At 41.1% G+C, this 576,716-nt stretch overlaps 3 protein-coding genes across 7 annotated transcripts in view; 2 read left to right on the top strand and 1 right to left on the bottom strand.

Annotated features, from left to right (window-relative positions):
- The window catches only part of ITIH5 (inter-alpha-trypsin inhibitor heavy chain 5), a 222,336-nt gene extending 187,145 nt beyond the window's left edge, over positions 1 to 35,191 (top strand). For both annotated transcript variants that reach the window (XM_073619435.1, XM_073619436.1), the window contains 2 exons: positions 20,434 to 20,487; positions 35,014 to 35,191. In XM_073619435.1, coding sequence (XP_073475536.1) covers positions 20,434 to 20,487; positions 35,014 to 35,048 — 89 coding nt within the window. In that variant the 3' untranslated portion in view covers positions 35,049 to 35,191. The remainder of the gene's footprint in view (positions 1 to 20,433; positions 20,488 to 35,013) is intronic.
- Positions 1 to 122,918, bottom strand: part of LOC141131780 (store-operated calcium entry regulator STIMATE-like) — a 154,681-nt gene extending 31,763 nt beyond the window's left edge. The window contains exons 1-5 of the mRNA XM_073619437.1: positions 122,254 to 122,918; positions 59,688 to 59,736; positions 31,704 to 31,799; positions 30,668 to 30,789; positions 2,970 to 3,082 (exon numbers count right to left, since the gene is read on the bottom strand). Of these exons, the coding sequence (XP_073475538.1) occupies positions 2,970 to 3,082; positions 30,668 to 30,789; positions 31,704 to 31,799; positions 59,688 to 59,736; positions 122,254 to 122,404 (531 nt within the window). The 5' untranslated portion in view covers positions 122,405 to 122,918. The remainder of the gene's footprint in view (positions 1 to 2,969; positions 3,083 to 30,667; positions 30,790 to 31,703; positions 31,800 to 59,687; positions 59,737 to 122,253) is intronic.
- Positions 122,919 to 219,092: 96,174 nt separating this feature from the next.
- Positions 219,093 to 473,349, top strand: SFMBT2 (Scm like with four mbt domains 2). 4 transcript variants are annotated; one of them, XM_073619432.1, is made up of 22 exons: positions 219,093 to 219,581; positions 321,179 to 321,333; positions 345,909 to 346,003; positions 349,078 to 349,318; positions 370,017 to 370,082; positions 388,746 to 388,834; positions 395,281 to 395,527; positions 398,867 to 398,964; positions 403,460 to 403,561; positions 406,109 to 406,256; positions 408,056 to 408,138; positions 422,152 to 422,278; positions 424,393 to 424,506; positions 434,532 to 434,574; positions 437,013 to 437,089; positions 439,263 to 439,402; positions 446,067 to 446,176; positions 464,727 to 464,902; positions 467,005 to 467,174; positions 469,498 to 469,740; positions 469,910 to 470,038; positions 470,644 to 473,349. In XM_073619432.1, the coding sequence occupies exons 2-22, from the start codon at positions 321,225 to 321,227 to the stop codon at positions 470,782 to 470,784; spliced, it is 2,748 nt and encodes a 915-aa protein (XP_073475533.1). In that variant the 5' UTR covers positions 219,093 to 219,581; positions 321,179 to 321,224; the 3' UTR covers positions 470,785 to 473,349. The 4 variants fall into 4 exon arrangements, with proteins under 4 accessions (XP_073475533.1, XP_073475534.1, XP_073475532.1 ...); XM_073619433.1 differs by lacking the exon at positions 219,093 to 219,581 and adding an exon at positions 219,761 to 219,958; XM_073619431.1 differs by lacking the exon at positions 219,093 to 219,581 and adding an exon at positions 226,197 to 226,654.
- The last annotated feature ends 103,367 nt before the right edge of the window (positions 473,350 to 576,716 follow it).

Below are 576,716 nucleotides of genomic sequence, written 5' to 3'. Positions count from 1 at the left end.
TTGCAAAATGTTATAACAGAAACGAAGAAAAATGCATTTTTTTTTTTACAGAATTTTCAGTCATTTTTCTTTTATAGCGCAAAAAATAAAAAACCCAGCAGTGATTAAATATCACCAAAAGAAAGCTCCAATTGTGTGAAAAAAAGGACAAAAATGTCATATGGGTACAGTGTTGCATGGCTGAGTAATTGTCATTCAAAGTGTGAGAGCACCGAAAGCTGAAAATTGGTCTGGTTAGGAAGGGGGTTTAAGTGCCCAGTGGGTAAGTGGTTAAAATAAAGTGGAGTTCCACCCAAAAGTGGAACCTCCACTTATCTGCTTCCTCCTCCCCTCCTCTGAGGGGGGAGGGGGGGTAATGGGTAGCCGTTTTTGAATGGTACCCTGCCCCACTTCCGGGAGAAAGCGCCGTCCCTCAGAAGTTCGGCCCCCCTCCTCCTTCCTCCACTGCCGGGCAAATTAGAAAGTGCAGAGCACTTCATGCATGCGCAGTAGAGAACCGGCTGTGAAGCCGAAAGGCTTCACTGTTGGTCTCCCTCACGATGAATGGCGGCGGCAGCACCCTGACAGCCAATCCGAAAATCGGCTGGGGTGCTGACACCGTGGGCTCCTTGGATAGGTAAGTGTCCATATATTAAAATCAGCAGCTACAGTATTTGTAGCTGCTGACTTAATTTTTTTTCCGCAGGCAGAACACCGCTTTAATCTTTTAAAAAATATATTATGGCATTATTAATACCCCTGTCTTTTTTTGCGGTCTATGTTCTATTAGTAGATTTCCCATAACTTGCCCTAGGCACATAAAGTTGTAAAGAATTTCTTAGAAATTAATGGAAGTGCCTATTAGATACTGGTCACTGGAACAGGTGTCACTATTGGAAGCTTTTCCTATTCTGGAGAGAACAAGACAATTTTGCACTTCTTATCACTCTGTACCCAAGACAATAGTCATTCGAAGAAAAAAAAAAAGGAGTGAATCTCCCATGGTAAACAGCAATAAAAACCTGACAGTGGTTTTAACTCTCCCCGAATGTATTTATAATAAAACACACACACACACACACACACACACACACACACACACACACACACAGTATATTTTAAAGGGAAAGTAGTGTCAATTTTTATTAAGCTGACATTTTAACCACTTGGCGTCTGCGTTATAGCCGAATGACGGCCACAGTGCGGACCTGAATTTCCATGAAGCCGTCATATGATGGCCTCCCCTTTGCGCGCTCCCTGCAGATTGCGCGTGGCGCGCGCTGTAATCACCGAGTCACTGAGACTCGGGTGATCACAGATCCGAGTAAGGGGCCGATCCCTGCCCCTTACCACGTGATCAGCTGTCAGCCAATGACAGCTGATCACATGATGTAAACAAAAGCTTGGTAATCGTTTTTTTTTCTCCTCACGCTCACAGCATGAGGAGAAAAAAAAAGCCGATCACCGGCTTATGTGCAAGGGACATCGGTCCCGAAGAGGAAGAGGCAATTCTGCCTCATCTATGCCCACCAGTACCCCCTGCCAGTGCCACCTATCAATGCCCACAAGTGCCACCCATCAATGGCCACCAGTGGTGCCAATCAGTGCCACCTAGCAGTGCTGCCTATCAGTGCCACCTAGCAGTGCTGCCTATCAGTGCCACCTAGCAGTGCTGCCTATCAGTGCCACCTAGCAGTGCTGCCTATCAGTGCCACCTAGCAGTGCTGCCTATCAGTGCCACCTAGCAGTGCTGCCTATCAGTGCCACCTAGCAGTGCTGCCTATCAGTGCCACCTAGCAGTGCTGCCTATCAGTGCCACCTAGCAGTGCCACCTAGCAGTGCCGCCTATCAGTGCCACCTAGCAGTGCCGCCTATCAGTGCCACCTAGCAGTGCTGCCTATCAGTGCCACCTAGCAGTGCTGCCTATCAGTGCCACCTAGCAGTGCTGCCTATCAGTGCCACCTAGCAGTGCTGCCTATCAGTGTCACCTTGCAGTGCTGCCTATCAGTGCCACCTTGCAGTGCTGCCTATCAGTGTAACCAACCAGTGCCCATCAGTGCCCATCACTACCACCCATGAGTGCCGCCTCATCAGCGTACATCAATGAAGGAGAAAAATTACCTGTTTGCAAAATTTTATAACAAAATATTTAAAAAAATTTTAAAAATTGTCTTTTTAAATTTTTTTAACAAAAAATAAAAACCGCAGAGGTAATCAAATACCACCAAGAGAAAACTCTATTTGTGGGAAAAAAATGATAAAAATTTCATTTGAGTACAGTGTTGTATGACCGCACAATTGTCATTCAAAGTGCATGAGCGCTGAAAGCTGAAAATTGGCCTGGACAGGAGGGGGGTTTAAGTGCCCAGTAAACAAGTGGTTAAGCTCTTATTGTAATTTTTACAGTGTAATTTCTGATGTGACTTACACATTGAAAAAAATAAAAATAAAGAATTTATCCAGCTGAAGATCATCCCTTAAACATATTGTTACAGTTCACATAATTTGCAACAGGTAGTTCTGTTTTACAGTGAGATTCGTCTAGAATCTGCAGCCAGCACTTGTCTGAGGTCTGTATCCTTATTTAATGTAAATGTTAGAGAGGGCAAAGGGGGCAGGGTTACGTACGTATGTACTGTTGATATACGAGTTTTAATCAACCATATTTTTTGTAGTCACAGAAAAGTCAATTTGAAAGTCTGCAGGAAACTAAGTGAAACCAGTCCCAGAGTACACTAACAATTATATGGTGCACAGTTACTGCTTAATGCTTATCTAATGGAATGCAGAACTTTCTTTTAATAGCACCCAGTGATGAAAATGTGTTTATATATCTACAAGGATTCACTCGCTGGCTTAAACCTATAAAAAGAAAAGCGGTATATACATTTTACTATTTATTATGGATTCTTCTGCTCACTGTAGATCTAGAAGGAACAGAATAATGCCCATTAAATATAGATTTTTTTCCCCTACTTGTCAATGTTTACCTTTGTCCATCCTGGAATGAGGAGAACGAGGCTTATTATGGTCTTCTCCACAACCATTATTAAGAGGTAAAGTATACATTGCCCAAGCCATGCAGCTGCCTGTGGTGGGTCTCCTACAAATGAAATGCAATTCAAGTTAAAAAGAGAGAAAGTTATTTTAAAAATATTGCTTTAACATTATGCCACAACTGCAATGCAATGGAGATCGAGTCATTTGAACATATGAACTGTGACAAACTGTCCTACTAAGGAAAAACGAATCATCATTTGCAAACCTGATGTATTCTGAAAGTTCAGAAATAGTGAAAAGTTCAACTTATGCCAGGTTTTGATTAATCAAAAAAATGTTAAGACTCATACACTCAGCATAAATATTTTAAAACGATCTAACCGGAATTTACAATATTGAATAGATTCATAAACAAGGATTACGTGATTGTAAAGCTTATTTTTTTTATTCTATAAATTACAACTGATTTTATTTTTCTACTAGAATTACAAACATGTTATACTTACCTACTCTGTTCAAGAGTGTTGCTCAGAGCAGCCCTGGACCTCCTTTTCTCTGGTCCTCCGCTGGCACTCGGGGCTCCTCCTCTTCTCGGTGTGGCACCAAAGGTAGTTGCTTCCTATGGTGGCACACCTAATGGGCTTGATCCCAAGTAGGGCTGTGTGCATCCATTGACGCACACAGCATGGCTCATCCTCCATCCCCCGCTCTCTGCTCACAGGAGTTGATTGACAGCAGCTGGCTTCCACTGCTGCCTCTGTGTGCAGAGAGAAACAAGAGAGCTGTTGCAGATGGGCAGAGTGTTGGATCGAGGTAGGTACTTGATATAGTACTCATACCCCTTGAAATTTTCCACGTTATGTTACAACCAAAAACGTCAATTTGTTTTATTGGGATTTTATGTGCTAGTCCAACACAAAGTGGCACATAATTGTGAAGTGGAAGGAAAATGCTGAATGGTTTTCAAAATTTTCTACAAATAAATATGTGAAAAGTGTGGTGTGCGTTCATATTTAGCCCCCCTGAGTCAATACTTTGTAGAACCACCTTCCACTGCAATTACAGCTGTAAGTCTTTTTGGGGATGTCTCTACCAGCTTTGCACATCTAGAGAGTGACATTTTTGCCCATTCTTCTTTGCAAAATAGCTCAAGCTCTGTCAGATTGGATGGAGAGCAATTTTCAAGTGTTGCCACAGATTCTCAATTAAATTTAGGTGTGGACTTTGACTGGGCCATTCTAACACATGAATATGCTTTGATCTAAACCATTCCATTGTAGCTCTGGCTGTATGTTTAGAGTTGTTGTCATGCTGGAAGATGAACCTCTGCCCCAGTCTCAAGTCTTTTGCAGACTCTAAGAGGTTTTCTTCTAGGATCGCCCTACAGCCATCTTCCCATCAACTCTGAGCAGCTTCTCTGTCCCTGCTGAAGAAAAGCATCCCCACAACACGATGCTGCCACCACGTTTCATGGTGGGGATGGTGTGTTCAGGGTGATCTGCGCCACACATAGCGTTTTGCTTTTAGGCCAAAAAGTTAAATTTTGGTCTCATCTGACCAGAGCACCTTCTTCCACATGTTTGCTGTGTCCCCCACATGGCTTCTCACAAACTGGACTTCTTATGACTTTCTTTCAACAATGGCTTTCTCCTTGCCACTCTTCCATGAAGGCCAGATTTGTGGAGTGCATAACTAAGTTGTCCTGTGGACAGATTCTCCCACCTGAGCTGTGGATCTCTGCAGCTCCTCCACAGTTACCATGAGCCTCCTGGCTGCTTCTCTGATTAACCACTTCAGCCCTGGAAGGATTTACCCCCTTAATGACCAGGCCATTTGTTGCGATATGGCACTGCGTCGATTTAACTGACAATTGCACGGTCCTGCGAAGCTGTACCCAAATAAAATGAAATGGAAGTCCTTTTTAAATATTTTTTCCTTTTTTCTATAATAAATATAAAGAAAAAAAAAATCTCTTCATCAGTTTAGGCCAATATGTATTCTTCTATATACTTTTGGGAGAAAAGAAAAAAAAAAAAAAAAAAAAAAAAAATCGCAATAAGCGTATATCGATTGGTTTGCGCAAAAGTTATAGCGTCTAAAAAAATAGGGAATAGATTTATGGCATTTTTGTTTATTTTTTTTACTAGTAACGGCGGTGATCAATGATTTTTAGCAGGACTGTGACATTGCGGCGGACAGATCGGACACTTTTGAGACCAATGACATTTATACAGTGATCAGTGCTATAAAAATGCAATGATTACTGTATAAATGACACTGGCAGGGAAGGGGTTAACACTAGGGGGCGATCAAAGGGTTAAGCGTGTCCTAGGGAGGTGTTTCTAACTGGCAGGGGAGTGGACTGACTGGGAGTACAGAGAGATCGCTGTTCCTAATCACTAGGAACAGATGATCTCTCTGTACTCCCTGACAAAACGGGAATCTGTTTGTTTACATTGACAGATCCCAGTTCTGCCTCTCTGTGGAGCGATCGCGGATGGCCGGCGGACATCGTGGCTGCCTGCCATGCGCATAGGCTCTGGTGCCGTGCACCCGCTGTATCTATTACATGAAGCAACGTACCGGTACGGCAACTCGCGTAATAGAGCCAACCTGCCGTCGTATATTGGCGGCGGCTGGTTGGCAAGTGGTTATTGCTCTCCTTGACCGGCCTGTCAGTTTAAGTGAATGACCATGTCTTGGCAGGTTTTTAGTTGTGCCATACCGTTTCCATTTTCAGATGATGGATTGAACAGTGTTCTGTGAGATGTTCAAAGCTTGGGATCATTTTTTTATTACCTAACCCTACTTTAAAATTTCTCCACAACTTTATCCCTGACCTGTCTGGTGTCTTTCTTGGCCTTCATGATGCTGTTTGTTCACTAAGGTTCTCTAACAAACCTCTGAGGGCCTCACAGAACAGCTGTATTTATACTGGGATTAAAATTACACACAGGTGAACTCTATTTACTAATTAGGTGACTTCTAAAGGCAATTGGTCCCACTAGATTTTAGTTAGGGGTATCAGAGTAAAAGGGGGCTGAATATAAATGCATGCCACACTTTTCAGATATTGATTTGTAAAAAAAAAAATTCAACCATTTATCATTTTCCTTCCACGTAACAATTATGTGCCACTTTGTTTTGGTCTTTAACATAAAATCCCAATTAAATTATTTTAGTTTTTGGTTGTAACATGATGAAATGTGGAAAATGTCAAGGGGTATGAATACTTTTTCAAGGCACTGCAAGTACGCAGGGGGGTGAGGGGGCGATACAAATACAGGGAATTTTTTTACCTTAACCACTTCAGCCCCGGAAGGATTTACCCCCTTCCTGACCAAGCCCTTTTTTGCGATATGGCACTGCGTCGCTTTAACTGACAATTGCGCGGTCGTGCAACGCTTTACCCAAACAAAATCAATGTCCTTTTTTCCCCACAAATAGAGTTTTCTTTTTGTGGTATTTGATCATCTCTGCAGTTTTTATTTTTTTGCTCTATAAACAATGAAAGAGCGACAATTTTGAAAAAAAAAAAAAAAAAAAAAGCAATATTTTTTACTTTTTGCTCTAATAAATATCCCCCAAAAATATATATAAAAAATAAAATCTCTTCCTTAGTTTAGGCCAATATGTATTCGTCTGAATATTTTTGGTAAAAAAAAAAAAAAATCGCAATAAGCGTATATTGATTGGTTTGCGCAAAAGTTATCGTGTCTACAAAATAGGCGATAGATTTATGGCATTTTTATTATTATTTTGAATTAGTAAATCAGCAATTTTTATCTTGACTGCAACATTGCGGCGGACAGATCAGACACTTGACACCAATTTTGGGACCATTGGCATTTATACAGCGATCAGTGCTATAAAAATGCATATTACTGTGTAAATGTCACTGGCAGGGAAGGGGTTAAACACTAGGAGACGATCAAGGGGACAAGTGTGTTCCATCAGCGTGTTGTAACTGTAGGGGGGATGGGCTCACTAGAACCTGACAGAGATCACTGCTCCTGATCACTGGGTGCAGTAGATCCCGGTCATGTTGCTAGGCAGAACAGGGAAATGCCTTGTTTACATAGGCATCTCCCCATTCTGCCTCTCCGTGCCACGATCACGGGCCACCGGCGGACAGAGTCCGCAGGCACGCTCCCACGGTGAGAGGCGGGCGTGCGCCGCCAGTGGCGTGCGCCCCCTTGCCGCCGATGACGGAGTGGCATACAGGTACGTCATTTTGTGCACCCGTGCCACTTTGCCGACGTATATCGGCGTGAGCTGGTCAGCAAGTAGTTAAGGCAGGGACTTTAGAACCACTTTAAGTCACCACTTTAAGTTTATTGATATTTGCACAGCCCGCATTAGATTTTCTCTAATATAAGGGACCTTCGCTATGAGCATACGAAGTCACACGCCTCTGAGGAAGCTACAGTGAAATAAATTAGGCCGCACCCTTCTGAGGAAGCAACTGCGAAAGGTGTTAGTTCACATGTGGCACCAATCTAGCTGGACCTTCATCCATCCACTATCACACCTGTGGGCTTTCAGGGACTCTCTGGTTTGACAAGCCTGACTTATGCAGTTACAACTTGCACCACCATATATGTGTGAATGCACTGAAGACTTTCCTGATAGGATTAAAATTTTACATACATTATATGCTCTATTATTGGAGACATGGTGGTTTGCCTGTACCACATTTGTGAAATATTAAGATACCTAAGATACATGCATAGTCTTGTATTCAGCATTTGCTGTTGGCATGATGGTAAATGACTAATGTATCTTCACTGCTGGTACTGAATTTCACCGATTTACATATTTTAGTGTCAGCCATACTGAACAGCTTGTTCATATAGGGTGGATTTGGAACACGTTTTGGCAGCTCCCAATCTAGGAGGCCTGCCATGTCCCCCAAATTATCCTCTAGCATGTACATATTCGCTACATATGCATGCAAAGGTGCACAAGTTATACATATGAAACGTATCAATTAAGCTTTGTCCGTGTTTATGATACATCATTCTATTGTGATATACAGTATTATGATGGATTACAACTGATTAATACCAGCAAGCAATTTCAAATTTTCATGCTCATCTTGGATGTACTTTATGTTTGGACTTTCAGGCTATCTGAACTCTTGTGTTGGGTGCATTAAGATAGTCAGTGCAATTTGGGAGAAAATACAGTTGGAACTGTTCATATGAAGTATCAAGAATTTAAAAACAGGCGAGTCTAATTATCCATTAAACAGGTGTCCAGCAGACAGTTGATTATAAAAGGGTGTTACTTAAATAAAACCCCTTCCCATTTCATGCTGTCAGCAATGGCACCACATGGAAGGAGAAATGTCACAAGGCCTGAGAAAGAAAATGGGCTACAAGAAGATAAGCAAAGCTTTACTTATCAGTCAGAATACTGTAGCAAAAGTGATACAAAAATTTAACAAAAATGGAACTGCAACCATCTCACAGAGATGTCCAGGCCATCCACAGAAGTTAACAGCTCCACAGGAGAGTCTTCTGATGGGAACGTATTACCACTTAGCAACTGGGTCATAGTGGAACGACAACTACAGCGCAGCCGGATAATTCTGGGAGGGCGTACGACGTCCTTCCATGAACCAGCTTCTCGTATGCCCCCTGGGTCATGCATCCGGCAGTGTCCGTGACTGCCGGGTTCTCAGGACCCATTGCGTCATGGATCAGGTACAAGGCCAATCCCAGCGGCCCTTTACCACGCGATTGCTCCATCCAATGACTAAGAGATCACTGTCAACAAACCAGTGTCATGTCCGGTTCTCTCCTCTCACCGATCGTGTGAGGAGAGGAAGGAGAAGCTGAAGTGCCCAGTAGTACTCTACAGTGCCCCATCTGTGCCACATCAGTGCCTCAGCAGTGCCTCAGCAATGCCACATCAGTGCTCTACAGCACCCCATCAGTGCCCAGCAGTTCTCTACAGTGTCCCATCAATGCACATCTGTGCCTCATCAGTGCACACCTGTGCCCCATCAGTGCTCTACAGTGCCACATCTATGCCCATCAATAAGTGCTCATCAGTGCCACCCTATCAGTAGATCCTCATCAGCGCCCATCAGTGCCATAAAAATGTGTAAAAAATGTGTAGAAAAAGGTTTTCATTTTCTTTCCACATTTTCCAAAAACGTGTGGGAAAAAATGACATGTTCAAAAGACTTCTTATGCCTCATAGAATACACGGGGTGTTTGCTTTCCAAAATGGGGTAATTTTGTGGGCGTTTCCATTGTCCTGATGCTCCAGGGCCTTCAAAAATGTGATAGGATGTCAGGAAATTAGATGTGTCATTTATCTTTTTAGAAGGCCTGACGGTGCTCCCTTCATATTGGGCCTCTGTATGTGGCCAGGCTGTGAAAAAGTCTCACATGTGGTATCACTATACTCAGGAGGAGTAGCAGGATGTGTTTTGGGGTGTAGTTGCAAGTATGAATATGCCATATGAGAAAAATAACCTGTTAAAATGGCAATTTTGTGAAAAAAAAAAATCTTCATTTTGCAAAGAATTGTGGGAAAAAATGACAATATGAAAAAACTCACCATGCCTCTTACTAAATACCTTGGAATGTCTACTTTCCAAAAGGGGGTCATTTGGGGGGTATTTGTACTTTCCTGGCTTGTGAGTGTCTCAAGAAATGAGATAACTCGTCAGTACATCAGGTGTGATCAATTTTCAGTGATTGGCACCATAGACTCTAACTTTCACACAGACCAAATAATATCCACCGATTTGGCTTATTTTTACCAAAGATATGTAGCAGTATAAAATTTTGGACAAAATTTATGAAGAAAATTTTCTAATTTGCACAATTTTATAACAGAAACAAAGAAAAATGCAGATCGGCTCCCCTTTACTCGCGTCTGGCAGTGCGAGTGGAGGAAAAGCTGATAAACGGCTCTTCCTATTTACACTGTGATCAGTTGTGATTGGCCACAGCTGATCACGTGGTAAAGAGCCTACATCAGAGGCTCTTTACCAGGATCGGAGATTCGGTGTGTCAGACTGACACACCACTAATCGCCGTGCACGCTGGCTTGTTATACTGCTGGACGTCATATGACGCCAATTCAGGATAACTGAACCACTTTCCGGTCGTCATTCTGCTATAGGCTGGGTGGGAATGGGTTAAAGAAATACGCCATGCAAATTCACTGCCGTTAGCTAAAGAAAAGAATGCCAAATCAGGGTGATTGTTTTTCATGACACAATACAGCGTACACTGCAGAGAAATGGCAGGCATGGGTGTCGTCCATGGAGGAAGCCTCTCCTAAAGCCCATGCACAAAAAAGCCTGCCTAGAATTTTCAAGGGCCCATGCTGAAAAAGAAGAAGACTACTGGGACTCTGTACTCTGGAGTGATGAGACCAAGATAAATGTTTTTGAAATGGATGGCTTCAAAACTGAATAGCGTCACAAAAGGTGAGAAGTACAAAGAAAAATGCACGATGCCTACAGCGAAACATGGTGGTGGCAGTGTCATTCTGTGGGGCTGCATGCGTGCTGCTGGTGTCCGGGGGCTGCATTTCATTGATAGTATCATGATTTCCAAGGTATACTGCTCTGTATTGAAAGAGAAGATGCTACCATCACTCCATGCCCTTGGTCGCCGTGCACTTTTCTAACATGACAATGATCCAAAACACACATCTAAGGGCACTGTTGCATTTCTGAAGAAGAATAGGGTGAAAGTGATTTAGTGGCCAAATATGTATCCCTATCTGAACCCAATCAAACGCGTAAGGGGAATTCTGAAGAGACAAGTTGAGCATCCATCCAGCATCCAGGCTTTAAAAGTAGTAATTCTTGAGGAGTGGAAAAAGATAGATGTTGCAATATATCCCAACTTGTTCATTCCATGCCTAGAAGACTTGGAGCTGTCCTTTACAAATCATGGAGGTCATACAAAATACTAGATTGTAGTAGTTTTTGTTGTGGGGTGTATTCATTTTTGCATTGACTAATTTGAGTAAAACTGAAGATTTTGTAATTTAAGTTATATTATTAACCTTACTTTCATGTAATGAGCTAAACACATTTTCTAAAAACTCAGTTTTGGCAAAATTTTGGAAATTGTTCTTGCGTTGAGATATTAAAATCTTACTTTTCAAAAGGGGTGTACTAATTTATTAATTTATGCTGAGCACTGTATATATATTATTTTTTATTTAAATATTTACACACTATATATATATATATATATATTAGTAAGATAGAGAATAAATACCATAGAAGGTAGCAGCACTCTTGTGCTTGTTTAAAACAAAGGTGAAGCGTGATTCCACATTACGGATATGTATTTGTGCTTCGAAATGTATTTATTTAAAAACAGAAAGTGCACAGTGTACAGTACATTTTCACTATATACTCTGAATTATGTCTAAATTACAGGGCACTTAACCCAAATTCTGGTGTTGGTTACAGCATCTTCTTAGGAAGAAGTCACGCCTCTCATTATAAAAACGGATTTTTATAGCATCGATCGCTGTATAAATGACAATGGTCCCAAAATAGTGTAAAAATTGTCCGATGTGTCCGCCATAATGTCGGGGGGAAAAAAAAAAAAAAAAAAAAAAAATCGCAGATTGCCGCCATTACTAATAAAACAAATTAAAACTGAAAATGCCATAAAACTATCCCCTATTTTGTAGACGCTATAAATTTTGCACAAATCAATCAATATACACTTATTGTGATTTTTTTTTTAACAAAAATATGCAGAAGAATACATATCGGCCTAAACTGAGGAAAAATTTTTTCTTTATATATATTTTTGGGGGATATTTATTATTGCAAAAGTAAAAAATATTGAGTTTTTTCAAAATTGTTGCTTTTTTTTTTGTTTATAGCACAAAAAATAAAAACCGTAGAGGCGATCAAATACCAACAAAAGAAAGCTCTATTTGTGAGAAAAAAAGGATGTCAATTTTGTTTGGGTACAACGTCGCACGACTGTGCAATTGTCAGTTAAAGCGACGCAGTGCTGAATCGCAAAAAGTGCTCCGGTCAGGAAGGGGGTGAAATCCTCCAGGGCTGAAGTAGTTAAATTACGCACTTCCTATAAATAACCATGTCAAGCAGAAGTTCTCTAACAAATCAAGCCACTAAAATATATAATGGGGAATTTAAGCATGTAACGCTTGTTTTCAAGACAAAAAGAAGATGAATAATACATCAAGGACCAATTTGTTATTGCTATGGGTGTCAGCTCTGCCTCCCCTTGATCTTTTCATTCACAGCACAATTGCAGGTCCTCCCACCTCTTTTCATAGATGTATTAAAGCTCTATATGAGATCAACTACCCGTAACAACCAAAAACAAAAAATGAAAAGCCATGGTCTCTGCTGCCAAGAGATCTACTATCTGGTCACAGATATGCAAGTGAAATGTAAACAAATTAGAGATCTCATGCATAGCGAGTCTAAATGAAAGACCTTTGTCACCCTTGTAAGGCCTCATGCACAATTGAGCTCTAAAACACCTGTTTTACCGTCATTTGACTCTTTTCTCTGCCTTTAAAAGCCCCTCCATGTTCACCTATGTGTCCTTTGCATTTCCAGGAGCGAACAAGCAGGGGGCATTTAGAAGCAGAAAAAACAATCACTTGTGCGAGCATTTGGGCTGGAAAAAAAAGTGTGTTAAAGCGGAGTTCCACCCTAAAGTGGAACTTCCGCTCATCGGATTCCTCCCCCCCTCCGGTGCCTCAATTGGCACCTTTCAGGGGGGAGGGGGGTGCAGATACCTGTATAATACAGGTATCTGCACCCACTTCCGGGCATAGCTAGCCGCAGCTAGCCGCAAATGCCCGCCCCCGTTGTGTTCTGGGAAACACACAGTTCCCATAACACAACAGGGACCAGTGTAGACGCGCAGCGCGACTTGCGTATGCGCAGTAGGGAACCGGGCAGTGAAGCCGCAACGCTTCACTTCCCGATTCCCTGACCGAGGATGGCGGCAGGGGCAGCCGAGAGACGAGCGATCGATGCCGACATCGCTGGACCCTGGGACAGGTAAGTGTCCATTTATTAAAAGTCAGCAGCTGCAGTATTTGTAGCTGCTGGCTTTTAATATTTTTGTTTAAGGTGGAGCTCTGCTTTAACTCTAGGAGCCTTTAATGCATTCTAATCCCTGATTCACACCTCAGCATTTTTTTTTAACTTAAAGCTCGAAGCTCCAAAATGCTGGAGGAGAAAAAAATCTATTATTCTCTATGGAGTTGGTTCTCCACTACAATTTGCCTGAGGCCAAATGCCTGAAGCTCAAAAAAGTTCTGGAGCAGATTGGTGCATTTTTGAAGTGTTTTTTTGTTCCCTAGAAATGCATGGAAACACTTGATTTGAACAGTTTTGAGCATTTTCATGTGATTTGTCATGCATTTTGGAGTGTTTTTCTGCTGAAATGCAATAATTAAATGAAAAAAAAAATACTAATAATAAAATACATAAAAAACCCTAAACCCAACCCTAATTAACATTAACCCCTAACTCTAACCTAACAAAATAAATAAAACCCTAACCCTTAAAGAAAAAAAAAAGTAAAAATAAATAAAAGTGGATGAAAAGCTGAAAAACATAGCAACAAATGATGAAACAGATGACATTTTGCTCTACTGCCACTTTTACAGTGTTTTTTTATGCAAGGCATCTCAAAGAATACAGTATGCATGTGGCCTAAACATACATACTTCTCTTTTAACTAGTTTTTAAAGGGTGCTGAAAAGGCAGACACACCTTTAACAGTATCAGTAAAGGGATTGTAACCTACATTGCTGTAATAAACAATCTTGACCTTGTCATTTAATCTGAAGCGATTGAACAATGGACTAATTAGGTGTCCTGTTAGAAAATCTGTTTAGGCACACAGTGGGGCAAGCGCAAATTGAGATGGCTGCATGCAATGGGACCGTTCTCCAATTCACCAACTTTTGGTGTATGACCCTCCCTTTTCTCTCCATTAACACGTTCAATTTTATCATTAAGGATAACAAAGCTAATAAAATATGAACCTACAGAATGACAAGAATTGAAAGCTGGATGAACAGTGAAAAGAAAAGAGTTTTAGTAAGATCAAAGAATACTTCTGACAACGATATTTATTCAGCAGTATTTTCATAATTTGCCTACACAATTGCTTTAACTAAATATATCTGAATATGACCAATATCCCCTAATATTACTTCCAAGCTGAAAAAGTATGGGATTCTCTTTTTTTTTTGGACAGAGAAAAAAAAATATTTAATCCTACATGATCTGAAAGAGAATTTTGTAATTTCTGTCTGCAAATGCAGCTGCAAAGCTAATGGGTCATTTTACATGATGTAACTTGCACTCTTTGGAGCAAGCACAGAGCTTCAGCGAAGAGCTGTCATTTGGTATATGGCCATCCTAATTCCATTTCCTAGGAAAAAAGCATGAACAAATGCTGCAAAATTCCATCACACATCAGGAGACCTATTCCTACTGTCATAGATCATCATAGAAAAGGTAGACAGTCCACAGATGCGAGTTTTTTTGCAGAATGGATTTTTACCTTCTTTTGCTGCAATAGTTCTAAATTATGGATCAGCATTTGGAGCTGCAAAGCATTTAATAACTAACCAGTATCATATTTTAAATAAAAATCCAGGACTGAAAATAACAAATGTTTAAGAAGAGGCTGAGGCAATTTCATGTGTAAATTCACCAGTTTTGCTTTACATAATAATGGAATTCATAATAATGGAAAGACAGAAGCTAACAAAATGAAATGTTGGTGTCCACTTTAAAAATAAAACTGTAAAACTCCTTCAACTGTCAATATAATACTCAATAGCAGTTCTTTTGTCTCCGATGCAATAGATTAGGACCTTATACAGTGGTTTTAGTCTCTTCTGACCACCTTAAAAACGCACCTTGAAGATTCTGAGGCCACGTGGAAAAAGGTGTTATGGTCATATGAGACTAAAAATGAATTATTTGGCCTCAACATCAAACAATATGTCTGGCTGAAATCCAATGCAGCTCACCATCCAAATAACACCATTCCTACAGTAAAGCATGGAGATGGTAATATCCTGCTATGGGGGTATTTCTCTGCAGCAGGGACTGGAGCATTTGTCAGGATAGAAGGACAAATGGATGGGGCAAAATACCATCAAATCCTTGAGGAAAATCTGATGCTCTCTGCCAGAAAGTTATCAATGAGAAGAAGGTTTGCCCTCCAACATGACAATGACCCAAAGCACACAGCAAAAATGACCACACAGTGGTTGAAGGAGAAAGCACATGCAGTTGAATACATTTCCTATGACCAGAAATGAAAAGCTAGCTGAGTGCCATGCAAAATGTCATGGTTATTTGTTTTCAAAGTCCCTCTCTTGCAAAGAAAGCCAACCTGCTCTGAGTGTTGCTTTAGACCCAGTGTTTAGCTCAATGTTGTTACCCAAGGTCCAGTGCTGGACTTTTATTAATAAGCTTAAAAATGCCTGCCTCCATCCTCTCAATTAGGTCCACATCCTCTCAATCCTGTCCTGAACTCAAGGCTTACAGCTGGTATCATCATAGCACGTAGGCCTCAAATGAAAGAAAGAATCCAGTTTCAAAATATTAACAAAATCTTACGATAAAGCTGTGGTATAAGCCTACAAATGGCTTGAATCTACACAGACTCATAAAAGTCATATGAGCATAGGATTCAGGGAGTTAGTCATGCTTTCGTACGTAAAGTGGTAATAAACTCTATTTATTTTTACCTATAGGTAGGCTTATAATAAAGCTTACCTGTAGGTAAAATGAATATCTCCTAAACGTGCAACGTTTAGGAGATATTCTAGTGAGCAGCAGCAGGTGAAGTCACAGGCGCACGTGCTCTGCATACCTGTGGCATTCCTTCAGAGTTGTGTGCCATGCCCGAGACTCCTGCGAATGCGTGCACGTCAGCGCGGCTCAGCCATTCAAGCCACGGCAGTCTGTGAACCCGAAAGGAAGATTGGGTGAAGACGGAAGCTTCTGCAGTGTTTACAGCACACCGCTGGGGGGCTTCGTTTCAAGGTAAGTCTCTTATAATGTTCTAGCACATTATGATATTGCCTTGCAGAAGGAGACTTTTTTTTTTTTTTAACATGAGTTTACTACTGCTTTAATGTATTCCCCATGAAATGCTGCATCAGCATTTTTATCAAGTTAGAATAAATTAAATGAAAGCAAAAAAATTGGATCACATACATCTCTGTGGGCTTGACCGACAGCTGAGTTACTTGCATCCTTAGCTCATGAATTCTTCTTGGGTTCCAAAATAGAATCTACTAGAATGTGTAACTTTAATATTAATTATATATGAGAGAGAGAGAGAGATTATAAAATAACTATATAATAGCACACAATCCAGTAATGTCAATACAGAGAATCAAACTTCCATTTAGTAATTCCGCAGGATGTAAAGACAGAGGGCAATAGAAAAAAAAGCTGCAAGATTATGATAAAGGATTAAAGTCATGTAAGAAAGGTGCTGTTTTAAAATGATGCTGCAGTTACTGTGTTCTCGGACAGTGTTGGTTTTAAAGGCAACCACGTATCTGCAGGGGGTAGATCTGAGCATGCTCACTGCTGGATTCACTGGCTAACCGTGTCAGCAAATTCATCAGCTTCTGGGCCTCTGGTCTTGAGAAAGACAGCTCTGTAAACACTTTGCAACCACAGTTATTCACAGTGGCATCATCAGGATTTCCTGTGAAACCCAGCTGCCATCTTGAAGTGGGGCACACTTCCTTGTCATGCAGCAACAAATAACGATGTCTGACTTACTGCTTACTATTAGTTGGGGACAGATCACTATTATAAAATGATCTCCTGTCACAGGAGGTGCATGGGAAGCAGGGTCAAGACCTTATTTTTGCCTCATAAAAAAGTTTAACTTTAGATAACAAAATAAATAATATAAATTATATTATATATAAAAAAAAAAAAAAAAACACAACAACAACATGCATTGCTTTCCATTACAGGCCAGGTCAAAAATACAGCGGATTTTCTAAACCCCACCTGTAACTATTCCAAAAACGCCCAGTGCTCACACAAATTTGCACAGTGAAATATTCGTGCAAAACTGCACCATCCCAATGATTCTTCTGCTCAACTTGACTTATCCTAATCTTAAGCTAGCCATAGCCAATTCAGTGGACTGAAAGAAAAAAAAAAAAAAGACCCAGATACTTCTATCCATACAAGCGAGGTGGATAGAGGAATCCTCCCCGCTGTGACACTGTATTCTGCTGCAGCTACAATAAAACATTTCCAACAAGCTAGTTCCATTAAAGGCAATCTAATGATTGACTTCTGTTGAACAGACACGGTCACACACGGATCAGCTGAATTTCAATCCATCTATGGCCAGCGTTAGTACTACACAAACCAGTTGATGTAAACTGTCTCTTTTCCCCCTGAAAGGGAAAAACAGCTTGTTTAACTTTAAAGTGAACTTGTAACTTTGGGCTTGTGTTAATTATGCAGAAACAGTTTTGTTTTTTTAATACTGATAAACACTGAAAAATGTCAACCTTTTAATCTGCAAACAAATAGTTTATTATCCACAAAACAGATCTCTAAAGTAAAAAAAAAATTCTGGTCCTCTCTAAAGGGTAGATGCTTGTGGTCTGGAAGTGGCTACAATATCTCACTTCTATCAAAATATCACAAATCAGGAAGGTCCAGTAAAATATACACATGTAACAAATGGAACTATTCAAGTGGTTAGAATAATGGCTCCAAATTACAATAAGTCAAAGAGTGACAAACAACAAGGTTTTGTCATTGTCAAAGTTTATTTGTTGTCATTGTACTGGGCATTGATCCAGGATTGAATATGCTATTTTAAATAGCAGAAGCAGGAAAAGGGAAATGAAAGTAAGGCAGACCATATATTATGCAACTTTCTTTCCTTCAACCATAAGTTTAAGGAAAGAAAATAGCTTGATTCCCCCCATCAACACAGTCAGTGAATCCCTCCCGCTGCGCTATTGTTTTCTGACATTGGGTTTCCCAGTGGCTATAGCTGCCAGCAGTGATCGAACAAAATAAACCCCCAAACAAAATTACAGGCTGGGTGTATTGAAGTTGATCAACAGACTGACTTCAGTACAACCAGCCTGCTCATAGATGGATCAAAATAGGCCCGGTTCCTGCTGAACCTGAGGAATTTTGATCCATCTATGGCCAGCTTAAGGAAAGGGTAAACTAAAAATAATAAAAAGGAGAGCTCTTAGCTTAAGGTATGGCTATTTATATATGGAAAGATATGGAAACTGTGGTCGATTGTATGTGATCTTGTGTTTCTATAGTGTGAGGATATGTATTTGATAATAATCACATATGACTTACAAGTCTTGCAGAATTCTGATTTTCATTATAAAAGGTAAACACAGGTTCTCTTTCTATTAGTTATGGAGAGCTCACATGTACAAGAGGGATGTCTAAAGGTCTCTGTAGACTGAATGGCTTAAATTGTGTGCTTGAGAGTACAATCTCACACACTTATGCTCCTTAAACCTCCTTTTATACATTATGTATGTACTGTAGGTTTATTTGCAATCATTTTTTTTTTTGACAAGCTATTTAATATTATCATATAATGGATGGTAACAAAATTTTTCACTTTTACATTAACTTGATACATGGTGAAGCTGCTCATAAATATTTAGTGATTTGCTTGAGTTATCCTGTTTAGTTTTACATTAGCATTATCATCTAACTAGCTTTAAAAATGTGTGTACAGCTTTTAAATTATAAGATTCCCACACTAAGTGGCAGCCAATAATGAAGGATGCCTTTCCTTTCGCCATAAAATATGCCCTTGATTATTTAGGAAGGAAGTTCAATTTGAAGCATTCAACACCGTTATGCATAACCGTGATAAATAGGAAATGCCCACCCTTTCAACTGCTGTTCCTGACATATTTTTAGATATTAAGGAGATTTTCTTCTATAAGTAAAGGTTGCTAAACTCGAACTTTTACAAATGTTCCATCATAAATAGTTTACTTAGGTTTTTGGTCATTTTCTAGCTTCCATAGATTACAAAAACGTTTGTTCAAGGCTTTTTTTTATAGCGGAGTTCCAGGCACCTCAAAAACATATCTACTGTAGCCAATCAATTCTTTTACAGGCTTCTGACAATTTTTAAAAATAAATCTTTCATACATCCAACGTCAGTCATACAGTATCCATGCAAGTTCCCATGCATTCCTACTTATAAGTTGCAATGTTCAATTAAAGAGATACCCTGATAGAGCCAAGTCCCTGACTAGTGATTTAACTGGCATAAGTAGAGCTACGCGGCTGCCCCCTTCTTAACAACCAGCTTTTCTGAATATACAAAATGAATGCTGAAGATATGAAATGAATTTGGAAGACGAATTGGTCAAACATATTATTGACTGGTATCTTATTCATCTGAAGTTACGAATTGAATGAAATTCGGATTTGAAGAGCTTGGTATAGATTGGAGGGGGGGGTTCACCTATGACAGATGACCCTTCTACTTTATTTACCATTGGTGGGAACATGCTGTTAGGTCAATTTCAATTTTGGTGTGGGGTTCCCTTAAAATCCATACCATACTGAAGGGCCTAGTATGAATATGGATTAATGTTAGCACTTGTTTGAGTCTTGGTTGTTAAGGATGCAGTGGCCACCCACTCCTTAAAGTGGGGTTCCAGCCAGGAAAGAAAAAAATTGTAAAAGTCAGCAGCTACAAACACTGTAGCTGCTGACTTTAAATAAGCACACTTAACTGTCGTGGGTGCCCGTGATGTTGGCCACCCGAGGCCAACCCGTCCCTCGGCTCTCGGGTCCCGGCACCGCCATCCTAACTAAGGGAAACAGGTAGTGGAGCCTTGCGGCTTCACTGCCCGTTTCCTGCAGCACATAGCACGCCGCTCCCGAGACCAGTGTCCACTGGATGCAGCGGATTTCAGATCCTGGTATACAGCCGCTTTCGGCGATCACATGATCACAATGTCATCAAAGCTATTATGAATGAATTTCATTAATAACAGCTGTGATTCCTATAGTGATGCTGTGATTAATCCACAGCTATCACATGGTACTTGGGCAAATCACAGCTCTCTGTACCAGGTTTACAAAAAGTGTAAATAAAAAAAAAATCCTTCGTCACCCCCCAGAGTAGTATAGTGTCACTATGGAATACCTATGGAACCATTTTTGCTCCTCATTAGATCCCAGTGCAGTACAGTAAACTTCTAGAAACCAGTTTACCTGCTGGAGGCATTGCTATAATCTCTGCCGCTCACAAAACCAAATTAAAAACAAAATTGAAATAAATAAAATGTACAAATAGCCTCTAAGTATCTATAAAAAATTATAGCAAAACATGGTTTATCATTTTTGCAATCCCAAATCAAAAATCTATTAATTAATTCCATTTTTAGGAGTGAAGGGAGGAAAACTCAATTTCCGGAGAGGTTTCCAGAAAACACGTCCAAGTAAGTTTCAGTAGAGCTAATTCCACTGCAGAAAATGTCAGCAAAAAAAAAAAACGGTGATGAATATTCAGTGTGCAGAAGACCGGCCAAGAGCCATTTCCCACTAGTAACAATCACTCACTGTGTAGGAAGGAGTACAGTTACTGTATGTCCATCAGACTCCAGAAATGACTTTTTGAATATATATAAGGTTAAATCTTAAACTGTTAGCACATAAACTTCTTCCAAGAAATGACAAATACAGCACGGCTCCCTAGAGGACTGCTTAGAATTACCTGCTCATCTGCATGACCATGATCTGGCGAACTTTTCAACCCACCTGGCACTCTGGGTTCAGACATCTTTGTATCACTGTGCGGCAATAAACAAACAACTCAATGCATTTAGGTTATATAAATATTTTACTTGAACCAATAAAAAGGGGAAGTTGTCACAAGAGGCAATACATCTGCTGAGTTCTAGGCAACAGCGCCAACTCAGCAAAATAATTCCTCCGAAAGGCACAAGACAATATGTTAACAATGACAATACTATATACATATATGCACACTTTCTTTAGATGTAATGTTACCCCCCTAGTGGATGTTTCAGTTACTTGCATATACTGCCATACTATAGATGATGGAACCTGGCCAGCTTATACGCTATCCTAGGAAGGGAGAGCGGGTCTAGGGAAGAGGAATATAAGGGCCTTTCTACAAGTAATGGTAATAAAGTCTACATTGCAGATCTGATGTTCTTCACCAGCTAGTTGGAGCTTGTTAACTGTAATCCTTTTGGGTGTGGTGGGAACAGTAGATTCCTTGTAGTGAAGAAAGCTGAAAGGTGTCTGAGCACAGTGTTCAAATAATGCAGTAAAGTGTTCTTGGAGTAAAGATGTCTGTGCAAAGTGTCCCAATGTAACGGTGGCAAAGAATGGTCGAGCAATTTGCCCTCTCACCAACGACCAGACCATACCGATGTCCTCCGAACAGTAACTCGTTAGCGACACTCGTGCAGCGGATCCATGTCTCGATCTCACAATGTGAAGTTTGCCACACACACACTGACAGGCAGGCGACCGGAGTGGTGCTGGAAAGGATGTCCGTCAGCGAACACCAGAGCTAGGCCCCTCAGGCCACGGTTTGGAAGTAAGACTCTGTGTGGTAGGCCATGACCTCTCTCTCCCTGTTGCACAGAGAGGTCAGTCTTGCGTCTGGATCAGGAGGAAGAGAGTCTCCACACGGGCTTCTGCTGCTTTTTTAGCTACTCCCAGCAGTCTTCAGATGGCAGCAAGCATCCCTGGGATATGAAGTCCTGGCACACAATTTTGTGCAAAGCAATTATCTGACGGGGAAACTATTCGTCACACAATCCTTTTAAGTGGCACACAGATATGATGTCACGGGATACATTGATCACTAAAGGGACAGGCTAATGCCTCAAAATGCTAGAAGGTACGGTGCTTTATGTTTGTAATCCATATTGCTACACAAATTTAGTTTACTTGTAACCCACCTGTGTATTCTGCTGGGTTATGTTAAAATATGCACCCAATGTCTAGTGAGATTGCCTGGTATTGCAGCATGACCATAAAACGTAATAGTTTTCTACAGGACGTATACTTTTTTTTTAATGGTCAGGCTGCAAACACTGCAAACAACAATGGAGCTAAGGGATCATCTGTGTAATTATTTCTCTGCAAGTAAAGGATTTCCATCATTCATTCCATCTGTGCAAGGAGTTCCCAGTCCAGCTGCCACTTTCCTCTCAGAAATGTGCAATGTTTTAATTTTATGCAGTACACGAAAAGGCTAACTTTTCTCCTTGCAAACAGAATAATTGTAATATTAGCAGCAGATTTTTTTTTTTTTGTGCGCCAAAGACGAACGCTAAAACCAAAAGCAAAGATTTATTGATCTCATGATTGACTTCTGTGCAACCAGCCTGTCATTTTTTTTTCCTCCTCGATCAGTGCCACCAGCTATAGCCAGCAACACTGATCATTTTATTCTTAAGGCGAGAAACTCTCCCTGCTGTCAGAATACATTAGCTCCGTAGGGGGTATTCACCTATCAACACCAAGCAGGTTGATGGCGGAATCAAATCATTTTTTTTTCATTCGATTCGTCGGTTGACAAAAAAACATGCATCTATGGCCTGCCTAACTGCTCGAAGAAGGGAGCCTCTGTACAAGTTTAGCTACAGAGTAGGGAGTGCAGGTTTCAGACCACAATCAAGAACAAGGATGACATTAAATATCTCTCTAGAAATTGCCTGGCTGGAATACCTAAAGATGAGAGGATGGAAAGGGCTCGGGTACATTTACAGAAAGGTTACCTGCTTCCAAATCTGCAGTGTTTCTCTAGGGATTCCATAATTGGGGAGGCAGTACAAAAATCATCATTTACCGTTCCTGCCATTGAATACACTAAAGAGCAAGGCTGAGAAGGAATTTTCTGTTGTCAGCACTCATTGTCTGCAATTACAAGGCAGACACAGTCAGGTGGAATGTAAACAAAGTAATGCTTACACTGGCCTGGGCAGGGAAAGAAAAGGCAGAGGATTAAAGCGGTATCAAAACCAAACACTAGTTTATTATATTACAGCTTACCAATCCTTAGATGTGGTGGCTGCATTCATTTTTTTTGTTTAGCGTTTTCTTTCCCCTAGCGATCTGGCCAGGAAGTTTTATTTGTCAACTTCCTTCACTGGACCAAGCTGTCCAACAAAAGTGTCAGAGGGTTGAGACAAACCATGCAACACTGCTGCTTTACATAGATAGTCTGGTTTATAAAAGATACAAGTCCATCTAGTTCAGCCAATAAAATGGGACAAAAAAAATGATTATACAATCCTATATACACAATCCTTTACTCACAGTCAGGGCCGTCTTTAATGCGGGGCAAAAGGGGCGGGCCCAGAGCAGCTGTCCCTTGAGCCCACCAGAGTTTAGCCGCCTCTGGCGCTGGTCACATGCTGGCTGCTTGCTACTGTCACTTGTTAATACAAAAGCGCTGCTTCTGTATTTACAAGCAGCAGCTCTCCTCTCCCGGCGGTCGCTCTGATCCCTCTCGGGTACACACCGATCTATGAGAGTAGAAGAGGAAGGGGAATCTGCTTCTGATTCTCACATGCTGTGAGTAGCTTTTGAGACAGAGGAAAATGCTGTACTGGAATCTGGGGGGTTGTTAGAGCCCCGTACTTGGGGGAGTGGAACTCTTTACCTAGCGCACCCCTACACTCTGCACATAGCACACCCTTCAACTCTGTATGTAGCACACCTTTCAACTATGCACTCTTTAACTAACGCACCCCTCAACTCTGTACATAGCTCAACCCTCAATGCTAGTACAGTTTGGCCACACCCGCAATTTGATGCAGAGGTTATGATGTCCAGTAACCTCTAGCAACCAATCAGTGAGCAATAATGATTTGCAGTACCCTCTAGAAACCAATTACTGAGCAGTAATGATGTTCTGTAACCTCTAGTAACCAGTCAGTGAGCGGTAATGATGTGTAGTAACCTCTATCAACCAATCAGCAAGTGGAAATGATGTGCTGTAACCTCTAGCAACTAATCAGTGAGCGGTAATGATGTGCTGTAACTTCTGGCAGCCAATCACAATCACTGCCTGATCTGCTGCAGTAAACTTATTTTGAGTCTAGCTGGGGGGGGGGGGGGGGAGCAAACAACTGACATAGATGCTTAGAATGGTCACTGTTACTTTATATAGAACACCCTTATTCCAAAATAGTGTCACTGTAGTGGCTCAAAAAGTGTTAGCTGGAGTTCAGCATTAAATTTTAAAGTCCACCTAAATCTGCTAGTGCATCTAATACTACTCTCCCCCCAGATTCACAATGTCCAAAAGGTGTCTCTTCTAATCCTCCATCCAGAATGGAGAGACCCCAAATCAGTAATGTGCAGTCATCAAGGATTGGTAAACTGCAATATATTACATTTTGTTTTTTTTTTATAAATAGCATTTTAAGCTGGCCATTCACCAGTAGAATCATCTAGGATTCCATTTGAGTAGCAACTAAATTGTAAGGGTATTCAAATTAAATTAGTTGACTCGACAACAGGATTGAACGAACATTCAAATAAAATTCTTCTGGTGTATGGCCAATTTAAGGGATTATATGTTCTATATTGCCAGCCTTGCATACATGTTAAAAGTGAGAGCAGATTAAAAACTAAAAAGTACTTCTTTACCAGAGTCTACTTATCACAATTCTTTTTGTTTGTCCTTGCTCAGCCTCAAATCCTAAAACAGAAATGTAACTTGGCGATGTCAGAACGTGGGAAAAATCTGTTATGGAAATATTGCAGACTTCCATGACAACAATGCTAACAGCGTCCCACACGTCCTCTGGGGAGAATCTGGCTTTGTCTACACATCTGCTAGAACACACTGGATGTCCATTCATCACTCACGAAAATATAACAGTGTAATGCTTTTACTGAGTGCTGAATATCAGGCCAGTTGACATCAAAATCCATATGGTATGGTCCCTGCTCTATGGTACACTCAGATTATATGATGGATGATAATGGGAAATGGCATTTGTAGATTAACATGGATAAACTGGCTTCAGATTCTAGCACTGCAAAGATATTCTGTACACACACACACACACACACACACACACACAGTGTATAGAACTTATACATTTTATACATCTGCCTGCCAAAGCAACACAAAGTCATAATCATTTATAGCTATTTAATAAGATTGATATTAATGAAAATCACAAAAAATATCTAAAAGGTTCTCAAAATGTTAAAAATCATCAAGAAATGGAACACTGATCACCAATACATGTCGGGTGGGCATTGCATTTGCCAACATACTTTTCAAGTTAATAGAATTGCCTTTTGCCATCTACATCAACTCTGTGGCCCCGTTAAATTGCGTAGCGGAAATAAACGTTCCTGCTACAGGATTTTTCAAAGTGTGATTCTGCATGTTGCATAGGGCTAGCCCATTCACTTAAATGTTCTGCCCTTTGCGTGTACGGAAGTCGATAAAAGCAGCCTGTCTGATTTTTTTTTAACTCAATCACTGCTAGCAAATATAGCTGGGCAGCAGGGATCATTGTATTCTGCCAGTAGGGAATGCTCCCCACTCTCCCCAACGGCAGAACACAAAAGCAATTTCCCCATCAACACTGACTGCGTTGATTGGGGAATCAAGCAATTTTCTTTCCTTTCCTCTAAATGGTTTGTCTCAGCTCTGTGAATGCTACAATGCTACATCTCCAGAACAGCTTGTTCTTTTGAAAACAAGAGACTTACTGGCCAGATCACCAGGTGATAATAAAGGAAAGAAAGTCTAAAAAAAAAAAAAAGCAAAAAATGAATGCAGCCATCACATCGAAGAATTGGTAAGATAAAGTATAATAAATGTTTGCTTTGGGGTTTAATACGGCTTTAAAATCCACCTCTACCAAAAAACGAATACTTCATATCTATATGCCAAAAAAGAAGAAGTCACTGTTTTTCATCTGGTATTCTCAAATTATTATTTGGTCTGAGTTATTGTAAAATCCATCATTTAACTTTGTGATGATTGAGAAAATTGTGTGGGGTAAAATATACGGATATAATGGGTAATTAACCCAAAAAACGAATATCAATTTTGGGTGGAATGGACATTTATCACAAAAAACATGTACATGCATTGCATTCTAAAAATCAGGAAGCACATAGAAAAATGTAATACATATCTGCACATATAAGGCCTTGGTTCACATGGATGTACTATAGTATACGCTCGTGCCAGGGCCGCGTGTACACGCATGGGGATGCAGAGGCGTTTCTGTGCATCTCTGTGCAGGTAACTCCATTCATGTCAATCAGGACGCAGCAGCTGTATGGACAGTTTGACATCTGTGCAGATGCACGGCCCCGATCACAGACAGTGTGCATTCAGGGTCTGCAAAAAAAAGAAAAAAAAAAAGAAAAAGTGTTTCCATGCAGCTGCTGTGTCCCAATTGACATGAATGGGACTGCCTGCACAGGGATGCACGGAACCCCTATCCATCCCTATGATGGTAAACACACCCTCGCATGGGAGTACACTGTAGTATGACTGTGTGAAAGAGGACTATGGGGAACTACATATTTTTTTCAAAGTTGAACTTCTGGATTAGCAAATGTTCTCTAAATACATGAAGCATATGTAGTCCAACTTAAATCATTCACTGCCTGCCAGGAAAGGAGGAGGAGATGTGTTGGAGAAGTGTAGATAGAGTGGGAGCAATCTTCCCCCAGCATAGAAAATGTACAGTATATACACAGATGCCATTCCCAGGCTTTTCTGCTAGCAGGGTCAGATGCACAGAGAATGTTATATGTGTGTGTATCCAGTGTGTATGTTATTATCAATTTACGCAGCACTTTACATATATATTATACATTCACATCAATCCCTACCCTCAAGAAGCTTACAATCTAAGGTCCCTAATTCACATTCATACATATACATACTAGGGCCAATTTAGATAAAATCCAATTAACCTACCAGCATGTCTTTGGAGTGTAGGAGGAAACCGGAGTACCCGGAGGAAACCCACGCAGGCACAGGGAGAACATGCAAACTCCAGGCAAGTAGTGTCGTGGTTGGGATTCAATGTATTTGTATGTGGGTGTATGAGTGTGTATTCAGTGTAATGTACAGTATGTGTATGCAGTGTATAAATATGTACATTACCAACCCCAAGACCACTGCACTATGTATGTTACCCACCTGGATCCCTGCACTATGCATGTTACTCACCCTGGACACCTGTACTATGTACACTACCCACCCCTGTACCACTGCAGTAAGTATGTTAAAATACTCCTGACCTCTGCACTCAGTATGTACTCTCAAATTTTAAGACACTCCCACTGTTGACACAATTTTGCCACACCCATCTGTCACCATGTACTGTGTGGCACTATTAGCTCTGCCCACCACTCCACCCCAATTCTCAGGAATTATGATTTTTTTATAAGTTTATAGGTATGGTTATCACTACACCTTTTTCAAGGTAATAGCTGGATTTGCAAAGGCATCTGGTGTATGTGGATTTATATGCTTTGTGGCTATTGGTGAATATATTTAAATAAAAGTGTTCAGCTTTAGACCTCATTTACACTTGCTTCAAAATGTGGCATTTGACCCAACGTTTTAAAACATTCTGAATGCCAATCAAAGCAGCCATCACTAAAGAAAATGGTTACCTTAAAGGCCTGTACACACTGTTGAGTTTGTGCTACTTTGCTTCTGAATTTATACCCTATGTCTTTCTTGGTGCTTCAATGCATCTCCAAAGCCTCTATAGAAGTCCATCACAGCAATTCCTAACAGTACCTGTGGCTGTTGAAGGGCACTTATTCAGAGTTAGCTTTGCTTTGTTTTGGCGGTATCAGATATCCTAAGATGCACTAGGAAACCAACATGCAAACCAGAAAGGCTTCATCAGCAGTCACTTCCAGTTCATGTGTATTTATACTGAGAGTGTCTGCTACAGATGTCACAACTGTTGTGCAGCACTGAGCAGCAGGAAGGTGAGTGAGGACTGGACCATAACGTAACAACGTGGGAACGCTACAGCAGAAGGTGAGTGGTGATCAGAGAGAGAGGTCTGAGCGGCAGGGGATCAGCAGAGCAGATGTCACATGTTGTGTACAGCACAGAAGCAATTTAGCAGAAAAGGAAAGGAGAGAGAGGAGGATCAGAAAATTAGAGTATTAGCAGAGCTAGGGGTTACTGAGTGGGGGATCAGCAGAGCTGGGAGTGACTGAGCAGGTGATCAGCTGAAAGGGGGTATTAATGAGCTGGGGATCTGCAGAACAGGGGTACAAATGAGCTGGGGATCTGCTAATCGCGGGTACTAATGACCTGAGGATTCGCTGATTGCAGGTACTAATTAACTGGGGATCTACAGAACACTGGTAGTAAGGAGCTGACAATCTGCTGAACGTGGGTACCAATGAGCTGGGGATCTGCAGAACGGGAGTACTAGCGAGCTAGGGATTTGCTGAATGCGGGTACCAACAAGCTGGGGAGCTGGTGAAAATGGGTACTAATGAGCTGGATATCTGCTGGGCAGGGTACTAAGGATCTGAGGATCTGCTGAGAAGGGTACTAATGAGTTGGGGATCTGGAGAGAGGGGTACTAATGAGTTGGGGATCTGCTGAGAGGAGTACTAATAAGTTGGGGATCTGCTGAGAGGAGTACTAATGAGTTGGGGATCTGCTGAGAGGAGTACTAATGAGTTGGGGATCTGCTGAGAGGAGTACTAATGAGTTGGGGATCTGCTGAGAGGAGTACTAATGAGTTGGGGATCTGCTGAGAGGAGTACTAATGAGTTGGGGATCTGCTGAGAGGGGTACTAATGAGTTGGGGATCTGCTGAGAGGAGTACTAATGAGTTGGGGATCTGCTGAGCTGGAGTATTACTGAGCTGGGGATATTAATGAGCCCGGATTCTATTGAACCCCTTTAAAATAAATAGAAAATCAACACACACGGGGCATTTGCCAAGCTTCCTTAACACTTCAAAAACGCATCACAAAAGCATCAAAAACACATCAGGACTGCATGTTAAAACAGTAATAAGCGTTACAAATCATTGCCAAGTGTAAACTAGCCCTTAAAAATGTTGAAATGTTTTTTTGGGCTATACACACTATTGAGAAAGAGATACATTTAAATAGAAAACAATCCAGTCAGTATTAGTTATTGAATTAAAATATAGTGTTCATATTTAGCTTCTAATTACTATTTATATGGGATATTGGGTTTGATCCTCTTCTCTCAGTACTAACTGAAAACAGACCATCTGGTCTAGGTTGGTGGCTGGGAACTGCAGAATGTTTTCTATTCCTGGCTAGAAAGAAATAAATACTTTTCCTCCCAGATAATAAAGTGATGATATGTGCCCCTTTAGTTCATGTATGTGATTAATGCTCAAAATGTGAATTTCAATGACGGGTCCGCTTGAAGGTGTCCCTGCTAATATCGATTATGGAGAGTTTTCTGTTATTTTACTCATTTAAATTGTGCGGACTACCAATTTGGGTGGAAGCTAGGTTAACATACCAGCATGATTGTTGATCATCGGGGGGAAAGATTCTAAAAGGAAACTCATCCACATAGAGAGAACACACCAGTTTTCAGGGGTATTTTTGAAGAAGCACTGCGTATTTTTTTTGGTCCTATTTTGCATGTTATTGGACACAGTTCTAGCCACTGTATGTATCTATTGAGATATTTTGATGTTTTAATAAAGTATTGATATCCAATGCCTGCAATTCTTAAAGGATTCGATCACAGTCAGATTTTATATTGAGTATCTGCAACTTTCACAGACACCTATGACAAACATCTGCCAGGGGGAACTGAGTTCTTCAAGATTAACGTTTTTGGCTGATAGCATATATTAAAATAAGTGGATAAGAGAGATAAGCTGTAAATATCAAAACCGCCAATTCAAATGTATATATGCTTTTATAAACATTAGGGGGGATCATTTATTGACCAGATAGTCAGGCCACCTGCTTTCAACGTTAGACTAACTTTGCCCATATTTTGCCCAATGTGAGGAGCGGAAAAGACATCTCTATTGCCAATTGTTATCCATCTGCCAAGTATCAAAATGTAAGAGCCATAGTGCACATACAGCAAGTCCATCTTCTATCACTGGCCCACAAATTAAACATTTGTCTTAGGAGTAGCATGTGTGCAGCTTTCAGATACAACAACTTTATGCATGCAATCTAAATGAACAGATTAAATAGGAACACAGTACATAAAAATGTAAGCGTACTCTATGTAATACTCAGTTTTAATCCATAGCTAATATTAATAAGGAACCATGTCGCCCTCTTGTGTACAAGTTGGGAAAGGACATTACGCAGACTGTTATGCACACAAAAAATTAATTCTTCCTAAAAATGTGTACCCAAAAATATCAACAATAGTTACTAAACTAATAACACCCATGGCTGATTGCATTAACATTACTGTGCAATGGTAACTTCAGCTTAACATACCAGAACAGCATTAATAATGCAATCTAAAAAAAAAGTATAACACAGATGTTGGAGGATAAGCACAACTAAAAACTAACATCAAATAAATAAAATTAATAAATAAATAAGAATAATATTTCTAAAAGAGAATACCAATAGTTACATTCTTACCGTATACACCAAATACCAATAATGTGTACTGTTGACGCTCCACAATCAGGGACACAAATTTCACACTCAGCCAAATCACCAGCATTCCAAGTGTAGCGTCTAGCAGAAAATGCATTAAGTACCTGTACAGAAAGAAAAAAGGTATAAAAATATGTTTTACAATTGCCTCAGTGCACTTTTCTATATCCTAGAGTCCTGTATATGGTTTTTATGTGCGTTAGCCTAGGTTCACACTGCTCCGACATGAAAGTCGCATGACGTCCGATCCGACTTTGCCCTGCAACTTCAGTATGACTTTAATCTGGCTAAAGCCTCGTACACACAATCCAATTGTTGGCCAACAGAGTGTCAGATTTTTGTCCGAAGGGTGTGTGCCAGGAACTTTGTCTTGCATACTAACGGCACACAATTGTCGGCCAACACACACATAAACGTAGTGACTTACTACGTGGAATTTCAGTTCTTGAGCGCCACCCTTAGGGCACCTTCTGCTAATGTCGTGTTTGGTGAGCATTGATTCTAAGCATGCGTATTTGTACTTTGGACTTGTGTAACGGACTTGTGTACAGACGAAAGGAAAATTGACCGTTGTCCACCCAAAATTTACTAGCCTGCCATCCAAAATTTGTTGGCCGAAAGTTGGACAATTGTCTGATGGAGCGTACTAATGGTCGGATTTTAGGCAAACAGTCCGTCATCACGCAATTCCCTGCCGAAAATCCGACCGTGTGTATGAGGCTTTAGTGTGACTTTTTACACTCTCTGGCATTGAAGTCGGACTAAAGTCAGGCAGGAACCTTTTCTAAAGTCGGAGCGACTTGTGCCAGTTAAGAGGGCTCTCATAGGGAAACATTGAATTTGACATGGCATGGCATGCGACTTGTGCTCTCGTAAGTCGGATTCCATGTCGCACTAGTGTGAACCGGGCCTTAATGATTACCCTTGGTGATTTTAGTGATTTTTAAGGCTGAACAAGAAAAAACGAAAATAATCACCAAAAATAGAGCACACATGGAAATAAATTCTCTGCACTTACAAAGAACAGGGATCCACTTCCGTCAGATTTGAAAGGAATACATTGGTAAAGTGGATGAAGAGAGCACCGATGGCCTGTTTAGAAGTGTCAAAAAACCTAAAATGAAAAAAAATATACAATTTTTATATAGATAGGCAAGGTATGTACTTGTAAAATGAAGCAAACATCAACAAAATGTTCTGGCAGTTTTGAGAGATGGGGGAAAAGTCTACACTTGATAGATGTCACCCAAGCGGTTGTACCCCAAGAATCCTGTTCTGGAGACAGCTAGAGAATTTTCGATTTCCCTTCGCCACCAGTTCCAGTAATTTCGACCACCAGTATAGAAAGTGAAAGTCAGTCTTCTCAACAGACAAGAGAACAAGTGTTACCTACCCCTCCTAGAACACTAAAAAAAGGTTCCCAGAATACACAGGCAGGGGTCACAGGCTCCCTTCTCTTTCATACTACAGCTTTCAGCTAAGAAGTGGTAGAGGAACGACTGGGATCCCCTTACCTTGTCCCTATTTCTCAGAGGGTCAATAACTTCTTGTTCCGGGTCACACATGCCTAGCTTTTTCTTTGGATTGCATCACAAATGTGTGCTAATTTTATAAACAATCACAGTTCTTCCAGCATGGTAAGCTCTGTTAAACGCTTTCACCCACCAGCACTAAACTGAGAGATCTAGGGATTTTGAGAATATATATATATATATATATATATATAGTTTCCTCACAGGAAGTGTCAGTTCTTAGACTACAGACAGAGGACATGCAGTGCCGTTCCGCATGTCCCATGTTTCAAACTGACAGAAACTTCTGACATCAAAATGTGAAGATTACTCTACTACAGGATGTTTGTACAGGGCAAAAAATAACATCAAGACTACATGATCAATGCACATCGTATGTAGGTGAAAAACATAAGGTGTCCACAGAAAGGTTTGTAACGCCTTTAAAAAGTGTATGTCCTGTCCCAAAACCCTTGACATTTTTTCTTTTACTTTGTGTTTCCGTAGTGAGAAACAGCATTCATTAATTGCTGTGAAGTCATCATGCATGCAAAATTCTTTCAGGGGTAGATGTTTAGAGGTCAGTTCCACTTCATATTAGGCATGTCCTCAGAACTACACCTGTGGACAGCATTGTCTAACTGGGAAAGAAATTAATATTTCCATGTAGGGTGAGACCAAGAGGGGTGAGATAGGCAGAGTTTTGTAGTTCAGCAATCAGGGCTGACAAAAGCTGGTTGGGATTTCAGTGAAGCATGGCACTGTGTTGTCGGCCTATAACAGAAAGTTAGAAGCTCCACTTTTGAGGGAGAAGTTGAGATTAATACATAATTTCAGATGCCAATTGTTGAACAAATCTCACTTCACTTTTTTCCTTGAAAAATTTCCACCTGGCTCCTTCAAATTTTTAATAGAGGGATGTTATACAGGAAGTGGCTGACAGGGCCTCCCACTGAGAGGATCTGACACAGTAGGTACAGTACATTATGTGCTTTCTTTTTCAGGGGAGCAAATTGCAAGGCACTTCACTGCCTCGTACTCCGCAGCAGGCAATTGCGATCCCAGGAAAAACACAAACCCACTGCTCAACCTGGATAGCCTGCTTTGGGTGCAAATGGTAGTACATGGAGGCTCCTGTCAGCCAAGTCTGCAGTGGAAACACATAATACCGGCACCCACTCTGGAGTTACATGCAATGCTTTATTAGAACAGGATAAAACAATACATATTGTCCTCCACACTCTCTTGTTTCTGCCCTACGCAGGCCTTAGTCATAGCTATGACTAAGGCCGGCATATTGCAGAAACGCATGAGCACAGAGAACAATATGTATGGTTTTATTCTGTTCTAATATAGCATTGAGGTAGAAATGTGATCAGCACAACGTATCTGTGAAATATATAATATTAAAATATATATGCAAATAAACTGCAAACTGTGTGCAATATTCTACATAAAGTGGATCAATATAGGTGTACAAATGGCATATTAGTGCAGGAACCAAATATAATATGCCATTTGTACACCTATATTGATCCACTTAATGTAGAATATTGTACACAGTTTGCAGTTTATTTGCATATATATTTTAATATTATATATTTCACAGATAAGTTGCGCTGATCACATTTCTACCTCAAACCATTCAAGTGCACTGTATACACTTTAGATTCAGCCGCAATTTAGTTTAACAGATTTATACAATAATATTTTTTATTTCATATATTTTATATTCACTTTGATAGCGTGAGGGACTTTATTTCAGATCTAATATAGCATTGCATGCAACTCCAAGAGCGTGTGCCAATATTGTGTTTCCGCAGTGGGCAATTCAACTGTATAAAATGCCTGGCATTTCAATGAAGTTCGTTGTAAAAAAAAAAAAAAAATGTGATACACCGATATCAGCGTATAGGGACTGCGCTGATCCCGCCGTACCACACATTTGCTGCTGTGCTTGGCCTCTAAGATATGTGGTTTCATATGCCCAATCTGAATTTCCAAAATTTGTGAAAGGAGGAGGCATGTATATTCTGTGTGGCAGGACTGGATACTTTAATTACTATTACAGATGTATTTATTAGCTGGAGACCAGAGACAAAGACTAAAGTATTAACCAAGAGCTTTTTTTTTTTAAGAGACAGTGCTTAAAGAGGAAATGCAGTCTGCGCACATAATTTGTAATAAAAACATCTTTGCCAATATGATGCCTCCCTCCAACCACTTGGCATATTTTATATATACTGTGATTCTATACTTGCCAAATATGCTGCAGAAATCTCCCTCCACTGAGTCTGGCTGCAACCATTTTAACTGTGGACAGCTGAAGCCACTGCCTGTTCACTTCCTGGATTTACACAGACACACAGAGGAACACCGTCAGCTCTGCAGCTTTCATTGGATCTCTTATGACTCATCCCACCTCCCTTCCGGGCAAACTCTTGAAAGTTTGAAAGAGAGAGAGCTGTGCATGATGTCATAAGCCTTGGCTAATGACCAGACAAGAAACAGGAAGTGGTCTGTATAAGGTATTTACTGACAGAAAAAAAAGTTTTATTATCCAAGTTAAAACAAGGGCAGAAGATTTAATAGATGGAAAGCTAAAAAAAAAAAAAAAAAAGAAGACTGAAGGTCCACTTTAAAAACTATTACAAAAAGAAAAAAAAAAATTGTCTTTAACCCTTTCACACCTAAGGGTAAAACAAAAGGTAATGCCTAAGCACAATTTTGCAACTTTGACATGAGTTAATAAAACTGTTCATATCATCACAAATACTTTGTGCATCCAGGTGGATTAAACCTTGTTTTTTTTTTCAGGACGAATTGGGCTTTCTTTTGGTGGTAAATGGTGACGGATTAGAAGATGAAACAATCAGCGCCACAAGTAAAAAATATTGTGATGTTTAAATAAGATAACCTAATAATAAACGTGCACAGCTGCTAAACATTCCAGTCGGTACACCACACTAATTTCAAAATAGATAGTAAATAAATAAATGTAGCGCTCTGTGTAAAAATATATATAAATATAAAATGCAAATCTCTAAAATAAATAAATCCTACATATAAATGAATAGTCCATAAAATGAAAAAATGAAGAAATAAAAAACATGAAAAACTCTTGTGATCAGTGTATCCACACAATTCCACCACAGTGATTGTTCGTCCTTAAAAGAAGTGCACACCACCACCAGTAAAAATGCGCGCTCACCTCCCAGATAGGTCAAAACTCATATGCGGATCTCTCACTTCCTCTTCCCAATCAATGGTGGGTAATCCAGATGGCTCTTTTCTTAATGATAACTCAGCTTATTAACAGCCAAAGAAACGAATCACCTCCCAGCTTGGCTCAAGATTCCACGAGTTCAGGACATGTAAATAATAAGTATAGAGACCATAGTGTTCTCCGTATACAAATTTTTTCAAAGCCCCCAAACAGACAAGTTGCACTTACAAGATAAAAACTTTTAAAATCACATATAAACCTCCAGAGTAGCACCGTTTATATGTTTTATTTCTTCATTTTTTTCATTTTATGGACTATTCATTTATATGTAGGATTTATTTTAGAGATTTGCACTTTATATTTCTATATATTTTTACACATAGCGCTACATTTATTTACTATCTATTTTGAAATGGTGACGGATATCTCCCGATTTATTTTTTTTTCGAAAGTAAACTGACCTAATGTTGTAAAAAGTTTCAAATTTAGCTGTAGATTTCTTGCAATTATCATAATTTACCACCAAAGAACAACCCTAAATATATTCTCCTGCTCCTGACAATTGCAGCGATACCATTTACAGTATGTGTATGTTAGTTGTTGTTTGTACCTGTAGTAAAGCCCAGAAACAATAGTGCGCGTTTTGCATTTTTTTTTATCCTGTCTAAAACACACTGACACTGACACTGATCCTAATTTAAAACATTTTTTAAATTAAATTCTACCCAAAATATGCTGACCGTAACTGTGGACCTTGACCCTGGTAAACCTTGATCTTGTTCTTTTTTTTTTGTTCTTTATTTTTAATAGTTTCTCCTTCTTCATTCAGAAAAGGAATGTAACACAGGGGTGGGCTCACAGTGACTTATCACTGTGATAGCCAATCAGAGGTCATCACAACGATCAGGTGACCCAGAACCAAGAGACCCATTTCCTGATCGTTGGCGAGAGCCCAATCACTTGTGCTGGGAGTGTGCTGTGCAGCTGGGAGATATGCATATATGCAACCCCATAGAAAAAAGCCCACTTCCGTGAGGTCGCGTATATGCGTGCTGTCTTTATATTCTGCTGCTGCACCGCCGTCACGCTGTCCTAGTGGAGACTACAAGTGATCGTGCTGATGCACACTGCACAGGCAAGTTCCACTGATGATACCACCATCAACAATCTGAGAAATCCCATGCAGCCTTTTCTTGAGCATCTGCATGTGGGCAGGAAGTGGTTGCAAAGAATCTGCAGGAGATCAACAGCACTGAAATGCAACAAAGGATGAAAAAGAAAAAAAAAATAAGCACCTATATCTATTTAAATAAAAAAGTTACAACTGCTAGTTACACAGTGTTTTAGAAAACAAATGGCCATTTAGCTGCACGATTCTGGCCAAAATGAGAATCACGATTTTTTTGCTTAAAATAAAAAGATCATGATTCTCTCACGATTCTCGCGACATAAAATCTTTCACATTATACAAAAAAAATTGGGCTAACTTTACTGGTTAGTTTTTTTTTTTTTAATTCATTAAAGTAATTTTTTTTTAAAAAATTGCATTTGAAAGCCCACTGTGCAAATAAGGTATGACATAAAATATTGCAACAACCACCATTTTATTCTCTAGGGTCTCTACTAAAAAAAAATATATATGTTTGGGGGTTCTAAGTAATTTTCCAGCAAAAAAAAAAAATTATTTTAACTTGAAACCAACAAATGTCAGAAAAAGGTTTAGTGTTTAAGTGGTTAAAGTTTCCTCATTTACACACAAGTCTTTTCCTTTGAAAAATTGTTACAATGTTTATACTTAAGTTCCACTGCTAAAGAATGTTGTGAATCTTGGCAGACTGCTTTTTTCTTCCTTTCTTTTGAAGGCTGTGGCTTCAGAAGAGCAGAGAGAATTCTTTGCATAGAAAGAATCGTGAAACACTTTTGTCAAGATCGCAACGGGAAAAAAATCGTGATAACGATTCTTGACGACTAATCGTGCAGCTCTAGTTTACATCAATCTTCATGGGTGTATTGAATTTTAAAGGTGCAACGTAAAAAAGTATAAAACTGGATTCCCGTAGTGCAGTATGCATGCCGTGTGCATGGTAACGTGTGACTAGGCCCATATCAATTTCCATTGCTTTTTTCACACTAAACTAGATAGATGTGAACCAGCCACATAGGAAATAATTGGATTTCTACTTGTAATGCTAGAGTTTTGCTGCATGAAAACAGACAAGTGTAATTAAACTCTAAAAATCATCCAGAATTTAACAAGTGAAATCTGTCAAACTTTAAGAATTCATGCCCATTTAGGACCTGCACCTAAATGTTGACACACAAAGCATGCACTGAAGCCAGAGATTTGTATTGAATATGAATGTTAATACTTTATAAATCACAATCTCAAAGCACAAACCACATTTGATTTTCATGTCCTCTTCCTATTACTGAAATTGCCTCATAGAACTATTTTGCTTTGGCAGAAATAATCTCACCCCCCCCCCCTTTTTTTCAAACTAATAAAAACTGAAATTGGATTGCTTGATGTGAGTTACTGTACAACACTGCTCTTTGTATTTTATTTCAGTAATCATGTTATTCTTTATGAAAGTTCAGATGAATTACAAATAAGGGAGCTGTTCTTCTTGACAAGGGACTTCTATTTCTGCCTATCCATTCATTAGATTTACATAGTCCTACCAGACAGCAGAGCCAGGCTGGTCACTTGACTTTTCTCTAATGCAGTTAGTGTTACTAAACCCACAACAGTAAAATCTGTCTGTATATGCTGTAAAGCATGCTTGTTATACTCACTGTGGAACCTAAGGGGTTAATTCTCTGCATTGTGTAAAAAGTCTGCTTGATCCTGTCTTCTCTGTCCTCCCCTTCTTCCACAGTCCCCAAACCATCTCCTGATAGAACAGAGGCTAAGGGACAAGCTACACGTGCTCAGTTTGGTGTGCTAGAGAGTTTTTTTTTTTCTTGGGAGAGTGCATGTGATCGGCACAGAGCCAATCAGCACTGTCCAGACAGAGGGTCAGGGGTCCTGCAGCCTTATAGGACAGTCAAAGCAGATTGAAAACACCTCCTACAAGCTTTAACCAGATGCCGATAGAAGTCACAAGACTGCTCTAACTGCTGATGAAAAAAGGTATTTAGCAGTTTATAGTTACTAAAACTATTGCATTTCCATGTTTTGTGTACTGTGGGGGACAAGATATAGTGAATGCAGGACCCTGGGTGTAGTAACACCTTAAGCAAAGGTGTGTGCCTGTGTTACATCAAAAAGCTGCTGATCGGTACCTATATCAGAGTGTCTCCCAGCGCTCATGTGACTCCTCGGCTCTCTCCTCTGCCTGGCTGACAGCTATAGTGGGCGGAGCCGAGCACTCCCGCTGATGTCAGCTGGGGAGGAGGGGATAAGAGAGCCTAGGAGTCATGTGAGCACCAGGAGACGCTCTGATATAGGTACAGATCGGCAGCTTTTTGATATAACACAGGCACACACATTGTTATGTTACAGAGGGGATGGGATGTTTTTATTGTAGTTAAAATAGCAGTAGGGGGTGGGCACTGACACAGAGCAGACAGGCAGGGAGGGGAAGGGGGAAAGGAGGACAGAGAAGGACAGAGCAGGGCTTCGGATGACAGAGGCACGTAAACCGACCACGGTGTCAGGGCTCAGCAGCCATGATAAATCGTGGCCGGCTTACAGGGGGGAGGGTATAGCCTGTTTTTTGGGGTAACAAACACTTTAAGTGAAAAATTAGGTACTTACAGGGCTTGTGTTTAGAATTGCATTTAAGGTTCATGCACATTAGAGGTGGAAAATTCTGGCTTTTTTCCATGCCTGGGAAGCTCAGGTACCCATAGACCTGAACGTCTATGCATGGCTGTACGTAAATATACGCTGATATATATGTACACCCACGTATGGCATACACATGTATTCCCCATTCACAGAGCCCTTAGTGATTTTAAAGTGGTAACACTATTAAAACCAAAAAAAAAAACAGGCCTATTTAAAATTTTAAAATGCAGGAAAAAAAACAAACAAAAAAACACACCTTCTAGTAATATAATGTATCCAAAATAATAATAATTTACAGTTCTCCACAGAGTAAACCGAAATCTGATTGGTTACTGTGGGGTACTATAACACGAGTGCAAGTCTTACGGCTTATATTTAGCCTGAAAATCTTATTTTTGTAAATGAAAATCTGGTTGAGAGTTTATGAACTTTGACTAAACTTTGAAATTGAACTAAATTCAACAGAAGTCAAGATGCCTGCCTATAGACAGGTCTATTTTCTTTTTTTGTTTGTTTACAAACGTTTTTATTGTGGAATGGTATAACATCTGGGTGTACAAGCATTGTGGGGACAAGAAGTACAGTGGCTAAAAAGCCAATGACAGCTTAGTATTAAATCTCATACAATGCAGATAACAATACTCATTACAATACATAATGAACCCATTAAGTCGAAACAAAGAGAAATACATGAAGTAAAACGAAACCAAAAAAAAAAAAGAAAAAGAAACTCACAATTGTGACAAATGTGCAACCCAAGCATATTGAAATTGCCATCATTCAACAAGGATGCTATATTCAATACTACATGAAACAAAGGCACTCTTCAACCAGATTCTATCAATTGGGACTATAATCAGACCTCTTGTGTTTCAGCCACTGGGGCCGAGGGATCCTCTCTATCACTAAGCAGGTGGGCCGTCCAATTATTCCATTTGCGGTCAAAAATGTGCATGGAGTCCAGAAGAGTATGGTGTATTCTTTCCATAGTCCTAATGGACTCCATACTCAAAATCACCTGCGACCAAGATACATGGGAACGTTTCCAGTTCAAAGCTATTGCCCATTGAATAGCACTAAAAAGAGAGTGTGAATTAATTTCTGTAGGGGGAGGGGAACAGCTGGGAGCTCTGCAAACAGCAGACACCTTTGAGAGGTCAGAGTAATCGAAACTCCAGAGAGAAGTGTTATAAGAGACGTAGTATTATGCCAAATGGCGTCTAGGGCCTTACAACTCCAGAACGTGTGTAACAGCGTTTCCCCGTCCTGGCATCCTCTAAAGCATGTGCCAGGAACCAGAGGATATATTCTGTGGAGACGATCAGGAGTGTAATACCAGACCCCACTGTCTACCTGCCGATATCGGTGTGTTGGAGTGCTTGGCCGGCTGCCACTACTAGGTAGCCTGTGCCTGGGTCTCGGTGTGGCCGTTGCAAGGCAGCAGGCGAGGAAGACGGAGAAGCCGGTGTCGGTCACTAGAGCAAGTTAGCTGCACTGTGGCGCTTTCACTGGAGCCGCGGCAATTACTGCGCCTGCGTACCCGGGAGTCGGTGGAGCGGCTTTCAGTATACCGCTACGGAGCGGCGAGTGAGGAGGAGAGGTGGACGGGTGGAACTGAAGTCCGGTGGTGAGCCTATTCCTATGCTAAACTGCCTATGCCACACCGTGGAGGCCGGTAAGAAGCTGGACGCTGGGTCCTGGGACTTTGGGGACCGGAGCAGGTGAGCGGGACTTGAAAAGAGGGTTTTAACCCTCTCAACTTATTACAGCTCATTGTGCTTGGCTAAAAGACAGAAGGTTGCTACCCTGTGGTCCTATAGTACTACAGGGGGAAGGAGAAGTGAACGGGAAGCCGTGACATATTTGATTAGTATATTAATTTCTTAAACTGCTGAACATGTACATCGGCCGATTGGAGACTGCAGGGTTGTAGATAGATCCTTGCATTAAAAGAGACAGTACCTGCCTGTGTAGTCCCGGCCAACTTTTTCTGCTGCTCCCTGGCTTCCCTCTTGCCCTATTCGTTCCCCCCTGGTAGTGTTGGGTACCCGGGTACATAAAGGCAATAACGGCAATGTCAAGGAGGAGAGGGGAGGAGCCAGTCAATATGGAGAATTTAGGGCCCCAGTCATTACGGTCAGCAAAGGAGAAGGGGAACCAGGCGGCAGCAGCAGCAGCAAAGTTGGAGAGGTTTGCACACACCTCTGAACAGACCCCCACTAAGAACGGGCAATTTTCGCAACTCAAGACCACCGGGGATAGGAAAAGTCAAGGACAGGCATCCTCAACTCCAGCTGGAGCAGGGCATAAAAACCCGATTGTTAATAAAGGTACAGGGGCAGGGGAAAAAGCTCATTTACCACCACCAACAACCGTCTCCGTTACAGAGGTAGAACCAACCCTGAGGGAAGTTTTACAGGCGATTAACTCTTGTAAGGCATCAGTGGAGGGGTTAAGCTGTCAAATTAAAGAGGTTAAAGATGAACTATTACTAATAAAGCAGGAGTTGCAAAAGGCAGTAGATAGAATAACTGGCTTGGAGGGAAGAGTGAGTCAAGTGGAGGACGATGTTTTTCCCCTACAGCAAGATGTTAAATCTATGAAGGAACAACTGGGTAGAATTAATGAAAAAATGGATGAAATGGAAAACCGCCTGAGAAGGGACAATATAAGAATAGTGGGTCTCCCAGAGAGATGTGAAGGGCAGAGTCCCATTGCCTTTTTGGAAGGATGGCTCACAGAAATATTTGGAAGAGATGCATTTTCCCCACAGTTTGCAATTGAGAGAGCCCACCGGGTCCCCTTCAGGGCTCCGCTCCCTGGAGGGCGCCCCAGGTCCTTATTAATGAAATCTCTGAAACACTGTGACAAGATAATTCTATTGCGCAAAGCCAGAGAGAAGGGGCTTATTTTTTACAACGGAGCAAAGGTTTCATACTTCGCGGACTTTTCACCGGAGCTGCAGAGACGCAGGGAAGGTTTTGTGGAGATCAAACGCACCCTACAAAAATTTGAAGTCAAGTACGCCTTACTGTATCCAGCTAGGCTACGGGTTGAGGCCATTGGAGAGGTTCTCTTCTTTGATTCCCCGGTGGGGGTAACCCGCTGGTATGAAGAAAACAAACAGAGACTGAAACCCAAAGAAAGGAGCCCAGAGTGTTAGGATGCTCGATAAGAAGATAAGAAGATTTGGATTGTGGGAAGCAATATGAACTTGGTATAGAGAGGAAGAATGATGGTGTATGGTAGAGTAGGAATGGGGGAGGAGGAGGATATTATATTTAAAATTTTGCACATGTGGATACTAATGGTGGAGGGAGGGGGGGGAATGTTAGGAAGGGGTATTTTGAAAGGAATATATGAGGTGGTCACGAATAGAGCCCCAGGGGCTAACCTGGTAAGGTGGGGGGAGGGGCTGGGGGAGGGGGGGGAAGGGGTGGGGGGGGGAAGGGGTGGGAGGGATGGGGGGAGTGGGGGTGGGAGGGATGGGGGGGAGTGGTGGGGGGGGGGGACTGGTGGGGGGCGGGTGGTGGAGTGGGAGAGGGGTTGTAAATTTATTTTAAAGAGGAATTAAAATGCACATAGCACTTGGGGGGGTAGCTAGGGGGAAAGGGGGGAGGGGGGATGCAGGATTAAGCACATGTGTGGTAAATGTAAACACTATGAAAAAGGGGATATTTAGAATGTTTACTGGAATGGAATATAATAGTAAGGAAGCCCTATGGGCTACAAAGTACAGTGGGTAATTAAGGGAACACTTTTTTTTTGTTTGCCTTTTCTTCCTCCTTTTTATACGTAGTGCACAACATGGTATTAATAGAGGATTTTCATTTTAGCTATCTTATGGGTTCTCTGGGAGGTATAATGGGTAAGGAGGTGTTATTTTCCGGCAAAAGACAATGTACCAAGTTTAAGGCGCCCATTATTTTTGGTTTCCTAGAGGCCAGCTCTTGCCTGTGGCTTGTTTGATGCAGTCTAAGGTCCTTAAAATAGGCTCCTGGAACGTACGGGGGATGGGGAACCCAAATAAGAGGGCTGCCATTTTTTCATTACTGGAGTTAGGGGGGGTGGGTTTGGTCTGCCTACAGGAGACACACCTGACAAAGGACACGATGAAATGTCTCCCAAGTAGGAGGTTTCAGGCCCAATACCACTCGTCTCTTACTCTAGGGGGGTGAGTATATTGGTAACAAGAAGTATGATGTTCTCCTGTAGGCAGACCAGGATAGATAGTTTGGGTCGTTATGTTTTTTTATACTGCTCTATTGAAAATAGAATGTATGTCATTGCCAACATTTATATCCCCCCACCTTTCAAATTGGAAGTGTTATACAACCTAATGGAGTTTATGTTGGATAAAACAGACACCCCGGTGATAGTATTAGGGGACTTTAACGAGGTGCTGAACAGAGAGCTAGACCGATATCCATCGAGAGTCCAAGTAAACAGTGTAGCAGGGGGCCGGTTGGGTCAATTCCTAGAGGAGGCAGGCCTATTGGATATATGGAGGGCCTGGAAACCTGGAGTAAGGCAGTACTCCTGCTTCTCTGCCTCCCACTCCACCTTTTCCAGGATTGATATGACCCTGGGGAACGTAGAGGCAGTACCACTAATAAAGGATATAGTATATTATCCGAGAGGGGTCTCGGATCACTCTCTGATGGTGGCCTCAGTGGACATAGGGGTCAGGGAGGCTAGAGGGTTTTGGAAGCTAAGCCCATATTGGTTGGAGTTAATGGGGGAACCAGAGAGGATAACAACAAAGTTAGAAGACTTCTTAAAATCTAATGAAGGTTCAACTACAGTGGGTGTACAATGGAACACTTTGAAGGCATTTCTTAGGGGCATTTTGATCCAGGGGGTGGCAGGAGTCACAAAGAGGGCAAGGGAGTGGGAAGAAGGAATCAGGAGGGAACTGGAGTTGGCAGAGAAGCAATTTATAGAAGATCCTACTCCAGAGAAGCAGAAACGGTGGGAGGAAAAACAGGAAGCCTAAAGAGCAGCAGTCCTGAAGAGGGGTGAAAATAAGCAACTTTTCCAGAAACAACGGACCTTTGGGGAAGGTGAAAGTGTGGGACGTATGTTGGCCTACTTGGTAAAAACCAACTCCTCCTCCTCGATGATCCCGGCAATCAGGACTCCAAAAGGCGAGATATCTTCTCAGAGTCTAGAAATCACAGGCACATTCGAGAAGTATTACGAAAATCTGTACAGGTCGCAAGGGATCGTCGAGGAGAAGGACATGGAAAACTTTTTTAAGGGTATAAGGATCCCGATGGTTACTGAAGAGGATAGAGAGGGTATAGATGCGCCAATTACACTAGCTGAAGTGCAACAAGCGGTAAATGGAATGGCAAACCAAAAATCTCCAGGACCGGATGGTCTTCCGGTAGAGACCTATAAGCAGTACGGGAAGATCCTCCTGCCAGAATTATTGAAAACACTGAACTGGGCTCTACAGGGAGGGTGTTTGCCTGTTTCGATGACCGAAACAGATATTATTTTGCTTCATAAAGAAGGGGGTGACCCACTGGACCCGTCGGCATACAGGCCTATATCCCTGTTGTGTACAGACGCCAAGATCCTGGCAAGGGTGTTGGCTGCCAGGCTTAATAAAATTATGCATAAACTTATCCACGTGGTCCAAACGGGATTCATTTCTCATAGAACCACGAGCATGAATATCAGGAGGGTCTATATGAACCTTCAGACCCCGACTGAGATTATGGGATCAAGAGCAGTACTATCCCTGGACATAACTAAGGCCTTTGACAGTTTGGAGTGGCCCTATCTCTGGCGGGTGTTGGAGGAGTTTGGCCTGGGCCCTGTTTTTAGAAGGTGGATAAAAATACTGTACAGGGGCCCAAGCGCAAGGGTTAGGGTTAATAAAGACCTCTCAGGGAAAATATGCTTAGAGAGGGGAACAAGACAGGGGTGCCCCCTATCCCCCCTGCTTTTTGCCCTTGCCATGGAGCCACTAGCAATTCATATTAGGTCCAGCTCAAAAATTGAGGGGTTCGTAAGAAGAATAGGAGAGGAGAGGATTGCCCTGTATGCCGACGACGTCTTACTGTTTCTTGGAGATATGGGAGGCTCTCTTAGGCAGGTAATGGATATAATGGAGAAGTTTGGCAATGTGTCGGGACTGGTGGTGAACTGGAGGAAGTCTGCACTATTGCCATTAGATACACCCATTGGTCAGGACTTGTCGGGAATTCCACACCTAAAAGTAGTTTCAACGATTCGTTATTTGGGCATAAATATGTCAAAAGATCCCAATCAGTTCATTGTAGATAACCTAGTTCCATTACTGGGTAAATTTGAGCGTAAAATTGATATCTGGAGCCGGCTGCCCCTGTCTGCAGCAGGAAGGGGCAACTTAATTAAGATGGTCTGGTTGCCTCAATTGCTGTATTTGCTACACAATTCACCGGTGTGGGTGAATAAAAAGTGGTTTAAAAAGATCGATTCACTTTTCAGGGAACTGTTATGGAGGAGGGGGAAGGCCAGGATTAGCCTCCAGAACCTACAGCTGCCAGTTAAAGAAGGAGGAATAGCTCTCCCGCATCCGAGGTGCTACTTCTTGGCGGCACAGTTGCAGCATGTAGGGGGTGGATGCGCTGATAGTGGTTTGCTAACTCTGGAGACACCGCATAAAATCGTAGCGGAGGCACTGGAGGCAGACTCACTACCTGGTAGCAGTCCCACAACCAAGTTAATAACAAAAGTTTGGAAAGCAACAAAGACCTTAATGGGATATTTCGGGTTTACAGAATTTGCTCCCCTCTGGCATAACAGAAACCTACAGGAGATCGTGGCTATGGAGGAATTTAAGGAATGGGCGAGGTGGGGTATAAATAGACTATCCCAACTGTACAGAGGGAACGTATTGAAAACTTTTGAGGACCTTCAAAAAGAATATAGTATGCCAAAACAAACATTTTTTAGGCATTTACAAATGAGAGCAGCTCTGGAGGTACAATTTAGGGTAGGTCCCCCAGTTTGGACAGATGCTGTACTGCTACAGAGAGTGATCAGACCCGGGAAGATGAAGGGTTTTATTTCCGGAATATATACGCAACTATGCAAGGAAGCTGTCGTTAGATCAGAGCACCTCGGCTGCAGGGAGGGGTGGGAGAAGGATGTGGGAAAGTTAACTGATACACAATGGAGGGAAATTTTGAAGGTGGGGCAGGAGGTTTCAGTTTCACCTGCACAGACACTCTCTCAACTAATGTTGCTATACAGAGCATACTACACCCCAAAGAAACTATTCCGTTTTGGTGTAAGTCCCAATGCCAAATGCCCCAGGTGTGGGGAGGAGGGTGACCTGATACACATGGTATGGAGGTGCCCTAAACTAGTACGGTACTGGTTGGGGGTTGTGGGCTCTATTGGAGATAAGTGGGGGATCTCTTTAGAGACAGATGTCAGACTCTGCATTCTTGGATATAGGGTATGGAGCCTGGAGGAGGCAGCGGTTAAGATAGTGGTTTTGAGATGCCTATACCAGGCTCGGAAGCTTATTATGCAGAGATGGCAATCACCCCTCCCCCCGGCAGTTGATGAGTGGGTTAAAACAATAAATGACGTAATATGGAAGGAGAGAGCCCTATATATCAGAAGAGGGAACCTTAAAAAATTTAAAAAGATGTGGAACCCCTGGTTAGTAAGCGTAGGGTGTCAGGAATAAAAGGAGGTTCTGGCTCAGGGCGGGACGAGAGCAAGGGGAAGGCGGGAGGGTATGGGGGAAAATAGTTACCTGTCGCCCTATTGTACCATATGAAACTATCTGTTGGATAAGATATGCAGATGTAGTGGGAGTGAGGGTGGAACGGCTGAGGGATACACGGCCTCTTTTCTAGCAGAGTATGTCTACATGAACTTGCGGATGTTTTAATATGTTGTATGTAAAACTAAGAATTGTTAATAAAGATTATTTAAGAAAAAAAAAAAAAAAAAAAAAAAGGAGTGTAATACCACCTAGTGTGAAGTTTGAGTACTGTCTCTTTGATGGATATAGATCGTGTACATTTGTGCATATTATCTATCATGTCCTGCCAGTCCTCAGCAGGGAACTCTTGGGCCATCACAACCTCCCATGCCTCCATTGCCTTAGATTTTTGAGGGGAGTTGAAGTCATTAAGGTATCTATAAAGAGTAGATATGGTCCCCTTATCTCTCGAAGCCTCTCCACATAGAAATTCAAATGGAGTCTTTGACAATTCAACTCCACCCGCGATAAGTGCCGAGTAGAAGTGTCGTATTTGCAAGTATTGGTGAAACTCGGATCGACCCATAGCGTAGGTTTGCTGCAGGTGAGCGTAAGAACAAAAAGGAGGCATCCTGCAACAAAGATTCAAGGTTCACCAAACCCTTTGCGGTCCAGCTAAGGAATGACAATGTAGAAGAAAAGGCCGGAGGGAATGAAGGTTCTCCTAAAAAGGAAGATAGAAGGGGCTTAAACTTCTTAGAGTAGAGGGACCATAGATAAAGTGATTGGCCTACTATATTATTCAGTGGGGTGACATCTTTTGGAGATATAGAGCGGGACCATAGAAGACCTGGGAGGTAATAAGGAGCCACCAAGATCTGCTCAAATTGTAGCCATGGTATAGAGGCGAGGGAGGTATGCCACTGCGCCAATTGGATAAGGCGGGATGCCAAGAAGTACTTCCATAGATCCGGGCATCCCAAGCCCCCCTCACTTGAGTTCTATACATCAAGACAGGGCTATTTTCAATGTACTACATTACATAAGAACTAGTGCTTTTAGGCTTTGATTTATTTCGTATTTTATCGAATGGTTATATTTACTAAAAACCAAAGACACTGCACTTCCTTTCGGGATTCCCGGAGTACAAGATGATGGGCAATGGACAGTTATTTTTAGGTTGTGTATTATTATGCATATGCTGCTGATGTTTTTTGAAAGTTAGTACAGAACACTACACGTTCTTGTGTGGTCTAACAAGGTGTCCCTTCTGTTTACTCCAGACAGACAACTGACACCTAACACCTGATTCCATGCAACAAATTCAGTGTCACAAACACCAATTTGTGGCTCCAGAGCATTACATTCACAGTCTGTGCATGTCAGGAATGAGTGCAAAATCACACGTTCTCCCGACATACACAGAAACGTGCTACTCTTTAGCGGATGCACCCTTGATTCTTAATGGTACTCCCATACATCTGCTAATGCAGTTCGGTGCAAGTTGATTTTGCAAAGGGGTCAGGGACGCATTTCTCACCTGTCGGGCAGCCAATTGAAATGGATAGGTTGCTTTACATGTGCGCTCGGTCACACCTGCACAGTGCGAGCAGAGCCTTCATTAACCAAAGCCAAACTGGAACTAATTTGTTGCTTGAAGTACTGTGTATCTAAAGCCAAAACTGTGGGGTAGGTTAGCAACTCTTATGCCGCGTACACATGAGCGGACTTTACGGCAGACTTTGCCCGGCGGACTGGATTTCGTCAGACAATTCGATCGGGTGTGGGCTCCAGCGGACTTTGTTGTCTCAAAAGTTGGACGGACTTAGATTTGAAACATGTTTTAAATTAATCCGTCGAAATCAAGTCCGGTCGAAAAGTCCGCTCGTCTGTATGCTAGTTCGACGGACAAAGAGCCACGCTAGGGCAGCTATTGGTTACTGGCTATGAACTTCCTTGTTTTAGTCCGGTCGTACGTCATCATGTACGAATTCGACAGACTTTGGTGGACTGTGTGTAGGCAAGTCCGTTCATTCAGAAAGTCCGTCTTAAAGTACGTCGAAAAGTCCGCCGGGCAAAGTCTGCCGTAAAGTCCGACCGTGTGTACGCGGCATTAGGTTTTTAAAGGGTATGTTACAGCAACATTTCATATCTCTGATATGTGTCTGTTGTATCATGTATAAAAAGTATCCTGTTCTCTTCACATTGCTTCCTTTGTATGAAATAGCTGGTAATTCTGCCAGTCCTCCTGCTTTCCTATTTTCAGACTGATCACGTCCACCCCAGTGTGGTCAGTTTTCTTCTTTGCATTCTATTTGGGAGCACAAAACGGCGAGGAGGGAGAGGGAAACCAGCACAAACCATGTAAAAAGTCCAAGGAAAAGAGTAAAGTCCATATATTAGTCCAAATATAATAAGTGGATGGCTGCCAGTTGACGTAGTAACAAGCAACTATGTGGATCAAAGCATGAGGACAAGCAGCACCATCTAATTGTACTCAATCATTAAAAACAATGTATTCAGAAAGTAAGCAACTCACATTTAAAAGTGTTTGTCGATATGCAGTTCATAAGCTTTTTTAAATGTGAGTTGCTTACTTTCTGAATAAATCATGTTTAATGATTTACTACACTTAGATGGCGCTGCTTGTCTTCTTGCTCTGTCTTTATTTGGGAGCAGGGGCGGACTGACCATTCGGTCACTCGGTCGCCGACCGAGGGCCCGACGTCAGGAGGGGCCCCATGAGCTGCTCAGTCAGCAGCGGAAAAAAGCCGCCCGCCGCACCGCACGAAAACCCCGTCCTCCCGGTCGCCGCGGCCAGCCCGCTGCCAGAGCAGACCTCGGCTTAGGATGAGAGAGGCTCTGTCAGCAGGGAGGGGCGGGGCAGGGAGCTCCACTGACGCTCTGACCCTGCCCTGCCCCGCCCCTCCTCATGTAGTCTGAGTCTGTATAGAGCGTCTCTCCTGCACTTCTGAGAGCTCCGCTCTGGACCACAAAAATCCCCGCCCCCTACCGACGAAAGCCCCGCCCCCTACCGACGAAAGCCCTGCCCCCTACCGACGAAAGCCCCGCCCCCGGATCTCTGAGAGCGGGAGGTGAGCCCGACTGGTCAGGTAGGTCCTTCTGCCTACCGTAGATACCCGACCTGTAGACCCCTTTTTTTTTTGCTAAAGCATCCCTGGAAATGTTGTTTATCCCCCTGTATAGCTGTGCATTGCTGAAAGTTTGAATTTTAAAACCGGCTACCTGGTCATCTCCTGTAGTCGCATCCCCAGTCTGGTTATCTCCTGTTGTCGCATTCGCAGTCTCTGGTTATCTCCTGTAGTCGCATTTGCAGTCTGGTCATTTCCTGTAATCGCATTCGCAGTCTGGTCATTTCCTGTAGTCGCATTCGCAGTCTATGGTTATCTCCTGTAGTCGCATTCGCAGTCTCTGGTTATTTCCTGTAGTTGCATTCGCAGTCTCTGGTTATTTAATGTAGTCGCATTCGCAGTCTCTGGTTACTTCCTGTAGTTGCATTCGCAATCTGGTTATTTCCTGTAGTTGCATCCCCAGTCTGGTTATTTCCTGTAGTCGCATTCGCAGCCTCTGGTTACTTCCTGTAGTCACATTCGCAGTCTGGTTATTTCCTGTAGTCGCATTTGCAGTCTGGTTATTTCCTGTAGTTGCATTCGCAGTCTCTGGTCATCTCCTGTAGTCCCATCCCCAGTCTCTGGTTATTTCCTGTAGTCGCATTCGCAGTCTGGTCATCTCCTGTAGTCGCATCCCCAGTCTCTGGTTATCTCCTGTAGTCACATCCCCAGTCTCTGGTTATCTCCTGTAGTCGCATTCGCAGTCTGGTTATTTCCTGTAGTCGCATTCGCAGTCTCTGGTTATTTCCTGTAGTCGCATCCCCAGTCTCTGGTTATTTCCTGTAGTCGCATCCCCAGTCTCTGGTTATTTCCTGTAGTCGCATTCGCAGTCTGGTTATTTCCTGTAGTCGCATTTGCAGTCTGGTTATTTCCTGTAGTCGCATTCGCAGTCTGGTTATTTCCTGTAGTTGCATTCGCAGTCTCTGGTTATTTCCTGTAGTTGCATCCCCAGTCTCTGGTTATTTCCTGTAGTCGCATTCATAGTCTGGTTATTTCCTGTAGTTGCATTCGCAGTCTGATTATTTCCTGTAGTCGCATCCCCAGTCTGGTTATCTCCTGTAGTCGCATTCGTAGTCTGGTTATTTCCTGTAGTTGCATTCGCAGTCTCTGGTCATCTCCTGTAGTCGCATCCCCAGTCTCTGGTTATCTCCTGTAGTCGCATTCGCAGTCTGGTTATTTCCTGTAGTTGCATTCGCAGTCTCTGGTTATTTCCTGTAGTTGCATTCGCAGTCTCTGGTCATCTCCTGTAGTCGCATTCGCAGTCTCTGGTTATTTCCTGTAGTCGCATCCCCAGTCTCTGGTCATCTCCTGTAGTCGCATTCGCAGTCTCTGGTTATTTCCTGTAGTCGCATTCGCAGTCTGGTTATTTCCTGTAGTCGCATTCGCAGCCTCTGGTTATTTCCTGTAGTCGCATTCGCAGTCTGGTTATTTTCTGTAGTCACATTCGCAGTCTGGTTATTTTCTGTAGTCGCATTCGCAGTCTGGTTATCTCCTGTAGTCGCATCCCCAGTCTCTGGTCATCTCCTGTAGTCGCATCCCCAGTCTCTGGTCATCTCCTGTAGTCGCATTCGCAGTCTGGTTAATTCCTGTAGTCGCATTCGCAGTCTGGTTATTTCCTGTAGTTGCATTCGCAGTCTCTGGTTATTTCCTGTAGTTGCATCCCCAGTCTCTGGTTATTTCCTGTAGTCGCATTCGCAGTCTCTGGTTATTTCCTGTAGTCGCATCCCCAGTCTGGTTATCTCCTGTAGTCGCATTCGTAGTCTGGTTATTTCCTGTAGTTGCATTCGCAGTCTCTGGTTATCTCCTGTTGTCGCATTCGCAGTCTCTGGTTATCTCCTGTAGTCATTTATGATATCTATGGCTATGCATATTTATTGAATCCATATTGAGCACTATATTTGATTGGCTGTTTTCTTCTGCTTAGGCCTGGCAAACACGCACAATCGCACATGATGATGACTTCATCATCATGTGCGTGATTGTGATTGTGCGTGTGTGCCAAGCAGAAGCAGCCAATCAAATATAGTGCTCAATATGGATTAAATAAATATTGGGAAGATTGTTCCTTCCATTGGTGATCAGTGGGAAGAATGTTCCTTACATTGGATGTCAGTGAGAAGAATGTTTCTATACATTGGTGGTCAGTGAGAAGAATGTTCCTTACATTGGTGGTCAGTGGGAAGAATGTTCCTTACATTGTTGGTCAGTGGGAAGAATGTTCCTTACATTGTTGGTCAGTGGGAAGAATGTTCCTTACATTGTTGGTCAGTGGGAAGAATGTTCCTTACATTGGTGGTCAGTGGGAAGAATGTTCCTTACATTGGTGGTCAGTGAGAAGAATGTTCCTTACATTGGTGGTCAGTGGGAAGAATGTTCCTTACATTGGTGGTCAGTGGGAAGAACGTTCCTTACATTGGTGATCAGTGAGAAGAATGTTCCTTACATTGGTGGTCTGTGAGAAGAATGTTTCTATACATTGGTGGTCAGTGGGAAGAATGCTCCTTACATTGGTGGTCAGTGGGAAGAATGCTCCTTACATTGGTGATCAGTGGGAAGAATGCTCCTTACATTGGTGGTCAGTGGGAAGAATGTTCCTTACATTGTTGGTCAGTGGGAAGAATGTTCCTTACATTGGTGGTCAGTGGGAAGAATGTTCCTTACTTTGGTGGTCAGTGAGAAGAATGTTCCTTACATTGGTGGTCAGTGGGAAGAATGTTCCTTACATTGGTGGTCAGTGGGAAGAACGTTCCTTACATTGGATGTCAGTGAGAAGAATGTTCCTTACATTGGTGGTCAGTGAGAAGAATGTTTCTATACATTGGTGGTCAGTGGGAAGAATGCTCCTTACATTGGTGGTCAGTGGGAAGAATGTTCCTTACATTGGTGGTCAGTGGGAAGAATGTTTCTATACATTGGTGGTCAGTGAGAAGAATGTTTCTATACATTGGTGGTCAGTGGGAAGAATGCTCCTTACATTGGTGGTCAGTGGGAAGAATGCTCCTTACATTGGTGATCAGTGGGAAGAATGCTCCTTACATTGGTGATCAGTGGGAAGAATGCTCCTTACATTGGTGGTCAGTGGGAAGAATGTTCCTTACATTGTTGGTCAGTGGGAAGAATGTTCCTTACATTGGTGGTCAGTGGGAAGAATGTTCCTTACATTGGTGGTCAGTGAGAAGAATGTTCCTTACATTGGTGGTCAGTGGGAAGAATGTTCCTTACATTGGTGGTCAGTGGGAAGAACGTTCCTTACATTGGTGATCAGTGAGAAGAATGTTCCTTACATTGGTGGTCTGTGAGAAGAATGTTTCTATACATTGGTGGTCAGTGGGAAGAATGCTCCTTACATTGGTGGTCAGTGGGAAGAATGCTCCTTACATTGGTGATCAGTGGGAAGAATGCTCCTTACATTGGTGGTCAGTGGGAAGAATGTTCCTTACATTGTTGGTCAGTGGGAAGAATGTTCCTTACATTGGTGGTCAGTGGGAAGAATGTTCCTTACATTGGTGGTCAGTGAGAAGAATGTTCCTTACATTGGTGGTCAGTGGGAAGAATGTTCCTTACATTGGTGGTCAGTGGGAAGAACGTTCCTTACATTGGATGTCAGTGAGAAGAATGTTCCTTACATTGGTGGTCAGTGAGAAGAATGTTTCTATACATTGGTGGTCAGTGGGAAGAATGCTCCTTACATTGGTGGTCAGTGGGAAGAATGTTCCTTACATTGGTGGTCAGTGGGAAGAACGTTCCTTACATTGGTGATCAGTGAGAAGAATGTTCCTTACATTGGTGGTCTGTGAGAAGAATGTTTCTATACATTGGTGGTCAGTGGGAAGAATGCTCCTTACATTGGTGGTCAGTGGGAAGAATGCTCCTTACATTGGTGATCAGTGGGAAGAATGTTCCTTACATTGTTGGTCAGTGGGAAGAATGTTCCTTACATTGTTGGTCAGTGGGAAGAATGTTCCTTACATTGGTGGTCAGTGGGAAGAATGTTCCTTACATTGGTGGTCAGTGAGAAGAATGTTCCTTACATTGGTGGTCAGTGGGAAGAATGTTCCTTACATTGGTGGTCAGTGGGAAGAACGTTCCTTACATTGGATGTCAGTGAGAAGAATGTTCCTTACATTGGTGGTCAGTGAGAAGAATGTTTCTATACATTGGTGGTCAGTGGGAAGAATGCTCCTTACATTGGTGGTCAGTGGGAAGAATGCTCCTTACATTGGTGATCAGTGGGAAGAATGCTCCTTACATTGGTGGTCAGTGGGAAGAATGCTCCTTACATTGGTGATCAGTGGGAAGAATGCTCCTTACATTGGTGATCAGTGAGAAGAATGTTCCTTACATTGGTGGTCAGTGAGAAGAATGCTCCTTATATTGGTGATCAGTGAGAAGAATGTTCCTTACATTGGTGATCAGTGAAAATGATATAAAGTTAATAAAAATAATTTTAAAAAAATGTAAAGCACCCCCATGATCCCCACACATGCTCTATATGAAAAGCTTTATGTAGGATGAGCACATGTATGTAAACGTGTCTATAGACGCAAATGCTGGACACGGGAGCCCACCTGCAAGGTAACCCCACCCCGGGAGAGCGCTTCTCCTAGGGAGTTATCTGATGTGGGGAGGAGCCGCGAGAGCCACCCCCAGATGTCGAGGTTCGGGGCCATTCTGTGCAAAACGAGCTGCACAGTGGAGGCAAGTATGATATGTTTTTTTTTTTTTTTGTTTTTTGTTTTTTTTTTTAAATAACAAAGAGCCTTTACAATCACTTTAATTTTGGAAAGGTACCATTGTTGCACTTTCTTTAATGTAATTCTGTGACGAGCGCATGTAGTGTGGGCAGTGCAAAATGTAGGTGGGGATTTGTGTGGGTGTGGCATTGAATGTGGGTGGGAACACATGAGCGGGGACAGGGGGCCCCAGGATCTCCTATTGCCCGGGGGCCCCATGAGTTGTCAGTCCGCCCCTGTTTGGGAGCACAGCTTGCCTGTACTCCAATGGTTAGACTTGTGCTGACACAGCCCCCCTACACTTTTCTTCACTGGGAAGGACAATGTACTGCTGTATGTCTGCCTCCTGCTGCCATGCTCCCCCAGCAGTCTCCAGCCCCACCAATCCAAGCCCCTTATGTAGCTGAGAACATAAGTCATGCGTTCACTAAACAAAAAAAAAAAGCATTTATAAATTTACATATAATTTTGCTTTGCATTTCTATCTTAAGCTGAATGGGTTATACCAGGTAGGGGTTCACATATACTTTAATTGCATCACTTTAATTGCATCTGTGGTCAAAAATGTTACTTTGCTGGCACTGAAAGAAGTTTTCCAATGGGGACACGGGCAAGTATGTGTGTGCAATACCTGTTGGATCCCTGTGGAAGCTGAAAATCATTGTAGCAGGCTCTGCTATGAAAGTGATTGCTGCTAGCTTCTAGGTCCTGTGCTGACTGGCTGCCCTGCTGCTTAGTGAACCCAGGAGGTGTCTCGCTCTGCAAAAGTGTCATTTACAGAACACTTTGTATTTTCTCAATGAATACAAAGTGTTCTGATAGGACAAGGTGGAGCAGTGACATAATCTCTACCTTGTCCAATCAGAGAACACTTTGCATTTATTTAGAAGATGTAAACTGTTTTTTAAACGTCAGCCATACTTGTATGCTCTTACCAAAAAATGGAAGTAATACATGAAAAGGGATTAGATCTGGAGACACTACAAGCGTGATTACCCTTTTTATACCAGAGCAGTCATTAAAAAAAAAGCGAGGCTTTGTTCAAGAGTAGGAATAAACTCAGGCATGTATGGACACAATATTCCAACCCACCCAGGCTATCCTGCCAAGAAGCTGCCAAAGCGGACAGCCAATCATAGGTGGTGGAGGCATTGCCCACCTCGCAGCCACACGTATGTAAAGGGCAAGTATATGTGCACCTGCAGGGCGGGGAATGCTTCTGCAGCCTATGATTGGTTGTCCGCTTTGGCAGTTTCTTGGTGGGATAGCTCAGGCGGGATGATAATTGTATCCAAACATTCCTTGAGCTCATCCCTACTCTTGAGAAAAGTCTCATTTTATTTTCCCGGTTGGATAGGTTAAGTGGGTTTGGATTTGTGTTTTAACCTGCCTGAGCTCTTCCCTGTTCATGAAGTGTACCTTAGTACTAAAGGGATATTTTTGCACAAAATTTGGAAAGGTGCTACATCACTACATATTACACACTTTGAATATCTTCTTACAAATCTTAATGTTGAGTGGACATTGTTTCAAGTGGAGGTTAGGCTAACCCTACACTATACAATCTGATTGTATAACCTTCTTTAGATCTACCAACTATGTAGTGCAATGGGTTGCCTGAATTGTTATCAGTAGAAACAAGTGTTCCGCTTTGTCCTCAGTTTTGGCAACTCTAAAGAAGATGGTACAGATATTTTTTAATCAGTTTGTATATTGTATAAACCGGCTTTACACATTAAAAAGGGATTGGGTTTAGTCCCCACCACCATTCTTCCTTAGGTGAAAAGGACGTGTCCCTGGCCCCACAACCTCCTGGGATTTCCCTATAATATATCCCAGGGGGCTGCAGGAACAGGGACATAAAGACAATGGGCAGAGCTTGACTGTGCCATTGGAGGCCTGCCACCTGAACTCAAATGAGGCAACTGACTCTTGTTGATCAAGGAAGACCATGATCAGTGGATCACAGCAGGACAATGCTGGATCCCCTGGGCAGATGAGAATCTGAACTGAGAACAATGTTGCTCAACAGGTGGGGGATGGGGAGGGGGCATTGACAGTATGACACACTTTCATATAGAATGCATATGTGCTTTTGTATGCACCTACTGAGTTACTAGTAACAATGTACTACTTACAGGCAGGGCTTTTTTCTGGGGGAACGCCATTCCGCCACCTATGACAGACACAGACATTGAAGCAGGCATGAATGGGGACTGCATAAGCCGGTGATCGTACATAGTTCCGGCTGCAGCATGCCTGATACAATGGAGGGCGGAGTGATATCATCCCCACTCCGCCTCTCTCTGCAGATTGAATGTTCCTTTCGGCACAGCCTCTCTTGGATCTGTGTGACGAGAGAGAGCCCAATCTCGCAACACGTGTAGCCTGACTGCAGAGAAACTGTGCAGCCTTTCTTGGTAGAGTATTCATGTAGGATGGGGCTTTGCTAATGATGCTTGAATGAGGGTCTGTGAGCATCTCTATGCTGGATATGGTATGGGGCCCGCCTCTGCGCTGGCCATGGGGCTGGTTGTTTGCTGGTTATGGGGCTGTCTCTTGAGTGATATGAGGGCATCTCTCTGCTGGATATAGACCAGTTGAAATAATCTGCAAGTGCCTCTGTGTTTACTTTGGTAAGAGCTGGGTATTTCTAATGTCTTGTGCATTTTACTACATTGCTTTTTATTAACGCATTTTATACAAATTACTTGTATAGCCCCGAAAGTATACCTGTTCTCTAAAGTGCTATGAGGGATGGAGACATGGGGCGGTTCTAGGGGTGGGTAGGGGGCAGAGACAGGTGTGGCCTAGGGGAGGGGGGGGTGAGTTCCTGCACCTTTTCTCAGAGAAAAAAACCCTCCTTACAGGGCCTCATCCTATATCATGGTGAATACATAGCATGTAATGAGCCCAGCAGAATGGGCACCACTCATTTCGACAACATTTGAAAAGTTTATAATCCAAACACAAATTTATGGGGAGGAGGGTGAAGTAACATGACAACACTGAAATATTTTTGCAAGCTTCAGGTGCAGATCTCTGGGTTGTAAAAGCACAGAGAGAGCAGCAACACATTTGCATCTCACAAGCATACAGCTTGTGAGATGTAACACACAGGGACCACGCTACCACTAGGCAAACTAGGCAGCCTAGAGCGCAGCCACGGCTGCTGGCTTACCTACTCTCTGCTGGGATTAGAGGGCGCCTTGAGCTTGTCAATGCGCCTCGTTCTTTACCCAGCTGTCTAGCACCAGAAATGTCTGTGGTGGCCGGGCATCCATCACTACACGGCAGTGATCAGCAAGAGCCTGACTCGGGAGAAGAGCTCCATTGTGGCACCGCTTCCTCCTTGACCTTGCCCCCCTGACCCTGCCCCTCAGGAGGCAGGAAGCAGCGGGTGCAGCGTATCCCGCGCTTCCAGAGTTGTCACAGAGGAAGGTCGGGAGATGCAGGCTGCTGCAGGAGCCACTGGAATTGGACGGATAGATGCAGGAGACTGGCATCATGGTATGAAAGGTACCGTCTGTCATCATACACAGACCTGGCCTGCAGATCTGCAGACAGACTGAGGAGAGACTGCAGGAACAGGGCTAGGGGTCTCTCATCCCCCACCCTCTCTCTCAGGCCCCCTCCCCTCTCCTCTCTCTCAGGCCCCCTCCCTTCTCCTAGCCCACCCTCCCTCAACCCTTCTCACTCAGCCTCTCTCTCTCAACCCCCCTCCCTCTCCCCCCTCTCAGCCCTCCTTTTCTAAACCCCCTCTCTATAAGCCCTAGCCTCTCTTAACCCCCCTCTCAGTCCCCCTCTCTTAGCCCCCCTCCCCCAATTAGCTGGTCTTGCCTAGGGTGCAAAATAGGCTGGCACCGGCCCTGGTCAGGTAGGTAAGTGTATGTGTCAGATAGGTCAGTGTAATGGTCAGGTAGGTCACATGTGTTACAAGGGCAGGGCAAAGGGGGTGGAGCCATGGGGGGGCAGAAAAATGAGGTTTCGCCTAGGATGTCAAAAATCCTTGCACCAGCCATGGTAACACAGCAAACACCAACAGACAACAAATATACATTTGAGGCCGCGGGAAGTTTTCCATAGCCAAGGTTCGTGCATGCTTGACTTTAGAACATAAAGGTCAAGTTGGCTGTGGACCACAGTGCTTTCTTCTCAGCTGGCCAGTTCACCACCATATAACTCAGCGGGCAGCAAAAGAATTCCTTTCATAAGGATCCCAGAGTTACCCCAAGGAAAAAACTCCACAGGGACTCCCTGGAAACAATAGGCCTTCAAGCCTTTAATAGTCCCCAAGCAAAACCAACTTCGCAAATCTCACGATGACAGGCCTGACTAATAAATATTCTGAATTCATGGGGTAACCTCTTTAACAGAGACTGCTGGAAAAATCAATAGCAACTGGTAAAAGCAATGCACACTATGTGCTTAGAGCAGGGTTACTCAACTTTTTTCTAGTCAAGGCACCCTTTAAAATTCTGCATCCCATTCTAAAATCTAAAAAAAAAAAAAATAAACTAATCATTTTATGCATTCCAACAGCATCCATACATATAGGACACACAACATTCGAGGCGATTTATTCTTTGAAAGCAAATACACTTTTGCACACTGGTACTGACTAGTATTCCGGCATTTATTTTATCTCAGCCCACACATCTAGGATGATACAATGCTGACATAGAGAAGCATGGGGGGTGGGGGGCTTGTATAACATTTTGGGGGCAAATTAGGGCAATCTTTAGGCATTTTGCAAAGGCGCCCCTGAAGAACCTAGAAGGCACCCTGGTTGAAAAAGGCTGGCTTAGAGGAACTAGAGATAGAGATCAATAGGCACTTTCAATCAGTTAGCCAGTATACAGTTTACAAAAAAAGGACAAATTAATATACTCACCAAATTCGCCAGGGGCGCCTCCTATCTTTTGGCTCCCTCCAGCGTTTTACTGAAAAAGAACACAATAAATCATACATTAAAAATGCCGGCTTTGCCCATCTAACAAAATTTCTTCGTACAATTGAACCACGCTGCTGCCTGAGTTTTGTGTGTGTGTGTTACAGAGAGATTTAAACACTTCACGGCAGCCAGCTCTTTTTATACCTTTAAGATCAGTGTGCTGCTAAGGTAAGGAGATTGATAACAAGTGGTTACTTTTTTTGTTTTTTTTGTTTTTGGTATTACAAATACCAGATTCATATAAAACCAGCACTGAGCACAGCTATTAACTACATAAAAAATATCAGGAATAAAAGCCCTACTTTAGGACTTGTTCATACCAACCCACATACTAAAACACATTCAGGCTGGTGTCCACTGTGTTATGCCGCATACACACGAGCGGACTTGCCAATGGTCTAAACTCCGTCGGAATTTCTGACAGAAAGATTTAGAACATCTTCTATATCTGAGTCCATCGGAAATGCCGACAGAAAAAGTCCAATGGGGCATACACACGGTCGGAATGTCCGACCAAAAGCTCCCATCGAACTTTTTCTATCGGGAAGTCGGGCCGTGAGTACGCGGCATAAGAGCCGTGTTATGCTTTGTTTTTTTCCTAAAGTGTCAAACAACACCACTTCAATTAACCCTATCTACCACAACTCATCGCAACATGCTGTGGTGTGGTGAGTTTTGCTACGTAAAAAATGAACCATGTCTGCATTTTTATGCAACACAGTCCAAATTAATGTAGTGTTGTAATGTGAAAACAGGGCACACAAAAAAATTTTAATAAAACAGATTCCCCCATGCACACAACTGATGTGGATGGAGGAAACCTCCATGCTGTGCTATTGTACTCTGACAGCAGGGACTCTTGCCAGAATACACTGATCAGTGCTGCAGGCGATTTGATGGAATTAAAATTTTCCAACATCCCATTTGACAAAGTCAATTTAATAAGAGCAAACCAAAGGCAAACAGGAGAAAAGCAAGAGAGACAACACCATTCAGCCATTGATGGATAGAAATTTTGGATAGAAATCTATCTATGGCAGTTCCGGCTCGACAGAAGTTAAACAATAGATTTATGTTGAATGGGACTAGAGAAAAATCTTTCAATTGATCAGTGGCTGCAGCCAATCAGCTGCAGCATTGATCAGTGTATTATGACAGTGGAGGCTTCAGAATACAGAACACATTAGCACAGCAGGAAGGATTCTTCATCTATCCTGCTTGTGTGGATTGGGAATCTGTTCATTTATTTTTTTCCATCATTTGATCAAAAAAAAAAAAACAAACAAATCCTCTATTACCAGCCTTTCTGTGCACTAAAGAATAAGAGCACTTTCAGCACTTATTTCGTACTCGTCTCTGAATCCTGATTGAAGAAGTTTTTTTTGCAAGGGAGATTTGCTAATTACCCAGAATTTCACACACAGTGACCTACAGACTGGAAGGAGATTCACATAATTCTCCTCATACAGCATCCAGCACTAAAGGAAACTAAAAAGAAGAGGAGTGATGAAGTTTTTAATGGCATAAATCATTAACCCGTCTCTCTCTTCTATTGGTGGCTGAAAATAGCTGCTGCAGAAGAGATGATGGAATTACAGACTTCTGGAGGTTCATGTGTCTAAAACGCAAGTTTTACCTGCAAAACTAATGACATATACGGGTAAAAAGAATATCTACTGCAATACGGGAATTTTTTAGATGGAGACAATCATTGTTTAGAGTTTTATTTTAACAATCTGAAGGTTTACCAGATTTTCAAACCCATTGTATAGTCATTTTACAAATAAACATTTAAAACACAAAAAAAACTGTTGTTCTCAGTGACCAATCAGGTATCATAATTATTTATATGAGATAATGAAGCAACGAACTTCACTGCCATGACCACTCCTTGACACTCATTGTGTTCTTATATTCTCTCCTAGTTTTATAAATAGGCACTTAATTCTAAATTCTAGTTTAGAATTCTTTTAAATTAGGATTAATAAAATTGAAGGAATTAATAACAAACAATACAAAAGCTATTTATATCTAACAAATTGGGAAAAAAAGGTGGTTCTGCCACCAAGTGGTTGTTGGTTTTCAAAATTGAGCTACAAAAAAAAAAAAAAAAAAAAAAAGTAAAACCCCTGAATGAAATAGCACACTGTAATATGGCCCTAAATAAATTGTAATAGATAAGTATCCCTTATAAGGCCCTAAATAACATTGCTCCTAAAAGATAATAAAATAAAAAGACAAAATCATTTATACTAGCGCTACACAGATACGGATACCGGTATCAGTGCCAATACTAAGCATTACAAGCACTTGTACAAATGCTCCAATACTGAAACCAACACCTTCTGGGGTGCATCCGCAGAAAGAATTGAAAAAGAGTCCTGTACATCTTATGAGCCTCAGTGTAATTCCGGTGCAAATTACAAGCTCATTGACCTGTGTGGGAATGCTTCTGAATCGCACGTCAGTTTTGAATACAATTTTGGCTGTTTTTTCTATTTGCCTCCCTCCTCTCCTGTGTTATACCATACCGAACCATACCCTCAACATGGGGGTGTTGATGGGGACAAAGGCTTCCTCCCCACAAACCTGGGTGGTGCTTGTGGGGGTCTGCAGACAGGGTTTACAAAGGGGCCCTCAGAACCTGTCCCCCCCTATGTAAATGAGTAGGGGTACATTGTACCCCTACTCATTCACCAACAAAAAAAAAAGTGTCAAAAATAAAAAAAAACAGACAGTTTTTGACAATGTCCCCCCAAAGTAAATCCAGCACCAATCATGCTGAACGGCGCTGCCCTCCAAAAAAAAAAAAACAACTGACATTGGCTCCTGCTGTCTGACAGGTCCGCCGCCTCCCATCGCTAAAAAAAGTAAGGGATGGGGCACCCATTGATGTCACTGTGTGGCCCCACCCCTTGTGTCATCATCGACCTAAGCATGCGGCAGCTTTCATCATGATCGATACTGGATTTACTTTGGGGGACGTTATTTAAAAAACACAATAAAAAAAAAAAAGACTTGTCAAAAACTGTTTGTGTTTTTATTTATTTTTTGACACTTTTTGGCGAATGAATGGGGGTACAATGTATCCCTACTCATTCACATGGGGGGCAAAATCTGGGGGTCCCTTGGTAAAGGGGGCTTCCATATTCTGATAAACCCCCCGCTGGCAGACCCCCACAACCACCGCTCATAGTTGTGTGGAATAAATCTCACATTTAAGAGGTCCTGTCATGCTTTTTTTCCTATTATAAGGGATGTTTACATTCCTTGTAATAGGAATAAAAGTGACCCAAACCATTTTTTTTTTAAAAAGACAGTGTAAAAATAAAAAATAAAAAAGTAAAATAAATTAAAAAATTTAAAGCACCCCGTCCCGCCGAGCTCGCACGCAGAAGCGACGTTCTAACTACATGCGAAGTATCGCCGCGATCGTTAGAGCAATAATTCTAGCACTAGACCTCCTCTGAACTCAAAACTGCTAACCTGTAGAAATTTTTAACCTCCCTGGCGGTATGATTATTTCGGATTTTAGGTGCTGAAAGCGGTACAATTATTTTGCATGGAAATTTGGCATTTTATATTGTAGGTCTGTAAATCTTAACAATAACACACTTAAATCTGTCCAAACCAGAGTCTAGTAGATATCCCGGGTATGATAAAGTTTGAAACACAAAAACATAAATTATAATATAATAAATAAAAATAAATAATTAAAAAATTTTTTAAAAAATAGTAATAAAATAAATTTCCCCACAATTCACTATCGCTCAATTCTGCAAGTGTTCTAATTTACGATCGCTGTTTTCTAGCTGGTCTAAAGCCACTTTTGACGTAAAGGGACACTTTTTGGTTGCTATGGACAATCTCCAGTTTCCAGGCAGAAAAAACAGTGTATATCATGTAAAACTGCATGCAGGGCATGGGCCAGAGCACTGGGGACAAAAGGGATGTGAAATCATTTCATACAGTACTGTAATCTGTAAGATTACAGTACTGTATGTGTTATGATTTTGACAGTTTTTTGAATTTGCCGCCAGGCTCCGCCCCCGTGCGTCGCGCCGCTCGCAGGGAACGGAGCCTGGCACGGAGAGGCTTCGGAGGAGGACGGAGCCCTCGGACACTGTAGGGGACATCGCAGGATCCCGGGGACAATGTAAGTAACGCCGCCCCAGGATCCTGCAATGCGATCCCGAGTGTGGCTCGGGGTTACCGCTAATGGTACTGAATTTTAACCCCGAGCCACACTCGGGAAAACCGCCAGGGAGGTTAAACGTCACCTATGAAGATTTTTAAAGGTCAAAGTTTATCGTCATTCCATGAGCGGGTGCAATTTTGAAGCGCGACATGTTGGGTATCAATTTACACAGCTTAACATTATCGTTCACAATATAAAAAAATTGGGCTAACTTTACCGTTGTCTTATTTTTAATTCAAAAAAAGTATTTTTTCCCCAAAAATTGCGCTTGTGGAGAGCTCTGCGCAAATACAGTGTCACAAAGTATTGGAACGACTGCCATTTTATTCTCTAGGGTGTCTGAGAAAAAATATGTTGGGGGGGGGGGGTTTCCTAGCAAATAAAATGATTTGAACTTGTAAACACCAAATCTCAAAAAGAGGCTCTGTCTTTTTTTTTTTTGAAAAACTTTTTTTATTTTCTTGACAAACACAAAATAATACAGGCGTACAGCAGCTCAGCCAACATCTGGCCTTCAGAAGGGAATGGACCCACGCAGGGGTCATAAAGTATTGTTATATCATCCAGGAACATTAAGTTATCTACAACTACCATAGATATAACAACAGCAACAAGCTGTCATGGCTCCTGCTCCAAGGGAGGGCTGACATATGGGCTGGCACACCCAGATTGGCTCTCACAACCCTGGTTAGTCTATTAGGACATTGTGAAAGGCTGCTATATATCAGAGAGGCCACTTAATTTGTTACAGCAGTGGAGGGCTCCGCTAACCACTTACTCCAGACTCTGTCATGCTTTTTTAGACACCCTCTGTGTGTATAGGTGTATCACAGTGTTAACAAGTGATTTCCATGAACCTATTGAGGGAGGAGTCCTCCGCTTCCAGCCTAGGACAATGGACTTCCTGGCATAGAACAGTAGGAGACCCAACAGGGTTCTCTCTGCCACTCTTGGCACCAAGTCCTCCACCAACCCAAGCAGGCATATTTTTGGGGAAGGAGCAATAGTGATACTTAGCAGCTCGTTCACCTCTTCTGTGACCAGAAACCTGTAATTACCGGGCAGGACCAGAACATGTGGATATAGTCCGCGGGGGCATGATCACACTGCCAACACTCCGGTGAGAGAGAAGACCTCATCTTGTGCACCCGAGCGGGAGTAAGATATGCCCTATGGACAATCTTGTATTGAATGAGGCGATCTCTCAAAGAAACCAGTATTTTAAATGGGAAGTCCCACACGTCCTCCCAGTCCTCAGAGTCTAACTCCGGAACATCCAGGCCCCATTGCTGATGGAGCCTGGACAGTTCAGGAGAAGAGACCCGAAGGAGATGTGCATATAACACTGAGGTGGGTTTTTTGGTACAATCAAATTGCAGAATCCGCTCTAGGTCCGATTGCAGCATCTGCCTTTCACCTGGCGGGAACTGAGCCCTGAAAGCATGGGAAAACTGTAGGTATCTGAATTTGTGCAAATGTGGGGCGTTAAGTGATCAAAGGAGAATATTGTTAGGTCTGATGTGATGTCTGAGAGAACCTTGATGTGATACCTGGCCAATATCACAGGGTCAGGGAGCTCAAGAAAATGCTGCAGGTTGGGATTGTTCCAAAGCGGGGCATTCAGGGATACAGCAGTCAGAGGGTATTTTTCACAGATCAGACCTTCCCTCCAGGCCCTAAGGGTAGTACGCATGGAGGGGGTTAGGTCGTATGGAGCTTTGGGGCCCCGTAAAAGGATATTCAACAACGCCTCTGCTGATCCCTATACCGCAGCCTCAATACCCAAGCCGAGTTGGATTTGTCAGGAACAAGCCACCAAAATGCAGTGACCAATTGAGCCGCTATAAAGTATTTGTGACATTCCGGGAATGCTAAACCCCCCTGCGAACAAGGGCGCATTAGGGTGGATAGCTTAAAGTGGGAGGGACGTGGACCCCAAAGAAAGGAGGAGAAAATTTTGTTAAGTTGTGAAAAGAATGATTTGGGGATCCATTGAGGGGAGTTGCGAAACAAATATGTAAACTTGGGAAGGATTTTCATCTTGATGAGATTAACACAGCCCAGTAAGGACAGGGGGAGGTTCTCCCATGCTTTCAGCTTGGCTTTGACTGAGTTGATTACTGGAAACAAGTTCATTGGAATGAAGTCAATCACGTTCCTTGAGATACACACCCCCAAGTAGGTAAACTTGTCCACCCACTGCAGCTGAAGAGAAGTCAAAGCACCTTTTTTAGCCTCAGCATCAATAGCCAGGAGCTGCGACTTACCCCAATTAACCTTAAGTCCCGTCATTACAGAAAATTCTTCAAGGACTGACAGTGCCCCCTGCAGGGAGGGACCAGCGTCATTCAGGAAGAGAAGGAGGTCGTCTGCATACAAGGCCACCCTCTCCTCCAGCCAGCCCAGCCGTAGACCTTTAATATGTGGCGAGACACGTAGTGCCTCCGCCACTGGTTCCATGGTAATGGCAAAAAGTGCCGGAGAGAGAGGGCAGCCCTGTCTTGTACCCCTAGAAATTTAAAAAAACGGAGACAGACGACCCCCTAAGTGAATGGCAGCCGTCGGCGAACGATAGTCTGTAACCATCGAATGAATACCAGTGGAAACCCCATTCTCCGCAGAATCTCCCACAGGAAAGGCCATTCAATCGAGTCGAATGCCTTCTCAATGTCAAGAGAGGCAACTACTCTAGTACCCTGATTGTCATGTCTTGCATGGAGGTTAGTAAACAACCTACGCAAATTGATGTCTGTAGACTAATGGGACATGAACCCAGTCTGATCCAAGTCAATGAGAGAGGGAAGTAATGGATTAAGTCTAGTGATGAGAAGTTTAGTTAGGATTTTGAGGTCAGTATTAAGGAGTGCTATAGGTCTATAAGAGGCAGATAGTTTGGGGTCTTTGCCCGTCTTAGGGATGAGGATAACATGTGCGTGTGCCATGGAAGATGGGAGAGAGCCCTGTTCCAGGTAATGTGTAAATAGGGCGGCCAGCCGGGGGGCTAGCGTGTTACCATTTGCTACATAGAAATCAGTCGGGAGAACATCTGGGCCAGGAGCTTTGCCAGTGGGCAGGGAATTAATTACAACTTCAACCTCCTCTGCGGTAATTGGAGCAACTAGATGAGATCTTTCAGAATCGGAGAGCCAACCAAGGGCCATCGGATCCAGGAGAGATGCTAACCTCTCTGTGTCTAAACCCGAGGGTGTGTGGTGGTATAAAAAGATTGATAAAAGTCATGAAAGGCTTGTAAGATAGCCTTTGGGAGGGAGACGGCCTCACCTGTGGGACAGGTAATTTCAGGGATCACCGTATTAGGGGTGTCATGATGAGACATCATCGCCAACAGTCTGCCATTCCTGTCCTCCTGTTCAAAAAATTTTTGCTTCGTGTTATACATTTCAAGTCTAGTAACCTCTGACAAGTGTGGATGAAGACCAAGTTTAGATGCCTGCAGAGCTTCAAAGTTTGAGGCAGAGGGATCCAACCCATATTGGTCAGAGGCCAACCCCACCTCGCTCTCCAAAGCTACTGTGGCAGCAGTCTGTTGCAACCTGACCGCCTTGATGGCCGATATGTAATGGCCCCTTGTATATGCCTTGAAGGCGTCCCATACTATTTCAGGAGAGGATGACCCATCATTGGAATCCCAGTAATTGCTCAGAGCTAGTGTTTGATCAGCTATTTCAGGTTGGGAAATCCATTGAGCCCCCAGACGCCACATAGAGCCACTACGAGAGGCAGAAGTGCGCAGGGTGATTTTAGGGGCTGTGGTCAGACAAGCCGCTGGGAAAATAGGTAGCCTTGAGAACATCTGTCAGCATAGAGGGGTTGGCAAATGCATAGTCAATTCTAGAGGCGGTTTTGTAGGAGGTGGAGAAACATGAAAAGGTTTTGGTGGATGGGAATTTCCACCTCTAGACTTCCGTGACTCCTGCAGATACCGCCCAGTTTGACAACTCCCCATTGAAAGACTTAGGTGGTGAAGGTCTATCAAGATCTGGGGAAAGGATGGCATTAAAATCACCCAACATTAAAATTTTTGCAGGACAATAAGGGGCTATCCTCTCCAGTATGATACCTAGTACGTCAGATTTAAAGGGCGGCGGCACATATATGCCAGCAAGGACATACCTGTGCTGCCAAAGTGTGAGCACCAGTTTCACGTATCTACCCAACGGATCCGTGTGAACCACCTCTATGACACACAGGAGAGATCTATTCACTAATATGGAGACCTCCCTTGCGTATGTGGAGTAAGAAGCATGAAAAGCGTTTTGTACCCAGGGTCTGTTCAGAGTCCTTAGCTTACTGTTCACCAGGTGTGTCTCCTGCAAAACCAAAACAGCTGGATTATGCTGTTTAATATATTGAAAAAGAAGCGCCCTCTTAAATTTAGAGTTGAGGCCTCGTACGTTCCAGGACACCACAGAGAAGGAATCCTGATCACATGATGCCATAGTCGCAGCAGCCATCATAAGTACAAGGGATTAATAACATTCGAGCAAGTGACACCTGGTGAGCAGCAGCGGAGCAAGAGCCAATGTACGTCAGACAAAACAGAAACATATAGAAAAACATTTCAGCCATATTGAGCTTCCCCAAACATTGACCATGAGAATGACAGGAGATTGATAGCAGTTGCGCAAGGGATGCCTGTTGCGCGGCCGTGGAGCAAGAGCCATTGTACGTCAGTCATAACAGAAACACATATAAAAAAACACAATTCAACCAAATTAAACATCCCAAGGCAACTGGTGCCTATCCGACCAGGTCCCAACTCCTCCCAGAGCAGCCTGGGAGGTGGTCGATGCCTAAAAAAATAAACAAACATTGAACACCCTACTACTTCTTCAACACCTCAACATAACCGGGCTTGTAGTTTAATCCTTGAACTAGTTAGCAACCAAAATTCGCCTACGTGAGGCTCAAAGTTCAAGGGGGGAACCCTGATAGTATCTGGCCTTTAATCATAGGTGAGTGTGGGGGGGCGTGGATCTCGTCTCATCTGATGAGAGACCGGGCAGTTCCCAGATACCCTACGCGGGCATCGTGACTTCGGGAAGGTGTGTCGGAAACGTCTCGTTATAGCTCCGAACAACAAGGATCAAGTGAAAGTAGGGGGAAAGTATTGCCTCAAGTGGGGGGGGGGTCACCCATTGCCCGCCACGCATGGGCCCACAATGAGACCCTGAGAACAACAGGAACCCGCGGACGGGGGACCAGACCACCCCCAGAAGACTTTCGGATAGTTCCAGTAGGAGGGCCGTTGGAAAGAAAGGAAAAAGGATCAGTGCAAAGACAGTAGCCACGTATCCGCTTCTCCAGGGGATTCGAAGAACTTCACCGAACTGCTATGTTGAACTCTCAGGCAACTTGGGTAGAGCATAGAGTATTTGATCTCCCGTTCCCTGAGTCGTCTCCCGATATCCGTGAAGGTTTTGCGACGTCTTTGTAAATCCGCGGAGAAGTAAGGATAGAGATGCACCTCTGTATTCTCATAGGGAAGAGTAGGATGTCGGGGAGACCTCGGTCAGATTCAGGAGTGATTTAAAGAAGGCCTCTGCAAATTCGGCTCGACGGTCCCCCTCCGCCCCCTTCGGGAGACCCAGGACCCTGACATTATTCCTGCGTAAGTGGTTTTCAGCGTCGTCAGCTTTGGCCACCAAGGATTGGACTGTGCGCTGCAGTATATGTAGGGCATCATCATGACGGGCAGTAAGGTCCTCATTGGCAGAAATCCGCGATTCCGACTCAGAAAGTCTGCCCCGGAATTTATCCAAGTCCGCCCTGATGAGGTTACATTGCTCAGCCAGATGGTCGATGCGGACCAGTAAGGAGGTTCTGCTCTGCTCAGTGGCCGCAAGGATAACATTGGTATCTTTTGCATGCTGTGTCCCCTGAGAGGGCAAAGCGGGTGCCGGGCCTGCCGCCTGCTCCATGTCTGCAATTAACACTCTAAGCTGGTCCAAAATGGCACTGGGACACTTGTCAGGTTGTGGTGGCGCCTTCTTGGTCACTGGTTTGCTCTTTGAGGGCATGAGTGAGTGTTCTGAAGGACTTGCGAACACAACTGCAGTAGGGCGTGTATAGCCCTTTAAAAGCTTGTATTATGCAGTGTGTGAGCTCCCAATTAATAAAAGCAGACACTAGAAGCAGATATAGGGTTAAATGTCCACATTTACAGTGCTCACTGACTCACCAACACAGCTCAGCGTCCATCTCAGGCTATTATGTGCCCCTTCAGCTGTAGCTGCCCAGGGCTGAGGGTGTAGAACAGCCTCCGTCTCCGCCGCACACCCAGGCACCTGAGCAGGGAGAATGTTGCAGGTCGTACAGGCCTCAAAATGGTGGTGGGCCGGGGGAGCGTGGGGCCAGCGACCGGGACCCTCAGGCACCCCACGGATCTATGCCTGCACACAGCCCTTTGAAAAGATTAAGTCCCGGGGTGAACGATGGAGCAGGTGACCGCTCGTTCCGCTGATCCCGAGCTCCAAAGGCCTCAAAATGGCGGCGGGCCGCCGGAGTGAGGAGCCGGCGTCAAGGACCCTCCAGCCGCTCCACGAATTAGTGTCCTAAAGTGGTCTTTGCCTTGGGTGTATGTGGAGGTGGGATGCTTGCCCTCTCCGCGGATCGCGGGCCCCATGCACGGAGGATTCTGTAAATACCTCAAGATGGCGGCAGCCTCAAGTGCATGGAGCCAGTCACGGATCAGATGGTGGCACTGTCAGCCGGCCTGACTCCGCAATTCTTTCTGGGATGGATGCAGGGGATAACCAGGAACAGGCAGGGATGTTTTGAGGCTCAGCAATACAGAATAGAGTGCAGGATGGCGAGAGGCTCTGTCTTTAAGTGGTTAAGGACGTCGGCGGCCACCGTTCCTAAAATTATTTGTGTAGCTGACCTGCCAGTTCCCATCAGAACTGTATTTAAATCACAGCTTTTGAACGGACATAAAAAAAAAAAAAAATCTCACTGCACATGTGTGAACCCAGTCGCTCTGGCAAATGCTCTACCGCTACACTACCACAACACTAAAAAATAGGTATTGGTAATTGGTATCGGTGTGTACTTGGTCTTAAAAAACTGGTATTGGTACATCCCTAATTTATACATATTTTCTCTTAAGATGGTTATCATGATGATAATTTATTTAGGGTATAACACCCTTCAGTTCTTTTAATAAGGGGGTTAATTTGCTGTACCTTTTTGTAGCTAACCCTTTTAGATTGCAAGCTCTTTAGAGAATAAAATCTTATACACATTGTGTTATTAATTTATGATGTTGCAATAATCTGCATGGCCTCATGTTCCTGTGGCAGGATTTATATACAGGTACCGTATTGTAAATTTTGGTATTATAACTATAATTAATAAACAGTAAAAAGCTGTTAGAAAGGCAATAAAATTAGTGGATTCTCATCGGCAATGTTTAGCTATGAATGCTCAAGCTGGGAAAAGTTTTTTGTTGCCGTATTGAGATAAATACTCATTTGTTACTTTGAATTTTTTGCCATCAACACACAGCATTCCATCATTTGTGAAAACTAAACAGTGCAAGCCAGTATCTTTTTGAACCTTTTGCATATTATGATTTGCAACTACATCAGTATATCATTTTCTATGTGCTTTTAAGCAGGTAGAACCCCCTTCTAAAAATGCACAGTATGCATTCAGTCCAGTCATCAGCGCATTGCATAATGTATGTTTTCCATGTCAATGTATGCATAACCTTAGCCACCCTGGATTTTTGCCTTGTGACTTAGAAAAGGTTTTGTTTTTTTTGCATGACCTTGTTTTAATCCCTAAACATTTTAAAAGGCACACTAAATCTAGGTCTATTTTATGTAAAATGTGTAAATTAGCAGGTCAGTAATATCTTTATCTACCTAACACTGGCTTTTTTTTTTTTTTTTTTTTTTTTTTTTTAGGAGTCTGCTCATTACTGAAAATTCAATGCAGGTTAAAACTTTCACACAGCAAGTTTAAAATGTCAAGCCAAAATAGCCACAGACACATGTTTTATCCATGATGACCTCCATGTTTCTAGGAACCTGAGGTCCGCCCCACATCGATCTCTGTTTTGTGATCTCTTCAGCTGCGGTTAATAAAGTTCAGAAAATTGGTAGTTTTAAACATCTAAATGTAAGAAAATGCTTGGGGTGCCTTCCAGTGCTTCCTCTCTTTCCTTCACAGGTACAACCATGCACTGTAAGGGGATATGAACAAGTGGCAATCAGAAAAATGAAATACATTTCTGGGAGCTCAAAATATACCGGCACATCCAGCCACACTCTGATGGTTATGGAAAGATGTAGAAATTGAAAATGGCTTTCAACCAAAATACATTTCTTTATTTTTTTTTGTGAAACACTCAATCATTCAGTAAATAAAGACAGTCACTATATAATTTTATACATCAGTGCACGTTATCTATACCTCTACAAAAATTGGTTTCAAAGGCTAGGAATACGTTCTATTATATTTAAAACGGATGAAAGCCTTTCCTTTTTCCCCTCTTTCCATTTGCTTTGAATGAGTAGTATATGTTAGTTTCAATCATGTGTGCTGCTCTATGAACACTACAAGTCTCATTGTCCCTAGGGCATCTGAAAATCATGAGAGCATGGCGAATGAACGAAGACACCCTCTAATAGGAAGTTGGATCACATGAGCAAAAAAACAAACTAAATAGATAATATTGTAACAAACTATGGTACTTAAAAATCTCGATAGGCGACGCTTTAATTTTTTTTACAGGTTACCTGTTTAGAGTTACAGAGGGGGTCTAGTGTGAAAAATATTGCTCTCGCTCTAACGATCGTGGCGATACCTCACGTGTGGTTTGAACACCGTTTACATATTTGGGCGTGACTTCGTCTGAGCTCGCGCACAGAAGCGAACACATACGCAACGGATCGCTTTAATTTTTTCTTTTCTTATTTATTTTACTTTTTATTTTTATACTATCCCTTTAAATTTTTTTCTTGATCACTTTTATTCCTATCATAAGGCATGTAAACATCCCTTGTAATAGAAATAAGCATGACAGGGCCTCTTTATTGAAAGATCTGTGGTCAAAATCTGTGGCATAGAGCCAAGTGGGGGCTATCTTGCTCTCACTCAACTTCTTGCCCAGCCATGGATCGGATCGGCTCCGAGGTAACCTACGGGTCTGGTAAACCCGGAGACGACCGGGAAGCAGGGGCACCTTTCCTGCCACCTATAAAAGTGATCCCGTGGTGAATCCGCCGCTGGGACCACTTCTATTAGACGGCAAATTACATGCAAAAAAAAAAAAAAATACAGAGGTAATGGCAGCTAGCTGCTGTCATGACAACGGTATTTGGTATTTAATGTCAAATTAATGATTTAAATGCACTGTGGGCAGTGTGCACACTGGGCTTAAAAAAAAAAAAAAAGCCAGCTTTCTTGGCTGGAAAAAAAAATGCTCACAGAGCATTTTTTGTACAAAGTTTAGATGAGTTTAGGAGAGTTTAGCATTTTTTTTCTGCCAGTAAGCTCCAATCAGAAACACAAACCAGAAGGGTTTTTTTCCTGCCTCTAAATGCTGAGCTCAAAATATGCCTGTAATCGTCCTAATGTACATGGACACATAGGATAACGTTGAGCTGCTTGTACAGGCAAAACACACAACTCCTGTAAAGGCATCCATTTTTAAGCCAGTGTGCATGGAGCCTAATACTCATATTTTGCGGTTTTACCTATCAAAGATTTGTTATTTAGCCAGCAACTCTAGTAATATTCACACACACCTCTGCTAGTCAGTTAGGCCCGGAGCACAAAAAAAAAAAAAAAAAAATATGGAAGGGCAGGCATGACAGTGGTGAACAGGGGACAGGGCAATTGAAGAATAAGAGGCCTTACCTGATTGAGGTGCTACAGGCATTTAAGGAGATGGTCCCACCCTGGCATCCAGTAGATCTCATGGCAAGGTAACCAACTTGCCTGGTAAGTCCATTCTTTCTTCTAAAAGTGCTGTTTTGTCTAATGTGGATGAGGATGTGGGTTTAGGGGGTAGGCCTCTGTCCCGTACGGAGTTGGCGGCCCCACGGTCGGATTTGCCAGCGTGATCTACCCCTTCTAGTTCAGTCTGTGGTCACGCCCCTTCTGGGCCAGATGGGGGGGTACAGGGGTTTCTTTTGGGTTTAAAGGAGCCGGTCCAGAGGTCTGAACCTTGGACGAGTGCCCAAGCCACTCCATCGGTGGCCTAGATCCCGCCTGCTGGTGGGTCAGGGGCGGAATGAGCTTCAGTGTCCGGGGTGGCTCCCCCTGCAGCGGCGGCACCCGCCGCAGTGGCAATCACGGCGGCAGACAAGTCAGCGTCGGGGGACAAGGCTGAGTTGTGGGGGGAGGCCACTACCAAACAAGATGCAATCAGGCTGGCCAACTCTGCAAAATATGAGGTTTATGTGTGTTTTGGGTGCGCACCTTAAGCTGGAGGTCCGGGAAAAAAATTTGGAAAGGCGTGTATGTAGAGATATTCTCACGGCTACCCCTGGAAAAATGTAATCTGGATAGGGTCAAGCCAAAAGAGAGCAAAAAGGAGGATGAAGAAAAACAGTGGTACAGGCTTATCCCATGGACTTTCCCTACTTGGCTGCAGGCTTTTGCCATTAAGGCAAGTGTAGTTGGGGAGAAGAATCTGGAACACTGTTCGGCGCTCTTCTGTTATCTTGACGCCATCAGTGAGACCTACAGGGTCTACGGGTGATCTGCATGGTTGAGATACGACAAGCAGTTTTGGCAGCGAAGAGCGATCCACTACCACAAGGACATTAGTTTGTGGATGTGACTTATGAACTCGGCGAGGGCCCCTAATCAGTTTTTTTCCCAGGAGGGAGCCAGTGGCTCATCTACCCCCGGACAACCAGACCCAAAGAAGAGGGGAGTCTGTTGGCTGTATAATGATCAGAATTTTTTCCCCCCTTTAAAAATGCTTATAAAACGCAAATGCTCATAAACGCAGTTTAATGCGGTTATAAGCATTTGGCATTTGAAATGCCAGTAAACTACAGTCCTGAACGTGATTTTTCTGCTTTAAAAAAAAAAATGCCTGCAACCTCAACTGCTCTTAAAACTACTATAAAACGGCTGAGTGTACATGTACACATAAGATAACATAGTGGAGAGTTCAGGGGCTGCTGGAAAAAAAAACCCAACTGCTCCTAAACTTTAGTTTAGCAGCTGTAGTGCACATGAGGCTATAGGTTTGAAATGACTTTGACAAGGGCCACATTGTAACAGCTAGGCGGCTGGGTCAGAGCAACTCTCAAACTGCAGCTCTTGTGGGATGTTCCTGGTCTGCAGTGGTCAGGACCGACCAAAAGCGGTCCAAGGAAGGAAAACCTGTGGCTCATTGCTGCACATGGGGAGCAAAGGCTGGCCTGTGTAGTCTGATCCAATAGAAGAGCTACTGTAGCTCAAATTGCTGAAAAAGTTCTTGCCGGTTCCAATAGAAAGGTGTCAGAAGACAGAGTGCATCAGAATTTTTTTTGTTTGGGGCGGTGTAGCTGCAGATCGGTCAAGGCACACATGCCCCGTCCACAGCCAAAAGCACCTACAGTACAATGGGCACATAAGCATCATAACTGCACCACAGAGCAATAAAAGAAGGTGGCCTGATCTGATGAATTCAAGAATGGTTTGTGGAACACAGCGAGTTTGAGGTGTTAACTTGTCCTCCAAATTCTCCAGATCTCAATCCAATCGAACATCTGTGCGATGTGTGGGAAAAACAAGTTTGATCCACAAAGGGCCCCACCTGGCAACTTACAGGACATAAAGGTTCTGCTACTGACAGCTTCGTGCCAGATACCACATGATACCTTCAGAAGTCTCGACAGGTTATGGCTGATCAGTGTATATATGCAAATCACATGAATGGCAGTACAAAATTACAAATCCTGAAATTCAACTACATATTTAACTTCTCTTTTTCCAATTAAGACAAGACTTCTCTGATTGGAGAAGCATCACAGTCTTCACCTCATCCAATCAGAGAATGCCTTCTATTGACACTGGAAAAAATACAAGGTGTTCTTTGAAAGGCAGCAGTGCTAAGTGAGCAACCCTATGTGATCAGTGTGCAGAGGGTAAGCTGCTCGCACAAAACCCAAGCAGAATCCACAAGATTGTGGCTATCACTGTTGTAGCACCCACTACTACAGTAATTTGCAGCTTCCCCAATGGCCCATCATATACGAGATATGCATACTTTACACAGTATGCCAAGTTGGATCAATGTAAGTATGCAGTACAGATCCTTCCTGGAGTTCAGCTTTAAGATTTACATACTGGAACCAAAAATTTTCTTTAAAGTGGTTGTAAACCTTATATATACCCAGTAGTGATTGGTCTCAGGTAATAAACCAAGATAAATCCTCCTACATAAGTTGTACCTGTTTACCTGCATCTGTCTTTTTCCTACATCCATTCAAAGTGCAGAAATTACACAGGATCTCTAGAAGGTGAAGTTATATTCAGTGAGTAGAGCTCTGAGAGCTGATTGGAGAGAAGAGGCACCCCCCCCCCCCCCTCCTCCACACAGGAACAGAGCTGATGCCGTCAATCAGCTAGAGCTCCCTCCCTTGTCACCATTTTTCTCTTGTTGTCAGGAAAACGTGCCAGAAAAGACTAATGCTTATAACAGCGGAAAGAGGCAGCAGACAGAAGCAACACTTGGTGCTCTGGATTGAGACAACTACACACCATAGACGGATATTCTTTGTTCATATTTCTTGTCTGAAGTTTACAACCACTTTAATGGTTTTAAAGAAGCTGCTCAAAGCTTGCTAGAAGCTTTACAAATACTTAGCAAAGTTGTACACAAACTAAACTCCTTTTGAACAGGGCTTGACTGGGGACTGATATTTGTGCTTGGAGCATTTCTGGCGGGGAGCATGAGCTCTTTAATAAAGACATTAAATATCTGGTAATATAAGAGAATATACAGACAACAACTTGTCAGGTTACCAGATCTCAAAGTTGTTTTTTCTTTTAAAGGATTTAATTGCTTGTTAAATTCCCTTATCAATAATGTAGCATTTCCTTATGTTCCAGTACAGGGATGGGTGGAACACGGGTGGTCAGAGAATTAGCTCTCTTCGGTTAAGACCCACTATAAGGCTGTTGGTAGAGCTTGCAATAATACTTGGGGAACAAGATTTCCCACGGGTTCCTAATCGTGTAAACCCTACAATGTTCGAATGAAAAGTAGGTAGGACAAATAAGCTATTTTATTGTTAGGTAGAAGTCAATGGGTTCCTTATAAACTAACCACTGAGTAAAGAACTAGTGGGGTTGATTTACTAAAGGCAAATAGACAGTTGCTTTAAAGCTTAGTAAATGAGGTAAGGCTTCACTTTGCAAAGAGTACCCAATCAGGTGCAAGGAAAATAAAAAAAACAGCATTTTTGCTTCCACGTGATTGGATGATGAAAGTCAGCAGAGCTTCTGCTCATTTACTAAGCTCTGGAGAAACTGCACATGCAGAGTGCAATTGCACTTTGCAAAGTGCACAATCGTTTCACCCTTAGTAAATCAACCCCATTGTTTTTTCTATTGGTTTTATATAACTTTATTCTAATTTCTGTGTTTCAGACTACTTTTCATAAACAATAAACTCATTGTGCATGGCTTAAGAACTAATCAGTGTAAAAACATGGTAACCTGACTGATAAGTAGCAGACTCCAGGGTGAAGCTACAAATAAGCGCTCGCTGAAAGCAACGCAGATAAATGAACTCATCAAAGAAAGCATAAGCAGAGTCAGCCAATCTTCAGCTCAATACTGACATCTAGTGATAATTTAGAGAACCTAAATAGTTATTACTACATTTTATACTTTATTACTTTTATGGCCCGCACACACGATCCGAAAATCAAATGAAAAATAACGTACAATAATTTGATCGTTTGTACACAAATTTCGAGAGCCAATCCTGACAATTCATGCAAAATTATCCGACTGGACAAGCACAGAAATTTCTTATACGATACCAGATTGTACGATTTTCATTTAATCAGTACAGTTGTCGTTCAAAAATACATCAAATACACTACAATACATTATAGCACTTCTGAATTTTTTATTCGGTCATATGAGAAGTTTTGTAACTTTAGTAAACGTTTCATTTTCGATATGAGATTAGCATGCAAAAAAAAAAACAAAAACGGACGATCATTCGCCCGATAATCTCATTGCGTGTACCAGGCACCAGTCAAAATAAATCCAGAAATGTTGTAAAAGCAAAGAAAAAATAGAAATAGATAGTACCAAGCAGTTGTACTATTTTTTTATTCAGTGTGTATTATTTATACAGCAGAACTGTTTACAATTTACAACAGAGAGCAAGTTACTCCAAATTGAGTGTTTGATCACTGTACTAACTCCACATAGATGTGCTGAGTGGGGGATAACCTACTGTGTAGGCAGTCCACAGAGGAGGAAGTTGCAATAGTTGGGAGTGAGAGATAACCAGAGTTAAGCCGGGTCCACACTATTTTTTTTTTTTTAACCCAGCAAGGCTGAACAAAAAAAAAAAAAAAAAAAAAAAAAAAAAAAAAAAAAGTGACAGCCCAGGAAGAGACTAGTTGTCAAGTGTTACTCCCAGAAATTCGGTAGAGATTACGATGAAATATTCGCTCTCGTAGTAACACTCCACCATTACGCTTCTTAGCTTTGCAGCCAGGAAGGGCATGCGAGTGAAACACCTAGACATTAAAACTGTTTTTCTATATGGAGATATTAACCACTTCAGCCCCGGAAGGATTTACCCCCTTCCTGACCAGAGCACTTTTTGCGATTCGGCACTGCGTCACTTTAACTGACAACTGCGCGGTCGTGCAACGTTGCACCCAAACAAGTTTGACGTCCTTTTTTCCCTACAAATGGAGCTTTCTTATGGTGGTATTTGATCACCTCTGCGGTTTTTACTTTTTGCGCTATAAACAAAAAAAAATAAAAGAGTGATAATTTTGAAAAAAAGCAATATTTTTTACTTTTTGCTATAATAAATATCCCCAAAAATATATATAAAAAACTATTTTCCTCATTTTAGGCCGATATGTATTCTTCTACATATTTTTGATAAAAAAAAAAAAATATTGCAATAAGCGTATATTGATTGGTTTGCGCAAAAGTTATAGCGTTTACAAAATAGGGGATAGTTTTATGGCATTTTTATTATAAATTTTTTTTCTTATTAGTAATGGCGATGATCAGCAATTTTTATCATGACTGCCTATTAGGACAGCCCATACTCAGACATCCCAACCTGCAGAAACTCATTTCAGGGAGGTGGCAAACTCATTTTAGGGAGGTGGCGATTCGCGCCCGCAATCTCCCCCCCCCACGGCAAAATATTATTTAAATCCCTTTTTCGATATTTTATCGCAGTGCTTCTTGGGAAGGGGGTGGGGGTGGGTGGCATGTGGACGGTGTCAGTAGTTTTTTTATGTTTGAATGAATGAATGATTTGTAAACCGCTGCAAATGCAAACTGAATTGCCTCAAGGCGCTAATGCGTTTGTGCTGTCATCTTCTTAGAAGAGGAAGGTCTTGAGTTTTTTCCTGAAGGCCAGATGGTTTCCTTCCATGCGGATGTGAGTCGAAAGAGTGTTCCATTGCCAAGGTCCCTGGACTGTGAATCTTCGTTCTCCCCTTGCTTTGTAGCGGTATTTGGGAACGAGGAGGAGGTTTTGGTTAGATGATCGCAGATTGCGATTGGGTGTGTAGTGTTTTATTTTCTATCGGAGGTATTGAGGGGCGTTACCTTGTATGCATTTGTGGGTGAGGCAGAGGGTTTTAAATGTGATCCGATTCTTTACGGTTAGCCAATGTAGGCTCCTCAGGGATGGGGAGATGGACTCCCAGGGTTTTTTTCCTGTTAGCAGTCTTGCCGCCGCGTTTTGGATGGCCTGTAGGCGCGCAAGCTGATAGTGGGGTAATCCTATGTAGAGCGAGTTTGCGTTGTCGAGTCAGGAATTGATGATTGTTCCAACTACTGCTGCTTTGTCCTCTTCTGGGATGAAGGGGATGAGTCTGCGTAGCAGGCGGGGGAGATGGTTTAAACATTGTTTTGTTTTTTTTTTACAATTTAATTTGTTTTTAACTTTTTTTCCACAATGCTTTTTGGGGGGAGGGGGTTGGGGCAGTGGACAGTGTTGGTAGGGGAGAGTGGTGTCAGTAGTTTTTTTTATTTTATTTTTTTACACTTTTAAATTTTTTTTACAATTTGGGGGGCTTTGGTGAGATGTCAGGGGTCTAAACAGACCTCTGACATCTCCCCTTTCAGACAAAGGGACTGAGGACACACATTCCCCAGTCCCTTTCTCGGCAATAAAGATGAATGAACAGGAGACAGAGGCTCCTCCTGTCCATTCATAAACTGAGCAGAGTAAACACAGTTAACTCTGCTCATTTATCACAGGACACAGGAGCGATCTCGCTCGCTGTGTCCATTAACTAGTTCCCCCCACATCCGGCGAGAGAGGAGGGGAGCCGGCTGTGGGGGGACGAGGGGGGCCAGAGGGGAACGGGGGTGGAGAAGTACATGGAGGGGGCCGGAGAACGGGGGCGGAGAAGTAGATGGAGGGGGCCGGAGAACGGGGGCGGAGAAGTAGATGGAGGGGGCCGGAGAACGGGGCGGAGAAGTAGATGGAGGGGGCTAGAGGAGAACGGGGGCGGAGAAGGACATGGAGGGGGCCGGAGAACGGGGGCGGAGAAGTAGATGGAGGGGGCCGGAGAACGGGGGCGGAGAAGTAGATGGAGGGGGCCGGAGAACGGGGCGGAGAAGTAGATGGAGGGGGCTAGAGGGAACGGGGGCGGAGAAGGACATGGAGGAGGCTAGGGGAGAACGGGGGCGGAGAAGGACATGGAGGGGGCTAGAGGAGAACGGGGGCGGAGAAGGACATGGAGGGGGCTGGAGGAGAACTGAGGCGGAGAAGGACATGGAGGGGGCCGGAGGAGAATGAGGGCAGAGGAGGACATGGTGGGGGCCGGGAGGAGCACACAGAGCAGCTGGGGATGATCGGTGCGGCTGGAGGGACAGCTGTGATCACTGATCTCCCTGTATAGCTTTTTAGCTGACAGCCGCGGGAGGGAGAGAAGGAGAAGCGGCTGTCAGCTAAAAATCTTTACAAAGGAGATCGGTGATTGCAGCTGATCCCCGCCGCATCGATCATTCCCAGGAAATCGGGAGGCACTTGCGGGTGTGCGAGAGCCGCCACAGAAATGTGGGAGTCCCCCGCACCTTCCGGGAGACTTGAGATGTCTGCATACTGCTGTCCCCAGCCTGCTTTGGCTGCTGCATGGGTACTTTTTTGGGGGTCGGTCTGGCCGATTCAGCAAGGAAAGAAGGGGGTGGGCAGAGGCAGAGGGAAGACTGATCTGCAGGCTGTAGCAATTAAAAGAAAAAAAAAAAAAAAAACAACTTTGCCCTGTCAAGCGGACTCTTTCTCCACTTTTGGGTGCCGCTCCTTTCCGTGATCTCCTGTGCGACAAGTACACGACAGGCCCTTCTATATCAATCAGTGAGGCAGACCAAGATGGTCATGTACTTGTCGCACAGGAGATCACAGCACAGCGGCACCCGAAAGTGGAGTAAAAGTTCGCTTGATGGGAAAGTTTTCTTTTTTTCTTTTAATTGCTACAGCCTGCAGATTACAGTCTTCTCTCTGCCTCCACCCACCCCCTTCCTTCCCTGCTGAATTGACCGAACCGACCCCCAAAAAAGTACCCATGCAGCAGGCTGGGGACAGCAGTGTGGGCTCAGCCCACCCCCTTCCTTCTGTGGAATTCTTTGACTGGGATGGCTCACCAGCCCCATTGCAGCCCCAGCTCCAGCAGCCAGACCTCTGGCCCCAGCAGCAGGCCCCAGCAGCCAGACCCCTGGCCCCAGCAGCAGGCCCCAGCAGCCAGACCCCTGGCCCCAGCAGCAGGCCCTAGCAGCCAGACCCCTGGCACCAGCAGCCAGACCCCAGCAGCCAGACCCCAGGACCAGCAGCCAGACCCTTGGCCTCAGCAGGCAGGCCCCAGGGCCAGTAGCCTAGCCCCAGCAGTTGTGTGATCAGGTGGCATTTCATTGGGCATTGGTATAGCTGCATTTTATTGGGGGGGGTCGTCGCCGGTGCAAAGCGTCACCTCCCTGAAATGAGTTTGAAACCTCCCTGAAATTAGTTTTTGGCAGGTTGGGATGTCTGCAATCCAAAACTGGTCGGATATGCGGATGCTGATTGGGCCGGGGACTGCACAGACTGCAAATCCACAAGTGGATTCATCTTCCAGTATAGAGAAGTTGGTTTAGTCAAAAGCAAGCAACTGTCACTGTATCTTCAACTGAAGTACATTGCAGCAACATACGCATCTCAAGAAGCGATATGGATTTGTCAACTTATTGTTGACATTGGGTTAGACATATAAAAAACAATTCCCATTTCTGAACACAACCAGTATCACCTACTGAGGGACAATCAAGAGCAAGGTGTTATTGACATTCAATACTGCTCAACAGAGGAGATGACTGCTGATGCACTAACCAAGTCTTTTGCATACCAACTGTCCCGAATTTCCCAGGATTTGGACCTTTTTCCCGATTTTAGCATTTCCCAGGAAATTCTTTTTTTTCCCGATTTTACACGGCTCCCCGCCGCCTCCGCTAGAGGTCCACGACCGTCGGAAACAATGTCTCCACTGGCCGTCATTTTACCGAAGACCAAGAACAAGAGGCGGAGCCGGCCGGGTGGCCGACAATAGAAATTGAGCTGCGGCCTGCTGTTCTTCCATCCCTCTTTCCTTCCTTCTCTCTTCTTCCCTCCTTTCTTTCTCCCTCTTTTCCCATCTCTCATTCATCTCAGACTCTAACCACACCCCCATTTGAACCACGCCCATATAAGCTACGTCTACAATTTCACGTAAACCACGCCCATTTTGCAGCGCACACCGCATTTTTGTTTTTTGCTATGTCACGCCTACAAAAGCATGCCCCACCCCCTCATAATAAGACTCCGCCTACAGCCAAAAAAGCGCCCCTATAAATTTTTTTTACAATGTTGGCAACTATGCCTTTGTTGGAGGAATGTCAGTTATTTCCAGAAGAAGCAAAATATAATTTGATAAAGCACATGCTGTTGAGAAGGTGTTGAAAGAACATCAGCAAGTAAAGTTGCTTTAACCACTTAAGGACCGGGCCTATTTTTCAGACTTGGTGTTTACAAGTTAAAAATTTTTTTTTGCTAGAAAATGACTTAGAACCCCCAAACATTATATGATTTTTTCTTTTTTTTTCTTTTAGACACCCTAGAGAATAAAATGGCGGTCGTTGCAATACTTTATGCCACACCGTACCTGCGCAGCGGTCTTACAAGCGCAATTTTTGGGGGAAAAAATACACTTTTTTGACTTAAAAAAATAAGACGACAGTAAAGTTAGCCCAATTTTTTTTTTTATATTGTCAAAGATACTGTTACGCCCAGTAAACTGATACCCAACATGTCATGCTTCAAAATTGCGCCGCTCGTGGAATGGCAACAAACTTTTACCCTTAAAAATCTCCATGGGCGACGTTTAAAAATGTCTACATGTTACCAATTTAGGGTTACAGAGGAGGTCTAGTGCTAGAATTATTGCTCTCGCTATAACAATCACGGCGATACCTTACGTGTGGTTTGAACACCGTTTTCATATGTGTTCACTTCGGCACGCAAGCTCAGCGGGCCGGGGCGTTTGCTTTAAAAAAAAAAAAAAAAATTCTTTTACTTTTTATTTTTATACTGTCCTTTTTAAAAAAATATTTTGGGTCACTTTTATTCCTATTACAAGGAATGTAAACATCCCTTGTAATAGAAAAAAAAGCATGACAGGACCTCTTAAATATGAGATCTGGGGTCAAATTACCTCAGATCTCATATTTACACTAAAATGCAATTGAAAAAAAAAAAAAAAATAGTATTTTTTTTTTTTGCAATAATAAAAAAAAAAAAAAATTCCCCTTTAAGACTGGAGGGTGGAAGTGACGTTTGACGTCGCCTCTGCCCTCCAATGTTATGGAGCCGAGCAGAGGCCATCTTTGACTCACTCGGCATCCAGCATGTGAGGGGAGAGGACGTGATCATCTCCACCGCTACCGACTGTTCCAGTAAGCGGCGGAGACGACCGAAGCGTGGCGGCCCTCTCTCACTCCCGATAAAAGTGATCTCGCAGCCACTTTTATCTGAAAGAAAACTGTCCGCTCTTGAAGAGGATACCGGGTTATGGCAGCTAGCTGCTGCCATACCCCCGGTATTCCTCTTCAAACAGCCGCCGTATGAGGGCGGTCCTTAAGTAGTTAATAAACTGACAATACTGTATGCATTATACCTATCTATGTAGCAGGTGGCGCTGTGCTATTATAGTAAATAGTTCTTCTATTCTATGATATAAAAGGATGTATTGTCTTATCTATGCTCAATGCACTTGTTTGTGTTCTCTTTCCATTCCTGTCTAAATAATGTAAAGCCATGATAAAGATATCCTCCAGGAAAGCAAAGGTGTTCTGCTGCATACAAGCTTCCAGCGCTTAATTGCAATACTCTGAACAATACTAACTAACTACATTTAAATATGAAAGGCAGCTAACTACTCAAACAAAAAACACTGCCACAATAATAAAAAATACATGCTCACTAAAAATACACTATACTAAGTCTACCACTTACATTATTTACAGCATTCAACTGATACATCTATGATTGGATCTTCATTGTATGCCATTAGTGGATATTCTAAGGACATATTATTCAATACACAAAGCTATTGTCCCAGAATATGGATTTTGTTTCAAAAAATGAGTTAGTCTAATGAGAAATGAAAGTTACAGTTGCATGGCTAAAGATCTAAATTCTTGTGTTAATGAAAATAAAATATTACCCACTTGCTTACTGGGCACTTATACCCTCTTCCTGACCAGGCCAATTTTCAGAGCTATCACACTTTGAATGACAATTGTGTGGTCGTGCAACACTGTACGCATATGACATTTTTTATCATTTTTTGAGACAGACACAGCTTTCTTTTGGTGGTATTAAATCATCACTTGATTTATTTTTTGCTAAACAAAAAAAAAAAAAAAAAAAGGTTTCTTTCACTGATGAAGCTGCACTGATGGCCACTGATAGGCGGCACTGATGGGGACTGGTAGGCAGTACAAATGGCCACTGCCCTCACATATAACTGGCCTTTGCAGCAAGAAACCTCAACTCAGCTCAACGTAAATGACCAGCCTGCAACCAACCAAATTATCCTGTCCAACAGTCTGCATTAAAAACAGGGGTTTTGTTTACCCAAATTTGCAAATACATGCGTAAGCTACAGAGCCCCATCAAGGCACCCCAGTATTTTCTGTAGTCCTAACTCTACATTTTGAGAGCCTCCACAGTGGAAGCACATTCATTATAATGGAAAGGCAGAGGGCAGGTGAGCCTGGAAGGGAGCAAGGCACAGGGACGCACTGGACACCCAGCATATAGCACCTTGGCAGCAAAGATGTCCAATGTGTCCCCTCACCAATATTTTAACAAATTGTTGAAATATTGGTGAGGGGACATACTGGACACCTTTGTTGCAATGGTGCTATATGCTGTATTTGCAAATGTGCGCAAAATAAAACCCTTTTTTTTAATGCATACTGTTGGACAAAATAATTCGGTTGGTTGCAAACTGGTCAGCAAGTTGAGCTGGGAATCTCTTTTTTTTGTTTAACATGTGTTGCCATTCCATGTTCTCCCTGCTGTAAAGGCCAGTTATAGGAGGGGGCAGTTTGTTTGTACTGTTGAAATATTGGTGAGGGGGGTGCACTGGACACCTTTGACTTGTGCGCCACTGCGCCTTTAGGGAGGGGTTGGCTCCCTCCAAGCTCACCTCCCCTCTGCCCATCCATTGTAATGCATGTGCTTCCACTGTAGAGGCTCTCAAAATTTAGAGTTAGGACTACAGAAAATACTGGGGTGCCTTGATGGGGCTCTGTAGCTTACGCATGTATTGGCAAATGTGAGCAAACTAAACCCCATTTTTAACGCTTACCGTTGGACAGGATAATTTGGTTGGTTGCAGGCTGGTCGGTAAGTTGAGCTGGGAATTTCCTTGGTTTTGTTTTGGACTGATAGGCAGCACTGATGGGGCTGCACCAATAATCAGTCAATCAACAAGTAAAACCTTCCAAACACTGGTTAATTATGTACAATGCTGTGTGTTTATCATATGAAATCTCAGTTCTAAATTGACAGTTTCTCCAAGGGCTGACCGGGCATCTCAAGCTTTGAATCTTGAGTTCAAGATTCTGCGGGGCGTGGCCCGTGCACACCGGCAGTACTACCCCCCCTCGTGGGAGGAAGTCTGGCACTTACCGGGCTGTTGGGTCCTCTCCTCCTGTGACTCATTAATTTTTTTGAAGCCTATTAAAGCCTCAGGCTCTAATCCGGTGCTTCAAAAAACAAAAAAAAACAAAAAAAAAAAAGAACACACCCCCTCCCACGCTACCATAGGAGTCCATGCATCCGGCGCCCTGAAAGGGGCCGGCGCATGGATAAGGAGGAGGCTGCAGGGATTGGGGGGGGGGGGGGCGACGCTCATGTGCCCACAATGCACGGGCCACCCCTGCAATGTCCGTTACATTGCTGCTCAGTGAGTGAAAAAGTCAGTTCCATAATTCATGTAATTGGGCACAAAAAATAAAATATACCATAGTTTGAAAAGAATTAGGAACAATTTGAAGGGATTGATAAAAAAAAAAAAAAAAAAATGTGGTGTGCTACGTGAGCTGTCTGTTTCCCACCTTGAAGGGATTGAGAAGAAGAATGCAGACATTTAGTGTGCTGTCCGCCATGCATTTTATTTTGGGAAAAAAAAAAAAAAGGAGGATATTGCTTTGCTATGTATGGTTTGCAGTGAGCCACCTTTCCCCTTTGCGTTGCTATGGTTTAGAAATAATAGGGCCTGTGGGTACACTGAAAAGATTGTGGGAGTAAAATGAGCCTCATTGTTTGCATTATTGCCAGCAATGGCAACCCCAGCATGCATAAGGACCAGCAATAGTAATTCCCAGCAAGTGTCAGAGTAAGCAATAATAATCCAGCACAAAAACAACTTACAGCAGCAACACCACCACACACTGACACCAGCAATAATAATCCCCCAGCAGCAATAACAGACCCCGCCTGTCCCCAGCAGTAATAAAACCCCAACAACAACAGTAGACCTTTGCTGGCCCAGGCAATGATAGACCCCCAGCATTGGTTTTAAAAAAGTTTTACTTAGCTCAGCACCCAGTCCCACAAAGTACCCTCTCCTCACATGCTGCTGCTGGAACTTTGATTGATCTGCTGGCAGGAGATCAAACCACCAAACTAAGCATGGACACACATGGGTAGATTTATTAAAGCCAAATAAACTGCATTTTGGAAGTGCAGATGCTCCACAGCTTAGTAAATAAGGGGACGCTCTGCTGACTTCCCTCATCCAATCATGATCGGGTATTCTTTGTAAAGCCAAGCCTCATCTCATTTACCAAGCTCTGGCGCAACTGCACTTCCAGATTACACACTCTATATGCCCTTAGTAACTCTAACCCCATAGTGTTCTTGGCATTTTTTTAAATGAAGGCCACAGGAGCTATGAAAGGAGGTACCAGGGGGATGCTAAAGTACACCCAGCAAGATCCTAGTTACACCACTGGCAATACATGTACCTTTAGTTGCACCCGTGTTATGTTAATCTTATTGGCCAAACAATTTTCAAAAGTTTTGTTTCCAAAACAAAAGTTTGGTGCTTATGATAGATCCTTTCATACTGAACAGAAATTTAAATTATGATTGTATTCTTATTATACAGGATTTAGATAGCGTCAACAGTTTGTGCAGCGATTTACAATATAAAAGGGAGACAGTACAGTTACAATACAATAGAATAAAATACAAGAGGGTTAAGAGGACCCTGCTCATAAGAGCTTACAATCTGATAGAGTGGGGCAAGTGGTACAAAAGGTTATACCTGTAGGGGATGAGTTGATGGAAGTGATGAAAGTTCAGTTAGTTGGAGGTGTGATAGGCTTCCCTGAAGAGATGAGTTTTCAGGGATCGCCTAAAAGCAGCCAAAGTAGGAGATAGCTGGACAGATTGAGGATGGGAGAGGTTTTGGAGAAGTCCTGGAGATGAGCATGGGAAGGAGACAACGGAGCTTCAGAGCGAATGCGTTGGTCTTGAGAGGAGTGGAAAGGACGGTTTGGGTTAAATTTAGAGACAAGATTGGCGATGTAGCTTATGGCAGAGTTGGGAATGGCTTTGCATGATGTTATTAGTATTGTTGCTAGTATTTTGAATTTAATTTGTTGGGGAATCAGAAATCAGTGGAGGGAGGCAGACAATGTAAGGTAGATGAGTCTGGCAGCAGCAATTTATGATACACTGAAGAGGGGATAGCCTATGGAGAGGTAGGCCTATGAGAAGGGAGTTGCACAAGGCAAGGCAAGAGATAACTAGGGAGTAAATGAGTAGCTTGGTAGTTTCATTCGTTAAAAAGGGGCACATTTTAGAGATGCTATGGATGTGAAGTCTACAAGCTTTTGACAATTGGATTTGGGGTTGAAAGGATAGGTCAGAGTCTAGGATTACACCTAGTACCCTGGTATGAGGGGAGGAACTGATAGTTGCATAAATGATCTTGATGGAAAAGTCATGGAGGGGGTCACGGGCGGGGGCAGGGGGGTAGGGGGGGGGGGAATATTACTAGCTCAGTTTTAGAGAGATTTTGTTTAAGGAAGTGGTGCGACATCCATTCTGAAAAGTCAGTTAGTAATGCAAGGGGAGACTGAAGGAGTAAGGTAAGGAGTAGAGATACTGTAGATTTGGGTGTCATTGGTGTAGAGGTTGTATTCAGAATGGCATCACTGTGCTATGCCATGTGAATGGCACAGCAGAGGGATGGGACAAAGACACAACACTGGTATGGATGTATAATCAAAGACACTATTATGATGAAACCCTGTTCTGATGAGAACTCCTGAGGTAAGAAAAATTTCGGTTTTAACCTGAGTATTAAAAAAAAAAAAATGAATGACCCCCATTGTGCCCAAAAAAATTATGATACAAAAAAATGGAGTCCTAACAAACACAATAGAACATACTGCATCTGAAGTGGCATGATGTCTCTGTATCTTAATTTTACAATTACAGGTATGATTAGGTGGTGGCAAATGCCTACTCTTCTAAATTCTCATAGATTTATTTTACACAACACGAAGATGTGGGATGGACTGGTTTAGTTCAAAATGAGAAAAACACCCCAGTGAATCAATGTTAATCTCTGCTATCAACCACTGGTATAGTTCCCATGACATCCAGACTTCATGCTCCAATTTTTTTCAGAACATTACTCAGAAAACAACATCATGTGCTGCTGTTCTTCCTATTACTGTGTGCATCCTTACATATGAATGCTTAAAGTAGACCTTTCAATAAAATTGACACTTAGGGGTTCATTTACTAAAGCTAGAGATTGCAAAATTCGTCACAATTCTGCACAGAAACCAATCAGCTTCTAACCTCAGCTTGTTCAATTAAACTTTGGCAATAAAACCTGGAAGCTGATTGGTTTCTATGCAGAATTGTGACAATTTTTTCCCTCTCTAGCTTTAGTAAATTAACCCCTTAGTAACAATTGTCAGGATAAATACCAGTGGTAAAGTAATATAGCTCTTCCTTGCCATGCTGCAGCTCCTAAACTGTATGTTACCCCAACATTTTATAATCCTGATATGCGTTTGTGTTGCCAGGTAGGAGTCCTTCCATGTAGATAAGATCGGCAACCAGGTGAGGATGAATCAAATTTCTATTTTGTCCAAGGAGTACACATGTTCCAAAAACAGAGCCAACACTCTGGAACATGTGTACTCCGACGAAATAAAGAGAAATTGTATTCATCTTCACCTGGTTTCCAACTTTATCTACATAGAAGGACTCTTGTGTAGCGGTGTGGAGACTGCAAGTCAGGCACGGTGAGTGGAAACAGAGAGCACTTGCCAGCCCTGATTGCAGATTGGGTTGCAGTGCCATTATGTGTGTTGCCATGTAGTTGTATGAAAAAGTATCCTGTTCTTTTTGCATTGCTACCTTTGTGTGAAATACCTGGTGATCCTGCCAGTGCCCCTGCTTTCCCCATTTCAAATCTGATGATGCCAGGGTATGAACACACATCCATCCCAGAGTGGTCAGTTTGATTCTTTGCATGTTACTTGGGAGTATAGCCTGCTTGTACTGCATTGGTCAGACTTGTGCTGATACGCCCCCCACAACTAATCAAGGCGAAGATCAGTGCACTGCTGTTTCTCTGCATCCTGTTGGCACACCCCTCTGCAAAGCTCTTGACAGTGTATCTATATCTCTGCATTTTACACAGTACTGTGAACTGTGACTGTGCTCTGTTCAAGCTGCTGTTGCTACAACCCTGTTCCTCATCAGGAGCCTCCACTCCCATATTTCTAAGCCCCTAATGCCTCTGAGAACAGAGGTGATGTGATCACTTATAAAAAAAGGTATTTGGAATATATACAATACACACACACACCCTTAAAAACACACAAACGGTGTGCCTTGCATTTCTATTTTACACTGAATTGGTTGTCTTAAAGGATAAAGGTTCATGTACACTTTAAAACTGAACAAAATTCGACCCTTGCAGTGACTAACTGCAACGGTTAAGTGCTTGTTTAGTCCAAGGGTACAGGGATAAACTGTAACACTTACCTTATTTTTGGCTCCAGCAGACAACAGGTCTAGAGCTTTTAACCCTCACAGTGGGGGGGCACTGCAAGGGTAGATTTTATCCAACAACTCTGCTCCGCACTAGTTCAGTAGTGGGCTCCTTGGTTCCTTTTGCCACACCTCACCATAAGCATACTTGCCAACTGTCCCGAATTTCCTGGGACATTCCCGGGATTTAGACCTTTGTCCTGGTCTTACCGTTTCCCGGGAAATGTCCCAGGAAATCGGCGTTTTCCCGATTTTTTCCCCCGTCGTTGCCAGGTCTGCGGCCGGCAATGGGAAATGCTGTCTCCGTCGCGGCCATCCGGGCTCTGCCTCTTGGTTCTTCCCCTTCGGCATCCACGAGCTGGTCTCCTGTGATGGAGAGCCCTGGTTCCCGGCACCGCGCTGAGTGAGACTCTGCTCTATCTCACACTCACTGCGGCTGCCTCCTGTCCCAAGCGTGCCACCAAACAATGGGTGTGGTTTATGTGAAATTGTGGGTGTGGCTTATATGGGTGTGGTTCAAATGGGGGTGTGGTTAGAGTCTGAGATGAAAGATGGAGAAAGGGGAAAAGAGGGAAGGAGGGAGAGAGAAAGAAGGAAAGAAGGATGGAAGGAAAGAGGGATAGAGGGACAGCAGGCCCAGATCCTACACCACAACAGAAATGTGTATTCCCGGTAGTGGGCTCTTTGGTTCTTTTTGTCACACCTCACCATAACCAGTGTGGTTATGTATACCTTAGAACAGTGGTGGCCTGTCCATACAGGGAGCAGGGGCGCTGCCCCCCTAATCCATGCGCCCAGCCCCTAATCTACATGCAGGGCGCCAGACGCATGACTTCCAATGGGGTTTTTTGTTTTTTTAGAACACATGATTAGAGCCCGAGGCTCTGATTGGCTTCAAAAAAGATGGGCTCAGGGCGCAGAGCCCACCCAGTTAAGTGACAATAGCAAATTAATATTTGCTATTTTCTTCCTAATGCTCCTCCCGGCCAATCAGGAAGCGGGTCCTGAGACCCCTCATCTGATTGGCTGAGAGGAGAAGTGATTCTACTGGCTGCCTAGGAGGAGGAGGAAGGAGGAGATGCACGGCGGAAGCCATCGTGATGCAGAGGAGGAGACGCAGGGCAAGCCGCCATGATGCCAAGGAGGAGATGCAGGGGAAGCCGCCGCCCGGAGGAAGCGCTGCCCATGACACCTAGATGGCGTAAGTGCGGGGCTGTCGATGTTGCGGGTGATTGTAGGTGCATTGTTTGCCGCCCCCCCCAAAAAATATACCACCAGCCGCCACTGCCTTAGAATATTAAAAAAAAAAAAAAAAAAAAAAGACTACAGCTCCACTTTATGGATGTTTTAAATTTCAGCTGAATGATCTAATCTTTACATAAATCGCAATATGAAATAAGGACTTACTTTACAGGCTTGTAACATTTTACTTTGTCAAATCATTACTGCACACGTGGTTTAAAACAATTAAGGTCTGAAGGGAAAAAAGTATGCAAACCTCTTGAAATCGTATAATTTAGGTCAGTAAATAATTATGACGTTCAAACAAATGAAGGAGTTCCAACTACCATTAAAAAAGGACATCGTTAAAGCTTAAAAGCCTGGAAAAAGTCAATTTTTTTTTCAAATATAGAGCCTCCATTAATCCGCAGTCAGTTAGTTTAAGCACTTTGCCTCTCACACCTGTATACCCCCTATTTTATATTTCAACCATAGCACCATAGGCCTACTGAATGAATAATAACTTTGACAGTACAGTAGATACGATTGTTTGGTAAAAGGCTTGAAAATTAAATTCCAAAAATTTGTTTATTTTCTATGCATACTGTAGTGGTTTTTTCTAGCTTGACCAGTGTTTGTTTTAAAAGAAGTGTTCCTGTCGATTAAAAGTACATATTTTTTTCTATACATTGTTCGTTTATAATAGGACACTAAAATTTACTAAAATTATATTCCTATTACAAAGAATGACAAAGCTATTTGCAAATTAAAATGTTCTTATATTTCAATTCTGTGTTTTTTAAAATGTGTTACTAAAAAAATCCAAAAGGAAAATGAGAATTAATATAGTGGCTGAGAAAGGAAAGGTAGGAGAGACAGAGCCATGTGCTTTGTTCAAAGCATTAGGTCCACTTAACCACTTCCCTCACCAGTACTCACCATCCCTTTACTCCCTACCACGCTGTTCAATCGAGGCCAACAAACAAAAAGACCTGGTACATCTGGGTAAAGGAAACATGCAAGTCTCCCTTTTGCTCCCAAATGGCAATAGGCTGCTCAAGCAGCCAGTATTGTCACATGGGGTTGGGAAGAACATCCTCAGATAAGAGGGCCTCCCCTCTTCATTCTCAATGACTGAATAAATGATATTGGGGGAGGGGGGGGATTGGGAAAACAGCAGTTTAGTTAATCCATCGTGTTGCCTTGCACTGGTTCACTTTGAGGGTTTAAATGCTGTATAGAACACATTGCCAGGGTCAATGCCAAGAGGCCAACAACTGATGGACAAAATGTGACCGGATTACAAAATGTTAGATTTCCATGCAATAAACTGGTTTGGATGATTCCTGATGCGTGGTTCCACCATGACACTAGCAGAGCAAAGGTTACTTTGTGGATGAAAAGGACAATTAATTCATGTGACACACATCCATTTTTAGGCGTGAACATCAAATTTAAACTACACTTCCTATATCCACTGGATGAATCCTGTGTATCACATGATTAGAAAGGGGTACGGTTTTTTTTTCCTCATTTTTTGAGGAAAACCCTGCAGGTAGGAGTTAGGGCACTGTAACTTTGTAACGTTAACATTTCACGAAAGTCTAAAAACAGGTGAACCATTGTAACAATCCAAAGCACTGCCCCCCCCAGTAACGTCTGATGTTCATACATCACTACTTTCTGCAAGTCCCCTTTATGTTCTGGGCTAGTGCATACATACTGTATGTTGTCTCACACAAATCAGTTCTCTTTTGCAACCTCTGGCCTTGGAGTTGCTACAAACTCACAATACAGTTGAACCTTGGATTGCGAGTAATGCCTTTTTTACGAGCGTTTCACAATACAAGTTTTTATTTCTTTTTAAATCCTGACTCGCTGTGGTGTGCAGTTCTGCATTTGGCCAGAGGTGCAAGGGTGCCGGTGACGCTCACAGACACTGGGAGACACTTGGAGTTCCCGAGTGTCTCCCAGCGTCTGAGTGTTTCTGGTGCTCCCGCACCTCTGGGCGCATGCGGCACTGCATAGACAAGCAGTGGCTGTGGAATGGATTACATGCATTCTTCTGGAACAAACTATGCTAGTAATCCAAGTTATTACTGTATTACAGTAATCACCAGGGGAGGGGAGAGCTAGTAAATGTTGCAACCCATCTTCATCAGGCTTATGTCATTATTCTCCCAGATTGCACCCCTCTACCTAGGCACAGAGACCTGCATGAAACTCAAGGGCTGTTTTTTTTTTTTAATAAAAAGATACCATGTGACATAAAAAAATTGCAACAACTAACAATGTGTGGGGCGGGGGTTTTTAACGTCATGCCTACATTGTCCATTTTAATATGCAAGCAAAAAATCCAAAAACGTCTCTGGCAGTGCCAGGGTCAAACAGTACATTTATATATACAGATAATTACTAAAAAGGGGACTTTTGGGGAGCAATGTGGGACAGTCCCTCCAATTGAGGGATAGTTGGGAGTTATATGGAAAACAACAAAAAAGTGTAGCGCTAAACAATATCATAAATGGGTGGGTATGTGGTGAAGGGAATCACCTCTATAAAAAACTGTACATAAGTGGGTAGTCCTGGTATGATTATTATAACAGAAAGATAGTAATGATTAGTCCTTCTGTGGATATAATGCAGATAGGTAATTCCAATGAAAATAAGCTCACTACCACCGAGAGAAGGGAAGGCTTACCAGATGAGGTGGACCCGACAGGGCATACGCCGAATTGGGTCAGATAAGGCTTGGGTGGTAAGTGGCTGCAAGTGCCTGTGATCTCATGGATGGCTGAATTCCTCTAAGTGGCGCTCGGGTCCTGGGAGGTGTAGAGAGTCCCAAAGGTGTAGATGATCCCGTGGGTCCTAGGAGGAGTGGGGTATTCAGTAGATGGATCCCTCCAGACAGCATTCCATGGATTAGATGATGATATAATTGTGGAAAAAAGGAAGGAAGGGCCACATAGTGTAAATCCGATAACTTAAGAAAATTTATTTAAAATAGAAAGGATATACACTCACGTGAAAATCCAAGATAAAAAACAGCGCTGTAACAAAATGGCGACAGTGGGGTCCTACCCGACGCGTTTCGTCCTAAAAGACGTCATCTGGGGGGTGATGACGTCTTTTAGGATGAAACGCGTCGGGTAGGACCCCACTGTCGCCATTTTGTTACAGCGCTGTTTTTATCTTGGATTTTCACGTGAGTGTATATCCTTTCTATTTTAAATATATTTTCTCGTTATCGGATTTACACTATGTGGCCCTTCCTTCCTTTTTTCCACAATTATATCATCTAATCCATGGAATGCTGTCTGGAGGGATCCATCTACTGAATACCCCACTCCTCCTAGGACCCACAGGATCATCTACACCTTTGGGACTCTCTACACCTCCCAGGACCCGAGCGCCACTTAGAGGAATTCAGCCATCCATGAGATCACAGGCACTTGCAGCCACTTACCACCCAAGCCTTATCTGACCCAATTCGGCGTATGCCCTGTCGGGTCCACCTCATCTGGTAAGCCTTCCCTTCTCTCGGTGGTAGTGAGCTTATTTTCATTGGAATTACCTATCTGCATTATATCCACAGAAGGACTAATCATTACTATCTTTCTGTTATAATAATCATACCAGGACTACCCACTTATGTACAGTTTTTTATAGAGGTGATTCCCTTCACCACATACCCACCCATTTATGATATTGTTTAGCGCTACACTTTTTTGTTGTTTTCCATATATACTTTGTTGGTTGTGTTAGCCGCTTTATGTCTCTTTTGTGAGCAGCGCAGAATTATTTTGCACATATAGTTGGGAGTTATAGAAAACATCACAGTACCAGATGACACGGTTATTTTGACACAGTTGTTATTTTAAAAGAAATCTTTATCTTTCTCTCACATGAAATGGGCTTAGCAACTTAATTTTGCTAAAAAAAACAAAAAAAAACAAAACAAAACCTTTTACACTAGTTGCCAAGACTGCAGACGCCACGTCAGCTGTGCTACAAAAAAAAAAAATCTGTGAACACATAATGCAAGTTCCCTCACTGCTTACAATAAAACTCTGAATTCTGCTTCTGCGTCTTCTAAACTAAACTCAGCCATACATGGCCAGGTATTTACCCCCAACATGACAGATTACAGCTTTAGTAGCAGGGTATGAATTCATATCGGGGGCGTGGCTTGGTGCAGACACGAGATGGCTGCCTGATCTGCTCGCTCTGCTCCACGGAGGTCCTGCTGGCTGTCTATCGGAGATTTTCACTACAGCTGACATGGTGAAACCCAACGAGAAACCGTGGCAGTCCCGAGAGGTATGGATTCGCAATCCGGGCGCAGCATTCTGGAGATATTCCAATCACGCGAGGCCATGGCTCCAACTCTGGCCTACACAGGGAGATGCTCTTTCAGCTTAAAGCGGGGTTCCACCCAAATTTTGAACAATAACTGTATGTATTCTCTTCCTTGCATAGATGCTGACATGCCGTTTAAAAAAAATTAAATCGCCGTAATTACCTTTTATTTTTCTATTCTTCTTTGCACTTCCTGGTTCTCCTCCCGTGGGAGTAGGCGTGTTTCTAGCCTCTCCCAGACTCCTGGGAGCTAGTCTCAGGCTTCCCAGGATGCCACTGAGCATGTGCGGGAATGAGCGGTGAATGCTGGGAGCACAGCATTCACCACATCCAGGAAATAAATGCTTGTGGGCTTCAAATGCCCACAATGAAGATGGAAACCGCCTGCAGTGAATAATATAAGTTATTCTTTCCGACGAAATCTGACACAGGCGGACATATTACACACAATATGTGAGTATGTAATGCTGAGAAGAAAAGTTTGTGAATGAACTCAAAAAAAAAAAAAAAACAATAGATAGGTGGACCCACGCTTTAAGCCCGACTGCCAGGAGAAGCTCTCAGCGCATAGTGAGCTCCCCTGCCGCTCGCCCACTCAGCATGAATGACCTCAAATCAGTAGCAGCGAACATAAAGGAGTCTTTCGCAGCTGCAATAACAGATCTTAGGAGAGATATACAGTCGATTAACATGCGTATCGATGACCTTGAAGACACAACAGCCCGCCATGACACTGCTATACAGCTTCGGCAGCACTCCTCACAGGCCTACAACAGTCAACTCAGAGACTTGCACAGGCACATGGAGGACTTGGACAATCGTGGACGCAGCCATAACTTGCGGGTCAGAGGTGTTCCCAAATCAGTAGAAGAGAATCACCTTGCGCAAGCCACAGTTCATGTCTTCAATGATCTGCTAGGCAGACCCCCTGAGACCCCCATTGAATGTGAGAGACTACACAGAGCACTTAAAACCAGGGGCAGAGATATGGATCCCCCCAGGGATGCGGTATGCTGCTTAGTGAATTTCAGATTAAAGGAAGACATCTGGAGAAGAGCCAGAGATCGCCGAAGTTTTCTATACCAGGGAGCAGAGATCAAAATATTCCAGGATCTCCCATAACCCTGAAAAAAAACAGACGAGCCTTACGCCTGCTACTCGACCTGCTACGCTCTAAAGGAATCCAGTATCGTTGGAAATTCGCCTTCTGTCTTTCCGCATCAATAGCGGGATGCACTGCCAATCTAAGAGTTCCGGAAGATCTCAGGGGGTTCTTCAACACACTACAAATACCACTCATCGAGCTCCCAGATTGGTATAGTGCTTTCCGCACTCCTCATCTCCAGCGAACCAATTCCATGGATGCCATACCGGTAAGAGATGATTTTTCACACCCAGTTGAAACCCACTTTGTTTTTGTGTTTCTTTTTTCTCTTCCTTTTATCAATCAGTTTTTACTTGATGCATATACCTGTAAAGGGAGGGTCTGTCCCACATGGAGCTTACGCCTCTCTCTGAGCACCATCCTGACGCACAATATGCCCACACAGGTGACCTCCATGTTGGACAGCCCTCTACACTGTGGACATATACAATTAACCCAACAATCCTAGGGCTAACACTACCGGTGAATATTATAACTATTCTATACCTGTAGGCCGTTATTAAATTACTGATTAGTATTACTCTATTCAGCTAAATGCCACTGCTGGCAAGAACGAACATATGAGACGAGGTACTGTCCTAAATCCCGAACTGCCCAATTTTTGGTCAGCTCATGGACTTAAATCTCACTGAATCCTCACTCTCTCACCCCAAGGCCAACTTCCTTCTTGAAAGCACTTCGAGCCTACCTTCAAGATGGCTCTCCCCCCGCCCACGCTCCTGGTGCCTACATAACTCTCCAAAGCAAAATACTAGCCTCGCCTATTGAAGACAAGACGTACTGTTCCAATAAGTGCGACTCATTATGATATGTTTATTTGTTGCATGTTTACACAGCCTAAAGCTCACTGTTTACTGTTTATAAAGTTAAACAGTTAAAGTTTAAATGTTAAAAACTGCTTATTATATCACAACACCGGTCTGAGATCCTTAATTAACTCTGCCTAACCTCTCTCTTATGCCAAAAATGCAAATTAGAGACCTTTGACGACCACACGTGGACCAGATGTTCTATAGACCTATATACGGACACCTCCCACTCCTCCACACAACGGGATAATGGCTACTACCATTGACCCATACCGGACCACACAACGATCACCAAGGTAAGGTAGCTGGTCTACAAATACCTCCGGTTACTACACCCTCTTCCCCATCAACAACCCCCGCCCTACTAACCCCTTACTCTCGATTTCATCCTCCTCTTCTCACCCCTCCCCTTACTGTCCCCCCCCCCCTTTTTTTTTATTTCTCCCTTGATCTTCATCCCTGGGTCTTGCCTCCTCTGGTTTCCACCGCAGCGTTCCATGCTCTAACGCCTGAGAAGTCCTTAAGGGCTCCCAACCCCTCCCAGGTTCACCCACTCACATCAGCCAAGTACTTAAAAGGCTAGTACACCACATGCCTCACCCAACAACCCTACAAGGTCCAGACACCATGGCCACCCCAAACTCCAACATGAAACATGCCACACTTAAAGTGGTCTCACAAAACGTTAAAGGGCTAAACATCCCTGAGAAGCGCAGTCAAATCTTAAATATGATGCATAAATTGAAGGTGGACCTGGTGTTTCTCCAAGAAACACACTTTCGCACAAATAATATCTCTAAACTCATGAACTGTATGTACCCAACATTCTTCCATGCCACCAACTCACTAGCCAAAACGAAAGGAGTCTCAATATTGCTTTCTAAAAACCTTCACTGGCAACTGACAGACTCCCTCATAGACCCAGAGGGTCGCTACCTTTTCTTAAAGGGCATCATACACAACCAGACTGTTATCTTAGCCAATATATACAGCCCCAACACTGCTCAGGTCAGCTTCTTTAGATCTATGGCAACCCTCCTTGCTGGCTTCCAATCGGGGATTACAATCCTTGGGGGCGACTTCAGTGTGGCACTACACCCCCTCCTAGACTCATTGTCTGGATCCTCAACCCTGCCATATAAAGTACTACGACAAATTAAAACGCAAATACAAGAACGACCCTTGGCGCACCCTACACCCAAACGAGAAAGACTACACTTTCTTTTCTGCACCCCATAATAAGTATTCCAGGATAGACTACCTCTTCCTTTCCCAAAAAGATCTCCCTTTCATAAGATTCGCTACCATTGAACCTTTGCTCTTCTCAGATCACCACGCGATTACCCTCTCCCTAACACTTTCAGAAAGAAATCTGGTCACGAAAATCTGGCGACTGGACTCTTCACTGCTTACATCAGAATGTGAAATTAACCACATCCGCACTAGCTTGTGTGACTACTTTCAGGAAAATGACAATCCCAAGACAGCACCACTTACCCTTTGGGAAGCACACAAGTGTGTCATTCGAGGGAAATTCTTAGCACTAGAAGCCAGCCGGGAAAAAAGCGCAGTAGGCAACAATACTAGAACTGATCAACAAAATAAGGAAGCTAGAATTAGCCCATAAACATTTACATGCACAAGAAACCTACTTGGAACTCACACAAACTAGGAAGCTACTTTAGAAATATTTGACCGAAAAACCGACTCAAATTTACACTAAATCAAAAACTCTTCTACGAACAGGGGAACAAGTGTAGGAGATTACTGGCCAGAGCTATCCGAAAAAAGAGAGCTAGCACCAACGTCCACACCATAAAAGATTCCTTAGGTAAGTCAAGCTCGGTTACTGCCGACATACCGCTCGAACTGAGATGCTATTACACTGAACTTTACAATTTTCCGAAGCAACTACAGTCCACAATCCAAGAAAAGCCCTCATTAAAGATTTCCTAGAGAAGTTTACCCCCGAACCCACCTCCCGGGAAGATGCCCGCGAGCTAGACAACCCCATATCCGAGGAAGAGCTCAAGAGAGCGATTAAGCAACTTAAGACGGGCAAGAGCCCTGGTCCAGACGGCTTTTCGGTATCCTATTTTAAAACATTCACAGGCACCCTCGCAGCCCAGTTCCTGAAGCCATTTAACTCCCTCACCTCATCAACCTTACCTTTCCACAGATTACAGGAGGTGCACATTACGGTTATACCGAAAGGGGGGAAGGAAGCTACATCAGTCGCCAATTACAGACTAATCTCCCTACTTAATGTAGATCTTAAATTATTTGCAAAAGTCTTAGTCAACTGTCTCATACCCTTCCTACGTTCAATAATAGGAAAAGACCAAGCAGGATTTGTCCCAGGTAGGGAAGCCAGGGACGACACTATTAAAGCAATAAACCTACACCATTGGCTATCCACTCAAACACAAAAGGTTTCTATCACTGGATGCAGAGAAGGCATTTGACAGGTTGGCCTGGGACTAACTAGGGACCATACTGCGCCACCTAGGACTACAAAATAGAATGTTTACCTTTATCATGTGCTTATACACTACGCCAACGGCAAGAGTCAGAGTCATCGGCCACCTGTCGAACATCTTCTCCATCCGAAATGGAACGAGACAAGGATGCCCGCTGTCCCCAATTCTTTTTACTTTAACTTTATAACCCCTCCTCTGTTGCCTACTAACAAACAAAAACATAAAGGGCATACCCATAGCAGAACGCACCTACAAACTAGCGGCTTTTGCCGATGACATCTTGTTGTTCTGAAGTGACCCACTAAGTTTGATCCCCAACCTCTTAAGGGATTTTGATCTATTCCAGTGCATATCTAACTTAAAGATTAATTTTTCTAAATCCCACGCCCTCAACATATCCCTCTCGAAAGATTTAGTCACACAATGCCAAAACAATTTTGCCTTTGTGTGGAAACAAGACGCAATCACATATTTGGGAATCCAATTGACCGCACATCTGTCAGACCTTCATACCACTAATTCGCACTATTTCGGACGACCTGAGTAAATGGGATAAACCCCATTTCTCATGGTTTTGTCGTGTGGCCATCCTGAAGATGAATGTCCTCCCCCGCATTCTATACTTACTACAAACAATCCCTATCAAGCTCCCCTCAACTTTCTTCCAGACATTTAAACGATTATGTGTAAAATTTTTATGGAAACAAACGCCCAAGAATAAGTTTCGACCAACTCTCGAAACCTAAAACTAAAAGGGGAAATCGGTCTCCCGGACCATCAAAATTATTCCTGAGCATGCCACCTGGGGAGAATTGTGGACTGGGCAGTACACGAGAACATCAAAGATTGGGTGGGGCTAGAAGACTCTTTCTCGCACTTGCCAATCAAATCTATCCCTTGGATCCTCCCCTGCCACATTCTCAAAATCTTAACAGAAAATCCTCTTATCGATTCCACCCTGAGTTACTTTACAGAGGTGTGTAAGAAACTCCAACTTTCCTCAAATCCAGGACCCCTCACACGTATACAATTTAATCCAGCTTTTGCTCCTTGGATGTCCAACCAACTCCTTGCGGACTCATGGCCACACAAGGAAATATTAGCTCACCACTTCTTCCAAGATGGTACCTTTCTAGACCCTAACTCACTCCTAACAAATTTGAACAACCACCCCTTTCCCTACTGGACCTACTTCCAAATACGCTACTTCCTTAAAACATTGAACCGAGATTCATCCGTATCTCAAGCCCTAACCCAATTTGAAAATCTCTGCACTCAAGCTACACCGCAGCAACATATGATTTCTAACATCCATTCTATGCTCTTTGCATCTGTCTTCCCCAAAGACGGGGAAAGCATGCCAGACACGGGAAAAGGGAATTACAAATAGACCTATCCGAGGACAACTGGGAACGCATTTTCACAATAGCACATAAAGGCTCACTCAATGTTATGATACAAGAGAACAATTACAAAACCCTTATTCGGTGGTACTGAACACCTGAACTACTCAACAAATTCAATCCAGATACATCAGACAAATGTTGGAGATGCTCAAATGAAACAGGCACACTCTTACACATTTGGTGGTCCTGCCCACTACTTCAGACATTCTGGACACAAGTACACAACATCACCTCACAAGTGACCACATATTCTCTGGACTACACCCCATCTCATCTCATTCTTCACCACTCCCCCACATCAGCTCACTCGTACAGGAAATCTTTGGTTATACATGTGATTAATGCAGCTAAACTATGCATCCCAGCTCATTGGGGTTCATCCTGCACCCCAGCTACCTCTGAATGGCTTACCCGTGTGGGAAAAATAGCTGAAATGGAGGAACTAATCCAGATAGCATGAGACTCCCCTTTGAAATTCTCCCAGACCTTGGCCTGCTGGACCCTCCAATAGCTAATTGAGATAGCCCAATTGGCACTTTCTAGGAGAATACTCTTGTAATATGGCGCACAGAACCTCTCACTTTCACTCAAAGGTCGATCCTGAGAGGAGACCCCTCCTAACAGGGATCCTCTCACAAGCCCCTACATATACGCCGCGACCTGTGGAGACCGAGGAGGTGATACCCTTGGAGCTCCATCTCCCCGCCTTTTTTTTTTTTTTTTTTCTTTTCTCTTCTTTGTTCTTGTTTTTCCTCCCCTTCCCCTCTTTTCTTGCCTTTTACCCTTGCCCCCCTTCCCTCGCCATTTCCCCCCGCTTTTGCTCTTGCCCCACCTGCCCGGGCGATACCATCCCACATACACATCCCCATTTATGCATTAGCCCAGATGATTGACTGTTACCCCTACTCTCTACACCAAACTAAACGGCCAAGTCTGCCCCACCACACAACCATACCCCACTTTAGGGACCCAACCCTTCCTTACTTACTCAGGTATAGACAGATATATGCATATAAACTAAGCGCTACCTCTACAATGATCCCCACACCTCATAGGCTGTGATTAGGGTGACTGCCCTGTTTATATCTACTTGCAGACCCCGCTGGTGACTGTGGGGATTCTTGAAATTTTGGTTATTTTATCTGTTTCGCTATGTTCTCATAAGTAAAGTTACACCAATTCCGTATATGTTCATGATGTTCAATCACCTTCTGTTTGTATAAAAATTGTGTATTAATACTATATTCTTAATAAAAATTTCATATGGAAAAAAAAAATTCATATCTGCAAGCAGTGGAAGGTGACATTTTATAACATCATAACAAAGTCTCCGGTAATATTCATCTTTTCTGCTTAGCTCAGCAAGTCTGGATTATGTGCTGAATCAGGACCCTAGTGGGTCTTAAAAGTAAAGCTGTGAACAGAAGTACCTGTTACCACACAGAGGTCTTTACAGACATGATATAGCAAAGTTTAGCTGGCTTAGGCCCCATTCACAGCTATTCAATTCTGTATGCGTTCTTTCAGCAAATAAAAATGTACAATTTTCTGGTAGACAGGCTGAAGTGCCATTCGTTCTTAAAGCGAACCTTCACCAGTGAAATTGAAAGTTCCATTCACCCTCAAGCTCTACCACCCCCAGCAAAATTGGGAATTTTATTTTCTGTAAGTGGGTACCTTTCTCTGACATGTACCTGCTTCCACTTCTGTAATTATCGTCCAGGCTAGAATTACATCAGCTTGGCCTGCCCCCAACCTCCTGTGCCACATCCCTGGTGTGCCAGTCTGAAAGTGCTGTGTGATCTTACATATGCACAGTAGGGAGATGGCTGTGAGACATCAGGAAGTCATAACCGATTCCCACACAATATAATACCCAATTTTTTGGTAAAATACTTGTCACGCTTTAAAATTGTGCAGGCAGTATGGCGCCAAACTATGATATTTAAAAATCTCCATAGACAACACTTTAAAACCCTTTACAGATTAGCAGTTAAGAGTTACACAGGAGGTCTGGAGCTAGAATTTATGCTCTCCCTCTGGCGCTCACAGCAATACCTCACATGTGTGGTGAAATCGCCATTTACATATGCGTGCGGGATCAACGCGTGTGCCTTTGCAAGCATGGGGGGATGGGGGCTCTTCAAAATTTTTTTCTTTTCACTGTTTCTTTAAATGTTTGTTTTTTAGCACTTTTATTGCTGTCGCAAGAAATGTAAACATCCCTTGTAATAAAAATAAGCAGTGACAGGTATTCTTTATGGAGAGAAATGGGGTCTAATAGATGTCTTCTCTGCCCAAAGAGCAGTGTGATCAGATGCTTTCCGAATTTAAAAATGGTGCTGTTTACATCTGGTGAAACCGAAAGTGCCAAAATACTTGTCACTTCAGGGTTTCCTGTATCATGGAAATGATGATTAGCCGCTAGGATTGCTTTTCCAAAAAAAGAAAATTGCCCACTGAAAAAAAACAATACCGGGTTGATACCTGTAGCTGTAGGCATCATCCCGGTATACCACTTGAAACTGCCTACGCATATGTACGTTAGGTGGTCTTCGAGTGGTTAAAACAGGAATGAAGTTCCTCTTTAATCCCTTCCCGATGTTCTGTCAGGTCAGGTAACAGAAGTGATGTTCCGTCAGCTGACTGAATAAAAATACTTATTGCGCATGCGTTCCACTGCTAATAGGTTTCCTAACCTGACAGAACACAAAGGCGGCATGAAATCTTGTTACACCCAGCAAAGTCTTGAATTTCACACTTATTTTAGCAGTAAACTGAGCTTATATACTGAAATCTGTGAAATTGGATGATGAATTTTAAAAGCAGCGGTCAGAAGGTGGCGAAATGCCTGTAAACTCAGCTTCTGAACGCATTTCTTTGCGTTCCAAAAAATGCCTCTAAACTCAACTGCCTAGAAAGGACTGTAAACAACCCTGTGTACATTTACTGATAAGAGAACAGAGGAGAGTTCAGGAGCAGTTGAAAAAACTCCCAACTGCTCCTAAACGTCCGTTTACCAGCAACAGTGTAAACAGTGTACATGAGGCCTTAAAGTGGTCGTAAACGATCACCTTGTAAAACAACCTATTCAGTTTGAAATGTAAATGAAAGGGGGGGGGGGGGGGGGGGGCTTTGCTTGCTTTTACAGTATCTGGCACCATTTTCATCCACTGTTAACAATGGGGCATAATTCCTCCCAATGACACCAACAATGGGCCCACTAACACAAAGAGATGGGGCATTGTTTATTCACACTGACATTGGGACCTTTTCAACTCCTAATGGCCGCAGTTCACACCCACCCTCCCCGTTAATTCTGAAGAACAGTAAATTGGCCATTTGATTAAAAAGTTTGGAGACCCCTAGTGTATACATTAAAAAACCATTATAAATACCTTTTTTTCCCCTTTTTTATAAGTGATCACATGCCCTCTGTTCTCAGCTGCATAAGGCCTCATGCACACTGGATGTTTTTACAGCTGATGTTTTTTTTGTTTTTTTTCCTGCAGTCAATAAACTCCCCATCATGTTATCCTATGTGTCCACGCACACATAGGCTATCAGCAGTTTTTCGCAGAAGCGTTTTCTAGCTGGAAAAACCCCCCAGAACTAGTGGGTTTTGAGAGTTGTTCAGCTGTAAAAACGCGCTCCAACTCTGAAAAAAGCTGAAGACAGCTTAAAAACGCCAACTATTCTGCGTTTATCAGCGTTTTTGAGCCATAAGCTTTTATGGGAGTATATTTTTGCAAAAAAAAAAAAAAAAGCTAAAAAAAAGTTAGTTATAAAAAGGCTACAACATAAATGCTAAAAAAAAACTCACTCTACAGCTATAGCTTGGGGGAGGAGAAGCTGCAGCACACAGCTTCCCAGTGGGGGGGCGGGGGGTTGTCAAGATAAGTCTGATCATTGGAGGAGACCAGGCTAAGTTCTCAGCACAGCTAGAGAACTGACCACGGTGTGCTCTCCTACTTAGTGTGGTCAGTTTTTATCAGGAAATCAGAGTGACTGGCAGGAACACCAGGGATTTCACATAAAGGAAGCAATACAAAGAGAACGAACAGGATACTTTCTCATACAAATACATGGCACAGCAGGCACATATCAGGAAAATTAAATGTTGGGGTAACAAAACGCTTTAACCACTTGCCGACCGCCTCACGTCTATATACGTGAGCAGAGCGGCACGGGCAGGCAAAATCACGTACCTGGTACGTGATTGCCTTCCCGCGGGCGGGGGGTCCGATCGGACCCCCCCCCCCGGTGCCATCGGCGATCAGCATTTGGTTGGGAGCGATGAGAGACTAGGGGGAGACCATCCGATCGTGGCCCCCCCCACGATCGCTCCCAGCCAATGAGAAACATCCACCTGCCTCTGTATAGTACACAGAGGCAGAGGATGTGATGTCATCTCTCCTCGGCTGGGCAGTTTCCGTTCCAGCGCCGAGGAGAAACGACATGCAAGTGCACCAACACTCACACACAACACAGTAGAACATGCCAGGCACACTAAACACCCCCGATTCCCCCCGATCGCCCCCAATCACCCCCCCCCCCCCGCCCCCAGTCACAAACTGACACCAAGCAGGTTTTTTTTTTTTTTTTTTTCCTGATTACTGCATAGTGTCAGTTAGTGACAGTTACTGTGGTAGGACAGTGAGTGTTAGCCCCCTGTAGGTCTAGAGTACCCCCCTAACCCCCCCCTAATAAAGTTTTAACCCCTTGATCACCCCCTGTCGCCAGTGTCGCTAAGCGATCATTTTTCTGATCGCTGTATTAGTGTCACTGGTGACGCTAGTTAGGAACGTAAATATTTAGGTTCGCTGTCAGCGTTTTATAGCGACAGGGACCCCCATATACTATCTAATAAATGTTTTAACCCCTTGATTGCCCCCTAGTTAACCCTTTCACCACTGATCACCGTATAACTGTTACGGGTGACGCTGGTTAGTTCGTTTATTTTTTATAGTGTCAGGGCACCCGCCGTTTATTACCGAATAAAGGTTTAGCCCCCTGATCGCCCGGCGGTGATATGCGTCGCCCCAGGCAGCGTCAGATTAGCGCCAGTACCGCGAACACCCACGCACGCAGCATACGTCTCCCTTAGTGGTATAGTATCTGATCGGATCAATATCTGATCCGATCAGATCTATACTAGCGTCCCCAGCAGTTTAGGGTTCCCAAAAACGCAGTGTTAGCGGGATCAGTACAGATACCTGCTAGCACCTGCGTTTTTCCCCTCCGCCCGGCCCAGCCCAGCCCACCCAAGTGCAGTATCGATCGATCACTGTCACTTACAAAACACTAAACGCATAACTGCAGCGTTCGCAGAGTCAGGCCTGATCCCTGCGATCGCTAACAGTTTTCTTGGTAGCATTTTGGTGAACTGGCAAGCACCAGCCCCAGGCAGCGTCAGATTAGCGCCAGTACCGCTAACACCCACGCACGCAGCATACGCCTCCCTTAGTGGTATAGTATCTGATCGGATCAATATCTGATCCGATCAGATCTATACTAGCGTCCCCAGCAGTTTAGGGTTCCCAAAAACGCAGTGTTAGCGGGATCAGCCCAGATACCTGCTAGCACCTGCGTTTTGCCCCTCCGCCCGGCCCAGCCCAGCCCACCCAAGTGCAGTATCGATCGATCACTGTCACTTTTTTTGGTAGCGTTTTGGTGAACTGGCAAGCACCAGCGGCCTAGTACACCCCGGTCGTAGTCAAACCAGCACTGCAGTAACACTTGGTGACGTGGCGAGTCCCATAAGTGCAGTTCAAGCTGGTGAGGTGGCAAGCACAAGTAGTGTCCCGCTGCCACCAAAAAGACAAACATAGGCCTGTCGTGCCCATAATGCCCTTCCTGCTGCATTCGCCAATCCTAATTGGGAACCCACCGCTTCTGCAGCGCCCGTACTTCCCCCATTCACATCCCCAACCAAATGCAGTCGGCTGCATGAGAGGCATTTATATGTCCTCCCGAGTACCCCTACCCAACGAACATGTTGTGTCTGCAGCAAGCGCGGATATAGACGTGACACCCGCTATTATTGTCCCTCCTGTCCTGATAATCCTGGTCTTTGCATTGGTGAATGTTTTGAACGCTACCATTCACTAGTTGAGTATTAGCGTAGGGTACAGCATTGCACAGACTAGGCACACTATCACAGGGTCTCCCAAGATGCCATCACATTTTGAGAGACCCGAACCTGGAACCGGTTACAGTTATAAAAGTTACAGTTACAAAAAAAAGTGTAAAAAAAAAAAAAAAAAAAAAAAAAAAAAAAAAAAAAAAAAAACACAAACAAAAATAAAAAAAAATAGTTGTCGTTTCATTGTTCTCTCTCGCTATTCTCTCTCTATTGTTCTGCTCTTTTTTACTGTATTCTATTCTGCAATGTTTTATTGTTATTATGTTTTATCATGTTTGCTTTTCATGTATGCAATTTTTTATACTTTACCGTTTACTGTGCTTTATTGTTAACCATTTTTTTGTCTTCAGGTACGCCATTCACGACTTTGAGTGGTTATACCAGAATGATGCTTGCAGGTTTAGGTATCATCTTGGTATCATTCTTTTTAGCCAGCGGTCGGCTTTCATGTAAAAGCAATCCTAGCGGCTAATTAGCCTCTAGACTGCTTTTACAAGCAGTGGGAGGGAATGCCCCCCCCCACCGTCTTCCGTGTTTTTCTCTGGCTCTCCTGTCTCAACAGGGAACCTGAGAATGCAGCCGGTGATTCAGCCAGCTGACCATAGAGCTGATCAGAGACCAGAGTGGCTCCAAACATCTCTATGGCCTAAGAAACCGGAAGCTACGAGCATTTTATGACTTAGATTTCGCCGGATGTAAACAGCGCCATTGGGAAATTGGGGAAGCATTTTATCACACCGATCTTGGTGTGGTCAGATGCTTTGAGGACAGAGGAGAGATCTAGGGTCTAATAGACCCCAATTTTTTCAAAAAAGAGTACCTGTCACTACCTATTGCTATCATAGGGGATATTTACATTCCCTGAGATAACAATAAAAATGATTTAAAAAAAAATGAAAGGAAAAGTTTAAAAATAAGATAAAAAAGCAAAAAAATAATAAAGAAAAAAAAAAAAAAAAAAAAAGCACCCCTGCTCTCGCGCTAAGGTGAACGCAAGCGTCGGTCTGGCGTCAAATGTAAACAGCAATTGCATCATGCATGTGAGGTATCACCGCGAAGGTCAGATCGAGGGCAGTAATTTTAGCAGTAGACCTCCTCTGTAAATCTAAAGTGGTAACCTGTAAAGGCTTTTAAAGGCTTTTAAAAATGTATAAATTTTGTTGCCACTGCACGTTTGTGCGCAATTTTAAAGCATGTCATGTTTGGTATCCATGTACTCGGCCTAAGATCATCTTTTTTATTTCATCAAACATTTGGGCAATATAGTGTGTTTTAGTGCATTAAAATTTAAAAAAGTGTGTTTTTTCCACAAAAAATGCGTTTGAAAAATCGCTGTGTGAAAAAAAAAAATGAAACACCCACCATTTTAATCTGTAGGGCATTTGCTTTAAAATAATATATAATGTTTGGGGGTTCAAAGTAATTTTCTTGCAAAAAAAAATAATTTTTTCATGTAATCAAAAAGTGTCAGAAAGGGCTTTGTCTTCAAGTGGTTAGAAGAGTGGGTGATGTGTGACATAAGCTTCTAAATGTTGTGCATAAAATGCCAGGACAGTTCAAACCCCCCCAAATGACCCCATTTTGGAAAGTAGACACCCCAAGCTATTTGCTGAGAGTCATGTCGAGTCCATGGAATATTTTATATTGTGACACAAGTTGCGGGAAAGAGACAATTTTTTTTTTTTTTTGCACAAAGTTGTCACTAAATGTTATATTGCTCAAACATGCCATGGGGATTTGTGAAATTACACCCCAAAATAAATTCTGTTGCTTCTCCTGAGTACGGGGATACCACATGTGTGGGACTTTTTGGGAGCCTAGCCGCGCACGGGACCCCGAAAACCAAGCACCGCCTTCAGGCTTTCTAAGGGCGTAAATTTTTGATTTCACTCTTCACTGCCTATCACAGTTTCGGAGGCCATGGAATGCCCAGGTGGCACAAAACCCCCCAAATGACCCAATTTTGGAAAGTAGACACCCCAAGCTATTTGCTGAGAGGTATAGTGAGTATTTTGCAGACCTCACTTTTTGTCACAAAGTTTTGAAAATTGAAAAAAGAAAAAAAAAAATGTTTTTCTGGTCTTTCTTCATTTTCAAAACAAATGAGAGCTGCAAAATACTCACCATGCCTCTCAGCAAATAGCTTGGGGTGTCTACTTTCCAAAATGGGGTAATTTGGGGGGGGGTTGTGCCATCTTGGCATTTTATGGCCTTCAAAACTGTGATAGGTAGTGAGGAGTGAAATCAAAAATGTATGCCCTTAGAAATCCTGAAGGCGGTGATTGGTTTTCGGGGCCCCGTACGCGGCTAGGCTCCCAAAAAGTGCCACACATGTGGTATCCCCGTACTCAGGAGAAGCAGCTGAATGTATTTTGGGGTGCAATTCCACATATGCCCATGGCCTGTGTGAGCAATATATCATTTAGTGACAACTTTTTGTAAATTTTTTTTTTTTTTTGTCATTATTCAATCACTTGGGACAAAAAAAATAAATATTCAATGGGCTCAACATGCCTCTCAGCGATTTCCTTGGGGTGTCTACTTTCCAAAATGGGGTCATTTGGGGGGGGGGGGGGTTGTACTGCCCTGCCATTTTAGCACCTCAAGAAATGACATAGGCAGTCATAAACTAAAAGCTGTGTAAATTCCAGAAAATGTACCCTAGTTTGTAGACGCTATAACTTTTGCGCAAACCAATAAATATACGCTTATTGACATTTTTTTTACCAAAGACATGTGGCCGAATACATTTTGGCCTAAATGTATGACTAAAATTTAGTATATTGGATTTTTTTTATAACAAAAAGTAGAAAATATCATTTTTTTTCAAAATTTTCAGTCTTTTTCCGTTTATAGCGCAAAAAATAAAAACAGCAGAGGTGATCAAATACCATCAAAAGAAAGCTCTATTTGTGGGAAGAAAAGGATGCAAATTTCGTTTGGGTACAGCATTGCATAACCGCGCAATTAGCAGTTAAAGCGACGCAGTGCCGAATTGTAAAAAGTGCTCTGGTCAGGAAGGGGGTAAATCCTTCCGGGGCTGAAGTGGTTAAGGTTACACCCTTGTGAGGGCCATGTTTGGTTTATACAGGTGTTCCATGCATCTCCGTGCGGACAATCCCATTCATGTCAATTGGGTCGCAGCAGTTGCTCGGAAACAGCCAAGGCAATATCCATTTGGGTGCAGGTGGGCATCTCCAAAATGCAGACCATGTGCATTTAGGGACAAGCAGATGTAGTGCAGCCCCTGCATCCGAGTTGACATGGATGGGACTGTCTGGATGGGGTTGCACGGAACATCTATATCTCATGTGAGGCAACCGTCAGGCAAAACATGGCCGTCACCACACACAAAGTAAACAAAAAATGTTCGTGCTGGAGTTGTACTATAAAGGGAAACTAGAACTGATTCTTGATTTAATACTCATTGTGAAAACAAATTATTTACTATGTTCCCTGTTCACACCACAAAACTGGTGTGATTTGCAGTTTGGAAAGATGCAATATATCTGCATTTTTCCACAGTGCACTGGATGGCACCACATGTCACCTTACTGCTGTGCAGAGGCTTCAATGAAATATCATTAAGTGACACTTCAAATTAGGTTTAATAGAAAAAAAAAAAAAAAAAAGAAAAATAAGCACTGTGATGAGCTAAAATGCACATCACATGCCCCCTGTCAGAGCAGACAATGGTAAATGGTACAAGGCTGCATAGTACCACGTTGACTAGTGTGAACCTAATCTAAATATTGAGAAGTTTTCCTGAAAGAAAGGTTTTAAATAATTAATTTTCTAATATGTTCTTCAAATCTAATCACAATCATATTTAATCACTTCCAGTCCAGACCAATTCTGACATTCTTCTCCTACATGAAAAACCTTTTTTTGCTAGAAAACTACTCAGTACCCCCAAACATTATATATATATTTTTTTAAAGAATAAAATAGTGGGTGTTGCATATTTTTATGTCACACGATACTTGAGCAGCGCTTTTTCAAACAGATTTAAGAAAAAGAAAAACACTTTAATTTAATGCAGAAAAATACAATATGATACCCAATTGTTTGCTAAAATACCGTATACAAGATGATGTTACGCCAAGTAAATAGATATCAAACATGTCATGCTTTAAATTGCGTCTGAACACCGCCAAATTACCCGCTTGCTGACCGCACATACATTGTGATTTGCAAGTGGTTTACCGGGGTAATCAGCCATAACCCCAGTATAATATTTTTTCACCCGGCGGCTGGCTTTTTCATGAAAGTGATCCGAGTGGCTCATTAGCCACTGGATCGCTTTCAGAAGCAGCGGTGTTTCTCAAGCTTACTGTTTCACTGGCAAGCCCAAGAAACGATACGGCAGTGCAGCTGGCTGGTCACAGAGGCAATGAGAGACTAAATGAAATAAAGAAAAAAAAAAAAAGCTCTTCCCCTTGTGCGCAGAAGTGAACGCATACCTAAACGGTGTTCGCACCACACACATGAGGTATCGCCGTAAACGTTAGAGTGAGAGAAACAATTCTAGGACTAGACCTCCTCTGTAACTCTAAACAGGTAACCTGTAAACATTTTTAAAACGTTGCCTATGGAGATTTTTAAGTACCGTAGTATGTCACATTCCACAAGCATGCGCAATTTTGAAGCGTGACATGTTAGGTATCTGTTTACTCGGCCTAACATCAGCTTTCATATTTTCCAAAAAAAAAAAAAAATCAAGCTATATTATTGTGTTTTTTTTTTTTTAATTCGTTAAAGTGTTTTTTTTTCAAAAAAAAAAAAAAAACCAGTTTGAAAAACCACTGATCAAATAGCATGTGACATAAAAATTGCATCGATCGTCATTTTATTCCCTAGGGTCTCTGTTAAAAAAAAAAAAATTATAACGTTTGGGGGTTATAAGAAATTTTCTAGCAAAAAATACGGATTTAAAAAGTGGTTGTAAACCCATTTAAAAAAAAAAAAAAGGCCGTAAGACAAAGGCATAATGAGTTAGTAAGCATAGCATACTAGCTCATAGGGCTGGGAGATTTGCTTAAAAAAAAAAACCTGCGATTTTCCTAAAAAGAAAAAACTCGATTCACGATTTGAATCGGTCCCAAGGAGCTGCGGGCAGGAGTTTTTAGGCAAGGCCGCGGCTTCGGCCTAGTCCGCGGTGTCCGGACTCGCGGACTAGGCCGAAGCCACGGCCTTGCCTAAAAACTCCTGCCCGCAGCTCCTCGGGACCGGCGCAGTGTTAGCGTCGGTCCTGGGGAGCTGCAGGCAGGAGTTTTTAGGCGAGGCCGCAGCTTCGGCCTAGTCCGCGACGTCCGATCTCGCGGACTAGGCTGAAGCCGCGGCCTCGCCTAAAAACTCCTGCCCGCAGCTCCTTGGGACCGGCGCGGAAAAAAGAAATAAATCGAAAAAAATCGATTTGCTTAAATTTTGAATCGATTTGACCTCTCAACTCGATTCAAGATTTAAATTGATTTTTTCCCCAGTCCTACTAGCTCATTATGTAATACTGACCTGAGATCGAAGCCCTTGCTGCAGTGCCCATACAGAGCACCGGCTGGTGACATCAATCCCGGGGGTTACTTCCGGGTATCGCGGTTCTAGCGATGTGATTGGTCGGAGCCGCGATGACGTCACTCCCACACATGCGCGTGGCACACTCACTGAAGCAACGGCACATACGATGACGTCGGCACATGCAAATACAGGGGATATCTCGTAAACCATTTAGGAGATATCCTGGGTAGCTACAGATAAGCCTTATTATAGGCTTACCTGTAGCGAAAAGTGGTCTGTAAGGGTTTACAACTACTTTAAGCTTGTAAACAAAAAAGAAAGGGCTTGGTCTTCACGTGGTTAAGGTACCTAAAAATCTCCATAAGCAACAATTTAAAAGCCTTTACAGATTACCAGGTTAGAGTTACACAGGAGATCTGATGCTAAAATAATTGCTCTCGCTCTGCGGCAATACCTCACATGTGTGATGGGATCACCGTTTACTAGGGGTGCAACGGATCGTCATCGATCCGTGACCCGTACGGATCAAGCTCCACGGATCGGAACACCCGCGATCCGCGGAGCGCTCTGTGGCCTCGACCATAGGAAAGGCCGCGGCTTCGGCCTAGCTCCGGAGCGGCGACCATCTTGGTACACCCAGCGGCCGTCAAATGACGGAGCGATCACTTGTAACAAACTGGCGTCATGTCATGACGCCGGTTCCTCTCTCCCCTCTGTGTACTGATCTGTACAGTGGAGGGGAGAGTTCGGATGTCAACAATGCCCTGCCAATACTCTGCAATGCCCTGCTGCAATACTCTGCAATGCCCTGCTGCCATACCTTGCCAATATACCCTGCCAATATACCTTGCCAATATACCTTGCCAATATACCTTGCCAATAGGGAGATTGTGGATATTACAGTGGGGGAGATTTTTTTTTTTTGTTGATCCGAAAATTAATCCGAACCGTGACTCCTAATCCGAGGAACGATCCGAACCGTGAGTTTTTTGATCCGTTGCACCCCTACCGTTTACTATGTGTGTGAGACCTACGTGCATGTTCGCATTTGCGTGTAAGCTCGGGAGAATAGAGGCGCTTTTTTCCCCCCATTTTATTCATTTTTTTAAATTAATTTTTTTCAATACTGCACCTTTAATCTTTAATTTTTTTAAATCCATTTTATTGCTCTTACAAGGAATGAGCAACAACCCTTGTATTGGCTTAGGCTGTGACAGGTACTCTTTATGGAGAAATCTGGGGTTTATTAGACCCCTGATCTGTCCTCTGGCCTCCAATGCAGCCGATCAGACAAAAATTGGTCTGGTCGACTGCTTTACTGACCATTAATGGCCAGATAACCAGAACCAAAAGTGACTAAATCCTAGTCGCTTCAGGTTTCTGACATCAAACAGTAAATAGGGGCCAGGGGCCAAAGATCCTTATACAAATTTTACAATTCTGCAAATTAGCAGTTATCAAAATAAAATGAAAAAATAGTAGCCACTGTAGGCTTTATGTACACTGGAAGTTTTTTGTGCTGCGTTTTTTTTTTTTTTTTTGTGCTGGCCAATTAAATGAATTAACACCCAGGTGCTTAACGCGCCCAAACGAGGTATAGTTTGCAACCGTCAAGCATTTTTTTTCTGCCAAAACCTCCTCCCAGGAGGAAAGGAGTCTAGGAGAGTTAGCAAAATGTCCAGTGTGTGTGAGGCCTTACCTATGGCACCAGGGTCACTTAGGCTCGGTTCACACTGGGGCGACTTGTCAGGCGACCTAGTCGCCTGACAAGTCGCCTCCCGTTCTGTGCTATGGAACCGTTCTAATTGGAGCGACGCAAGTCGCTCCGACTTAGAAAAAGGTTCCTGTATTACTTTGGGGGCGACTTGGGGCGACTTGCATAGACTTCTATGCAGAAGTCGTCTCGCAAGTCGCCCCGCAGTCGTTTGCAGGTCGCCTCGCTGAGGCGACCTGCAAGTCGTGCCGCCCATGTGTGAACCGAGCCTTACCCCCACATCTCTGGATTCATTCTGTCAATTAAGGCTGTCCATACATTATGTAATTTACTTTCCTTCAACTTAACCACTTGTCCTCCAGAAGTTTTACCCTCCTTTATGACCAGGCCATTTTTTTGCGATACGGCACTGCGTTACTTTAACCAACAATTGAGCGGTCATGCAACACTGTAGCAAAAAAAAAAAAACAAAAAAAAAAGTATGTCCTTTTTTTCCCATAAATAGAGCTTTCTTTTGGTGGTATTTGATCACCTATGCATTTTTTATTTTTTGTGCTATAAACAACTTCCTGCTGTAAAACACAGCAGGAAGAATTGAAAAGAATCAAATTTCTTTATAAATTTAGTCCCATATGTATTCTGCTACATGTTTTTTGGTAAAAAAAAAATAAAAATAAAAAAACCATCACAGCAAGCGTATGTTCATTAGTTTACGCAAATGTTATAGCGTCTACAAACTATGGGGTATGTTTATGGAATTTTTATACTATAGTACAGCTGCGATTAGCAGCTTATAATGGGACTGTGATATTGCGGCAAACAATCAGACACTAACTGACACTTTTGCAGGAACCAGTGACACTAATATAGTGATCAGTGCTAAAAATAGGACACTGGCTTGGAAGGGATTAAACATCTAGGGTGATCAAGGGGTTAACTGTGTGCCTAGCCTGTGTTTTTGTGTACTGTATGTGCTGCTTTAATTAAGGAATGAGACGGACTCTAGTCTCTGCTTTGCAGGAAGACAGAATTCATCCGTTCCCTCTGTCAGAACCAAGATCTGCCTTGTTTACATAGGCAGATCTCACTTCTGTGTGTATCACCAACTATCCGAGGGTGCCGGAGGACATCAGTAGAAGCAGCCCAGCAGCAGAAGTGCAGAATCCCATATATGCACAGGATAGCTGCCTTGTAGCAGTAAAACTGCTAAGGGGCAGACAACAAGTGGTTATGGCCTGGTTCACATCTATGCAAGTTCGCGGCCCATGTTTTCATGAGCACAGCAGCCCATTCATTTGAATGTTGTGCTGTGCCTGCGTTTCCCGCAGGAAAAAGGTTCCTTCATCATGTGATTTCCCTGTGGTTCCCACACCTGCAAATGTGCTGCATTTTTAGATGTGTGGGGGTGTCATTCAGAATGAATGGCAGCCCCGTGCGTTTTCAAACAGCATCGCGTTTTGACTGTGGGAGGGGGAATCGCTTCCGACACTCACAATCACCTGTATAGATGTGAACCAGGCTAAAGGAAAGAAAATTGTGTTTACAAGTGTTGATGGGGGAAGTTTCCCTACTATCAGAATACTATAGCTGCCAGCAGTTATTTGGACGAAAAAAAAAAAACTGACGGACTGGCTGTACTGAAGTCGATCGACAGATCAACTTTGGTACAACCAGCCTGCTCACAATCAAAACTTGGTTCCTGCTGAACCAGCCAAAATCCATCTAGGCTCACACCTTTTGTTTGTTGGGATTGCACACTTTCCTGACACCACAGAAACACGCTGCATATGGGGGGCAAGGTGCTTTAGGTTGGGGGGGGTGCAAAACCTCCCCGCCCCAAAGCACCCCCCCCATGTTGAGGGCATGCGGCCTGGTATGGTTAAGGAAGGGGAGGCGCTCGCTCGTCCCCTCCCTTTCCTGACCTACCGGGCTGTATGCTCGAGTAAAAAAAACACCACAAATTGCAGAACGCTAATCGCGTCAAACTTGCGTTTTGGTTGCGGGTCCATTGAAGTCTATTACATGCAAAACGCTGCATTTTGCAGGAAAAGAGTCCCTGACCCTTTCCAAAAATGCAGAGGCACAAAAATGCATTGAGGTGTTCCATAGAAACCCATGTTAAAATAACTCCCTGCATTTCTGCAAAAAGCATAAAAAAAAATGCATTAGTGTGAATCGAGCCATAAGCCTCATTCAGAATTGCTGCAGCCCTTGCCGCCCCTCTAAAAAGCAATGTGCAATGGATTGCTCTTCAGAGGGTGGTTGACAAGCAACATATTGCCTCCTCACTGCCTATTTTAACCATGAAAAGCCTGAACCTGCACGCAGTTGCGGCGTGGAACCATTCACATGAAAAGGTTGTGTTGGGAATGTGACAGGGGTTTTCACTCTTACCATGTCATGTGTACAACCCAGAGCGGCTGCATGTTCTTGTTTAGATTAGTGCGAAAACCATGGCTCAACAGCCTGCTTTTACTGCCCCCTCATGTAAATGAGCCCTTAGGCCGGGTTCACATATGTGCGGAGCTGGTTTCAGTATGATTTGTAAAAAGAGTCCGATGCGATTTTGTTCAGCGGTTCAGATGCAAATTTTTAAAGTGTATGGAAAGCGCACCTGAGCCGTACTGAAAATCGTACCTGACTTTTTTTTTTTTTTTAAATCGCACCGCGGCTGACGGCACATACGTGAACTTGCTCTATAGAAAGCCAGTTTGGGTCACATGTCGTGTGAATCGGACACAATTCAAAAACACATCCAATTCACTTATGTGTAAACCGGGGCTTATAGTGTATCTAAACCCAAAAAACAAAATGTAATATATTGCAGCTCACCAGTCCTTAGATGTGCTAATAACTACATTAGCTTTCCTTTTCTTACAGGCTTATTTCTCCCCTTTATTTTTTGTTTATCCTGCACATAACATATCCTGTCCTTAGCTGGTTACTCTCCCTCCTCCACTAGATCTATCCTTTGTTCACCTCTGTTACATGGGGGTGGGGAGATTAGTAGTGAATATACAGTACTTTACTATCTGTTTACCAATGTCGGCAGCATAAGGATTAAAAGTAGTCAATGTTGATTGAGAGAGTGAAGTTCTGCTTTGATCGATCAACTTGGGTACAATCAGCCTGTCAAATTCACTTGCAATTATCACTAGCAGAGGAAGCCTCCCCTGCTACCTGGGAGCAGATTGCTCAGTAAGAGGGATTCCCGTCAGCACTGTCTGTGTTGTTAGGGGAATCATGCAAATTTCTTACCTGCAACCCATGGTTGCAGGAAAGAAATTTGCACCATCTATGGCCTCCCTAAAGCCTGGTACACACTACGAGGTTTTTTTTCGTTCAACTCAGCGGACTGAACAAAAAAAAAAAAAAAGGAGGACAGCTCAGGAGAAGCCACTGTACTAACTTTATGATGTTAGTACAGTGATCTCCACTGCTTTTCTATTGTGTTCTGACAGGGGGGATGGACCACCCACCAGAACACACTGGCCAGGCTGAGAGCGCTGGTCAGAAGCTGATCGGTAGACTGTTTTTGGTTATGCCCCTTCGACAGAAGCCCGTGTACACATGGGACGAACGCTGGCTGGATTCTATTGAACCAGTCGATGCCGCCCAATATTTGGTCCGTGTATACTAGGCTTAACTCTAGTAAGCCCATAGTCTGACAACCTAATGTTGCATATTAGCCCTCTCTCATATCTTGTAGCAAGCCCATTGTCTTTGACCCCTTCCTGTTCCATGCCTGTAATCTCTGACCATTTCTTGTACTAAAGCTGGCCATAGACGGCTCCAATCTTGGCTGGTTTAGCAGGGACTGGCCTAGATTTGAACCATGTATGGGCAGGCTGAATGTACCCAAGTTAATTGATCAACTTGGGTACAACCAGCAGGTCAGATTTTACATTTCATCAGCACTAGGTCCTAATAGACTGACGCCGCTGCCAAAGAGACAGATGCCAGACCAGCGCTGTCAATAGCAGGGGCAGGACAGCAAGAGGAGGCTGGGGAACCCCACGTGGCAGAAAACCAGGGCCCGGTCACAAGTGCAACCCTGGTAGTTCTCCCATTACTTTGGACCCTTATATTTTCCTGGTGTGCTGGTGACATCTCTCTTGTTTTCTGCCACCCTGGGGGCCCCAATACAGTAAGAAGGGGGATTCACTGCAGAACATGTGAAAGGGTCCCGTTGTGGGGTCATAATAAAGAGCCCTGAAACAGAAGTGAAGGGCCCCAGGATATATACAATTGCTCTTTATAGTTGCCCCCCCTCTACTTTTGTCCCTGTCCCCCCCTAAATTTGAAAGCTGGAGATGCCACTGATGGGGGAATTGAGTAATTTTCTTTCCTGCAACCTGTGGTTACAGGAAAGAAAAATCACTCCATCTATGGCTAGCCTAAACTCATCATCTTTGACCATCTCCTACAGCATCTCCACCCTCTTTTGTCTATCCCTCGTAGAAAGCCCAAAGTCTGACAATCTCCTATTACACGTCTACAGCCTTCGACCATCTCTTGTAGCATGCCTTTAGTCTTTGACTATCTCCTGTTGCAGATCTGCAGCCTCTAACAACTTTTATAGCATGACAGTCACTGAATATTATGTGTGGCCCTTAGGTGATACATCTATGGCTACTTCTCTTGAATGGGAATGTTGGAAAAATCTTTGTTAGATCCGCACATGTAGCCAATCGGCTGCAGCATTGACAAGTGTATTCTGGCAGCAGACAAGTCCCACTGTCAGAATACAATAGCACAACGTTATGGATTCCTTCATCCTCCTCCAATCTACTATTAGGTTCCATGCACACTAGGAGCAGAAAAAACGCCAATGTTTTTAGCTTAAAAAACGTGGCATAAAAGACACAAATAGAAAGCATATTGTACAAAGTTTAGGTGAGTCTATGACAGTTTAAGAATTTTAGTTTATAGGCGTTTTTTGCACTACACGCCCCTCTGCAAAAGTTTTACTCCCAAAATAGCCAGAATGCATTTCACACTGCATTACATTTTTACTAAAAAACATTGAAACTTGGCACTCAGAGGAGTTTAGGAGAGATTGACGTTTTTACAGCTCCTAAACTTCTCCAGAAAACGCGATAGAAAAGGATTTTTTTTCCTGCCTCTGAACGTCCCTGACAGAAAACGCCCGTAGTAGTCATAATGTGCAAAGACACATAGAATACAATAGAAGTGCTTCTAGAGGCAGGAGAAAAAAAAAAAGTCAAACGCCTGTAGAATCAACGTTTTTTTAAGTCCAGTGTGCATGGAGCCTAATGCCGCGTACACACGGTCGGACTTTACGGCAGACTTTGCCCGGCGGACTTTTCGGTGGACTTTCTGAATGAACGGACTTACCTACACATAATCCACCAAAGTCCGTCGAATTCGTACGTGATGACATACGACCGGACTTAAACAAGGAAGTTCATAGCTGCCCTAGCGTGGCTTTTTGTCCGTCGAACTAGCATACAGACGAGCGGACTTTTCGACCGGACTGGAGTTCGACGGATTGATTTAAAACATGTTTCAAATCTAAGTCCGTCCAACTTTTGAGAAAACAAAGTCCGCTGGAGCCCACACACGATCGAATTGCCTGACGAAATCCCATCCGCCGGGCAAAGTCTGCCGTAAAGTCCGCTCGTGTGTACGCGGCATTAGGCTAGGTTCACACTTGTGTGGGCGGTGTGGCCCGCGTTTGCTCGGGTAGGACAGCCAATTAATTGGAATGGCCATGAAACACAAGAAAGAAGTCCCTGTACTACTTTGGAAATAGTACAGTGCAGTTCCCAGTCTGGGTGCGATTGGCATGCTATTAGGATTAATGGTATCCGCCTGCGGGTCCCATGTTTCACTGTGTGGAAAGTTGGATCACAATCGGAGCCCAGCGTCCCACAGCGGCACCACCTGCACAGGCGTGAATCTAGATTAATAGTTTAAAAACGCAAAAAAAGAATTCTGCTGGTAGGTTGATTTGCTCAATTGAATTTGTGATTGATTGCTGGTGGAAATAATCTGAAATATGGCCAGTAATAGGGTGAGGAAGTATCCGGGATACTCAAAAAGGTATTTAGAACACTTTGCGTGAAATGCACATTCGTTTTTGCCATCAAAAGTCCAGCAGTAGAATGTACTGTGCTGGGTTCACAGAGCTGAAAACAAACATACCAAGAACATACAATGGCTCACCTGACAACAATATCTGCTTACCCCCTTGATTGCACCAACCTAGAATGCATTATAATGTGTGCATTGCCTTGTTACAACTCACTGTTTAATTTCATAACACAATGACACTTCATTTTACACTGCATGTTGCGGTGTGCAAAAATGGGGACTTGCTGTGGTTTTATGCATTGCACCACAATGCACTTTAATGGCCTCAGAGATATATGTAAAAATAAAAAACTCAATAAACAAATAAACATTGCAATCATCATCTCACATGCTCTACTGAAAGTAACAACAATGTTACATTTCCTGCTACAAGTACACTTGTAAACAACACACAGCTCCATGATCCACTATAACAAACACTGCCCCCCCCCCCCCCCCTACTAGACTTGTATACAGGGCATGCTGACACTTCTAGTCCCACTACCGTTGGCAGACCTGAGTGCTGAGATCCGGGCAGGCTACAGTCAGGAGTACACAATGCACACACGTGGAGGAGTCGGGGAAGTTGTGATACTTACACATCAAAGTGCTGAACGCCACCAAAGCCAACACCCCCTGGATGAGGACCCCGAAATGATCAATCAGCGCCCCATTATCACAGCCCTGAGGATGTCCTCTCACCAGATCGCTACTATTCATGGACACATCTTGTACGATCAGTCCGTCCATGTCTGAGGAGTCCGGGGTGTGTGATCATCCCAGGAGGAGCTACTACACAATGGAGGAGACAACCAGAGCCTGACTACTCCTACTCTCCGATCATCAGTGAGGACAAAAGGCTTCCCACACTCTGTGTGTTCGTATGTTCCTACTGAGAGGACTATCCCTACCTACTCACTACCCCCACTCACTCCCTACTCACTACCTGCACATTCCCTACACCTACTCACTGTCTGAAAACTCACTGCTCCCACCTACACACTGCCTTCACACTCCCTACCTCCACCCACTCACTCCCTACTCACTGTCTGCACATTCCCTACTCACTGTCTGAAAACTCACTGCTCCCACCTACACACTGCCTTCACACTCCCTACTCACTGTCTGCACATTCCCTACTCACTGCCTCCACCTACTCACTGTCTGCAAACTCCCTACTCACTGTCTGAAAACTCACTGCTCCCACCTACACACTGCCTTCACACTCCCTACTCACTGTCTGTACATTCCCTACTCACTGCCTCCACCTACTCACTGTCTGCAAACTGCCTCCACCCTCCCTACTCACTGCCTCTACCTACTCACTGTCTGCACACTCCTTACTGCACACTAAGGATGAGCTCAGGCGTTTTCGCAACCCGCACGTGCAACGCCCGCCAGGAAGTCATCACTGCATAGCGCTATGTACAGGCAGTGAGACATTTCTCGATCTCTGCAGCCACAGATTGGGAAAATGTCTCACTGCTTGCGATTAGCACTGTGCAGTGCCGACTTCCTGGCGGGCTCTGCATGTGCGGGTTGCGAACACGCCTGAGCTCATCCTTACTGCACACTCACGGCCTCCACCTACTCACTGCCTCCACCTACCTACTGTATGCACACTCCCTACTCACTGCCTGCTCACACCCGACTCACTGCTCCACCTACTTACTGACTGCCTACTCACTAACTGCACACTGACTGCTCACTGCTCCCACCTACTCACTGCTACACACTCCCTACCCACTGCTTCCACCTTATCTGTCTGCACACTCCCTACTCCCTGCCTCGACCTACTCACTGCCTGCTCACTGTCTACTACAGAGGAACATGAAAGAACTGTGGTTGCTTTACATAGTATTAATACACTGAGCAAAATTATAAACGCAACACTACCAAATGCCCTGTAGATGTAGGCTACACTGGATGCAGAGTATATATATATATAAATACACTGCCTGCACTGACTGAATATAGGGTTAAAAAACACTGAAGTTAAAGTCTAGGCTAAATGCAGAGTATATATAGATATATATACTAGACTGACTGTGTATATGTGTGTGTGTGTATGTATATGTGTATATATATATATATATATATATATATATATATATATATATATATCAAATACACTGCCACTAACTGAATAACCTCCTTGCTTAATCTAACTCAAGCTATCTCTTTGTCCATGCCAAAAACACTACACACAGCCGCTATGTAAGCAGCCTTATATTGTGTGGGGCATGGACATAGTCCCCCTGAGCTATAATTGGCCAAAGGCACCCTTTGGCCAAGTGCGCTGTGATTGGCCAAAGCATACAGGTCAGGTGCATGCTTTAGCCAATCATCATACAGCAATGCACTGCGAGTGCACTCGCAGTGCATTATGGGGTGTTCTGCGGTGCTCGAATTTCCTGCGAACGCCCCATATGTTCGCTTAGTTTTAGATGTTACGTTCAATTCAAACCACTGGCTCATCCCTATTGTTTAAATATTGATTGGTTTAATTTCTAATAGGAGTTTCCATCATATTTTAGAACATTAGTAAAAAATGCTCTGTGTTAGTACATTTTCCCTGTTTTGTCAGTGAAAAAAATTTGTGGGGGGCTGGGGGGTGTGTGGATGGAGAACTTCTCTCTCGGGTGGGGGTGCCAAACTGAGTCTTTGCCCCGGGTAAAAGAATGCCTAGCTTCGCCACATGCCATACACATTGCTTTCCGGGGCACCAACAAGAAGGGGAAAAGAGCGGACATGTGTCTGCTGTTCTCCCTCCCCTCCACCCGCTGGCACCCACCATAACGGCCCGGCCTGCAGATAGGCAAGCAGTGTGTATGTAAGCAATCGGGAGAGAAGCGTTTTTGGAGGAAAAAAACACCCAAGCGCTTAGCACTTGAGCGTTCATCCATTTCAATGGCTAGTATAAATTACTGTGTTTATTGGTTTTATTTTATCTTTTATTTTTTGGTTTTAAAAATAAACTTTTTTCACAGGGATAAAATTATTAGCAGTAGTGATGTATCAATGGACTTCATTACCTTGTATAAATATGTTTATGGCCCGCTATATTAAAAGTGTGTAACTTGGTTGAATTTTCTACAAACGGAAGACGTAATTTTGTGTGGTAAGGAGTCATGCGCTGTAAAATAACTAGACCCTATGTTGACTCTCAGTCTCCGTTTACCTACGAGCACGCCTTTTTAGAAGTGTCAGCAGAGGAGTATTATTCTATGTAATGGCCGCTGTAGAAGCACAAGATTGACTATAAGAAAATGGCCGCTGCTGCTAAGTAGAACGGACCACAACAAAATGGCCGCTAATTCATTTCCGTTTTTTTGAGATATATACACAATCGCCACAGCCAATCCGCATCCCCTGATGAAGTCACGTGATGACGTAACGCGTAGGGAGTGGCCGGAGGTTGAAGTGCACCGGAAGTGACGTGAGAGTGGCGTTCGGACGCCTTGTTTGCTGATACATGTGTTTGCTGATACATGCTTATTTTTAACATTGCAGTGTAAGAGTCCAGCTTTAGTATTAAAATAAACCTTTATGCTTTAACTTGCTACACTATTGGAGCTCTCTTTTTCTCCCACCTTTCCTTTACCTTTCACCCTCGTCTTCCCCCTCCCCCCCCCCCCCCCCGAGCGGAGGTGACGAGGTCGGATGAGCACTCTGATGAGAAGTCTGGTTTAGGTGGAACGGAGGACCCCCTGGTGGTCAAGATTGGAACAACGGAACTGATCCCCTTTATTGCATGCTGATCTATCACGTTTGGGAAGGTGGTCGTATTCAGAGTGGAACAGCAGGACCCCCTGGTGGTCAAGGTTGGAACAATGGAACTAACTCCCTTTATTACATGCTGATTTATTACGTTGTGAAGGTGAGGGCTCTGTGAGCTCATTCTTTGGATATTTATCTCTCCCTGCCCACTGTCTTTTACTGGAACGATTTATACAGGATTCCTTCTTTTAGTTATTTTTTCAAGAGTACATATGACTTTTTGAACATCAGATTAAGAGACTATTTTGTCATGCCCTGGGGTTGATCTATTTATTTTTCACATTTGCGTGTCTTTCAATTTATAAGGATTATTTTAGGTTCACTTATATATTAACCCTTTAGACGCTTTAGATACACTTAGTTTATTTAGTGGATGTATTTATTAATTTATTATCACTTAATTTGTTTGCTGTAGCGCGGATCACTTTATGGTTTTATTTATTGAGAGTGAATTGTGACACACTTCAGGTTCTGCTGCAGACAGCTTATATTAGATTGCACTATATGCACTGCATGCACTTTGTTCACTAATTAGTCTCTGTTTATTTACCATTTGGTTTTAGTAATTTGCATACAGCACATTTAGTGGCGCGAAGGCTTTTTTCACATTGTCAAAGTAACCACATGACTTCAGCATGCCAAATCATGCTCAGGTGTGGAACAGCCAATCCTTGCAGAGCTGCTGAAGAAAGGAGTGGGGGTGGGAATTTAAAAATAATGCATGTGTCTTAGGCTAGTGCACGATATGTAAATCACATGTCACTCACAGCAAGGGGGAGGATTTGACAAAGTTTTTCTCTGTTTGTCAAGATTTATCTCACTGAACAATAAAAGAGGATTGCTCAGAGCTGGAATAACTCCGTGTGGCAAGACTGGGCTCAAATGATAGGAAATCCTATACTCTACATTATGATAAAAAAAAAAAAAAAAAAAAAATTTCGGGTTTACATCCACTTTAAATATTGTGCCTGGGGGGTGTCCTTAGTATGCCTGTAAAGTAGCACATCTTTCCCATGTTTATAACAGTGCCACAGCAAAATGACGTTTCTAAAGGAAAAAATGTCATTTAACACTGCTCGCGGCTGTAATGTATTGTCGGATCCCGGCAATATAGATAAAAATACCAAAGAAAAATGGTGTGGATGTCACCCCCAAAATCCATACTAGGCCTTCAGGTCTGGTATAAATATTAGGGGAACCCCGCACCCAAATTATTTAAAAAATGGCATGGGGGCCCCCTAGGCCCCCAGGCACTATATACTCTGAACAGAAGTATATATACTATACGGCCTGCCCTATATACTCCGCAGAAAATTGGGCCTTAGGTGTTGGTGGTACCAGAACACTGTTACTCTTGTTGGGTGCAGGAACGGGCCCTGATGTGAAATAATAGGTCAAAAATTTTAATTATATGCCCCTGTTAAACAGGGGCAGAAAAATTGGGCCTTGGGTGGTGGTGGGGGTGCCACAACACTGTAACCCCTCACAGATACTCTTGTTGGGCGCAGGAACGGGCCCTGCTGTGAAATATTGTATCAAAAATTGTAATTACATGCTCCTGTTAAACAGGGGCAGAAAAATTGGGCCTTGGGGGGTGATGGTAGTGCCCTAAACCAAAAATATTGTTGGAAGCTAGCATCATCAAGATTGAGGAGGAATAGGATAGTCAGCATAGGCAGTCTTCAAGGGATCCCACATCCATAGCAAATTCAGTCAGTTACATCAGCATCAGGTGCTCGATAGCTGCTGTTCCAGGATTGATTAATTCTTATGAATGTGAGTCTTTGATCCATTACAAACCCTCCAGCAGCACTGAATGTGCGTTCAGAAAGCATGCTGGATGCAGGACAGGCCATTAGCTCAACTGCATATTAAGCAAGTTCTGGCCAGTGGTCCATCCTCAAGACCCAATAACCCAGTGGATGCTCTGTTTGAAAGGTCTCCAAGTCTGCTCTTGCTCCTAGATATTCCTGCACCATGTAATGCAGACGCTGCCGATGGTTGCTTGAACCGATCAGACCTTGGCGCTGAGGACTGAAAAATTGTTTAAAGGCATCGGTCAGCCGGCCACCTTCTCCACTGCTCTTCCTCTGACTGAATGAAGCCTCAGCAACATGTTGTCCAGCACCAGGAAATTGTAACCTCCCAGGGTCTGGAAATGCGTTGCACAAACCTTTCTTCAAGGCCTCCTGAAGATGTTTCATCCTCTGCTCACTCTGCGAAGGCAGGATGAGTTCTGCAACCTTACCCTTGTAACATGGATCAAGAAGGGTTGCAAGCCAGTAATAATCCCTGATAATAATCCTTTGATACCACAAATCCTATGGTCCTTTTGCAGGCTTTGCAGAATCAGGGAGGCCACGCAGCGTAAGTTTGCAGAGGCATTAGATTCTCAGCCCTCTGTGTCACTAAGGATCACATGATCCGTAACTACCTGCTCCCAGCCACGTACAACTCCTTGGGTTTCTGGGGACTGAAAACCATCCCTTGAAGACTGCTGCTCAGTGTTATCCTTTACATCCATGCTGACATAATCCTCTTCTTCCTGTGTGTTTGGCGGGCCCGCAGGAATGCTATCTGGATAAAGGGGGCCTTGAGAGGTAAGGAAATCCTCCTCTTCCTCCCGCTGTTCTCCTCAAGTGCCCTGTTCATGATTCCATGAAGCGTGTGCTCCAAGAGGAAGACTAGAGGGACAGTGTCACTGATGCATGCATTGCAACTGCTCACCATTCTTGTGGCCTCCTCAAATGGTGACAGGACAGCGTATGCATCCTTGATCAGTAGCCACTGGCGTGGTGAAAACAAGCCAAGCTCCCCTGACCCTGTCCTGGTGCCATACTCGCACAGGTACTCATTGATGGCCCTCTGCTGCATGTGCAGCTGCAGCAGCATTGCCAACATTGAGTTCCACCTGGTGGGCATGTCACAAATGAGGCGGTTGGTGGGTAGGTTGCATTCCCTTTGAATGTCAGCCAGCCGAGCACTGGCATTGTATGACCTGTGGAAATGACCACAGACTTTTCTGGCCTGCCTCAGGAGATCCTGTAAGCCTGGGTACCTGCTCAAGAACCGCTGCACCACCAAATTCAGGACATGTGCCAAACATGGGTCAAGTGTCCCTGACGGAAGGCGGAGAGAAGGTTGGTGCCATTGTCGCATACAACCATTCCTGGCTGAAGCTGGGATTGTGTCAACCACCTCTGAGCCTGCCCCTACAGAGCTGACAGAATCTCTGCCCCAATGTGGCTCCTGTCCCCTAGGCAGACCAATTCAAGCACTGCATGGCATCTTTTAGCCTGACTGCTTACATAGCCCCTTGAATGCTTATAGAGCACCGCTAGTTCAGAGGACAAATCTGCAGAAGAGTCCATAGAGGAAGAAGAAGAGGGGGTGGAGGAGAAATCTGTGGCAGAATCACCACTAGCATTTTGGAGGCGTGGTGGCGGAACAAGCTCCAACAACACTGAACCCTGTCCTGCACCCTTCCCAGCTGCCAGCAGAGTTACCCAGTGCGATGTGAAGGAAAGGTAACGTCGCTGCCCATGCCTGCTGGACCATGAGTCAGCGGTAATATGAACGTTACTGCTGACCGCCCTATCCAATGAGGCCAAAACAATGCCATTCCACAAATTCATGAAAGGGGGCAGAGTCTACCAGCTGAAAAGGCAGCAGCTGCAGTGCTAGTAATTTGGCCAAGCTAGCATTTAGACGCTGAGCATGTGGATGGCTGGGACTGAATTTCTTTTTACAGTTCAGCAACTGGGGTAGGGAACTTTGCCTGCTAAAATCAGATGGTGGTGTACTGCTAGCAGATTGGCTGCAAGTACTTGGGACTTGGGTTTTTGAGAGGACTGGAGGTATAGTAGGGTTGGAGATCCCATATGAGGGGCAAGGAGAAGTCTGCCTTTTTCTTTGATGAGGGTCTTTCAAGTGCTGTTGCCAACGGACTGCATGGCAGGTCATCATATGTTTGGTCAAGCATGTGGTGCCTAGGCGGCTGCTGTTCTGGCCACTCTTGATCCGCTTCAGACATCGGTTGGAAACAACAACGGTGCGATCTGCTGCACACGTGTCAAAAAAGGCCCACACCAAGGAACTTTTAAAAGTCAGCAGAGAGTCAGCAGTGCCCTGTACCTGGGGAGCTCTGCGGTGTGATGCAATAGGGTGGCTGCCCTTAAGCTGCCCCCTAGCGGACATCCTGCCTTGGATTTGTGCCTTCTCCTCCTCTCTTCTCTCAGGCACCCAAGTAGAGTCAGTGACCTCATCATCCCCTCCCTTCTCGTTACTGGAGCAAACTTGGCAGTATGCTGCAGCTGGGGGAACATGACTGCCAGTTTCTTGTCCTTCTGTGGCACCCCCTCTCTCTAGGCTCACGTTACTCCCTTCCTCAACCTGGGAACCAACATCGGAGCCTTTAAATCGCTGCTCATCCTCCAGCAGCATGTACCCAACACTGGTCGAATAATTCTGGGGACTCCTCCATGCATGATGGTGGGGCTACGGAAGGAGTGACCGTGGACAAGGAGCCGGTGGAATAGGCCGCTTTGGCAGCTGCGTTGGAAGGCAAACTAGTCTGAGCCTGGGTGACAGAGGGTGAGGATGATGAGGATGGCTTTGTTATCCACTCCACCAACTCTTCTGCATGTTCTGGCTCAATAACACGGCCAGCAACCGAAAAAAAGCACAAACGTGCCTCACGGCCATCTGCAGAGGATGCACCATGTCCATGACCAGCACTGTTGACTGTAGACACAGAGGCTGCTTGCCCTCCTTTAGTGGCCTGGGAGCGTCTGCCTCTCCTTGGTGGCCTTCCGGACATGATGTATTTTTTTGTACTGTACATACTGTACACACTATACACAAACTGTACACACTGCATTAGATACTGTATACACCGCCTGAAGTGTATTAGAAACATTGTTCTATATATACAGTCTCGTATATATATATATATATATATATATATATATATATATATACGAGACTGTATATATAGAACAATATACCGCCTGAAGTGTATTAGAAACAGTACACCACCAAATGCACTGTAGTTATAGGCTACCCTGGATACACTAGGATACACTAGGATACACTACATATATATGAGAGTGTATATATATATATATATATATATATATATATATATATATATATATATATATACATATATATATATAATAAATAAGACACCGCCTGAAGTGTATTAGGAACAGTACACCACGGAATGCACTGTAGATATAGGCTACACTCGATGCAGAGTATATATATATTTGTATATATATATATATAGTGTAAATAAATATATATTAATACACCATCTGGAGTGTATTAGAAACAGTACAACAGTACACCACAGATTGCACTATAGATATAGGCTACACTCGATGCAGAGTATATAAGTATATATATATATATATATATGCAAGATTGCAGTGCATTATGGGACGTTCTGCGGCACTCAAATTTACAGCGAACGCCCCATAATGTTCGCTGTTCGGCGAACGGGCGAACACCCGATGTTCGAGTCGAGCTTATGTTCGACCTGAACATCGAGCTCATCCCTACTCACTAGACACCCATTAAGCATGTTTGGGATGCTCTGGATCGGCGTATACGACAGCGTGTTCCAGTTCCTGCCAATATCCAGCAACTTCGCACAGCCATTGAAGAGGAATGGACCAACATTCCACAGGCCACAACCAACAACCTGATCAACTCTATGCGAAGGAGATGTGCTGCTCTGCGTGAGGCAAATGGTGGTCACACCAGATACTGACTCGTTTTTGGACCCCCCCGAACCCCCTAATACAGAAAAACTGCACATTTTAGAGTGGCCTTTTATTGTGGCCAGTCTAAGGCACACCTGTGCAATAATCATGCTGTCTAATCAGCATCTTGATATTCCACACCTGTGAGGTGGATGGATTATCTCGGCAAATTAGAAGTGCTCACTAACACAGATTTAGACAGATTTGTGAACAATATTTGAGAGAAATAGGCCTTTTGTGTATATAGAATAAGTCGTAGATCTAATGCCGCGTACACACGATCGGACTTTACGGCATACTTGGTCCGGCGTACTGGATTCCATCGGACAATTCGATAGTGTGTGGGCTTCAGCGGACTTTGTTTTCTCAAAAGTTTGACGGACTTAGATTTGAAACATGTTTCAAATTTGTCCGACGGAGTCGAGTCCGGTCGACAAGTCCACTCGTCTGTATGCTAGTCCGACGGACAAAACAAAACGACGCTAGGGCAGCTATTGGCTACTGGCTATAAACTTCCTTGTTTTAGTCCGGTCGTACATCATCACGTACGAATCCGTCAGACTTTGGTTGATTGTGTGTAGGCAAGTCGGTTCATTCGGAAAATCCGTTGTAAAGTCCGTCGAAAAGTACGCCGGACAAAGTCTGCCGTAAAGTCCGATCGTGTGTACGCGGCATTTGAGTTCAGCTCATGATAAATAGGGGAAAACACAAAAGTGTTGCGTTTAGAATTTTGCTCAGTGTAATTACAGTACATTTTAGCCGACATTCACACCCTAGCTGAGCAATTTTGCACACATAGACACAGTTTTGCCTTCGTTCACACGACCGCAAAAAACTAATTCAGTCCTCATGCAACCCTGTGTATTTGCCTAGCTCTTCTCAACACCTTTTCTCCTAGCAGGAGAAAGGTAGCATAAAAAACAAGCTGCATTTTGCAAACATGTTTAGGTGCATCAAGCGTTTGGCCATTCATTCATTCCATTGGCCAAAATATTAATTTATTCTAGCCACTGAAATGGATGAACTCTCAAGTGCTAAGCGGTTGGGTGTTTTTTTCCTCCAAAAATGCTTCTCTCCCGATTGCTTACATACACACTGCTTGCCTATCTGCAGGCCGGGGCCGTTATGGTGGGTGCCAGCAAGTGGAGGGGAGGGAGAACAGCGGACACATGTCCGCTCTTTTCCCCTTCTTGTTGGTGCCCCAGAAAGCAATGTGTATGGCATGTGGCGAAGCTAGGCATTCTTTTACACGGGGCAAAGACTCAGTTTGGCACCCCCACCCGAGAGAGAAGTTCTCCATCCACACACCACCCAGCCCCCCGCTCCACAGAGTTGCCAATCCCCCACAATTTTTTTTCACTGACAAAACAAGGAAAATATACTAACACAGAGCATTTTTTACTAATGTTCTAAAATATGATGGAAACTCCTATTAGAAATTAAACCAATCAATATTTAAACAATAGGGATTGAGTCAAACGTAACGTCGGGTGTTCGTTTGTTCTAAAACAAACCAAACATTATGGGGCGTTCGTGGGAAATTCGAGCACCGCGGAATGCCCAATAATGCACTGCGATATAGTTCATTAAAGTCATTTTTTCAAAAAAAAATTGCATTTGAAAGACCGCTACGCAAATACAGTGTGACATAAAATATTGTAACAACCACCATTTTAACCACCATTTTATTCTCTAGGGTGTTTACTAAAAAAAAAAATATATGTTTGTCCCCTCAAAATAACTCAACACACAGCCATTAATGTTTAAACAGCTGGCAACAAAAGTGAGTACACCCCTAAGTGAAAATGTCCAAATTGGACCCAAAGTGTCAATAGTTTGTGTGGCCACCATTATTTTCGAGCACTGCCTTAACCCTCTTGGGCATGGAGTTCACCAGAGCTTCACAGGTTGCCACTGGAGTCCTCTTCCACTCCTCCATGACGACATCACGGAGCTGGTGGATGTTAGAGACCTTGCGCTCCTCCACCTTCCATTTGAGGATACCCCACAGATGCTCAATAGGGTTTAGGTCTGGAGACATGCTTGGCCAGTCCATCACCTTTACCCTCAACTTCTTTAGCAAGGCAGTGGTCATCTTGGAGGTGTGTTTGGGGTCGTTATCATGTTGGAATACTGCCCTGCGGCCCAGTCTCCAAAGGGAGGGGATCATGCTCTGCTTCAGTATGTCACAGTACATGTTGGCATTTATGGTTCCCTCATTGAACTGTAGCTCCCCAGTGACCATGACACTCCCACCACCATGCTTGACTGTAGGCAAGACGCACTTGTCTTTGCACTCCTCACCTGGTTGCCACCACACACGCTTGACACCATCTGAACCAAATAAGTTTATCTTGGTCTCATTAGACCACAGGACATGGTTCCAGTAATCCATGTGCTTAGTCTGCTTGTTTTTAGCAAACTGTTTGAACCGGGGAGGGAAAATGGCTAATTGGGCCCAATTTGGACATTTTCACTTAGGGGTGTACTCACTTTTGTTGCCAGAGGCTTAGACATTAATGGCTGAGTGGTGAGTTATTTTGAGGGGACAGCAAAGTTACACTGTTATACAAGCCGTACACTCACTACTTTACATTGTAGCAAAGTATCATTTCTTCACTTCTATCTTTTCACATGAAAATATCTACAAAAATGTGAGGGGTGTACTCACATTATATATAATGTGTATATATATTATACAGTATATACTGTATATATACACTCTGCATTCAGTGTAGCCTATATATACAGTGCATTCGGTGATGTATAGTTTCTAATACACTTCAGACGGTGTATACAGTATATAATACAGTGTAGTGTAGTGTTGCAAAACAAAAAATACAACATGTCCGGAAGGCCACCAAGGAGAGGCAGGCACTCACAGGCCACTAAAAGAGGGCAAGCAGCCTCTGTGTCTACAGCCAACAGTGCTGGTCGTGGACATGGTGCATCCTCTGCAGATGGCCGTGAGGCACGCTTGTGCTTTTTTCTGCTGCTGGCCGTGTTATTGAGCCACAACATCAGAAGCGGAAGAGTTGGTGGAGTGGATAATAAAGCCGTCCTCATCCTCCTCATCCTCTGTCACCCAGGCTCAGAGTAGTTTGCCTTCCAATGCAGCTGTCAAAGCGACCTATTCCACCGGCTCCTTGTCCACAGTCACTCCTTCCGTAGTCCCACCATCATGCATGGAGGAGTCCCCAGAATTATTCAACCACAGTGTCGATTATATGCTACTGGAGGATGCACAGCGATTTGAAGGCTTGGTTCCCAGGTTAAGGAAGGGAGTAACGTGAGCCTAGAGAGAGGGGGTGCCACAGAAGGACAAGAAACTGGCAGTCATGTTCCCCCTGCTGCAGCATACTGCCAAGTTTGCTCCAGTAACGAGGAGGGAGGAGATGATGAAGTCACTGACTGTACTTGGTTGCCTGAGAGAAGAGAGGAGGAGGCACAACTCCAACAGGGCAGGATGTCCTCTAGGGGGCAGCTTAAGGGCAGCCACTCTATTGCATCACACCGCAGAGCTCCCCAGGTGCAGGGCACTGCTGACTCCATGGTGTGGGCCTTTTTCGACCTGTGCGCAGCAGATCACACCATTGCTGTTTGCAAACTATGTCTAGAGTGGATCAAGCGTCGCCAGAACAGCAGCCGCTTGAGCACCACATGCTTGACCAGACATACGATGACCTGCCATGCAGTCCATTGGCAACAGCGCTTGAAAGACCCACATCAAAGAAAAAGGCGGACTTCTCCTTGCTCCTCATCTGGGATCTCCAACCCTATTATACCTCCAGTCCTCTCAAAAACCTGCATTGAGAGGAATGAAGGTATAGCAAAAGGTGTCCCAAGTACTTGCAGCCAATCTGCTAGCAGTACATCACCAACTGATTTTAGCAGGCGAATTTTCCTACCCCAGTTGCTGAACTATAAAAAGAAATTCAGTCCCAGCCATCCACATGCTCAGCATCTAAATGCTAGCTTGGCCAATTGCTAGCACTGCAGCTGCTGCCTTTTTAGCTGGTAGACTCTGCCCCCTTTTGTGAATTTGCGGAATGTGCTGTACCATTTCTTTTCATGGAAGGCCATTACGACTCTCTACATGTGGAAGGCAATGTTTAGGTTTCGTTGGACAGGGCGGTCAGCAGTAAGGTTCATATTACCGCTGACTCATGGTCCAGCAACCATGGGCAGGGACATTACCTTTCCTTCAAGGCGCACTGGGTAATTCTGCTGGCAGCTGGGAAGGATGCAGGACAGGGTTCAGTGTTGTTAGAGCTTGTTCCGCCGCCACGTCTCCAAAATGCTAGTGGTGATTCTGACACAGCTCTCTCCTCCACCCCCTCCTCTTCTTCTTCCTCTATGGCCTCTTCTGCAGATTTGTCCTCTGAACCAGCGGTGCTCTGTAAGCGTTCAAGGGGCTACGCAAGCAGTCAGGCTAAAAGATGCCATGTGGTGCTTGAGTTGGTGTGCCTAGGGGACAGGAGCCTCACTGGGGTAGAGATTCTGTCATTTTTGCAGGGACAGGCTCAGAGGTGGTTGACGCCATGCCAGCTTCAGCCAGGAATGTGTATGCGACAATGGCACCAACCTTCTCTCCGCCCTCCAACAGGAACACTTGACCCATGTTCCATGTTTGGCACATGTCCTGAATTTGGTGGTGCAGCGGTTCTTGAGCAGGTACCCAGGCTTACAGGATCTCCTGAGGCAGGCCAGAGAAGTCTGTGGTCATTTCTGCCAGTCATACAATGCCAGTGCTTGGCTGGCTGACATTCAAAGGAAATGCAACCTGCCCACCAACCGCATCATTTGTGACATGCCCACCAGGTTGAACTCAACATTGGCAATGCTGCAGCGGCTGCACACAGCAGAGGGTCATCAGTGAGTACCTGTGAGAGTATGGCACCAGGACAGGGTCAGGGGAGCTTAGCTTCTTTTTGCCACTCCAGTGGCTACTGATCAAGGATTCATGCATTGTCCCGTCACCATTTGAGGAGGCCACAAGGATGGTGAGCAGCGACAATGCATGCATCAGTGACACTGTCCCTCTAGTCTTCCTCTTGGAGCACACGCTTCGTGGAATCATGGACTGGGCACTTGAGGCAGAACAGTGGGAGGAAGAGGAGGATTTCCTTACCTCTCAAGGCCCCCTTTATCCAGATAGCATTCCTGCGGGCCTGCCAAACACACAGGAAGAAGAGAAGGAGGAGGAGGATTGTGTCAGCATGGATGTAGAGGATAACACTCAGCAGCAGTCTTCAAGGGATGGTTTTCAGTCCCCAGAAACCCAAGGAGTTGAACGTGGCTGGGAGGAGATAGTTACAGATTAAGTGATCCTTAGTGACCCAGAGGCCTCAGATTGGAATGCCTCTGCAAAGTTACGCTGCATGGCCTCCCTGATTCTGCAAAGCCTGCAAAAGGACCCTAGGATTTGTGGTATCAAAGAGAGGGATCATTACTGGCTGGCAACCCTTCTTGATCCATGTTACAAGGGTAAGGTTGCAGAACTCATCCTGCCTTCGCAGAGCGAGCAGAGGATGAAACATCTTCAGGAGGCCTCAAGGAAAGGTTTTTGCAACGCATTTCCAGACCCTGGGAGGTTACAATTTCCTGGTGCTGGACAACGTGTTGCTGAGGCTTCATTCAGTCAGAGGAAGAGCGGTGGAGAAGGTTTCCTGACCGATGCCTTTTTTCAGTCCTCAGCGCCAAGGTCTGATCGGTTCAAGCAACCATCAGCAGCGTCTGCATTACATGGTGCAGGAATATCTAGGAGCAAGAGCAGACTTGGAAACCTTTCCAACAAAGCATCTACTGGATTACTGGGTCTTGAGGATGGACCACTGACCAAAACTTGCTCAATATGCAACTGAGCTAATGGCCAGTCCTGCATCCAGCGTGCTTTCTGAACGCACATTCAGTGCTGCTGGAGGGTTTGTAACAGATCAAAGACTCACATTCATAAAAATGAATCAGTCTTGGATCAGCAGCTATTAAGCACCTGATGATGATGTAACTGATTGAATCTGCTATGAATGTGGGATCCAGTGCTGGGACAAGGCCATTTGGTGCCCAGGGCGAAGATGGCAAACTGCGCCCCCCCCCCCCCCCCCCGGTTTTAATAAAGAATCAATGTCGTCATTGCAGAGCATTGCACAGTATTGCGGGGTATTGCAGAGTATTAAACAGAAAAAAATTCCGCGCTAGAAATACAAAAGAATAAGCAGCAGTAAACAGTGCGACAACACCAACCTAACAAATAAAAATAAATAAACTGCGCTAAAACAAAAGTTATATGTGTTGGGTGAGTTAATAGTGTGACCAAACCCCAACAAAATATAAAAAACAAGTCCAGAAAATAAAAGTCCAAATTCCCAAGGTAGTAAATATTCAGTATAAGTGTGGATGCTGTTCCAAATGAGCTATGATTGCTCTTACCAGAAATCCAAAGATATAAGCAGATGGCAAAAAACCCTTGCCAGGGCCTCTGAGGTATTGGACCAATCAGCACCGTCCGTGGTCAGATCAAAATCCCCTCAATAAATGCAGGAGAAAAGCAAACACAAGAAAAAACTGGCCATAGTGTAGTATGTTAAATGTTAAACATGGACATACGAACATACCAATCACCCTGGTGTGCACATAAAAACAACCAAAAAAAAGGGGGGGAGGGAAGTGAAAAAAACCCCACCACCGTGGCTGTAGATTGTGCTTACCAAATCACGATGATAAACAGATTCTTAGTAGGTTAGGAGCTGACATAAAGCACCTTGATACGTCCTCATTAACCCGAAGTTCACATCGTCAGTAAACCACCCAGAATATAAAAAGTAAACTCTCCATGGTGAAGTACGTTTAAAAACGAATTTAATAGATAAAATATTGCACTCACAGAATAAAAGCACTTATATCGCATAAGTATATGTCGCCGGCCGGCATACAGGCATGGAAGCGAAGCTCGTCCTACTTCCTGGTCTCGTGGTAGCGTCGCTGCGTGCGTACCCAGACGCGTTTCGTCATCAAAAGGACGTTCTCAATGGGGCGCCCCATTGAGAACGTCCTTTTGATGACGAAACGCGTCTGGGTACGCACGCAGCGACGCTACCACGAGACCAGGAAGTAGGACGAGCTTCGCTTCCATGCCTGTATGCCGGCCGGCGACATATACTTATGCGATATAAGTGCTTTTATTCTGTGAGTGCAATATTTTATCTATTAAATTCGTTTTTAAACGTACTTCACCATGGAGAGTTTACTTTTTATATTCTGGGTGGTTTACTGACGATGTGAACTTCGGGTTAATGAGGACGTATCAAGGTGCTTTATGTCAGCTCCTAACCTACTAAGAATCTGTTTATCATCGTGATTTGGTAAGCACAATCTACAGCCACGGTGGTGGGGTTTTTTTCACTTCCCTCCCCCCCTTTTTTTTGGTTGTTTTTATGTGCACACCAGGGTGATTGGTATGTTCGTATGTCCATGTTTAACATTTAACATACTACACTATGGCCAGTTTTTTCTTGTGTTTGCTTTTCTCCTGCATTTATTGAGGGGATTTTGATCTGACCACGGACGGTGCTGATTGGTCCAATACCTCAGAGGCCCTGGCAAGGGTTTTTTGCCATCTGCTTATATCTTTGGATTTCTGGTAAGAGCAATCATAGCTCATTTGGAACAGCATCCACACTTATACTGAATATTTACTACCTTGGGAATTTGGACTTTTATTTTCTGGACTTGTTTTTTATATTTTGTTGGGGTTTGGTCACACTATTAACTCACCCAACACATATAACTTTTGTTTTAGCGCAGTTTATTTATTTTTATTGCAGAGTATTGCACAGTATTGTGGGGTATTGCAGAGTATTGCACAGTATTGTGGGGGTATTGCAGAGTATTGCACAGTATTGTGGAGTATTGCAGAGTATTGCACAGTATTGTGGAGTATTGCACAGTGTTGCGGGGTATTGCAGAGTATTGCACAGTATTGTGGGGGTATTGCAGAGTATTGCACAGTATTGTGGGGTATTGCAGAGTATTGCACAGTATTGTGGGGTATTGCAGAGTATTGCACAGTATTGTGGGGTATTGCAGAGTATTGCACAGTATTGTGGGGTATTGCAGAGTATTTCAGGGTATTGCAGAGTATTGTACAGTATTGTGGGGTATTGCAGAGTATTTCAGGGTATTGCAGAGTATTGTACAGTATTGTGGGCTATTGCAGAGTATTGCAAAGTATTGCGGGGTATTGCAGGGTATTGCGGGGTATTGCAGTGTATTGCAGAGTATTGCACAGTATTGTGGGGTATTGCAGAGTATTGCAAAGTATTGCGGGGTATTGCAGGGTATTGCGGGGTATTGCACAGTATTGCAGAGTATTGCACAGTATTGTGGGGTATTGCAGAGTATTGCACAGTGTTGTGGGGTATTGGAGGCTATTGCAAAGTATTGCGGGGTATTGCAGAGTACTGCGGGGTATTGCAGAGTATGGCACAGTGTTGCGGGGTATTGCAGAGCATTGCAGAGTATTGCACAGTATTGTGGGGTATTGCAGAGTATTGCACAGTATTGTGGAGTATTGCAGAGTATTGTGGGGGTATTGCAGAGTATTGCACAGTATTGTGGAGTATTGCAGAGTATTGCACAGTATTGTGGAGTATTGCAGAGTATTGCACAGTATTGTGGGGTATTGCAGAGTATTGCACAGTGTTGCTGGGTATTGCAGAGTATTGGAGGCTATTGCAGAGTATTGCAAAGTATTGCGGGGTATTGCAGAGTATGGCACAGTGTTGCGGGGTATTGCAGAGCATTGCAGAGTATTGCACAGTATTGTGGAGTATTGCAGAGTATTGTGGGGCTATTGCAGAGTATTGCACAGTGTTGTGGGGTATTGCAGAGTATTGCAGAGTATTGTGGGGCATTGCAGAGTATTGCACAGTGTTGTGGGGCATTGCAGAGTATTGCACAGTGTTGTGGGGCATTGCAGAGTATTGCACAGTGTTGTGGGGCATTGCAGAGTATTGCACAGTGTTGTGGGGCATTGCAGAGTATTGCACAGTGTTGTGGGGCATTGCAGAGTATTGCACAGTGTTGTGGGGTATTGCAGAGTATTGCACAGTGTTGTGGGGCATTGCAGAGTATTGCACAGTGTTGTGGGGTATTGCAGAGTATTGTGGGGGTATTGCAGAGTATTGCACAGTGTTGTGGGGTATTGCAGAGTATTGCACAGTATTGTGGGGTATTGCAGAGTATTGCACAGTATTGTGGGGTATTGCAGAGTATTGTGGGGGTATTGCAGAGTATTGCACAGTGTTGTGGGGTATTGCAGAGTATTGCACAGTATTGTGGGGTATTGCAGAGTATTGTGGGGTATTGCAGAGTATTGTGGGGGTATTGCAGAGTATTGCACAGTGTTGTGGGGTATTGCAGAGTATTGCACAGTATTGTGGGGTATTGCAGAGTATTGCACAGTATTGTGGAGTATTGCAGAGTATTGTGGGGGTATTGCAGAGTATTGCACAGTATTGTGGAGTATTGCAGAGTATTGTGGAGTATTGCAGAGTATTGTGGGGTATTGCAGAGTATTGCAGAGTATTGTGGGGGTATTGCAGAGTATTGCACAGTGTTGTGGGGTATTGCAGAGTATTGCACAGTATTGTGGGGTATTGCAGAGTATTGCACAGTATTGTGGGGTATTGCAGAGTATTGCACAGTATTGTGGGGTATTGCAGAGTATTGTGGGGGTATTGCAGAGTATTGCACAGTGTTGTGGGGTATTGCAGAGTATTGCACAGTGTTGTGGGGTATTGCAGAGTATTGCACAGTGTTGTGGGGTATTGCAGAGTATTGCACAGTATTGTGGGGTATTGCAGAGTATTGCACAGTATTGTGGGGTATTGCAGAGTATTGCACAGTATTGTGGAGTATTGCAGAGTATTGTGGGGGTATTGCAGAGTATTGTGGGGGTATTGCAGAGTATTGCACAGTATTGTGGAGTATTGCACAGTATTGTGGAGTATTGCAGAGTATTGTGGGGGTATTGCAGAGTATTGCACAGTATTGTGGGGTATTGCAGAGTATTGCACAGTATTGTGGGGTATTGCAGAGTATTGCACAGTATTGTGGGGTATTGCAGAGTATTGTGGGGGTATTGCAGAGTATTGCACAGTGCTGTGGGGTATTGCAGAGTATTGCACAGTGTTGTGGGGTATTGCAGAGTATTGCACAGTATTGTGGGGTATTGCAGAGTATTGCACAGTATTGTGGGGTATTGCAGAGTATTGCACAGTATTGTGGAGTATTGCAGAGTATTGTGGGGGTATTGCAGAGTATTGTGGGGGTATTGCAGAGTATTGCACAGTATTGTGGAGTATTGCAGAGTATTGTGGGGGTATTGCAGAGTATTGCACAGTGTTGTGGGGTATTGCAGAGTATTGCACAGTATTGTGGGGTATTCAGCAGTGGTGGTCACTGGTCATTAACCTCGCCTCAGCCTCCTCCCCTCCCCCCAATCCAGACATTTATTAATCTGTTTTTTAGTGTTTACTTACACAAGTTCAGATTAACCTCGCCTCAGCCTCCTCCCCTCCCCCCAATCCAGCCATTTATTAATCTGTTTTTTAGTGTTTACTTACACAAGTTCAGACTCAGAAGTTATGAGTCTGAACTTGTGTAAGTAAACACTAAAAAACAGATTAATAAATGTCTGGATTGGGGGGAGGGGAGGAGGCTGAGGCGAGGTTAATGACCAGTGACCACCACTGCTAAATATCTGAGTCAGAACACTGGCACTGCACTCTTCTACCTTCCAGATTGAATCCAGCCTGTGCCAGCCAGCCAGGCAGCAGCTCCTCAGCTTGGCTCCGCTTGAGACAGACAGCGCGCCGACACAACACAGCTCAGCTCTCAGCTCTCAGCTCCCGCCTCCCTGCGCTCCTCTCTGCGTCCTCCCACCTCGCCTCCGTCCGTGAGTGACGTCACGGCGCTGGCAGAGACAACGGGACTCCTCCGTAGGGGAGTAAAAGTGTAGTTGTGTGCTGAGGGAAGGGAAGGGAGGATCATGCAGGAGCGCACAGCTGCGCCCCCCCCCATACCAAATGGTACCGCCCAGGGCACGTGCCCTCTCCGCCCCTGCCTTGTACCGGCCCTGGTGGGATCCCTTGATCACTGCCTATGCTGACTATCCTATTCCTCCTCAATCTTGATGATGCTAGCTTCCAACAATATTTTTGGTTTAGGGCACTACCATCACCCCCCAAGGCCCAATTTTTCTGCCCCTGTTTAACAGGAGCATGTAATTACAATTTTTGATCTAATATTTCATTGCAGGGCCCATTCCTGCGCCCAACAAGAGTATCTGTGAGGGGTTACAGTGTTGTGGCACCACCACCACCAAAAGCCCAATTTTTCTTCCCCTCTTTAACAGGGGCACGTTATTACAATTTTTGATCTAATATTTCATAGCAGGGCCCATTCCTGCGCCCAACAAGAGTATCTGTGAGGGGTTACAGTGTTGTGGCACCACCACCACCAAAAGCCCAATTTTTCTTTCCCTCTTTAACAGGGGCATGTTATTACAATTTTTGATATAATATTTCACATCAGGGCCCGTTCCTGCGCCCAACAAAAGTATCTGTGAGGGCTTACAGTGTTGTGGCACCACCACCGAAGGCCCAATTTTTCTGCCCCTGTTTAACAGGGGCATGTAATTACAATTTTTGATATAATATTTCAACGAAGGGCCTGTTCCTGCACCCAACAAGAGTAACTGTGAAGTTTTACAGTGTTGTGGCACCACCACCACCACCCAAGGCCCAATTTTTTGCCGCTGTTTAACAGGAGCCCATTCCTGCGCCCAACAAGACTATCTGTGAGGGCTTACAGTGTTGTGTTCGCCTCATCCCTAATTACCACTTTAAATCCACTATTTGTATTTTATTCAATCACATTGTGTTTACTTCTAGATATATGTTTTATGCACTGGAACAGAGGTTGGTTTCACTGATATCATCTAAAGAAAACAATTCAATTTATTGTGTTCAGCTTTTCTGTGAGCTGCCTGCCTTTCATTTATCAGAAGGAGAATAGAAAGTAGTAAGACACATACTGTAGATAGTGATCATTTGTCAGGTCATCTGAACAGTGTAGTGATAAGAACTATTGTCAAAGACAATGGCTATACAGTGTGTGTATCAGAAAGGACCTGGCAGAGCTAAAGGCTTTGAGCATTTTCAGCAGTGTTTTTTGCTGTTGAAAAGATTAATCTTCAGTCTATCAAAAATAAACAATGCCTGAAATTGTATTGAATAAGTATTAAATACCTTCTTCTTCTTATGTATGCTTTGTTTATACTTTTCAAATATACACTATATTACCAAAAGTATTGGGACACCTGCCTTTTCACGCACATAAACTCTAATGGCATCCCAGTCTTATGCCCCGTACACACGGTCGGATTTTCCAACAGAAAGTGTGCGATCGGAGCATGTTGTAGGAAATTCCGACCGTGTGTGGGCTCCATCGGACTTTTTCCATCGGATTTTCCGACACACAATGTTTGAGAGCAGGCTATAAAATTTTCCGACAACAAAATCCGATTGCGTCAATTCCGACCGTGTGTGGACAATTCCGACGCACAAAGTGCCACACATGCTCAGAAGAAATTCCGAGACGGAACAGCTCGGTCTGGTAAACTTGGCGTTCGGAATGGATAGAGCACTTTCGTCACGCTGCAATGTTTAAAATTGTTTAATACAGCGCACTCTCTTCTTCTTTATAATGCAGGAAGAACGAAGTAGCTTTGCTGCTGATATTCACACAGACTTCTCACGAACTTCTTTCTTTCTTATTTATCGTGATTCCCTCAATATATTATGATTTGACACATCTGACCAAAAATCTATATCTTTTTTTTGTGTTTTTTTTTTGTTTTTTTCAAGCCTGATGTGATTTTTTTTTAGATTTGTATTTTTTTCAAGGCTGATCTTGTTTTGTTTTTTTTTTTTTTTTTTTTTTTTTAGTTATTTAGCATCCAGAATATTTTTGTGTGTGTTTTGCGTGTCAAGTAACCACAACACCATTATTATCTTGTATTATTTAATCTCAAGGAGATTGTTTGGTGTTGGTGTCTCTTGTTAATTTCACATTGTATTTTGAAATGTACCTGCCTCCTCACAAACAAACTGTCCTTTTTGAAGGAAAACACACATAGGCGAGTATAACTGAAACCAAAAAACCTTTATTAAGACCCCTTTCACACTGGGGCGGTTTGCAGGCGGTATTGCGCTAAAAATACCGCCTGCAAACCGCCCCTAAACAGCCTCCGCTGTTTGTTCAGTGTGAAAGCCCGAGGGCTTTCACACTGAAGCAGTGCGCAGGCAGGACGGTAAAAAAAGTCCTGCAAACCGCTTTTTTGGAGCGGTGAAGGAGCGGTGTATTCACCGCTCCTTCACCGCTCCTGCCCATTGAAATCAATGGGACAGCGCGGCTATACTGCGGCAATACCGCTGCTATAGCCACGCTGTACGAGGGATTTTAACCCTTTTTCGGCCGCCAGCGGGGGTTAAAACCGCACCGCTAGCGGCCGAATACTGCTGCAAGAGCGACGGTACAGCAGCGCTAAAAATAGCGCTGTTGTACCGCCGACGCCCCCACCGCTCCAGTGTGAAAGGGGCCTAAGAGCTCACAACCAAACAAAGAGGGAGGCAACGCTGGAGAAACAGCAGAAATTGGTGAAGCCTTTGACCCCCAGGGCACACATCAATTATTTTACTGCAAAATTGGTGGCCTGAGGAGTCCATATATAAGGGAGTGCAGTCTGGTCCAGAAGTCCCAGAGATCCTGAAAGCAGATGACATGTATGTCCCCAGGCTGTGGTCAAACAAGAGCCTGCATCTTTTGTCAGACCAGACTGAACCCAGGGCCTTCACTCTCTTGTCTTCCTTCCACGCTTCCTTCCACGCTGTGGCTGTGGTGGTGTAGTTGTGGCAGGAGGAGGAGGAGGAGGATGGGGAGGATGAGGATGTTCCAACTCACTCAGTTGGGTATTGGGTGTGATTTTGCCCCTCATCCCCTTAGTTAAGACTTTATAAAGAAGGTCCTCACACAGCTGCCGTTGGCCCTCCTGCATGCCCTGCAGTTTGGTGGTAGCCATGCAGGCAAAGGCCTCTTCAGGAGTGGGGGTGGCTCTGAGGGACTCAAAAGCCTCTTGAATGAGCCTCAGTGCTGAATCCTGCACGTTACTCCCCTTCCTGGGTCTTTTGGTTGGAAGGCAGAGGGGAAGGACCTGTGATTCAGTCAGGCTCCTACTGGTCCCAGGCTTCTCCTGGCTGCCACTTAGCCCCGCCTCCTCCTGGCTGCCACTAACCCCCGCCTCCTCCTGGCTGCCACATTCCACAGCCTCCTCCTGTGTGCCACATTCCAGAGCCTCGTCCTGGCTGAGGTCTTCGTGTGTATGAAAAAGGGACATCGTTTTAGTTTTTTCTTCAGCAATCACACACAATTTTCATCTCATGACTGTTGCAAATTGAATGTTAACAAATATAAAAGACTATCATTCTGAGCCCAGCATTTTTCATTCTTGTCCCAATTATTTGTGCCCACTACTGTCTATTGATATGTAAAACACTTTATTAAATCAGCAATTAGTGATCAATAATAACATCTAGTAAACATCATTTATTTATTGATCAGAAATCTGTCGAAGAATGCTATACCTGGCTCAAGCTGGGCTCCTCAACTTCTTCCTGGCTGGAAGTACCAGGTTGGACATCGGAAGGCTCAGCTGGGGTGGAAGGAAGAGTGGAAGGAAGGGTTGAGAGGGATTCCCTGACTCCAGTCTGGTCTGACAGAAATCGCAGTCTCTCATAGTACCACAGCCTGGGGACATAAATGTCATCTGCTCCTGCTCCTGATCTCTGGGAATCCGTGACCTTCTTGCGCTCCCTAAGATAAGTGCTCCTCAGGCCACCAATTTTGGCTTTTAAATAGGGGATGGTTGCCGTGGGGACCACTGGTGTCACCAACTCCAGCAGTTTCCCCAGCGCTGCCTGCCTCTTTTGTTTATTATTGTATTGGGGGTGTTTGACCTGCCACAGACAGGGCTGCTCCCTGTATTTGCCTATGAACAGGGGGAGGAAGTTGTAGTCATTGAAGCCATCCATTTTATCTGCAAGACACAACACAAGACAAACCCTAATGTCAGGCAAAACTCTCCTAATCTTGTTACAATATAGGCCTCAATCTAGAAGCAGTATAGGCCCAAGTTTAGATCTTACCTTCGTTATCACGATCGGCGCCTCCGATTCTCCTTCCTCCGCTCACAGATCGTACGTACTACGCACGCGTGTTACGCTTTATACACACTGCGCATGCGTGAAACTCCGCCTGCCCCTGACATTCTTTCTTTTCTGTTCCCCGCCCCTTCTAGTTCAGCGCAGTGGGGGAAGAGCACATGGCGGAGACACAGCAGGTGTGTGCTAATTACAGCAACGAGGAGGAGGAGGAGGAAAGCCCGGAGCCAGAAACGTCACGATCCAGAAGGAGACGATTTAAGGCATCAAATATGTCCTTTGGGGAGATGTTGGAGATGGTCGATTTCCTGAAGAAGGCCGACTATGATGGGAAGTATGGACCGTACCCCAACCCCAACGTCAGAAAGGCCAAGATAATGGCGAAAGTGGTCAAGAGTCTGCACCGGAATTTCGGGGTATGACGAAAGATCAGCTCAGGAAGCGGTGGTCGGACCTCAGATTAAGAGAGCACGAGCAGTACAGAAGGATCCGAAAAAAAAAAGTAAGTAGTTGTGCTGTGTTCCTATTCTTTTTGTTTATTACGTTCATGCTGCTCCATGTGCTTTTCTTAACTGTTATCCAGTTTAAAATGGCAACTTTCATGTTCATGGGCACATTATTCGTTCGTAGAAAACATTGTTCGTTCGGCCTAGAAAACACCATTGTTTTGGCCATATGCATTTGCCCACATTTTTTAGGGCCTACTTGTCTGAAATTAATTTGGTTGTGTAGATGGGTTTGTAACTAGAATGAAATGCTAACTAGATTCTGTGGAGGAGAGGACAGTTTTCACATCTGGACTCTGGAGCACTAGTGTGGGACACAAGAACACCTTTTTTATTAGGGGGTCCCACACAGGTGCTCCAGTTTATACTATAGGGGTGTCTCCATCTGTGAAGCTTGTACAAAACAGGTAAAGTATTGAAGCTTGACAAAGGACAATAAAAATTCTACATCTTGGAACTCAGCCAAAATAGACAATTGTACCCCACTTCCAAGCAATGTTTCATATTTATAGTTCTGCCATCAAATATCTGTGTGCTAAGTATACCTATTTTTTTTTTACATAGGGGAGAAAAGACTCGGAGGACACCCCTCATCCGAGGAGACCACAGACCCCCCACCTCTGGAAGAAGGTGAAATCCACCCAAGCCAAGCAGAGCAGGAGGAGGAAGACGTGGTGGAAATTGGCACCACAACAGGTGAGTGTCTGCGAACACAGACTCGGGTAATAGATGGATGCCGGCATATTTATAATACATGGTGTTTTTTTTGTTTTTATCTTTTTAGGTGATCGTGATGTTGTGGATCCAGGGCATTTCACCTCGGAAAGTGCACAGATCCTGATTGGGGAGATCATGGGGTGTAATAGGGACTTGGAAAACATCCTGAAAAACATCAATGATGTTCAACAAAAAATGAAGAACATCATTGATGTTTTAGGGAGAGTTTAAAACCCCTCAAAATCCCTTATTTTTTGGCGCTTTTTGTGAGCTAAAAATTTTTACCATTTTTGGACATATTTGCGAAAAGCCAAATTTTGAAGAGGCACACAGTGTGTCAAGATGTGCTATCTGCCATCACGGGAGATAAATGGATGCGTTTTGGGGGTGCAACCCCTTCCTCAATAATAAAGTAGCTGTGAGGAAGGGGTTGCACCCACAAAACACATCCCTTTATCCCCCGCGATGGCAGCTAGCACATGTTGACATTCGGCAATTGGTGTGCATCTTCAAAATTTGGCATTTCTATGGGTGACTTCACCCCATCTGAACGCAATATCAAACACAGTTTGTAAATACTCATGTCTGATATTGCCTTTAAGTTCTACCAAATGTGAACTTTGTAAGTTCAAGATTTGTGTCTTTCTTGTTGGTTTTAAACATGCCTGTTTTATCTTAAATGGACATTTCTACTTTTTCTAATGTGACCCCAAAAATTGTTATACAACAAACATGTTGGTTTGTTTTAAAAACCTTTTCTAAATGCACATGTGATTGTGCTGGTATTAAAAAGATTGTTAATCAAGAATGTGTGGATTAAAACTTTTGTTGTGCTCTAATTGGTGTTTTCTGTGACAATGGGGGTTATTTCCTAAGGGAAAATCCACTTTGCACTACAAGAGCAGTTTCAAGTGCACTTGTAGTGCAAAGTGTCTTTGCCTTTAGTAAATAACACCCAACAGTGCTTTGTAATGTTACACAATCACGCCATTTTCAGGACTCACCACATTTCTGTCAGGGTCAGCTAAAAGAAACACAAGCAGTAAATGTCACCAAAGATTTTAGTAGTTAATTTTTTTTTTTAATTTGAAAAAGGTTTCAGACATTGTCTGGCATATTGATAGTCCCCTACCCGCAAAGTATTCAAGGTATCTTAGACGGACATCACGGCACTCAGTGGGGGCAAGCCAGGACGGCCACTTTCAAGCGCCGTCAGGGTTGGCTCATTTTGAATTCCAGCCTCAGGCCCAACTGAGCCAGCATAGTTGGCAGAATGTTGCCGTAAAAAGTTGTGTAGAACACAGCACGCCAGGATGATATGATTCAGTTTGTACTCCGCCATGTGTATGGGTGTAAGAAATAGGCGGAACCAGCTGGCCATGATTCCAAACGTGTTCTCCACCACTCTTCTGGCTCTGGACAGCCGGTAATTAAAAACCCTCTGGTCCAGGGTGAGGGTCCTGATCAGGAATGGCCGCATAAGATGGTCCCCCAGCGCAAACGCTTCATCTGCAACGAAGACGAATGGGAGTCCTTCCACATTGTCTTCTGGAGGTGGCAAGTCCAAGCTGCCATTTTGGAGACGCCTGTAGAACTTCGTCTGGGTGATCACTCCGCCATTGGACATCCGGCCATTCTTTCCCACATCCACATACAGGAACTTGTAAGTAGCCGACACCACCGCCAACATCACAATACTGTTGAACCCCTTATAGCTGAAATAGTATGACCCCGAGTTGGGTGGTGGGACGATGTGGATGTGTTTCCCATCAATTGTCCCTCCGCAGTTAGGAAAGTCCCACCGCTGGGCAAAGTGGGAAGCCACAGTCTGCCATTCCTGTGGCGTGGAAGGAAACTGTGGAGTCAAACAAGAAAAACAAGTTAGTCATTTTGCACATAAACAGGGAAAGCAGATTAGACACAAACATTCTTGGCCAACATTAAGATAACTTTTATTTGAGGGAGTTTTTAAAGACCAAAGTATAAGGTATACCTATCAGATCCCCCCCCCCATGGGCCATTTCTAACATTTTAGGGGGGGCTCTTGGACAGGTAACCCTCTCCACTTCATTGAGAGATGAATGCCTAAATAATGGGTATTACTTTGGCCAGCCCCTCCTTAGTTACACTATTGGCAGCCCACTGGACAGGTAAAAAGTGTCATAATACAAAGATATAAATACACATTGTACACATTTAAGCACATTTGGACATTCTGCTATTACCTATCAAGATAATAATAGGATACAAAAACTTTAAACAGTACCATTTGAAAGTATACAGGCAGGCCCTTGCAATACATGCTTTGGGGAATTCATCCATAAATCTGACCACAAAAGAGATGGCTATAGTGTGTATGGGTTTGGCAAAGTCAGCAGATAGATGATTGAGGATAGATAGAGAATTGTTATCAGCTGACTTAGCAGTTGGGGGGAGGGAGGGTTCCAAATGATTTGGGGACCCCCCAAAAAAAGCCTCTGCACTATGCCTGAATTTAAAGCACAAATCACATTTAAAAACATTTTAGGGGGTGTTTGGGGTAAAGCACTACTATGGAGCTGATAAAATACATTGTTAAGTGACTACATGAGGTGAATATAGGGCCAGGAGACCATGCTGGGGAGGTAAGTTAGAGGCAGATATGTATGAAGGACAAAAAAAAAAATTACATAACAATCCAGCATGCATGAGGACAAAGGGGACATTCACAGCATATTACAATCATGGTAATTAGGGAATGAGGAAAGAAATACAATATATTAGCAAACATTAAATACAATAAAATGTGATATTAAAGGATAAAAATCTTACCTTAATATACTCCTTCTGCAGGACCTGGATGATGGCAGAACAGGTCTCTGGGATAATGATTCCCAGAGCCTGGGGGGGCAATGCCTGTCGAGAACTTCAAGTCCTGCAGACTTCTCCCCGTCGCCAAGTACCACAGGGTGGCGACTATAAGGGGTCAGCAAAGCCAACAAACAGTGAAATACGGGGTCCATCATCCGGAGAAAGTTCCTGAAATCATCAGGATTATTCTCACGGATCTCACGGAGCAAAGGCATATGACAGAACTGGTCACGCTGAAGCAAACAATTCTTGGTCCATGCACTCCTCCCCACCCTCTTCATGGACTGGACTTGTGTCAAGGTGAGGACCCCAACACCAAGCCCCCGCACAGCACGAACTCTACGAGGAGTACGTATACGCAACATGGCTAGAAAACGGTCGGCTGCTCAGAACGAAGTAACAGAACGCACTGTAGAACAGCAAGGCCTGTGAAGAGCGACCTGAAAAACAGTAACGAACGAACAAGAACACAATGACAAGAGTCAATGGTACTCGCTGCATGCACTGAAGAGCAGATACAAACCTACAAGCACAAACTGAACAGCAGAAAATGATCTGAAAACCACGAGTCTGAAAAAGTGCGAATCGTCTCTCACCAAACTTTTACTAACACGAGATTGACAAAAGGAGCCCAAAGGGTGCCGCGCTTGGTTCTGAACTGGCCTTTTCTAGCCTCGTCCTACATGGTGTACGTCACCGCGTTCTTGGCGATCGGAAATTCCGACAACTTTGTGCGACCGTGTGTACGCAAAACAAGTTTGAGCCAACATCCGTCTGAAAAAATCCATGGATTTTGTTGTCGGAATGTCCGATCAATGTCCGATCGTGTGTACGGGGCATTAGTCTGTAGGGTTCTATATTGAGTTGGCTCACCCTTTGTAGCTATAACAGCTTCAACTCTCCTGGGAAGGCTGTCCACAAGGTTTAGGTTTAGTGTGTCTATGGGAATGTTTGGCCATTCTTCCAGAAGTGCATTTGTGAGGTCAGGCACTGATGTGGACAAGAAGGCCTGGCTAGCAGTCTCCGCTCTATTTCATCCCAAAAGTGTTCTATCTATCGTCAGATTCCTCCACCCCAAACTCGCTCATCCATGTCTTTATGGACCATGCTTTGTGGAGGAACTTGACTGACCTGCACAGAGTCCTGACCTCACCACCTTTGGGGGTGAATTAGAGCAGAGACTGTGAGCCAGGCCTTCTAATCCACATCAGTGCCTGACCTCACAAATGTGCTTCTGGAAGAATGGTCAAACATTCCCATAGGCACACCTCCTAAACCTTGTGGACAGCCTTCCCAAGAAGAGTGGGCCAACTCAATATTGAACCCTACTGACTAAGACTGGGATGCCATTAAAGTTCATGTGCATGTAAAGGCTGGTGTCCCCATACTTTTGATAATAAAGTGTATATAGTTAATCAAACATGCTTGGGATAAACATAAATCTATACTCAGACAAAAACATATAAATAAGTAAATAATATATTTTAAGAAAAAGATACAGACTTAATAAACTACTTGATCTTTTTTCTGTCATCTCTCACTCTTAAAGTGATTCTAAAGGCTTAAAGCTTTTTTTTAGCTTCATGCATTCTATGCATGAAGCTAAAAAACCTTCTCTGTGCAGCAGGCCCCCAGCCTCCCCTAATACTTACCTGAGCCCCATCCTGATAAGGCCCCCCCAGAGACTCTCCTGCCTGATTGGCTGAAACAGTCAATCACAGCCAGTGAGCCAATAAGGAGAGAGAGAGGTCGAGGCCGAGCTGCGGCTTTATGTGTGATGGACGCACAGAGCAGCGGCTCAGAAACAAGCTTGCTTGGGTGCCCCCATAGCAAGCTGTTTGCTCTGGGGCACTCAGCAGAAGGGAGGGGCCAGGAGTGCCGACGGGGAACTCAAGAAGAGGAGGATCAGGTCTGCTCTGTGCAAAACCATTATAACCTATATAAGAACTGTCAAATGACGAAGGAGGCATTTGGCGGTCGGCTGTCAATGAAGGCGGAGTTTTTTGTTCTTTTTCGGGTGCAGCGGGCGGTCTCTGTGTTTTTGTTACTTTTTGACATTTTTTTGGTGAATGGGTAAGGGTACATAGCACCCCATACGCATTTACATAGGGGGATGGGATCTGGGGGTGCTGGCGTGGGGGGGGGGCACCATGCTTTTTTTTATTTTGGTGTGGAGTTCCCCTTAAAATTCATACCAGACCCGAAGGGTGTCAGCAATTGCAAGTCAATTTAAATGTGATTTGACTTTGTTCTTTAGAAATGTCATGTTTGCTGCAGCATGTTTCTATATATGCTACAGATGCGTCACATTACAAGCAGACTAAGTGAACCCCCAGGCACTATATTTAAAGGAATTTTTCATTTTTATTCTTGCATTTTAAGCATCATTAAAATCACTGCTCCTAAAAAAACGATCATTTAAAAAAAATTTTTGTTGCCCTTTTCTGGCCAATTACATGCATATAAGCCTTCAAAACGGGCACTTTTGCTTTTTCCTGTTTGGCTCCCACAGACTTTAATGGTGTCCGCCGTTTGGGTGAGAACTTTTTCCCTGTTCGGGAGTTCTGCTGTGAACTGAACAGGGGGGTGTTCGGTCTATCTCTATTCATAACCTGTGTTTTGAAACCTAGATGCCCAGACCTAATTTATCTGCATTAATATGTATTGGTTTACCTGACAAAAGGTCTATAACTGTTTTGCTTAGCTAAATAATATTTATCTATATTTATTTACACTATTTAGAATGCCCTCACATTTTAATTGTTAGCTGTCAAATTGGCAATAATGTTTAAAAGTGCATTGTTCGTTTTTTACAATGAATAGTTCCAAACAAATTTTGAGAAGTGTTTAAATTCATTTTTTTACACACTGTATTGTGCTATGACATCTGCAAACTGCTGGATTGAGCTATTATGCCTCTGGTGCAAGGGACAGGGACAGCTGAAGCTGGTAGGTTTGTTTGTAAACAAAGATCATGTGATCACTATGTTCGGCTGTCATGGAGATTACATAGTCAAGGACCACACTGACTGCTTCTACATCCTTATGCGTAGTACATATAATCAGAAAATCAGAAGAAAAATACCGCTCTGGAAGTGATCTTACAATAATCCGATCTTTTGTACACAACTTTCGAGAGCCGATCACCACAGTTCATCCGAAATTATCCAAAGGAACAAACGCGAAGAATGTTCTAGAATACATTACAATACAATACAACACATTACATCACTTCTGAAGTTGTATTCTGTAGTACGAGAGTTTTTGTACTTTTAGGAAACTCCTCATTTTTGTTATAAGACTAGCATGCAAAAACAAAAAACAAATGATCAATTGTCCTATATTCTCATCGTGTGGATGAGGCTTTAGTAAATAGCATCATACAAAATTTGATTGGATGCATGGCATTGAAAACAATAATGATACTAATGTGATACAAGGGAGAGTATATCAGTAGTAGTGGTGGAGAGTACTATAGTACAGTATTGTGCAGGTAGCCATATAACCTAAGGCGGGTTTGCACCAAAGCTAACCTAGGCATTTTTTTCATCATGTGCTCAGTCTGAACTGTCCAGGTTTGTGACCAGTTTATCAAAAACAGTTCCATGCAAATTGTCATTGTTTTACAAGTTGTTTATTTAAAAAAAAAAAAAAAAAAAAAAAAAGCAGTAGATCAATGTTCAATATCTATAATGCTTACTAGATTTTTTTTGCTAAATAATTTTTAAATGTCACTCTGAAAAGAAATCTATAAAAGAATTGGAGAATGAGGCTTAAGCCTGACAGAAGGAGAAACTGGGAAGGTTTCCAAACTCTTCATTTATGGAGCAAAGCTAGGAAAAAAACAATTTTCAGCACATGCAGTTCCAGGCTTTATGAGCGGTACCAAACTTTTCTTGACCTTTTAATAGACTTTTTCCATGCCATATGACTTCTATATTAGATCAGATTAACAGGTCTGGTACAGGGCAGAAACAGATGGGTACAATGCATTACCTTTAACCTCTATGGTAAATTATCATTACCTGATCCAGCCAGGCCTCTGACTAAGGAAGGCATACACACACATATTTCTTTGTTTTGTAGTAGCCAATGAAACGTCATATGTGAATCAGAAAAAATATGTCATAATGTTCCTTAAATACTACTTTGTGAAGGCTAATTAAAGCCTTAAATAATAATAATAATGCCCATAAACAGACAGAAGTTTCATCTGATGGTCAAGAATCATTTATAGTCACTAAAGTATTCTCACAGACCCAATTTTTATGTTTCTTTTCTTGTAGATTGTATTGAGATTTTTTTTTGTAATTTCCACTTTTTAAAATTGTATTTCATGTATAGAACAGACCTGTTAATTAATTTAATCATTTAGAAAGAGTATAGTATATTGTAAAAATTCCTTAAGCCTAGCACACACGGGCTGAATATTGGGCAGCATCGGTCGGTTCAATAGAAACCGGCTGACATTCGGCCCGTGTGCATTGCCATTCAGCCGGCTTCTGTCAAAGGTGCATGACCAAAAACAGTCTGCCAATTGGCTCTCGATCAGTGCTCTCAGCCAATGGCTGAAATCGCTGACCGGAGTGTTCTGGTGGGGAGGTGGGGGAGTCCCCCCTGTCAGAACACAATAACACAGCAGGTGAGATCGCTGTACTAACATCAGATAACTAGTACAGCGGCTCTTCCAATAGAAACTGGACGACATTCGGCCCGTGTGTACTGCAGCCGGTCTGACAGAAGCCGGCTTCTGTTGAAGGGGCATGACCAAAAAAAGCCTGCCAATTGGCTCCCACTCAGCGCTCTCAGCCGATGGCTAAAAGTGCTGACTGGAGTGTTCTGGCGGGGGGGGGGGGGGTGTCCCCCCTGTCAGAACACAATAATAACACAATAATACAGCAGGGGAGATCGCTGTACTAACATCAGATAGTTAATATAGCGGCTCATCCTGAGCTGTCAGTTTTCTTTCATCCAGCCCTGCTGGGTTGAACGAAAAAAAGCTAGTAGTGTGTATCAGGCTTAAGTTATATCACACAATTTGGTTTTTCTATAATTTCATTAGCTTTTTCTGTTGTGTTTTGCTCTAAAATACAACATCTTGGTTGGTAGTCCCCTACCCCTCAATTTCAAAATGTTAGATTAAAGCGGGGGTCTCCATACTTCCTAAGGCCGGCCATAGACGGTTCGAATCTTGTACGGTTCAGCAGGAACCAGCTGAGATTTGAACCAGGTATGGGCAGGCTGAATGTACCCAAGTTGATCGATCGATCAACTGGGGTACAACCAGCCAGCTGGATTTTACTTTATCGCTAGCGACTGGTATAGTCGCTAGCAATAATCAGTCTTATCACTGTTATAGCCTTAGGCAGATATGCTTGTCATCTACTTGGTGTTTGCTACATAATACTTCATTGGATATACTCTGCCATGTGAGCCTAGGGTCTGTTACCTGCTTCATTTTGTAATATTCAACAGGATTAAGTTCACACAAGGCGGGACCTGGCACCTGTATACCAGGCGTAGAGTAAGGAGGAACTATATGTGGGCATATGTTTGCTGTTTCAGATCAAGGGAATATCACCTGCCCTCTGTCTATTGGGTCCTAGTAGAGACTGCCTTTTCCCGTAGAACGGACTGTCTTCTCCTGCAGCAGGTCATTTGGGGTTCAAGTATCGCATCTCAGGGGAAAACTTGGGGTTTAGGAGGGATAGTTAGGGGCTATGTGTGGTTTCAGGGAGGGTTGGAGTGGGGTGGGGTTTGTTGTGGGATTTGTGGGGTGTTGGGGGAGGTGGGGGGACATCTCATGGTGGGTTTGCAGATTTACACCATCATGTTATGATTTTTTACATCCACATATTTAATAAAACTGTACTACTGAACCCCTGCACTCTGTGCTCCTTTAAGTCACAGTCAAGTTTCAGTAAAAACCACTTCCAATTTTTGCTGTGGTGTGTCCAATTTAAGATCTTGCACACAGGCCCACTGCTTTCAGAAAATTTCCCTGTTCTACAGTGCATCATTATAGTCTCCTGAACATGAAAATCAAGGGTTTTTGACCCCTTTCACATTGAGACATTTTTCAAGCGCTTTTGCATAAAAAAGCGCCTGAAAAGCTCACGAAAACTGCTTCCCATTAAAATCAATTAATGCTTTCACACTGGGGCAGTGCGTTGGCTGGAAAGGTGAAAAAACTCCTGCAAGCAGCATCTATGGAGCATGCTTGATGTGCTAAAAAAAGCGCCTCAAAAGCGCCCCTCTCCATTGAAATGAATGGGAAGCGCCTGAACAGCTCTTCAAAAGCGCCTCAAAATGGTTGTTGCAGCAGTTTTTTCAGTCACGCGACCTTCAAAAAAGCGCACCACTAACTCCTCAAAAGTTCCTGAAAATCGCTGCAAAAGAGCTCGCCGTTTTATAGGCTGCTTTGAAGCACCTCAGTGTGAAAGGGGTCTTAGATTCTTGCATTGACTATTGGCATTGAGGTTTTTGTTAATTTTCTTTTTAAACATATGACTACTTTTGAGGAAGCCAAATGGACACCATATCTGATTTTAAAAAAATCTAATAAACTTTAATAGATTTGATCAGAAAGTAAATGGCTGATAGACAAATAATTATGAGGATATTAAAAAAATATACTACAGGCAGTATACATGTATACTAGTGACAATAGAGCTATCCTAGGATTTGCAGTGTGTAAAATGCTTCAAAAACACTGACAGAGCCAAGCTAAATGCTAAGCAGATATAAAAAAATGATTCAATACAAGCATGTACTCCTTTTAAAAATTATAATTTTTTTATTTGCAACAAGCATAAATAAGTGAATCTGTCACTTGTACAGCAGCACTCTGGAAGATCACTAAGAACCAGACAGCAGCACTTGCAGTGAGGACGGAAAGTATTCAGACCCCCTTACATTTTTCACTCTTTGTTATATTGCAGCCATTTGCTAAAATCATTTAAGTTCATTTTTTTTCCTCATTAATGTACACACAGCACCCCATATTGACAGAAAAACACAGAATTGTTGACATTTTTGCAGATTTATTAACCTCTCTGATGCTATTCCTGAGTGTGGATCGGGGTTAAATTTCAGCACCATTAGCGGTAACCCCGAGCCACACTCGGGATTACATCTCAGGATCCTGGTGCAGTATACTTACCTTGTCCCCAGGATCCTGTGATGTCCCCCCGCGCTGTCTGCGGGCTCCGTCCTCTGCCCGAAGCCTCTCTTTTGCCAGGCTCCGTTCCCTGCGAGCGTCGCGACACACGGGGCGGATCCTGGCGGCAAATTCAAAAAATGTAAAATTCATAACACATACAGTACTGTAATCGTACAGATTACAGTACTGTATGAAATCATTTCACTTCCTTTTTGTCCCCAGTGCTTTGGCCCATGCCCTGCATGCAGTTTTATATTATATATACTGTTCTTTCTGGCTAGAAACTTGAGATTGTCCATAGCAACCGAAAAGTGTCCCTTTACATCAAAAGTGGCATTAGACCAGCTAGAAAACAGCGATAGTAAATTAGAACACTTGCAGAATTGAGCGATAGTGAATCGTGGGGAAATTTATTTTATTATTATTATATTATTTTTTTTAATTATTTATATTTATTTATTATATTATAATTTATTTTTGTGTTTCAAACTTCATCATGCCCGGGATATCTACTAGACTCTTGGTGGACAGATTTAAGTGTGTTATTTCTAAGAATTACAAGCCTACAATATAAAACACCAAATTTCTATGCAAAATAATTGTACCGCTTTGAGAGGCAAAAATCTGAAATAATCATACCACCAGGGAGGTTAAAAAAGAAAAACTGAAAAATGACATGGTCCTAAGTATTCAGACTCTTTGCTCCGTATTTAATAGAAGCACCCTTTTGATCTAATACAGCCATGAGTCTTTTTGGGAAAGATGCAACAAGTTTTTCACACCTGGATTTGGGGATCCTCTGCCATTCCTCCTTGCAGATCCTCTCTAGTTCTGTCAGGTTGGATGGTAAATGTTGGTGGACAGCCATTTTTAGGTTTCTCCAGAGATGCTCAATTGGGTTTAAGTCAGGGCTCTGGCTGGGCCATTCAAGAACCACCACGGAGTTGTTGTGAAGCCACTCCTTCATTATTTTAGCTGTGTGTTTAGGGTCATTGTCTTGTTGGAAGGTAAACCTTCGGCCCAGTCTGAGGTCCTGAGCACTCTGGAGAAGGTTTTTGTCCAGGATATCCCTGTACTTGGCCGCATTCATCTTTTCCTCGATTGCAACCAGTCATCCTGTCCCTGCAGCTGAAAAACACCCCAACAGCATGATGCTGCCACCACCATGCTTCACTGTTGGGACTGTATTGGACAGGTGATGAGCAGTGCCTGCTTTTCTCCACACATACCGCTTAGAATTAAGGCCAAAATGTTCTATCTTGGTCTTATCAGATCAGAGAATCTTATTTCTCACTATCTTGCAATCCTTCAGGTGTTTTTTAGCAAACTCCGTGTGGGTTTTCATGTGTCTTGCACTGAGGAGAGGCTTCCGTCGGGCCACTCTGCCATAAAGCCCCGATTGGTTGAAGGCTGCAGTGATGGTTGACTTTCTACAACTTTCTCCCATCTCCCGACTGCATCTTTGGAGCTCAGCCACAGTGATCTTTGGGTTCTTCTTTACCTCTCTCACCAAGGCTCTTCTCCCCTGATAGCACAGTTTGGCCGGACGGCCAGCTCTAGGAAGGGTTCTGGTCCTCCCAAACGTCTTCCATTTAAGGATTATGGAGGCCACTGTGCTCTTAGGAACCTTAAGTGCAGCAGAAAATTTTTGGTAACCTTGGCCAGATCTGTGCCTTGCCACAATTCTCTGAGCTCTTCAGGCAGTTCCTTTGACCTCGTGATTCTCATTTGCTCTGACATGCACTGTGAGCTGTAAGGTCTTATATAGACAGGTGTGTGGCTTTCCTAATCAAGTCCAATCAGTACATTCAAACACAGCTGGACTCAAATGAAGGTGTAGAACCATCTCAAGGATGATCAGAAGAAATGGACAGCACCTGAGTTAAATATATGAATGTCACAGCAAAGGGTCTGAATACTTAGGACCATGTGATATTTCAGTTTTTCTTTTTTAATAAATCTGCAAAAATGTCAACAATTCTGTGTTTTCCTGTCAATATGGGGTCCTGTGTGTACATTAATGAGGAAAAAAATGAACTTAAATGATTTTAGCAAATGGCTGCAATATAACAAAGAGTGAAAAATTTAAGGGGGTCTGAATACTTTGCGTCCCCACTGTAACTACTTTCTTCTTGCTCTGTTTCCCCAGTCTCTAATGATTTGTCTCTCCCACTGATTGGAAACCTGCAAAGCTATTTGAAAAAAAAGTAATCTATGGCTGTCTTCTTCTTCAGTCTCCTCTGGCGACCCACCGATGACATTTACACCTCATCCCGTGCATGTGCCACAATGCATTTACTAAAGAAAAAAAAGCATTTCTGCCTAGATTACAGGGAAGGGCCTTTTTGCAGCAGATGCATCACAGCGTATGCACTATATTAGGTGAAAACATCATGTAACTGATCTCGTACATGAGCGGTGCGACATTACACTCATCTTTTGAAAAAATAAAAACAGTTTTTTTTCAGCAGCTCACAGTTTTAAGACGAGATCACCCAGGAAGGCATTGGTGACATAGCCTTACCAGGGTGCATCTGTGAGGTCCTGGCTTCAGGCACCAGTGCCTCAAGACAACCAGGAAGTTGGGTACGTTTTTTATCCCTGCAAAATGGAGTGGACCTCCTGCAGAATTATAAATCCTTTAGCAGATACTTATTTAACCACTTCACCCCTGGAAGGATTTGCCCCCTTAATGACCAGGTCATTTTTTGTGATACGGCACTGCATCATTTTAACTGACAATTGCGCGGTTGTGCAATGCTGTACTCAAACAAAATTTACCCACAAATAGAGCTTTCTATTGGTGGTATTTGATCAACTCTGCAGTTTTTATTTTTCGGGCTATAAACAAAAAAAGACAGACAATTTTGAAAAAAAAAAAAATTTTTTTTTACTTTCTGCTATAATAAATATCCAATAAAAATATATAAAAAAACAAACATATTCATCAGTTTAGGCCGATATATATTCCTCTACATATTTTTGGTTAAAAAAAATCTGCGTATATTGATTGGTTTGTGCAAAAGTTATCGTGTCTACGAACTATGGGATAGATTTAGGGAGTTTTATTTTTTTTATTGTTTTTACTGGTAAGGGTGGCGATTTGCCATTTTTAGCAGGACTGCGACATTGCAGGGGACACTTTTTGGGGATCAGTGACATTATTACATTGATCAGTGCTATGATCAATGAAAAAATGACACTGGCAGGGAAAGGGTTAACATTAGGGGATGATCAAGGGGTTAGGTGTATTCCCTGGGTGTTCTAACTGTAGGGGAATGGTCTACCAGGGACATGACAGAGATCGTTGTTCCCGATCACTGGGAACAAAAGATCTCTGACATCTGGCAGAACGGGGGAATCGCATTGTTTACATAGGCAGTTCCCTGTTCTGCCTTTGTACACCGTGATCATGGGTCACCGGCGGACATCGAGACCGCCATACACGCGGGCATGCTCCCACAGTGCGTGGTGGCGCACACACATTCGCTATCTCCTCTACAAAGACTGACGTACAATTATGGCGGTTTGCGCAGGAGAGCTGACCTGCCGCAGTATAATGAAGGTGGCTGGTCGGCTAGCGGCAGTGGCGTAGCGTGGGGGGTGCGGGGGGTGCCACCACCCCGGGCGCACAATTTAGAGGGGCGCTGTCATGAGTGTGGATTGTCTAGCACGGGGATAAAAGCCCCTTGTTAAACTTATGACGAGTCCACGTTGTTCAGCAACACTTCTTGCGGTGCGGGCGAGCAGCAGGGGGACCTCTCATGGTGGTGATCAGCGAGGGGCCGAGCCGAGGACAGAATGGCCATTGACCTGAGAGCCCGGGAGTCGGGAGAATAGTTTCACCGCGGCCGCCTCCTCCTTGACCCCGCCCCCCCCAAAGAGGTGAGAAGCAGTGGGCGCAGCATCTCCCTGTGCCTCCAGAGCATGGATTGCTCGAACTTCTTCTTCGCAGTTAATTGAGGCCCGGGGAACAGGCTGACTGGGGACTCAGGGGATGGGCACGCTGCCAGGGAGCCGCTGGAAGGAACAAAGGAGACACACTGGCATGGAAGGTAGGGCTAGCAGTCTCTCTCGTCATCTCTAAGCCTCCCTCCCCCTTTCCCTCTGCTCCACTGTCTCTCTAAACCCAATGTCTCTCTCAGTGAATCCAAATCACCAGTGTTGCAAAAACACACAATTGTGCAAATATATAAATAAACAAACTCATTTTATATAATTATCAATAGAATGTTCATTCATAGCCATATTTTTTGGATGCTTTTTATTGATTGTTATATGGAATTTGTTTATTTATATATTTGCACAATTGTGTGTTCTTGCAGCACTGGTGATTTGGATTCACTACACAGTAGGACTATCTTAGAATTATTGTATTTGATGAATTGTTTTATGAAATTTTCTGTACTTTATTTAATTGCTTTATTTGCACAATGAGGTTGAGGTTTCTGGCAGCACCGGTGATTGGGACTTTTTTTTTTACTTTTTTGAATTTTTTCTATATATATATTGGTTTATATATAGATATACCAAAATATATATAGAACATTTTCAAAAAGGTTAAATACAAAACCCTACTGAGTATTGATCCCAACTGCACAGTGCTACAACAAGTATTATAGTGTGAATATGACATATGTAGCTTCCATTAACCCCCTTTTCACACCGGGGTGCTTTGCAGGCGCTAAAGCGCTAAAAATAGCGTCTGCAAAGCGCCCTGAAAAAGCCGCTCCTGTCTCTTTAGCGTGAAAGCACATCCTGCCAGCGCACCGGTCCACACTGGAGCAGTGTGCTGGCAGGACGGTTAAAAAAGTCCTGCTAGCAGCATCTTTGGAGCGGTGAAGGAGCGTTGTGTATACCTCTCCTCCACCGCTCCTGCCCATTGAAATCAATGGGCAGCGCGGCTATACCGCCGGCATAGTGCTGCTTCAGCAGCGCTTTGCGGGTGGTTTTAACCCCTTTTCGGCCACTAGCGGGGGTTAAAAGCGCCTGCTAGCGGCCGAATACCTCCACAAATAGGACGGTAAAGCGACGATAAAAATAGCGGCGCTTTACCGCCACCCCCGCCCCAGTGTGAAAGGGGCCTTACTGAAATATTATAAAGTCCCACTCCTAATCCCTATGATGGCTAACCTGTGTAGAAAAGATGTAAATGCCTATTTTCAGGCTGTCTGGTCATGTTATTCCCTGTGTGAGCCAGTGGTATATGCAGGGGAGAGGAGGGAGCGCCAACAACAGATGGGACATAGGAACCTATAGGTGATGTCACCACTCCATGCTTTACCAGTCATTGTCAAGCACGCTCTCCTCTCTCCTGTAGCAACCGCTGGCTCACACAGGGGATCATGTAACCAGACTGGAGCTAGCTGAAAATAGGTAAGTCTGCGAGTCAGGGAGCAATTTACTTGCCTCGCCCCGGGCGCTGACAACCCACGCCACGCCACTGACTAGCGGTTAATCATTTGCATGAAGTTTGGATTTAAACACCCATTGTTCTCAGTCTCCTTATGTCTCCTAAATAAATGAGCTAAAATGGTCTGTCCCATCGTTATCTAGCAGTAGCACCACCTTCCCTCATTTGGTCTTGGTCTAGGCACAGATACTGAGGCAGGGAATTGAATCTGTGTGCAGGTAGAACCACTCAATGACTAGGCACAGGCAGCCCGTTCAGTGGCCCTGCCTGCACAAAGATCCATACAATAAAAGCGCTCACATGACCTCCCGAGCTACTGGTCTGTATAAGACTCTGCAGTCACAAGGAGGCCATGGGGGTTGAGTATTAGCGAGGTCAGTTTAGCAAATTTCAATAGAGGATAGTGGACTTTTAAAAGTCTTTTCCTATTGGGTTTTTTTTCTAGGGTCATTCTTGTGTAATCAGTTACAGAGCAGAATAAAGCGGCAACGCTAACGTGAGTAAGTTGAGTGATATTCTTCCAAAGCCCATCACAGGAGCAAATAATGAGAAATTGTTATTCCCTTCTGTTTTCAATTATTACTGCTGGCATGCAACAGAGGAAAATGTTCCTGCTGTCAGACTGAGTAGTTATACGGGAGAAATAAAGATACAGACAGTTATGAGAAGGAGAATCTTTACCTGGTGGTAGCTGATCTTGATTTAAATGACATTTCTACTATTAGATCTCGTACTGTTAACTGAAATCTGTTTGCAGATCTCAGTTAGCAATTAAACTGTTTAATTCAGGCATGTTGAATTGAATATATAACAGTGAGCTGAACTGAGTGAAATAAATCTTCAAAGGGTAGCATTATGTCTACCGAGGGCCAAACCTCCTTAATTCCAGGAAAGATTATAGCACATTGGTACTTAACATTATGGTAACAAGTGCAATTTACAACACTGTATTCCAGAGAAATGGGCCGTAAAACATTTCCTGAAGTATTTAGCTGGAAAAAGTATATATGAAAATTTTACCCTTTATTAACTGGAGATTGCAATGAAATGATTGCAGCTTAACGGTCTTTAGAAGTAGTGCATTCATTTTGTTTCTTTATTTTAACCTGTCCTAGGGTGACAATGCTCACTCAGTTTTCTGTATCTATAGAGGGGCAGTGTTGTCACCCTATAGCAAATAATGTTACTTTACTCTGTTTAGGACAGGAAGTATTTTGTGGTCCACAGAAGTTAGCCAGGAGAGGTTGATAATATTGTTTGAGATAACCATACACACTTAGTTTTTGGCAGGATCAACAGAGATATTTGTACTTATAGGACACATTTAACAAAACACTTTTAACTGGATATTTAAAAGACCAAAAGAGAACAAATAAGGAAAGTTAATTGCTAAAAGAGAAGTATGGGAATTGAGTTTTTTTCAGAATCATACTTACCTAGGTGAATGCAGCATCAGTCCGATGCTGCATCTGTCCCCCGCTGACTCTAACACTGAGCGATCAAACACTACCAATCACTCGGTATTCACAGCTCCCTGAACAAAGAACTAGTGGCTGTCAGTCACCGGCTCTCTGCTCTTCCCCCCGCCTTCCTGTGTTCCCTGGAGCACTGGGCTGTGGAGGGAGCGGGAGTGGCCAACTCAGGCTCTCAGCGGCTTGGTGAGAGCTAAGTTGGGTGCCAGTCCAGGCATGTGGTCGCGATCTTCCCTGAGCCTGGACTGGCTCTGTGATGTCAGCTGACAGCAGGCTTCAGCTGAAAATGGGTCACAGGAGTGCAGAACGAACTGCACTTCTGCGATTCACAGGACAAGTCCAGCCAAAAGAGCTTTTGCTGTACTTTTCCTTTAAGGTTGACATAAACATTACCTAGTTTACTGTCGGCCAGCTACTGTAAGTCAGAATATTTTTTTTGTGTTGTGATGCTTTTGAATTGAATGTGACAGTGGGGCAGATTTACTAAAGCTGGAGCACTCAGAATCTGGTGCAGCTGTACATGGTAGCCAATCAGCTTCTAACTTAAGCTTGTTCAATTAAGCTTTGACAATAAATTCTGGAAGCTGATTGCTTTCTATGCAGAGCTGCACCAGATTTTGCACTATCCAGTTTTAGTAAATAATCCCAAATGTCTGCAATGAAAAATAATCCAACACATAACAAAAGTCATTGAGTCATAAAATATACAGCTTGTCCATTTTACCTGCTTTGTTCGGGAAAACAATTACTATTAAAAACATAACAACATCACCAAAAGCTTTTCGACTTTTGTACTGGTGTTAGTAAGAATCCACTGTAAGTTTTCTAATAAGAATAACAAACAGTCTGTGTCTATGGTCTCAGATTGACACCAGTATGAGATTAAGATCATCCTGAATTCATTTACAGGCGCATCTGACCTGCAGTTGACCTGCCTCAAGGTTTAGCATTCATCTAGACTTATATGACCATTCAAAACCTGCTTGAAGCAAACAAAAGTCCATCAACACAGGCCACCGCTAGACTTTTATGGAATTAGGTAAGGGTGAGTGCTGCGCTATCCAAAAGAGATGAAAACAGTTGCTGCTAAAGGTATCAGTATAAAGTAAATGCTAGAGTAAAAATAGAAAGCTACCAGTGGCAAAGTGATATATATTATGGTAGTAGTAGAGGCCACTCTAAAGTGATCCCAACTAAAGGTGCAAGTGCTAGTACCCTAAACGGCAGTGCAAGCACAATCTAAGTGCAAAATGCTGCAATAAATAAATTCTATTTGTAAACGTACAGTATAGAAAAAATATATACTCAGGTGTAAATATTGGTGAATAAATGTGTGTACAAAATATAGCAATAAATAGGCTTCAAACCAACAATATAATCAATTGTGCAAAAGGATATAGATTAATGTGCAAACACAATCATAAATAAAGCTTCCTATATAAACGTGCAAAAAAACGCATAAAAAGTGCATGGTGATATGTGACATAGATACTCCAATCACATCGCAATCAAATGATGTCACAGCAATCAATATATCAAATAAAGTCTGACAATATAAAAAAAAGGCCAAACAACATGCAACTGTGTGTATAAGTGAAAGCCAAACACAGGATGCAGTGTTGTAATATCTTCTAAAAAACAATAAAAAAGTCCAATGTGCTCAAAGCAAATGAAGTGAAGTGCCTGAAGTGAAACAAGTGTGTATCCTCTTCGTGCATGAATCACACAAAAGTAAGCAGTGGCCCCTTGCCTAGCGGTAATGGGAAAACCGCAAAGAAGCAAATGCTGGTGGATGTTGTCTTTATTTGGGGTCCCTGGACCAGAGCGGGTCCTGTCTCTGTGCCTTGGTATAGGTGAAACTGGTAATAAAGGACAAAGGGGTACCAGATAGTGTAGTATATTTAAGCAGGATCCCTATGCGTGACGTCACCGATCACGTGACTTCATCAGGGGATGAGTGATGAAGTCATGTGATCGATGACGTCACGCGTAGGGACGGAATAGGCACTCTACACAGATCAAGGTTAACAAGCTCGCCGCTCGTGGGAGATAGACGCTGTTTTTAAATGTTGAATGTGAGTACTCCTTGATGTTTTTAATAAAGCTGAATCCTGCTTAAATATACTACACTATCTGGTACCCCTTTGTCCTTTATTACCGGTTTCACCTATACCAAGGCACAGAGACAGGACCCGCTCTGGTCCAGGGACCACAAATAAAGACAACATCCACCAGTATTTGCTTCTTTTCGGTTTTCCCATTACTGCTAGGTAAGGGGCCACTGCTTACTTTTGTGTGATTCATGCACGAAGAGGATACACACTTGTTTCACTTCAGGCACTTCACTTCATTTGCTTTGAGCACATTGGACTTTTTTATTGTTTTTTAGAAGATATTACAACACTGCATCCTGTGTTTGGCTTTCACTTATACACACAGTTGCATGTTGTTTGGATTTTTTTTTATATTGTCAGACTTTATTTGATATATTGATTGCTGTGACATCATTTGATTGCGATGTGATTGGAGTATCTATGTCACATATCACCATGCACTTTTTATGCGTTTTTTTGCACGTTTATATAGGAAGCTTTATTTATGATTGTGTTTGCACATTAATCTATATCCTTTTGCACAATTGATTATATTGTTGGTTTGAAGCCTATTTATTGCTATATTTTGTACACGCATTTATTCACCAATATTTACACCTGAGTATATATGTTTTCTATACTGTACGTTTATAAATAGAATTTATTTATTGCAGCATTTTGCACTTAGATTGTGCTTGCACTGCCCGTTTAGGGTACTAGCACTTGCACCTTTAATTGGGATCACTTTAGAGTGGCCTCTACTACTACCATAATATATATCACTTTACCACTGGTAGCTTTCTATTTTTACTCTAGCATTTACTTTATACTGATACCTTTAGCAGCAACTGTTTTCATCTCTTTTGGATAGCGCAGCACTCACCCTTACCTTTCTCCTATTCGTTTATGGGCTTTGTCTGATCCCATTCAGTGCCTGCAGCTGTTCGCATCTTCAACTTTTTTCCACGGTAGCGCAGGAATAACTCACATTATATCTCATTTTATGGAATTAAACTTATGCTCATAAACTCCTCTTAGAGGTATTTCATTAAAGTGGATGTAAACCCCCCATTTTATTTTTTTTTTTAATGTCATAATGTAGAATATAAGATTTCCTATCATATGAGCCCAGTCTTGCCACAAAGAGTTAATCCAGCTCTGAGCAATCCTCTTTTATTGTTCAGTGAGATAAATCTTGACAAACAGAGAAAAACTTTGTCAAATCCTCCCCCTTGCTGTGAGTGACAGGTGATTTACATATCATGCACTAGCCTAAGACATGCATTATTTTTTTAATTCCCACCCCCACTCCTTTCTTCAGCAGCTCTGCAAGGATTGGCTGTTCCACACCTCAGCATGATTTGGCATGCTGAAGTCATGTGGTTACTTTCCTGTCTTTTCACTGGATGTTAGAGATCATAGCAGAAGTTCAGTGTAAGAAATACACAGGAGAAATGCATATTGACAAGGGGAGTGTAGAGGTGGGCGGGGAGTCTACTGACATCACGACTCCACCCACCGAGCTCCAGACAACAGACCCACCCACAGAATCTGCAGTTTTACGGATCTCATAACAGACAGATGGGAGACATTTTACAGGTAAAGATACATGCAGGAGGCATGTATATCCTTATAGATAACCCCTATGGCAGTAGTTTAGAAAGGGTGACATTGGGTTTACATCCACTTTAAAGGTTCAGTTACTTTAAGGAGTTTATTTGATTTATAGGATAACTTACTTACCTATTAGCATGTGATTGGTGCCTTTTAAAAACATGTTTCTCTTTATTGGAGAATACATCTTCTGCTTTACATCATTAACCACAGAGTAGCAGGATGCTAAGTACATTGCGAAAAACAAAAAAACGGTCCAACGGGGTAGACCCTGCTGTTGGCCAAAACACCACCACACTGTGGAAAAAAACATTAGCCTAGCATCTAGGAGTTTGGACGTACAAATTTCCTCCTAGAAATCCTAGGTCCTTTGATTTTCCTTCAAGAAAATTATTGGCTACATGACATGCTGGATAATTTCTTCAGTTGCAGCCACTGAACACATGCAGTTATTTGACAGGCCAACTGAATGGTAATTTACTGTGTCCCCTGTAGAGGCCGGAAGCCTCTTAGCTTTGGCCAGTGGTTACCTGCCAATGTCTGGGGTGGATGATCAGGATTGTGGACAGAGCTTTGCCATAAGGTGGTAAGTAGGGAGTTTTCCCCTCTAGTCCTCCCACTTTTCTTGCCTACCGCTCTTCTCTCCTATCAGTCTTCAGAGTGGAAAAAATGTAATTTATTGGGGGTATGTGAAGGTTTCAGAGTCACCCTAGGTAGGATTACCACTGGAGCTGGAAGATAGACTAATTGGCTGTGGGGGTGTGGCGGAACCACTTGGCACCCCGACTAGATGCTTCCTTCCACCAACCAGCACCTTTCTGACCTCCAAACCATTCTGAGCACATTGAGAGCTAATACCAACTCTTCTTACCCCAAACATCGTACACAGGCAAGATGCGAGCGAAACTCCAAAGGAATGACTCTTACTGAAACTCAGACATATACTTTATACCCTACAGGAGGGCATTCCCCTCCTGATCATATTATTCTAACAATACAAACTGAACACAGGAATATAATTACCATAGCTAAACAACAACCAATATATACTATAAACCTTAAGTTAATTAAGCAACTAGCCACCTGGACAATGTTGTGATTAATCAGGGATCTCATTCCAGGTCAGATTGGCTGGCACCGAGCTCACAAAGTACAGTACACATTATCATAAGTTCAACATCCCCACAGTAGTTTGCTAGCAGACAATAGGTAAGTTAATTAGCACAATTAACAATGGGTGAAGGACAGGTGGCTTGAGCTGATGATATTAACATCTGGTATGAGTCCCACAGTGTGGAGCAAGCATTGCTGGAAATGTGGCATCTAGGCCCTTAACATGGATCCCGGGTGTAGACTCCCAGAGTCTGTGTGTTCTGGGAAGACACAAACCCGAATCATAAACAAGACCACTCCAAGGATCCCCCAGGCACATACCTCCCAAAGAGCAGTGTTCCCCCAAAAGCCAGGGTCCATAGTCAGTGGGTAACAGGCTTGCCCCTAGTCCTCTCCAGAAGCCAGTGTCCTGGTTAGGTCTGTCACAGGTGGGTGTTGACTTTTTAAGTGCACTGGCTCTTTTAGGAATGTTGATCATGCAACATAAATCCCAAGTGAGGGGAGTTGCAGCTTACAGTAATCAGGGCACCTTGCCCTAGGCAGTGAAGGAGATCTCTGGGGGAGACTGCATCTGCCATCCTGGTTGACGGCTCCTGCTCTAAGTGGAGTTGCTGACTTTAGGACCCATATGTGCAGCCACACACTGTCATTCTGGGTCAGCTAGACTAGGGGTGCTGCCAGCTGAAGGCTCCATGCAAGCTTCCTCTTCTGCTGTGTTTGTCAGCTGTAATGATCAGGGCTGTGTTTACCCTGGGGACTGTATTTATTCCTGTTGATGGCTTCTATCCTTACACTGTTATAGCTCTGTGAGAATTCTTGGGAGTGACATGTCAGAGAGGAAGTGTCAGGTCTCCTTGGGGGGTCGGCAGGATGGGAATCCCCTTTATTGCCCTAAATTTGGTATGGCAATGCAGAGGGTTGTCGGGGATCTATTTTGTAATGCCTGAAAACAATGACCAGAAGTATCCTTCCCAGCATCTGTTTCCCCTCTCCCAGGCTTGAGTCTTCCATGACCCATCTTATCCTTGGACTCCCTAGCATCCATGTTGGAAGGCTTTATGTCTTGGGTAGAATGTGCTTTCTCTCAGTCATGGTCCTGTGTCCTGAGTGCACCTTGAAGACAAACGTTCCCAACCTCCTTTTGGGAATAATAACAAAGCATCCATATTAACTTTATTCCAGGGGAAGGAGTTGGTTTCAGGGCGAAATAAGCCGGTCAGGGATACACTTAAAATTGTAGATGTCTCTGCAGCATGGTCCATCGCACCAGTATTTTTTGGGAGATGCAGTATAAGCCAAAGCACTCTGCTATGTTTGTACCCCCCGGCTGGAGCACCATCCACCCCTGGACACAGTGTTATCGGATATGGTCATCCATATGGTCATTGCTTAAAGCTCGTAAGGCTGCATCTCATACAGTTTCATATCATACTTGAAAGATGTATTTTGTGAAGGAATGCCCTTACTCTTTTTCTGTTATGTGTTATCTGGCTTTAGTAAAGGTAATAGTATGTTTGAACCGGTATCTCCCATTTATTCTAAGCTTACTAGTTTTTTTTTTGCAAATGAAATCCATGAATTTTTATACTGACCACACGCACTTTTAACCACACCTATGAAATAATGCCACTATTTGTAGCTGTACCCACAAAATCATGTCCCTTTTTTTAACATGCCCTGAAACAATTGGTCACGGACTTTTGGATCAAGAGGCAAGACATTCAAGGTATACTGTAAAACAAAATGTCTTGAGCACCATGAGCAGAGGAATGATGTGGTGCACATAGCATGTCACAATGTATTGTGGGTATGGCCAAATTGTGTTAACAGTGGGAGAAGCTTAAAGGGGTATGGTTAAATAAAGCCTTACAGCTTTTCTGTTTTATTAGTTTATGTTAGAGAATTGAGGACCAGCATACAGTTATTCATCAACTGTATACTGGTCCTCACTTTTCTACCTGAACTAAGAAAACGCTAAAGCTGTACATTGATTTGTTGCTACAAACAACCCATAGTCCAGGAGCTTGTTTTTGCAGCAAAAATGTTTACTCCTTTTTTGTTTAGTTTACTGCAAGTAGTAACCAGATTGGTACTGTTTATAATATATTTTGTTTATTTACCTAGAATCACTCATGGACTAGAGATCACTCCTGTTGATCCATGCTCAATTAGCTACAGAGTCTAGAAGTGCGATTTTGGAATGGCCTGAGGCGCCTGTGCAGTGTCATTTTTTTACACTGCACCATTGGACAGCTGGGAACATGCTGAGAATGCTTATTTCTTGGAGACAAACCCCTTTAAAATAAAAACTGTCCCCCAAAAATCGAGAATTGATCCATCTATGGGCAGGCTAATTGTACCCAAGTCAATCCGTTTATAGCAGCGGCTATAACCGATAGCAATAATCATTGTGTTCTCCCGGCAGGAATGGTTCCCCGCGCCCCCCTGCCAGGAGAACACAATACCTCTGCTGGAGAGCTTCCCCCAAGAATACCAACTTTGTTGATGGGGCTTGCCTTGCTCTTTTTAAGCAATGCGATTTGGTAACATTTTATGTCTCTTTAGTCAGCAGAAAAACAATAGTAAATCTGTCAACATTTTCTAGTTTACCCAACATTACTTGGACTACCAAAGTCCTTTTTTAATAAGTAGGTGTGCTTCATATGCTTATTGTGCTTCAAATTCTCCAGTATTATGCATGGCTTTCTATACCTTCAAGACTGCGATTAGAACAGTGTATTCTTATAGGTGTCATATCTTTTTCTGTTGGGCAAAAATTCTAAATTTTACAAATTTCAGTTATTATTGGATTTCATAATCTGCAGTTCCACATACAAGCAGGGTATCATGAGAAACCAAAGATAGCAACTGAGTTATAATTAACTGTTGATTATACATTTAGCACATCATGTATAATTTATTTTCACATAGGAAATTACTGTTTTCCTGGATTTTTGAGACATTATAATTACACTTTAGGTCATATATCAATCAGTATATTCCAGAAAAAAAATAAAATATTTATCAAGATTTTGAAACAGTGCTACCAAAACAACTTCAGAATTTAAAATGTTAAAAAGAACAAGATATTTGCTATTTTCAAATCAAATTAAATATTTAATAATGCGTGTGCACTGAACTTAATTATAATTATTTTTGAATATTTATTAAAAGCAATCCGACCATAAACTTCCTTTTGCCCCCTAAGTGTTTTCTCCTTGGTTTTAAAATATGCAGTGATCTCTTTTGCTTTTCAAACTTGGAGAGCATTGCAAAATAAAATGAAATTTCATAAAATATATGCTAAGCCATAAGGAAAATATTACATTGGGAGAAAAAGGAAAAAACATGTTCAAATAACTGCATGCTTGCAGAGCTAATCCAACTAGTGCTGAAAGTTGAAATTTATTGAGGTTTATTTGCTATAATTCTTGAAATATAATAATGATCAACAGTAGGAGATGAAGGAGTTCATAAAAACTAATTACAGTTAGGTGGGGGTCAATAAGGGGTTAAATATTTGTTTTAATTAAAAAAAATTATTTTTCTTTTTTACTGTTTACATACACATAACACTAATTTAGAGCAGGAATCAGCTGCCACACTGACACCCCGGTACAGTGAATTACACAATTACACAAGAGTAGCTGCCACTCCAGCTACACCACAATAGCACCAGAAGCAACCTTGTAGAAGGCTGGCTGTGTCTAACGCTGGCTATTCACTAGTAGAATTTGGTTGAAAAATTTTGTTTTAGGAACATTTAATTTTTTATTCCGTAGTGGGGTCAAATCAACATTAGTTTTCGACCACAATGCTAAGAAAATTCAAAGGAGTGTGGTGGGAATTTTTTTCTTGAATAAACAAATTTATGTACTTATGTTTTTTTATTTGGGAAATTGCACTCATTCCAAAATTGAATGTTAAAAGCAAATTTTGAAGTACTTTCAAATGACATGCATCAAGTCATCAAATGTACTGAGAATTTTCTTACGAATGTTCCTAAGTTTGTTCGAAAATGTACTAATGTATAGCCAGCTTTAGCCTCCAAAACTTGGGAAGCTCTTGCCATCCCTTGGTAATGGCTATCTATAGGGGAAAGCAGAGAAAGTCAAATGCACTTCATATCCAGGCCAGTTCTGGCAGTTCGCTCCTACATGTACAAATCTACATTTTTTTGCTAGAAAATTCCTTAGAACCCCCAAACAATATATATATATATTTTTTTAGCAGAGGCCCTATAGAATAAAATGATGGGTGTTGAAAATTTTATGTCACACGGTATTTGCGCAGCGGTTTTTCAAATGCAATTTTTTGGGAAAAAATACACTTTAATAAATAAAAAAATAAGAAAAAAATATTTACCCCACTGTTTGTATAATGTGAAAGATGATGTTATGCTGAGTACCTAACATGTCATGCTTTAAATTGGCGTCTGCCCGTGGAATGGCAGCAAACTATGGTGCTTAAAATTTTCCATAGGCGACACTTTAAACGCCTTTACAGGTTACCAGTTTAGAGGTACACAGGAGGTCTGGTGCTAGAATTATTGCTCTCACTCTGACGTTCGCAACAATATCTCACATGTGTGCTACGATCACTGCTTAACATATGCACGCGGGAGTAATGTATGCGCTCGCATTTGCGCATAAACTCGGAGGGACGGGGGTGCTTTAACTTTTTTTTTTTGGATTAACTTTATCGCTATCATATTACTTTATTGCTATTATATATGAACAACATCCCTTGTGACAGCATGGGCCGTGACAGGTCCCTGTTTATGGAGAGATCTGAGGTCTATTAGATCCCAGATCTCTCCTCTGGCCTCCAATGCAGCCAATCAGACACAGATCGGTTTGATCAGCTGCTTTCCCGGCCCCTAACGGGCAGGTAAACAAAGAGGCGGAACCAGAAGTGACGGCATACTTATTGTTCCCGGTTTCTGGAGTCACAGAGGAACAATGTCAGTTCCTCTCTCTCTGTTCCATGCAGCCATTGCTGCTAGTTGCATCGCTCCCGGGCTTCGCGATCCGATGGCGGCGGTGGCGGGAGAGAATTGAGACTCCCTTCTGCCACACGCAGACGTGATCGAGTGGCTATTTAGCCTATTAATCACTTCTGCTAAAAACGGAATCGCTGGCTAAAAAATTAAATACCGGGATGATGCGCCTCATCCTGGGAAAACTACTTCAACCCTAGGACGTCCATGGACGTCCTATGAGCGGGAAGTAGTTAAGCTAGTGAAGAACAGAGAAGAAAGAAGATAACCTATAACAATATGACAATAAACATAGGGCGAATCCACACTGCAATTCAAAGCGGCAGCAGTGATTCAACACTCTGGCCACTCTGCGTTGCCAGCTGCGCTAGGGGGCAGTGTGATGCACGATTCAGTGCATCATATGATTCCCCTTTTTTGTTTAGCTTTATTTTAAGTGTACAAAACATACACTTCATTGAGTGCAATGTCTGGCCTGACACTGCGGTGTGGTTCAGCCTTGTGTGCTGCAATAAAATGCAACATGTCTGCATTTTGCGATAGTAAGCTGCAACGCAGTGCTATGCTCCATTGTATCGTGAGTAGAACACATAGAAAACAATTGTTTCTTGTGTGTCACTGTGGTGATAATAGGATTTTTACCATGCAGTAAATTGTCTGTCACTGCATATAGTGTGAATTAGCTCTGAATTCCCTCCTTCTTTTTTGAGGACATGGGTGCAGAAGAGCCAACGAACAGTTCTTAAAGTGGAGTTCCAGGCTTTTTTCAGTTTTTTAAAAGTCAGCAGCTTCAAAAAGTGTAGCTTCTGACTTTTAATAAACACACACTCACCTGTCCCACGGTCCAGCGATGCGGCCGCTCCTCTCCCTCTCCTCTCCGCGGTGCCCCCATAGAAACTGTGGGCACTCGGCCGTGACATCTTGCAGCTTCACGGCCGGGCGCGCACTGCGCATGCGTGAGTCATGCTGTGCTTTCTGAGTCCCTGAAGATTGCCGAGAGGGAGGGGCCACCTAGGGGGAGAAGAGGAGTCACCTAGGTGGCCTTAAGTCAGAAGCAGGAAGTGGGACAGGAAGTCACTCTCAAAACTAAGCACTCACTCCCCCCCCAAAAAAATTACATGTTAAATGTGGCATGTAAGGGGGCGAGGAGTGCTTAAAGCAGAAGTTCCACTTTTGGGTGGAACTCCGCTTTAAGTAGTTATCCTAAATGGTGGCGGGCATGCAGGTTGTTCTACCTTTTGATACACCAGAACATTGCTGATGAACATTCATTAGCAGGAGGCCATATGCTTACTAGGGATACCAGTGTGTATGCCTCATGCTACAGCTTGCAGTGATGTAGGCCATTCTGTTTTTTTTTTTTTTTCAGCTTCAGCAGATCTGATGCCGATAAACAGGATTATAGGAGTACATCAGGCAAACTGCCAGTTAAACAGATGTTTTAACAGAATTGCCTATCTCTAACAGAAAACAGACTACAACTAAGTGCATAGATCCTTATACTTTTCAAGAAAAATGAAAATCATCTGTTAGGTTATTCCCCTTCATAGAGCAATCTAGTAATTAAATATTTTCTACAGTCTCTTGCAAACAACACTGAGGCTTTTGAGGCTTTTGAAGTGCAATGACTATTACAGAGAACAACAATACTAGATTTCAACAGCAGGTAGCAATACTGGTGAAGTCAATTTTCAGTTCAAGTAAAGCCCAGCAGCTTGAAGAGAGGTACAGTATATCAGCAGTAACAAGTGGATTTATTATGGAAATCTCTTAGCATTAAACTTGTTTTAATCTGGCTTAAAATGGACTGCCACTGAAAAATTCCAGCCTGCTCTTTCCACTAAAGGTAGCTTCAATAGGATAACCCTTTTATGTCTAGTAGCAGTATTTATTATTCAAAAATAGATGGGCGATGGCACACTATCAAAGTACATGCAAATTCTTTATTAATATCTAAAACATGGCATAACCAGGCACATGAAACAAAAAGAGGTGTTTGGGACTTTGAATGAGGTGTGTGGGATCACACAGCTCCATCCCTATCTATATGTAGGAAAAAGAGGGTTTGGGACTTTAAATGAGGTAGATCTAGCATGGCTAAAAGATAAGTCAATATAAGAAGACATGTTTCATTCATTAAAAAACATGACATGGCAATATGAGTACATGCATAGTAATAAATATCAATAAATAAATAAGCATAACAATCACATATTATTGACCAGATATTCATGAAAACAATCATAGCAACTTGGAGATGGCATATTGAGGTATCGGACAATTGTCCATAATAAAGAATCACTTGAAAAGCAACATGGTGGGGTAGCTTAGGAGTGGATGAAATAAAACCATCTAAAAAGAAAATGGTGCATTAAGATTGGCCCATTTTGTAGTTTCCTACTACCGCATGAAATAAAAAGCATAAATAAACGATATGGTCCAAAGTTACACCCAAACTCAAGGAAGACTATATGTAAAGGAGAAATGAACTCATGCCACTAAGTACTTACATGTCAATTAAGTCTAGACCATGTCAACATGAAAACTGGTGGCTGCTAGAAACGTTTCTAAAGCCGCGTACACACGGGCGGACTTTTCGACCGGACTGGTCCGACGGACTTTCCGACGGACTTTCAACTGACTTTCGATGGACTTTTGACGGACTTCCAATGGACTTTTTAACAAACGGACTTGCCTACATACGATCACACCAAAGTCCGACGGATTCGTACGTGATGACGTACACCGGACTAAAATAAGGAAGTTGGTAGCCAATAGCCAATAGCTGCCCTAGCGTAGTTTTTTGTCCGTTGGACTAGCATACAGATGAGCGGATTTCTGGGTCCAGCGGAGTTACGACATAAAGATTTGAAGCATGTTCCAAATCTAAAGTCCGCAGATTTTCGACTGGAAAAGTCAGCTGAAGGTCCGATGAAGCCCACACACGATTGGATTGTCCGCCGGACTCGGTCCGTTAGACCAGTCCGGTCGAAAAGTCCGACCGTGTGTACGCTGCATAAGAGTTACTGTTGCCTTTCTATCATCTTGAACCAGTCTGCCCATTCTTGTCTTGTCTTTACCACATCTAGATGCCTAAATACATTTAGTTATTGCCATGTGATTGGCTGATTAGCAATTTGTGTTACCAAGCAATTGAACATGTGTTCAATGATATAGCAATTGAACATGTGTACCTAATAAAGTGGCCGAAGAGTGTATATATAATGTATATTATATATATATATATATATATATATATATATATATATATATATATACACACACATTGCTGTGCAAAGGTTTTAGGTAGGTGTGAAGAAACTCTCTAAATCAAGAATGCTTTCAAAAAATATTTTTTTAATTATTTATTTTAGTAATTTACAAAATGCAAATTGAGCAAATAGAAGATAAATCTAAATCAAATCAATATTTGACGTGACTACCCTTTGGCTTCAAACCAGCATCAATTGTTACACTTACACACTTTGTACACTTGCACAAAGTCAGGGATTTTGTAGGATTAGTGTCAGGTGTATGATTAATTAATTATACCAAGCAGGTGCTAATGATCATCAATTTCATATGTAGGTTGAAACAGAGTTATTAACTTATTAACTGAAACAGCTGTGTAGGAGGCTTAAAACTGGGTGAGAAACAGCTAAACTCTGCTACTAAGCCGAGGTTGTGGAACACACTTCCCCACCAGTCATACATCATGGCAAGATTGAGCACAGCAACAAGACACAAGGTAGGTATTCTCCATCAGCAAGGTCTCTCTCAGGCAAATATTTCAAAGCAGAGTGGGGTTTCAAGATGTTCTGTTAAAGCTCTTTTGAAGAAACACAAAGAAACAGGTAACATTGAGGACCATAGAGGCAGTGGTCGGCCAGGCAAATTTAATTCAACAGATGAAAAACACATCATGCTTACTTCCCTTCTACATCAGATATCCAGCAGTGCCATCAGCACAGAAATGGAGGAAACCATTGGGATCCAGGTACACCCATCTACTGTCCGGAGAAGTCTGGTCTTCATGGAAGAATTGCAGCCAAAAAGCCATACTAACCGACATGGCTAAGTGACTCAAGTATGCATGAAACCATAAAAATTGGGGTGCAAAAAATGGCAGCAGGTGCTCTGGACGCATTATTGTACCACTTCAGAGCGGTACAATAATGAGTGTCTGCAGGCAACAGTGAAGCATGGTGGAGGACCTGGTCTGTTGATAAAGGAGTGCGGCTTGCCAGTACACTGCAGGGCGCCTACTCAAGAAACGCGTCCACTACTGGTGACGTCATCCCCTGCAGCCTGCTGTTCCCTGCACCTCACGCCTCCTCTCGAGTTTGTCTTAAACCATAACCATGTCTATACTTTATACTTGTTGCCTAGCACTTGCTGATATGTGAGTTTGACTAATTTATGTGTATTAAAGCTTGTTAAAAACGTCTGCACTCAGAGACGCCTCTCTCCTTGTTTTTTTGCAGCTCCCTGGAACATGGTTTCTGTTCTAATATGATGACAGCCCTGCTTGCTCTGGACTTTTAACCCCTTCTCACCATCCGTACATAGGGGGTTATTTACTAAAGAAAAATCCACTTTGCACTGCAAGTGCACTTGAAATTGCACTGAAAGTGCACTTGGAAGTGCAGTCACTGTAGATCCGAGGGGGACATGCAAGGAAAATAAAAAACAGCATTTTAGCTTGCACATGATTGGATGATAAAATCAGCAGAGCTTCCACTCATTTCAGATCTACACCTTAGATTTAGAGCTACTGTACTTCCAAGTGCACTTTCAAGTGCACTTGCAGTGCAAAGTGGATTTGCCTTTTGTAAATAACCCCCATAGACTTATATAGACTGTGTATATAAAACAAAATGGGTTGACCACAGATCTATGATTGATTGTTTTACAGTTTTATTGCAGATTTTTATTCGTTTTTTTATGGTTTTAGTTGTTGCGCCTCCACTTGTTTTATAAGTCTGTTAACTTGCTGCACATTTTCACTGGAAAGTTGTATACTTGCAGAGCACTTTAAGCACAAGTTCTAGTTGACACTTTTCCAATGTGTAGCAAATTTGCGTGACAAGTCTCTAGCAAAAGCAAAGTTGCAGTGGTGAGTTTACAGCAAGAGCTCTGCAGGTCTACAGCATGAAAATTCAGCCACAGTGACCCCTGTGGGATGACTATTGCACAACATAACTGTACCAGAACTTGCAGCACTGTCAGAGTCCTGGATGTGAGGCCAGATTGCAGAGGGGGCTCCCCTTGCGGCTAAATGCAGCGTAACCCTGGGAGTGAGACAGGGAGTACGGTGCCCAAAGGTGCATGGGTTGCCAGAGTGCTGTTGCTGAGTAGCAGGAAGCAGGGAGTTGCTGGGGTGCGCTGGTAAGGTTGAAGGGCAACCGTGCAAGGAGGGATTCCAGGTATGGAGCCGTGGAGCAACCAGGAGCGGAGTCAGAGCCAGGCCAATCTTCATTCAGCACAGGAATCAGTCCAAGGTGAGGTACAACAGGATAATCCAGAACAGAGAAGGTAGCCGAGCCAGGGGTCAAACACAGGAGGACAATCAAGGTACGGATGCGGAGCCGAAGAATAGTCAGGTCCAAGCTGGGGTCAATGCAGGCGGAATACTGGAGCAGTCAGGCAAGCCGAGTAGTAACAGAAAGCAGGTATCACAACAGGCACAAGGAACACAGGAAGCTGATGATAATCCAGCAACCAGCATGTACCAGCAGCAGGCTTAAATAGGCAGAAGGGCGCCAATGATTACCGAGATGCGCGCTTGTGCTCCTGCTATTGCACAACTGTGTGCACCCGTCGTTGCACGCCTTCGTGCGCGCATGCGCACAGAGATTCGCCTAGCGCCACCATGAGGAATACTGGCAGAATTACTCGTCCTACGGTTATCACCCTAACAAGCACACATGCAGAATGTTTGCAAAGAAAGTTGGTCTGGAGTCATGCAATGCGGACTTGCTGCAATTGTGCAACAAACTTGTGAAGCCTGGCAAGTCTAGCAATAGCTTAACAAGTCATTTTCAAACTTGCAGCACAATTGCTTGCTATCTGGGAACATATTCAATATTCCAACATACTTCCCCCTGCGTAGCTGCAGAAAAACACAGGAAAAACCTAACCCCATTCTTTGAGAGTCTGATTTTCTTTATTCCCTGGATATTTAATGTTGAAGTATCCCCATTATGGCAACTATTAAAGTGGCTAGCAATATTTGTAGGATTGTTTTTACAAATGACCACTCAAGTAATCTCTTAACATATACACAGTCCTGCCAACATATTGCACATGACATTTACTACACAAAATAATGTAAACAACCTAATTGCTATTGCAGTTAACAAATAACCCATCAGAGAAACCTCTTCAACCACTTGCTTCCTGCCTACAGTTTATTTAGTATGGGTAGGCAGTAGCTCCAGGCTAAGTGATGTATGGGTATGTTGCAGCTTACTTTCTGGTTTTCAGCTCGTTGCAGTCAATGTCATTAAGAACTATCTTAGAAGAAGAACAAGGAGTCCTGGAAGTGATGGTTTGGCCCCCAACAGAGCCCTGATCTCAAAATAATTAAGTCTGTTTGGGATTACATGAAGAGACAGATGGATTTGAGCCAGTGTACATCGACAGAAGATCTGTGGTTAGTTCTCCAAGGTATTTGGAACAACCTAGCTGCTGAAGTTCCTTCAAAAACTGTGAGCAAGTATACTTAGAAGAAATGAAGAAATTATTCTGTTTGAAGGCAAGGGTGGTCACACCAAATATTAATTTGATTTGGATTTTTCAAATTTTTTCACACCTGCCTAAAACTTTTGCACAGTACTGTATATAGTGCTTTTACATTGTATCATATTGCTTTAACTTTCACCTACACTATTAATACCCAGATAGCAAGCAATTGTGCTGCAAGTTTGAAAATGACTTGCTAGGCTTTTTCTAGACTTGCCAGGCTTCACAAGTTTGTTGCAAAATAGCAGCAAGTCCCCATTGCATGACTCCAGATCAACTTTCTTTGCAAACATTCTGCAAGTCTGCTGCAAGTTCTGGTTCAGGTATGTTGTGCAATAGTCATCCCACCACAGGGGTCACTGTGACTGAATTTTCATGCTGTAGACCTGCAGAGCTCTTGCTGTACACCACTGCAACTTTGCTCTTGCTAAAGATTTGCCCCACAAATTTGCAACAAATTGGATAAGTGTCAACTAGACAACTAGCTTCAAGTGCTCTGCAAATATACAACTTGCCAGTGAAAATGTGCAGCAAGTTAAGCGACTTACAATTCAACACTGCCACAAATTTGTGGCAAGTTATCTTGCTATCTGGGTAGTAGAAGATGATCCGCAACTCCATACATGCTCTTAAATATCTTCAAATTTATTGATACTCCATAAAAGACAGATATGGTACAGCAGCTGTTCACAAAGCCGTCATGGCTGAAACGCGTTAACATCTGCTTTTATGGAGTATCAATAAATTTGGAGATATTTAAGAGCATGTATGAAGTTGCGGATGATCTTCTACTATAAATTGTACTGGCAGTTGTGTGACTGCTTATCCTGCACCCCACACCTCAGGAGTATTCTTGGATAATATGGGGTAGTTGCACCTTTTCTTTTTTTTTTACCATTTACACTATGCCATTAATGTAAACGGTAATCTACTGTATGTGCGACAAATGTAGGAAAACAATATCAGTGTACCCGAGCTTTCAGTGTGATATTTGGGGCTTAGATTTATGTTTAGGGTTAGTTTCAGGGGTTGTGTTGAGATTAAAAGTCACTAAATCGTCAATAAATCATTTTTGAATGATACATATTTTTTTGTGAACTATTACTTATATAAAACATATGGTAAGTAAATACTAAACCAATAAAAAGCAAGGCGCTAACTCATATGTGATAATTGCATGTGAACAAAGGATAAAGAAACAATCCAAATATACTTGAGAGTCCAAAGGTGAAAAAAAATGTATTTATAAGAATTATTAATAAATATTGTTCAGTCCAAAATTTTTTCCTAAAACCTGCTGAAGAAAGCGCCAATCACCATGCTCCTGGTCTTAAAGGTGCCTCAGATACTCCTCATATAAGTGCTCCACCACAAAGTGTACAAAATGCACGCTTACCAACAGCATCTATGATATGTGCATTTGGTGTCATAGGGTACCACTACCACCCTTTTTGTACGTTGTTTTCACAATGTCCCATGGTTTATGGAAAACTACTACCAGCTGATCTCCTCAAACATCAATAACTGAGACCCAGGGAGAAATAATAATCTAGAATAGTGTGATATCGTTTTATTAAAAGTCAAAACAAGGATTAAAAATATAAATTTGTCACTCACATTTCAAGGTGCTAAAGTCATCACCAACACAACCAGCCAGTTCGATTATCACTGCTCCATCCAAGCAGGCATGCGTTCCAAACAGCCGAATGTTCAAACCAGATCAAAAGCCAGAAATTATGACACGTATGGCAGGTACCCAGCCTTTTGAGGCGTGACGTCAGTGGGTGTGGGTGTGAGTGGCAAATATATATTTTTAATCTTTGTTTTTACTTTTAATACAACTATACCACACTATCCCAGATTATTATCTCTCCCTGGGTCCCAAGTATTGATGTTTTAGGAGATCAGCTGGTGGTAGTTTCCCACATACCATTCTTAAGGTGGGACATTGTGAAAACAACGTGCAAAAAGGGTGGTACCCTATGACACCAAAGGCACATATCATAGATGCTGATGGTAAGCATGCATTTTGTACACTTGTGGTGAAGCACTTATATGAGGAGTATCTGAGGCACCTTTAAGACCAGGAGCACAGTGATTGGAGCTTTCTTCAGCAAGTTTTAGGAAAATTTTTTGGACTGTGCAATATTTATTAATAATTCTTATAAATATATTTTTTTCACCTTTCGACTCTCAAGTATATTTGGATTGTTTTATATCCCTTGTTCACATGCAATTACCACATATGTGTTAGTGCCTTGCTTTTCATTGGTTTGCTTTTCAGAGGTAGTCTATTCACTTAAGGTGGCAGCTTCACATTTTTTAGCATATTCTCATTTTTGGTTGGTGCCAGGGCTTACTAATATTTCTCACATATGGTAAATACTGTTTGTGCTGAAATATTGGCTCACATAATTTTTGATGTCACTCAGAACTCCAGCGTTGAAAATTAAACACCCATTAGTAGATTTAAAAATGAAAGCTTTACATATCAAAAGAATACTTAGGCCATTATACTGTTTATGTATGCTTTAATTGATCATTTGTATGACTATTGTCCATTACTTTGATTGAGATTAGGATGTAAATGTTTTACTGCTGTACCTGATTGTTATATACCAAAACCAGCTGCCTTTAATATTTCTGTTATTTGTATGGAAATTTCAATAAAAATTCTTTAATGAAAAAAAAAAAGAATACTTAGGCCTAACTGTCACATCAGACCAACAAAATACAATGGAATCAGATCCTCCATGGTCTTCCATAACCAAGTCCATATCCCAAGTCCATTTGAAATTGTTTACAAAATAGGGAAAATGGTATACAAATATAAAAAAACAGCCCATACCTCTAGACTAGTGGAAAGAATATTGTGCAAAACAGAATAGCAATATAAAACGTACTATATATATAACCACTTCCAGCTCACGGACATCATATGAGGTCATTGACTTTGAGTGGGGAAATCTGAATGATGCCTGCAACTGCAGGCGTCATTCAGATATCATCCATACAGCCGGTGATTCTGTGCACCGTAAGAACAACCATAGCGGCAGTTCAACCTCTTGATCGTTCTTACAGGCGGCGGAGGGGACATCCCCCCTTCCCGCCACCCTCCTGTGCTTCTCCGGGCTCGCCTGTGTGATCGGCGACCCGGAGAAAGAATCCATCGGATGATGATCATAGAAATTTCCAGTGACCAGATGGTTCCCAGTCATCTCTATGACCTTCGGCGGCTCGGGTGCGACGTTATGATGTCACGTCCGGTTGGCGGAAGTATACAAAGCCGTGATCTCGGCTGGAAAGAAAGAGATCTATAATTTTTTTTTTAATCTCAATCTTTCCAGCCTTTCCTCCATAAAGAGGACTTGTCACGCACCATTCCTATTGCGAAGGATGTTTACTGTAAATTCCTTGTGATAGGAATAAAAGTGATCAAAATTTTTTTTTTTTTTAAGAGAAAGTTTAAAAATATAAAAAAAATTAAGTAAAATTAACAATAATTTTTTTTGAAAAATGCCCTGTCCCCATGTGCTCGTAAACAGAAGCGAACGCACACGTAAGTCAGGCTGCATATGTAAGCGGCGTTCAAATTCACACATGTAAGGTATCACCGCGTGCGTTAGAGCAAGAGCAACAATTATGGCACTAGACCTCCTCTGTAACTCGAAACTAGTAACCTGTAATAAAATTTAAAGTGTCGCCTATGGAGATTTTTAGGTACCAAAGTTTGACGCCATTCCACAAGTGTGCGCAATTTTAAAGCGTGACATGTTAGGTATCTATTTACTCGGCCTTACATCATCTTTCACATTATACAAAATAATTTGGCTAACTTTACTGTTCTGTTATTTTTTAGCAAAACAATGATGATTTTTTACATGTAGGAGAGGAGTGCCAGAATAGGCCCGGTATGAAAGCGGTTAATATATATAACATATAAAAGCATAATTTTGTCTATATGCAAAATAATTATCACAATTAGGACAAAAACAAATACTGCAGCATACTCAGCTTGTTCTTTTTAAGTTCCTCTTCATCAATATTATGCAGTGTATGCTTCATTAGCAGATGTGAATGCAAATGGGGAGGTAGGAATGGAAAGGGTTAGTGGAATGGTGGAAGAAGCATAAATATTCACATTGTTGTATGAATAGACACAACACTACAGAACAAGAACAATGAAGCCAATCTCACAGCTTCGTCTGCTCAATGGGAATAAAAATTGGTTTGGTCTTTAGCACAAGCGTTTTTTACTTCGTAGTTAACTGAGCCAGAAATACTTATTTGTTATAACAGTCTGAAATAATTCAAGAACGTCAGAAAACGGCAGCAATTGTATTATGTTTGAGGCAAGCAGATACTTTATTATTCTTGTGTCTTATTGTAGCAAATTTAATTTTTGTCTTGTAACATACTGCCTGTAGAAATGATTTGGAAGGAACTGCAGATCTCTTTTCTTGCTGAGAAAACTTATTTTAACTGAAGCTTGGAAATATGCCCATTGAAATGCCACAAGCAGCTCTGTCAAGTAATGAAAAGGACTCTGAATTGCTGGTTTCTCCTCTGAATGATACATTATTCAGCAGATGACAAATGCATTCTTTTTGGCTGTGAATTTATATTAAAAATACATGTGGCTAATTATTTCTCTTTCTATTCATGTGTTTACACCTGTCGTTCATAAAATAGCTATGTGTAAGAAATATGGTTTCAGACGCAATTGCTATTGCAGCAGATAGCACAGTTTGATACTGATGGCAAAGTCTGCACTTTATATACGTATAACAATGAGGTTCATTTACTGATACTGCAATCCTGCACAAAGCTAAGGAACCAATTATATATGTGTTGGGGTTGTCTAAATAAGCCATAGATTTAAACAGGTGGGTAGGTGTTTCCTAATTATCTGACTGTATGATCTCATGGACTTGGCTGCAGAGAACCATACACCGCCAAGAAGAAGCATATATCTGCACACAGAAGTTACTGATGTTGGCGCACAGCTGCAGTCAGCAGCCTCTACAAATCAAAGACAGGCTGACAGACAATGCAGCTGTATGCATGTAACCAAACATTGAAGTGGTTACATGCATACTAGGACAGGTGAGCAACGCTGGGCACAGACAGTATATAACCAGGACCTATTATCCATTCTTGCAGGCATGCAACCACCTGCTGGCAGTGTTATTCCCAGGAGAAACATGCTCCTTCTTCAGTGACGGCTGGTGGTTTTTTGTTTGGGGGGCGGAAAACAATCACCCCCCCATGGCACCTCAAACCCCCCCACCCCCTCGCTGTCTACTGGTCCACCAGCACTTACCCCATCTAGGCGGCGTGCACATCAGGCAGCGGCAGGGATCAGGCATCGGCAGGCACATCGGGCAATGGCGGGGATCGGGCATCATCGTGCACATCGGGCAGTGGCAGGGATCGGGCATCGCCGTGCACATCAGGCAGCGACAGTGATCGGGGCATTGGCAGACATCGGGAAGTGGCTCCTGTGTCTTTTGCTCACTTCCGTCCGTCGGGCATCTCCTCCCCTCGCCTGTCCTTTCAGCCAGTCAGTATCAGACCCACTTACCGAATGGCTGGGAGGAGGATCAGTGATACAACAGCAAATATTAATTTGCTGTTGCAACACAGCTGGGTGGGCTCCAGACGCAATGCTCTGCGCCCTGAGCCCACCCTATTTTGAAGCCTATTAGAGCCTCTGGCACTAATCAGGTGCTTCAAAAAATACACCCATAGGAATTCATGCACCTGGCATCCTGAAAGGGGCCAGGCGCATGGATAGGGAGGGTGGCGGTGGTGGATAGGGGAGGTGGTGCCTGTGCACCCACAATGGATGGGCCGCCCCTTCTTGATGGTATACAGCCCCGGTGACCATGTGAAGGCCATACACAAAGGACTCATTCAGATGGGTGATTAAGCCCATCCTCTACGCAGAGCCAATGATAATGACTAAGTGCTAACATTTGCATGAAATGCGTCTACCTCTTTGTCCCCTGCTCCATGTGTTAATCACCTGCCACGTGAAGCTTCAATAAACAAGATGTTTGGAAGCGCAGCCACCCAGAATCATTGCTTTATTATTCAGATGGGTGATTAAGGCCATCCTCTGTGCAGAGCCAATGGTAATGACCAAGTGCTAACATTTGCGTGAAACGCATTTACCTCTTTGTTCCCTGCTCCATGTGTTAATCACCTGCCACATGAAGCCTCCATAAAGAGGATGTTTGGAAGGGCAGCCACTCAGAATCATTGCTTTATCATTCAGATGGGTGATTAAGCCCACCCTCCATGCAGAGCTGCTGGCAGTTGTGTGTGCATCAACCTCAGAGCTGAGAGCAAGTGGATGCACATGCAGTGGCTGCATGGACACAAGCGCATGTAAAATCTGACATGCAGGCAGAGTCCCCATTCAGATCCGTGCACCTGCTCATGTCTGCATGTCAAACTTTGACATTGTTTCCATGCAGACGTTGTGTGTCTGTCTACTTCTATGGGACAATTTCTAAAGCCCACATACACACAGGCCAAATATAGGCTGAAATCAGCCAGTACAGTAGAAAGCAGCCGACATGAGCATGCTGGAAATCCAATCGGCATCCAATCTGTGAGCACTGACCAGTTTGTTCTGTCGGGGCGGGGGGGGGGTTGGCGGTCCCCCTACCAGAACACATAAGCACCGCAGGGGGATCGCTGTACTAACATTGCATAGTAAGTGCGGCGAGCTCTTCAGTTTGTTCTTTCAGCCAGCTGGGTTGAAAGGAAAAAAAATATTTGCTGTGTGCCAGACATAACACACCACAATCTTACAGGGGGGGTTAATAGACCCGAGGGACCTGTTACATGCACTTATCAAGAGTGCCAACTATGCACGCGCCTTTCCTTCTACCACCTCCATTCATTGAAGCCACACTATAGCTTCTATAAATGAAACATGATTTATGAATGGAGGAGGCAGATCATTCATTCATCCACCCATCCTTCATTCATAGATCAAGTTTCATTCATGGAAGCTATAGTATGGCATCTATGAATGGAGGAAGGGGGCAAGTGTGGGCATGGTTGACACACTTGATAAGTGCATAGTAACCCCTTTGCACAGAAAGATTAGGGGGTAGAGGGGCATCAGTGGTTAGAACTAAAGCTACAGCCGTCAGCACAAGGGACACATCACACTGATTGTAAGTAATATCTATTGTGCCATTAAAAAAAAAAAAAAAGGCAATATATTTCAGGCAGCTCACCAGTCCTTTTATATGGTAATTGCATTAGTTTTTTTTTTGTTTTGTTTTTGTTTTTTATTTAGGCTCTATTTCCTTTGATTTCCCCTGGGAATCCTGTCAGTAAAACATTCCCTATGACAATGCTAACACACTGTACTATGTCTATGGAAGAGAAGCATTGGGGGTCATTTACTATAGTGCTGCAGCGCTAATTAGCGCTGATTACAGTGAATTTGCGCTAATTACTGTGCTAATTAGCGCTAAAACGGTATTCACTATATCGCTGATAAAAAAATACTTCCAAAATCAAATTTACTATAGTTCCCTGAAAACAAATAGCGCCCAAACCCTTACTCTGCTAAAACCTGGAGTAGTGCACAAGGAAATAATGTTTAGAGCATGATATATTTGCCTAAATAGTACTAAAATATGCGGTATATTACTTAAAGATAATCTGCTTTTAAACTGTGTGAAAAAGTGATTTCTACACTGAAATATCTTTAAAAGTCTGAGAACAGATAAATTCCAACACAACTGAGCATGCTCAGACCTGAAAATAGCTCTCATTTTAGCGCCAATGTCTTTTTTACAAGGCACTATAGTAAATACCAGAATGAGACATTATTATAGTCCAGTGCAAGTTTTAGCCATTGATTCTAATGGTACAATTGTAACTTTCATAAATAAATCCATTTAATTTTGAGATAAAATGTATCTTTCTCTGAAATAAATTTTCCTTTGCAACATTGTTGCTTCTACTTCAAATATTTTGTTTTTAAGAATACTAGAATGTGGAATGTTTTGATGTTTTGGTAAAATATATTTTTCTCTGTCACTTAAACTCACACAGGTGTCTTCACAAAGCACAAACAATACCATTTCCAAATAATCATAATTAATTTGAGCCCAAAAAATGTGATATGTGTACCAACATCAGAAATCAAAATGTAAGGCCTCAAGTACACTGCTGCTGGTAAACGGACGTTCAGAGGCAGTTGGCTGCTTTTTTCAGCTGCCCCTGAAATCATCCAATGTTATTTTATGTGTACATGTACACTGGTTCGTTTAATGTCGTTTTTAGGCAGTTGAGTTTAGAGGCCTTTTTTGGAAAGCAAAGTTTAGAGGTTAGAGGTAACTCGCGTTTAGCCGCATTTCGTTTACAGGCGTTTTTCATTTTTGGCTCTTTTGGGAACAAAAAAAAGAGGCTAAATGCAGCATGTAAACATGGCAAAACAAACGTTTTAAACGTGGGTTACTATCTGGCAAGTTAAATCGTTCAGGAGAAGTTGTAAAAACGTCCCGTGGACATTATGCCTAATTCCCAAAAATTTGAGGGTAATATCACTATTCTACACTCACCCACAAAGAACCACCAAATATCACAGAATAATCAAGAAGAATAACTCTTGAGTAATGTAATTTCATGTATGTCCAAAGAAATGCAGTATTTATGTATATTTATGTGTAGGTAGCATTCACATGTGGCAGCTCCGTGGCTTAGAGGTTAGAACTTCTGTTTAGCATCCCTGAGTGTCTGGATTCAAATCCCAAAGATTCTGCTTCATGTAGAGAAGTTGTCTCATCCCCCAGGTCCTAAAATGATGTCTAAATGTAGTATTTATGTCTAGGAGGGTTCCATCACCATTGTAAATCTTGCCAAATACAGTATCTAGCCAAAAGTATTGGGATACCTACCCTTACACACACATGAACTTTAAATGGCAGCCCAGTCTTAGTCCGTAGGGTTAAAAATTTATTTGGCCCACCCTTTGCAGCTAGAATAGCTTCTGTGAAGGCTGTCCACAAGGTTTAGACTGTCTATGGGAATGTTTGACCATTCTTCCAGAAGTGCATTTGTGAGGCCAGGCACTGATGTTAGATGCGAAGGCCTGGCTCACAGTCTCTGCTCTAATTCAGCCAAAAAGTGTCCTGTCGGGTTGGGGTCAGGACACTGTGCAGGCCAGTCAAGTTCCTCTGCCACAAACTCGCTCATCCGTGTCTTTATGGACCGTGCTTTATGCAGTTATGTTGGAACAGGAAGGGCCATCCCCAAACTGTTCCCACAAGGTTGGGAGCATGAAATTGTCCAAAATGTCTTGATATGCTGATGCCTTAAGAGTTCCCTTCACTGGAACTAAGAGGCCAAGCTCAACCCCTGGAAAAAATACCCACATCAAAATCCCCCTTCACCAAATGATTTGGACCAGTGCACATAGCAAGGTCCATAAAGACATGGATGAGTGAGTTTGGGGTGGAGGAATTTGACTGGCCTGCACAGAGTCCTGACTTCAACACAACAGAACACCTTTTGGAGACTGTAAGCCTGGCCTTCTCGTCCAACATCAGTGCCTGACCTCACAAATGCACTTCTGAGTACCATTCATATCTGTGCGACTTCAAGTCACATCGACTTCAAAGTAGTCCCTGTACTACTTTGGTCTGACTTTGATGCTAGTTGAGGTCCATAGACCTCAAGTTTACACAGGCATTCCCTGAAATCGTGGCAAAATTGCTGATGCAAAATCGCGGTAAAATTGCGTGACTTTCCCTGCGACTCCTGGGACCTCAAGATTACACAGGCATTGCTTAAGGTGGTATCAAAATTGCACGACTTTCAGGTCGCACAAGTGTGAAAGGGGCCTAAGTCACTGTGTTGAGTACTATTATACCTAGAATATAAAGTAGTCCCACCATCAAACACTAGTAAACGTATGTTCTCAATATAATTGTGCTCAAATGGCTGAAAATCACACGGATGGTATCACCTACTGAAAGCTTGCATTGTACTCAGCAGGATATGCTGAAAAGAGGTGAAAGCCTATTAGTCAATGCCACATCAGCATGAGCCTGGTTGTTACTATAATATTAATGTCTGCAATGCAAAACATTATTGTATAGAATCAAACATTAGTAAATGTATTTTCTATGCAGGTTTATGCTCAGCTCTGTAAAATAGTGGTATGCCCTGCTACCTTCAAAGGTTCAAGCCATGAGTTCAAATCCCACTAATGGTATCACCTCCTGAAAACATGCATTGCACTCAGCAACATGATTAGCCAATGCACCTCAGTTTGGTTTATTCCATATATTTACTCTTCAAATGCATGCAATGGTATGTACTATGTACTTCAATAATATTATGGTGTGGAATTCCAAAAATCAAGGATAAAAACATTGTAGGGTCTCCCCACCCCCAGTACATACCAGGCCCTTTGGGTCTGGTATGTATTTTAAGGGGGACCCCACACCAAAATTTCAAAAAAAATTGACTCCCCCCCAAATCTATACTAGACCCTTATCCGAGCATGCAGCCTGGAGGTCAGGATAGGGGGGACGAGCGAGCACCCTCCCTTTCTGAATCGTACCAGACCACATGCCCTCAACATGGGGAGGGTGCTTTGGGGTCCCCTCCAAAGCACCTTGTCCCCATGTTGATGGGGACAAGGGCCTCTTCCCAACAACCCTGGCCAGTGGTTGTCGGTCTGCAGGCAGGAGGTTTATCAGAATCTGGAAGCCCCCTTTAACAAGGAGGCCCCCAGATCCTGCCCCCCTATGTGAATGGGTAGGGGTACATCATACCCCTACCCATTCACCAAAAAAAGCAGTAAAATGTAAAAAAATAATAGTCGGTTTTTGACAAGTCCTTTATTGTAAAATAGCTCTGAGCTGTCTTCTTCCCTGAGCCATCTTCTCCTACCAATGTCTCTCCCACCGCCATTTTCTCCCTGAGCTGTCTTCTCCCAGAACCGTCTCTCCTGCCGCCTTTTCCATCTGCTGTGTTCTTCCGCACCACCGGTTACCCACTATTAAAAAAAAAGCCACTCCTCTTCTGTGGCGGTCTTCCTCCGCTGTGTTGTCACCCGCTGTGTGGCATCTCTTACATAGCCATGGGGCGGGCTGTCCGGGTGACGTCATTGGATGGCCACAGAAGAAGAGCGGCTTTTTTTTATTAGCAGGTAATCGGCTGTGCGGAAGAACACAGTAGCGGGAGAAGACGGCGGCGGCATGAGAGATGTCTCGGGGAGAAGACAGCTTGGGGAGAAGAAATATCAAACACTAGTAAATGTATTTTCAATGTATAATTGTGCTAAGCCCAATGGGCTAGTGGTCAGCACTTCTACCTTGAAAAGCTTTGGAGCACTCATGGGTTCAAATCCCACAGAGAGATACTAAAAGATTGCATTGGTGTATGCCAAAGCTGCATATGCTGAAAATATACAAATGCCAATGTGCTTTAATTTGGCTGATTCTATTATATTAACTCTTCAAATGCATGCAATCGTATGTAAGTATTCAATAATATTATGGTGTGGAATTCCAAAAACCACACACTAGCTAACGGTCAGTTTACATTTGCTTGTTTGTTTATTTATATTCGCTTGTGCACTGAAAAAATAAACACAGCTGGTGGATGGTAGGTTGGCTGGGGTTTGAACTCATACCATGAGAGCAGTGGAAAACATCTGAGCAGACCACCACCCAGTGTGCTAAGTATGCTGAGACATGCGTAATAGTGTAGTATGATTAAAGAATGAACATAAATAATTACCGCTTTATAGTCACCTAAACAGAAAAAAAAAACATGAAAAAAACAACATACAATAAATAGGTAACCTAAATGTTCAATACATGTAACTTTACAGAATAGCAGACATTACTATGTAATAATCATTCATAACTGCATTCGTTAGCAAAAGAAGGAAAATAACTAGGAATACTAATTGCAATAGATGCGCACACGAGGTAGAGCACATCTCACATAAAAATGTTTCTTTCACATACATGGATCATGGTTGCAGTGCAGTGCTATATAATAACTTAGTAGAAATTGGCATTTGCATATACGTGGAATCTCTAATTAGCGCTGATTTCCAAATTTACTAATGTATTTTCGCCGCTAATAGCGCTCTTTTTAATTCGCACGTTTGCCTGTTGAACTCTTAATTGCCTAAAATAAGCGCTATTATATGTAATAGTGCCCAATATAGTAAATGACCCCCCAGTGTTTGCTCTGCATAACTCTGCAGAAAGCCCTCCGAGATAGGAGGATAGCCTATTTTATGGCATTATAAAGTCATGGGACTGGTGTCTTTGGCAATTAGTTTTTTCCCATTTATTAGAAAGAATCAGGCTTCTCTTGGTTGAAAATCCTGAATCAAGCAAAGTGCATAGAACATTGGTAAAACACAACGCTGTGCTTTATAAATGAGCCAGAGTCTTTGTTTAAAGGTGGGGCATGATAGTGGTTAGGCAATATTACTTTTCAAAGGACCCTTGGTCAACATGCATACTGCAGGAAGAAAATGCAAGTGCTCTTGAATGGTGACATTTTTCAACGGTATAATGTGAGTTGGCAGCACTTGTAAGGCATGGGACTGTCATAGCAGTATACAGTATGTGGGCAACAGCAGAAATACTGCACAATTAGTGACATTTTCACATTCTGCTAACCTAACAGCTTTCTGCTGTAAACCATGAGGTGGTTTCCTCCATTAAACTTGTATCACTTGACATCTGTTACACAGTTTTCTACGGAACATCAGAGCCATTAATTAACTGTGTCTGACCCATTTACAAATCCATAAACTTTCCCAGGAAATCTTCACTGTGACGTGATTTAGTGGCTGTCATACAATGGCATTGTTCCAGTAGGAACAGAGTTGAACAACAACATGATAAGTAGGACTTACTGTGCTTTTCCTGCCAGAAAAAAAAGTGTTTCTTTTGAAATTTGTTTTGTTTTTAGCTTATTACTGTATTTTTAGATGACTCACGCCATGGAATGCTTGTTTATTCCCCATTCATGCCAAATTACTGCTATCACAAAGTACTTTCTTTTTACATGTTGGTATGCTTGGACTTGGATCTTGTGTCTGAAAATTTCATGGTGTCTCTCAGACAATACATTACATTGTACACTTACTTTGTAGTTATAAACCTGCTTTAAATTGTTTCTATTTTTCTTATTTAGCTTTTCCTCATTCCGTTACCTGTGCCAGACTTACAGATTTGAGAAAATCGGATTATTCTCTTTAAAAAATAGCACTGCCTATGCAAAGATCATATGGTCTCTAGCTACCATGGCTATTGTAGCCATTTAACGTGCTCTAGAACAGTGGTTGCCTACCTTTTGGACCTCACGGACCACTAAACTCACAATTTTGGATCCTGCAAACCACTAACATGAATTTTACATGCCTTATACACACAATGCTCCGGCTCTCTGGCCCCCCTCCAACTGGATTACACTGCTGCCTTATACACACAGTTCTCCGGCTCTCTGCCCCCCTGCACTCTGCATCACACTGCTACCTTACACAGACTCCTCATTGCATCTCACATCCTTATCCAGCCATGTTCTCGAGCTCCGTGCTCCTTTCCATAGTCTGTGATCAGCGCTGCCATCGGAAGTCCCCTCTTTCTTCACCTCTCTCTACACTACTCCCCGTGCCTCCCTCTGAGTTTGCAGGAGCCAGAACTGTAGAGGAGGCATTGGGTATCAATGCGTGCTGGCAGTACTGACTATCTGTGTGCATTGAGAACAACACTGGAAACAACATTTGGCAGTATGCATCTGCCACAATGTTGATTTGCGGTAGGAAGCCTGGGGACCAGCAACATTTTTTTGTGGACCAATAGTGGTCCACGAACCACTGGTTGGCAACTGCTGCTCTAGATTTGCAGTGAGCTAAGGAGATCAAGAACAGCCATGAAGCAGAGCATGCATTTGTAATGAGAAAATATAACCACCTCTTGTATATATAATATAAGCTATAGATAAAAAGAAGGCTTTGAAAACTATTAATGATTAAAAAATACTGATGACCTTGGTTGGCCATTGTGTGTTTTATGTCGTTAATGTAAGTCATAAATTCATATTGCTCTGTTTGTAACTAATAACTCACCTTCGAATAGGTGACCTGATGGTTTTATTTTGCTTTTCACACATGGACTTATTTAATATGTGCAAAGTGCTTTTCTGATGTGTAAAGTATAACATCCATAGAAGTCATTTGGAAGAAAAAATCTTTTCTGATGAGGCTGTGGTAACAGAAATGAAATTGGTTGCTATGGGATTTTGCACTTTGCACATCATGTTGCTCGGTTTCATCAATTTATAAAGGGGTGTTGACCTGAAAGTTATGTTTTACATTTTGGGCCTTGTTTTACAATTTGAATGTGATCTACAATCACATTTTCAGGCTGGGTTCACACCTATGTGAATAGGAGGCGTGTTTCCCCGCATCCAATTCGCATGTTAGAAGACTGTGACCAGCTCTCTATGGAACCGGTTCACATATCTCCGGACTGGCTCCGGTGAGAATAGCACAGGAGTCCTGTGCACCTTCTGGTTCGTTTCAGGTCCGAATTCAGCCAAAAATTCAGACTGAAATCAGACCTGAAACAGTGAACAGGGATGAACCAAACCCCTGCTGTGAGCCACTCCGTACTGTAGTGTGAACCCAGCCTTACTTGCCCAGCAGGGGTACCTTTCAATGAACCCTTTTCATTCTCAATGAGGAAGAGTGGTGGGGCAGTGATGTTACGATCTCCTTGTCAAATCAGGAACCACCTTGAATTCATTGAGAAAAATGCAAGGCGTTATGTGAATGGCGCCAATGCTGATAAAGCAACCTTCTGTGTTTACTATGCAGCAGAGCAGCTGCTCGTCACAGGATCCAGAAGCTAGCAGCTATCACTGTAGTAACTGTGTCTACCAAGCTGGACCAATGTAATGATGCAAAAAAATACCAAAACTTCAGGTTTAATTGTAATTTACAAATAGTAAACAGACCCATTTGAAATCAGTTGTGTCAGTGACCCAAATGAGCAGAAACATCACTCCTTCAGTCATTATGTCGCAGTGCTTGAGCCCAACAATTTGCTGGTATGTTTAAGAACCGTCACATGTTGCCCATACCGGGAAGCACCAGGTAGTGTTGCCGGCTACAAAACTAACAGAAAGAGTAGTGAAGGCGTGCTGACAATGTGGTCTGGGGCCCATTGCAAAGACACTGTCACTTTGTCTTGCATTGGCAAGGTGACAGTTTCTCGTTTATAATATCAAGTGGAGTCATGCCAATTCTACCTTGCCTATATAACCAATACAAAAATACAGCATTATAAAAGTGTATTATTTAACTGTTATTATATTCACGCACACCTCTGTACAATGTTACACCCACCTTATCAAAGGTAAAACATAAACATCACTAGTAATCTTTTTATGTTAAAGTTCATGTGAACAGTGTAAAATAAAATGTGCTTATATTGCAGCTTTCCTGCTGTAAATAACCCGTGCCAAGGCTATAATATATATTTTTATGGGGCAGTAAAGGGAATTTTTATGAGTATAACAGAGAAATCTCTAAAAATAAAAATGTTTAGGGGAAAAAGATTTCATTGCCAAAGGCTGCCTCTTTGTTGTTGTATAAGATGATGGCTAAACTGGTCAAATATATTCAGGCATCTTACAGGTAACTTACTAAGGTACTGTATTATACTATAGATAAAGAATTACCCATAAAAAAATAAGTTACAACTTTGCCTGCACACTATATCCTTCTTACCAAACAAATGAAATCTCTGGTTTTACATTTGAATACAAGAATCAGATACTGTATGTATACTGCTGGGCACAAGGGCATTCAATAATCATCCTTTTAAATCTTCTACACTGGCTGTCTAGCAAAGAAGGGGGGTGCTCAGGCAGAGCATTCAAATTAACCAATACAACATTCAAAGCAGCTACAGACATGGTTGTTAATTATGGCACGTGGCAAGTGCAAAGTTTGTTGAGCACACTTGGCGCAGAATAATACTTTTTACCCCATGCAGCAAAAGGAAAATGAACAGGCACTTGGCACCCCTTTTTGAATGTGTGTATGGGCCCTAATGCCCCATACACACGGTCGGACTTTGTTCGGACATTCCGACAACAAAATCCTAGGATTTTTTCCGACGGATGTTGGCTCAAACTTGTCTTGCATACACACGGTCACACAAAGTTGACGGAAAATCCGATTGTTCTAAACGCGGTGACGTAAAACACGTACATCGGGACTATAAACGGGGCAGTGGCCAATAGCTTTCATCTCTTTATTTATTCTGAGCGTGCGTGGCACTTTGTCCGTCGGATTTGTGTACACACGATATCTTACTTTTATGTCCTGCCACAAACAAGAGATTCTTGTAATATTTATTTTTCAATTTTATTTGGACTCTTTTTAACTATGGCCCAAAGTATTTCCTTAGTTCCTCACAGTGTTACACCTGTCATACAGGCTCAGAAATACTATCATGGTACAGACCTTGACTTTGACTTACCGTCAAGAGTTTCCTTTCTAATAGGTACATTTCTCAAAGTGAACCCAATGTTTCACAATTGTATCAATGGGACTTCTTTATCAATGAGCTGGAATGAAAAAGTAAGCCATTTATTAGACTGTAAGAAGATTATGTGAGGATGCTGGTGTCAGGATAGTGCCATTGTCCAACATACACATCCATGTGCTTCAGTACTCAGCCCTACACACAGGGACATGGCTGGAAATGTACAGTATGTTTAGGCATATATGCAGCTATATGTGTACATGCTTCCCCATATATGCATGGACAGGCACACACACAACACCAGCACTGGATCCAGAAGGCCTATTTAGGGGCCAGGGCTGAGATAGAAAGTTACTAGCTAGTCTTCACACACCGGAGACCTAAGAACCTTCTGTACTGTTATTTTACCATTACTGACTCAGTGTATGTGAGTTATTCCAGTCATTCAAGCTCCCACTTTGGTGAGTACCCAGTTGGGGTACCAAAGATGGACCTATTACAGTATAAGATGGACTTTGATAAATGGACTATGAGCTACTTTCTGGAGGTAGGATACTAGGCAGCCTGAAGCTAGAATATCCGTGGCTAAAGTGAGGGAGATTATGTATGAAGAATACTTGGATGACAGACTTGTAATGATGGAGAATCTCCAATAAAGTTTTGAAAGTTCCAAAGAACAAGGGCTTAGAAAAAGGGGACAGAAAAAGTAAGAGAAGAGGCTGTGTCAATGTCTAAGATGTTGAAAAGCTATCCAAATGAAGCTGCAATTCCATTGCTAATGACAACTGGATCAGTGTCAGGTGCATAATCAGCCAGCCAGGCAGGAAGCGTGGCGACATGGCATAGGTATTGGGTGCCGCCCACATGCTTTCGGAGCCCAATTCTGTCTGCTGTCCTGTTTCCTATATAGCTCATCTGTTGCTGGCCTTGACTCTTCCTTCCAGGCAAAATTCTAGCTGTTGCCTTATTCGTTATTCACCTGTAGACTGCTGACTCTGGTTTCCAACTAATTAGGGCTAGGCACTACCCTGGTGTTTTGCTTTTTGTCTCAGTGCCCACTGGTGCTCCATTTCTGCCACATCCACCCTCTCTGTGGAAGGCCTCAACAAATTAGTAAAAATGATATGTTTTGCTTATTTTACTGTAATGTTTTGTTCTTAAAGACAATCACCAAAAAGAAGCAACTCGAAAAATGTAAAGGGTATTTCTAGTTTTGCAGCCAAACTGGGATTATAACTACTGTATGTTTGTTTCATGTCCCCATTCACATAGCATATAGCATATCAAATAGCTGTTTACCTTTTTTAGACACTCTTTTCTGGAACTTCTAACAAGTAAAAATTCTACTTAGTTCTCTTTGTTGGGGGGGGGGGGTGCAAATTATATATTTTTTTTACATTTCTTTAGATGTGCTGTAAAAATTAGAACACATAACAAACATATAGTGGGGTTTTCTCAGATTTGGCCCTTGTTCACATATTAGGGTTTTGTCGCCTGTAGCAAAACGTGTGTCGGTCAAAAGAGTACATGAGCTTCCTTTGGGCAGATTGGCCCCATAGACTTCAATGGGACCACCTAAAAATTGCTCAACATAGGCATTTTACAAGCGTTTTGCAGGCATTTTACAGCTCTCCTCCCTTAATCTCCTCCCCCTATTGGCTAAAATAAAAACACCTGGAGCTTGAATACACATGTAAAATACTTGTAATATGCGTTTAAAACACTCGCAATACGCAAGCAAAACTCTCAAATAAAATTGCCTTAAAACTTGCTCTGCTCAGGTGTGAACAAGGCCTAAAAAAGAGGGTACACAACTTGTTTTTTTTCTTTTTTTCTTATTTTTTTTGTAATATATTGGAAAACATCAAAAAACATGCACAAAAATGCTGAAAAAATTGTCATGTTGCTAATCAGACTCCTTCTTTTCGAGGCTATAGACAGTTAAATATTTATATAGACCTGTTTTTTAATACATAAACATTCCTCTCTTCTCTTTTTCAATGGTATACGCATGTCCTCAGATGCAGATTTGTGGATTTTATGTTACGGATCTGAAGGCAGTGCATTTTTACGCACCTGTGAGAATGCCTCCATTGAAAAAAATACAGCTGCCTGTCAGATCTGTAAATAAAAAACAGTTGTAAATGCGTTTTTTTATGACTGTGTGAATGGACTTTAGAGCCAATAAATACAAATGTATGTTATAATTACTATGAGGGGGGGGAGTCAAAAAGTCATATTTTTTTCCATGTGCTAAAATTACAGAGAATTGGGTGGGAGGTGTTATTTTTGTCTTTCTCTAGAACAAAGATTTAGGAGTTGTGGGAGAGAGATTGAACTTGATGGACACCAGCCTTTTTCTTGTTAACTCACTTCAAAATGCTGTCATTAACTTAATGCCAAGTCAAATATGTATTTCCATATTCACCACCCACAGCCAAACCTCTGTGCAAATTATGCATGAAATTGATTTCTTCCATTGAGAGTAAATAATGTCACATGTGCTGTTACATCTAAATCCGGCTTCGTATTTTTTTCAGCATACAAAATATATAAATGAACAGTGCATTTTGTAAGGGCACAATGTATCAGCTGCTATAAAATAGGAACAAAAGTTGTGCCTCTACCAGAGCATTAAAGCTGTATTTGTAGACTGAAAAATGGGTAGATGGGATTGGGCACCATATTATGATGACCCACAATCTCATCTGACCAATATGACGCATTTGGTTAACCTTCAGGACACACATAGATGTAGATCTGTATACCTAGGGTCATACACATAACATTATGGCTGAAATATTTAACTAATTCAGGACCTAGAACATACCTTCTACATCCCGCAAGGCTTCCCACTGGGCACCTACCCACTCATGTAGCTATAAGAAGCTGCTGTCAGGTCAGCAAATCTTTCATCATGGATCAGCAGAAAGAGGTGTTTCAGGTGCCATTCATAGTTTGCTGTTTTAGAGCATTGCATTAAAGTGGTGTTCCGGCCAAAATTATACTTTTTAAATAAGAATACCCCTATAATACTCAAGCTTAATGTATTCTAGTAAAGTTAGTCTGTAAACTAAGGTCTGTTTTGTTAGTTTCTAGCAGTAGTTTGTTATTTTATAAACTTACAGCAGGCCGTGGCCATCTTAAGTGTGGGCATCTGAAGCCAGACTGTATTTCTTCCTGGATCTCATCCTTGCAGATCTCGCACATGCTCAGTGCAGCACAAGCAGTGTAATAGGTTTCAGGACAGGTTTCCATAGCAACAGCAGTGTCAGAGGAAGTTGCCGCCCCTTCCCAGAAGGCATTGCAAACAGGAAATGATGCGATGGGCCACGGCCAGGGAGGAGGAAGTGAAAAATGAATGCAGCAGATATACAGTAAGTACTAAGAAAAAAAATTTAAAAATATCCAATTAGTTTACAGTGCACAGTTTAGTGAGGGATGCTGAAGAGTTGTAAAAGTGGGTGGAACTCCACTTTAACTCTTGCGGTTTAATGTGCGTTATATCACACACTTACCGACCTGCTCATGTACATTTACTGCGGCAGGTCAGCTCTCTTGCGTGAATCGATAAACCTGTATGTCGGCCCGTGCAAGGAGGATAGCAGATGCATGCCGCTGGAGCGATGTCCGCCGGCGGCCTATGATCGCTGTGTACAGAGACAGAACAGTGAACTGCCTATGTAAAGAAGGCAATTCCCTGTTCTGCCTAATAATATGTCAGAGATCGTCTGTTCCCAGTGATAGAGAACAGTGATCTCTGTCATGTCCCAGTGAGTCCCCTGATCGCCCCCCCCCCCCCAGTGTTAACCACTTCACTGCCAGTGTCATTTTTACATTGATCAGTGCATTTTTATAGCACTGATCAATGTAATGATGTCACTGGCCCCCAAAAATCTCATCTGGGGTCAGATTTGTCGGCCGCAATGTCTCTGTCCCGCTAAAAATCGCAGATCACCGCCATTACCAGTAAAAACAATTAAAAATAAATAAAAGTCCCTAAATCTACCTTGTAGTTCATAGACGCTGTAACTTTTGCGCAAACAAATCAATATAGCCTATTTCGATATTTTTTTAACCAAAAATATGTAGAAGAATATACATCGGCCTAAACTGATGAATTATACTGCAAAAAAATAAAAACCGCAGATGTGATCATATACCACCAAAAGAAATCTCTATTTGTGGGTAAAAAAATGACGTCAATTTTGTTTGGGTACAATGTTGCATGACCGCGCAATTGTCAGTTGAAGCGACGCAGTGCCTTATCACAAAAAATGGCCTGGTCATTAAGAGGGCAAATCTTTCCGGGGCTGAAGTGGTTAATGTGCATTGTGTTAAGATAGCCCAATTTAATGAATGTGCTGACAATGCATCAGAATAAGGAAAAACATACATGTAGCATTTTTTCCAATGAAGCACATTGGAGGCACAGGTGTGTGAAGGCACACTGGAGGTATGTTTGATTAGTGCCTTGGATTGCCACTTTATAATAAATGTCAGAGTGCACTAACACAGTTAACGTGCATAGTGGTGATCTGTACTTTACTGCCAGCTACCTCTTTCACAAAGTGCAAGGCCCCATTCATATCTAGCGTAGTAGGAACTTGTGTTCTTGTGCATTTTTTAGCTTGTTTTCGTGCGCTTTACGTGACGCACAAAGGGCAACTCGCCCTATGTACCACAAATGCACCAAAGAATCTCCAGAACCCTTTCAGGCGTAGAGCGGCGCATGTTTTTTTCAATGTGCGTTTTGGCGCGTTTGTCATGCGACAAACCACGCAGCAAAATATACGGCTTCTAACCATGCTTGAGGTGCCATTAACAATTAATGGCACCCCAAGCATGACAAGCGATTTAAGCACATTTTCCATGTGTTTCCAAGGCGCATACAAAAACATGCATTTCTGCGTGTGTTCTAGAAACGTACAGGTGTGAATCTGTGTCCAAATGTAAACATAAACTTATACATTTCGAGTTGAATTACTAAAGGCATAGATGCTGTTCATGTAGTAAAGTGAATGTAAATAAGATAAAGTTGTATTCACTTTAATCAACCAATCATGTAAAGCGCTGCGCATATAAATCCTGTGTAATAATAATTATTATTATTTATCTTACACATGACAGAGTTTTCAAAGTCCACCTTATTTATTGTCATTTATTTTGCAAAGTAAACATACAGTTTTTGAAGTGTACATTAACTTTTCTAAGAGCCCTTGCACACTGGGGCGGGGGGCGGCATCGGCGGTAAAACGCCGCTATTATTAGCGGCGTTTTACCGTCGGTATGCGGCCGCTAGCGGGGCGGTTTTACCCCCCGCTAGCGGCCGAGAAAGGGTTAAATACCACCGCAAAGCGCCTCTGCAGAGGCGCTTTGCCGGCGGTATAGCCGCGCCGTCCCATTGATTTCAATGGGCAGGAGCGGTAAAGGAGCGGTACACACACCGCTCCTTCACCGCTCCGAAGATGCTGCTGGCAGGACTTTTTTTACCGTCCTGCCAGCGCATCGCTCCAGTGTGCAAGCCCTCGGGGCTTGCACACTGGAATGAAAGCAGCGGCACTTTCGGGGCGGTTTGCAGGCGCTATTATTAGCGCAATAGCGCCTGCAAACCGCCCCAGTGTGCAAGGGCTCTAAGTGAAAAGTCTCTGCTCCTTAAGGCTGGATTCACATCTATGCATTTTTAGTGCTTTTTGCATTTTGCAGTTTTGCACTACAGAACGTGTTCCATAGGAAACCATGGTAAATAGACTGTAGTGCAAATATGCAAAATGCAAAAAGCACTAAAAATGCATAGGTGTGAATCCAGCCTAAGGCCTGATTAAAACCTATGCATTTTTTAGTGCATTTTCAGTTTTACAGAAACACACTATAGTCCATTTAACATGGTTTCCTATGGATGTAGTTCACATCTTATTTTATGGAAAGGGCCAGGGATTTTTTTCTGGTTTTTGGTTCCATAGACTTCAATGGATCAAAAGCATGTATTGAAAAACGCAAAATGCCCCTCCAATATGCAAACTGCAACCGGAACCAGGACTTACTACATCAACTCACTTCAATCAGTTCCAGCTGTCAGCAGAAACTATTTATAATGTATCTATTTCTTTTGTTTCTTTTTTGCTGAAGTTGCTGAATCAAAGCAGAAAAAATAAAGTTTCTTCTCATTAAATAAAGTCTCTGATTTAACTAGTGATTAACCCCTTGTTATTCCTGGCTAATCCTTAACTCATTTTTGTTTCCATGCTTTGTACCAGAAACATAATTTTAGCATCAGTAGACAAAAGATAATTGCAAAATAAAATTAGCACTTTTCTATCAAAATAGTAAAATTATAAAAAGATATTTTGACTAATTTTGTTATAGACTAAAAGATAATAGCACCAAAAGAAAGCCTTTATTCTGATATTTCTCAAAACTGGAAACAAAAATAGAAATAAAGCTTACAGTAACTGGTTTAGCTAGGTGATAGATCTCTCTGGGCTTTAGCTCTAGGCAAAACCTTTTTTTTGGGTGAGGAGTGGGGAAGAGTTGAGGCCATTTGTCACGTTTTTATTGCTGTGTGGGAAGATCCACCTTGCTGTTTGTACTGTTGATTACAGAGAAAGAGAGGGGAAAAAACTTCATTTTAGACTTCTCCCCAGGCGTAAGAGGAAACTCCCAATGGCAACATTTGTTCTGAGGACATCTGTCTAAAGCCCCATACACACTATTAGATTTTCTGCAGATTTTTGTCTTCAGATTTACCAAAACCATGTAGTGCAAGGGCCTGCCTGATTGCATACAAATTGAAATTCTTAAGGTTTGACCTCATATTATATGGTTTTGGTAAATCTGAAGACAAAATTCTGCAGAAAATCTAATAGTGTGTATGCGGTCTAAGAGTATGAAGTATGTCTCATGTTGTGCAGGCAGGAGGATCCTAAAGAAATCTTCATGGCAGGGAGGTCTGTCCTCTTCCTTTTCTCTAAAATTCCGGCACTGCAATGGTTAACAACTCTTGGTCTTCAGATAGAACAGCAGTATGGATTGTCCTTTCATTGATTACACTGCCTTTAACATGATCTGTGAATGGCAAAGAGACTCCTGCTACAGATCATGTTACAAGCAATATAATCAGTGAAAGAACTTTTCCATTTGCTGACCACCTAACTGGGACATCATGATATTGATGTTAAATACCGTTGTTATGGCAGCAGCTAGCTGCCATAACCCCTTATCATTTTTTTCCTTTAGACGTTCGGCTTTCAGATAAAAGTGATCCCAGCAGCGGATTTGCCACGAGATCACTTTTATAGGGGGTGAGAGAGGTGCCCCCGCCCCTGCCGATTGCCGGTTGTTACTGAGCTTACCAGAACCACCTGTAAGCCCGGAACTGTTCTGATGCAGCCGATGGCTAGGCAGGAAGTTGAGTGAGGGCAAGATAGCCCCCACTTGGCTCTATGCCCTTGGAGCACCGGAGTGACCTTCAAAGTCACTTTGGGTTCTCTGGCTTAAAGGCTTAAAGACATGATTTTTATTTTTTTTAACCACTAAGCCACCGCCCACCGTCATATGACGGCGGGACGAGGCTTCTGTTGTTCTGGGAGGACGTCATATGACATCCTCGCCCTCCCGAGCCACTAGGGGGCGCGCTGCGTCGCTCGGGACCCGGTGCGCGTGCCCGGCGGCCGCGATGTCCGCCGGGCACCCGCGATTGCCGGGTAACAGAGCAGGAGCGTGGATCTGTGCATGTAAACACAGATCCACGTCCTGTCAGAGAGGAGAGGAGACCGATGGCGTGTCCCTTGTACATAGGGACAGCGATCGGTCACCTCCCCCAGTCAGTCCCCTCCCCCCCACAGTTAGAATCACCTCCTTAGGTCATACATTAACCCCTCGAGCGCCCCCTAGTGTTAACCCCTTCCCTGCCAGTCACATTTACACAGTAATCAATGCAATTTTATAGCATTGATCGCTGTATAAATGTGAATGGTCCCAAAAATGTGTCAAAAGTGTCCGATGTGTCCGCCGCAATATCACAGTCACAATAAAAATTGCAGATCACCGCCATTACTAGTAAAAAATAAATAAATAATAAAAATGCTATAAATCTATCCCCTATTTTGTAGACGCTATAACTTTTGCGCAAACCAATCAATATACGCTTATCGCAATTTTTTTTTACCAAAAATATGTAGAAGAATACATATCGGCCTAAACTGAGGAAAAAATCTGTTAAAAAAAAAAAAAAATTGGATATTTATTATAGCAAAAAGTAAAAAATATTGTGTTTTTTCAAAATTGTCCCTCTTCTTTTGTTTATTGCGCAATAAATAAAAACTGCAGAGGTGATCAAATACCACCAAAAGAAAGCTCTATTTGTGGGGAAAAAATGATAAAAATTTAATTAGGGTGCAGTGTAACATGACGGCGCAATTGTCATTCAAAGTGCGACAGCGCTGAAAACTGAAAAATGGCTTGGGCAGGAAGGGGGTGTAAGTGCCCTGTATTGAGGTGGTTAAAGTCAAAGTGTCAAAACATTTTTTTTTCTCTTTTGCTTTTAAGGGCAAAAAGAGATCTGGGGTCTTTTTGACCCCAGATCTCTCAATTAAGAGGACCTGTCATGCTTATTTCTATTACAAGGGATGTTTACATTCCTTGTAATAGGAATAAAAGTGATAAAAATTAAATAGATAAAGGGACAGTGTAAAAAAAAAAAAAAGTAAAGCGCCCCAACCCTCCGCTCTTGCGGGCAGAAGCGAACACATACGTACGTCGCAGCCGTGTATGTAAATGGTGTTCAAACCACACATGTGAGGTATCGCCACGATCATTAGAGTGAGTGTAATAATTCTTGTTCAGGATCTCCTCTGTTCTCCGTTCTTTTTTCGTCCTCGCTCCAGACGCCTTTTAAAGTTTATTTTTATGTATTTTTTTTTATTTTTATATTTCTCTTCTCCATCCAACCTGTTGGGTTCAGCCTCCCCTGATTCAGAAGACCCTCCATATAGGCTGTAAATCTCCTGAGGAGGGACTTATTAAGGATTACGGCCTACCCAACTGAAGTTAGAGGCGTGTTTCAGGAGCAAATATTACAGTTATCGTGGTGAATTGGCTACAGTGACCTTACCTATATGCGCATTGCCCCTTAGGGGGTGAGAGGATTCGGTGAGTGGGGACCCTTGAGGGGGAGCACAAAGTCATTGTGAGCACTCAAGTCACCATTATATTGTTTGCCATTATCTGAACATTGCCGGACCCACACTTCATATGAACTGTCAGATATTCACCTACATGTGAACGCAAATTCCATTATTGCAACGGACTTATACATGGTTTTGTTATGTGCCCTGATTCTGGTATCTTGGTATAATTTATGTACCAGGGCATTATATTTGACACTTATGACATGACATGCTTGTTAGTGGTTTAATTTAGTTCACCTAATTTTTATTGTATTTTCACTAGGTACTTACTATTGATTTTACTTCATTATGATCTATGTCCTGGCATAGCTGTTGGGACTCACATGTCACCACCTCACTCTGTTTACGCAACATATAGCACATACTTATAGGTTGTGTTTTGTGGCTACCTAACAGGAGCCATCTTGCATGGCAGTTCACTTACACTTTTTATAGGTGCACATGTTTTTTGTTGATATACACACTTCACAGATTTTACAATACATGAGACACTGACACCATCTGAGGTTGGGTTGTTTATGTATTGTGCATTTTAGGGGCTCACTAGCCCTTTTTTTAACGTTCCTTTATATATTCGCTTTTTAGGTAGCGCCACATACCCCACCTCTTTGTTTTGTTTTTTCATTATCTACTGTTCCCCTAGGGTAGCATTATTAGGGGAGGCAGCAAACCTATCCCCCTACCCTTATCCTAAGCGCGGTTGTTTTTTCCATTTACAAATAGGATCTCCTCTGTAGCTCTAAAAAAGTAACCTGTAAAAAATTTGAAAGCGCCGTTAATGGAGATTTTTAGGTACCGTTGTTTGTCGCCATTCCACTAGCGGGTGCAATTTTAAAGCATGACATGTTAGGTATCTATTTACTTGGCGTAACATCATCTTTCACATTATTCAAAAAAATTAGGCTAACTTTACTGTTTTTTTTTTTTTAATTCATAAAAGTGTATTTTTTCCAAAAAAAACTGCATTTGAAAGACCACTGCGCAAATACAGCGTGACATAAAATATTGGAACAACCACCATTTTATTCTCTAGGGTCTATGCAAAAAAAAAGATATACCATGTATATATATATATATATATATATATATATATATATATATATATATATATGTATATATATTTGGGGGTTCTAAGTAATTTTCTAGCAAAAAATAAACATTTTTACTATTTTTACTTGTAAACAACAAATGTCAGACAAAGGCCTAGTCTTTAAACAAGTATGGATTAGGTTTTTCCCCCCACTATACTTACCTAGATGGATGCAGCATGATGGGGTGCCTGGACTGATTCCAGTGACATCAGCAGAGAGCGAACTGCAGACCGCTCTCTGCTGAAAACGGGTCACAGGAGTGTAAAACGAATTACACTCCTGTGACCCAGAGGAGAAGCCCAGCCAAATGAGCTTCTCCTTTAAGTGCTTAATAGAGTAGAGGAAGGAGAGGTTGTGTCACCTTGGACCGTCTGTACTGTTGTTCTGTCTGACACCCGCAGCCATTAACCATTGCAGCACTGGAAGCTCAGAGACAGGAAGAGGACAGGCATATCTGCAATGAAGATTTCTTCAGGATCCTGTTGCCTCCAGTGATGTGACTAAAGCTGAAGGATTTTTTTTAGCTAAACTCCAGTTTTGAATGATGCTGTTTAAATATTTTCTTGCTGTTCAGCTATAGTAACTAAAAAGAGCTTTAGTAACCAAAAAGCATTAGTGTCTGCATCAGAATTATCTTTTTATGAGTTGGAGTGGATATCTAGGAAAGGTCGTTGAACAAACAGACAAAAGGCATTTTGATAGGAGTGATCAAAGTGTTACTAGCAGCCGAGTAATGTCTCTAAATGCCACTTGTAGAAAAAGACCTGAGGATCTTTCATTAATTTCAAAGAAACGTGAGACTGCTCCTTGCCCGTGTTCACTACAAACTCTGTAACCCAACGTGTCAAATGTTTGTACTCTTTTCTGTACCAATCCATACCATCGACGTGAAATTTTCAGCATAGTTATTTTGTCACTCATTGAAGTTCATTAACTCTCACTCTCCCAAGAGATAACTAAATGATGTTCCGGGTAGGGGGGTCACATTGAAACCGAGTATTAAAGTGGTTGTAAAGGTAATTTTGTAATTAAAATAAACATGTTATACTTCCTGCTTTGTGTAGTGGTATTGCACAGAATGGCCCTGAAACCCCCCCCAGAAGTCTCAGCTCATTCTCTTTTGTGTGTGCCCCATAGCAAGCAGCATTTTATGGGGGCACACCTGGGAGTGAGCTCCCAAGCTGGGCTGTGTACGTCCATAGACACACAGTTTGGCCCAGCCCTGCTACCTGCTGCATCCTTACTGGATTTGATTGCCAATGGTTCCTGCTGCATAGGCGTGCGTGCATGCATAGGCGTGCCTATGTGCACCCCAAAGCTCAAACACACATGCGTGTGTCTATATACTGTATATATGACCCTGGCACATTGACCTCCCTGCCAGCATAGTGAAAGAGAAGCGCTTATGGCACAGCCGGTAAAAAGGAGATCTTTCCCATTTCCCCGCTGCTACACAGAGTGATAATGCTAATGTGCACTAGGTGATTAGGGTGTGCCCAGGCACACCCAGCAAACCCTGTGCGTACGCCTATGGTCTTGTGAAGGGAGGCACATTGCTGGATCAGGATAGGACTCAGGTAAGTATATAGGAGGGTAAGGGGCAATACAAGTACTGGGACATTGTTTACCTTAATGCAGGGAATACAAAAAGCTACAAAGGGGTTGATTTACAAAAACTGGAGAGTGCACAATCTGGTGCAGCTGTGCATGGTAGCCAATCAGCTTCTAACTTTAGCTTTTTCAATTAAGCTTTGACAATAAAACCTAAAAGATGATTGGTTTCTATGCAGAACTGCATCAGATTTTTGTCTCTCCAGTTTTAGTAAATCAACCCCAAAATGTCCTGCTTTTAGAACCACTTTAAATGCCAGGTCACATATTTTTCAATGCAAGAATAACTATAATGTATCATTAATGAACAGTATGGAAATTCTAAAGTCATTTTTATGAAGGGATCAAGATGAAAAAACTTAAAAGTGTTCTGACAGATTGAGATAAATTGCTCAAACTTCTGTGAAGCTCAGTCAGTGAATCCCATGGAAATAATTCACCTTTATATATGGAAACATTAAAAGCTCAGCGATTACCAGCGGTGCGGAGGAAATTCTGATTTCCAGTAACTGGTATCAGCAATGGTCCTGGGAGGAAAGTACATCCTGTGAAGTTTGGGATGACTTTTATTAAACTGACATGACAGGTATTTACACAAGTTGTCACATATGAGATCGGAAACATTTCTGCTCTGTATTACTTTACTTAACACAAGGGGGAGGAAATGAAACGAGCTTCGAATCCCAGCAGCATCTATTAGGAAATCTGGGCCTTTCCCATAAATCTTTTATTAAATTTACTACACATTCATTTCTAACAGGAAATTACATGATCTTTTGCAGGTTCTAGCCATGGCCTGAAAAGAAACCAGTTGGGAATACACTGAACTGGTGGAGGGTTCACTTGGAATTGGACTACTTCTTATTTTCAGATATGTCCTTAATGGGGTCACAATGAGTATTAACGAAAACCACTCCTTCTGAAAACACTTGTTCCTTGGATGTTATGCTGATCCAATATCTTTAGTGCTTTCTGAATCACTGACCCGGAAACAAGTTTTCATATTAGGAATTCTAATTTCACGTCGCATTTTCCCTAGTTTGCCTACTTGTTTCAGGTCTGTGTTTAACCACTTCAGCTAAGGAACATTTTACCCCCTTCATGACCAGCCCATTTTGTTGCTATTTAGCGGTCATGCAAATGTAGATATTTTTTTACCAAAATAGAGCATTCGTAGTATTTGATCACCACTGGGTTTTTGTTTTTTTGTGAAATAAATAAAAAAATACTGAAAATATTAAAAAAAAAAAAATTCTGCTATAAGATATATCAAAATATATCAAATGTTTAAAAAAATCTAATTTATTTATAAATTTTAGCCAAAATGCATTCTGCTACATGACTTTGGTAAAACAAAAATCGCAATAAGTATATATTGGTTGGTTTGTGTGAAAGTTATAGCATCTACAAACTATTTTATATATACTGGAATTTTTATTTTTTTATTTTTATACTACTAATGGCGGTGATCAGCAACTTATAATATGCTATATTATATAGTATATATAGTATAGTATAGTATATATAGTATAGTATAGTAACTGCGATAGTGTGGCAGGAAATCTGACACTAACGCTGACTGGGGGGGTACACTGACTAACTGCCACTGACATCATCAGTTACAGTGACACTGAATAATATGCACTGTCATTGTACTAATGACACTGGCTGGGAAGGAGTTAACATCTAGGGCGATCAAGGGGTAAAATGTGCGCCTAACAATTTTTAGTGTGTGTAATGTGTGCTGATTTTTACTAAGCAATGTGCAGGTTTTTACTGAAAAGAACAGCATATCGCTGCTGACAGTAGATAGCCCTGTGTTGTTTACCTACACAGGGCTCGGTTCTGACATTTGCTCAGCCGATTGGCTGATTCTGGCGATAAATCATTGGCCAGGACCTGTTGACCGGCTTGTGCTGTGGTGAATGGCAGCACAGCCACGGCGGTGGGCACACACTTGCGCGCCTTCTACCCATAAATACAAAATAACGTACATGTATTTGATCCAGCACAGCAGGGCCACACTGCCACAGTAGATGCCACAGTAGGTGGTCCTGAAGTGGTTAAAAAAGTTTTCCAGGTCAAGGTATAGCTAGTAGTAGTTAGTCATATTTAACTGGACTTGATCCAAATTCTTCAGTGGCTTGGATAAGCTACAAAATGTTTTCAACATTCCAAAAAAAAAAAAAATCCACTTGAATGTGACTAATATGGATCGATCTGAACTTGGGTGGCCATATTAGGTCAATGATGTCACAAGCATTCCTGTTCCTTTGTGTACATGTAGCTGCAAACAAGGATTCCCCCCACTTGCAACTCATTGGCCTGGCACTGTCAGTTGACTTTCAGGTTCAGCTGATCAATTTTTCGGATTGAGCACACAGCCAAACCCAAGCTCATTCCTAGTGATTAACTATTACTAGCTATCTGCCTCATTGTTTCCATCAGGGAAGGTCTACAAGAAACCTATACAACAAAAACATAAACTGCCATTTACGAGCTTTTGAATTTTTGACCTTTGGGATTTTTTTATTACCTAGCTTTTATGCTGAACCAAAGGCTTCAATATTTTCTGAATCACTTACCTGGAATGAGGAACCAGAGGAAGAGTTCTGACTTCCCTCTAATTTCACTAACTTCATGCTTAAATACGTCAGTATTTAAAGTACTGAAGCTAGGGGCAGGGCAGCACAGTGGCTTAGTAGCACTAAGGTCATAGATTTGAATCCTGACCAGGAGTTGCATGTTCTCCCTTTGGGGTAGGGACAAAGGGAAGGGAAAGAAAAAGCAGGGAGGGGAGGGAACTGGAGGGAAAGGAGAAAAGGGAAAAGAAAGAAAATAACCTTGTCTAACCTTATCCTAAATAGGATGCCAGCTTTTGTATCATCCTATTTAAGATAAGCTTAGCCAAGGTATTATCTTTCTTCCCCCCCCCCTTTTCCCTCCCCTTCCCCCCTTTTTTTCCGTTCTGTTCCCTCCCCCTCTATGTTTCACTTGATTTGCTTTGCTTATGTAACATATGTCATTTAAATTTGTGTAAAATAGGTAAAGAACAAAGGGCGCACTGGCCTAGTGCATTATCCAACAACAAATTTATTGAAAATAGAATATTTATTGAGAATAGAACTACTCACAAATGTACCTTCGAAAAGCATCAGACAGCTCGGACCCTGGGGAGGTCCTCCTTGAGCTAGAGGCTTCGACAATGCTGGGAAGTTGTTGCCACCTGCAGTGGCTTGATGAGCGCTATTACTACCTATGTTTGTGAGCAGTTATATTTTTTATTTTATTTTCAATAAATTTGTTGTTGGATAATGCGCCCTCTGTTCTTTATCTATTTTCCAGTATTCTGAGGATAACCCCAGTCCTAGAGGGCAGCAAGACTCTAAAGTAATATTCACTTCTGACTACAGAGGCTTTTTCTGACTCGGGCTATCACACCTATGTGCAGGAGAATATCATTACTGTTATTTGAATGTGTGTATCTGGATACTACTATTTTTAAATAATGTATTAATAAAAAAATACTTTTTAAAATTGTTTATTTAGTGTTTGGGTACCAAGATATTCCATTTTCTCTTTTGCTTTCTGGAGACCATTGGGGGTGGTCTCCAGTTTCAGTTCATTGTCATAACAGGATGACGGTACCCCTCTCTTAAATTACTTGATTATCTCAACCTGAGGCCTCACTATTTCTAGAAACTGGTAGTAATTTATACAGCTTATGGCCAGCTTAAAAATCCCATCTGCAGCAAGCTTTCAGGCAAGGAGCCACAATTAGATTAAGGTGCTAGGGTAAGTAGAGCACCAAAGATGTACAGTGCCTTGAAAGAGTATTCATATCCCTTGAAATTTTCCACATTTTGTCATGTTACAACCAAAAACATAAATGTATTTTATTGGGATTTTATGTGATAAACCAACACAAAGTGGCACATATGTGAAGTGGAAGGAAAATGATAAATGGTTTTCAACATTTTTCACAAATAAATATGTGAAAAGTGTGGTGTGCATTTGTATGCAGCACCCCTCAATACTTTGTAGAACCACCTTTCGCTGCAATTACAGCTGCAAGTCTTTTTGGGGATGTCTCTACCAGCTTTGCACATCTAGAGCGTAACACTTGCCCATTCTGCTTTGCAAAATAGCTCAAGCTCTGTTAGATTGGATGGAGAGTGTCTGTGAACAGCAATTTTCAAGTCTTGCCACAGATTCCCAATTGAATTTAGGTCTGGACTTTGACTGGGCCATTCTAACACAGAATATGCTTTGATCTAAACCATTCCATTGTAGCTCTGACTGTGTGTTTAGGGTCATTGTCCTGCTGGAAGGTGAACCTCCGCCCCAGTCTCAAGTCTTTTGCAGACTCTAACAGGTTTTCTTCTAAGATTGCCCTGTATTTGGCTCCATCCATTTTCCCATCAACTCTAACCAGCTTCCCTGTCTCTGCTGAAGAAAAGCATCCCCACAACATGATGCTGCCACCACCATGTTTCACGGTGGGGATGTTGTGTTCAGGGTGATGTGCAGTGTTAGTTTTCCACCACACATAGCGTTTTTCTTTTAGGCCAAAAAGTTTACTTTTGGTTTTAACTGACCAGAGCACCTTCTTCCACATGTTTCCTGTGTCCCCCACATGGCTTTTTCGCAAACTGCAAACAGGACTTCTTATGGCTTTCTTTCAACAATGGCTTTCTTCTTGCCACTCTTCCATAAAGGCAAGTTTTGTGGAGTGCACAGCTAATAGTTGACCTGTGGACAGATTCTCCCAGCTGAGCTGTGGATCTCTGCAGCTCCTCCACAGTTACCTTGGGCCCCTTGGCTGCTTCTCAGATTAATGCTCTCCTTGCCCGACCTGTCAGTTTAGGTAGGCGGCCATGTCTTTGTAGGTTTCCAGTTGTGCCATACGCTTTCCATTTTTGGATGATGGATTGAACAGTTTTTTTATAACCTAATCCTGCTTTAAACTTCTGCACAGCTTTATCCCTGACCGGTCTGGTGTGTTCCTTGGCCTTTGTGATGCTGTTTCTTCACTAAGGTTCTCTAACAAACCTCTGAGGGCTTCACAGAACATTTGCATTTATACTGAAATTAAATTACACACAGGTGGCGTCTATTTACTAATTAGGTGACTTCTGAAGGCAATTGGTTCTGCTTGTTTTTAGTTAGGGGTTTTAGAGTAAAGGGAGCTGAATACAAATGCACTCCACACTTTTCAGATATTTATTTGTAAAAAAAAATTGAAAACCATTTATCATGTTCCTAACACTTCACAATTATGTGCCACTTTGTGTTGGTCTATCACATTAAATTCAAATAAAACCCATTTACCTTTTTTGGTTGTAACATGACAAAATGTGGAAAATTTCAAGGGGTATGAATACATTTTTCAAGGCACTTTACAGAAGGGAAGCCAGAAGCAACCAGGAACAATGAATTTTTAGAAGGAGGACATAGCAGGTTTGCTTAATACTGTACTGGAAATATTTTACATATTTGAATACACAGAAGAGTTGCCTGTGGTCCACAAAATCCACCTTCTAAAAGCATCAGTATTCAGTATGGCAAGGATTAGATAAGCAACCTAGAATTTTATAGATAAAATAGAACTGAAAGTACCAACATACTCTGCCTGCTCAAACATACACTACCTGTCTTGAGACATTCAGGAGCAGAGATAATTTGTGCCAATCTTCATGCATTTTTACCAAATCATTGTAAGCACTTGTGGAAATAAACTGCGAGCAATGCGGAGCAAACCCACCCAACAATCCTGACAGTGCGACTTGTAGGAGCATAACGCCCACTAGATGGCGCTGCGTCATTGTAGGTCTATACGCTGTGTGGGTTAGGGCAGGGTGCGAGTTTATGGTCTGATTCTACATCATTATATTTAATTACAGACATGAATAAAAATAATAAGAGCGTTAGTCATGCACTTAGAAAACCTGAAATATTTGTATGTAAAAAGATGTGTTACTCAATATATTCTGTAGAAATATTTTCAGACTCTTCTACATTAATTTAAAAAAAAATGATTATATCAGTAAGGATAATAAAATAACATGAATAGGGGACCAATAAAGGAAAAACATAAGTGTCAGAGATAGATGTATACAATAATTCATACAGCTATATACAGCCCTGTTCATATAAATCGTATCTGTAAGGCTGTGTAATTCTTAGGAAAAACTGTAAACGTTAAAAGTCTTGCTTAAATAATAAAACATTTATGTGAAGATGTTCAAAGTTCAATAAACCAACTTGGAGTCATCATGATGAAAAGTCAATTCTGATTGGTTACTAAGTATAGATGACTGCACTTTGCACATCACTGCTCCCCCCTGTGTCATAAAAACCCGACTATTTGTTAGGATGGTGATAGAGATGAACCTCTGGCTTATGTCTGTTGCTGATTTATCTGTTTTATCCTATGGCAAGTTTAAAAATGAAATCAATGGATTGGCAAGGGTGACAGCTCCTCACTATACACACTGTTCAATTGTCAGATTGCTGGATGTGTGAGTACAAGCTGTCCAACCATCCCTACATCTCATGTCAAAGTGGATTCTGCACTGCTAACAAAGAAGAAAACCTCATCGTCTGTTTATTTCTATTAGAAAACAATGGGCATTGGTGAAATGAGATTGAGGATGTACAGTGTATGGTCTACACACTAACATTGATGAATGGATGGCAAATGAAATGCATTCATCTCCCCAGCAAGCAAGATATGTATTCCTCTTATAGAAAGCAAAGGATCATAGGAATAAATCATATCCACAGTCAATGGACAAACAATCCAATGCTATATCATATAATGCCATTTTACTACTACTTGTATATACACATAAAGAGTCCAATAAAGGGATTGGTAAAGAGTTTTTTTTCTTTATTCTTAATGGGAAATTCAAGAGGCATGCAGTCTATGTAGGCACTGGCAGTGCCATCCAGGAACAAAGACAGACTGAAAATACACTGATCTGAGATAAATCACTAAAACAAGGAAATAAGAGGCTTTCTGATATTTACATTTTCTGAAGCATCTGAAGCATTTCAGATCTGAACCTTTCCCTGCACTAGAAAGACAAGAAATGGAAAGTATGTAGGTGTAGGTGACAAATTTTCTCCAGGTTTCATAAGGCAGCAGCTACAATGAGAAGCCTATAGTCACTGGTATATGTATGATGTGTAGCAGAGCAATACACATGAGCTAGGTCTCACATGCATCTAAACCCCAAAAGACAAAGATTTATTAGCAATTCTTAGACCCATACACACTAGATTTTCTGCAGATTTTTGTCTTCCAATTTACCAAAAACATATAATATGAGGTCAAACCTTAAGAGTTTCAATTTAACACTGCCAGGGGTGCTTATAATGGTCAGCTTTTTGTTCATTTATGTAAAACCTTGTTCTCAAAAGCTGCAGCTGCTTAAAAAAAGATGTTAGTTGGCGTTTGGCTTTAATTTGTGAGCTACTTTTGTAAAGTCCATCTAGACCTACAAGTCCATCTCACCACAGATTGACAATGCTGTTATCTGATCAAAGCTATGGTGCTCCTCCAAAGATACAGTGGGGGATCAAGAGTTGCCATCCTAGGAAAAGAGAGATTTACATATTTATTTATTACAGGTACTTATATAACGCAGTCAATTTACACAGAGCTTTATATATATATATTGTACATTAACTGCCCCCTTTACATTGTAAAGTGCTGTTTAAAGTGTTGGCACTATATAAATCCTGTATAATAATAATAATAATAATAATAATGATAATAATAACAATTGACATCAGTCCCTGCCCTTAAGGAGCTTACAATCTAAGGTCCCTTACTCACATTCATACACATACTAGGGCTATTTTAGACAGAAGCCAATTAACTCACCAGCATGTCTTTGGGGTGTGGAAGGAAACCGGAGTACCCGGAGGAAACCCATGCAGGACTAAAACTGGAGTGTGCAAAATCTGCCGCAGTTCTGAATAGAAACCAATCAGCTTCCAGGTTTTATTGTGAAAGCTTAAAGCGGTGTTCCAGCTGATTTTTATTTTTTTTAAAAGTCAGCAGCTACAAACACTGTCACTGCTGACTTTTAATAAGGACACTTACCTGTCCAGGGAGCCTGCGATGTCGGCCCCCCAAGGCCGAACCGTCCGTCGGTTAGTGTGCCGGCGCCGCCATCCTAACAAAGGGAAACCGGCAGTGGAGCCTTGCAGCTTCACTGCCCGCTTCCTACTGCGCATGCGCGAGTCGCGTGGCGCTTTGTGAATGGCCGGCTGTCTTCTGGGACACACACAGGTCCCAGAAGACAGTGTGCCCCATTACCCAGAAGAGCACACGAGGGAGGAAGTAAAAGAAGAGCTCCGTGGTATAGGAAGTGGCAGATTAGGAAGACTGCCTAGCAACAGGCGTTTCTGGTAAGTAAAAAAATGTTTTTTTTTTCAAATTTTTTTAATAGATTTTTTGAAGAATGTTAATGTAATTTTTTATTTTAGGGTGGACCTCCGCTTTAAGTGAACAAGCTGAGTTAGAAGCTGATTGGCTACCATGCACAACTGCACCAGATTTTGCACTCTCTGGTTTTAGTAAATCAACTCCTGAGGGATTAATTTACTAAAGCTGGATCATGCGAAATCTGGTGCAGCTCTACATATAGAAACCAATCAGCTTCTAGGTTTTATTGTGAAAGCTTAATTGAACAAGCTGAAGTTAGGAGCTGATTGGCTACCATGCACAGCTGCAACAGATTTTTTACTCTCTGGTTTTAGTAAATCAACCTCTGATTGTCTACCATGCACAGCTGCAACAGATTTTTTACTCTCTGGTTTTAGTAAATCAATCTCTGATTGTCTACCATGCACAGCTGCAACAGAGTGCTCCAGTTTTAGTAAATGCCCCCCAAGTGTGTTACTGGGGGGGAGGGGGGATCATAAAGAGTGAAAATAAAGGGAAAAATCAAAAAAAAAAAAAATAATACAGAAAAACATCTAGGATTTGTAAGTTTCAATATACTGGGCAGCACAGTGGCTACCATGGCTACCATGCACAATGGTAGTCACTACCAGACCACCTCAGCCACACAGAACAAGATTCAGTCCCACCCCACTGCAACCTTGCCAACAATGCTCCAGATTTTGCACTCTTTGGTTTTAGGAAATCAACTCCTGATTGTCTACCATGCACAGCTGCAGCAGAGTGCTCCAGTTTTAGTAAATACCCCCGAAGTGTGTTACTGGGGGATCATAAAAGGTGAAAATAAAGGGAAACATCCTAAAAAAAGAAAAATAATACAGAAAAACATCTAGGGTTTGTAAGCTTCAATATTTTGGGCACCAACAGTGGCTTGGTGCCACTGTGTCATTGGATTGAACCCCAGCCTGCATGGGGTTTGCATGTTGTATGTGCTTGAAATTTCCCCTAGTATATGAGATTCCTAAACTGTAAGCTCCTCAGGGCAGGGACTGTTGTGACAGTATACATTGTCAGTGTTATTATAATTACCTTTTCTAAGTATACTATTATTATATTTACACTTTAGTAACTGATAAGGGAAACCTAATCCAAGTTTTCTCCTTTTATCACAACCTGTAAAAAAAAAAAAAATAAATAAAAGGGCAAAAGCTATTAGCTGGCAGCCATGGCAGAGACAATGACAGTGGCGGTGCACAGTGAGTGATGGCAGCCACCAAAGCTGTCATATGTCACATGCCCAGTGACAATGCTGGGATCAGAGCAGGCTATCAATAGGCATTGGTAGAGGAGGCTTGGCTGACAAACACTTTTTAATTGGCTCAGGAATGTTGCTGTAAAGGTCATGGAGGGAGTAGTGTGAAAATGGTGTAGTAGTAGCAGTCGGTGCATGTGCTGCTCTGGGTGGATGCCATGTTGGAAGGAGCTGCACTGCACACAGCACACCGAGGAGTGCCCCGATCTCTACAATAAACTTCATCCGGGTAAGGCGGACAGCTGTGTGTGTGTTTGTGTGTGTGTGTGTGTGTGTGTGTGTGTGTGTGTGCGATCCGATGTGCGATCCGATGTGTCGGGGCCGGATCGCAGCAGATCCCTATTAGATCGGGGGATAGGAAGTGCTGGGATCTGTCGGCTGCCTCTTGCAGGCCATGTGACGTTCTTTCGAAATGACTCGTAACTTGTATTTGAGTCGAAGTGGAAAATCACTTTAAAAGTTACAAAGGAGACAAGGCAGAGCAGACAGAGAGCAGGCAGAGAGCAGGCAGGCGCTGTGTACCTCCCCACTGTCACTGTCACCGCCACCGCCTGCTACACCGGCACACCGGATAGATTGTCATGGGAAAAAAACAAACCGTGCAAGGTAGGTCTTCCCTTTCACTTTCATTTGTTGTCTCAGGAGGTGTTTTAGCGAATGAAACAAGAAACAGAGGCGGTGTGATGGTGGGATGATTTTTTCCTCCAGCAGACTTGTCAGTGTGTAAAGTCCAGGCGGAGGACTAAGGTCCATCCTTCATGATCCCTCCACTGACATGGCAGTCCTGGGAACACTGTCACTGCCAGCACAGCCCTGTGCTTCTACATACATGTCATCACAACACACACATACTTGTGTGCTCACACTCCAACACATTCACAACTTCTTCTGTTTTTGTAGGTTTACTGAAGGCAAACAGGTTGTTCACTTTGCAAGGGAATTTTCTCTAGAGCTTAGTGAATGGGGCAAGGATCTGCTGACTTTCATCGTCCAATCATGTGCAAAATGTCCAAAAATGTTGTTTTTCTTGCACTTGATTGGGTATTCATTGCAAAGTGAATTTTCACCAGGTTCACTAAGCTAGGGGGAAATTCCCTTGCAAAGAGCAGCTTTCCTTGGAAAGTAAGCAGCCTGTTTGCCTTTAGTAAATCAACCCCAAAATATCCATTCCTGTGCATTGTACATAACCATATAGCCTTTATTTGTAATAGGTTGTAGCCTTTACATTTAATAGTTTTTCTGGCACTTGATTGGGTATTCATTGCAAAGTGAATTTTCACCAGGTTCACTAAGCTAGGGGGAAATTCCCTTGCAAAGAGCAGCTTTCATTGGAAAGTAAGCAGACTGTTTGCCTTTAGTAGTTGTTTTTCTTGCACTTGATTGGGTATTCATTGCAAAGTGAATTTTCACCAGGTTCACTAAAGTTAGAGGAAAATTCCCTTGCAAAGAGCAGCTTCACTTAGACAGTAAGCAGCCTGTTTGCCTTTAATACATCAACCCCAAAGTATCCATTCCTGTGCATTGTACCATATAACCTTTATTTGTAACAGGTTGTAGCATGTGGATAGGGAATGGTTAAAAACAATTTTATCTGCAACAATCCTGGGTGTTGAGTTTTATGCTTGGATTTATTCAGCTCTATTTCTTTACAACACATAAGTGGGTTGGTTTACTGAAGGCAAACAGACTGTTCACTTTGCAAGGGAATTTTCTCCAGAGCTTAGTGAATGGGGCAAGGACCTGCTGACTTTCATCATCCAATCATGTGCAAGCAAAAATGTTGTTTTTCTTGCACTTGATTGGGTATTCATTGCAAAGTGAATTTTCACCAGGTTCACTAAGCTAGGGGAAAAATCCCTTGCAAACAGCAGCTTCACTTAGACAGTAAGCAGCCTGTTTGCCTTTAGTAAATCAACCCCAAGGCATCCATTACTGTGCATTGTACATAACCATATAACCTTTATTTGTAACAGGTTGTAGCATTTGGATAGGGAATAGTTAAAATCAATCTTATCTGGAATAATCCTGGGTGTTGAGTTTCATGCTTGGATTAATCCAGCACTATTTTTGTACAAAACATAAGGGGTTGGTTTACTGAAGTCAAACAGCCTATTCACTTTGCAAGGGAATTTTCTCCAGAGCTTAGTGAATAGGGCGGAGATCTGCTGACATTCATTGTCCAATCATATGCAAGCAAAAATATTGTTTTTCTTGAACTTGACTGGGCATACATTGCAAAGTGAATTTTCACCAGGTTCACTAAACTAGGGAAAAGTTCCCTTGCAAATAGCAACTTCCCTTGGAAAGTAAGCAGACCATTTTCCTTTAGAAAATCAACCCCAAGGTATCCATTCCTGTGCATTGTACATTACAATATAACCTTAATTTCCATCAGGCTGTAGCATTTGGATAGGGAATAGTTAAAAGCAATTTTATGTGGAATAATCCTGGGTGCTTTGTTTTATGTTTGGATTAATCCAGGGTGCTTTGTTTTATGTTTGGATTAATCCAGGGTGCTTTGTTATAAAGTTAAAGTGTTTCTGAACCCCACAAATACATAATCTTTCCATCTTCCAGTTCTTAGATGTGACTTCATTAGTTTACCTTTTTCAGGCTGTTTTTCCTTTACCTTGTGATGCAGCCAGTAGCACACTTCCTCTCCTAGGGTGACAACCTCTCACTTACTGTACTATATCTATGGAGGAGCAACATTGGGCTAATTTGGGCTACAAACACCTCCCCCTCTCCTAAACACAGGGCAGTTTTCTGTAGTGCCCTAAAACGAACTAGAAAGATTGATAACATCGAGACTTCAGTTACATTCGCAGGAAATAACAAGAACACCAAATTCCTGGCAAGGACAACTGGTACTTTTCTGTGTTTGCAGAAATAGGGAGACACCTCCCCTGATCTCTATAGCATGGGATGGGAGAGTGTTCTGTAGTTCACAGAAGGAAATTGTGAAGGCTGATAACATTGAGATTTCTAGAAAGAGGTCATAAGAACAATTGCTTTCTGGTAGGGTCAACTGGTATTTTATGTGCTTGTAAAAAACTAATGCAGACAGCACACCTGCAATAGAACATAACATTTTCTTCTTGGTTTAAGATGTACTTTACGTTTTCATGTCAGATGTGCTGGCCAGTGCACATGGCTGCAGGGCAGGCTGGTGCTTGTAGTTCTGCAAAGACTCTAATGCATTGTGTGTTTCCTTGGACATATGGAGGTGTAGAGTCCCTCTAGACTGTGTGCAGGGGAGGCACATGACTGTCAATGGCATCAGGGACAAGAAATGCGACAAGAGCCCAACTCCCTGTTGCTTTAGCAATGCAGAAGAGCTTAATGAGTCCCCAGGCAGGGCTGTGTGCTGTGTGCCAGGTACATTGTTAACCCTGTGCTGTACTGCAGGCGCCCAGCTGTATTGGCAGAATACACAAATAGCTGCCTTAAAACTGGCTCGTACGCATGTGCAAAGGAGCTGACACAGCAAATGAGAGGCACAGTTTCCTTAGTTTAGCTAAAATGGTTGACGAATATTATACGATCACCACCAGAGCCACTAGATCCCTGTCATTGTGATAACACCCCCCCCCTTTACATTGTCACAAGCAGAAATATAAATCCAGTGTGTGGTCACAGTGTTGTTGCTGCTCCTTGGAGTGTTTGTCTTTTATGTTTATCCTCTGTGTATTCTTGTTACTATGTGTTCTTGTTGTTTGCTATGCAGTTTATAGTCGAGAATTGTTAATAAACATGAACTGCCGTCCAGATCTGCAAAGAATTGTGCCCGATGTTTAATCTATAGATTATTTATCATGTTACAAGTCATGGTGTCAATGTACACAAAATGTGTCTTTTGTAGGATATTTTCTTGTTCTGTTTTTTCTTCTTCTTTTTTTTACTAAGTATATGCCTTTTGGAACAGTGTATTATATGTTTGTAGGAACGATTGATCATTGTGCTTGTCAGGGCATATTGTATTAATATTGCCAATTGTCGGGTGATGTGTGTGATGTGCATGATCCCTTCATTGTTGGATTGCACACTAATGACAGATAACCTCTAATGGCAGTGCAGTATGGAAGCCTAATAAACATTGTAATCGTGAATTAGATTTTTGACTTGGACATTTATTTCGTCTTACCGGTATTTTGTAAAAGGAGAAGCGGGGTGTTGTCAAGAACAGCCAATCAAATGTATGCAATAACGTTTAAGCTGCTTTAGTTATGTGACAGCTAAAAGCTGAGTGGTGGCTTAGAATGTCCATTATCCAGTGCTATCCATGCCAGCCTGAGCTTTCTACCAGACTACCATTATGATTGCTTCTGATCAGTCCTGCTATATATCTTATATGTCGGATGTCAGGACTATGCATTATGTTTGATCAAGTTGATTTGTAACCTTATGTCTCAGAGTGTGGTGTCTTATACCTCAGGGTTGGCTATTGCTTTGTAACCTTGAGAAACAAGGGAGTAATTGTGGGATGCATGCTTTGTATGAAAGAAGAAGTGTATAGGGTGCTCTAAGGACATGGGAGTTATTAGATGTTGGAAATTTAGACCTTTACAAAAGTGAGTTCCTCATAGCAATTGTGTTTACTCTAAATGGTAAGGGAGGAACTATAAATTAATTTATGGGTGTAACTGGTGCAGGCAAAGAAAGGACTTTTTTGGATGAGTACCACATTATAATTAACTAAACAACTAAGAGCCAGCCATTAAAATTAGGTTCATTCATGACTCTAGCTGGTGCATCAGCAACAAGGGGAAGTTTGGTCTTTATTGAATGAGTATCAAACCTTGAATCAAACAAAAAGGAAGAGCCAACCATTTAAATAAGGCTCATTAATGACTGTAGCTGGTGTATAACCAACAAGGGAAAGTTTGGTCTTCATTGGATGAGTATCAAACCTTGAATTAAGCAAAAAGGAATAGCCAGCCATTAAAATAAGACTCAATAATGACTGTAGCTGGTGTATAACCAACAAGGGAAAGTTTGAACTCCAACCAGTAAATAACCAAGAAGAGCCAGTCCTTCAAATATTACCATATGTGCAGTTACCACCAAGGAAAGCTGTGACTTTACTAGATAAGTATCAAAGTTTAAACCAATAAACAACTAAGAAGAGTCAGCCATTAAAATTTTGTTCATTTATAGCTGTAGCTGCTGCATTCACCATCAAGGAAGAGTTTACTTAATAAGAAATTTAGAAGAGCCAGCCACTAAAGTAAGATTCATTTATGACTGTAGCTGGTGCATTCACCAACAAGGGAAATTACTTTACTGGATGAGTATCAACCCTTGAAACAAGCAACTAATAAGAGCTTGCCATTGAAATGAGGTTCATTTTTGACTGTAACTGGTGTATTAATCAAGGGAAAGTTTATACATTATTGGATGAGTATCATCCATCCTTGAACCACTAAGTAACTAAGAAGACTCATCTCTTAAAATAATTGTAGTTGGTGCATTCACCAAGAAGGGAAAATTGTTTACTGTATGAGTATGAAACCTTATACCAAGATACTAACAAGAGCAAGCTAATGAAACGAGGTTCATTTGTGAGTTTAGCTTTCACCAACAAGGGGAAATTTGGACTGGATGAGTATCAATCCTTGAACCATAAGTAACTATAGTCATCTGTTAGAATGAGGTTCATTTATGACTGTAGCTGATGCATTCAACAACAAGGGAAAGGACTTTACTCGATGAGTATCAAACCTTGAATGAACCAACTAATAAGAGCTAGCCATTGAAATGAGGTTCATTTATGAGTTTAGCTGGTTCATCACCAACAAGGGAAAATACTTTATTGTAGGAGTATCAAACCTTACATCGAGAAACTAAGAGATAAGCATGAAATGAGGTCAATATATGACTTTAGATAGTGCATCACCAACATGGGAAAATACTTTACTGGACCAGTATCAAACCTTGAATCAAGCAACTAATAAGAGCTAGCCATTGAAATTATGTTAATTTATGACTTTAGCTGGTGCATCACCAACATAGTAAAATACTTTACTGTAGAAGTATCAAACCTTACATCAAGAAACTAATAAGAACTAGCCCTTGAAATGAGGTTCATGTATGCTTTTAGCCGGTGCATCACCAACAATGAGAAGTTTGGACTTTACTGGATGAGCATCCATCTTTGAACTATTAAGTAACTAAGAAGACTTCTCTGCTAAAATGGTGTTCGTTTGTAGCTGGTGCATTCACCAACAAGGGAAAAGACTTTACTGTATGAGTATCAATCCTTACATCAAGATACTAATAAGTGCTACTGCTAACCAGTGAAATGAGGTTCGTGTATGACTTTTGCTGGTTCTACACCAAAAAATACTTTACTGGATGAGTATCAGTCCTTACACTAAGATGCTAATAAGAGCCAGCAATTGAAATGGGGTTTATGTATGACTTTAGCTGGTGCATCACCAACAAAGGAAAGTTTGGACATTACTAGAAGAGTATCAAACATTGAGGAATTGAGTGAGAAGAGGCAGTCATTGACATGGAGGCTCAGGTATAGATTCTTGTACTGGAAAGCTCAGTTTCCATGGCATTGTATCCAGTGGCTTTTCAGTGGGATACAATAGCCCCCAAGTCTTCACCCCGATTGTCAGGCTGTAGAGTGGCTACCATGAATAGAACATGCCACATCCCCTGGCAGTGAAGAAGATGATTGTGATCCTCTTGAAGCCCACCATGCAATGCTTGCTAGCTTCTCCCCCATGCGGTCCCCTCCTCCCCCATCTAGCAGAGTTTGGCAACATATCTGCTGGTGCAGAGCTGGTGTAGATCGGATTCTTGTGCTGAGAGAAGCACACATGAGCTCTGTGACCTCCTCCACTGACGTGTGTGCTGACGATCACGGAATTAGGTGGAGGACCCGTCGGGGATCAGTCCAGTTGACTGCTGATCGCACACACTGCACAGCTTGGAAAGTGTCTGTCAGCAGAAGATCGGCTCTCCGGATGGCTCAGTGAAGGGGGTATTCGTCTCGCTTGGATTATTTCACAGCTTTTTCCTCCTTGGGTTTGGAAATTACACTTTGCTCGGGTCATCTGGAGTTGGCTGCTGCTCAGGTTCCTCTGCTGGGGCTTGCAGAAAGGATGGTCACCTGGGGACTCTACACATCATAGGGATCACAGGTGGAGATGTTCTGAGCAGCTGATTGATCGCATTGGTTTATTTTGGATGGAATACACTTGTGGATCAGCAGTGGATGGCAGGAGCAGCTGAAGAGCCATGCATTGGCTTATGTCACTTGGAAAAAGCCAATCACCTCTGCTATCCCAGGTACATGGCTCTGCTTGTCATTAGAGTCACTTGTCACCATTGCATTCACTGTTTGCTGATTTTGTTGTATTATTTGTTCAGCTAAGTAATAGAAAAGTGCGGTGGATTCATTGCTGGAAGCTTCTTTGCACACTGAAAACAGTGATGCATCAGCCAGCTGGGGGGATCTGTTCTAATTGCATAGATTGCTGTAATAAATTCAATGCAATCCTTTGCTTTCTATTCTGATGCGCATGTATTATTCAAATCTTCATTTCCAGACTGTGTCAGTGGGTGTGCTTGGAAGATCTGCTTCCTAGAACATTGTGTTCTGAGTGACACATGGACGGGCTGTGGCTAGTAATGTCACCCAAGTTTTTTGATGTGGTCAGGGGATGACAGAGCACAAGCTCCTGTGACAAGGCTGCTGTGACATGTTGATGTTGTAGGTCACGTGATCAGTGGGCTAAATGCTCAAATTACATTTTATTTCTACATTGATCTGAGCGGCAATATTAACATCCATGCACATGGAGCAAAGGTAAATAACTGGTGGTATAATATCTCATAATATAGACTAACAAGTAAATATATATCAAATAATTGAAAAACATGAATATAGCATAAAAAGAGACTATGAATATACATTTTTATATACTGGACACCGCATTTCTCTGTAAAAAAAACAAATGTGCAGATTTAACAATTATATACCTATAAAAGGTTTATTGTGCCATGACAAGAAACATACATTGAGTGATACTCTAATAATGCACTAGTGAAGTGGCAATATTGCTGCTATTCAGTTTATGACTGCTTCCACATGTCACAGCAGATGGAAGATTTGCAGTGTTGCTGAGTGATGGGAAAGATCATGGCAACTTCTTCTTCTGTACTTTATCCCAAGGAGTGTTTTCTGTAAGGACTGTATAATATACCCACCCAAGAAACTTGTATTTTCTGCTAGGATTCACATATTTAAAGGCATTCATTTCTTTTTAACCTGATTGGTTGTTTGAGGTGAAGGATGACTGGGATGTGTTAATCTTAGCTCTGTTCTTCCAGGAACCTGGTTGGTTGTTTGAGGTGAAGGATGACTGGGACATGTTATAATAATCTTAGATAAGTGACAGCTCTGTTCTTCCAGGAACCTGGTTGGTTGTTTGAGGTGAAGGATGACTGGGACATGTTATAATAATCTTAGATAAGTGACAGCTCTGTTCTTCCGGGAACCTGATTGGTTGTTTGAGGTGAAGGATGACTGGGATGTGTTATAATAAGATAAGTGACAGCTCTGTTCTTCCAGGAACCTGATTGGTTGTTTGAGGTGAAGGATGACTGGGATGTGTTATAATAAGATAAGTGACAGCTCTGTTCTTCCAGGAACCTGATTGGTTGTTTGAGGTGAAGGATGACTGGGATGTGTTATAATAATCTTAGATAAGTGACAGCTCTGTTCTTCCAGGAACCTGATTGGTTGTTTGAGGTGAAGGGTGACTGGGATGTGTTATAATAATCTTAGATAAGTGACAGCTCTGTTCTTCCAGGAACCTGATTGGTTGTTTGAGGTGAAGGGTGACTGGGATGTGTTATAATAATCTTAGATAAGTGACAGCTCTGTTCTTTCAGGAACCTGGTTGGTTGTTTGAGGTGAAGGGTGACTGGGATGTGTTATAATAATCTTAGATAAGTGACAGCTCTGTTCCTCCAGGAACCTGATTGGTTGTTTGAGGTGAAGGGTGACTGGGATGTGTTATAATAATCTTAGATAAGTGACAGCTCTGTTCCTCCAGGAACCTGATTGGTTGTTTGAGATGACGGATCTCTGGGATGTGTTATAATAATCTTAGCTCTGTTCTTCCAGGAACCTGGTTGGTTGTTTGAGGTGAAGGATGACTGGGATGTGATATAATAATCTTAGATAAGGGACACCTCTGTTCTTCCTGGAACCTGATTGGTTGTTTGAGGTGAAGGATCGCTGGGATGTTTTACTGTAATCTTAGATAAGTGACAACTCTGCTCTTCCAGTAATCTGATTGATCATTAGCAGAGAACTGCTAGCTCTTGCCTCAGAGAACAATCAGAGCACAGTGGCCCTTGGCTTGATAATACCAAGCAGCTGTTATTAGACAGGATGATGAGTAAGCCATTATGGCTAGGCACATAAATCCTCATGTAATGTAGACAAATGTAGACAAAGGGGGTTATTTACAAAAGGCAAATCCACTTTGCACTACAAGTGCAAACTTCAAGTGCAAAGCGCACTTGAAATTGCACTGAAAGTGCACTTGGAAGTAAAGTCACTGTTGATCCGAGGGGGACATGCAAGGAAAATAAAAAAACAGCATTTTAGCATGCACGTGATTGGATAATACAACCAACAGAGCTTCCCCTCATTTCAGATCTAGCCCTCAGTTTTACAGTGACTGCACTTCCAAGTGCACTTTCAGTGCAATTTCAAGTGCACTTTGCACTTGTAGTTTGCACTTATAGTGCAAAGTGGATTTGCCTTTCATAAATAACCCCATAGGTGTGACTCTTTTCTCTTCTCAAGAAAAAGTTGTGAAATCAGATTGGTGAAGTCAGTTAAAACTTAGGGACTGAGTCATAAAAAAGCACATTTCAGTCAAGTTTGTAATTTAAAGGGGTCATTTTTATCCTTGCATTATGTGTTTACTTTAAAACAATTTTGCTCAGTTCTAATTGGGTGTTTTAAAGTGAACACAGGGTAGGGTGGAATGATCTTCTTGGTAAAGTGGCCTCTAAAGTTTGCCATACACTATATAAACAGGTTTTTTATTCTCTGTACAATCTCATTTAGATTTACCAAACTATACAGTATAAGGACATACCTTAAAAATCCATTCATTTAGTATGAAATTAAACAGGCCCTTGCACTACATAACTGATGGTAGCTCTAAAAAAGACATAGTCTTAGGGGGTTATTTACTAAAGGCAAATCCACTCTGCACTACAAGTGCACTAAAAGTGCACTTGGAAGTGCAGTCACTGTAGATCTGAGGGGGACATGCAAGGAAAATAAAAAACAGCATTTTTGCTTGCATATGATTGGATGATAAAATCAGCAGAGCTTCCTCTAATTTCAGATCTTCCCCTCAGATCTACAGCGACTGCACTTCCAAGTGCACTTTCAGAGCACTTGTAGTGCAGAGTGGATTTGTCTTTAGTAAATCAACCCCATAGTGTAAAGTGTATGGGTAGCTTTGAAGAGCTGCTGCGTGAAGTGACCATGCCCTGCTGAAATGTATGCCCATCCACAAAGAAGGCTCTCTTACATTCAGGTTCATACAGCAGAGATGGTGGTGGAATTAATACTCCCTTCATCCCCATCCTCCCTTGTCAGCCTTTTCCTTTTCTGCATTGAATGAAGTTCAGCTTCACTGTTGACGTAAAACCTTCTGGCTGTACATTGCCAATGACAGATATTTTGCTGGTTGCTTGTCTATCACACTGACCTCCTTGCTTCAGTACTTTGATTCACCGGCCTGCAACAACAGGGCAGATAAGGACTTCAGACTTTTCTGATCTGCATACTTGTTAAGTGACTCGGGAAGTACTTATGCCAGCAGGTTGTCATAGGAGCCAGGCAAAAAAGGGGTCAGCAATGGAAGCTTAATAAGGGGTGATCAAAGCAATGGAAGCTTCCACATTTCTTTATGAAAGGTTTACTTTAAGGGCTCTTTTACATAAGTGTGTCCCTTTTTAGGCTCCATGCACACAGGACGTTCAAAAAAGTATTTCTGGACGTCGGATTGCTGGCAGGAAAACACTGCTTAAAAAACACATTTTTAAGAGCGTTTTTTAAACGCTAGCGTTTTTGGGCGTTTTTTTTAAATTACGGTACATCCAGCTTACATTCAGCTCTGCAATGTAAAAAACGCTGATAAAAAAGCGTTTATGAGCGTTTATGCACATTTTTCAGCATTGTTTGTGGTCAGAAGAACTGCTCTTGAGTGCGATTTTAGGGCGTTCAGACAACAGCCCATAAGCTTCCCTGCTGATAAACTTCAAAATAACGTCCATTTGTGCATGGACACATAGGATAACATAGAGGGGAGTTTAATAGCTATTAAAAAAAAAAACAAAAAACGCCCAAACCCCTAAAACCGTCAGTTTATCAGCTTCAGTGTGCATGAGGCCTTAATGATTGTGCGCTTGTAGCCTGCCAACTGAGAGGATTTCTCCCTGAAAACAATGCTGTATGTGTGACAGGGTCAGAGTATTTCTCACTGAAACGAGACAACAATCATCAGTAAACTGCCCGCTGTGATTCCCAATTAAGAAAAAAACACTAATATAAAAAGATTCTGTGTGGCCTTGTCCTGATCTGGCACCCTACCTGGAAATTATAAACAGTGTAATTGCTACTCAATAGACAAATGGTGGAAAGTGTACCAGCGTCATTTATGTGTCAGTAAGGTACATATGAATGTGCAAATAGTTGCAGTTCTATAGGCAGAGAAGCTATCTGGAGAAGTTGGGGGAGTAATGGAAACATATCAAATATCATTTTCAGAGATTTTGTTTCAGAATTGTTTCAAAGATGCAACACACTGGGGTTAATTTACTAAAACTAGAGAGTGCAAAATCTGGTGCAGTTGTGCATGGTAGCCAATCAGCTTCTAACTTCAGCTTGTTCAATTATAGCGGATTTAAACCCCCAGATACACAGAGATGAAACAAATCTCCCTACATACATTTTACATGTATATCTGCTGTCTTCGACTTTCTAGACTGTTTAGAAAGTGCATGTCATATTAGAATTTTCTCTTCATGTTCAGCACTGGGTGTGGATTCTTGGCATACACTGTGTGATAGCTGATTGGAGGAAAGAGCATCCCCCCTCCACATAGGTAGAGGAATGAAGGAATGTGCAGAGCTGTGCTGTGAATAGACCAGCTGTCTGCTAAGCTATTTCTATGCACCATCCCCGACACAAATTTCAGGCTGGTTTTATCTTGGTTGTTGGAGAGCTTGTCAGAAGCAGCAGAAAGACACAGGACTTAGTTCAAATTTCATGAATGGGGTTTACATCCACTCTAAGCTTTGACAAAAAAAAAAAAAAACTGGAAGCTGATCGGTTTCTATGCAGAGCACCAGATTTTGCACTCTCCCGTTTTCATAAATTAACTCCAATAATTACATATGCAACACAAACTTTAGAATTTTTTTTTTTTTTATGGTTGAACTAGATGGACTTGTGTCTTTTTTCAACCTGACTATCAACAATCAACAATGTATTATCACCAATATTGGCAATATTTATTTACCAGTTTGTGGCAACAATAGTGCCATACAGTAAAAGTGTTGCAAAAATAAACTTCTTGAATTTGTCGCACGTGTCGGTTTTAACAATGCAAATTTTGCAGATTACTCATGAATTTGGCTCAAGGCTTCTGACTGTATACACACTACCCTAAATATGTCACAAATGCCTTATTGAATTGCCCCCTCTCAGTATATTTAGGGAAAAGCCATCCTCCAACAACCAGGGCTGCACCAGCGAAATCACAGGCATAAGAAGCTCTTGTGTGACCCTGCCTTTAGAATACGACAGGCATAAGATTTTCCTGTCACTGGTTTTCGTTTGAGTGAATGTCACCTGGTAAAAATCCCACATGGATTTCACAATCAAGTAGGTATGGTCACTCTCACCTCATGGCACATGACAGAAGGGAAGATAAGACATTTCTACAGGAAACGCACTTGCCTGCAATATACCTAATGACAAATAGTTTTGTTTGTATCATTTATGTAACAGGGGAAAGTAATCTTGTCATTGCTAAAAAGCAAGTAATCTGGCAAATGCAATGCAGGAATCCTAAGTCTATACTGTATGTACATTTACAGTCATTTCAAGAGCATCCCCAGATGTCAAAAGCCTGGGGCATTTCAACATGCAAGTTAAAAGTGAAGCACTGATACCCCATCCCGCTCATGTGCTCACCACTGGCCCTTCACAGTCATAGCCAGCCTTTCTCAACCTTTTTTTTTTTTAACATGAGGGAGCTCTTGAAATAACTTTCATATCTCGGGGGACCCCTGCTAATAATTAGTGTATATATATATATATATATATATATATATATATATATATATTGTAGCAGGGCGGTACACTACCAGGGTCCAGATTTTGTAAGCAGCCAGCACACTAATGGGTCAGCTGTGTGCTGGGCTTTAAGTATCGACCTTACCTTACCTGGGTTCTGGTTCCCCCCCCCTGCAGACATGAAGTCTGGCCCAGGAGTCAGGAGCTCTCCACCTAGGAGAGAGGTGGGAGCCAGTGCAGCACGAGGCTGCTAGCTGTATGCACCGAGTTGGTGAGAGACCAGTCTGTGGGAGAGAAACCAAAGCCTAAAGGGTAAGGCCAGAGCAGAAATGCTGCGTTTACAAGCCAGAAAGGCTGAATGTCATTTATTTTGAAGCAAGATTCAAATGCTGAATACCCCTGCGAGGGAAACTCCTGTGTGTTTGCTGAACTTTCTTTTAAATACAAATGGGCAAGACAAGCCCTTAAACGAAGGGAAAGGAAATGGCGGTGTCCGTAGAAGGACTTGCTGCAAGATCTTACTATATATATATATATATATATATATATATATATATATATATATATATATATATATGTATATATATATATATATATATATATATATATAAAAACCTTGGGTTCATCATTGGCATGGATCATATGTTAAGGTATAAGAATAAATAGAAAAAATAAGGAATGTTGTGTACTTAGCATATGTAAACTCCCAGGGCTGTTCTATAGGACACAATTATTTCAAGTAATAATAGAGAATAGAAATAAATAAATAATAATGCCTTGAAAAGAAATGCAAACTATTAAAATTGTGTTTTCTTGCATTGGTAGTCCATGGAAAAATGCCCCCTTACAATAGTGGTCCACGGCATGCTCTCCTACAGTGGCAGTCTTAAAGAATCAGAGTCAGTAAGAATGCTCCATATGTTGGTGGTCCATTTAAAAGTGCTCCCTTAGGCCCATTTCACATTAGCAGTCGGATCATGTCCACCTGTTCATTTTTCATCTCATTGGAGTGGTGGGTGTGAATGGACTTGTGTCCATTTACACCACCTACCACCAATCTGATCTGATCCTGCAAAAAAAAAAAAAAAAAAGGGGGATCTGTTCCCCTCTGTCTGCTCGGATCGGATTGTAGGGCAGCCGGTGTAAACAAACAATTGCTGGCCCAAGGAAAAGTGCTCCCTTACATTAATGGTCAATGTAATGCTCCCTCACATTGGATTTCTGTGGAGAAAGGGGGAACTCTTGAATGAGTGATCAGCGGGGTAAGGACCACTCCACATTAGTGGTCATTGGGAGAAGGTTGCCTTTATACTGGTGCTCAGTGGTAAAAATGCTCCATACATTGTTGGCCAGTGGTAAGAAGGCTACATATATTGGTGGTCCATAGAAAAGTTCTCTTTTACATGAGTGTCAGTAAAATGCTCCCTTGCATTGGCAGTCAGTGTAGAAGAAAAATCTTGGATCAATGACCAGTGGGGTATGAGCCACCCTACATTGGTGATCATTGGCAGAAGGTCCCTTTTACACTGGTGGCCAATGTGAATAATGCTGCTAACATTAGTGGTCAATGATACAAATGATCCCAGCATTGGTAGTCAATGATAAGAATTATCCAAGCATTGGAGGTCAATGGGAATAATGATCCAAGCATTGGTGGTCAATGGGAAAAGGTAGATAGAAACAACAATGGCATCTATGGTCACTTATCTGAGAGACAGAAATTGTTCATTGCTCAAGGAAACTCCAGAGGTTGCTAGGGGTTCCTAGAGCAACAAACAATTTCTGTCTCTCAGATAAGTAGCCATGGATCCTGATTATGAGAAAGGCTGTGATGTGCCCTTGATGAAAGGATCTGTAACATTCATTGCAGAAACAAGTCATTGCCAGTACTTACAACTCACAGTCAGTAAAAATAAGCCATGTGCCTGATATCATTTACAGTACTAGGAGATTCCATCCTGAATGGTGTTACTATGACTCTTACATTTGAGTCCCACTTTGCAGTTTGAAGAATGAAATAAGAATACTTAGTACATAGAATTAGTTATGCGCTTGTAGCAGGCTTCATGTTGCAGTGCCAGATTACAGATCTGCTACAGAGATTATGTAACTGACAAAACACACACACAACTCACACACACATTCATGGTGCACCTGTCTTAATAAAACATGTTTGAACGCACAGTCCTTCCTGCTAATGAACTGTGACTGCAATGTTATCGGTTAATAGTAATTTAACAATAGGCTTTTGGAGGGGTATTAAAATATAAAAATTGCCTGTAGCAACTTTAAAAATAAAAATGTAGTATTGAGAAAAGGAGAAATATGTATTTATTCATGTATATTCATGTACACGAATAGTATTTTTTAAAATGTATTATTTAATTTATTTATTTATTAAGTGTAATTTATTTATTTAAGTGTGTGTGCATTTTTATTTAATTTACAGTATGCATTCTAATTAAACAACTGCAGTTTCTTCTTAAAATAGAACTATCCTGTGGCAATACATTTTCTAAAAGTGATACTGCAGGTTGGATAAATGTTAAAAAGCAATGTACACTCACCATTACAAACTACTGTTGGCATTCATGAACATGGACATTTTTATGCATTCTCTATGCCTAGCATAAATTTCCTGGTGCTTTCTCTCAACTAGGGAGCCACATGTGCTGTGTACAGCCTGATTTCCAAATGAATGGCTGTCCGCAGCCATACTCTTGTAAACGGCAGTGCTTCCTTGCATACACAGGTAAAGATTCATATAGACATTATTTATTTGAATTGCATGCTGTACACGGCACCTGTGGCTCCCTGGGTGACGGAAAGCAACAGGAAATTTACATTAGGCATAGAAAGTGGCTAAAAATGTCCATTGGTGCGTGCATGGGAGAAAATGTAAGCTAGCGAAGTTAAGTCCAAAGCTATATTTGAATTATTAGATGTAAAAAAATGCTGCCCTTTCCTCATATTATAGGGCTTTTGCCATAATGTACCTCTACTAGGAGTAAAGCTATGAAACTAAACTATGCATGGTCTTTCAGGGCCATTTAGATGCATACACCTAAATGGCCCTGAAAGACCACGCATAGTTTAGTTTCATAGCTTTACTCCTAGTAGAGGTACATTATGGCAAAAGCCATATAATACACGAGGAAAGGGCAGCATTTTTTTATATCTAATAATTTGCTTGCTGGGAAATTGCTGCTGTTTTGGAAAATGACATAGGAGCAAGTCACCATGCTGAGTGCCTCTGACGTGGTATGATTCAAATAATGCTCACAAATATTTATAACTTCTCAAGAGATGGTTTTTGCATTCATGAATGTTAAAATTTTGGATTCAAGGACCAAGTATTCAGCTGTGACAAGCTGTTTATAGAAACTGAAATGACAACATTACTTGTACCAGCCTTTCTCAATCGTTTTAACTCAGAGGAACCCTTCAAATTATGGAAGTCTCAGGGAACCCCTGCTAAACTGATTATACCTACAGCTCATGGTACTGTACATTAGTGTGATCAATATGTTGTAGCAAGCTTCAATAAAAAGAATACATAATATAGTATACCTAGTACATTTGACACCCAGGGCAGTTCATTTTGAACATCCCCCTGTTCTATACAACAAAATTGTTTTAAGTAACAATTTTGAACTAAAATGGATATATACGTCAGCATAGAAGATACCCCTTACATTGGTGGTTAGTGGAATTTTGCCATCTGGTATTGGTGGTCAGTGTAGGTCAGTGCCATCTTAAGAGCATTATAGGCCCCCGGGCAATACAGTGCACTGGGGCCCTGTCTACACAATAACACACGATTGCCCATCAACTGCAGTTTTACTGTGCCTGTGAATGCACCCTCACTGTGCCCACCAATGCACTCTCACTGTGCACACCAATGCAGCCTCACTGAGCCCACCAATGCACCCTCACTGTGCCCACCAATGCAGCCTCACTGTGCCCACCAATGCACCCTCACTGTGCCCACCAATGCAGCCTCACTGTGCCCACCAATGCAGCCTCACTGTGCCCACCAATGCAGCCTGTATAATATATATATGTTTGGATGGTTCTAAGTAGTTTTCTAGCAAAAAAAAAAAAAAAAGATTTTTTTTTTTTTACATGTAGTAAAGTATGTAATAATTGGTCCAGTGGTTGGAAGTGGTTAAAGGCAACCTAAACATTGTGTTCTGTATTATATTGGATAACTCACAGGTGCACTTTAAAGAGCATTATTTCCAAAAAAAGAGTGTTTGGATGTGCAGCAATGCTTTCATAAAGTGCCACGTATCTAAGGCTGGCCATACATTATACAACTTTATTGTACAATTTTACGATTTACCAAAACCATATAATATGAGGTCAAACGTAAACACTTTCAATTAGTATGCAATGAGGCAGGCCCTTGGACTACATAGCTGAAGGTAAATCTAAAAACGAATAAGAAAATTGTATAATGTATGGCCAGCTGCTGGTGTCCAAAAAATGTAAGTTTCATATAAAATGTGTGCTGGATGCAGCCATGCCTGCAGCATCCGGGCACAGAGCAGTGCTAAAAGCTCAGACTTTTATGCCATTTGTATGCAACTCTATGTAAAGGTTCCAGTGATTTAAAGGAGCCCTCCCAGCTGATTTTCCACTGGTGAGGACTTTGTGCGCAGCATGAATCTAAAAAAGCAAGCTCTGCAGAATCTCAGCCTGCTGTAGAACACTGTGATCTTGTTTTATATGACAGCTTGAGGTGTGCTTTATTATAGCCTTTATTACTGGTTCACATGCACTGTTTGTAAATAACATTTTGTAATGCTACTTTTTGTACCACAATAATTATTATTTGTATCCCTTTGTAGAACATGCTGAAAATCACGTAAAGTGTTCCCCTGTAATTTGCAGCCATGGTACCTATATGTGACAATTGTTTCCAGCAGTGTCTGTGATTTCTAACAATGACCAGCCATATATGAGGCCTCTTTGTACAGGGGTGTTCTGCATGCTCTGTAATTGCTGATAGGTTGTTAGTATATTATTGAATTAGGATGACATTGTAGGGAATGGATCACGTCATGCTGTGCAGCTGAAACACATTATGGCACTTGAAAATCATTGGTACTAATATTATGGCCAGCTTGACTTGAATCTAAACTCTGGTTAAATAGTCAAATACACAAATTAAATACATGTAGGAGATCTGTTTTACTTGAAAAAAAAAAACAATAGTATTTCTGCCTATGAAGTCTTGAGATGTATACAGTTCTGCCTGATAAAGGAGGTGGGCTGCAGTTTCACTTTTACTTACAGGTCTCCTCCCCACCCCCACCTTGTGACTGGACAGTTAAAGGAGAAGCAGAAGACTGATGGACTAATCTCTCTGTCGCTCTGCTCTCCCCCCCCATCTGCATGTCCTGTGCACTGCAACACGGTCTGATACCAAGTCAAATTCTGTCACAAGAACATATGTAATGATGTATTAATGAATACAGAGCTGCATTATATTGTGTCTTTTATATCTGCTTGGCTTTCAGCTTTTAATTACCTGTGCAAATTTAAAGTGGTTGTAAACCTCAGACATGAAATATGAACAAAGCATATCCCTCTATAGTGTGTACTTGTCTCAATTAGGAGCACTAAGTGTCATTTCTGTCTGTTACTTTGTTCAGACAGCTATCTGCATGAGCCACTTCTGACAAGTTTTCCTGACACCAAGGGAAAAAAAGGTGACAGGGGAGGGACCTCCAGCTGATTAACAGCCTCAGCTCTGTTCCTTTGTGCTGTGTGGAGGGGTGTGTGTCACTTCCCTCCAATCAGCAATCAGAGCTCTCCCCACTGAGCTCTGAAGAGTGTACCTTCAGCTCTCCGTCTTATTTTCTTCTGAACCCTCAGAAAAGCTTATTAATTTAGCACTTTGAACAGATGTAGAGAAGAGAAGACTGTAGATAAACAGGTACAACTTATGTAGGAGATTTTGTTTCATCTCTGTGTATCACCTGAGGCCAGTCACTTCACTGGGTTTATGTAAGGTTTTACAACCACTTTAATTTACCTGTGCAAAATAAAAGTGGTTGTTAAGCCACTACTATAAAATCCTTCCATCCCCTCTGTAACATAACAATATGTGCCCCTGTGCCTGTGTTATTTAAAAAATATGCCGATCTGTACCTACTATATATCAGAGGGTCTCCTGGCGATCACGTGACTCCTCGGCTCTCTCCTCTCCCCAGCTGACTGCTATGGTGGGCGGGACCAAGCACTCCTGATGACATCAGCCGGGGAGGAGGGGAAGAGAGGAGAGAGAGCCGAGGAGTCACGTGAGCGCCGGGAGATGCTCTGATATAAGGTACAGATCGGCATACACAGGGGCACATATTGTTATGTTACAGAGGGGATGGGAGGATTTTATAGCAGTTATGAGAGCAGCAGGAGGGCAGGGGGACGGGCACTGACACGAGCAAACAGGGAGGGGGGCAGAGGAGGACAGAGAAGGACAGAGCAGGGCTGCGGATGAGGGAGGCACATAAAACTGACCACGGTGTCAGGGCTCAGCAGCCATGATAAACTGTGGTCAGTTTACAGAGGGGAGGGTATAGCCAGGCAGGATTAGCCAGGTATTTCAGGTAATAGAAGGGACCAAATGACACAGCACAAGCACTGTGCTGTATAACATGATTTAAGGGAACAGGATCTGTTTTTTTTTTTTTTTTTTTATGTTAACAAACACTTTAAAGCAGTATTAAAATCGAAAGCAAACATTTATTATATTGCAGCTTACCAATTCTTATATGTCATGGCTGTATTAGTTTCTTTTTTAGGTTTTCTTTCTTTTCTCTATCACCTGGTGATCCTGCTAGTAGGTCTGTTTTTTTTCAAGCTGGCCTTCAGATGTAGCATGGGTGCTTAGTCTGTGGCCCTCCAGCTGTTGTGGAACTACAAGTCCCATCATGCTTCTGCCTCTGAGAGTCATGCTTGTAACTGTCAGCATGACTCCCACAGGCAGAGGCATGATGAGACTTGTAGTTCCACAACAACTGGAGGGCCGCCAGTTTGACCCCCCTACTCTAACCCATGGGTGCTCAACCTGTGGTCCTCCAACTGTTGCACCACAGGTTGAGCACCCATGGGTTAGAGTAGGGGGGGTCAAACTGGCGGCCCTCCAGTTGTTGTGGAACTACAAGTCTCATCATACCTCTGCCTGTGGGAGTCATGCTTGTAACTGTCAGACTTGCAATGTCACATGGGACTTGTAGTTCCGCATCACCTGGAAGGCCGCCAGTTTGACACCTGTGAAGAGGGTCGAGACAAACCATTTACCACTGCTTATAGTGATCGGCTTTTATTTTATGTAAAACCTTTATCCCAAAAAAACAAAACTGTTTGCCGTAACTGCTTATAAAATATTAGCTGGGGTTTGGTTTCAGTTTGATAGTGTATTTAAATCTTCTAGTACATTTAGCACTCCCCCCCCCAGACAGGCAATGCTGCCGTCCAAAGGTGTCTCTGTTGCCCCTTCACCCAGACTGGTGGCACTCTAATATGGGAGGTGTGTTACTGGCGAGATCACCAGGTGAAAACAGAGGGCGAGGAAGCCTAAGAAAGAAAACGAATGCAGTCACCACATCTAGTAAGCTGCAATTTTTTTACATTTTTGGTTTGCTACAAGCATGGTTGTGCCGTGACTGTGATAAGTAATGCAGGATGGTAAACCATAGATTGTCAGACAAATACTTTTAGCGAATGCGATCAAGAAGAGAAAAGCTACAGCAGTAGAAGGTAGAATTCATTTCTGGAGTCACAGCAGGCCAATTTGTTTGAGAGGTTTCTCAAAACTAAGCAGTAGGAGCGAGTGCCCATGTTTGTGTTAAATCATCTGGGTTTTTCTTGCTGTATAAATAGTTTATGCATTATTCAGACCGAGTGAGTACTGAAAGCACATGTAAGTCTTATGTGTATTTCTCAGGGGCATGAGTGTAAGAAACAGGTTCAAGGAATTTACAATGAGAAATGGGTGAATTAAAGGATAATGACACTTACATTCAAAATTAAAAGGCTGCAAAAAGCAGTGGGTACCAACCTATAACTGTAAGTGTGCCCATTGGCAACTGAAGTCATCCTCCCAACTGCCCAACCTGTACAGGGCATGCACAGTGCTTATATCGCCTGAGGCTCTTCATAGTGTCACTAATAGTCGGTAGCATACTCTAATGCCGCGTACAAACGGTCGGAAAATGCGACCGTGTGTATGCTCCATCGGCCTTCTGGAATTCCAGCCAGCAAAAGATTGAGAGCATGCTCTCAATTTTTCGGTCGGGAAAAGTTCCTATCTGAAAATACGATCGTCTGTGGCAATTCCGACGCGCAAAATCCCTACGCATGCTCGGAAACAATTCAACGCATGCTCGGAAGCATTGAACGTCATTTTCTAGGCTCGTCGTAGTGTTGTACGTCACCACGTTCTCGACGGTCGTAATTTCAGCTAACTTTTGCGTGACCGTGTGTATGCAAGGCAAACTTGAGCAGAATCCGTAATATCTTTTTCCGACGAGTAAACCGAATGCGTGTACGCAGCAGGTCCCATGCACACAGGACGTCGAAAACGCTGCTTTTACAGGCGTTTTGACTTTTTTTTCCTGCCCCACTATGTTAGCCTATGTATTCATGCACACATAAGCATTTATAGGTGTTTAGAGGCAGAAAAAAACCATCACAGGCACGTCCAGAAGAGAAGCGTTTGGATGAAAAAAATGGCAAACGCGAATTAACGCTAGACGACACTTGTTCGTTCATTTACCACTTGTGGACCAGTCGCTGTCATTATACAGCGGCAGGCCAGCTCGTTCCCGCAAATCGCTCCCGACTGGCGCATGCTGATGTACGTCGGCAGAATGGCACGGCTGGGCAAATGGGCATACCCGTACGTCCCTTTGTATTTCCCGCCGTGCCATTGCGTGCGCGCCGGGAGCTCCGTGAGTCGGGTCACGGGTCCCGTAGACTCGATCGCCGCGGGGATACCCGCGATCGCCTCACGGAAAGGATGAATGGGGAGATGCTAATGTAAACAAACATCTCCCCGTTCTGCCTAATGACAGTGTCACTGATCTCTGCTCCCTGTGATTGGGAGCAGAGATCAGTGACGTGTCACATGTAGCCAGCCCCCCCACAGTTAGTAACACATCCCTAGGACCCCCTCCCTAGCTCCCTAGTGGTTAACCCCTTCACTGCCAGTGTCATTTACACAGGAATCAGTGCATTTGTATAGCACTGATTGCTGTATAAATAACAATGGTCCCAAAAATGTGTCAAAAATGTCCGATGTGTCCGCCATAATGTCGCAGTCACGATAACAATCGCTGATTGCCGCCATTACTAATAATAATAAAAAATTAATAATAAAAATGCCATAACTATCCCCTATTTTGTAAACGCTATAACTTTTGTGCAAACCAATCAATAAACACTTATTGCGATTTTTTTTTACCAAAAATATGTAGAAGAATATGTATCGGCCTAAACTGAGGGGAAAAAAATGTTTTTTTTAAATATTTTTGGGGATATTTATTATAACAAAAAGTAAAAAATAATGCATTATTAATGCAAATTGTCGCTATTTTTTTGTTTAGAGCGCAAAAAATAAAAACTGCAGAGGTGATCAAATACCACCAAAAGAAAGCTCTAATTGTGGGAAAAAAAGGACGTCAATTTTGTTTGGGAGCAACGTCGCATGACCGCGAAATTGTCAGTTAAAGCGACGCAGTGCCGAATCGAAAAAAAAGCTCTCGTCAAGAAGGGGGTAAATTCTTCTGGGGCTGAAGTGGTTAAGAGCTACAGCAGGCGCGCGACCGTGTTTGTGGGACTGGGAAGCTTTCGCTTTCTGAGTGAGTAATAAACCTTTCCCTGGTTAAGAAGTGCATTCGGCCTGTGTGTAACTTGCTGAGCAGATACTAGGAGCATTGCTACCAACACCCTGAGAGACCCCCGTGTCGAAGGGACATAACAGAAGGGCTCAGGTAAGAAAAAAAAGGTGGGGGGCTCTGGGGGGAGCTGCAGCACAGAAGGTTTATCACCTTAATACATAGAATACAATAAGGTGGAAGACCTTAAGGCTTTAGAACCACTTTAAGGGTTTAGTCTAGATTGGCCATTACTCTCTATTATCCAGCCTGACCCAGACTCTGCCCCCATCTCTCCTTTTGGCTGGCTCTACACTTTTCTATCTCATTCTACAATCTCTGTACAGTTTCCTTTAGGCCCGGTTCACACTCGTGTGGTGCAGAAAACACATGCTATTTGAACAGGAATCGCACCGCATCGCAGTGCAACTTGAGCTATTCATTCTGTATGGCTCAGATCACACCGCATTCGCACCAAACTCATGCAGGACCCAATTTTTGTTCCGCACCAGAATGGGATCCCATGGATGTTCACACCCATAGGATCCCATTCTGCAAATCACACTGCGTTTTGAAAAAACGATTTCAGGGTGTCGTCAACTTTACATACTGTACACTCCGCAACTAGTTCGTATGAACGGGTTGCGACTTTAATGCGGTGTGGAATCTGCAGCGAATTCGCTGTGAATTCACACCGCATCTAGTGTGAAGAGGGCCTAATGCCGCGTACACATGATCGGAAATGCCGCCAGCAAAACTCAGATGAGAGCTTTTTGTCGGAAAATGCGACTGTGTGTATGCTCCATCGGTCTTTTGCTGGCGGAATTCCAGAGAGATTGAGAGCGTGTTCTCTATTTTTCGGTTGGGAAAAGTTCCCATTCAAAAATGCGTTTGTCTGTATGCAATTCGGACGCTCCAAAAATCACGCGTGCTCGGAAACAATTCGACACATGCTCAGAAACAATTCGACGCATGCTCAGAAGCATTGAATTTCATTTTCTCGGCTCGTCGTAGTGTTGTACGTCACCGCGTTCTTGACAGTCGAAAGTTCAGAGAACATTTGTGTGACCGTGTGTATGTAAGGCAAACTTGAACGGAATTCTGTCAGAAAAACCATCCAAGTTTTTTCTGACGGAAATTCCGATCGTGTGTACGCGGCATTAGAGTTAACAAAACTATGTTACATGAGGACAAACCTAAGCAATCTATCCAATTAGCATTGAACCAGACAGTCTTTTGCACTACATAGTTGATGGTGGATCTAAAGGAGATTGTACAATCAGATTGTATAGTCTATGGTCAACCTTAGACTATTTTGATATTGAAAAAGTAACATTTTTGCAAGTGTAATTTAGGCCAAGGTTAAGTAGGACCCTATGGGACAGGGCTTTCCCTCATTCTCAAGTATGTTTTATTGTATTGAACTGCACTTTAAAGGGAATGTATAATGTTTTTGAATTTTTTTTTAATGTATTTATTATCTTAAGAATACAAACATTTAAAACAAAATATTTTGCCATTTTTTGATTGTCAGCTTAATATGAAACATTGCATATTCATACTTCATATTTAATTTCAACAGCCAGTAAGCAAATCTCTAGGCTCCATTTTCACATGTTGACTAGACTATCCTAATTGCTTGCTTAAAAAAAGGTCTTTTGTTTACTAAGCTGAGTAACTAAAACTCATATTCCCCATACAGTTGGCTGAATCAGATGAGTGATTAACCCCATCCTCCCTGATTTGTTCACACCTGTGCAATGTATATTATGCATTGCATTTTAGCACATTTTATATGCATTACAGCTGAACACTATATGACATGCATTTTGATAAACATACATCAAAGAAGCAACATGCAGATTTTTTTTTTAGGGCCAGTTCACACTACATGCAGTCCAGTGCATTTTTTTTCTGCATCAAAAACGCATGGAAAGTAGGTAATATGTTTTCAAAGGCATAGTTCACACCAGTGCTTGCAGTTCCAGAAAAAAAAAGAACATGCTGCATTGGACTGTACTGGAACGCTGTAAAATGCATCAAAAATGCACTGCAAAAAAAGCTGCAGCCACTATATCTAAAAAGCTGGAATATCTTTTTTTTATTTTTTTTTGGGGGGGGGGGGGGGATTTAATACCCCTTTAAACATATTCTATCACTTTTTTATTATTCTGGAAAAAACACGACAACATAATTCCATCCACAAAGAAACATACATTTTAATTAGAATGCTGTAAAATGACACGGACTCCATGGGAACAACTGAACTGTGATTAGATCTATTTGTAAAGGATTCCCGGGAGAGAAGCAACTTTCATGTGCCTGGGAAGCTAAACCTTTTGTAACACAAATACGAGTAAATGAAAATATGTTACATAAGATCGGTTTTGTCAATCGGAGATGTTATCAGATTTGCTGACAAAATATCAGATTGTGACCGGACTAGGTTATAGAGATAATGCATTCATCAATAGGTGTGAGTTTTTAAATGCATATGAATCAATACGTTAGAGCCTGGAAATGCTGAGTCCATGTGCTCTCATTTTAATTGTAGCAGGCAAGTTTTGATACCAGATACTACCTAATTACAATGCTCCAAGGATAGTGTAACTATCTTACTGTAATTGTAATTGAAAGGGTAGCAGAACTCTCAAATTATACAGCAGTTCAGTCTGAAGAAGCAGGTAACCTCCTGAGTTTAAATTGCAGAAAGCACACTAACTGCCAAACCTGGTACCAGGAGTAAACTAAGAGTATTTTGCTCCAGGCATTTGCCACAAGCAGTTAGAATAATAGCAGGGAGACATCATCATTGTAAACAGAAAATGTCAAATCCCCAAATAATAAAAGGGCCATATCCTGTTACTCAATGGAGATTTCCTACAAAGTGAAATGTTAATTATTCCACTGCTATGTGTATATTCAGTGCCTGCAATGTTTTCCATTACCATTTAGTTGTCTGCGGAGAGCTTTTATGTTAGGCTTTGATGAATCAGCTGTATGCTCAATGTGGCAACTCTCACCAAGATGTGTAAATATACAAACTGCGTATTTGTCACAGAGCACTAACGATAGAGTGCATTACTTTTTATGTTATTATCTTTGTTGGGCAGTAATTCTGAAGATAAAGAAAACATTTTGTAACATTAAAGTATAACTTAGCCTGGGTTCACACTATAGCGAACACGTTCCATGTGATTCGCACCTGCGCTAAGGTGCAGATTTAATGCGATGTCTGTGCAATGCATTGGATACGCACAAAAAAGGTGCAGGGACTTTTTCCACCGCCCCCCGCACTGGAATCGGATCGCATGGATGAGAACACCCATGCGATCCGATTCCTGTCCGAATCCACAGTTCACAATGCGATCTGTGATCCGATCTTCGGGTGTCACTAACCGGTTCAATACAGGGCATTTTCACCCCCTTCCTTCCCAGGCCAATTTTTACTTTTCAGCGCTGTCGCACTTGAAACGACAATTGCGCAGGCGTGCGACGTTGTACCCAAAAAAAATTGACGTCCTTTTTTCCCCACAAATAGAGCTTTCTTTTGGTGATATTTGATCACCTCTGCGTTTTTTTTTTTTTTTTTTTTGCGCTATAAACAAAAGAAGAGCGACAATTTTGAAAAAAACACAATTTTTTACTTTTTGCTATAATAAATATCCCAATTTAAAAAAAAACAAACAAATTTTTTCCTCAGTTTCGGCCGATACATATTCTTCTACATATTTTTGGTAAAAAAAAATCGCAATAAGCGTATATTGATTGGTTTGCGCAAAAGTTATAGTGTCTACAAAATACGGGATAGATTTATGGCATTTTTAAAAAAAAAATATTTATTTATTTTTTTTACTAGTAATAGCAGCGACCGCGATTTTTATTGTGACATTATGGCGGACACATCGGGCACTTTTGACACATTTTTGGGACCATTCACATTTATACAGCGATCAATGCTATAAAATTGCATTGATTACTGTGTAAATGTGACAGGTAGTGAAGGGGTTAACCACTAGGGGGACACAAGGGGTTAAATATGTTTCCTAGGGAATGATTCTAACTGTAGGGGGAGGGGACGTACAAGGGGAGTAGACCGATCAGTGTTCCGCTGTACTGGGAACACAGATCGGTCTCCTCTCAACTGACAGGATGTGGATCTGTGTGTTTACACACACAGATTCACGGTCCGGCCCGGTTAACGGGCAATCGCGGGTGCCCAGCGGACATTGCGGCCGACGGGCACATGCACTGGGTCCCGAGCAACGCGGCGGGCGCGCGCGCGTGCCCCCTAGGCAGCCAGGAAGCCCAGGCCGTCATATGACGTCCACCCAGGATGGGAGATCCCATCTGTGGACGTCATTTGACAATAACCGGGTAGGGAAGTGGTTAACATTGTATTGACACCCGCAGCGGTTCGCAGAGGGCAGTGTGAACTGCCTGCGGGAGAGATGAGATGCGGAAATTGGCGCTGTAATCGCGCTGGTTCCCGCATAGCTACAGTGTGAACCCAGGCTAAAGGCAAAACATTTTTAATAATAGAGTGGAGAGGGATTAGAACACCTATCAGTTTTTATTGCTGTCTGTGTCCCCATTAGGGAGATTCATACTCTTTATTTGTCCTGTTTACCATTATCATTAAAGTGAAAGTAAAAGAAAACATTTTGGGTTGTTACCAAAAAAGCAATAGAGAGGAAATCTTCCAGAGGGGACAATAAATCTGGTGATCCCCAGGAGATGCCCTAACCTGTTATGGACCGCCCCACACAGATATACTGCTGCAGGGCAGCCCTCCTGCGTGAAATCAAGTACCTGTACGTGATTTTGTGCACTGGGTCTGGGGTGCACCTGCGACCCGCTCCCGCTGTAATTGGACAGGAATCCCCCTGAGGAAGACACGTGACCCTGTGTTGACACGCGTAGGGGAGGGACGAGGACGGTGACGGCTTCTAGTCTCTACGAGGAGTTATCAGCTGGTGGTGAGAACATGGCTTATGTAACTTGGGGAAGCATCAGATTTTGACATTGCCTGTTAGAGTTTGGTGCGCTGGAAGCACCAGAAAAGTGTGAGTATTGACAGCATTAATTTTAATAAAATCAACGTTTTAAAGGTATAGGCACTATTGAAATCTCTTTCACTTAACTTCACTTATGTACCCTGATGATATTGGGGGAAGGGGAGATCACTCCATGGAGGAATAAAAGCTGGGCGGTCTAGTTTTGCACATATTAGCCCGGGAGGGGCTCACAGGTGCTGTTTGACCAAACTTAATTGTGGGGTCACATAATTTAAGGTGAGAACACACTAGAAGGGGGGGAGCACAAGTAATCTGACACCACGTTATTTGATGTTTTGAAGTACTCTAAGGATTTAAAGTCCCTAAGTTGATGGTGATAAACTAGCACGTTTATTACTTCTTTTTTTTTTCTTGTACTATTTTCATTAATTTTTTTTGTAGCACTAAGAATTGTTTGTATCAACACTTTATCGCAACTATGCAACATAGATATTTAGTTTTAGAGATATAGCACAGCGCAGCACTTATTTGATTTATACTGTTTAAGCACATCGATATGGAATTGTGAACAGTGCCAGCAGCAGGCTTTTTAACCCACTGTGAACACACATAGTAGCTTGCAAGGCTTTCTTTTATCTACTAGTTCTGGGGATCTGGGGGTCCCCAAGAAATTCCCTTAACCATTTATGGATCGCCCCAAGCAGATATACTGCGGCAGGGCAGCCCTCCTGCGCGAAATCACGTACATGTGATTTCGAGCACTGGGTCTGGGGCGCACCGGCGACCTGCACCCACTGTGATTGGAAACAGCAGGAGCCAATCAGCGGGTCCGGTGGATGCAATATCCGCCGTAACATGCCGATCACTCTCAGGAGAGGCAGAATGGCAGTCTGCCTATGTAAACAAGGCAAACTGCCTTTCTGTGAAAGGGGAAGCAGGAACACGGATCTCTGTCTTACCCTAGTCAAAGCATCCCCCGCACTGTTAGAAAGCAAACCCAGGGAACACATTTAACCCTTTGATCGACGATGATGTTAACCCCTTTCCTGCCAGTGTCATTAGTACAGTGACAGTGCATTTTTTTAACACTGATCACTGTATTAGTCTTACTGGTCCCCAAAAAGTGTCATGTACTGTCAGATTTGTCCGCCGCAATGTTGCAGTCCCGATAAAATTTGCCGTTATTACTAGTAAAAAAAAAAATATATATATATATATAGTGGGGCAAAAAAGTATTTAGCCAGCCACCAATTGTGCAAGTTCTCCCACTTAAAAAGATGAGAGAGGCCTGTAATTGTCATCATAGGTATACCTCAACTATGAGAGACAAAATGTGGAAACAAATCCAGACAATCACATTATCACAAAATCAAAAGTTCATCTCAATACTTTGTTCTATATCCTTTGTTGGCAATGACAGAGGTCAAACATTTTCTGTAAGTCTTCACAAGGTTGTCACACACTGTTGCTGGTATGTTGGCCCATTCCTCCATGCAGATCTCTTCTAGAGCAGTGATGTTTTGGGGCTGTCACTGGGCAACACGGACTTTCAACTCCCTCGAAAGATTTTCTATGGAGTTGAGATCTGGAGACTGGCTAGGCCACTCCAGGACCTTAAAATGCTTCTTACGAAGCCAATCCTTCATTGCCTGGGTGGTGTGTTTGGGATCATTGTCATGCTGAAAGACCCAGCCACCTTTCATCTTCAATGCCCTTGCTGATGGGAGGAGGTTTGCACTCAAAATCTCACGATACATGGCCCCATTCATTCTTTCATGTACACGGATCAGTCATCCTGTTCCCTTTGCAGAGAAACAGCCCCAAAGCATGATGTTGCCACCCCCATGCTTCACAGTAGGTATGGTGTTCTTTGGTTGCAACTCAGCATTCTCTCTCCTCCAAACACGACGAGTTGTGTTTCTACCGAACAGTTCTACTTTGGTTTCATCTGACCATATGACATTCTCCCAATCCTCTTCTGGATCATCCAAATGCTCTCTAGCAAACCTCAGACGGGCCTGGACATGTACTGACTTAAGCAGGGGGACATGTCTGGCACTGCAGGATCTGAGTCCCTGGCGGCGTAGTGTGTTACTGATGGTAGCCTTTGTTACGTTGGTCCCAGCTCTCTGCAGGTCATTCACTAGGTCCCCCCGTGTGGTTCTGGGATTTTTGCTCACCGTTCTTGTGATCATTTTGACCCCACGGGGTGAGATCTTGGAGCCCCAGATCGAGAGAGATTATCAATGGTCTTGTATGTCTTCCATTTTCTAATTATTGCTCCCACAGTTGATTTCTTCACACCAAGCTGCTTGCCTTTTGCAGATTCAGTCTTCCCAGCCTGGTGCAGGTCTACAATTTTGTTTCTGGTGTCCTTCGACAGCTCTTTGGTTTTCACCATAGTGGAGTTTGGAGTGTGACTGTTTGAGGTTGTGGACAGGTGTCTTTTATACTGATAACAAGTTCAAACAGGTGCCATTAATACAGGTAATGAGTGGAGGACAGAGGAGCCTCTTAAAGAAGAAGATACAGGTCTGTGAGAGCCAGAAATCTTGCTTGTTTGTAGGTGACCAAATACTTATTTTGCACCATAATTTGCAAATAAATTCTTTAAAAAAATCAGAAAATGTGATTGTCTGGATTTGTTTCCACATTTTGTCTCTCATAGTTGAGGTATACCTATGATGACAATTACAGGCCTCTCTCATCTTTTTAAGTGGGAGAACTTGCACAATTGGTGGCTGACCAAATACTTTTTTGCCCCACTGTATATATCTCATAGTTTGTAGACGCTATAACTTTTGCGCAAACCAATCAATATATGCTTATTGGGATTTTATTTTATTTTTTTTACCAACAATATGTAGCAGACTACATATTGGCCTAAATTGATGAAGACATTTTATTTTTTTACATTTTTTTGGGGCATGTTTTATTGCATAAAGTACAAAATATTGTTGTTTTTTTCAAAACTGTCTGTATTGAGCTCTATTTGTGGTAAAAAAAAGGCATCAATTTTATTTGGGTACAGCATTGCATGACTGTGCAATTGTCAGTTAAAGTAATGCAGTTCCGTATCTCAAAAAATGGCCTGGTTATAAAGGGGGGGTAAACCTTCCGGCGATTAAGTGGTTATTTAGCAAGGATTTCCTCTCACTTCCTGTTTTGGCTATGGGACAGGAAATGACGCTAAATCTCCCCAATAGGATGAAGATGGCAAAAATAAACCTTAGCAGTAAACAAGTGCTGCGCTTAATTAAAATTTAATACACAAATACATTGTATAGAAAGTGCACAAATTGAGGAAAAAGGTGATAAGTTCAAGTCCCAAAAACTGTTTGATCAGGTAAAGTGTGCAATGGGAGTGACCGAGGTGTACCCCTACTAATTATAAGTCTTCATAGATGACCATTTGTCATTATCGATCTATAAACAGTGACTACCACCAATGTAAAGATATCCACCATCGCTGATAGTGTGGGTACGCAGGAAAATATGGACCCAAATACCATACAGAAACGAGTCGCTAAGGCTGGAGTGCTTAAACATCACATATGGAAAGAAACTTCTGTGCATCTTCCATGGATGAATCTCAGCAATCCACATGACTCTGGCACGGGTGAACTCCACTTCAAACATCCGTCTCCCAGTTTATGAGTACATGTGGAAACATACCAAGCAATCAAACATAGTGTAAAACCATCATAAGCAAATTTATTAAAATGTATACAACACTTACAAGAAGTTGGTATATACAACACTATTAAAATAAGGTCCCAAATGCTGTGCAATAACTTTGGTAGGAGCTGGATCCAATGCATTTCGTCAGAATTAACATCCTCTAGGGCAGTGGTTCTCAACTCCTGTCCTTAGGGCCCACTAACAGGCCAGGTTTTATGTATTTGCTTGGGGAGAAGCAGACTAGAATACTACAGTCACTAAGCAGCAAATTATGTGATGTATTTCAGTTATCTTGTAAACCTGGCCTGTTAGTGGGTCCTGAAGACAGGAGTTGAGAACCACTGCTCTAGGGGGCATAAAAATAAACCTTACAGTGATTACAACTGTCCCTTACTCTTTCCAAAATGAAGAAAAAAGTTTTGCCTATGGTTCTACTTTAAAGGATAACTTTACTTGCCTGCCATGCAAATCCTTTATTTTCCCTTGTCCATGCAGTCTGCACAAAATAAATAATTGGGTACCCTACTTAAACAAATCTGGGTGCTCCCCTGTGACATGCAGCCTCCCAACTGCTGTTTTCATCCTGCTCTGCTGCTAAAGAAGCCACTCTGAACCACCAATAGAAGGGTCCCTTGAGAAGCAGGAGACAGATTACAGCCCCTCTGCCTTTACCCAAGAGCTCCCTCTAATGTCAGTGCAAGGGAAAAACATTTTGGTAGCACAGCAGGATGTAAACAATAGGAAAGAGGTTGCAGGCTGTTGTGGGAAGAACACACCAATCTATTTAGGAAAGGTACAGGTACAGAATCCCATTTAACTCTTTGGGCAGGGGCATTGACAGCTAAAGTATCTGCAATGAAAGAGCATTTAAATAAAGGTTTGGTAAAATTGTTCTGTTCTACTCTTTTTTCTAATTAATAATATAGCTAATGTAAATTGTTCTGTTCTACTCTTTTTTCTAATTAATAATATAGCTAATGTTGGTGAAATCTACTATTTGATTGGGAAGGTCCGTTAAGGGAAAAATCATAAGAGATGAACATTTTGCTATTTGTGGGTTTATACTGGTAAAGTATTATAAGTGTTTGAGCCAAGGTTTGCAGTGCTGTTGGATTGAATCAACAACAGCTAGTAATGAAAGCAACCCTTACTTCTTATGGGTACCTGATGTCCACTCAGGTTTAGCCTCTTCTGGGTGCAGTCTTGAATCTTTCACACCTTTAAGGTCAAAACAAAACCTGTGGATCTTGTGGTGCCTTTGCTATGTAGCTCAAGTTAGCAGCTGTTACCGGAGCGGGTATGTGCCATCAGGCCTCATTTACTCTGCTTCCCCTTTTTTATTCTGCATAGTTTTCCTATGTTCTTTGTTGCTTTAGCCACAGTGTTCCTCTTTTTTTTCTGGTTGCATGCCTCATCCTTGTGGGTGTTTCCTGGTCCAGTTCCTTTCAAGACTTAATGCTGGTGGTGGATGCAGCATTTATGAGGTTGGTGCACAATGTGACCTTCCCCTTGGAGGATTTAGCAAACTTCAAAGATATGTTAGACAGGAGAACTGACATAGATCTCAAGGAGGCATTGGGGGTTGGGACATACAAACCCGCTTAAACCATAAGAATTGGATACACATCATAGTATCGGGTTTGAAGAGTGGAATTAAGAGGAACCACTCATTCAGGCCTCAGATGAACTAAAGCTATCAGCAGACTTTGTGGGTAAGGCATCTATTGATACCTTTCAGGGGTTAGCAAGAGCCAAGTTCCACAAGTTCACAGCCAAGAGGCATCCTTGGCTGAAGCTTTGGTTACGAGGGCTTCATTATTGAAAATTTTTGGATTGGATCGCTAAAGTCATCCAGCGGGCTTGCAGGTTGGACCCACCGATGAAGACTACTGCTCATTCCACTAGATACATCTCATCTTCTTGGAGGAGTTTGAGCAGAAATTATCTGCCGAGCAGCCACTTGGTCCTTTTCATATTATTTGTATTGCTCATTACTTAGTTATTACTGTTGAATTTTGGTGGAGAGATTTATCATCATGCCTAGCTTGTTTATGCCTAAGTTTACCTAAAAATAGAAACATAAAAGTCAGCACAAGGGACATAGTATAATATTAGTATCTTTAAGAGTCCCTTGTGCTGATTTTTCTTATTTCAGTACAAATCTTCCTCTGTCCTGTTTTCAGCCTGATCCCCTCATTCTAGTTACTATTTACCATATATATGCTGCCATGGAGGCACCATAAACCAGGAAGAAATATACACGTATACTTTTCATATTTTTTTTTCCCTGGTGCCTATCTATGGCAGCATACACGCTCACCTGTGCCATTCTAATCTGTTTACAAGAATAGCCAGATCTGAGCTCATACATTTAAACAAAATCATCTGCCATTGTGTGTACTACTGAAGAGAAAATAAGGAGACATCATACTGTCCTAATAGCACATTGAGTTTTTGCAAAAATATTCACATGATAAAAGAGGTGTTAGTATATAAGATAGACTGCCATCATTTGTGTGTGTATAAAACAGCTTGATGTCTACTTACAGTGCTGTCTGTGGGGGAAATGTCATTTCAACCTTTGCTAATTCTTAGAATTATTATTAGTATTTTGAGTGCCCTTCAGATTTCATCACTTCTTAGTATGTGTTGGGTCACGTTCCAATATTCAGCAATGAAAATGGGTAGAATAGTCTCTAATTTCCATTCCTCTTGCTAGATTATTTGGGGTTAATCTATTAAAGGAATAGAGACAGTTCACTTAGCAAGTTAATGTTCACTTAACTTAAAGCGGAGCTCCGCCAATGTTTTTTTTAAAAAGTCAGCAGCTACAAATACTGCAGCTACTGACTTTTAAAAAAATGACACTTTCCTGTCCAGGGCACTCGCAATGTCGGCACCCAAAGTCGATCTGTCCCTCGGCTCTCGGGTGCTGTCGCCGTCATCTTCGGTAAGGGAAGCCTTGCAGCTTCACTTCCTGGTTCCCTAATGCACATGCGCGACTCGCGCTACACATTCCCACTGGTCCCTGCTGTCTTCTGGGACCTGTGTGTCTCCCAGAAGACAGCGGGGGGGACAGAGAAGGCGCCGGAATTGGCGTAGATACCCGTGGGTGGCTTGGGTATCTATGCCTGGAAGTGTGAAAATAAAGTAAAGCTGTTTTCCCTGTATTAATCCAATGTTATGCTTGCAGGTGAACACATCTTTGACTTATATACTAAGCTAACATTCACTTTGCTAAGTGAGCAGTCTCTACTCCAGGGGTCTCAAACTGGCGGCCCTCCAGCTATTGCAAAACTACAAGTCCCATCATGCCTCTGCCTGTGGGAGTCATGCTTGTAACTGTCAGCCTTGCAATGCGTCATGGGACTTGTAGTTTCACAACAGCTAGAGGGCTGCCAGTTTGAGACCCCTGCTCTACTTCTTTAACAAATTAGTAAGTTAGTGGTGCTAAATACAAGTGACAAAAAATGTTCATCAGCTCTTGACAGTGTTTTGTTGGCAACCCAACATGTGGACCAGTGTGTTAAAGTGGATGTAAACCCGATTCATGAAATTTGAGCTGGGCACATATATCTGCAGTGTCTTATCTCTCTTCAAAGCACAATGTCCCGTAGCTGTCTCCTGCTCTGTTCTTATGTTATCAGCTTGATAACTCCTGACAAGTTCTCTGTCAGATGTGATAAAAACAGCCAGAGTTTTGTGTTGGGGAGGATGTTATAAATAGATTAGCAGAGCCCTGAACTATTCAACAAACAGAATTGAAAGTCTCTACCTATGAGGAGAGGGTGTGTGTGCCTTTCTTCCAATCAGCTGTGTTGTCTGTATGCCCAGGCTTCACTGCAGTGCTAACCAGTAAGAGAAAATCACCTAACACGATGTGCAGATTCTAAACAGTATATAAAGATGAAGACAGCAGATATACATGTAAAACTTATGTAGGGAGATTTGTTTAATCCTTGTGTATCATCTGAGGCTGTTCACTTCACTGGGTATATGTGAGGGTTTACATCCACTTTAACATATTATAACATTTTTCTATTCATAATTTTATTTGATGTGTGTCAGCCTGTCAGCACTATATTCAAATCAAACCTTAATTACTTTTTTTTTGTAGACAATGTACAGGTATAAGTACTAGACTACAAGACTACAGGGTTGATTTACATACTGTTGCAGGTTTAATGTCAGATCTAAGAACCAACCATTAAAATAAACCTTTCCTAAGAGAAATATAGGGGCTGGCTTTCACTGACCTGGAACAGATTAGGACAGAGAAAGGTCAAACGTCCTGTCTACCAACTTGTCCTGGGTTAGTGGCAAGCAATTAAAGAATGAGAGGTCAGTCTCCATGTTTCTTTGTGGAAAGGTTTCCTTTGAGGATAATCAGTCACCAAGACGAGAGTCCATAGGCTTGACTCAGCAGTTCAGCAGTTAATTTAGGTATCATAATTTGGTAGAGTCAGCCAGCAACTGGATTAGGCCCGGTTCACACCGGATGCTGATGCGGCTCCCAGTAGGGGTTCTGTGCATCCTGGTTCACCATTTTAAGTTCTGATTTCAGCCCGAATTTTGGGCTGAATTTGGACTTGAAACGGACCAAAAGACACACAGGGCTCCTGTGCAAATTCACACTGGAGCCGCATCGGAGATATGTGAACCAGCTCCATAGAGAGCTGGTCACATTCTCCTGCTATTGCGAATTGGATGCAGGGATATCCAATTAGCAATAGTGCGAACTTTATCCAAAACATTTTTTTCAGTTCTGTATAGAGTGGGGTAACAGAGGGAATAGGAAAATGATTATAATGACTTCACATTTTTTTCCTTCTACTGTCTGTTTCCCAATAATTTCCTGTCTCAGGGATACACCGGGAAGTGAGTAGAAATCTCTCCAAAGCTAGTGGAAATATCTTTTAGACTACTGTCCCCATTGAAACATTTCCCCTCATTTCCTGTCTTGACACAGACAGAAGATTTTTCATAATTTTCTTTCCCAAAGGTAATGATCACAAGGAAAAATATGGAGGGTTTTCTAGGACAGAAAAAAAAACCTCACAAGGGCCTCACTTCTTCCTGCTAGCCAAAAAACCCAAAAACGTTTAATAAAGAAACACTAATAAATAGCTTTAAAGCTTGAATGCAGGTATGTATGGCTATTTTGTCATAGCTACATTGATCCACCTTGAACCAATGTTAAAGCCTAATGCACACTGGACCTTATAAAAACACCAGTAGCCTTAGCTGTAGAAAGCTGTAGAAAACTGTAGCTGTAGAATGAGTTTTTCAGCATTTTTGCAGTAGAATTTTTCAGTGTTTTTTAGCTTTTTTAAAAACAAAATTATACTCCCACAAAAGCCTGTGGCTCAAAAACTCCGATAAACGCCAAAAAACTGCGTTTTTCAGCCTCCTTTTGGCGTTTTTAAGCTTTTTTCAAAGTTAGAGAGTTTTTACAGCTGAAAAACTCCTATGCCAAAAACTGCTGATAACAGCCTATGTGTGTGCATGGACACTTAGGATAACATGCTGGGGAGTTTATTGGCTGCAGAAAAAAAACGTCTGAAGCCAAAAACAGCAGCTGTAAAAATGTCCAGTCTGCATGAGGACTAAGTATGTATGTGGCATACTTGGCTGATCCCCATTGAAGCTGGAAATCACTATAGTAGGCACTGCTAATACAGTGATTGCTGTTAGCCTCTGGGTCCCATGCCAAGTAGCTGCCTTTTGTAGTAGTGGTGCCTACTACAGTGATTTACAGCTTTCGCGTGGATCAGCCAAGTATGTACCATGCATAGTTACATTGGTCCAAGCTGGATCAATGTAACTATGCAAAAAAACAAACCAAAAAAAACAACAACAAAAAAACACTTGGAATTAGATCAGATCAGATTAAAACTAATTTTCCTATTTTAGTAATCAGGATTTAACAAAAATTAAAAGTAATGTTTGCAGTATCTCAGCCTGTTCTTAAAGTGGTTGTACACCCTGTACAACCACTTTTACCTACGGGTAAGCCTTAATATGCTGGAAATATCTCCTAAACCTCCACGGTTTAGGGGATATTTACGAAAACGTAGAGCGCCGATAACTACGGTGCATGCACACTTTAGAGATGGCACAAAGGGGTCATGCTGCCCATGGGCGGGAGTGACGTCATGCGACTCCGGCTAGTCACAGAGCCAAAGTTCGCAGCCCCAGAAGGAAGAGAGGTGAAGATGGACGCTCCCTGCTAGTGGAGACAACGGTGACATTGCGGACTTCAGTTTCAGGTAGGTGACACTATGCGATGCATAGTAGCCCATTATGCTTTACCTTTGCAGGGAAAAAAGGGGAATAAAACCCACCAGGGTTTACTTCCTCTTTAAAAAAAATCTAGGTTTGTGTGTGGCAGCTTTACTTTAAAAGAGGAACTAAAATATCCTTATGTTGCTTTATTGCACTTATTATGTAATACTGTTTAAATAAAATACTTTATGACTATTACAATACTGCTTGGATCTGTCACATAACTTTCCTGCTGCGGTATTTTTAATTGCATAACTCAAGTTCATTAGTTCTTGAGTCCTGACAGTCTCAAGTATGCTAAGATCTTAAAAAATGCTGTGTGACATTACTATAAGTGTATTATAATCATGGCAGGGTAACATTTTTCTACTCATCTGTCATATCAATGTCAGTTGAGAGGATATGAACCAATGCTAACCTAAATAAATAAGTAAATCTATAAGCAAATATATGCTCTGAACCGCTCTATGTTCGTAAACTATCCATTGATTTAAATGAAATCATTAAACAAGTACTATATCTGAAGTTGATGCTTTGGACATAAAGTCAGAAAAAGCAATAGAGCCATTATAGCTGAATTCAATGATTGCCTGCAGGCTGAGCAGGAGTTTCTTAGCAACACCTGAATGACAAGAAATGGATGTATATCTTCATATTTAGTTTTACATTGCCACAGAGACAATGTCAGGTTTATGGGTAGTATTTAGTGTTTATTGTTTTCTTCTGGTGGGTTTATGTATTTGTGTATTTATATAGGGCATCTATTCTCTATGTTCTCCAGGCCTAGAAAGTCCTGAAAATGCTCTAGGGTACAACATGTTGGCGTATAGTAAACTGCAGGTGTGATTATAAGGCTGCATTCACACCGGAGCATTTTCAGCTTGTAAAAAGCTCGTAAAACGCTCATCTCAAAAGTTCCAAAACGTCCAACAAGCAAAATCCTGAAGCTGGGTGTTTTGTCGCCGGAAGCAAAATGCCTGAAGCTTAAAAAAGTACATGAGCTTCTTTTTGGGCAGATTACACGCGTTTTTTGGCCCCATAGACTTCAATAGAAACGCTGGACTTGAGCAGAAAAACGATTGTAAAACGCTTGTAAAAATCCTGTAAAAACGGTCAAATAGCATTTCTCCACCCTTAATTTCCTCTCTCTCCCTCCCCCTAGTGCCTACATTGGCTAAACAAAAATGCCTGAAGCTGTAAAAACGCTTGAAATACACTTCAAATACGCTTTGAAAAAGCTTGTTAAAAAAGCTGCAAAAAAAGCTTAAATAAACGCCTGAAAACGATATGCTCGGGTGTAAATGCAGTCTTAAGGATGCAGATAAATAATATCCAACCAACATTATAATATCTTCCCTACCAGAATTATACCTGTAATATATGCCAGCCTGCCAACTTTAGAATTTTTGTCTTTAGCAGAGCATATATTACAGTCAGCGGTGTATATAGATAGATAGATATATCTATATCTATATATATATATATATATCTATAGATATATATATATATATATATCTATAGATATACATACATATATATCTATAGATATATATATATATCTATAGATATATAGCTATATAGATATAGCTATATAGCTATACAGATATAGCTATATATCTATATAGATATGTAGATATATAGCTATATCTATATATTTATATAGATATACAGTCAGGTCCATAAATATTGGGACTTCGACACAATTCTAATCTTTTTGGCTCTATACACCACCAGAATGGATTGTTATTCTGTCCCATTACTTTTGGTCCCTTAAAAAGTGGGAGGCACATATACAAACTGTTGTAATTCCTACACCGTTCACCTGATTTGGATGTAAATACCCTCAAATTAAAGCTGAAAGTCTGCAGTTAAAGCACATCTTGTTCGTTTCATTTCAAATCCATTGTGGTGGTGTATAGAGCCAAAAAGATTAGAATTGTGTAGATGTCCCAATATTTATGGACCTGACTGTATCTATCTATCTATCTATCTATCTATCTATCTATCTATCTATCTATCTATCTATCTATCTATCTATCTATCTATCTCTCTCTCTCTCTCTCTCTCTCTCTCTCTCTCTCTATATATATATATATATCACCAATTCAGCTACTTATAGTGCAATGTCTTCCAAGCCACCAGCATAATATTTTCAAACCAGCAGTATATAACCCCTAGCTTGTAGCACAACTTGAATACAACTTTGATGGTACTTTGAAGTGGTTTTTATATTCTCTGGGGTTAAAATTGTGTTGCAATCACACCAAAGTAGTACAAGAAAATTTTTCAAAGTTACGCCATGTTGAGTTGCATTGATGTGAATGGGTACTGTTGAAAACAATGTGGTTTCTATTGTCATGCGTTTCTGTGTGACTCAAGTCACATTTCAAATCACATTAGTGTGAATGGAGCCTAGCGGCAAATAGACTATTCACTTTGAAAGGGAAGTTACACTTTGCAAGGGAATTTTCCCCAGAGCTTAGTGAATTTTTGTAGTGCAATTTTATTTTGCAAAGAATACCTAAACATATGCAAGAAAAAGAAAAAAAAAAACATTTTTTGCTTGCACAGGATTGCAGGGCAGCTTAAGGCTGTGTTGAAGGGCGGGTTTTGTCTGTTGCAACCCGCATCACAGCAGGGGTCCGGTGCGTCCCTGTTCACTGTATCCAATTCACAATAATGTAAACCCAGCCTTAGGCTCCATTCACACCTGAGCGATTTGGATCGCGGGCAGAATCTCCACGACTCTGCCTGCGATTACAGTATCACAGCAAAATGCGGAACGCATTTGCAATGCCATTATTTCTTAATGGCACCCCAAGTGCAGTTTAATTTTTCCGCGATTGTCGAGTAACAAAACGGGCTACAATTGCAGCAAAAATCGCGACCGCAAACGCTCCTGGCTCTGTGCCAAGATTTGGTACATGAGCTTTGGAGCGTTTTTGGAGCGGAGGGAGGCCCATTCAAATGAATGCTGCTTCAAAAATGCTCTACTAAAACAAAAAAGCTAAACAAAAGAAAAACGCTCTACAGCAGCTGTCGCTGCACTATGCTCAGGTGTGAATGGAGCCTTATGCCGTGTATACACAACTGGTTTTGCCATCGGAATAAACTCCGAAGGTTTCTCCGGAATTTCTCCTGGAATTCCATTCAAGCGGTCTTGTCTACACACAGTCAACCCAAAGTCCGACCAAAGTCCGACCGTCCAGAACGTGGTGACGTACAACACATACGACGGGACTAGAAAAGGAAGTTCAATAGCCAGTAGCCAATAGCTTCCATCTCGTACTTGCTTCAGAGCAAGCGTCGTTTTTGGTCCGAACAGCATACAGACGAGCGGTTTTCCCGATAGGAATTGGTTCCGTTGGAAATATTTAGAACATGTTCTATTTCTAGGTCCGTCAGAATTTTCACAAAGAAAAGTCCGATGAGGCACACACACGATTGGAATAGATTATGAAAAGCTTCCATTTGACTTTTTCTGTCGGACATTCCACTTGTGTGTACGCAGCTTTAGTAAAACAACCTCTTTAGGTTAAAGGGTGCTGCCATTGCTGACAGTTGGCACACTTATTCCAGGTCAGTGACTTCATAGATAGTGAAGCCAAGGATCAGCTTGAGAGCTCTTCAACCCTTAAAAAGCAAGTCAGCAATGTCTGCTTCCACATTTCTATCCTCCCAGGTTCCCTTTTGGAGCAGGTAGTGTGTGCTGTAAATGGAAAACATCTGAATATTTTTAAATAAGAAGAACCACTTTTAAATGGATTTTTAAATGTACTCAGGTTATGAGTGAATTGCATTTATTTAGCAAGCTCTGCATTTCCTAAGCTCAAAACCGATTTTGCTTTCAATGCAATTTTTCTGTACGTAAATGAAAGCATTTTTACTATGGATTGTGGTGAAATGTATTATTCTTTCCTTTTCATACTAATCTATTAGTAAGCCGCAATGCCTCCATCATTATCGTACCTAAACGATCAATATGCAGCGAACCTTGGAGACTTTAAAGAAAGATGGGTTATTTTTGGCTTCATCAGCTGTCACTACTGCATAAGATCGTTGACCTCTTACCATTCATGTTTAATTACACTACGCTTGTAGAGGTAAACTTACTCATTCACAGGTGATTAGGTTTTTTTGCTAGAATGGCTTTGTTAGCAAATCACATGTTTAAGGCATGAAAACATAATAAATGTAAATCACTTGACCCCATTCTTTGCCAATCATCTAATGAATCACAGGCAGATACATTATCATAGTTCTAATATTTGCAGTACATGTTTATTACTGACAGCCATGGCCTATCCTATGATGAGGAAACACTTTAAATAAATCTGAGGTCAGGCATTAGCTTATAAAAGAACCCGATCTGGTTGAGCAGCTTCTGAAATAAAATATTGAGGTATACAGGCTCTGATTATTCCTAGTTCTGCAGCCTCAGCATGTTGCCTAGTTTCTGTGAATATGTGCATACACCTCAATCATTGTAGTAGTATGGACATATACATATCTAGATCTGAGAGATCTTACACAAAAGAGGTCGTTCCATCCGCAATACACATTTATGGATAGGGTTACATAATATCAGAGCTGCACGATTCTGGCTACAATGAGAATCACGATTTTTTTGCTTAAAATAAAGATCGCAATTCTCACTGTGTAACATCTTCTTTCACATTATACAAAAAAAAAATGGGCTAACTTTACTGTTTAGTTTTTTTTAAAAGTAATTAAAGTGTATTTTTTTTTTAAATGCTTTTGAAAAAACGCTGCGCAAATACGGTGTGACATAAAATATTGCAACAACCACCATTTTATTCTCTAGGGTTTCTGCTAAAAAAAAAAAAAATATCATGTTTGAGTGCTCCAAGTAATTTTCTAGCAGAAAATAATGATTTTTACTTGTAAGCGATAAATGTCAGAAAAGGTTTGGTCTTTAAATGGTTAAACTTCCCTCATCTACTCGCTGGAGTTCTTTCCTTTGATAAAAGAAGGAAAAGATACTTTGTTTCTACTTATTCGCCCCTTGTAATAAAACTTGTCAGGCTGCCCGTATTTTATTTTTTCAGCTGTGAGAACTCTCTGCACTTGTTAGAAAGATTGTGACATGCTGTTTTCAAGATCGGGAAGGGAAAAAGATTGCGATTTAGATTCTTGATGATTAATCGTATAGCTCTACATAATATAAGCATGTATATTTAGGTTCTCTCTAAATGATTCACACGGATTCGTCTGGCGATGACTATTCTGGGCGTGCAGCATAAGTTTGTGTGTCAAAATAGTCTACACCCTAATCAATATCAGAGGTGCTCTTTAGGGACTTTAACTGTTTCAGAGAGTCTCATTTCTATTAGAATTTTGGTTGTACTCTAATCCACTTCTTGCAATGCTAGTATTTACTAATTAATGGGAAGATAAAACAACGATATGATTTACAGTTCTAAAAGATTATTCTGATCATGCCTTGTTCTTGGGAAAACGATTATCTTTTTCTAAAATAAAAATCATCTTTCAGTAGAGATGTGTATGAACAACCTCCTCTTCCTACTGGAATATGCATTAAATTACATAAAGTACATTCATATGGTCAGTATGACTTATTCTAAAAATATGTATTTTGTCTGGTTTCATCAAGGCACTCCCTCAACACTAAAACACTGGGGGATTTATCAAGCAAGGTGCGGACTAAAATTTGGCTTGTAAAGCCAGATATTTTACATAATGTACATGTACACCAGATTTAGCATTACATTTGTAACATTTTTACATTTAAAACTGACATAAAGGAAGTGGTTAAGTGACATATAAAGTATGGGATCTTTAGACAGTGCTGCGTCTGACCAGCAGAGGGGGGCAGAGAGATAGCTAGGTGAGAGCAATAGGGGGGGGGAGAGATGGCAGAAGGTGCAATACCACAGTGGAGATTAAAGAGGGGTTCCACTGGTTTTTGAGTTTATTAAAAGTCAGCAGCTACAAAAAGTATAGCTGCTGACTTTTAATAAACAGCCACTCACCTGTCCCACGGTCCAGCGATTCGGCCGCCCGAAGCCTCCGTTCTCTCCCCTTCCTCTTCGCGGCCATTGTGAGTGTGGGCGCCCAGCTGTGACAGTTTACGGCTTCACAGCCAGGCGTGCACTGCGCATGCGTGAGCCACGCTGCGCTCCGTCAATGGCCAGGCAATGTTCTAGGACCTGTCACGTGTCCCAGAGCATTGCCGGGAGGGAGGGGCCGCCTAGGAATCACCTAGGCAGTCAGAAGTCGGAAGGAGGAAGTGGGACAGGAAGTCCCAATCCACTGGAGGGGCAAAGCAGAGAGTCGGTGACTGACAGTAACCACTTTCTGCTCAGTGAATACTAAGAACTGGGCAATCAAAAGTCTTTGATCACCCAGTTCTTGGTCTTAGACGCAGTGGGGAACAGATGCAGCACCAGACTGATGCTGGATCCACTTTGGAGAGCATGGATGTTTTTTACGTCCCACTATTCTCTTTTAAACACAGTCTTCTTCCACAGAGTAAAAAAAAATCTCCTTTCCTCAGGCTTTTTTTATGCATTTCTTTGTGCTTTGCTGGTACCCAGAAACACAGAAATAAATACTAGGAAATTCTTGAGTTTTAGATTGTTTTGTAAGGTATTTTTCATTAGATTGTTGCTAAATATGTTTTTCTATATAGCCTTACCATTTGTTAGCAAATTCAGTAATATTCCTTTAGGATAATGCTGAGCACATTTTGTATCCAGGCTCCCTAGTTGGGGGATCAGGATGCCTAGAGATAAAAGAAGCAATCCATGTGGACTAGTCAAGGGGCTTGCTTTGAGGCATCCTGCTGTTGCTTTGTCTCCTTATTCATGGCCTTGGATCCTTTCCTACCCAGAATGATGCAAGTCCCTTAAGGTTTGAACCTGTCTTTTAGCTATTTTATCCTTCTGATAAATAATAAGAAAAATACAAATAATGATAAAGTCCTTATCTTAGTGTCAGTAGTAGCAAGATGGGTAGTTAGGCTTGTTTTTTATATTTAGGTTTCATGTTTGGGGTCAGGGGGTTTGGTGGTTCTGTAGGCAGCACAAAACAGTGACTTATTTTAACTTATTAACTTATCTGATCTATCTCCGTAGATACGTTTAATACATTTATGGAGGTTTCTATAAAGAGGCATAGATAACACTTTGAAATGACACCAAGCAGCCTATGTAACAAGGATGAAGGAATTTGTTTGGTACAAAGGGCTTTGCATATAGTCTGGTACAGACTATTATTCTATAGAGAGTGTTGGAAGTGTTGAAAAAATATATAACCTTGATAAATAGATCTTATTCTTAAAGTGGAACCACACTGCATCTGATATATATTAATTTTTTACATTTTTATTTTTTTTACGTTTTGCATTATTTTACATTTTTTTTGCATTAGGCCCTAATGTTAATGTGCACAGGGTGATTAGGGTGTGCCCAGGCACATCCGGCATACCCTGTTCACACCTATGGATAAGCTGGAAATAATTGATAAAAAATGTAGAAATGATTATATGATTTTACACTATGACCCCTTTCACACTGGGGCGCTCTGCAGGCGTTACATCGCTAAAGAGCCGCTCCTGTCTCTCTAATGTAAAAGCGCAAGGGCTTTCACACTGGAGCGGTGCGCTGGCAGGACGCTAACATAAGTCCTGCTAGCAGCATCTTTGGAGCGGTGAAGGAGCGGTGTGTATACTGCTCCTCCACTGCTCCTGCCCATTGAAATCAATGGGTAGCGTGGCTATACCGCCGGCAAAGCGCTGCTGCAGCAGCGCTTTGTGGATGGTTTTAACCCTTTCTTGACTGGTTTTAACCCTTTCTCGGCCGCTAGCAAGGGGTTAAAGTGCCCCGCTAGCGGCCGAATAGCGCAGTGAAATTGACGGTAAAGCGCCACTAAAAACGCACCCACCGCCGCAGTGTGAAAGGGGCCTTAAACACAGCAAAACAATGCAGCCAGTCTGAATTACCTCTGTGGAAGTCACACGAGATTGAGTCTGATTTGGTAAACTGGGTTACTACAGATTACTATAAGAATAAGAATGATAGTTATTCACTTTACACCCTGAATTTTAAATATTGTATATTTCATTTTTCTTCTAAAACTGACTTTATCTATTAGTATTATGAATTATGTTCCTGAAGTAGTGTTTATTAATAATATTAATAGCTCCTTCAACTAAAACAATCTGTAATTTATTTTTAGCTGTCATTTCATTTGAAACAATCACATTACTTTTCTTAGCTGAGCCTATGTAGCCCTGTTATTTGTCTTATTTATGAATTGCATATTTAATATAATCATTTAACAAGTCCTCTACACTAATGTACTGTACTCTAGAATGAAGTGCACAAAGTCCTTTTGCTTATTATGCCGTACCAAAGGGATTTTTCTAATGAAGATGCTTTGATAACTGTTGGCGATAAAGACACTAGAGAAGATGTATTGTGTGGAAATGATTCTTTCTCATCAATGAAAAGGGCATTCTGCCCTGAGTGCATGCATAGTACTCCCACTGCTCACACTTTTGGCAGATCAGTCACTGCTGGAATATATTTCAGTCATAATGTTCGCCAACTGGGATGGATATACTGTACCATTTCAAAAGTGATTGTTGGTTTAAAGCCAGTAGGAAGCATATTTGTTGTCATGTGACTTTTCTTTTGGCTGAAAGCCTCAGTGTCGATGACAGGCAATGTGGTGGCAAGGTCTTCAAAACTTTAAAAAAAAAAAATAGGACTAATTAATACAGTGAAAGGAAATTCATAGTTTTTCAATTTTCTGATTTCTTGATTTTTCCTTTGCCATCAAAAATACTAGCCATTGTAGTTATATCACTTACCTTTTCGGGCAGACAGCAATGTTTTTCTATGTGTATAGTATGGTGAGCATCAGCATAATGAGTGAAGAATAATACAATTATAATATAACGATAATAACAGCAATGAATAGAATGCAAGAATAGAAGTGTAATACAATTCAATACAATAAAAGTATGTATAAACATGATATGACAAACTCAAATCTGTGGGAGTCCCCAACAACACAGACTGGCTGCTACCTAGGGGTACAGTTGGTTAGAGACTTATGCCAGCTGCTATTGTTTGCTACTACTGTGTTACCCCGAAAATAAGACCTACCCCAAAAACAAGACCTACTGTGATTTTCGGGGAGGGCTGCACTGTAAGCCCTAGTTTAAGGTGGTTGTGGGATCCTGGAGTGCACTGTATTGCAGTATTATATGGTGTGGACCGTGTTATGTGTTTCTGTGATCTATTTGTGCCAGGTACACTGACCTCCCGCTGCTCTCCTCTTCTGCCAGCTGTCAGTGGGGGATCTCGGGCCCCCCTCTCTCTACAGTGCTCGGAGCAGGGAGGAATGCTCCGGTGGTTCATGGGAGTGGCGCTGTGAGAGAGTGTTTGGCGCGGGTGGATTGCAGAGACATGCACAGTTTTCATTGTTTAGTGCTGTAGTGCAGTGCATTCTGGAGTTTTACAATCACTTTTACTCGGTTCCACTGGCCACTGGGGATTCCTGACAGGCAGGGAGGGAGATGGGGAGAGAAGACAGCACATGACAAGCCCTACCCCCAAAATAAGCCCTACTGGGTCTTTTGTTGGCAAAATGAATATAAGACCCAGGCTTATTTTCAGGAAAACACGGTAAGGTGAGCAGTGCCAGCTCTGTCTACCTGCACCATCAACTTTCGCTTACCTGCTCAAGTCACTTTATTATTTCTCCAAACCAGACATTCTAGTTTATGCACCTACCTGACAGTGATGGTACTGGCAGATGGTTGGATCATGCATTCACATCTCACTACCCTTGGTATCTTAAAGTGATTCTAAATAAAATATATAAAAAAAAGGCATGATATACTTACCTGCTCAGTGCAATAGTTTTAAACAGAGCAGCCGCGATCCTCTTCTTTTTGGGTCCACTGCTGGTGGTCCTTGCTCCTCCCCCTGCCAAGTGCCCTCGATAGCAAGCCTCTTGCTATGGGGCACTTTACTAGGCTCGCTCCCACACCACTCTCTGTGTGTCCGTTCGCACACATGGAGAGCAGCTCGGCCTCACCCCCACTGTGATTGACAGATGCAGGAGCCAATGGCTCCTGCTGCTGTGTGAGCCAATGAGGAGAGATAGATCCGGGAGAACTGCTGCTCTCATGCACATTGCTGGATTGAAATGGGGCCAAAGTAAGAATAAGGAGGAACTGGGGGGGGGGGGGGGGGTTACGCTAATGCACAGAAAACATTAAGGTGAAAAACCTTGAGTCTTTAGAACAACTTTAACATTTAGCTTTCCCCTGTGGACTTGGACAGACATTGTCACTTGGCCCATTCAGAGTCTGTGTAAAGTCACCCTTGACCCATTGACTCACCTCCTCCAGAGCTCCTCAATGCTTCTTCCTTCATCCCAGCTAGCACAAAATATTTAGTGTTTGCGGGTGTGGGGGAGCATGTGACCTCTTTCATGATATAGTACTCGGCCCTAGTAGCCAATGATTATACCAGAGCACTATCACATGATGGAAGTGGTGAAGTCACTGCTTTGCTTAGCTTCTGACAACAATCAATACCTTGTACTATGGTGGTGGCTGCAAGAGAGTAAGGAGAAAATCAGTGATTTGGGTGATGGTGGCTTTACACAGATGCTGTCACTTTGCCCAGAATGGGCTAAATGACCACCTCTCTTTAAAGTTTCACAAATTTACAAGGTTATATATATTATATATATAGTATCTGACAAAAGTGAGTACACCCCTCACATTTTTGTAAATATTTTATTATATCTTTTCATGTGACAACACTGAAGAAAAGACACTTTGCTACAATGTAAAGTAGTCAGTGTACAGCTTGTTTAACAGTGTAAATTTCCTGTCCCCTCAAAATAACTCAACACACAGCCATTAATGTCTAAACCGCTGGCAACAAAAGTGAGTACACCCCTAAGTGAAAATATTCAAATTGGGCCCAAAATAGTTTGTGTGGCCACCATTATTTTCCAGCACTGTCTTAACCCTCTTGAGCATGGAGTTCACCAGAGCTTTACAGGTTGCCACTGGAGTCCTCTTCCACTCCTCCATGACGACATTATAGAGCTGGTGGTGAGACTGTGCGCTCCTCCACCATCTGTTTTGAGGGTGCCCCACAGATGCTCAATCGGGTTTAGGTCTAGACACATGCTTGGCCAGTCCTTCACCTTTACCCTCAGCTTCTTTAGCAAGGCAGTGGTCGTCTTGGAGGTGTGTTTGGGGTCATTATCATGTTGGAATACTGCCTTGCGGCCCAGTCTCTGAAGGAAGGGGATCATGCTCTGCTTCAGTATGTCACAGTACATGTTGGCATTCATGGTTCCCTCACTGAACTGTAGCTCCCCAGTACTGGCAGCACTCATGCAGCCCCAGACCATGACACTCCCACCACCATGCTTGACTGTAGGCAAGACACACTTGTCTTTGTACTCCTCACCTGGTTGCCGTGACACACGCTTGACACCATCTGAACGAAATACGTTTATCTTGGTCTCATCAGACCACAGGACATGGTTCCAGCAACCCATGTTCTTAGTCTGCTTGTCTTCAGCAAACTGTTTGCGGGCTCTCTTGTGCATCATCTTTAGAAGAGGCTTCCTTCTGGGACGACAGCCATGCAGACCAATTTGATGCAGTGTGTGGCGTATGGTCTGAGCACTGACAGGGTGACCCCCCACCCCTTTAACCTCTGCAGCAATGCTGGCAGCAGTCATACGTTTATTTCCCAAAGACAACCTCTGGATATGATGCTGAGCACATGCACTCAACTTTTTTGGTTGACCATGGCGAGGCCTGTTCTGAGTGGAACCTGTCCTGCTATACCCAAACTGCTGTATGGTCTTGGCCACCGTGCTGCAGCTCACTTTCAGGGTCTTGGCAATCTTATAGCCTAGGCCATCTTTATGTAGCGCAACAATTCTTTTTTTCAGATCCTCAGAGAGTTCTTTGCCATGGGGTGCCATGTTGAACTTCCAGTGATCAGTATGAGAGCGTGAGAGCGATAACACCAAATTTAACACACCTGCTCCCCATCCACACCTGAGACCTTGTAATACTAACAAGTCATATGACAGCGGAGAGGGAAAATGGGTAATTGGGCTAGTTTGAATGTTTTCACTTAGGGGGTGTACTCACTTTTGTTGCCAGCGGTTTAGACATTAATGGTTGTGTGTTGAGTTATTTTTATACTTGCTACTTTACATTGTAGCAAAGTGACATGTCTTCAGTGTTATCACATGAAAAGATATAATAAAATATTTACAAAAATGTGAGGGGTGTTCTCAGTTTTGTGAGATACTGTATATTAAATATGGTGGAGATAAGAAATTAGTTATAGCCCTTATCTTATAAAAACATTCTGAGATGGGCTTTGAGAGAGTGGGTGGCTTCTCCATTAGTGCAATGAAGAGAAGCCAAAAAGTATTATCGTGAATTCATAGAAATTTTAGTTTTCCAGTGTCCTTGGATGTAGTAATATGACAATGAATGTAGCATAACACGGGATCATGTGCTGAAGCTTGTTGATCGAATAAAGTTTTATCTGTGAAGGCATCATCAATGTGCAGCTTTCCTTTTGATTATACTGAGCTTTGTGTAGAGAAGTGATGGACTCCAAGCCAGCACTTGATTTCAGCATAGAGTCATGCTCATAAGTTTACATACCCTGGCAGAATTTATGATTTCCTGGCCATTTTTCAGAGAATATGAATGATAATACAAAAATCTTTCTTTCACTCATGGTTAGTTTTTGGTTGAAGCCATTTATTGTCAATCAACTGTGTTTACTCTTTTTAAATCATAATCACAACAGAAACTACCCAAATGACCCTGATCAAAAGTTTACATACCCCAGTTCTTAATACCGTGCATTGCCCCCTTTAACATCAATGACAGCTTGAAGTCTTTTGTGGTATTTGTGGATGAGGCTCTTTATCTTCTCAGATGGTAAAGCTGCCCATTCCTCTTGGCAAAAAGCCTCCAGTTCCTGTAAATTCTTGGGCTGTCTTGCATGAACTGGCACATTTGAGATCTCCCCAGAGTGGCTCAATGATATTGAGGTCAGGAGACTGAGATGGCCACTCCAGAACCTTCACTTTATTCTGCTGTAGGCAATGACAGGTTGACTTGGCCTTGTGTTTAGGTTTAATGTCATGTTGGAATGTCCAAGTACGTCCTGTGTGCAGCTTCCTGGCTGATGAATGCAAATGTTCCTCCAGTATTTTTTGATAACATACTGCATTTATCTTACCATCAATTTTGACCAAATTTCCTGTGCCTTTGTAGCTCACACATCCCCAAAACATCAGCGATCCACCTTCGGGTTTCACAGTAGGAATGGTGTACCTTTCATCATAGGCCTTGTTGACTCCTCTCCAAATGTAGCGTTTATGGTTGTGACCAAAAAGCTCAATTTTGGTCTCATCACTCCAAATGACTTCATCAGAAGGTTTGAAGCTTGTCTCTGTGCTGTTTGGCGTATTGTAATCGTGATACTTTGTGGCATTTGCGTAGTAATGGCTTTCTTCTGACGACTCGACCATGCAGCCCATCTTTTTTCAAGTGCTTCCATATATATTGTGTATCTTGAAATACCCACACCACATGTTTTCAGAGAGTCCTGTATTTCACCTGAAGTTATTTGTGGGTTTTTCTTTGCATCCCGAACAATTTTCCTGGCAGTTGTGGCTGAAATTTTAGTTTGTCTACCTGACCGTGGTTTGGTTTCAACAGAAACCCTCATTTTCCACCTCTTAAATACAGTTTGAAAAAAGCTGATTGGCAATTTCAATTCCTATCTTTTACATCCCTTACCTGTTTTATACAGTTCAACTACCTTTTCCCGCAGATCCTTTGACAATTCTTTTGCTTTCCCCATGACTCAGAATCCAGAAACGTCAGTGCAGCACTGGATGAAAGATGCAAGGGTCTGTCAGGAGTCCAGAAACTCATTGACCTTTTTATACACACACACTAATTATAAGTAAACAAATTACAGGAGAGCATGGTTACATTTAATAGCCATTCAAACCCCTTTGTGTCAGCTTGTGTGCATGTTATCAGGCCAAAATCACTAGGGTATGTAAACTTTTGATCAGGGTCATTTGGGTAGTTTCTGTTGTCATTAAGATTTAAAAAGAGTATACACAGTTGATTGTTAATAATTGGCTTCAGCCAAACATTAACCATGAGTGAAAGAAAAGTTTTTGTGTTATTATTCATATTCTCTGAAAAATTGCCACGAAATCATAAATTTTGCCAGGGTATGTAAACTTATGAGCACAACTGTATGTGGGGAATGTTGGATGGCTGGAGTAGTGCACTTTTCTTTGACTCACAAACAATGAATGTAGTGTGATATACTTGAGACTAGCTGTTCTATTGACAGAACCCCAAGGACAAACAAACACAGCCCATTCTTCTCCAGTCAACACATTTTTTACTTTTCTATCTACTTGAAGACCAGGCCTTTTCTGGCACTTTTTGTTTACATGTAGAAATCAGTATTTTTTGCTAGAAAACTTAGAACCCCAAACATTATTTTTTTTTAAAGCATAGGTCCTAGAGAATGAATTTGTGGGTTTTGCATTTTTTTAATGTCACGTGGTATTTCCGCAGCGGTTTTTCAAACGGAATACTTTTTGGAAAAAATACACTTTTTTGAATTGTAATGCAAAAAACCTAATGCATAACTTAATTTTTTGGTAATATATAAAAGATGATGTTACGACAAGTAAATAGATACCAAACATGTCACGCTTTAAAATTGCACACGCCCGTGCAACCGCCACAACTGACGTAAATTTTACTATGCATAGGAGATGATTTAAAAGCCTTTATAAGTTATCAATTTAGATTTACGCAGGAGGTCAAGTGCTAGAATTACTGCCAATGATCTGATTTTCGCAGTGATATCTCACATGTGTGGGACAAAAGTTATTTGCATGCATGTGGGACTGACGTGTGTTCCCCTTTGCATGCGAGCATGGGGGGACAGGGGCATTTTACATTTTTTTTTTTACGTTTTTTATTTTATTTTTTACACTGTAACTTTAAAATGTTCTTTTTTTTTTAATCACTTTTATTGCTGTAACAAAGAATGTAAACATTCCTTGTGACAGCAATAGGTATGTTACAGGTACTCTTTATGGAGAGCTCTGGGGTCTATAAGACCCCAAATCCCTCCTCTGTCCTTAAAGCAGTGTTCCGCCTGGAGAAAAAAAAATTAAAAGTCAGCAGCTACAAATACTGTAGCTGCTGACTTTTAATATATGGACATTTACCTGTCCAGGGAGCCCACAAGGTCGGCACCCCAGCTGATTTTCGGATTGGCTGCTACAATTTCTTTTACAAGAGAGGCTCTAAAAAATAGTACTGGGATGATGCCTGCAGCTACAGACATCACCCCGGTACAACCACTTGAAGTCCAGTGACGTACCAGGTATGTGACTGGTCGGCAAGTGGCTATATAGACTTTACTGGTTACATTTGTCCTCATTCTTCTTCCCTGAGGCTTTCTTTATGCTCTGTCATTTTAAGGGGTACAACTGAATGAAAATAAACCTTGTGACTGATCCAGAAAACTATGAATTCACTGCATAAAACATACAATTCTAATATTAAAAATAACAAATAATATATTGTTGTCTATTAGTTGGTTCTCCATATAGCAGATCTTCTCACAAGATGTTTTTAAATTATAGTCCAAATATCATGCTGCCTCATTAGACCCACATTCCCTCAATTATCTACCTCTTATCAACATGAGTATTTTTTTTATTCCCCAGGAAGAACAGTGTGTGAGAGTTAAATTACAGAAAACAAGTTCCTATAAAGTGCCAGTTGTTGGCCAGAGATCCGGGCCTGTTATTGTACTGGGAAGAATGATTCACTGCTGTGTATTTTAGGAGGATATTGTTTAGTACGCAGTTTTGGGCTGTTATTTCGCCTCCAACGCCCATAGTAGATGAAAACAGGAAATACAGATAATTAGCCACAGTATGTACAATAACTGCACATCTAAATATATATATATATCTTCTCAAATGTGTTTAATATTCACATTTAATATAATACAAGTTCTTGATTGCAGTGAAAGTCTGTAGTGCTCATTGATTTTCTAAATAACAAAAATAAAGTCAGTAATATTTTCGTACTATTCCACCCAGGAGCTTTGTATGAGTGTCTGCATTTAGCCTTTTTAATCTTTTAATTATATTTACATATTGATATGATGAATACATATATTCTAATTTAACATCAAAGACGGTTCTAGTGAGTTTTATCACAGGAATGAATAATATTTTATTAATTTTACCGGTTATGTGAGTAAGTGACTGATATTCTTCTAGCATTCTTTTTGGATTATACAGACGTGAAGAAGTTTCTTTTGTATCTTTAAAAACTAGTCTATTTGTTGTAATATAACAATGGAGACTAACCATCATAAAATACATTAGAAACTTAGCTAAAAGCTTCATAAGTGCCACACGTCTCTTCATAAGTGCCATTTCAATTAAAACCTTTTTAAAGCTTTTTACATTCTATATTCTGTTACACATCCCTTCTTGATAAATACAGGGAAGTGCGTTTTACAATAAGTAGTGAGAAATATCTAAAGTGGAAGCCTGACAAAATTAGCATTTTGAATGTCAAGATTGCTGTTTTACATACCTTGTAAAATGTGTGAAGCCGTTAAAATAGATTTTATTTTAAATGTCTAATATTGATTAATATGAATAAGTGAATGTGTCTGGGTTTGACTTGTGAAGATTAATCGAACCTATCGTGAAGTCTGAAATTTGATTTGCTCCTCCTATATGGAGGAGCGAATCTTGTAAATAATTTCTGGCCATTTTTAAGGCAAGGGATTATCAAACAACAGGCATGGGGAACTGGGAACTGCCATAGGAGATATATATATATCAAGGCAAAAATAAAATTAAAAATACCATACAGCAATGAGAAGGTCCATCTTTTTACTGCAACTTCAACAGTGACATAGAAAAAAACACCAATCCTTTCAAATCAATGCTTGGAAGATGCATTTAGGCTGTATGTGGTCTTATAGAATAGTATGATTCCCATATATACTGTATTCAGGCATCACATTTGCATATGTGTGTGTGTGTGTATGGGGGGGGGGGTTCACACAATTATTTATTGTACTTTTATCACTTTGTTATTATATTATCGCTAACATTATAACTTAAAGCAACATCCTAATCTGATTCATAACAATTTACAAAAAAAGCTATGCAGTTTTGGCTGCAATACTTGTTCAGAAGTCCTGTGTTCCGCAGTAATAAGCCTGAACTGAAAGGTGGAAGTAGCAGCCACAACAGATCTAAAAGCATTAGGATAGGATACTTCCAAAAGGAAAAAATAAAGCTATGTGTTTAGTAGAAATTGGCCAGTGTCATGACTGTCCATGAGTAGTTGAATGGGCAGCAAATAAAAAGGGCTCTGCAGGGTGGCATTGTTTAAACATATCTGCTCCTGATAGGACCATTGTGGCCTGAAGCCTTGGCATGCAGTGTATCACCCATGGTAAAAGTACCAGCTTTTTGGGTATCGTGCACTCCTTCTCAAGGGCAATTGGCAGTCACTTTCTTTTACAGTGTTGCTAATGTACCATTTTTCATCCTCAAGGGCACATAACAGCCATTGTTTTGCTAATGTGCCCTTTTCCTCCTTCTATTCCCACCCTAGGACCTGGGGGGGGGGGGTTATGGGTGCTGGTGGAGAGGAGGAGTGTTGTGATGTTTGCATTGGATGAATAGTATGGCAAGAAAATAAACAGTTGCTTGCCTATGACAGGTAAAAAGGAAAGCAGCAAAACATTAAATCCTATGACCAGAGGCTGCCTGCCCTTGTCCTAATGTTCCTTGGAGATCACACAAATCAGAGAGGCAGTCTGTAGGAGTTCCGGGTAGCTGGGATTTACTGAACCCAAAAAATACCACTACAAATAGTAGAGGTGGGAAGTTGTTATAGATCTAGCTATAAGAACCAACGGAGATATCACCCACAATTCATAAATATATTAATTCATGCAGGGCTTGCTGGAACTCCCCTTTTCTGACTCACCTCTTGTCTCTGCCTTTACCCACCTCTGAGCACCATTGCTTGGTTCCACCCCCTACCCTACACTATAGGCACGGCTGCTGTTAGAAAAATTAGAAAATATCAAAACTATATTTTTGCTAAAAATATACTAAAATCACTATGGGAGGACACAAACACAACAAAACTTACACAGTTCCTGCTAAATCAAAAGGTATAAACTGTACGGGGTTAATAAATACAGTTCTGTGTGGGAATGTGGTCTTGGGACTCATTCACATGGGCGCTGTGGCCTGTACAGTGCGAATCAGCATTTTTTTTTACTGTGGCTGGAGCTGTGTGTGCCTATCTTACTCTGTGGAAAAAAGAGAGACTCCCACCATGTCACATATGGAGTATGGTGGTCCCATCCCTAATCTTAGAACAAAAAGGGTAACCCCCTAAATGGGATTTTGACAGACCACCAACTCAATAGTAAAATAATCTCTTAATGATGTAGAGTAAAAAACATGTATCGTTTACACATAACAAGCATACACAATATAAGTCACATAAAAAACAGAACAAAACATGTACAACCATAAATCATCCTGTGTAAATTCCAAGGGATGAAATGCCCTAATGCCTGACGTGTTTCCGGTATATAGTATTCAGATATTGATTCATCAGGGGCTAAGGGTTTGAGAAATTTACATAGATATTGATTCCAATGGAATTATTCCATGTGAGAGGAGCACCACTCCCCCACTCTGTGGGGACGCAGCAGCTGTACGAACACATCCGCAGGTCTTAATTTGACAGGAGCGTGGGTAAAGGTACAGACAGTGGGCATTTGGGGCAACTCACCTACACCTGCCCACCTGTCAAATTAGGACCTATGGCTGTGTTTGTACAGCTGCTGTATTCCCATAGTGTTAAAGGCAGCTCCAGTCGCACTAAAAAACATTCATTCACACTGCATGGATCAGAAAACCCATGTGAACGAGCCCTTAATGTTTTCTTAGTTGTTTTTTTTTTAAATACATTTTAACAATTGTTCTTTTTTTTCACAACACTGTTGGGGGAGGGGGGGGGGGGGCTTTGATGAAATATCAGGGGTCTAAACAGATGCTTTCTCTGCAGCCTTAGCTGCACTACAGAATTAATGTACAGGGGAAGCTCTGTACAGGGGCATCCTGTTCATTCAAAATGTTTAGTAAACACAGTTTGATATGTTTCAGTTATGAATGAACACAGTGAGTGATTGATACCTAAGATGATATGCTTGCTCTCCATCCTGAAATGATCCCCTGGGCTATGCAGCAGCCAGCTCGAAGGCGAGGAGGGGAAGCTGGCAGCACTGTGGGGGAAAGGGGCACACTTCTCCCTTCCCCCTGCTTGGGCCACCCTGTTGAACTGATGGGGCCCCCTTTATTGGAAGCCCTGATTATAGGGGATAACTCAAATAAGATATTTTAAAATCTGTCATTTACAATTTTTTTTAAACGCTTCTAGACGCAAACATGGCTAAATGCGGCATGTAAACGTGGCTAAACTGACGTTTTTAGACGTTGGTTTCTAGCTGTCAAGTTAAATCATTCAGGAGAGGTTAAACAAGATCCCGTGTACATGAAGCCTTAGTGCTTACCAGTGAAGCTGTGTTAACTGTGGAAGAGAGATTAAAAATACAGGATTCCACATGATTGGATAATTTAAGTGAATGCAGATTCACCTTATTTATTAAGGCAAGTGACTATACCTGTATTCAGTTTAAAGTGATTGTGAAGGCACAGTTTTTCTTTTTTTTTTTAAATAACAGTTATAATATGCTTACCTGCTCTGTGCAATGATTTTGCACAGAGCAGCCCTGATTGTCCTCTTCTGTGGGCTCCCGAAAGCATCTCTGGCACCTCCCCCTTGTCAAGTGCCCACATAGCAAGCCACTTGCTATGGAGGCACTTGTGTGTGCTTGCTCCCGAACCTGCTGTGTATGTCCATAAAACAGGCAGGGCGTGGCTTGGCCCCACCCCCTGCTCCTTCCTCCCTGGCTGTGATTGACAGCAGCGGGAGCCAATGGATGCCGCTGCTGTGTCTAGGCCAATGAGGAGAGATAGAGCTGAGAGAGCCTCTGCTCTCGTTCCACATCGCTAGATTGAGATTGGGCTCTGGTAAGTGTTTCGGGGGGTGTGATAAATCCTTGCAGAAGGTTTTTCTTACCTTAATGCATAGAATACATTCTGCCTTTAGATCCACTTTAAGAGTAAAAGTTCTTTAATAATTAAAGTGGTATTAAACCCAAACGCAAACAATTGTTATGTTGCAGCTTTCCGATTCCTAGGTGTGGTGGCTGCATTTGTTTTCTTTTTTAGGCTTTCTTTTTTAAATTTTATTGTCAGTAAGTCTGTTGTTTTTCAACAGAATAAGCTGTCCATTAGATGTAGAGGTTTGAGGGTTGAGAAAAAAACATTTACCGCTGACAGGCGTGCTTACAATGGTCAGCTTTTTTTTGTTTATGTAAAAACTTTATCTCAAAAGAAAAAAAAAACGTTTTGCTTGAACAAAAAGCATTAGCTGGAGTTTGGCTTCAATTTATTAGTGTATCTAAATCTGCTAGTACATCTAACACTCAACTCCCCAAGTCTGACTGTGCTGCTGTCCAAAGGTGTCTCTGTTGCTCCTTCATCCAGAGTGGGGGCACTCTAATACAGGAGGTGTGTTACTGGCCAAGTGAAAAAAAAAAGAAAAAAAAGAAAACTAATGCAGCCATCACATCTAATGATAGGTATTACATTTTGGGTTTAATACTGATTTAATTTGCATAAGTGAGATTCATTTCTTTGGATGGGAATGCAATATAAACATGAATACAGCTCATTATGCGATTTGCTGTGTAGGTGAAAAGGGCACCTTGCTGAATTCTGTGTATCTCGGGAGGGAAGTGTCATCAGTCACAAGATATTCCTCTCTGATTTTTGCTCCCTGGTGATTTCCAGCACAATGTTTGCCTTTCATCACAAGCAGTTTTCCAACAAACTGACAAAGCTGGACAGATAAGAGCAGCGTTCATTCATGGTATGATAGCATGCTTTAAATGGTAAATGGATAGAAGGTTAATCAGTGTAACCTGCAATTAATGCAAACACAACACCCACTCATAATGAATCTTTGCTGGATGTTATTTCAGTGACTAGTAAGAAGTCATCATACTACAAAGTGAAACATAAGGAGCCTATGATTTCATTATTTACATTAGGTGCCTGTTACAGAAATCTGCATCTATCAGCGGATCTTCTGGAGGCTTCAAGCCACGGCGACTTCTACCGCCTGATTGATACAAGTAAAATATCAAAACATTGAAACAAATTATTCTGTAATGTATTAATACATTTGAAAACTATGTTTATATGAAACATGGCAAAGTACATTTCAGCTTTAACACACTGTATATTATTTTTAGAACAACTAATTATATAGAGCAGGGGTCTCCAAACTTTCTAAACAAAGGGCCAGTTTACTGTTCTTACGAATTTGGGTGGCTGGACTGTGGTCATTTGGGAGTAGAAAAGGTCCCGACGTTAGTGAGAAAAAAATCTTTGGTGTCAGTGGGAGGAATTGCGCCCTATCGTTGGTGTCAGTGGGAGGGATTGTGCCCCATCGTTGGTATAATTGGGAGGATTCATGCCCCCTCATTGGTGTCATTGGGAGGAATTGTGCCCCATTGTTGGTGTCATTGGGCCCAATTGTTGGTGTCAATGGGAGGAATTGTGCCTCATCATTAATGTTATTGGGAGGAATTGTGCCCCATCATTGGTGTTATGGGGCCCAATTGTTGATGTCCTTGGGTCAATGGGAGGAATTGTGCCCCATCATTGGTGTCAGTGGGAGGAATTGTGCCCCATTGTTAATGTCATTGGGAGGAATTGTGCCCCATTATTGGTGTAATAGGGCCCAGTTGTTGGTATCCTTGGGTCACTGGGAGAAATTGTGCCCCATCATTGGTGTCAGCGGGAGGAATTGTGTCCCATCGTTAATGTCAGTGGGAGTAATTGTGTCCCAAAAGTGGTGTTATTGGGCCCAATTGTTGTGTCATTGGGTCACTGGGGGGAAGTGTGCCCCATCATTGGTGTCAGTAGGAGGAATTGTGCCCCATCGTTAATGTCAGAGGGAGTAATTGTGCCCCATAAGTGGTGTTATTGGGGCCAATTGTTGGTGTCATTGGGTACTTGGGAAGAATTGTGCCCCATCGTTGGTGTCATTGGGAGGAATTGTGTCTCTTCACTGGTGTTAGTGGAGGGAAAATTATGGCCCATTTTTGGCCCAAGGGCCGGATAAAAGCAAGCAAAGGGCCGCATCTGGCTCCCGGGCAGCAGTTTGGAGGCCACTGATATACAGGATGAACCTTGCATTGTCCTAACTGAAACGTCTTTCTACCTTTGTTATATTTTGTTCCATCATTACACATGTACCACCCTCCCCTCGTAGCCTCTAAAAATGTTGGGCTTGTTGACTAAATATGATTGAGATAGACAGAGCTCTATGCCTTGTGTGTCCCAAGTTTTTACTGTACATTATAAATCAACGTAATGTAAGAACACAGTAAGAAGAGCATACTACAGAAAGTGATAATAGCATAAGGGCTTGTTCACCTTTACTCTACTCTCTATATGTTTTTTTGCACAGGGACATGTTTTTAGCACTTAAAGCTTTTTTTTTTATCTTGGAACCTCCCCTTCAAACATAACCCAAACCATAATTTTTTATTGAATGTAAATTTTAATGAAAATGAGAACCCTGTTTGTTCATTTTGAATGCACTCATGTTCTAAAATGTTTTTTTTCCATCACATGATTGGGTATACAAAGTGAACATAGATTTGCCTCTTTTTCCAGCATTCACTTTACAACTTGAATATACACTTTGCACAAAAAGCATTCACCACTTTGCCAATACTTGTTTAGTAAACCAATCTCCCATCCTCCAAGTTGTTGTGTGAAGTTGGCAGGCTTCAGATTACTCCTTCTGCTGCAGTATCCTAAATCATGGGAAAATATAGGCGATTCAAAAAAAAAAAAAGGCACAGTCATTATAATTATAGATGGATTATTCAGATTCTTACATAAGCTTGTCATGGCTGGTTCTCACAGACAAGTGTGAAGACAGGTTTGTAAGTAAATAGGTGAAGGAATATGAACAATTCTGTAGGTTTACAACCATTTTTTACATCTATATATAGATGTAATGTTTAATATAAAGATTAAATTGTGACCAACCCATTGCCACATTTTTGAAAAGGTAATAAAAAATACCAAAAACAAAAGGCTATACGTGTTCAATGGCTTATTCAATTAAAACATATATATATATTCAATGCTCTTTAAAATGTCAAACTAATACATTCATTTTACTAAAATTCAACGTGTACAAAAAGACAAATCTTGGGAGTTCACTGCTATTTCCTTCCAACCCTAAAATCTAAGTTCTGGTCTAACTTGGAGTGTTTTTTTTTTAAACGCATGTCATGGCCCATAGCCTTTCAGAGTCACCTACCTTCTCTTTATTCACTTTTTTAAAAATGTTTACACATTTATGAACCATTTAACTTTTCAATGATGTACTGTTTACCTTTTCATTTCTAATTTTTAATTAATAAGCAAATATTTAACAAAGTGTGCTTCATAGCACTGGGGTTTATTTACTAAAGATCGAGAGTGCAAAATCAGGCTCACTTCTTAAATTTTAGGGTAATTCATGCTGAATAAGCCGAAAGTCAAGTTCTGGGAGCCCCAGTTGACATCAACCAGCTCAAAAAAAGTTGATTGTTCAGTCGAGTTTTGTAAAAAGAGCCAGGTGAAAAACTGAACCAAACAACACATGCATCAAATCATATGCAGTCACTGATCAGGTATTCTGACAGTCACAAGTGGTGGCTGTCAATATAAGATAAATTAAGGAAAGTAGAAAAATAGTGCTGGACCCGTAAGGTTGTCTTATTGGTATTTCAAAGTATTGATGTTGATGGAAATAGTCTGGTTGTTGGTCAGGTGATATCTAAACCACAGAGGATTTCCACGGTCTCCTTGGCTTATAGTGCAGTGTAATAAAAATGGAAATTGAAGCGCCACACCACTACTAAGAGGTCCAAATACAACTTTATTTCAATGAAAGTCGGGGGGACAACTCATAGAATAGCTGCTGCCAAATCAGCTGCTGACAAGGGCTATGCTTGTAATCACACACTAAATAATATTAAGGCTAGGGTCATACTGCTGGGCTCTGATTGTGATCCAACTTTCAGTGCCATTATGTAGTGCAACTTGGATGCTACCTTGATGCTATTTTCAGTGGTTTTGCATATTCTATGGGGCCAAGATCATGCTGGAATCACATAAAAGTAGTACAAGAACCTTTTCCAAAATCGCGCCGTGCTGAATTACATTGATGTGAACGTAATCCATTGCAAACAATGTGATTTCCATTGTCATGCGATGCTGTGCGACTTAAGTCGCATATGAAATTGTGCTAGTGTGAGTAGAGCCTAAAGGTTCAGCTCACTTCTAGTTTGTTCACATTGTGTTCAATCAAACCCTGATAAAGGGGGCATTTTTGGACCCCCAAAATGCTTTGGCTACTCTTTGGATTGTCCCTTTAATTGGAATAAAGTTATATCTGGACCTCTTAACAGTGGTGTGGCACTTCAATTTCTATTTTTGTTACATTGCAGAATAAAATAACGGACAGCGGAGGTTTTTGGATAGCATGGATGAAGACATCTATTAGTATTATTTTGTTCAGTCTGCAGGCAGAATGAAATAAATCTGCGTTGATGGCCAGCTTTAGACTGTCTCTTTCTAATGCCCCATACAGAACTTTCAACATGTGGTGAACATAAAATCTAATATTGAATAATTTGGGGCTGATTTACTAAAGGCAAATAAACTGTGCACTTTGCAGTTGCACCAGAGCTTAGTAAATGAGGTAAAGCTCCATTTTGCAAAGAGTACCAAATCACATGCAAGGAAAATAAAAAAAACTGCATTTTTGCTTGCACATGATTGGATGATGGAAGTCAGTAGAGCCCCTGCTCATTTACTAAGCTCTGGTGCAACTGCTCTTGCAGTGTGCAAATGCACTTTGCAAAGTGCATAGTGTATTTGCCTTTAGTAAATCAACCCCATTATGTTTACTTGACTAAAAAGCAATACGCCTTGTACATATTAAAGATAAGAAAAAAGCTAAGCACATCAATGAAGGATGGCACTGCAGGTTTACAAAAATAACAAAGTGCCACGTCCTAACATATTGAGAAATTGAGGAAAAATATAACTGGAAAAATGGACTTGATAGGCACTACTAATAAAAAGTAATACATTTTATTAAACACACCACATAAATATGAAAACAGAATTTAAAAGAGTAATTGAGAAAACACACAGTGGTCAAATATATGTCTCCATGACATCCGTCTACATTAGGGGTGTACTGGTGACAACCCCAACTATTGTCATGACGGCTAATACAAAGTAGGAATTACAGGAAGCTCAACATGTTTTGCTGGGAACCGCTTCTTCGGGAGCTTATATACAATTTCTCTGACACTGTTATGTAGGATCAAACCAAGTCAGCTTAGCTCTCCCACAGTATTCAAAATATTCTTAAATGGATAGTCAGTAAAGGCGTGAATGGAACCTCTAGGTAGTATTTGAGAAGCACTTCAGTGCCGCAAAGATAACGTCACAGATAATTCGAGCATATATAGTGAATTGCTCTTCAGTGCTATATAGGAGTGTCCATAGACTAAATGTCCATTAATAGCATACACTTCTGTGGTTGTGTATAAACGCTCACAAGCCAGACCTCAGGAGCACACATGAGAGAGAGGTGTTGCAGCACATGTATAAGACCGGATAGGGTTGAGCGGCAATCTTTTTAAGTACACACATAAAGAAAATATGTACAAACCTTTGTCCATTTCTTTTAACTCTATCTTTTGAAAATGGAACAAAGGCTGCTCAGCCCTAAAGTCCTCCAATACAAAGTTTCTTGACATTCTTGTGTCAGTCTGGCTCATTAGTTGTAGCATAAGAGCATACACTCTTCCCTTACCTCCTGCCCAACTCAACTGTAGTAGAGTCTATGGAAACCTGCATAGAGTATTCCCATGCACTTCTCTATTGTGCAGGCTGTAGATATAAGTGCAGGGGATTTATTAAAACAGATCTGGAAATAATATTTTGGTACTTCCAGGGACAGTAATAAGAGCCCCTTGCTATTGGATAGACCAATCTTAGATCTTTCATTTTTTTTGTGCAGGAAAAGTAGTAGGAAAAAAAAATGTTTTTCAAATGTGTTGAAATGCTGCTTGTTAATAGATATTAACTTAAAAAGACCATTGTCCACTTAACCACATAACAAATATAATACCATTGTAGTAGGAAAAGAAATGTTATGATGCATTGATACTGAAACAGAAGGGACATTTCCAGGATGAGTTCTGCAAGACCTTGGACAGTACCTGGAAATCACAGACAATTCTGAAATAGGCAGATCATTTCCAAAATACCAGTTTATTCTCTGCTGCCAGTAAAGTATAATGCACAAAATTGTTTAACATGAATTCAAAAATTCCAGTATTCAAAGCTCCACAGCAGTAATCTAAGTGATTTATTAAATAGTGTAAACCTTACAAAAGGACAGTGAACATGTCACACTTCATCTGATTAAAGGTTTGTGCACACAACCATTGCTAATTTTATTTATTTTTTTTCCATCCATTTTTCTTACTTATTTTCTTTCTAAAGTAGGAAGGGACCTGAAACACAACACAGTTCTCCTTTTATTCATTGCTAATTGGCTGTTACAATCACATGATCATCGCCAGTGCTGGTAAAACTGAAAAGCTGCTGGAAAAAGAAGCAAGGCAATCACTTGAGTGAGACACAATGACCCTGGTGTTTACATGGTTAGGAGAAAGTGTTTGACATTGTTGGTAGTTTTAGAATGTTGGTTGGAGATGAATTAATATAGATGATTTGAATAACAATAACTACACAATGGCTTTTGTATCAGTTATAAATGTTCCATAAATATGTCAACAGAATGAAAAACAATGAAGCTAATCTCTGCATTGGGGTCAATTCACTAAGAGTTAAATAACGCTGAAAAAAATGCGGTAAAATAACGTATGCAGAAACAATTATGCAAATGTTTATTTCTGTAAGAATTGCTTGGTAAATAACTACTGTGGCAAAGTTTAGATAATGCAGTAATTACCACATATTTTCATGCGGTAATTTGTCGCATTAAGCGGGTTGCTAAGGAGCAGACCGGCAATTAAAAATTATGAAAAACAGCGGAAAGGAACAAAAAAACCTCTGGCCCAGACGTAGGCTCCCACCGACTGCCTGCTCCGCCATCTGACAATTCTTAAATAGCTAAGTGGTTGTGGGGAAGAGGCCTTTGTTCCCATTAACATGGGGACAAGGTGCTTTGGGGTGGAGGGGGCAGGGCCCCCCCTGCCCCAAAGCACCCCCCATGTTGACGGCATGTGGCCTGGTATGGTTCAGGAGGAGGGGGGCGCTCACTTATCCCTTCCCTTTCCTGACCTACCGGATGCTCAGATAAGGGTCTAGTATGGATTTGGGGGGGGGGACTCCACGCTGTGTTTTTTTTTTTTTTTTTAATTTTGCCACGGGGTTCTCCTTAAAATCCATACCAGAAGGGCCTGGTTTCCATGGGGAGGGGGCCCAACGCTGTTTTTTTTTTTTCATAAATTTTAATTGCTGGCGTATTTTCTTCACATACAGCTGTTAGCGGTTTCCCCATTGAGTCATCCATCGTTAAAGTGTTTGTTAACCCAAGAAAAAAAAATATATTTCCTGGTGTCCCTTAAAGCAGATTACACAGCTCAGTGCTTGTGCTGTGTAAACTGCCCCCCTCTAAACTGTAACCCCCCCCGAATCTGCCACTTCCTGTATGGCCAATCTAAACAGACCACGAAAATTAGGGCTGCCTCGCCCTGATCACCATGGTCAAAGTGCATCCCTCCGTTATACGCTGTCCTCTCTGCTCTCCTCTCTCCCCCCTCACTCCCTCCTTTCTGTCTGTCACCTTGTGTCTGTGTGTCTCCGTCTATGCCCCCCCACCCTCCACTGCTATTAGTAAAATTAAAAATTGTAAACAGACACTGCCAGCCCCTCTATGATATCCTGGCACCACACTGCATTATTCTTTTATAAAAAGGAGCGCTGTAAATACCGTTTTAGCGCTGTCTTCAGGCCTAGTCACGTGACTCTCGGCCAGGTTTCCAGGGCTACTGCAGGAGAGGCTGAGCGGCCATGCAATCTCCCCGGCTGACATCAGAGGGAGATCACGGCCCCTCCTTCAGAAGCCATTTATCCATACCACATGTGATACTGCCAGCAAAACCCTGGTGATAAATAATGCATCTTTTTTTAATTTCTGTTCCGTTCGTGAATTGCACTTAAGAGCTTACCGCATTTTTTTTTTTGGGTGATATTTCCCAGGAAATTTTTTATTTTATGGTAAATACTGCATAATAGTTATATTTATTTTTTTGTGAATTGTTTTTTTTTTTTACTGCATGTGCTAATTTATGAGTCACATGACTGTGTTATCGCATTGACCCCATTGTCTGGTGTTACTTTCAGACTAACCTTATGCCAGACCAAACTACCACATATTCTAGGTATTCCTAATACAGCTTTGCAGAAGTTTGATTGTTTGGAAACAGTTCATGGATTGGAAAATTGCGTACAATGTCCTACTCATCTTTGCTGGTTATACAGAAATAAAGTGGTGCAGGTTTTGCACTTATTGGGAAGTGATACTTGCCGTTTTTTGTTCTTAAACACTTCTTTTCACTTCAAAGCTACAAAGGGAAATTGGTGCTGATGATCAGTGTTAAGTGTAGTGACATTTTACCATGTATACATTTAAAGGATAACTCCACTTTCATGGGAAAAAAATAGGGAATAAAAAAAAAAAAAAATATAACATATACCACTTTCCAGCTTTAGTAAATAAACCCCATTGTGTACTTAAAAGTGGGGTATGCCTGTATACAATTGTGACACAAGTCATATTGTAATTGAATGCTATTGAACATTACCTTTCCTTTTCATTCTGCAGCTCTGTAATTTTCTGTAAAGTGCAAAGCCAAAGCAATATGGCTACAGGGAGGTGTTCTGTACATAGAATGTGTACAGAACTTTCCCCAGAAACATCATTTCCTGTTTGTGTGATTGGCTCACTGATTTTACCAGAAGTCTGCACTAAAATACAAGTCAGATTTTTGGCATCCCCTGCAACAAAAATGTCCAAATTTTTACCAAATTTTTGGTAAGATAATCCCAATAGGAAATCACATCTAAAGGGAAGCAGACCCTGCATCTTTCCTCATTAGAGCCCTGTAGGTGCAGCAGCTGGTTGATAATTATGAAATCACTCCCGTTAGACTCACTCAGCACAGGGGCACAGAGGAACAAGCAGGGATTTCTTCAGAATAACAAAAGGTAGGAATCTGCAACAAAGTTTGTTAAAATCCTTGCAATGTACATATATCAACCCAGAGGAGAATGTTTTTTTTCTCAACAAAAGTGGAGTTACCCTTCAAATTTATCCCAGTTCTTCATTGTGTGTTGATTCAGACTTTTGTGACTTTTTAGGCATTTCACTATTGATGGGGTTCCCCAGTGGGGGCCACTGGAAGAGTGTTCCTGAATTTGGGAGGCATGCATGAGGCTTAGGATAAATTGAAAAACATGTACAGGCACCTTGCTTAGAGGCTGTTAGTTTGCTAATCAGGGGATGACACAGGCCCACTTTAACCTCTTTTGAACCTTGATATGATATTTAATACAGGACCCCATGATATGATTACCATATGCCTAACAAACCAGGGGGCACAACAGCCCTTTCTTGTTAATAAACACTGCCCCATCCATAGACCACAGGCACACTAGCCTTTGTTACTTATATGACCCATGTTGCTAAGCCAGTGTCGAAACATCAATGAATTTCATTTTACCATCTTCTAATAAATAAAACATAACAAAGGGAGAACACACTCTGTTTATCCCTTTGATTAATTTTCTCTTCTAAGAAAAATGTCAGCATAGTAATAATATTTAAAAGGTGTGATTAGTTTTATGTAGATTGCTATCCTAGTCTCTCTTTTTTTTACTTCTTTTTAAAGTTCATCCACTTTGAAATTCTAATTAGACATCACATGTCAAATTCTGTTAGATGTTTGTTCTAAGAGGGAAGTTCATATAAAAGTAATGTTTGTGTCTAAGGCTACGTCTGCACAGACATTATTTAGAATGATTCTTTAGAACCCTGCTTAATACACATTTCTATTTAGTTCAATTGACATGTAAAGGGAAATATGGTAACTGCATTTGAAGAGTTTCACTAATGATAATACTAATAATGTCACAAAAAATTAGCTCATACTAAACCTTTCAATAATGCATTAAAAAAATAAAATAAAAGACAGCTTTAGACTAAAATAGCAAAAGCCCATGTCATTAGTTTGCTGAATACACCTCTCTTTGTACCTAAATTACAAATTGTTTTTTTTTTTGGTATTGGTATTTGTGATCTTTTAGGACAATGCCACATATAGGTTGCCTTATATGCTTAAAAAGTTAAGGCAAACCTGACAGTTAACCAATAAAATAAAACTGAATGTATCTGCAAGCGAAGAAGATGAATACTCGCCTTTTTGACAGGCTGTTGACACTTCACTCTCTTATGCAGCTCTGGGCACTGCTGATATCCAACAAACCCAGGTATGCTGAATAGTGTTCTTTGCTGGTTACTTTCCGTTCTAATTAGCTGACTAGGTAGCAGGGTTTTATTTAATTGCATATTGTATAGACTGGTCACAACACATTAGTAATGAACATCATATATTTAAAAACTTGGTTGATCGATCCTCGATTCTAAAATTGTTTTAATCTGCAGAGTGCAAAAGTTGGCAGAGAATGATAAAGTTCATGACGCATAATTTCTGGCGTTCTTAAATTGCTCCATTCTCTGTGTAGTCGACAGATCTACATAGAAGTAAAAGATAGAATCAAAGATTATAAAATCTGCAATTTACCTGATTTAGTCATCCCTATATGTCACTGCTCACCAGTTAAGCTTTTGGATACTTTTTCAAATGGATGTAAACTTTTGGAGCAACTAAATGGTATCCAATACGAATTAAGAACACCTTTTTTTCAAATTGTCCTTTAAAGGGTTACTAAACCCTCATTTTTTTTTGTTTTATTTTTAAATAACAAACATATCCTTCCCTACCCAAAACATCAGGTCCAACACCACACTCAATACTCTCCTCCTTCTGCCCAGTTACCACCAATGAAGTTGATAAACTCCTCTCCATGGCCCACCTCACCACCTGTCCACTCACAATTACTGCGACCACCTTCCCACTCTATCCTAAACTCCCTAACCCACATCTTCAATCCGGCACCTTTCTTTCCCTGCTCAAACATGCACTGGTTACCCCCATACTTAAAAAACCCTCACTAGACCCCACCTGTTTGAATAACAGGTGGGGTCTGCTCCCATTTGCCTCCAAGCTCATCGAATGCCTTGTTCATGACTGAATGAGTCGCTACCTCATGGACAACAACCTTCTCGACCCCCTACGGTCTGGCTTCTGTCCACAACATTCCACTGAAACTGCCCTACTAAAACTCACCAATGAACTACTAACTGCTAAAACCAATGGCCATTACTCCATACTCATACTCTTAGACCTCTCTGCAGTTGACCACCTGCTCCTCCTCAGCAAACTACACTCCCTTGGCCTCCGTGATTCTGCTTTATCCTGGTTATCCTCCTACCTATCTCAGCGCACTTTCAGTGTCACTTACAACTCCATTTCCTCCATTCCTCTTCCTCTCTCTGTTGGGGTTTCCAAGGCTCCGTTCTTGGGCCCCTCCTATTCTCGCTCTATACATCTTCCCTGGGTCAGTTGATAACCTCCCATGGCTTCCAATATCACCTCGCCGATGACACCCAGATCTATCTCTCCACTCCTCAACTCACCCCCTCGATCTCCTCACGGATCTTAAACTTACTGAATGACATATCGGTATGGATTTCACACCACTTTCTCAAACTCAATCAAACTGAGCTTGTTATATTTCCTCCTTCCCAGCACAACCATTGGTCCCTCCACACATGCCAGGGTGCTGGATGTAATCCTTGACTCTGGCCTCTCCTTCAGCCCCCACATCCAATTACTGGCTAAATCCTGCCATCTTAACCTCCGCTCCAGAATGTGACCCTTCCTGATTAATGACACCACAAAGCAACTTAATTACTCCTTGATTATTTCCCGCCTTGACTACTGTAACTCTCTCCTTAATGGCCTACCCTTACGCAGGCTATCCCTCCTTCAGTCTATTATGAATGCTGCTGCTAGACTAATACACCTCACTAACCGATCCGTGACTGCTGGCCCTCTCTGTCAATCCCTTCACTGGCTTCCCCTACCCCACCGTATAAAATTCAAAATGCTAACCACAACATACAAGGCCATCCACAACATCGCCCCCAGCTACATCACCAACCTCATCTTCAGATATCGCCCTAATCGTCCCCTCCGCTCCTCCCAGGACCTCCTGCTCTCTAGCACCCTTGTTACCTCTTCTCATGCTCGCCTTCAGGACTTCTCCAGAGCCTCTCCCATTCTCTGGAACTCCCTGCCCCGGTATATCCGATCAGCCCCTAACCTGTCCACCTTTAGGAGATCCCTGAAAACTCACTTATTCAAGGAAGCCTATTCCACACCCACCTAACAACTGTCCCCGAGTCATCCCCATCAAATCATTCCCTGCATCTTTTACCTTTTGTACCACCACCCCCTCGCTTTAGAATGTAAGCTCTACGAGCAGGGCCGTCTTGTCCCTTCTGTATTGAACTGTACCGTAATTGTGCTGTCCCCCCTCTACATTGTAAAGCGCTGCGTAAACTATTGGCGCTATATAAATCGCGTATAATAATATAATAATATTAATATCATACTTGCCTCTTCTGTGCAGTTCGTTTCGCACAGAGTGGCCTAAACCTCCCCTTCTGGGGTCCCTCAGTGGCGCTGGTGGCTCCTCCTCTTCTCGAGAGCCCCATCGGAGAAGCTCTCTCCTTCGGGACACCCATGCGGGCGCACTCCTGTGTCCTGCTGCTGCTTCTATTGACACAGATAGCAGGACTCGGCCCCACCCCCCGGTGCCTGTGTCATTGGATTTGATTCACAGCAGCAGGAGCCAATGGCTGCACTGCTATCAATCTATCTAATCAGGACATGACACCCCCCCCCCCCCCAGAGCTGGTGTGCTCGTTCCTGTCACGGGAATTACGGGGCTCAGATAAGTAAAAGGGGGGCTCGGGGGGCTGCTGCATGACAGGGGGTTTTTCACTTTAACGCATTCTATGAGGGTTTACAACCCCTTTAACTCTGGGCTGCCCTATTGACCATGTCTGATACCCTTTTTCTAGTCGTAATAATTTGTTTCTTCAACAAAATAAAATACTAATGCTGAAGGCAAATGGGGCAATTGTGAGATAACTTTTTACTTCTCACTTTATAAGGGAAATTTTTCCTTAGCTTAATGAAGAAAGTGATACTCCAAATTCCACCAGGCAATCGTGTGCAAGCAGAATGCTGTTTATTTTTTTTTACCTTTTGTGTGATTAGTGAAAATTCACTTCACAAAATATATCCAAATTCAATAAACTATGGGGAAATTCCCTTGCAAAGAGAACATTCCTTTGCAAAATGAACAGCCTGTTTGCCTTTAGTAAGTTAACCCCTAAATATCAGACAAATGGCAAATACACAGCTCAACATTCTAGTATCATGTACCTGGTGCTGGAGGCAAATGGAGAGAGGGCTTCCCTTGTGGCTAAGTTTCAGACTTTCCTGAAGGTGGAACAGGAGGAGTCAGGTGCAAAGAAGCACAGGTCACCTGCTCGAGTGCTTGTAGAGATGTTCTTGACTGAGATATAGTCAGAGGAATGCCCAGATATACAGCTAATGCACTGGAGTGGTGTCTACAGACAGGTGGCACCCATGAGAATCAGCAGGTTTTCAAACAGAACATAGAACAGGAGAGTAGTCAGTTTGAAGCCAAGGTCAGGTACCAGGTGTGGATAAGAGCAAGCATAGTCAGGATGATAGCCAGGGTCATACACAGGGGAGCAGAGAGGGATTATCCATAAGACAAGCTGGGGTCAGGTCAAGAGGCAGGCAGAAGACAGGTCCAGAGGCAAGCTGTGTTGGTAACGGGTATTCACAGAGGCAAAGGGGTTCACAGGAACAAACACACTGAAGAGCCGAAGATCAACCAGCAATTGCAGAGAGTGACTGGCCTCCTTTTAAAGGCAGTTTAGCGCCAAACTGGGCCGGGAACGTGCATAACTGTGCGCCAATGTGCATTCCTGTGACCTTGCGAAGTGCTGTCAGGAATGCCAAGTCTTCAAGCACCTCTGCTGTGGACAGTGCCACAAATGCACCTATTTTCCATCTTATGTAAGATTCAGTTAGAATTTGCCAATTGCATAATTTATGCATTTGTGGCCAGCATAAGGTTAGACACAGAAGGAGTAATTAACTAAAATTGGAGAGTGCCAAATCTGTCGCAGTCAGCTTCTAAATTTTTTGTCAAAGCTTAATTGAACAAGCTAAAGTTAGAACCATGCACAGCTGCACCGAATTGTGAACTCTCTAGTTTTAGTAAATCAACCACAGAGTGTTGTTGAGCTGTGTATTGGCCCTGACTGACATTTGGTACTTTATTTTGCTGTTGAAAAACCTCAACAAGACTAGAAATGAAGGGCTTATGGCCCTAATGGCACAAATGGGGGTAGACCAATGTTAAAGGATTCTTATTTTAGCTCATATGACCTAAGAAACACTAGTGTACACTCATTAATAGTGTAAAGATTATCTGAGTATTCCCCATAGCCGTATTTTGCCAACAGCCTGTGCTATTGTCATATTTGTCAGTTTCATTAACTGCAATGAGCTCCTTGCCTCACGTCTACCTATCTGGACACCTGATTTGAGAGGAAGCTTATAGCTCTGTTCACAGAGTGTCTCAATTATATTTCATCACTGTCAGTAGGAGAACTCCATTAAAAGTTTTTGAACTCTTTGGCTGCAGTTGTAATTCTAGTAGGTATTTTGTAAAGTGCTGTGCGCTATACAATGTAAATCCTGTACAATAACATAATAAAATAGTAGTTCTACATATCAAGTATTATCTCAGTGAAACAATTCTATTTAAACTCTGATCACATTAGGAACAACTTCTGTTCTCAAATTATTTCCACTAAAAGTGTTACTAAACCCACAACAGTAAAATCAGTCTGTATATGCAGTAAAGCATGCTTGTTATACTCACTGTGAAACCTCCTCCGCATTGGGTAAAAAGACTGTTTGATCCTGTATGCACAGATCCTCCCCTCCTTCCACTGTCCAGTATTAAAGGAGCAAATACTCTTGCGCACAGATATGCAAGCTAGATGATCCCAGGGGTTCAGAAAGGACAACGTATTTCGGCCTTGCTGCTCTCCAGGATGGGAGATCCTAGTGATAAACGATAAGAAAAAAAGAGAGCACACCAGCCTAATGCATTATCCTAAAGGTAAGTTTATTAAAACCAAGATTAAAATCTACTCACAAAGGTAGGAGGAAAAATCGCACTATAAACAATCACAAGGCGATTGGTCCGCTGGTAGCAGTTTCCAGGTCCTGGGAAGAGGACGTACGAACCGCTGCTGGCTAACATGTTTCGAAGGTATCCCTTCTTCATCAGAGCCTTATCTGTGCTGATCTCTTGCAGCTATTTATACATGTGTCTATCTGGGAATGACATCTCTGATCAGTACTGGGGCCCTCTGTAAGACCTCCTACTAATTAGGGGAGGGGCCCCAGTTTCCAGGTCCTAGGAAGAGGACGTACGAACCGCTGCTGGATAACATGTTTCGAAGGTATCCCTTCTTCATCAGAGCCTTATCTGTGCTGACATCTCTGATCAGTACTGGGGCCCTCTGTAAGACCTCCCACTAATTAGGGGAGGGGCCCCAGTACTGATCAGAGATGTCATTCCCAGATAGACACATGTATAAATAGCTGCAAGCAGCACAGATAAGGCTCTGATGAAGAAGGGATACCTTCGAAACGCGTTAGACAGCAGCGGTTCGTACGTCCTCTTCCTAGGACCTGGAAACTGCTACCAGCGGACCAATCGCCTTGTGATTGTTTATAGTGTGATTTTTCCTCCTACCGTTGTGAGTAGATTTTAATCTTGGTTTTAACAAACTTACCTTTAGGATAATGCACTAGGCTGGTGGGCTCTCTTTTTTTCTTATCCTCCTTCCACTGTCCCCTGTTAATTTCCTGATAACACAGAGCCTATGAAGTCAGGCTGCACATGCTCAGTTTGGTGTGTATTCCTAGAGAGTTTTTTCTTGGGAGGGTGTATGTGATCAGCTCAGGGCCAATCAGCACTGTCCAGACAGAGGGTCAGGGGTCCTCCAGCCTCTTAGGACAGTCAGAGGAGAATTAAAACACCTTCTACAAGCTTTAACCAGACACTGAGGGAAGACACAAGACTGCTATATACTGCTGATGAGAAAAGGTATTTAGTTTATATTTACTAAAATAATTGCAATTCCATGTTCTGGTGTACTGTGGGAGACCAGATATAGTGAATGCAGGGTCCTTGGTGTAGTAACACTTTAAAGGGGAGCTCCAGACACAATTTTCTTTTAAGTTTTGGATAAAGTGGAGAGGGTCTGGAGCTCCTTGTAAATTTCTTTTGCTGTATTTCCTCTCATTTTCCATTCTGATGACAGTTGGTATTTAGGACAGGAGGTTAGGGGAGTCTCTCCAATGATGACACAGACAGTAAAAAATATTTCTTAGTAGAGCGATGAAGGGATAGAACATCTGTCAGTTTTTTGCTTTGTCTCTGTGGGGTTGACATACTAAAGGTAAATAGGCAGTTCAGTTAACAAATGAAATGATAACTTCTAAAGGGAATTTTTCCCAAGCTTAGCGAATGATGGTAACGTGTTCCTAAGCCCAGCACCCTGCATTTATTTATCTGGTCTCCCACAGTACACAAAACATGGAAATGCAATTATTTTAGTAAATATAAACTGCTAAATACCTTTTCTCATAAGTAGTTAGAGCAGTCTTCTGACTTTTAGCAGTGTCCAGCCAAGCACTGGTTAAAGCTTGTAGGAGGAGTTTTCTGACTGCCCTATGAGACTGCAAGACCCCTAACTCTGTCTGGACAGTGCTGATTGGCCCTGTGCTGATCACATGCACAGGGCCAATCAGCCTCTAACAATACACACCAAACTGAGCATGTGCAGCCTGACTCCATGGGCTCTGTTTTATCAGGAATTATCAGGGGACAGTGGAAGGAGGGGAGGATCTGTGCATACAAGATCAAACAGCCTTTTTACACGATGCAAAGGATTCCCTCTTCCACAGTGAGTATAACAAGCATGCTTTACTGCATATACACACACATTGATTTTGCTATTGTGGGTTTAGTAACACTTTAAGCTCTGCAGGCTTCCATCATCCAACCAGGTGCAAGCAAAAATACATTTTTTTTCCCTTGCATGTATTAAAAATTATTTGCAAAGTGAATGAGATCCCCCTTCAGAAGTGAAAAGTCATGTTGCAAAGTGAACATGCTCTTCTCCTTTAGTAAATCAATCCCTGTGCCTTTATTGAGCAGATTCGAGAACAGTAGTAATCAGGATAGGAAGTGTGGGGTAAACACACCTAAAGAGGACACAGCAAAAAAAAAGTTGAGAGAGATTCCAACCTACTACTCTTTATTGATAATTTTAAAAAGTCTAGAGTTTGCACTTTAACCCAATATTAAAGGCAAAGAAGAATTTACATTGCTGTAATAAACCCTATATAATTGTGAAATCTTTCAATGCATATATTAAAAGATTGGAACTTAAAATCTGGCTTAAAAAAATCCATACATACATCGCAAATCAATAATAGATGCCTTCATCTGAGTAGACTTGTGGAAACATATGCTGCATAATTCAAGTACAAAATGATGCAGAGACCAACACTTTAAAGACTGTGCCAAAGACATCAATGTAGGTAAAGATGTTTATTTTATATAGCAATATTGTCTAGTTCCTGATAATCTTCCTCTAAGTGCGGGATGATTGAGCAATTTAATGTCATCTTAATCTAGACAACTCCAACTAACTGCCAGCGCCGAGCTGGCAAAAAAGAAACCGTGAGTGATGTGAAGGGTACTTGTAAACCTTGTAACTTAAGTGAAGTATAAAGTCAGTGTGACTATTTCATAACGCAAAATAGAAATTCCAGTTGCCAAGATTTCTCCAGGCTTCTCACAGGACCTATTCTCAGGCTGTTAAGTCAACATGGCCTTTATTGATATTGGCAACCCTGCTAGAGCCAGTTCGCAGTACACACGTTTGTTACATTGCATTAATTGTTCTGCTGAACGAGCGTAAGGCATACAATTTAACGGGTAACATATGCTGTTTTGATTAAAAACAAATTAAATGTGCTGTCCCTCACAGGACTAATGTGCACTAATTGCAGTTTTATATCAATTAATAAGAGGGCTTTGGTGTCTAAATGAGTTGAGCTTTGCTACAGCTAAATGTAACCAGCTTTCTATACCATACAGGAGAATATAAAGTATAACATGCTGATTTAAGCTGTAATGATCATTATAAAACTAAAAATATTAATATTACTAATATTAATAATAGCATATCCTAATGATGCTACATATCAGTGTTACATTTTGGAGACATCAAAAAGCATGGTTTCCATACTCTGCACTAATGATAGCTAACTAGCCTGAACCAGATAATATTAGGCCCCTTTCACACAGGCTTTCCAATCTCACACAGGCTTTCCAATTAGGTCTACCTGTCAGTTTTTCAGTTCCTTGGAGATCTATGGGGCAGGCGGAAGTATATTGACTTGTGTCCGTTTACATTAGCCTACCTCCAAGTCTGTCCATGTTCGTAAAAAAAAAAAAAAGTTTTCCTCGTCCTAAATGTGACAGGTCGAACAAAGCCTGATGTAAACGGACGCATAGGACACACCCCTTGCCACGCCCTCTTAAAGGAGATTGGTTAAACAAGATTGGTTAAACCCACAAGTGCTTTTTTTTACCACTACTATTCCTTTATATTGGCTTTTGGAATTTACAAATGCAGCAATTTAGAAATCAGATGAAAGATTTAGTGCTGGAAAACACTTTTTGATAGATAAAAAGTGCATTTTATATACAACTATATATATAGATCAGACCAAAATGAGAGACAAATGAGGAGGAATGAGGGACAGAGGGACATTGCTCCAAATCAGGGACAGTCCCTCGAAATCAGGGACAGTTGGGAGCTATGTATCCTCAATAAAAAGACAATCATACAATCTCATATACACAATCCTATACCCACAGTTGATCCAGAGGAAGGCAAAAAAACCCAGCAAAGCATAATCCAATTTGCTCCAGCACGGGAAAAAATTCCTTCCTGATCCCCTGAGAGGATTTTTCTGGATCAACTTTACCTATAAATGTTAGTACCCAGTTATATTATACACATTTAGGAAAGAATCCAGGCCTTTTTAATCATTTCCAGACCACCCACCGTACATATGCTGTGGCAGAGCAGCCCGGCTGCGCGAAACATTGTACCTGTATGTTATTCCCTCTTTCTGGGTCTGGGGCGCGCACGTGCACAGCCGGAGACCCACTCCTACTGTGATTGGACACAGCGGGAACCAATCGGCAGGTCCGGTGGCCACGATGGCTGCCGGCCATCCGCAATCAATCATTGGAGAGGCAGAGTGACGGTCTGCCTATGTAAACAAGACCGTCCTTCTGTCACAGAGGAAGAGAGAGAGATCTGTGGCTCCTGCTAATCAGGAACACAGATGTCTCTCTTCCTCCAGTCAGCCCATCCCCCACACACTCATAAAGCACTCCCTAGGAGCACACTTAACCCTTTCATCGCCCCTGATGTTAACCCCTTCCTTGTCTGTGTCATTTATACAGTAGCAGTACTTTTTTTTAATAACTGATCACTGTATTGGCATCACTGGTGCCCAAAAAGTGTCACTTAGTTTCCAATTTGTCTGCCGCAGTCCCGCTAAAAATCGCTGATTGCTGCCATTACTCGTAAAAATAAAAATAAAAATGCCATAAAAATATCCCATAGTTTGTAGATGTGATAACTTTTGCGCAAACCAATCAATATACACTAATTGGGATTTTTTTTTACCAAAAATATGTAGCAGAATACATATTGACCTAAATTGATGAAGAAATTAGATTTTTTACATATGTTTATTGGATACGCTTTATAGCATAAAGAATAAAAATATTGGGTTTTTTCAAAATTGTCGCTCTTTTTTTGTTTATAGCGCAAAAAATAAAAACTACAGAGGTAATCAAATACCACCAAAAGAAAGCTCTATTTGTGGGAAAAAAAGGACGTCAATTTTGTTTGGGTACAGCATCGCACCACTGCTCAATTGTCAGTTAAAAGTAGTGCAGTGCCGTATTGTAAAAAAACGGCCTGGTTAATAAGGGGGTAAAACCTTCCAGGGCTGAAGTGGTTAAAGCTATCTACTGAGCTGACCAGAACCAGCTCTTTAGGGAGTCTAATCCACATTTTCACAGCTCTTACTGTGAAGAAACCTTTCCATATTTGGAGATTAAATCTCTTTTCCTCCAGACGTAAAGAGTGCCCCCTTGTCCTCTGTGATGACACATTAAAGCGCCAAACGCTCCAGCTATGTTGTAATCCAACATTTTGGATGCACAGTTGACCCAGGGGCATAAAGGAATTCCCTAGTAGGCATTACTGTTTTCACTATCCTAAAATGTGTGCAAAATTAAAAGAGCAAAGATCTCTCCTCATCTCTTTAACCCCTCCTTGTGTTCAGGGAGGTTTTACAGGTAGTTATCAGCCTACAAGATTTCAAGCAGGCAGAATCAACAGGTATTTTGGCACTTAAAAATGGAAATAACAAAACACTTTCAATAGTATATTCCACAAACCAAAAAAGAATAAATATAATAAAGCCATTGTTAGGCTCGGTTCACACTGGGGCGACTTGGGATCCGACTTGTACGCCCTCAAGTCGCCCCAAGTCGCCCCAGAAATAGTTTTGATGGGAGTTAACGCTAGTGTCTTAATAGACACTACTGAAGTCGCTCCGACTTCAGAGCGTACTCCCTGTATTACTTTGATCCGACTTGGTAGGCGACCTGTACCATAGAAATCAATGGAAGTCGCCTCCAAGTCGGATCTCTCTGTAAAGTCAAGCGACTTTGCAGGGAAAACCCCTCCCTCCCCCCCTCCCTCCCAGAGAGCTGATTGGCCACAGGCGAAGTCGCCTGTCATGGAGGCGACTTCAAGTCGCCTCGTAATTTGCCGAAGTCGCGTCGGAGTTGCGTCGAAGTCGCGTCGAGGTCGCGTCGAAGCCGCCGTGCAAAGTCGCGCTAAAGTCGTGTTGCCCATGTGTGAACCGACCCTTAGTGTTTACATACACAATACCATATCATTTTTGGTTTTATCCTAGGGACCTCACAAATAGTATCAAACATCTTTGTAAGGAAAACACAATACTTCTTTTTTTTTTGTTTTCCTTAGAAGAAAATACATTGTGCAAGGATGTTCAGTTATCTTTGGGCCCCATTCACACCTGAGCAGTTTATAGCTTAATGCTTAAAAATGCTTTAAGTGGTTGTAAAGGCTGAAGTTTTTTTTATCTTCACGCATTCTATGCATGAAGGTAAAAGACCTTCTGTGTGCAGCAGCCCCATCTCACCTGAGCCCTATCTGGTACTAGCGATGTGCATGAGAGCCGTGTCTCTTCCTCCTCATTGGCTGAGACAGCAGTGGGAGCCATTGGCTCCCGCTACTGTCAATCACAGCTATTGAGCCAATGAGGAGAGAGTGGGAGCAAGACCGAGCCGCGCTCCATGTGTGAATGAATTATATATATAACAGTGCAGCGCAATTCATTCATGTAACATAACACTTACATATCCTGTAAAAAAAATACCATACACCTAATGAATAATAAAAGTCTCTCTTAGTCTTTTAACTATAATATCTATGAAAGTGTCCTTCCATATAACACCACTGTGCATAAAACTTGTGACAAATCAAGCAATCTTCCCTGTGCTCAGTGACCCTCCACCTCTATATGAAGTGCCCGCTCACCTCCTGCCTCAGACCCTACTACAGAGTCTAATATGCCTTATGCACTCCTCCTTACCTCAGTAGGCCTACTGAGGAAGCCCAATAGGAAAGCGTAATGCGTATAGGTAGGAGGAGCCAAGCCCGTGACGTCATACCAATGTTATTCGAGCATTAGCGGTGAGCTGAGGATTTGTAAAGCGTGTTTTTAAAGTCTTTTTTGTAAGTGTGTTTATCCCCTGGTTTTAAGTGAATAAAAAGGTTACACAGAGAGCACTATGGTTCTCCCCCTTTTTTATTCCATGACACGTTTTATGGAGGATAAGTAGAAGTATACTCTGACTACTCAAAATTGGTTCCAGGAGAAGGAAGAGAGACAAGGAGACACCCAAAGAAGGAGTGCATAAGGCATATTATACTCTGTAGTGGGGTCTGATGCAGGAGGTGAGCACTTCATATAGAGGTGGAGGTTCACTGAACACAGTTGGGAAGATTGCTTGATTTGTCACAAGGTTTATGCACAGTGGTGTTCTATGGAAGGGCCCTTTCATACATATTATAGTCAAGAGACTAGAGAGACTTTTATTATTCATTAAGTGTATGTTATTTTTTCACAGGATATATAAGTTATGTTACATGAATGAATTGCGGTGCAATTATATATATAATTCATATGAACTGGGGTGTATGGTGTGGAAACACTGAAGATTAGGCACTTTATTTATTTGTGTTGTTTTTGCTACGTTATTGTCATTTGGTTCAGTTGGAGTCACATATTGATTTATTATTTGAGTAGAAAAGGTTGCGCTGATTGTGTTACACTTATTCCATATGTGAATGGACACACAGCGCAGTGGCTCAGGAGCGAACCTGCTCAGTTGCCCCCATAGCAAGCTGCTTGCTGTGGGGGCACTCGGCAGGAGGGAGGGGCCAAGAGCGCCGGTGGGGGACCCGAGAAGAGGAGGATTGGGGCTGATCTGTGCAAATCCACTTCACAGAGCAGGTAAGTATAACATGTTTTTTTTTTAAATTTACATCTGCCTTTAATATCACTTTAACAAGCAAAATCCAATTAATTTCAATGGCTCTCATTGAGATCTGGGAGTATTGTCATCTGTAGCAAAATGCCTGTCGCTCAGAGAGGTACTTGAACTTGTTTTGAGGCAGATTGGAGCATTTTTGGCCCCATAGACTTCCACTGGAATGCCTGAAAACACGCTACACGAGTGTCTTATTGCACGTTTTCCAGCCAAACAGCAGCTCTCCATCACTAATCTTCTCCCCCTAGTGCTTTCTATTGGCTAAAACAAAAACACCTGATGCTTGAATACACCGACAAAATGCTTGTAATACAATTCTAAAATAATAACAATTCTTGAATAAAAATGCATGAAAATCTATGTCTTTAGGTGTGACTTGGGGCCTTAATTTAGCACATCTCTATGTTCCCATTGTCATGCATTTTTGCTTGCACTTGTTAAGTGTGTTTAACACCTGTTTTCATGCATTGTCTATGTACCAGTGAGGTGAGTGAGGATGTAGTGACATCATGAGGGAATGTGCTTGCTGGTTTTCTGTGTCTGGAGTTGAGGAAACATGGCTGCTTTTACACCACCCTTTCCAGTTGCTACAGCTTGAGGAGTCATCATTGTGGCTGAGTACATGACGAGGATCATGGCAGATGAATGGTGTTTGAGGGCATGGCAGTCATCCAGTAGAGGTGCTTGTAATCGTGGGATGACAAGCTGCCAGGTGCTCGACTACAAGTTGAAAATGCATTGTCACATTTTTTACAGGGCAGCACAATGCAGCGCACAGATGTGAATGGACTCAATGTATTTTTATGACACATGCATTTTTATGCTCTGCAGATTGCACAGGTGAGAGGCAGGCCTAAATGTACATAACGTAATCAATGACCAAAGAACATCTGAAGACTGCACAAATTGCACACAAAAGCGACTTGCAGACCATTGGCCATCACTGCTTTATACATTGTGTATCTGATAAAGGCAGATTTTCTTTGGGGGGGCTTTTATTATCCAGAAATGCATATTGCCTTAATTCAATATATTTGTGCAGTACGTTGGCCAGTCTTCACTTTGTACCTTCCATTGCTGTCCCAAGAATATGAACTGAGATTACCGCATATGTGGGCGCCATGGAGCCCTTTTAAACAAGGACAGAGTTAGTCTATCAAACTGATTTATACAGCAGCTTCTCCTATTCCTGAACAATAAGTGCAGTATGGATTCCTATGCATGATTTATCATGTGAAATTACCCCAGTCTATCCAGCAGAGAATTAAAGTGTATGGTACCCCTAATGTAATATTTCCTATATGATTCTGTATTATCATGTACTTGTTTATAAACGTATCCTCTCGCTTTCTATTGCTTCATTTCCTCCGTAATACTCAGTGAACCCGTCAGTTCCTCTTCTTTCCTGTTTTAATCTGACCACACCTGGAACAGAAGCAGATTAACTCTAGCGTGGTCAGATTGCATCTCAGACTTTTTCTTGGGAGCTACAGTCTGACCACAAGTGTTCAGGCATATGCATAGTGTGCCTGTACTTCTGTGGTCAGACTGCTGCTGACATGCTCACCCCCTGCACAGTTTGAGTGGCAGAGGCTGAGATATCATGCATGTACTCCTGACTGCTGATATGTCCCCACCCAGCCTAGGGTTGCCACTTTTTCTTCATGCCAAACCCGAACACTTTAGCAACGCGCAGTAAAAAAAAATTTGTTTTAGTATACACTATAGGATTGTAACAGACATCAGACACCTTTGGGCACTCCAACTAGAATAGTACTGCTGGGCACATAGTGCCCCCTCACCCTCCTGTCAAGCCCCGTTCTGAGCCACATTCCTGTCTTAATAATGTGTCTGGGTTTCAGGTGGACTGAAACCCAGACACATGATTCAAAACCCAGACTGTCTGGGTGAATCCCGGACAGGTGGCAACCCAAACCCAACCCTGTACTGTCGGAGTGACAGAAGCTGGAATAAGAGGTGCCTGCAGAAGCTGCTGAAGGTCACATGGAGTCTCCACCCCACACTTCGAAGCCCGGGATGCGGCTCTTTGCCAGTGAGAATGAGGCCTAAGGGTTCACAAACACATATGGCCCCTTGCACACAAGGCCATCCAGCTGCAGTTTGTCTCTACTTGTGCTTGAGTGTGCCTGGGTGGGAAGGTCCAGGATGCAGAAGAACTGAATCTGAACACACAGGGCCCTAAATGCCAGGACCACTCGGCACAGCATTCAACCCCATCCAGCCGCAGCCTGTCATATATCGGACACACTGCAGCTGGACAGCCCAGTGTGTAAGGGGCCTTAGGCCTTCAAGGCAGGTTCTGCTCTGCCAGCGCAAACCTCCCAACTTTCTGAGATGGAAATGAGGAACACCTATTAGCAAAAATTAGTAAGCATAGGACACACCCTTTGCCGCTCCCCCTTAAAGGAGAATTGTACAAAAAAAATATGATTAGTTAAACCCACAAGTGTTTTTTTTTTTTTTTTTTTTACCACTGCTGTTCCTTTATACTGGCTTTTGAAATTTACAAATGCAGCATATTAGAATTTGGATGAAAGGTTTAGCACTGGGAAGCCCTTTTTGAAAAATAAGAAGTGCATTTTATATACAACTATATAGATCAGACCAAAATGAGGGACAAATGAGGAGGAAAGAGGGACAGAGGGACTTAGTTCCAAATCAAGGACAGTCCCTCAAAATCAGGGACAGTTGGGAGCTATGACAGTGGCCTCCGTGTTGCTCATGTTAGTATTCAAATAGAGCATGGGTGCCACAATCCCTAAACATCTCCATTAGAACATTATTAGTACCAGGTTTGTTTGAGAAGAAAATTATATTTTGCCACGAGAGAAACCTTCATGTTTAGTTCTTAAACATTTATGATATTTTGAGCGTTACTTGTACCTCTTTCAACAAACATTTTCTCAGGGGCCGTTAAGTCGGTTTTCATTTAAAACAAAATTATATTTCCACACTGCCTAAAGATAGAATAGCAATAAATATATTTTACAATGTGCCCTATGTTCTGCCTTATAAGTCTTACATAACAAGTGAAGAGAGGTGCTAGTTTTATATGAGGCTGGAATGACGAGGCATTGCAGCTCACGCTGTGTAATTACGTGCTGCGACAGGCTGTATATAGTTAATGTTTAGCTTCAGTTCAGATGTAATTTTTACTTTCAGTTTAGGCGTTCTGTCTCATGGAAAAACGATCCCGCTAACAGTCAGATGATAAGCTTTTAGTCATGCTACACTGAACAAACAAAGTGGTTGAAATGCCCATGTGAGCGCAACTTTCCCAAACTTTTTCAGAAATGACTAATAATGATTCGAATGCACACATGAACATTCTGTAAGCATAAGAATTATTGAAGACAATTTAGTTGAAAAGGAAACTGCAGTGTTACCGAATGACACCCAATTTTCCAGAGAAGTGGAGGTTCGGGGCCGCTATGTGCAATTCCATTGCACAGAGCAGGTATGTATAGAAATGTTTGTTACTTAAAAAAAAAATCCTTTACAACCACTTTAACTCAAAAAGTACCTTCTAGTGTTCTCAACCTCCCCCAAATCTCCAAATTCCTTTTTATTTGCTGCTGTAAACTGACTTCCTATAAGATTGGCTATGTTCGTTCTCCATGGTCTCACTGTATGTAGGATATAGCCATCCTCTCTTGCTCAATCCCGAGATTGACTAGGAACTATGGGCTGTGGATTTGTAGTGTGCATAGAGCAGTGCACATGACTGCAAATTACATATACTGCTCATTCCAAAAAAGCAAAAATGAAAGAAAAAAAGTTCAGTGGCTCAAGGAGAAAAAAAACACAGTAAAGCTGCCCATACATGGGTTGAATTTTGAATGAAAATTCTTAAGCCGGCCATACATGGATTGAAGTTCCCTGCTGAACCGGCCAAACTTCAATCCATGTATGGGCAGCAGTGGTGGCTGGTTCTCAATTTTCTTAGGGGGGGCCCGCGGCCTACCCAGCCAGCCAGCCAACCCCCCAGGCACCCGATCGCTGGATTACTCTTCTGTCGCCGGCCAGGCCCCCCGCCAGCCCCATCCAGGTCGCGGTTTTGGCGGTTCCCCCCTGCGTCTCCTCCAAAGTCCCGGCGGTCGCTTCTCCTCCTGGCCACTCAGGACTTAGGACTCCAAGCCAATCGGGTCTCAGGACCCGCTTCCTGAAACAAATATATTATCAATTGGCTAATTTCACACAACTGGCTCTAATCATGTGCTTTGAAAAAAAAAAACATGCGTCCGGCGCCCTGCATGTAGATTAGGGGCTGGGCTCATGGATTAGGGGGAGGGCTCCCCTGCACCCTGCATGAGCGGCTGCCACTGATGGGCAGGCTGATTGTACCCAAGTCGATCTAGTCACATGCGTTGTGTAAATGAGTGCAAAAATAAAGGGCAGTGTTGTAATAAATGAAGGAGAGCCAAAAGTCACTGAACATGAAGGCTGCTCATATTTTTGTTTTTCTTACATTTGTATGGAAACTTTAGATGGGGACATTCAGTACACAGGGCACTTGCAAGCACAACACCAATATGAATCAAGTATCACACAACCCATCATTCATGTCATTGCCACATCTGATGGCCTGAAATTTAAGAGGGCATGTCATGAATGGGCTGATGTCACAACGTTTCAAAGCCCCATCCCTTCTCACAATTTGCCCACTATTACATTTCACCCTAGGGGCTGGATATAAACGCTGAGCTAAGGGAGAGCAGGATTTGTCCTCTACAGTCCTGGTACATTTAAATGAATGAGCATCGCTTTATGAGAAGGTATTCTCTGTTGTGTATCTTACAAGGGATGATCACTTCATAAATAACTTGGTATAAAAAAAAAAAAAAAAACTTTTTAGCATGTCAACTACAATAGAAATATAAAGCATGCAGTGGTAAAGTAAAAAATATAAAGAATACTTTTTTTTTATAAATCCGATGTAAGGGCTGGTTCACACCAAATGCAGTCCAGTGCTTTTTTTAATCGACATCAGACATGTATTCCAGTGGCCGTAGTTGGCTTAGTTTACACCAGTGCAGTCAACAAAAGTAAAACCTGTTGCATTTTTGTTTTGTATGGAATACATCTAGAATGCAACAAAATGCATGTAAATGCACTGGAATGCAAGTAAATGCGCTAAAAATGCACAGGAATGCACATTGCTCTGAATTTTTTTTAAGTGTCAAAATAAAAAATAGAAAAAAAAGCACTGGAACGCATTGAAAACGCATCAAAAACACATAAAAAAATGAGTGTTAATGCATATGCAAAAACACATCTGGAATGCAGAATTTGTGGGTTGAACCAGCTGTAGATGCTTCAGTTTCCCTTATCCCAGTTTTACATGTTGCAGGCATTGGCAAAATTCTCACCCTGCTCTGTTGGGGTACATGCACACAATACTGGTGTTTGAACATTAGTATTCCAGGTCAAATTTTTTTTTTGTGTTTATGTTGTCTGTACACATATACATGAGTAAATACATTCTAGCTCTTAGAATGCAACTTAAACCTCTTCAAATTTAATTAACAGTTACGTGCGTAAAATACTGACCAGCAACTCAGATTTCTGTCATTTTGTTTTACTCATTTATACGCAGCGCATGTTTACGTGAGCGTACAGGCACTTTGAAAGCAATGGGCTGCATTTAGATCAGTGAAAAAATTCCTGTATATCTAAAAGCACTGAGTTTTTAGGCAGCAGTATGGAAGAGGCCTTATCAGGGGCAGCCTGTCCATTACGGGCGCTGCCCCCCTATCCACGACCATCCCCCCCATCAATGCATCCCACGTCCTTCATGGGGGCCGGACGCATTGATAGGGGCACCATCTTTAATGCATCTTTTAGGGTGTGCCCCCCAAATATCTTGTTTGCTTATGGAGGTCGGACGCATGGATGGGAGGGCGGGCTTGGATTCCAATGGGGGGGGGGGTGTTTTTGAAGCACCTGATTAGAGCCAGAGGCTCTAATAGGCTTCAAAATAGGGTGTGCGCAGAGCGCAGATCACTGTGCTCCGAGCCCATCCAGGTGTGTTACAATAGCGAATGAATAATCGCAACTGAAAGACAGATCCTTCTCCCGGCCAATCAGGAAGCCGGTCTGAGACCCATTTCCTGATTGGCCGAAAGGAGAAGTGTTCCGATTAGCCTCTGAGCAGGAGGGAGGAGACGGAAGCCGTCGTGATGCCTGCAAGGGAAGAGGAAGCCACCCGTCGCCTGTGATTCCCGCCACCCCTGATGCCCCTCTGTGATGCCTGCCACCAGTGATGCCCGCCGCCCATGATGCCCCCTGTGATGCCCCCCACCCGTGATGCCCACTGCCCGTAATGCTCACCTTCTGGATGAAACGCTGCCCCCCCATAAATGGGGCAATTGCTCCAACCCGACTGACCGGACAAAAAAAAAATTACCACCAGCCACCACTGGGCCTTATAGTATGCAAAATGGGCAAAAAAAACGACCTTTTTTTACCCTTGTTAATACATTGTCCCAGTGCTTCAGTCAGCTAAAAAATTAAGAAACCAGACCCTCCCCCCGCCCACCTCCCACCATTACAATGGTTAATAGCTAATTTTGTCTAATGATTACGGTGGGATACATATCTTATTACTTGTTTGCTGTACAATCGATCTCACAGTGGCACTCCTGTTTGCAGCCCAACTGGTCCCAAACTCTCCGATGTCATCATAAACAATACAGGACCAGCTATCCTGCATTGTATGCGAGGATGTCAAAGACTTATAACCAGAGTGTGTTAAAGTGCTAGTTACCCAAAGACTGAGGAAGAGGGTAAGGATTTTTCCTTCTTCATATAAAAATCCACTAAACCATAGCTGCATTTGTTTTCGTTATTCATGCTTTTTTTACCTTTGTTTTCACCTGGTTATTCTACAAGTAACGTCCAGTCCTAGGGTAACAATGCTCTGTATGAAGGAGTAGCATTGCCAGAACTACAGAACACCTCCCACTCTCATCTCTATAACATAGAGGATGATGTTTTATAGTACTCCAATGTGAACTGGGCAGGGCTGATAACACTGTTTGAAATTTCAGGGCAGCACAGCAAGGTTAGAGCTAACGGGATTTCTTACAGAGATTGTATTTACTAGACCAAAGGGAAGCAAATAAAAGCTTACTGTCAGAGTTTACATACAATTTAACCTCTTCAGTCCCGGAAGATTTGGCTGCTCAATGACCAGGCCATTTTTTGCGATTCAGCACTGCATTGCTTTAACTAACAATTGCCCGGTCGAGCGACGTTGTACCCAAACAAAATTGACGTCCTTTTGTTCCCACAAATAGAGCTTTCTTTTGATGGTATTTGATCATCTCTGTGGTTTTTATTTTTTGCGCTATAAACAAAAAAAGAGCGACAATTTTGAAAAAAAACACAATATTTTGTACTTTTTGCTATAATAAATATCCCCAATTTAAAAAAAAAAAGATATTTTTTTCCTTAGTTTAGGCCGATATGTATTCTTCTACATATTTTTGCAGTTTGCACACACACGTCCCTGTTCTGCCTCGGTGGTCATCGTGTCCGTCCAATCATCTTTGTATTCACTGAGAAAATGCAGACTGTTCTCTGAAAAAACCCCAGAATTGAGGGACCCCGTATGTTCATCAAGCAGCAGAGCAGGTACTTGACATTGAACTCAGAAGCTAGTGGTGATCTCTGTAGTGGTGGCTCCTACTACAGTGATTTCTGGCTTCCACGAACAAGAATGGCATTTACATACTTAGGTCCAAGCTGGAGCAATGTAACTATGAAATAAAAACCATACCTAAATCTCAGTTTTAAAATGTATGAAAATATAAATGTCTATGAGTGTATGAGTGTAGTAAAGAAATGTTGACTGGGGGGGGGGGGGGTATTTTACTAAAATTGGAGAGTGCAAAATCTAGTGCAATTCTGCATAGAAACTTCAGCTTCCAGATTTTATTGTCAAAGATGAATTGAACAAGCTGAAATTAGAAGCTGATTGACTACCATACACAGCTGCACCAGATTCTGAGTGCACCGGTTTTAGTAAATCTGCCTCAAGGTGTTCTGTATGATATCGGCCAGGGAATTGTGCAAGACTCGAGTGGATTTATATTCTCATCACAAATATGCATCTCATGTACACATGTTGGGATTTAGTAAACTAAGCTGAGATGCATACATCATCATCAGAAATTGGGACCAAGAAAGAAAGAAAGCCTTAGTAAATAAGATGCTAGTTCCCATGAAATGTCATTTATCATGGACAGAGCAGATTTTACATTGTACAGAGATTTAATGCACCCATTCTTCAGCAAGCATTTATACTGGTCATCATGATCTATTCTTTTAGAGGAAAACAATATTTCATGATGTGGATTTCTGTCAGATCTTATCATTTTTTTCTTTTCAATGTATGTACAGCCACAGGATCATTTCCGGGACTTCATAGATCACTGCTTTCAGTGTAATGCTCTAGGAACTTTTTTTTTTCACAATGCTGGACAATCTTAGTAAGCAAAGCTATGTATTTTGTCACTCAGAAAGTCCCAATTTTACCAATTACTAATTTACTAATTAAAGGAAGCACGTGTTTGCTGTAATAAAGAAGCTCCTTTTTTTTTTTACTTTTTTTTCTATTGCCGAGTGACAGTATACTGTGCTTGCAGGTACGGAGCGCCCCATTGAACTCAGTGGGCTAGTTTAACAGGCGGTGCTGCCTGTCAGACTCTGCAGCCCAAGTTAAAATGGCTGCTGCCACAAAGCAAAGCACCACCGCTGAGGCCCTGTCCGGCTGTATTTTAGGATTCAAGTGGGTGGTTCAGCTGCCTGTTTTTACTGCCCCTAGCCACCTATGTGTAAGAACCCTTAGGCCTCATTCACACGAGGTGGATCTGCTCAGTGGACTCCATCAGCTCAGCAGGAGATCTCTCCGTTGATCTCCACTGAGCCGGTGGATGAATTTCCTTCTCTGCTTACTGAGCGGGGAGGGGCCTGTCAGAGCGCCGATGATTCCTATAGAGAGATTGGACGAAAAAGGACAGCATGTCCCTTTTCATCAGATCTCAGCCAATCCACCAAGAGGGGTGGCAAACGTATCGCCATACGTCTGATTTTAGCGGATCGGATGGCAGACGGTTGTCAGTGGACACATCTCCGCTGACATCCGCCTGTCCATAGGAGTCAATAGATGGCCCCGCTCGGGTCTGCCAGAAAAACGCACAGGAGGATCCGAGTGGGCTTGCCGCGTGAAAGGAGCCTCATATACACTACAGCTGCTAAACTGAAGTTTAGGAGCAGTTGGGCATTTTTTCCAGCAGCCCCTGTACTCTGCTCTCTTATCTTATCAGTACATGTACACATGAGTCGTTTATATTAGTTTCTAGGCAGTTGAGTTTAGAAGCATTTTTTGGAAAGCAAAAAAATGCATTCAGGATGGATGTTCAGAGGCATTTGAAAAGCCAAGTGCCTGTAACAGCTTGTAAATGCGTGTCAATATGGTAACTCGGGTTTAGCCACGTTTTGTTTACAGGCGTTTTTAATGGAGAAAAAATTTTGACTATTTGAAAAAAAAAATACCCTTCTAAACGCAAACACGGCGAAACGCGGTTAAACGCGAAATGTAAATGTGGCAAAACGGACGTTTTTAAATGTTGGTTACTATCTGTCAAGTTAAATCGTTCAGGAGAGGTTTCAAAACGTGCCTTGTACATTAAGCTATAGAGTCGGTTCACACTGAGGCAGCACGACTTGCAGCGCGACTGCCTCAGGCGACCTGCACACGACAGCAGCGACAACTTGCAAAACGACTTCTATATAGAAGTCAATGCAAGTCGCCTCAAGTCGCCCCCAAAGTAGTACAGGAACCTTTATCTAACTTGGAGCGACTTGAGTCGCTCCTATTAGAACGGTTCCATTGTACAGAATGGAACGCTACTTGTCAGGCGGCGAAGTCGCCTGACAAGTCGTCCCAGTGTGAACCGGCTCTCGTAGTAGTTTAGAGGCAGTTGAGGTTACAGGCATGTTTTTTAAAGCAGAAAAATTGCGTTCGGGGCTGTAGTTTACCAGCATTTCCAACGCCAAATGCTTGTAACCGCATGTAACCACGGTAAACTGTGTTTATGCGCGTTTGCAGTTATAAGCGTTTTCAAAGAGGAAAACATTTCTGATAATTTGTGAACATACAAAAAATAAAAAAAACCCACAAATTATACCGCATGCTAATGCGTGCATCAATGGATGAGTCCGGTAGCGACGAACCCTGGTCCTCTTACGCAATTTTCTATGTCTTGGGAGCCCCAGCAACAGCAACTTCAGGAGCATTTCCTCACACATGCTCCTGATGGGATCCATAGTGAAAACACAAAAAATAGGACCGCAATCTACAAGCACACTGCTCTCTCTTCTCTCACAGAATGGCTGGATTAGTTAATAATACTTGTTTTTCATGAATTGTGGACATTTGGGAGGGTCTCCTGAGGTTATCTTTAAAAAACACTTCTAATCACAAACGCTGTTAAATTTGGATAAACATGAAACGTAAAAGCTGTAAAACGGAAGTTTTTCACTGTCGGTTTCCAGCTGTCAAGTTTCCAGTGTTCAGAAAAGGTTTTCAACTGTCCTGTGTACATGAGCCCTAAGGCTTCATGAACATTGGACATTTGGCCATCTCTCCTAGACACCTTTCCTCCTGGCAGCAGCATTTTGGCAGAAAAAAATGCTTGACATGTGTACACGTGTCCAACAATGGCAGCCTCCATATTATCTTGTCTTCCTTCACTACCTAGTTAGTCACTGACCCAGAGCAAGCATGCAGCCAGGTCAAGCACTTACTAAGCAGTGGCATGGATGAAGATGAAAGCCCTTTAGTGTTACTTTACCCACAACAGTAAAATTAGTCTGTATATGCAGTAAAGCATGCTTGTTATACTCACTGTGGAACCTAAGGGGTTAATTCTCAGCATTGTGTATAAAGGCTGTTTGATCCTGTCTCCTCTGATCCTCCCCTTCTTCCACAGTCCCCAATCCATCTCCTGATCATACAGAGCCTTGAGGCACTCTGCTCAGTTTGATGTGCAATGCTAGAGTCTGATCCTCCTCTTCTTCCACTGATTAACCACTTAACAACCGGCCCATAGCCAAATGACGGCTACAGGGCGGTTGTTTAACTCTGGGAGGACGTCCAGGGACGTCCTCCCAGAATTCTGCTCTCGCGCGCCCCCTAGGTCGCGCACTCGAGAGCATCCGTGATCGCTGGGTCCAGAGGACCCGGCGCATCACAGATCCCGGTAAATGGCCGCTGATCGCGGCCGTTTACCATGTGATCGCTCCGTCAAATGACGGAGCGATCACATGTAAACAAACCGGCGTCATCTGATGACGTCGGTTCCTCTCCTCCCCCTCTCCTCCCCTCCTGTGTACCGATCGGTACACAGTGACCGAAGAGGCGGATGGATGGATGGCTGCAGCGTTGTGGGCTGCATCTGTAGTGCCCACAGCGCTGCACAGAGACATCCAGCCATCCATCCATCCATGCTCAGCCATCCCTACTACTCTGCATGCCCTGCAATGCTGTGCAATACTCTGCAATTCCCTCTGCAATACCCCGCAATACTCTGCCATACCCTGGAATACCCCGCAGTACTCTGCCATACCCTGCAATACCCCGCAATACTCTGCCATACCCCGCAATACTCTGCCATACCCCGCAATACCTCGCAATACTCTGCCATACCCTGCAATACCCCAAAATACTCTGCCATACCCCGCAATACTCTGCCATACCCTGGAATACCCCGCAATACTCTGCCATACCCTGGAATACTCTGCCATACCCCGCAATACTCTGCCATACCCCGCAATACTCTGCCATACCCCGCAATACCCCGCAATACCCCGCAATACTCCGCCATACCCCGCAATACTCTGCTATACCCCGCAATACCTCGCAATACTCTGCCATACCCTGCAATACCCCAAAATACTCTGCCATACCCCGCAATACTCTGCCATACCCTGGAATACCCCACAATACTCTGCCATACCCTGGAATACCCCACAATACTCTGCAATACCCCGAAATACTCTGCCATACCCTGCAATACCCCGAAATACTCTGCCATACCCTGCAATACCCTGAAATACCCCCGCAATACTCTGCCATACCCCGCAATACTCTGCCATACCCCGCAATACTTTGCCATACCCTGCGATACTCTGCCATACCCCGCAATACTCTGCCATACCCTGCAATACCCCGCAATACTCTGCCATACCCTGGAATACCCCGCAATACTCTGCCATACCCTGCAATACCCCGCAATACTCTGCCATACCCTGGAATACCCCGCAATACTCTGCCATACCCTGCAATACCCCGCAATACTCTGCCATACCCTGGAATACCCCGCAATACTCTGCCATACCCTGCAATACCCTGAAATATCCCGCAATACCCAGCCATACTCTGCAATACTCAGTGATACCCAGCCATACTCTGCCATACCCAGCCATGCTCTGCAATACCCCACAAAAATCTGCAATACTCTGCCATAACCCGCAATACTCTGCCATACCCAGCCATACTCTGCCATACCCAGCCATACTCTGCCATACCCAGCCATACTCTGCAATACTCGGTGATACCCAGCCATACTCTGCCATACCCAGTCATACTCGGCGATACTCTGCAATACCCAGCCATGCTCAGCCGTACCCAGCCTCTGTATGTGGCCAGGCTGTGGAAGTCTCACACATGTGGTATCGCCGTACTCAGGAATAGTAGGAGAATCTATTTTGGGGTGTCATTTTTGGTATATACATGCTATGTGTTAGAAATATTGTATAAATGGACAACTTTGTGTTAAAAAAAAAAAAAGCGTTTTAACCACTTCCCGCCTTCCGTCATACGACGTCCTTGACTTTGTGCGGGGATATCTGAATGATGGGTGCAGCTACAGGCATCATTCAGATATCATCTTTTTCAGCCGGCGATTCCCTACACCATAAGAATGATCGTAGCGGCTGTTACACTGCTTGATCGTTCTTACGGGAGGCGAGAGGGGACGCCCCCCTCCCGCCGCCCTCCGGTGCTTCTACCGACTCACCGCTATGATCGAAGCCAGGATCTTTTTTTTTTTTTTTTTTTTAATTTCAGGAACAGCCTAGAGGTGAGATGTGGGGTCTTATTGACCCCATATCTCACTGTAAAGAGGACCTGTCATGCCATATTCCTATTACAAGGGATGTTTACATTCCTTGTAATAGGAATAAAAGTGATCAAAAATTTTTTTTTTTGGAAAAAAGTGTCAAACTAAAATAAATAAAGTAAAATGAACAATAAAAAAAATAAAATTTTTTTAAAGCGCCCCTGTCCGTGTGCTCGCATGCAGAAGCGAACGCATACGTAAGTCCCGCCCACATATGAAAACGGTGTTCAAACCACACATGTGAGGTATCGCTGCGATCGGTAGAGCGAGAGCAATAATTTTGGCCCTAGACCTCCTCTGTAACTCAAAATTTGTAACCAGTAAAAAATTTTAAAGCGTCGCCTATGGGGATTTTTAAGTGGTGAAGTTTGGCGCCATTCCACAAGCGTGTGCAATTTTGAAAGGTGACATGTTAGGTATCTATTAACTCGGCGTAACTTCATCTTTCATATTATGCAAAAACATTGGGCTAACCTTACTGTTTTGTTTTTTTTTAAAGCAAAAAACAGTTTTTTTTCCAAAAAAAACGCGTTCCAAAAATTGCTGCGCAAATATCGTGCGAGATAAAAAGTTGCAATGACCGCTATTGTATTCTCTAGGGTCTTTGCTAAAAAAACATATACAATGTTTTGGGGTTCTATGTAATTTTCTAGCAAATAAATGATGATTTTTACATGTAGGAGAGAAATGTCAGAATTGGCCTGGGTGCTCCAGAACGCCTGAAGGTGCTCCCCTGCATGTTGGGCCTCTGTATGTGGCCACGCTGTGTAAAAGTCTCACACATGTGGTATCGCCATACTCGGGAGTAATAGCAGAATGTGTTTTGGGGTGTAATTTGTGGTATGCATATGCTGTGTGTGAGAAATAACCTGCTAATATGACAATTTTGTGAAAAAAAAAAAAAGAAAAAAAAAAAACTTGATTTTGCAAAGAATTGTGGGAAAAAATGACAACTTCAAAAAACTCATCATGCATCTTTCTAAATACCTTGAAATGTCTTCTTTCCAAAAAGGGGTAATTTGGGGGGTATTTTTCTGGCATGTTAGGGTCTCAAGAAATGAGATAGGCCGTCAGTACTTCAGGTGTGATCAATTTTCAGATATTGGTACCATAGCTTGTGGACGCTATAACTTTCACAAAGACCAAATAATATACACTAATTTGGGTTATTTTTACCAAAGATATGTAGCGGTATAAATTTTGGCCAAAATATATGAAGAAAAATTACTAATTTTCAAAATTTTATAACAGAAATGAAGAAAAATTTATTTTTTTACAGATTTTTCGGTCTTTTTTCTTTTATAGCGCAAAAAATAAAGAACCCAGCGGTGATTAAATACCACCAAAAGAAAGCTCTATTTGTGTGAAAAAAAGGACAAAAAATTCATATAGATACAGTGTTGCATGATTGAGTAATTGTCATTCAAAATGTGAGAGCACCAAAAGCTGAAAATTGGTCTGGTTATTAAGGGGGTTTAAGTGCCCAGTGGTCAAGTAGTTAAAAAAAAAAAAAACTGATATTTACATAGTCAGTGGCTGGGCTGCACATGCTCAGTTTGGTGTGTTTTGCTAGAGAGTTTTTTTTTCTTGGGAGGGTGCATGTGATCAGCACAGGGCCAATCAGCACTATCCAGACATGTCCAGACAGAGGATCAGGGGACAATGAAAACTCCTACAAGCTTTACTAGGAATTGATAGAAGTCACAAGATTGCTATATACTGCTCATGAGAAAAGGTATTTAGCAGTTATATTAACTAAAATAATTTCATTTCCATGTTCTGTGTACTGTGGGAGACCAGATATAGTAAGTAAATGCAGGCTTCTGGGTTTAGTAACACTTTAAACGGAATAAAGAGTTCCCCATCCACACAACCAAGGTGAATGAAGACAGGAGAGACCCCCACTATGCCAACATCCAATAATTATATGAAAGGATTGAATGAGTTGAAAACTCGATCAAAACATGGTGGACGTTATCGGCACAACATGAGGCAATAATTGATAAAAATATAAAGTCTTTATTACAAATAACTAAAATCACATATGACAGACAAAAACACCCTACTGGCAAGGTCTACAAACACCCAATAAAGTAGACATAGAGGTTAGGATCTAAATATAATGTAATAATAATTGTATAAACATTAAGTGTGTAAGGATATCAATAAGTAGAATCCATGGACTCCCTCATGTCTTCTTGTCAAAGCGTTTCGCAATTTTGTTTTTATCTGGCATATGTGATTCTAATTATTTGTAATAAAGACTTTATATGTTTATCAATTATTGCCTCGTGTTGTGCCGATAAAATCCGCCATGTTTTGATCCAGTTTTCAACTCATTCAATCCTTTCATACAAGGTGAATGAAAGAATCCTCCCTGCTGCCCTAATATATTCAGTGGGACTCCTCTGTCAGAATAGACTAATCAGCGCTGCAGCTGATTGGCTACATTAGCTGATCGAATGAGAATTTTCTAACATTCCCGTTCAAGAGAAGCCGATTGTTAGGTCAACTTATCTCTAACAGGAACTAACAGGATCTCGAATAGGTGGATTGAATTGGCCGGATTTCAAACCAACTATGGCCAGCTTTAGAGTTTGCTCCTTTAAAAAAAATCCAAAAAAAAAATCAAGAACGTATTTTTTAGGATGAATATATCTGTAATTACAGCTAGCCTAATAATCGGTCCTTGCAGGTCCTGATGCTTGAGCTTTGTTGCTAGTAAAGCTATTCAATGACCCTGCAGGGAAGCATTGAAGCTAAAATGACTCATAATGGAGGACAATAGTTTACAGTGACAGATAACTAGGTTCCGCACAATATCAAGCACATATTTTACCCTGAGTCAGTCTGCATTTTAGGTGTAATGGCTTTTTAATCTGCACACTTCAAGCATTACATCAATGCAGCGCTCAATAACGTAGTGATGTATCCTTGTCGGAATAATGAGAGCTTTTCACAACTCCTTATATTATGCCACTTAACTGCATACCTTCTTGTAAACCCTATTTATATTTGTACCCCAGAGTTCAATTTAAGGTGATGGATAGAGTGCTGCTGAGTTAATACACAAGCACTCCCAGCAGCCACACTCTATCTGTCCTTGATGTCAGGCTGAGAGGAGAAATGCACACATTACAAATAGCACTCTTGTGTGAATAGACTACATACATTTCATTTGAACATTTGATGTACAATCTGTACATTATTATAGCCCAGAGGGAACCGTAAATATTCCTTAGAACACCTTTCCGTTTATGTCTGCTAACCAACCAATGTGATGTTGCACCCACAAAGTCTGCCCTTGTAAAATAACGTTTTAGAAAACCTAAAAGTGTTATTCATTTTGATGTTGTGGCTTTCTGACAGATTGTGCTTCACAAGGGGTTAGGTTTAGAAGACTATTACGGGCTTGTTTATTTAGATGTAGCAGTGATCTGTGGATCATGCTGTTCATAGACTGGAGAGATTAATTTGGGTTTAGGTCAGCTAACGTCGGCATCTCCGTGTACGCTCACCAGCTACTTTATTATGTACACCTGCTCAGTTGCTTGGTAACATAAATTGCTAATCAGTCAATGACATGGCAGCAACTCAATGCATTTAGGTATCTAGACGCGGTGAAGACAACTTGCTGGAGTTTAAACTGAGCATCAGAATCGGGAAGAAAGGGGATTTAAGTGACTTTGAACGTGGCATGGTTGTCAGTGCCAGATGGGCTGGTCTGAGTATTTCAAAAACTGCTGATCTACTGGGGTTTTCACTCACAACCATCTCTAGGGTTTTCCAGACAATGGTCCGAAAAAGAGAAAATATCCAGTGAGTGGCAGCCATGTGGACAAAAATGCCCTGTTGCTGTCAGAGGTCAGAGGAGAATGGGCAGACTGGTTTGAGATGATAGAAAGGCAACAGTAGCTCAAATAACCACTTGTTACAACCAAGGTATGCAGAATACCATCTCTGAATGCACAACACATCGAACCTTGAAGCAGCGGAAGACCACACCAGGTGCCACTCCTGTCAAATTGGACAACAGAAAATTGGAAAAACATTACCTGGTCTGATGAGTTTTGATTTCAGCTGCGACATTCAGATGGTAGGGTCAGAATTTGGTGAAAACAACATGAAAGCATGGATCCATCCTGCCTTGTATCAATGGTTCAGGCTGGTGGTGTGATGGTGTGGGGGATATTTTCTTGGCACACTTTGCCTCCCTTAGTACCAATTAAGCATCGTTTAAAAGCCACAGCCTACCTGAGTATTGTTGCTGACCAGGTCTACCCTTTATGACTACAGTGTACTCATCTTCTGATGGCTACTTCCGGCAGGATAATGTCACAAAGCTCAAATCATATCAAACTGGTTTCTTGGAAATGACAATACATTCACTGTACTCCAGTGGCCTCCACAGTCACCAGATCTCATTCCAATAGAGAACCTTCGGGATGTGGTGGAATAGGACATTCTCATCATGGATGTGCAGCTGACAAATCTGCAGCAACTACGTGATGCTATCATACGTGATATGGACCAAAATCTCTGAGGAATGTTTCCAACACCTTGTTGAATTTATGTCACGAAGAATTAAGGCAGTTCTGAAGGCAAAAGTGGGTCCAACCCAGTAGTAACACGATGTCCTTAATAAAGTGGTTGGTGAGTGTATATTAGGGTGGAACTATTTGGTAAGAGGATTGATTGTGTGGATGGGTCTTTTCTGTACCTGTGGAAAGACATATAACTTTGCAGTTTACAACAAGTCTACAAAGGTTCTCGATTATACAGGTCATGTATGACTAGTAGTAGTAGTTAGTCACTTTCAACTGGACTTATGTGTAATGTTAAAAATGTTTTATCAAAGAGAAGAAAAGTCACCGCTCACCCAGTGCATTAGTGTGTAGGTGAATTTCTGTCTCTCCAGCAACATAAGGAATTAATCCACATGTTCTGATCCTTGATAGTCCCTTTGCTTTTGCTTGATCTTGCAGATGTTTTAACAGTAGCCCAGTCTAAGTAGCCACAAACATTTATAGCTCTCCTGATTTGTCTTTGTCTTTGGAATCTGCGATTGTTTTCTACCATCTCAGCCCAATGTTCTGTTTATCTAAAGCATGTTTTAAATGGGGGGGAATTCCCTTAATTTTCAGGGATTTCCTCTCATTTCCTGTTTTAGCTATGGGACAGGAAATGAAGGGAAAGTTCCCCTATGGGATACAGATGGCAAAAATAAACCTTACAGCGGTTATAACCCTCCCTCATGCTATCCATAATGAAAAAAACATTTTTAGCCTATAGTTTTATTTTAACAAACCATATGCCCTGAGCTGCTCTTACTTCCATTCAGGTCCCACGCAAATCCCTCTGTCCTTTTTCTCTCCTCTCCAGTGGCAGCTGGTGGTTTGTTTCTTGGGGGGGTGGCAAAAAACCACCACCCACCCCCCACGCTCGCTGTCTGCCAGTCGGTCCAGCACTTATCCCATCCAGGTGGTGGGGAGCGGGCAGAAGGCATCAGGTAGCTGCTCCTGTCTCCTCTCCTCCATCATAGTGTAACACCCTTGGGTGGACTCGGTTCGCAGTGCTCTGCGCCCCAAGCCCACCCTATTTTGAAGTCTATTAGAGCCCCCCCAGTGGAATCCATGCATCTGGCATATTGGAAGGGACCGGACGCATGAATGGGGGGGCGGCGCCCATGTGCCCTTAATGGACGGGCCCCTGCTCCTGTCTAACCCCTCCTTTGCCCCTTTTTTCCCATCCCTTACAATAGTTTGACATGGATATAATTGCATGAACATTTTGTTATACTGTAGAGTGTAGACACTATGACCTTGGCATTCAAACATGCTCTATTATCTACATCCATTCTGTTCCTGCTCACTTTTACTCAACAAAGTACATCCCGTACAATATTGTACCTTTTTAAGGTCATTTTTGAATGTTCCTTCTGCCAGTTTGAGGTCATGTCATCAGATTCTTGATCCTGACTTTAAGCTGGATACTCTCTGATCATGGAGCAATGTTTTCTGCAAGACTGCTAAGCATTTCATATTTGTACCTGAGAGTGTTGGGTTTTTTTCACTTTAGGTTCCCTATGAATTGATGCCAGGGACAGTTAGGTAGAGAGCATTTTTAGAAGGAGGTGATTGGTAGTGGCCCCCTCCCTACTCTACAGCTATACATTAAAAGGTTTAAAAATGTATGGAGAGCTTAGGAAAAACATAGGAATAGAGGACATAACACATAGCTTAGGACCAGCACTGGGTCCCAGGATTCATTTAAAAAATGTACAGACTTATCAGATCTGCCAGCCATTCTACGTGATTTTAGTGGAAACAATGGGGGGGTTATTTACTAAAGGAAAATCCACTTTGCACTGCAAGTGCACTTGGAAGTAAAGTCGCTGTAGATCCGAGGGGGGCATGCAAGGAAAAAACAGCATTTTAGCTTGCACATGATTGGATGATAAAATCAGCAGAGCTTCCACTCATTTCAGATCTACATCTTAGATTTAGAGCGACTGCACTTCCAAGTGCACTTTCAGTGCAGAGTGGATTTGCCTTTGGTAAATAACCCCCAATGTGTTTTTTAGGTCCTAAAGAATGTCAAACCAACCCTTCTGACACCTAAAGCCAGGCCAAGAATGTTGAGCTCTGCTCCTTTCATTTGGGACAGGTTACACTCTCATGTTAAAATAGTAAATTTGAATAAAGGAACATTTTTTTCTCTTGAAAATGACTGTGTGAATTACTGTTCTTCAGTCTCAGTGTATGCAGAGATTCCACTGGAATATTGGAGGATCTTAATTTAGTAAAACAAAATGTAATGACATTTTATTACAGCCATGCATGATATTAGCAAGAAGCCTAATGTTATACTGAAAATGACAAGCTACTGTACAATATCTATATTTCGAAATCGTGCTTGCTATGTGTTTTGAATTAAGTTCATTTGCTAAATTATTTTGACCTTTCTTTTTTATGTTCTTTTAGAAATAAATTGCACTAGGATGAACTAGAAAAAGAATGAAAATCTGCAATGATGGAGAATAGGACTTCAGGCATTCAAGTAAACGCAGATAAGACAAATCTCTCTATGGAAAAATCCAACAGCCCAGTTTATGGCAGCCGAGAACTGATTGGTTCAGGTAAGCTTCTGGCAAGCAAAACATTTACTGCACTACATAATACATTAAAGCTGAATGTTGGACAAATATTTTTGCTTAGTTAAACTACATACGTATATATATAAACTGTCTCACCGGCCAAAATTTGTGCAATTCTGTTCAGACATTCTTGTGGTCAAGTTGCTCTTGAGATCTAGCATTTTTTGGCACTAACCTCACCATTAGAGTCAAACAACACAGCTTGGTCAAAGATGAAGCACAGCATATGATTGGCAAGGAAGTAGAAGGACCACTGTGATGAAGTTTTCTCTAAGCTTTTTCCACATTCTCCTCATTTTGGCACGGTCCCTGTGTTAAATGGGTAGCACTGTGCAATCCAGTAGAGCCTTATTAGTGCTATATACTGACCCTCCCTCTTCTAGTCTTTAGTTCCACTGTGTAAAAGATAACGAGAAGCAAACATAAAAACAGATACAGGTAATTATTTTAATATAAATATATTTACAGCAGCGCTAGTAATGTGAACATAACTAATATATCTTCCACCACTGTGCCTGAAAAGAGAGTCCCATATATATAGCTTCACAAAACCAATCTGCTTGCTGTAGATGTAAGACTCGTGTGAGGGTCAGATCAAACACCATCACCACTTTTACATCAAAGGTGTACCAGATGGATGGACCCTGAAGTACAGAGGTTAGTATTCACATGAGTATGGTACAGTCCCCATACAGAATTTATGAAGGGATAACAGCCACTACTTCCATTTCCAGTATGCCATTGAACTACCGATGTCACAACAGGACATCCTCAGGGGCTCAGGTACAGGTAAAAAAAAATAAAAAGATTTAACAATTTATTATGGAAAATGTAGCTTATTTAAATGGCAATTATGTATAGCTGGTCGGAATTTGGCTTTACAACTATTTAGGGCACGTTCACACTGTTCACATGCCAAGTGCTTTATTATAGGAAGAGGCCATCTGTGAGCTTTTGCTAGCAGTGAGCTGAGATTAGGGAAGAGTGTGATGCATTTTTTTAAACTTTATTTGAAGTGTCACAAAGTTACACTTTAATTACCGTATTTATTGGCTTATAACACGCATAGACGTATAACACGCACCTCAATTTTAGGAGGGAAGTTTAAGGAAAAAAAACCTTACATTTTAAATAAAGAACTTTGAAACAAAATTAGGGTCACAGCTCATCAATGCACCCTGCTCAATGCCCATCTGCAGCCTCCAAATTGCCCATCAATGCAGCCTGTTCAGTGCCCATCTGCAGCCATTAAATTACCCAACAATGCAGCCTGTTCAGTGCCCATCTGCAGCCATTAAATTACCCAACAATGCACCCTGTTCAGTGCCCATCTGCAGCCATTAAGTTGCCCAACAATGCAGCCTGTTCAGTGCCCATCTGCAGCCATTAAGTTGCCCAACAATGCAGCCTGTTCAGTGCCCATCTGCATCCATTAAATTGCCCAACAATGCAGCCTGTTCAGTGCCCATCTGCAGCCATTAAGTTGCCCAACAATGCAGCCTGTTCAGTGCCCATCTGCAGTCATTAAATTGACCAACAATGCAGCCTGTTCAGTGCCCATCTGCAGTCATTAAATTGACCAACAATGCAGCCTGTTCAGTGCCCATCTGCAGTCATTAAATTGACCAACAATGCAGCCTGTTCAGTGCCCATCTGCAGTCATTAAATTGACCAACAATGCAGCCTGTTCAGTGCCCATCTGCAGCTTCACCTTTCCTCTCCTGTGTACCCGGCGCTCCGTCATGCACAGCCACGTCTCCTGGCCCTGCTTATATGATAGACAGAACAGAGGCCCAATGCAGGGCCAGGAGGCGTGGCTGTGAGTGACGGAGCGCTGGGTACACAGGAGATCGCGGCTCTATGTAATTCAGCAGCGCTCACTCCTCTTCCCTCAGAGACAGCAGGGATCGGTGTATAACACGCACACACGATTTTCCCCTGATTTTAAGGGGAAAAAAGTTCGTGTTATACGCCGATAAATACGGTATTCCTCTGCACAGCAGTGTAGTGTACTGTGCTTTTGTGCGGTGACATATGGTGCCTTCCTGTGCACTGTGGTAAAATGCTATATGTCTGAATTTTACCATAGCTCACCCCACCATACCTGCTCACTGGCATTTATCCAGCGTGGACAAAGCCTAGTCACAACTTCATATGTGAACAGCCCTTAATACTATTTGTTGCACAACTTGAATTTTTTAAAAATTTCCTGTTGGAATTTACATTTTTTTCAAAGATCTGTAGTTTTCATGTTTTGATCAATATAGTGATACCTCTAAAAAGTACAATTTCAGGTAAAACTGGTATTATAAGGTTAATAGTTGTCATAATTGCAATCCTACTGCCAACTGTCATTAGCTATGGGGGAAAGAGCTTTCCAACTCATTTCTTCAGAATGTAAATACCTTGCAATTGACATTGAAACCGTTTCAGATTTTATTTTAATGTAAGGGGGAAGGTCCATTTCTCTTTAAAGTGTTTTTAAATCCTCAGTTTAAAGTACTTTCAGTAGTTTATTTAATCACCTACTGAGTATGCAGCTTCTTTATATTTTAATCCATGTCTCAGTTTAGGCTGGTGCCGTGACCTCTGCCATAGGTTTCCACACAGTGTGTGTTGCATTTTTTAAACAGAGTGGTTCCATTTGTCCTGCAACATCCTATGAAACCACGCTTGCATGCAAGGACTAGCGTTGTGTCTCCCTACACTGTGTTCATCAATCGAAACACACAACCCCAGAGCCTAGAATGGCAAGGCACTCTCTTGCTCCTCCCTCCTTTTCCCTCCTCTCTTTTTTAAAGCCGGCCATAGATGGAGCATTTTTCTTTCCTGCAACCACAGGCTGCAGGAAAGAAAATCACTCAATTTCCCCATCATCACAGTCAGTGTTGATGGGGAAATCTCTCCCGCAGAGCCATTGTGTTCGGGGGAGCCATCCCTGCTTGGAGAACACAGCTAGCGGCTACAATAGCTGTGAGCAGTAATCGCATGTAAAATCCAACAGGCTGGTTGTACCCCAAATTGATCGATTGTTTAACTTGGGTACATTCAGCTTCCCCATACATGGTTTAAATCTCAGCCGGTCCCTGCTGAACCGGCTAAGATTCAAGCCGTCTATGACCATCTTAAGCTAAAAGACTGGCTGGAGACTTCACTGTCCACTAATAACTCTCCCCTATGAAGATGTGAAGTTCAGGGAAGCCGCACTGAGAGAACAGAAGCCATAAGCAGATTATAAACTGCACATTCTGGGGTAAAAATTTTAGCAAAAACTTTACTGTGGAATGCTTATTTTATTGAGCTCCATGTGCTAAACTACAAAATGCTGAGGCAGATCGGAAGACAGAAGGTAGAAACACCACACACCAGAACCCTCTGGTTCCGGTGTACGGCGTTCCTACCTTCTGTCTTCTAATCTGTTTCAGCTAGCCTGGATGAGCTTGTTTGAACATCGCCACCTGATCTGTGCTTTGGACTGCGGGGGGGGGAGTTTTGTAGCGCTTTGACTGGGGCTCCTTTTTGTATATGGGTCACAATAAAAATGACTGAGGGTTACTGAGGGTTTAATACTACTTCAAAGAAAAATAAATATAGATAAATAAATAGAAAGCAGGTTTACCTCTTCTCTACTTAGTTTAAAACAAAAAAAATAAGTTTATGTACAATACAGACATATCCTGTACTAGGAGTAGAACAAGGAAGTCTAACCCAACCAATCAAGGTACTTGAATCAGAAAAGGGCTGGCGACTCGGATAAATAAATAAAAGTCCTTTATTGGGTTACATGGGTACACGGGTACAGGCTGACGCGTTTCGGCTAAGAAGCCTTCATCAAAGCATTCAAGGTCTAATTAAGGTATAAGAGTCCCCATAGACCTCAGATATTTTCATTATGTATCTGTGATTTAGTAAAAACTCATCCAATATCTTTGGGTACTTTCTTGGCTTTATCTAACCTGTCTACCTACATAGGACAGCTAAAATATTAGTAAATCACTCTTTAACTTTTCAAAAGTAGAAGATATCTTGTGGTGTCTGCTTTTATAGGCAGAATTTTTGATGTAAAATAGCCAAGAGGTTCAGTTTGATCTAGTAGGCGAACAGTAAAAAAACTTGTATGATAAACAGAGTAAAAAAAAAAAAAAGAAAATATAGCTATAAAATATATTTTTACAGTCTTTGTGCATTTAGTCATACTATTTGTAGAATTCTGTGATTTCACAGAATATATTGCATAATAAAGTAAAAGTCACATTTAGGTTAGGAATAATGGTGTACTTGTTTGGAAGGAGTGTGCTGTGATTAGCAAATGTTGCAGCATAAAAGCCATAGGGGTTAGTTGTATCTGAGCAAAAAGAACACAAGTGCTGTATAGTAAGAGGAATAAGATGTTACCGCAGCAGATCTAAACACAATAAAACTGTGTGAATGTTATATATGTATTCACAGAGGAAGCAAAATCACTCATGCACATCAATATCCATATTTTTTTTAAATATCTAGGATTTTGATCCCTACTTGTTATTTACATGATCATTTGCAGTTCATCCGCCATTCATGACATTGCTTTAATATGCCAGTTGTCACTTTTTGCTGTCAATGTTATAATTTCTTATATTTTGTTTACAGTCACTGACAGCAGCAATTGCTACCTCTAATTGATTGGCCGAGCTAGCTGTCACTTTTTTAATGTATTGGATAATTTCCTATTTGCTTGAGTATGCTTAAAAAAACCTTAGCCCAGAAAACCACTGCAATAATGATTTTCAATTTGCTGCCGTTAGTGACAAATATCCCCCGTGTTGTATCTTAATGAACACATGTATTGGGCTACACTGAATAATTCCTTGGTGCCTTAATCAAATTCAACAATGCAATAATGTTTGTGTTTTTTTTGTTTTTTTTATACAAAGGTTTTCCCTGCAGTTTTTTTCCATGTACCTTTCTAGTAAGGCTCCATGCACACTGGACGTTAAAATAACGCTATAAAAACACCAGTAGCTTTGCAGTGAGTCTTTCAACATTTTTTTTAACGTTTTTGCAATAGCGTTTATTAGCGTTTTTCCACATTAGCGTTTTTTAGCAGGTTTTTTTTTGGATTTTTTTTAATCAATGGATCAAAAACGTTAAAAAAACTCTGGTGAGCCACGTTTTTGAGCATTTATCGACGTTTATCAGCGTTTATGAGCGTTTGCCGTTTTTGTGGTCAGAACGAGATTTTATGACGTTCAGAAAACAACCCATAAACTCCACTGCTGATAAACATCCAAAAACATCCATGTGTGCATGGACACATAAGATAACATAGAGGGGAGTTTATGGGCTGTTCAAAAAATGCCCAAATTCCCCAAAATAGCCATTTATGAGCTTCAGTGTACATGGAGCCTTAGGCCATACTGAGGACTATTCATTTTCAGGCAAATTCAAGCAAATTCATTCACTATATCTGGTCTTCCACAGTACACAGAACATTGCAATGCAGATGTTTTAGTAAATATAAACGGCTAAATACCTTTTCTAATCAGCAGTATATAGCAGTCTTATGACTTCTATAAGTGTCTGGTTAAAGCTTGTAGAAGGAGTTTTCATTCTCCTCTGACTGTCCTATGAGGCTGCAGGGCCCCTGACCCTCTGTCTGGACAGTGCTGATTGGCCCTGTGCTGATCACATGCACCCTCCCAAGAAAAAAAACAAACCCTTTTGCAATACACACCAAACTGAGCATGTGCAAAGTGCCTCCAAGGCTCTGTTCTATCAGGAGATGGATTGGGGACAGTGTAAGAATGGGAGAATCAGAGAGCAGCCTTTTTTACACAATGCAGAGGATTAACACCTTAGATTCCACAGTGAGTATAACACGCTTTACTGCATATACAGACTGATTTTACTGTAACATTTCAAAGTCCTCTAATACTATGAAAATATAAAGTTATAAAAAAAAACTTTTACGGCACAATTTTTATGAGTAATAACTCCAGGATTTTTTTTTATATAAAGTCTTTTCTACATGTATTAGTCACAGTTTAAAAATGTGCTGTCTATAAGTGAGTCAGACATACAATGTGCAATTCAGACAGTAAAATGAAAAACATGCCTTTTGGGACTTTTGGAGAGCAGCTGATGATATAAATGTGGTATCATAAAAAAGGTGTATTACAATGGATGTGATCCTGAGAAACCACATTGTAGTTCTACCTGATTCCACAATAAATAATGTAGAGCAGCAACAACGGCATCAGGCATAGCAGTGGTAAGAAGGTACTGCAGCTCCAAACTTGTAGCAACAAAGTGTCACCAGTAGGCCAATTCACCATAACCAAGTGACTTACTCTGTCTATTGCATGACTTGTTTATCTTCACAGTTGCAACGGGATTAGGGTGGAGTCAGGATTATGCATGCTGTACATGGTCGAATTCCAAACAAATTTTCTTTCCAAAATCAGAAATTTAGTCATTTTGTGAACCGAAGGTGATTTAGAAATTCAACCAACCAGGCCTTCAATTTCACCCCCTGTTGCTACAGAAAGAATTTTCATGGCCGGGAATCTTCTTTTATTTCCGGGAATTTTCTTTTCTTTCCGGGAATTTTCTTTTCTTTCAGGGAATTTTCTTTTCTTGTGCTCATGCGCATTTCTTTTTCAATCATATTTCTCACACGATTCTCCCATCATTGATTGGAAAATCATTCGTTTTTCAAAAAATTTTCAACATGTCCGATCACTCAAATTCGATGGCCGAAAGAAAATCGTCCATTGCTGCGGCCCACTAATGGTGCGAAATTCGAGCGGAAATTCTTAGAAGATATTTTTGGGTTTGGGTTTGACACCAGAAAAGGAATGAATGGGAAATCTTCCAATGGGGACATTAGTTCTGGTAACCCTGGTGACCACCAGCAATCCCCCATTTTGAAGTCCTCTGACTTCCTGTTTCGGCTATGGGATAGGAAGTAAATGGAGATTTGGGAGATGACAAAACATAAACAGACAGGGGTTATAACCCTCTTTTACTCTACTCAAAATGAAAAAAAAAAAACAACTTTTGCCCTTAGATCTACTTTAACCACTTGCCTACTATCCTATTGCACATTTACTGCTACAGGGTGGCCGCGCTGCGCAGATCACGTATATATATACAGTACATGATCCCGTATTTCTGGGTATCGGGCGCACATGTGCACCTCCAGAGGCTCACTTCTTCGGGAGCCAATCAGTGGGTGGCCTTGATGTCCGCTGGCACCCGGAGATCATTCGATACACAGGCAGAACAGCAGTCTGACTATGTAAACAAGGCAAATTGCCATTCTGTCAACATGGAAGGTATGATCCTGTGTTCCTGCAAAGCAGGAACATGGATCAATGCCTTCCATTAGTAAAAGAACTTCCACCACAGTAGTAAAACACTGGTCAGGCACACAGTTAACCCTTTGATCGCCTCTGAGGTTAACTCCTTCCCAGACAGTGTCATTAGTACAGTGACAGTGCACTGATCACTGTATTAGTGTCACTGGTCCCCAAAAAAGTGTCAAAATGGTCAGTTAGGTGTCTGATTTATCCGACGCAATATCGCAGTCCTGCTATAAGTCTTTTATCACCGCTATTACTAGTAAAAAAATTTAAAATAAATAAAAATTCCATAAATATATACCATTGTTTCTAGACGCTATAACTTTTGCACAAACAGATCAATACAAGGCTTATTAGGATTTTTTTTTTACCAAAAATATGTAGCAGAATACATATTGGCCTAAATTGATGAAGAAGTTAGATTTTTTACAAATTTTTATTGGATGTGTTTTATGTCTTTTTTTGTTTAAAGCGCAAAAAATAAAAACAGCAGAGGTGATCAAATACCACCTAAATAAAGCTCTATTTGTGGGGAAAAAAAGGACATCACTTTTATTTGGGTGCAGCGTTGCACGACCATGCAATTGTCAGTTAAGGTAACGCAGTGCCATATCGCAAAAAAAATGACCTGGTCATGAAGAAGGGTAGATCTTCCGGGGCTGAAGTGGTTAAAGGCTAACTCTAAGTAGATATAAAAGACACACATTAATGCAGTTCTGTAATCATTAATACTTCATTGGCGTATTTTGTAATGAAAGCAGTGTAAGTATTAGAATTGGAGCTGGTATCAGCCTCTTCCACTCCTTGTAGAGCAGGGCTGGAGTGTGAGAGGAAGAAGCAGCACAGGTAATCAATCAGTTCATGTGTTAACAAGAAGCTTGCTGACAATAAGAGAAAGCAGAGTGACATGAGTTCATCACTGTGCTGTTTCCTATTTCATTGTCCAGCCACAGACTAGGAGCAGGTCTATGATGACCACCTGGGCCTAGAGGAAATTGGTTGAATGATGCTGGCTATCAGAATGAAGACATCTTGTTACAGAAGAAAAAAAATACTGCAGGGAAAATCTCTGGATTGAAGATAAATATTTTAGAAATATTTTGTTATGTTATCTTTGAATTAGCTATTCATTTTTGTTGTTTTAATTTTTGGCTGGAGTTCTGCTTTAAACCTTGTATTCTATTTGTGCTGCTTCTGTTACAAAGTGGCATTGCTGGTACGGTTGGAGGTTTATCCTCTAATATAAGAAGGAAATGGAGATGTATTACCAATTTTTAACTCCCGAAAAAGGTAAAAAACAAATTATATTTTTCAAGTACCCTCCAAATAAAAGCAATCTATTGTTTTGTTTGCTTTGTCACATTATGGAAGTGGAATGGCTCCTGAGACCTTATGGCTGGTTTGCTAATGGAGCCGAGGATTTCACACAATAAATTGTGTGAATATTCACTTCAGTTATCCAATCATGTGCAGATGAAAAAAAGGTAAACAACAATTTGATTTTCACATAATTAGATAATTAAAGTGAAAATTCATTATGTAAACATTCTCAACACTCCTAATAAATCAGCCTTCTCGTGTATTAAAAAAAAGGTTGGCAATATGGCAAGATCTAGAGATAACTGTGTACCGCACTGTAGGCTTATAGCATGCAAAGATTAAATATTTCAAGGTAATAAATTGTTTGCTTTTCTAGACTGAGATATTCCTAAATATTAGAAAAGGGTTCTAGTAGAACAGTGCAGCCAGGGAGTATTTTTTTTTCTTATGTGATCAAGAGCCAACCCCATTCAATAAGGTAACATGACTCATTTCCCATTGAAAACTGAATCAGCTTTTATTGCTGTTGATTTTATTGGTTTTTCTAATGGGACCCGATATGAACACATTATACTGAATGTTGCATATACAGTACTTCACCTATTTATTAACCACTTGACCTCTGGAAGATTTACCCCCTTCTTGACCAGGCTACTTTCTGCCATATGGCACTGCGTTACTTTAACTGCGTGGTCATGCGACACTGTACCTAAATAAAATTTGGGTACAGAGCTTTCTTTTGGTGGTATTTGATCACCTCTGCAGTTTTTATTTTTTGCGCTATAAACAAAAAAAGCCTGCCAATTTTGAAAAAAAAAATATACATACTTTTTTCTTTCTGTTATAAAACATATCTAATAAAAAAGTTAAAAAAAAACATTTTTTTTTCATAAATTTTGGCCAATATGTATTCTGATACATGTTTTTGGTAAAAAAAAAATCACAATAAGCGCATATTGATTGGTTTACACAAATGTTATGGCGTCTACAAACTATGGGATATATACTGGAATTTTTTTTTAATACTAGTAATGGTCGGTGATCAACCACTTATAGCAGGACTGCGATATTACAGCCGACAATCGGACTCTAACTGACACTTTTAACACTTTGCGTGAACCAGTGACACTAATGCCCCATACACACGACCAAACTTCCTCCCGACAGACTTCCGGCAGACTTCCGATGGACTTTCTGAATGGACGGACTTGCCTACACACGACCGGACATTCCGGCAGACTAGGTCCGCTGGTCCTCCCGACGGAGTTACGGCGGACTTTCCCAATGAACTAACTTGCCCACACATGGACAAATCCATTCATTTTGAACGTGACTCGGGTACGACGGGACTAGAAAAGGAAGTAAATCTCGCTGCTTTTATCGCCGAGATTGACACCTTGCGAGCCCCGTCGCAGAGCATACCAGGCCCTTAGGTCTGGTATGGATCTTAAGGGAAACCCCCTATTCCGAAAAAATGGTGTGGGGGTCCCCCCCAAAATCCATACCAGACCCTTATCCGAGCCCGCAGCCCGGCCTGTCAGGAAAGGGGGTGGGGATGAGCGAGCGCCCCCCCTCCTGAACCGTACCAGGCCATATGCCCTCAACATGGGGGGGTGGGTGCTTTGGGGGAGGGGGCGCCCTGTCGGAAGAAGACCCCCCGGAGCTGCCTAATAAATTACTTTAAAAACCTGTCTAGTGTGTTTTTTTATTGACACTTTTTTCCCTAGGCGATAAGCCCCCCGCTCGCAGACCCCGACAACCAACGGCCAGGGTTGTCGGGAAGAGGCTCTTGTCCTCATCAGCATGGGGACAAGGTGCTTTGGGGGAGGGGGGGGGCCGCAGGGCGCCCCCCTCCCCCAAGGAACCCACCCCTCCATGTTGAGGGCATGTGGCTCGGATAAGGGTCGGGTATGGATTTTGGGGGGACCCCATGCCGTTTTTTCGGCGTAGGGGGTTCCCCTTAAAATCCATACCAGACCTAAGGGCCATTGTCGCCTCCCTCTCGCCGCAATAGGAAAATGTGTTTTTCCTATTGCAGCAAGCGCGAGATGTAGTACCCTGTCACCGAGAACCTTGTGTCGTATTTGGTCCTTCGGACCAGCATACAGACTAACGGGCTTCCCGATAGGAACTGGGTCCGGCGGAGTTCCAGCGGGAAAATTTGAAACAAGTTTCAAGTCTAAAGTCCGTCGGATTTCCAACCGGAACGGTCTGTCGGAAGTCCGATGCAGCCCACAAACGGTCGGATTGTTCGCCGGATTCGGTCTGTCGGACCAGTCCGGTCGAAATGTCCGCCCTTGTGTACTCTGCATAACACAGTGATCAGTGCTAAAAATATGGCACTGTCACTGTGCTAATGACACTGGCTGGGAAAGGGTTTAAACATCTAAGGGTTAACTGTGCCTAGCCAGTGTTTGTGTTTACTATGTGCGCTGCTTTTACCAGGGGAAGAGATGGATTTGAGCCCCTGCTTTGCAGGAACACCAAATCCATCCCTTACCCCCTGTCAGGACGGAACGCTGCCTTGTTTACATAGGCAGAGCTCCGTTCTGAGTCTCTGCCCAACGATCAGCGGGTGTCGGCGGACATCGAGTACCAGACACCCACAAATCGGCTTCTGCTGTGAATATACACAGCAGAAGCAGTGTGCCGCCAGCACATGTACGCCCCCTGCAGGAATCACATGTATATATACGTGATCTGGTGCACAGCTGCCACCCTGTAGTAGTAGAACTGCTGTAGGGCGGTTAGCATGTGATTAAGAAATAATAAAAACAAATTATTGTCATGTTTACAATAATTACAAAGTACTTTGAAAGGTGAACCCTATAAATAGAAGGTTCCTTTGTACCTTGACAGCAGGTCCCTTGAATTTGGATGCATCTGTTTCTATTGACATCAGAGGCTAACATTCTAATGTAGAAATGTTGCCCTTGTAAACCATATTGTATCCAGGATAACTGTTTTCATTATTCATAAAAGGGCTCACAAAACATGTTGGAATAACACAAAGACAGTTTTTATTGCTAGACATCAATGTTCAATACTAATGCATCAAAACAAATACAAATGCTTTATAAAAAGCAAAAACTTAAGCGAAGTGGATTGGAATCAAAAGGGGAATTTCCATCTATTTAGGTTGGGGAGTCTACTCGCTAGATTTTCTTTCATTTTATTATCTTTCAGTTGACCTGATTCCTTTACCTAATTAGCGTAAGGAAAATAGATTTAAAAATAATTGACGTATGTTAATACTTTGCATGATTATAGGCCTGTAATATGTTAATAAGTAAGGGAATTCATATTCCCTGTTTATATAGCTGACACAGTTGTCTGCAATAAAAGCTTAACTCCAGGAAAACAGCTAAATACAATGCTAAAATTAGTGTATAGTGGTTTGTTTTACCTATCAAAGTAATTCTTTTTCTGTCCATGGAGTCCTGAGACATAAACAAGCCTGCCAGGCAGCAGGGCGAGGTTGATGTCCTCACTTTTCTATGCTTGGTCACTTCTTGCTTTAAAGTTTATGATTGAACAATATAGGAAAAACAGCACAATGATGATATCCCCCTCAAATGTTTTTAAAGAAAATCATAGTTGCAATACATTAACCTTTGAAATCACACTGTTATGCCCTGTACGCACGAGTGGAATTTCCGTCAAAAAAAGTGTGATGGGAGCTTTTGGTTGGATATTCCGACCGTGTGTATGCTCCATCCAACTTTTTCTGTCTAAATTTCCGCCAGCAAAAGATTGAGAGCTGGTTCTCTATTTTTCCGACGGAAAAAGTTCTTGACGGAAATTCTGTTCGGCTGTATGCAATTCCGACACGCAAAAAAAAAAGCATGCTCGGAAACAATTCGATGCATGCTCAGAAGCATTGAACTTCATTTTCTCGGCTCGTCGTATTGTACGTCACCGTGTTCTTGACGGTCAAAAGTTCAGAGAACTTTTGTGTGACCGTGTGTATGCAAGGCAAGCTTGAGCGGAATTCCGTCGGAAAAACCATCCAAGATTTTTCAGACGGAAATTCCGCTCGTGTGTACGGGGCATCAGCTGTGGTGATAGCATTTCATCAACTGCCCTCTTGTTGCTGCTTATACTCACTTTCCATTTGGTCCTCTGCTGCTGAAATCGTTTGCTAGAGTCGTATGAAACAGAGAGTACTTTTGAGTAAGAGGAATCATGTGACTTTCACCCCTTCCTCCAACCTTGTCAAAAGGAGGCAAGGAGAGCCTTTTCCTTGTGTAAGTTCCAATAAAAGTGATCTCAAGCCTGCACACAGGACTTCCTCTCTAGGGGAGCGAAGAGAAGCCAACTTTAGGGCTGACCATGTGTAAAAATGAATGCTAATTATATATATATATATATATATATATATATATATATATATATATATATATATATATATATATAAAACAATAATGAAATACAATAATTAAAAGCCAAAAAAAGTAGGTTGGGTTGCACGAAAAAAACCTGACAGCTCTGGTCGGAGCCGCTAACACCCCCCCACCCCAGTGTGAAAATAGCCTTAGTGTCAACCAGTTATATTGCAGTTAGCATTTAGGTAGTGTGTATGAAATAGTTTGGCTTAAATAGTCCTGTAAACCTATTCTTCTGTAAGATACGTGAAAAAAAAAACTTTCGTTTTCAAAAATTTATTTGGCCATACTTGAAAGTTAAGCTTGCATGAGATTATTAGTATTAGTATAAGTATATTTTATTGTTTCTATTATGAACATTTTTTCCAAGAGTGACAGTTTGCATAATACTGTTCTTAAAAATTAATAATTTCCTGACACTTTTTAGGTCAGCAGTCCAGAACAAAAGTCAGAGTAGAACCTTGATCTGCACACTTGTTCCAAGACAATGACTCAAAAGTAATATACCGTAGTAGAGAGAGAACATCACAGCCAGGAAACTTGAATTTTCCGGAGAGGTCAGCTTTGGCAGCTTCCATATTTCTCTCATTACTGGTTGACTTTACAGTAACTGAATTGCAATACAGTCTTGAACTATTTTTATGATATTTTAAAATTGTCTTTTGTTCTCTGGATTACCATGTGAATAACTGGTCGTACTTGACTTTGTGTTTAGAATTATAGATGATCGATTCTTTCAATTTAAAAGCTTAAACATATTCCTTCCTGAAAAAAAGTCTAGTGTGAGTATAATTAGTAGAAGCAATAGGAATATAAATGCCATCATACTTAATGATTACAATCTAATTTGTCAGGTTAAACTATTACCTAGTGAAGCATGGGAGTGCAGATTATTCTGTATTGTACATTCTGAAATGTATTCCTAGGGGATCAGCAGAATGGCCTGCTAAAGATAATGAAAGTCGGCAGCTTCCAACTTAAGATAGATTCGAACTGCTTACACAGCAGATCCATGCTGAGCTTACAGACATGCCTTGCAAACTTTCATCAACTTGAGGAAATATTTTTAGATAGAGTGCTGAATTAATTGACACAATTAAATAACAGCACATTTTTCATTCTGTGCCAAGTATTGTAGTCTTATGTCTTTGTATTTTGCAGTCTTCTGACTTGTACAATAGTACTGGAATCTTGGTCTAATTAGCTTCTACTGACGTAGTTTCACTAATTTTATAATTTAAAGTGTTCCAACAATTATATATGGTTGTAAATGTTCAGATTAATGTTGCAGTGGGATAAGCATTTAATTATCCACTCTCCCTTAATAATTTTCCTTGGGAGGATGCATGTGATCAGCACAGGGCCAATCAGCACTGTCCAGACAGAGTTAGGGGTCTTGCAGTCTCATAGGACAGTCAGAAAACTCCTCCTACAAGCTTTAACAAGTGCTTGGCTGGACACTGGAAGAAGTCACAAGACTGCTCTAACTGCTCATGAGAAAAGATATTTAGCAGTTTATATTTGCTAAAATAATTGCATTTCAATGTACTGTGGGAGACCAGATATAGTAAATGAAGGGTCCTGGGTTTAGTAACACATTAAGCCTCCCTAATTTCATCATCTCCTATGCAGATTTCCACAAGGGTTAATATTTAAAGTGGTATTAAACCCAAAAGAAAACATTCATTATATAGCAGCTTACCAATTCTTAGATCTTATCTCTGCATTGGCTTTCTGTCCCTTATTTTCTTTTGCTGATCCAGCCAGTAAGTCTGTTGTTTTTTAACAGAACATGCTTTACTGCAAATGAATCTGGTAAGAGTGTTGAGAAAAACCATTTACCACTGATGGGGGAGCAATGATCAGATTTTATCCATATAAAACCTTTATCCCAAAAGAAAAACAAAACTGTTGCTGCAACTGATTGTGTAACTGCAGCTTGAACTGGAGTTTGGCCTCAATTTGTCAGTGTATCTAAATCTGCTAATACCAGTTCCCTCCCCCAGATTAACAATGCTATTGTCTGCTGTGCACCTGTGCTCTTTCATCCAGAGTGGAGGCACTCTAATACAGGAGGAGTGTTACTGGCCAGATCACCAGGTTAAAATAGAGGGGAAAAAAGCAAAGAAGTCTGATGCAGCCACCACATCTAAGCATCGATAAGCTGCAATATATATTACATTTTTGGTCTTGGGTTCAATACCCAAGACTCAGCAGTGGCAATGTTTATTTAAAAACTGTGATTATTGCAGGTTTTCATTGCTGTCTGTATTGTGTGTATTTGCTGGGGTGGGACATTTATCCTCCCTCTAAGTCCTGGGGACCATTGTCACCACCACTGTAAGTTATGGGAAAGTTGGGAAAATTCAAAACGGAGTTGTCACCAGAACAGGATATGATATCATCCAATGAGGACACTTATCAGTGGGATTTCACCTCACTTTGGAGAGATTTTATTTCATTGCCATTTCTACAGGACTGAAATGGAAACTTCCCAATGGGACACAGATAGAAAAAAGAAACCTTATAAAGATTTTGACATTTTCTTGCCTTAGAATGAAATAAAATGGTTTGGCTATTGACTGTATGTATTTTATTGGTAATTTAATAGCAAACATTACTATTTAATACAAAAATATTTCCACAGGAATCAGAATGTTTATTTTCAGCCACGTGACTGTTATTTTCAAACCTCACTAAAAAGCTGGCATTGATAGTAACATGGCGTTGATAGTAATGCGTTGTAGCAATACATTTGCACAATCCCTAGTTTCCCAAATGCTGAAGGACATGAGCGTATACTGTAACACATATTATGGGTGGCCACTGAATACTTAGGTCAAGGCTAATAAGCAATGTTTTTTTTTTTTTTTTTTTGTACAATGCCATATCCTTTTTTCTTTTTTTGAGTGCTCAATAAAAATATATTAAACCAAAGTGGTCGTCCCCGTAAGAAGCTGCTGCTGTACTCTCTTTTAGGATAAACCACAGTTCTCTGGGAATCTTTTGTCGTGTATTAAATATTTTTTACAATAGAAAATTGTATGTATATACGGGTACTTAAAAGCGGATACAAAAACACCCATGTATATACTGTACATCTTAAAATCATAGTTTCCATTATAGTTTCATGGCCTATATTCTAATTTCCAAGATATATGGCTCCCCTGGATACCTTTCATGAACTTTGATTTTGCAACCTTTTATTCCTAGAACTCCTAGACTTAAAGCGGGATTCCTGCCTAAAAAAAAAAAAAATCAAAAGTCAGCAGCTACAAACACTGTAGATGCTGACTTTAAATACCGTATTTATCGGCGTATAACACGCACCGGCGCCACGCACCCCAAGTTTAGGAGAGAATTTTAAGGAAAAAACTTTTAGGAGGGAAGTTTAAGGAAAAGAAACTTACATTAAAATGCCCATCAATGCAGCCTCATCAGTGTTCATCTGCAGCCTTGTTAGTGTCATTGCAGCCTTTTCAGTGTCAGTGCAGCCTTGTCAGTGCAGCTTTGCCCCAGTGCAGCCTTGCCAGTGCAGCTTTGCCCCAGTGCAGTCTTGTCAGTGCAGCCTTGTCAGTGCAGCCTTGTAAGTGCAGCTTTGCCCCAGTGCAGCCTTGCCCCAGTGCAGCCTTGCCTCAGTGCAGCCTTGTCCCCAGTGCAGCCTTGTCCCCAGTGCAGCCTTGTCCCCAGTGTCCATGCCTACCGCCTGCCGCCACCGCCGCCGCCGACATACACATCCATATAGTTTTAAATATGGTGCCGCGGAGTTCGGAGGGACTCGGCGCCGGCGGAACTGAACAAATGCCGCCGAGATACACGTAGTCGAGTGTATTCGGCTCTTTCCGGCGCCGCTCACAGTCCCGCCCTATGATGGACATAATACAGGTCCAATGGCGGGACTGGGCGTGACTGTGAGCGGCGCCGGAAAGAGCCGAATACACTCGACTATGTGTATCTCGGCTCTGTGATTTCGGCGGCACTCGTTCAGCTCCGCCGAGTCCCTCCGAACTCCGCGGCGCCATATTTAAAACTACTCGCTATGTGAATGTTGGCGGCGATCGCCGCCGATAGCTCACAATCAGCGGGGATCGGCGTATAACACGCACCCACGACTTTCCCCTGATTTTAAGAGGAAAAAAGTGCGTGTTATACGCCGATAAATACAGTAAGTACTTACCTGTCCTGGGTGCCCGCGGTGTCTGCCGCCTGAGGCCGACCCGTCCCTCGGCTCTCGGGTCCCGGCACTGCCATCCTAGGTAAGGGAAACAGGCAGTGGAGCCTTGCGGCTTCACTGCCAGTTTCCTACTGCGCACGCGCGAGCGGCGCGGCGCTCTGTGAATGGCCCCGTGGTGTTCTGGGAACACACACAGTTCCCAGAAGACAACAGGGCCGCTCACTGAGGAGCAGAAGATGCCATGGAAACAGGAAGAGGCAGATTAGGAAGACTGCCTAGCAACAAGGGTTTAGGTAAGTTTGAAAAATGTTTTTTTTTCAAATGTTTTTTTTTTATTTTTTTAGGATTTTTGATGTAATTTTTTTTTCAGGGTGGCCCTCCACTTTAACCTTGAAACCCATATTTCTTTACATACTGGGCATCTTGTTGATTTTTTTTTTCTCTTTGTCTTTTTATATATTTAATTAGGGTCTTTAATGTTTAATTTTGAATGCACACTTGCAATTCAATTTTATTATTTTTCATGGCAACTTATGTTAATATTCATGGATATATTGCTAAGTATAGTTTGGGCACCTATGGATTTAACTGTATATTTTCATGTTGCTAAATCGTTTTTTTTATTTTTTCCTCTGTACAAATTTCTATGATGAAAACCTTGATAAAAATCTATTAAAACCATTATAGTTTCCCTTTAAAAACAATGATTTTTTTTTATTGGGAAACAGTATTTTGAGGGGCACAACTAACTTTCTGTTCTGCATCCACATAGCACTAAACTATATTTTGTCACTTTTGCTCCAACTCTTGTCTGACTTAGATCAACATACAAAAGCAAACACATGTCAAATATCTGTACCGCTGTTTATGTTTATGTAATGATATTTGTAAATAGTACTTAACATAATGCTTAACATAAGAAAAACAGTAATTCGTTGTAGAATTACTGTTTTTTTAAGCCGCAAATCCATATATACCCACTATTTATATAGATATCTTTATATAAAGATATATACAGTATATATAGATATCTACTGTGAATAGATATAGATATCTATATACAGTTCTGTCCATATATATTTGGACACAGGCACAAATTTCATACTTTTGGCTCTGTATGTCACCAGAATAAAATTAAAATGAAACAATCGATTTTGAAGTGCAGACTTTCAGCTTTAATTCAAGGGGTTGAACATAAATATCAAGTACAAATGTTAAGAACTGCAACTATTTTTATACACAGTCCCCCCGTTTTCAGGGACTCAAATGTAATTGGACAAATTAACATAATCATAAATAAAATGTTAATTTTTAATATTTTGTTAAGAATCCTTTACTGGCAATGACTGCCTGAAGTCTGGAACCCATGGACATTACCAAAGCCTGGGTTTCCTCCTTTCTGATGCTTTGCCAGTTTTGCCTTTAGCAGGTAAAATGCATGCTCAGTTGGGTTGAGATCAGGTGATTGACTCAACCATTGCAGAACATTCCACTTCTTTTCCTTCAAAAGCTCCTGGGTTGCTTTTGCAGTGTGTTTTGGATCATTGTCCATCTGTACTGTGAAGCGCCGTCCAATCAACTTTGCTGCATTTGGCTGAATCTGGGCTGACAGTATATATCTAAACACTGCAGAATTCATCTGGCTGCTTCTGTCACATCATCAATAAACACCAATGACCCAGTGCCACTGGAAGCCATGCATGCCCACGCCATCACACTGCCTCCACCATGTTTTATAGATGATGTTATGTGCTTTGGATCATGAGCTGTTCCAAGCCTCCTCCACACTTTTTTCTTCCCATCATTCTAGTACAGATTAATCTTAGTTTCATCCATCCAAAGAATGCTTTTACAGAACTGGTCTGGCTTTTTTAGATGTTGTTTGGCAAAGTCTAATTTCTGGCTTTTCTATTCTTCAGGCATATGAACGGTTTGCACCTTGTGGTGAACCCTCTGTATTTGCTCTCATGAAGTCTTCTCTTGATTGTAGACTTTGACAATGATACGCCCACCTCCTGCAGAGTGTCCTTCACTTGTCTGGATGTTGTGAATGGGTATTTCCTACGATCAGCCACCACTGTTTTCTCCCGTGGATGTCCAGGCCTTTTTATGTTGCTGAGCTCACCAGTGCGTTCTTCTTTCCTCAGAATGTACCAAATGGTTGATTTGTCCACACGTAATGTTGCTACTATCTCTGATGGATTTGTTTCATTTTTGAAGCCTTACAATGGCCTGTTTCACTTGCATTGACAGCTCCTTTGAACTCATGATGTGGGTTCACAGCAATAGATTCCAAATGCAAATACCACACTTAGAATCAACTCCAGACCTTTTACCTGCTTAAATGATGAAGAAATAATGAAGGAGTAGCCCACACCTGGTCATGAAAAAGCTTTTGATTCAATTGTCCAATTACTTTTGGTCCCTTGAAAAAGGGGGGTGGCTATTCTTAAGAGCTGTAATTCCTAAAGCATTCCTCCGATTTGGATGTACATACCCTCAAGTTAAACCTGAGAGTGTGCACGTTCAGCCCATATATTATATAACTATAGCTTGAATATGTTTTGGTAAATACCTTAAAAAAAATCTAAAATTGTGCCTGTGTCCAAATATATATGGACCTAGCTATCTATTTCTACGCTGTTAGTTTCCTCTACATGTTTATCAGCATGCCTGTTAAAGTGCACATTGGGATATAAAATGTATTAGCGATCAGATCACATTCTAGTGTCTGGCTGTGCTGTGATGTTTATAGACATGTTTAGATTCCAATATTTAATACTCACTATTTCTCATTGTTCCCAAAAATGGTTTGTGTAAATATATTTTTGTCACTGTCTGTCAGTGTCTACAAATAGCAAACTGCCAAGAGATTATAATTAGAGTGGAATAACATAAACTACAAATTGATATACATTTTTAGAGTATAAACCACTGCCTTAAGACCATTAACATTGTTATGCAAATATTTGCATAATTGTACTATTAATGACAGAGCCTGCATGAGTTATGAGTAGAAATGTTCTGCGGTTATCACTTCATCATTAAACATAGATAAAGTAATAGAAGTGTTGTTGAAATCTCATTTATGGTGCATAATTGAAACATAATGGAGTTATACAAGAACTTGAATTAGTCTTTGTAAAAACAATTATCTCTCGGTTGCTTCTTCTTGACTCCAATAACATACAGCCATACTACCACAAATTCTATTATGTTATTATCACATGGAAAAATGGACGGAATGATTGCATATTAAATGAAACACGTTTGCAGTTCTGAATTCAATAATTATTCAATTATTTAATTCTTGTTAGTACTAGCCAACTGTTAATGGATTTCATTTCAGGACCAATGATATGGCATATTATTGTTATAATAATTATTATTATTATTACTTCCAAAGTCTAGATTGATGTAACAGAGTTACAGAATTAGTTGGGAGTTGTGACTCTTCACACAATAAATTGTTCACTTTTATTATTCAGTCATATGCTGATGAAAAATGTAAACAGGAAATGGCTTTTCGCTTGATTGGGTAATTGAAGTAAATATTTACAAAATTTAGTGTGTGAAGATTCTCCACACCTTTAGTAAATCAGCCTCAATGTCTCTCACCTCCTGCATCAATCCCTTGTACCCCAAAAGATCATCATCTTTTTTTACCATTTGTGTCTACCAGTTTTCCCCCCAGTAGTAAAAAAAATTGGTGCAATTTACCTCCGGGATATAAAAAAATATCCCAAGCTTTGAACATTTCATGGAGCACTGTTCAATTCATTATCGGAAAATGGAAAGAGTATGGCACAACTGCAAACCTACCAAGACATGGCCATCCACCTAAACTGACAGGCTGGGCAAGGACAGCATTTATTAGAGAAGCAGCCAAGAGGCTCATGGTAACTCTGGAGGAGCTGCAGAGATCCACAGCTCAGGTGGGAGAATCTGTCCACAGGACAACTATTAGTCCTGCACTCCACAAATCTGGCCTTTATGGAAGAGTGGCAAGAAGAAAGCCATTGTTGAAAGAAATCCATAGGAAGTTCTGTTTGCAGTTTGCGAGAAGCCATGTAGGGGACACAGCAAACATGTGGAAGAAGGTGTTCTGCTCAGATGAAACCAAAATTGAACTTTTTGGCCTAAAAGCAAAACGCTATGCGTGGCGGAAAACTAACACTGCGCATCACCCTGAACACAACATCACCACTGTCAAACATGGTGGTGGCAGCATCATATTGTGGGGAAGCTTTTCTTATAAAGGGACAGGGAAGCTGATCAGATTTGATGGGAAGATGGATGGAGCCAAATACAGGGCAATCTTAGAAGAAACCTGTTAGAGTCTGCAAAAGACAAAGGAAAATGACCCTAAACATACAGCCAGAGCTACAATGGAATGGTTTAGATTAAAGCATATTCATGTGTTAGAATGGCATAGTCAAAGTCCAGACCTAAATCCAATTGAGAATCTGTGGCAAGACTTGAAAATTGTTGTTCACAGATGCTCTCCATCCAATCTGACAGAGCTTGAACTATTTTGCAAAGAAGAATGGGCAAAAATGTCACTCTCTAGATGTGCAAAGATGAGACATACCCAAAAAGACTTGCAGCTGTAATTGCAGCAAAAGGTGGTTCTACAAAGTATTGACTCAGGGGGGCTGAATACAAATGCACGCCACACTTTTCACTTAATTATTTGTAAAACCAATAATAATTTTCCTACCACTTCACAATTATTTCTCTACTCTACAGTACAAAACTATAACGTTCAGCTGCTCAGAGGTCCTCCACTGTTGAATAGGACTGTGCAACAATTTCAAATGCTAGGCAGATGCTGCCTTCCATGGATAATCCAAAGTGGAATAACAAAAACAAGAAGACAGGAAGGGGCAAGCCACTAATGCATTACCGCAAAAAAAAAAATGTATTTGAGCAAATAAAATGGATACAAATTGGATACTTACAAAAGTGCAACTGGTAAAACACATGGACCACAAGATGCCATATAGTGCAAGGTATGTGTACTCCAATTGTATCCTGCTGTATAGCCAAGCTGACGCCTTTCAGGGGCACACCCCCTTCCTGAGATGAACTGACCAGTGCAACAATCATGAAGTTTTCATTTGGGTCAAATACATTTTTTGCAGTAATGCACTAGGTGTTTGCACCTTCCTGTCTTCTTGTTTTTGTACTTTCTTTACTCTACCTAAAACTAAAGGAAATATATTCCCTTTACAATTATATAACGTACAGAGTGCAGGGGTCGGGAGTAAGGATGAGCTAAGATTCAGGCTGAACTGTGATAGCAGGCTGCCAGTCTAATCTGCTGAGACCATGGAATTTCCCACTCCACAGCTGCACCTAGCAAGAGGTTGGAATGTTGGTAACTTTATTGACCTAATGTGGCCATGTGGCCATATTTGAACAATGCCATTGACCAGGCACCAGGAGTATGTAACATATAGGGTGCAGAGGTCATAAATGTGTTATGTACGAAATGCAAGTGTCAGGAGTTATGTAACCTACAGAGTTCATGGATCAGGAGTATGTAACATACTTAGAGCTGAGGTCATGAATATGTAACATATTGAGTGCAGGAATCAGTTGTATATAATGTACTGAGTGCAAGGATCAGGAGTATATTCAGCCCAGTGCACAGCACTTTAATTTTAACAACACCCCCTTATTGTTAGTACAGCAGAATCCCTTATGGGACATTCTGGAAACATACTCATTCACACACACTGAAATACACACAGTCACTTACATTTACACATAATGATACACACACTCACACAATGACATGCATTCATGCACAATGACACACATACACTCATTAGCTGTCACTTACCTTACTGGCCAGTCAAACACTCTGCTGTCCCTTTACTCTCTTTAGTTCCCCCTGTCCCTACTACTGCTGGAAAGCACAGGGGCAGCAGGGCTGAGGAGGAATAGCACACCTTGCTTAAGGCTGCCCTCCTTGTGTCTGCACAGAACTGCAGCTCCCTATAGGCAATGTCAGGCAGACATGGCAACAAAGAATATGGCAACAAAGAACATGGATGCCAGTGGCCTCATCACCCAGGGGGCAAGATCAGACATGCAGGACATGAGCACTGGGTGCCTGTGATAGTAAGGTTCACAAATAGAGTCTTGTATTGGTAATAATCACTCATCTTTATGAAACTACCTTCCATGTGCTGTTATTCACATATGTTAATGTGTGTGGTACAAGCCACTTCAATGATTGTTTTATATTTTTGTCTTTGTTTACCTACTTTCTGGTCACAGTACAACTTTTTTTAGTCATCATGCACAATGACACCTGCCATAACATTCTTAATTAACATTGTCTCAAAGAACTGCTAATGTTCACCTGTGTGCATTCCTTGTTCTCAGACTCCAATGTCAGGTCATAGAGTTAAAGTAAGTTTAACTATGCGTTTACTATATCTGGTCTCCCACAGTACACAGATCATGGAAATGCAATCATTTTAGCAAATATAAACTGCTAAATACCTTTTCTCTATCGGTGCCAGGTTAAAACTTGTAGGAGGAGTTTTCATTTTCCCACAATTGTCCTATCAGGCTGCAGGACCCTTGACCCTCTGTGTTGACAGTGCTGATTGGCCCTGTGCTGATCACATGCACTCTCCCAAGAAAAAAAAAACTCTTTAGCAATACACACTGGGCATGTGCAGCCTGACTCCAGTAACTCTGTTCTGGAGTCAGTGAAAGAAGAGGAGGATCTGTGCATACAGGATTAAACAGCCTTTTTACACGATGCAGAGAATTAACTCCTTAGGTTCCACAGTGAGTATAACAAGTATGTTTTACTGCAGATACACACTGATTTTACTGTTGTGGGTTTAGTAACACTTTAAGCTTCAAAGAAACTGATAAAAAATTACTTTAAAGTACCTGTGCTTTTCATATGGGCTAAAAATGGCTAAAGAATAAGTTCATTTTTATTTTTTTTTATCAATTACACGTACTTCCCTTTCCTGCTACTCCTTACAGCCACTGTTAACTTCGGGCCTTGGAGCTTACACAGGGCTGAAGACTCTCCTCCACCCCATGTGACAGTGGCCACTCATCAAGCACCAGTACTTTCACATGGGAGGAAGATGCATGAGTCACATACTCCCCTATACCCATAAGTACTTGGTATGTCTCGTCATTCGGAGTTAGGGAACAATAAGTATTTGCTTTCAGTGGATATATTAACAAAGTAAACCTGTTACTTGACCCTGCAGCACTGCTTATAAAAATATCAATTTATAAATTTATAATGTACGATATACATATTAATTGTTGTTTTGTGTTATCCTTTTGCAGATGATGGCTCTAGTGTTGAAGATACAGATTTTAACTGGGATGAGTATTTAGAGGAAACAGCATCAAGTTCTGCACCACACACTTCTTTCAGACATGTATGTACTCTGTTCTTTTTTTTTTTTTTTTTTTTTTTTTTATTGTTTAAACACTAAACTATATGTCACATTAGAAAAACGTCAGCTAATACCTGGAAGTTGCTATCACAAAGCAAATCAAAGATCAAAGCAAGTTAGTTTACTTGAAAATTCAAAGAATTCTTGGTTAGCCTTTTATGTTACTTGATACAATTTAATTTTCTAATGTTTCAGACTTTAGCTCATTGCTTTCAAACTGACAACTCTCTTTAGCATTTTAAATGTCAGCACCTTATTTCAAATGAAAAATGCTATTCTTTCTGCTTTCTCCATTTCTTTAAATGAAATATTGGGTAATTTGCTATTGCAATGGATCTAGGAGGCCAAGTTATACTATATATATAAATATAGTTGAGGTAGGGCCCTCCTCTAGTTAGGCTCCTAGGCTAAATTTAGTTTTTGGCTTTGCTGCAGTCAATGGAGCAGTAATCTATTGCTTTTGTCTGGTCGGGGTTTCCTAGTTAGGTGTATGATTTCTCACACCTGCTTCTGGGAGAAGCCTCCAGAATATAGGGCAGGGGGAATCAAATGTCCAGTATGAATATTTATCATGCTTCAGCCAATCCCTGGTTCAGCCAATCCCGGAGTTTTCTAAATTTCCACTCTTCAGCATTAACCGGAACGCATTGTGTTCTTCACTACACCTGTCGTTCCTTTTTGTGTTCTTTCCTCCCCCTTGCTTCTTACTTATTCTTACGTACTCCGTCTCTACTCTGCTGTTTTCCTTTCCCAAAAACTCTTTCTAAACATACACCTCTCCTTCCCCTCTTTTCACATTATAGCTGGAGTTATGTCACGGTCCGGCAGTGAGGACCTTGCCTCCGCCCCTCTGTCACCCACTGCGGTTTCAGAGCCAGCCAGCACTCAGTTCCTCAAGGGATGGACTATCCCCAAGCTCATGGCAGAGCTGCGGCGTAGGGCCATTCCTACCCCGCCACAGTCAGGAAAGCAGAATTATTCAGGCTGCTGTTCCCAACACCAGCAGCAGCTGCACCTGGCACCCAGAAGACACCCCTGCAGTCCATCTCCTCAGCTCTCGCCCAGCTTCATACCATGATCAGCACGCTGACCACAGCAGTCTCTGACGTGCAGGTGAGAGTAGGAGTCCTAGGGGTGCACCCAGTGGTGACCCCCCTAGACACAGTCGCAGCGCCTGTCTTGGCACTACCACCCACAGGTACGCCGAGCACTAGTTCCACTATTTTTCCTGCACACCTCGTCCCTGCCAGCATCAGGAAGGACATCCTGGAGGGAAAGGATGTTAACCTGGCCTTGTTAACCTGGCCTCCCTGCTCATTTCGGCCCACGATCTGGCCGAGAATAAGTCCTATGCCTGGGGGGATGTATCCTTGGTTCTGAAGGCCAAAGGCCCCAGGCTCAATCGTAAACTGATGATAACCGAGTTTGTGCTGGCCTTCGCCATTTTTAGGAATGTCTTATGCTCGGCCAACCCCAGCAGGAGGGAAGAGATGGATTTGATTAAAGGTACAATTACGAAGGCTCTGCGTTTTACGACTACCACCGCTCGTTTGCAGCCAGAGCTGCATCCAAACTCCCCCAGTTCGAAACCAGCACGAATTGGAGCATTGTGGACACCGAGTTGTTCTGCCGGCACTTTGCGGGTCTGCGTTCACCGCTTTGCACCGTTTGCCAGTCCTCCACTCACACGGCAAACTGGTGCTCTAACATGGATGTCAGATGTTCCTTGACCTTCCCCTCTGCCTCTAGTGCTGCTCAAGGCATGCCTGCCCCTATGCAACATCCTCAGGTGGACTAGAGTTGGGACGGCCCTTCCAGTTACTAGGCAAGACGCCTATCTGCAACTTTAACTATGGCACCTGCAGCTTCAACCAATGCCGACTGCTTCACATTTGTGTCAACTGTCATAGAGCTCATCCCAAGAGCAAATACCCCCCTCCCCTAGCATCCCAACTCATCTTGAGTGAGCCGGGTGAATGTACGATGGCTGGAGTTCTACCTTTCCTCTCACCTGTCACCCACATACACACTATTCCTGGTGTGTGGGTTTATCTCCGGACTCCACACGGGGCTCAGCACCCTACCCCACACCACCAATCAGTGCAGGAACCTCCGCTCAGCCTCCGCTGATGAGCAGGCTATTGACAATCTGTTGCAGACCGAGCTGGACCAGGGATTCATTATTGGCCCCTTCGCTTATGTTGCCATTGATGGCGACTCCGGTGCCAGGCTGATGAGTTTTGGACACTGCCAGATGTAGGACAAAATGGTCTTGAAGGCGGGCCAGATGGCACCTGTGTAGCACCTGGCAACCGAGGCCACTGTATGTGAACTCCCCAGCTTCCTACCACACCGGGGTCAACATCAAATTCTTCCAGACCCACAACGAATGGTGTCCAGTAGTGGTTCTGGACCAGTTGTTATCACACCTGCCGGACCAGTCTAGCTCCAGCCCATTGTTGCCTTTTCCTTCCAGCCCACTAACAGCTAGCCAGTTCATCAGACATGTTTGCATCCTCCTGGCTAATCTAGGCCTCAAACCTATCCAGTTTTCCAGGCACTCCTTTAGGATCGAAGCGGCCCCGGCCGCCTCCTGGCACTGGGTGCTGGGTCATGTCATCAGATTAGGCAGATGGAAATCCGCCTGCTTTACCTGGAACATTCTGAATCCCCAGGTTGAGAAGTTGCAAGCCTTTACCAAGCTTGCCCAATAAATGTCATGTATACCAATACAGCATTTCCCCCTATCCTGGCATTTTTGCCCCCCTTTTGGTGTTTCCTATTTCGTGAGCTATTCAGTCAACACCGTGCAAAGCAATAGAGTTCTGATTAACTCCCAGTGCTGTCCCTTTCTTTCCCAGTCTCCCGTTGCTACCTTACAGAACTTTGGAAAAAGAGATAAATAATCAGGTACTTGTACTAATTGTATTTAAAAAAAGTATACTTAGTTTACTTCTGGTTTAACATTAATATGGTTATACCATTTTCTACCAGCTAAGTAATGGATTTAACTGAAAAGTGTTTCCAATTTGTTGTTCCTTCTGTATGTTTAATAGGTGGAAATTAGTCTTCAGAGCAGCTTCCAACCAGGAATGAAACTGGAAGTGGCCAATAAGAATAATCCAGAAACTTACTGGGTTGCAACTATCATTACCACATGTGGACAGTTACTTCTGCTGAGGTATTGTGGCTATGGAGAAGATCGCAGGGCAGACTTCTGGTGTGATGTCATGACTGCAGATCTACACCCTGTTGGCTGGTGTACACAAAATAACAAAGTCTTGATGCCTCCAGATGGTAAGACCAACCACTAATATTCATTTTCTGTACTGTGTTTTGTCTGTGCCCATCACACAGCCACATATTGCTTGTTACCAGTCATTTTAAACATGATTTTTTCAAAAATGGGAATCTCTTAAAAATGGAAACTGACCTTTTAAATTTATAGACTGATAGCACACTGTTCTGTCTATGGCAAAGCTGGGGTGATTTTGCTAGCTGGTGACACTTCCAAAATGCTGACAGAATGTTACCGGATTGGACTGCACCCTTCTTAGTCATAACTATATCAAAAGAATGGTTCAGATGACTAATACCTCGCTGTGGTTTTGATGGGATAAATTCCCCTGTTTTATAGTACTGTTATGACCTGTGAAAGCTAAGAAATGTATGTTTTTGCAGTCTGAGATGTAGAGCTAAAGTCACAAGCAGGTCTTGTTAGTCATGTATTTAAATTGCTGGTTGTCTTATTATTTACTCTTCCAAAATACCTTGGTTTGCAGGAATATTGCAGTAAATTTTATAGAAATTAGATTTATTTTTTTATAATATAGGGTTCAGTAACTATAAATAAAGCATACTTAAGGGCTCAATAAGCTTCTGCAATGCATTATGCCCGTTTTAGGTAGTGCTTTTAGACTGTACGTCTATTGCTTGCACCTTTTGTGCTTAGTGAATTTTGCTATGCAAAAATCATCTCTGTTCAGGACCATGAGCATACTGTATATCATACTTGGGTGTTAGAAAGAGCAGCACAGGGAGTTATAATTTTCATCAGTAGTTTATTTATAAAGATCTGTAGGTGTTTTTTTATTTATAGGACAATGATAAAGCTGCCTGATTATCAGAAATGTACATCTTTATTTCAGCGGTAAACATAACAATACAGCGTTAAGGTACAAATTGCAAACACAATACAATGTTCATATAATATTATGCTAAATAAATAATCTAATTGTAAGTAGCAACTTCTAACTGGAAAGTCACATTATTAGGTTTTTTGTTTTTTTTTCAAATCATAGGAACTTATTGAAAATCATTTCTACAATGTACTAAAGTGGTGGAGACTGTTCATGTAGCAGAATATATGTTGACTGTGAAAAGTTCATAGCTTAGCATATATTGAGGGTAAGTTCATTTAAATTTCCAATTAGGTGCAGGGAAAAAAGTGATTGAAAAGTCTATTTTTTTAGGTAAAAATAACAATGTCATGCTTACCTACTCTGTGAAATGGTTTTGAACAGAACAGACCAGATCCTCCTCTTCTCGGGTCCCTATTCGATGCTCCTGGCCCCTCCCCTTTGTTGCGTGCCCCCACAGCATGCAGATTTCAATTTCCCGAGCCGAGTCACAGCTCCCTGTGTCCATTCAGACATGGAGCCACAGCCTGGCCCTGCCCCCTTTGTCTTCTCATTGGCTAACTGATTTTGATTGACAGCAGCGGGAGCCAATGGCGGCACCCTGCTGTCTCAGCCAATGAGAAGGGGAGTCCTGGGCAGCTGAGACATTCCTACAACATCGCTGGATCTAGAGGGGGCTCAGGTAAGTATTAGGGGGCTGAGGGAGGTTGCTGCACACAGAAGGCTTTTTATCTTAATGCATAGAAAAAAACCTTCTGCCTTTACAATCCCTTTAAACATGATTGAATAATTGAGTTAAACATACCATTGCCATATGTACTAATCTAAGTGAACAGTCTCTGCTACTTTAGTAAATCAACCCAAATCAACATAATTCATCAAGCTTCCTACCAGCAGGATTTGCAATAGAGATTTTATGTGTATTTTGAGTCCCTTCACTTGCAGTCCTACATAGTTTTCACCAGGCCTTTTTTCTCTGAAAATAGGTGCAGGAACTCAACCACAACCCCCCAAATCCCCCTCTCCCCCACACACACCATCCATCAAATAGTGAGTGTGGTCAAATTTCACAATGAGAGGGTCTTAAGGGGGCATTAAATACCAGGAGTGCATTACGTACAGAGGGCAGAGTTCGGGGGGTTACACAGAGTGTAGAGTTCAGGGTTGCACTACATGCAGAGTTTGGTGGTACACTGCCTACAAAAAGCAGAGTTCAGGGGTGAGCTACGTGCAGAGTTCGACTGTACACTACCTACATAGTGCAGAGTTCAGGGGTGAGCTACACAGAGTGCAGAGTTCAGCCTTCTTCTACAGCTGCTTACCTCTCCATCCACATCTCACTTTCACCCCTCTTCAGCTCTGACCTCTGCATGCAATCCCGCCACCACCACCCCCTTTTTCTCCCCCTTCCTTAAAAGCTCCACCATCATTCACATGTCCAACTTTTGCTGCTTTGTTAAGCTGAAGCACCCAGCTGGCTCTAGTACCTTCCCTCACACTGCAGTTCTCCCTGTCTTTCTCACTTGCAGGGAGATCATCCAGTGGGGATGTTGGCATTTGCACTGCACCCTGGGCACCTGCATCTCCCCTTTCCCCATCCTGCACTCAGAGGGAGCTGCTCAGGAGATTAGATCTGTGGGAGTCTTTGGGAGACAAGATGTCACTCGTAAACACCGAAGCTGGATTTCAATGTTTACAAGTGATGGTGGTGAGCAGAGAGCAGAGGGCTTCAGCCAGAGATGGTGGAACTCAGTTCCACCAAGTTCCAGCCGAAAAAAAGCCCTGGTTTTCACAACAGTTTTTTTTTAAACTGTTGCAACAGATGTCAAGTTTTCTATCTAAAATATATGAGCCATTAGGGAATGGATTAAAGCATATTTTAAAATAACACTGTGCTACATCTGAGCAGGGGTAAATTTATAAATAATCTACAATTTTATAGTAAGTCTACCTGCATGCTTTTATTTTGTATTGCTTTGCCATGTTAATAAATCTCCTCCATTGATCTGCCTCTCTTTCAAAATAAAATAGGTTGTTTGGTTTTTATTTTATTACTAAAAGAAATAATTTATCTTTTTACCAAAACAAACACAGAGATGTTTAATATGTATATGTATATGTAATATGTAATATTTTGTTCCTTATGTCTGGTTACCTTTTAGGCCTCATGTACACTGCTGCTGCTAAATGAACGTTTAGGAGCAGTTGGGCATTTTTTTCAGCAGCTCCTGAACTCTCCTCTATGTTATCTTATCAGTACATGTACATTGGTTCGTTTACAGTCATTTCTAGGCAGTTGTGTTTAGAGGCTTTATTTGGAACCCAAAAAATTGCGTTCAGAAGCTGTTTAGAGACATTTCAAACGCCAAACATGGCTAAACGCGGCAACTCACGTTTAGCAGTGTTTCATTTACAGGCATTTTTCATTTTTGCCAATTTTGAAAAAAAAAAAATCTTTTTTCAAACGCTTCTAGACGCAACTAAACGCGGCTAAATGTGACTGAACGCGGCATGTAAAGGCGGCTAAAGAGCCATTTTTAGACGCTGGTTTCTAGCTGTCAAGTTAAATCTTTCAGGAGAGGTTGAACAACGTCCCGTGTACATGAAGCCTTAGGGTATGTTGTGGTCTCGTTTTACCACTGCCACTGGTGTGCAATGACATTACACTGTTTACATTTTTTTTAACTTTATTAAAAAGTCACAAGATTACATTTCATTCATTTGTGCACCGTTGTGCACGTTATGATACAGTGTAGTGCATTGTAACATACTGTCTGCATAAAAATGCAGAATGTCCTACTTTTTTAAGTGCACACCACTGCAGCACAGTGGCATGATCTGAACTCATAGGACTCAAAGCAAGGTTGCATGGTGCAGCCCAATCTATATGGTGTGAATTGGCCCTAAGAGGACTAACTCACACTCCTTGCGTTGATGTCAAAGCTAATAATTATCAATTAAGAGATGTTCATACCATGACCAGGACAATGATGCATCTGTACACATTTACCAAAAGTGTCATGCCTCCCTCAGTTAAAGTGTTACTAAACCCTGGACCCTGCATTCACTATATCTGGTCTCCCACAGTACACAAAACATGGAAATGCAATTATTTTAATAAATATAAACTTCTAAATACCTTTTCTCATCATCAGTATATATAGTAGTTTTATGACTTCTATCAGTGGCTGGTTAAAGCTTGTAGGAGGAGTTTCCATTATACTCTGACTGTCCTATGAGGCTGCAGGACCCCAGACCCTCTGTTTGGATAGTGCTGATTGGCCGATCACATGCACCCTCCCAAGATAAAAAAAAAAAACTCTCCAGCAATACACATTAAACTGAGCATGTGCAGAGTGCCCCCAAGGCTTTGTACTATCAGCAGATGAATTGGGAACAGTGGAAAAAGGGGTGGATCTGAGTAGTCAGGATCAAACAGCCTTTTTACACAATGCAGAGGATTAATCCCTTAGGTTCCACAGCAGGTATAACAAGCATGCTTTACTGCATATACAGACTGATTTTACTGTTGTGGGTTTAGTAACACTTTAACCCTTGTTGTGCCAAGGTAAGAGGATCTGTGAGTCCAATAAAATTGACAATTACTGCTTATAGAAGATAAATAAATACAGAGATAGATAGATAGATAGATAGATAGATAGATAGATAGATAGATAGATAGATAGATAGATAGATAGATAGATAGTAAGAGCCACATTTTCTTTATTCATTATGATTATGTTTTCTTTATGCCATTAGTAACGGTTGTGGGTGACTAATAAAGATGGTAGAGATACTTGTTTTGGCAGCAAGAGTCTTCCATTCTCGAACAAATGCAATGATTGTTTGTAGCTCTGCTTATTTAATAAGAAAGAATCTTGACTTCATTTTGCTTTGTCTTATTTAACATCGAGAAGATTTAATATACAGAATTTGTCTTTTCCTGTCTGAAGTCTTAGTGAACCGGGTGCAGGAATGCCAGGAAAGAGCCAAAACCTCCCACTGATTACTGTGCTAGAAGATAGTTATTGCTTTGCTGCCTGAGGGAAGAGCAGTTCATAGAGAACGTAGAAGCCACCCTGTCGTGTTCTTGAAAAGTGATTTCATGTGCAGCGTTGAGCCTCAGAGGGTTGACTTCGCTAAAGATAGATTGAAGAAAGGGAAAGTAGCTGAAGCTGTTGATTGTTGGCTAAAGGCAATGATCTGCCATGCTAGCTGCATAATTTCAAATGAGGATGATTTGGTTCTTGTACGACACAAAATATATTTTTTTGGAATGTGAACATTTAAAACTTAAACAGTTTGTCCTTGCAGTGCTGTAAACAGCTGCTGCATCTACTTATAGTACTTAAGGCAATCATGTATTTCACTAATGAAATCTGTATTTACATTTGAAAAATGTGGTAATTATGATTACAAAAAAATGAGCACTTATGTTTACAAAATAAGTACGAACCTACTGTACATGCACTATTTTTTGTGAATTTGAATGTAGTTCAGAATACATCGGTATCCGAATACACTAGTGATCCCCGGGCCTATTTTTGCATTTAAAGTGTCAAATTCTATTTGAATATATATGAGTGGAAGATTTGGATTGGTTTCTAAGGTGACACTGACAGTTTGTACTTTATACAGTGTTATACATCATGTGATAGAGAACTTCTCATTTTCACCTGAAAAGAGAAGGTTTTTATAGACTTTATTGTTTTTAAAGGTTTAATGTTTTTCATGGACTTTATTGCATTCATGGACTGTTACAGCTCCCCTTATTACAATCCATAGAGCTGCTTCTCCTAAACTTGCCCAGTCCCACTGCTACCCCTGTTTTTATCTGGAACTTCAGTCCATCACATTTTCCCTTGGTGTAGTGCAGGGATATGCAATATGCGGACCTCCAACTGTTGGAGAACTACAAGTCCCATGAGGCATAGCAAGACTCTGACAGCCACAAGCATGACACCCAGAGGCAGAGGCATGATGGGACTTGTAGTTTTGCAACAGCTGGAGGTCTGCTAATTGCATATCCCTGGTGTAGTGCATAGATAAAGATTGTATTAGTGTTTTTTTTACTATATTGTTCTCCCAGTATTTGTGTTTATCCCTTTCTGACATTGTCCATGCGCCAGATTTTTTACCTGCATTTAGTTATTTTCTTTTTAACAAAACAACAGTCTATTTAGCATATATAACATATAATAACATCATCATCAATAACAAAATTGTTGTAGTGTAGGGTGTTTCAAAAGAAACTAAGACCAAGTGCTTAGAAATTGCTAACTACTGCAATCTAGGTTGGAGACATTTCCTAGAAAATGTCAACAATACCTTCCCAATAATTAGGCTTCTCAGAATCATTTTATTAAGCAGGAAAAGGATCTGTGTGTAGATTTTATCAACTCTTTAGATCTCATAAGGTCTGTAAACATTTTCTTAGAAATTAAGCAGCTCTTTGTAATTCCAGAGTCTGCCGGGAACTAAAAAGCATAAATTAAATACATTGATTTGAAATATTGAATTTAAAGTAGGCAGTAGAGTACTCAGCTAGCTGTTATGGTTGAAAATGACCCCCACTTATCTTACAATAAAATCAAATCCAGGTTGCTAATAATTTGTTTATGGTATTATTTGAATTCCTTTATTGTGACAATAACTATTTTAAGTGGCATTACTTACTAAACTGATATCAACCACATTACATTTAAGTGGATATGATTCTACCACTATTATTATGTGAAATTCACATTTCTGTCTTTTTTTATCGTTTCAATAATTGTGCCATATTTGTATTTACTCTTTATCGTTTTCAACAACTTTACACAAACTCCTGCTAAAAAATGAAAGCCACAATTTATTCCCTTAAATGCTCCCTTTTAATGCTTGCTTTCATACAGAAGCACATAGGTTGTGCAGTCATCTGCTAGTCATATAGAAGAAACTGTGCAACTGGTAGTGAGTAAGATTTTATGTTGACATGAAAATAAGGTTGTGGTCAATGTCAGATGAAGTGATTATAGGAAGGTCAATTTTTGACTGTCGCTACATACTAAGCTGTATTTCTCTTGGTAGAATAGATGATTGTCTGGGTTATAAAAGAATCAAGTTACAACCCTTGGGCAATGTGATATAAACCTTAACAACAACATGTTTCTGAATTCTGAAAGACCATTATTAGATTTGTGGTTTTCACCAAGTCTTCATACAGTATTAGAATGTGATCCCAGCACAAGCGACCTTGCTTTGCTTCACTTCAGGTACAATTAATTCTGACTTCAAAAGGCTTGACATTGTTTCTTGGTGTAAAGCCAGTCAGGGAGTGCGGTGGTTTAGTGAATGAAAACATTAGATTTGAAAACATTCAGAGATCTGAAGTGGAGGTGTAAAATTAAGGTTATGGCTCAGAATTTGATATGACCTTGTGTAAATCTTAGCCGTGAATCATGTTTCGAAGCCTTGTTATATCGCACCTGTGGCTGGTAAGCCCGTATATAATGTGATATTATTAAAAATCAAGTTGTCTGGTCATAATGGCTTGTTTATTCTGTAGTGTGTGACATGTTACATTTTTTTTTTTTTCATGTGCGAAAAATATTTTAATATAGTTAAAATTAAAATTTTAATGTACAAACTGCAAATAGCTGTTAGAGTCTTAAAAGGCAGAAGTTTGGTCAAAGTGATTCCTTTTAAAGGCTATATGAATATAAAATATTTATACATAGCTGGCATCATGTTTGCTAGTGAAACTGCTTTTTTGTTATATTATTTTTTTACACTTATGAAAATTAGCTTTTTATGATTTTTCTAATCTATATTGTTTTTGGAGTTTTTTTGTTTTGGAGACCAAAAATGTATTTTTTATAAGAAAAACAATTTAAAAGAGAAGTATGGGAATTTTTTTTTTTTTGAGGGGGGGAGTCATACTCACTTACTGTAAGTGGATGCAATATCGATCCGATGCTCCATCTGTCCTCCATCGACTGAGAACCGATCGATCAAACCCCACCAATCGCTTGGTTCTCAGATTTTCCTGAGCAGAGAGCGGGTGGCTGTTAGTCACCCGCTCTCTGCTCTGCCCCCCCCCCCCCGCATGCTCACTGGAGCGCTGGTCTGTGGAGGCGGTGGGAGCAGCCAGTTCAGGCTCTCGGCGGCTCACTGAGAGGCTGAGCCGGGTCCTGATCCAGGTGTGTGGGCGGGTCCCGACCATATGGTCGCAATTTTTCCCAAGCCTGGACTGGCTATGTGACATTACCTGACAGCAGGCTTCAGAATGAACTGCACTCCTGTGATCTACAGTAGAAATACAGCCAAACAAGCTTTGGCTGCCTAAAGATAGTAGGCATTTACTGAGAAAGAAAGAAATATTGATTTTTTTTCAAAAAGTAAATTAACAGTTTCCATACTAGGAACTAGCAATTGTGAAGGCATGCAGGAGTAGAAATGAATTGATTGGTTTAGCCCTGTAACCACACAATAAGCGCTGTTTTCATGCAAGGTTGAGTATCAGCATTGTCAGAATGTTCCTACAATGTGAACAAAAAAACTGATTCCATTATGGAAAAATCTGTCCACCCAAAATTGATTTCAGTTTTGTTAGATGCTGGAAGATTTCACTACAGTACTTTACTTTAATTTGACCCTTTAACTGCAATTATATACACATATTAATTTATGTGTAATGTCTTTGGTGTTAGAAAATGGTGTTTACCTGGGATTATTGCATAGCCAAATTGTTTAGTTGCCAAAATGATAATATACTTAGTTTTAGCATGAAAATTGTTTTTTTTTTCCCAGAGAATTAGTTAAAATTCCCAGAAAAAAATTATAGAAGTTTGTTATATTTTAGGATCACACAAAGGTTAACTAATCTGAATTCTGAGCTGAAACTAACCTCCGTGGCTATTAAAAAGTTTGATCATCAGAACCCATAGAAGGTTCATTAGTTCATATTAAATTATGCACAAATCCCAGAAAATTGAGGTTGAGTTTCCACCTGGTAAAGGGTGGATTATTTATTTATTACAGGTACTTATATAGTGCCATCAATTTACACAGCACTTTATTTATATATAATGCATTCATGTCAGTCATGCCCTCAAGGAGCTTACAATCTAAGGTCCCTAACTCAGACAGGGGCCTATTAACTTACCAGTGTGTCTTTGGAGTGGGAGAGGAAACCGAAGTAGCCAGAGGAAGCCCATACAGGCACAGGGAGAACATGCAGACTCCAGGCTGGTAGTGTTGTGATTGGGATTCAAAGCCACACCCTAGTGCTGCCAGGCAGAAGTTCTAACCACTTGGCCACTGTGGTCTAAAAAAACAGGCAGCTTTGGTGCCCTCATCAATTCTGTTGTGTTTAAAAAGGATTGCAATATTTATAAAGAAGCCACACTGAAACATCACATTTAAATTGTCTGTATTGGTATAGCCCACCCAATTAGACACGGATTGTGTACAAGTGCATTCTCAGTTGTGAAGTGACAGGCAAGTACGAAGTAATTACCAATTTTGCCAGATTGTGAAGATTAAAGAAATATTTCAGGGTTTTTTGTTTAAAAAATAAAAATCTTACACTTACCTGCTCTCTGCAATAGTTTTGCACAGAGCAGCCCCGATCATCCTCTTTTAAGGTCCCCTGCCTGTGCTCTGGGCTCCCTCCCCCAACGAGTGCCCCCCATAACAAGCCGCTTGCTATGAGGGGACTCAGGTGTGCTCGCTCCCGAGCCCTGCTTTGTGTCCATAAGACATACAGAGTGGGGCTTGTCCCCGCCCCCGCTCTCTCGTCACAGGCTCTGATTGACTACAGCAGCAGGCGCCAATGAGGAGTGAGAGAGCAGAGGGAGCCTTGGTTCTTGTGCCCATCGCTGGATCGAGATCCGATTCAGGTATATATTTGGGGGGGGGGGGCTGTGGGGGAAGCTGCATGCAGAAGGTTTTTTACCTTACTACATAGAATGTAGTAAGGTATAAAGCTTTCTACCTTTAGAACCATTTTAACCACTTCAATACTGGGGCACTTTTACCCCCTTCCTGCCCAGGCTAATTTTCAGCTTTCAGTGCTGTCGCATTTTGAATGACAATTGCACGGTCATGTGACACTCTACCCATATGAAATTTTTATCTTTTTTTGACCACACATAGAGCTTTCTTTTGGTGGTATTTGATCACCACTGGCTTTTTTTATTTTTTGCGCTACAAATAAAAAAATACCGAAAATTTTGAAAAAAGCAAAAAAAAGTTTTCTTTGTTTCTGTTATAAAATTTTGTAAATAAGTAAGTTTTCTCCTTCACTGATGGGCACTGAGGAGGCAGCACTGATGGACACCGATGAAGCAGCAATGATGAGGTGGCACTGATGGGAACTGATGGGTGGCAATGATGGGTACTGATGGGTGGCACTGATAGATGGCACTTATAGGCAGTACTGATAAGGAGGCACTGACTGGCATTACTGATAGGCACTGACTGGCATTACTGATGGGCACTGATTGGCATCCCTGATGGGCATTGATTGGCATCACATATGGGTACAGGTGGGCACTGATTGGCATTACTGGCAAGCACTGGTGGGCATCATTGGCAGGCACTGGTTTACATCGCTGATTGGTCTGCACTGATATTCAATGCGCCCTGGGGGCAGGCACAAGAGGCTTATCCTGGTGGACATCATATGAAGCCAAATCAGGATAACTGACTCATTCTGCTATAGGCCGGGCGGGATGTGGTTAAAGCAGACCTAAACCCATCTATGTAACTGTTTCCCAAACAGTTATATCCAAGGCATGCCATGAATTATAACTGTCACAGTTGTTTGTGATCTCAACTGAACTGTCAAGCCACCAATGGCTGATGTCATAACTGGTGAATAATATAAAATTTAAACTCGCGCTGAATGGTGAAAGAACAGTGAAAAAGAAAACTAAAGCAGCTGCCACACACAAAGTGCTAGTCACTAGAAATGTAAAATTATGGAAATGTGGCGCTCGCAAATGTTATTAAACATGTGTCACCAAGTGTAGATGAGTGCAGATTTGAATATACAAAGCAAAAAACATATAAATAAAGTCCAAATAAATGTGCTGAATGTTCTGATCCGCAATGGAAAAAAACTTTGTGAAGTGCAATGGACCACAGACGCTCCAGGACTTTTCAGGTGCAGAAACGCCACCCCCACATGTGTCCCCACTCATCAAATGGCCAGGACCCCCAGCTTTGCAGTCTGGGGGTCACTTCAGGCTTATGTGATGGTATCCAGAGAAGCTCAGGAGTGGTGTTGTGCACATCAGATCAAAGGATTTCTTGTTGTAATTTCTCAGCAGAATCACCAGGCACCAAAAAAGAATAAAAAAAATTGAACAAATAGTGAAAAGACCCGTTTGAAAAGGGATTTATTCCATATACATTTCCGGTGGCACTGATGTCATTTCCTGCTCCTTGGAATGCACTTCCTGGTTTCTGGAACGCACGCCATGAGCAGGGTCCAGATCCATCTCTAACCCCTTTACATGCCTGTTTTTATCAACTATTATGTAAGTACCCATTTCTATATGGAATAAATCCCTTTTCAAACGGTACTTTTCACTATTAGTTCAATTTTTTAAATCTTTTTTTGGTGCCTGGTGATTCTGCTGAGAAATTACAACAAGAAATCCTTTGATCTGATGTGCACAACACCATTTATGAGCTTCTCTGGATATCATTGCATAAGCCTGAAGTGACCCCCAGACTGCAAAGCTGGGGGTCATCGCCATTTGGTGAGTGGGGACACGGGTGGGGGTGGCATTTCTGCACCTGAAAAGTCCTGGAGCGTCTGTGGTCCATTGCACTTCACAAAGTTTTTTTCTATTGCGGATCAGAACATTCAGCACATTTATTTGGACTTTATATGTTTTTTGCTTTGTATATTCACATCTGCACTCATCTACACTTGGTCACACATATTTAATAACATTTGCGAGCGCCACATTTCCATAATTTTACATTTTTGGTGTCATAACTGATCACATGTGCAGCACCATAGCAACTGCAGATCAAACAGAGGCTAAGATGGCAGCTTCTTTGGCTGTAAAGAATAGGAGGGTTTAGTTCTATTTTAAGCTCTGAAACGGAAACATATAAGTGAATTAGTGAAGGGTTTATTTGACGTATTACTAGTCCATTCTGGAGTACGTGAGTCTTGACTTATTGATAGGGATCCATAGTACATAGGATGATTGGGGACCCTGCTTTTATTACTCAAAGAAGACACATGGCATTTTGACATAGAATTCTTGAAAAATGTGATAAGAATGTTTTTTTCTTTTTAGGGTAGGGCCTAGTCAGATAGTAAATAGTGCTTCTTTAGAGGGACATTAATGTCACAGGAAGCGGTGATCCTGCCCAAAATTTCTACAACAGTGCTTGTCAACATCCGAGGTAAAAAGAGCCTCAACTTGCCCCCCAAAGGGCTGCACATAATATTTAATATAATGCTGTCAGAGACAGCCAACATACAACAGAAAATGATGGATAGAGACTGCAGATATTGGACATATTTGATAGGTGAATAGCAACATGCTGCTGAAGATAGTAATAGACTGTGGACATGTTATATGAGGCTAGTAGAGATGACTGCTCTTACCCTTTTGTAAATCAATGCTGCCACTCTCACAGCAGACTGTGGGGATCCAAGGTCCACACAAGTACCAAAAGACCGAATGTAACCTCTACCCCTAATGAAGAAAATGGGTTCCCCAATGGGTTATATGCACTGTAAGCTCACATAAATGTGCTGAACTATTACATTTGAAATATTAGATGTGACTTTGGTAATATTATTGCGTCATTTACATTACACCACATTCATAAGAATATGATATGCCTGCATCCAATTTTGTGTATTGCTCTGTTTATAAATATGTATTTTACATTCATCAATAAATCCTTTTTTAAATTGAAAAGGTATTCTGTAGGGGAACTAGTTAAGTATACATATATTTTCTAACATAAATCTTTCTGCCTTGAGCAGATACCCATGAAGGGCCACCATTAGAAATCATGAGTCTACCGGACAGAACCTCCCACATAACATTGAAATGCCAATTATATTTTGAAGTCACGCACCCCTGAAAAAGAGAGAAAAAAAGCTGACTTACCTTTCCAACGCCCTGTGAATACTGTCACTTTACAATTATTAAAAACAACCTTATATGGAATTTTAGTGAGCAGGGTTACATTCAATTTAAGATTTAATAAAACACTGCAGATAATTTACACCATGGTTTACACTGTGACTGGTCTATCTACTTCCATCATGTCTCCATGCAACAACTAATGTCATAAGAAGAGTTTGCAGTTAGTGAACTATGGAAATATATACCTGTAGACTGTAAACACCACTATTGCTTAGCACAACACTATTTTATATGCACTGTGTATGGTTGGCAGATGTAAGGTCATGCTCTCAGTGTCAGTTACACTCTGCTCAAATGAAGTGGATTCACTATACGATTTCAAAGGCTGCCTGGAGTCAAACACCCATTATAAGAACAGACCATTTTTAAAAGGGACACCAGCATTCCAACCTCTTCCTTCCCCAGATACCATCCCATAAAGTACTGCACTGATGTGGCTCCACACAGCTGGGCAATGTATACCTTCAATGTATACCTTCCTCTCCCCAGCCATGCGCTTGCTTACCCTTCCTGTGGTTATATGGTGTCCCATAGCAGGGTTGACAAATTCATCTGGGGATATCTCAGCAGTGAATTTTATCAGTCTTGGGTCCTGTGGTTCTCAGTTCTGAATCCACTTTTCAAGCTCGTAGCTTGTGCAGTAGAGCCCAGGGCTGCCTTTGCCTAGTAATGGGGTGCAAAGGGGCCCGGTATGAAAGTACTGCAGTACTGTACCACCTTATGGGCAGCCTTGTATGGAGGGCACTAGTATTATGTCAGAGACACAATAGTGACTGGTCCAAGAAGATCTGTATTGAGCAGTCTTTGATTCTTCCTATATCAGTCAGCCATAGGGTTTCTACACAGGCCTGAACTTCCCCAATGACATAAGACTACATGGATTAGGGTATTTAAAGTGGATGTAAATCCGATTCATGAAATTTGAGCTGGGCACATATATCTACAGTGTTTTGTTATCTCTCTTTAAAGCACAATGTCCCATAGCTGTCTCCTGCTCTGTTCTTCTGTTATCAGCCTGAGAACTCCTGACAAGTTACCCATCACATATGATAAAAGCAGCCAGAGTTTTGTGTTGGGGAGGATGCTATAAATATTTTAGCAGAGCCCTGAACGATTCAACAAACAAAGCTTAAAGTCTCTACCTATGAGGCAAGGTGGTGTGTGCTTTTCCTCCAATCAGCTGTCTTGGCTGTATGCCCAGGCTTCACTGCAGTGTTAACCAGGAAGAGAAAATCTCCTAACATGATCTGCACATCTAAACAGTATATAAAGATGAAGACAGCAGATATATATATGTAAAACGTATGTAGGGAGATTTGTTTCATCCATGTGTATCATCTGAGGCTGTTCACTTCACTGGGTATATGTGAGGGTTTACATCCACTTTAATAATGATTTCAGGTAATGTGATGCATTTGGTAGGTAAATATTACCTATTGGGGGAGAATGACCATTTTTTGGAGTCTTTGTGTTTGCTTCCCATAAAAATGTTTCGTTGACAGACCATAATTGATCAAATTGGGGGGGGGGGGGGGGGCAATTATCTCAGGTCTATGGGTATCTTTGTGTATGCTATCTATGCACATGTCCCCATGTTTATTTTTTTTGGATCATGCAAGTACAGAAACACACCTGTTGAATGTTGATCTGCCAGAAATGCACTCAGCCCCTAAGTCCTGTTGTAGGCTGACATTTTTCTGGACTCAGTGGTGTCAGCCCTGACCAGTTTGATTTAGCTAAGCTACTGAAACTAACCCACTGGGGTTGATTTACTAACACTGGAAAATGTAAAATCTGCTGAAACTGTTCATGGTCGCCAATCAGCTTCTAACTTCAGCTTGTTCAATTAAGCTTTGACAAAATAACTTGGAAGCTTATTGGTTTCTATGCAGAGCTGCACCAGATTTTGTACTCTCCAGTTTTAGTAAATCAACTCCACTGTCTCATTTCTATAACATAGACAATGTTCATTCTGTACCCCCAAAATAAGAATATAAGAGAGCTAATTAGACTTCCTAAGATAACACAAGGTACAGGACAATGTTCGACATTATGAAAAAGATATAACAAAACAAGTTAAACTGTATAAATAATAGACTGAAAGGTTGCAAATAAGAGAAGTTCATTGTCTGGGTTTACATATACATTAAGCTCTGCACACTTTTGTAGACACAAGGTTCTTACATTATTACATAGCCTTACCTTCATAACAATCACTGACTTCTTTCCAAAAAAACAACAACAGAAAGAGGGCATTAGATGGGTTAATGAATTACCAATGTTGGTCTAACTTTATTGTGATATAGCACTACATGCTATGTAAAGGTTAAAAAAAATGTAAATTTTGCAACATACATTGTTTATCCTATTCATTGTTCACTTTTAATAAATGTATAATAATTCTGGGAAATGTCACAAGCAAACTAAACTGTTAGTTTTCACATTCCCATAGGCCTGCATTTCCCAACAGGTAGTGTAAACCTCAGTATTAATGTTACATATCTTGAGGCTTGGTGCAGGTGCTTGTGATAGCATGTAATTAAACAGCTGTTCTTTTTTCACATAATTTACCAGTGGCACCTCCATGACTGTGCAGCCTGCAGGAAAAGCCTTGTAAAAAAAAGGTGACCTACATTGTCTGATGTGATCAAGGGAGCCAGTAAAAGAAGAGTTGTTTGAGACTATCCTGCTTATATTGTTGGCAACATGTCATTGTTTTTTTTTCTTTTTAATGTGAATTAAAATTTATGCCTAATGGAATCTCTGGAAGCATTTTCAATCTGAATAAAATTGAATGTGAATGGACATTACAGTAGCTCAAATGACATACTGCACCACATTAAAAGATCTGTAGTTTGCCTGTTCTTGGGAACCACATAGCACTGTTATTATGTGGTTGTATATTGTACATTGGGTGACAATACTTCAATAATCTTGAACCTTTTGCAGTCATGATGGGGTTCTTTGCTTTGTGCTCTTTGAAAATCAAATTATGTGCAAGGGAGGAAAAAAAAAACATGTTTTTCTTATGATTTGATGATTGATGTGAATACAGTTAATAACTTGACTACATCAGTTGTAGTCAAGTTAATGGAATCACTGCTGAAACGAAGGATCATTGATCACTTAAAAATACACAACTTGCTGGGCCCAAAGCAACATGGCTTTACCGAGGGCAGATCTTGTCAGACTAATCTGATTAAATTCTTTGATTATATTGCAGTTGGCTAAAAAAATAGGTACCAGAATGTGGTTGTAAATGGGGTTCACTCAGAACAGAGACCAGTCACTAGAGGTGTACCACAAGGCTCTGTACTAGGTCCTGTTCTATTTAATCTCTATGTAAGTGCTATACTTAAAGGTCTGTTGGGCAAGGTATGGCTTTTTGCTGATGACACAATAGGTAATAGGGTTGATATCCCTGGAGGGGTCTGTAACATGGGACATGATTTGGCATTGCTGGAAGATTAGTCAAAGCAGTGTAAACTGCAGTTCAATGTTTCTAAATGTAAAAAAATGCAGGGAAAATCCTTTGAGAGAGAACAACCTTGGGGGTACAGGGTTGGCCAGCACTACAGATGAAAAAGGTTTGGGGGTACTTATTTTAGATGATTGCAAAATCAGCAAACAGTGCGATCAGGCAGTGGGGAAAGTGAATAGAATTCTAGGATGCATCAATAGAGGGATCACCAGCAGGAGGAAGGAGGTTCTGATTCCCCTATATAGATCTTTAATTAGACCTCATTTAGAATACTGTGTGCAATTCTGGAGACCTCACTTACAGAAAGATATTGATGCAATAAAACTAGTCCAGAGAGACGGGTAACAAAAATGGTGAAGGGTTTGGCGGATAAAGCATATCGAGAGCGACTTTGGGAACCTAATATACACAGTCTGGAGAATAGAATGGAAAGAGAAGACATGATTGAAACATTTAAATACATCAAGGGGGTGAATAAGGTTTAGGAGGGCAGTTTTTTCAATATTAAATTTAAAATCAAAAACACGGAGACATGACCTCAAATTAACTGGAGGAAAGTGCTAAACGAATCTTAGAAAGTATTATTTTACTGAGAGGGTAGTTGATGCTTGAAATAAATTACCAGCAGAGGTAGTGAGACAGTCAACAGTAAATCACTTCAAACATGCTTGGGACAAACATAGATCTATACTCAGAGAAAAAAGTCAACAAAGAAAAAAAATGGGCAGATTTGAGGGACTGCTAGGTCTTTTTCTGCCATCACTTTTCTGTTTCTATCTTATTAATTAAATATGTGAACATTGCTTTGATAAGTGAATAGTTTTCTCTGTTGGTAACCCCCCCCCCCCAATGATTCCTGACATGCTTGCTCTTGAGACAACCCATGTGCATCAAGTCACCAATCATACTTACCCACTCTACCCACCTACTCAAGTACTTCAAGCCCATCACTTTCAATACAAGCCTTCATTTTTAAGCTTGTAGTAGAAACTGTAGTAGAAAATGCTTTTTATGTATTTTGACTAGAATTGTTGGCAATGTTCCATCATAGTGCAAGTCAACAATAAAGTGGAGCTTTGACTTGCAAAGTGAGCGAACATGAGACAAATCTGAATTAAAGAAATATTTGGTGTGACTAACCTTTGGCTTCAAACCATCATCAATTCTTACACTTGCTCATTTTGTACACTTGCACAAATTCAGGGATTTTGTACGATTAGAGTCAGGTGTATGATTAACTAATTATACCAAGCAGGTGCTAATGATCATTAATGTCATATGTAGGTTGAAACATGGTCATTAACTAAAACAGAAACAGCTGTATAGGAGGTTTTTACCTGGGTGAGAAACAGCCAAACTCTGCCACTAAGGTGAGGTTGTGGAAGCAGTGGCGTCAGAAGGGGGGCTGAGGGGGGCTGGAGCCCCGAGTTGTCCCCCAAAAAGCCCCGGGTCTTGGGAATTCATAATTATACTATTAGCCCCGAGCCTGAGTGGCTGTATACAGAGTCAGAGATTGACTGTCTCATGACTCAGTGCAGCCAGCTGGTCCAATGCCGGGACCGCGGGACGTATGACATCCATCATAGGTGCCACCGGGTCCAGGAGCTGGGAATGACACTACAGCTGCGCCGAGCACTGGGATCCCTGCTCGCCCTGTGTAAATGGGTGGGCCACGGGCGGCTCTCCTATTCTGGCTGCCTGGTGCCTGCAGCCTGCTTTCTCCACAAATGGGATGGGCTACACTACAGGTAAGGCTGAGCTGCAGAACTGTCGAGGTCACCTGAAGTCTGACCTGGAAAAGTCAGGTAGGTCAGTGTATGTGTCAGGGGGGTCAGTGTAGGGGGCAGGTAGGTCAGTGTAGGGGGCACGTAGGTCAATGTAGGAGGATCAGCATAGGGGGCAGGTAGGTCAGTGTAGGGGGCAGGTAGGTCAGTGTATGTGTCAGGGGGGTCAGTGTAGGGGGCAGGTAGGTCAGTGTAGGTGTCAGGGGGGTTAGTGTAGGGGCAGGTAACCAGCAAGTGAGCCTTACCCCCCCACCGCTGCCGCTGAGCAGCCCCCCCACCCCCGGGCTTGGGATTTGGGCTGAAGCCCCTGGTCTTTTTCCCACCTAGCAATGACCCAATGTGGAAGACAGTTTTATGTCACAGGTCATACACCACGGCAAGGCTGAACAGAGCAACAAGACGCAAGGTAGTTATACTGTATCAGCAAGATCTCTCCCTGCCAAAGATTTCAAAGCAGACTGGTTTTAAGATGTGGTGTTTAAGCTCTTTTGAAGAAGCACAAAGAAACAGGCAACATTGAGGACCATAGGCGCAGTGGTCAGCCAAGTAAACTTAATGCAGCAGATAAAAAAGACATCAAGCTTACTTCCCTTCAAAATCAGAAGTTATCCAGCAATGCCATCAGCACAGAACTGGCAGAAACCAGTGGGACCCAGGTACACCCAATCTACTGTCTGGAGAAGTCTGGCCAGAAGTGGTCTTCATGGAAGAATTGGGGCCAAAAAGCCATGCATCCAACATGGAAACAAGGTTAAATGACCCAACTATGAACAAAAACAGGAACTAGGGTGCAGAAAAAATGGCAGCAGGTGTTTGGACTGATGAGTCAAAATTTGAAATATTTGGCTGTAGCAGGAGGCAGTTTGTTCACCAAAGGGCTGGGAAGTGGTGCAATAATCCATGTCTGCAGGCAACAGTGGAGGTTCCTTGCAAGTTTAGGTCTTCATTTTTGCAAATGGAGTTGGAGATTTGGATCAATGGTGTCCTCAATGCTGAGAAATACAGGCAGATACTTATCCATCATGCCATACCATTAGGGAGGCATGTGATTAGCCCATAATTTATTCTGTAGCAGGACAATGATCCCAAACTTACAGACAATATCATTAAGAACTATCTTCAGTGTAAAGAAGAACAAGGAGCCTTGGAAGTGATTTGGGTTTGGCCCATGCAGAGCCCTGATCTCAACATAATCAGGTCTGTCTGGGATTAAATGAAGAGTCAGAAGGATTGAGGCAGCCTACATCCACAAAAGATCTGTGGTTAGTTCTCCATGATGTTTGGAACAACCTACCTGCCTTATTCCTTCAAAAACTGTGTGCAAGTGTACCTGGAAGAATCAATGCTGTTTTGAAGGTAAAGGGTGGTCTCACCAAATATGGATTTGATTTGGATTTATCTTCTGTTCATTTACTTTCCATTGTGTTAATCGATAAAAATAAACTGTTAACACATTTCTGAAATAATTTTTAAAGTATAACTAAAGGCAAAACAAAGCTTTAATTGCACGGTGTTGATGTCTAGAGGACACATTTTTAGCATAGGTGTTATGGGGTCTAAGGTGATGATTTTGTGGAGAGGGATTAAAACACCTGTCAGAACTTATGGTTGTCTGTACCCCCCATCAGGGAGAATCCCCCTCTCTATTTGTCCTGTTTACTATCATTGAAAGTGAAAGTACAAGAAAATCCTACAATTTGGGTTATCCTCAGAAAAGTGATAGAGGGGAAATCATCCAATGGGGACACTACCTCTGGTGACCTGGGGGTCCCCAAGGAATTCCCTTCATTTACAGGGATTTCCTCTCACTTTCTGTTTGGCTATGGGACAGAAAGTAAAGGATAATCTCTGCAATGGGACACAGATGGGGAAAAAAAATCTGACAGGGGTTATAACCTTCCCTTACTCTATCCAAAATGAAAAAAAAAAGTTTTGCCTATAGTTCTACTTTAATTCACAGCATTTTTCACACCTGCCCAAAACTTTTGCACAGTAGTGCATATCTGAAAAAGAATAAAAAAATATCAATGGTGTAAAAAATTAATTAGTCTCCCAAAAGTAATTAGGTATTTTAAAAAGCATTTTTACAGAAAATAGTGCAGGCATAGATAAACATTACTGCTTCTGGTTTCTTAGTTTTTTTTTATGAATCCTGAATTATATACATTTTGTATAGATAAGTAGAAATGGTATCACATTTCTCCTTATGTGAGATAACTACAGTATCATACATGACCTTTATCTATATACTGTATACACAAAGTACGGTACATTTTTGGCTTTGAGTGAAAAAATATCTAAGCACATTTCCGAAGACTGTAATAGATTGTGGCATTGCTTGCAAAAAGGTGTTAGTGTCTTCTACCATTACTTACACAATTTGAAGACTTGGCTTTCAAATGTGGAATTTTCTCTTTTTAGCAACATTAGGTGCCATTGTGTTCCAGCGCCAACAGCACTTCAACCTTTCCAATGGCACAGCATCTGGTGAGTACATTCTTGGGGGAGTTCCTTAACCAACATTCAAAAATGTTGATGTGTGTTAGTTTAGGAAGGATCATTGGATATAACTTTTAATAAAACAATAGTCTTGTTTAACATTAACACTATTCTAAAATGATCCTGTGACCTTAGTAACACTAAAAAGTAATTCCGTTACAGGCATGGGGTTACCCTTAGCTATGTGAACAGGAATTAATTTGTAAACCTGCTGAATACTAAAATATTTATCCATACCCTTTGTGATAACAACCCCTAAACAGTCATTTCTTTATCGAACCTCAGTTGGCCCGGACCAGGTTGTATGTGAAATATGTGTACAAGTCTGTGGATATGCAAATGAGATTTTTTTTTTAACAAAAGAAAATACACAAATTATTTTGTAATTGAAATGCATACCCCATGTTTTAGATAATATAAGGAAGGATTAAATCAGTTTTAGTTTTAGCTTTAGTTTTAGTCAGTTTAAATCAGTTTATAGTGCTGTTTGGGACATCTGATTTTACTTCCTGTCTTGAAGGTGCAACAGAAAGTGACAGGAAATCTCTCCAAAGTAAGGAGAATTCCCATTTTGGACAGCTGTTACAGGAACATGTATAACCTTTGGAAGTCACCTTTTTGTTCTAGTGTACAATTATGGGATACATGGCTTACTATCCCAGGGACATGGTCACCAGGGCATATAGGGAGGGTGACTCTACTTAGCTGGGACACTGACAGCAATAAGAACTAAACAGGTAACCCTTGCCTCCCTTATCCAAAACTAAAACAAAAATTTTGACTTATTACCAGCCTACTACATTGTACATGTATTGCTACTGTAGAACACAACAGCAAAGACACAGAAAAGAGAAACCAAACATTAAAGATGATTTAGTCACTCATAAATATATGAGATAATAAGAAAGATCACTGCTGAGTGATTAATGTACTTCTGCATGAACAGTGTTTTACTTTTAGATTAAAAGAGAAATATGTTTTTGTTTTTTTTTTAATTACCATTTATACTCACCTAGGTGGATGCAGCCTCTGTTCCCTGTCACTTCTAAGACTTCAGTTCTGAGTCTTCACTAAGCAGAGAGCCTGTGACTGTCAATCACTAGCTCTCTGCTGTGCCCTCCAGCACTCACTGTAGCGCTGGGCTGTGCAGGGGTCAGGAGCAGTTGGCTCAGTCTCCCAGTGGCTAGCTGAGAGGCTGAGCCAGCTATCAGTCCATGCATCTGGGTGGATTCTGACTTGAAAGTCGGGATCAATCCTGAGCCTGGGCCGGCTGAAAACGAGTCATAGGAGTCCAGAAGTAACTGCACTCCTGTGATCCCCAGGGGAATTAGGGCCAAAATAGCTTTGGCTATACTTCACCTTTAACATCATTTGTAAGCAAATTTCATTAATGGGCAGTATATGTAACTTCAAGAACAAAAATGTAATAAATTGCAGTTTATCAGTCCTCAGAGGTGATGGCTTCATTTTTTCCCTTTATTTTCACTTTGTGATCCTACCTGTAACATACTTCCTGCTTTAGTGTTGCAACGCTCACCCACCATTCTGTGCCTATAGAAGAACAGTGTTGTCAACATAGGACAGGACTACAGAACACACCCTTCCCACTCTTGTTCTCTATAACATAGGTGGGAAGCGTTGTGTTTTTTAGAGTGCAGTTGATAGCAGCATTTTTCTGCACTTATTAAACAGATAGAACAAATCTATTGCAACAACAAATTTACTAGACCAAAAGAGAGGGCTCCCCCGGACCAACCACACAATGTATTGGCAGGAGGCATTCCAATGTCAGCACTGTGTTGATGGGGGAATCATGCAAATTTCTTTCTTGCAACCCGTGTTTGCAGGAAAGAAATTTGCACCATCTATGGCCTGCCTAACAGTAATGCTGAGAATGATGGTATGATGGTATCACATATGGAAAGCAATTGGTTCCTTTCAAATAAAGTATTGGGTGGTGATTCTCACTCTGCTGGATATATGGTTACTTGGCCTAACCAACCAGTATTCCAACACTTTATCACTTGACTGGATTAACTTGATACTGTGTAGAGCACCCACCCATTCACACCTTAAATTTGTTAATACTGTTTTAATTGTGCAAATTGCCTTTATGTCTACAGGCTCAGAGCAACTGGATTATTTTTCTTTTATCTTGCCAATCATTTGGATCCGATCCACCCATTTATTATATTTGGTAATCCTTAGAAAACACTACAATTTTTATATGTTTACTTAGACTATTGTTTGATTTACTTCCTTGCTGTATTGCCATTTCCCAGAATGATAACACCCAATAATTGTTGTGATACTAATATGGTATTAATTAATAAAAAGTTTGGACTAGGAATCTCATAAGGCTAGAATAAACCAAACAAAACTGTGGTATTATTTTTTTTTTCCAAAGTTAATATTAACGTTATTATGAATTTACCTTATATACAATCAAGTTCTTTGTATATACGAAACATAATTTTTATGACTACACTTTTAGTGCATTTACTGTAAATATCATTGTGCAGGAAAAAAATATTTGGGGTTAATTTTTTTTTTTACAAGGTATTTTTTTGCAAATAAACATTTAATACAGGGTGCACCTATGATTTTTAAAAGAGAAAATACAGCTAAAGCTGTTTGATTTCAGACTGTCTTTCTCAAATTGAAAGTCTCTTTGGAGCAATAAATAGCAAAAAGTAAGCGAAGAGTTACTGCTCTGATTATTATAGCCGTCAATGTAATTTGAGCATGAGCTATTGATTTCTGTAAACAATGGGCTATTTTTAATGTAACAGTTACAAATAGCCTGGTAAACATGTAAAAAACAGCCTAGAGCATCAACTGATGGTTGAAAATAGGTAAATGCGAATATTCAATGCATATTCTTATAATTACAAGGCTAAAATATATTTTTAAAAATTATGCTTTGTGTTTCTTCTTTAAAAAAAAAATGGATCTGTATATAAAACATCTTGTTCATAATTATCTCTGCAATGAAAGGTACAATGCAATTCAGCAAAAAAAACAAAAAACAAAATCCATTCATTCGGATACGTTTTTGGAAGACTGGTTGGTTACATACCAAATATGTTAAAAGGGCTAGTAATGTATGTAACTAGGTACCTTGCATCAGTAGACAAACTCTTACCAGAGCTTTGTTTTTCACTTGTTTTTCCATTTCATATTCAAAATGATATTTACAGTATTACGTTTATAGTCTTTTTTTCTTTTTCAACACTGTTGGTAGAAGAAGCTGGAGTTGTGGTGAGGTTGTCATGGTGATAATAATGTAACTGCTTCCGGTGGACAGCATTTGTGTGCTGTAAGTGTAAAAAAAAAAAAAAGTATGAGCAGACTGCATACAAAAATGAGGACTTTGGCCAAACAAAACAGCCAAAATTATTTTAACACACAAACAGTTCTTATTATAGCTCCTATTATATTTTCTTTTCTACATCCATAAGAAATATTCAACAACACATTTCACCTAACCTTCTCTACTGATGGAGCTCTGAATACATTATTATAGAGCATTATTATTCCTACAGCACCAACCTTTTAAATGGCCTTCAGATGAAAACCAATATATGTTTTCACTAGCTGCTGATGGTAACAGGTTGGTCATTATGTCTTATCTCAATTTCTGTTTTTTGAGAGAAGTATTAAAAATGAGGGGCACAAATAGATTATTGATTTTAAAGTCAGACACAGGGTTTTTGTAAACTATCCATAACACATGATAGAACAGAACATGGAGGATGGCTAGTCCTACTGCTAGTCTTATTTCCTCTGTCATTGCTATGCTTTGTTTCAGAATAAACTAAAATTGAAACCATCTTAGCACATTTAATTTTACAGTAGATGCATCAAGAACATTAAAAAAAATTAGAATTGCACCTTTTTGTTTCCTTTGTTGTTTTTTAACCACTTCAATACTGAGCACTTTCACCCCCTTCCTGCCCAGGCCAATTTTCAGCTTTCAGCGCTGTCGCAATTTGAATGAGAATTGTGCTGTCATGCAACATATGTACCCATATGAAACTTTTATCATATTTTTCACAGAAATAGAGCTTTCTTTTGGTGGTATTTAATCACTCATGGTTTTTTTATTTTTTTGCAAAATACACACAAAAAAGTACATTTTGTAAACAAAAAAAAACAAGTTTTTCTTTGTTTCTGTTATAAAATCTTTCTTCATAAGTTTAGGCCAATATGTGTTTTGCTATATTTCTTTAGTGAAAATAACCCAAATCAGTGTTTATTAATTAAAGTTATAGGAAAGTTATAGCGTCCACTACAAACGATATAAACTATGATTGATATATATATATATATATATATATTATATCTATCTATCTATCTATCTATCTATCTATCTATCTATCTATCTATCTATCTATCTATCTATCTATCTATCTATCTATCTATCTATAGATCTATATATATATAGATATATATAGATCTCTCTCTCTATATATATATGTATATATATATATAAATGTATTAATCCTAATGTACTGATGGCCTATCTAATTTCTTAAAAGTCAGCAGCAAATATTGTTGCTGCTGACTTTTTTAAAAGGACACTTACCTGTGCAGGGATCCAATGCTGTCTTCACCCGGGTCAGTTTTTCACCGGTCTGTCCCCCATGCTGCCATGTTGTCCTTGCAGCTTCACAGCCGGGTTCCCACTTTGTATGCGCAAGCTGCTTCGCACCCTGTGATTGGTCCTGCAGGCATCTGAGAGCTGTGAAGTGTCCCAGAAGGTTGTGGGCAGGGGACACCAAACTTCCACTCAGAATGCCTCCTAAGTGGGAGCGGGTTCCTGTCAAAACTAAGTACCCCCCCCCCCAAAAAAATGTTTCCTTTACTGTCAGAGGAGGATGGGGGGGGATAGAAAAAGCAGAACTGCAATTTTTAACTGAAGTTCTGATTTAAGCTGGTCTAACATATTACAATTTGATTGTACAACCTCATATTTACCAATATGTGTTTACCTTTAAAGATTCTGGCTTCAGGGACAGTGGAGTGCACAATCCTACTGACATTAAGTGCAGTTAGCACACATTTTGCTACATTATAATTTGACATAAAGATTTACACTTGCTTTAGAAGAATTTCAGCCGTGCATGATCCACTGTATCCACAACTTCTGAACATCTTCTGCGAACCCACTTAGGATGCAATTAGCATGGATGTGCTGTGTTCTAGAAACATCTTGAGCCTCTTTTAATATTAATGATATACTTATTGCTATAAAAAAAAAGTTCTATACTGTAATAGCCAACAGACTACAAAATTGCATCTTGCTTATGTTAATCTAAGAGTTAAACAGTGCAAATGACTCTGGTTAAGAATGTTACATTAATGTTTAAAGAATCTCTGGACACAGAGATAAAAACGTACTATTCCTAAACAATATAAAGCAGTAAACTGAAGCACTGTGCTTTATAAATGTAGGCTATATAGACACTCATTACTTGGTGCCACATCTTTTTAAATAAAATGTGTTTATAGCTTTACAGCAAACATAACCAAGTATTTCTGGTTAAACTAGATTATAACATACTTAATATGTTCATGGCAAAGATTCTGAAGATTGCACTAATGAAATGTCATTAGTTAGCTAATGAAGCTTTTCTGTCAACTTGGCTATGATGTTGTTATTTAAATAGGCTTAATCTAATACCAAATAAATTATCACATGTACATTGATTATCCTTATAGTTAAAGAACGTACCTGTTTTTTTGCATATTAATTATTCTTTGAAATGTGTATAAAAAGGTTCTAATGCAAATTACCTTGTTTTTCTCTTTCACATAGCTGTTTATAAATGACACAGGCAAATCAAGCAGTGGGAAAATATTCTTTTATTGGGTGTACAGTATCTGCTTTGATGAATAATCGAATATTTAAGTGCAGACTTTAGAGCTGTAAGGGTCCATGCACACTGGCTTAAAAATTGCTGCTTGTACAGGAGTTTTGTGTTCTGCCCGTAGAAGCAATTCAATGTTATCCTATGTGTCCATGCACATTAGGGTGAATAGAGGCATATTTTAAGCTCAGTGTTTAGAGGCAGGTAAAAAAAAACCCTTCTGGTTTGCGTGTTTGATTGGAGCTTTTTGGCAGAAAAAACACTAAACTCTCCTAAACGCCCCTAAACGTGTACAAAAATGCTCTTTTTGAACGTTTTGTTTTTCTGCCAAGGGAACTGGTGTTTTTTTAAAATGTGCATGGAACCTAAAGAACCATTTTTGTTTAACTCTTTTTTTTTTTTTTTTTAATAGAGCAGATTATAGAAAAATAAGGGTCTTCACCAGCACACCCTAATATAATTATAATCTTGTTCTTTATTCACATAAACCAACAGGCATCACAGGCCGACTTTTCGCTTCCTTGCAGGATCCCTTTTTCAAGGCAATCTGCCTTGAAAAAGGGACATTTGTCAGTTATATTTGTGCATATATTATACCCGTGCACATAGATTTTCATTTGCAGTCATTTTAGGATGTCATATGGTAGCAGGAGCATCCTTTTTTTCCCATAATCTTTTTATTGAGTTAAGTATGGCAATATACACAAGAAATGCACATTTGTTACTCTTACAAAATGTAAAAAAAAAAAAATTTCCAAAAAAGAAAAATACAAAAGACAGTGCTCATACAACTAGCAAATCAGCAGCGAACAACAAGATAAAAGTACAGTGTGTGGTCTGACAATAGACCCATAGCAACAAGATATGAACATTAAGAGTAAAGCCATCGAAATACTGATGTACTCGCCACCGGGAGTCTCTATACATTAGAATGATGACTATAAGACAATTCCCATTTCTCCGGGATTGGAGTAATAAGGCTAAAGTAGCATCCCAGAGGGAATACAGCAGGGACATCCTTAACCACCTTATAGTTGTGTTACTAAAATAATGGTGCAAAAACATTTATTTGCAATTATTTTTAAAAAATCGTAGCACTGTGTGGACATAGGGCACTAGAAGGGCCTTTTGTAATATGAGTACCTGTAAGCAGAGTGACAGGTTCTGAAGAACCGTTAAGAAGAGAAGAAAAGATTGATCGCACACTTGGATCCAAAATATGCTGTAGAAATTTCTTTATTGTCATGAGCCAGACAAAATTGCAATGATGATCAGTTGATGCGTTTCACACAAAAAGAACTGTGCTTGTACAAGCACGGTTCTTTTCGTGTGAAACGCATCAACTGATCATCATTGCAAGTGTGCGACCAATCTTTTCTTCTCTTCTTGATATTACCTACGGCAATGAGCCGGAATTAGCGCCTTGGACCAGGTGTGTCCATTTTTTGCCTGAAGCGGTGTGTGCACCCTTGTTCTGTTTCCTGATTACTCAGAAGAACAGTTTCTTGAGGGGCAGCATTGTCTTTAGCTACAGGGCACATGTTGTCTTGCAGGATTCTTCAAGTGTTTACTTGGTTCTGTGCTGTAAGAGCTTCTAGGTTGAAGGCACAGACAAGCAGATTCCACCAAATTTGCACCTTCTGCTTCATGCAGGGAAGAGGGGGGATCTTCCATTGTTAAGTGTAAGACTAGTTCCTGCCTAAAGTGGAAGAGGATTCAGCAGAGCAAGGTCTTGTAAGTCATGGTGTAGTATGTGTCAAATGATATTAGTCAGCCCCACTATCTGCTGCTCCTTGAAACACATTGGCTCTTTTCTGCTATTTATCATTTTTTATCACTATATTACCTTGGACTCTTGGACATTTGTTTAGCGCTGTCATTGTATTGTAGATATATGGATTGATACATTCCCTGTATTGTGGAGTGCTGCCGAAGCAGAGCCAGTGACAATTTCAGTGACCCTCAGAAATCCAGCGCCTCCTTTGTTCTGGTGTTTCCACTATCTGCTGAGGACAGATTGTTGATGTTTTCATACAGCATCTCTTCCAAGGAATGCAAACTATGAGTATCAGCTTACATTTTACTAAACAAAACATGAGAATGCAAATAAATTGCATTTTGAATTAGCCGCTAAGGCCCAGCCCTCAACACCTAACACCTTGTCTCTCACTCCTTACCATCTAGCTCTTAACACCTAATCTATAACACCAACACATTAATTCTAACCCCAGGCTCTTAAAGCCTAGTTCCGAACATCATGTAGGTAGCTTCTAACACATAGAAGTAGACTCCTCACTTCTTGCTTCTAATATCTCTCCTTATCTCCTAATATCTAACCTCTAATGCCTCAGCAGCTACACTCATAATCAATAAATGTCCACAATCAGTAGTCAGTAAACTTGGCTTTGCAAGCATCAGTATTCAGGTTTTTTTGGAATGCCAGTATCCACCATTGAGCCTCCTCTGAACAGGCAGATTCACTAAGAATTACATGACATATGATCAACTGTTGGTAACCTGGTACACTGAATAACAAGTCTGGATATTGCATGGAAAGAATTGCTTGCCACAGCAAACCTGCTGGGCATCTGCATACCATCAGTTCATAAAGTGTTAGCTTTTTGTTAAAACCGCTTTTACACTTGCCATTTTATATAAATACATCTGCTTGTTTCTAATACCTAACTCCTGGGCTCTTTGAAAGAGCATCATTATTCAAGCATCCCTATGGCAGAAAAAAAGCCTTTTTTATCTTTAAAGTATAGCTGAGGACAAAACTTTTTTTAAAAAATTTTGGATAGAGAGGGATTAGAATACCTATCAAATTTTTATGCTGTCTGTGCCCCCCGTTGAAGAAATTCACCCTCTCTTTTTATTCTGCTTACTGTTACCACTAAGACAGAAAGTGAAAATCCAAAATTTTTTCACTTCATGCTGAGATAGTGGAGTTGATTTTTTCTATCTGTAAAATTTCGCAGGCCATGTTGGCCGTGATATGTTTCTATTTTTTCAATATCTGAGGAATATACATTGTATTTTCTACCTGTTAAATTCAATAAACATTATTGGAAAAGAAAGAAAATCTGAAATTTTGGGTTAGCACCAGAACAGGAACAGAGGGTAAATCTTTCAACAAGGACCTAGTTTGGGTAATCCTGGTGACAATCATTGATCCCCCATTTTGGAAGGACTTCCTCTCAATTCCTGTTGTGGGTGTGGGGCAGGAAGTGAAAGGAAAACTCCTCAGTAGGACATACAGTAAGTGCCTAAAAACACTGCCCCCTCTTAGTCTATCCTAAATGGAAAAAAGTTTTGCCTTTAGTCCTAGTTTAATGATGCTGGGCAATGATTTTTTCACAAGGGGAGTAGGTCTTCAGGACATAGTGCTTAAAGTAGAACTATAGGCAATTTTTTTTCATTCTGGATAGGGTAGGGTTATAACCCCTGTCAGATTTTTTTTTTCGCCATCTTTGTCCCATTGTTGAGATCTCCCTTCAGTTTCTGTCTCATAGCCGAACAAGAATTGAGAGGAAATCCCTGCAAATTAAGGGATTTCCTTGGGGACCCCCATGTCACCAGAACTAGTGTCCCCCCATTTCCACTCTATTACTTTTTAGGGGGACAACCCACAATTTGGGATTTTTCTTTTACTTTCACTTTCATTGATATTGATAAACAGGACAAATAGAGATGGTGAATCTCCATAACAGGGGCACAGACAGCAATAAAAACTGGCAGGGGTTCTAATCCCTCTTCACTCTATCCAAAAAAAAAAGTTTTGCCTTTAGTTATACTTTAAGGGCAGAGATTAACGAGATGGTGAAATTTTCACAGATTTGGGATAGCTAAAATTCAGAAAGACATTGCCCTTCCTTATGTTAATGTTTAATGCTCATAGAGTAAATACAGATGTCATGCAGAACATCCAACATGTATTTTGTGAGATTAATGGGGGGGGGAGAGAGAACATTGAGGGCATTTTTCAAAACTAAAGTCAAAATCTGGAACAGATGTGCACGACAACCAATCAGCTTCTGTTTATCATTTTCAAAACTTACCTGAACAAGCTGAAGATAGAAACTGATTGGTTGCCATGTATTGGTTACTCTATAGCGGGCAATACATACTGTAACTATACTGCAGTGATCTGTTGCTGCGGGGCTGGACAGTGCAGATTTTTCTAAAGGCAAATAGACTGCGGTGTTTTTTCCATGTCATTGTTGAAGTTACATAAAAATGTGAACCTTCTCCCCACTGTATGGTATTTTTGTTTAATTGTCTCTATGGTCCAGCTACCCATACCCATTTCCCTGACATATTATCCTCAAAAATGGACAGTTTTAGGATTTGACCTGCATAGACTTCAGTGGGGTTCGGCTTTAAGGTTTCAAACTTCACAGTGGGTTCAATAAATGCCTCATGAACCAAACCCAGACCCCTTCATTCATCCTACTATTAAATTTCAGCAGTTTTCCCCTAAATTTAAAAATTGAAAAGTATATCTGTTTTAAATGAAACTATGGACTCACCTTACCTTCTAGTTGTACAGACATCAAGATGGCTGTTTGTAAGCTTGAATTAGTAAATCCCGTAAAATTCATTTGTGCAGGTATTGACTATTACAAGTATTGACCTTACTTCTTACTCCTCTCTGCATTGACCAAATGCAGTGGGTGGATTTAGAAACCAAAATGAAGGCATGAAGTGGGAAGATCCTCAAAATGCCCTGGGTTTTGAGGATCTGGGAGTGCCCTGAAGATAACTGGAAGATGTGAGTAGTTTCTTTAAGGTGCCCTCTTTATGTCCCTATGGTCAGTTTGTAAGGTAAAGTTAATTTGCAGGTATAAATAGTCAAAATGTATTTATGAACAAGTTGAAATAATGATAGGTCAATACATTTCCTGGGGAGTCCAGCTGCTTTGAAGAAAATTGTGTTAAGGACTGGGGGGGGGTCACGCGGGGGGTAAAAGATTTTCGTGGGCAATGGCTGCAGTGCTTCAATCATCACAGCACCATGCTTAATATGGCGTCATGGTGATTGAAGCGCATTATTTCTATTATTACATTGTAGTAATAAATGAAATAGTTCAACTCACCATAATTCAGAATCAGTGGGAGCCCTGAGCGTGTCACTTGCCACTGTCACCTGCCACCAGATGCGGACTGTCACTTGCCATGTCGCCTGCCACCAAATTCCAGAATGTCACTTGCCATGTTACCTGTTACCAGATGTGGAATGTCACTTGCCACGTCACCGGCCACGTTGCCTGTAACCAGATGCGGAATGTCACTTGCCACATCACCTGCCAAGTTGCCTGTCACCAGATGCGGAATGTCACTTGCCAGGTCACCTGCTATGCTGCCTGCCACAAAATGTGGATTGCCACTTGCCACGTCACTTCCCACGTTGCCAGTCACTAGATGCGGAATGTCACTTGCCACGTTGCCTGTCACCAGATGTGGAATGTCACTTGCCTCGTCACCTGCCACGTTGCCTGTCACCAGATGCGGAATGTCACCTGCCATGTCAGCTGCCACGTTGCCTGTCACTAGATGTGTAATGTCACTTGCCACGTCACTTGCCACGCTGCCTGTCACCAGATGCGTAATGTCACTTGCCATGTCCCCTGCCACGTTGTCTGTCACCAGATGCGTAATGTCAATTGCCACATCACTTGCCAGCCTGCCTGTCACCAGAAGCATAATGTCACTTGCCACATTGCCTGTCACCAGATGCGGAATGTCACTTGCCACATCACCTGCCACGTTGCCTGTCACTAGATGCGGAATGTCACTTGCCATGTCACCTGCCACGTTGCCTGTCACCAGATGTGTAATGTCACTTGCCACGTCACTTGCCACACTGCCTGTCACCAGATGTGTAATGTCACTTGCCATGTCACCTGCCATGTTGTCTGTGACCAGATGCGTAGTGTCACTTGCCACGTCACTTGCCAGCCTGCCTGTCACCAGATGCGTAATGTCACTTGCCACGTCACTTGCCAGCCTGCCTTTCACCAGATGCGTAATGTCACTTGCCGCGTTGCCTGTCACCAGATGTGGCATGTCACTTGCCATGTCACCTGCCATGTTGCCTGTCACCAGATGCGGAATGCCACTTGCCACATCACTTGCCACGCTGTCTGCCATCACTGCATTGTTAGCAGCACTGGTCCATTTAGCACAGAGGCAGGCCTCTGTGCAGTGGTGGGTTCCGAATGAAGGCAGGAGAGCGGAGAGCGGTGATGCGGGATGGCGGTGAGAGATGATGTCATCTCTCTGCTCCCCGCCGCACCTTCAATATTCAGGCTGACAGAACACTGGCCAGCTGTCAGGGGGGAAAGTTGTGATGCGGGGGGCAGAAAGAGATGATGTCATCTCTGCTTGGCTGCCCGCTCGCTTCTTCCATTCTCAGTGCTCTCATATGCCGGCCGCTCGGCTGTCTCATGCCACCTGCTGGGCTCCTTCATGCCGCCCGCCCAGGTGTCTCATGCCTGCCGCCCGTACCCATGGCCCAGCTGCAAAAAGGCCACGGCCCGGTGGTTGACGACCCCCGTCATATAATACTTGTATATTGTTGTCCAAATACCAGATGCCTTCTTAGACTTTGGTGATGCACACAGGTTATAAATGAAGAAAGTGGTTAGACTGACGATACACAAATACACAAAACCTAACACTAAAGCTGACACACTGAGGATGATATAATAAAGGCGTTGATAATCTTCACTCAGTGAATTAATTATACCTGTGTTCAAATAATTTACATATGAAATAAATAATTTGCTTTTCTCATGATTGGATAATTGAAGTTAAGCTTCTCAATTCCTTTAGTAAATTAGCTTCACTGCCTGAAGTAGTTGAGCTTTTTAATGCCTTTTGTTGCTAAAGCACAGTGATTTGGGCCCACAAAATAAAGCTGTTTGTGAAAGCACATGGAGGAATGTATGTTTATGCTGTGATCCAAATTTATTTTGGTTGCTGCAGGTAATTGCAGTGTCTTGTGGTGAATTGTTTACTAAAAAAGGCAGATGCATTCTCACAAAAAACCTATATAACCATCTTTGGAGGAACATTCATTGATGCTATGATAAAAGGTTTTGATGCTAATGCAGGTGATTGCTAGATATTGTAGCAAGCAATCAGGTCCATATTTTATGTTATGGAGCATTTATATTGACTTTATTAAAAATAGTATGGATAATCACTAGATAAAATGTTTTCATGGCTATTCATTTATGAATAACTTTTAATTCCTGACGTGTGATGTTGTAAGTCACCTTTTTGGATGTCCAATATGAGGAGTTGTTTTTGGAGACACTATAAAATCTTTAAAGCCCAACTCCAAGAGAATAAAAAAATCCACCCTTGCAATGCTTGGTTAGTTTGGGGAAGAGAATTAAGGAGAAAATATTTACTTTATTCCTAGCTCCAGCAGGCTCCCTCCAGCCCTGTGACGAGCCCCCTGCAGCTGTTCTCTAAGCTGTGATTGACTCTTGTCCCTCTCCAGCCTCATCAGCATACCATACGGGGTTAATGTTCCTGTACAGTATATGATGATGCTGAGGCTCCGCCCACAGACCAAAGCTTTGGATGGAAGAGGAGAGCATCGGAGTGAGTATTCAGGTAAGTGAAACAGCCTCCTCATCTCTCCCCTAGAAATAGTAAGCAATTAATCTTTGCAGTGCAAGGGGGACCCACTGTAAGGTGTATTTTTTTTCCTAGAGTTGGGCTTTAAAATTAGACTAGATTGAATTCTTAGACATTTGGGTTTTTCTGCTGAATCTGCTGTTTATCTATTGTTGTTAAAAATGTATCAATGATTTTTTTTCTATAGGAGTTCCTAGGTTTATCTACAAAGGCAAAAAATGGCAAAATATGTTAAAAAAGGAAAAAAAAAAATCCTTATCAGCTTCCCTCTTATGAAATGAATGAATTAAGCTAATTTGCTGAATATTGTGTTAAAATATTTCAGTTTTAAAATATGGGAAAATGATTATAAGAGCATAGAAAAGCGAGCACTTCTGCAGATTCCTAAATCTTTACTTCCATATGACCATGTAAAAAATGATGCTGACGCGTTTCGGCACAAGCCTTGTTCACAGCACAATTAAACATGGCAAACACAACATATATATACATGATCAGATAAAAAGATAGTGTAGTCCACTTCCTCCAATTAGATGATGTCATTGATTGGAATAGATGGGAAACACAGCTGCAGGTATGTACTCCCCAGGAAGTGCAGGGCACACTACATTTACATTTACTAGGTGAGCAAAATAGATCTATAGAAAAAAGTAAATATATTCAAAAAGACTTAAATACGATAGAACAACAAGTCAAACACAAAATAACTTTTCAAGTAAATATCTAACGGAGGAAAAGGTCAACAGCATATCTACAATTCATACCAGATGGTATCCTACTGTGAAGTTAAAAATCCACCAAGCCTTGCGCTCCAGAAGCTTATGATGGATATCGGGTTCTTAACCCTTTCTAAACCAAAAAAAATTAAAATAGACATATTACCCAAGTGGTGGTGTTTAAAATGTTTGGACACATTTGATAAGCCTTTATCTGACGTATAGGATGCACCATGGTAGTGCTCGCTTATCCTTGTCCTTAATGGTCTCCTAGTACATCTTACATATTATAATTGACAAGAGGTACATTCCACTGTATACACAACATTGCTGGTTCCACAATTAATGAAATCTCATAGTGCTAAATTTTTCCCAGTAGAGGACGATTGCACTACACCAGATTTTTGGGGAAAATGAGAATCTACCCAGGAGAAATTATATAAACTAGTAAAAGTTATCTGTTCTGACCTTTTACAAACAGGCTTTCTTGATCAAATGATGACCAATATTTTTTTCTAACAAAAGTAGTTCAAGCCTTCAATAAACTTAGATCAGTATTGTGGTAATTGGTTTAAATATTTCTGCTTTTATAATGTATAAACTAAAGCTGTCAATCTATTGCCCATAGTAATCTAGAAGCCAGAGCTCATTTGTTTGAGTGCTACCAGCCTTGCACTAATATGCATGAGCAAGCAAGTATGATTTGCCAGAAAGCTAAAGGGGATCCTGTTTACTCTCAATACCAATGTGAGAATGATTTCAGAAAATCAGGCTATTAATTAAATTAATTAATTTTAACAGACAAGTTCAAATTTGCAATGCTTGCATATACCAGACAATAACAAATATTTATTAAAAGAGAAGTATGGACTTTTTTAATTGTAGAATCATACTTACCTAGGTGGATGCAGCATCGGTCAAACCGAGCGATCAAATACCACCCTTCGATTGGTTCTCAGAGCTCCCTGAGCAGAGAGCTGGTGACTGCATATCTGCTCTGCCCACCTTTCTCACAAGAGTGCTGGGCTGTGGAGGGGGTGGGAGTGGCCAGCTCAGGCTCTCAGTGGCTCGGTGAGAAGCTGAGCCGGGTACCGGTCCAGACATGTGAGTGGATCCTGACTTCATTGTTGGGATCTTTTCCGAACCTGGAGCGGTTCTGTGACATCAGTTGACAGCGGGCTTCTGCTGAAAACAGGTTACAAAAGTGCAGGACAAACTGGATAGCTTCATGTACTTCTCCATTGTATTTACAGAGAGAGCCAAGGTAGCTACCCACACTGGATGTCAAAAACATCTGCCTTTGTTCTTCCGCTTTACATGGGGGTTGATGGGATTCATAGTTTACAAAAGAATAACGATGTTTATGCTTTTATTTCAACTCACTGAAAGTGATGAGTTCATGGCATTTCTTGCAAAATCAACAGATTTTGCTGTACTTGCTGTAAATAATCTTAGCCTAAAAAATGAAAACCAATGCAGTCACCTCATCTAAGGACTTGTAAGCTTCAATATACATTGTATTTCCTTTTTGTTCCTGGGTTTAGTTTTAACTGTCATTTGTTTGGTGTCTGTGTCCTGTTATGACCCGTACACACTGTCGGATTTTCAGACGTAAAATGTTCGATGGGAGCTTTTTGTCGGAAATTCCGACCGTGTGTAGGCTCCATCGGACATTTTCCATTGGAATTTCCGTCACACAAAATTTGAGATCTGGATCTCTAATTTTCCGACAACAAAATTCGTTGTCGGAAATTCTGATCATGTGTACACAATTCTGACGCACAAAGTTCCACGCATGATCGGAATCAAGCAGAAGAGCCGCAATGGCTATTGAACTTCATTTTTCTTGGCTCATCGTACATGCTGTACGTCACCGCGTTCTTGACGTTCGCAATTTACGACCAACTTTGTGTGACCGTGTGTATGCAAGACAAGTTTGAGCCAACATCCGTCGGAAAAAATCCATGGATTTTGTTGTCGGAATGTGCGATCAATGTCCGATCATGTGTACGCGGCATTAGGGTGATTTCCCTTCTCTTCCTATCCCAGAAGCGCTGCAGAAGGTCTCTCCAAAGCAAGGGGCTATCTTCTCTTAGACAATTACCACCAGAACAAGTTGAAAGATTTCCCCTCACTTCCTGTTCCTGTGATGTCTATCCATTTGGATTTCCAGTTACTTTCTGCTTGTGTCACAGAACCACTTGGTTAGGGCGAATCTCCCCAGTGGGGACTCAGACAGCAATAAAAAATCTAACAAGGGTTTTAACCTGTACAGAGTTTATTCAAAACTAAAAAAAAAAATGTTTTAGCTTTACATACAAGAGCAAATGTAAAGAGCTAAGTAACTCATGGCAACCAATCATTATTCATTGTTATGTTATTTTACAACCTGGTCCGGTGCTTGCAGAGATGCAGGTTTTCCTGCTTGATAAATATATAACTGTGTGCAAAGAATAACTAAACACTTATGTTATAAGTTACCATCAGACACCAAACTACAATTTTGTTCTGCAATATACTTTAACAAATGAATTTCCAAGCCTGATATATTATTAGTTAGTTGGATTACATATTACATATTCTTTTCAATGAGTGTATGCTGATTAATTTTAATTAACTGTTTATTTAATCTGTTGTATACTTACACACACATAAAGATGTAGTGCAAAATTGATTGATTAATTAAAGTAGAACTATAGGCAAAACGTTTATTTATTTTTTTTCATTTTGCATAGAGTAAGGAAGGGCCATAACCCCTGTCAGGTTATTTTTTGCCATCTGTGTCCCATTGCGGAGGTTCCAAGTTCACTGCCAGTCCTATAGCCAAACAGGAAATGAGAGGAAATCCCTGCAAATAAATGGAATTCCTTAGGGATCCCCAAATCATCAGAACTAGTGTCCCCATTGGAAGATTTCCCCTCTATTACTTTTCTGGGGACAACCCAAAATTTGGGATTTTCTTTTACTTTCACTTTCAATGATAATGGTAAACAGGACAACTAGAGAGGGTGAATCTCCCTAATGGGGGCACAGGCAGAAATAAAAATCAAATAGGTGTTTTGATCCCTCTCCACTCTATCCGAAACTAAAAAAAAAAGTTTTGCCTTTAGTTATACTTTAATACATAAGCTAAGAAAATGTTTTCCCAGCGATTGTCACAAATAGAGAAATGAGCTTATCAAATAATAAGTCAGGAGGAAGCGTGCAAAGTTCAGTAACCATAACACCTAATCAGCAATAATTGTTTACTGTTCTAAGTGTTTTCAAACTAATAAAAGTTAAATTGTGGTTTCTGGGTTGCTGCACAGTGGCTATCATAGACACTGACTATCATAAAAGATACTGTAAGTATGCTACTCAGCACCTTGTCATTGTCATTCAGTATTTCCTGCATTTTCTGAATTTTCTGCATCCACATATTCAAATTGTAGAGAATTGCGGAGTATACCGCCTAAGAACATTTGATTTTGCCTCAATAACATAAAAACTGGTATAAAGGCAGTTTCAATGGAATGAACTGCTATGCAATTTTTTTTAGAAATACACCCCTAATGCTGGCCATACACTATACGAAAAATCGTCCGAACCCATTTTTGAAAAATGAACATTCGGCCATGAGAGCAAACGATGCCATCGTGCAATGACCGATAAATCGTTCAGTGGACATAAATTAATAATTTTTTTGTTTGTTTTTTTACATACACCTAGTGCAAACAGTTTGGTCGGTAAACAGATCGTTCGTTCGGCAGAAAATTTCCAAACTTGTCCTTTTTTCAGCTCAAAAACGTCCCAACGTTTATCGACTTTGTGCCCATTAACTGGCCAAAAAATGAACGAACTGTCTAAATAACCGAATTTCGGCCAATTTTTCGTATAGTGTATGGCCAGCATTAGTGTCACTAATTATTGCCTTTCCCTAATATATAAGACCAGCGTTTTCAATGGTACAATTGCAATGTAAAGAAGGATATTCTTGTCATACAAGTCTAAACTTAGATATTCTGATGTTAATGACTGCAACAATATGAACTATAAAGTGAAAATGTTTGCATTTAATATGAGCCACAGTAGTGCAGAGAAGAAAAATAACTTAATTGTCATTGGCCCTCCAAATATCCTTGTTCCAAACTTGAGGAGGATTAGCCAATCGTTCTGTGATTTCATAGTATGCTTAGGAAAATTATGTACTTCTAGCATCAATACATTTAGCCAATATTGTGTAAAAAAGAGATACTGTGCAGTTATTATTTATAATGTGATATTCCCAAGGATATGTACTAAATTCACTAACAATCAAGGGCATGTACCAGTGCAAACTTCATTACCCTATATCACTAATCCAAGTATGTAAAAATGTTATACTGTTAATATGATTGGTGTGGCGAAACTAAGCAAGATTTTTTTATCTCCAGGTATAAAGGAAAAATGCACTGATTGGGCTGAATACCTTATTCATGATTTGACTGGTTCCAGGACTGCACCAGCAAAACTTTTAGAGGGAGTATGTATCCTAATTTAAATTAAAGTGTCTTTTTTAATGATTATTCCAATTTTATGGAAATGTTATTTTTTTTAATAGTTTTTTTATTTGGCTCTATGCTTTTTCCTATATCACCAAAACTATATTATCAGTAGAGATGCGCATGATGGAAATATTTTCTTTATTTAGTTTCGGATTCATTCACTAGGTAAATCATTTTGCTTTGTCATATTTGTTATATTAGAATGATTAATTTTCAGAATTTGTTTTATATATTCGGATTCGGATTCGATATTTTTTGTTTTCCGGATCAATTCGTATTTTTCAAAGTTATTTTGATAGATTGGCTATATTCGTTTTATCGGTATTTCGGGAGATTACGTATGCACTCTGTGTTATCCCTGCTAGTCCAACCCACAAAGAAAAATGGGATCAGCTGATTGGACAGTATCAACTGGAGTCTCGTGCATCCAAAAGTAACAAATGGAATGGTATTATTTTCGGATTCATTCGTTATGCTGTGATTCAGCGATTCTGATGGATTCACCTCCATCCAACCCAAACACAATAAGTAGAAATCATCATCTTATTTCACTTTTATACCTTACTGTATTTATTGCAATATGTTTCCATTTGATATGTAGTACATTTTTTATATAAATAAAAAAATGTAACTGCTAAAAGAATCGGCTGATTATCCAAGAGTCAAAGACTACCGCACTGCTCTCATCCAAATAAAACGAATGAATCCGTATTAATACATATTCACTAATTATGTTATTAAGTTATAACTAACTAGTTATACTAGTTACTAGAACTAATTTCCTTATTCCTAACTGACTTTTTGGGCCGCACGCATACAAATTAAATGAATGGTCTCTCAAGTTCAACCAAAATACAAAATTAATCTTATTAGAATACTCAGGCTACACTCACTAGAGTAAAAAAAGAATGTTTCTGAATGAATTCAGACCATTTATTATTCTTTGTTCTGTTATTTCGGATGCTTTAAACATTAACACAAGGCCCAAACTATCGCATCATGTCATCTAAATGAAACATGTAAATACCAATGAATTTGTTGTTTTCATTATAATTTATTCTGATTTCTTTGAAATTTGTCACTATTGTGATTCGCAAGTTCAGATACATCACAATCTCCGAATCACACAAATTTTGTCCGAAAGCTACTGTAGCTGGGAAAGCACCTAATCAAGCATGATAGCAAGAAAGTTAAATAAAGAAAAAAGAGTTTAAAAAAATGTGAACGCACCCCCTGTCACCCCTGTACACACCCCAATGCAAATATGTAGTGTAGCGCACGCACCTGTATGTAAACATAAAATTGCACCACACATGTGAAGTATTGTTGTGACCATCAGAATGAGAGCAATAATTCTAAGACCATATTTCACGGTTAACTCTAAACTGCTAACCCTAATAGACTTTTAAAGCTTCACCTATGGAGAACCTTGGATACCATAGATTTATGCGATTTTATAGGCACAAGTCATTTTAAAGCTTCACATACTTGGTATGGATTTACTTGAAGCAACCGCATGTTTTATATTCTACCAAAAATTGGGTATACCATTTTGTTTGTTTTCACTTAAATTACTTTTTAGAGTATTTTTCCTGAGCAAGCATTTGATAAATAACTGCGCCAATATCTTGCAACATAAAAATTGCAGTGGACACTATTTTATTCTCCAAGGTCTCTGCTTTCAGAAAGTATAGAATTGTTTGGGGGTGTTTAAGTAATTTTTTGCAAAAAAAGGAAAATTTTAACACTTTAAAAATGACACAAAATTAAAAACATCGCCCTAGTAGACAAGTGGTTAAAAGATACGGGAACCATTTTTTATTGCTGCTGATATGTAGTAACTATGGAAAGTCAACTATAAATGGAAACTAAAGAGGGAAGTAGAGGACTGCCAGACCTGGAGACCTCTCATCTTAAAAACAGAAGTGACATAATGTGCAGTTCTGCTGTTGCTGGGAAAATGGTCAGACAATAACTCTTGTGTATCTACAAGCTTCTTGTAATAATAAGCAAGTATTACTGGCTTGCTGTGCAGGACGCTTAATATAGAATAAAAACTCATTCATTTATGTTAAGTGACACCCCTTATTGTTCAGCTTAATAAATAAAATATAGTTCATAATTCTTGCAAAAGGGTTTCTTACTATCAATTCATTTTACCTGAAGAAACGTGCTTTGAAAGCTTGCAAGACAATCTTTTTAGTTAGCCAATAAATGCTATCATCCTAAATCCTAACTTTAACTTTGGCTGATGGCTAACATGGTACAATACTCTACTACTGCTTGCAGAAGGAAGTAAAAGATCACTGAGAAATATCACATTTCATGTTTTTAGAATATAAGGAAATCCTTGGGCTAACATTTCTTTGATTCACACAGTTGATACCATAAATTACATTAAGTGACTCTTTTTAACACATAGTATGATACGCTTTTGAAAAATGAAAGAACAGAGGTGTTCATTAACTACAGGACAGTCAGTTGTCAGGGAAACCATCTTACAGTCTTTAAATGCCACAAAAAAAAATATGGCTTTCAGGTTTTGTCCATGAAATGTGTTAAAAGGGGTCATCGGAGTCCAGTGGAAAACCATTATTAAAATCTCCTCCTTTATGAGGCAAAAAAGACTTTTAGCGTATAACTGATGCATTTTCATTTCACCAACATTTGTGTACATTTTTTTTTTTAACAAAAGCAGGTATCTGTTATTAAACTGAGTATAAGAATTGCATATATTATTGATTTTGTTTTGTTGATTTGCACTATAAATGAAATGAGACAAATTAACGAAAAAATATTTATTTCAATATTGATTCTTTTCATAAGGCATTAGAAAAAGCAATATTAATATACACAGTGCGATAGTAATTGGATTTCAGTTTAGTGCTATCATATCAGTATAAGATGAAGTCTTAAGAAAAGAGTTCAAATCGGTAAAAGATGAAGTCTGTTTTCTGTATCAAGTATGGCCATTAGCATTCAATAGCTGTTGTTAACTGTATATTACACTTGTAGTTATCTGTATTGAAAGGGATAGACACTATGGGGGAGATTTACTGGAGCACTCAGAATCTGTTGCAGCTATACATGGTAGCCAATCAAATTCTAACTTCAGCTTGTTCAATTAAGCTTTGACAATAAAACCTGGAAGCTGATTGGTGTCACGCTTTCATGCACATCGATCCGGTGCCGGGTTTTGTCTCCTGTCCGAGTTTCTTGGGTTCCTGCCTATCCGCCTTGAACCTAGGTATTTTTGTCACTATTGCACCTTTGTTAGTGTTCGAGCAACTAATCTTTACGTCAAAGCCGGACCCCTCTGTTCCTGTGGTGTTTGTCGCTGTCTTAGTATTCCCATATTCTGTGTGTTGTTTGATCCTGTCTTTGTTCTCAGTGTTTTCCCTCTGACTGTGCAGTTATATTCCCTTTGGCTTCTGTCTGTGGATCCCTCCATTTCCTGTTGCTGTGTGTGTCTTTCTCAGCATTGTTTCTTGCTGTTGTTTGCCTGCAGACCTTTCCAGCTTTCTAAGTCTCTCTCTCTCTCTGCACCATGGCTCAGCATCCCCACTCTCTCCTGTGCTTTACACTTTCTTCCTGCATCCTCTCCCCTGGTGTCCCTTCCTAGCTAGTTGCAGAAGATCTCCTTGGTTCCATGTCTCCTGTGTGTAACCCGTGTCCTTCCAGTGTGCTATTTGGTTGCACTGTGCCTGCACGGATATGTTAGAGAGCCGCAACCTGGGGGCTGCCTTGCAGCGCAACATCCACTCCTCAGGTGGCTCTGGTGAAGACTGGGTAGCTCCTTAGATCCCGTGGTTCTGGCATACCTCCATTTGCATGTAGTTGCACTGCTCCCGCATCTGGGAGGACTGGTACCCGGGTACACCTGTTTAGTTATTCCTTTGGACCGTTAGATCTTACGTTTACAGTCACAGGTGGTCCTACCCTCTGATTGTGACAATTGGTTTCTGTGCAGAGCTGCTCCAGATTTTGCACTCTCCAGTTTTAGTAAATTACCCTCACTGCTCTTTAGGCTGGCCATAGATACCAAATGGGCATTATCCAGCCAGGCTATTTTCTTCAAAATGGTTGTAAATTTTAGATGTGAAATATGAAGCATATCCCTCTATAGTGTATACTTGTCTCAATCCAAAGCACTATGTGCCATTTTTTCTGCTGCCTCATTCCTCTGCTATCAGCATGAGTCACTTCTGATGAGTTTTCATGACTCCAAAAAAAAAATGATAACAGGGGAGGGACCTCCAGCTGATTGACAGCCTCAGCTCTGTTCCTGTGTGCTGTATGAAGGGGGGGTGTGTCCCTTCCCTCCAATCAGCTTTCAGAGCTTTTCTCACTGATGTAACTTCAGCTCTCTACCCCCTGCTTTTCAGAGCTGAGAGATTCTGTGTAAATTCTGCACTTTAAATGGATGTAGGGGAAAGACGGCAGAAGATAAAAAGGTACAACTTATGGAGGAGGATTTGTTTATTCTCTGTGATTCACCTAAGGCCAGTCACTTCACTGGGTATATGTAAGGGTTTGCAACCACTTTAAGGGAACAATTGATTGGACATTTTTGAAAAACTGTCCATTTGTTATTATTCCTCTAAAGATAAGCTGGTGCAAGTGGTGTCTTATCCCTGCTACCTTCTTTATAGGCATGAAAATCCTCAGGCAATCAGAGCATATATATGAATGGTTGAATTTAGCAAACAGACACTTTCTGAATGCTTACACAGCCACCTGACATCTATGGAAAGTTTTACTTACCCAAAGCCAGGATCACCGCTTTTATAGAACATTTTATTGTTTTGCTTGTTCTAAACGTACTTACTATATTGTGACAATGTTTAAATAAGCGTACTGTATTTCAACCAATTGTAGGAGAAAATGTGTTGTTGACAACAATAGGGAAAAATCACTTCTTTGCCTTCACTACCTATCAGCACAGGTCCAAGCCTGAGAGTAGATCTGTTTCTGCAATTGGAGTTGCCATACTATAGAACAGTGGTGGTCAAGTTAAAAATAATAAATGGCCGCAAGTGCAGCCCCGGACACTTACACAGGGCCACACATTAACAGCACATTTTTGTGCCTTAAAGTGCATAGCATTTAGTCAAGAAACCTGTTCAAAATGAATTGACTGTAATGCACCTCAATGTCCCAAAATTTTGGTTTTGCTTTTTTTTTTCTTTTTTTTTAAGGTGCTAATAACAAAAACCTTTCAGCATTGGTGTCAGTGACTGTAATAATGACCCCCAGCATTGGGTGTCATTGACCACTATAATAACCCACAGTATCTGTATCAGTGGCAGTGCTGTTATAGTATATATTATAGTATAAGTTCAGTTTTTGGAACATGCTACATGTTCCACCTATATACAGGCATACCCCACTTTTAAGTACACAATGGGGTTTATTTAATAGAGCTGGAAAGTGCAAAATCAGGCTCACTTCTGCATAGAAACCAATGAGCTTCCAGCTTTAGTAAATAAACCCCATTGTGTACTTAAAAGTGGGGTATGCCTGTATAGGGTGAAACATGTAACGTTGCAGCTCTTGCCGCCTCTCCCCCCATCCACTCCTTAGTGTGACAGTGGATGTGGAATTTTTGTCACAATTCGGCTGCATCATTCATTCACAGTTTCCAGTGAGTGAATGAACTACCTGCCACTGCGGCAGATGGCTTGTAGTTCTGAATGAACTGTGAGGGCGTTTATGAGCACCCTTGTAGTTCATTCTCAAGCCCTGCAACTTTGAAACTGACAGCCCATGTGGAGGTACGAGCTGAAAGCTGCAGGGCTTGTCTGCAGAAGACTGATCAGGGGTGCAATGCTTTCCAGGCTCCTGCGGAAAAAAATGATAAATGCACATTTTTTTTCTGCAAAAATATGTGCATTTATTATTTTTTCTAAAAAGGTGAACACTTTACTGTACTTTAACCCCCCCCATACTTTGTGCTCAGTAGCAGTGCTTTTTGTTAGTCAGCTGCAGTGTTTTTTTAACAACCCCTCATCGTTGGTAAGTTACGTTAACCCTCCCCTGGCATTGGCAGGCAGTGCAGTGATAAAGCTATACTGTACTACTTTTACTGTGGCTGGAGATTACGCTGCTTGACAGTATTTTATATTTCAGTGGCAGATGGACCAAGATTTTGAGAACATTTCCTGCTGCTATAGAGTGTGTTTAAATTTGTTCAGTATTCAATGGTCTTTGCAGGGAAGATAGGGGAGACATAAGGGGTCTAATAGACCCCTGATATCTCATTAAAAAGAATCTGTCATTACAGTGTTCTATAAGGGGCTATTGTTTGTAAATTATAAAAATCACAATAAACTTACAGTATCACAGAGAAATAACATTTTGCTTTGAAATATTTTATCTAGGTAATCTGACCTATTAATTACACCGTCTCTCTTAACTCCAACAGCCTCTTCGAGGAAAAACCCCAGTAGACCTCATTACAGTTGATTCACTGATAGAGCTTCAGGACTCCCAGAACCCCTTTCAGTACTGGATAGTCAGTGTGATAGAAAATGTGGGTGGAAGACTACGACTGCGCTATGTCGGATTGGAGGAGTCAGATGCCTGCGATCAATGGCTGTTTTACTTGGACTGTAGACTTCGACCAGTTGGCTGGTGCCAAGAAAACCAGTGCAGGATGGAACCACCTTTGGGTATGTTATGAAAAAATGCTCAGTCTTTCTTCTCAGTGGAGCACCAACCCTTTTGTCACTGCCACATAGTTTTTGCAACCGTTCACAAATACAATGGGACAGAGCTAGGTGAACTGCTACTTAAACACTATTTTTCATTAGTAGTCTATTTTACTGTCAGACACTCAAAAAAACGTAACCATCTGATCTCATCCAGCCTGCAGTTTGAGATCTGTGCAGTTATTGGACTGCTGCCACGGATTTAATATAAAATGTTTCATTTCAAATAACAGTTCATGTCCAACAGATTGTTGAAGCCCATGTCAACCAATTAAACATCTGCCTTTAGTAGTTACCTGCTAAGAGCAGCAGATTGTTGAAATGTGACTTCAGTGTGTTACTACAAATATATTTTTTCCCGTAGATTATTCATTTGTGGCTAAACAAGGATGATATTCCAAATCCTGCTGTATACCATACTTCACAACTGCTCTGACTTTGGACCTGTGTGCTGCAGCCCCTCTCAGTACCCCCAATACTTACCTGAGCCCCATCTCGATCTAGCGATGTTGCACATCTCCCTCCTGATTGGCTGAGACACACAGCAGGCATCATTGGCTCCCGCTGCTGTCAATCAAAGTCAGTGAGCCAATGAGGAAAGAGATGGGGCGGGGTCTGAATAGACACACAGTGATGCTGCATGTGAATGAATGCTGCATGTATGTGTGAGCCTGGTGTAATTGGATTAAGGTGATTTTACTGCTTGTTTGAATTATTAAAACTTAATTAAAAAGAAGACACGTCACATCTTTCCCTACAGCAATTCTCTGCAGCTGCCACCTGCGTTCCAGTGCAAAACTATTTTTTTCTGTGTGCCCATGCGAAGATCGGCGGTTTTCTAGTGCAGAAAAACGTCAGTCTCCACACGGGTCTGAATGAAAATGAAGGAGGCATGGATTTGGACCAAGAATTCTTTTTATCTATAAATTGTTCGCTGTATGTGTAAATGAGCATTGTTAACTAAACTTCAGATTTTATTGAAGTTTGTTAGAGCTGCTCCCTCGTGTGCCTTGTGCACGTGTCATCGTTAGAATCTCAATAAAAAGACACTCCTTAGTCTCTTATCAGATTTTTAATGACTGGGTTATTTAAGTTACTTCAGTTTAGTCATAATTCATTTCCTTCATGTGTCTGTTTTTAGAGTACTGCGTGTGCACACAATGTGGAGGTTGAAGCTTATGTTTATTAATATCAACTGTGCAATATAAATCATCCCCTTCATGTGCCTGAATAATAAAGGTCCTAGTTATGTCTCTCCTTGCCTTATTTTTTTGCCATTGCACTGTATTCCTTAGTTTCCTATGATCTATTTTAACTTTTTAACTTAAAAACGCAATTGCTTAACTATGACCACTGTCCAAAGCTGTGGATAAAGCTTGTGAAACAGGCTACAGAAAAAAAGGCATGTCATCCTATCAGCCAAAATATTTGAAACTCTGTCTAGCCAGTCTTATGGTAAATATGTCATTTACCAGCCCTTCCTTTTCTGAATGAACACAGTGAGTGATCAGTACCGATCGATCCTGTGTCCATTCATGACTGAAGCATAATAAACTGTGTTCACTATGCTTTAGTTTGTGAATGAACAGGAAGCCACTCAGCACAGAGCATTTCCCATTCATTCACTGTCCGGTGAAGCTGAGGCTGCAGAGAAAGTGACTGGGGAAGCTCTGGCCTCAGTCCCTTTCTCTGTCCCAAAAGTGAGACATCAGGGGTCTGTTTAGATTCCTGATATTTCACCAAAGCCCCGCAATGGGGCTTCTAAATAAAATTGTGTGTTTGAATCATATGTGTTTGAGCTTTGGGGTGTACACCTATGCTGTTAATCAAAATAACTTGGTCACTGACACATCCCAGCCTGCCAATTGGAAAATAAAAGAACATCTCCACACGCTGTTGAAGTCATCATACTTCTCAATTCTACTGTAAGCAAGCTTCAAGGATTATCGAGACAGCACTGTGCAACAGTAGTGCGTTATAAGGCAGGCCAAAATATTTATACCAAACAGTCTTGGGCAGTGGGGAAGGTCCATAAACATATAAATTATTTCTGATCCAAGCTTTAACTATATATGAGCAAACTTTCTTTAATGCCTGCAGATTCATTTACTGGTTTTAGATCAGGCTACATGCATATTAGCAGCCATCCAAGCTTCAGAGACCAGAAATTCTAAACAAATTGTATTTAGATCGCTGAATAACTATGACACTAAAACTATAGAAAATGTTTCTTTTTATAGGAATTCTTTTAAATATATGACAATCTGCTACTAATGAGAGAATGTAAAGGCATTGTACACTTTTAAATGTTTTTGTTGTTTTAAAAAGCTGCAGTGTAGTTGCATTCTATGTATCATTTGCCTTACCTTGTAATGATGGGCTGCAATTTGTAGCGTCATGGTTGATCAATTTCTTATGTCCATGTATTCATTCACCTAGCTTGTCCCTAATCATCAAAGAGACAAGGCAACTTCCTGTTTCGGTGCACACAGTGTCCAATCCATGCCTTTGCCATTTCCTCTGTGTTGCACAACAAATGTGGGGATATGATGAAAACATTTTTCTTCTAGTGTAGAGATCTCTGTTAATTGCTGTGTGTGTTTGTGTCAGATTTAATTACTATGTAGCTCTCACCTGCAGAGTAGGATATGTGGGATATGTAGTTTCTTCACAGGAAATCCCAGTTCTTAGACTATAGAGAGGGAGGTCTTGCATTAACCTGTGCAGTGTCATGCCATAAACCTCATCTTTGCACACAAACACAACAAATCTGACTATAGAATGAGAAGATTTACTTTACTATAGGCTGTGTATACAGGGTGACTAATGACACTATAAAATTACATGATCAATGCACATCTGAAAAACACAACGTGCAGGTAGGAAGATTTGTAATGCCTTTAAGGGATTTTTATAAGCTTGACCCACATTTAGCCCCAAACCTCTAACCTTCTAAAGCATAGCCCAACATTAGTTTTTATTTTATCTTGTTCCTGTAGTGAGAAAAAAAAATTATTACATCCAGTGACATCATCACCAGGTTTGTAAAATTCTAGCAGGGTCAGCTTTTGAGAGGAAGAATCGACAATGACTCAATGTTTCTAAAATTAACATTTTTACGAACACATTATATTCCAGAAACAATACATTTTATTTTTGTAAAACAAAACAAAACAAAACAAAAATATATATATATTTAAAGCTATATAAAATTTAAAAGAAATTGTAAGTTTTCTTAAATTGTAAAATTATTGTGTGTGCATGGTATGATCGATTAATTGAATACATCTTATATTTTAGACATTTGTCCGCTGAAGACTATAACTGAATGGAAATGTGCTCTAGAGAATTCCCTGATAAATGCTGCAAGTTGTCCTTTACCTGTTGAAGTTTTTAAGGTAAGAGACTAAGAGCTTCCACTTCACCATAAACTGGTTATCCTGTACCCTGTGCACTACTTTACAGAAGACATGGTACCCAGACTCCAAACAGGTGTATGCGAGCTGCGTAAATGAAGATATTAGGTTAGAGTGTATGTAAACCCACAATGTATGTTTGGCATCATGCCTCACTATATACAAATTTCTTAAATGAATTGTTTATGTGAACCTGTTGCAAAGTTCTTTAACTTGAGATCCTGCCAGTAACAGCACTTCCTGTTGCAGGCTGGCAAGCCTAAACTACTGCCTATACTTAGCAGCAGGGTTGTCAGCCTGCTATGAGTGTTCCTTCAGTTGGTCATTGGGCTGCCTGTTTAAAAGACCTAAAAAGGCAGCTCAGTAGCCAAACGAAGAAGTGCACAGAGCAGACTGACTATGCTACTTCTAGGGGTTGATTTACTAAACACAAATAGACTACTAACTGTGCAAGAGAAGTTCCACCGTGCATGGGAATGTCACAGACCTTACTGAATGAGGGGAAGCTTTGCTGATGTCCATTAGGGATGGGCCGAACACCATCCTGTTCGGGAGTTCTGCTGTAATGTTTTAACCCGAACACCAAACCCCATTGAGGTCTATGGGAGCCAAACAGGAGAAATCAAAAGTGCCCATTTTGAAGACATATATGCAAGTAATTGGCCGTAAAAGGGGTATGGGGGGGTCTGGGTACGGCCCTAGGGGACATGTATTGATAAAACATTTTTTTTTAAAAACAATAGTTTTTTCAGGTGCAATGATTTTAATGATGCCTAAAGTGCAACAATAAAACTGGAAAATTCCTTTAAATATAGTGCCTGGGGGTCCCCTTAATATGCCTGCAAAGTGGCGCATCTGTAGCATGCAAAAAACATGCTACAGCAAAAATGAAATTTCTAAAGAAAAAAAAACGAGTCAAATCCCATTTAAAATTACTCACGGTTACAATTTCCACCACCTGGCTATTAAAAAAATAAAGAAAAAAATGGCTTGGGGTCCCCCCCCAGTCCATACCAGGCCCTTTGTGTTCCTGTTACCGGCGGTTAACGGAAAGCTCCCAATCACTTCTTGCGATCGGGAGCTTTCCGATCATGTGAGCACCATGACAGCCAATCACAGTAGTCACATGATCATAAACCTCGCCCCACCTCCCGGTATCTTAAACCCCTTAAAGGACTGGGAGGTGTTGGCTCCAAGGGGTTAACCACATTCACTAAACTGTGGGGAAATTCCCTTGCACAATACAACTTTCCATTGCAAAGTGAACAGCCTATTAGTGTTTAGTAAATTAACCCCAGTGGCCTATAGTTGTCAGCCTGTGCAGGAAGTGTGATTAATGGCAGAATCCCCAGGAAAGAAACTCTGCAACAATTCACAAAAAAGGATTTTCTTAAAAAAACTGAATGCAGTGAGACATGATGCCAAACATGCTTAAAAATAGGCCTGGGGTTTCCCCCTTAAATTAGATTAAAATAAACTGTGTTTTTTTGGTCTGTGAAGAAAGTAGTGATGTGCTTGTGTTTACAGAATATCTCTTGTATGTACAGTATATCTATTGTATGTATGTATATGGCTTCTTTTGGCCTACCTTTCTATAGCCTTAAATGTCACAAAAATTAATGCAGGTATGAAGTGCACATACCTAAAAATACCTAAACATATCTTCATCTTCCCCTAAACCATCCTGTCAAAGTCAAATGCCAGGCCATTCTGACAGGCACAGTTCTGAGACTCCCGGATAATACCAAAACTTGCTTAAATCTTCCTGCTTCCTGCACGTGCCTATTGGCCAATGAGGCTTGATATAATAATGATAGACCAATACTTATATGTGGGTGGCATGGTTTAGCAGAAAGTTCAGACACTACTTGAGAATGTCTTGTCTCTGTGACTTTTGAAACCCACCGGTACTCAGCAGTAATAGGAGGGCTTGGGAGACTATTTTTGCACAGGCACATGCAGGTGCCTGTGCTTTATACCTAAAGAAGAGTAATTTACAGTTGTTGTAAACCTCTGAAATGAAAAATGAACAGAGCATATGCCTTTATAGTGCGTACTAGCCTCAATCCAAAGCACCAAGTGTGGTTTCTGTCTCTTCTCTCTTCCCTCTGCTATCTGCATTACTCACTTCTGACAGGTTATCTGGACACCACAGAATCTCAGTAGATTGCCCCACCCCCCTCCAGCACACAGAAGGTGATTGACAGCTCTTGCTGTGCATGTTTCCTTATAAGACTGTGTACAGGGAGGTGTGCCATTTCCCTCCACTCAGGTCTCAGATTACACTCAGCTCTCCTCTCAATGCAGTGCAGTGTGTGACATCGGTTCTCCAGCTCCTGCTGCTGGAGCTAAAAAATAGCCTTTGATCTTTGTGTTGCAGAAGGCTGTAGAGAAGACAGGACTGCAGATAAACAGGTACAACTTATGTAGAAGGATTTGTTTCATCTATGTATCACCTGAGGCTGGCCACTTCATTGGGTATATGTAAGGCTGTTTACAGCCACTTTAAATTAGTTTCTATAATGGTTGTACTTTCTGTGTAGCATAGAAGAAGTAGGACAAATTCATGTCTAATGTTAACCTATTACTAGTGGTAATCACATGAGAAGGTGAAAGCATGAAAAGGTAAAATCATGAGAAGGATGCATTTATCAATGGCTGCTTTAACATGGTAAACACTTTTCATCCGTGTGTAGGAGAATGGAAGAACCAAGAAACCAGGAGAGAGCCTGGTCTCATGGTGCCCAAGAAAGTTCCCGCTGATGAGATTCTCACCCCCCCCACAGGGTTGGAATAGACCCATAACCTGTGCATGTTCATGATCAGTTTAAAAATCAATCAACCATATACATTTAATTCCTATAAAGTATAAGATATGCAAAAATAATTGCCTACAGAATGAAAAAGTAATAGTATAAATTATCACTCATACAGATTTTGTTTATTTTCTCTTATTACCCTCTTGAAAATACTGCCATTTACATTTTGCGACTTTCTTTACAACTAGTTTGAATTTACTTTTAGTCTGCTCTGCATTAGCATTAAATGGCAGTTAAGTAAGCTAACAGAACACTTGTGGTTTTACATTTTACCTTCATGTCTCTTTTTTCTGCTCTGCTGATGTCTGTGTTTAACAGTGAATATGGGAGTCATTAGATGGATATATGGTTTTCTCAGGTTCTGAAATGAGTATTTTTTCACAGAAGTGATGTGGATTATAAGAAAATACCAGTAAACACATTGACCTCATAATTCTCTGCATAGTAAAAAAGAATCTAGCACAGGAATGCAATTACATAGAGTGACAGCTGACTTGTTCTGCAGGGCAGGCTCTAAGCTGGACAATAGAGATGAGCTAACGTCTTAAAGTGTTCTGCTCCGTAAGTTGCTCTTTGATCAGCTTCCTGCTACAAATCTTCCTTTTTTTGATTGGAACTAATTTGGAAATGTGTCCAGATGAAAAATATTAGTTGTAGGAACTGAACTACTATTTTTGTTTTATTTTTATTTTTTAAGGTGTTAAACTAGGAGCACTGAGTAAAAGCAAACATTTGCATTTTTTTTTTCACTTTTTGCCTGTGAGTAACTGATGGTGGAGGAAAACATATTAAAAATGCTATTCTAAACATGGATTAAACAGCATTTCTGTGAACTGCATTCTATCTGACCAGTGTTATTGGTGACTGCTTGAAATGATGCTATAGATGACACCAGTAATGTTGAACTGTAGAGCCAAATTATTCTGAAAGCTTCATGTCACAAAGTCAATGCCAACATTTTTGGCCACTGCAGCGATTCTTTTTCAAGGCAACAATAACCAAATCAAAGTACACATGCAGATTATCATACTACTTACCAAACTATCTATATCTGATACCACATTTGCATTGTTGGAATCCTGAGCTCCTGTGTTGGTAGCATCTCTTTATTCTTGATGTCCCCACAAGGCCCTTGACACATGAGTTTATGGATTGAGGGGAATGGATGGAATGAAGGGTTAACACCAAAATCTTAAAACTAAGGGTTTGGGATGTGCAGATCATGTGGACTTTAAAGGGTCCCTTGATCCTCCACTTAAAGTGCTTTTAATTATAAATTTAACACTGAAATAACACTATGGGATGGATTTACTAAAGGAAAATAGACTATTCACTATGCACACACAGTTGCATTCTGCAAGGGAATTATCCCTAGAGCTTATTGAATAAGGTGAAACTCTGCTGACTTCCATCATCCAATCATGTGCATGTATAAATGCTATTTATTATTTTCCTTGCACTTGATTGGATGTGCTTTGCAAAGCGAAGCTTCACCGCGTTCACTAAGCTCTGGGGAAAATTCCCTTGCAGACTGCAACTTCACTTGCAAAGTGAAGAGTGTATTTGCCTTTAGTAAACCCTATGTTTGTGACAATCATGAAAGCTTTTTCTTGTTTATGAAGATAATTAAAATTTGTGGAATTTATATTTTTATTAAGGATCATGCTGACCTACGGAGCCATTCCTTTACTACTGGGATGAAAGTAGAGGCAGTGGACCCAACTGAGCCTTGTCATATTCGTCCTGCAACTGTGACCAAGGTAAGTGTGGCTGACATCAGTGTATATAAATGGCATGCTCTTCATTGAAGCTGCAAAAACCTATCTGCATATTTTGAAATTTATAAAAGAACCATCTGATTTACATTTATGTTTAACATAAAAAGTAAAAGGCATCCATTTTACCACTTTATTTAAAAAACGCGGTGTTCATCTAAAAAAAGGTCTTGAATCTCAAAGCCATTCAGATTTTTTGAAAACACCCCATGGAGGAGGCGTAGGAAGCAATAGGCCAGTCACTGATATTTGCCAAACAATATGGTATGTGCATATTATTGCTCCCGGCATTTTTAGGGGTCCTGTGAGCTTGTAAGCCTAATGAAAGTTGTGTCATAAATGCAAAACTATATATGATGGGACCTTAAATACCCCTCCAATGAACAAATAAAAATGCCAAAATAGATAAAGATAATAAACAAATCTTTATTTCATCCAATTAATATCTAGATAAAAGCATACATCATTTGTACATGGGCATCAATACTACCACTTGACTTCCACTAATTAAAGTAAAGGATGTATGGCATGGTAGTCCTCAGAGATTATATTATGTGGATTGTATGTGACATATGTATTCTCATCTCTAGAGCTACTCCAGTATCCAATTGTACTTATACATGAGATTTGAGGTCCTGAGGAAGCAGATTTTTCAGCAAAACGCATCAACCTACATAATATGATCCATGTCTTTATGGACCTTGCTTTGTGCACTGGTGCACAGTCATGTTGTAACAGGAAGGGGCCATCTCCAAACTGTTCTCACAAAGTTGGGAGCGTGAAATTATCCAAAATGTCTTGGTATGCTGACACCTTAGGAATTCCCTTCACTGGAACTAAGGGGCCAAACTCTAAAAAACAATCCCACACCATAATTCCCCCTCTCCACCAAATGATTTGGGCCTGTGCTCAAAGCAAGGTCCATAAAGACATGCATTAGTGAGTTTGGGGTGGAGGAACTTGACTGGCCTGCAGAGAGTCCTGACCTCAACCCAATAGAACACCTTTGGGATGAATTAGTGCCTGACCTCACAAATACGCTTCTGGAAGAATGATCAAACATTCCCAAAGATACACTCCTAAACCTTGTGGACAGCCTTCCCAGAAAAGTTGAATCTGTTATAGCTGCAAAGAATGGTCCAAATCAATATTGAACCCTACAGAGTAAGAATGGGGTGACATTAAAGTTCATGTGTGTGTAAAGGCAGGTGTCCCAATACTTTTGACAATATAGTGTATTTTTGCATTTATAATTCAGTTCAGGGATGAGACCCTCCAATGGTATTGTTATTAATAAAGCACCATTCCCACACACATAAATATCTAATGAAAGTTGTGCCAGCACTTCATTTAGAATGTTATTTTATCAATCATTTAACATGGAGTAGTTACTTTAAGGAGTTCAACTATAATGGCCAAGTGCAAATCTAATCTAATTTCTGTACTTTTTAGGTTGCGCTGTGCTTGTAGAATTTCAGCAAATTATCTTTACAAAGGAATATGTCAGTGTTTTAGTATTGAGAAGCTTTAGTGCCCTGTGGCTTCACTGTATTTTTAAGCAACAGTGTATTATGCGTTGCATGGTGATCTTTCAGAATAGCTTTGCTACTGGACAGTAGCTGAAGCTAATGAGAAGTACTGTGTCTAGAAGATAAGCTCACTGGACACCATCAGAGAAAGCTGAAATGTTTGTATGTATTTCAGCCCATTTTTTTTTCACTTCAGAACAGTGCAGATTATGGCCTACAACGGAAAAGGAGATGGTCTGAAACATATACAACCACTCCAGCTTTCTCTGATGGTGTCAAGTGAGTGGTTGTATCCAAAAGAGGTCTGTAGGTAGTGCAGATTATAGTCTTTTATTTTTGGCATATTTCAGAATTACTACAAAATTAAGGTCTACCTTATTTGCTGCTCACAACTGCATGTAGTCATGAGACAGATGACCAAGGGAGAGATAAAGTTGATTTACTAAAGGCAAATAGATTGTGTAGTGTGGAAGTGCAGTTGCACTCATTTTCCCAGTGAATGCAGTGAAGCTTAACTTACCCAATCAGGTGCAAGGAGATTAAAAAAACAAACAAAAAAACAGTCTATTTGCCTTTAATAAATCAACCCCATAGTATCACAAGTCAAAATGTGATCTCTCCAACCTTCCACACAACTGCCAAAAAGCATCAAGAGCCAGACAACGCACAGGGCATCCAGGCAGAGATCATATGTGCTGCTTGGAACGTCATCTGTATCTCCCTTAGGTTCTTTATAAATGATACAGACCCAACATTTTTTCACTATACCGAGAAACAACGGTGGATTTTTGCATGTTTATTGCTCAAAATATCTACAGGGTGTTGCACTTCCCATAGAATAAACTCATCTTTTAAAAAAAAAAATATGATGAAACTTTTAAACAATGTTACACGTTGTAGGACATTTTGTGATGTTTTATAATCATGTCTGTTTTAAGTGTAAGTACCTTGCGTCTGCACAGTATAGAATGTTCATTAATTGGCTGTACAATCTGAATTTTAGGTTTTTAACAACCTTTATTTCCAAGTGACTATTGATGATTTGAGACCAGAAGCAAAAAACGTGTCAATGCTTTGCCATGCTGATTCACTGGGACTTTTGCCTGTACAATGGTGCCTTATAAATGGAGTAAATCTCACTCCTCCTAAAGGTATGTAGTGCCATTCTGTTCTGTTAGCCTGGACTCCACACATTGTCATAAGTGCTTTACTTTGAGCAATAACATATAGAAATATATTTATAAGTGTAATTTGATTAACTTTATGCCTGAATATTATGGAAATTCAATAATGACTAATCATCTTTAATTATATGTATAACAATTATTTGTATGGTCACATATAACATTAATTAAACAATGATATATGGTATTTTCCACATATAGTATTCAGTAGTGCAGACTTTTTGGACCTGAAAAACAGAAACCAAAATCAGTTTTTGAGGTTAAAAATGATTTGTTGGTCTCTCAAACCCACTGATGCCACAACTTTTTCAGTATCACAAAATGATGTAAGCACAAGTTCAGAGAAATGGAATCCCACTCAAGAAACCAAAGAGATAAATGGAAGTGACAAATTTAGAGCAGCTACCTTAACTTTGATTAATTATATACTTTGGATTGAAAAAGCTCTCAAGAGCACTCACAATGATTTGTAGTCTCAAGATGTGATTGCATATACTGTGCTGCCATGGATTCCTAACTAGCACAGCATAATCGTGATAATTTCATGAAAATTATCATTGCATTAACAGAAAAAATCATGGAAAAAGTACAGTTGGGGCTCCACAAATAAAGGAGGATTAGCATCTGTGTACATCACTCTCTTTGTGATTTTAAAATTACAAAAGTAAATAAAGATTTGTGAATATCCTAAAGCTAATGTTACACCCAAAAAACAGGGTCCACTTTTTGAATGTGCCCCCCCCCCCACACCTCACAGATTTGACATCTATGATTAATAGTTGGTGCTGCAGTGGAAATCTCTTGGCTCTGTGAGCTACATGCAAACGAATATGAATCCAATGCGGACTCCCTTGCAATTTGTTAATATGACTACTTGCAGCAGTAGGTATGAGTTTATCCTGTATACATAAGTAATTACTTGTGCCCAGAAAGCCAAGACTGAGGAACTTGACCAGAAATGATGCAAACCTGATGGCTGGTTAGTGTTGAGCATAGGGCAGATGACGGCCTGCTGAATTTTTTTTTGTCAAAAGGAAAGGGAAGAAGGCTCTATGGATTAGCTGGAATTGTAACTCACTCCAGGATACGTTGACCACTAGTCTCTGGATTTTATTATACCCCTCTAGGACATTGTCCCCTAGATCTTCTGCAGGAAGCTCTTTGCTTCGAAATTGTACAGATGCGCAGTACAGTGTATTTTTCAAACAAAGTTGGTATTTATTGGAGGAGGGAACTACATCAGTAGGAAGACTAAACTGATAAAAATTGAAATAATATAAGGTGGGTGGCAGAAGCATATCAAAGTATTCCAACCTTTAAAGAGTAAAAGCTTATGGTAATTTCACAGCATTGAAGGTATATAAATATATACACAAAGCAAACCCAAAAGTCACTACATGCTCAGAGACAACAACTTAGCACACAAAACACATCAAATGTTTTGTCTGTGGCATGCCATTGTTTATATTATTATATTTTCTTTTTTAAAGAGGAGTCTGCAGGAGGGAAGGACCTTAGGAAATGAAGGTATAATAGTTTAGGGCAGTTCAAGATTGCTTGACTGTGCATGTGCAGCCTAGTGAAAAGAAAATATTGTTTTTTTCTTATACGTTTGCTGCATTGTTTTATTGAAATCAATAGAATGAAAAACTTCAAAAATGTACAAAAGTGCAAAGAAAGGTAATGTTAGGGCATAGTGGTTATTGCATTAGTGACATTTTCATTTCAGATATGTGAACAGACCCTTTAATCTTTTCTGTTTGTAGGGTATCCAGAGCAGGATTTTGACTGGGCAGATTACCAAAAGCAGTGTGGAGCAGAGGCAGCACCTAACACATCTTTCAGAAATGTAAGTTGCCAACTATTTGGTCTAACTGTTTGACTTCTGTCATATACAGGCCCATTCAGAACAACATATGAAGAGAGAGATTATTTTCTAAGGGTCACTGCACTTAACATTCATTACCTTATTTAGAAAACCAATGCAGCTTTCGTGCCTATGACAAACAAGTCAGATTTTGCCACTTTCACCTCCTTAACATATCTAAATTACGCCCCTACCTAATGAATGACACCACTAGGATATTTAAAAATTGCATTCACGATTAGAATTTTGTTCATTCGGATAAGGAATGAGAAAAATTTTGAGAATTAAAAATTTGCATCCCATCTTAAGTCATTCATGGATGTTGCTGCTAGACTCATCTACTTTACCAACAGCTCAATATCAACTACCCCTCTAGGCCAATCATTCCAGTGGCTTCTGCTCATTCAACAAATAAAATCCACAATACTAATAACAATATGCATAGCTATCCACAACAATGCCCAAGCTACTTCACCAAACTCATCTCAAAATACTGCCCAAACCATGTTCTTCGCTACTTCCAAGACTTCCTGCTCTCTAGCTCCCTCATCCCCTTCTCCCATGCTTACCTCAAGGAACTCCTCTCTCCCATCCTCTGAAATACCATACACCATAAGCTGTATGGCTCTCTCTGACGCTGTCCACCATTAGGCGATCCTGGTAGACTCATGTCTTCATGGTAGCCTACCTGAACTTTTACCTTCTCCATCAACTCATCCCCCACAGCTACCTACTACAATTTGTATCACTTGCCCCTCTCTTTTAGATTGTATACTTTCAGGAGCAAAACACTCCTAACTCCTTTTGTCTTTGGTTGTGTCCTTATAATAATTGTTTAATCGTTTGACTTTAGTAAGTGATTTTTGCTTGTTTGGAATATGTTACTGCAATTTGCACCTTGTTCTGTTTATTGAATATGCCGGATTGTTCAATGTTCTTTAAGGAAACCTGTCATGAAAGAAAAACTCTACCATTGCTGAAATCTTTTACCAAGTTGCTTGACTGTTATGCTGACCTTTTGTTTCAGTAATTTGAGCCACTGATGACAAACAAGTATGACGATAATGTCTTCACACTCTCTTTGTGTATATTGATGTATATATATGTTTCAGGTCAATGCCAGTGGACAGTCAGGCAACTAGCATTTTTTAGACAGAGGTCAGCAATAGCAGCACCCTTATTCATTTCATTACATTTTTATTTTAAACACAGACGAGACTGATCCCTTTAGGACTTCAGAAGGGTGTATCCCCTCTTGGATATCTCCTAAGGCTGGCCATACACGGTTCGGATCTCAGCTGGTTCAGCAGGAACTGGCCGAGATTCGAACAGTTAATGGGCGGGCTGAATGTACCAAGTTGATCGATCGATAAACTTGGGTACAACCAGCCTGCCGGATTCTCTTGCAGTTATCGCTAGCAGCTGCTATAGCCATTTGAGATAATCACTGTCTTCTCCCGTCGGGGACATCTTCCCCCACCTGCCCCCACTGGGAGCAGACAATATCTCGGCAGTAGGGATTCCCCTATCAGCACTGTCTGTGTTGATAGGGGAATTGTGTGAATTTCTTTCCTGCAACCTGTGGTTGCAGGAAATAATTTGCACCGTGTATGGCCTGTCTAACTCTCTTCCAAGTACAATTTCATTTTCAGCAGCCTGTTGGCTAAAAGGCGATAGGAATAATTTTTTTGTATGGTATAGGTCACAAAATGTCATGAATGATATTCTGATAAGCTTGTTTTTGCATGAACCTTACATTTTTTCTTTTTAATACAAACAAATGAAATGTCTTTAGTGTGTGTGTAATAGTAAAAATTTTTTATTAATTCTGAAACATAATCTTGTTAAAATACATGAAAGAGCAATGATTTGATATCCACCCTTTTAAAAGGCAATTGTTATATGATTTATGTAATTACTTGGGTGTTGTTTTGGATTATATGTGTAGTGACATTCTAAAGAATGACGTAATTGCTAACATCTAAAACAAAACTGTTCCAAATTTAAAGTAAAGTTCTTTAGGCTTTATTTTACACAGCCTCTCTTAAATGATCCTCGCCAGCATCGGGATTGCTAACAGACCACTTACCTTTTCAGGGAGTCTCCCTTCCTAGCTTGACCAGTGAGAGGTCACTCCTTTTCTTCTTCTTCGCTAGCAAGTGAATGGTAGTCATGAGAGAAATAGGCTAGAACAGCATACCGTATATACTCGAGTATAGGTCGATCAGAATATAAGCCGAGGCCCCTAATTTACCACAAAAAAACGGGAAAACTTATTGACCCGAGTATAAGCCGAGGATGAGAAATGCAGCAGCTACTGTAAGTGGAAAAGAGGGTCAACAATGCCCATCTGCAGCTGCATGCCTCCCTGTGTCCTGTGCATACCTTACTGTGTCCTGTGCATGCCTCCCTGTGTCCTCTGTATGCCTCCCTGTGTCCTGTGCAGCCTACCTGTGCCAATCTGCATCCTCTCTGTGTCCTGTGCATGCCTCCGTGTGGCGATCTGCAACCTCTGTGTGCCGATCTGCAGCCACCATCAGCGTGTCATAAAAACATACAACGGCCGTTCAAGTGTTCAAAAGCTGCGCCTCCTCCTCGTCTGTGATAGGCAGAACACTCAATTTCCCAGCAGTCAGTGTTCAGCCTATCATGGACATCCGCTCATCCTCATACCACGGATGAGGATGAGAGGTTGTCCGCGATAGGCTGTTTTTTTTTTTTTTTACTTAACTGTCTGTAGACCTGTCCACATTACAATGCTTTATTATCTCCCTTGTCTTACCCAAAATTATGGCCCGTTTAACTTTAGTGCCCTCTTGCTAGTCTGTTTTTGAATTAGGAATTTTGCCCTGTTAACCAGCCAAGCTTTATTACCTCCTGAGTGATAATTGAAATCCACCCACACCCCACCCCTATCAGTATAAGTATAAGCTTCTCTTGGGGGAAGCATTTGCAGGGGGTACACATTTGCAGCTTGACTCTTGTTCAAAGTGGCGATTTCTATAAGTGGAATGCACTTCTGACTCTGCACTTCAGCGAATGCACAAAGCGAAGGGAAACAAGATAAACACTTTGAAAACCACCACACAGACATCAGGTGACCTTGTTTACTCCTTTAGCTCTTTCTCCATGTAACATGCATTCTCTACCACTCCTTTTGACAACTCTGTCCTCTATCCTAAAATTATCTCTCCTTCACCCCTCCACTAAAAATCTCCAAGACCCTGGGGCATGTCCCTTCATATAAATCCCACTCCCATATTATCTCCCTTACCCTATTGCTTCTCCTAACCTCTGGAGATATATCCCCAAACCTGGGCCTCCATCATTTAACTGTACCCCATGCACCCATCACCCTGCACCCTCTGGCAGCAGCCGCAATCAACAAAATTTAGTTCCCATTTCTATTCTTCCCAAGACCAGACTCCCTTTCTCTTGTGCCCTTTGGAACTCCCGCTCTGTCTGCAACAAACTCACCTCTCTCCATGACCTCTTTATCGCCAACTCATTTAACCTACTCTCCATTACCGAAACCTGGCTCCACGAATCCGACACTGCGTCTTCTGCTGCCCTATCCCATGGTGGTCTTCTCTGAAATCACTCCCCCAGATCCAGTGGACGTAAGGGAGGAGGTGTCGGAATCCTCCTAGCCCCACATAGCACCTTTCAGGTACTTCAGCCACCTCCCTCTCTGTCACTCTCCTCTTTCGAAGCACACTGTATTCGTCTTTTCACTCCAATCTCTCTAGCCATGATCTACAGGCCCCCTGGACCAGTATCAACCTTTCTTGATGACTTCTCTGCCTGGCTACCCTACTTTCTTTCTTCTGAAATCCCCACAATCATTCTCGGGGACTTCAACATCCCTATTAATACTAACACTCCTGCCACTTCCAAACTTATCAGCCTAACATCCTCCTTTGACCTGAAGCAGTGGATACATGCTCCTACTCACTCAGAAGGCAATATTCTTGACCTCATTTTCTCTCACCTTTGCACTCCATGCAACCTCTCTAACTATCCATTGCCTCTCTCTGATCACCACCTTATTAGTTTCACTCTCTCCCTTTCCTTCACCTCCTCTCCCTCCAACCGCCTTAAAGTTACCCGCAGAAACCTACGTCATCTCAACGCTTCTCTTCTCTACTCTGCTATCAACAACCTCTAAGACAAAATCTCACCCCTATCCTGCACCAACCTAGCCACTTCTCTGTACAATGCTTCACTCCTAGCCTCACTGGACTCACTGACCCCCCTCACTACACACAGAATCAAGCCCCTACCCCTTCAACCTTGGCAAACAGATGATACTAGAAGTCTGAAAAAAATGTAGTCGTGCTCTTGAGCACCTGTGGCGTAAGACTAAGTCTCAGAGAGATTTCAACCAATATAAATCTGCCCTCCAAAAATATAATTCCCGTGATAATCCCGTCAACTGTTCTCCACCTTCAACTCTCTACTTCTTCCTCCACCGCCTCCACCCGCCAACTCACTCACTGCCCAGGAGATCGCCAATCACTTCAAACAGAAGATTGATACAATTCGCGCAGAGATCTCTACTGTTCCGATACCCTCCACGCTTTACACTTCATGCCCACAGGCACAATCATTACTTCCCTCTTTCAACCCCACCACTACAGACGAAGTTGCTAAACTACTTGGTAATGTCCACCTTACCACCTGCCCTCTGGATCCCATTCCCTCACAAATGCTACGTTCACCCTCTGGCCCTATGCTACACTCTCTAACTCACATCTTGAATCTCTCCCTCTCTTCTGGCATCTTCCCCAACTCTCTCAAACATGCACTTGTCAGACAAATACTTAAAAAGCCCTCACTGGACCCATCCAATCCTAACAACCTACGCCCCATCTCCTTGCTCCCCTTCTTATCCAAACTCCTCGAACGTCTGGTCTACAACCGACTGAGCATCCACCTCGCTGATAATAACCTTCTTGATCCCCTTCAGTCTGGATATCATCCTCAACACTCCACAGAAACCGCTCTCCTAAAACTAACAAACGATCTACTAACGGCCAAAACCAGTCAACACTATTCTGTACTCCTACTCCTGGACCTCTCTTCTGCCTTTGATACGGTTGACCACCCCCTCCTCCCAAAAAACTACACAGCTTTGGTCTCTGTGACTGTACACTTCGCTGGTTCTCTTCCTACTTATCCAACCGCACCTTTAGTGTTTCTTACAACTCTACTTCCTCCTCTCCTCTTCCTTTCTCTGTTCGGGTCCCCCAGGGTTCTGTTCTTGGACCTCTCCTATTTTCAATCTACACCGCCTCCCTGGGTCAACTGATAGCCTCCCATGGCTTTCAATACCACCTCTATGCTGACGACACCCAAATCTATTTCTCTACCCCTCAGGTCACTCCCTCTGTCTCCTCACGTATCACTAATTTACTATCGGATATATCAGTCTGGATGTCACACCACTTCCTCAAACTCAAGCTATCCAAAACCGAACTTATAATTTTTCCTCCCCCATATGCCCCTTCCCCTGATCTCTCTGTCAAAATCGATGGCACAACTATAAGCCCATCCCCACATGCCAAGGTTCTAGGTGTAGTCCTAGACTCTGAACTCTCCTTCAAGCAACACATCCAATCACTGTCCAAATCCTGCCGCCTCAACCTCCGTAACATCTCCAAAATACGCCCCTTTCTAACCAATGACACAACAAAGCTCTTAATTCACTCGCTGGTCATCTTTCGCCTCAACTACTGCAACTCCCTTCTCATTGGCTTACCTCTACATAGTCTATCACCTCTTCAATCCATCATGAATGCCGCTGCCAGACTCATCCACCTTATCAATCGCTCTGTGTCTGCCACTCCTCTCTGTCAATCCCTCCACTGGCTTCCGCTTGGCCAAAGAATTAAATTCAAAATTCTAACAACTACGTACAAAGCCATCCACAATTTTGCCCCCAGCTACATCACTAGCTTAGTCTCTAAATACCAACCTACTCGTTCTCTTCGTTCCTCTCAAGACCTCCTGCTCTCTAGCTCCCTTGTCACCTCCTCCCATGCTCGCCTTCAGGACTTTTCCAAAGCCTCTCCAATCCTATGGAATGCCCTACCCCAATCTGTCCGCTTATCTCCTACTCTATTAGCTTTTAGATGATCCCTGAAAACCCTTCTCTTCAGCCTATCTTACCCACACTTAACAACTGTATTTTCATTTTTTCCATCAACTCATCCCCCACAGTTATTACCTTTTTGTTTCCACTTGACCCTCCCTTCTAGATTATAAGCTCTAACGAGCAGGGCCCTCTGATCCCTCCTGTATTGATTTGTATTGTAAGTGTACTGTCTGCCCTCATGTTGTAAAGCGCTGCACAAACTGTTGGCGCTATATAAATCCTGTATAATATGATAGTAATAATAATAATTTGCGAGAAAAACAAAAACAAAAAACTTTTTGCACTGCAACATAACACATAAGGTAATTTGGCCTGTTTATGCTTTAGAACTGTTTGGCAAAGCTGTCCAGCTGGGGCTTGTTGTTACATTTTGCCTCCTTTTGAGTCTTAACCAGTTTTAGTGTTGTCTATGATTGGCTGCAATGGTTAAACAATCAGTGCGTGAGCACTTGCATGTGGGAATCTCATAGAGTCCGACACTTCAGATTGTATAAAAAATACATTTGATATTCATTCATTCTAGAGCTGGAAGCCTCAAAAATATAGATGGCTTATATCTAGTGCTGAAATTTGAGTCTCATTAGGGGAAACTTGCTAAAACTACACACATTATCTGGTGCAGCTGTGCATAGTAACCAGTCAGCTTCCAGGTTTTATTGTCAAAACTAAACTTCAAAGTTGAAGTAAGCAGCTGGTTGGTTACTATGCACAGCTGCATCAGATTCTGTGTGCACCAGTTTTAGTAAATCCCACCCCACACTGTGTTCTGATGTGGAACTTGGTGGATTTATTTAGCTTTAACGCTGACCCTGATACACTATATCAGCATTTTTTAACCTGGGTGCCTTTAGGTTTCTTCAGGAGTGCCTTGGCAAAATGCCTAAAAATTGATCAAAATTGTATACAAGCCAGCAGGTGGATCAATTCATTATGCACCATTACAACTTTCTAGACACTGGCATCCTAACAACCAATGATGTCATCAGTTAATAAGGAGGATGTCTGTCGCCTCCACAGAATCCTTGTTTGACCCTCCTCTGCCTCTCTCCATCATCACTGGGGTGATATTAGCTGACTGATGGCGAGAAATTGAGTGAGAAGAGAAACATTGGAATACTAGTCAGTACCAGTGTACAAAAGTGTATTCGCTTTGGAAGAATAAATCACCTCTAATGTTGGGTGGTCTATGTGTGGATGTTGCTGCATTATGTAAAACTATTAGAATAGTTTTTTACATTTTAGAATGGGGTGCCTCGAGACTGTCCATAATTTTAAAGGGTGCCTTGACTGAAACTAAGTTGAGAAACACAGCATTATCTATTCAGATGCAAAGCCACATTTAATCATTTGATCATAGTTTGTATCCATCTGTCTGTAATTAGAATAGCTGTACACAACATAGTCCTATGAAAATAGGTTGGTTTGGTAAGAAAAACTTGTTGATTTACTCGACTGTGCTTCACCAAGGAAGCATAATTTTATGTTTACATTCTGTTTAATCCCATTTTTGTTTGCTCTATGTGATTTGTCTTAGTAGCTTTGCATAACACCCATAGCATTTTCAAATAGGAATTTCCCCTTGTCTTGCTTCCTCATGCCTTAGTAAAGAATCTGCATTTAAAGCTCAGTTCTTATATTGTAAATCTGTTTTCTGCTAGAAGTTATCAGTGCTGTAAATTCCACAGTAATACAGGTACAGGAATTTCAGGTACCTGTAAAATAAAGAGGCCACCTTTCTTATTATAATAAACTCAGTTTCTAATGTAACTCATCTGCTATGCTTCTGTCAGATAGAACAAATCAGTTTATCTTGTAAAATTATTTTGAAGTAGCAGGGAGTATATAGTAACCTTGACAAAAGCAGATTTTTTTTTTAACTGTATTTGTACATAGCATTGTACTGCATCTTTCAATAAAATATACTGTAGGTCTAGCCTAGACATGCAATCGAAATTTGGCCAAATTTTGCATCTTTCGGACAGATGTCTCCAAATATCCCAAGAAAAAAATAACGAATAATACGAAAGAAATTATAGTGAAAATAATGAATGAATTTGACATGATTCGTTCATTCGTTAAAGGTCTAATGAAACAGAAGGTGAACTCAGAGTAAATCTTAGTGCAGGTTCATACAGGAGTTACCTGTCAGGTGACTTAACCGCCAGACAAGTTGCGCTGCCTGCATTGCAATGAAACCGTTCTAATAGGAGCGACTCAAGTCGCTCCGACTTAGAAAAAGGTTCCTGTATTGCTTTGGGGCGACTTTGAAGCTGCTTGCATTGACTTTTATACAGAAGTCGTTTTGCAAGCCACGCTGTATGGGGTGGCTTCAGAGTCGGACTAACCGGCACTTACAGTCCAAACAGCTGGTTAATTTTGTGCTGGTGATTGGATTACTGCTAAAGTGCATTCTTGAGAACTGAGTGAGAAGGGTGTTGTATTGTATTTGAGCAGAGGAGAAGAGATATTGTCATTGTGTGTGTTAATGGATTCAATAAACAAAACGACTTTCTAAACTACGAATCGTTATCACTAATATATATACATACATAAAAAACGAATCGATTCGGTATAACGAATATCGACACTCTACATAAATAACGAATTATCCTAAAACGAAATAACGTAACATAACGAATATAACAGAACGAAATTATGTATTTCATGAATGAAAACAAAACTAAATTAAATTTTCCGTTGTGCACAAGTCTAGTCTAGCCCCATTTTTTTTTTCTTAGTTTTGGATAGAATGGGACAGTGGCCCTAGTGACCATTTTCACTGAAAGTGAATTCCCCTCATTTGCTGTTGTGTCACTTGTACAAGAAGTGAAAAAAAGACAGCAAAACAAAAAACTGACAGGTGCTCTATCCACTTCCTACTTTATCCCCCCAAAAAAATTGATTTGGGATAAGTACATTAAATGAATAAGTCAGCATGCAATGGGATCCTACAGTAGCTTGCAGTCTATAGGCTGACCCCTGTGTAATTGAAAGGCAAGCCTGTAAAATATGCAATGACTGTAAAAGGACATCTATCCTTAGCTCTCCAGCAGCATACTGTATGTCTTCAAACTCTGGCTCTTTGCTGCTTCTCAACCACTGCAGCTTGTATTTCACTACAGGATGTACTAGCTGGTGGGAGGAACCACACCTTGTGGTGGAGGAAACAGGTGTTCAACCCATCCAAAAATGTAAAAATACCTGCAGGGACCGGGGAGCAGCAAATTGCAGGAGTTTGAAGACACTAACTAAAGATGCTCTTCTTTTACAGGCTGTGTTTAGTTTGCAAGTCCTGTGGTAACAGGGTCACTTTAAGCAGTGAGAATAGTTGTAAAGAAGTAATATATCAAAAACAAGTGTGAAACACTTCTGACCATAATATTAACCCTTAGCAATTTACTGAAAGTGTTTGTATGATTTACTCAGAAAACCTCTACAACTTGCACTCAGTCATGATATCACATACTGTATTTCTGATTGTCTATACTGTACAGTGGAGACAGAAAGTATTCAGATCCCCTTAAATTTTTCACTCTTTGTTATATTGCAGCCATTTGCTAAAATCATTTAAGTTCATTTTTTTTCCTCATTAATGTACACACAGCACCCCATATTGGCAGAAAAACACAGAATTGTTGACATTTTTGCAGATTTATTAAAAAGAAAAACTGAAATATCACATGGTCCTAAGTATTCAGACCATTTTCTCAGTATTTAGTAGAAGCACCCTTTTGATCTAATACAGCTATGAGTCTTTTTGGGAAAGATGCAACAAGTTTTTCACACCTGGATTTGGGGATCCTCTGCCATTCCTCCTTGCAGATCCTCTTCAGTTCTGTCAGGTTGGATGGTAAACGTTGGTGGACAGCCATTTTTAGGTCTCTCCAGAGATGCTCAATTGGGTTTAAGTCAGGGCTCTGGCTGGGCCATTCAAGAACAGTCATGGAGTTGTTGTGAAGCCACTCCTTCGTTAGCTTCGTTTAGCTGTGTGCTTAGGGTCATTGTCTTGTTGGAAGGTAAACCTTCGGCCCAGTCTGAGGTCCTGAGCACTCTGGAGAAGGTTTTTGTCCAGGATATCCCTGTACTTGGCCGCATTCATCTTCCCCTTGATTGCAACCAGTCATCCTGTCCCTGCAGCTGAAATACACCAACACAGCATGATGCTGCCACCACCATGCTTCACTGTTGGGACTGTACTGGACAGGTGATGAGCAGTGCCTGGTTTTCTCCACACATACCACTTAGAATTAAGGCCAAAAAGTTCTATCTTGGTCTCATCAGACCAAAGAATCTTATTTCTCACCATCTTGGAGTCCTTTAAGTGTTTTTTTAGCAAACTCTATGCAGGCTTTCATGTGTCTTACAGTGAGGAGAGGCTTCCGTCGGGCCACTCTGCCATAAAGCCCTGACTGGTGGAGGGCTGCAGTGATGGTTGACTTTCTACAACTTTCTCCCATCTCCCGGCTGCATCTCTGGAGCTCAGCTACAGTGATCTTTGGGTTCTTCTGTACCTCTCTCACCAAGGCTCTTCTCCCCCGATAGCTCAGTTTGGCCGGACGGCCAGCTCTAGGAAGGGTTCTGGTCATCCCAAACATCTTCCATTTAAGAATTATGGAGGCCACTGTGCTCTTAGGAACCTTAAGTGCAGCAGAAATTTTTTGTAACCTTGGCCAGATCTGTGCCTTGCCACAATTCTGTCTCTGAGCTCTTCAGGTAGTTCCTTTGACCTCATGATTCTCATTTGCTCTGACATGCACTGTGTGCTGTAAGGTCTTATTTAGACAGATGTGTGGCTTTCCTAATCAAGTCCAATCAGTATAATCAAACACAGCTGGACTCAAAAGAAAGTGTAGTACCATCTCAAGGATGATCAGAGGAAATGGACAGCACCTGAGTTAAATATATGAGTGTCACAGCAAAGGGTCTGAATACTTAGAACCATGTGTTATTTAAATTTTTCTTTTTTAATAAATCTGCAAAAATGTCAACAATTCTGTGTTTTTCTGTCTGAATACATTCCGTCCCCACTGTATGTTAGTATTTCATTGCTGTATTATGTTATGCAGATAAAGACTTTCTGACAACGGCTCACGTATTCTCATTGTATTTATAAGACTCTCCCAAAGTAGAAAAGATTAGACTTACAGGCCTGGACATCCTGATATTTAACCACTTCAATACCAGGCACTTTTGTCCCTTCCTGCCCAAGCCAATTTTTAGTTTTCAGCGCTGTCACAATTTTAATTGCAGTTGCGCGGGCATGCTACCCAAAATTTTTTTTATCATTTTGTTCCCACAAATAGAGCTTTCTTTTGGTGGTATTTGATCACTACTGGCATTTTTATTTTTTGCGCAACAAATAAAAAAAGACCGAAAATTTTGAAAAAAAAAATAGTTTTTCTTTGTTTCTGTTATAAAATTTTGTAAATAAATACGTTTTCTCCTTCACTGATGGGCACTGATGAGGCTGCACTAATGGGCACTGATAAGGTGGCACTGATGGGCACTGATAGGTGGCACTGATGGGCATTGATAGGCAGCACTGATGAACACTAACGGGCACTGATAGGTGGCAATGATAGGCGGCACTGATGGGTACTTATGGGTGGCACTGATAGGTGGGCACGGGTGGGCACTGATTGGCACTGATAGGTGGACACTGATGAGCACAGATGGGCACTGATAGGTGGCACTGATGGACACTGATGGGTGGCACTTATGGACACTCATAAATGGCACTGCTGGGCATCACTGTTGAGGAGACATCTGGAAGGCACTGACTGACTGGCACTGACTGGCAAGATTTGTGAGCACTGATTGGCATTATTTGGGCACTTACTGGCATCCCTGGCAGTCTAAGGTGGCATCCCAGGTCATCCATCTGTTGTGGGCATCCCTGGTGGTCCTGGTGGCATCCCTGGTGGTCCAGTGTGGGCATTTGCGGGGGGGGCTGGGCTGATAAACAATCAGCGCAGACCTCCCTGTCAGGAGAGCCACCGATCGGCTCTCCTCTACTCACGTCTGTCAGACGCGACTGAGGAATAGCCGATAAACAGCTCTTCCTGTTTACATCGTGATCAGCCGTGATTGGACGCAGCTGATCACGTGGTAAAGAGCCTTCGTCAGAGGCTGTTTACCGAGATCAGTGTAACAGTGTGTCAGACTGACACACCACACCATTGATCGCCGCAATGCACACCCCCACGGGCGGGTGGCGGCTGTTATCCTGCTGGACGTCATATGACGCCCAGTCAGGATAACTGAACCACCGCCCGGCCGTCATTCTGCTATAGGCCGGGCGGGAAGTGGTTTTAAACATATAAATCTAAAACAAACTTGTAATATGCTGCAGGTTATCAATCCTTGGATGAGGTGGCTATGTTCATGTTTATGTTTAGGCTTCTTTTCCTGGTAACCCTGTGAACAACACATATCCTATCTCTGTTTGGCTATGCTTATTACTTCACTTTATCACATGGAGGTGGTTGTCTCCCAGGTTGGACTTTGAACATTCCTCTCTTCAACCCCATCACATTGGAAGTTGAAGGATTAGTAGTTTACAGGAGGAAGACAATTGTTTGTGCTTTCAGTGCCACTCACATAAATTGACAATGCACTGCATTTCTGTGAAACTCATAAAGTATTTTCTGTACTTGCTGGAAAAAAGAAAACCACTGCAGCCACTAGTTATGAGCCCAAGATACCCTGGTTAGGTACATTTGGCAAATCCAAACCCTCTTTAAAATCAATGGGAGCTGAATCTTAAAAATCATTAATGGCTATTTTTTAGTCTTGTAGACAAGGCATTATCAAACAAAAGGCATACATTAATGGGCAAATAACATGGGGGATGCCTGGAACCTGCTTGTAAAGTTTCACTTTCATAAGATGTATACATCATACAGCAAAACTGAAACTTACAAAAAAAGTTGTTCAGTTTGCTGGTAAATGTTCCCATCAGAGCATGCAGTGTGGCCGACCAGGAAACGAGGGACGAGCATGCAGCCCTCTACCTCCTGAATCATACCAGGCCACATGTCCTCAACATGGGGAAGGTACCTTGCTAGGTGGCTTCTTCCTCGCAAAGCACTTTGTTCTCACAACCCTTGCCTGGTGGTTCTCAGTGACTGCAGATCAGCTTATCAGCAACTGAAAGTCCCATTTAAAATAAGTTGGCCCCCCAAATATTTGCCCACTCCTATGCAAATGTCCCCCCACTTTGACAAGTCTTTTATTAAAACAAAAGCTCAAAAATGTACCGTGATGTAAATCCATTGTCAATCACATCATCCAGCAATGTAGATCCACATCAATCAAGATGAATAACACCAGCCAACCCACCGAAAAAACCCACCGACCGCCAAACTACTAGCCTGTGCAGGAAGCCGCCATATTTAGTATTTGTGCTAAATGGTTCACATCATGCTGCACCTGTTTGACTGTTCACTGAACTCCAGATATGTAGAACTTACACTGAACATTTGGTACCAACCCAACACTCATCCCTAGCAGCCACCACATCTAACAACTAGCAAGCTGCAATATAATACATTTTGTTCTTGGGTCAAGATATCCCCTTAAAGAAATAATTAACCCTCATTTTTAAACACATCTCCAAATCTCACAGATCTGGACAATTGGACCATATAGAGCATGAAAGAGAGACAATAAAAACATTTGTATAATTACTGTATTATTGCTTTCAGAATAACAGATATTCTTAGAAAAGTACCTCTTGCCACTCCTACAATGAAGCTGCATTTTAAGATATTTATATTCCTTTTCATATATTTTATACTTTGCATTTGGAAGTTACTTTGTCATTGCCTTGGTTTCAGACATCCAACTCTCGTGGTTTCACAAAAAACATGAAGCTGGAGGCTGTTAACCCAAATAATCCCTCAGAAATCTGTGTTGCATCTGTGACCAAAGTAAAAGGGAGATTACTATGGCTCCATCTTGAAGGTACGAAATGTCTTTTTTTTTTTGCTGTTTGAATTGTATTTTATAGGCACACACACTTCTGTACACAATAATGCCTTCTTTTGGTATGAAGATCATATATCCAACACATTACATCAGAAAAGGAAAAGGAATTTGTGGTTTTTATTTTTCACAATTGTTGGTTGATAAACAAAGAGCTGTATCTGCTGTAATAAAAATCTTCTTTGATCTTAGATTTAAAAATAGGAAACTATTCTTGAAAATGGAACTGGTAAATGCATGCACTAAATTTTCATGTATAAATCAGAATATTTATCTGCAAATGTTCAGTGTTAAAGCTGAGCTTCATACATATATAAAACGGAATATCAAATTCAGTGATGTATTCTTTAAATATATAAAATGTAAAGCTATTTTACAAACAGTCTTTGAATCTCTTTTCATATCAGCCTGATCAGTGTGACCCTTCATTATCACCTTCGTTGTCACAAGCTGAGGAAAGGCAGCGACCAAGATGTATTGTTTTACTGCAGTAGAAAAAAATCAGGTCACTGTCTGTACTGATTAATGCTGGCCATACACAGTGCAAATTTGCACGGTTCCCCCATCAACACAGACAGTGTTGACAGGGGAATCAGTAATTGTTTTCTCCTGGCAGGGGGGCAGAAGTGGGGGAAGCTGCCGGGAAAAGACGGTGATTATTGCTAGCGGCTATAGCAACCACTAACGTTAATCACAAGAGAATCCAGCAGGCTCGTTGTACCCAAGTTGATCGATCAACTTAGCACATTCAGCTTGCCCATTACCGGTTTGAATCTCGGCTGGTTCCATGTATGGCCGGCCTAAAAAGGCTGTTAAATCTGAATAGGCAAAAATACAAAGCTATTCACAGGTAAAACAGCTCTTGTATGTGTATTTTGAATGTTTTTGTTTTTTTTTTGCCTTGAGTAATAGCATAACCTTGTATTCTTCTTTTGTTCAAAAGTAAAGCATTGCTACCCCATGGCATTACAACCACCCAGGCTCCACCCTATATTCCGGCGAGTGCAGAGGATCACCTAAATCTGGTGCTTGCTGACAATGGATAAAAGTCCCTAAAATGTATGGGTGGGCACTCCCTAGCATTTATTATCACTGCTAAACAATTATCTTAAAGTAGCAGTTATCTGGAGGTTTGGCTGTCATTTCCACGTAAGAATAATTTTACCATCAAACCAGTATTAAACAGTTAATATCAATCCCAGGGACAACGAATGGGGATTGATTTACTAAAATTGAAGAACGCAGAATCTGGTGCAGCTGTACATGGTAGCCAATCAGCTTTTTACTTCAGCTTGTGACCCACAACAGAAATGGCAGGTGCTGCTCAAGGCTCCACCAGCTCCTCCAACAAGGACAGAGCTTGTCCCAGCTCAAAACATGTAGAAGGGAAAGGAAGTCCTAAAAGTCGCACATCCCATCAAAACCCTGTAAGGAAGTGAATGATGGCCTCAGCTCAGCCAGGTTGGAGCCCGGGCTAAGGCTGTCATACACTTCCTTACAGTGTTTTGCTGAGATGTGCGACTTTTAGGACTTACTTTCTCTAACTGAAGCTTATTCAATTAAGATTTGACAAAAAAAAAAAAAATAGAAGCTGATTGGTTTCTATACAGAGCTGTACCAGATTTTGCACTCTCCAGTTTTAGTAAGGCCAGCCATTCAGAGTGCAAATTTATTTCCTGCAACCATTGATTACAGGAAAGAAATTGGCACAATTCCCCCATCAGCACAGACAGTGTTGACAGGGGAATCAGCAATTGTCTTCAGCTTGCGGGGGTGATCGATCAGCTTGGTACATTCAGCCTGCCAATTTACGGTTCATATCTCGGCCAGTTCCTGCTGAACCACCCGAAATTTGAACCACATATGGCCAGCCTAAATCAACCCCATGGTCTTTATCTTCCTCTGTGCAGTCTGGATATATTCTGGATATGTTCTTAGAGCCAATAACAATACCTTGAAGTATGTTTAATGATATATGCTTTTCTATCCCAGGAATATAATGAATAATTGGTGTAATTATCACACCGATTACAAGAAATGGCTGTCATTAACTGTACACACCCATTTAACATTTACTTGGATGTTTATCTCAGGTCTACAACAGCCACCTCAAGAATATATCATTGATGTGGAATCAGTGAATATTTTCCCTGTAGGATGGTGCGAAGCTAATTCCTACCCCCTGAGTACACCACACAGAGCAACTGGTAAGTCTCATACACCATACCAAAAATAACCATGATGAATATATGTTTGTCACTGTGATTCTAGCATATACATTTAAAATATTGCATAGAAATTTAAACATCAAACCAGCTTACATGAAATACATTTTTGATGTAACGTTTATTTTTTTACATATTTGCTTTTCTAGATTTCTTGAGGGTATTTATTGTACAAAGGTTTAAAACTTTTTACTTAGCCATCTTTATGTTAGATTTAACTGATGGGTAAGGATTACTCTGCAGGATTTCCCCAGGGCGGAATAGCAATCGCTTCCAATCGGCAGCAGTACTTGGTACTGCAAATAGAGATTTTCCAACTAAACTGAAAACCCATTGTGCCAGCTGGCACCAATCAATCCATTTTCATAGAGACAAGGAAATTTGTATTTCACACAGTACATTATGGTACGATAAAAGATCACATCCAGTCCTGTCAATGCGGCAATTTAGGGAAGGTAGCATATCCAACTGTCAGTTATTCTTGGTGAGGGATCTGCTTGTCTATGGCTAGGTTTACAAGAGGTTTCATTAGCTTTTCTACTGAGAGATTTAAAGTGGTTGTAAACCTCAGACATGAAAAATGAGCAAAGCATGTCCTTCTATAGTATATACTTGCCTTGATCCAAAGCACGTAGCATGATTTATGTCTGCATGAGTCACTTCTGACAGGTATCGAGGGGGGTGGGAAGGGAGGAGGATTGGAAGCCCCAGAACACAGCCTGGGATTGACAGACTCAGCTGTGCATGTTTCTCTATGAGATTGTGTAGAGCGGTGGCCATTTCCTCCACTCAGGTCTCAGCTGCTATAGGCGCTAGGAATAATCACTGTCTTCTCCCAGCAGGGAGGCAGAGGCATGATGGGACTTGTAGTTCTACAACAGCTGGAGGGCCACAGGTTGAGCACTCATGTTTTAGGGGTTACGCTGGGGTAAAAAGGTTGAGAAAAGCTGTTCTAGATGAACTTATTGCTATCAGAACAGATGAGAGTGCCTCTTGATACCATATGATGTTTATATGTTAGTCAGTTGCTTAGCTGCCTCATGCATTGTAAACTTTTGTAAAGTATCACCAGGGTGTAAAAAATAATAATTACATTATAAAAGGCACAGATTCATTCCTGATTGAAACTAATTGCTCTAGTGAGTTGTAGAATGGTCTTGCTTGTTCCATTTTCTGCACTAATGAACACGTTTCTTAGTATAGTATAAGGAGCAGCAGCATGCTGTTTTTCCATACAGATATGTCAGGAAAAAGCTCTAAGCAACCACAATAATATAGCCGAAGGTAAACCTCCATCCCAAATTCAATGCAGCAGTGACTCCCCCCCCCCCCCCCCGATATTTCATTTCATGCACGCACACAAGAACTGTTCCCATGTATCAAGAAGGAAAGACCGATGACATGGTTGGTAACTGATGGAATTAGATGCCGAAAAATCTTTGTGACAAGTGTTAAGCTCAGTGTTAATCACTCCCTGCCCCCTTCACTATCCATCCATTGCTCTCAATGTTCAATTCAATTTCAGCGCAAAAAATGCAGGTGCAGTTTGAAATCCTATCTGTAATTTGTAGTATTTTCCCCAGCAATTTAAATGATATTATATTTTAGATTTTTTTAATTTAACTATTTGTTTTTTGTCTTTTATCTAATTTGCCTGCAATTGAAATATTGTGCCTTGGTGTAGCCGGCAGTTTAGTAGGCTGCTTGGACAGACATGCATCTCACACCTGTTCTGTTCATCTTTCATCGTATTTCTCATCTTTAAAACCTGTGCGACTAATTGCTGGCCCCTAAAAGGGAGGAAACACATTGTGTGAGAACTGTAACAAGAGTTCCACATTCCTCACTTGCACCAATGGGGTTTTCTGCTAGACCTTGTAACTGGAACTGAGTTCAACACACCAGAATATAAGCTTAATCCTAGTGTGAGATTCCCAGGCATTAAAACACATTCATGCCTAGTGAAAACGCGCAAGGCTTTACAAACTGTGCATGTTTGAAATATGTCTTTTCCCTTGCATTTATTACTAAGCCATTAAACATAAGTTAAATGGAGCATTACACAGATCTCACATTTGGATCTCATGCTCGGATATAAATTACAAGGCACTGCAGCCAATTAAAGCTTTTCCAGTCACTCCTGTAAGTGGCAGTAAAGCGCCCAGATTTTCCACCGTCAACAGAAACAGCCTGGCAAGACCATCTGATCTGAGCAAAAGGGACACTTTCATATTGGCAGGAGCTCCTGAAGCTGTTATGTAATCAGATACACTGTTCAGTGTTTACAGCGAATGATTCATATGGCATAATTAGAGATCACAAACTATACTGCGAGTTTAGGCATTTCATTATGCATTCACTCAAGCATCCCATGACCTCCACACACACAATTAAGGTAATTGTTGACCTATTAAGAGCATACATAACATATGGGCCTCCTTTAGATATGAAATGAATTGCTAATAAGCAACAAGAGAGACTATTTCATATCCCACCTACTATCAGCAATTAAACCTTACACATTAATTGTATCTATAACTAATGGCTGCTGCAAGTTCCCAAATGTCATACTAAAGAGCTTATTATTGATTAGAACGATGGAAAAACAAATTGCAAGCAGTAATGATGTATAATTTATAGCTAGCTGGAAAGCATGCTCAGATCTGAATTTGAATGCATTTGAAGTTTACATTAGGAATATATAATCCTGCTATATAATTTAATATAGGTATTTAGAAATAGATTTGCTTGTCTCCATAATAGTTTTTTTTTTCATATTGTATTAAAAATATACAGTCTACTAAATTAGGCAATGATAAAAATAATTAAAAAGTTAATATTTTTTTATACAATTGAAGGACATTTAGTACTGCTGATACAGTAATGTGAACAAACGGCTATTATTAGCAGGATCATTTTATGACTATTTTAAATGAAAAAAATAGTAACTTTTTTTATAATATAGAAATTAGTGACTAAGTGCAGCGCTGCTCCTATCTGACATATACAGTCAGGTCCATAAATATTGGGACATCAACACAATTCTAATCTTTTTGGCTCTATACACCACCACAATAGATTTGAAATGAAACAAACAAGATGTGCTTTAACTGCAGACTTTCAGCTTTAATTTGAGGGTATTTACATCCAAATCAGGTGAACAATGTAGGAATTACAACAGTTTGTATATGTGCCTCCCACTTTTTAAGGGACCAAAAATAATAGGACAATTGGCTGCTCAGCTGTTCCATGGCCAGGTGTGTGTTATTCCCTCATTATCCCATTTACAAGGAGCAGATAAAAGGTCCAGAGATAATTTCAAGTGTGCTATTTGCATTTGGAATCTGTTGCTGTCAACTCTCAATATGAGATCCAAAGAGCTGTCACTATCAGTGAAGCAAGCCATCATTAGGCTGAAAAAACAAAACAAACCCATCAGAGAGATAGCAAAAACATTAGGTGTGGCCAAATCAACTGTTTGGAACATCCTTAAAAAGAAAGAATGCACCGTTGAGCTCAGCAACATCAAAAGACCCGGAAGACCACAGAAAACAACTGTGGTGGATGACCGAAGAATTCTTTCCCTGGTGAAGAAAACACCCTTCACAGCAGTTGGCCAGATCAAGAACACTCTCCAGGAGGTAGGTGTACGTGTGTCAAAGTCAACAATGAAGAGAAGACTTCACCAGAGTAAATACAGAGGGTTCACCACAAGATGTAAACCATTGGTGAGCCTCAAAAACAGGAAGGCCAGATTAGAGTTTGCCAAACAACATCTAAAAAAGTCTTCACAGTTCTGGAACAACATCCTATGGACAGATGAGACCAAGATCAACTTGTACCAGAGTGATGGGAAGAGAAGAGTATGGAGAAGGAAAGGAACTGCTCATGATCCAAAGCATACCACCTCATCAGTGAAGCATGGTGGTGGTAGTGTCATGGCGTGGGCATGTATGGCTGCTAATGGAACTGGTTCTCTTGTATTTATTGATTATGTGACTGCTGACAAAAGCAGCAGGATGAATTCTGAAGTGTTTTGGGCAATATTATCTGCTCATATTCAGCAAAATGCTTCAGAACTCATTGGACGGCACTTCACAGTGCAGATGGACAATGACCCGAAGCTTACTGCGAAAGCAACCAAAGAGTTTTTTAAAAAGTGAAAGTTTGATGGATGATTGTTAATCTGTCCCATTACTTTTGGTCCTTTAAAAAGTGGGAGGCACATATACAAACTGTTGTAATTCCTACACCGTTCACTTGATTTGGATGTAAATACCCTCAAATTAAAGCTGAAAGTCTGCAGTTAAAGCACATCTTGTTCCTAGAGCCAAAGAATTGTGTCGATGCCCCAATATTTATGGACCTGACGGCACGACTGTGATAAATGGGTGAAATCTATACTATAAACACTATTATAATTCGGTTTGTCCTTCAGTACACTGTATACACTGTATTTGTATACTTTATGTGATACCACAATTCTAGTGCTACAAATACAATATGTGCACACTACAAATTGAAATTAATTATATTCTAGCAATCACTGTGTTGGGCATTGATACTATAACCTCGGTGCTATAAATCCAAAATGTGAATGTAAAACACCATACATTCTCTCATGCGAGTCCATGTATAATAGTGCTGAAAAAGTTAATTTGTAATTATTGTTCTAAAGTGCCAAACAGTATCCCAAAGAGACAGATATTGCACCACTGTGCACCTTATACACTCACTTCAAAGAATGGACCTATATACTATATATCCTATAGGTCACATGCTCTTAACTCCTCCAAACCATACCAACTGTCAGGAATCCGGTTGGAGGCCAAGGTACTGAGAGGGCTCCCCTTGCGGTTTTGTGCAGTGCAACCCTGAAGGGGAAACAGGGAATGCAGTGCCCAGAGAAGCACTGTTTGCCAGTGGCTGTGGTTGAAAGCTTGATTACTGTGGGGCGACTGGAACAAGCGAGATGCTCTGTATGGCAGGTGTGCTTGTGGCAGCGGCAGGTGGTTGGGTGATCCAGAAGGAGTATCAGAAGCCAGGTCGGGGGTCATATACAGCAAGATAAGTCAAGATAAGTCAATAGCAGGTTCGGGATTCAGGCAGTAATACTGGAACAAGCCGGGGTCGGTAATTGGTAAGACAGGCAGAAGCAGAGTCGGTGAGCCAAGCCAGGTTTAAGTAGTGGAGCAGGCAGAAGCAGGTCAGGATACAAGCCAGAGGTCAAACCAGGAAGACAGGATAAGCGGGTAGTTCAAGCCGGGTTGGTAACAGGAAGTCCAAGATCAGAATACGGAGCACAAGAAACACGGGGGAGCTGACGATAATCCAGCAACTCATGGATCTCAGCAGCAGGTTTATATAGGCCAGGAGGCAACATCACATAACTGCGTATGCCCGTTAGCGACATCGCACATCTGCGTACGCCTGTTAGCATCCTCCCTCATCTGCGTACGCCCATTTGGGCAGATGCGCATCTGCCAATACACACGGGAGCGCGCCTGATGGGTGTTGGCAAGATTGCCAGTTCTTTGGCCATTTCCCTGACACCAACTGGTGGAGCTTGCTGTTACAATCCTCCAGTCCAGGGCATCAGTGGGGCTTGTCTCATTTGGAGTTACATAGTTACATAGTTACATAGAAGGTGAGGTTGAAAAAAGACACAAGTCCATCAAATCCAACCTATGTGTGTGATTATGTGTCAGTATTACATTACATATCCCTGTATATTGCGGTCATTCAAGTGATTATCTAATAGTTTCTTGAAGCTATCAATGCTCCCTGCTGAGACCACCGCCTGTGGAAGGGAATTCCACATCCTTGCCACTCTTACAGTAAAGAACCCTCTACGTAGTTTAAGGTTAAACCTCTTTTCTTCTAATTGTAATGAGTGGCCACGAGTCTTATTAAACTCTCTTCTGCGAAAAAGTTTTATCCCTATTGTGGGGTCACCAGTACAGTATTTGTAAATTGAAATCATATCCCCTCTCAAGCGTCTCTTCTCCAGAGAGAATAAGTTCAGTGCTCGCAACCTTTCCTCATAACTAAGATCCTCCAGACCCTTTATTAGCTTTGTTGCCCTTCTTTGTACTCGCTCCATTTCCAGTACGTCCCTCCTGAGGACTGGTGCCCAGAACTGGACAGCATACTCCAGGTGCGGCCGGACCAGAGTCTTGTAGCGCGGGAGAATTATCGTTTTATCTCTGCATTTGATCCCCTTTTAATGCATGCCAATATTCTGTTTGCTTTATTAGCAGCAGCTTGGCATTGCATGCCATTGCTGAGCCTATCATCTACTAGGACCCCCAGGTCCTTTTCCATCCTAGATTCCCCCAGAGGTTCTCCCCCCAGTGTATAGATTGCATTCATATTTTTGCCACCCAAATGCATTATTTTACATTTTTCTACATTGAACCTCATTTGCCATGTAGTCGCCCACCCCATTAATTTGTTCAGGTCTTTTTGCAAGATTTCCACATCCTGCTGAGAAGTTATTGCCCTGCTTAGCTTAGTATCGTCTGCAAATACAGAGATTGAACTGTTTATCCCATCCTCCAGGTCGTTTATAAACAAATTAAATAGGATTGGTCCCAACACAGAACCCTGGGGAACCCCACTACCCACCCCTGACCATTCTGAGTTCTCCCCATTTAGCACCACCCTCTGAACACGCCCTTGTAGCCAGTTTTCAATCCATGTACTCACCCTATGGTCCATGCCAACGCACCTTATTTTGTACAGTAAACGTTTATGGGGAACTGTGTCAAATGCTTTTGCAAAATCCAGATACACCACGTCTACGGGCCTTCCTTTATCTAGATGGCAACTCACCTCCTCATAGAAGGTTAATAGATTGGTTTGGCAAGAACGATTCTTCATGAATCCATGCTGATTACTGCTAATGATATCATTCTTATTACTAAAATTTTGTATATAGTCCCTTATCATCCCCTCCAAGAGTTTACATACTATTGATGTTAGGCTAACTGGTCTGTAATTCCCAGGGATGTTTTTTGGGCCCTTTTTAAATATTGGTGCTACATTGGCTTTTCTCCAATCAGCTGGTACCATTCCAGTCAATAGACTGTCTGTAAAAATTAGGAACAACGGTCTGGCAATCACCTGACTGAGTTCCCTAAGTACCCTCGGATGCAAGCCATCTGGTCCCGGTGATTTATTAATGTTAAGTTTCTCAAGTCTAATTTTAATTCCGTCCTCTGTTAACCATGTAGGTGCTTCCTGTGTTGTGTCATGAGGATAAACACTGCAGTTTTGGTTACTGAAGCCCCCCGATTCACTCGTGAAGACTGAGGAGAAGAATAAATTCAATACCTTTGCCATCTCCCCATCCTTTGTAACCAGATGTCCTTCCTCATTCTTTATGGGGCCAATATGGTCTGTCCTCCCTTTTTCTCAGGAACATGGATAGAATTTATGGAACCGTTTAAATGGACCATCTCTCTATGTATAGGGTGGTACTCCAGATAAAACATAAAGAGATTGCCAATAATTCAATAAGATCTAAATTAAAACCATCCCTGAGGGAGTCACATGATCACTGACACAATGCGCTGGGTGGAGCCTGGTAACGTCACTTCCAGTGTGGATAAAAAGCGGAAATTGAAGAAAAACAATTACTGTGAGTTGCATTGTTTACAAACCTAATGCTGGTCCATTTTTGCTTATAAGTGAGTACAATTTCATTGATTAAAAGTTTTCATTTAGATTTTAGTGCACTATTGGCAATTTTCTTTGTGTTTGGAGTACCACCCTATGCATGAAGAGATGGTTATGACCACTTAAAGGGACCCATAAATCATATCCACTTTCTGAGTAATATCCCAAGAGAGACAAGCTCCACTGATGCCCCGGACTGGAGAATTGTACCAGCAAGCTCCACCAGTTGGTCTGGTTTGCGCATGTGACGTATAATGACCTATATGATATATGTTATATGGGTCCATTCTTTAAGGGGAGCATATAAGGTGCACAGTGGGGGAATATCTGTTAAATACTCTCTTCGGGACACAAATTTTGTATTTACAGCACCGGGGTTATGGTATTCATGTCCAACGCGGTGATTGGTAGAATATAATTAATTTCAATTTGCAGTGCTCACATGCTGTATTTGTAGCACTGGGAGTGTGGTATCACATAGAGTATACATATTTTGGATTGCATGTTGTTTGTATAGCATGTGCTTTTACAGTGTTCTGAAGGACAAACAGAATCACGATAATAGTGTTTAAAGTATAGTTTTTCATCCATTTATCACAGTTGTATATGTCATATAAGAGCAGCACTGCACTTAGTCACTAATTTCTATATTTACCAGCGTGGGAACACATTATAAGTGTCAGCAGCAGTTCTAATTTATGTTGATTAATTATTATTTTATTTTCACACATGTAGTGCATAGGTAATTTCTATCATTATTCACTTTATTTTTATAATATCTAAAGTTTATAAGGTGCCTACTTCCTCCATAGTTAAGTGACAGCTACTAATGATCATTGAACCTTGATGGCTCAATAAAGATATCACTCTTCACAAAGTCTTAAGCTACATGTTGAAATTGGATTGTTCAACCACAATTTATATTTTTCACCTATATCAAATGTCCACTATTTTCATCTATTTCATCTATCCACTATTTTCAATCAACCTCTAGTCAGTGAGTTGCCAAGCATGACAGATAATCCATTTTCTTTCTATCAGATTGTTTGATGAGGTTTCTGTTTTTGATCAGGTTCTATTTCGTCACAATTATTTTTTCATTGTAATAAATCTAGTTCAATCAGTCAAATTTAAGATTAGCAGTCAATCAAATTTGTTAGTGGTAGATTGTATTAGTGAATAAAATCTGGTTGGATGTAACTAAAATAACCTAAATATTGCTATGTGTAATGAAGGAGTGTGCTTCATAGTTACATAGTTACATAGTAGATGAGGTTGAAAAAAGACAAGTCCATCAAGTTCAAGACAAGTCCATCAAGTCCAACCTATGTGTGATTATATGTCAGTATTACATTGTATATCCCTGTATGTTGTGGTCATTCAGGTGCTTATCTAATAGTTTTTTGAGACTATCGATGCTCCCTGCTGAGACCACTGCCTGTGGAAGGGAATTCCACATCCTTGCCGCTCTTACATTAAAGAACCCTCTACGCAGTTTAAGGTTAAATCTAAGTTCTTCTAATTTTAATGAGTGGCCACGTGTCTTATTAAACTCCCTTCCGCAGAAAAGTATTATCCCTGTTGTGGGGTCACCAGTATGGTATTTCTAGATTGAAATCATTTCCCCTCTCAAGCGTCTCTTCTCCAGAGAGAATAAGTTCAGTGCTCGCAACCTTTCTTCATAACTAATACCCTCTAGACCCTTTATTAGCTTTGTTGCCCTTCTCTGTACTCGCTCCATTTCTAGTACATCCTTCTTGTGGGTCAAGACCATAAATAGGGTCCCAGTAACATTTCTATTAGTCCACAAATTTTAAATTACTCTAAACATTTATTTGGATTGTAGTTGCAACATTTTCTCTTGGAGTCCCGGACAACGGGAAAATGAGTGGTTGAGGTTCCTGGGGACACTGTTGACACGATTTTAGAAAATGTTGGAGCACCAATTTGTATGCTGCAAACATCCTTACTTGTAACCATACATATGCAGATTAATATTTACAACAGCAGCCAAAGTCAATGCATCATCCGTATTTTCTAACCCTATTGCAACACTTACTTTAATCATGGCACAATCTGCTTGATATGTGTTTGAAAATTAATATGTTATAAAAATATATTTCACAATCATCTTACAGAAAAATATACAATTTTATTTGGATGTATAATTCATTCTACAGCAGAGTTTAAAAGTGTCAACTAGTTGTATTCATACAGTATATTTTAGTTTAAATAAGAGTAGCCTAGAAATAGAAATCTTAATTATACTGATGGATCTTTGGATTGGAATGCTTTTTTAAAACAAGTATTTCAATATTCTTTTTAAGTGAAAAAGAAGAGAAAGATTGCCGTTGTACAGCCAGAAAAACAGTAAGTTATTTCTTTCTTACATAAAAAAAGATAATTTTTTCTTAAATATTTGATATTTAGTTACCATATCTCTCGAGATATCATTTTATATGCTGCAACAATCTTAAGACCTGGTTCACATTTGTGTGGTTGATTGCCGCTGCAGGTGTGCACTTGTTCCTGCCACCGCAACCACCAGCACAGGAAAAACATAGGAGATGTGTGCGGGTGCCATTAATCCTGATGGCATGCCACACGTACTGGAAATTGCTCCTGCGCTGGTAGCCAGACTGGACTGGCAGTTGCCCTGTGGGCTGCAATTCCAAAAATGGAGCAAGGACCTTTTCCCTGCAATTCAAGAGACACTGCAGCCCAATCAAATGAATGGGCAGCCATGCATGTGCAAAATGTGGCGTCATTGTGAACCAGGCTTAAGGCCTTATGCACACTGGGCATCTAAAACACTTCTTTTAAGGGTGTTTGACTTTTCTTCCTGCCTTTTAACACCCCTACATCTTAGCCCATGGACCATGCACACATACTGTATTTGTTTAAAGACATTTAAAGGCAGAAAAAAAACTACTTGTGAATTCAGAAGAGGAGCATTTGGGCGAAAAAAATGGCAAACACGCATAAACACGCAATAACGTATGTTTGCATGTTAATGCATTCTGATGGTCAGAGTAAATAATTTGTGGCTATAGGTATGCTTTTTAAGCTGCATTTTAGCCCCTTGGAGCAAAGGCGTCACTTGGAGGAAAACAAATGTCCTGTATGCAGGATGTCCAAAGCCTGGTACATACGATGAGATTAGCTCACCCATTTTTTTTTTATGCATACTAGTCTCATATCGATAATGAAGAAGTTACTAAAGTTACGAAAATTCTCGAATGACAGAATAAAAATTTGGAAGTGATGTAATGTATTTTATTGTATTTGCGTTGCATTTTCAGGCGAAAACTGTACTGATTAAACGAAAATCATACGATCTCAAATCATACGAAAAAGTCAGTTAGCCAATCAAGAGAGAGAGGGGGCGGGGCTGAACGGCAGCACCGTGTCTAAATGGACACACAGAGCTGCAGCTCGGCTTGGGTGCCCCCATAGCTAGCTGCATTTTGTGGGGGCACTCAACAGGAGGGAGGGGCCAGGAGCAGCGAAGAGGGACCCGAGAAGAGGAGGATTAGGGCTGCTCTGTGCAAAACCACTGCACAGAGCAGGTAAGTATAACATGTTTATGATTAAAAAAAAAAAAGAGTCTTTTCAATCACTTTAATCATAACTACTGTATGCTTGCATTACATATTATTTAATGTTAGACAATGGAGTTGGTTTTCACTGTGACCAAAAGTGAACATTCTCTACTCGTTTAGTAAAGCTTCTGACAAGAGCAGAAGATTCAGACGTGAAACTGTTTAGACCCCCATAAAAAATAATTAGAAGTGAAAAAAGGCCTTCCTATCATATAGACAATAGTCTGTTCCAGATGTCTTAATATCAGAAACAAGACACAATTTATAAAAGACATTGCATAGTACATTACCATTTACATCTCTAGTGCCTTTTTCATTAGTCTTGACATTACCGCAAAGAAGCCCATAAAGCAGATTTCTGTCCATTACATGCAACATTAAAAAGCAAATATAACTTTTCAGGGTGGAATTAGTGTTGTGTTGATGATTTTACCACCAGTTTTATTGACGTTGTAAAACCAAAAAATTGAACTGAAAGTGGATGAGCTCCAGAGAGGCGATCCTCGAGCAATAATTTTTTTTTCATTCAGTCAACTTGGCAAAGTTGGTATTTGACAGACTATAAAAGCTGTTTAGTAAATGCGTCATTAATGTCAGAATTTAGTGTTATGGTTCTGTGATTATAGAAGAATTTAGCGAAATGGGTATTTTGTGTGTTTAGATTTAGATGAGCCTTATGCATTTTTATGGTACTGTGATTACAATTATTGTAATTAAATTGTACTGTGTCATTTTAAAATGGAATGCATTCAAGTAACACACACATTTATGTTTTATCTGCATGATTCCGAGTCTGTAGCACACAGCTTTTAGGCTCAGTATAATCAACTGTTTCTTTCTCAGCCCTGAAATTAGAGTAAAATTTGGAAGCTGTAGGTACACAGACTTTTTGAAAAACGAATGCCCTTTGTACCGTTCAAATGCTGATTCCACTTTTATTAATGCTATCATGTTCACATAACTGAAATATTGGACACATTAGCTGATACTGCATGATAAGTCCACCCCACATTTAAACTTGGTTTGCTGAAACTCGAGCCCTGTAAAAAAAAAAAAAAAAAAATGTTTATTACAATTTGCAATGTAGCAAAGACTGCTTGTATTTTATTTTTATTTATCTCTTCTTTTTCTATGTTACGCGAAGAACATAATTGTAACTAAAAAATAAATTGTCTGCTTCACTAATATGGAATTTGTATTTGATAGATTGCCGTCCTCAGTGCCTGTAGAGAAAATACCTCATGACCCTTGTCCTTTTCCTCAGACTGATAATTATTCAACAGGTACAACAACTTTGATTAGATTACAGATGCTGTTATAAAAAGATATGTGTGTTAATGATTGATGTGCATTTTTGTATGTTACTGTATATAGGCACTGTGTCATGGTAGGGTTACATTTATTTCTGCCATAAGCTACTTTAGGGAAAGGTAAATCAACCAAAGCTGGGCATGTGAAATAAGTCAACTTATACTATAGGGGTTGATTTACTAAAAGCAAATAAGCTGTTCACTAAGATATTTTTCCTTACCTTAGTGAATATTGGGGAAGCTCTGCTGACTTTCATCATCCAATCATGTGCAAGCAAGAATACTGTTGTTTTTAAATGTTCCTTTGCAGTGTGACTTTTTACCACATTCACTATGTTCTGGTGAAAATTCTCTTGCAAGGTGAACAGCCCATTTGCCCTTAGTAAATCAACCCCTGTAAGTTCCAGCAAAGTTTGTTTTGTCGTTAGGCAAGTGGGCCTGATTTACTGATGTGTGAAGTAAAGTTAATTGCAGAGAAATTTGAGTGCAAAAGCCACTAAGAGCAGCTTAATGCAATTTAAAACCAGCATCTCAGAAGTAGGTTAAAGCAGCTCCTTGTGCGACAAGAAGGTAAATGAATGCAAGTCAAAGCATTTCGGAATCACATGAAAGAATACTGCACTTGACCCAGTAGTAAAGTATGGCAAAAGCTCTTTTTGTCAAACTTCTATTCTAGGTCTAGATCTTTACTTACTAGTGTTCTCCTGTGATCCGGAATCAGCCTCAGCTGATGTCAGAGTTGGTTCTGGCTCTGGAAAAATCCTGACAATAATGTTGGGATCCACCCACATAACTGATCAGACCTGGCTAAGCCTCTGAGCGTGCCGCTAAGAGCCTAAGCTCTAGTATACAACTACGTATGGCCACTTAATAGGAAGTACATCATTTGTATATAATGGCACTTTACATATTTTATTTTCAATGGGCACCCTTATCACTTGCCAACCGCCTAACTGTAAATGTACATCATTACTTTGACGTTAAATACTGAGGTTATGGCAGCAGCTAGCTGCCTAACCTGGTATATTTTTTTCAGTCAGGCGGTCAGCTTTTATATAAAAGTGGTCCCAGCAGCAGATTCACTGCAAGATCACTTTTATAGGCAGTGGGAGAGGTGCCCTCCCACTGCTTACCAGTCGTCTCTGAGCTTACCGGAGCCGTCCGATCCCTCAGATGCCTGGGCAGGAAGCCGAGTGAGGGCAAGATAGCCCCCACTCAGCTCTATGCCCTTGGAGGACTGGAGCAACGTCTGACATCACTTCCGCCTCTCAAGCTTAAAGGGATTTTTTTTTGCTTCTTAAAGACAAAATGAATTTTTTTTTTCTTTTAAAGGTAAATGAGAGATCTGGGGTCTTTTTCAGATCCCTCAATAAAGAGGACCTGTCATGCTTAATTCTATTACAAGGGATGTTTACATAATAGGAATGGAAGTGATAAAAAAAAGGGACAATGTAAAAATAAAAAGTTAAATAAATAAGAATTTTTTTTTAAAGCGCCCATTTCTCTGAGCTCACGTGCAGAAGCGAATGCATATGTAAGTCACGCCAGCGTATGTAAATCGTGTTCAAACCACACATGTGAGGTATTGCCACGATCATTAGAGCGAGAGCAATAATTCTTCTAGCACTAGACGTCCTCTGTAATTCAAAAGGTAACCTGTAAACATTTTTAAAGCATCACCTACGGAGATTGTTAAGTATTGTGGTTTGTTGCCATCCCACGTTCCTGCGCAATTTTAAAGTATGATATGTTATGTATCTATTTACTCAGTGTAACATCATCTTTCACATTATACTGAAAAATTGGGCTAACTTTACTGTTTTTTTTTTTTTTCAATTAAAGTGTATTTTTTCCCAAAAAGTCGCATTTGAAATACCACTGCACAAATATGGTGGGACATAAAATATTGCAACAACCGCCATTTTATTCTCTAGGGCCTCTTCTAAAAAATGTATAATGTTTGGGGAGATCTAAGAAATTTTCTAACATAAAATACAGATTTTTATATGTAAACAACAAATGTCAGAAAAAGACCTAGTCTGTAAGTGGTTAAACATTAACACGCATGTGTCATGTGTATGAAGCATTGAGAAATTGGGTAAAAATGTCCACATTGTCATAATATCTTGTTACTCTTTCTGTTTAGGAACCAGCAATGGAAAATACTGTTGTCCCAGACTATATATCAATCACCGTTGCTTTTCAGGACCATATTTAAATAAAGGTCGGATAGCAGAACTACCTCAGTCAGTAGGTCCTGGGAAATGTGTGCTGGTTCTTAAAGAGGTATGTGGCCAAGATAATTATTTTGAAATAATAAACTGTTTGATTCTTATGTCCAAAAGTGTACATATAGCCAAAAACCTTTGTTTTAAAGTAGAGTAGGGGAAGGATTGGACTTTTATTGCTGCGTGTGCCCCTGCTGGGTAGATTAACCCTGTGTATATATCCAGTTGACCACTGTGAAGATGGGTACTGATAGGAAATCCAACATTTTAGAGCAGTCATCAAAACAAGAGGCAAGGTTGCATTTTCCAAAGAAGACGGTTGCTCCAGTGACAGCTGTCTAACATGGTAATTACCTTCACTTTGTAGAGATTTTCTCTTCCTGTTGCATTTTTAATGCATGACCATGCTAAACAGTCATAGCAGGGATGCAGCTATTATTGTTGTTGCCGTCCCTGTGCGGAGGATGTCCCCTCATTACCTTTCTCATAGACAGTGAGCAAACAGGGACACAGGCAGCAGTAAAAACCTTACAAATGCTCTATTTTCCCAGCTATTTCCACAGCTTTGGCTGGAGTTTTACTTGCATGAAGAATTCCAGCTATAGAACAAAATAACACAATGAGGCTGATTTACTAAAGAAGCTAAAAATGTTCACATAATAAATTGTGTGAGTATTCACTTCCATTATCCAATCATGTGAAAAGCAAATTCCTGTTTACTTATATCATCTGTACATGATTGGATAATTAAAGAGAAAATTGATACAATATATTGTGTAAACATGTTTAACTCCTTAAGTAAATCATCCTCAAGAGTTGATCTCACAAGCCGTGTCTCTACTGTTTTATTCCTAAATGGATGATTTCCTTATTGTGGATTTTATCAATGTGTGTTGTAAAAGGGTGAATTGTTGGCTAATAGTGGGATGTTTTAATGAAAAACATGTGGCATAGTCATAGATAAAGTATCTTATATATTAGCTTTAAAACTTTTGGGGGATAAGTCGAGGTTTATATCTGCAGATGGATTTGCAGTTTTCATGTACACTGGCTCTGAGTTATGTCTCGTACACACGATCGCACATTCCGACAACAAAATCCATCGGATTTTTTCCGACGGATGTTGGCTCAAACTTGTCTTGCATACACACGGTTACACAAAGTTGGTCAGAAATTCCTAACATCAAGAACGCGGTGACATACAACACGTACAACAAGCCGACAAAAATTAAGTTCAATAGCCAGTGCTGCTCTTCTGCTTGATTCCGAGCATGCGTGGAACTTTGTTTCATTGGAATTGTCTACACACCATCAGAATTTACGCGAACGGATTTTGTTGTTGGAAAATTTTAGATCCAGCTCTCAAACTTTGTGTGTCGGAAATTCCAATGGAAAAAGTCTGATGGAGCCTACACACGGTCGGAATTTCCGACAACAAGCTCCGATCGCACATTTTCCGGAAAGTCCGATCATGTGTACAGGGCATAAGGCTGCATGGCATTGAAAAGCAGGTCTCCAGGACTTTCAGAAAATCTGACTCTTCATCACTCCATTAGAATTTGGGTTTTTGTCTGGTGAACCATTGGAGAGGTTCCCAGTCACTTTATTTCCAACAGGAAGTTAGACGAAATCCACCTATTAGAGAAAATGGCAATACATAAACTGACAGAGGCTCTAACCCTTCATTGCTTTGCTTATCTGGAATATATAATATTTTATAATATAATAGAGGAAATGTTTTGGATAAAGTTAGACTTTAAAGGTATTTTCCCTTGAAAGAGAATTTGGATCATTGGGAATAGATCATTTTAAAATTTTCAAAATTTACAAAATGTACTTGTAATACTGATAATAAACGAAACGTTGTTTGACCCGGTCTTCTGTTCTTGCGAAGGGCTAATAGCTATAAGGGAACTGCTAGATATTTTATGAGATGTTAAGCCAAAGGCTTGGCTGTATTTATATCTAAATATATGACTGCAGAAACATATCATTCATGTGCTACGGACGACATTTAAATGACATGACCATATGTTTGTTACTGATCTGATGACACTGCTGATCTAATCAGCATATAGATGTAAGTGGCTTAGAATCCTTAACCGGGAATTAAACAAACTTTGTTTTCTTACTGTGGTAAAGATTCATGTGATTTATGCATCTGCCTATTGTGCAAGAAATAAACACTGAAACACACTTTTCTCACAATGGATTGATCATGTATTCAGGGTTTGTGTTGATAGGCAAATGCAGCCTGTATTATGCTGGGTACACACGGGAAGTTGTTTTTCGTTCAACCCAGCGGGCTGATTGAAAAAAAAGTACAGATCGCCGTACTAACACAATCAATGTTAGTGCTGTGACCTCTCCACTGAACTGAATTGGGGTTGATTTACTAAAACTGGAGAGTGCAAAATCTGGTGCATCTCTGCATAGAATCCAATCAACTTCCAGGTTTTATTGTCAAAGTTTAATTGAACAAGCTGAAGTTAAAAGCTGATTGGTTATCATGAACAGCTGCAACAGATGTTGCACGCAACAGTTTTAGTAAATCAATCCCATTGTGTTCTGGTAGGAGGACTGCCCCACCAGAACATAGTGATCAAAGGTCGCAGCCATTGGCTGGGAGTGCTGATCTGCTGTTGGTTTTCCAGCATGCTTTTTCGACCAAAGCCATCTTCTGTTGGATCTGTTGGACACGGGCTGAAAGTCGGCTGGTTCTTGCCAAATCAACTGTTTTTGGCCTATGTACTCAGCTTTATGCTCTCATTTGAGATCTATTTCAAACCTTTTTGTAGACCATTCAGAGTTCATTCATAGGTGTAGTTGACCTTCTTTAGATATGCATCAATCTACTTCAAGCTGTTTTTTTATATTACCTATTCCTTTTCTGAGAAGAGAATCCATTCTGACATGAACAAAAGCCTGTTGACACTTGCCCTTGATATATCTGAAAAGACACAGTCCACTTGACATGTCTCAAGCAACGTATACAGTATGTGGCAGAAACAATATTGGAGGGTTGATTTACTAAAGGTGTTGATGCTGTTCACTTAACAAAGTAGATGTTCATTTTGAAATGTGAATGCTCTCTTTGCTTAGTAAATAAGGTTTGGAAAAAAAAATCAAAATTTTTACATCTCTCTTGTGAGTCAGGAGCTTCCAGCGGGCATGTACTTAAGTTAAGTTAAATGGAGCGTTAACATGAAGTATGAGTTTATATTAGATACATTGGATACATCTATGCCCCTTTCTCAGTTTTCATACTCCACTTCCTATACATGAATGATGTAAAGAATATAAATTCCACTAGTCATTATATTTCACAAAAAGTGGGTGTTCTCAATGTTTTGTGCTCTCAGCATTTCCCATTATGTATTTCTCTGAGCTGACTGTAAGCAAGGATTTTTACACAGACCCCTGCAATATATGCCCCACAGCAAAGAGTTAATATTTATGATATTTTTCTATGTTTATTAAATTACCAAGGACAATTCATCTGTAAAAGTAGAACTGTGCATGAGCTTATTTGCCCATGTAATTCATTTGTTTACCTTACAACTGAAAATCCACATGTTTAGTGTGTTCAACTTGAATGCTTACTTGACAGAAAAGAGATTAGTGACCTTTAAAGTAGATCTGGCTTTAGTGTAGAGTAGGCTGTCTTCACATACTGCTTCTTACTGACTAGAGAGATAAACTGATAACCCAGCATTATTTCACTTTGCCAATTAACATTACAATTAAAAATGTTTTTTTTTTCACTTGTCGCTATGATGGAAAAAAAATCCCTTTAATAAAAAAAAATCCTGTTTGCTGAATGGCAGAAATATAGAACAGTGTATTTGAAATAGAGGTGAGCACAATTCATTTATTATTAATTACACAATTAGTGATTAGCACAAAAGATGTTTAATTTCCCTGAAATTTCATAAAAAATCAGTAGATTACAGTGAACGTTTGCCATTTTGGGGAAGTATATGGGGAAGGCTATTTTGATGATTTTGGAGTGTAATGTGCACATTATCATACTTTTTCATAAAAAAAAAAATGACAGCATACAGAAAAAAAATGTAATAAAAAAACAAAAAGTACATAAAATAAAAAAAGTAACAGTACACAAACAACAGTCAAGTACCCAAAAAAAAACATAAAATAAAAACTACCCAAAATACACCCTCTAAGTAAAGAAAAAAAATAGATTTTTTTTAAAGCATTTTCTGTAAGACAGCCCATAGATGATTCTTTTTTTTTTCGTTCAACCAGCCAGTTGAATGAAAAAGAAAAAAATGCCTTGATTCCCCCATCCACACATTTGAGGTGGATGGGGGTATCTTTCCCACTGAGTTATTGTGTTTTGACAGCGGAAAAGACTTCCCTGCCGCCAGAATACACTGATCGGCACTACGGCTATAACTGGCAGTGTTGGCTGAAATTTTCCAACAGGGCAGTTGTACAGAAGTCAATTGGTAGATCAGCTTCTGTACAAACCACCCTGCCCATACATGGATCAAAACTCAGCCGATCCCTACTGAACTGGACAAATTTTGATCCATGTAAGCAGCTCAATAAGCAAAATTGAGAGTTTATGCTTTGATAAAATTTTGCTGACTGTGCTTATCCCTAGTTTTAATATTGTCCTATTCACTATGAGATATTTGGAGTATGATAACTAAATAACGCACAATGGCTCAGCGGTTAGTAATGCAGTCTAACAACTTTGGGGTCCTGTGTTCATTTTACAACAGACACATTATTATAGATCTTTAGCACTAATATTACACTGCTGTTGAATAATTCTAATGATTATTATACATTTATATAGGTGCTGTATAAAACCTAAATACACAGTCCAATCAGAATTAAAACATTGAAGTGCATATAGGGAGTACAGACCTCCTGTTCAATATTTCAGGCTTTTATTTGTGAATTGCTGTAGAGCATGAATGACATTTGTAGGCATCTGTGTAGAAATATTGGCTATGGCCAGCATGGAGAAACACATAATGGTATATGTTGAGAGAATAAAACATTGGGAACACTGTTCCTTTAAATCATGTATAAAAAGTCGAATAAATCAAAACTGAGTAAGGGGTATAGGTATAGCCAATGTATCTCATATAAGCCCCTATTTCATATTAATGCTCTCTTTTACTCTTTTAGTACATTCTCACTGGAATTGTTTTCACTTTTGCCCAGAATAGCTTTTTAATATTATTCTTATTAATAGAAGTAGTGGCAGTAATAGGGGTATTGTGCTACTGAGTAGTGATTATGAAATATAAATAGGAATTGATGGGCTGAACGGATAGTTCAAAGAATTTGCAGTGCGCTATGAACATGATATACTGTATAGTTTGTATGCTGGTGCTGTGTGGAACTATACTTGTTACTGTTATTCTGTAACAAATCTATCCCTGTACCCCAGAACTTTTGGGTTTCCCCAGCACACACTCAATGGGCTTCCTATAATTAAGCCTTATATAGTGTGGGGCATGGACTTAGCCCCTGAGCCATGATTGGCCAAAGGCACCCTGCCTTTGGCCAATCATGGCTCTTACAGCACATCACGCTGTGATTGGCCAAAGTATACAGGTCATGTGCATGCTTTGGCCAATCAGCAGCCGTCAATGCACTGCGATCTCACAGTGCATTATAGAGTGGTCCGGAGCGGGCGAACTTCCCGCAATTGCCCCATATGTTCGTTTGTTCTACGAACAAATGAACAGCCAATGTTCGACTTGACTCGAACATCCAGCCCATCCTTACTAACCAATGAGGGAATGGGTTGGCCTTGATTGTCTGGACTTAGCACACATCTATTCTAGTCTGCTTGGTCACAGAAGGTGAGGCTTCAGTTTATACAACTACTAAAACCCATGCTGAGAGAAACATGGAATCTACCTTTGATGATCACCTCCTGAAAATATTAGTTTTCTATTTGTTTCTGACCTCAATAGTCTTTAGTCACTAGTCATTACTGAACTGGAACGAGCTTGCAGCGTGTAATGTCAGAGATAGAAGAAGTGAAGCTTTTGGATCAGTAGCTCAGCAAGGAAACAAGAATCTTCAAAATCAATAGCAGCCTACATATTTTCCCAACAATAAATTGTCTTTAAAGTGCTCTTTTACCCAGTCTATGCACATTTAAGTATTTACATATTCTGAACAAACAGCCAAAGAATTTAAAACTTTATAGAACATACGTCCAGCAGAGGTAGTGAGTCAGTGAGCAGCAAGTGAATGTAAACAATGCTTAGGACAAAGATAGATCTATAGTAAAAAAGAAAATGAAAAAGAAAAGAAAAACTCTTACTTACCCTCGACTCCCTGCCAAAACTTTTTAGTTCAATTTAGAAGTCAGAGTTAAAGACTTTGTGCCTTTTTACTGCCATCTTTCACCCAATTGGGGAGAGTTCCTCCTATAACTACAATTGGGACACAGACATAAACACATTTTTAGTAGCGTGATGAAGGGTTAGAATATCTGAAAATGTTTTTATTGCTGTCAGTGCTTTCATGTCCCAGTGATAACGGAGCCCCCATTTCTTTAGCAGGAATTGAAGGGACACACATTTGCAATATCTTCTTTATTCAAGACCAAATGAATGCAGGATTTAGGTTTTTTATTCTTCCTCATAAAAAGACACTTTGACTATTCCCTTTTCATTATTTAAACGTAACAATCATACAGCTACTAATGTAGTATATATTTGTGGCAGGTCCTCAGTATGGTAATTAATGCTGCTTACAAACCTGGACGGGTCTTACGAGAGCTTCAATTGGTGGAAGATACATCATGGAATTTTCAGGAAGAAACTCTTAAAGCCAAGTAAGTACCAATGATAATAGAGGCAAGTTGTTTTTAATTGCTGCATTCAATCATGTGGACTGTTATCAGGAGTCAATAGTTCTCATAAAATATGTATACCATGCGACAGACTTTTAAATATGGCAGGTCATACTGGGCTTATTTTGGCGATTCCATTTACAAAAAAGGGCAGTTATACCTCAATCACCTTTTTTGGCTTTACTATGTAAGATAATTATAATACAGCAGGTTTTTACAGCTGCACAGGAGATGCTGTTTACATGAATCAGACACAGGATATGCTTTAAATAACTTGTGCAGACCTGCAACAACTTGAAAAAAGATTCATACTCATCAGGCAGTAAACAATATGCACTTTATACACTGGACTTGACAACCTAGTTTAGGATTTTGACCATGATCTATATACACTCACCGGCCACTTAAATAGGTACACCCGGCTAGTACTGGGTTGGACCCCCTTTTGCCTTCAGAACTGCCTTAACTCTTTGTGGCATAGATTCAACAAGGTGGTTTCCCATTCCACCACATCCCAAAGGTCCTCTGTTGAATTGAGATCTGGTGACTGTGGAGGCCATTGGCATACAGTGAACTCATTGTCATGTTCAAGAAACCAGTTTGAGATCATTTGAGCTTTGGGACATGATGCATTATCCTGCTGGAAGTAGCCATCAGAAGATGGGTACACTGTAGTCATAAAGGGATGGACATGGTCAGCAACAATACTCAGGTAGGCCGTGGCATTTAAACAATGTTCAATTGGTACTAAGTGGCCCAAAGTGTGCCAAGAAAATATCCCCCATACCCTTACACCACCACCAGCAGCCTGAACTATTGATACAAGGCAGGATGGATCCATGCTTTCATGTTGTTTACGCCAAATTCTGACCCTACCTTCTGAATGTATAGCTGAAATTGAGACTCATCAGACCAGGCAGCATTTCTCCAATCTTCTATTGTCCAATTTTGGTGAGCCTGTGCAAATTGTAGCTTCAGTTTCCTGTTCTTAGCTGACAGGAGTGGCACCCGGTGTGGTCTTCTGCTGCTGTAGCTTCGAAGTTTGATGTGTTGTGCGTTCAAAGATGGTATTCTGCATACCTTGGTTGTAACGAGCGGTTATTTAAGTTAATGTTGCCTTTGTATCATCGCAAACTAGTCTGCCCATTCTCTTCTGACCTCTGACATCAACAAGGTATTTTCCTCCACACAACTGCTGCTCACTGGATATTTTCTGTTTTTAGGACCATTCTCTGTAAACCCTAGAGATGGTTGTGTGTGAAAATCCCAGTAGATCAGCAGTTTTTGAAATACTCAGACCTTCAAAGTCACTTGAATCCCTTTTCTTCCCAATTTTGATGCTCAGTTTGAACTTCAGCAAGTCATCTTCATCACGTCTAGATGCATAAATGCATTGAGTTGCTCCATGTGATTGGCTGATTAGCAATTTGTGTTACCAAGCAGTTGAACAGGTGTACCTAATAAAGTGGCCAGTGAGTGTGTAAAGTACTGTAAGTTCTTCAAGGTTCACTTGAAGCAGCTTTGTGTTTGACACTTTGTAACTGTCCCAGCCAGCTACTCAAAGGGCTTCTCCACCCTCATCTGCATTGTGAAAGTAGCTCCAGGTTTTTAGCACAATTTATGCTGCAAGTAATCTCCACCTTTGTGGAGGGCTCATTGTTTGCATTAATAATTAATCCCACTTGCTTTTCATCAATATCTGGTAGGCTTCTAGCCTCACAGGGGGGCTCCCGATCCTTGCTGGGTGAGTGGGACCAAATTTCATAGCAGATCCCTTTGCGTGCTTTTAAAGGCTCACCAACATGCTTGTTTTCCCAAAGCAATTAATCTCAGTTCACATACAGAGTAGGCATTCCCATGCAACAACCACCTATCTTATCTATTATCAAACACGCTTGTGACAAATTCTGTTTACCATGTGCTCAACACAGAGGCCTTTGCCGCAAGAGTCAACCAGGATATAGCTTATAGGTTGCCTCAACACCTATTGGTTGCATATGCATTTGAAGAGGACTTTTCACTGTCATGGAGCAACACAAATTTTGTGCTCTATTATGAAGTGACTCTGTTGCTAAAGATAAAAAGTACAGATCCGCCATAAAATTGGTTGATTAAATCAGACCTTTTTAATATGCTGCAAGTCCAATCCTTGCAATCTCTCTGTATCTGTATCACTGGTATCTGACACTTCTGGGTGTGTCGATCCTCCCTTGCATGCTCTGGTTCCTGCTATGTCACTTCTTGACACAGTATTAATGTAGTGGCTGAGGAGACACCATAGCACACATTGGGGGATCAGGAGTTCAACCCACCTGGAGTGTTGAATACCAGGGACAGTCAATGTGTTAATCATCTAATTTTATAGGATCACCTGTACTTTAATGTCTTTGATCTAGCAGTAAGGTCACTTTAATTCAGCATTGAAACTTTCCAGTCAAATTTAGGACATTAAAATTTAACAAGAAATTCACTTAAAATATTCATGATTTTGCTTGGTTAGTGGATAATGGCTTTGTTTTACTGCAACCGTCTTTTGTGAACCTAAAGGGAAATAGAGAGTAATGTCTGCATTTTAGGTACACGTAAAAGGAAAGTCAATATTAAAGCTGCAGAAGTCCTTGTCTACATACTTATTTTGAGTCATTGGCCTCGGGTATTGAAACAAGTGTGTCAACTTGAGAGCCAGGCCACTAGCATTTGTTGAAATGAAAAGTCAGAAATTACTTCCTGTATATTTATATAGGACAGGTTTCCTTTAAAGCTCATCCCCAGGCAAAACATATTTCCTCTCCCACCCTCTCTCATGTTTTTAAATACATTCTGAAGCAATCCTATACTCACCTAAGGCAGTCCATTAAATGAGTCAATTTTTTTTCCGTTCAACTAGTGGGTTAAACAAACAACCAAAAAACAAACAAAATGGACTTGATTCCCCCGTTCACACACTAAATGTGGATTGGAGAATCCACCCCATCAGAATACACTGATCAGCATTGCAGGCTTTAGCTTGCAACGATGATCAAGTGGGGTAAATCCAACAGGACGGCTGTACAGAAGTAAATCGGTAGATCGACCTCTGTACAACCACAGTGCCCATACATGGATAAAAATTTCAATGATCCCTGCTGAATTGGTTGAATTTCGATCCATGCATGGCCAGTTTAAATCTGCTGTCCTTGTTATCAGCATAATTTCCAGGTGTTGCAGAATGGTAGTTCAGCACCAACGCATAGTTCCCTTGTGCTGACATCATGTAGTCCTATTACATACATACTACATTCTTACTACATTCTTAACTACAATTAGGTATTCAAATTCATGTTCTTGATTTTTATTTATTATTGCTCTCAGATAGTAATATAATAAATTTCACCCACTAATAGCAACATTCCAAGTAATAAGCCAACAATTTATATACATTAGTTATTAAAGATATCAAAGATAATAAATAAAGTAGAGTACAAAGATTGATACTATTGTGCATCTTTTTTGCTATAATTATCATCAGAAGTAATCAACCAAAGAGCTTTTATTAATTTCTCATATAGTTGGATAGCTATAAGTTAAGGGATAATATCATACATATTAGCAAAATATATAAGATAATATAATTATAGATAGATATTTAAACTGCACAAATTACTCTACCATATGTGGAAAAACTGTCAGACGGTTTAACGCTTAGCTCAGCAACTAAGATATCTAGCTGCATCTAGCTAAATATATAAACACAAATAAATTGTAAAGGGTCTATTTAAATACATTGTATTTATTTTACCATGCTAGTAATATATTTAACAAATAAGGAAAGCTATACATTATGGCTTTTTACCTCTTAATATACTTCTTGCCACAGGAATGGGTTCAGTGTGCTTCTTTTGTAGCTAAATGTAACATCCTATTTTCATCGGTTTTAGTTAATTTAGGACTGATTAAAACAGATTTTTGTTATCCCAGTTTATAGCACAGATTTACAGATTTTGAAGTATATTAAAAGCATGAAAAGATTTGTGTGCCTGTTCAGTCAGTTACAGGCAGGCAGCATATACTGAAATGAAGTGGAGGCATTCTGCCAAATTATTTCCAAGCAGCTGCTGCCAGTTTTGTTTCTCAAGTGCGCAACTGACTTCCTGACTCCAGGAAATGACAATCAGATATCTCTCTGGATCAATAACCTGCTGAGTATGTTTCTTAGTACTGTGCTCTCAAGTGCTGCAATTCCAGAGGCTAAGCTGATCCCGCAAGAAACCCTGTATGGGGATTTATTACATAAAGAAGATTGCCTTTACTTTCACTTTTAAGAACTTCATGAAAAAAAAAAATCTATTGATATAGATATATGGCAATAATTATTCTTTTTTCTGCTCTGGTTTACTTAAAGCGGTAGTAAACCACCGGGGATTTTTTTTTTTAACCTGCAACGCGAAGTTTTAATGTGCAAGTATGCATTGCATACGGGGACAGAATGAGGAATGCTTACAGTCTGTCAGGTTTTTATTGCTAGTTGTGTCGCTGAATGGGACATTTTCCTTCATTTTCTGTCAGTACAACAAAATTAGAAAGTACATAGAATTTTCTTTCCAGTTGGGACAAAGGAAAAACAAAAACACATTTTGGTACAGTGACTAAAAACAAATTGGACTACCCAGGATTTGCCCATTTGTGGATTGTGGCAACATAGGTTGAATCATTGTTGATTGGGATTCAGTTATTTATCTGAGCCCATTGTTGGGCAAATGTAGCTAATGTTAAAGTTGGAATCTGGGCAGATATACAAATAAACCAAATAAGCTGCCTGGCGGTAATCCCGAGTGTGGCTCGGGGTGAATTTTCACTACCAAAAGCGGTAACCCCGAGCCATACTGAGTAATGCATCACAGGATCCAGGCAAAGTTACTTACCTTGTCCCCAGGATCCTGTGATGTCCCCCCCGCTGTGTACTCCACCCGATGTACTGTGTGCTGGGCTCCGTTCCCTGCGAGCGTCGCAACGCACGGGGGCAGGGCCCGGGGGAATATTCAAAATAATTAAAAAAACATAATCCTGACTAATTCATTGGCAATACCCCCACCCAAACTCAGTATACATTTAGGCCTTATCTAGGGGATGCACAGCCAGGGGTTTGCACAGGCAGGGATTGCATTGGCAACTATCATTTTGGACTCCTGTGGACTCACTCTCTCAGGCCTAGAGGACAGAAAGGAGGTGGTGTTGGAATCCTCCTATCCCCTCAAAGCACTTTTCAGGTTCTTCATCCACCCCCCTCTCTATCCCTCTCCTCATTTGAAGCTCACTGTATTTGTCTATTTTCTCCAGTTTCATTGAGAATTGCTGTGATCTATCGGCCTACTGGACCGGTATCAAGATTCCTTGACACCTTCTCTGCCTAGCTACCCTACTTTCTCTCTTCTGAAATTCCAACAATCATTCTTGGTGACTTCAACATCCCTGTTGATCTTAACACTCCTGCTACGTCTAAGCTGCTGAGCCTAACCTCCTCTTTTGTCCTAAAACAATGGACACACACTTCTACTTAATCTGATGTCAACTGCCTTGACCTCATATTCTCCTACCTATGCACTCCACACAACCTCTCCAACATTCCTTTTCCTCTCTCTGATCACCACCTTATTAGTTTCACTCTCTCCTTATCTTCCTCCTCCTTGCCTTCCAGCTACCAAACTATTACCCATAGGAACCTTCGCCATCTTAGCCCTTGTCTTCTTTTTACTGCTACAGATTGTCTCTATGACAAAATCTCATCCTTGTCCTGCCCCAACCTTGCCACTTCTGTCTACAACAGTTTACTGTCATTCACCCTGGATACCTTCTCCCCCCTCACTACACACAGAATCAGGCCCCGACGGCTACAACCCTGGCAGACAGATAATAGCAGAAGCCTCAAATGTAGCCGCGCTCTTGCGTGTCTGTGGCGTAAGACTGTCACAGCAAGATTTCAGCCAATATAAATCTGCCCTCCAAAAATACCATTCCTGCCTCCACACTGCCAAACAGACCTACTTTATCACTGTCATTAACACCCTCTCACGCAGTTCCTTCAACTCTTTTCTACCTTTACCACTCTACTTCGTCCTCTATTACCTCCACCCACTAACTTACTCACTGCCCAGGAAATTGCTAATCACTTCAAAAATAAGATTGAGACAATTAGTCTTGAGATCTCCACTCTACAGATATCTCCCTCACTTTACACTCCTTGTCCTCCTGCACAATCAATACTTCCCTCTTTTAACCCAGCTACTATAGAGGAAGTCACTAAAGTTTTTTCTAACACCTACCTAACCTCCTGCCCCCTGGACCCTGTTCCTTCTCAAATACTACAGTCACCATCTGGCTCTATCCTACACTCTTTAACTCATATCTTCAACCTCTCCCTCTCTACTGGCATCTTCCCCAACACTCTAAAACATCAGCTAGTCACTCCCATACCAAAAAAAGGCCTCACTGGACCTCACCAATGTTGACAATCTAAGACCCATCTTTTTACTCACTTTTGCCTCCAAACTCCTTGAACCTTTAGTCTACAACCGACTGAGCGACCACCTCATTGAGAATAACCTTCTTGATCCCCTTCAGTCGGGATTTTGCCTACAGCACTCCACAGAAACTACCCAGCTAAAACTCACAAATGACCAGCCAAAACCAATGGTCATTATTCCGTACTCTTACTCTTGGACCTTTCTGTTGCCTTTGATACAGTTGACCAGACCCTCCTCCTCAAAAAACTCAATATGCTTGGTCTCCATGGCTGCGCTCTCTGTTGGTTCAAATCCTACTCATCTCACTGCACCTTCAGTGTCATTTACAACTCCAATTCCTCCTCTCTAACACCTCTTACCGTTGGGGTCCCCCAAGGTTCTGTCCTTGGACCTCTACTATTCTCGATCTACATGTCCTTCCTGGGTCAGCTGATAGCCTCCCATGGCTTTCACTACCATTTATATGCTGATGACACCCAAATCTATCTCTCTGCCCCTCAGCTCACCCCATCGGTCTCCTCACACATCACTGATTTACTGACAGACATATCATCCTGGATGTCAAACCACTTACTCAAACTAAATCTATCTAAAACTGAGCTCTTAATATTTACTCCCCCCACGTGCCCCTTCCTACCGACTTCTCTGTCATCTATCAGTCCATCCCCAGATCCCCACATGCCAGGGTGCTAGGGGTAACCGTAGACTCTGAACTGTCTTTTCAGGCCCACATCCAATCCCTGTCCAAATCGTGCTGCCTCCACAACATTTCCAGAATACGCCCCTTTTTAACTAATGACACCACCAAACTTCTAATTCACTCCCTGGTTATCTCTCTCGCCTCGATTACTGCAACTCCCTCCTCATTGGATTACCTTTACATAGACTATTCCCCCTTCAGTTCTTAATGAATTCCGCTGCAAGACTCATCCACCTTACCAAACATTCAGTGTCCTCCACCCCTCTCTGCCAATCCCACCACTGGCTTCCACTCACCCAACGAATAAAATTCAAAGTACTAACAATAATTTACAAAGCCATCCATAACTCTGCCCCCAGCTACATTACCAACCTAGTCCTAAAATACCAACCAAACTGCGCTCATTTGGTCCTCCCAAGACCTCCTGCTCTCTAGCTTCCTTGTCACCTCCTCCCATCTCACCTCCAGGATTTCTCCAGAGCTTCTTTCATCCTTTGGAACTCCCTATCCCAATCTGCCCCTTAACCACTTTCCGACCGCCTCACGCAGATATACTGTGGCAGAAGGGCATGTATAGGCAGATTAACGTACCTGTACGTTGCCCTTTAAGAGGCAGCTCGCCGGCGCGCGCACCTGCTGGGAGCTCCAGGACCATGATCACGGATCCCAAAGACTCGATGTCAGCGGGCATACCCGCAATCGTCTCACGGTGAGGAAGAATGGGGAGATACTGATGTAAACAAGCATCTCCCTGTTCTGCCTAATGACACTGACACTGATCACGCTCCCTGTAATCGGGAGCGGTGATCAGTGATGTGTCACACATAGCCCCCCCCCCACAGTTAGAATCACTCCCTAGGATACACTTAAGCCCTACAGCGCCATCTAGTGGTTAACCCCTACACTGCCAGTGACTTTTTTACAGTAATCAGTGCAAATTTATAGCATTGATCGCTGTATTAAAGCCAGTGGTCCCAATAATGTGTCAAAATTGTCTGATGTGTCCGTCATAATGTCGCAGTCACAATAAAAATCGCCGCCATTACTAGTAAAAAAAAAAATTATCAATAAAAATGCCGTAAAAGTATCCCCTATTTTGTAAACGCTATAACTTTTGCGCAAACCAATCAATAAACGCTTATTGCGATTTTTTTTACCTAAAATATGTTGAAGAATACGTACCGGCCTAAACTGAGGGAAAAAAATGTTTTTTGGGGATATTTGTTATAGCAAAAAGTAAAAATGAATGCATTTTTTTTTCAAAATTTTTTTGTTTATAGCACAAAAAATAAAAACCGCAGAGGTGATCAAATACCACCAAAAGAAAGCTCTATTTGTGAGAAAAAAAGGACGCCAATTTTGTTTGGGAGCCAAGTCGCACGACCGCGCAATTGTCAGTTAAAGCGGCGCAGTGCCGAATCGCAAAAAGTGCTTTGGTCAGGAAGGGGGTAAATTCTTCCGGGGCTGAAGTGGTTAATCTATCCATCTTTAGACAATCCCTGAAAACCCTTCTCTTTAAAGAAGCCCACCCTGCTTCTAACTAATACACTGTTTTACTTCCTCCATCAGCTCATCCCCCACAGGTATTACCTTTCATATCAATTGACCCTCCCTTTTTAGATTGTAAGCTCTAATGAGCAGAGCCCTCTGATTCCTCTTGTACCAAATTGTAATGTAACTGTAAAGTCTGCCTTAATTTTGTTAAGCGCTGGGCAAACTGTTGGCACTATATACATCCTGTATAGTAATAATAATAATAATAACACATACAGTACACTGTAATCTGTAAGATTACATTCATGTATCAAATTATTTCACCTCCCTTTTGTCCCTAGTGCTTTGTCCAGTGCCCTGCATGCAGTTTTATATTAAGTATTTAAGTGGCTGCTGAGAGTGAGGCTTTAGTCCCATGAGCGCAGTGTTTGGCACATAGGAAGGGGCGGATTACCTGTGTACCATATTAGTAATACAATTTATATTATATATACCATTTTTACTCCCTGAAAACTTGAGATTATCCGTAGCAACCAAAAAGTGTTCCTTTACGTCAAAAGTGGTTTTAGACCAGCTAGAAAACAGTGATAGTAAATTAGAACACTTACAGAATTGAGCGATAGTGATTAGTGGGGAAATTAATTTTATTATTATTATTATATTATGATTTTTTATAATTATTTATATTTATTTATTATATTATAATTTATGATTTAGTGTTTCAAAATTTATATACCCGGATACTAGACTGGACAGATTTAAGTGAGTTATTCCTAAGAATTACAGGCCTACAATATAAAACGCCAAATTTCCATGCAAAATAATGTACCGCTTTGAGCTTCAAAAATCTGACATAATCATACCGCCAGGGAGGTTAACATGGTTACGTATTCAATAAATAAATGTATTTTTAAATGCTACTAGTGCAAGTACCCAAATACATCTCTATATATCCCCACTGAAATCCCTGTGCAGCAATGTTTTGACAGTGAGGACATGAGCTAAAAGCAAATCCATCTGTCAATAATAAAGTGATGACGGTAAAAATGCTGACAGGAGAACAGTGCAGAGTGAGCAGAAGGATTATTTATCAGTGTGCTCCTTCTGCTTCAATGCATAATCAACAGGTTGGGAGTGTTTTCCCAAACTGGACTCCTGTTTCCCAGCTGGCTATGCTCCCAGCACAGATGCTGGGATCACTAAACTGGCTGCACAGGACAAAACCTTTGTCAGGTAAAACAGTACACATATATGTAATTCTATCTATTTTAACTGTACATTTAGCCACTTGCCTGGAGTTTTAACAATTAAAGAGCAATTCCACTTTCGTGAGAAAAAAATTTGCAAAAAAAAAAAGATATTGCGGATACAATTGCGACACGTCATGTTGTAATTAAACATTTCCTTTTTCAATCTGCAGAGCTGTAATTTTTTTATAAAATGCAATGCATTATGGCTACCTGGAGGCGTTCTGTATACAGATGATGTACAGAAAACCCCCCAGATATGTCATTTCCTGTTTGTGTGAACGGCTTACTGATTTTCCCAAAACTCTGCACTTAGATACAAATCAGATTTTGCCCATTCTCGGCAACAAAAAAAGTCATTTTTAGTGTGATGCTTTCCAAAGGAAACCACATCTAAAGGGATGCAGACCCAGCAGCTTTCCTCATTAGAGCCCTGCAGGTGCAGCAGCTGATTCATAATTATAAAACCACTCCCATACAAATTCATATATATCTGCATATGGACACAGACAAATAGCTATTCCTTCAGAACAACAAAAACGTATGAATCTGCAACAAAGTTTGTTAGAAAATCCCTGCAATGTACACAGATCATCCAGAGCTGGCCATAGACAGTAGATGGTCCTGCTGAACTGGCCAAGATTCGAACCTCAAGTGGGCAAGCTGAATGTGGTACATTCAGCTAGAATGTAGTGGAATGCACTAATGGCTAGAAGGTAGCCACTATCAAAAATCATTGTCTTTTCCCAGCGAGGAGGAGAGCTTCCCCCACCTGCCCCCGAACCCTGCCCCCACCCCCCCCCCGGGAGCACACAATTGCTCACTAGAAGGGATTGCCCTGTCAGCACTGTCTGTGTTGATGAGGGAATCGTGCAAATTTCTTTCCTGCAACCCGTGGTTGTGGGAAAGAAGTTTGCACCGTCTATGTCCGGCCTTACTCTTTAAATGGTATGCAAATGGGATGGGTACAGGCTGGAACTCCAGCTGTCCTAGTTAATTGTAACCAGTCTGTTTAGAAAGAACTATTTTACAGAGATGACCAGACTCTCTTCTTTGCCAAATCTCTGAAGCATTTTATTATTATTTGCATCCATGTACAGTCATTAAAGTTTTATGTTTGCCACTGCAGGATTTTGTAAATAACCTAATGCCTCGCAATCCCATATGGGTGATATTAGGATTTGTCAGGGAAGCTAATTAAACTAATTTGCCATGACCTATTCTTAATGAAACACTTCTGATTACTGCTAATAATGCTATTTCTTAATAGGTGTTTCTAGTCCATATCCTTTAATAGGATTTAGGTATCTTATCTGTGATTTACTCATCTGTGATCCTTTGCTTGCAATATTGTTTTACAGTTGTCATGACTTAACTATTCTTGTTGAGACCTTTTGAAACATTGCCAGAACTACGTTTTATGATGCACTTATTGAAAACGGCCCTGTTAATTAATTTTACCTTTTATAGGAAACATTTTAATGTGAAGGAATGATGACAGATTTACAGTATTATGTAGTGTTCTACATTCTGTTTATTGTGAATGGATTAAACATTGTTTTAGCAGATTATATACCACAAAAAGAGAATTAAACAATATAAAGTCTAATTATAAGGCCCCTTTCACACGGACGGATAGAATGGTGCTTTTAGCTGCGGATTTTCTAATTTTCTACCACAGCTAAAAGCACACAATGCTTTCCTATGGCCCCATTCACACACTGCATTTAGCTGTGAATTAGATACATGTGGTTCTGTGCGGATAGAAAAAATAGAATTGACTGCGTCTAGGAGCGATTTAGCACAGCTATCCGCACATAACCACAGGTAATCGCAGTGCACTGTGTCAGCTGCGGATAACAGCGCCGAGCTGCTCATCAGGAAAGGAAAAATGATTTTTCCTTTCCCAATGAGCGACAAGCATGGGGATCCGACTCGCCAATGCCTGGCACTGTTTGGTATGAATCTTGAGGGGGAACTCCACGCCAAATTTTAAATTAAAAAAATGGCGTGGGTTCCCCCCCAGGGGCATACCAGGCCCTTTGGTCTGGTATGGATTTTAAGAGGAACCCCTACGCCGAAAAAAACGGCGTGGGGTCCCCCCAAAGTCCATACCAGACCCTTATCCGAGCACGCAACCCGATCGGTCAGGAAAGGGGGTGTGGACGGGCGAGCGCCCCCCCCCTGAGCTGTACCAGGCCGCATGCCCTCAGCATGGGGGGTGGGTGCTTTGGGGGAGGGGGCACCTTGTGCCCATGTTGATGAGGACAAGGGCCTCTTCCCGACAACCCTGGCCGTAGGTTGTCGGGGTCTGCGGGCGGGGGGCTTATCGGAATCCGGGAGCCCCCTTTACACGACGCTCTCTCCGGCTGGAATGCACTCTGGGCGCTCCGCTCTGACTTATATAGGCGGTGACCCGCCCCTTTATGCCGTCACAGTCCCTGGGCATGCTAGGACTGTGACGTTTTAGGGGGCGTGGTCATCACATAGGGTGGGGGGCCGGGATCTGGGGGCCCCCTTATTAAAGGGGGCTCCCAGATTCCGATAAGCCCCCCGCCCGCAGACCCCGACAACCAACGGCCAGGGTTGTCGGGAAGAGGCCCTTGTCCTCATCAACATGGGGACAAGGTGCTTTGGGGTGGGGGGGCCGCAGGGCGCCCCTCCCCCAAAGCACCCACCCCCCATGTTGAGGGCATGTGGCCTGGTAAGGCTCAGGAAGGGGGGGCGCTCGCCCGTCCCAACCCCCTTTCCTGACCGACCAGGCTGCGTGCTCGGATAAGGGTCTGGTATGGATTTTGGGGGGGGGACCCCACGCCATTTTTTCGGCGTAGGGGTTCCTCTTAAAATCCATACCAGACCGAAGGGCCTGGTATGCCCCTGTGGGGGAACCCACACCATTTTTTTATTCAAAATTTGGCGTGGAGTTCCCCCTCAAGATTCATACCAAACAGTGCGAGTCGGCACCCTGTCGGGTTGCCATGGAAATGGCAAACCGCAGCCAAACGCAACCGCAGCTAATCGCACTGTGCAAATGCAGCTGATCGCAGTGCCTGGAGTCTTGAACTCCACCGGAAAAAAATCATGCTTTTATCTGCGGCAGAATAGCCGTCCATGTGAAAGGCGCCTAAAGAAGTAACTAAACATGTAACTGAAACATGTATGTTCAGTATGTGAACTGTTTTAAAGTGAACCTAGCATCAGAATTTTTTTTTACCCTGATGAGTGCATGTCCAGTTCAAATATGTTACTAAGCTTTGGCAGCCAATATGGGTTCTTTAAAGCAACACACATTAAACTTGTTATACACGTTAAATGTGCATCTGGTACCACAACACACTGGTGTAAAAGGGCCTTACAGGTAATCATTACCTCTCATAGAATATCATGTGATATACTTTTTATGCTTTTCTTATCTGAATGACAACACCATTTTAGTTCAGGCATCAACCATGTTCAGCATCTTCCTGGACTGAGATGCTGGCTCAGAGACAAAGCTATTAATTTAATCCTGGTGCCTTTGCAGGTCTTTCATAAATTACGTAGTTTAATAGTTATGTTAAAAAAAAGACACAGGTCTATCCACTTCAACCAATGTTTAACAAAGCCTCTCACCTTTTGACTTGCTACAAAATTATACTGTACAGCCAGACTGATCGCAGAAAGAGAGGAGACTGAGGAAATGTAGCGTTTTGGAACAATTATATGGTTGCAGTATTATGTGACATTACTGGTGAAGTTGCTCTAGCTCAGGGGTCTCAAACTGGTGGCCCTCTAGCTGTTGCAGAGCTATAATTTCCATGAGGCATTGCAAGGCTGACGGTTACAAGCCTGACTCCCATAGGCAGAGGCATGATGGGACTTGTAGTTCCGCAACAGTGCAACTGCACTTGCAAACTGCACAGTCTACTTGATTTTAGTAAATCACCCCCCCCCCCCAATCCCCCAATGTCTTAATCCATAGGCTGTTGGCATATGAAGGGTCTTTGAAAAACAAAACTACTGCACATATCAGTAGTTTAAAAAAAAAAAAAACTATTTAATGCCTTATTTTTAAAGCTACTATACACAAAATATAATTAATGTTTAAAGCCTGTTTGTAATGTACAGTATTATAAATAATTATAAAAAAAATTTACAACATATGTAACCACGGTGTGCTGGGAGCTTAGCTTATGTGTTTTCTAAAATATTTTCTTCTTGTCATAAGATGAAATATAACCTAACAATTCACTGGAGGTGTTGGAGTAGGGGCAAAAAAAAAAAAAAATCACATGACACTTTATAAATATGCCTAAGCAAAATAACCTAGCTGGGTTCATACTAAGTACAAAGGCAGCGATTTATAAAACTAAGGTGTTGGGTTTTTATGTTGAATGTGTAAATACAAACCTGTAAAAACTTTAGTTCCATGCTTCAATTCGTTAATACTAGGATGAGCAAACATTTTTATAGTGATGCAAATGTGTGATTTAGTTTCAATTCCACCTCTATGAAGCCCTTTATTACACTCTATATCTATATTAAATAGATTCAAAATCATTTTACTGAATCACATTGCATAGTGTAAGGAGCTTATAATCTGGGTAGGGTTTATTGAGTAAATTCTAATCTCCTAGCAACCCTAAAAAGATCATTTACTAAGCCTTGAAGTGACCATTTTCAGCTAAAACTGCAGCTCACTTAATTGTCTTAAGAAAAACAGGAAATAGCAACCAGTAAAAGGTGTGGCAACATTCAGTTTATAATGAAATTGTTTTACTGTAAAGGAAGCTAAGTTATATCTAGTAACTTTTTTTTAAATTATGTTTCTGTTAGTTATGTTTGAAAAGACAAATATGAAGGTATGCATACAATGAGTTTACAATGGACTATTACATAATATTAATTTTAGAACTACTCCATACTAGAGATGAGCTTCAAGTTCGACTCGAACATCGAGTGTTTGCCCGTTTGCCCAACAGCAAATTTTATGGGGCATTTGCAGCAAATTCAAGCACCCCATAATGTACTGCAAGACCGCAGTGCATTGCTGTATGATGATTGGCCAAAGCATACACCTGACCTGCATGCTTTGGCCAATCACAGTACGCTCCTCAGCGAGAGCCATAATTGGCCAAAGGCAGGGTGCCTTTGGCCAATCATGGCTCAGGGGGACTAAGTCCATGCCCCACACTATATAAGGCTGCTAACAACAGCGCCCATATAGTGCGTTATAGTGGACATATATATATATATATATATATATATATATATATATATATATATATATACTCTGCATTCAGTGTAGCCTATATATATAGTGTAAACTCTATATTCAGTCAGTACAGGCAGTGTATTTGATATAATATATATATATATATATATATATATATATTTAGTCAGACTAGTGTGTGTGTATATATATTTTCTGCATTCAGCGTAGCATATATATACAGTGCATTCAGCGGTGTACAGTTTCTAATACAATGCAGGCAGTACACAGTATATAAAACAGTGTAGCGCGGTGTTAAAAAAAAAATACCCATCATGTCCGTAAGGCCTCCAAGGAGTGGCAGATGCTCACAGGCCACTAAAAGAGGGCAAGCAGCCTCTGAAATAATATTTAACAGCAGGGACTGTTCCTGCACCCAACAAGAGTAACTGTGAGGTGTTACAGTGTTCTGGCACCACCAACAACATCTAAGGCCCAGACTATATAGTGCAGTCTGTATAGTATATATATTGCAGTTCAGAGTATATAGTGCAGTCCGTATAGTATATATACTGCAGTTCAGAGTATATAGTGCACTCAGTGCAGTATATATAACACAGTGCAGGGTATATAGTGCAGTGTACAATATATAATATAGTGTATTGAAGTGGTTAAGGGGAACCCTATGACAGAATTAAGAAAAAAAACGGCATGGGTTCCCCCCGTCTGTACCAGGCCCTTTGAGTCTGGTATAGATTTGGGGGGGGGACCCTCGTGCCATTTTTAAAAAAAATTGGGCATGGAGTTCACCTTGATATCAAGACTGGGGGGGACCCACGCTGTTTTTTTAAATGATTTTTTATGCATATTTCCGGGATCTGACAGCCGTGAGCAATTTTAAATTACATTTTAAATTACATTTTTTCCTTGTCATATTGCTGTGGAATTTTTCTAAACATGGGGAAAATGTGCTACTTTACCGGCATACTAAGGGGACCCCCTAGGCACGATATTTAAAGGAATATTTCATTTTTATTGTTTCACTTTAAGCATTCTTAAAATCACTGCTCCTGAAAAAACGTCCGTTTTAAAAACTTTTTTTTTTTTTGCATTGATACCTGTCCCCTGGGACAGTATCCGGGTCCCCAAACCGTTTTTATGCCAATAACTTAAGCCTTTAAAATTAGTACTTTTGATTTTTCACATTCATGTCCCATAGACTTTAACAGTGTTCGCATGTTTTCACAAATTTTTTGCAAACTGAACAGGGGGGGGGGTGTTTGGCTCATCCCTAGTCTATACTATTGGAGAGATGTATAGAAAGAGCAGAGAATGTTATGTTATGGTATCTGCAATGTGCAATGAGGAACCAGCATGATCTGTACTCCATGGGAATGAACAGGGAGGGCACAAATGTATCATACAGCTGACGGCTATGAAAAAAACCCACAACTACAGAGAAGGATAGATGCACATGCTCACACCAGAAAAAAAAAAATTTGAGGAAGACGCTGTGCCTCGAAACATGTCATCTTGGAGACTGTCCGTGTCTATTGGTACTGTAGGCTCCAAATACATGGATGAAGACTTCCTGTCTAGCAGTGATGTACTTCCAGCCTGGGCATCCTTGTCAGCTTGCATGCGCTCAAATCCATCCTTCTCTGCTGATTTTTTCATAACTGTCATCTGTATGATACATTTGTGCCCCCCCCCCCCGTTCATTCCCATGGAGTACAGATCATTGCACACTGCACATGCCACAGTAAGAACCTTAATAGTGATTATAGGATGAAGTGTTATCATTCTTTTTGTTAATTTATTTTTTATCATTTTATTGAATAATGCACGTATTTGGACTTTAGAGCAAGATTGGACATTGACTTTTATTATAATACTGCCACCATCATAGCACAACTCTCACTGGGTCATGTGTGGCTCAGGATCGATGCCATAATGGACAATTGAGGCTATATATTTTTTTTGTACATACTTTGCCATTATTTCTGACATTACACACAAAGTCCTTGCACTGTGTTCATGTGTCCTTTATCTTCTGGGTTAAATGATGTCTGTTATGGGGTATGTTGTTTAAACTTATCTCTGTTCATGATGAATCTGTACACGCTGAAGTGCTTATTATAACAATACAGCACAAAGAGTTATAGAAGACAATTTACTAAAGGCAAACAGGCCATTCACTTTGCAAGGGAAGTTACCCAAGAGTTTAGTGAATGAGGTGAAGCTCTGCTGACTTTCATCCTCCGATCATTTGCAAGCAAAAATGCTGTATTTTTTTCCTTTTACGTAACTGGGTATTCTTTGCAAAGTGAAACTTCACCACATTCACTAACCTCTCAGGCAATTTCCCCTGCAAGGTACAGTTTTCCTTGCAGATGGAGCAGCCATTTGTCTTTAGTATTAAACCCCATTATGTGCAAAGTACAATCAATTAGATTAAGTTTTCTTTAGCCTGTCCAGTAGTAATAATTTGTCTACTATGGGTTACTGCACTTTGCACAGCTCCATTGCTCCTTAAAGTGGTTGTAAAGGCAGAAGGTTTTAATGCATTTTTTACATTAAGATAAAAAAAAACTTCTGTGTGCAGCTGCCCCCTTTAGCCCCCCAATACTTACCTGAGCTCCCTTTCAATCCAGCGATGTTGCACGAGAGCTACGAAGTCTGGGGACTCACGCTCCTGATTGGCTAAGACACAGCAGTGGATGCCATTGGCTCCCGCCGCTGTCAATCAAAGTCAGTGAGCCAATGAGGAGATAGAGGGAGCGAGGCCGGGCCGCGGCTCCGTGTCTGAATGGACACACAGAGCAGTGGCTTGGGTGCCCCCATAGCAAGCTGCTCGCTGTGAGGACACTCAGCAGAAGGGAGGGGCCAAGAGCGCCAGAGAAGGACCCGAGAAGAGGAGAATCAGGGCTGCTCTGTGCAAAACCACTACACAGAACAGCTAAGTATAACATGTTTGTTATTTTTATATAAAAAATAAAACGAGATGTTAGTATCACTTTAAGCTGCCTAGCTGGATAAGTCTGATACTTTTTACAACCTGTTTGTATCATTCATCAAGCTCTTGTTACGTGAAGAACTATGGTTTGCAGGTGCAGCACCGATGCTGTTAATCATCAAGAGGTGATTGCTGATTTGTAAGTAATACATTGTAATCAAGAAATATAATCAACGAAAATGGCCCTAGAGTTACAGAACCAGTTTTTTTTTCTTATCAATTGTGCTGCTATATGTAATCTCTGTAAAGCAGCCTAGGGATCTGAAATAGAACTGGCAATTATGTGAAATCCCAGCCACGTGAAAATGAGTCTCGAGAGAATTGCATGCAGGTGTGATTGTAGAGAATGTATACTCAGCATTTCATGTCTGTTTTCACCTGCAGATATAAAGGGAAAACCTACAGGGCAACTGTGAAGATCATCCGCACATCAGACCAAGTGTCAGATTTCTGCCGGAAAGTCTGTGCAAAACTGGAATGTTGTCCCAATTTGTTTAGTTCCGTGCTGGTCACTGATGTGTGCCCTGAAAACTGCTCCGTACACACAAAAACCAAATACAGTGAGTACAACGGAATGTATATGGAATCACACAGTACAGTCAATTCTAATGTAAAGAGGGCTGTTTATTTCTGGATTACTGTTCAGAATCAATTTATTATTCCCAGCTGTGTAACAGGTGCATTAACACAACAAACAATTACAGTCACGGGAAACTAGTTCTTTTTTATTGACTTTGGATAACTAGCTAAATCTTGTTTTCAATGAAATACTTGCTGAGTAATGTAGTTGTCATTCTGGGGACATACCAGCTTTCATTAGCCATTTATAGTTCCTGCCATACAGTTCAATAGGATTAGTGTTGTGGTTTAGACTCATTATAAGAAACGTTATGGTACGTTATTCAATAAACAGTGCAGGAAGCTAAACATAACATACCACAGCCAATCACATCTCAGTTTACTGGAGTCAGACCAGTAAAAGATGATGTTTAATGCAGAGATGAATTGGTTGGGTTGCTATAGATACCGTTCTTTGCTCCATGCTTCATTTAGTATTATGAAAAAGCTGGTAATGTTTAAAACTAAAATGAAACATGACTGTACTTCTGGTGCTACTATGTTAAAGCAAGCCTGCTAACCATTTTTCTTGCCTGTTATTTAATATTACAATTGGGTTAAAAAAATATGGGAACATGGCTACAGCATAGTAGTGAAGAAGTAGTCTTGCTAAGCTCCCAGGCCATGCAACCTTTTTTGCCTGATCACTAGCATTTATACAAACAACATCATTTTCTCTCAAACTGAGATGGCAATCAGGAGGAAGACAAATGTCCTTCCTGTGTCTTATTCAGAACCAGCTATGGACTGTTACTGACTCCATAGCAATCCTCCATTCTGGGGCCAGCGGCACCCAAAGAACACACAAAACTGAGACCTGCAGCCGAGATCCTGCCTTCTAATCAGGTGACCATTCATGGCAGCACCATGTTACCCACTCTATCCCTTCTACAGTAAGTGATCTATTGGCAGGCCAACCATTCTTTCCCTCATTCTAATTCAAGCACAGCTAGGAAGAAAATGACTGGGAATTCCCATATCGCTTAATTAGCACTCAGTCAAGTGCTCAGTCACTCAGTCGAAGGCAGTATGCACCATTAGTGCATACTGGACCTCTCCACTGCACCTCAATGGTGTACATTGTCACATGCACATTGCTCCCAATCTGTTCACATGACAGCTATCATTAGTGATTACCATAGTGATTTCTTGTCCATTTTTGCTTTTGATTGTGGAAAACACATCTATTTTTGTTCCTTATTTTCTTCTCTCTCCTAAAGCCTTTACAAGTTAACTATCTGACTGTCTCAGTTGTACAAACCAAATAAATTGATTTCAGTAAAATTTTCTTTAACAAAAAGTACTATCTCTCCTTGTGACCTACACCTACCTTTTGTAGTGCCTGAATATGCTTTGAAATATGAAGTTGCTCATTAAAAAATATGAAGTTGCTCATTAAAAAATTTTAAATTGATTTTTAACATTTTCCAGCTACATTTTTACATGTAAGAGTGTGGTAGTCATTGAATCCCAAGGAATGAATCTTTGCAAGCCTATGCACTGCACTGGCATTTATTTTATGGCATATGTGTGATAATATTGCCCATGATATTTGGATCATGAGCTGTGTTATGTGTTTGTTTTAGCACCTGTTCTTCTATAAGGTAGCACAGTGCTCATATAGCATCAGTACCCTTGCTTTTTACAATGTGTTGAAAGTGAAATTCCATGAGACCTGCTAAGTTTTGTTTTTTTTTTTGTTACCAAAGAATTTGTTCTTCTATTCAGCCAGTCTTGTAAGCTAGACCCACCTACCAAACACAACAGTCAATGGCACTTCCACTGCAGTAACAGTATGGTTTGATGAGGTACACTTCCATTTATTGTTGAATGGACAATAAAGGAGTAAGAGCACAATAATGGGGTTATCCTTCTTACTCTGCTCCCTCTTCCTTTTAGCATGTTCATTGCTATACAGGGGATTATAAAAGGCTGATAGCAAGACAAAGTATGATTCAGTGAGTGCATTTATTGCTGTATTAATCCATTACATGTTATTTGTTTTATGTCTATCTCACTATGAACCCTTTTTTTTGTTACCTAGCTTATTATTATGGAAAACGGAAAAAAATATCTAAACTACCAGTTGGACAACCCAGTTTAGATGACAATCAAACCAAACCAGTAAGGAGAAGAAAAAAAAGGAAATCGATTTTTGTACAGAAAAAGAGACGGACTTCAGTGGTTGATGTCAGTCCTGTTGGGTCAGCTGAGGTATGAATTATGCATGAAGCTGTGCATTTCTGAGTTTCTTTTATCTACCACTTTTCTAGTATGCTCTTTATAGTACTGACAATTATTTTGATAGATTGCATAATATCGTTTCTTTATCCTAAATGATTGTTTCATCCAAGAAGTAATGTTTAAAATGTAGATAGTTCTTCTTTTAGATGTAGATTATTATGTATCTCCATAATACAGATATCCCTGTAACAGTGTTTTTGTTCTTTTACACCCACCTTAGAGTTTAGGCTCTTTCTGCTCCCCTTGGGGTATTTCTAATGCTCTTGTTGCATGCTGCATAATATCAAATTACATTTTACTAACTCATGTGCAATGCTTATTCGCAGTCATGGGCTAAAATTATTATTAGCTATAAATTATTACGTGGTTTGGCTTTCAACAGCTAGTATATTCTGAGGTATTGAGTCTGTGTAGAATATTAACTATGTAGCCAAATTATATGGTAAATTACAATTTTCCAAATAACCATCACGCACCTAAATTGTCCATAAATTAACACCTTTATTAACACTTTTAATTATATGGAGTCCATGCAGCGTGAAAAAATGAGTTTTCTCTAGCATTATTAGACAGGGACACTTGTTTTGACTGCCCAACCATTAAAGGGGTTGTAAACCCTCATGGTTTTTAACCTTAATGCATTCTATGCATTAAGGTGAAAAAACCTTCTGTAGTGCAGCAGCCCCCCAGAGCCCCCTTTTACTTACCTGAACCCGATCTTTACAGCTCCAGCCACTGTCTCAGATCCTTATTGGACTGGTTGATAGCAGAAGGAGCCATTGGCTACCGCTGCTGTCAATCAAATCCAGTGACAAGGGAGCCGAGGGACGGGGCCGAGTCCTGCTGTCTGTGTCAATGGACGCAGCAGCAGGACTTGGGAGCACGCCCACATGAGCGCCCCCTTGGAAAGTGGGTCTCCAAGGGGGGCACTCAAGAAGAGGAGGAGCCAGGAGCGCTTCTGAGGGACCACAGAAGAAGAGGATAGGGGCCACTCTGTGCAAAACCCTTGCACAGAGGAGGTAAGTACACCATGTTTGTTATTTAAGAAAGAAAAAAAACAAACCTTTACAACCTCTTCAAATAATTATAGTGAATGATAATATCTTTGTCACAAGGGATGTATGATTGTATAGTGTAATGGTATACTCAGGAGTTCACTTCATCAAACATTGTACTTGTAATATATGCAAAAAAAATTACTAAGCTAAAATCTCGAGACACATAAATAGTGAAGTAATCAATCAAATCTGACTGGTAAATCTGCAATATTGTCGGGAAATAGTAATGCAGAGCCACTGAGGTTGGTTTTCTACAAGTAAAGTGGCTGTACACTTTGCAAAGGAAGTTTTGCTTGCACAAGATTGGATAATGGAATTAAACAGAGCTTCACCTTATTCACAAATTTCCTGCAAAGTGAACAGTCTATTTGCTTTAGTAAATCAACCCCACTGTGTAGACTACTAAGCAGGGAGCAGGAGCCTCCATATGAGATGAATATGTATGGTTGCCCCATGCAGACTTAGTATAACAAACTACACAATAAAGTACACACAAAAACTGGGTTTATAAAAATCCTATTTTCATGACTATTTAATTAAATCTGCTTGCTATCATATGTACATCCAAACAAACGCTATAGTTTCCACTACACAAACTATTAAGATTTTATGAATACCAACATCTTGGTTTCCCATACATACCGTATGAGCCTACTAAAGTTACCAGGCTTTACAATGCAATAATAAAACCCCAAATCCATGTTGTCATCACTATTATTTTAGGAAATATTTATTTGTAAAATGATTTCAGCAATCATTAAGCCAGCCTTTCTCAACCAGGGTTCCTCCTGAGGTTGCTAATAGTTCCTTGAGCAAGGAGAAATTTCTGCCACTTAGATAAGTTGCCACTGAAACCAATATTCTTTTTTGGCTATCTGTAAGAGGGAGATTATTCCCACTGATCACAAATGTAAGTCACATTTTCTTCTTGACCATCACACTAATGTACAGTGAGCTGTAGATGTCATTTTTAGCAGGGTTTCCCTAAGGCCAAAATAATCTTTCAAGTATTCCGCAATATTAAACAGGTTGAGAAAGGATGCATTAAGAAGTTTACATTTATCATGTTCATACAGGCAGCTGTTGTATATGCATCTGATTTGTTTTACAAGATAGGCATTTCCTAATTGAAATAAGTATTAAAATATTATAAAGTCCTTTATATTTTACATTGATTACTTTCCTCTATTGTTTTTTCTTTCTAAATCTTAATGAACTATGTAATATGTTAACAGGAGAGCATTGAAGATGATGGAGTGGAAGAAGACACAGGGAGTGAAGAAACAAGTTCTGAATTACGTGACGATCATACAGATACTTCTTCTGTTGAAGTTCCCTCTGTACGTCCAAGAAGAGCTGTAACTCTTAGGAAAAGCATAGGGTCTGAAAGGCCACCATTGGTAGAAAGAGCCAGAAGAGTTAGAAAAACACGTTCCCTCACTTTCACTGAGGAAGACAAGGCTACAAATGTGAAGAATGTAAGACTTATTTCTTTTAGTATATGGTACAATTTAGTAGGAATATTTGTAAGACTTCATTTTTTTGGGGGTTTAAATGCAACAAGGTAATTACATTGAAAAAAAAAAGAAAAATGTTTCTATTTTCAAAACAGTAATTTGCATGATATGTCGCTGTTTGTCCACACAGGAGAAGAAGCAGGAGGAGGAGGAATGTTTAATACTAGAAAGTAATCCTTTGGAGTGGACAGTAACTGATGTGGTCAAGTTTATAAAGTCTACAGATTGTGCTGCATTGGCAAAAATCTTTCAAGAACAGGTACATCAATCACTTCTCTGGAAAAACTAGTATTACATTTCTTTGCCGGGAACATTGTATCCCTAAAGTCATTCAGAAACTTTTAACTGCAAAAATTGGTGAGAAACACTTACTAATAGTAATAGGAAGTGAGATGACTTCCCAATTTACCAAGAAGGAAGATCTGATATGAAAGACTTATCATTTAGTAATTGAACTCTAAAATAATATATCACCTTTTTGCTGGATACTGTTAGGTAATTTTTTTATACTTGAACCTGAGAAGACAATTGCTCAGGTACAATTACATGTAATGATGTGTTTACTTATATAGGAATGACACAAGGTTTTTCATTTAGTTCACCTTAACCAAAATTACATGGAATTTGGGTTTAAAAAAAAGATTCATAAACATAGAAAGAGAAATAAAAATATTAGTGCTTCCAATATATCCAGTATATATAGAATATTGATTAAATTAGTACTAATAACCATTAATGTCCATAGCTCTAGTAAAGGGTATAGCTATATAAAACACATAAGCCTCAAGATTATACCTTTTAAAGGTAAAATAAGGACCACATTTTGCAGAAATCCCTAAACATTTGTTTTCTTTTCACTTACAGGACATCGATGGGCAAGCTCTGTTATTGCTGACTCTTCCCACTGTCCAAGAATGCATGGAGTTGAAACTGGGCCCAGCCATTAAGCTGTGCCATCAAATAGAAAGAGTAAAAGTGGCATTCTATGCACAATATGCTAAATAAATCCTGTGTTCTGTTTTGCTGTACCCAATTCATTACAGAAAATGTTCAGGTGAAAGCATGCATTTTTACAGAGGCAAATCAAAATGATTAAAAAAGGTTCCTACTTTTCACAAAGACACATTTATAGAAATTGCTGGCGTCTTTCCAAATAACTATGAGATCAGTCTTTGCTAGAGGCAAAAAAAACAAAAAAAAACTTTCTATCCCATATACGTTTCTAATGAACCAATTTTTTGGATCCTTGACTTTCGCCTGACTTTGGATAAAAAGGCAAATATTTTGGCACTTCTAAACTTTTAGCAAACTTTGTAATCTTTCATATTGAAAGTGTGTGGTCATTTTTACTGTGATCTGTGGCTTACCATGAAAGCTTCAATATAGCAGCCCCTTTTTACTGTCCTTGTCATTTTAATACCAATCAGTAGAAAAAATAAAGCATCTCTCTGCTGGAGATGTCCATATTTCACTGCGGAGTAATAAATTGTAGGAGGCTTCGCTTGCAGTTAAAATGCCACTAAGCCGTAAACTTAGACAGTGTGCACATAGTTAGCCGAGTGATTGAAGGATGTGCTAACATCAGGCATAATAATGGGACCACAGTACAAACAGTTGTTATTGCTACTGCTCTCATTGCAATAGTTCATTGTGACAAATAGGAGCCCTTTTAGAAAATAAACTGCTTAAGACACAGCCATTATTTCCAGCCTTGATGTAATTTTGTTTTCTGCCTGATAACACAGACCCATGCCAAGTGTCAATTTAGTTTTATATTTTTCTATAGTGCCATGTCCATTGCCTTCAGAGCTCTGGGGATTTGTGTCAGTACTCTGGTCTACAAATAGAAGCCTACACTCACAATGCATTTGTTTTATTTAATTTTAAATCATGTTTTTGAAATACTATTCAGCAAGAGAGAATAGCAAATCTAAGCAATTTTTCTGGAAAATGGTTGTATTGTGCTGAGCATTATCGACTGCACAGTCCATAGAGACCAAATACTTTTTTTATGCATGTGTGTACTCCAGATGGGAATAATTTGCTTTGTTTCTTAAGGGTTTTCTTGAAAATGTGCTAAATGTTTTAATTAAAAGGCACAAGTTTATCAGCAGCCACAGATCCAATTGTTTAATATAATAAAAAAAAAACCCTCCAGCTATTCAAACTAAACTTTATTCACCAAGTATATAGCCTGAAGGTTTGTTAAAAAGTACATTTAGAGTCAGTCTAGCCACACATGCATATTTTGTGGCCTGGTTTGTCCAGGTTAGATAAAATATGTAGTGGCTTCAACCACTAAGATGTCCAAGAGTGGTTTTAGTGAAGCCATCAATAATGTAGTAGTTTGTAGTTCTAGGCATCTGCCTGAATGTGGTCACTTACTGGTGTGGTCACCTTTAAGCTGTGAGGGAATCACCTCCACCATTTCTTTTTAATCAAATTTTAATTTCCTGGTGCTTCTCTGCAATATGTTTTGGTGCCTATTTCTGTGTACAATATGCAGGGGATACAGTTATGAATTATGGTTCTCTGTGCACATACACACCATCTGGTCTTTCTTTTTCCTTTTATAACAAAAACACAATTAAGAGAATCAGTAAGGGAGGAGGGTGATGGTCATATAAATACATATCCAAAAATGCTTTGCCGATGTTGTTAGATTATACAGCTTCTGGGTAGAAGAGAGATATAAGAAATAGCTTACTAAAATATGTATTGTCATATTTTGGAATATACTTGTATTATGGCATCTGGAATGCCATCAAGGGTCCTATTAGGCTGGCCAATGATTTCTGTTTCTTCTGTTACAATAATGAAAACACAATATTTTAAGTTGTCTTGTTCTCTAAAAAAATGCCTAATCTGTGTTTTGGAACCGTCAGTACAATCATGCACTATAACACATTGCAGGCTTGTTATTTTCAAGTGGTGACAGTTTTGTTAAATGCCTTATTGATTATTCTATTTTGTAAACATAGAAAGGAAATAGTTCCAGTGTTTAACATACATTCTACAGAAATATTGCCTGTCATTCTTTATTTTCTCATTATGTTGCTTAACTGTGGTGGCTTGTGACCATGGCTGTCTGACATGCAGTGAAGCTTAGATCTGTGCTAAGAAAAGGAATGCATTTATAAATCTAATAAGCCCTTTTAAATAAAAAATAATGTACAAAATAGTTGATACATGTGTATGGGGGTGAACTCAGCTGCTAAATTAATTAAAAAGCAGTTTGAGGAAAACGGAAATTGACTTAAATAGATTAATAAGAGAAATCACAAAAAAAAAAAAAAAAATGTAAAAGCAGTATAAATATGTTTTAACTGTTAAGAGGGTGTAACTATAGCCTAAGCAGACCATTCAACTGCTATGGGTCCCAGAAGCATAATGGGTCCAGCCCTGTATAGATACAAATTGATTTATATAGGTAAAAAAACTGTTCAGCTAATACAAGTTGGATAAAATAAATGTTTATATAATTTTGAGAACCTCTATAAAATTAGTATTTAGTATTCTGAATCGATAGGGAATTTGCCTTTTTTTGTATGAAGGAGAAACGGGGGGGGGGGGGGGGGTCTTTATGAGGCCCATTAGGATAGTTACTATCCTGCAAGTGCAGATGCATTTAAGGTAAACCTAAATCCCAGTTGAATTGGATATTTTTGTATTTTGTTTAAGTAATTCAAAAAGAAAAGTTTCAGAAAATAGGTAAATTCAGATATATATATATAATATATATATATATATACGTAATTATTTGGTCCCCTAGAGTTGCAACCAGACTTTGGGGTTCATTTACTAAAGGAGTACCCATTTTTCTTTTTCCCGTTTTCACGTCAGTCATCCAATCAAATTCCAGATTGTCACAAACCTTTCTGCAAATGGGTGTGTAATGTAAACACAGGTTTACTTGGTTTAGTGAAAAATGTTTACTAAATCATCCCCACTGTAAATGAATCAGGGGAGCTTAGCAAAAACATTTTTGTCTTACTTATAATCCTCTTCTTACAGTAAATTATAAAAATAAGTTGCAGGCTCAAAGAACTATTAGCATTTGGCAATTTGCTCAAATGGCATCCATATTTTATATTATAAGTTTCAAATAAAGTAAAAATTCTTAACAGTCACTATGAGCAACAAGTATAAAACTTCTGATTTCTTGCTGAAGTAATTTGTCTGGTTTTACCCATATATCTTCTTTGACAGTGTTTGCATGTTATATAATCCCAAATTGCTTAGCTAAAAGAAAAAAAAAACACTTGTTTTTTTTACAATACCAACATAAATACAAAATATATAAAATATACCAACAGTTGAGTACTGTGTATGCAAACACCAAGACCAACTACCGTGATTGATTCACGAATGAGATGAGAGCGTCCCTTGGTCATACACCTCCTCTTCGGAGGATGTATTTTCTGCTCTTAAGAATTACAGTCAAAGCCCAAAATAGCGTTATATGCAGTGGCCGCTGGTCCACATGGGGCGCTGCCCCCCCAGCCCGCACCATCTGTTCAGCCATGCACTGTGCACTGTGTGACACCAACAGGTCTTTAGCAGGTCTGTCACCCCCGCACAAGCATGTAACCACAACCCAAGGCCCCAATTGGCCTGTTTTATGTGCCCTCCCACCCTGCGATACCAGCGAATCAGCACTGGCTTCCGGCTTCCTGTCCAGGGCCAATCAGGACAGGGGGCGGAAGATCAGGTCAACACAGAAGTTGTGGCGCTGGGCACCAGGGGAGCCGTGATTGCTGGAGGGCTCCACCCATAGGTTGAGTGCGGATCTTGAGGGGCCCACCCACCCCCCCAAAATCTTCCAGCACCAGCCACCACTGGTTATACCAGTTCCTTAGTGACCACTGATGTATGTCTAAATAATTAATGTTATTATGTACCGGTACTTTTCTATGCTGTATTGTATGGTTCTATATCAATACAGTTTATAAGCTTAAAAAAAAATGACTGGAAAAGAAAATATGACAACAGTATAAGAATCTACACCCCCAAAATGTAATCTGTATTTTAACAATTAGTGTAACAATTTCATATATATATTTATATACTCTTTTGAATGTTTTCATATATCAATATTGCAAAACAACATTTTATGATAAATGCAAATAACAACCAACAGTATACAAATAAAATTGTTAAAAAAAGAGTATTTCCAAATTGATTTAAAAAATGTTGCCATTACTAACACACTCAGATAGAGTTTAGTGTGTACAAAGTTACATTGCTCTCAACAAATTTACAAAAAACATGATACCCCTTAACATTAGGCCATCTATGAAACAATATCAATAGTATACTATCCCTGTTCCTTTCTTACCAACTTTGGATAGATATGTCACCGTTTGTTTGATTCAGATCAGGAGACCGATATCCTATGTTTATGAGTACAAGAATATCTCAAACAAAAATAAAACTTGACACCTGGAGAGCCGTATAATGATTTGGCAGTTTTAAAATTGTATATTACTAAAAATCTTTCTAGATTAACAAGGGTGGCATTATTTACTCCATACTGCACTGACATCTGGAAATTTGGCTTCAGGAACTGAGCATAAATTTTCTTACTTCACAAACCGGACACTTCACTTCATGAGCTGTTTTTTTCCATTTCATTTTGAAAAGGCTGCATTCTGTAAAAGGGCACCAGATCTAAAACCTGTTCTCATTTTTATTTAACACTGTGTGATCATAGTTACTGCTGCACTGCAGCAATTAGCTGAACAAAGAATATTTAAAATAGGTACCCAGGTGTTAAATTATGAAATGGTGACTTGAAGGATTTTGTAAGGCAGCAAATATATATATATATGGGATGATGTATTCACACTTTAAATTGAAAGGATATTATAAATTACTGACAGGTCTGTGAATTTAAAAAAAGCACAAGAGTGCTTTTGTAAAAGGCTTAGGAGTTCCGAGGTAACTTCAAATATTCTTGTGAGCTGGGGGATTAGGTATGTTATTTTTACATGTCATAAGTACTCCCAAGGAATACTGAAGTGATGACCTAAGTAAGAACCATACAAAGATGTAATTCGCAGGAGTTTGTAGATGTAGTTAATGTAACTTTTGTGTTGTAAAGAAACAGCCTGCTATCTAAGCTATATACCATTCCAAGAGTTTGTAAAACATGTTTAATATAACTTTCTATTTCATCTTTTTCTCTTTGGGCAAGGGCATGCTGTTATTTTCTGTAATATTGCATTATGTATATAGGTTTTCTCATGTATATAAGTAAAAATCTATTTACAGAGTTTATTTTAATTTGTATTACAATGTCCACCCTTTCTACTTGAAAAAACTTGTAAACCACCATGTTAATAAAGCCCTATTATTTAAGCAAGCATTTGTTCTTTCTGTCTCTTGCAGAATTTTTGATTATTTTCTTTTTTTTTGGTATATGATTTAATGAGATCCTGAAATGTTACCCTAAAGACGCTATGTCTAAGGCATTAATAGGATAATATAAATGCTATTAATAACCAGGTATTATATATATCTCACATTTTTTTCTCTATAACATGCTCTCTGCTTAAAACAATACAATAGCTGGATTAATTTTTATCATGTTGAAGACTTGGTAGAGTCTGGTGTATTGAAAGCAAGTTGGCATAAAGGTGAGCACTATTCACTTGACTAAAGCCTGTTTTTTTTCCATTCAACCCAGCGGTTGAACAAAAAAAAACTGTCAGCTCTGGTCGGAGCCGCTGTATTGACAATGCAAAGTTAGTGCAGCTATTTCCCCCGCTGATCTGTTGTGTTCTGACAGGCAGCCCCCCCCGCCAGAACACTCGGATCTGATCAGGAGCCGGTTGGCTGCTGGTTTTCCAGAGTGCTCATCCAACAGAAGCTGGCCAAGAGAAGGCTGGCTTCTGTTGGACAGACCGACATACACACAGGCTGAATGTCGGCCTTTTGGAAAAAAAGCCAATGTCTTCCGACATTCGGCCCATGTGTACCAGGCTTTAGTGATGCTTGCTCTTGTATCAGACTTAGCATGGAGGATAAAGATCAAGCTCATTGGGATGTGATCAATAGATGATCAATTGATACACAACTAGGTAGAGAATAGCTTGATAAAAATGTTAAAGCCAGACTTTGCTCAGTTTTTAAATGGTGTCCAGCTTTATAAAAAAATTAAAAGGCTGCTCTGGCTACAATATTTATCTCCACTCTGTCACTGTCCCTTGCAGTAATTAAATTCTTCCACTAGACATCTTCAGTCTTTTGGGTTGAATTATGTCATTTTAATTCAAACCGAAAAAACTGAGAACATACTGTGAATGCAGAGCGTCAACTTTCAGTGTGATGATGTAGAGAGCACCACTTTCTGCATCATTGAGGACCACCCGGCAATAAAGAAGAGGCAAACAGGAAGAGGACCGAATAATATTGTTTCTTCTTTTAATTATTTGCTCTGTCAAACACGTCTAGCACCTGCCTCATGTATGTGACATTGTGGTGATTGGATTACATTGATTGGACTACACTTTTAAATGCTGAATAATTCTTACTAGATAAAAGGAAGTAAAACACTTGGTAAAATCTTTTCAAGAATAATCAATACACGATTTATTAATACTAGATATCCCATGACTTGGATGACTAAAAACCCTCATAAGCCCAAATTTCTTCATATATTCTCTTTAAGTGTCCCATAGGAAAAATACAGTGTTTAGGAAATATTGCTGCCTAAGATATCTGCAGCATCTGGCACACTTCCACACATGTTGGATGTCTGGTCTCCTGCAGCACACTGTATCTTTGCCTGTAAGAAAACAAAATAAATCTACGCTAGCTGATAATAAAATCTTACAAAGTTATACAGAAGCAGCATTCAGTGATTGTCCGAATGCAAAACAAAAGAAGAGTGTATGTACATAAAACCTGTTGCACTTCCCCTTTAAAAATATATGAACCAACAAAAGTGTATCAAACAACCAAAATATACCATAACTCAATATATAATGTCCCATAAATATATTTTGGTGAACAAACCAGTGAATAAAATTGTGATCATATAAAATAATGTCCCAAAATTGCAAACAAATATAATATAAATGAAAAAACCCACAGTAGAAAACAAAACCTTCCACAGTTCAAGAAGTGCTGATTAGAAATAACACGTGGACACTCCTGTGCTCTCTTTAAAGGGAAGGTATAGTAGTTCTGTACATATTTTTTTTCTTTATTTATTATGGTCAGGACTAAAAAAATAAAATGTTAAAATTTTATTTAGTCAGGTAAATATGAAATAGCCATACAATGAATCTCTAGTCTCATTTTCACATCTTCAGCATCACTATCTTGTGTCTATGCTAAAGGAAAGCATTCTTTACAGAACTGGATTGAATTAACAGAGTAATGACTAATCTCTTATCAAAAAGCTGGATCAGAGGATTCAATCATACAAAGGGCTCTGCAAAGCTAACTGCTCTGCTGTGCTGCCGCTTATGAAAAACTGCTTTCATCCATCCTGGACCTGTTATTGTGCCAGAAAAGGCCCTGCATTTAGCCTCTTTATTTTATTTTATTTTTTACATACAGAAGAAAAAAGTTAATGCAGTAGTACATAAATCTTTAAATACACACACACACTAAGGAACAAAAAAACAAAAACAGATGACACTAAATTTTCCAAGCAAATTTCCCTTGTCAGCTTAGTATGTTGTACGACATCTACAGCTGATCATAATTTAGTTTCTTTTCTTTCACATTTGAAGGCACCATATTGTGGTTTTATACATTTTTCTGTATTAAGGTCTGGACTAAATGCCCCAACTGCGGTATTTCCTTCATAACGCCCCGGTGATGGTTCCTTAGGATTTGGATTGTCAATATCATATTTCGTACTCTAATCTGGAAAAATTGTCCCTCTAGAATAAAACTAGAACATCTGCAATGCCCCAAAGATGAGGGTGGGTTGGCGTTGCCGAATACCTGGTTATACTACCTGGCTACTAACTGCAGCACCTGATAGATACATTTCATAGGAGTGTAGATCAAGGGGATACGGGGTGAAGCTCTTATGAAGCAGTAATGCTATACATGGTAAAGGGTGGATCCATTTCAGTGGCTCTGGAAGCTCAGGCTTTTGGTAAGCCACATAAAACCTTCCCAACATATAATTTAATCCAGAAAATATGAAACAAAGCCAGGTACCTTCAGGGGGTGGAAGGCATTACAAAGTTGAGCCCTATTTGGTCTAATGACAATTACCTTGAATTAGCCAAAATTCAACATGGTGGAATATGGAAGAGGTTTAGCGTTGTGTGTATCTGAGGCAAATTTTTCATAACGGAGTTCTGCTTTCCTTTGAGGCTTTGCGGGAGGTGTATGGTCTGCCGATTTCGATGTGGTTCTATTACATGCAATTATGGCATGCCAAAGTGGCTCAGCGTAGAACTTCTGACGGGTCTGTATCTCCAACACCCTTCTTTAATTTGGTTAAGGGGGCCATAACCTCTAAGGGTTTCATATCGCAATGTTATGCTATGCTACTTCATATATTTCTGAAAAAACATCCCCTACGAGTATTAGCTAAGTGGAAGAGTTATGTTGGACAGTTCAATGAGGACCAATGTGAGGAATCTCTCCAAGCCGTAACCATTTGTTCCTTAAATGTGTCTCAGAGACTGACGCAGTTTATATATCATTTTGAGAGTGTACTATACCCCTCATAGATTACAAACTATGGGACTATTATTTACACTGATGTGCACTAGGTGTAAATGAGACCATGGTGATCTGATTCACCTATTGTGGTGGTGCCCAAAACTGCACCCATATTGGAGGGAGGTGGGGGATACTCTGAACAGGATATTTCAAGTGTCACTCCCTTTTGGACCCCAAATCCTGCTTGCTAAATTTATTAGATGAATTTGCATGGGAGAATCACACTAGAGAGGCTATTGTTTGGGCCTTATTTCTGGCTTGCAAACTAATAATGTTACAAGCCGGAGAGCCCTTCCACAGTTAAAAAATGGATTACTGCTGTAGGTAATAAAATATGAATGGAAAAGATTATTTACCAGCATAGGGGGTGTCCAGGCAAGTATGAGAACATTTGGGGCCCACGGCTAGCTGTACCCGGGCTTGCCCCAGCAGATCTGGTCATGGATAGGCTTCTTGGTCTCAATGCTAGTTGATAATTTTAACTTGATGCTATTATGAGTATAATACTGTTACGGTTATGGAATTTTGCTGTGAATGTGGTATTCTTTATATGCTGTTTGTTTTCTGTGGTGCTAACATTGTTTTGGGCAGTATGTCACCAATAAAAATGTAGTTTTGAATAAAAAAAATGTATATATATATATATATATATATATATATATATATATATATATATATATATATATTTGATCAGATAAATATTCAAATTCCCTAATCATATATTGTATTATCAGTTTAAGTTTACAAGTAGCACTCATTCACTTGTTTCCAGGCTTCCCTTTAACAGTCTTGCTAAAAAAAAAGCCTGTTATTTACGGAACTCAGTGGCTCAAGCTGAAATTTGCGCACAGAACTGAATTCGTCAGAGCAGTTTCCCACCCCCCTTCTTTCCCCCTCTATTAAATGTTTTAATCAGAGAGAGAGGCTAAAAGCTTTTGCTGTGCTTTCTCTTTAGTAAATTCAAAATGCCCTGACCCTGACGTCTGTGTCATGGGTGCACCCTGTATCAACTGTTATTTAAAACAAAAAAACTATTTCATGTAAGTATTAACAATTATAAACATTTGCTTAAATTGTACACTTAAAGAATATTTTGAGCCAATACAAGGGAAATATTAATTCAAAGAGAGGTAAAGGCATTTCAAGCAGACAGGGTCCTAAAATGTATCTATAGTCAAAGCTTTCATTTTAGTTTTGGATGGCATAAAGGATGGCTAAACCTCCCTGAAGTTTTTCCATGTGTTCCATTGGAAATATGTCACCTCACCTCTGGTCTTGGAGACAACACAGGAAGGAAGTGGGAAAGTGTGCGACATGGGAAGACAGTTGCCTTAGGTAGTTGTCATAGGATGTGGTGCATCCTTAGACTTCTTGTCCAGTGCAACTGTAAAAAATGTGTTTTCCCATCCTTCTCTATTCCAGGGGTAATGATCACCAGTGCAAATAGAAGGAGAAAATCCCCAAGCAACGAAGCAGCAATAAAAAAAAAAAAAACTTACAGAGGTTCTAACCAAGCTATCTATATTCCAGTCTAAATTGTAACTGGTGATATGCTCTCCTGAAGTGTATCTGAAGTAATGTTTCCATCTGAATATAGTAAGGAAGGGTTAGAGCCAGTGTCAGATAGTTTTGCGGTCTCTGTGCCTCATTGGGAGATTTATCCTCTCTATTTTTTCTGCATACCAATGTCCCAACTAAAAGTTAGGTCAAATCCAAAATAAATGCATCACTTTGTTGCTCTTAGCAGTCTATAAATAAAGTTGGTCTTCAAATTGCTTCCAAATAATGATGCAGTCAGATACTAAGGCGTTGATTTACTAAAGGCAAATAGACTGTGCACCTTGCAAAATGAAGTTACTCCAGAGCTCAGTAATTGGGGTAAAGCTTCCCTTTGCAAAAAGTACCCAATCACATGCAAGGAAAATTAAAAAAAACAAAATTTTTGCTTGTACATGATTGGATGATGGAGGTCAGCAGAGCTTCTGCTCATTTACTAAGCTCTGAAGCAACTGCAAAGTGTACAGTCTATTTGCCTTTAGTAAATCAACCCCAAAAGGCTCCTTTAACCTCCCTGGCGGTTTTCCCGAGTGTGGCTCGGGGTTAAAATTCAGTACCATTAGCGGTAACCCCGAGCCACACTCGGGATCGCATTGCAGGATCCTGGGGCGGCGTTACTTACCTTGTCCCCGGGATCCTGCGATGTCCCCCGCAGTGTCCGAGGGCTCCGTCCTCCTCCGAAGCCTCTCCGTGCCAGGCTCCGTTCCCTGCGAGCGGCGCGACGCACGGGGGCGGAGCCTGGCGGCAAATTCAAAAAACTGTCAAAATCATAACACATACAGTACTGTAATCTTACAGATTACAGTACTGTATGAAATGATTTCACATCCCTTTTGTCCCCAGTGCTCTGGCCCATGCCCTGCATGCAGTTTTACATGATATACACTGTTCTTTCTGCCTGGAAACTGGAGATTGTCCATAGCAACCAAAAAGTGTCCCTTTACGTCAAAAGTGGCTTTAGACCAGCTAGAAAACAGCGATAATAAATTAGAACACTTGCAGAATTGAGCGATAGTGAATTGTGGGGAAATTTATTTTATTACTATTTTTTTTAATTTTTTTTAATTATTTATTTTTATTTATTATATTATAATTTATGTTTTTGTGTTTCAAACTTTATCATACCCGGGATATCTACTAGACTCTGGTTTGGACAGATTTAAGTGTGTTATTGTTAAGATTTACAGACCTACAATATAAAACGCCAAATTTCCATGCAAAATAATGGTACCGCTTTCAGCACCTAAAATCCGAAATAATCATACCGCCAGGGAGGTTAAAATGCTTCAGTCTATGTAGATGAGTTATCTATGTACTATATCATCCTTCCTATCCCTTTACTAAGGCTTGAAAACAGTAACGGCTGGGCACTTACCCCATCTAGGGTGTCCTCTGCTCCAGCACGGCGGACCCGGTCTAGGTGGCGGGCGGCGGCCTGCGGGCAGTGGCTCCGGTGTCCTAATCTCCAGCACGGTGGCTTTCGCCATGCATCTCCTCTCTCCTCCTTCTAGGCGCTAGGCGTCCAATAGATTGCCTGACGTTTTGGCCAATCAGGAAACGGGTCTCACAACCTGCTTACTGATTGGCAGGGAGGAGATTTAGTGTAAAAATAGCAAATAGCAAATATTTATTTCCACACAAATGGATGGGATCGGGGTGCAGGACACCCTTCTTTGAAGTCTATTAGAGCCTCTGGCTCTAATCACGTGCCTCAACCCCCCCCCCCATTGGAATCCATAGTCCAGCATCTTGTTTGTAGATCAGGGGGCCCGACGCATATGTTAAAATGTTTTAGCTTAGATTTAGGGCTCTACCATACAGGTAAATGGTTGTTTATGTTTTTTTTACATGACATCCTAGGTGAATTTTAATGTAAATTCATGAGCAAAAAATGGGTTAGGTTAGCCCGGATCAACCACCAATATATATATTTATAAAGACAGGCTTGTATCAGGCAATCAACCACATGAAGAATGCGGGATACCAGTTTGGGATGTCCTAGAGCATACAGAAAAAACAAAGCGAATTCATCTCTCAGGAGGACAAAAGACCCTCAGGCACTGTCTGAAAAAAGCAAGCCAAAATTTTATTGAACAATTAAATAAAACACCACACAAAAATGTATACAACAATCCATGGAAAAAGAGGGCTATGGTGAGTGACTAACACAGGCCCTAACAGTAAAAAATGATGACGTTGTCGTTTAAAATCAAAATCAAAGGGGAGCCACGGCTGAGCATACCACAAACACACTCCATTCACCACTCATACACTGATGGTTTTAATCTAGAGCAATTATGCTGAAGTGAGGGTCTTTTGTCCTCTTGAGAGATTAATTCTCTTTGTTTTTTCTTACTGTAAATTCATGCTATAAACCACATGCAACAAAGTGGGGAGGATTTACTAAACTGTAGAGTGCAAAATCTTGTGCAGCTCTGCATGTAAACCAATTAGCTTCCAAGTTTTATTTTTAAAGCTCATTCTAACAATCAGATTATCATATGATCCCTTTGAAATCAGTATTTTTTGTACGATTTTCTGATCATGTGTGCAGGCCTTTAGCCATACATTATGTCCTGTGTATATCAAAGAGGCAAGCAAGCAACTGCACTAGGGGTACACACAACCCCTATTGTATAGAGTACACCATCCTCCTTAAATTGACTATATTTAAAATAAAATTAAGATAAAAAAAACCTTCTGACCATAATGCAGCCTGCAGCCTTTGTCAGCCATCTACATTAGTGTGTGTTTTAGTATATATTGGGTAGTGTATAATTATTGTTAGTGTCAATGTGTTACGTAGGAAAAAAAGGCAAATGAGCACTATTGTTTTTTGGCCCTGGGTAGAAACATCAAATAGCATAGTAATGATAAAATACATAACTAAACTTTTCTTGTTTTTTTTTTAATGATTTTTTTTACTATTTTGGGCCAGCTTCCTATGAGAAAAATCAAGAGATATACATGAATTTTTAAAACCAAACGAAGGCCCAATTTGTCCTTAAAAACAAGGTATAATTCGCTAAAAGTGCCTGAAGGTTTTGCATACTTTTAAAGGGTGTCGTGACCTAACCCCCTTCTCTCTACTAAATGCTGTATTATGTGATGGCTGCCCCCCCTCCTCTTCCTCTGTTCCCTCCTTTTCCACTATACACGTAATTAATCTGCTCCCATTGTTTGGATATTCCACTATCACATGGTTTATTGTGTATATATGAAAGCTATGGACCACCTGTGTACCCACTATACTTTATTCGAAATATGCTATGTATTGTGTACCATTTTTTCTCCAATAAAGACCAACCTTTTTGTTAAAAAAAAAGAAAAAAGGGTGTCGTGACTGAAAAAAGGTTGAGAAATGCTGCGCTAATATAAAGCTGTTGCACATCCTTATATGCTACTGTATCAAGCTCAATGTGCTCAGGGTGACAAGCGTATTTGCAGAATTATATAGCAGGGGATCTAAGCAGTATGGTTGCTTAGCAACCAGGAAAGTCAGTGTTGACTCAACAGTGTACTAACTCTTTATTCCTCTCTTAAAAATTACCTACAATGTAAAAGGTCAGCAACCTCAAGGAGAATCAGATTAAGTTAAACTATTAACTGGACAAACACACTGAAGGGCCTCTTATATGTCGGTTTGATGTGATTAGAGTACATATTGTTCTGTCAAACCATGCATGAATCATTAATTTATCCCCGAAGCCTGCTGTTCCGCTCGGTGCTGAAAAATTGTAATTTACTTCCTAGCAAATAGCGTAACAAGTCTCCCAGTGACTGATAGGCTTGTAAATATGTTGATTATGGAATGAGATACAAAGCAAAATGGTGTTTTACATTTGTGTTTAGGGTTCTATTTAACCTTTAAGGAGTGTGCCACTCTTCTCAGTAAGAAAATAATGATGGAAACAAACAGAAAAGAGCTATTATATATGGAGGTGGCTCACCAAATTGGAGAAAGGTTGTATACAAGATAACAGATAGTAATTAGATTAGCTGGCAAATTCTACTCTGAAGTTTCCATCAACATCAGACATAGGGTTATGTATAGATGTATACTGTATGTAAACCCTATCTATGAACTTCTATCCTGTGTTCCCTTTTAGGCGGACCACATGCGGACCGTTTGATCAGTTCAGTCACATTTTTTTCAAAGAAAAAGCAGATGAAGTTTATATCAGTTTGTCATCCGTTTTTTATCCGTTTTTTACATCTGCCAATCCTTAACAACTTAAAGCAGAGCTCCATCTAAAAGTGGAAGCTACGCTTATCTGCCTCCTCCCCCCTCCCATTTGGCACCTTTCGGGGGGAGCAGGTACCTGTTTTTGACAGGTACCTGCTGTCACCTCCAGGTGATCAGGTGATCTCGCTGCATCAAAGTCTGGCCCCCTCCTTCTTCCTCCGCCGCCGGTCCTATCACAAAGAGTAGCATGCTTCGCACATGCGCATTAGGGGACCAGCTGTGAAACCTGACTTCCCTGCTGGTTTCCCTTACAAGCAATGGTGGCGGCAGCACCCAAGAGCCAATGGAAAAATCAGCTGGGGTGCTGACATTGTGGGATTCTTGGACAGGTAAGTGTCTTAATAGTAAAAGTCATAGAGGAGAAAGCAGAGCGGCGCCATACTGAGTGCAGCATAGATTAGTAAAATTCGGGTCTGTCATTCACCTCAGTGTGCGACGCGGACACACTTGCTTTCCTGGACCTGGAACTATGCCACACTGGCAATACCATACATGCCAAGAATTATACCAAACCTACAGCTGGCAACCCCTATCTGCACTTCCAGAGCTGCCACAAACATTCCTAAAAAGTCAATTCTGCCGATTGAAACACAATTGTACACGTCCAGAAGACTACGCGGAACAAGGAAGCTTTTTCAAACAAAAATTTCTGGATAAAGGATACCTCCCTCAGCTTGTACAAGAAGCCTACGAATATTTCACAGAAGATATACATCCCACTAAACATCAATGACCAACTCCTTCCCAAATGAACCAGATTTGTTACCCATTTCCATGTACAACACAAAAAGATGGAATACATCTTCCCCAAACACTGGGGTATACTACTAGAGGATCCTCACCTCCAATCCTCTCTAAGCACTAGACCTAACATCACCTACAGAAGAGCCAAAAACATAAAAAGCCGAGTAGCACCCAGCAAACTAAAAACCACCAAGACACAATCAAGATCCACCCTCACTTTTTTGGACATTAAGGGGATGTACCAATGCCGTAAATTAAAATGCTTGACTTTCCAGTTTGTTAAACACGAACAAAAACACTTCACCACCAAGGGCAAGACATACCACCTGGGAGAATTTTACAACTGTTCATCTGAATTTATAATTTATTGCCTTACCTGCTCCTGCAGCCTGCTCTACGTGGGCTGCACAGTACAAACTTTACACAAAAGATTAGGTGAGCACAGGTGGTCGATCAAAGAAGGTGCCGAGCTCACCATACCCAGACGCTTCAAGGAGTTCCACCAAGGCTCCACAATGGTACTACAAGTCTGGGTCTTGGAATCCATCCCCAAAAGCCTCCCCAGAGCTGAACCCACCAAATGCCTATGTGAAAGAGAAACTTTCTGGATCTATACCCTGGATAGCTTCAGCCCTGGGGGGGGGGGGGTTGAATGAAGAGATTGAAATACACACTATCCTCTAAACCCCCTACCTGGGCTATATATATCTTTTATTTACCATTTGCATACCATCCCTTGTCCCCTTCCCTTCCCCGAACCCCCCCGCCTTGGTTTATTTATTCAGTTATATATGTATATACTAGGTATACCTTCCTAACCACACATGCCTGGGTGTATGTGTGCATATGTGTATACGTGTGTGTGTGTATGTATATATATATATATATATATATATATATATGTGTTTATATATATGTATGTGCATATATCCCCATATACTTATCATCTCCGTATACATTATTATCCCTTTTGTAGGACCCTTATGATCGCTAATAAAATATTCAAATTTCTGCACCCCTCTTCCCCTATTCCTGCTAGTATACATACAGACACATGCATAGATATATCTCCATAGTTACCTCCCATGAGTTCTTTAGGTACCCGTATACTTTATTAATTTACCTATCCGATGAAATTACATTATGTTACCACTATTATGGACTACCTCTTAGTGTTAGTGGCCTGTTTTATATATATATATATATATATATATATATATATATATATTATAAATATATATAAATTATTTTATATATATTTTATTTATCATCCTTGTTTTTAACCACATTTGTTTTAAATAGTATTTTTTTATATGTACCTAATTATAAGTATTATGCCCCGTACACGCGGTCGGATTTTCCGATGGAAAATGTCCGATCGGAGCATGTTGTCAGAAATTCCGACTGTGTGTGGGCTCCATCGGACATTTTCCATCGGATTTTCCGACACACAAAGTTTGAGAGCAGGATATAAAATTTTCCAACAACAAAATCCGTTGTCGGAAATTCCGATCGTGTGTACACAAATCCGACGGACAAAGTGCCACGCATGCTCAGAATAAATAAAGAGATGAAAGCTATTGGCCACTGCCCCGTTTATAGTCCCGACGTACGTGTTTTACGTCACCGCGTTCAGAATGATCAGATTTTCCGACAACTTTGTGTGACCGTGTGTATGCAAGACAAGTTTGAGCCAACATCCGTCTGAAAAAATCCTAGGATTTTGTTGTCGGAATGTCCGAACAAAGTCCGACCGTGTGTACGGGGCATTACTGTACCTCTGGCAGCCATAGGTGGGGAACTTCCTGCAGTAAGGCAGGTGCTGGTCTGCTGACCATAGTTTTCCCACGGACCACCCCTTCCTCCCTGCATAAAAGCCTCACCAAACATGGCCGCAGCAGATGCCTGATGAAGGAGCGTGGACGCTCCAAACTCGAACTTGCCTTGCCACACCGCTTGACCTTCAGCCCCCACACGTGGACGTGCTGACAGCTTGCCTGGCTAACCTCTCTTCTAGACTGGAGCCTTGGACACCACCGGAGCAGCTGGACCACAAGCATACCTCTCAACTTTTTAAGATGAAAATGAGGGACACCTATTAGCAAACATATGTAGGCATAGATTGGGGTAAATGGCGCTCCCTATGCTTGGGGGAATACTTCTCCCTATTTATACAAAAAAGTATGCGCAACACACATAACCAAATATATAACTGCATTCAATCAAATCAGTTGGTAATATATATAAAAAACGTAAAAAATAAAAAAAAAACAAGAAAAAAGTTAATGATAGTATACAAAGGTTGTGACCAATCAGAACAATTAATAATATATAAGTGACCACGAAAAAAACTAAAAATAAAGGTGTGAAAAAATAAAAATAGTGATGTGTCAGATCATAAATACTAATCAGTTTACATCAAAGAATACACTAAACATTATCAAAATGTGTGTATCACAAACAAATCCAATTGATAAAACGTCCCAAGAAATGTCCCAAAAAATGGTGTTGAAAAAAGAAAAAGAAAAATGGGTGAAGCTCCAAAAATGGCAAAAATATTCAAAACAATATGGTGACTCTTGTGCTCGATCAAATCAGGGGACTCTTGTGCTTCCCCTTATGGGTCCCCACTCACCAGCTCCTCAAACTCCTACAGGGGTGGTAGGCAAGGCATGTATGGGTAATCTCGGATGATCTCCTTTAGTAGTTCTGCCAGTAGCAGGTACTTGCACCCACTGCACCAAATCGAGGTGTCCAAACCGGTCATCCGTTCAGCACATTTTCCACCACCATACCCAGGAAATGATCCAGCAACTCCTCAGGGCTAAGTCCTCATCGGAAGAGATAAAACTCCCATGGTGTAGTAGTTTAAAAGAACACTTTTATTTAAAATAAATCTAAAAACAAAAGCTTCCCTTGATTGGGAATAAAGCTATCAAAAAACACTACAGCGCATGGTCAATGCGGTATACAGGAAAAGCCGGCGCACAGCGTGTGCCTCAGCTGCGTTCCAGGCTCCCTGTCTCCGTACCGGAAATGACATAAGTGCGCGGCTCCGCCTTTTTGTATAAATAGGGAGAAGTATTCCCCCAAGCATAGGGAGCGCCATTTACCCCAATCTATTTACTTCATTCATCTAATAGCCCATTAGGGGGTCTATCAGGGGAGGCTGCACACCTTTTTGTGTCCTAAGCGCGGAGTTTCTTCTGATTTTGTAATATGTAGGCATAGGACACACCCCCTGCCACGCCTCCCTTAAAGGAGAATTGTACAAAATAAATGATTGGCTAAACCCACAAGTGCTTTTTTTTTACCACTACTATTTCTTTATACTGGCTTTTGGAAATTACAAATGCAACCATTTCGAATTTGGATGAAAGGTTTATCACTGTAAAATACTTTTGGACAAATGAATAGTGCATTTTATATACAACTGTATGGATCAGACCAAAATGAGGGACAAATGAGGAAAGAGAGACAGAGAGACATTGCTCCAATTCATTGCTCCAAAATAGTGTCAAAAGTGTCCGATCTGTCCGTCACAATGTCGCAGTCAAGATAAAAATCGCAGATCGCGGCCATTACTAATAAAAAAAAAAATTATAAAAATTAAATAATTCTATTCCCCATTTTGTAGACGTGATAACCAAGCAATATACGCTTATTTCAATTTTTTACCAAAGAATGTAAAAGAATACATATTAGCCTAAACTGTGGAAAAAGTTTGTTTTTTATATATTTTTTTGGGATATTTATTATAGCAAAAATAAAAAATATTGCTTTTTTTTTTTCAAAATTGTCACTCTTTTTTTGTTTATAGCGCAAAAAAAAAACAAAACACAGAGGTGATCAAATCTCACCAAAAGAAATCTCTATTTGTGGGAAAAAAAGGACATCAATTTTGTTTGGGTACAACGTCACACGACCACGCTATTGCCAGTTAAAGCGACGCAGTGCCGTATTGCAAAAAAGGGCTTGGTCAGGAAGGGGGTAAATTCTGAAGAGGTTAATGCAAAAACAGTTTGCCCGTTTACATCTGTTTTTTGTCCGATACATGTTTTTTTTACGGGAAAAAAATAGGGCTTTGATCCGTTCCAAAAAACAAATGTTGACGCATGCGGATGTAAATGGATGATCATCTATTTACATCCGTTTTTCCATAGAGATGCATTGATGTCACTTTTTCATCCATCAGGCCTAATGCCCCATACACACGATTGGACATTGATCGGACATTCTGACAACAAAATCCATCAGATTTTTTCCGACGGATGTTGGCTCAAACTTGTCTTGCATACACACGGTCGCACAAAGTTGTCGGAAAATCCGATAGTTCTGAGCGCGGTGACGTAAAACACGTACGTCAGGATTATAAGCGGGGCAGTAGCCAATTACTTTCGTCTCTTAATTTATTTTGAGCATGCGTGGCACTTTGTGCATCAGATTTGTGTACACACGATCGGAATTTAAATGATCAGATTTTGTTGTCGGAAAATTTTATCTCCTGCTCTCAAACTTTGTGTGTTGGAAATTCCGATGGAAAAAGTCCGATTGGGCCCACACACGATCGGAATTTCCGACAACACAATCCGATTGCACTTTTTCCATCGGAAAATCTGATCGTCTGTACAGGGCATTAGTCTTCTAAATACAGTATGTAATTGAAGGCATTTTGGTGTGTCTGTTTGATAAGTCTAAAAAAATAATGGCTGATGCTGTCAGAAATCCAGTGCTGTCCTTTGTCATGTGTACTCTGCCAGTGCTGCACTGTTATCAGTTAGCAGTTGTATCAGCCCTGAACAGAATAACTCCTCCTTATGCTATAGAGACAAAGAGAAGGGGAGGTGTGCTGTAGTCCAGCTCTAACAACAATGTTCCTCCATAGACACAATGGGGGGAATTAAGTGGGGGGGCTAAGACTGGAGTAGACAGAATCTGGAGCAACTGAGTCAGCTTCTAGCTTTCATTTTTAAGCTTAAAGTGGAACTAAACCCTCCTACTGTTTACAGTCAAAGAAGCTGCCATCGTAGTTTCTTTTTAATCTGCAGTTGACATGATGATACACTGATCAGTTATGACACCAGCCATTTCATGGCTTGATGGTTCAGTTGAGAGCACAAGTAAATGTGACAGTTATCATTCATGGTATGCTTTGACTTGGGATTTGGAAAACAGTTAAAACAGTTTAGTTCCACTTTAAGGACCCATTCACACCAGCAACTGCACATAACTGAGCGTTTTTGACTGCATGTTTACATGCATTTCAAGTGCATTTGAAGCGTGCTTGATGTGCACTTGACATGCACTTGATTGCATTTAGCATGCTTTTTGCGCTGCATTTAGCACTGCGTTTGCAATGCATTTTTCTTTTCATTTTGGGCTTGGCTTTCTTGGCTTGAAGGGGCGCAGTGTGGGTGCGATGAGTTTGTAGTGCGTTTGTAGCATGTTTGTAGCCCTGTGTTTGCGGTGCAGAAAAATGCAGCATGTTCTATTTTTTGTCATGTCTATGCAGTTGGAATGCAGTCAAAATGCATCCAACCGCAACCAACTGCATCCAACTGTGTTCGGAGTGAAAGGGCCTTAAGGCTTCATTCACATTTGGCATTTTGGGATCTTGGGCAAAATCGTTGCAATTCTGCGTGCAATCTCAAATCACAACGCAATAGCAAAACGCATGTTCAAGTGTCGTTCATTTTCATTACCTAAAACGCAGTGCAGTTTTGCCTCGATCATCATGCCAATTCTCAACATGCGAAGCTTGTTATCTAACAGAAGCTCCTGCGCCTTTTTGGGCCACAAGCTTTACACAGTGCGATTGCTGCACTATTTATCGGCATTCTGAATACCAAAGTACCACTCACTAAACAAAATGGCTAGCTTACAATCCTGTACACACAGGTGAGTCTGCGCTTCTTTGTTGCACTGTGCTTCAAAATGTATACCACACAGCGATTCCATAGACGTCAAAGCCCCCATAAAAGTCTAGGGCCTTTTTTAGAATTGCATCTGCGTTTGGATCATTTTTTAGAGAGCATTAGACAGTTGGTGAGGAGGTTGTATTGCCTCTCACCGCCTGATTTAACCCCCTAATAACTGGACAACTGCAATGCAACCACGCACATTGTGCATAGTTGCGGGTTCGACCACAACCCCATTCACTTCAAAGCAAGACGGGGTATAATTCCGGCTTCCATAGGGATCCCACAGGTATGGCACATACATACTTACACTGGTACAAGATGTAAAAATTGCCATACCTAAACTTCAGCTTTAAACCAAGAGCAGGTTGTAAAAATCCTTTTTCATTTACCTGACACTAATTTATATTGGATGTAGTTGTGAAATTGAATAACTTTATCGCTATGCAGCATTATTATTAGGATGAGTGCCTAGAAAAGTAAATGTGATCAAAAGGAACAACATATACAGTATTTCACAAAAGTTAGTACACCCAGGGCTTTTTTTCAGGGGGAACTTGGTGGAACTCAGTTCCACATCATGAACAAGGGGGATTAGTTAAAGGGAAAGTGGGACTTTATATGAAGCATGTGACAGCAAGAAGGTAATAGGATGAACATAGAGGAATTTATTGACATAGTACTAAAGCATACACGTTACAATCGTAAAATGCATACAGTCAAACAATTGATGCATAAATAAGTATAATATAACATACATTGTAATGTTCATACAAATGATGGATAGGAAACAAGGATAAAAGATTGAGTAATGATGACTCAAGATACCACCTTGACAAATTCCCTAGTACACCACAATCAAAATTAGGTAAAATTGATATAAGAAACAGTAATGCCTGCTGGACCTAAGGCCTCGCTGGACCTGTGGGGGGGATTAGAATAAGGTATAATTGATGGGGAATAGATAAACAGTTAAACGCGGCGAATGAGCCCCGAGGCGGGGAGCCCCGCAGAGACAAAAGCAGGCGCCAACCAGGTTAGGCATGGGAACCGAGGAATGTCTGGAGAAGATTGGGACCCCTGAGAAGGGAAGGTTCCCAATAGCTGTGGAATCGGGTGTGTGTAAAGCCCCGGCTCCCGGTTGGGGGTAGCCTGGATGGCTTGTGGGGGTCCCGCCGCTACACCATCAGTGCACAGTTTCCCAATACTACACGTGCTCGCTCCTGACGAGTGGCATGGAAGCCACGAAACGCGTTGAGCCATCATTCGCCGTGTTTAACTGTTTATCTATTCCCCATCAATTATACCTTATTCTAATGCAAATGTGAGTACACCCCTAAGTGAAAATATCCAAATTGGGCCCAATTAGCAATTTTCCCTCCCCGGTGTCATGTAACTTGTTAGTGTTACTAGGTCTCAGGTGTGAATGGGGAGCAGGTGCGTTAAATTTGGTGTTATCACTCTCATTCGCTCATAGTGGTCACTGGAAGTTCAACATGGCACCTCATGGCAAAGAAATCTCTGAGGATCTGAAAAATAGAATTGTTGCTCTACATAAAGATGGCCTTGGCTATAAGAAGATTGGCAAGACCCTGAAACTGAGCTGCAGCACGATGGCCAAGACCATACAGTGGTTTAACAGGACAGGTTCCGCTCAGAACATGGTCGACCAAAGAAGCTGAGTACACGTGCTCAGCATCATATCCAGAGGTTGTCTTTGGAAAATAGATGTATAAGTGCTGCCAGCATTGCTGCAGAGGTTGAAGGGGTAAGGGGTCAGCCTGTCAGTGCTCAGACCATACGCCACACGCTGCATAAAATTGGTTTGCATGGCTTTCGTACCAGAAGGAAGCCTCTTCTAAAGATGATGCCCAAGAAAGCCCTCAAACAGTTTGCTGAAGACAAGCAGACTAAGAACATGGATTACTGGAACCATGTCCTGTGGTCTGATGAGTTCAAGATAAATTTATTTGGTTCAGATGGTGTCGAGCGTGTGTGGCGGTAACCAGGTGAGGAGTACAAAGACAAGTGTGTCTTGCCTACAGTCAAGCATGGTGGTGGGAGTGTCATGGTCTGGGGCAGCATGAGTGCTGCAGACACCGGGGAGCTACAGTTCATTGAGGGAACCGTGAATGCCAACATGTACTGTCACTGTTATATAAGCTGTACACTCACTACTTTACATTGTAGCAAAGTGTCAGGGGTAGGGGTGTACTCACTTTTGTGAGATACTAAGGGTAGTTTTTTAGTTTCCTGGCTTTCATTGTTTAGTATATATATATATGTATGTGGCCAAATACAAGCCTGGGCCAAATGGGACAAATATCTGGCTAATTGTCAGACTAATTGACAAAATATTACAAGAGTAGGTCATGAAGGAATGTATATACTATATTGAAATTGTTAGGATCTTGTGAGGGATAACATACTGTAGTTTGTAAGCCAGCAATCTTTATTGAAAGGAAGACCTTGGAGCAAAGTGTTATCTGTATTTCCTCTCGGGATCCAGAAAAATAAAGATGAGAAATCTATTTAGGTGACAATCAGTGTGACAGCGGTGAATGTGAAGACTATTTATTTTGCCAGAGGAAAATTCTGTAACATGATTCATTCAGAGTGTGAGACTCTGTGTATATCTGCTTCTTGTGATACAAATAATACAGAAACAGACCAAATATAATGTAACAACGCAGACTAAGCTGTATCATAGTGCACATTTCATAGAGCTATTATAACCCACTAAACAGTGTTAGTGAAGGAGACATTAGTATTCAATAGCTGAGATGATGTTAACCCTTCATCAAACAAATTGTAGAGATTTTTTTTTTTTTTTTTGAGGAGAGCAATCCGCAAGGGAACGGAGGCTGCAAACAGAAATCAACACATTTGGGTTGATTTACTAAAAGAGTAAATGCTGTTCACTTAGCAAAATGAATGTTTACTCTCCTAAGTATGTGTTCAATTTGCAAAGTGAATTGTTGTTACACTCTGCAGACCTTAAACAACAATCATGTGCAAGGGAGATTCAAAAAACAATTTTTGCTAGAAAAAAGTAAACACCTTATTTACATTGCTAAATGAATGACACTTCTTTAGCAGTCAACCCAAGTCACACCACTGCTGTAGTGGTTGACATTTTTATACCATTATTATTACATGTATTTATATAGCAGTTAAAAAACAATAGCTCAGCGGGGAAGAATTCCCCCCATCCACACACTGGATGAATCGAGTTATTTGTTTTCGTTCAACTCCACTGGTTGAAAGAAAAAAAATGACTAATGTATTGTCTGCTTAACCACTTCAGCCCCGGAAGGATTTATTCCCTTCCTGACCAAGCCCTTTTTTTGCGATACTGCACTGTGTCAATTTAACTGACAATTGTGCAGTCGTGTGACATTGTACCCAAACAAAACTGACATCCTTTTTTTTCCCCCCCGCAAATAGAGCTTTCTTTTGGTGGTATTTGATCACCTCTGTGGTTTTTATTTTTTGCGCTATAAACAAAAAAAGAGCGACAATTTTGAAAAAAATAAATAAATACGCCCAAAAAATATATAAAAAAAACAAATTTCTTCCTCAGTTTAGGCCAATATGTATTCTTCTACATATTTTTGGTAAAAAACATCGCAATCAGGGCATATGCACTGATTACTGGGAAATGTCACTGGCAGGGAAGGGGTTAAACACTAGGTGGCGATCAAGCGGTTAAGTGTGTTCCCTCAGCGTGTTCTAACTGTAGGGGGGATGGGCTCACTAGAACATGACAGAGATCACTGCTCCCGATCACTGGGAGCAGTAGATCCCTGTCATGTTGCTAGGCAGAACAGGGAAATGTCTTGTTTACATAGGCATCTCCCCGTTCTGCCTCTCTGTGCCACGATTGGGGGTCACCAGTGGACATAGGGTCTGCGGGACCCGCAGGCACGCACCCACAAGCCGCCGATGATGGAGTGATGTACGGGTACGTCGTTTTGCACACCCGTGCCATTCTGCCGACATATATAGGTGTGACCTGGTTAACTCATACATACACATATTGGGGCAAATTTAGACAGGAGCCAATTAACCTAACAATCTGGCCTGTGGGAAGAAACCAGAGTACTGGTAGGAAGCCCATGTAAGCACACGAAGAATATGCAAACTAGAGATGTGCACAACAAAAAAAATAGTTTTGCTTTGTTTTGTGTTTATTTGTTAAGTAAATAATTTTGTTTCGTCATATTCGTTATGTTAGAATGATTTCTTTTTGGAATTCATTTAATATATTTGGATTTGTTTTGTATATTTGCTGTTCCAAAATTGATTCATAATTATGCAAGTTATTTAGAAGATTGGCTATACTCCTTTTAAAGTGTTAATTCGTTATTTATTTACTTTTGTACCCACAAAGAGAAATGGAATGAGCTGATTGGACAATATTGACTAGATTGCGTGCATCCGAAAGTAACGTATGGATGAATTTCGGATTAATTCGGCATTGATGTCGGCAACCCAAGCCAATTCGTCCATTGGCTCCGGGTGCAGGTGTCGGCATTACAAGTAAGGGAAACCGGCATTGAAGCCTTCAGGCTTCACAGCCGGTTTCCTACTGCACATACGCGAGTCGTGTTGTGCTTTCTGAATGGCCCCGTCATCTTCTGGGACACACACAGGTCCCAGAGGGCAGCAGGGGGAGGGAGGAAGGGCCGATGCAAATGCAGAAATGAAGTACCTTGCCGCGTGCTTTATTGTTCAGGACATAGTTGCATTTTAGCCTGGAACTCCGCTTTAAAATAAGAAACCTTCTGTGTGTAGCAGCCGCCCTCAGCCCCCCTAATACTTACTTGAGCCCAATCTCGATCCAGCGATGTTGCACAAGAGTCTTGTCTGTCCGGGACTCTCCCTTCTCAGTGGCTGAGGCAGCAGCGGGGCGCCATTGGCTCCCGCTGCTGTCAGTCAAAGTCAGTGAGCCAATGAGGAGAAAGGGGGGGAAGGAGGGAGAGGCCTGGAGAGGCAGCGAGGGACCCAAGAAGAGGAGGATCTAGGCTACTCTGTGCAAAATCACTGCACAGAGCAGGTAAGTATAACATTTTTGTTATTTTTAAATGAAAAAAACAAAACATTTAGTATCACTTTAAATATCTGTCACTAAACACTCAGATTGCCCTGTGTATGACCACCTCTAAAATAAAGCCACTTTTTTGTTACATTTGCCACTGTAAAGCTGGCCATAAATGATCCTACTTTTTCCGTTCAGCCAGCAGGCTAAACAAAAAAAAAAAAAACAATTCCCCCATCCCCTTATTTGATGTAAATGCGGGAATGCCCCCCCCCCCCCGTGTCATTGTATTCTGATAGCGGGACTCCCTCACCATCAGAATACACTAATCAGCACTGCAACTGATTGGGTGCAGGAACTGATCGAATGGAAATTTTCCAGGAGGACCATTCATGAGGAGTTGATCAATAAATTGACTTCTCATGAAGAGGAATGAACATAGATGGATCAAAATGTGTCCAATTCCTGCTGAAGTGGCAGAATTTCGATCCATGTATGGGCAGCTTAAGACAGAGCAAAGTTATCTATCGAGTTGATATTTTGATAATATGAGAGGATGATCAGTGTAAATAATGCTATCTAGTGGAAAATATTTAACGTCTGCTTGGTGAAATGATGTGCCTATTCCACTTATCATCATCAATTATAGATAGGACTAGAGAGCAGGGGAAGCTCCTACAATCATTTGGCTATATGTACATCAATGTTTTTAGGCCAATTTATTAAAGAGTTGAGAATTCCTCCTCAATAAAATGAGTGAAGCTTCACATCAATTATCCAATCATGTGAAAATGCCTGTCTATTTCATCTGTACATGACTGGAGTGAGCACAGCTACAACGTGTTAAATGAAGAATCACAGCTCCTTTAGTAAATCTCAACCATGAGTGAAGAAGATTAAAAGGAAATGTATATGACTGTTTTTTACAGGTAATTTCAAAAAAGAGGATTAGACAGATTGACCACTTGAGAACCTTGCTGTTTAAGCATCCTCAAAAGATTACAAACATATAACCTATTCCCCCATGTTCCAATACATGCCCCCTTCTGTCAGTTTGACAGCTGAAATCTTGGTCTGTGAGCAAGAGGTAATCAGAGTGACGGTGGCTTAAAGAGACACTAAACTCTGGTTTAAAAAAAATGTTCTATTCAATATATACTCTTTACTCAAAAGAGTGCAATCTATTAGTCTCAGCCACACTCAGTTCATCAAATACCCGTTTTTTTGCTGTGATCTGACTTCCTGTTCGAGGGTCGCTACATTCATACTCCATAGTCCCATTGTTTGTAGGAACATAACCACTCTCTCTTGCTCGCTTTAGAAATGGACCATGAACTATCGGATGTGTAGTGTGCATAGAGCAGTACACATGAATGCAAATAGCATGCACTGCTTATTCCAAATAAATGGAAGTGAATGGGAAATAAGAGGGATGGGAGCTCAAAGAAGACATTTCAAGGAGGCAGAAAAACACAGTAAGAAATAATTTAATGACAAAATATGTTACAGGGCAATTCAAGTGGAACTACATGACACCTGAGCATCACAAACCAAAAACACTACAGGCATACCCCACTTTTAAGTACACAATGAGGTTTATTTACTAAAGCTGGAGAGTGCAAAATCATGCTCACTTCTGCATAGATACCAATGAGCTTCCAGGTTTTATTACCAAGGCTTAAAGGGGTTGTAAAGATTCGTGTTCTTTCACAGGTGAAAAACACCTGTCAGTGACCAGCATCCCAGCCCCCCCGTTTTACTTACCTGAACCCTCGAACTTGTCCCACGGGGACGTGCCCTCTCTCTGCCCGGGGTTCTCGGCTCTTGATTGGATAGATTGATAGCAGCGCAGCCATTGGCTCCCGCTGCTGTCAATCAAATGGGCGCCTGGGGCGGGGCCGAGTCCTGCATTCGGCCTCTATGGACACCAAATGATGGACTCGGGAGCGCGCCCACAAGGTAACCCCCCAGGAGAGCGCTTCTGATGTGGGGAGGAGCCTAGAGAACTGCCAAGGGACCCCAGAAGAGCAGGTTAGGGGCCACTCTGTACAAAACGAGCTGCACAGTGGAGGTAATAATGACATGTTTGTTATTTAAAAAAAAAAAAAAATGGACCTTTAGTTTCACTTTAACCACTTGACAACTGGACACTTAAACCCCCTTCCTAACCAGACCAATTTTCAGATTTTGGTGCTCTCACACTTTGAATGACAATTACTCAGTCATGCAACACTGTACCCATATGACATTTTTGTCCTTTTTTTCACACAAATAGAGCTTTCTTTTGGTGGTATTTAATCACCACTGGGTTTTTTTATTTTTTGGCAAGTATTGGCAAAGTATTGGCGAGTATTGTCAGAGTATTGGCGAGTATTGGCGAGTATTGGCAGAGTATTGGCGAGTATTGGCGAGTATTGGCGAGTATTGGCAGAGTTTTGCAGAGTATTGGCAGAGTATTGCACAGTGTTGCAGAGTATTGCACAGTGTTGCAGAGTATTGCACAATGTTGCAGAGTATTGCACAGTGTTGCAGAGCATTGCAGATTATTGGCAGTGAGCAGCGCTGTGGGCATCACATCAGTACAAAGAGGGGAGGGAGGAACCGGCGTCATGACGTGTCGCCGGTTTGTTTACAAGTGATCGCTCCGTCATTTGATGGAATGATCATGTAGTAAACGGCCGCGATCAGCGGCTATATACCCTGATCCGCGATGCGCCAAGCTGGGGTTAGAAGCTCATTGGTTTCTATGCAGAAGTGAGCCTGATTTTGCACTATCCAGCTTTAGTAAATAAACCCCATTGTGTACCTAAATGTGGGGTATGCCTGTATTTAATTCCCTTTTAATATTAAAAGTAAACTCACCCATCTATCCGCAATTCCATGCTTTATTCTGCTGAGAAACCACTTTGAAACCCCCCCCCCGGCATTTCTGGCAAAGGCCATCTTGAGCGAGGGCAGATGATTTATGTAGCATTTTCTTCCTGGAATCTATCTGTCCTTAGCTTAGGCATGCAGGCATGTCTTAGCTGAGAAGGCTCCTCCTCCCCTCCTGAAGACTCCTGGGATGTATGACATCATTTACCTAGGCATGGAAACCAGGAAGTACTTGAAAAAAACATAAAAAAAGGTTTAAAACAAGGAAGTATGATGTATTTAACTATCTATTTACTAATACTAGCAGCATAAGGATTAAAAATAGTCAATGTTGATTGAGAGAATGAAGTTCCGCTTTATGTAGTGGATGTATATGGATTATTTTTGAAGAACAAGGATATCATTTAGACCCCTTTCACACTGGGGGCGTTTTGCAGGCGCTATAGCGTTAAAAATATATATACATATATGAAATGAAAACATTTTTTACTTTTTACTGTATATGAGATGAATACTCTTTTACTGATTGTTACCTATTATAACCAATAAAACATTTCATAATACAATTTAAATATGGTACTATTTTATCTCCACTACCCAAGCGCTTCATTTAAAGTCCCAAACTCCCTTTTTCATATATACCAATTATCGGGATGGAGGCACTTAATTGTGCCTCATTTAAAGTCCCAAAAACCCCTCCTCAACTTCTACATAGTATCGGGATGGAAGCAATTGGCTATATGGGATTGGTAGTGTTCCCCTACCCTCCCTGTGTGAGGTTTGCCCTTATTTATAGGGTACCATTATGTACAGGAGAATGCCCTCATATATATATATATATATACTCTTTATTCTCCATGCAGTTATGGATATGTTATTGTTTATTTTATTTGTATGTCATGCCTTAACTTTTATAGGCAGCATCCTTGCTACCGATTCCTTGCCCCACATGGCTTTCTCCTTACAGGTATCTCAGGCATACCTTCCACCTGGCCAGTACGGGTGTTTGTGTGTGGTGTTTGGACGTTTGGGCGTTGCTGGTTCCTCTCTCTGCGGGAGCTGCGATGCGCCAGTGGGTCCTCCCGTTCTCCCCCTTTCACATAGTGACGGGAGATTCGGGTGGGCGCCCCTCTGCGCATCGGCGCCACGTACCCTACGTCGGGCGCATGACGTCAGTCCTTGACGTCACTGCGCCGACGCTTGGTTGTTTCCATCTTGGTGTCACCATGGCAGGAGTTCCTTCGCGCCGACCGCTGAGTGTACACTCGGCTCAGGTGTGGCGGCTCCTCCCTTACGTTACCCATGTGGCGTTGGCGGCATTTATATACCCCCCTCTTGGAGCTAGCTGTTGACACGGCCGGTCTCTTCCTGGGGTGACTGCACACCAGCTCTGCGGATTCTCGTTCAGTTGGGGATGCCTTTAGATACCACAACTGGGTAGGTTCTTGTTTTCCCTCTCACTACTTTTTCCTTTCACTACCCTTCCTTTCTCCTTTGGCTGTTTCTTATGTGTCTTGGTGCCTATTTCTTTGGTGACTTTGATTTTTCTTGTCACCCCTTTCTCAGTTGCATTCCCCCCCCCCTTTTTTTCTGCACCAATTGCCATCACTCTTTATCCTATCTTGGCTACCACACATCCTTTTTTAATGTCACTCTATTGATAGTACAGATCTTTCAAACACTTATTCATTCATCATCCACACCACCACCTTTCCTTGGAGTTTACTGGGTCTACTACTTATTTATTACTCGACCTTTGTTTTTTGCTAAATACCATTGCAAATCATACACAAACTTATTATAATATTTTGTTCCCAGATATGCTTGTTTCTACCATAAAACACTCTTGCTCCATGGACACACGCCTGTTGTTGTGTCTATATTCATGCCGCCTCGGCTCCCGTGGAGAGATCATGTTTCTGGCCCACCCTACGCCCACCGCCACGCACCGCACATGCTGTCCGAGTTGGTGAGTGCCTTTGGTCAAACCATCTGCATACATGAAATGTTCATCCATTTTATATATTTTTTACTTATTTATATGGACAATATGGTTTACTATATTTTTATATGTACTTATAGGAATTTTGGTCACATCAGCTCCTGATGAGTGGGGAAACACCCACGAAACGCGTCGAGCTTTAATTTTTTAATGCCCCAACCACATCCTATATGGAATCATTCTCATTTTGACCATCTGCTCTTTTCAACTATACATATCTTTCCTATTTAGTTAATGTACATATACCATGTGGATGCACCTATCGGTACCAGGCATGTACTTGTTATTAATACCATGTTACTCTATCTCCAACTCCAAACCATATGCTGTTATATGTGTATATATCTTTTACCATGTTTATATTATGTGCATATTTCCTATACATATATGAAATGAAAACATTTTTTACTTTTTACTGTATATGAGATGAATACTCTTTTACTGATTGTTACCTATTATAACCAATAAAACATTTCATAATACAATTTAAATATGGTACTATTTTATCTCCACTACCCAAGCACTTCATTTAAAGTCCCAAACTCCCTTTTTCATATATAGCGTTAAAAATAGTACCTGCAAACCGCCCTAAAACAGCTGCTCTATGCACTTCAGTGTGAAAGCCTGAGGGCGTCAGAAAAAGTCCTACCAGCAGCTTCTTTGGAGCGGTGAACTTGTATATCCCTGTATGTTGCGGTCATTCAGGTGCTTATCTAATAGTTTCTTGAAGCTATCGATGCTCCCCGCTGAGACCACCGCCTGTGGAAGGGAATTCCACATCCTTGCCGCTCTTACAGTAAAGAACCCTCTACGTAGTTTAAGGTTAAACCTCTTTTCTTCTAATTTTAATGAGTGGCCACGAGTCTTGTTGAACTCTCTTCTGCGAAAAAGTTTTATTTCTATTGTAGGGTCACCAGTATGGTATTTGTATATTGAAATCATATCCCCTCTTAAACGTCTCTTCTCCAGAGAGAATAAGTTCAGTGCTCGCAACCTTTCCTCATAACTAAGATCCTCCAGACCCTTTATTAGCTTTGTTGCCCTTCTTTGTACTCGCTCCATTTCCAGTACATCCTTCCTGAGGACTGGTGCCCAGAACTGGACAGCATACACCAGGTGCGGCCGGACCAGAGTCTTGTAGAGTGGGAGAATTATTGTTTTATCTCTGGAGTTGATCCCCTTTTTAATGCATGCCAATATTCTGTTTGCTTTGTTGGCCATTGCTGAGCCTATCATCTACTAGGACCCCCAAGTCCTTTTCCATCCTAGATCCCCCCAGAGGTTCTCCCCCCAGTGTATAGATTGCATTCATATTTTTGCCACCCAAATGCATTATTTTACATTTTTCTACATTGAACATTATTTGCCATGTAGTCTCCCACCCCATTAATTTGTTCAGATCTTTTTGCAAGGTTTCCACATCCTGTGGAGAAGTTATTGCCCTGCTTAGTTTAGTATCGTCTGCAAATACAGAGATTGAACTGTTTATCCCATCCTCCAGGTCGTTTATAAACAAATTAAATAGGATTGGTCCCAGCACAGAACCCTGGGGAACCCCACTACCCACCCCTGACCATTCCGAGTACTCCCCACTTATCACCACCCTCTGAACTCACCCTTGTAGCCAGTTTTCAATCCATGTACTCACCCTATGGTCCATGCCAACGGACCTTATTTTGTACAGTAAACGTTTATGGGGAACTGTGTCAAATGCTTTTGCAAAATCCAGATACACCACGTCTACGGGCCTTCCTTTATCTAGATGGCAACTCACCTCCTCATAGAAGGTTAGTAGATTGGTTTGGCAAGAACGATTCTTCATGAATCCGTGCTGATTACTGCTAATGATAACGTTCTTATTACTAAAATCTTTTATATAGTCCCTTATCATCCCCTCCAAGAGTTTACATACTATTGATGTTAGGCTAACTGGTCTGTAATTCCCAGGGATGTATTTTGGGCCCTTTTTAAATATTGGTGCTACATTGACTTTTTTCCAATCAGCTGGTACCATTCCAGTCAGTAGACTGTCTGTAAAAATTAGGAACAACGGTCTGGCAATCACTTGACTGAGTTCCCTAAGTACCCTTGGATGCAAGCCATCTGGTTCCAGTGATTTATTAATGTTAATTTTCTCAAGTCTAATTTTAATTCTGTCCCCTGTTAACCATGGAGGTGCTTCCTGTGTTGTGTCATGAGGATAAACACTGCAGTTTTGGTTACTGAAGCCCCCTGATTACCTCGTTAAGACTGAGGAGAAGAATAAATTCAATACCTTCGCCATCTCCCCATCCTTTGTAACCAGATGTCCTGTCTCCTTCTTTATGGGGCCAATATGGTCTGTCCTCCCTTTTTTACTGTTTACATACTTAAAGAATTTCTTGGGATTTTTTTTGCTCTTCTCCGCTATGTGTCTTTCATGTTCTATCTTAGCCGTCCAAATTGCACCCTTACATTTCTTGTTGCATTCTTTATAAAGTCTCAATGATGAGGATTATCCCTCAACCTTGTATTTTTTGAAGGCCTTCTCCTTTGCTTTTATATGCATTTTTACATTGGATTTAAGCCATAGTGAAAAAGTACCCTTTTTAGAAATTAAACTATTTAAAGGAAACATGTAGTGAAGATGTAGAAAGGCTGCCATTGCTGACCTTTAATCTGAAAAGGACTTCCCTATTGTCCTGTGGCTTTAGAACTTTTAAATTCACTGGAGTTGATTTACTAAAAGCACAAGGCACATGAGTTGTTCAGTTTTTTAAAGGGAATTTTCATTAGCTTAGTGAATGAGGTGATTCCAATCATGTGCAAGCAAAATACAGTTTTTTTTTGTTTGTTTTTTTTCTTGCACATTATTGGGTATTCTTTGCAAAGTGAATTTTTACCACATTCACTTGCAAAGTGAACAGCCTCTTTTCCCTTAGTAAATCAACCCCAGTCATTCAAATAGAGTATACAGATGAGTAAATCTGTATTTACTTTGACTTCCTTAACCTCCCTAGCGGTATTCCCGAGTGTGGCTCGGGGTGAATTTTCAGTACCTAAAGCGATAACCCTGAGCCACACTCGGGATCGCATCGCAGGATCCAGGCAAAGTTACCTTGTCCCCAGGATCCTGCGATGTCTTCCCTGCTGTGTGTGCGAGCCGTGTCTCCGCTCGATCTATCACAGTGCCGAGCTCCGTTCCCTGCGAGAGTTGCGACACACGGGGACAGAGCCCAGCACCAAATTCAAAAAGTTAAAAACAAATTACACATACAGTACACTGTAATCTTACGGATTACATTACTGTATCACATTATTTCACCTCCCTTTTGTCCCTAGTACTTTGTCCAGTGCAATGCATGCAGTTTTATATTATATATACTGTTCTTTCTGCCTGGAAACTGGAGATTGTCCATGGCAATCAAAAAGTGTCCCTTCAAAAGTGGTTTCAGACCAGCTAGAAAACAGCGATAATAGATTAGAATCACTTGCAGAATTGAGCGATAGTGATTTGTGGGGAAATCCGTCATCAAACACTGAAAGTAATGACAGTGACAATTCTGCAACTAAGCAAATTTCAATGTTCTTGATTTGATTACATTAATGAATCATTTTTATTATTATTATTATTATTATTATTATTATTATTATTATAATATTATTATTTGTTATAATTATTTATAGTTATTTATTATATTATAATTTATGATTTCTTGTTTCAAACTTTATTATACCCAGGATGTCTACTAGACTCTTGTTTGGACAGATTTAAGTGTGTTATTCCTAAGAATTACAGACCTACAATATAAAATGCCAAATTTCCATACAAAACAATTGTACCGCTTTGAGCATCAAAAATCTGACATAATCATACCGCCAGGGAGGTTAAAGTATGTCTTTTCCAGGTTAGTGTCTTGTTATGAAAACAAAAACAGCCAGCCAGACTCCATCTGCTTGGTGCCACTATCATTATCCCTAATGTAACCCCTTCCTCTCCCTTTTTTACTTTTTAATTTTTTTTTAAATATGTTATTGTTTTTCACTGTTAGTGTGCAAACATTTTATTCATTTTAAATTAGCTTGTTTTAAACATAGACTGGACTGAAAAAAATCTTAGTTTAGTTTGTAAATACCTTTATCCTGTATTCTACCAGCAACATCATTTTAGTATTAGGATAGAATAAATTGCAGATTGAGATTTTTACTTTGAATCTTAGGCCCCATGCGTAATGATCCTCTGAGATTTCCCTGCATCTCGGGTGCAGCGCAGTGTACCTGCGTTTTTTTGTGTGCAGGTTACCCACGCTCTGCCATAGACTTCCATTCGATTGCACCAAAGAGTGCACCAAAACAGCTTGATCTAATGGAAGTCTATGGCAAAGCACAGGTAACCCACACAAAAACTGCAGGTACACTAAGCTGCTCCTGTGATGCGGGGAATCTGCAGTGGATCAGTGTGAAAGAGGCTTTAATGAACACTAGTTTTTTTAAAACCATCACTTATCAAAATGTAAACACAATTTATATTTTATATGTTTACTTAGTGAAATACATAGAAAATAAATAACGTGAAAAACAATTCATCCAAAAAATATATTATTTTTTGCTGGGGAAAAAGTAATGACAATGTCATTGCCAAATCTATAGTCTCAAGCTGAAATATGAACATTGCTGTGGTTTATAATGGGCAAACCACAGACAACCCAGATGTAGAAATTGAGTGAAAATAGAAAAGAATCAGACTCTGTGCTTTTCATCCATCTCCATCTGTTCTCACAAATACAAGGACTGCAAAATATTTGTAAAAGAAAATAACATTTTCTGTTTCCTTTTGGTTCTTTTCTTTCCCCTTCATTCTCTTCTACTTTCTTTCCTTACACCCCCCCCCCCCCATCCCCTTTCCTGCATTATCCCCCATCCTTTTCCTTCCTGTTCTTCTTCCCTGTCTTCTTTTCTTACCTTTTCTCCTTTCCTTCCTTTTTCTTCCATCTTCTCTGTCTTGTTTTCTTCCCTTCTCTCCATTCTTCCTTTCTTGTCTTTACTGTTCTTCTTTCCCATCTTCTTTGATTAACTTCTCTCCCTTCCCTCCTTTTCCTTGTAACCTTTCTGTCTTGATTTTTACTTTATGTTCCTTCCATTCCCTTTACTTTTTTTCATCCTGTCCCATCTTTTTTTTATTAACTTCTCTCCCCTTCTTCATCCTTTCCTGTCCTCTTTTCCTTTCTTTCTTTCTGCTTCCTTTTATCTTTCCTGCCATCTTCCCTTACCTTCTCTTCCCTCCATCCTTCCTGTCTTGTTTTCTTACCTTCTTTACATTCTTTTCCTGATGCTTCCCTTCCTCATTTGCTGTCTTCTATCCTTGTCTTCTCTTCCTTCCTTCCTTCCTTCCTTCCTTCCTTCCTTCCTTCCTTCCTTCCTTCCTTCCTTCCTTCCTTCCTTCCTTCCTTCCTTCCTTCCTTCCTTCCTTCCTTCCTTCCTTCCTTTCTCTTTCTCCTTTCCTGCCCTCTTTTTTTACCGTCTCTTCCTTCCTTGCTACCTGCCTTCTTTTTTTCCTTCTCTAGTCCTTCTTTACCATTTTTCTTCCTACCTTCTTTCCTTACGTTTCCCTGTTCTTTTTCTTACTTTTACTACTAAATGCATTTTAACTCTTTATACAGAGGCCATATGTTGGGTGGTACCTTGAAATATATTGATCAATTACAAGATCCTGTATTATCCCAGACCTAATGAATTCTCTGCTATCTTTTAATGAATGTCCATGTTCCAGTAATGTGTATTTGTTATCCTTTGGAACATTGAAATGTGCTAACACTTTAATCTTTTTTCCTTGCCTCTTTCAAAATGCACACTAGTAAGCCTTTCCTTCAGGCTGGGTTCACACCATCGCCATATCTGTCGCACAGCAGGGGTCCGGTGCAAGCTGGTTCACCGTTTCAGGTGCGATTTAAGCCCGAATTTTGGTCTGAATTCGGACCTAAAATGGAACAAAAAAGGGCACACGATTTTCGTGCAAAACGCACCGGACTTGATCCGGAGATATGTGAACCGGCTCCATGGAGAACCAGTCACATTCTCCTGCTATGCGAATTGAATGCGGGAAAACCCTAATCCAGTTTGCATAGATGTAAACCAAGCCTTAATGCAAAGGTAATATGCAAATATGATATTACTTTAAATACAGTTAATCTAATAATAATTAAAAAAAACAATAAAATAAAACATTAAATGGCCTTAGCTCCACAGCCAGCATTTTAAAAGAATAAACAAACAGCCTATCATTTCTTCACTTTAAATAATGCAATTTTGAGACAAGAACAGAACGTTAAATCCATGTTTTTTTTTTTTTTTTTCTTTTTTACTCATTTTTTACTAATTCTTTCTTTCTTCTAGCAAGTCAGGCCAGAAAAGACTATTGGCAGTGTGAGATATACTTCCACTGGTATGTCCATTTATTTGTTATCTCCAGTAGGTACACAGTGTCCCATTCATTTATCCAAAAGACATTTTGGAGGAGCAGAGTCTTTCTCTTGTGTAGTTACCGGAGCCAAACCAACTAGTGAGGCACAAAAGCAATTTAAATGTATATTACATTGTCTCCAATTGTTTGAAAATAAAAGAGATAGGAGAAGGCTGACCTGTCCTTATTCACCAAGGACAAAGAAAAGCCAGAGATACATTTCTGAAAAATGTGTTTTTCTGATTCCTCTTGTACTCTGTGTCCTGAACAGCATGAAGCTGAATTTGTAGAGTATAATCTCCGCATCGACGCAAACATAGGCAGAATGTGATTATTGTTCAGTAAAAGACATATTTTTCCAGCCTTTATATCATATGCTGTATTCTCAGAGCCAAGGCTTGATAAATGCTCTCTCCACTCCCCATGCATTTAAAACATCAGTTTTTGCTATGTGCATTATTATTGACAAATCCAGTGCTCTTACTTGCCTTCAGTCAACATATAACAGCTCAGATGACTCTAGAGTAGAAAAGAAAACTAGTTATAGGTCAGACATAAAACATGCAGGGAGCATTTCCTAAGGTTTTTATTCCCACGATGAACCTATAACTTGCCAGCAGCTATTTGCTGTGCATAAGTATAATATTCCATTATGTTTTATTAAATATTGTATAACAGGGGTTGTTTGCAAGAAGCACTCTAACAGAGCTAAGACAATCTATTAAAGCAGAAATACACTACATCTGAGCATCACAAACCAAAAACACTTTTTAATTCACTTTTAATATTCAATGCAAACTCACCCATCCACCCATGTCTCCATGCTTTGTTTTGCTGAGAAAAACAGTTTGAAAAAAACACCCCCTAGCATGTCTACCTGTGGCCATCTTGAGTAATGGCAGATGATTCATGCAGCATTCACTTCTTGCAATCCATCTGCCCTTAGCTCAGGTATGCAGGCAGGAGGGTGTGCTTAGCAGAGAAAATCCATCCTCCCCTCCTGTAGATTCCTGGGTTGTATGACATCAGTTGCCTAGGCTTGGAAACCAGGAAATAGTTGAAGAAATGTCTAAACAAGTAAATATGATATCCTATCTATTTACTAATGCTAGCACCATAAGAATTAAAATAGTCAATGTTGATTGAGAGAGAGAAGTTTCTCTTTAACCTCCCTGGCGGTTTTACCGAGTGTGGCTCGGGGTTAAATTTCAGCACCATTAGCGTTAACCCCGAGCCACACTCGGGATTGCATTGTAGGATCCTGGTGCGGTGTACTTAACTTGTCCCCAGGATCCTGAGATGTCCCCCCGCCGTGTCCATAGGTTCTGTCCTCCGCCCGAAGCCTCTGTATGCCGGGCTTTATTCCCTGCAAGTGTCGCAATGCATGGGGGCGGAACCCGGCGGCAAGTTCAAAAAAGTGAAAAATCATAATACATACAGTACACTGTAAGCTTACAGATTACATTACTGTATTAAATGATTTCACATCCCTTTTGTCCCCAATGCTTTGTCCAATGCCCTGCATGCACTTTTATATTATATATACTGTTCTTTCCGCCTGGAAACTTGAGATTGTCCATAGCAACCAAAAAGTGTCCCTTTACGTCAAAAGTGGTTTTAGACCAGCTAGAAAACAGCAATAGTAAATTAGAACACTTGCAGAATTGAGCAATAGTGAATCGTGGGGGAAATTAATTTTATTATTATTATATTATTATTTTTTATAATTATTTATATTTATTTATTATATTATAATTTATGAATTTGTGTTTCAAACTTCATCATACCCGGGATATCTACTAGACTCTTGTTTGGACAGATTTAAGTTTGTTATTGCTAAGAATTAGAGGCTACAATATAAAAAGCCAAATTTCTATGCAAAATAATTGCTTTGAGACGCAAAAATCTGACATAATCATACCGCCAGGGAGGTTAAACTGCTACAGTTCATTTTCTAATGGAGTAATAAATGGTAACAATGCAAAGCAAATACTGCCTAGAAACTAAGCTGGAGATCATGAATCATGAATAACTAAGCTGTGATCATGAATCATCCAGTAAAATCCTGTTTTTGATATTTGCCTTGTACATGATTCATTTTGCTATATGAACATTGTATCATGTACCCGGTGATGACTAGAATGTTGCCAAGGCCTCTCTTGCACCTCCTACCCAACTCTACTGAAAATGGAGACAGAGAGTATGAGGGCACAGAGTGGCACGAGTGCCAGAGTAGCTGGCTGGTGAGGTCTGCTCTTAGGTGGATGAAGCTGGGGGTCACAGTCCTGACCAGTGGCAGACGGGTAACAGGACAGAGTCAGCAGGCATAGCAAGTCCAGGGAGTAGACCAAGGTCAGTAACAGCTGGGCAGCGCAGTACAACAGGCAAAAACGAGTCTAGTAAACAGGCCAAGGTTAGAGAGATCAGGTGAACAAGGTTAATGCAGGAGCAAAGGCAAAGTCCAGGAGAAAGCCGGGTCATACACAGGTAAGCAGGTTCAATGGATCAGGTCACAGGAATACAGGTACAAGCTGAAAACCATTCAGCAACTGCTCATGGTGACAGATCAGTTTAACCACTTGCCGAGCAGACACCATTGTTATACGACGGAAAGTCGGCTCTCCTTCGCAAATCGCCTTAGCTGTATGGCTGCTCGAGCAGGCGCAGTTGCGGGTGCGTGCCACCAGTGGTGCGTGCTCGTGTCTACTGCGCGCAGCGGGAGCGTGCCCGCGGGTCGGGCAAACTCGATACCCAGCGGCGACCCACAATTGCCTAGTACAGAGGCAGAATGGGGTTCCCCGTTCTGACAGGGAACATGACAGAGATCTACTGCTCCCAGTCATTGGGAATAGTGATCTCTGCCATGTCCCTGGCAGCCCATCCCCCTACAGTCAGAACACACCTAGGGAACACACTTAACCCCTTGATCGCCCCCTAGTGTTAACCCCTTCCCTGCCAGCGTCATTTTTACATTGATCAGTGCATTTTAATAGCACTGATCAATGTAATAATGTCACTGGTCCCCAAAAAGTGTCATTTGGGGTCAGATTTGTCCGCCGCAATGTCGCAGGCCTGCTAAAAATAGCAGATCGCTGCCATTACTAGAAAAAACAATAAAAAACAATAAAAACCAATCAATATACACCTTTTGCGATTTTTTTTACCAAACATATGTAGGAGAATATGTATCGGCCTGAACTGATGAATAAATGTGTTTTTTTATATATATATATATTTTTTGGGATATGTATTATAGCAAAAAGTGAAAAAAAAATGTTTTTTCAAAATTGTCGCTCTTTGTTTTTTACAGTGCAAAAAATAAAAACCGCAGAGATGATCAAATATCACCAAAAGAAAACTCTATTTGTGGGTAAAAAAGTACATCAATTTTGTTTGGGTACAGCGTCTCATGACAGCGCAATTGTCAGTTAAAGCGATGCAATGCTGTAACGCAAAAAATGGCCTGGTCATTGAGGGGGCAAATCCTTCCGGGGCTGAAGTTGTTAAAGTATACACACTAATTCCTATGCGCATGTGCGAGTACGATGAACTGAAATAGTACCTCTATTGCCTCTTTGCCTAGAAGTATTATCATGTGAGCAATGCGCACATGCACTAATATATCAGCATAAGCCCACACAGTTTTTTTGGTGCTGGAAATCTGGTTTACCTTACACATTGTTTACTCCTATAATAAATTAACCCCAAGGTGTAGAGAATATTCACTTAGCAAACTGAATGTTCATTTATCTCATAAAATGATGAAGCTATGCTCAATCTTAAAGTGACGCTAAATTATCCAAACGAATATATAAACCTAGGTTAATTCCCCCTGGAGATAGACCAACAGGCCTCCAACGCTCACGGTGTCTTCCTGGCACTTAAAACAGCATTAAAGTATACGCTGAAGAGCCGGTGTTCTATCGATTTGTGCCCTCTGTCGAAAAGTACCCGCGCATGCCCAGAACGAAAGGGCACTCTAGCTGATTTCCCGATCAGCTGGAGTGATATCACCATAGCGCATGCGCACATCAGAGGAGGGTTTTTTCAATGGGGAAATACCATTTCTCGGCCACAATTTAATGCTATGCAAAGAGCGGAGGAACACAGTAGATGTCAGATTGTGCCTCGCTGTAAACCCGCGGTGCAACAGCGAGACACAATATGACAAATATGGTGTCCCTCCGCTGTTTGCATACCATTCAATTGTGCCCGAGAAATGGTATCGCCCATCAAAAAAAAGGCTCCTACAATGTGCGCATGCGCTATGGTCACGTCACTCCAGTTGATTGGGAAGTCAGCTGGAGTGCTCTTCCGTTCTGTGCATGTGCGGGCATATTTTGATGGCGAGCACATATCGACAGAACACCGGCAACCTGTCCTCCTGATCAAAAGTACGTAAAGCAGTTGTAAACTCTTACACATAACCACTGAAGTGAATAGCCTCATGTGATACATAAAGACAAATCCTCCTACATAAGTTGAACATGTTTATCTGCAGCCATCTCTTATCCACAGCCCTTCAAAGTGTACAGTTTACACAGCATTTCTGATAATCAGATGGCAGGGGGTGGGGATCTGATGTCACACACTGCACAGCATGAAGCAGGGAGCCAAATGTAACCTGCGACCTGAGTGGAGACAATGGAACCCTCCCCCCCATACACACACACAGTCTTATAGGGAAACACACAGGGCTGTCAATCACAGGCTGTGTGCTGGAACTCCCCTTCCCTATCCCCTTGGAGTAAGCAAACCCTGTGAGAAGTGACTCATGCAGATAGCAGAGAAAGGAGACAGAGGTACAGAATTTACACTTAGGGTGAGATTTACTAAAACTGGTGCACACAGAATCTGGAGTAGCTATGCATAGTAACCAATCAGCTTCTAAGTTCAGTTTATTCAATTAAGCTTTGACAATAAAACCTAGAAGCTGAATGGTTACTATGCACAGCTGCACCAGATGTGCGCACAAGTTTTAGTACATATTATAATATAAAAGGATATGCTGTACATTTTTCATTTAAGAGGTTTACAACTACATTAAGTATGCATTCTTAACTCAAAAAAGTACCTTTTACTGCTCTCAGCCTCCTCCAAATCTCCAAATTATTATTTTTTCATTTGTACTTTTTATTTTTTGCTGCTGTCATACGACTTCATGTTAAAGGGTAGCTGTGTTTGTTCTCCATGGTCCCATTGTATATAGGAACATTGTCATCCTCTCTTGCTCACTCCCGAGATGGACTAGTGTAGTGTGCATAGAGCAGCAAACATGAATATAACTTATGTGCATAACTCCTTCTAAACAAATGGAAGTGAAATGGAAAAGGAAAGGGCCGGGAACTCATGGAGGACATTACAATGAGGAGGACATTACAACGAGGAGGACATAAAAACACAGTAAGAAACATTTTCATGAAAAATACATTACAAGGTCATTAAGTAGCAGATATGTATGAATGAATTTTGAAGAAGAAGAATATTGTTTAGTGTTGCTACAAAGTGTATTTTCATTTTTGTAGCCAAATTGGAATAACGCTTATATTTGTTACATGTTCTCGGGTGAATGAGTGAAAGATCCACATCCTCCATTCATAGAGTATTTTTCATTGTGGGTAGCTATAGTACAGTTTAAAGCGTTACTAAACCCACAACAGTAAAATCAGTATGTATATGCAGTAAAGCATGCTTGTTATATATACTGCTAAACGTAAGGAGTGTTAATCCTTTGCATTGTGTAAAAAGGCGGTTTGGGGGGGGGGGGTTGCATGGCCAGCAGCTGAAGAGTATGGCAGAGTGTGAGAGCTGTGTTCCACATCGGCAGTCAGGAGCGATTTACAGCTTTCCTGAGCCTCTAAACACGGCGCTTCTGGGACAAAGACCACCCAGCAGCCTAAGGCATCATGTCCAGGAAGAGGAAATTGTCCAGCATGACGGATTTCTTCCAGCAGCCCCTCCGCCAGCATTCCCAAGATGGCGCCGGTAAGCACACAAACAAAACACATAGCAGGCATACAGGGCAAAAATACAGCTCACACAGCTCTCCTGCTTATAAACCCAGATCTACTCAGGGACACAGCAACAGGTCTCAATCCTCCTCCTCCTCATTCAGTCCAGTGAAAGCTAAGCAGCAGAATCTGCAGCAAACTGACACCGAAGGAGTGAGAGAAGAATTTGATTCATCAATCAATGACCCTAGGGAACTGCAGGACTCTATCATTAGAGTTTCCAACTAAAAGCCAGCCTGTAATAGACACAATTTTAAAAGATATGCTTGTCTCGCTACTCAGCACAATTCATGCTGATATAATGTCCCTCGCAAGCCATTTCAAGTCTGAAATCAAAGAAGTTAATGGCAGAGTAACCCATATTGAAAATAAAATGGGAGAGTTTGCTGACACGATAAATGAAGTTATTGATGCCCACAACGACAGGGAACAATCGATCAAACTGGCCGATCTCGAGGATCAAGAAGAAACAATATTAAAATCTGTGGGATACCAGAAACGGTTAAAATGATCGACCTGCATGCACATTTCCAGAACATACTACAGGAGGTACTCCCTGACATTCCTATGGCTGAATTGTCTATCGACAAGATTCATAGACTGCCCAAGCCAACACACCTGTCAAAATACTTGTCAAGGGACACGATTGCCTGAATACATTTTTTTCAAACTAAAGATAAATACCTAATGCGAACAAGGAACCTCGATACAGCCCTACCCTTGATCCAAGGCCTATCATTCTTTCCAGACCTATCCGCAAAGACGCATCCGCAAAGATGAAGAAACATGGCCACTGTCACCAAGCCACTGAGAAACCACCGGATCACATATAGGTAGGCCTATCCAGCAAAACTACAGATTACAAAGGATGGAAATTCGTTCAACATCAGCTCTGTGGAAAAAGGCATACACCTACTGAGAGAATGAAACATCTTGGATCCAGATGCTAGCCCACAGACAGCTGCTACATCTCCACATCCACATTCTCCTACCTGAGCTGTTACAATGGATGTCAGGAGGCTCAGGATGTAAAATATACAACTACTCCAAAATAGCTCCAGTAAACTTATGGAACTTAGCTCTATTTTCCCCCTTGTCTAATATTGTATGATAAAATCCCCTCAAATTTAGTTAGCATTGTATTTTTTTTACTGTTGATACAGCAGAAGTTCAGAGTTTTAATTTTTCTCTGGTGTATCTCATTTTTTCTATATAAGGTGAATTTCTATTACTAAACTTTATGATGCTAACTCACTACCAATGCCAAATACTCTAGAAGTATATTGTCACCACTAACTTTTACCTTTAAAGACTTTCTGGGTATTGCTAAGTTCTACAGCAGCGAATTTCCTATCCACTACACCTTTGTGCAAACGTATAAATCTACCCAACAGGAGACTTTGTTAACTATACTGAACAATTTACAACATGAGTTTCAAGATTTCCTCATTTAATGTTCGAGGACTGAACAGCCCTGCCAAGAGAAGCATGCTCTGGAAAGAAGCATAACTCTTACAATGTGACCTACTATATCCCCAAGAGACTAATTTCTCCTCACAAAAACCACCAAAACTTCAGCAGCCACGCTTTTCTACTATAATTTGCTCTAATGCCCCTAAGAAAAAATGTGGTGTTGCTATTATCATTAAAGACACTGTGTCCTTTAAAGATATCCACATCGAAATTGATGGAATGGGTAATTATATCATACTAGTATGTTAAGTTAATAATGTAGTATATACCGTTGTAAATGTATACCTACCTAATGTAAAACAAATGGCATGTTTGCAAAAAGTATGGAAACTGGTGCAGAAAGTGCGACAGGGGAACACCATTCTTTGTGGCGACTTCAATGCTATTGCTAACAAACAACTAGATTTGTTAGATGTGTCACGCAATTGCCACAGTAGGGCTACCCTTTCGTACTTTATGCAATCAACGAACCCTTATGATGTATAGCAATGCCAACACTCGATGGAGAGAGGCTACTCTTATTTCTCGAGTGTACACCACACATACTTGAGAATTGATCTCTTCTTGGTCGATACATTTTTGCTGCAGAACATCAGTGTATCCACCATACACAATATTACATGGTCTGACCATGCTCCGGTTTTATTTACGGTGGAGGGGACCCATGTGGAAACTAGGGCAAGCAGATGGAAAAATTATGGCTTTCTGTTTGACCATCCAGAATATAAATCTAAAATTGCTAAAACACTACAATATTTTTTTCACATTAATGCCCCATCTGAGTTGGACCTCTACACCGTGTGGAACAGCCACAAAGCGTACATAAGAGGTGTTCTTATGAAGTTATTATGAAGTTAGGCAATTTTGGATCTTGGATAATAAGTCAGAAAGCTGCTGGTTCCGCTTCTTCTTGAGAACATTACCTAACTTCATAAGAACACCTCTTATTATAATAAGTCAGAAAGCTGCTGGTTCCGCTTCTTCTTGAGAACATTACCTAACTTATTCACATTAATGCCCCGTCTGAGTTGGACCTCTACACCGTGCGGAACAGCCACAAAGTGTACATAAGAGGTGTTCTTATGAAGTTAGGTAATGTTCTCAAGAAGAAGCGGAACCAGCAGCTTTCTGACTTATTATCCAAGATCCAAAAATTGAAATCAATAAACAAAAAAAATTCAGACTTTACAGTTAGCTCTCTGTTAGACCGTGCTCGACACAAACTTAGATTACTTCTTATATCTCATCACAATAATAACTTACGTAAATGGAAAGCTCAGTTTTACTGCCATGGCAACAAGGCTGAGAAACTGTTAGCTAACCAAGTTAAAGAGAAATCTATTAAGCAAAAAATACCCTTTATTTACCATCCAATCACAGGAGCTAAACTATTAAACCTCAAGGAAATTGCTATTGCGTTCCATGACTACTACGGTAGCCTATATAACTTAAAAGATGATGCAGCAACACCACAACTTACTCCTGATATGATTCAACAATTCTTGAATTCTATATTGTTACCCAACTTAAATGAGGAACAACTGCAATCCCTCAACAAACTGGCTTCAGAATTAGAAATTCAGAAAACAGTTTTGTCTCTACCAAAAAATAAATCCCCAGGACCAGACGGATTTTCATCTGAATACTACCAGACATTTCAAAATATATTGAGCCCTCATTTACTGAACATATACAAAGCTGCTGTTTCTAAAACTTAATTTCCACCAAAAATGTTGGCCACCACAATTGTAACTCTTCCCATACCAGGTAAAACACCAGGCTCCCCACACAACTTCAGATCCATTTCACTACTAAATGTAGATTTAAAAGTATATGCCAAAATTATCGCAAACAGACTGGCCCAATTCTTGCCTACCTTGGTAAGACAAGATCAAGTTGACTTCATTCCGGGTCGGCAGATACCGGATGCCACACATAGAATTCTTAATCTTCTGCATATCGCAGAGTCATCCAAAATTTCTTCTCTGCTCCTATCTTTGGATGCTGAGTAGGCATTTGACAGGATACACTGGGGATACCTAAAGTATGTCTTAGATAAATTTGGCATTACAGGATCAATCAATTCAGCTATAACAGCTTTATATACTAACCCATCTGCAATGGTAATCACAGAGGGCATGTTTTTGGATAGTTTTCATATAACCAATGGAACGAGGCAGGGTTGCCCATTATCACCACTGATATTTGCCCTACTAATGGAGCCTCTGGCTGAAAAAAATCAGATCCCACCCGGAAATTTGTGACACCATTCTCATTCTATATACTCTTTGCGAATGACGTGATTCCGCACTACATGACATCCTAGGTCAATTCAACAAGTTATCATACTACAAAATAAATGCTTCTAATATACTGGCGATAGCTATAAAGGATAATATTAAGGAAATTCTAACGTCGCATTTTCCTTACCCTTACAAGCCCATACAATACCTGGGGGTACTTATGACTACCCGAGCTCAAATTTATATAAAACTAATTTTATCTCCCTCATCACATCTATGCAAGGTGAACTAAATAGACTGAAACCCTTTTACCTCTCATGGGCTAGGCTAGCAGGGTATAAAATGCTCATCTTACCAAAAATATTATACCATTTCAGAGCACTTCTAATATCAATTCCAGCTTCATTCTTTAAAACAATGCAAAGACAACTTAGCAAGTTTATATGGGCGGACAAAAACCAAGATGCTCCCAACCTGTTTTAATGAAGCACAAAAACAGTGGGTGGAATGGTACTACCCATATTACACACTTATTTTGGAGCATGCATTCTGGAACATACTAAACTTTTGTTCCACTCTTCTGAGCTGAAACATTGGGCTTTAATAGAAAATAACTGGGCTCACCCCAACTCCCTAAGATCCACACTCTTAGCCAGTTCTTTCGCAAACACTTCCACCAACTCCACACACCCTATTGTACAACTAGTGGTGAACACATGGAAAGCATTCTGCGACTCTGATAATCCAAGAGAAGATCTGACCGACACCCCACCTCACTTTCATCTATTAACGTACATATCTCGGACATCGCATTAGCTCAGTGGGAACAAAAAGGAATCAAATTGATAACCGATCTTTTACATTATGGGAAGGTTATTACATTCAACATACTTTCACAGAGATATTCCCTCCCGACTACAGATCACTATACGTATACCAGAATAGCTTTGTTCCTCAAGGTTCACTCTTTAAACCCTACTAGGGTACCACATAAAGCCTGGGCGTATTGGAATGACCCAAAGGTGACTACAAAAGGGATATCTTTATTCTACAACTTACTACAACAAAAAAATACTTCCACAAAACTCGTCCCTTTCCAAAAATGGGAAGACGACCTTTCCTCCCCCCTCATAGAGGATCAATGGAAGAAAGCTGTAAAATTCAGCCAATGTTATACTAGGTCAGCTACAAACTGGGAAATTGCCCAAAAAAATACTCCTTCGTTGGTACTATACACCCTTCATTACAGCAAAATTCAAACACTCTAGCTCAAATGAGTGCTGTCCACTTGGGTGTGGCAAAGTGGGCACTCTGCTTCACATGCTCTGGGAATGCCCCCACCTCATAAGCTTCTGGAAAGGAGTGTTCTGCCTACAGTTCACGACGACGGGAATTATCACAAAAGGTAAGTCGAGCGGGCTATTCTGAGTGTACACGTTGATCACTTTCTGTCAGCACTCAGACCAATGGCAATGCACATTCTCCTGGCGGCCAGACTAATATGATCAGGAAATGCAAATCTGATATGCCTCCAGACATTAGTGAAGTCATTAAGTCATTAAGTCATTAAGCTACACATATGAGCAAACTAGGATCATAGAGAGGGAATTACGACCCGCTTCTACAAACAATGGAAACCCTGGGCCTCTCTTAGATCACATTGCTGAAATAACACTGGTATTATGGAAAAATTGGCTTTAGGAATAAGCTTTGGTAGTGAGTACTGGTCTTATGCTTCCTAATTCTATTAAATTAAATTTTATTAAATTCAATTTTATATTTTCAAGATCACAGTCTCTCTGTTTATACATATACAGATACAATCATAATTAACTGTATATATACATATGTGGTTTCTTAAAACATTCCACATGGAATAAATGCCTTGGACTCCATGTTATAAGTTAAGTCATGCCTCACAATGCAATGCTTGTATTGACAAACATTTTATACTGTGTCCCAATATGGATTGTAATTTGAAAAAAATGTTTAATATAAATTTATATTTGATCCTGTCTTCTCTGATCCTTCTCTTCTTCCACTGTCCCCAATCCATCTCCAGACAGTACAGAACCTTGGGGGCACTCTGCACATGCTCATTTTAGTGTGTATTGCTAGAGAATTTTCTTTTTCTTGGGAGAGTTTATGTGATCGGCACAGGGCCAATCAGACAGAGGGTTAGGGGTCCTGCAGCCTCATAGGACAGTCAAAGTAGAATGAAAATTCTTCCTACAATCTTTAACCAGACACTGACAGAAGTCACAAGACTGCTATATACTGCTGATGAGAAAAGGTATTTAGCAGTTTATATTTACTAAAATAGTTGCATTTCCATGTTCTATGTACTATGAAAGGCCAGATATAGTGAATGCAGATTCCTGGGTTTAGTGACACGCTAAGCTTTGAGTAAACATTTATCAATGCCAGGTGAAATTTATTTTGGTGATCACTTTAGATTTTCAAGTATGATCATTTTGTATGTAATAAAAGCACCCAGTATAGATTTCCTCTGTTTATTAGGCACAGGTTTGAATATTTTACTGTATAGCATACAGAAAATAGATAATGTGGTACCGCTAATCACTGCTGCTAAAGACTTCACTGAAAAGGCATGCACGTCTATCAGCTGAATACGAGATCTTCAGAGACTCTGATCATTCCTGTGAATGATGATCAGAAGCCATTGTGTGTGTGTTCTGTAATACGTATTTAGACTTAGACAGTGCCAATTTATGTTATTCTTTTCAGTACTTACATTTTAATTGTAATCAGATGTCTCTGTAATCACCACCAGACAAAGCAGGATCATAATTATAACATTATGTTTAATGAAAACTCCTAGAAATGTTCACAATTCCCCACAGCCTATGGAGCAGGTTGATGTATAATATTTGTAAAAAGCATTTTGTCTCCTGCTGAGACTCAGTAAGTGTTCACAGCACTTTAATGTATTTTCACAGAGATGAAAAGGATTGTGTCAAAAGGCTTGTCTACTCCTCAGCTGAAAGATAATTAAAACCGTCAACATAAATATATTATTTAGTGAAAAATATAACCCAAATAAAATAAATAAATTGGCGGTATACTATCAGGAGCTAGTAATAATGACGAACAGGACAGACCTAGTCATTGACCTTTGTAAAGCTGGGATTTAAACAGAACAGTCAAGTAAAAACTGCCTAAAGCAAAGCCATACAGTGCTCAGTTTTCTTGTATTCCTCCTGCAGGCTAAATAAGAGAAAATTAATTCACTTCCCAATCCAGGTTAAGCTGTGTGGATAGAGAATTTCCACTGCCGGCAATTATATTCAGTAGCTGTGAAACCAGCAGCAACCTAAACACAGTAGAGATGCTGAACAGTAACTGCATCTGATAGAACAGTCACTGTTTGGCCAATAGTATAATGATGATGCTTATTATCCTCCTTTAGGTTGGTATTTACAAAAATATTAAAGTGATAGTAAAGTCTTTTTTTTGTTTAAAAATAACAAACATGTTATACTTACCTGCTCTGTGTAATGGTATCGCACAATGCAGCCCAGATCCTCCTCTTCTCAGGTCCCCAGTTGGCGCTTCTGGCCCCTCCCTCCTGCCGAGTGCCCCCACAGCAAGCAGCCCCCTCTCTCTCCTCATTGACTCACTGACTTTGATTGACAGCAGTAGGTGACAATGGCGCCTGCTGCTGTCTCTCAGTGAGGAGGGAGAGTCCCAGGACAGCCGAGGCTCTCATGCAACTTTGCTGGATCGAGATTGGGCTCAGGTAAGTATTAGGGAAGCTGAGCTGGCTGCTGAACACAGAAGGTTTTTTTATCTTAATGCATGTGATGTATTAAATTGGAGCTCCACCCAAAAGAGGAAGCTCTGCTTGTTTGCTTCCTCCCCCCTCTGCTGCCACATTTGGCACCTTTTGGGGGGGGGGGACCTAGTTTTGGCAGTTTTCGGCCCCCCTCCTCCTTCCCCCACTGCCAGGCCATTCACAAAGTACAGCGCACTTTGCGCATGCACAGTAGAGAGCCAGCTGTGTGGAGCCGTAAGGCTTCATTACTGGTTTCCCTTACAAGAAATGGTGGCGGAAGCACACGAGAACAGATTGAAAAATTGGCTGGGGTGAAGACACCGCTGGATTCCAGGACAGGTAAGTGTCCTAATATTAAAAGTCAGCAGCTACAGTAATTGTAGCTGCTCACTTTTATTTTTTCTGAAGGAGCCTGGAGCTCCTCTTTAAGATGAAAAAACCTTCTGCCTTAAGAACCACTTTAATTACGTCCATTGGGACTGTACGTAGTCTGGCCATACTGTAGATGGCTCAAATTTTCCACTCTGCTCAGCAGATGTTTTGTGAACTGAACCAGGTGGTGCTTGCAGGGCTACCGATGGCTCAAATTTTATCTGATTGGCCAATATTTGAACCAGCGGTTGCCCTGCAAGCACCACCCAGCTTGGCAAGCCCTGAGAGCCAGGTGGAAAATTTGAGCCATCTATAGTCAGCCTACATATGGACACAATTTTTTATGTAATCTTTCAGTAAATGCCAACCTAAAGGAGCATAAGAAGTATCATTATACAAACTTCCCAAAAGACATATCATTTAAACAGAAAGTTTGGCGACATGAATTAAAAAAAATAAAAAACATCAAAAGGAAAATCTTCATGGAATAACATTCTGTAAACTGTTAAATCAAACAGATAATGTTGCAGTTGCTCTTAATTTGGAAAATTCATTTAGGCTGCCTATAGAATGCTTTATCTATGGGCTGCTTTAAAAAGCACTGACCTAATCTATACAACTTGCATGCAATTAGACTACATGCTTGTTGGTAGATCTGAAAGAGAGTTTGCGATTAGAGTATAAATGTGTACAGTCAGATAAAGACTCTGATGAATGGGGCTAAGAATCCTTGACCTGTAAAACTGAAGGTAATGACAATATTCTTTTGAAACAGAACATTGGATGTAAACCGTAAATCTGTTTTTTACTATTTAGCAATATGCCTCACTGTATACAGTCTTCTAAAACATTTTTTTTTTTTATTGCATTGCAGTTCTTTTCCTGGAGACCCTGCCAGTAAGGGAACTTTCTATTGCAAGCTGACAACTCTAACTCTAAGATAATACATGAGTCGAATTTCAAAAGAATTTTCTTTCAAAAATCCTTTCTAATGCCCCGTACACGTGATCGGATTTTCCGACAACAAATGTTGGATGTGAGCTTGTTGGCGGAAAGTCCGACCGTGTGTATGCTCCAACGAACATTTGTTGTCGGACTTTCCGCCAACAAATCTTGGCTAGCAGGTTCTCAGATTTTCCGCCAACAAATGTTTGTTGTCGGACTTTCCGATCGTGTGTACACAAGTCCGTTGGAAAAAAGTCCACGCATGCTCAGAATCAAGTATGAGCTGGAGATATAACTAGCGTTCGTAATGGAGATATCACGTACATCTTGTACGTCACTATGTTCGTAATTGTTGGCCAACATTTGTGTGACCGTGTGTATGAAAGACAAGTTGGAGCCAACATCCTTCAAACAAATATCCACGGTTTTGTTGTCGGAAAGTCCGATCGTGTGTACCAGGCATATCAATTTTCATTCAAATTTCGCACCATTAGTGGGCTGCAGTCAATATTCGCGCAGAATCGTGTGAGAAATATATAAAATATAAATATATATAAATATATATAAAAAAAAAAAGAAATGCACATGAGCACAAAAAAAGAAAATTCCCAGAAAGAAAAGATTTCCCGGAAAGAAAAGAAGATTCCTGGTCACAAAAATTATTTTCTGTAGAAACATAAGGGGAAATTGAAGACTTGGTTGGTCGAATTTTAAAGTCAATGTTGGCATCATTGGATCACAAAAAGCACAAAATTTCTGATTTTCTAAAGAAAATTTATTCGGAATTCGATCCATGTATCATGTTGCATAAGGCAAGCCATACATGATTCTTTTCTTTTTCTTTTTTTAGTTCAACCAAAAGTTTGAAGGGATAGCCAACAAGCCACCACCAGGTAGGATACAGCTCAAAGGAATAAAGGGGGAGCTCCCCCTTTAGGACTACCCATTCAAGGGGACCTGCAACTGAGGAATGTGGAATTACTATAAAGCATTGTGTTTTTGAAATTAGACTGTTCTGTCACACTTTTGACAGGTGTATATGTGTGGAAAAGGACATTTAGTTCTGATACTATAAAATGTTGAAAAAAAGCTGATCGTGTGGACATTCGTATTGAGTGTTAAAGATAATTCAGGTGTTGTACCCCATCAAGTTCCTCTTGCAGGAAGAAGATGAGAGATGTCTTTGGCCAGCATGATCGTTGCTGGTGGTGAATCAGAGCCCTGGTAACAACCTTTTTTTATTTTGTATCATTATACTAAGATAGCACGTAAAAAGAACACGCAGGAGGGCACAAACACCTAGTGCATTAACTGAGATTTATTAGAAAACAAACGTGTAGACAGAATGGATACTCACAAAGGTAGAAGATAATAAAAGCATAAAACATCCCGTGATACAATACATTCCAGGAATCAGGTAGCCTGACAAGGGATACCACTATCTGCTTTTTGGAGGTGCACCCCCTTCCTCAGAACTTGGCTAGCTAGGTTTTATGCTTTTATATCTTCTACCTTTGTGAGTATCCATTTTGTCCACATTTCTAATAAATCTCTGGTAATGCACTAGGCGTTTGTACCCTCCTGTGTGTTCTTTTTTTAGCTTTTATTGGATTCTCTGATCTGAGAAGGGCTGCATCAGCTGAGCATTCATGACAGATGTCAACCGTGCCACCTATGATCTGCTGTACACTTTGCCTGTTTGGAGATCTGAGCACTGGAATTGATTGTGTGTTTTATGCTTTAATACAGCACGTGTTTAACTGGTACGTTGCAAAATGAAATTTTCCCAATCCCTTTGTGTATTAGCATGCACTGAATAGTTTAAGGGGTGTATTTAAAATTTAAGTGGCGCTACACAAAGCGCTGTGATGGATATAAATATTCTAAAGTGAAATCCAAATGAACGTCCATAAATCTAATGTGGATCATAAATCTGATATTTTCCAACTATGTGAATTTGCCACTCACCAGATGGAGTTGACCCCTAAATTATAAGGTGGTCAAATAGCATATTTGCATACAATATGCTCAGTTGGATCTCCCCTCTCTTTACGGACAACATCATCCAGATGTAATGCAACCGTCAACTCTCTCTCTCTGGTCAGACAGCAGTGAAAAAAAAGAAAAAAACAAAGGGGGGAGATTTAATAAAACTGTTGCACTCAGAATCTGGTTCAGCCGTACATGGCACTGGCAGCCAATCAGCTTCTAACTTCAGCTTGTTCAATTAAACTTTGACAATAAAACCTGGAAGCTGATTATTTCTAAGCAGAGCTGCACCAGATTTTGCACCATGCAGTTTTGGTAAATCAACCCCATAGTGTAGTATGCCAAACACAATACTAATGTGCACCTGTGATCTTACACTCACATGTAAATAAATGCCCACATACAACCCAAAAAATAGTGTGTTCCAAATCATGCTCAATTGTGACAGGACCTCTTCATGCTGGACCCTCAATCTGGAATGCTCACTCACTAGATACAAAAAACATAAAGTGCAATCCTCCAGGTTCCAATCGATCCTCCTCTGGATCACTCCAATAGGGGAAAAAGGAAAATACCACCCTACTTCTCTCACGCCAACAACCTAGCCTCAGACAATTTAGAAGAAAAAATGCCTCACAGTGCAGTATTTATTATTCTTTGTTTCAATTAACATTAGACACAGTAATGCGCTCACATTTAAAAAAAAGTACCAAGCGGTTCTAGCACAAGGAGCCTGTGTTTCTATCTCACCAGAAGTTGGTGTGCACTCCAGCAAATCGGAAGTATCGGATCACTTGGGTCTGAGACTATTGTATGCAAATATGCTATTTGACCTCCTTATAATTTGGGGGTCAACTCCTGATGGTGAGTGGCAAATTTACATATTTGTAGGATATCTGATTATAGAAGAACTGGATTTCAGGTGTGCTAAGAGACTCATTTACGATCCACATTGGATTTATGGATGTTTATTTGGATTTCACTTTAGAATATTTATATGTACCACAGTGTTTTGTGTAGTGTCACTTAAAGACGTTTTATAAATTATTTGAAAAGTGTCTATGCACTTTTTTAAGAAGGCAGCTTCACTTTTTGAAAGATAATTTTTACTTTGGAGGAGGGGTAAAATTGTACATTGTACATATATATTATTTGACACGTATAATTTCCTTTTGATTATGTTTAAAAATTGAAAGTTACTGGCTTTTTCTTTCCAGAGTGGATGTTCTTCATTTATAGGAATGGCGTGAATTAGGAAAATACCCCTATATGGCCATTAGATGGAGATAATGATCATAGGAAATAAAAACATATTCACCAGCACCATCCAGTGGCCATGAAGCAGCATTCACCTATTCTTATGAATAAAGAACATTCTACCTGGAGAGGAAATAGACAAGTAACATTTGATATTGCCAGCATTCACATGTATCTAATGTACATGCAGTTTCATAGGACATATAGCGCTGACATTTTTTTATTAATGCACCCCTTAGTATGACAATTTCAATACATACAAATAAACTATGGGGTACTATGTATAGAAGATGAATTAATAAAATATATAAAAGGCAAAATTTAATACGTAAATCAATATCTCAGTTGTTCAGAGCAATCCTCTATGGAGCCATGACATTACACCATTTTTTTTTTGCTCCATCACTGTTACGCTTCCGTTCAGCTGTAACTGATAACCAGCAGTATTTCCAAGAAAAATAGAAGCTGCTTTTTCTGACAGTAGAGGTCCCATTCCCAAGGAGCTGTGACTGAATCAGCAAGATTTGATTTATACTTGTAACATTTCCAGTTTAACACACATGCCCTGTCCTTTAGAATATTTTTTCTAGCATTTGTTTAGTGTGGGTCTTTGTGTAATTTGTCATTGTTGTATTGTAGCAGATTTCTCCGTGCTGTCATTCGGAGTGTGCTGTACTCCAGCATATAAAACAGGTGCTGTCACAGTCCGACACATAATGTACTTTTGATGTCATAGCCAATAGTCCAGGCTCTAAATCACTCTGTAGCTAATGTGAATGTAGCCAAGATGTGTGCCAAATATCACAATTTGTTATTTACTCCTAAAACACTGCCTAATATTCTATGATGTTCTTATATAATGCCATCTGAATAGTTATTATTAGGAGTATGAGTTGAGGAACATATAAAATGTCAAAGAGAACCTGTGTACATTTTTTTTAAACCAGTAACAAAAATACGTAAAGCTTTTGCAGCCAAATTGGGATAAAGACGTTATATTTGTTATGTGTCCCCATCCGTATAGCATAACTTTAAAAAATATTTAAAATTTGCAGCTTACCTCTTTTAGATGCTCCAGCAAGGAAAAATCCTAGGTAATTCACTTTGTTTATGAGGGAACAGCTGTGTTTGCCATAATTAACCCTGTCTGTACTGTACAGGCAAATCTTTATTATCAATTGTAACTAGATTACAATTACTATATTACTATATATACAAATACTAGATTAAACTTGCAGCGCTATAAAATAATTAATAATTATTTTAATTAACAATTAATAAATCAACAAACCCAAAAAAATAAAATAAAGCAAGGAAAATAAATTAAGGCAGGGCTCATATAAGATATATCACATATCGTGAGTATTCCTAATTATCATATGTCCATTTCAAACATTCCATGCACAATGTTGGTGAAAGTTGTAATAAATGTAATAAACGATATAAAGAAAAAGGCCTTTCTTTAAAGATACTTAAAATGAAGATTGCTGACACCGAAAGTAAACACCTTCACACGTGCACACAGCCAAACGAGGGGGGGGGGGGTGAGAAAACCCCCTCTTGAAAAGCCTCTTACCTGATATAAGCTTTAACTGTGCATGTCAATCTCACACAGACTGTCTCCACATAAGTCTTCTTCCTCTTTTCCAATCTGTGTCAGCGTCTCTGATCACTCAATTAATTGGGTAAAGGAAAAAAGGATCGGCCATAGTGTAATTTCATTTTGAACAACTACAACAATCACCCCTTTAAGTTGTGCACTTACAAAAATGACATATGCTAAAAACAGTGTTCACATAAGCAGCCAGCTTTTAGCTCACAGATCATACGGCGTCTCCTCCACTCTCTCTTGTTTTCCCCAGCGGGGATTCCAGCCGTGTACCTGGTGCTTGCTGATATCAATACGCTCGTCGTATGGCTCCACACTGACGTGTTTCATCATTCACAAAATCATCTGAGGGTGGAGCCACACAACACTCAATCTCATTTATACATCTGAGCGTAGCTTCTACTAATTAACCCATTGGTTGTACAAAATGCATTATACGGCTCCACAACGGGATGGTAAAAGCTCGTTGGATCAGCGCAACTGGCTAAGCCACGGGGAACATAGTCAACACCATGTAATGCTCCACCACACATACTGATATCCAAACAATCTTATTCTTACTGCTCTAGAAGCGCTTGTCTGTTTGAGATTAGGCCTGTTCTCAACTTTTACATATAAGGAAAATAAATTGATGACTAATTCATGCATACAATAACACCAATGCTGTAAAGTGCTAAAAAATGTTTGTGCAGTAAAATTCAAGTGATATAACATAAAATAAAGTTCATTGAGTTTCATTGTATGCATTAATTGGTCATCAATTTATTTTATTTGTTTTAATTAAAGCGTAACTCCACTTTTGTTGAGAAAAAAACATTCCCCCCTGGGAAATCTATGTACATTGCAAGGATTATAACAACCTTTGTTGCAGATTCCTACCTTTTGTTATTCAGAAGAAATCCATGTGTGTTTGTCTGTGCCTCTGTGTGACTCTGTGCAGAGTGGGTCCATCAGCTGTGCAGCTGCAGAGCACTAATGAGGCAATCTGCTGGGCCTGTATCCCTTTAGACATGTTCCTATTGGAAATATCTCACCAAAAATGACATTTTTGTTACAGGGGATGCCTGGAATCTGACTTGTATCTTAGTGCAGACTTTTGGGAAATTTGGTGAGCCAATCACACAAGCAGGAAATTATGTTTCTGGGGAGTGGTCAGTAAACACTCTGTGTACAGGACAACTCCCAGAAGCCATATTGCATTGAATTTATAGAAAATTACAGCGGCTGCAGATTGAAAAGGAAATGTAATTTTCAATAACATTAAATCACAATATGACTTGTATCGCAATTGTACACGCTATATTATTTTTTCACTATATTTTTCCCCACGTAAGTGGAGTTACCCTTTCATTTTATTGAGTTCATTGATTTATATGTTTATATTTTTCCACATTTCTTTGATTAGTTTATAGCACTGCAAGTTTATTATTATTATTTTGTTATTATTATTTGTGCAGTTTGGAGTCATAATGCACCTGCTGCTGTTTTTCAAGTCCGGAGAAAGGGAGATATTGCAGATTTGAGCGCTGTCGGTCAAAGGGTTAAAGGTGTAGAGGCTGGGCTTCTTGCATTGTATGTTAATGAGGACAGACTTGGGACAGGCTCACTCTAAAGCCCCGTACACACTACTAGTTTTTTTTTTCATTCAACCCGCTCAGGTTGGAGCTGTTATACTAACAATCCAATGTCAGTACTGAGATCTCCCTTGCTGAGCTATTGTTTTCTGACGGGGGGACTACCCCCCCCACCAGAACACTCCAGCCAATAGCTGAGAGAGCTGATTGGGAGCTGGTTGGCAGACTTTTTTCAGTTATGAACCTGCTACAGAGGACGGTCAAACGGCCGATGCCGCCTGACATTAGGCCTGTGTGTACTAGGCTTAACATTGTTCAAAAAACCCTTCACTCATCCATGACATCTCTTCTTGAGATGTCATGGATGAGTTAGAAATACTTACAAAAAAAAAAAAACATATTTTGGCATGTGGTGTGAATGGGAACACATAGTGAGCATATAATGGGGTTGCAGTAATCTACACGTATATATAGGGGCATACTTGTAAGTTGCAAAAATTATGCAGGTATAGGCATATGCAACTGTACACACATATACGCAAGGTCTTAATGGAACAAAATATGTGTTTTTTCATTCAGGATCTTGCTGCTAGCAAGATCCTGGGTATAAACTCAATTTAATACTTTACTCAGCAAATTATTATGTATGCAAGAGGCCTATTTTATCAATGTTTTCATCCAGGATTTAAACAACATTCACCCAGGATTCACACATTTTCGCATAGAAATCGATTAGAAAAATGTGTGAATCTTGTGTGAAAGATGTTTGAATCTTGAGTATTTACATTAATAAATAGAGCTCTATATTATAGTCGCAAATATAATAAAGTTGATAAAATGTTTCATTGTTTTAATTGCATTTGCATTATAATCATGTATTGACACCATTTCACTGTCTTTTTTTAGAGCAGAGGTTCTCAGCTGGAGATATCTATATCCCTTGGACGTAAGGGAACCAAATGATGGATGTATTGGTCTGATTCTCTGAATAATTAAAACAAATTATAACACATTTCTCTGCATTAATAATCTTGAAATAAAAGTGAGGAAATTGACTTGATGAGTTAGATGACATGCAAGTAACATTGTCAGTAACTGGAGCTCAAATCCTTTTTTTAATTACACAAAAGCAACAGCAAAATCTCATGAGTTGTAACTCGCTTGTCTATTTGTGATTTGCCATTTTGATAAAAATAATATCAAATTCTTATGATTTTCTTTCAAATTCTTATGATTTTGTTTCAAATTCTTATGATTTTCTTTCATCTCTGTCATTGCTAGCTATCCATATGTAAAGTAAACCTAGCTATTAACATCTTGAAGCCATAATGATACATAATAGGACTGGTGATGATGATTTATATTTTTATATTGTTAGGGCTTTATTTCAGCGGGAATGCAGTGAATGTACGTAATTGCAAGGGGTGCTGGGGTGTGCTGCAGGGTTTATTGATACTGGCTGCAGGGGCATCTATTTTCACTGGAGGTGTTCTTTTTTTGCAGGGGGGTCTATTATTTCTGGGAAGGTATATTGTTGCTGGTGGGGGATCTATTGTTGCTGGGGGGTGGGCCTTACATTGCTGGGGGGGCAGTTGTTGCTAGGAGGGATCAACTGTTGAGGGAGGAGTCTATTGTTGTTGGCTGCTGAAGGGTCTATTCGTGCTGGCTATAGGTAGATATGTTGCTGCCAGGGGTCCAAAGTTGCTGGGGGGGTATATAGTTGGAAGCAGTCCATTGTTGCTTGGAGGATCTGTCGTTGATGGGGGGAGATCTATTATTGTTGGCGGCAGGGGATCTATTTTACTGCTTTTTCTTGTTATCATTGACAATATCCACAAAACACTGGCTAGGCACACAGTTAACCCTTTGATTGCCCATGATATTAGGCCCTTCCCATGCAGCGTCATTAGTACAGTGACAGTGCATATTTTTAGCACTGATTACTGTATTAGTGTCACTTGTTCCCAAAAAAGTGCCAGAAGTGTCAGTTAGTGTCCGATTTTTCGACACAATATCGCAGTCCTGCTATAGGTCGCTGAACACCACCATTACTGGTAATAAATAAATAATCCATAAATATATCCCATAGATTGTAGACGGTATAACTTTTGTGCAAACCAATCAATATACGCTTATTGGGATTTTTTTTAACCAAAAATATGTAGCAGAATACATATTGGCCTAAACTGGTGAAGAAATTAGATTTTTTTAATTTTTTATTGCATATGTTTTATAGCAGAAAGTAAAAAATATTTTTTTTTTTCAAAATTGTCAGTCTTTTTTTATTTATAGCGCAAAAAATAAAAACGGCAGAGGTGATCAAATACCACCAAAAGAAAGCTCTATTTGTGGGGAAAAGGGACATCAATCTTATTTGGGTACAGTGTCGCATTACCGTACAATTGTCAGTTAAAGTAACGCAGTGCTGTATCACAAAAAATGTCCAATTTATGAATGAGGGTACATGTTCCGGAGCGGAAGTGGTTATTAAAGTAAGTATTATGTATTTTAAAAGTCCATTCAAAATGGCAATGCACTACAGTGCATCTGAATAATCTATTTAGGCCCCCAGTTTAGGGATGATCCTGTTTATCAAACCTAACCAAGAGCCTATCCCAAGGGAACAAAATACTATAATATAATATTACTCAAAAAACGTTCAATTCAATGACAGCCTATTACATGGTGCCTGTCATAGTCTGTAGAAACATTGACTTTTTATACAGCACCTGATCCCAAATATTCTCCTGGAAGAACACCTAATGTCTTTTTATAAATTAGACCTCTACCTGGACCTGTACATTCAACTTTTAGTAATATGATTTGTTTATTTTTATATATACAATAAATGTATTTTCTATTGCACAATACATTTTTCTTTATTTTAGATGAATAGGTAGAGTTTACCAAGCATCAAACATAAAGCCACTGACGTGCCAGTTACAGGCAACAGTTGCAGTATGTCTTGCTTGAAAGTAATTTCCACAGAAATTCCATATGAATTCACTTGAGCAAACAGATTCCAACCTTGTAGGGGCTTCTGTTCAAAATAACAATGACTAATACATGATGATTAATACCACGCACTTGTAGATTTCATAATTCAAGACATCCTTTGTTTTGCATGACAAATAGGACAATTTAAAGCTTCATGACTGCCCAGAATGGATTAGTTATTTGCATGATAACTGCTATTCTTGTACATGAATAAAAGTAAATACATTTTCTGAAAAGTCTCCTACTGCTTCTGAAAACCAGAATGCATTTAAGTCCACAATTGAGTGTGTTGCAGTGAATCAAGTGAACAGCGTCCAGTCCACATTCAGGTCTTTCAATAAACTGCAGTAAAATATCTAAATCTTCCGATTTGTCCTGCTGGGACAAGAGGAAAATGTTTAGTGACGTGCTGGAGCACGCCATTAATCTGTTGATGAAAACACAAGTGATTACCCATGTATGAAAGAAATATTTGAATTTCCTTGTTGAGTGATGTGTGGCATACTTAAACACCACTGGATTTTCAAAAACAGATTTCAATTAAAAGAGTAACCACGTTTGGTTTTCTGTGAAGTGTTTTATTGCAAGCCTAAATAGTACAAGAATTACCCAATGTAATTCAAGGAGAGTGTGTGATATAATAGTGTAGTCAGGCACTTTGCTAGAGACAAAAAGTGATTTAGGACACTTTGCTGCAATGCTCTCTGTGCTGCCAATAGACTTTAGTTGAATGGGTTAACACTACCTCGCCTCCATCCACCAGGGGGAGCTGACAAGCCAAAGGAGCTCAAGACACGTGATGGTTGGCAGCATTGAATAGTGGGAGATGAAGTTTGGGAAAGACACTTTACTATGACAGTTAATGGATTTTGGACTACAGTTCCCAATGTAAGCCAAAGTAAAAAGAGAGAGAAAAGGAGACAGAGAGAGAGAGAGAGAGAGAGAGAGAGCTGTATTTCACACGCTGAATATTGAGGGGTTTCCTCTTTGTTGCGAGGTGACTGAGGTGTGCACATCGCTGCTCCTGTATGCACATCAACCTGCTAGAAGCCTGCAGCTGAGTGCTGAGTACCGAAGTCACTCCAGGCAGTTCCAGAAATGATCTGACATCTGAACAGCGGGGCCCCTGTTATAATGCTGGGACTGGTGAGAGGACACTGCTGCCATTAACATGTTGCTGCTAGCAGAGACCGAGCATATAGGGAATGACCATCTAACTAGCAGCATTATTTACTGCATGCAGACTTTATGCAGACTGTACTCATGTGCACCACCATATAGACTGGGCCCCAATCCTAGCCAGCTGAAAAACTAGGGCTAAAGTCTGCTCACTCAGATAACTTTACTTATTTTCCATAGGAAGAGGTACCTCTTTAGGGAGTCTTACATTTTATCGCTGCCATTCATACTGAGTGCACTCTAAAGTGGATTTAGCTACTGTTTACATAGTTATTGCAGTATTGATTATCATTGCTGTTACTGCTTTATGATACTTATTGCTGATTTTATGGATTACCAGGTTTTCTGTAATTTAGCGGCAAAGAACTCCATTCTATACTGCTATAGCCTAATGAACATATTGTCTCGTGAACTGTGGTTGACCTAATTCTTTACTTACTCATTTATGTCTATATTGCTATTTACTGCAACCCCTGACAATATATTGGGTACATTTACCACTAACCAGTCTGATGTTTGCTTTTTGATACTGAACCTTAATTGTCTGCAGAGTATCTATATTTGTGCTCCCAGTACCAGTGTGTGTTATCCATTTGCTTAACCTGGTGTGTCAGTGGGGCTGAGGTCATTCTCAATGTCGAGGCAGAAGAATAAAGGACCCAATCCACCAAGCAGGTCCTGTGGGGGTAGTGCTACAAAAGATTTGAGTGTTTCTTGTAATAATTGGCTTGTGTATAATTTAAAATGAATTTGTGGCCATATTAGAGTATATACATATTCATAACAAGCAATAAATGAGTTGTTAAACAAACCCTCATTTTAGCTGCAGGCAATGTGGAACAATTGATCCTAAAAGTTTGCACATGGAGCACTAAAGTCACCCAAGTCATTCTCACAGCAGCTTAGCTCACACTGCTTCCCAGCTGTGACCCAGCAGTCCTCCTGCCTTTTAATCTCTAAACACAGAGCAGGAGTTTTAGAAGCAGAGAGTAAGCTGAGTTGAACTCAGTACTTGAGAGATTCAGTACTTTTGCTGTAAAATTTAAGAATGACTTCTCACACATGCCTGCAGCTACAGAGGTCAGTAAGGGTTAGTGATGCACAAATTAGCGTAGGTTTGATTTTAGGGCCATTTGCTGTACCCAGCCTAAAATATGCAAAGCTTTAACAAGGCAATTGAATCTGACTGAAGTCTATGGGAGTAGTATCTTGTTTTTTCTGGCCTTTTTCAAGGCCAACTAGTAAACTTTTGCCATGGAGGATATGTGTCAATGCAAAACCAGATTGTGAAAAATACTGTTTAGTTAATAATAAATATTTGTACATTTTAAAATGTGTCTTTTTGTGAAATGGTGAAAAAATCACAAAACTGTACTTACTCTGTGTGTATGTGCTACTGTATGTTATGTGCTTATGCATGCATGTTTTTTTTTTTTTTTTACTTAAGTACTGTCACCAGGGGATGACAAGCCCTTTGCTAACAGTATGTACTACAATTGTTGCAGTTTCTCTATAGAAGTTAGCAGGCAGCTAAACAGATCACTTAAGGTTCCCCAATTTCCTTTTTACCTTTTCCCTAACCACTTGCTTACTGGGCACTTATACCCCTTCCTGCCCAGGCCAATTTTCAGCTTTCAGTGCTCTCACACTTTGAATGACAATTGTGCGGTCCTGAAACACTGTACCTATATGAGCTCACACAAATAGAACTTTCTTTTGGTGGTATTTAATCACTACCAGGTGTTTTATTTTTTGCTAAACAAACAAAAAAAGACTAAATATTTTGAAAAAACAAAACATTTTTCATATTTTGTTATAAAATTTTGCAAACAGGTAATTTTTCTCCTTCACTCATGGGCACTGAGAGGCTTCACTGATGAGCACTGAGAGGCTTTACTGATGGGCACTGATAAGCTTCACGGATGGACACTGATGAGGCGGCACTGATAGGTGGCACTGATGGGCACTAATGAGACAGCACTGGTGGGCACTGATTAGGAGGCACTGATGAGGCTGCCCTGATGGGCACTGATAGGCAGCATGGAGAGATGGCACTGATAGCGGGCACTGAAAGGTGGCACTGATGGGCACTGATAGGTGGCACAGAAGGGCACTGATAGGCACTGATAGGCAGCACTGATGAGTGAAACTGGTGATGAGGCACTGATGGGCACTGATTGGCAGCACTGATTGGCACCAGTAGGCGGCACTGATGGGCACTGATAGGTGGCACTGATGGGCACTAATAGATGGCACTGGTCGGCACTGATTAGCAACACTGGATGGCACTGTTTAGCAGTACTGATGTGCACTAAGGGGACCGATGTCCCTCTAACCAAAGCCAGTTAACGGCTTTTGTTTACTTCTGTGATCAGCTGTCATTGGCTAATAGCTGATCACATGGTAAAGAGCCCGCTGTGATTGGCACTTTACCCCGATCTATTATCAGCCGAGTCCCAATAGAGAATGGGAGGACATCCATGTACGCCCTCCCGGCAAAGGAATCCCACGTTGTGGCCAACTTTTGGCTATAACGCATGCAGCAAGTGGTTAATGTTTATGCACCTCTTTCAATAGAAATTAATACAGAAGTGCTGAATATTTCTTTTACGTAACATGCCTGGGGGGTGCCTTAAACCTGCATGTGAAGTGGTGCAACTGTAGGAAAAAAAAATTACATTTAAATTGCCACTAAATAATATTGCATGGGGTAAACATACTAGGATCTAGAAAGGCCCCTTCAAAATAAGGAGACCCCCAGATGTCTGCTCTCCATGCATATGAGTGCAAAGGGTGCATAGTATTTCTTGTTACTCATTCACAAAAATACAATTTTGTCATATACACCATGGCAACGTCCTTCAGTTAAAAGAATGGCCGCGGTGTAAAGCCATCATTTTGTCCAGCAATGTAGATCCATCATCAATCACGATGAATAATGCCCAACGACCAGCCAAAACACCAGGGGTGATAGGGGAAACCCCACACCCATGCCATTTTTTGTGTGGGGTCTTCCCTAAAAATCCATACAAGACCTCATCTAGGGTATAGATTTTGGGGGGAAAACATTGTTTTTTTTCCATAATATCATTGGTTGTTGCGATGCAGGCAGCAGCACAGCATCATTGGTTGTTAAGGTTTACCATAACAACCAATGATGGTATGCAGCTGCCTGCAGCCTAGCAACCAGTACCATCATTAGTTGACCGTACTCAAGTGGCTGGCCTGCAAAGAATCCATGGTTGCTAGGATGCATTCAGCCACCAGCATCCTAGCAACCAAGCAGTGATAAGCTGTCATTTAGTGGCAGTGGAGATAACACCTCTAAATGAATGACTTCTAGCTGCAGCAGCCAGAGTTTTAATGAGCTGGTGAACCAAACCAGGCCATTTAGTTCACTTATTTGGCAAACTGCAAACATATAATGTTCAGGTAAAACTCTATATCAACCTGAACCCAAATGCTCTCGGAGGATGTTTTTGTACCATTCTTTTCATGGCTGTATTCTTAGGCACAATTGTGAGTGAGCCCACCCCCTTGGCTCAGAAGTAACCCCACACATGAATGGTGTCAGGATGCTTTACTGTTGGCATGACACAGGACTGATGGTAGCGCTCATGTTTTCTTTTTCCGGACAAGGTTTTTTCCAGATTCCCCAAACAATCGGAAAGGGGATTCATCAGAGAAAATGTCTTTACCCCAGTCTTCAGCAGTCCAATCCCTGTACCTTTTGCAGAAAATCAGTCTGTCCCTGATGTTTTTCCTGAAAGAGGGGGTCTCTTTGCTGCGCTTCTTGATGCCAGGCCATCCTCCAATAGTCTTCGCCTCACTGTGCACGCAGATGCACTCACACCTGCCTGCTGCCATTCCCGAGCAAGCTCTGTACTGGTGGTGCCCCAATCCCGCAGGTGAATCAACTGTAGAAGAGATGGTCCTGGCACGTGCTTGACTTTCTTGGGTGCCCTGAAGCCTTCTTCACAACAACTTAATCTCTCTCATTTAAGTCCTTGATGATCTGATAAATAGTTAGTTTAGGTGCAATCTTAGTAGCAGCAATGTTCTTGTCTGTGAATCCCTTTTTGTGCAAATCAGTGATTACTGCGCATGTTTCCTTTCAGGTAATCATGGTTAACAGAGGAAGAACAATGATTTCAAGCACCACCCTCCTTTTAAAGCTTCCAATCTGTTATTCTAGCTCAATCAACATTACAGAGTGTTTTCCAGGCTAGTCCTCATCAACACTGACACCTGTGTTAACGAGAGAATCACTGACATGATGTCAGCTGATCTTTTGTGGCTGGGCTGAAATGCAGTGGAAATGTTTTTTTTTTTAAAGTTCATTTTCATGCAAAAGAGGGGCTTTGCAATTGAGTGCAATTCATCTGACCACTCTTCATAACATTCTGGAGTATATGCAAATTGCTATCATAAAAACTGAGGCAGCAGACTTTGTGAAAATTAGTATTTGTATAATTCTTAAACCTTTTGGCCAGGGCAGTAGAGGCTGTTCAGTTAGCAGAATGAATGTTTACTTTGCAAAGTATTTGTTCATATAGTTTTGTAAATCCACTACATGTGGTCTTTGTCCCCACTGTGTAGATTCATCTCTCTATTTGCCCTGGTGACCATTGTCAGAAAGACAGAAATTTAGTGGATATCCTTAATTTATAGTTGTCATGAGCAGTACTGGAGTTAGACCTTGTGGGGCCTGGGCACTTCAAGTTCGGGGGCCCTTCAATGGAGAAATTAAATTTTATGACAATTAAAAAGTGAGCTGAAATGAATGATAAACCACGTTTGTTCTAAATTAAATGTTAGGTTCCGAAGAAGATACTTGTCTGTTTTTCGTTTTCAATTTTATTGACTGTAAGAGGTTGGTTGTATCCAAATTGATCCATCAATCAACTTGGGTACAATCAACCTGTTGGATTTTTTAAATGTGATTACTGCCAGCAGCTTTAGCTTTAGCTGCTGGCAGTAATCACTGTGTTCTGCTGGCCAAGAAGGCTCCCAGACAGCAGAATACAATATTACAGTGGGAGGAAATCTATCGATTTTCATTCTTTCCAGTCACGATGAAAGGAAAGAAAATGACATAATCTATGGGCTATGTAACTTATCAAACGGTATCATCTTGAGGACACTGGTCTCGACAGCCAGTAGGCACAGAGCGTTTAATCTTTCATGGGTCATCGTGGTTTTCAGATAATTTTTTATCAGTGCCAATTTACTGAACGTCCTTTCTTCTGAACAACTAGTGACCATCATGTTCAAATATAATCTAATGCCGCGTACACACGATCAGACATTCCGACCACGAAATCCTGGGATTTTTTTTCCGATGGATGTTGGCTCAAGCTTGTCTTGCATACACACGGTCACACAAATGTTGTCGGAAATTCCGATCGTCAGGAACGCGCTGATGTACAACACGTATGATGGCACTATAAAGAGCAAGTTCAATAGCCAGTGTGCCACCCTTTGGGCTCCTTCTGCTAATCTCGTGTTTATCTCGTGTTAGTAGAAGTTTGGTGAGAGATGATTTGCGATTTTCAGCCTTGTGCTTTTCAGTTCGTACTGCTCGCATCTGTTTTTTAGTGTGTATTTTTATATTATGTATTTCATTCTCAGTGCGTTCTTGTCCGTTCGTTTCTGATTTTCAGCTCGCTCTTCTCAGGCCTTTCTGATTTTCAGTGCGTTCTGTTAGTTCGTTCTGACCAGCAGACCGTTTTTAAGCCAAGTTGCAGGTACGTACTCATCGTAGAGTTCGTGCTGTGCAGGGGCTTGGTGTAGGAGTTCTCACTTTGACCCAAGTCCAGTCCATGAACAGGGCGAGGAGGAGTTCATAGACGAAGAATTGTTTGCTCCAGCGTGACTAATTCTCTCACATGCCTTTGTTGCGGGAGATCCGTGAGAATAATCCTGATGATTTCAGGAATTATCTCCGGATGACAGACCCCATTTTTCACTGTCTGTTGGCTTCTAATAAAAATAAAAAATTCAAAAATGTTGGTGTGTTTTATATTCTACCTAAAACATCAATTATGTTTTTGAGTCTTTTTTCCACATCATTATGTTTTCCTTGATCTTCTGTAAATCCCGATTGCACACCATGATCTCCCCGACAAGGACGTGTGCACTTGAACTTATGAAATGAGATTCTTCTTCGACAACATCCACATCACCTAAAATAAAAAAAACACACCATGTATTATAAATATGCAGGCATACATCATCTATTACCTAAAGCTGTGGTCTCAGACACTCACCTGTTGTGGTCACTATTTCGGCCACTTCAAAAACCTCTCCTTCCTCCACATTCTGAGGTTGTGGTTTTGGGATTTCACCTTCTTTGGGAGGTTGTGGGTCCCTGGTGTCCTCTGACGTCCCGATTCTTTTCTCCCCTATGTGAATAAGAAATAGGAATATGAAACATTGCTTGAAGTGTCGTACAATTGTCTGTTTTGGCAGAGTTCCAAGCTGAAAACATGATCTTTCCCCTTTCTTCAAGCTGGAATACTTACCTTTTTGGGTAAAGTTTCACACATGGAGACACCTCTAGTATCCACTGGAGCACCTGTGTGGGACACCCTAAAAAGTTTGTTCTGGTGTCCCACACTAGTGCGCCTGCGTCAAGATGTGTAAACAGCTGCTGAGTGTCCTCTCCTTACACTGAATCAAGTTTGCATTTCATTCTAGTTACAAACCCATCTAGACAATAATGTCCGAAACTTCTTTTAATCCAAAAAGGCATTAACAAATGTAGTTAACCTGCATCTGCCAAAAACATTGTATTAGTGGGAGAACGAACGATGTTTACTACGAACGATTACTGTGCCCATGAACCTGAAACTTGCCATTTTAAACTGTACAACAGTAAAGAAAAGCACATGGAGCAGCACGAACATAATAAGAAGAATAGGAACACATGACAAAATACTTACTTTTTTTGCAGCACTCTCTTGATTCTTCTGTACTATTCCTGCTCCCTCAATTTGAGGTCTGACCATCGTTTCCTCAGTTGATCCTTGGATCACCGTACCCCAGAATTCTTCTGCAGACTTTTCACAACTTTAGCCATGATCTTGGCCTTTCTGACATTTGGGTTTGGGTAAGGTCCATGCTTCCCGTCATAATCAGCCCTCTTCAAAATGTCCACCATCTCCACCATCTCTACAAAGGACATATTAGAGGCCTTAAATCTCCTCCGGGATCGGGACGTTCGTGGCTCCGGGCTTTCGTTGTTTCTGCTGTCTTCATGCACTTGTTCTTTCTCCGCCATGTGCTCTCCCACTGCGCCGAAAGAGAAGGGGCGGGGAATATACTATAAAGAAGGTCGGGGCGGGCGGAGTTTTACGCATGCGCAGTGTATATAAAGCGTAACACGCATGCGTCGTATGTACGATCTGTGAGTGGAGGACGGAGTAGCGGAAGTGCCGATTGTTCTAAGGAAGGTACAATTTGAACTTGGGGCATCAGTGGCCTATACTGCTTAGAGATTGAGGCCTATATTGGGACAAGATTATGCGAGTTTAGCCTGACATTAGGGTTTGTCTTGTGTTGTGTCTTGCAGATAAAATGGATTGATTCACCTATTATGATTTCCTCCCCATTTCATTGATTTGTACAGAGAGCTGCCCTGTCTGTGGCAGACGAAACACCCCTTTTATACAAATTGACTAACGAGGAAGGCAGCACTGGATAAATTGCTGGAATTTGTGAAGCCGCAGATCCCCACGGCAGACATCAACTATTTGAAGTGCAAAATTGGTGGCCTGAGGAGCACATATAATAGGGAGTGCAAGAAGGTCCAGGATTCCCAGAGATCAGGAGCAGCAGCAGATTACATTTATGTCCTCAGGCTCTGGTACTATGACAGACTGCAATTTCTGTCAGACCAGACTGAAATCAGGCCATCATCCTCAACCCTTCCTTCCACCCCAGCTGAGGCTTCTGACGTACAACCTGGGCCTTCCACCCAGGAAGAATATGTGGAGGAGCCCAGCTTGAGTCAGGTATAGTATTCTTCAACATATTTCTCAAAATTGTGTGTGATTGATGAACAATAAACTAAAACTATGTCTCTTTTTCATACACAGGAAATCCTCAGCCAGGAGGAGGCTGTAGAAAGTGGCAGCCAGGAGGTGGCAGGGGAAAGTGGCAGCCAGGAGGTAGCGGGGGTAAGTGGCAGCCAAGAGGTGGCGGGGGTAAGTGGCAGCCAGGAGGTGGCAGGGGTAAGTGGCAGCCAGGAGGTGGCCGGGCCCAGTAGCCTGACTGAATTCCAGGTCCCTCCCCTCCACCTTCAACAAAAAAGGCCCAGGAAGGGGAGGAGCATGGAGGAGTCAGCACTTGGGTTAATTTGGCAGGCTTCTGCAGCCCTCAGAACCCCCTAGTCTTCTTGAGGCCTATGCCTGTATGGCTGCCAACAAAATGCAGGAAATGGAGGTGGACCAATGATTCTTTTGTGAGGAAGTGATATATATGGCCCTAAATAAGGGGTTGAGAGGCGAACTCACAAGCAAAACCCACCAATGTGAGTTGGACCCTCCTCCTTCTCCACCTCCTACCACAACTCCAACACCAGAGCCACAGCCTGGAAGCAAGCGTGGAAGGAAGCATGTAAGGAAGACAAGAGAGTGATGGCCTGGGTTCGGTCTGTTCTTTATTTTATTTTTATTCTATTTAAATTTTATTTTTATTTATCGGATATGTTTTGCAAATGGAATGTGCTTCGTATGGAGGCACCTATGCTGTTTATCTTATAACGATTTTTTAAGGCTAATTTATCAGTATTGCCTTGACTTACAATTGACCGATATTTGGAACGGTATTATATGCGGGTACTATCTCGTTTTTTTGGTGCTTTTAAATAGATAGTGACTAATTAGTCTTTTATGTGATAGTGATTGTAATATATCATTAGGAAACCAAGCATTTGCTAATTATTTATGTTATGGGATATGTTTAGGCTTAGGTGCCTCCGTAGTTATAATGTTATAATGTACCCAGTAATGCGATGGATGTTAGGAGTTAATTCTCCACCCGCACGCATATACTTTAGACAACCTTCCTAAATGCAGAACAGACTTGGTTGTGTGATGAAGGATTGGGTTAAATTCCTGTTCCTGTATTAGTATATATTGGATCAACTGTGCTGTGTAGCCATGCCATCTGATGAAGGAATAACGAAACGTACGTCAGGGCATGACTGCACAGCTATCCAGTCAGTCTATCAATGGTCAAGCTCAACCTGGGTACACCGGGTACACCGCCGTGAGAAGAATCTATTAGGTGGTGAGGGCAAAAAAACGAATGTGACAGGACTGCTTACATTGTAACGCTTGTTTTAAATACTTTTCTTGTGAGTACAACTTGTAAGGGGGGTAATTGAATACATTTTGGGTTTTACGGAATTACGCTATGTATGTGTGCTTTCTTGTCATGAGTGACACATAGATGGAAGGACCGGTGTTTGCTGCTCTGTGAATGGATCATCATACGTGCTTACTATCACCATTCATCTGGTGAGTTCATCTGGTGACGGTTGAAATATAAGATACAGATCGTATGGAAGCACATGGATGAACTTTCATTGATTTATTTAGTTTTCATGTATGATTAAGTCCTTTGAATATTTGGACGGCTCCTATCATGGACTCTTGTTAAATGGATTTTGAGAGCTGCTAATGCTGGATTGTATTTTAGCATATTTGTTTAACGTTTAATGCGATTATAGTAGCTGCCATATTATATTATAGTATTGAATGTTTTTTCCTATAAGCGCTAGGGGTGACTTGGTGCGTTTACTTTTGAATTCTTACTATTCCACAAATATTTTTTAATCTAATGCCCCGTACACACGAGCGGAATTTCCGTCGTAAAAATCTTGGATGGTTTTTCTGACGGAATTCTGCTCAAGCTTGCCTTGCATACACACGGTCACACAAAAGTTCTCTGAACTTTCCACCGTCAAGAACGCGATGATGTACAAGACTGCGATGAGCCGAGAAAATGAAGTTCAATGTTTCCGAGCATGCGTCGAATTGTTTCTGAGCATGCGTGGTTTTGCACGCGTCGGAATTGCATACAGACGAACTGAATTTCCGTCAAGAACTTTTTCCATCGGAAAAATAGTGAACCAGCTCTCAATCTTTTGCTGGTGGAAATTCAGACAGAAAAAGTTGGATAGAGCATACACACGGTCAGAATATCTGACCAAAATCTCCCATCACACTTTTTTTGACGGAAATTCTGCACGTGTGTACGGGGCATAAGAGCTACATTAACACCAGGAAAGTTATCAGCAAGTCCTACATCATGTAATAAAACTGCCTGTTGAGATGGAGTGAGACATGACCAGAGCTTGCAAATCTTAAGGAAAAATACGTTTCACAAATTCTATGGTGACAACTATCTGAGATGGAAATACCACTGACTTTGGGGAGATTTATGTTCACTTTCTTTTGTGTCTCCAAGACAGGAAGTAATGAAAATCTCCCTAGCAAGACACAGGCAACAAAAAAATCTCAAAGGGGTCTTATCAATCTAAAAATAGAAAAACATTTTGCCTTTGCATACACTTTGATCTTCAAAGTTTACAACACAGGAAGTGTTCCTTTCCACTTTATTCTATGACAGCAGAAACATAGCAGTCTACCAGCTTTAGATGTTTATTTAATGTACAAAAACACCTGATTCTTCAAACTGTTAGAAACTGACTGAAATCTGACTTTAGAGTCTCTGGTTGCGATTTTGTGAGAATGTATTTACTTCTCAGTATATGCAGCTAGAGAGGTCAGCGATGGCTTGTTTCAAAGCTCTTTTACTGCTTTGTAAGAATATGTAAAGGTCTATAGTCTGGGCACAGGTGCACTTTAATCTAGGTTTACTTTGATTGCCCAAATATATTCAAGGGAAATGAAAAAAGAAACTGTTTTTTTTTTTCTTGTTACTTAACTGGATGATTGGGGAAAAAACAGAGCTTTACCTAGCTCACTATGAAAAATGAAGATCTACTCTGTGAAAATGCACTCTGCAAAGTGATCAGTCGTTATTCTTTTAGCTGCAAATTAAAATACTATTAAGGTTAGTTAACTAACCCTTCTCATAGGGTAAAATAATGAGATCTGTAATACTAAGATTTGTTAGTTAATCTCTTCCTATGTTCATACAGACTAATGCAGCATGTTATTATTGTTATGCTATTAACCTCCCATTTGAATGAAGCAATTTGTAGAGAACAAAATAATAATTTGGATTGTTTGTATTCTGTTACCCCTTGTATATACAAATATTTGTAACGGCAAAAGTGTATCTTAATTTAAAACCGCACATGTCATATTTTATAGCTTGCCAATCCTTAGATGTGGTGGCTACATTTGTTTTCTTTTTTCAGGCTCCTTATTTTCAGCTGGGGATAATGCCAGTAACACATCTACTGTCCTAGAGTGGCAACTCTCTCTCACTGTACTGATTCTAAGGAAGAGGAGCGTTTTCACCCTAGGCTACTTTCCTGTTCCTGATTGCCCTCTCCTTATTATAGGAGATATGGGGGGTTATTTACTAAAGGAGAATCCACCTTGCACTGCAAGTGCACTTGAAAGCGCAATGAAAGTGCACTTGGAAGTAAAGTCGCTGTAGATTCGAGGGGGACATGCAAGGAAAATAAAAAACAGCATTTTAGCGTGCACATGATTGGATGATAAAATCAGCAGAGCTTCCACTCATTTCAGATCTACCCCTCAGATTTAGAGTGACTGTACTTCCAAGTGCACTTGCAGTGCAAAGTGGATTTGCCTTTCGTAAATAACCCCAATGGTCTGTAGTTCACGGAGGTAATCTGGGCAGGGCTGATAACATTGCTTAGAATTTTAGTGCAGCAGTGATGGAGTGCACATGAAGTTAAGAGCTTCATGGATCCCTGGCAGGGTTTGAAGGTATTCATTTGTACAAGAAGGATTTTTTAAGGAGACAAAATATGGATGAAAGTGCACGCTTTGGAGAGATTTACTGAATGGTTCTTTATTGCCATGACATTTCAAAATTAAATATTTGAAAGAATAAAAACTCTTCCAGTACAGCAATTGGTGAAATAAAAGTCACTTGAAAAGGACTTGCTATTGGCACTGTGTCTCCTTCTTAGGCTTCCCATTATTCTAGTTATGTGTAACATTGAACAACAAACTAATTTGAATGCTCTGGAGACCAACTTTATCACTAAAGAAAATCTAAAAATCTGAGGACCTCTGAAATTTTTTTTTGAAGCACCAATGTTGGTCGCAAATCAAATATTTCATACCTCTGCTTTTAAACCTTTTTATTTGGAACCTCAGACTTTAAAAATCTAGATTTTTCAAAAGAATTGCTTGAAGTGATTGTAGCTGTATTTAGTGCACTTGCAATAGAAATAATTGAGCACTGTCCATTACACTTTTTTTATTTGCACTAACATATTATTTTTTAGGACAAGCTTTCGGGGTATGTCCCCTTTTTTCTCTGCAAAATATATCCAACCCGTTATATCCAACACATCCCTTGAAGACTTCATGATCCTAAATATTAAGCTAAGAAACGTCCTTTTGCTAGTAGTAAACACATACTGGGTGAATCAGTTTTGACTATAAAGACACGTAATATAATATTCAGCTCTAATGTTGCTGAATTTCCCATTAGCACTTTTCCAACATGTATTTGCTGTATACATAGCTATTAGCTAACAGTTACTTTACAATTACTTATGAAACCTCTGTTCTTCCAAAACCCACATTATCTTTTCTACCATATGGAAGAAGAGAGGGAGCATATACAGATTATACAGATCTCAAGGATATAGATTATGGTTACCAGACGCCAGCTGGAGATGGGGAATAGCAGACTTCAAGGACTGTTTCAGCCTTACTTAAAATGTGTATGCTTTATTGACAGTAGACTGTTTGTAATTGAAGTACACATACAAGTGTTTTGCTTAACCGCAAAGCTAACCAGTTTGAGTCACTGGAAGTGGTAATTGCTTGATCATTGGTGTTAATTGCAATGGAAGTTCAATGGAGTGCAAATACTAGTTCAGCAATTAAATGATATGTTTGATTGCACTATAGTGCCTTAGAAGCCAGATTTAAATGCCCCTGCTTGAATTTGTGGAAAGGCTATACTACATCCTAGGGCTAGATTTGCAAAGAGGTCACATACAGAGGAACAAGTCATTGGAATCCATGGTGAGATTTGCAGCAGATGTTCTCTACTTTTCAGTGTCATCAGGGACGTGCAATGAGGTCAGTGGCTAGTGAGGCACTGGTTAGTATCAGAGCCAGATTCACACGGGTTATATATGCCACAATCGTTAGAGCGAGAGCAATAATTCTAGCACTAGACCTCCTCTGTAACTCTAAACATATAATCTGTAAAAAGTTTTAAAGCGTCGTCTGTGGAGATTTTTAAGTACTGAAGTTTGGCACCATTCCATGAGTGTGCTCAATTTTGAAGCGTGACATGTTAGGTATCTATTTACTTGGCGTAACATCATTTTTCACATTATACAAAAAAATCGGGTTATCTTTAGTGTTTTTTTTCTTATGCATGAAACTGTTTTTTTTTTTTTTTAAAAAACACACACGTTTAAAAAATTGCTGTGCAAATACCGTGTAACATAAAAAGCAACGACCACCATTTTATTCCCTAGAGTGTCTGCTAAAAATATATATAATGTTTGGGGGTTCTGAGTCATTTTCTAGCAAACAAATGATGATTATTACATGTAGGAGAGAAGTGTTATAATTGGCCTGGGTGCAAGGTGTTAAATACCATAAGTACCTGTAATATACAAATAATTATTATTTATTGTTTTTAAGGTAATTTACTATATGTTAAAAAAACTGTACTCAAGCAGGTGGCTTAACGGACAAATTACTGAAGTTTGAAGTTATAACTTTAAACCAGTAATTTCACGGTAAATATATACATAAAAAATTATTATCTTATAACATATAGCATAATAATATATGATTTAGCTTGATTATTACAGTACGTCTTCAACAGCAGCAGATTCCCATTCTCCCTCTTAATTGTGTGAGAAAAACATGGCTTGTGGATAAATCTTATACACATAAACCCGTGTTTTTTCCTTATAGTTAAGAAGGCTAGGCTGGAAGGGAGCATTTGTCTTTTAGACACATGCCCCTTCTATGACACTGCAGTGAGAGGCGTGCCTCCACTGCAGCATATTTATTGGACAGCTGGGGCTAGTGATACTTTACCATTGGTCCATGACTCTAAGCTGTCAATTGAGCTCAGTGCCTCTGCCAAGAATGAGGAGAGGCACTGTGAGCTCAACCTCTCAGTCTGCTGCAAACAGAATGTGCCAGCTTGTGTTTAAACTGGCCGCTCTGTATGTAGCTTCTGACAGGCTGCGCAAGTATCTCCGGAAACCATCGTTTTTTGGGGGTTTTTTATGTTCATGGCTCTGCCTCACCTGCCTCCCCTGACTGCATGAGTGTTATTCATTTGTATAAGTCTACTTCGAATATGATAGAGGAAGCCCTGTAAAGGGTGTCAAATTCAAATTTGCCCATTAATGTGTCCTGTAAATTGTGTCAAAATACATTTTCTTATATCTGGCCACTCATACTGTCACAATCAAAGGATAAGGCTCGAAGACCAGTTGATATAGCTCACACAGAACCAGCAGGATATAAACATAGGCAGGTCACCCTGGCGTATAATGCAGGCTCACCTGAAGTGCGGCGTCTAAGTACTAACCGATGTTCACCAGAGCTCCTAAAGGCAAAGATGGATTTTGCTGTGTGTTAGCACTAGGTCGCAGTCCTCAGGATCACCCCACAAAGAGGTGAGCAAGCCAGGGTCCAGTAGCGCATTAAGCAGGTAAGGATCAAAAAAAGAGTAGTCAGTAAACAAGCCAAATTGTCAGTAATGAATAGTTTTGGGTTGGGATCAAGCAGAAGAGTCTAGGAACAAGCCAAGGGTCCAAGGGTGAATAATGAGTAGTTGCAAAATATGGACGGCAGCAGGGAAGACAAAAGCGAGATACTGGCTGGGAAAGCACAAAAATCTGGCAAGCAGGAAGTGCAGAGACATGGCTTAAATCAGGAAGTTCATGGGAGGAGCAAAGAGTTTAGGGTTTGAGACAGGATCATTCAAGGAATTGTCCAGGGAACTGTCTAGCATTCCAGGTAGCTCAGCAGAAAGAGACATTGCCTAAAACAACTGGAGACTCCAGGTTCAAATTCAGGCCCTGACACGTACATGAGGTCTCTTGTTTTGCACAAAGCCATACTCAGTGGCATGAAAGAAAGTGTAAAGTAGAAAACAAGGATAGGAAAAGTATGGAAGAACTACTTGCAAAATCACTAACCTTCAGTACAGCAGTAAAGTTCAGTAAAGAACCCATTTTCAACCTGCTTATTAGACAATGAAGGACCAGCAGTATAGTGAAGAATCATTTTTCTCACTCTCATCATGCCTCCTGTCAGTATGATTACTGTGAACACACATTCATTATCACAGAGCCAGTTTAGCTTCCACTGTTGGCACTCAGAGTTATACTGTTCAATTACAGAAGGTCATGCTCAAAAATGATTTGGGTGCTTACACCGGATGCATGTCAAAACGCTTCTAATTATTGAAATTAATTTTTATATATTTATCTGTTTGAGTACAGCTTTAAAACACCTGATGTTCAATATTTGATATTTTCCAGGTCTGAAGGACTGTAGGGGCATTATGTAACTTGAAGCAATTGGGTACATTAAGTGTAACTGTGTTCAATTTAAAAATCCAGTCATGTGCAGATGAAATACACAGACAGGAATTACTCAATTATCAGTTAATCAATTATCCAATCTTTTTACATGATTGGATAATGAAGTAAATATTCACTCACTCACCAGCACTTTTTCTGGGTATGGGGGAGCAGTAATCCAATAATGTAGATGCACCAGCACAAGCAGTTCCCTTTTGTTGACATCACTGCCGAGACTCCTTTTTTGAATCCTGTGAGGACCCCACCATTAGAGAGCCAATAGGAAGTGTCCACGTCAGGCAGGCAGTGATGTGAAGATCTGAAGAAGGTTCCGGCCACCTATATAAAGAAGAAGATAGAAGATCCGAGACCAGAAAGTCACACAACCATAGATTAAGTTGAGAAAATAGGGATATAGATTTTTTCTTTTATGCAGATAAAGTTAATAGGGGGTTGGGGGAGAGGCAGTGGTGGTGTTGGGTGTTGGTAGGGGAAGCACAGAGTTTACCTTTAAAAGACAATTGTATGCTTGTTTAAATTATTAGCATTTTTAGCCTTATAATTGTATCAGAAGAAGATTTAAACAGTATTTAAATTTACAATATATTTGGCTTCTACAACTATCCCAATAATGTAGGTTTATTTTCTGCAGATATTAAAATAATTTGTCTAGTACTGTTTGAAATCCAAATTATGGTTCTTCTTCTTTGGCACTTAAAAATAAACTAATATGTATAATGTGTTCAAGATGCATCTCCTTCTGGAAATGATAGGTGCCTAGCTATCATACTTTCTGACCTGGTGAATCACAGGGATGAAATGTTAACACGGTAATAAACCATAAACTAAAAATGTTATACAGTGCTGTGAAAAAGTATTTGCCCCTTCCTGATTTTTTATTTTTTTTGCATATTTATCACACTTAAATGATTCAGATCATCAAACAAATTTTAATATTACACAAAGATAACCCGAGTAAATCCAAGATGCAGTTTTTAAATTATTATTTCATTTATTAAGGGAAAAAAGCTGTTCAAACCTGCCTGGCCCTATGTGAAAAAGTAATTGCCCCCTCCCATGCTGAATCATGAATGAACTGAGATTAACCACAATTTTTTTGAAAGCTGAGTTGAATTTCACTTGCCACACCCAGGCCTGCTAACTGCCAGACTCGTTGAATCAAGAAATCACATAAATAGAAGCTGTCTGACAAAGTAAAGCACGTTAACAGATCACAAAAAGCCACACATCATGCCACAATCTAAATTCAAGAACAGATTAGAAACAAACATGTATCAGTCTAGGAAGGGTTTCAAAGCAATTTCATTTGCCCTGTACACACGATCACACATTCCGACAACAAAATCCATCGGATTTTTTCCGACGGATGTTGGCTCAAACTTGTCTTGCATACACGTGGTCACACAAAGTTGGTCAGAAATTCCGAACATCAAGAAAGTGGTGACGTACAACACGTTATGAGGAGCCGAGAAAAATGAAGTTCAATAGCCAGTGCTGCTCTTCTGCTTGATTCCGAGCATGCATGGCACTTTGTGTGTCGAAATTTTCTACACGCAATCTGAATTTTCGCAAACAGATTTTGTTGTCGGAAAATTTTAGAGCCAGCTCTCAAACTTTTGTGTGTCGGAAATTCTGATGGAAAAAGTCCGATGAAACCCACACACGGTCAGAATTTCCGACAACAAGCTCCGATCGCATATTTTCCATCAGAAAGTCTGATCATGTGTACAGGGCATAAGTCTTTGGAACTCCAGAGCCATTATCCACAAATGAAGATAACTTGGAACAGTGGTGAACCTTCCCAGGAGAAGCCGGCCAACAAAAATTACTCCAAGAGAATGACGACGACTCATCCAGGAGCTCATAAAAGAACCCAGAACAACATCTAAAGAACTGCAGGCCTCACTTGCCTCAGGTGAGATCAGTGTTCATGATTCAACAATAAGAAAGAGACTGGCATCCATGGGAGAGTTCCAAGGCCAAAGCCACTGCTGGCCAAAAAGAACACAAAGGCTCATCTCACATTTACCAAAAAACATCTTGATTATCCCCAAGACTTTTAGGCAAATGTTCTGTGGACTGAAAAAAATTAAACTTTTTGAAAGGTGTGCATCCTGTTACATCTGACATAAAACTAATACAGCATTACATAACAAGTACATCATACCAACAGTCAGACATGGTGGTGGTAGTGTGATGGTCTGGGGCTGCTTTGCAGCTTCAAGACCTGGATGACTTACCATAATTGATGGAACCATGAATTCTGAGCTCTACCAGAAAATCCTAAAGGAGAATGTCTGGTCATCAGTTCGTGACCTCAAGCTCAAGTGCACTTGGGTTATGCAGCCAGACAATGATCCGAAACACAACAGCAAGTCCACTTCCAAATGGTTCAAACAAAGCAAAATTTAGGTTTTGGAGTGACCTAGTCAAAGCCTGGACTTAAATCCAATTGCTGTATCATGACCTTACACAGGCCGTTCATTCTGGAAAACCCTCCAATGTGGCTGAATTAAAACAATTCTGCAAAGAAGAGTGGGCCAAAATTGCTTCACAGCAATGTGAAAGATTCCTTGGCAGTTATCGCAAATGCTTGATTGCAGTTGTTGCTGGCAAGTAGGAATAGGCGTTTGACTCGAACATCGGGTGTTCACCTGTTCCCCGAATACGAACAATTTGGGGTGTTCGCGCCAAATTCGAAAGCCCCAGAACACCCTTTAAAAGTCTATGGGAGAGATCAAAAGTGCTAATTTTAAAGGCTTATATGCACGGTTTTGTTATAAAAAAGTGTTTGGGGACCTGGCTCCTGCCTCAGGGGACATGTATCAATGCAAAAAAAGTTTTAAAAATGGACGTTTTTTTGGGAGCAGTGATTTTAATAATGCTTAAAGTGAAACAATAAAAGTGAAATATTCCTTTAAATTTCGTACCTGGGGGTGTCTATAGTATGCCTGTAAAGTGGCGCGTTTTTCCTGTGTTTAGAACAGTCCCTGCACAAAATGCCATTTCCTAGCACTCCCCCCCACTCCCAAATTTCCCCTCCTAAAAAAATCTTACTCCCTGCTGATCCCCAAATTCCCCCATCCAACACAAATGGCCTCCCCCATCCCCTTGTGGTGCCCCCCACCTCACATGATGCCACAGTGCCCAGGGCAGCTGACCCTCCTGCCCACCCCTTGTACTGGCCCTGCCTGTCAGTAGTACATGATTTGTCTCAACCCTGTAACTGCTTCATCTGCAGGACAATGGGTTCCTGTTAAAAACAAAAGACCTGCTGGCCAGATCATCAGATAAAGATAAAGGAAAGAAAGCCTAAAAAAGGAAAATAATGCAGCCATCACATCTAAGAATTAGTAAATTGCAAAATTATTTTTACTATCATTATACAGGATTTATATAGTGCCAACAGTTTGCGCAGCACTTTACAACATGAGGGCAGACAGTACAGTTACACTATAATTCAATACAGGAGGAATCATAGAGCCCTGCTCGTTAGAGCTTACAATTATATAATAAATGTTTGTGTTTAATACCGCTTTACATAAATAAAGTTAAAAGTAAGTAAATATAGTTCTGCTGCTAGTATTTTCATACTCAGGCTGACTGTAGAAGCCCCTGTATGTTTCATGGTATAGGTTTCTTTTCATTACTCACTTAGTGAAGTTATACAGGTTCCATAGTTCATCAGATTTAGGCACTGTTGCTGCAAATGAATGGCTCTTGCAATTCATACATGAATGAGTATTTAGTGTAAGTAGAGCAAGCAGTATTGATAACATTCACAAAAAGGTTTCAGAAGCTGGCGTTCCCTCTAGGGAGAGATAAGTTCCTTTAAACAGCTGAGTACAATAATCAAACTAAACCAATTGGTCTGCTCTAAACTAAAGTGGCTGATAATGCAGAGAAATAGGCTGCATTGCCACCATGTGAAATGTAAAGTACACACAATGGTAACAAACTTGGACAATTTCACATGCATATTTGCAAATGCTATTAGTAGCGTTTTACATACAGATAACCTATTCTTTAAGCTTACTGGTCCTTCAAACAGCAATGTCATGTTTTTTTTTTTTTTACTCTCCTTAGAAAAAGTAAATCCGTTTAAAGCAGATAGCTCTTCTCAGACATTCTAAGTATTCATGGCATTCAGCAGATTATCTTAATTGCATCCTTAGTTAATATTCCCCCTTCATTGACATGTACTCCATGTTCCGCGGAAGCTGCTAATGCAGTGCTAGCAGGCCGTGCATGCCGTTAGGGATAATGCACTGAATTTTAAAATTCATTATGCTTATTAATGACTTCGAAATATATTCCGGTATCTTGCACATTCTCCAGATACCGGATCGCATTACGATTTGGAGGATAGTTTTTATCACTCGACAGTGAGATGGAAAATAAGTAAATATTTCAAAGACAAGTGAAAATCCTGTCACTTAATGAAATGTGTTACATTGAATAAAAACAAACACGAAATAAGCTACAGCTGAGCTCAGTAATCCTTTTTCCTTCTTTTAGAGAGAATTATTAAACATGGAAATACATTGGTTGGAAGATTGTTCTATGACTGATTAGTTCCTAGCCTAGCAGCATGGAAAAACAACATATTATATATTCACTGCAGCTGTCTGCTTGAAGCAGCTGGATTGACACAAAAATCCTTTGGAATTGCAGTCTCTATGGATGGCATGGTTTAAAGCAAAGCTAATCAAACATAAATGTTTGCCTGAGGCAACTTGAAGCATTACACATGTCAGGGCCACAAATCGTAATCTATAGCTGCTGGAGAATACGTGTACTGTGCATGGCGAGGTTAGAAATTTAAGAGAACCGTAATGAGACTGAAATAATATGGAGGTGTGCGCTGTTTAACTGAGCCCATAGGAACGTTTAAGGCAAACCTCTGGGAAAATAAGCATATAACAATCAAGTACATTTGGGGCTTGTTTGCTGCATGCTGAATCGCATTAAAAAAATCACATAACAGTATCCTGCCCCCCACCCCCCCCCCCAAAGGTTTAATGGTGGGAGGCTGCTATTAAAATAAAAGACTCAGGCCTTGCAATATTTGTAGCAACAAAAAGCAGTGCAATACCGTCACTTTTCTAACTGTATACTTATTTATTTTATATTTATATACAGTCACTGTATTCAGGAGAATAGGAAAAACCCCCATGAATGAGACTTTAACGGAAACACAAGCCGATGCAGTAAATTATTACTCTTTTGGTACCATATAGTATAAAATACACAAAACTTTATTTATAACAAAGAACAGAATAAAAACATTGTATATAGGAAATGTGTACAGGCTATTCATATAACTTCCCTATATTGCACCCAGGGTGGTATCCACCATTTGGGGACCATTTTATTGGTGATTCATAATTGTGGAAACACTACGCATCTACTATGTTGCAATATAGGGAATTTGAATGAATAGCCTGTACACATTTCCTATTTAAATTTTTTTTTATTTTGTTCTTCATTGTCACAAATAAAGTTTTGTATATTTAATACTATATGGTACTAAAAGAGTGATAATTTACTGCATCGCCTTTTGTTGTCCTTAAAGTCCTATCCATGAGGGTTTTTCCTATTTTCATATACATTGCAGGGATGTTGGCAACCATAAGCTACTGCTAAAAAAAAAACACTTTATCCAACTCAACTGGTGATCCATCCAGTAACACTGTCTTATGGTGGCCTCTCTATCTATGGAGGAGCAAAGGAGATATCTTTGTACTGAAAAACATTGGAGAAGGTAGTGTTAGATAAACTAGTTGACAGACTTTACATAGGTGACTTAGACCCCTTTCACACTGAGGCATTTTTCAGGTGCTAAAGGGCTAAAAATAGAAAGTGCCTGAAAAATGCCTCGCCTGCCACCCCAATATGAAAGCCCGAGTGCTTTCAAACTGGGGCGCTGAGCTGGCAGGACGTTGAAAAAAGTCCTGCAAGCAGCATCTTTTGGGAGGTGGAGGAACGGTGTATACACCGCTCCTCCACCGCCCCTGCCCATTGAAATGTGCTTTGGGAGTGGCGCTACACGGGCGCTATCAACCCCTTCTTCGGCTGCTAGCAGGGGTTAAAAGCGCCCCGCTGACAGCCAAAAGGCGCTGCTAAAATGCCAACGTCCGGGCGGCTTAGTGTGAAAGGGGTCTAAAGACTAAACATTTTTATCGTAATGCATTCCTTGCATTAGGGTAAACATTTTTAGGTTAAAGTGTTGTCCACCCCCACCCCCCAAACACTTACCTGAGTACCTCACTCAATCCAGCACTTTAAACATTGGCAGCAGCTCTCTCCTCTTCTCCTCGCTCTTACATTCTTTGCGGAGAGCAGCGGGAGCCATTGGTTAACTTGCCTTCCTGCGCATTACATAAAGTATGAGCTTGTTTTACATGATATAACAACAGTGTCATAGTATCATAGTAGGTAAGGTTCAATAGAGACAATAGTCCATCCAGTTAAACCTGTGTAGGTACACATGTGTCAGTGTCTATAAATATTTTCCATATGCCTGTATGTCGTGGTCCTTAAGATGCAGATCTAAGAGTCTCCTAAATCTATCAATACTCCCTGCAGCCACCACTAATTGTTGAAGAGAGTTCCACATCTTTATTGCCCTGACAGTGTAAAACCCTCTTCGCAGTTTAAGATTAAACCGCTTCTCTTCCAATCACAGAGTAATGCCCTTTACACACGGTCAGATTTTCCGACGGAAAATGTGTGATAGGACCTTGTTGTCGGAAAATCCGACCGTGTGTGGGCTCCATCACACATTTTCCATCGGAATTTCCGACACACAAAGTTTGAGAGCAGGCTATAAAATTTTCCAACAACAAAATCCGTTGTCAGAAATTCCGATCATGTGTACACAAATCCGACGGACAAAGTGCCACGCATGCTCAGAATAAATTAAGAGACGAAAGCTATTGGCTACTGCCCCATTTATAGACCCGACGTACGTGTTTTACGTCACCATGTTCAGAACGACCGTGTGTATGCAAGACAAGTTTGAGCCAACATCCGTCGGAAAAAATCCATGGATTTTGTTGTCGGAATGTCCGATCAATGTCCGACCGTGTGTACGGGGCATAACAGTTTAATAAAAATATACTATAGAGTGAGGATTTAAGACATGATTGTCAGATTTAATATTTTGCAGGGAATCCTGGAGGATTTTAAGTTTAAAGTTTTTTGAACATTATGGTAAACTGATTTTGATAAAAATAAAGTGGTATTTTTATGTGCGGAAATTCGAAGTGGTGTCTTTTTTTACCATTTTTTTCAGTGGTTGAATATGTTATATGTGTGGTGATACCTCTCCTAAATATGGGGAAAAGTACCCCATCTAACTTAAAATATACTTTTGCAGAATTCCAGTTATTGAATTATTACCATTATAAATATTACACATGGTATTTGAATCGATATCACTGTGCTGGAGATAGCAAACGGTTTACAAAACCACCCTTGTTGTAGAACTAATGGTCTTAAGGTCTTAAGAAATTTAGTACTTTTATTAGACACAACAATTATTACCAATTTAAAGGAGAGAGATATTAGAAGACAGTAGGATGGCCAATATTACCAAAGACAGCAAGTAGACCAGAGTGTCATTTATTGCCCAGTTCAGCTAAATTCCTATTTCATTTGGTAGCCACATTTGGTATTTTCAATGTTAAATCAATGAAAAACATTTGTCCTGTATGGAAAATAGCATACTAGAGAGAGAATTGCTATACATTTTATATTAATACACTCTTTATTCTTATGCTTCTTTAATATCTTTGGAATTTATGTAATCTATCAACAATCAAAGGCCTAATGATTAAAAAAATACAAAGTATGATGGGCCAGATCACTTACTAGTTGCAATGCTTGGTAAAACAAGGTTGTTGCCACATGTTGTGGCACTGCTCATAGCATTATGCAGTGCCGTTGTTTTTTTCATTTATTATTCACTTGAATGGCACCCCAACACACAAAAATAGTTGTGGGCATCATATCCGCACTACAGTGCCCAACACATGCTAGAAAGATGGGACATGTATATCTATCTATCTTTCTGTCTATCTTCCTATTTATCTATCTTTTCCACACTTTGTAGATTAAGCTACCTAAGTAAGTTTGTAAATTTTATAATTACCCTAATCTATTTTGAGAGCATCAATAGAAGCATATTATTTTGTTCCCTGATGTCTAGTTAGGGATGTCATATGAGCCTTTTCTATTGTTCTTGATGTCCTTGTTTTCTTGTTCATTTCCTCCAGGTCCGCCATATACCTAAACAGTTTATATGTCAAAAATATTGAAGGACGCTAGCTGGCTATCTGCCCACTCTTTAACCATCATCTTAAAGGTGTAAACCTATGTCAGAAAGTATTAGCAAAATAAAAAACAGTAGATCAGTACAGATAGAGTTCAAATTTGTCTGTCACTGAAAAATATAGCTTTGACTTCATATAGGGCATACATAGATTTGATAGTTTACTATCACAATCTGCCAGCTCCTGAGTCAGAATGCAGAAATAAAACACAAGAATGATGACTGAGAATGAGTAAATCTCCTATGACAAAAAAATTTGAGCTGCTATTGCTGACCTCTTTTTCTGAAAATACTAGTTGCCTGGCTGTCATGCTGATGATCTGGCTTCAACAGCTGTCAAGTAATTAAATTAGAACAAGTTGAGAAATAAAGAATTCTGACACTTCTCTAACATGGGCTTATGCCCTGCATGCTTGCTTCAGGCTTTTGATACCGATATAAGAGGGCCAGATACAGCCAGACAGCCAATATTTTTAAAAGTACCTTACATAAGCAAGTAGGTGACTTCTGCCAGGAGGAGACAGTTAACATGTACACATTATGGTTTGCTAAAACTGACATTATGTACTGGCTAAAGGTTAACTCTTGTATTTGCACATAAGCACTATAAAAATGTATTGTAAAAATATTGTTACAATATATTTATGATTGAAGCCTGAAACCACCGTTTACAGTCTACATTCATACATAACCCAGTCAGCCCTTCTGGGTAATTTATGGTAATATGTGCTGCATTCAAGGCAAGCATCACTCCTGCTTCCAAGTTAGCCCAGGCCTGCCTGCTTTACATGGCATATGGTGAATAGGGGGTGCAGAAAAGGTAAATAAAAATGTGAAAGCCAAATTATAAAACCTATAGAGAAAAGTGAAGGAGATTGATTGAATAAGAGCCACAGAGGCATATGAGAGAAAAGCAGCACAAGTGGAGGAATTGTGGAGATGCTAGAGTAGGTGTATGCAAGAGAACAAGCGAGGTCATCTGAGAATAGATAAGAGCAAAACAGATGGAGGACATGGAGTGACAATGAAAGAAAATTACACAGGCAGCAACAGATCTAGGTTAGATTGCTGCTAAAGACTTTGGATTGTGCAATAAATCAGTATATAGATGTGCAATGTGTCTCTTATATACACAGAAACCCTAATTAAACAAAAATGTTTGGGTATTTTCATACAAGTTGCTGGATTTAACAGGACCCTGGCTATTTTTTTATTTTTTACTATTTACAGATACCTTATTGAAATCTGTATTTCTTGAAACAAACTTGCAGGCTGTTTTGCTTGAAAGTAAGCATTTGGCTTTTAACTAATGCTCAGCGTGAGACTGAGATTTGTCTATTTATGCAGCTAACTTAATTTCCACTTTAATGTTCACTTTGTAGGTAGTGAGTGATGGCAGCAATTTTTGGTTTTAGTCAACCAGATACTAAGGTGCAATAAATCACACCACCTTAAGTCAGGCCAAATGTATTATTTTCACTAGAGGGACTAGAAGTTTTGCAGTTTTGCCAGCTTTTTCCTGATCTACATTTCCCCTTGATCTTTTCAACTTCACTTTAACATCTCAACTTTCCTTTACAAATAGTAAAAGAAAAAAAGCTGTATATCTGTGTAAAAAAAAGTATTTGCCCCCTTCCTGATTTTTTATTTTTTTGCATATTTCTCACACTTAAATGATTCAGATCATCAAACAAATTTTAATATTACACAAAGATAACCTGAATAAATCCAAGAGGCAGTTTTTAAATTATTATTTCATTTATTAAGGGAAAAAAGCCTGGCCCTATGTGAAAAGTAATTGCCCCCTTGAATTGCCCCCCATGAATGAACTGTGATTAACCACAATTTTTTGGAAAGCTGTGTTAAATTGCACTTGCCACACCCAGGCCTGATTACTGCCAGACCTTTTGAATCAAGAAATCACAGAAAATACAAGCTGTCTGACAAAGTGAAGCATGCTAACAGATAACAAAAAGCCACACATCATGCCACAATCTAAAAAAATGCAAGAACAGATTAATAACAAAGTAATGTACATGTATCGGTCTAGGAAGTGTTTTGAAGCCATTTCTAAGGCTTTGGAACTCAAGTGAACCACAGGGAGAGCCATTATCCACAAATGGAGATAACTTGGAACAGTGGTGAACCTTCTCAGGAGTGGCCGGCCTACAAAAATTACTCCAAGATCATGACGACGACTCATTCAGAAGCTCATAAAAGGACCCAGAACAACATCTAAAGAACTGCAGGCCTCACTTGCCTCAGGTAAGATCAGTGTTTATGATTCAACAATAAAAAAGAGACTGGGCAAAAATGGCATCCATGTGAGAGTTCCAAGGCCAAAGCCACTGCTGAACACAAAGGCTCATCTCAAATTTACCAAAAAACATCTTGAGTATCCCCAAGTATTTTAGGCTAATAATCTGTGGACTGATGAGACAAAAATTCTACTTTTTGGAAGGTGTGCGTCCCGTTACATCTGGCATAAAATGAATACAGAATTTTATAACAAGAACATCTTACCAACAGTCAGACATGGTGGTGGTACCGTGATGGTCTGGTGCTGCATTGCAGCTTCAGGACCTGGACGACTTACCATAATTGATGGAACCATAAATTCTGAGCTCTACCAGAAAATTCTTAAAGAGAATGTCGGGCCATCAGTTTGTGACCTCAAGCTCAAGTGCACTTGAGTTAGGCAGCAGGAAAATGATCCTAAACGCAACAGCAAGTCCACCTCCAAATGGTTTAAACAAAGCAAAATGTAAGTTTTGGAGTGGCCCAGTCAAAGCCCGGACTTAAATATATATTTTGTAGCACCACACACCCATCCATTTATAATCATTTTATTCTGATGGCAGGGAAACCCCCCACTGTCAGAATACAATAGCGCGGTGGGAGGGATTCCCCCAACAACACTGATTTTGTTCATGGGGGTATGGAGCGATCTTCTTTCCTTCAACTCATGATCGATTGACAGCTGGCTCTGGCTCTCAGCAGTTGGAGGAGAGCTGAAGCTAGCTGAACCCGCCCCCTCTCCAGCCCTGCACTCCAGTGAGTGCTGGAGGGGCAGAGCCAAGAACAGTGACTGACAGTAAGTCACGAAAGAGGAATATTGCATTTCTTTCCCTGAAATCATAACTAAGGACTAGAGATGTGCTTGTTTTTGATCTGAACTTGGTCCAAACTTAGTTCTGAAGCCGTGGGAAGTTGTTCCATGATCTTGGGAGACTACCCGCCTCACAGCTGCATGTAACAGAGGGGCAAGGATGCTTGTGACATCAATGACCAATGTCATTGTCCAATTTCCTCATATGGACATGTGATCCTATTAGGTCAAGTATCCCAGTCCCTTTGTATAGATACAGCTGCTGGGGTGAGAAATCTCCTGCCTGCAGCTCATTGGGACAGCAATATGGCTAACCTCTTGACCAAACCCAAGCTCATCCCTTCTAAGGACTCCAGGGAGTTGATTTACTAAAGGCAAATTTAATGTAACCTTCGCCAGTGAAGTTGCACTTTGCAATTTCCCTCAGAGCTTAGTAAATGAAGTGACGCTTTCGTGATTTCCATTATCCAGTCATGTGCAAGCAAAAATGCATTTTTTTTTTCTTTGCATGTGATTGGGTATTCTTTGCAAAGCAACATTTTACCACATTCACTAAGCTCTGGGGAAATACTTAGTAAAATGCATATAGCACAGCCTTTTTCATACAGGGTGCCTTGAGGATTAGTCAGGGGTGCTTTGGCAAAATGGCTAAAAATTGCCCAAAAATTGAACACAAGCCAGCGGGTGGTTCAAGCCTGCCTTTCAGTTACACAAAGCCACAGGATTTCAGTGTGCACCATTACAAACTTCTACGATCTTCTAGCCTCTGGCGTCCTAATAACCAATGATGTCAATTGATAAGGGCGACTCTGGGTGCCTGCAAAGTGTCCTTGTTTGCCCCTCTCCTGCCCCACTTCATCAGCACTGGGGTCATATTAACTGAATGAGGGAGAGAAATTGAAGGAGAAACATTAGAATACTAGTCTGTACCAGTGTGAAAAGGTGTGTTTGCTTTGAAAGAATAAATTATCTCTAATGTTGGGTGTCCTAGATGTCCTAGAATGTTCTACATTTTTAAATGGGGGTGCCTCAAGATTGTATGGAATTTTAAAGGGTGCCTTGAATGAAAAAAAGGTTGAGAAACACTGATATAGCATGTATAGTCTGCAAGGTGTGTCACTCTATTAGGCCACCCTTAAAGTCGGTCCTTACAGGAGATTGCTGCATTGGTTTTCTTATTTCAGCCCCTTTTTCCTTTATTTTCACCTAGTGATCCTTGCCAGTAACATACATCCTGTCCTATGGTGACAACTTCCTATAGAGGAACAATATTTTCACACCAGGGCAGGAAATGTGTTAAGACTGCAGAACACCTCCCTCTCTTATATCCATAACACAGAAGGAGGTGTTCTGTTGTCCAAAAGTAACCTGGATGTGCTTGAGATAACACTGCAGGGTGCACAGAACACAGGACAGAACTTGATTTCTGAAAGGATCATCAATTATTTTTTTCATTTTTGCACTTATCCAACTGATAGAACAAAATACTTACAACAGTATATTTAACGGCCCCAAAGGGAGCAAATAAGAGAAGTTCTTTGTTAGATTTTACATAGACTTTAAGAACGCATCTACTTGGTATGCCTCTGTCTTCTCAAAAGTAGAAACAACAAAATGTACTCTTCATGTTATTACATTCTCAGTTTTTATTAAACACTGTATACGTGTAACATTTCAAACAAAAACCCTAGCTGTAGTCAATGCTTTAGCAGCAAAATAACTCAAACATTGCATCGATATTCCGAAATGTGTATATAAATGTCATGGATGATTTTATGAGATTTTTAACTATCCCTAGGACACACTTTATAATTCATATTTAGCATTATATTGATTAAGGATCACTTAGTCACAACTTGAAGCTGGCAGCTTAACAACTATTATAAAGTACACTTACATTATTCTGACATGTTTTATAAACACTGCAAATATATGTGTAAAAACCACACCAGAAAGCTTTAAAAAGGCAGAAATACAGCTGTTACAGGAAGTGGTAGAAGTGCTAATCTCTCTTAATTAATTACAATTTTACACCACTGTTGTTGCAAACTTGATAATAGTAAGACAAGAGTAACTACTGTATCTGGTTTATCTAGCTATGTGTAGCATATTGATTTTCCTTTAACCACTTCCATACCAGGTCTATTCTGGAACTCCTCTCCTACATGTGAAAATCATCATTTTTTTTGCTAGAAAATTACTCAGAATCCCCAAATAATATATATGTTTTTTTAGCAGACATCCTAGGAAATAAAATCGAGGATGTTGCACTGTATTTGCGTAACAATTTTTAAAACACTTTTTTTGGTTTCATGAATAAAAAATAACAAAACAGTAAAGTTAGACCAATTTTTTTGTATAATGTGAAAGATGATGTTACGCCAAGTAAATAGATACCCAACATGTCATGCTTTAAAATTGCACACACTCATATGCCCCATACACATGGTCGGACTTTGTTCGGACATTCCGACAACAAAATCCTAGGATTTTTTTCCGACGGATGTTGGCTCAAACTTGTTTTGCGTACACACGGTCGCACAAAGTTGTCGGAATTTCCGATCACCAACTACGCGGTCACGTACACCACGTATGACGAGACTAGAAAAGGCCAGTTCAGAACCAAGCGCGGCACCCTTTGGGCTCCTTTTGCTAATCTCGTGTTAGTAAAAGTTTGGTGAGAGATGATTCGCGCTTTTTCAGACTCGTGCTTTTCAGATCGTTTTCTCCCATTCAGTTTGTGCTTGTGGGTTTGGATCTGCTCTTCAGTGCGTGCAAGCAAGTTCCGCGTGACTTTAAGTAGTCATTGTGTTCTTGTGCGTTCATTACTGTTTTTCAGGTCGCTCTTCACAGGCCTTGCTGTACTTCAGTGTTTTCTGTTACTTCGTTCTGAGCAGCCGATCGTTTTCTAGCCATGTTGCGTATGCGTACTCCTCGTAGAGTTCGTGCTGTGCGGGGGCTTGGTGTTGGGGTCCTGACCTTGACACAAATAAAGGGAATAAATGATCGCGCTTACGGATCTGTCTTGGTATGCTGCCTCCCCTAATATAGTCCCCCAAAGGGGTCTATAACCACAGATTATATGAATGAAGAGGGGTGGTGGCGCTTCCTAGTTTGGGTAAAGGTGCCAGGTGTGAGAAAAAAGGAAAATTATTTTTTTATATTAATGCTCAGTGAACTATGAATACGTGACTGATAAACAGGCTCTTATTCACTTAGCGAAGTGATCCTGCCAAAAACATGACTCATCTTTAATCAGTGAGTGTTTCCTACTGGTAAATATGCCTTAATGTGCAAGTTTCAAAGTGTATGCTAGATTACTAGCTCCAAGTTACCCGTTCTATATATTAATACTGGTATAGACCTTAATAGAGCACATACCCTCAATTATAAATCATAAAAGAATATATATACAGTGAAAACATGTGCAATAAAAAATATATATATAAACAAATATTTTTGCATAAAGACTTAGTGATAGTCCATAATTATATGTAGAACCCCCCTCGGGGTTAACATCCCAAATTAGTGAGTGCGAATATTCCAACAGGTCTTGCTGCGTGTAGCTAATAGTTCATCAAGTAAATTGAATTTCCATAATAGTTGACATAAACACGGTGACTGTGAGTGTTCAAAAAATTCGGTGACTGTAGGTGTTCAAAAAATTCCACTTGTGACTTCGTGCTCCCCCTCAAGTGTCCCCACTCACCAGATCCCCTCGCCCCCACGGGGGCAATGTCGACGACGGCGCCACGCACGCTACGTCACTTCCTGGTAGAGGCAGCTGGAACGCAGGTGGAACGCAGCGGGCTGTTGCGATTCCACAATCACTTATTCAGCGTCCTTTGCTGTGTTAGCTGACACACTCTGTACTAGTTGCCCACTAACACTAGTGGCACTGTGTGCAGCCTGTGAGCTACAATTAGGCTATCCAGGATTTTAAAATATATATTTTTACACTTAATTTTAAAAAACTGTTATCGTTTGGATCAAGTTGTTGTGTCTTAAATAAAACCCAGCGTTTTTACTACACTATGGGAGCCTATATCTTTTTTCCTCTATGAGGAGCCAACCATAGAGATAACATCTACAGGAAGGTGAATTACCCCAGACCTCTGGATGAGATCGGTGGAGCAACCGTGGTGGGCCTAAAGATAAGCGCATTGCCCCCGTGGGGGCGAGGGGATCTGGTGAGTGGGGACACTTGAGGGGGAGCACGAAGTCACAAGTGTAATTTTTTGAACACCTACAGTCACCGAATTTTTTGAACACTCACAGTCACCGTGTTTATGTCAACTATTATGGAAATTCAATTTACTTGATGAACTATTAGCTACACGCAGCAAGACCTGTTGGAATATTCGCACTCACTAATTTGGGATGTTAACCCCGAGGGGGGTTCTACATATAATTATGGACTATCACTAAGTCTTTATGCAAAAATATTTGTTTATATATATATTTTTTATTGCACATGTTTTCACTGTATATATATTCTTTTATGATTTATAATTGAGGGTATGTGCTCTATTAAGGTCTATACTAGTATTAATATATAGGACGGGTAACTTGGAGCTAGTAATCTAGCATACACTTTGAAACTTGCACATTAAGGCATATTTACCAGTAGGAAACACTCAGATGAGATGTTTTTGGCAGGATCACTTCGCTAAGTGAATAACAGCCTGTTTATCAGTCACGTATTCATAGTTCACTGAGCATTAATATAAAAAAATAATTTTCCTTTTTTCTCACACCTGGCACCTTTACCCAAACTAGGAAGCGCCACCACCCCTCTTCATTCATATAATCTGACCTTGACACAAGTCCAGTCCATGAACAGGGTGGGGAGGAGTTCATGGACCAAGAATTGGTTGCTTCAGCGTGACCAGTTCTGTCATATGCCTTTGCTCCGTGAGACCCGTGAGAATAATCCTGATGATTTCAGGAACTTTCTCAGGATGACGGACCCCGTGTTTCACCGTCTGCTGGCTTCGCTCAACCCCTATATCAGCAGGCAGGATACCTGCATGAGGCAAGCCATCACTGCGGAGCAGAGGCTGGTCACTACCCTGTGGTACTTGGCGACAGGGAGAAGCCCGCAGGACCTCAAGTTCTCGACAGGCATTTCCCCCCAGGCTCTGGGTATAATTATCCCAGAGACCTGTTCTGCCATCATCCAGGTCCTGCAGAAGGAGTATATGAAGGTAAGATTTTTATCCTTTAATATCACATTTTATTGTATTGAATGATTGATAATATATTGTATTTCTTTCCTCATTCCCTAATTACCATGATTGTAATATGCTGTGAATGTCCCCTTTGTCCTCATTCATGCTGGATTTTTATGCAATTAATTTTTTAGGTCCTTCATACAGATTGGCCTTCAATAACCTCCCCAGCATGCTCTCCTGCCCCTATATTCACCTCATGTAGTCACTTAACAATGTATTTTGTCAGCTCCATAGTAGTGCTTTACCCCAAACACCCCCTAAAATGTTTTTAAATGTGATTTGTGCTTTAAATTCAGGCAGAGTGCCAGAGGCTTTTTTTTGTGGTGTCCCCAAATCATTTTTTAGTAACCCTCCCTCCCCCAACTGCTAAGTCAGCTGATACCAATTCTCTATCTATCCTCAATCATCTATCTGCTGACTTTGCCAACCTCATACACACTATACCCATCTCTTTTGTGGTCAGATTTATGGATGAATTCCCCAAAGCATGCAGTGCAAGGGCCTGCCTGTATACTTTCAAATGGTACTGTTTAAAGTTTTTGTATCCTATTATTATCTTGATAGGTAATAGCAGAATGTCCAAATGTGCTCAAATGTGTACAGTGTGTATTTATATCTTTGTATTATGACACTTCTTACCTGTCCAGTGGGCTGCCAATAGTGTAACTAAGGAGGGGCTGTTCCAAGTAATACCCTGTATTACTTCCTGATTTCCACAATCCCCATAATGTTAGAAATGGCCCATGAGGGGGGGGGGGGGGATACCTTATACTTTGGTGTTGTTAAATTCCCCTTAATAAATGCTATCTGGAGGTTGGCCAAGAATGTTTGTGTCTAATCTGCTTGCCTGGTTTATGTGCAAAAATATTAATTTATTTTTGTTTTCCTCAACAGTTTCCTTCCACGCCACAGGAATGGCAGACTGTGGCCTCCCACTTTGCCGAGCGGCGGGACTTTCCTAACTGCGAAGGGGCAATTGATGGGAAACACGTCCACATCGTCCCACCACCCAACTCGGGGTCGTACTATTTCAACTATAAGGGGTTCAATAGTATTGTGATGTTGGCGGTGGTGTCGGCTAATTACGACTTCTTGTATGTGGACGTGGGGAAGAATGGCTGGATGTCCGATGGTGCAGTCATCGCCCAGACGGAGTTCTACAGGCGTCTCCAGAATGGCAGCTTGGACTTGCCACCTCCAGAGGACAATGTGGAAGGACTCCCATTCGTGTTCGTTGCTGATGAAGCGTTTGCGCTGGGGGACCATCCCTATGAGGACCCTCACCGTGGAACAGAGGGTTTTTAATTACCGGCTGGCCAGAGCCAGAAGAGTGGTGGAGAAAACATTTGGAATCCTGGCCAGCCGGTTCCGCCTATTTCTGACACCCATCCATATGGCGGAGTATAAACTTAATCATATAATCCTGGCGTGCTGTATTCTCCATAACTTTTTACGCAAACATTCCACCAACTATGCTGGCTCAGTTGGGCCTGAGGCCGGAATGATCCATGAAACAACACTGACGGCGCTTGAAAGTGGCCGTCCTGGCTTGCCCTCCCTGAGTGCCTGTGATGTCCGGTTACGATACCTGGAGTTCTTTGCGGGTAGGGGGGCCATCAATATGCCAGCAAATTTGTGAAGCCTTTATCAAATAAAAAAGCAAAAAAAAGAAAATCTTTGTGGACATTTACTGCTTGTGTTTGTTTTAGCTGACCGTGACAGAAATGTGTTGAGTCCAGAAAATGGCGTGATTGTGTAACCTTTTATACAAAGCACTGTTGGGTGTTATTTACTAAGGGCAAAGACACTTTGCACTACAAGTGCACTGAAACTGCACTTGTCGTGCAAAGAGGATTTGCCCTTAGGAAATAACCCCTATTTTCACAGAAAACAGCAATGACATCACCAACAAAGTGTTTTAGCATTGACACAATAATCCACACATTCTTCATTAACAATCTCTTTAATACCTGCACAATCACATGTGCATTTAGAAAAGTTTTTTCTAACAAAACAACATGTTTGTGATATAACAATTTTTGGGGTGGCATTATCAAACTGATAAATGTCCATTTAAGCTAAAACAGGCATGTGTAAAACCAACAAGAAAGACACAAATCTTGAACTTACAAAGTTCACATTTGGTAGAACTTGAAGGCAATATCAGACATGAGTATTTAGGAACTGTGTTTGATATTGCGTTCAGATGGGGTGAAGTCACCCCAGGAAAAGCCAAATTTGGAAGATGCACACAAATTTCCCAATGTCAGCATGTGCTAGCTGCCATCACGGGGGATCAAGGGACGTGTTTTGGGGGAGCAACCCCTTCCTCTCAGCTACTTTATTATTGGGGAAGGGGTTGCACCCCCAAAACGCGTCCATTGATCTCCCATGATGGCAGATAGCACATGTTGGCACACTGTGTGCATCTTCCAAATTAGGCTTTTCGACAAATCTTTCAAACATTGTGAACATTGGAGCACACAAAAAACAAAGTGATTTGGAGGGGTTTTAAATTCGCCCCAAAACATCAATGATGTTTTTATTTTTTTGAATAACATCATTGATGTTTTTTTTGAATTTTTCCAATTCTAAATTACACCCCATGATCTCCCCGATCAGGATCTGGGCACTTTCTGATGTGAAAGGATCTGGATCCACAACATCACGATCACCTAAAAAGAGAGAAACCCAAAAAAAAGGTATAAAAAAATGCCGTCATACATCTCTTACCTGAGCCTGTGATCGCAGACACTCACCTGTTGTGGTGACTAGTTCCACCACGTCTTCCTCTTCCTGCTCTTCTTGGGTTGGTGGGATTTCCCCTTCTTCCAGAGGTGGGGGGTCTGTGTTCTCCTCGGATGAGGGGTGTCCTCCGAGTCTTTTCTCCCCTATGTCAAAAAAAAATGCTATACTTAGCACACAGTGATTTGATGGCAGAACTATAATTAGAAAACATTGTTTGGAAGTGGGGTACAATTGTCTATTTTGGCAGAGTTCCAAAATGTGGCATTTTCAGTGTCCTTTGTCAAGCTTCAATACTTTACCTGTTTGGTACAAGCTTCACAGATGTAGCCCCCCCCTATAGTATACACTGGAGCACCTGTGTGACCCCCTAATAAAAATGTTGTTCTTGTGTCCCACACTAGTGCTCCAGTGTCCAGATGTGAAAACAGCTGCTGAGTGTCCTCTCCTTACACAGAATCTATTTTGCATTTCATTCTAGTAACAAAGCCATCTACACAACCAAAATAGTTTATGACAAGTAGGGCGTAAAAATTGTGGCCAAATGCATATGGCCTAAACAATGGTGTTTTATAGGCCGAAAGAAAAATGTTTGATACGAACGAATAATGTACCTATGAACATGAAATTTGCCATGTAAAAATGTAGACTTGTAAGAAAAGCACATGGAGCAGCACGAACGTAATAAACATAAAGAATAGGAACACAGCACAACTACTTACTTTTTTGCAGCACTCTCCGGATCTTTCTGTACTTCTCATGTTCTCTTAATTTCAGGTCCGACCACCGCTTCCTGAGCTGATCTTTCGATCGGCGTACCCCGAAATGCCGGTGCAGACTCTTCACCACTTTCGCCATGATCTTGGCCTTTCGACCATTGGGGTTGGGGTAAAGTCCATACTTCCCCTCATAGTCGGCCCTCTTCAGGATGTCGACCATCTCCAACATCTCCCCAAAGGACATATTTGAGGCCTTAAATCTCCTTCTGGATCCAGACGTTTCAGGCTACGGGTTTTCCTCCTCCTCCTCCTCGTTGCTATAATCAGCACGCCCCTGCTGTGTCTCCGCCATGTGCTCTTCCCCCACTGCGCCGAACGAAAAGGGGCAGGGAATAGACTAGAAAGAACGTCAGGGGCGGGCGGAGTTACACGCATGCGCAGTCTGTATAAAGCGTAACACGCGTGCGTATTACGTACGATCTGTGAGCGGAGGAAGGAGCATCGAAAGCGCCAATCGTGATAACGAAGGTAAGATCTAAACTTGGGCTTCGAAATTGAAGCCTATATTGTAACAAGATTAGGAGAGTTTGGCCTGACCTTAGGGTTTGTCTTGTGTTGTGTCTTGCAGAGAAAATGGATGGCTTCAATGACCACAATTTCCTCCCCCTGTTCATAGACAAATACAGGGAGCTGCCCTGTCTGTGGCAGGTGAGACATCACCATTACAATAATAAACAAAAGAGGCAGGCAGCGCTGGAGAAACTGCTGGAGTTGGTGACGCCGGTGGTCCCCACAGCAACCATCCCCTATTTAAAAACCAAAATTGGTGGCCTGTGGAGCACTTATCTTAGGGAGCGCAAGAAGGTCACAGATTCCCAGAGGTCCGGAGCTGCAGCAGATGACATTTATGTCCCCAGGCTGTGGTACTATGAGAGACTTCGTTTTCTGTCAGAACACACTGAAGTCAGGGAATCCCTCTCTACTCTTCCTTCCACTCTTCCTTCCACCCCAGCTGAGGCTTCCGATGTCCAACCTGGGCCTTCCAGCCAGGAAGAAGTGGAGGAGCCCAGCTGGAGTCAGGTATAGCATTCTTCTACAGATTTCTGGTCAATAACTAAATGACGTTTACTAGATGTCATTATTGATCACTAATTGCTGATTGAAAAAAGTGTTTTACATATCAATAGACAGTAGTGGGCACCCAAAATTGGGACAAGAAAGAAAACTGCTGGGCTCAGAAGGATAGTCTGTTATATTTGTTAGCATTCAATTTGCAACAGTCAGGAGGTGACAATTGTGTGTGATTGATGAATAAAAAAACTAAAACTATGTCCTTTTTCATACACAGGAAGACCTCAGCCAGGAGGTGGTTGTGGAATGTGGCAGTCAGGAGGAGGCTGGGATTAGTGGCAGCCAGGAGGAGGCGGGGCTAAGTGTCAGCCAAGAGAAGCCTGGGACCAGTCGCAGCCTGACTGAATCGCAGGTTCCTCCCCTCCGCCTTCCATATAAAAGAGCGAGGAAGACGTGCAGGATTCAGCGCTCAGGCTCATTCAGGAGGCTTCTGCGTCCCTCCGAGCCTTACCCACTCCTGAAGAGGCCTTTGCCTGCATGGCTGCCACAAAACTGCAGGGCATGCAGGAGGGTCAACGCAAGCTGTGTGAGGACCTTCTTTATAAAGTCCTAAGTAAGGGGGTGAGTGGGGAACTAACACCCAAGACCGACGTGATTGGACCATCCTCCTCCTCCTCCTCCTCCTGCTGCCACAACTCCACCACCAGAGCCACCGCGTGGAAGGAAGCGTGGAAGGAAGACCAGAGAGTGATGACCTTGGGTTCAGTCTGGTCTGACAAAAGATGCAGTCTCTCGTATGACCACAGCCTGGGGACACAGATGTCATCTGCTGCTTTCTGGATCTCTGAGACTTCTGGACCAGACTGCCCTCCCTTAGATAAGGACTCCTCAGGCCACCAATTTTCCTTGAAAATAATTGATGTGTGCCCTGGGGGTCCAAGGCTTCACCCATTTCTGCAGTTTCTCCAGCGTTGCCTCCCTCTTTGTTTAGTTGTGAGCCCTTAATAAAAGTTATTTTTTGGAAAATTATCCTCTCCTATGTGTGTTTTCATCTAAAAAGGACAGTTTGTTGGTGACGATTCAGGTACATTTCTAACATAAAATGTGAAATTAACAAGGGACAACACCACCAAACAATCTTCTACAGATTAAATAGAACAACATATCAATGGTGTTGTGGTAACTTGACACAAAAAACACACACAAAATTTTTCAGGAGTACAAATAAAAATCCCAAAAACAACAATTAAGCCTTGAAAAAAAGACAAACCAAAAAAAAATAATTGGACTTAAAAACCAAAAAAAAAAAATAATAATGTTGTCAGATGTGACAAATCAAAATATATTGAGGGAATCCCGATAAATAGTAAAGAAATAAGTTTGTGAGAAGTGTGTGTGAATACGAGCAGCAAAACTACTTAATTCTTGTCACATTATAAAGAAGAAGAGAGTGCGCTGTATTAAACCATATTTAACATTGCAGCGTGACGAAAGTGCTGTATCCATTGCGAATGCTAATTTTACCAGACCGAGCTGTTCCGTGTCGGAATTTCTTCTGAGCATGCGTGGCACTTTGTGCGTCGGAACAGGCCACACACGGTTGGAATTGACGCGATCGGACTTTGTTGTCGGAAAATTTTCTCTCCTGCTCTCCAACATTGTGTGTCGGAAAATCCAATGGAAAATGTCCGATGGAGCCCACACACGGTCGGAATTTCCGACAACACGCTCCGATCGGACATTTTCCATCGGAAAATCCGACCGTGTGTACGGGGCATTAGAATGGTGCCAAAATTCGGTACTTAAAAATCTCCATAGGCGACACTTTACATTTTTTTATTAAATTGTTTTACAGGTTACCAGTTTAGAGTTACAGAGGGGCTCTAGAGCTAGAATTGTTGCTTTCGCTCTAACGCACGCAGCAATACCTCCTAGTGTGGTTTGAACAGCGTTTACATATGTGGACGGTACTTATGTGTGCATTCGCTTCTGTACGTGAGCACACGGGGACGGGGGCACTTTACTTTTTTTTTTGTTTATTATACTTTTTTTTTATTTTTACACTTTCTCTTAAAAAAAATGTTTTTATTCCTATTACAAGGAATGTAAACATCCCTTGTAATAGGAATAGTGCTTGACAGGTCCTTTTTATGGAGAAATATGGGGTCTATAAGACCCCACATCTCTCCTCCAGACTGGAAAGCATGAGATAAAAAAAAAATGAATGATCGCATGTTTTCCTACCGCGATCGCGGCTTTGTTTACAAACGTGGCCGACGTGACGTCATAACGTCGCACCCAGTCCTCCGACGAGATGACTGGTGATCGTCATTTTTTAATTGCACACAATTTAAAATATAACAAAACAGTAAAGTTAGCCCAATTTTTTGTATAATGTGAAAGACGATGTTACGCCAAGTAAATTGCGCACACTCATGGAATGGCGCCAAACTTCGGTACATAAAAATCTCCATAGGCGACACTTTAAATTTTTTACAGGTTACCAGTTTAGAGTTACAGAGGGGCTCTAGTGCTAGAATTGTTGCTCTCACTCTAACGCACGTGGCGAAACCTCACATGTGTGGTTTGAACAGCGTTTACATATGTGGGCGGGACTTACATGTGGGTTCGTTTCTGTGCGCGAGCACACGGGGACGGGGCGCTTTAAATTTTTTTTTTTTTTTTAATTGTTGTAGCACTTGGTTGCTACTAATAACTAACATCCACCATGTCACCCTGCTGCCAGACCTCCATCTAACACTTCTGAGACAATGAACAGTCATTTGCCTTGTTTTGTTTTAATTATTGGGGGATATATATTGGTTGGGGGAAAGGAAATATGGAATGCCGATAGAACTATTGCTTTGCCATCATAGTTAAGAATTAGAACAAAAGGTTGAGCCGTGAAGTATTAATGTACAAATAATATCTACAGTCACTTCCCCTGCATAACACCATGTAGACTATTTCTCCTCCTCTGTGTTTCTCCTGCAGAATGTTGCTCCCAGGACTTTCACCCTCCTGCACAAACTTCCAGTGTAGATCATTACTTTTCCTGTCACGTAATCCAAAAGAGACCACTCTGAACAGTCCCAGTTGCCGACTAGAATTGGTTGCACTGTTACTAGGCCAGAGGTCTACAGTACCTCTCCCCGGTGGACTAGTAATTTAGTAGCATGTGCTGGTTGGTGGACTACTGTTCCCAGATAGCCTGGCCTGCAAATCCTGTGCCCTCAGGCCACATCGATTTGACACTTTCCCCACAGTCTCTCCTCTGGCCTCGCACCCAGCTCCCCTGGGATGCCTCATCAAGAAATCCACTGCGGCCAACTCACTGACCTTCTCCTGTCCCGAGTCCATGATGGAGAACTTTAACCACTTAAGGACTAGCCTCCTTTGATATTTTGGTGTTTACAAGTTTAAAACAGTTTTTTTTGCTAGAAAATTACTTAGAACCCCCAAACATTACATATTGTTTTTTTTCTAACACCCTAGAGAATAAAATGGTGGTCATTGCAATACTTTTTTCACACCGTATTTGCGCAGCGGTCTTACAAGCGCACTTTTTTTGGAAAAAATTTACTTTTTTTAATAAAAAAATAAGACAACAGTAACGTTAGCCCAATTTTTTTTATATTGTAAAAGATGATGTTACGCCAAGTAAACTGATACCCAACATGTCATGCTTCAAAATTGCACCCACTCGTGGAATGGCGTCAAACTTTTCCCCTAAAAATCTCCATAGGCGAAGTTTAAAAATTCTACAGGTTGCATGTTTTGAGTTACAGAGGAGGTCAAGGGCTAGAATTATTTATCTCGCTCTAACGATTGCGGCGATACCTCACATGTGTGGTTTGACCACCGTTTTCATATGTGGACGCTAGTCATGTATGCCTTTGCTTCTGCACGCGAGCTCGTCGGGACGGGCGCTTTAAACATTTTTTTTTTCCTTATTTATTTTACTTGATTTTATTTATTGTTTCACTGTTTTTTTTTTTTTTTTAAATTTGGGTCACTTTTATTCCTATTAAAAGAAATGTAAACATCCCTTGTAATAGATAAAAGCATGACAGGTCCTCTTAAATATGAGATCTGAGGTCAAAAAGTCCTCAAAATTCATATTTGGACTAAAATGCAATAAAAAAAAAAAAAAAGTGTCTGTTTCTGTGGATTTTAGGTTATAGGGTGGCATAGAATTCACTGAAACAATTGGCTTTGTCAAGAGGGTTTGTCAGTCTGTTACCTTTAGAATCAAGTCATGTAAGGGATCTTCGTTTGAGTAAGTGTGTGTTTGTATTGACTCGCAAGTAATTTGCCAGATTTGTTCCCCTGTGAGTACCAGTTGAGTTTATGGTAGGTGACATAGAAGTAAACATTTTTACGTAATCAGGAGCTGAGATCTGAGTGAAGTTGTCTTAGTTCGACAGATACCTGTGGTGTGGGTGACAATTTGTTGCCGCACTCAAGTGTGAGAATACGGTTTAGTAAGAAAAATGTTTTCACCTGGGCACCAAGTTGCAAAAAGAGACCACAAATAACTGATTTGTGGGCATTCCAGAGTGCGTAGAGATTAAAGAAAGAACCTGCATTTGATAGGAAATATTGTTCAATTTCAGACTTAATCTACAGTCCATACCTTTGATGGTTAAGGAAAGAGGTATGCATTTTCCATGTAGTGGGAGATTTAGGAGAAGAAGATAGGGATAAGCCAATGTTCATGGGAGTGTGGTCAGACCATGTTATTGGCCCAATGGTCGATGAGGACACTTTTTGAAGTAGAGAGAAAGCCACTAGGAACAGATCATATCTGGAATAAGATGTGTGACATTATGAAAAGTAGGTATAGTCTTTCTCTGTTCCATATATGCATCCCTATATAGGCATTTGCCACTATTTTAAATAAATTGTTTCCTCTGTAACAGCAAACTGACCAGGCCCTAAAAGCAACAAAGCAGTCCCAAACCATGATTCCACCTCCATAATTGGGATGAGTTTTTGGTGTAAGGTATTTTTTTCTTCAAGCATAGCATTGCTTCCAAAGACTTTATCTATTGTCTCATCCATTCTCAAAAAGTTGCCCCAAAAATTTTGTGGTACATCCAGATAATCTTTTGCAAATTGGAAATCTTAAGCTTTTTTTCAGAGAACAATGGTTTCATCCTTAATGTCCATGGTATCCTGTGCCCTTTGTAGGATGCCTTCTGTATTGGATTCATTTGTAGACAATTTGTGTTAATATGGATTGATGAACACCCAGTGCTTTCGAAATGCCTGTGTAGCCTTTTTGCAGTGTTATACATCTATGTTTCTTTTTTAAAGTTTCTGTGATTTTTTTTTTCTTGACTAAGTCATGGCTACAATGAACAGGTCTGTCCTAAGAAGGGCATAGCTCCTTTAAACCTCACCTTTATTCTTTCCCTAATGATTGTAATACAGTAAAACCTTGGATTGCTAGCATAATTCGTTCCGGAAACATGCTTGTAATCCAAAGCACTTGTATATCAAAGCAAATTTCCCCATAAGAAATAATGGAAACTCAAACAATTTATTCCACAACCATTTATTCATAAGTCCTTCAGTTTATAGTCCATATAAAAAGATTATAGCAATGTGACCAGGTTGTGTAACCATAAAATGTCCATTAACAAATGGCAGCCTTCACAAGGGGATTAGAAGCAAAATCCAGCAGGAGCTACAGAGTATAAAAGAGAAGAGAGGCGCCTCTAAGTGTAGCAATATGTTGCTAAATGTTGTACCTTCATTAAATGTAACCATATTGCTACACTTAGAGGTGCCTCGCTTCTCTTTTATACTCAGTTTTGACATGACGCTACTTGTATACCCACCTCCCACCTGGCCACTGCACATATACAGCCAGGTGGGTGCTTCCTCCTTCTGAGTGGACATTCAGGAACGTCCCTCAGAAGAAGGGGGATTGCATGCGTGCCCACGCAGTGGCGTGATCACGCTGCGCTCGTGTCACCCGG

The sequence above is a fragment of the Aquarana catesbeiana genome, linkage group LG03 (genome assembly GCF_042186555.1).
Source record: "Aquarana catesbeiana isolate 2022-GZ linkage group LG03, ASM4218655v1, whole genome shotgun sequence".
In the NCBI taxonomy this organism is placed as follows: Eukaryota; Metazoa; Chordata; class Amphibia; order Anura; family Ranidae; genus Aquarana; species Aquarana catesbeiana.
Note: the sequence above shows the minus strand (reverse complement) of the source record. Positions and strands in the feature narration are given on the sequence as shown.

What these genes read in the sequence shown, in the direction of transcription:
- SFMBT2 (XM_073619432.1), top strand. Translation starts at nt 321,225, where the DNA reads ATGATGGAGAATAGGACTTCAGGCATTCAAGTAAACGCAGATAAGACA. An exon ending in CACACACTTCTTTCAGACAT is followed by an intron (nt 346,004 to 349,077) that starts GTATGTACTCTG and finishes TATGTTTAATAG; the next exon opens with GTGGAAATTAGTCTTCAGAG. An exon ending in GAAGAAACTCTTAAAGCCAA is followed by an intron (nt 446,177 to 464,726) that starts GTAAGTACCAAT and finishes TTTCACCTGCAG; the next exon opens with ATATAAAGGGAAAACCTACA.